Source organism: Mya arenaria, chromosome 3 (genome assembly GCF_026914265.1).
Source record: "Mya arenaria isolate MELC-2E11 chromosome 3, ASM2691426v1".
Taxonomy (NCBI): domain Eukaryota; kingdom Metazoa; phylum Mollusca; class Bivalvia; order Myida; family Myidae; genus Mya; species Mya arenaria.
In genome coordinates this window covers 77,847,277-78,364,625 of record NC_069124.1, presented here as the reverse complement: position 1 = coordinate 78,364,625, position 517,349 = coordinate 77,847,277, and the positions used below count along the sequence as shown (strand labels likewise).

The 517,349-nt window shown below is 37.0% G+C and overlaps 21 protein-coding genes, 1 long non-coding RNA gene and 1 other non-coding gene across 31 annotated transcripts; 11 read left to right on the top strand and 12 right to left on the bottom strand.

The window, feature by feature from the left end:
* Positions 1-28,644: 28,644 nt before the first annotated feature.
* Positions 28,645-38,243, bottom strand: LOC128227591 (mucin-5AC-like). The gene is made up of 3 exons (XM_052938277.1): positions 37,983-38,243; positions 32,817-33,393; positions 28,645-30,250 (listed from the first exon to the last, which is right to left on the bottom strand). Coding segments are annotated over exons 1-3 (1,383 nt in total). The 5' UTR covers positions 37,985-38,243; the 3' UTR covers positions 28,645-29,446.
* A 57,805-nt stretch (positions 38,244-96,048) lies between these two features.
* Positions 96,049-97,301, bottom strand: LOC128227594 (uncharacterized). Its single transcript, XR_008259839.1, has 3 exons — positions 97,196-97,301; positions 96,422-96,525; positions 96,049-96,171 (listed from the first exon to the last, which is right to left on the bottom strand). It is a non-coding gene; the product is annotated as an uncharacterized LOC128227594 (long non-coding RNA).
* Positions 97,302-153,927: 56,626 nt separating this feature from the next.
* LOC128227587 (N-alpha-acetyltransferase 15, NatA auxiliary subunit-like) lies at positions 153,928-178,084 on the bottom strand. The gene is made up of 22 exons (XM_052938272.1): positions 177,923-178,084; positions 176,508-176,592; positions 174,245-174,349; positions 173,888-173,976; positions 173,569-173,637; positions 172,360-172,494; positions 167,711-167,858; positions 167,079-167,198; positions 166,776-166,871; positions 166,171-166,277; positions 165,476-165,548; positions 164,711-164,883; positions 164,409-164,561; positions 163,909-164,037; positions 163,522-163,671; positions 163,232-163,295; positions 161,904-162,091; positions 157,435-157,543; positions 157,135-157,233; positions 156,704-156,856; positions 156,451-156,554; positions 153,928-156,157 (listed from the first exon to the last, which is right to left on the bottom strand). The coding sequence occupies exons 1-22, from the start codon at positions 177,977-177,979 to the stop codon at positions 155,987-155,989; spliced, it is 2,577 nt and encodes an 858-aa protein (XP_052794232.1). The 5' UTR covers positions 177,980-178,084; the 3' UTR covers positions 153,928-155,986.
* Positions 178,085-180,876: 2,792 nt separating this feature from the next.
* LOC128227592 (putative Ras-related protein Rab-33) lies at positions 180,877-190,013 on the top strand. The gene is made up of 2 exons (XM_052938278.1): positions 180,877-181,258; positions 185,268-190,013. Exons 1-2 carry the CDS (start codon positions 181,019-181,021, stop codon positions 185,766-185,768), a joined length of 741 nt encoding a protein of 246 aa, XP_052794238.1. The 5' UTR covers positions 180,877-181,018; the 3' UTR covers positions 185,769-190,013.
* A 2,651-nt stretch (positions 190,014-192,664) lies between these two features.
* On the bottom strand, positions 192,665-211,118 carry LOC128227101 (uncharacterized). The gene is made up of 15 exons (XM_052937308.1): positions 210,809-211,118; positions 208,602-208,730; positions 205,791-205,970; positions 205,250-205,435; positions 203,042-204,888; positions 202,670-202,846; positions 202,260-202,368; positions 197,077-200,389; positions 196,634-196,872; positions 196,441-196,505; positions 196,026-196,218; positions 195,648-195,690; positions 195,193-195,329; positions 194,792-194,920; positions 192,665-194,585 (listed from the first exon to the last, which is right to left on the bottom strand). The coding sequence occupies exons 1-15, from the start codon at positions 210,965-210,967 to the stop codon at positions 193,518-193,520; spliced, it is 7,974 nt and encodes a 2,657-aa protein (XP_052793268.1). The 5' UTR covers positions 210,968-211,118; the 3' UTR covers positions 192,665-193,517.
* A 93-nt stretch (positions 211,119-211,211) lies between these two features.
* Positions 211,212-228,055, top strand: LOC128228196 (ras-related protein Rab-30-like). The gene is made up of 5 exons (XM_052939359.1): positions 211,212-211,368; positions 219,496-219,597; positions 221,075-221,158; positions 221,943-222,126; positions 225,154-228,055. Exons 2-5 carry the CDS (start codon positions 219,511-219,513, stop codon positions 225,408-225,410), a joined length of 612 nt encoding a protein of 203 aa, XP_052795319.1. The 5' UTR covers positions 211,212-211,368; positions 219,496-219,510; the 3' UTR covers positions 225,411-228,055.
* A 5,107-nt stretch (positions 228,056-233,162) lies between these two features.
* Positions 233,163-238,534, top strand: LOC128226290 (deleted in malignant brain tumors 1 protein-like). Its single transcript, XM_052936170.1, has 9 exons — positions 233,163-233,343; positions 233,447-233,617; positions 233,849-233,990; positions 235,132-235,259; positions 235,811-235,963; positions 236,324-236,423; positions 236,823-236,937; positions 237,702-237,894; positions 238,254-238,534. Exons 1-9 carry the CDS (start codon positions 233,163-233,165, stop codon positions 238,532-238,534), a joined length of 1,464 nt encoding a protein of 487 aa, XP_052792130.1.
* A 565-nt stretch (positions 238,535-239,099) lies between these two features.
* LOC128226289 (uncharacterized) lies at positions 239,100-253,504 on the bottom strand. The gene is made up of 16 exons (XM_052936169.1): positions 253,389-253,504; positions 252,473-252,606; positions 250,279-250,578; positions 249,823-249,961; positions 248,995-249,653; positions 248,793-248,889; positions 248,282-248,552; positions 247,392-247,561; positions 245,796-245,831; positions 245,498-245,611; positions 242,780-242,887; positions 240,476-241,440; positions 240,251-240,365; positions 240,096-240,146; positions 239,478-239,658; positions 239,100-239,304 (listed from the first exon to the last, which is right to left on the bottom strand). Exons 1-16 carry the CDS (start codon positions 253,426-253,428, stop codon positions 239,100-239,102), a joined length of 3,585 nt encoding a protein of 1,194 aa, XP_052792129.1. The 5' UTR covers positions 253,429-253,504.
* A 7,089-nt stretch (positions 253,505-260,593) lies between these two features.
* Positions 260,594-266,824, bottom strand: LOC128226783 (uncharacterized). Of its 3 annotated transcripts, XM_052936841.1 has the most exons (3): positions 266,516-266,554; positions 266,017-266,222; positions 260,594-262,720 (listed from the first exon to the last, which is right to left on the bottom strand). In XM_052936841.1, the coding sequence occupies exon 3, from the start codon at positions 262,585-262,587 to the stop codon at positions 260,989-260,991; it is 1,599 nt and encodes a 532-aa protein (XP_052792801.1). In that variant the 5' UTR covers positions 262,588-262,720; positions 266,017-266,222; positions 266,516-266,554; the 3' UTR covers positions 260,594-260,988. The 3 variants fall into 3 exon arrangements, with proteins under 3 accessions (XP_052792801.1, XP_052792800.1, XP_052792799.1); XM_052936840.1 differs by lacking the exons at positions 266,017-266,222; positions 266,516-266,554 and adding an exon at positions 266,625-266,824; XM_052936839.1 differs by lacking the exon at positions 266,516-266,554 and having other exon boundaries at positions 266,017-266,431.
* A 500-nt stretch (positions 266,825-267,324) lies between these two features.
* Positions 267,325-268,867, top strand: LOC128226288 (salivary glue protein Sgs-3-like). Its single transcript, XM_052936168.1, has 2 exons — positions 267,325-267,817; positions 268,230-268,867. The coding sequence occupies exons 1-2, from the start codon at positions 267,325-267,327 to the stop codon at positions 268,865-268,867; spliced, it is 1,131 nt and encodes a 376-aa protein (XP_052792128.1).
* Positions 268,868-269,168: 301 nt separating this feature from the next.
* Positions 269,169-270,574, top strand: LOC128226287 (uncharacterized). Its single transcript, XM_052936166.1, has 2 exons — positions 269,169-269,399; positions 269,993-270,574. The coding sequence occupies exons 1-2, from the start codon at positions 269,169-269,171 to the stop codon at positions 270,572-270,574; spliced, it is 813 nt and encodes a 270-aa protein (XP_052792126.1).
* A 61-nt stretch (positions 270,575-270,635) lies between these two features.
* On the bottom strand, positions 270,636-291,475 carry LOC128228078 (cholinesterase 1-like). 2 transcript variants are annotated; one of them, XM_052939167.1, is made up of 4 exons: positions 291,422-291,475; positions 273,456-273,703; positions 271,991-273,198; positions 270,636-271,726 (listed from the first exon to the last, which is right to left on the bottom strand). In XM_052939167.1, the coding sequence occupies exons 1-4, from the start codon at positions 291,432-291,434 to the stop codon at positions 271,465-271,467; spliced, it is 1,731 nt and encodes a 576-aa protein (XP_052795127.1). In that variant the 5' UTR covers positions 291,435-291,475; the 3' UTR covers positions 270,636-271,464. The 2 variants fall into 2 exon arrangements, with proteins under 2 accessions (XP_052795127.1, XP_052795126.1); XM_052939166.1 differs by lacking the exon at positions 291,422-291,475 and having other exon boundaries at positions 273,456-273,855.
* Positions 283,223-345,213, top strand: LOC128228077 (A disintegrin and metalloproteinase with thrombospondin motifs 7-like). 2 transcript variants are annotated; one of them, XM_052939164.1, is made up of 27 exons: positions 283,223-283,311; positions 284,682-285,102; positions 289,655-290,031; positions 323,212-323,386; positions 324,886-325,100; positions 327,498-327,581; positions 327,840-327,964; positions 329,102-329,251; positions 334,348-334,494; positions 334,809-334,956; positions 335,771-335,863; positions 336,119-336,264; positions 336,552-336,615; positions 337,095-337,197; positions 337,382-337,509; positions 337,838-337,958; positions 338,703-338,801; positions 339,227-339,369; positions 339,595-339,730; positions 339,943-340,069; positions 340,230-340,449; positions 340,610-340,756; positions 340,912-342,531; positions 343,107-343,277; positions 343,817-343,963; positions 344,156-344,306; positions 344,438-345,213. In XM_052939164.1, exons 2-27 carry the CDS (start codon positions 284,997-284,999, stop codon positions 344,608-344,610), a joined length of 5,316 nt encoding a protein of 1,771 aa, XP_052795124.1. In that variant the 5' UTR covers positions 283,223-283,311; positions 284,682-284,996; the 3' UTR covers positions 344,611-345,213. The 2 variants fall into 2 exon arrangements, with proteins under 2 accessions (XP_052795124.1, XP_052795123.1); XM_052939163.1 differs by lacking the exon at positions 283,223-283,311 and having other exon boundaries at positions 284,587-285,102.
* A 1,406-nt stretch (positions 345,214-346,619) lies between these two features.
* Positions 346,620-366,913, bottom strand: LOC128227850 (bromodomain-containing protein 4-like). The gene is made up of 17 exons (XM_052938746.1): positions 366,653-366,913; positions 360,939-361,134; positions 359,902-360,050; positions 359,633-359,742; positions 358,936-359,105; positions 358,489-358,738; positions 356,068-357,520; positions 354,869-354,899; positions 354,324-354,370; positions 352,698-352,821; positions 352,422-352,525; positions 352,213-352,278; positions 351,384-351,499; positions 350,984-351,161; positions 350,502-350,754; positions 349,902-350,031; positions 346,620-347,695 (listed from the first exon to the last, which is right to left on the bottom strand). Exons 1-17 carry the CDS (start codon positions 366,750-366,752, stop codon positions 347,669-347,671), a joined length of 3,504 nt encoding a protein of 1,167 aa, XP_052794706.1. The 5' UTR covers positions 366,753-366,913; the 3' UTR covers positions 346,620-347,668.
* A 3,627-nt stretch (positions 366,914-370,540) lies between these two features.
* Positions 370,541-370,617, top strand: Trnah-gug (transfer RNA histidin (anticodon GUG)). Its single transcript has one exon. It is a non-coding gene; the product is annotated as a tRNA-His (tRNA).
* Positions 370,618-372,562: 1,945 nt separating this feature from the next.
* LOC128229280 (N-alpha-acetyltransferase 35, NatC auxiliary subunit-like) lies at positions 372,563-397,528 on the top strand. Its single transcript, XM_052941106.1, has 20 exons — positions 372,563-372,692; positions 373,711-373,827; positions 374,221-374,335; positions 376,046-376,120; positions 376,700-376,867; positions 377,169-377,279; positions 380,008-380,055; positions 386,576-386,659; positions 387,152-387,269; positions 387,535-387,713; positions 389,198-389,257; positions 389,426-389,532; positions 389,847-390,012; positions 390,990-391,168; positions 392,281-392,366; positions 392,581-392,702; positions 395,705-395,845; positions 396,184-396,306; positions 396,938-397,018; positions 397,317-397,528. Exons 1-20 carry the CDS (start codon positions 372,673-372,675, stop codon positions 397,371-397,373), a joined length of 2,157 nt encoding a protein of 718 aa, XP_052797066.1. The 5' UTR covers positions 372,563-372,672; the 3' UTR covers positions 397,374-397,528.
* Positions 397,529-402,842: 5,314 nt separating this feature from the next.
* Positions 402,843-405,334, top strand: LOC128228748 (uncharacterized). Its single transcript, XM_052940241.1, has 2 exons — positions 402,843-403,314; positions 403,502-405,334. Exons 1-2 carry the CDS (start codon positions 403,246-403,248, stop codon positions 404,996-404,998), a joined length of 1,566 nt encoding a protein of 521 aa, XP_052796201.1. The 5' UTR covers positions 402,843-403,245; the 3' UTR covers positions 404,999-405,334.
* A 1,103-nt stretch (positions 405,335-406,437) lies between these two features.
* Positions 406,438-415,870, bottom strand: LOC128226286 (chitin synthase chs-2-like). Its single transcript, XM_052936165.1, has 13 exons — positions 415,700-415,870; positions 414,758-414,892; positions 413,736-414,443; positions 413,158-413,672; positions 412,799-413,029; positions 412,599-412,678; positions 412,325-412,427; positions 410,875-411,028; positions 410,476-410,682; positions 409,604-409,739; positions 409,207-409,407; positions 407,866-408,377; positions 406,438-406,869 (listed from the first exon to the last, which is right to left on the bottom strand). Exons 1-13 carry the CDS (start codon positions 415,868-415,870, stop codon positions 406,438-406,440), a joined length of 3,585 nt encoding a protein of 1,194 aa, XP_052792125.1.
* A 5,208-nt stretch (positions 415,871-421,078) lies between these two features.
* LOC128227697 (myogenesis-regulating glycosidase-like) lies at positions 421,079-436,406 on the bottom strand. The gene is made up of 3 exons (XM_052938465.1): positions 436,303-436,406; positions 425,984-426,176; positions 421,079-425,547 (listed from the first exon to the last, which is right to left on the bottom strand). The coding sequence occupies exons 1-3, from the start codon at positions 436,335-436,337 to the stop codon at positions 423,529-423,531; spliced, it is 2,247 nt and encodes a 748-aa protein (XP_052794425.1). The 5' UTR covers positions 436,338-436,406; the 3' UTR covers positions 421,079-423,528.
* LOC128227698 (pleckstrin homology domain-containing family B member 2-like) lies at positions 432,291-450,484 on the top strand. Of its 3 annotated transcripts, XM_052938467.1 has the most exons (7): positions 436,492-436,530; positions 437,761-437,839; positions 438,756-438,804; positions 439,028-439,173; positions 440,687-440,796; positions 443,404-443,549; positions 449,268-450,484. In XM_052938467.1, the coding sequence occupies exons 3-7, from the start codon at positions 438,762-438,764 to the stop codon at positions 449,411-449,413; spliced, it is 591 nt and encodes a 196-aa protein (XP_052794427.1). In that variant the 5' UTR covers positions 436,492-436,530; positions 437,761-437,839; positions 438,756-438,761; the 3' UTR covers positions 449,414-450,484. The 3 variants fall into 3 exon arrangements, with proteins under 3 accessions (XP_052794428.1, XP_052794426.1, XP_052794427.1); XM_052938468.1 differs by lacking the exons at positions 436,492-436,530; positions 437,761-437,839 and adding an exon at positions 432,291-432,351; XM_052938466.1 differs by lacking the exon at positions 437,761-437,839 and having other exon boundaries at positions 436,430-436,530.
* A 26,432-nt stretch (positions 450,485-476,916) lies between these two features.
* Positions 476,917-479,777, top strand: LOC128229346 (shiftless antiviral inhibitor of ribosomal frameshifting protein homolog). The gene is made up of 7 exons (XM_052941214.1): positions 476,917-477,112; positions 477,206-477,317; positions 477,574-477,611; positions 477,730-477,861; positions 478,027-478,136; positions 478,241-478,449; positions 478,636-479,777. The coding sequence occupies exons 1-7, from the start codon at positions 477,086-477,088 to the stop codon at positions 478,815-478,817; spliced, it is 810 nt and encodes a 269-aa protein (XP_052797174.1). The 5' UTR covers positions 476,917-477,085; the 3' UTR covers positions 478,818-479,777.
* An 8,941-nt stretch (positions 479,778-488,718) lies between these two features.
* LOC128228849 (shiftless antiviral inhibitor of ribosomal frameshifting protein homolog) lies at positions 488,719-491,526 on the bottom strand. The gene is made up of 7 exons (XM_052940377.1): positions 491,035-491,526; positions 490,822-490,933; positions 490,642-490,679; positions 490,399-490,530; positions 490,189-490,292; positions 489,143-489,423; positions 488,719-488,960 (listed from the first exon to the last, which is right to left on the bottom strand). Exons 1-7 carry the CDS (start codon positions 491,059-491,061, stop codon positions 488,779-488,781), a joined length of 876 nt encoding a protein of 291 aa, XP_052796337.1. The 5' UTR covers positions 491,062-491,526; the 3' UTR covers positions 488,719-488,778.
* A 15,363-nt stretch (positions 491,527-506,889) lies between these two features.
* Positions 506,890-512,497, bottom strand: LOC128228266 (shiftless antiviral inhibitor of ribosomal frameshifting protein homolog). Of its 3 annotated transcripts, none has more exons than XM_052939463.1 (8): positions 512,318-512,497; positions 511,876-511,957; positions 511,526-511,637; positions 511,345-511,385; positions 509,628-509,768; positions 509,297-509,397; positions 508,888-509,096; positions 506,890-508,717 (listed from the first exon to the last, which is right to left on the bottom strand). In XM_052939463.1, exons 2-8 carry the CDS (start codon positions 511,933-511,935, stop codon positions 508,521-508,523), a joined length of 861 nt encoding a protein of 286 aa, XP_052795423.1. In that variant the 5' UTR covers positions 511,936-511,957; positions 512,318-512,497; the 3' UTR covers positions 506,890-508,520. The 3 variants fall into 3 exon arrangements, with proteins under 3 accessions (XP_052795423.1, XP_052795421.1, XP_052795422.1); XM_052939461.1 differs by having other exon boundaries at positions 511,876-512,085; positions 512,318-512,491; XM_052939462.1 differs by having other exon boundaries at positions 511,876-512,022; positions 512,318-512,491.
* Between the last annotated feature and the right edge of the window lie 4,852 nt (positions 512,498-517,349).

The window sequence follows — 517,349 nt, the reverse complement described above, 5'->3', positions numbered from 1 at the left end:
AGCCAGCAGTACAACCATTCCGAGTACAACCATTCTGAGTACAACCATTCCGAGTACAGCCAGCGGTACAACCATTCCGAGTACAGCCAGCGGTACAACCATTCCGAGTACAGCCAGCGGTACAACCATTCCGAGTACAGCCAGCGGTACAACCATCCCGAGTACAGCCAACGGTACAACCATCCCGAGTACAGCCAAAGGTACAACCATTTCGAGTACAGCCAGCAGTACAACCACTATGAGAACAACCAGCAGTACAACTACTCCGAGTACAGCCAGCGGTACAACCATTCCGAGTACAGCCAGCGGTACAACTTCTCCGAGTACAGCCAGCGGTACAACCTTTCCGAGAACAGCCAGCAGTACAACTTCTCCGAGTATGGCCAGGGGTACAACCATTCCGAGTATTCCGAGTAAAGGCAGCGGTACAACCATTCCGACTACAGCTGGAAACAGTAGTACAGAGGTGCTAATGGCAGACACAACAGGGTCTTGGTGCACCATTGGCCCATGGAAATTAAGAACTCGACATAACTCAAAAGGTATTGAATATGAAACGTTATTTGTCTTCATGAAGAAATGTCCAGTGTGTTAAATACAATCAAATTGTACCTTTAAACTAATCAAACATTGTAGTGGTTTCCTCGCGTGACAGGCCATGCCCTTGTACTTACATATTAAACTAGTCTTTCCTTAGTTTCATCATAACAGTGACAAAATATTTAGTTTGAATATTGTTTTAAGTTTACACCGAGGCCTTTTATAGACATTATGGTTTTTAAGAAACATATTAATAAACTTGCTATAGACAGGTAATCATAGTAAAAATTCGTTTAATTATCTCCCTTTAATATATCATATCATAATAGCAGCGTCAATATGTTGTCATTCCAAAATGTAATCCATGCAAAAATAAAATAATGATTAATCAATATAAAGTAAACATAGAAATAATCTCGAAGTTAATTTCAGAATTATCCCCGATAATAACATGAATCATGCAATTTATTACTTATATTTACACCAATAGTTCATTATTTCATTCAAGAATTGTTAACAAATACGTCATTTTATTTAAGAAAACCTTTCAGTAATCCTTTCTTACCCATTCTGTAAAAGTTATTGTTTTATCGAGTTTTTGGCTTGTTGTCGCCGATGATCTCCATGTTCTTCGACGAATTCATCCAAGAACAACATTGGACGCTATCTTTAATGCATTGCACGTGGAAAATTGAAAAATGAATTTGTGTTTCGCTTTCTTGTATTTTCAGTTACCATTTGTGAGTTGATTCTCATCACTGCGTGTATTCTGGCAGCTCTACTTCTTCTGTGTCTAGTGTTTGCAATCCGCCATTATAAAAAGAAGAAACAAAGACAGATAAAGATCTCGCCACCATATCAACAAGCCGTTAAACAAAAACCAATGGAAGCATTGATGTTTTAGTATTTTGTTGTTTGTTTGCTGTTGTTGTAATTGTTGTTGTTATGGTTGTTGCTGTTATGTGGAAATTCATTTTATTATGTTTTTTTTCTAATAATATCTTTACTTTATTTCATCTTTTTCTTAGTTCGCGTTCTCGAATTTGCTTTGGGTTTCTCGTCTGTACATTTCAAGGGCAGTAATGTCAGGTGCGACCAGGTTTCCTGGTTCATAGTTTTGGCTGAAAAACGTCCTCGATTCGGTGAGTATTAACACAGTTTTCTATATGTTTCAACGATATTTCTTTAGCAACGACCATGTGTACCGAATGATGACGCTTGTTTTAGATGAAAATTATGTCTGTATTAAAATACCACGTGAAAACAGTATACGTTCTTACTAGGCTTACCGACTCACTCAATGCACTATATTCTTCAAAACTACGATTTAAAACCATTATTTTTCTTGAAAACCTCATTCGATACATTGTTTTAGTTAATGACAGTATTGCTACTGTTTTCTGAGTGCAGGTCGCCAGTTTTGGTGATAAATCGGTAAATTTAAGGAAATGCTTACTGGTTCATTCTGTACGTTTTTAGAACCTAGGTTCATCCCAAATCCGGTAAATCTATGGTACATTAAAATAACTATTAAAAGGCGTCGAATGTTTTCCTTATCTATATATGTGTACTATAACACGTCTATTTTATTTGCATATATGTGTATATAAAGAAATACAGGGGAAGTAGTCCTTTAACATCAATACAGAGTACCAAATGCTTGCATGCATATCGTACACATTTGCGCTTCTGTAAACGAATTCAGGTGTTTAATTGTCTGCAAGTAATGCTGCTATCTATGGTGAACTGAAAATATATATTATAGAAAAATAAAGTACTGGTTAAAATTGCTGTGTTCAGAGAATTGCATAATGAACACATTATATGTATGTTCCTTAAATGATTTACTAAATAACAAAAATGACTGGTTGTCAAATGTGAAAAACTTGTTGTATGTATTTATGATTTTGGTGATGTGTGGGAACAGCCTTATTCAGTTGTTAACGATATATTTTTACTAAGCTTTAAACAAAGATTATATTTTTATTGTTATATGCAGAACTGAAGATATGATATAACGAAAAATCCAAATGTGTATAAGGAAATTAAGGTTAGCTTTGAATATGAAATTTATCTTAATAGTAATATTCCCCTCTATTTGTTAAAATTATTTTCACGAATGAGAATATCATGTCACAGTCTAAGAATTGAAACTGGGCGATATGGAAGAAATCGCATTGACAGAAATCTTAGATACTGCGAGCTATGTGATACTGTGGACAAAGAAGATGAGTATCACTTCTTGTGCATTTGTAATAGATATAAAGTTATACGCAAGCGATATTTACCTAAATATTATATTGAAAGACCTAACATGATTATTTTTTTAGAGTTGATAAACACAGGAAATGAGACACTAATTCTGAAATTAGTGACTTTCATGCATTGTGCGCGTAAAATACGTTTGTCATTTGTTAACTCAGTGATGTGTTGTTGTTGTTTCGTTGATATTGTTTTTGTATTATGTATGTTTCATAAAGTAAGATGTAAAACTATGTTATACGCTAATAAATTGAATATTTGTAATAATGGATACAAGTATAATATTTGCTTCGATAATATGTTTTGATGCATGTTCTCGTTAGTAGTAGTATACATTTGATCTTTGTAATGTATTCTAAGTGTAATACTAAATGGTATATTGACTATTGTTTATATGTATGATCATATTGATGTATGATGAACTTTATGTTTAAATACAAATAATCTATTCTGTTCTGTTTTCTGTTCAATTAAGTATTAGCATAGGCAAAAAAAAGAACAAAAGCGGCGAAAATACTGTTTACAATGTTCAAGTTATAAACAAATATTTCAACAGTAAAACGAGAACAGTGAGTTTGATTAATTTTAGTTACAACTAATGTGCCTTTCATAGCATTTAGAAATATTCTTAACTGAATACCGCGTAAAAGTTTACAAATAAGACATATTCAAAGTATGCATATATAAATTGTTATGATTCATTAATGATACAAATTTTGTTTATATCATACAAATATGGATACAAACAGCAATCGTCCTCAAAACTCTTAGAAATCAAGAAAAACAAATATATAACTGTTGTCAGTTTGGACACAAACTACAAACATTTCATACATAATTCTTCATCATGGATGCCCTTTTCGTCTTAACAGTGGACGCGACTCTTCGCAGGAGACTCAAGTGCTGTAAATTAAATTGTTTTACCATGAGTGAAGGTTCATAATTTATGTAATCATGTTAATTTATTTTAGTGAAATATTTTACAGCTTTTAATCAGTGAAAAGTAAAAGACACTATCCATATTAATTTAAAAAATATTGTCTTTTTAAGCTTTAATTTTAATAAGTTTATACACTATATCTAGTTTATGTGTAACACTTACTCAGACGAGTACCTGGTTCCCTGTCATCTTCAAGCGTCTTGTTAAGTTAAGGTTTGTTCTCTTTTCGTTCATTTTTTATTTCCTGAAAGTATAAATTATAAATCAGTACACGTTCGTATTGTATTAACTAATTAACAATGTTAATTGTGGTGTAAAAAATGAAATGACTGGTAATTAGGATAGTTATAACGTGGCATAGATTAACCATATTTGGGATGAACCTGGGTTCTGAAAATGAACAGAATGAACCAGTAAGCATTTCCTTATTTTATTTATCTCGAAATCTGGCTATCTGCACCCGGGAAACAATAACAATACTATAATTAACAGACACAAGGTATCGGATAAGGTTTGCACAAAAGAAAATGGTTCTTAATCGAAGTTTTTAAGAAAAAATTGCATTGAGTGAGTCGGTAAGCCTAGTAAGAACGTGTATTGTTTTCACGAGATATTTTCATACATACATAATTTTCATATAAAACAAGCGTCATCGTAAACAAGCAATTGCTCTTCATTCGGTGCACAAGGTATTTAATAAAATATATCGTTGAAACATATAGAAAACAGTGCTAATACTCACCGAATGTTTTTCAACAATGAACCAGGAAACCTGGACGCACCTGACATTACTGCCCTTGATTTCATCCGCGTATACATGGTAAGTTTATGTATCTTTCATGGCCGAAAGTGTAAGATAGGTTTATCCAAACTCGAGCGTAGGGTGTTTTGCGAAAACGAGGTTTGCCATGTTTCCACAGAACACTTTGCTCGAGGGTTGGGATGAATGAGCGGCCATGGTAGATTCTTTTTCTCCCACCTCAGTTAAACAAAATTTAATAAGAAATGAATTTTAATTTATTTTTACATATACGGATACTCTTTTCTCCCGCCTCAGATAAGTGGATCCAATTTGGCCATACTGAAATCCTTATCTTGCCCACTGGCAAATATTAAAGGTACCCGAATGTAACTAGTTATTTTTATTGTCACCACGCAATAACCTCCCTACGTCTGTAGCACATGGGAGTAGGATTATTTGTTATTTGTCTCAGGAGGCAACATGGACACATTGTCTTGTGGCAATATTTAAAATCCAAATAAATCATTTCTCGCTTCAAATGGTACCACCACAGTTTTCACGCTGCATTGAAGAAGTAATGCTGCACTCTCCTCAGACCTATTTCGCGCAAGATGTTCTGCGGAAACTCGGAATACCTCGGTAAACCCCCTACGCTCGGGTTGGGATGAACCTTTCTGACACGAGCGGCAATGGAATATAGTTATGATCTTGCCCAAGGGGAAAGATGAAAATGTACCCGTATGGTGAATCAGCGGGATGACTAGTGTCCGAATGGTTTGAAGGTTCGAGATGTAATAGAGATTGTTTTTGGTTTAATTGTTGTTTGGTTATTCCTGAATCAGTGCATCTTTCTGAAAGGAATATCATAACCTTGCACAGTATTGCAATGTTTGACTGAACACTGTTATTTTTTAATACAGAAATGTTTTCATCCCTAAATTGTAACGAAACGCCATGTTCTGTATAATTAGAATTTTTATTGGGCGTTAATATATATGACTGACAGGATTTCAGATCTAGAGAACATTCGTTTAGACTTTTTAGACTATAATGATCGACCTTAAAGGTAGTAGGCCAGTTTGCTTGTGGCTTGCAACTTAACGCGCTTATACAAATATGAAAATATCAACTTTAATAAAAAATTATTATAAAATTTAGAGTTAACAAATTAATAATACATAATGAAACGTAAAATAACTATTCATACTACAGTAAGAATTCTTCTTTATCTTTATGGCAAGCAATTTATCAGAAGTATCCCTCTATTCCTATACAGTCAGCTAATTGGTCAGCACTTTAGCACGACCCGAAATGACGTTTCTGTCTCAACGAAATGAAGGAAAACGAAGCAAGACTCTAAAAGACCAAAAACAATGAAGTCCGAAAACAATGTATAAACTATTTTTAGCTTCTTACTCGTTGTATTTACCCTTGAAAGATAATCTGTCTTACACTTCTGGAAAAATCGGTCGAGGTAAAATAAAATTCGTTAACTTTTAAACAATCAGAGATCCAAAGAGCTCGTTTCCGATACTCCTTTATTTTATTTGACTAATTTTACAACTACCAATGGGATTTCTAGTTTGGCGCCTCGTAGAAATGATGTGTTCTTCTTTAGGCCTTCAGAATATGATGCCGCCCTCGTGCGAGGGGGACAGCAACCCTGCATTCTCGCTCAGGACAGAGGGGCCGAAACCTACCTCCTGCGGAACTTCCGGCTGGGTAACAAAATTGCTGCACGGCACACCGCAAATAATCTTGAAGTCGCCTACAACAGTTCTCGTATTTAGCAAAAGCGTTTGCGGTAAAGTTGCTTTGTCTCCAAACAATATCAGTATGTTTATTTACGAGTAAAGAGGCGTTCTGTATGTTACGCCGGTTGGGAACTTCATGGGGATGAGTACCCTCCAACCCACCTGACAATATTTCAATTGATTTCAATTTCGGTTTGATGGAGGGGCTTATTTTAAAAAGTCGTAACACTAAGTCATCCCCCTCTAACGTCATTTCCTGGATCCGCCCCTGCTTTATACTCGGCTACCAGTATTGTATCACCCTTACCATTTAATAAATAATACTTTTAAATAAACATGTAACTGTAATATTTTTTCTTCTTAAATATAATAATAGATAAATAAGTAAATAAAAATAGCACGTTAATGAACATTTCAAAAATAAAATAATACATATCTCAATGCACGATATATGTGTATATTTTCATGTTTATTACGATGTTATTGTGCTTACCGTTATTACCTTAATTAACATATTGACTTGAGGAATGCAGTCACTTTAATTGGAACCTATAATAAACATATTCAAAAAAAGCCTTTTGCAAAAATAAACGCCCCGATGGTAGAGGGTTTGCTTCGGGGTGCGTAAAGTCGTGGGGTCAAACACTGGCCGCGACAAACCAAAAGACGTTAACTTATGGTGCCATCAGCTCCCTTGCCTAGCGCTCGGCATTCATATTCTAGAAAAAGGTGTACTCAGTACTGGTTAAACCCAGGAAATTTGTATAACGTGTATCGGTGCTTTAGTTTAGTTTAGCTATCTAGTATTTCACTCTGTTTCTTCATGACTTCTTGATTTGACTGGGTATTGCTGCTAGTGCTATCTCATGTCAATTCAAAACAATTCAAGTCCTGGCGTGATCTTCCATATTTTACTTAAGTTAATCTTAGCTAAAATGTTCTTAGTTTAGACCAATATTGAATAACAGTCAAGCCATAGTGCGGCCAATAATCGCGGGCAGACATTGATAAACTCAAATAAACAAACTAAAGCATATCGCAATATATCAGTTCATGATGGTGCGGGTCTAGCGTATCGCAATATATCAGTTCATGACGGTGCGGGTCTAGCGTATCGCAATATATCAGTTCATGACGGTGCGGGTCTAGCGTATCGCAATATATCAGTTCATGACGGTGCGGGTCTAGCGTATTACAATATATCATATCATGATTGTGCGGGTCTAGCGTATCGCAATATATCAGTTCATGATCGTTCGGGTCTAGCGTATCGCAATATATCAGTTCATGACGGTGCGGGTCTAGCGTATCGCAATATATCATTTCATGACGGTGCGGGTCTAGCGTATCGCAATATATCAGTTCATGACGGTGCGGGTCTAGCGTATCGCAATATATCATTTCATGACGGTGCGGGTCTAGCGTATCGCAATATATCAGTTCATGACGGTGCGGGTCTAGCGTATCGCAATATATCAGTTCATGACGGTGCGGGTCTAGCGTATCGCAATATATCAGTTCATGATCGTGCGGGTCTAGCGTATCGCAATATATCAGTTCATGACGGTGCGGGTCTAGCGTATCGCAATATATCAGTTCATGACGGTGCGGGTCTAGCGTATTGCAATATATCATTTCATGACGGTGCGGTTCTAGCGTTTTGCAATATATTATTTCATGATGGTGCTGGTCTAGTCGACTTTCATTTTTGAATCTCCAATGTCCGATGTCGTATTTAGCTAACTTCACTCATAGAATATCGCTTTAGACGCTACTAGAGGGCGTTGTCAGCGTAGCACCGACCTTTCCATTCAGCGCACCGTGGCGAGTGTTTTTATACCATGGATGCAGTCTGTGCTTCAAGAATGCATGAATTGTGTATAATAGACTTACTATATCATATTCTTAATATATACACGATGTGCACTGATTACATAATATTTTTTTATACTGTACACGTTATGTATACACACTGCGCATTATCGATAAATCCTCAACTTACAAGAACGATTGGAGCGCTTAGCTTCTCTTACTCTAAGTTCAACCATAACCATACGTTTTTGCTATATAGAAACAACAGAGCAAATAACTTGTCAAAAGTTTATTTTGTTTTATTTACATTTAAAGTTTGGATTTAATGGCGAGGCTCCATGTTATTTACACAAGCACGAATTCACAAGCATGAAACGGGTTGATTATTCTCGATAACAACAGCTATTTTATAGTTAATAGCTGGTATTTATTACAGAACACTTAATATATTATACGCGTGTATACGCTGAGTACGGATAGCAGATACAAAAACGCCTACTTAATAATATTATACACGTATAGCTTACACGTTCAAAACAGATTACAGATACACGTTTTATAGTATACACCAAATGTCATATACATGGTCCGTGAGGATTACAAAGACAAGTACTATATTACACACGTAAAGTTTTCTAGGTCGACACGGATTACAGATACATGACATATAGTACACACGTTATGTTTACCCGGTTCACACGGATTAAAGGTTCACTTGTATATCATTCACGTAATGGTACGCGGTCAACAAGGATTAAGGAGAGCGATCCAATTTGTTGGCTGGTGTGTTTCTTTTCCATATTCAGTTGTTTGTCATTTGGCTTGGTTAATTGTTTAACAAAAGCTTGACCAGTGGATTTGATCGTGCATTGGTGTTTACCAAGTACCAGATGGAGTATAAAAATGATGTCATTTTACTCACAAACCCGTCATGTCAAAGTTATTGATTATTTTTAATGAAGTATTACTAGGTTTTTAAAGCTAACTATCGATTAACCCCGTATAATGTTTTGATCCATCGTAAGAAAGCTCTATTTTGTTTTAAATATTGTCCTATAACGTAAAAAATATCAACTATCGTCCTAGTTACCAGAGAGCATATCTTTAACTATGCCTTTGTATCCTAAATAATGATATACATAAGTCAAGGTTGCTAAAAAAGTTAAAAAAAACCACAACACATTGTAAATACATAGACAATGGTGTTGAACTCATTTATCTAAAGCATATGCATGTGTATACTTATCGCCGTTAAAATATACACAATAAGTTTGCTACAACGCCATCTAGATTTAATTGAAAATTGTTTAAATAAACAGCTTTAGCAGAAATTCATTATGAATGTACTTGAAGACCAGTGCTTATTGTTTTATCAAAATTTTGATTAAAATTGATTAAAGGATCAATATCTAAATATCAGTATCAGCGTAAACCATGACAGAGGACATTCAATATAGCCACGTTTCTTAAAAGAACGTCGAAAATGAGCATTATAATGACAGTTGTAATGTACGTACTATATTTGTACTCTTTTACAATGCAGACTGTTTTGACAAAACCAGTATGTGTATATCCAGACACGGGGTTGACTTTGTTACCATGCGGTTATCAATGGGGAGATTGGAATTGTTCGAAGTGTGAAAACGGCGGTAAGACAGAACGAAAGAAAATAATTTGTTGCGAAGATGATCAGCCAATGGATCAGTGTCTGCAAACCTGCCACCTGCCTGTGAATGAAGAAAGAGAGGAAGACGACTGTGCAATGCACTGCTCCGCGACCCCCGACCGTGCAAATAGACAAGCACCTTTGAGTCCAACAACCGCGCAGAAAACCTTAAAGACACAAATACCGTCGGAATCACCTTGTCTTGTCGACCAAACTCAAGAACAGATCTCTAACTGTGACTTCAGCAGCTGGTTAGCCTGGGATTGTTCAAAATGCAAACATAACTGGCCCGAAAACACAGAAAAAACCGACCGACGCAGATTGATCTGCTGCTATGGTATTGCTACGCAGACCCAATCATGCCTCGGACATTGTGAGAAACCACCCGGGAGTGACAGAGATGAAGGACTGTGCGTTGAAATGTGTCCTTTGCTGTCAAGTTCATTGCCAGTCACAGTCACACCAAATGGGCAGTCTACAGCAAGTGTAAAACTAACAAGAGCAAACAGACAAACGTCTGCGTTAAAACACACGAGTACACAGTCTAAAACAAGTACATCTGGCACTACGGTTCTGTTTAAAACAACGTCTGTTGGTTATTCAGTGTCAACGAGTAAAAGGGACACAACAGCTCTGCCATATGGTGGACTAGAGGCTTCGTCGGGCAGCGATAGGGAAAGTCTTGGGGAGAGCGGCATGGATGAGAGTACGTCAGGTTGTGGAACCAAGCAGGATAGACAATGTGTCATTGGAATTTGGAAACTAAACAGCGATCCCGAAAAATTATGTAAGTACAAGAAGCAGATAAATCACTTTCCGTTTAGTCTCAAATGTTACATTTCGTAACCTCCGGTTATTAGGTAATATATGTATGTACGTAATTGTGTTTGTTAATCGGCCGGTAGAAATGCCTCCGGTCGACGCATTTTAAACTATCTAACGTGTACTGTTTGAACCTGCCTTATGTTTCTGTTTTTCAGGGAACTCGTGCACAGTTATCCTTCTATCCGTGGTTCTTGTACTTTTTTTAGCTGTCTTCGCCCTTGCGACGGCAATTATACGGCTGAAAATGAAAGTCATTAGTATGCTTCGCGAAAATGCTGATGGGCTGAAGAATGACAGAAAGTTTCCTATCGGGGAAAACAACGTATCTCCATTGACGAGCATGGCTACAGGGGCGGGGAACAGACGTTTTGCTGACTTGGCCAAATGCCATGCAAACTCGCCCTTAGCTGTACCGAAAGGCACGGCTAAATTAATTGACGTCAAAGAAGCTTAAAGCGCAGCTTGCATTATTTGAAAATAGACTAATTGAACAATTTTGCAACTCATTTCAGCCTTAACACAATTTCCTGTTATGACACTGATAACAAATAAATTTAGATTTTGAAATACGTCATAGTAGCACATAAGGGGAATAATTATCCTTAGACAATAATCTACATGTCCACCAAAGTAAATCGACAACCAACCTCCAACAATAACCACGTTTATTCGTTGAGTTGGTACGCTGTCTACTGGACAGATCCTAAGACATTTAGAACATATTAGGTTATATCTGAATGTCTTAATCATTAACAATTTACCACATATGTTCATACAATTACTTAGTAAGATTAATTAAAACAAGTAAGTAGGCGAAAGGAAAGTTTCTTATGGGGCATTGGTATTTCTAAGCCATGTGTCTATCTAGTCGACGACCACTACGACCACGTCTTACAAACTACGCTTCTTTGGGATTAGCAACTCGCCCTAACTACGCCCGTTTACCGTCGAAACGAGGTGTGTCAATGCAAAACATCGATTGCGTGTTGTACGTTGCTACCGTCGCAGACCTGATAGTGTACTTCCCTCAGATTACAGAATTGTGGACGTTTTGAGGTTCTTCGCACTATCAACTGTCTGTGTCCATAAATGATAAAACATCTCCGAAATTATGTCGGTAATTTTGACCGTCATATGATATATATAATGAACAATTTCTAAAAATAATTAAATCATTAAACAACACACATTCAAGTAATTTTTTTTTATAGAAGCTACCAAGTTTAAACTACTTATTTAAGTTACTCAAGCATATACATTGTTCTCGTGACATAATACGTGAAGCAAAAATCTAAAATAATATATATATTGTGTCATATATACAGGCAAAGTGAAAAATTTTCAGGACAAATTCAGCATCATCAAATTCGTATATCATAGGACACACGTTCAAGAGATCACATTTTTATTAAATATGTATGGAAAAATGTGTACATACGACTAATTTATTACAGACATGGTTTTAACATCAATGTACATTTTGTGGTATGCTACAGTGTATCATATTTAAACAAAAGATACGCATTTTAAATAAATGGCTCATGTGTAGCAAGCAATGGTCTGTCAATAAAGTAGGTTATGTACAACAAAGTTGGCGTTTGTATACATTGTGACACAATTTTGTGATGAGTAAAATAACCAGATGACTGACATGAATAGTCGTTATCATTAACAACTCAAACAAACAAATATATTAATATATAAAAACAATCACATTGCAGTGAAAGTCCTAAATGTACTTTTATAAACAGTAGAACACAAGCGTGGATATATATATATATATTCAAGTCAACATCAGCAATGTAAAATGTAAGTGTATTTCGTGTTGTTGTTGTACTAATCAATAGTATCATATTATAATTGATTTAGTTGCATGGTACGCATGTAAGCCACTTATATTTACCACTCCATGTGTCGTGTCTGTCACCACATATTATTGCCGGATAATTGTATTATATGTCTGATTTTGTCGTTTTTATGTGTCTGATATATTTACCAACCATACACACTTCCGTGTTGGCTGTTCGTGAAGAAAGGGGCCGAAATTTTAATCAAGAGCGCCACCAGTCGCAAAATACTCCCGTTCTGTGGCATTTGTTTGAGATAACGGGTTGTACGTGAAGCCGTGCTCATGTTAGACTGGTACAGGAGATACTAGTTAGTTGAGATAACGGGTTGTACGTGAAGCCGTGCTCATGTTAGAAGGGTACAGGAGATACTAGTTAGTTGAGATAACGGGTTGTACGTGGAGCCGTGCTCATGTTAGAAGGGTACAGGAGATACTAGTTAGTTGAGATAACGGGTTGTACGTGGAGCCGTGCTCATGTTAGAAGGGTACAGGAGATACTAGTTAGTTGAGATAACGGGTTGTACGTGGAGCCGTGCTCATGTTAGAAGGGTATATGAGATACTAGTTAGTTGAGATAACGGGTTGTACGTGGAGCCGTGCTCATGTTAGAAGGGTATAGGAGATACTAGTTAGTTGAGATAACGGGTTGTACGTGGAGCCGTGCTCATGTTAGAAGGGTATAGGAGATACTAGTTAGTTGAGATAACGGGTTGTACGTGGAGCCGTGCTCATGTTAGAAAGGTATAGGAGATACTAGTTAGTTGAGATAACGGGTTGTACGTGGAGCCGTGCTCATGTTAGAAGGGTATATGAGATACTAGTTAGTTGAGATAACGGGTTGTTCGTGGAGCCGTGCTCATGTTAGAAGGGTATAGGAGATACTAGTTAGTTGAGATAACGGGTTGTACGTGGAGCCGTGCTCATGTTAGAAGGGTATATGAGATACTAGTTAGTTGAGATAACGGGTTGTACGTGGAGCCGTGCTCATGTTAGAACGGTATAGGAGATACTAGTTAGTTGAGATAACGGGTTGTACGTGGAGCCGTGCTCATGTTAGAAGGGTATATGAGATACTAGTTAGTTGAGATAACGGGTTGTACGTGGAGCCGTGCTCATGTTAGAAGGGTATATGAGATACTAGTTAGTTGAGATAACGGGTTGTTCGTGGAGCCGTGCTCATGTTAGAAGGGTATATGAGATACTAGTTAGTTGAGATAACGGGTTGTTCGTGGAGCCGTGCTCATGTTAGAAGGGTATAGGAGAAACTAGTTAGTTGAGATAACGGGTTGTACGTGAAGCCGTGCTCATGTTAGAAGGGTATAGGAGATACTAGTTAGTTGAGATAACGGGTTGAACGTGAAGACGTGCTCATGTTAGAAGGGTATAGGAGATACTAGTTAGTTGAGATAACGGGTTGTACGTGGAGCCGTGCTCATGTTAGAAGGGTATATGAGATACTAGTTAGTTGAGATAACGGGTTGTACATGGAGCCGTGCTCATGTTAGAACGGTATAGGAGATACTAGTTAGTTGAGATAACGGGTTGTACGTGGAGCCGTGCTCATGTTAGAAGGGTATATGAGATACTAGTTAGTTGAGATAACGGGTTGTACGTGAAGCCGTGCTCATGTTAGAAGGGTATAGGAGATATTAGTTAGTTGAGATAACGGGTTGTACGTGGAGCCGTGCTCATGTTAGAGGGCTATAGGAGATACTAGTTAGTTGAGATAACGGGTTGTACGTGAAGCCGTGCTCATGTTAGAAGGGTATAGGAGATACTAGTTAGTTGAGATAACGGGTTGTTCGTGGAGCCGTGCTCATGTTAGAAGGGTATATGAGATACTAGTTAGTTGAGATAACGGGTTGTTCGTGGAGCCGTGCTCATGTTAAAAGGGTATAGGAGATACTAGTTAGTTGAGATAACGGGTTGTACGTGGAGCCGTGCTCATGTTAGAATGGTACAGGAGATACTAGTTAGTTGAGATAACGGGTTGTAATGGGAAGACGTGCTCATGTTAGATGGGTATAGGAGATACTAGTTAGTTGAGATAACGGGTTGTACGTGGAGCCGTGCTCATGTTAGAAGGGTATAGGAGATACTAGTTAGTTGAGATAACGGGTTGTTCGTGGAGCCGTGCTCATGTTAGAAGGGTATAGGAGAAACTAGTTAGTTGAGATAACGGGTTGTACAAGAGATACTAGTTAGTTGAGATAACGGGTTGTACGTGGAGCCGTGCTCATGTAAGAAGGGTATAGGAGATACTAGTTAGTTGAGATAACGGGTTGTACGTGAAGCCGTGCTCATGTTAGAAGGGTATAGGAGATAATAGTTAGTTGAGATAACGGGTTGTACGTGAAGCCGTGCTCATGTTAGAAGGGTATAGGAGATACTAGTTAGTTGAGATAACGGGTTGTACGTGGAGCCGTTCTCATGTAAGAAGGGTAAAGGATATACTAGTTAGTTGAGATAACGGGTTGTACGTGGAGCCGTGCTCATGTTAGAAAGGTATAGGAGATACTAGTTAGTTGAGATAACGGGTTGTACGTGGAGCCGTGCTCATGTTAGAAGGGTATAGGAGATACTAGTTAGTTGAGATAACGGGTTGTACGTGGAGCCGTGCTCATGTTAGAAGGGTATAGGAGATACTAGTTAGTTGAGATAACGGGTTGTACGTGGAGCCGTGCTCATGTAAGAAGGGTATAGGAGATACTAGTTAGTTGAGATAACGGGTTGTACGTGGAGCCGTTCTCATGTAAGAAGGGTATAGGAGATACTAGTTAGTTGAGATAACGGGTTGTACGTGGAGCCGTGCTCATGTTAGAAGGGTATAGGAGATACTAGTTAGTTGAGATAACGGGTTGTACGTGAAGACGTGCTCATGTTAGAAGGGTATAGGAGATACTAGTTAGTTGAGATAACGGGTTGTACGTGAAGCCGTGCTCATGTTAGAAGAGTATAGGAGATACTAGTTAGTTGAGATAACGGGTTGTACGTGGAGCCGTGCTCATGTAAGAAGGGTATAGGAGATACTAGTTAGTTGAGATAACGGGTTATTCGTGAAGCCGTGCTCATGTAAGAAGGGTATAGGAGATACTACTTAGTTGAGATAACGGGTTGTACGTGAAGCCGTGCTCATGTAAGATGGGTATAGGAGATACTAGTTAGTTGAGATAACGGCTTGTACGTGAAGCCGTGCTCATGTTAGAACGGTATAGGAGATACTAGTTAGTTGAGATAACGGGTTGTACGTGAAGCCGTGCTCATGTTAGAAAGGTATAGGAGATACTAGTTAGTTGAGATAACGGGTTGTACGTGAAGCCGTGCTCATGTTAGAAGGGTATAGGAGATATTAGTTAGTTGAGATAACGGGTTGTACGTGAAGCCGTGCTCATGTTAGACTGGTATAGGAGATACTAGTTAGTTGAGATAACGGGTTGTACGTGAAGCCGTGCTCATGTTAGAAGGGTATAGGAGATACTAGTTAGTTGAGATAACGCGTTGTACGTGAAGCCGTGCTCATGTTAGAAGGGTATAGGAGATACTAGTTAGTTGAGATAACGGGTTGTACGTGGAGCCGTGCTCATGTTAGAACGGTATAGGAGATACTAGTTAGTTGAGATAACGGGTTGTTCGTGGAGCCGTGCTCATGTAAGAATGGTATAGGAGATACTAGTTAGTTGAGATAACGGGTTGTACGTGAAGCCGTGCTCATGTTAGACTGGTATAGGAGATAGTAGTTAGTTGAGATAACGGGTTGTACGTGAAGCCGTGCTCATGTAAGAAGGGTATAGGAGATACTAGTTAGTTGAGATAACGCGTTGTACGTGGAGCCGTGCTCATGTAAGAAGGGTATAGGAGATACTAGTTAGTTGAGATAACGGGTTGTACGTGAAGCCGTGCTCATGTAAGAAGGGTATAGGAGATACTAGTTAGTTGAGATAACGGGTTGTACGTGAAGCCGTGCTGATGTAAGAAGGGTATAGGAGATACTAGTTAGTTGAGATAACGGGTTGTACGTGGAGCCGTGCTCATGTTAGAAGGGTATAGGAGATACTCGCTAGTTGAGATAACGGGTTGTACGTGGAGCCGTGCTCATGTAAGAAGGGTATAGGAGATACTAGTTAGTTGAGATAACGGGTTGTACGTGAAGACGTGCTCATGTAAGAAGGGTATAGAAGATACTAGTTAGTTGAGATAACGGGTTGTACGTGGAGCCGTGCTCATGTTAGAAGGGTATAGGAGATACTAGTTAGTTGAGATAACGGGTTGTACGTGAAGCCGTGCTCATGTTAGAACGGTATAGGAGATACTAGTTAGTTGAGATAACGGGTTGTACGTGAAGCCGTGCTCATGTAAGAATGGTATAGGAGATACTAGTTAGTTGAGATAACGGGTTGTACGTGAAGCCGTGCTCATGTAAGAAGGGTATAGGAGATACTAGTTAGTTGAGATAACGGGTTGTACGTGAAGCCGTGCTCATGTAAGAAGGGTATAGGAGATACTAGTTAGTTGAGATAACGGGTTTTACGTGAAGCCGTGCTCATGTTTGAACGGTATAGGAGATACTAGTTAGTTGAGATAACGGGTTGTACGTGAAGCCGTGCTCATGTTAGAAGGGTATAGGAGATACTAGTTAGTTGAGATAACGGGTTGTACGTGAAGCCGTGCTCATGTTTGAAGGGTATAGGAGATACTAGTTAGTTGAGATAACGGGTTGTACGTGAAGCCGTGCTCATGTTTGAAGGGTATAGGAGATATTAGTTAGTTGAGATAACTGGTTGTACGTGAAGCCGTGCTCATGTAAGAAGGGTATAGGAGATACTAGTTAGTTGAGATAACGGGTTGTACGTGAAGCCGTGCTCATGTAAGAAGGGTATAGGAGATACTAGTTAGTTGAGATAACGGGTTGTACGTGGAGCCGTGCTCATGTTAGAAGGGTATAGGAGATACTAGTTAGTTGAGATAACGGGTTGTACGTGAAGCCGTGCTCATGTTAGAACGGTATAGGAGATACTAGTTAGTTGAGATAACGGGTTGTACGTGAAGCCGTGCTCATGTTAGAAGGGTATAGGAGATATTAGTTAGTTGAGATAACGGGTTGTACGTGAAGCCGTGCTCATGTAAGAAGGGTATAGGAATACTAGTTAGTTGAGATAACGGGTTGTACGTGAAGCCGTGCTCATGTTAGAAGGGTATAGGAGATACTAGTTAGTTGAGATAACGGGTTGTACGTGGAGCCGTGCTCATGTTAGAAGGGTATAGGAGATACTAGTTAGTTGAGATAACGGGTTGTACGTGGAGCCGTGCTCATGTTAGAAGGGTATAGGAGATACTAGTTAGTTGAGATAACGGGTTGTACGTGAAGCCGTGCTCATGTTAGAAGGGTATAGGAGATACTAGTTAGTTGAGATAACGGGTTTTACGTGAAGCCGTGCTCATGTTTGAACGGTATAGGAGATACTAGTTAGTTGAGATAACGGGTTGTACGTGAAGCCGTGCTCATGTTAGAAGGGTATAGGAGATACTAGTTAGTTGAGATAACGGGTTGTACGTGAAGCCGTGCTCATGTTTGAAGGGTATAGGAGATACTAGTTAGTGGAGATAACGGGTTGTACGTGAAGCCGTGCTCATGTTTGAAGGGTATAGGAGATATTAGTTAGTTGAGATAACTGGTTGTACGTGAAGCCGTGCTCATGTAAGAAGGGTATAGGAGATACTAGTTAGTTGAGATAACGGGTTGTACGTGAAGCCGTGCTCATGTAAGAAGGGTATAGGAGATACTAGTTAGTTGAGATAACGGGTTGTACGTGAAGCCGTGCTCATGTTAGAAGGGTATAGGAGATACTAGTTAGTTGAGATAACGGGTTGTACGTGAAGCCGTGCTCATGTTAGAAGGGTATAGGAGATACTAGTTAGTTGAGATAACGGGTTGTACGTGAAGCCGTGCTCATGTTAGAAGGGTATAGGAGATATTAGTTAGTTGAGATAACGGGTTGTACGTGAAGCCGTGCTCATGTAAGAAGGGTATAGGAATACTAGTTAGTTGAGATAACGGGTTGTACGTGAAGCCGTGCTCATGTTAGAAGGGTATAGGAGATACTAGTTAGTTGAGATAACGGGTTGTACGTGGAGCCGTGCTCATGTTAGAAGGGTATAGGAGATACTAGTTAGTTGAGATAACGGGTTGTACGTGGAGCCGTGCTCATGTTAGAAGGGTATAGGAGATACTAGTTAGTTGAGATAACGGGTTGTACGTGAAGCCGTGCTCATGTTAGAAGGGTATAGGAGATACTAGTTAGTTGAGATAACGGGTTGTTCGTGGAGCCGTGCTCATGTAAGAAGGGTATAGCAGATACTAGTTAGTTGAGATAACGGGTTGTACGTGAAGCCGTGCTTATGTAAGAAGGGTATAGCAGATACTAGTTAGTTGAGATAACGGGTTGTACGTGAAGCCGTGCTCATGTTAGAAGGGTATAGGAGATACTAGTTAGTTGAAATAACGGGTTATTCGTGAAGCCGTGCTCATGTTAGAAGGGTATAGGAGATACTAGTTAGTTGAGATAACGGGTTATTCGTGAAGCCGTGCTCATGTAAGAAGGGTATAGCAGATACTAGTTAGTTGAGATAACGGGTTGTACGTGAAGCCGTGCTCATGTAAGAAGGGTATAGCAGATACTAGTTAGTTGAGATAACGGGTTGTACGTGAAGCCGTGCTCATGTTAGAACGGTATAGGAGATACTAGTTAGTTGAGATAACGGGTTGTACGTGGAGCCGTGCTCATGTTAGAAGGGTATAGGAGATACTAGTTAGTTGAGATAACTGGTTGTACGTGAAGCTGTGCTCATGTTAGAAGAGTATAGGAGATATTATTTAGTTGAGATAACGGGTTGTACGTGAAGCCGTGCTCATGTTAGAAGGGTATAGGAGGTACTAGTTAGTTGAGATAACGGGTTGTACGTGAAGCCGTGCTCATGTAAGAAGGGTATAGGAGATACTAGTTAGTTGAGATAACGGGTTGTTCGTGGAGCCGTGCTCATGTTAGAAGGGTATAGGAGATACTAGTTAGTTGAGATAACGGGTTGTACGTGAAGCCGTGCTCATGTTAGAAGGGTATAGGAGATACTAGTTAGTTGAGATAACGGGTTGTACGTGAAGCCGTGCTCATGTTAGAAGGGTATAGGAGATACTAGTTAGTTGAGATAACGGGTTGTACGTGAAGCCGTGCTCATGTTAGAAAGGTATAGGAGATACTAGTTAGTTGAGATAACGGGTTGTACGTGAAGCCGTGCTCATGTTAGAAGGGTATAGGAGATACTAGTTAGTTGAGATAACTGGTTGTACGTGAAGCCGTGCTCATGTTAGAAGGGTATAGGAGATACTAGTTAGTTGAGATAACGGGTTGTACGTGAAGCCGTGCTCATGTTAGAACGGTATAGGAGATACTAGTTAGTTGAGATAACGGGTTGTACGTGAAGCCGTGCTCATGTTAGAAAGGTATAGGAGATACTAGTTAGTTGAGATAACGGGTTGTACGTGAAGCCGTGCTCATGTTAGAACGGTATAGGAGATACTAGTTAGTTGAGATAACGGGTTGTTCGTGGAGCCGTGCTCATGTTAGAAGGGTATAGGAGATACTAGTTAGTTGAGATAACGGGTTGTTCGTGAAGCCGTGCTCATGTTAGAAGGGTATAGGAGATACTAGTTAGTTGAGATAACTGGTTGTACGTGAAGCCGTGCTCATGTTAGAACGGTATAGGAGATACTAGTTAGTTGAGATAACGGGTTGTTCGTGGAGCCGTGCTCATGTTAGAAGGGTATAGGAGATACTAGTTAGTTGAGATAACGGGTTGTTCGTGAAGCCGTGCTCATGTTAGAAGGGTATAGGAGATACTAGTTAGTTGAGATAACTGGTTGTTCGTGGAGCTGTGCTCATGTTAGAAAGGTATAGGAGATACTAGTTAGTTGAGATAACGCGTTGTACGTGGAGCCGTGCTCATGTTAGAAGGGTATAGGAGATACTAGTTAGTTGAGATAACGGGTTGTACGTGAAGACGTGCTCATGTTAGAAGGGTATAGGAGATACTAGTTAGTTGAGATAACGGGTTGTACGTGGAGCCGTGCTCATGTTAGAAGGGTATAGGAGATACTAGTTAGTTGAGATCTTAAAAGCAGCTACAGCACTTAAATTTGGACTTGTACAGATTTTGCATTTCAGTCGTTTGTGTGGGTAAAAATATTTGCAAACACAATTCAGTCTAATTGGATGATTTTACCTTGACATTTTGAACTACTTTCTTATTTTACTTAAGTTACATAATTTAATTTTGAAAATGTGTACAGTATTGCAAACCATATGATCGGATTTGTAAACACTTTCCAATATTGTCCCTGGATGATCTTGATTGTGACCTTTTGATATACTTTCATATTTTTGAACTACAGCTATGTAAATTTTACCATTAATATAGTAGACTATAGCCTTACAATCGAATTTTAAAAGCAAGTACGGTGACTGCCAAATAGAAGCATTTTGAAAAAAAACTTCTCTAACAAATTGTTACAATACAAGGGAGACTATAGGGACATTCCCAGGACACTAACATTTAACACAGACCATGTTGTAAGGCACAAAGCTAGCGCCTAACAGACACTGAACGAGAAACACACAACTGATACCACAGACAGACCACACATTTATTCATTTGTGTTTGTACTAACTATTGTAGGGGTCATCGCCTTGGAACGGCCACCCAGTTAACTTCGCGTTTAATTTAGTCTATGAGTACTCAAAGTCACAGTTGTCCAAACATTTCAAGACACTTTAAACGTAAAGCCAAATTGGAGCAATTATCTACTTGAAGGCCATGAAGAAAGAAGTTATTCAAACCAAATAAACTAGAAAGCTAACGTTCTTCATGTTCTCATCAATTGAATATAGACGAATGAATCAAGTCGGAGAGGCAATGGCAACTCCACAAATATACGATATACGAATCATAAAAGGCAGCTATACGACATAACTCGCCTTAGTAAATTAAACGTTTTTGCTCAAACAATCTCATAATGACTCAATCTTTGTTCAAACCAAGATATATAACTTTTACTCATGGTAGCGATCTAGAGCTATCAATGTTTCTTGTTACCGCTTCTCGACTAATGGTTATTGTCGTTGTGATTGTTGTTGTTGTGGTGGTGGTGGTGATGATGGTGGTAAAATTTGATATTTCGATAGACACTATCTAAAGTATACTGATGATGTATCCTCATTTTACCCATCTTTTACCAGGATTTTCCTTCTGCTTGGAGTCATTATTCCAGTGTTTTCTTCAACTGCGCCGTCCCCGTCTGCAGGGGTAGCTCCAACTTCAGCTGGAGAACACGTGGCGCAGTGTTTTCATGATGGTCGCTGGTTTGCGGCTGGTTCCATTATCACAGCGGGGCGCTCGTTCGATTGGTGTTACGGCTCGTACTGTGACCGTATGGGGGTCGTGCAGCATTGGGACAACTACGAGTGTCCTTTCCTCGACGGAAAGGGCCAAAAGACGCCATTTAGAAAACCTCCTATACCGCTTACGACCCCGCTTCCTATCATTGCTAATTCTAAGCCTACTATGGAACCCATTATCAATAGGATCGGTTGTTTCTACAAAGGGCAGTATTTTAACCCCGGTGTTGACATATTTAACAGGAAGCGAGGACCATACTGTTTCGGTGCATATTGTGACTGGAACTCTACCGTCAGAACCTGGCAAGACATGTGTCAAAACACAGTGGCCACGCCACCTTCACCAAAAATGGATATCACGTAGAAATGATCGAGAGACTGTGTGTATGAATTTTGTTGTAATTATGCTACATTTGGATTCGAGAAGCACTAAGGAACTCATTTAAAAGAGACTTTCATTTTTACTTAAATCGAAATGTCCGGTTAAAATTGCATATTGATTGACTGATAGTACGATATCAAAACTGTTTATACAATAAAGTGCATTACATGTACATGTATTTATTTCTTGAACACTATAATACGAAGGTCGTTGGGAAAGTTGTGTCACTGGTAAAGCACATCTATATCCAATTTATGCATTTTACTCCCCAAATTATTATATTGCCCCTGTACAAAAAATCATCATCGTCAGAGTCATCTGCCCTTGGTTCCAACTCGTGCGAATTATTCAGGTTTATCCGGACTGATGTGGATGAACACTTGACCACTATGTAAGCTTACAACGTTATAATGTTAGCGCATAATGGCAAGAGCCCTCGTATTATCTGATACTAATCATCGGAAAATTAATAAGGCAATATATAGGATGTCATTTGGGCCAGAAAGGTTTCAATCGGTTACGTTTTTGGATTAATATAATGAAATGTTCACGCCTACTAAACGCCAGCTCCACCACTTATTGGTGGTGCAAAGAAAATGAGCTGTCGACATTTCCGTGGTGCAGTTGTGTCTTTTATTTATTTGTACACACGTGAGATTGACTTATATTTTATCTTGTACAATATGTTTAAATGTTTCATGGTACTTGTTTATGTCTTGGCTTGTTGCCGTATCATCATTTTGTTGGTAAATCTTGGTTCAAGTGTTAGGGTGACATTTCGACAACAGCTAGGTTAGTTCCGCAGTTGGTTCAATGACGGTAAACCAAACATGCTATCAAATAAGATATTTTAATGCATTTACATGTATATGTGTAAGTAGTTAGTGTTGTATTGTGACGCTGTAACCTTTTGTCTCCATACCAGGTCGTCGTGATTGTGATGTTGGCTTGTCTCTGTATATACAAAATGGATATTCCTCTGGCTGAAATTACTGTTGTACTGGTGAAATAAATTTGCATAGTTTTATTTATCCACAAAATGAACCTTGCGGCTTAAGCATGTTAAGGGTACCTTTAACAATTTTTGGACATCACAGAATTCGCCAAAAGACTCTGATGAAGGCTATTTATATGGAATAACTTTGATTAAGCTTTCCTCATTTCTATCACGAACTAAACTACTATAGCGTAAGCCGAGAATTACACCAAGCAAATTACTTTTGACATGCGTGTATGACCGGCATTGTGACAGGTTTGGTCGCATTCACATGATGTAAAGTAGTCAACACTCATTAACATCGCTAATGGCAAATACATTGTCAGTTATGGGAAATAAAAATACTCAACTGCCTAAATTACTTTGCAGTACGTGTAAATCAACCATAAACGAAGCTATGCTATTGTTTAATGTCGATAAATGATCTTTAAAGGTAAGATTTCAAAGACATATTAAAGGTCATGTAGGTTGCCATTCCTTGAATACGTTTAAAACATTATAGAGAGTGTTCATACATATGTAAGTCATTATATTGTATGAATTCTATCACAGGTCATGTTGGCCTATTTCAAATATGTAATGTGACTTAAAATGATTTTCTTGAATAAACTTTCTTCTTCTTTCTTCTTCTATGTGTTTTGTATATTCCTAATTATCAATATATTAAAATAATTTTTATTGTTTACTGTCTCTGCACCTTGTGATTTTATGTAGTTCTTAATACATAATTTCTTATTTTTGATGTCTTTGATACAGGTATCTTTGGGCTTTGTGCAAATAAACTCGTCACCGCCAATTAGTTAATTAATTTACAGCACCTGGGGATAGCTACATACTGTTGTTAGAACATATGCCCTACTATTTTGCTTCTGTACTGTTTTTTGAACTTTTTGTACATGCATATACTTGTTTACATGGGCGTACTTTGGCTAACAATTATGTGTAGCTCGATTTATATGTGGGCATGCTTTCTATATTTTGTCTATGCTTGATTCTGTCAATAAGGAGCTACGTCCCTGGTTGATGGTAAAACAAATTTAAATATTTATATAATTTAATCAACTTGCCCTACATCAAGAGTGCCGGGTTTGCTTTTGGCATCGGATGTGCCTGCAGTTTCATTTCAATACCGCTATATCCAAATCTCTTTAAAAATGGACACTTTCTGCCAAACTTAAGTCAAGGTTTCCAGGAGTTCAGTAACATAAATATAAAGATTGGTATTTTTTTTATTTTTTATTTTTAATAAAATGAACCACAGCAATAGAAACATTAATAACTGACGCCTGTTGATTTATACCAAACATTACCATACACTAACAAATAAGCCACAGTCACTAATAAACAACTGTGACTAATAGTCTGATGTCAGTCAAATTCCACTTAACCAGATGACTTATGATATGAATATATTTGGTTAATAAAAAAGGCACACCGCCACATGATTGAATTATCCAATAGTTTTCTAAAAATCCTCGGCAAACGATCATGTTCCATTTAAGGTTGTCGACTTGTCACTTAAAAGTTAAAACCATATGGTTTCCATACCTCCACAGCAAGCATAAGGAGCAGGTCACTGGTTGAAATCTTAATGTTACCTTTCTATTTTCTACACATATATTTTGTAACAAAGCATTTATTTTGCATAAAAAGTAGTATGTCATGTATTGTGAAAGGGTCTTTACAGATGTTGGAAGTGTTAAATAACACTGTTTTTATTTATTTTATCTACATTGTTTTATTGATGCAATGACAAATGATAAACTGAGTTAAAACATGAGAGTACAGTTTTTAACTTGCACTTATATACGACAAGAACCTGGAAGCCCTGTGAGAACTTTAAAATTGCAATAGACCTAATTCCAAACACGTAATCAGTGATGGGGCCATTAATCTTGTCTCGGGACAACCTGTCAGAAGGACAGTGATAGATCATTACCGCTAATCTGTCAGAAGGGACAGTGATGGATTCAGGCTCATCATTACCGCTAATCTGTCAGCAGGGACAGTGATGGATTCAGGCTCATCATTACCGCTAACCTGTCAGCAGGGACAGTGATGGATTCAGGCTCATCATTACCGCTAACCTGTCAGCAGGGACAGTGATGGATTCAGGCTCATCATTACCGCTTATTACGCCACACGTTTTAATGAAGATTAAGTGTCTTAAAATGGTTTACGCTTTCAACGAGCGTTTGTGTGTCAATGGACCACGATGCTGTATATATTTCAGAAGCACGAAAAGGTAACCTCAAACATAAGGTTTTCTTGCCCTCCAAGTATAAGTATTATACTTATAATTTACATTTTGTCGATCTACAGAAAACTTGGAAATAGAGCGAGTGTACTTCGTCAGCCTCGGTCAACGTAAAAATAATGAACATTCAATTAGAAATATCTTCGAGTGTCACTGGCCCACACAAAAATGCAAACGCCAGGTATACTCGTAGATGCTACCTTTTACTACCAACAAGTAAACATTCGTGGTAAAACAGACTACGAAACTATTTTTAGTGCATTCGTCAGAATCGAAATACGTAAATTTAATGAACAGAAAACCACACAAAACCGCAAACACCCAAGACGAATTAATTATACTTGTCAACATTTGTAGGTCAGCTTTTTATTGGAAACACCTGTGTGAAGTGTCATTCATGTGATTATGTCCATACAAATATTGTATGACAACATTTAAATAATTATATATTCCATGTCAAATAAACCACTAACAACCGACTATTTATAACAAAGCATTTGCATACACATTTAGATGCGATGCCTTTATTTGTTCATTTTGCGGATCACGCTTGATCGTTTAAAAATCTTAAGTGAATGTAGGATTAGGACAATAAGTCCAAGAATGAACACAACTCGTATACTTTTCAGCCCCCACTAAGCACTGATAAAGGAGGACTTAACCAGTATCTCTCATAAAGTTACCTATATGATATCGAACAATCAAGGCGTACAACTCATGAAAAGTACGTTCAGTTATAGGCCTTTAATACCTGCTTATGGTATTGATTTAAAACTTGATCAATGTTGTCAGGGGTGTCCCCAACTATGTTATACACATCTAAAGACTTCAGTCCCATTAGCTCTTTTCTCCCCTAATAAGCTTTCCTCTAAACTACTATAACCTCATTTGTTTTTATCTTTGTTTTCCTTCTTATATTAATGGTTTCATGTCACTAATGTTTGATATTTGATGGTAGAGCAAGTAAAAACACAATATTGTCATTTGCATTATTGTTTCGTATTCTGAGATGGTTAATAACTTAATATTAATAATAGGAAATGTATGTACATGTGTGATTAAACTCTACATAATCATCGGTAGCCAATTGTATCAAACTGTGTTCTTTTGGTTTTGTCAAAATATGAATTTAAATTTTAAAGGGATCAAACTGCATTGTTTAAAAAGTGTCTGTTTTTGGCAAGTAATGCTTTTGCATTTCACTATTTCTGGCAAACTAAAACTATTAAATGCTTTTTTTTGTCTGGATGATCAAAATATGCCATTTTCAGGTATTCACAATTTTCGCCTTTTTTAATTGAGTCGTTTGAGTTTCTACGATTAGTCAAATGTATAAAATTGATGAAAATCTCACTGCGAGAACTTTAAATGTACACAAAAATGTGAAGAACTGCACCATTTGATGCTTAAAATGCCGTTTGATACCAGGTGCCGTTGTAAATCTTCCAACAATGGCATTTTTGGCCAAAAGGCGTTAAAATTACAAACGCACAGACGCTTTGATGATAAACAGATAATCTGAAACATCAAATTGTGTTCTTGCGACCATTCTGCATCTTGCTAAACGTTTGTGCACCTGCAAACTTTCATCATCTTGCTAAACGTTTGCGAACCTGCGATCATTCCTCTTCTTGCTAAACGTTTGTGCACCTGCAAACTTTCATCATCTTGCTAAACGTTTGTGCACCTGCGACCATTCCTCATCTTGCTAAACGTTTGTGAACCTGCGATCATTCCTCATCTTGCTAAACGTTTGTGAACCTGCGACCATTCCTCATCTTGCTTAACGTTTGTGCACCTGCAAATTTCATCATCTTGCTAAACGTTTGTGAACCTGCGACCATTTATCATCTTGCTAAACGTTTGTGAACCTGCAAACTTTCATCATCTTGCTAAACGTTTGTGCACCTGCAAACTTTCATCATCTTGCTTACCGTTTGTGCACATGCGAACCTTCATCATATTGCTTACCGTTTGAATACCTGCAAACTTTCATCATCTTGCTTACCGTTTGTGCACCTGCAAACTTTCATTAACTTGCTTACCGTTTGTGCACCTGCAAACTTTCATTATCTTGCTTAACGTTTGTGCACCTGCAAATTTTCATTATCTTGCTTACGTTTGTGCACCTGCAAACTTTCATTATCTTGCTTACCGTTTGTGCACCTGCAAACTTTCATTATCTTGCTTACGTTGTGCCTGCAAACTTTCATTATCTTGCTTAACGTTTGCACCTGCAAACTTTCATCTTCTTGCTTAACGTTCGAGTACCTGCAAACTTTCATCATCTTGCTTAACGTTTATGCACCTGCAAACTTTCATAGTCCTGCTAAACGTTTGTGTTTGAGCACCTGCAAACTGTCATAATCTTGCTAAACGTTTGTGTTTGAGCACCTGCAAACTTTCATAATCTTGCTAAACGTTTGTGTTTGAGCACCTGCAAACTTTCATCATCTTGCTAAACGTTTGTGTTTGTGCACCTGCAAACTTTCATAATCTTGCTAAACGTTTGTGTTTGTGCACCTGCAAACTTTCATCATCTTGCTAAACGTTTGTGTTTGTGCACCTGCAAACTTTCATCATCTTGCTAAACGTTTGTGTTTGTGCACCTGCAAACTTTCATCATCTTGCTAAACGTTTGTGTTTGTGCACCTGCAAACTTTCATCATCTTGCTAAACGTTTGTGATTGTGCACCTGCAAACTTTCATCATCTTGCTAAACGTTTGTGATTGTGCACCTGCAAACTTTCATCATCTTGCTAAACGTTTGTGATTGTGCACCTACAAACTTTCATCATCTTGCTTAACGTTTGTGTTTGTGCACCTGCAAACTTTCATCATCTTGCTTAACGTTCGAGCACCTGCAACCATTTGTCGTCTTGCTTAACGTTTGAGTACCTGGAACTATTCCTAATCTTGTAAAACTTTCGAGCACCTGCAACCAATCCTCATCCTGTCAAACATTCTAGCATCTGCATTCTTTCAACAAAAAAGTTTCATTTCAATGTCAAAGAAAGTGATAAGAAATTTGCAAAATTCATGCCTTAATTATGTGACACAGACCGTCATGCATGACGACAACTATGGTAAAGGACTGAATGAACACACAGACTCAAACCTTAACGCATTTGTATGAATAATAACAATACTGTTTACATACTATCATATTTATTTTATAGCAAAGAGACGAACACAAGGATAAAAATGCACCAAGAAATCAACAAAAACGCTGTTTATGTAAGAATATATTAAAACTCATAACATGACGTTCGCTTCTTTTCTTAAATCGAATACTGGGTATCTGATTTTAGCACGATTGTACACTTAATATTTGGAGTTCGTTGCACTTTGTCTTTATTGTTATTTTAACGGATAGAAAATGTTTTACTTCATTCTTTATAACCACAGTTATCGGAAAACGTAGCGATAGCTGTATAAAGGCTTATACTCATTGACAGGATTTAGAACGGTTTGCTAAAGATTTTAAACATCATGGTAAAACCTCAGTTCCCTTTCCCAATTCCAAACGAAATAAGAAAATGCGCAAATATTTGAACAGAAAGTTCCATTTTACACAAGTCACGATTGAATCAAACAAAAAAATGTAATTATAATATATATTACCGTATGAAGAACAGTAGGAGTATATACGATTATTATTGCATGTCCCCAAAAAGTACATCTATAATTATTTGCGTTCGCTAAGAGATGACCATCTTGACATTTTATAAAAAACGACCGGACATCTGTGGTCTAAGTCCGACCCTAGGTTCATTAGTGTAACCCGGAAAAGTTCTAATAGCAGATCGGCACCATCGAAAATTACTCTTAGGATCAACCGTTCAAAGGGTTTTTGATGACTTGGCTCCAGTAAGAATAAATGAAAAATCCGTGCTGTATATTATAATGAGCTTCAGTCTTTGAAATTACCCACACAGACAAACATGATATCATTAAATTAAAAATGACAAAGTTTATTTCTTCAATAAGTCCAACTGCTGGAGTTGACGCCGAAGCTCTTGGAAATTTTGTGTTGGCGGCGCCTCAGTCTGAGCACACCGGTCACTCCAATATTTGACCTGAGAATTGAAATCACAATAAAATCCATAGCAGTGTCCATAGTCCCTATGGCTCTCTATGTCCGTTCCAGGTGCGTGCCACCGACCCTGGTGAACACAACCATCGGTACTAGGTCTTGCTCCTATTCCAGCGCCACTTGAACCACTTAACCCAGGTGATCCTTTTACGGCCTGCTGCATCATAGCCATCACCACCGGATCAACATTACCATGAGCTCCAATGGGGGCGTTCAAACTAGCCCCACTGGTCACGCTGGCCCCAGAACCAATTTGTTGCATCAGCAAAGCGGTCATTTGGTCAGGGACGCCTTGACTGTTGATATTCTGGGAGCTGCTGCTTGCAGTTGCGCTGCCAGTCCCAGTCGATTCAGCTAAGAACTGCCGGTATAATTGGTCCAAAAGTACGGGATCCATACCAGAGATCACTGAGGTGGTTGTGGCAGGGGTGGTGGGCTTGGTAGGAGGGTTGGTTATAAAGGTTGTAGCCGCCGTCTCCACGCCCATTAAGGGTTTGGGGGTCTTAGTGGCGCTGGTGCAGTTGTGGTCATCCCAGTGGACAATGTCGCTCTCGTGGTTGCAGTACGAGCCGAAGCACCAGCTGCCCGACTGACCACGCTCAATCTCTGTGAGCGGCATGTACATTTTACCCTGGAACATACATCCGCGTCGCTTGTTCTTTGGCTTCGAATGTTTGAGTAACTGAAAATATAGACAGCGCTGCATTTTAGGAACGAGGCTTCCTTTCAATTGGGATACAATCATATGTTTTTTAAGCTATTATCGTCGTTTGTAAATAAGAAACTGATAGTAATTATTATCTAACTGTGTTACGCGTATCATCATCACTCTGGTGAACGATAATGTTATTATTTATAATAACTATCCATTTGTCAAGGGAAAACATGCAATTGCCAAAATAATTGTATTCGTTGTTCAAAGTAGGTGAAGATGGTACAATTTATAGACATAGACTGATTTTTTCTTGAAGCAATTCCGAGTAAATTATAAGGTAATGGAAATAATTTATGCCATGTGTGTCATGTTAATTCCTTGCTTATTGCCCTGGTGTCACAGCAGGATGCCACATTTTCTTTGTATTGTTTATTTGCGAATTGCCAATTATGTGTTCAAAGCGGAAGTATCTACACAATACTTGACCGCATAAGATATGGGCCATCACAACAGGGGTCAATAATAAACACATTAAATATCCCGGATTAAGGGATGATAGGGATCATAAAAGCCGTAATCTAGGTCTTTAACTCATTTCAAAGGCATTAAAATATCGCCCAGCTAATAATCTAGCTAAGCATGTACCATTGGTAACACAATCGTGACACACAATTGCCACACAATATGTCCTATTTTTATTTTCAAGCTGCGCATTGCTTAATTCTACCGCCATTCAACGGTTTCCATCGTGACACATGGAGCCAGTTTTGATGTTATGAACTGATGGTTTGGCGAGTTATGGACTGTTTCATTCATTTCATGCATGCATGATAACTATTCACTGAAAGCTTTATTTTCTATTTTTTTTTCTCGAACAACGAGATTGCTGACGCTAATATATTCCGGAGGGTAATGGGATACAAGTGGTTTGCATAAACATTTATCTTTCAGGCACGTTGATACAATATGACTGTCATTTAGTACGAAAGTCATTGGATTACACGCTCAACATATGAGAGCCACATTTGGTGGTTGCGTTTTTAAAATGTACGCAGTTCAGAAGCATGCATTATGTCACATTTCTGATAGTTAGTCTGAGTAGCTCGTTGTAAACTAAAGACTTTACCATAGTTTTAATCGCTATAATTTTACAAAATTATTTTGTGCTGAGTATAATAGCGTTTCATAGTTTCCTTTATATAAACATATTAATAGCATTCCATTGCTAGATCTGGCATATCTTTTAAGATGAAGTGTTGCCTGTTCAACTTCTGTAATACGACCCCACGTGAATATTTGTTCCTCAAAGCAAAGCATTTACAGAATTGGTAGAGGGTCGCCTTTGCAATATTATGCGAACTGTTTTTGATATAGGCAATCAATTTCAGACAAAACATTATCTAACTTTCCAATGGAGCTATGTAAGGACAACTAAGAGTTTCCATTGAAGACATGAATGGGCAACTGACACGTCCCTAGTTGTCAAGTTTTTAACGAAAAAAATAGATGCGAATGGATTCCCTAGGTGATGAATAAAATATGCTTCCTTTCTATAAAACTTTTTGTAATTTTAACAAATTTGTTTTCTGTTTTGTTTGATTTTAGTATGAGTATAATATTGGTTCCAAGTTTTAGTGGTACTATTTTTATTTAATTTCTACACAGCTGACCTAGATTTGAAAGAGTATAGATGTAGAAGTCAGTTATAACAATTGTCCAATATAGTTTTGTATGGCAGTATAATCACTTAAATAAAAATGAATATATTCAATCTTAACATAACAAACCATATCAAAGTATGTGATGAAAATGTCTTTTTTGTCATGTTTTTGACGAGAAAGTCTTTAAACCACTATAAATATGTCCAAAACATATTAAGAAGTCTTTTATCAAAATGTTATGACTCAGGTTGGCAGGATAACTGTCTTTTTATGTCGCCATAAACCTATATCACACTGAAGTGGTTTTAATATCTTCATGAGGTATAGAAGAATGTATACGATTATTATTCTAAACATGGAACTATTAGCGTAGCAGACATGTTATGCAAACATACATACGTTCATTAGCATGTAAGATAAAATGCAACCAAATCTATCGTATTTTGAATTATCCGTAGTCGGATTTGACACAAGATTAAAGATGACCATCCGATGTTCATATGGCTGATGTGGGGAAGAACTTAATTGATGTAGTGATTGCTGAACAGCATTTGTATTTTCCACATATGTGCATGTTTGCGTTCGATTGCCTGACAGAAATGAATTCTCGTGTCTTTTACATCGTCGGTCTTAATTAACACGAAACCGTATTTTCTGCGAAAAATATACAGTCTATCTAAGAACATTATTTGTTAAAAGACAACTCAATCCTAAAATAGCAAACATTCGAAAAGGCAGTTGGTCATCTGTTTCATGAGAACAGTGCGAATATTAATCGAATACTTTATAGGCATCTGGTGTGGCATCAAATCTTTAACAAGAAAACTACGGTCAGTATTAATGGACGTTAAAATTATGAAGTTGTTTCAGACAAACATTAAACTCCAGGAATGAACGTCGAGCATTCATTAAAGTAACATTTCAATACATACTGCCGCGGCGATGTTCGTACTCTTTCCCTTTGAGGCTGCCATGAGGAGCTCGGCAAGGGTCATCTCCAAAAGTGGCTTCTTGGTAGTTGTTGTTACTGGTAGGGCGGTGGTGGTGGTTGTGGCGGTTGTAGTTGATGTTGTGGCTGGCGTTGTTGTTACAGCTTCAGTCGTAGTGACCAGTGGTGTCTGTGCCGTGACTGTTTCCTGCTTTCGCTTCCCAGCTAACAGAACCGACACAATCGTTTTTGTTAAATTTGTCACGTTAGCATTCGGATGTTTTGCTATGTCGGCAGTCTGCATCAGAAGAGCTTGTAAACGATCACTGAAGTCTTGTGGTTTGGGTGCCTTTGTCTCATACACCACGGGTGCTGCGGATGACACGGGTGTCAAGGGTTCCTTTGTTGTAACTACTGGACTGGGTGTTAAATTGGGCAAGGCCGGGGCGAGGAAGTCATACTGGCCCCATGGCATGAACTGGTTGCCGTTGCCCATTCCCCAGACATTCATGGTAGGCATGGTAGTGAACGCCCGGCACATCGATACAAACTGCACACAGACCAGCAGCGAGAACAACCGCCTACAACACAGAGATATTTATATCAGAAAATCTAGTTTTTTTATTGTCAAAAAGATAACTGTTTCTTGGGATACTAGAGTAGTCTGTAAGGAGAATGCTACCTCATCCACTGGCTTAACTTAAAATTAGCAGAAGTATTAAGGGGCAGTTGAAAAGAAACTAGGCACATTTGATGAGTTTGATCAGAGAATTGGGAATTTTAAGAAAGAACTGTGTAGCATGTGGGGAGTGATTGACAGATAGGAGCCTGGCCAAGGTGGAAGATAAGGTGTACGGGATGGTGGCCATGAAGGTTGCCAAGGAATCGATGAATTGATCCAGTCAGAGCGTGTCAATCGCTGCCCGAGCGAGCCGACCCCGGACAGGAAGCGGTCTATTGAGGTCATTTAAACATTATTATATGGTACGAAAATAGCAAAAGGAACTGATTGACACAAGTTTAAATGGGTTATCCGAAGCCCCGAAAGCACGTGCTAAAATGAAGAAAGCGCAGAGTCAAGGGGTGAAAACCCGGATCGCGTATGATACGCTCCACAAAGATGGAGTGGCCTTGAGGGAATAGGTTAATGTTTCCGTCTTTTCTGGAATGTTGAGGGACTTACTGCTTCTAAGCTGCGTAATGCAGATTTTCTCAATATTATTTCATACCATGTCATTCGTTCTGTTAAAATTCTGGACTAGTTATAAAAGCAATGTTAAATGGTTAGGTTTCTCATAATTTATATAGAAAAGTTGAGCATGGGAATGCTCGTGGAAATAGCAATGGTATTTTAATATTTTATTAAAAAACAAACATTTTAAAGATTGTAAAATAATATATATTCGCAATTGCCGAAAGACAGTTCATTTAAGGAATGGAAATTGAGGTGAAAGTATTTAACAATCAGTGTGGACCGGGCGCCTTTCTTCGTTCTAATATTTTAACCGCGACACTGTTTAAATCCACGCTCAGACCCTGAGAGCGGCTCAGTTTTCGCCAACATCAAATACAGACCAGTCAAAACTAGCATAACCATCCTTTACAGTTAATTATAAGTTAAAATGGATATGTTACATTTAAGTTTTGGGTGACTTATTGAATGTGCTAACTGTAATAAAGGTGATAATCAACTCTAAAAACGCACATAGAAGCACTTGAAGCCATGGGCTTTGTACGGCTAAATTATTTCACTGCGACGATATATGTGGGACCATGTTTGACGTTAGATATGACGAAAATAAGGGGGAGGAGGGCGAAACATACCCAAGGAGCCCCAAAACAGAGCAAATGGCAAGGGAGGATATGGCTAAATTTAGTCTAAAATGGTGCATTTTTGGTGTTTTCTATGCATATTGACAAGAAAAGTCAACTTGAACAATAAAACACGTTATACTTATGCCCATGTATTTGTACGGATGTTATAATAGCTATTGTATCAAAGACATTCACATGTACTAAAAAGAAATTCACATAAAAATGTTTAATGTAAACAACCTATTTATACCAGAAAGGCATGTTACGATGTGAAGCGCGGTCAGCTAATTAAATTATATTAAAACAATCGTTAACAGAAAAGGTTTTCACGACAAATACTAATAATAGAATAATTCGTGACATCCATAAATTTGCCGCCATGGTAACGCAAACTGTTAAATGTAGATCGACAGTGTATACAGTGAGCGTTTTTGTCTTGTAATTCATGAAGCATGCATGTGCATAAATTCGCAATTTCCGTCCAAATTTGAATTTGAATTTTAAGAAATGTTGTTCCGATATATCAAGGGACAACTCGGTCTTGTTAAAAAAATGATGTATGGTATTGTTTATGACACCGCCTTAAAGCAAAGCAATATAATCCCTAATATAGTAATATAAGTTGAATGCAATATCAGTTGTTTTAGTGGCGGACTCGTGGTGTAGTGAGTACAGTAGTGTGACAGCAACACGTACCAAAATATGGTTATCATTCATATTCCATGCTTCATTTTAATTCTTCAGTAATTATGTAAGACTTGAGATTGCCCCTTGTCACACCATCTTCATTTAATGTTTATATTTCACTTGATTTATGTCAGGATAGAGACATCTATTTATTTAGTTATGCTGTTGGTTTGTGTCAAGGGGAAGTCAAGTCCCTCTTATTGTTTTTTATTCATGTAAGACATTGAGTTGTATTTGCAAAATGATGCTTACTTAGGTTTACACATGGATAGTATTGTCTTTATATTGTTATTTTTTGCTGATAAAATGGCCATTGTAGGCTAATCGCATGAAGAATTTCAAATCCATTGAATATTTTATTAAATTATTATATTTAAGGGCATAGAAGTAAATACTGATAATCATGATAAAACCCCCAAACTTATGTGTCGGTTATTTGATGTATTTATTGGCTTTATCTTGAACCTTTATGCAGCAGAAGTATGGGGATACAACACATCCAAAGAGTTAGAACGTATCCACTTAAAAGTTCTTAAAAAATATTGAGAGTGAATACTAATACCTACAATGCAAGTGTACATGGGGGGAAAGGCAGTTACCCTCTATATGGTTCAAGGTTGTTTCGTCTGATATGATATTATCAAAACAATATATCAGCAAGCTATGTATGATTGAAATAAGTGATCGTAACTGTAATGTAAAATACACTTTAGTTTAGGCAAGATTGGTATGGCACGTCAGAGAAAAGCACAATGTTTATAGAAATTTCAAGAACTTATTTAGATGTCTTGCTATTTCTTACTTTTGTAGATTACGAATGTCTGTACATCCACTTCGTGTTTAAACTTGTAGATACGCCAGATATAACATAGCTCGCAACCAAGGATATTGTCTGTTGTGTAACTTCATTGATATGGAAGAAGGGTTTCACTTTATTTGTCTTTGACCTTATTTAAACGACATTGCAAAAATATAACATTAACAACTTTTATTTCGTTCTATGTTCGATGTGCATAAAATTACAATTATTACAATCCAAAAATAAAATTGTTTTGATAAATCTATGTTTATTTGGGAAGGAGTCTCTTAAGGAAAGGTTGAAACTTGTATTAGTATCAGGGCGTAATTTAATGGAACAAGTTCACTTTTGATATATATTCTTAAACATATAATATGCCGAACTGTTCTACAATGTTGTTGTTTTGTCTTGTTTTGATATTTGCTTGTATATATTTGTTTGTTTCTATGAACATACACTGTGACATATGTCCTACTATATGTTGTATGTGTTGTTGACGATGTACTTTATACAACTTGGAAATGAACTGTCTGTCTGCCTGTTTTTAGCACAAACAAAGAGCAATTAAAGTAACATTGCATAATCATTTCGTGAGTATTGCCCATCTATTAGGAAAATAGAGATTAAAATGTTCTATGTTTTACACCTCTTACTATGCAACACCTGTTACTCTTATAGTTATTTATGTTTTTTGGAGTAATTAGATATGGCATACTCTATAATAGCTAATTCTTTTATCATTTTTAATGGGCCCTGCTCGGCTTTGGCAAGTTCATTTGTGTATTAACAGTTATAAAACAATAAGTAACAGGTTGAATTAGGTATCTTGAACATATTTAAATCCCACCAGATTTACACCTCACGGCTTTGTTCTTACGTAAGTGCAATTCACCTCAATCAAAATACAAACCCAAAAACATTATGATATTGCTAAATTCCGCCGAAATTCTTATTTGTATGTAATATGTTTTATGAAACGCTATGGGCTATATGTCCCCAGAAATTAACACGTAGTGGTTGTTATGATGGTTTCCATATTCGTGGAATAGGTTTTCCTTTTTAAACCATACAGAAAATTGAAGTTTTATGCAAATTAATTCAAATTAAAGTTCTACTCGACTAACAATACATATTACACGTGTTCACTTGACATCTAGATGTTAAAAAGTTTTTTGACATAACGAAATCATGGTTCTCTTTCTGCTTGATAAAAATGTATTCAAAACGCCCAGCTCAGTATATTACGCTTATTAAAATATATTTCTCAATAATCAAACTATCAGCGAATTTGCTTAGTTCCAAAAAATACAATAATAAATATAGGTGCAAAAAGAACGCATGTACTGCCTTAAGTCGGTGATCATATTCAATTATGTGTTGATTTAAAAACAAAACAATGAAAAATTTATAAACGTATCAATAAGTATGTACATCGAATTCAACCGCAAAACTATACACATTCTTTATCTATTAAATATTACCCACAAAAATGATAGTATTCGAATTGAAAAGTGTTTTTTTTTTCAAAAATATTCTTAAAATGATCTCCTTCATATCGGAAACAGTAGTCTGTGAGTTTTAGATGGTAATTTTGAAATAGCTATAATAATGAGCCAAAGCAGTTTCGTAAGTTATTTTTGTCGCCGGATTCGATTTAAGACTCCTCATATATTTAAAGAATAACCTGTACCAAAAATAACATTTATCACTGGCTGTCAGTTAAACTATTAAACTATTTAAATGAAGTGATCAAAATAAATTAGTTCATGCTCCAATAGCTTTATTGCTGTATGCATGTCGCACATAGTGGCCTAATCAAAATATATCATGCAGTTAATATAGAGGTTATTTAACGTTTCCAATACATACATGATGAGTATTCCGTCAAACTCGACGCGCACAGGAAAACTGACAGTCTATACTTGTCTTCGCCAAAATATATTAAGAACACGACGGTGTGAATGGCAAAAACGTTTCAACGTGAACTGTACCATAACTCTTCTTTGTACCATCAACGTTAACCTATTTTGTCTTTTACAGCTTAATCAACGCTCTTATTTCTATTTTAGCCATATCGCCTGTAAAATTATAATGTTATGATATACAATGTTTATCTTCATGTAAACATGATCTTAATGGTGTTGTGAAGTGTTTATGAAAGCGTACATGCTTTCAAAATAGGTTGTGCTTTTTTCAGATATACATGTATTTGTCCTACAGATTCTGTACTTAGACGAGATTACTAATCTCTTTAACCAATATCAATGGAACATGATAACAAACTTATCCGTTGTTTTCGTAGATTATGTTCTCAGTTTGACTTATGCGTAACCGTACGTAATTATGTTTGAGGTGCGTAGAGTACGCTCGAAGAATTCGAATATCGAAATTCAATATTGAACACAAAGTCAGCTCAGAGATTGATATTCGTGTGACTTAGTGGTAGAGTGTATTTAATGATGGATGCAAATATCGAGTTAGCTGCGAAAATCGAGCTCTGAGTTTGAAATTCAAAAATGTACAGACCTTCAGGGGCTGGTGGGTATGCTTTGCTGACGGGGCTTAGTATAACTTTCGAATAAAACGTTTGAGCTAATAAGCTTATTGGAAGGCTGGTCGGCGATGTCATTTTCTAAAAATCAATTTTCGATATGTATGGACCTGTCAATGTATACCATGTTAAACTATTTTCATAACTGAAATTTGCTATCAGTGAAAGTTATTGTAACGTGAATACTATTTTTTGTTTGTTTCTTTCTTAGTGGGTTGGTAGGTTTTGAAATCATGGTGCTAATCATCGAATCAATGTGATATTGCCTAGGCCACATTTCTTTCGTTCAAACTTACGGATCAAATAACCTTCTAGACGTGTTTTTTGTAAAACGTTTATTTATGTATTTATTAATGCTATAACAAATGTTATCGAAAATCGGCCACCAATAATAACGCTTAATTATTGAGATTTGTATATATGTGTGACCTTTCATAGAACATTTCATAGAGAAAATAAAATAAATAAAAAATACACCAAAACAAAAACATTGTGAAAAATGTACTTCGAAACATGTAAAAATTGCCCAAGAAATTTATCGAGCACAAACTTTTTAAAAAAGTATGTGTAAAATGTAAATGTGGGCTAACATTATCTACTGTATTTGAAATAATTTCGAACTCTTATGGTTTTTTTTTTTAAACACTAACGTTAAATGATAGGTATGACCACTACGAGATCAGTACATTGGTTATATTTCCCAGGTTATAATGCCACGCACCGGGTTTCAATGTCACCGTAACGCTACGGTTACAACGACCAAGAATATCTAGGTCAAATATAATAAATATTTCCGAATATATTTATTTTTCTGCATGATGTAGGATAATTCAGATAAAAGATACTAAGTAATTGCTCCTGTTTCGCTTCTTTCTAAACTCGTCCACTTCGGGAGTATTTTAACAGAATGCCGATAGGATCGAGTTCAGTCATATTATTGTAATGGATGTAATGCGTGGGAATCTAGTCATGTTAATATTCGTACTGAGTTTAATTATACACCAGTCGCTAAGTTTGAGAAAAACAAAATTTTGAATAGCATACACTACACTTATATTCCCTAAATGCTTTTCAGTAGCTTGTTATTATTATCGAATCTTTGAAATGTGGATAATCAGAGTGTAAATCGGGCGTGAACTAGAAATGAGTTCCTTATAAATCAATACGAATCGCAACCCAATATTCAAATATTTTTCCTCCCTTCTTCAGATGGCTTGGTTTTTATTTCATTAAATGTTTAAATTTCACGAAAATTAGATTCAACAAGTGATTTAACCATAATTTTGGTTACAGCTTAATGTAACCAGCGTTATCGCGGCGCACAGTTCCTTTTACCATACAAGTTTATACTACCGTAACCAGTCTATCACTATAGAATCTATCCGATGACGTCAGCGTTTACCTGGTTACTTCCCCTTTTCTTCTAAAACTTTCGAGAAGGTAGCCCGTACATTTTTTCTCAAATTTGTTTTTAATTTTATAACGGCTTTATCGCCTCTGTGTTTTAAAATAATTGTCTCATCACTTGTTTAAACACAGTCTATCACTATAGAATCTATCCGATGACGTCAGCGTTTACCTGGTTACTTCCCCTTTTCTTCTAACACTTTTGTGAAGGTAGCCCGTACATTTTTTCTCAAATTTGTTTTTAATTTTATAACGGCTTTATCGCCTCTGTGTTTTAAAATTATTGTCCCATCACTTGTTTAAACACCTTATATTTCATTATTTAGAGCTGATTGAGCGCAATTTAGGTTTGTATTCGGGGATATCAACAGATTTAGATAGGTCCCTATTTTCGCATCGTGCCTCACCATGGCCATCATAGTCAATATTTAAATGATTGCTTGGGTCTGTTATTTTTTTTGTCACATACCAGTTTCTCCTCAACTGGGTTTAAGATCAATTATTTCTCGTTTCTTTTCATACATCGTGTGCATTTGCGGAAACGGGCCTATCCTGGAAGCCATGAGGCCAGCGGCACGCGCCCGTACCCAGCGGCAGCCCAATCTGTGGCAGCATTGAGGAAGTCGCGGGGCCGAGCAAAACCCGTGCTAGCGGCGCCTGTCACCAATTTCCCGGTCTACGGCACTACAAGCCATCCAAGCACAGTACCGGAAGAGGAGCCGCCACTACTCGCGGCACCCGGTCAAGTACATGTAGTATCAGCACCGGCAGCGGAGCAACCCCTACTCGCGGCACCCGACCAAGCAGAGTCGCCAATAGGGTTAGGGTTTAATGGTCAGCAACCGAGTTCAGTGCCACAAACCGGTAATTTTGACATGTTTTTTAGTCCTGTGCCTATGTTATCCGCATCACTTGGTATATCGGTAAATGTAATTACGAAGTCCAAAATTATTGCTAGTCAGTTTGTTGACCTTGGTCAGCTTTTACTCCTGAACTGAATGATTCGCCTACCAATCACATTGTATTGACCCCTTCTGGCGAATTTGCAATTAAGCCTACCTCTAAGCGCAAAATTAACTCTATCGAAGTTTGGACTGATGCATTCTTGATTTACTCTAGTGTTTACTTGGCGGGCCATCCCGAAAAACTCAGGATCTTCTAAAATATGCCAGTTTAATAAGAACAGCATTTAAAAGAAGTAAATATGGTTGGTTGAAATACGACGAGCAGTTTTGGTATCGTCAAGCCATGAATCCCGCCCGTTTTGGGGCGAAAGTAGACCAAGAATTGTGGCTTCTTTTCATCTCGTCATCTCCCAATTTCGATAATGGTGCCCCCAACCAACTAGTGAGGCAATGTTATGACTTTAACACAGCAACTTGCTTCCGACCTAGATGCAGATTTGCCCATGTGTGTCTAAAATGCTTCAATTCGCATCCCTATAGGCTCTGTCCGTCCGTCACCCGTCCTTCCGGTAGTACAACATCCGCGTCAGGTTGCCGCCCTGTGGGACCTGAGAAGTTCCCCAATGGTCCTTCCAGAGCTTAAAAACTCTTGGATCGGTATCCAAATAAGTCTGTTGCTAAAATGCTTTTAGATGGGTTTACAGAAGGATTTATGCTGAATTATACCGGACCAAGGTTAGAAATGGAATGTAAAAACTTATTGACGGCTAAAACTCATAATAAACAAAGAAATTTCATTATCCCGTATGGCCGGTCCTTTCAAGGAACCGCCTTTAGCTAGTTTTCTGACTTCCCCAATAGACGTTGTTGCCACGTCTAGTGGAGGATTCCGTTTAATAACACACTTGTCTTACCCCGAGGGTAAAAAGGTGAACGATGGGATTGGCCATAGTCTTTGTTCGGTTAAATATATTTCGTTTGACACCGTAGCGGACATGATATTAAATCTTGGGGAAGGGGCATTGATGGCAAAGCGTGACTTAAAATCAGCATTTAGATAAATGATAATTCATCCAGCCGACTTCCACTTGCTTTGTATGAAACTCGGGGACAACTATTACTACGACAAATGTTTATGTTTCGGCTGCAGCTACGCCCCTTCTTTATTCGAAATTTTTCAACATTTTTACATTGGGCGGTATCCGATGCTTTGGCTTAAACACAATTGATCACTATTTGGATGACTTATTTTAGCTGGACCTGCCAATTCTAACCATTGCACGGAACTCTTGGGTAATTTTCATTTGATTTGTAATACGCTCGGCGTCCTATTGCCGAAGAAAAATCTGTAGGGCCAACAACTTGTTTAGTATTTCTTGGCCTATTAATAGATTCCTCCACTATGACAATATGTATTCCCCGGGAAAAGGTGGATGATTTAATAATAACAATAAACTCGATGCTTAGAAAGAAAAAAGTTCGGGAATTACAGTCCTTGGCAGGGAAATTAAATTTTGCCTCTCAGGCAGTGCGTGGTGCGCGTGCCTTTATCCGCCGGTTTTACGACGCAATGTCCAATGTTAAAGAAAACGCTTTTATATCCGTCTAACAGTCGCATTAAAGGAAGATCTATTGCTATGGCTCAAATTCCTCTCAAATTTAATGGTAAGGTCAGAATCCCAGAATCAATTTGGCATTCGAGTGAATCTTTGCAATGGTGGACTGATAGCGCAGGGGCAGTAGGCTTAGGCGCAGCCTGCTACATGCGAGGTCGATGGCTTTCTTTCAATGGCCCGCGTCATGGAAAAACACACATTTGTTAAAAGATTTGGCTTTCCTAGAGCTAGTCCCGGTCTTATTGGCTGTTTATTTATGGAGTGAACACATTGCGAATAAAAAACTTGTCATGTGGTCAGACAATCTTGGACTGGTGCATATTCTTAATAAGCAAACGGCTAAATCGAAACCAGTAATGCACCTCCTCAGGCCTCTTATATTGTGTATACTATCAAACAACATCACGTTCAAAGCTCGCCACATATCACCAAACTTAATGTAATATGTGATTCTATTTCTCGTAAGCGCTGGGACAAGTTCCGGCAAGCGGCGCCAGAGGCGAACCAATGCCCAGATCCAATCCCCCAGGCGTTCTTGTCAGTGATTTACTCGACGAAGCTGATAGATTGTTAAATGTCTCCAGTTCCATAAATACAAGATTGTCATACACGCAAGGCATTAGTGCATTCTCACAGTTCCGGTGTGCGCATCAGCTTATGGAAGACTGGCCCCCTCCCGTAGACCACATAGTTCTGTTCATTTCTTTTTTATCATTACAGAGCCGTTCCCACAACACGGCCCGCTTATACACAGCTTCCATTAGTTACCAATGCAAACTCTTAGGCGTATTCGATCCAACGTCCAGTTTTATTGTTTTAAAGTTACTAAACGGTATGAAAAGGCAGTGCATCCGCAAGGACCCTCGCTTACCTATCACGCCTCAGATTCTATGTTCCGTGTTAGGTGTACTTCCAGTTATTTGTAGAAATGCTTATGAACAAACACTTTTCTCCACTGGCTATATCGTCGCCTTTTCTGGTTTTTACGGTCGGGGAACTTACCGTCACAAAGGGAAATTCACCAGACAAAATAATTTAGGCGGCCGACGTCTCTGTTTGTAAGGATGTTGCTCAAATAAGGCTACGCTTTTCAAAAAAGACCAGTATGGGGCGTCACAGTGGATCAAACTACAGGCTTCTAGTGGTCCAATTTGCCCCGTGACAGCAATTACCAAATATCTAAGTATTCGTCCAAAATTCGAGGGCCCCCTATTGTGTCATTTCAATGGCTCCCCAGTCACCAGGTACCAATTCTCGGCAGTGCTTAAAAATCTCTCTTGCACTTAGCCTCAATTACGCCTGCTTTAGCTCCATAGTTTCGAATTGGGGCTGCAACTTCCGCAGCCCTAAAAGGGGTTCCTTTGGATGAAATTAAGCTCGCCGGTAGGTGGCGCTCTGACTCTGTCCGCACCTACATACGCCCGAATATGGTTTCCGTTCCTAGAATACTATAAACATGCTCGTTGGCCGCTGTGCACCAGGGTCACTCATGAATGCAATTATGTTTTCAATTTATTTCAGTTTGGATGTTTGGTTCATCAATAATCAAACAGGCGTTCTTGGCTAGCCGCAAGAGTCCCGGGGTTCAAATTTGGGGTTTCAAAACCTAGAAATATGGTGGCAAGGCTACAGTGGTCTTGGGGTAACAAAGTGCCGGAGCAAACTCAGGACTTTGTTAAGATAAGGTATCCCCCAAATTTTATATTGATTCACTGTGGAGCAAATGATATCGGTGAAACAAAATCCGTTCAAATATGTAATTTGATCCGGGCTATAGTTAAATTCATCCATCTGAACATGCCCGGCACTATTATTATTATTTGGTCTCAGCTATTGCCTAGAATGTCATGGCGCCATAGTTCAAATTTATGCCATGGACCAGGCAAGAAAATGAATAAATAGCTTTGCAGCAAGTCTTGTTTTGAACATGGGGGGCAGGTACATCAAGTATAGTGACATAAAGCTAGGCGCTTCTCGTCTGTTTTCTGATGGGGTACATCTTTCCGAATTAGGTAACAGTCTTTTCCTGAATGACATCTCGGCTGGCCTCGAGTGTTTTACTACCAGTGGCCAAACAGTTTACCCCCAATAACAAGGCTAGCCCAGTTCAGGGCCGTGTGGTGTGGCCCCAGGAGGTATACATACTTAATATGGTGATATTTTTGGAGTAGAGCTCAGGTCGCTACATTCTGGAATAAATCAAATGGTGTTCGCAGCTGGGCGAACTGTTCTTCATTAATTCATGGCGTGCACGGGACTTTTTGTAAATCGCCCTCCAAAAAAAAAAAAAAAAAAAAAAAAATAATAATAATAAATAAGGAGTTAATTATTGGCTATCAATTCTTGTCGTTTCGTATTATTTTATTTTTTGGCGGTGAATCTTTGCTTCGCGCAGATTCAATTGGCGCGGTGGCGATTTAATTTAGTCAATACGTAAAATATTTAATACGCCTAGGCAGTTTAGTACCGCTGTTACCAGGGTCTATCTGCTGATGGTGTTTTAAGTGTACAATACGGTGCGTCTTTATGGTGACGCTTGGAAGGGTCTATAATGGTGACCCTTGGACTTGATAGGGACGACAGGTTTTCAACCACCGCGTCTCCCGCTTTTAACATTAGCCGTGTAAGTTTAATGCCATCTTTCAAAATTAAATTAAATAAATCTGTGGACATAACGGTTTCTTTTTGTTTACTTTTAAGTTTGGTACCCCAAAAGCAGTCCCGCGCACACATGCTGCTAAGTGTACGCGGGTCCAGTCTTTTCATACTGGCGTACGTCGATAATTCTGGTTACAGCTTAATGTAACCAGCGTTATCGCGGCGCACAGTTCCTCTTACCATACAAGCCTATACTACCGTAACCAGTCTATCACTCTAGAATCTATCCGATGACGTCAGCGTTTACCTGGCTACTTCCCCCTTTCTTCTACAACTTTCGAGAAGGTAGCCCGTACATTTTTTCTCAAATAGCATAATATTTTATCTTGAATAATTCATTTGATAGGACGACAGGTACCGCATGCTCTGTAAGACGAATGGAGGAGCCCATCTATGGATGCAACTATGTGTGTACAATGAGTGCACAATAATGTTCACAACATTTTGAATTGGACTGTTTCACGATGGTCACAAGAACAAACTGGTGCCTAGGACTGGCTTACAACACATTCTTACTTGACAGTGCCATCCCGACATTATTCATGAGTGTTTTAAGACTTTTAAAATAGTGCAACAGAAGGTCCAGAGGTAAAAAGACCTGTTATACGGAGAGGAGAAGTGCATGGGGTAATTATGATACGTTTTGTTAAGTCAAAGCATGAAAGCTAGATTGTAATATAACAAAATGTAGTCTGGGACCAATACAATTTGAGATGCAGTGTAAACAATAAAATACTCGTATTCCACCTTTATTTTGACGTTTGAACAATTTTGTCTTAAGTTAATTCTTGGGGTATTTCGATGTATATTATTAATGTATGTGTACAAGACTAAACACTTCATTTTGGATTGTTAGGTTGAATGGGAGGTCTCAAACTAGTTTAAACCCCCCTTACCAGTAAAAATTACATTTTGCTGACCGTTCAAAGGCGGAACACAAACTGCCTTTGAAAAACAACCCTATTTTTATACATTCTATTTCTTGTGAATTGTTTGTGATTGTGTGTGTTGTTCTGTGTTTCTAGCTTTGATACTGGGCCATACATAGTGGGTTTTGTTTAAGATTTCGACTACTGGATTGTTTCTGTAGTTTTTCATATAAGTATTGGAAATGTATGCTGCTGCTTAGTCCATGACAATTTAAGGGTTTTCGTAGATTTTAACTTTGTGTATTTTTATATATGAAGTGTTTTCTCCACATCAAACTTTAATAAGGACATTTATAAGAATGCCATATGTGTCCCTATCCGAAAATAATCATCTTAAGTAGTCTACAATAGTTTCAATACAATATTACTGAATGATAAACATTCAACATAAAGTGACATACTTACACTGTCAGTAAGAAACAAAAATTAATATTGGTATACAATTAAATTAAAACAAGGATACTAGGTATAAAACTAAGAAAAAATTGAATACTAAAAATAACACGCATACTCGCGCTAAATTAAGAAGAGGAAGTAAAAGAGGTATTATCATCGCGGTCATGTAGAGTTGAACCGCGTAGCACTCATTTCTAGATTTACGTAAAATAAAAAAAAATATTACAAAATGAATTACTTACATATATAAAACATCCTATTATTAAGAATAGTGCTTCAGGTTTTGGTAAAGTATAATATTTGAAAGTATAAAAGACAGAGTATCTATATTAGATATGTTTGGAAATAATGGATCGATGATATTCACCTTTTTATAATTTCATTATTGCAGTATCGTAAATACTATAATACAGAACCGAACAGAACATAAATTTATTTCAGTTCAAACATTCAACATAATGACATACAATAAAACAGATCAAAATGACCCTTGATCATTGCCAAGAAATAATACTTGTTCTTAAATGCATGGCGATCGGCGAGTCAATACATTTGTACATGAAACGAAAGATTTAGTATTTAAGTACAGCATGCGGTATATTTTTATGAATACATTAATTTGCGTATGTATTCGTTCTATATTAATTATTATCATGAAGCACCATAGTTCAGACCCATACAACAAAATTGGCATGATAAGTTTATCAAACAGTTCAATTTCATGATCAGAAGTAACACTGATAAAAATATTTAAATATTAACGTATATATTGCCTTTAACAACAAGTGAATTTCTGACTGAACTAAAAATGATTAATTCAATCATTTTAGGGAAGATTTTCATTTCGTCCCGTTTCAACTCGTATTCGAGATACTCCACATTTAAACTTTCTTGCCGTTGCATTATTTTCTGGGCTTATGACCATCTAGGATATCTCAAATTTTCTGTTCTTTTTTTAACGTAGATTGATTCGGTCGTATGCACCAAAACACCAAATAAGTAAGAGCCTGGGATTCAATCAATAAAAAACTGAAAACTTCTTCTTATCATAATAAACATGATTCATGTGTTCTACCTATTTTGCTGTTTGCTAAGAGTGCTATTCGTTTTACATAACCTAGACCAAAATACAACGGCAGAGGGTCACAGCGTCACTAGATTTGTAATTCCGAACCCAAAGAAACAAACGCTTGTAGTTGTTGAACGGCGTTAAACGACTCCATGCCCCAGATAGACGCACCGTAACTAATGATAGGCCAAACAATAAAGTCAAATAACTTGCTGAATGTTTCATATGGCATACTAACGACAAGTTTACATTAAGCAATAGGAAGTCCTAAGGCAAGGCTAGTTATCTGAGCAACTGAGCTCTGGCAGTCATACTATAATCAATATCTTCGTTAGTAATAATGCCACGAGAAGTCTACTAATTCACGATACATAAGGGGTTCCTGTTACATATAAAATATGTCTTACGTTATACGGCATATAGATCTTAATTCATGGTTGGTGGCGAGAGAGAGGAGATTTATCCAGGGAGCGAGAAAGTCTCGGCACGATGCAAATTGAATATAGGTTGTCGTCGCAAGAGAAAAAAAATGTTCAAAAAAAATTGCTATTGAGCAAAATCAAGCATTTTATGAATTGTCTTTAAAATGACTTTTTAAAACCTTAATTTTTAAAAACAACAATTGTATTACCTTTGTGTCAACTGTTCCATTCGGTGTCTGTTCACCATGGTAACATGAGGAATGTGGATCATACTCTGACTGGTGTACTGGACGCCCAGTTTACTCTCTTCAAACTAAGACATCATAGTTACACCAAACAAAAATGAACCAGTAGATTTTCTGTTTCTACCGTAGAACAGTCCGCATAGTACCGCTTGATACTATACTTTGAATGATCCGACCTTTAAGCATCCAAAAGTACCGAGTACACCTGACGTGCAAACGTTAATGCTTACGATAGCCCGCGATAGCTAACGTTCGCGATTTGGTTCCATGCATGCAGTATACGCGCTACAATATTACAGGGTTACAAAGCAAAACAGTTTGCTTACATGAGCGACTGTTTGTCGTCATTGCATGGTAGGCTTCTCATAAATATCCATGTAGTATTCACCCGGTTACAGAGGATTTAAAAGATCCCATTGGAATGAAAGCGCCAATGACCATCTTACAAAACCAGTGCAGCAAAGTAACAAACAAAACCCCATTCCATTATAAGCTTCAATCCTAGTGAGATTGACCAGTACCTGCAGTGGTCCACCTTTTATATGTTCAAAAACGCACAGACCTAGCCCGGTGCTAATAATGTTAATGTGATGACATCTTGGCATACACCAAAACTTCTCAGTTTGAGCGCCAGGCTGTTCGAAAAAAGGTGTGTTGAAGTCATTTTCATGTATAGCAGTATCCCCCAAGTCGATGGTGATCGCAGGTGTCCACCAACTAGTTAATTCACAACCCGTACACTGTTCACACCTGACTTGTACAAACCTAAAGAAAAACAGTAATTTTCTGCAGTCCGTTATTAAACAACAAGAGCAGTGTCGCTGTTTGGTGTTGACCAAAGGTTTTGAAGAATGTATTTGGCGTAGCATAAGATGCAACGTGAATTTACAAACTTTGTCCTTATTCCTGAAAAAAGGCATTTTATTAAAGTCAAAATCATGTGAGAACACCTGCAAAAATGATATAACGTTACAATTTTACAACATTTAAAGGGACTCGCTCATGTTTTGGAACCTATCATTTTTTTCTAGGTAATGCATCTGAAAACAGTTATACTTTTAAATTTGTTAACTCTTTGATACCGGAAAGTGTAAAATTAACGTGTAAATATATCTGGTTTTTGTGGTCTGCGAACGCCGGTACAGCCAAGGAAAAAATATAAAATAACGAAACCTCACGACCACAATGACTCTAAAACAATCATACGGATAACTTAACCTTTCGCTGAATCGCGCTACTAATGCAATTCAAAGTCGTGGACTTCAAAAACAAAATTTAAGCATATATCAACATTTGGGTTCCAGCCGTGAGTATCTTAGTTTTAACACTCTTTATGAGTTGCCACACGTTATTTCGTCATACAAAAAAGTGCATTTTATAGAAACATAAGCGAGTCCCTATAAATACTTAAACTTACTAATTACCTGAATCTGCACGATCATATTAAGAATGAATATGTAATGGTTGTTAAAGGCATTATTTTTAAAACAAATCTGTTAAAATACACAATTGTTCGTGTATATTTTGCTTGTTTACACGGCAAAACGTTCATATAATGTTTGTAAGTTAGTAATATAATGAAAATATATATTTATAGTTTCTGACAAATGTTATTAGACATCTAGCCTTCGTAATAAATTTTTAATTTGATATGAATACAATTTGTTTTGGCGATAAAGGACATTGTATTGAGAGTGAAAAGGAAATAGTTCTATTGGAGTCTTTATTTAGTTTATTTAGAATCTGCTCGCTTTCACCTCTCGATGTTCCCTTAGATTAATTTTGTAGTTTTTAAAACACAATCCTAAATTGAATCGAGGCCTATAACATTTCACATTTTTACACAATCCTGTTAGCACGAATGTACGGGAAGTTAGAGACCAATAGGCCTCGGCGCTTAACGACGTGAAATTGGTGGTCTACGTGAAATTGGTGGCCTAGCGGCCTGGCGAGATGAGGATAGCGGCCTGGTGAGATAAAGATAGCGGCCTGGCGAGATAAAGATAGCGGCCTGGTGGTCTTAGGGCCTATCGACGTGAATTTCACGGCCTAGCGGCCTGTCGAGATAAAGATAGCGGCCTAGTGGCCTTGGGGCCTAACGACGTGAAATTGGCGGCCTAGCGGCCTGGCGAGATAAAGATAGCTGTCTAATGGCCTTGGGGCCTAACGACGTGAAATTGGCGGCCTAGCGGCATGGCGAGATGAAGATAGCGGCCTTGTGGCCTTGGGGCCTAACGACGTGAAATTGGCGGCCTAGCGGCCTGGCGAGATAAAGATAGCGGCCTTGGGGCCTAACGACGTGAAATTGGCGGCCTAGCGGCCTGGCGAGATAAAGATAGCGGCCTGGTGGTCTTGGGGCCTAACGACGTGAATTTGGCGACCTAGCGGCCTGGCGAGATAAAGATAGCGGCCTGGTGGTCTTGGGGCCTAACTACATGAATTTGGTGACATAGCGGCCTGGCGAGATAATGATAGCGGTCTAGTGGTCTTGGGGACTAACGACGTGAACTTGGCGGCCTAGCGGCATGGCGAGATGAAGATAGCGGCCTAATGGGACCTAACAACGTAAATTTGGCAGACTGGCGTTGAAGTTGGCGACCTTGCGACGTGAAGAAAGCAACCTAGTTTTTATTGTATATACTGTAGCCGTAATAGTTACGTTTTTATTGAATAAATTGCAAAATAAATTATTTTTATATTACAGAAAGTGCATTCATGATATTATTAAATATCTCATTAAAATATCCCATTGAAAGGAAAGCGCCAATGACCATCTTACAAAACCAGTGCAGTGAGAATGGCCAGTATCTGCGGTGGTCCACAATTCATATGTTAAAGAAACGCAAAGACCTAGCCTTTATAGCCTAGTGCTAATGTCGATAATGTGATGACATCTTGGCACACGCCAAAACTTCACAGTTAGAGCTTCAGGCGGTTTGAACAGGATGTATTGAAAGTCATCCTAAAAGTCGATGGAGATCACAGGTGACCACTGACTAGTTAATTAACAACTCGGGCACTGTTCACACAGTTATTTTTTTTTCAGAAACTCCGTTACGAAACAACAAGAAAGTAAGTAGAGTCGACTTCTGTTGGTGTAAAAACTTACTAAAAGTTGTTTGTTTTTTGCATCTTGTGTAACAAAACATGCAAACTGAATGAACTAGCTCGGTCCTGATTCCTGAAAGCTCTTCGTAGGAAGTTGTGTAGTTAAGTTTAAAATATATGATAAAACTTTATTATGGTATTGCATAACATATATTTAAATTTGGAATACTTAAATTACCATAGAAATATAAATGTGCATGCTCATAAAAACAATGAATACATGCTTCTTGTGATACGCGTTATTGTGAAAGCAAATCTGAAAAAAAACACAATTTGTTCGTATATATCTAACGCTTGATAACATGTCAAACGTCAATTTAAGTAAGTATTTCCATTAAAAGCAACGTTCCCTTTACTAACGGCCTGTCTGCTCTAATATAAACATATGTATTAATAGTTTCTGACATATGTAACGACACTGTCTTTTTTCACTCACTAATATAAATTAATATACTCACGTAATTGTATAGTAAGGTATTAATAGTATTTATGCTAGTGTGTTCAGAACGATGCTACGTAAATTCAACCCTGTGGTCTTACGACGTGAATTTGGCTGATTAGCGGCCTGGCGGGTGACATGAGCGGTCTACTTTCTGTATACTGACCCAGCAACAGATACGTTTCATTGTATAAAAAGCAAAAATCAGTTTTGACGTCTTTTAAACAAAGTGCTGTGATCGTTAAACCTTTAAAAGTGCGTTTCTGTGTATATTTTAATATGTAAGTTCGGGTTTTCCCCATCAGATCTAGGTAGTAGTCATAATAGTTTCCTTATTTTTAGCTGAATTCAAATCTAAATAGTTGGTAAAGATCTGTCCAACGGTCCAACGGCGTGTTAGCGTCCGAACGTCGTGAAGAATGCGGCCTTAGGGCTGAGCTGCCTGGCGGGTTGAACTTTTCGGTCGTTTAGTTAGAGACCTGGCGACCTAGCGGTCCAAAGTTTGCGGCCTAGAGGCTTGGCGGCGTGAAGTTTATGGTCAAGTGGCTTGAACATTGCGGATGTTTATTGTGAAGCATTGCAGCCTAGTAGTGTAAAGTTTGTGTGTTTAATTTAATAATATTTCATTGCATGCAAACGAGTATTATAATGGAACTATTAACAGTTACCCAAACATGTTTTGCAATACATAAAACATTCATTCGAAGCAAAATATCTCCTTCCGACATAGCATTTATGACGCAAATTATCACGTGGTATACACACACTGTAAGCAGTAAACAAATCAATGCAGAAACAGCAGAAACAGGAATAATTGAAACTTAACTTATAGTATAAGATCTGAAGAAATGCAGTTTAATTGACTTATACGGACTTGAGATCCAATGTGTTAAGAAAACGTATTTCGCCATTAATTATAGTACACAAATCAGACCAATATTGAATACATGTATATGTATAAATGCACTAATCTGATCCAAATGCTAAATTGACAAACTTCTGTATTCAACAGAGTTTCTTCTCTTCTAAAAGACAAAATTACATTTCTTGACGCAGAAATGAATAGAACAATGACATATTCTGTTCGTTTGTGACATGGTCAATATTGAAGAAATCTAAACCATATCCATCCAAATTTGAAATATTCATCTTACACTTCCCTTCATATAGTATTGCTCATGTTAGGTAAACTAACATTTTACAAATAAGCAGTTTCTACACACTTGCAAAATGTACACGTTAACGTTAACAAGTAAATACATTCGCTTGACTTATCTTAACGCATATCGATAGCAACTATCTAATTGATTGCTATTTGCATTTCGAAAACTGTTCATGGAAACAGTTGATTGCATTTCAGTTTTGTAACATGTTGAAATTAAACCACCATGGAATTACTTGCATGACTATGTTCTGAACCGTACATTTATATTGTTTTTCATCAAATAATGCAAAGCAAAGATACAATGTCTATATACCTGACTCGGAGGAGCATATACACTATACGAAATATAATTACTGCCACTGACTATTATGTTTTCTTAATTATAACCAAATCCGTCCAGGGATCTACATCATAATTTGTTAGAGTAACAATTTTACATAAGAAAATACGATCACATTTCAGTTTGAGATTAGGCATCTTAATTCCACCATTTTCAAAATTTAACTGAGAATTGGTCCTTGGACAGTCTTACAGTTAATTCTCTATAGTATTTATAGCGTAAAAAATAAACAAAGAGTCGAAAACATAATACTTTTAATGTACTTCTAGCGTACATTGGATTTGCAATATATAAATTATATACTGCATATTTAGTGTTTTAATATTTTCTACTTGAACTAGGCTTCCTTTCAATCCTGTATCTCTGTGTGTTTAGTGACGAATGTCTTAAACATTCACAACATTAAGGAAAATCAAATTGTGATTAATATTTTTCCCCGAAATCTTTAACATTTTGTAGAATAATAATGCATTGCCTTTTCCCCATTTTCTCTTTTTTCTCTGCCACGTTATTCGATTGTTCTGCTATTTCGCTTATGTAAGTATACATATTGCTGACGTTTTGATACTAACTTTAAAATGTTTAGTTTTACATATATACAGAATTGTTACAATGACAGGAAATTGTTCCGAAAAAGATACGGAGGATGATTATCCAGCAAGCTAGAAAGCGTATCTTGACAACAAATGTTCGATTAAGGAAATCAAGCATTTTATTAATTGTCTCATTGTCTTATATGTCAACATGAAGTGTGCTGTGTTTTAGAACAAAATTATATCTTCAAGGTTCAAGGTAAAAAGGACTTTTTACAACCTTAAAAAGAAATGAAAACTATATCCAAAAGTATCAAATGAACATGCGCTACATTCAGTTAAAGCTAACATTCGCTCGCGATAGCTAATGTTCGTGATGTGGTTCCCTGTCTGCAGTGAATGTGCTACGATAAAACCGGGATAAAAACAGTTTTATCACGTGAGCGCATGGTTGGCTTTTTACGAATATCCACGTAGTATTTACCCGGTTACAGCGGATTTTAAAGATGTCATTGGAATGAAAGGCCAATGACCATCTTACAAAACCAGTGCAGCAAAGTAAGAAATAATATCCCTGTTCCATGGAAAACGAAATGTATGGTATATCAACTTGAGTCGTAATGAAAATGGCCAGCATTTCCAGTGGTCCACCTTTTATATGTTTGAGAAACTCACAGACCTAGCCCGGTGCTAATGATGCTAATGTGATGACATCTTGGCATACGCCAAAACTTCACAGTTTGTGCTCCCAGCTGTTCGAAGAGGATATTTTAAGTCGTTCTAAAGTTTATCCTCCAAAATCGATGGGGATGGCAGGTAATAACTGACTAGTTAATTAACAACATGGGCACTGTTCACACCGGCCTCGTACACACCTAAAGAAAAACATTTCTGTTTGTGCAGAATTGCCCGTTATCACAATAAATGATAAAACTAGTCTCTTCCCTTTCTTGTTTACTAAAGAGTTTAGAGGGAAATTATTGTTGCATATGATGCAACTTCAATTAACGAACGCATTCTTGGTTCCTGAAATATGCTTTTTGCCGCCTTATTGAAAGTGCCATTATAATTAGCCCTTTATCATGTCAATTTGAATTTAAATACTTAAAAAAAAATGCATTGTGATTTCATTGGAAACAGCTAAATTCAGGTTTTCTTCATCGAGTCAAGGTACTTGCCATGCTATTTAAACGGGTTCTCTTCGCAGAATTATTAGTTTTTTTTATATTTTCTTTCAAAGTTGGAAGCGTGAAGTGAGCTTCATGGCGGCCTAGCGGCGTGAAGTTGGAAGCGTGAAGTGAGCTTCATGGCGGCCTAAGCGCTTAACATGTGTTACATGGCGGCCTAGCGGCGTAAAGCGCTTAACATGAGCTACATGGCGGCCTAGCGGCTTGAGGTGATCTACATGGCGGCGTTCCGGTGTGAAGTTTTTGACGTAAGAACACGGCGGCCTGGCGGCGTAAAATGAGCTACATGGCGGCCTAGCGGTGTAAAGTGAGCTATATATGACTGCTTTGCAGCGTGAAGTACGTGCTATATAGGCTCTATAAACTTCTGCAGGAGAGACCTAGGTTCGCATTACAGAAGCGTCTTAAGATTTTTTTATCTCAACTTAGTGTAAAATTTGGATTTGTTATTTTTTTTTAAAATACTTAATACTTAAAAATGGTATTTCCATTTCAAAAACTTTCCATATTTTAACTACAGAATATATATTAAGCATAACACTTTCTATCTGAAATTTGACAAAAAATAGGTACAACTTAAGATGCTTCTGTAATACGGTCCCTGGACTTTCGTAGTGTCATGTCATTGAGTTCTGCTGTTTGCTTCTTATGAAGTTGTTTCTCCTGCGCATGTATCCACAAAATTAGATTCGAATGTAGATTCCTGGTTATCATTATTCATAATTTAATATATTGGTTTAATTCAGTATTAAATAAATTTCCATCCCTAATAATGTGCGCAATAGTATATAAATGTATTTCCTGTAACAAGGCAATACATCAGCCTTTTTAGCATTTAGCCACTGACTTACGCGAATCTCTAAGACATAATATTATATCACAATACGGTATAAAAATAAATTATTTGTAGTTGCTAGAGTGTCATTGTGTTTTAATACATCTTTAACATGTATAACATTTTTGTCATTACAATTTCTTTCGCTATAAGCAGCACATAAATATGTTTGTTTTGGGGGTAATGAATTTCTTTATATAAACTCATATGTTATAGAAGTTGCTAAATCTGCCTAGAGCGCTAGGGGCAATTTTCATGAAATAGTAACGTGTTAGACGCATGACTTCCCGTGTGTATATGTTGAGAAGTTACATTGAGCACTGCAGAGAAGCAGATGAAAAGCAGTATAAGGGAATACGCATACAAACTTGAGCTTGGAGATCTTGTGTTGGCTCGAAACGTTCTTCCACTTTGGAAACACAAAGCTCGCAGATCGTTTGGAAAAATAACCTAACATCGTCCCGTAGCAGCCACACAGTGGCTTACCAGATTACAATGTCCGGATTTTTTTTCCTCGTACTCAAGAAGATTCGCAGATAACGCAGGAATCTAATGCTACCCCTGCGAATATCCCGCCGTTCAGAGGAAATAGTGTTATTTCTAAAAAAAGGCCAGCTTACGAGGGCAGATACATACTTGATGCAGCTATAGTAAATCGTCGTTCGCAGAGACAACCGAGGAGATTCGGCAATGATCATGGTTAAAGATGCAAGATTTATATTTAATTGACTGATAAAATGATTGAGACTTAAGCATTCTGTTGTAGATGATTTAGAGTTACTGTAATGTATGGAATTGTGGTCAGTGTTGATTGTTATATTGTTGTAATACTATCCTATTTTGTGAGATTAAATTGTTAATCGATGACAATATATCTGCTGCATTTCCAAGCTTAAGATTTTGCTTATTTCTAAATTCTGTGTTATAAGTACTGAATAAAGGCTAGCCCGTTTTTTCAGGGTTTACGACCATTGAATTACAGAGGGAAAAATCGGTTCTGACAAAAATCGGTCTTATTAGCGGGTGGTCGCATAAAGGGTTTTATCTGTATGTATGCATTCCTCCTGAATAAAGAGGTATAAGCCATGACAAATTCGAACAAGAATTGGAGATGTGAATAATAAACCACATGTGAGTAAAAAGGACATTTATTCAATATCAAAACGTTTTGTTAAATACGTGTTTGACTTTCTCTTTCTGTCACGCTCTAAAGATGTTGTTTAGGATGGCACATTTATACATTTACCAAAATTATGTTCGAACGAAAAAGCAGCCCAGAACGAACTCGTATTGTTGAAGGAAAACACGTAGATTGAATGAGAAAAGGGCTTTTATTTAAAATGCCGTGAAAGTGTTATCAAAATATTCTTTCTGCACCAATTCATTCATGATTCGACTCTGATTCCATTCAGCAATCGCTGCTCTCTTCCTTCGGAAATAAAATTTGTACCATTCTTGCTGAAAATCTTCTCTGGTTTCCCCTTCTACTCATGAAACGTTGCATGGCATACACAAACGACGCAATTCCTAAGCCATGTGCGATTTCAATATGCACTGCTCGTGTCGTCAAGCAGATATAAAACCGCCACGTATAGCTTCTGTCGGCTACGACCGAGCTTGACATACAGAGGTTCGAAGTTGTCTACACTAACGTACGTAGTCAGAGATGTGTCCGGAGCAAGCCTCTCAACTGGCAACGATGCCATCTGTTACCTTTGTGTTTTCTGAAAGCACCGTCATATCAAGTGTATCTATAATGTGTCTAACTTCATAGTAGTAATGCATTTAACAAATAAACTTTTAATATCCAAGTTTTACATCAAGAATTTGTTTTGAAGCATGAACGTGTTCAAGTCTGAATGGTGTTTTTTCATGAAATTTGAAATGTTAACACAATGTTTATTTAATTTATTGATCATGTTCAGTTTATCATTTATTACTTGCATCATCTACGACCAATTGTGCTGGTAAGTTTATTATTTAACATTTATTGAAATGGTTTATATCTTTCAAATTTCACCACATATATTTTGAATACATCGTTTATCAACAGCTGTGTTATAGTTATGAAGATTAAAATTCATCAAGTCAGCTCAACATTCAAAGTAAGCATTTCCGAAGAAAACGAATTGCGATATTTATTTGTTTATTCAGCTCGACAATTCATGTTTTAATGTCGGATGCTATTTGTCGTGCCTGCTCGACATACACACGAATTGATTTCTTTAGAGAACGAATGTCGTTTGTCGTATCAACACAACATTCATTTTTTAAATGTCAAATGCCGTTTGTGCAGTTATTCTATTTAAAAGTATATTGGTGGATGTCTGGTGCGGACATTTGTACGAAGGGGCGACTTTAGGTTTTGAAAGTAGCAGTGGCGCTCCTGGGTGACGCACTTTAGGGCATGAATGGACTTGACTCTTTATGCATATGTATGCATGGTCATCCGTGGGATGGTTGCTTGGAGCAATATCACAAAAATACTCAAATAACAACTCAATCTCAGTCTCAACTCATTTTACCATATAAAGGCATAGTATGATTCAAAATCGTGTATGTTTTTACTTTTTTGAAAACGTATTTTCTCATACAATGCGTTGATTTTAAACTATTTGTTGTCAATTGTTCAAAATAAACTTATTTTAGAGCAGAAAATAGAAACGAGTTGTACCAACTTTGACGCCATTCATTTTTTGATGAGGTAACACTTATGCAAGTTAATTAGAAAATAGGTCCATAAATCATGGAAGTAATTGACCAAACATGTAAAATGACGGACAGAATGATCTTGATGCTTTCGAAAAAACAATACAATTAAAGTCATTGACCGCCTTTTTGAAAGAAAATCTTCAAGATCGCTTCAGATTTATATTTTGTGCATAAAACAGCAAATATATCATTGTTTTAGAAGAGCAGGCATGTTTGCATGCTTTGAATTAGCTAAATGTTTGATCGACTTTTTTGAAAAAAAATGTTGAAAATCGCTTCAAATTGATATTTTGTGCATAAAAACAGTAAATATATCATTGTTTGAGAAGAAAAGGCATGTATTCATGGTTTGAAATATGATGCCATATAAGGCCGTTAGGCCGCTAACTTCACGCCGCTAGGCCGCTGAATCGCTTGATCGACTTTTTTTGTAAACTGTTGAAAATCTCCTCAGATTGATAATTTTTGCATAAAAAAACAGCAAAACAGCATGTGTTCGTGCTTTGAAATAGGATGCGGTATTAGGCCGCAAGGCCACTAGGCCGCTGGGCCGCTCTGCCGCTCTGCCGCTCTGCCGCTAACTTCACGCCGCTAGGCCGCTTGGCCACTATGCCGCTTATTTCACGCCGCTAGGCCGCTAATTTCACGCCGCTAGGCCGCTTATTTCACGCCGCTAGGCCGCTAACTTCACGCCGCTAGGCCGCTTACTTCACGCCGCTAGGCTACTAACTTCACGCCGCTAGGCCGCTAATTTCACGCCGCTAGGCCGCTTACTTCACGGCGCTAGGCCGCTAACTTCACGCCGCGTGGCCGCTTACTTCACGCCCTTAGGCCGCTAACTTCACGCCGCTAGGCCGCTAATTTCACGCCGCTAGGCCGCTTACTTCACGCCGCTAGGTCGCTTACTTCACGCCGCTAGGCCGCTTACTTCACGCCGCTAGGCCGCTAACTTCACGCCGCGTGGCTGCTTACTTCACGCCGCCAGGCCGCTAACTTCACGCCGCTAGGCCTCTACCTTTACGCCGCTAGGCCGCTTACTTCACGCCGCTAGGCCGCTTACTTCACGTACATTCGTTTCAGCCTTTCATTTATTAACACATTTAGCTTAAATATGCTTATTGAAATGAAACAGACATATATTAGTTTTAAAATTCGCGAACAATAACAATTGTAAATATTGAAATGAGATATTAGTCTGTTATGTCTTCTATGCTAAATGATAATAGTTTCAGGAGTGGTTAGATTGATAAAATAATTTAAACATAGTCTTTCATGCCAAGTTATATTATAAGAGTCCTCATTGTACATGAACAGTTGCAGACTTTCTCTATTGACTGCAAAAATTTTATTTCGACATATATTGCACATATTTCAATTATAATTTTAGACAAATGGTCCTACTCCGATTAATGGATTATTGTTCGGATTAATAAAAAGGGGGATAAGCATAATCCCTCTAACTCCCGAGGCATAAGACGTGTGTATAAGATGGCTTAATTCTTCTCCCTACATTACGTAATCGAATAAATAAGTGATGGGAAAGCGAAAATTAACTCGTTGCTCAATATGTATTTTGTTAGGATAGTTTTTAATTTGTCGGCCCAGTTTAGACTTTATGGGTTAACATGTAGTTCCCGGTATTGCTCTGAGAACAGTTATATTTTTTTCTCATTGTATAACTTAAGAAAATACTTAATAATACGAACATGTCGATCAATATATAATGGAAATCTGCCTAGCTCTCCATAAAGTGACAATGTAGTTGTAAGGGCGAAACAAGGTGCAACCCTTTCCTCATTCATGTGTTTTCTTTTTTTATCAATTATTTTAGAGATAAAATAGATTTTGAGAACCTCACTATAAAGCTGATACGCTGTCCTTATATGTTACCTTGCTATTGCATTGGCATATTTACTACAAATCCACAACGCCTGCAATCTCAGCTCAATTGTATAAACAATTGTTACTGCTACTGCTACTGCTACTGCTACTACTACTACTACTACGTGATCAGTATGTTCAAATATAGTTGGATATTTTTTAAATTCACCCAGTAAATTAGAATAATACGTTCAGTTTAAAAAAGAATTTCAATTTGAAAATATCCAATCTTGTGACAGTCTGATATTCCTTTTGGAATGTCGAATGTCCCATGTCATGCCAGCACGACATTACTTTTTTTAGTGTCCCATGCCCAATGCCGTGCCAGCAATACGTTCGTCTTTTAATGTCCAATGTCCAATGTCGTTCCAGCAAGACACTCAATTTTGAATGTCCAATGTTGTGCTAGAACGGCATTCCCTTTTGCATGACCAATATCGTGCCAACAAGACATTCATATTTTAAGGTCCAATGTCGAGCCAGCAAGACATTCAACGTTGAATTTCCAATGTCGTATGTCATACCTGCACGACTTCTATTTTAGAAAGTCCAATGACCTTCCAGCTTGACATTCAATTTTGAATGTCAAATGTCCAATGACCTGCTAGCACGACATTCCATTTTGGATGTCCAATGGCCAATGACCTGCTAATGTCCAATGTCCAATGACCTGCCAGCACGACATTCAATTTTGAATGTCCAATGTCCAATGATCTGCTAGCACGACATTCCATATTGGATGTCCAATGGACAATGACCTGCTAGCACGACATTCAACTTTGAATGTCCAATGCCCAATGACCTGCTCGCACGACTTCCCATTTTGAATGTCCAATGGCCTGCTAATGTCCAATGTCCAATGACCTTCCAGCACGACCTTCAATTTTGAACTTCCAATGTTCAATGACCTGCCAGCACGATATTCAATTTTGAACGTCCAATGTCCAATGACCTGCCAGCACGACCTTCAATTTTGAATCTCCAATGTCCAATGACCTGCCAGCACGACATTCAATTTTGAACGTACAATGTCCAATGATCTGCCAGCACGACTTTTCATTTTGAATGTCCAATGTCAAATGACCTGCTAGCACGACATTCCATTTTAAACGTCCAATGACCTGCAAGCACGGTTTTTTATTTCCAATGTTTCATTTTTGAATGTCTTATGTCGTGCTAGCACGACATTCAACTTTGAATGTCCAATGTCCAAATGTCGTGCCAGCATGACATTTAGTTTTGAATGGCCAATATCCAATGTCGTATGTTATCTTACTCCACTCAGCTTATTATTGTTAGTACTTACAAACAACCTTTCACTATTACTTGATGTTATGTTTTGCTTGATTTATTTGATATTTATTGATATATATATATTTATATTTATTGATATATAAATGTATTTTGTGTAGCTACAACTGATATTAATCGGTTGTATTTTTGTGTGTGGCCATTTGCATAATGATGTTTTTGTTTCGCCAATGGCATGTATTGCCAACAAACTGGAACTCGGAATTAAAACATTTTGTATAGATATGTGCCGTAGTCTTTAACCATATAATTACATGTAGATATGTTCTTATATCCTCGAAAAATATCTAAATTTACTGTTAAGGCATATTTGAGAAGTATTCTATAGTCTTAGTGTCAAATTTGTTGATATTGAAAGGAATTTTACAAACTTTTCTTTAATTCTATAGCCTATAATTCGACGTCATATGTATAAACGAATAAAAAAATTCCCAGCTTTGGTGACCGATAGCCCCATCGGGTCGCTGTAATTTGTTTGAATTGCAAATGTCACAATAATAACAACAAACTAACATGTACTTCTCTAATGTAGTAACGCAACTAAAGTTATAGACTTATGATGTAATTCAACGCAGGTGGCTTTTATTTAAATTTTTTCTCAAAGAACAAATCATTAAATGTTGTAGTAATACTTTTGTGTTTGTTATTGGAACAAATCATTAAATGGTGTAATAATACTATTGTTTGTTATTGGACAATCAATGCCCAAATCTATTGTTATGTTAGATAGTGTCCTAAAAGAAAATGTATTATCTCTTGGTTTGATAACTCTCATGTATGTAATATTATACCATTAACTTATCAAACCTTATTCAAATTGCTTTTATTTGTTACACTCAAAGGGGCTTTCTAACAGTCGGACTATACTGGAAAGGTTATTAAAATTAAAGCAATCATTATTCCGCTAATTTTCTTCGGGACAGGCATATTTCTTATAGTATTTACTTTGAAATATTTTGTTGGAATATTAGTTATTTAGGAGAGAGAGAGATATATATATACAAATGACATACCCGAAATTATATATATATATATATATATATATATATATATATATATATATATATATATATATATATATATATATATATATATATATATATAATTTCGGGTATGTCATTTGTTGTATTTAACAAAGTTCGGTATTCTGCATTTTCATCTTTCTGGTCATGCTAATGAAACACATATGTATGGATGCGTATATCGTATATACTGGCCTTGTGATCTTAAAGCTGCACTCCCACAGTAAATCGTTATGACAACCTTTTTATATTTTGGTCTTTTAATGAGCCAATTTGTGCGTGTACATATTGTACATATTTGCGATGCTCCATTAGAATTTTTAATATTGAGTTTTTTATTTGTATGTAAAATGCATATCTCCTATAAGGAGAAAATAAAGATATTGAATTGAATTGAATTGTCTGAAACTCAGTGATATAAGACTTCTTACAAAATAATCAGATCGCTGTTGTTTTCATATTAACATATTCATATTTAAAATTGATGTTTTATGGCTAAAAGCGTTTCTAACGTTTTTAAAAATGCAACATTCGGCCGTTTAACAAACATTTACCTTATTGAGATTTGTCTATTGTGAATTTTCTGATATGAGTGAGTTGAAGGCATTGATGCACAAAGCAGCCGAATTATGAACTGAAGACAAATAATTTAAAAATGTCAAAACTGACAAACTATGAAAGAGTAGCTTTAAAGTCTTGTCGACTTTTTTTATGTCCTCTTTACGAGTAATACAGCGACAAGAGCATGTCGAACTGTTCAATTATTACATGGATAAATTATGTTGCCGTAAGGTTTGTCGACAATACAAGTAAAATACACAATACAGTCGAACCCCGTTTGCTCGATACGCTTGGCTCGTATTCCTCGTTGGCTCGAACAAGTTAAGGACCGATTTTTTTTAAACTGAGGGTAAACAGTCCCGCTTGGCTCAAATTTTCCGAGACTCGAGGTACTTCTCGCCTGTCCATGTGAGTTCGTACCAACGGGGGTCGACTGTACATGTAATGGACAAATCAACATAACTTTAGCAGCATGTGTTATATCTCGTCAAGTCGACATAAATCTAGCCGACAAGAATACTTGACCATAGTATTATTGTATACGATAAATGCTTGTATATACGAATGCTAAATACATGTTGAAAATATTGCGAAAACACGTTAATTTCGTTGAAATACAGTCGAACTCCGATAGCTCAAACTCCCAGGGACCGGTGAATATATCTCGAGCCTCGAAAATTGAGAGCCAAGCGGGAATGTTTACCCTCAGTTTAAAGAAATCGGTCCTTTACATCTAGTTCGAGCCAACGAGGAATTAGAACCAAGCGAGTTCGAGCAAACGGGGGGTCGACTGTATTCCAAATTTGATTGTGTATTGTTTCTGTTGAATTATGCTATTTTGTTCAGTTTTTGCCTGATTGTTACCGAACGGATAACTAAATATATTACAAAACAATCGAGTCCGTTTTATGAGAGGCGTGAGGCATATAGTAGTTTCAGATCCCCGGGCGTGAATCGAAGCCACGGCCTATGTTATTGTCGTATTAATACCCAGTGTGTGTATACAATGTGATAAATTGCGTAAATGCTACGTCGGAAGGCAACAACATAAATGAAAGATATCTTTACTCATGCTTCACCAGTTTAAACGAAACAAAGGACAGTCTATGCCGCTTAAAAAAACCGCCTTTGTTTTATTTCTAGAATTTGATTAAGTGATTAATTTCCTCAAACACTTCGACAAAACTTTTTCCAAAATAATGTTTTGACAGTGCTCCATCAGGCGGCGGTTTTGTGAAAAGGTTTGTCGAAGTGTTTTCAGAAACTTGACTTTCATTCAAACTCAGTTAAAAGACCAAAGGCGGGGCTCCGTAAGCGGCGTTGACTTCGCAAGGTTTCATTCAGAATGGTGAAGCATGAGCAAAGTTATCTTTGTTCAAAGTCCAAATTTCAAAACAAAATATTGCCTTCCGACGTAGCATCTATGACGAAATTTATTCACGTGGTATACACACACTGATACCATCTGTATGAAAATTTAAATTTTGATTTAACAGGTGTCAAAGTATTGGGCGCATACTCACATACATCCTGGGAGATCGTAACGCTTCAGATCGGAATTTCCAGGCGTAACCTCACTTTTGGCGTAAACCTCGTTTCTGTAAGTATATCATAACAACATTTATCATGTGTAAATTTTCTGCCCGGGGTTCCCCTAGCATGACGTAATATACTCATAACAACCAAAAACAGCTCGTAATATGTAATAACTTGCTCGTATTTACCCGTGGCAATTCGGAACTAATCGTAGATTTTTTTGCCGTAAATACATCGCAATAACCCGTAATAAATCGTAAATGGCTCGTTATTTCTCATAACCACTCTTAAATCGCTAAAAGTGGCCAAATCGCAAGGATCCATGTACTGTTATGAAGTTGTGCCATACGTAATGATTCGTAGAAAATTTCGTGCATCTGAAAGCATGAAAGGATGAAAACGCGACAATACGACAACGAAAATGCGATAATACGACAGTACGGTGATGTTAATGCGATATACTTTCGTGTTAATATCATCGTACTGTCGCGTTTTCACCATCGCAATATCGTGATATCGCGTTTTCGTTATCGTAGTATCCTACTTTCACCTTATCATCATCGAACTGTAGCATCCTTACCATCGAACTGTCGCGTTATCATCATCGTACTGTCACGTTACATCATCGCACTATCGCGATATTATCATCGTACTGTCACGTTATCATAATCGTACTGTCACGTTGTCATAATCGTACTGTCGCATCTTTATCATCGAACTATCGCGTTATCATCATCGCACTGTCACGTTATCACCATCGTACCATTGCGTGGTTATCATCGTACTGTCACGTTATCATAATCGTACTGTCACGTTGTCATAATCGTACTGTCACATCTTTATCATCCAACTGTCGCGTTATCATCATCGCACTATCGCTTTATTATCATTATACTGTCACGTTATCATAATCGTACTGTCACGTTATCATAATCGTACTGTCGCGTCTTCATCATCGTACGGTCGCATTATCATCATCGTACTGACGCGTTATCATCATCGTACTGTCACGTTATCATCATCGTACTGTTGCGTGTTCATCATCGTACTGTCGCGTTATCATCATCGTACAGTCGTAGTGTTTTCATCCTCGTACTGTCGCGTTATCATAATCGTATTGCCGTGTGATCATCAGTTTACTGTTACGTTATCATCATCTTACTGTCACGTTATCACCATCGTACTGTCGTGTCTTCATCATCGTACTGTCACGTTATCATCATCGTACTGTCGTGTCTTCATCATCGTACTGTCACGTTATCATCATCGTACTGTCCGTTATCATAATCTTACGGTCACGTTATCATCATCGTACTGTCGCGTTATCATCATCGTACTGTCGCGTTCTTCTCATCGTACTGTCGCGTCTTCATCACCATACTGTCACTTTATCACCATCGTACTGTCGCGTTCTTCTCATCGTACTGTCGCGTCTTCATCACCATACTGTCACTTTATCACCATCGTACTGTCGCGTTATCATCATCGTACTGTCGCGATATCATCATCGTACTGTGACGTTATCATCATCGTACTGTCGCGTCTTCATCATCGTTATGTCACGTTATCATCATCTTACTGTCGCGTTATCATCATCGTACTGTCGCGTTATCATCATAATATTGTCGCAATATAATCATCGTAAAGTCAAGTTATCATCACCGTACTGTCACGCTATCATCATCGTACTGTCACGTTATCATCATCGTACTGTCGCGTTTTCAACATCGTATGGTCGCATTATCATTATTTTACTGTCACGTTATCATCATCTTACTGTCATCGTATTGTCCCGTTATCAACATCGTATTGTCGCGTTATCATCATCGTACTGTCACGTTATCATCGTCGTACTGTCGCGTCTTCATCATCGTACTGTCATGTTATCATCATCGTACTGTCGCGTTTTTATCATCGTACTGTCACGTTATCATCATCGTACTGTCGCGTTTTCATCATCGTACTGTCGCGTTTTCATTATCGTACTGTCACGCTATCATCATCGTACTGTCACGTTATCATCATCGTACTGTCACGTTACATCATCGCATTATCGCGTTATTATCATCGTACTGTCGCGTTATCATAATCGTACTGTCACGTTGTCATAATCGTACTGTCGCATCTTTATCATCGAACTCTCGCGTTATCATCATCGCACTGTCACGTTATCATCATCGTACTATCGCGTGATTATCATCGTACTGTCACGTTATCATAATCGTACTGTCACGTTATCATAATCGTACTGTCGCATCTTTATCATCGAAATGTCGCGTTATCATCATCGTACTGTCGCGTTATCATAATCGTACTGTCACGTTATCATCATCGTACTGTCACGCTATCATCATCGTACTGTCATGTTATCATCATCGTACTGTCGCGACTTCATCATCGTACGGTCGCATTATCATCATCGTACTGTCGCGTTATCATCATCGAACTGTTGCGTCTTCATCATCGTAATGTCGCGTTATCATTTTTAAAGAGGTACTTTGGAGTTGAAACTTATACATTGATAATGAGATTCATATACATGTAGTTCTACACAATAATTCACTTTTCAGTCAAGTACAGATATAACTAACGAGTTCATCAATTGTTTAAATTTGTTTACATTTGGGGGCTTTATATACTTTTTTTTAAAAAATCAAAGAATAACTTTCTGTATGGCTGTTTCAGGTACCAGTATGCCGTCTGTTGCTTCTTCTAACACCGCGGTAAGTTATGCACCGATCAATTGTAACGACGCCCCACCCACTCCAACTAGGTCCGGGGGTATACCGGGGATAGCCAGGAAAAAGGGCCGTGTTTTTACCTTCCAGGTAAACCCGCAGTGCTAGGTGAACGCGGTGGGTTTTGCATTCGTGCCAAATATAGCGGAAAATTGGCCTTACCTAGGCCTAAAAAATAAATTATGTGGTTAGGGTAACATGGCTCCCAAGAATAGTTAGGGTAGGTAGGGATTTTTTTTTAGGTTTTAAGTTTGGTACAGGTTTGTTTGCTTTGTTTTTGTCCCTTTTCAAAAGTATTTCAGTTATTAGCTGGGGCTAAACATTCGGTAACTATGATTTTCCTGGATAAAACAAGTGCTGCCGCCTGTGATGGGGATCAAACCCTTAAATTGATAGACCGGCGCCCTCCCAACTGAGCTAGCCGAGTTTCGTTGTCATTCGTTACAGACCTTCCGAAAGCAAAATATATTGATAATTGAATGTGACAATACTGACCTGCTTCAACATCTCAAAAACATTTCTCTGCCAGAAGTAAAGTTAGGAATATTTCATTGACTTCACAAATGGCAACAGACCCAGGTTTCAATCCCAGTTTAAATTAAAGTCACATTTTGTCAGGCACCAGCCTGTGTCAGAACTCTCAATATTTTATATTTCCTTTCTATACTAGTAGTATGTTTGCCCTGCTGCTCTTTTATTTAAACTATTTTTTATGATTGCATCATTGGATAAAAACATGACAAGTGAAAAGGGTCATGCCTTGTCCTGCAGTGGGTGGTGGGGTATACATTTTAAAATTAGACCGGCATTCAATCTTATGTTTGGGAATACGTATACTATTATCCAGAGACATTTTGTTCCATTGTATATACACCTTACACTGAATGCCAGGAATGTCGTACAGCTGTTCTTCATACAAACGGGTCCATGGCCCCTTGTCGGATGTTGACATGTCAATCTCGGATATAGACCCCGGCTCGCAACAAAAACATTATATCTTCATTTTCATTTCGAAACTCATCTTGGGTGTTATGAGCTTAAACTCCCGATGTTCTGGAGTGCTATGGCGACCACACGCCGTATATAGGCACAACTTATTTTTATTTGCTGTAGCGATTCGCACAACTCATTTTTTTTTGCGACGCGTCGAGCATAACGCCCGTACAGTACCCTACAGTTCCGTACCGGGCACAATGGCGATTTTATTTTCGCAAGTCGCACCAAAAAAACAGAAGGGTCGGCGAACCACACAATTGAGTTTTTTAGGCCCTAGGGTCCCTGGAGTGCGGGGACATTTGGCGGGGATTTCACCAACAGCTGGACCGAAAGTCCCCACTATTCCCCATAATTCATAAAGTTGGGGGGGGGGGGCTGTGGTTAGAATTGACTGGTACTTTACTATTGTTTTGGGCAAATGTGTACACACAGGACCCTTATTTACAGGTTTGAGATGGAAAAAACCCTGAACATTAAAGAATATTTTTATTTTTCATGTACAAAGAAGACTGTACTGTTATCATACATGATGCTTTGTTTTAATTTGTCCGAACGATATTTAAAAGAGACTTAATGTTTTTAATATACTAATTTAGTATTCAAATGTGCTAACCAAATAATGTTATTCATGAAAACCATCAATATCAGTGCTAGTATATCTAACTTGTATTTCTTTGAATCTATGTGTTGACTACTTAAGTTTCAATGTGTTTTTTTAATTATAAAATGCGCTTGCAAATATTTTTATAAAATAAAATAAAATCCAAAAACATGCCAAATATAAAAAAAAATATATAACCTTTTCTTATCTTTTAGTTGTTCATTAACCATGAAGTTTAATAAGTTAATTTAACACACTATTGTACTGTTTTTCACTTCAAGTTAAATTAATGAAGATTTGTTGTTTTTAGAATATATTTAATTATATTGTCTTCATACAATGTCAGTGCTCATTTTATGTTTGATATCAACATTGCAGACATGGCTTTTCTGAGGGGTTTTGGCGCAACCAATACATTTTTCTGTCATTATTCAAAGACTCGCTTAAAGCCAACAAAACCAACTTATTCCTTAAAAAAACCGCTTTTAAAAGAAAAGTATGGGGGGGGGGGGGGGGGGGGGGTTATTCCTAAAAACTCAACTTATGCTCACTTTTTGCTAACTTACAATTATGTGGGTAAATGTGAGTGTTAAAGCTCGCTTTAAAGGAAAAGTGTGGTTTATAGTGTGTTTTAGAACTAGGTTCTAAACGTAAAGTGTTTTTTTTTGGTCTAAAACCTCACGTTTTTCTCGCCTTTAGCCCGGAAAAAACCATCGGTAAATGGACAATTAACTCGCTTCTTTATTATAACTGGGATTTTGTGCCTCAAAACTCACCTTTCCCTCACTTTTAGACCACAAAGACCATCTTACAGGTAAGCAGATTTTCTTAAAACCCATATTAAATGCGCAAGAAACTCAGTAAGTGTGTTAAAAGTGTGGGTTTTTTTTATCTAGAAGTGGGTAAAACGTGGGCGATTGTTATCTTAAAGTAGGTCAAATTTGCGTTTTTTCATCAAGCCCAGGAAAATGCTCTTGGTAATCTTAAAGACCCACTTAAACCTGGTACCAATACCACCGAGTTCAACTCGGGGTTAACACCATTTAAAACGGAGTTTTGCTCGCTAATACGGGAAGCGTTTGTACTTTATATAGTTTATAATATGGTTCATGGTTTATATGTTTATATCATTTAGAGTTTATATCGACCGTGGCGTAGTTACATATAGACCCCGGCCTTCAACTTTTTTTTTAAATGACAAAATTAAAATAACCCCGAAATGCAATAAAAACTCAAACACTTAAAACAACACAAGTTTGTATTATATTAACCAAAGCAAGTTTGGTGTTTATTTAAACAACATGCATGGTGTATTGTAATCATTATAAGTATAATTAGGTGTGTGTAATGTGCATTTAAAAGTCCCTAGACTCACATAGAATCATCCATCGGGCCTACAAGTTTTTAATACCCTAGCTACGCCCCTGATGGATGATATGGTTTATAGTTGATATAGTTGATATGGTTTATAGTTTATATAGTTTATATGGTTTATATTTTATATGGCTATATAAAATAATAATAATAATATAATATAATGTCTACCTCTATCCACATGTATAATGTGTTGAGCGTAATAAAAAAAGAAAGAAAGTTTATAGTTGATATGTATACGGTTTATAGTGTGTATGGTTAATAGTTTGTATGGTTTATAATTTGAATGGTTTATAGGTTTTATAGGCGTTTTGGTTCATACTAAACCATGACGGGCAATCATTGCACCCATTACATTTTGTTGTGTTGAAAATGCTCCAACGCGTCTTCCGTGAGGAACTACATTTTCCATGTTTTTAAGTTAATCGTATAAACCTCTAAAAATGAAAAATAAGAAACCATACCCACTGTTTACATCCATATTCCACTCAATGGCACTTTAACGGAGCATTTTCAACACATAACAAAATGTTATGGCTCCAATGATTGCCCGTCATGTAAACTAGGTCATGTAAACTAGTTTCAGATTTGGTTAAAAGGGTCTCGGTGGGTTTCCAAACTGCCGAAACTCTTGAAACAAAGAATGAAACTAGTTTGGTATTAACAGAAACGCTCATTGTTTCTGGTCATATAGCTGATATGGTTTGTATATATGTCCATGAGTTCAGCCTTTTGAACTTCTCATGATAGTCTGTTAACACGCATTCATGCAATATTTCATCAAAGTTCAATTTAATAACGTAGTTTTCAAAGTAAACAATAGTTTTCATTTCAGATAAAAGAAAATGTCCAAAATACGGCAACGTGAAGCAACCGCAGTGTGGAGTTTGGGAGAATAGCACTGTTAACTCGTATCTATGCAATATTTTATTGAAGATCCATTAAATAACATTGTTTACAATATTTAAAATTTAATGGGGGTTTTATATTTATTTTAGACGAAAGAGCAATGAGTGACGCACGGGTGGCAAAGGGACACTTTAGCTGTATGGAGTTTTACGCAATTTTCTTTTTGCTTATAATTGTACACTGCGTATATTTACATTCAGATGTGCACACAGGATGTCGGATCATTACCGGCGGTTGTCCTCAACGGCGTGAATATCGAACGTCTTTCCTTGGCAAATAACGTTACTCAAAATGACGTAAAATCTGACGCTAAACTTACGACGTCATCGGCGAAAAGCGCAGTGTCAGGACGTCGAGGTACAAGTTACGGTTTGCTACAGAGTCACACGGGAACATCGAAAATAAGTCCCCAGGCACAACCAAACAATGACATGGAACAGAATCCGAACATCAGGTATGAAAACACGTATAAAACTGAACCGGACTCGGGCAAGAAATTGTGTTTGAGGAGGGTTAAACAGTTGGCCAATGAGGTTTTAGAAAGAGAACTGGAGGGAGAAAGTTATTGCCCGAACACCGCAGGAAGATTGGCTTGCAACGCGGCAAACGTGATCAAAAACGAGGTGAAACATTTAAACATGCCTAGGTACAAGATTATTTGCCAAGTTATCATAACTGAAGTTAAGAATCAGGACATGAAGGCGGTCAGCAAGTTCTTGTGGGACCAAAATACGGACAACCATGTGTGTGCAACATTCGCGAATGCTCACTTATCGGCGGTCGCTGTCATCTATGCCGTATATTTTGAGTAAAATACAAACTTCAGTGGAAACTTCTCATGTCGAAGTTGTCCGATCCTCGAAAAATATTTCGACATAACGATCCTTTCGATATATCCGAATTTGTAACAATTGACACATACCAATCCGCCATATAATTTATTATATTCGTTTACTGTTTTATTTCATTTCCTATTGATATGCAACGGGTATATGCGTGCTGATGAAATGTTTCGCAGTAGTTTGATCTGCTTGTACACTTAACTAATATTTAGAATCACGTATAGTGTTGTTTTATGCTGAACTCTCACTGATTGACCATTTTGACAAAGATTGGTGACAAAATATCAGATCGCTGTCTTTAATATTTATGTTCGAAAATTGAACTTGTGGCTCAAAGCGCAAATAACGCTTGAAGAAAAATGTCAAAACGATCCATCTGTAAGAATGCAGCGTTAACATTCTATTTATGTTGCTTTTGGGGATTCAACTTATACAATTGGTCACATTTTCTAACGTTCTTATCGTTTATACGTTTTGCAAGTCTTACCTGAATAAAGTTGCCCAGATGAGTTTTAGAATAAACCCAAACAAGAAAAACGAGTATGTTAATTGACACTCTCATTAAAATCATACCGTGACGTTTACTTCATTTCGTTATCGTTATAGTTTAGCGAAAATTTCGAACATCATCACACCAATTAGCAATTGAAACTGGAAGATATACAAACACCACCAAAAATGAAATATTTTGTAAATCCTGCAACATGAATTTAATCGAATCACCGGGATTACAACTATCTTCCTTTGTGCCCAAAATACAGAGGAATAAATCGTTTATATAATTTTTTGTCACTGGTCAACAATAAACCAATTTAACATTCTTATGAGCTCAAAATCAAAGAAAAATATATATAATATTTAAAAATTCCTATTTTTTGCCAATGAAATTAGAATATCATAAAAACTTCTTTCAAATGATTAAACCTTGAAACCACCTATATATAATAACATCGTTAACATTGTATGCTCTTGAAAATGTCTTGATACTGCTTTATTCTACCCATTTGATTGTATCATTTTGTTTATGCTATAAACGTTGTTTTGTTTTATGCATAAACTATGATACTAAACTGAAACTCAACGTTATGCAAATAGCGTAACGTCGTGAAGCGTGTATTGGGGATCTGATTTTAATGAGGCCTAAAAAGGTTTGGTTAGGGTTACATCCTTTTCAAGAATAGGTAGGGTAGGAAGGCTTTTTAATTATTTATTTTTATACGGCTTTATATATGATTGTCATTTTCATCATTGGAGAATGGTGTTTAAGTAAACTTCTGTAGAAAGCATTCAAGGTTTTAAACTACATATTGAAAAGCAATATTAAGTTTTTCATTTCTTTCAAACTGACTATAACACGGTAGGGTTGGCGCCTATTTCGTAGATAGGGTCGGGTAGCCCGAACCAAATGCATTTTTTAGGCCTGAGATTGGTAAGTTGATTTCTTTTAAATATTACTCCTTTGACCTATTGAACGTAAAATATCAGCGGCAATTATATATTAAACATATTAGAAATGGACAAGCACCGTCATTAACAGCCATAATCTCTTAATCTCCACAAAATGAATACGATCAATCGATTGATTAGTATGAGTTTTATAAGTTAGAAAACCGAAGGAATAACTAACAAAGGTTTGTACAATTTTCTATATTTTGAATTTTTGCATGAGAAAACGTAAACGACGCCAACTATATCTACGTTTACGCGACGTCAGCTTGGAATAGGTTTCAATGTTGTACTATGGAGGATCACTTGATCAAAATGGACCAGCCAACATTATTAAGTCATGTGATATGCAAGTTTCGTAGTGATTTTTAGCGCGCTAAATATAGAGAAGATTGCCAAATTTGTAAAAGGCGTATTTATTAAGAAGAAGTTTGTTGTATTCTTAAAACCAACATATTTACATATTTCTCGCTAACAACATATATTACCATGTTTATTTAATTTGTATTATCTGCCATTATTGTCAATTAATAATGTATATTAATTGACCTTGATATAATTATTACCATTTATGTTGCAAGGTGACTTATAGGTCCACTGGGCCAGGTGTAAAATATTTTGTCTATATTGCATGATATTATGTATATTGTCCATTACACATGTCACTATAATAAACCATTTTCTTATCTTTCTTATAAATAGAGTATATTTTTCAGTTTTATGGCTTGTTTGTTATTACGATAAATGCATTTTTTTTATCAAACATTTAAAAAATGTCAAAATGGTTCAGAGAAGTCATTTGGATATACATACAATTCGATAAGTTCACTTTATTTAAAGATGCACTCTTACTCCCAAAAAAGATTTACCACAATAAATAATATTGTTTTAATATTCCAAAAAGGATGAATAAATGTCAAAAACACGGGTGCTTATGAGGGATACCGAGTTTAATTTGAAAGAAATGTGCATAAAATACAGTATTTCAACCTTATGAGACTATAGTGGACCACAGTAAATCTTTTAGCATTCACCAAAACTTTAATATTTTTGCACTTTCTGCCATTAAATACACCGTTACAATCTTGTTAGCAGTAATAAATGTTTTCCATAATTGCATTATTTAGTAAGTACTTCAAGGTTTATCAGTCAATAATTATGTTTGTTATACATGTGTATGTATTGATTTAGTATAAGAGTGTCACTTTAAAGATACTGGGACAGGTACTTTAAACATAAAGAATATTTGCGGTTAAATTTAGATAAATAGATGAATGTAACAATTACTTCTTTGCCAAAGCAGTTAAAACATCTTGAAATTCTTATATGACTTTGGAAATATATCATTATTTTCTAACTAATTGAAAATATTTCGAACTTACTTAAGATGCTTCTGTAATACGGGCATTGTTGTACTTCTAACATTCCTCTAAATCTAGTACACTTTGTTTAATCAGACTTTTGTATTCTAGCTAATTGTCGGGAATAGAATCACGTGAACTTTATTCTAAATATCATTTATGCTCATTTTAGATAATAAATACCATTTAACATATTACTTTCATTTTCTTTTCTCATATATGCCCATGGGCTAGTATTCATAAAACGTCTTAAGTCATTCCCGAACTGAAATCATTTTCTTAGGTTAAGTATTTCACCGGTCATATGATATAATAACTAAATAATATCTGAAATACTTTTTTTCATTAACATGATGTAATTTTATGTTAAAAAAAGTAGTTTTTTTCTTAATTTGACCATGAACATTTTAGGAAATCGACTTCAGTTAATAAACGACTTAAGATGTTTTATGAATACCTGCACAGTTTTTATTACTATACCTCTTACAAACTGGATGAGTATAGAATCTGCCCCAAACTTCGTACAAAGGTTGGTCATAACCAGCAGATGGACCCTATTGCTTTAGAGGTCAGTGGGTGAAAGGTCAAGGACGTTGTGACCGTAGGCTGAAAATACGCAGTTTCCTATCAATAATTTAAAACGCCTAGGCCTAGACATCTCGAACTTGATAGAGGCCCCTTAATTATGACCAGTACTCTAACTATTGTGACGTCAGTAGGTCATGGTCGTGGTGACCTTGAGCTTGAAATCCGAACTCGTTCAATAACTGAAAAATGCTTGTATCCAGATACCTCAGACTTGTTAATTTTCATATACCGGCGTGTGTTCGCTCACTTCTAAAACCAAAATTTATTTTAATACTTAAAGCGTTTTTTTCTGCATATTCAGTGGCAAAGAGTAAACATATGTAATACAAATGTTTTCTTAGTTTTCTAAGCATAACCAGGAAAAAAAAGTTTAATGCCAAAACATGAGCGAGTTCCTTTAAGACAGCTTTTAAATTTACGAAATAAAAGTTTATCTATTAGAATAGGAATGGTTTGAAATGCCAAAAAGCTTGTAACTATCCAATCAAACAATGTGTCCTGTTTTGCCAGTTAAGGTGTTTGCGAAGCGCAAAGACTATTTGGAAAATTGGTGAGATAAATTTGTATAATTCGAAACGTGACTAGTGCATTTGGAGGCCTTGTATGGCAATACATCTGTGTTATGTTATTCATGTATTGTTATATTTCACTTGTTGTCCCCCCAATCCCGAAGGTGGGAATACTACAATCGCACCGTCTGTCAGTCCGTGTGGCCAGTTCAACTTCTAGTGACCGGGCTGTAAATTTCTCTTGTATGGACAGATTTTATAATATCTAGCCACATGTGTTCGGCATATAAAGACGATGTGTCGCGTACAAGACCGGTGTTTCTATCTTGTACGGTCAAGGTAACACTTAGTGTTTGAATAGTATGGCATGCTGCATATATAAGGACATATAGTATAGGTGGTCGTGTCCGAGCTGTTACTTTCTCATGCATGGACAGTTTTTGTGTCGCCTGACTAGGCGACATATAGGGGTCAATTTTGTCGGCGGTGTCGGCGTTGGCGGTCGCGTCCCGTTTTCACTTGTCCGTGGCATATCTCCTAAACTATTAGTGGTATCAACTTGAAATTGCATATGTAGAAAGATCTCATTGAGGGCAAGTGCAGTACACAACTGTTACTCTTGCTTCCATATTTTCAGAAATATTGCCCTTTGTTAATTATTAATTATCGTGCTTAAAGTTTTGTCCGGGGCATATCTTGTAGAATATAAGAGTTGTCAACTTGAAACTTCATAAGTAGAAAGACCTCATGGAGGGCAAGTGCAGCGCACAATAACAGTAACTCTTGCTTTTTTAGTTTTAGAGTAATTGCACTTTGTTAATTTTCATGCTTAATGTTTTGTCCGGGGCATATCATGAAGAATATAAGAGGTATCAACTTGAAACAAAGCTAGATAGATCTAATTGTGGGCAAGTGCAGTGCACAAGAGACGTAACTCTTGCATCTATATGTCATTGCCCTTGGTTAATTTTAAACCTTAAATTTTGTCAGGGGCATATATCGTAAACTATCAGAGGTATCGACCTGAAACTTAATAGGTAGATATATCTCATTGAAGGCAAATGCAGTGCACGATAACCGTAACTCTTGCTTCCATATTTTAGAATTATTGCCCTTTGCTAATTTTCGTTGTTATTTTTTGTCCGGCTTAACGTTGTTACTTTCAGTTCAAATGCCACCTTCACTTGAAAGTTACATGGCAACATCAGTGTCTATAAATGAATGCAATGCCAATCTAACAGCTACAATGTCGACAGTAAATAATTCGTCAGGCGACACATCCGACTCGCGGAGTTCTAGTTAAAATAACTTGCCACAAGTGGTTGACATACCAAGACGACATGTAGAGTATACCTATATCCCTACCTCTAAGGTCAAGGTCACACGTAGTGTTTGAATACTATGGAATGCTGCAAATGAGACATAGAGTATAGGTGGTCATGTCCGGGCTGTAACTTTCTTTTGTATGGACAGATTTTAAAGTAACTTGCCACATTTGTTTGACATACCAAGATGACGTGTCGCGTGCATTACTCGTGCCACTACCTCTAAGGTCAAGGTCACATTTTGTGTTCGAATGCTATAGAATGCTGCATATAGGCACATAGAGTATAGGTGGTCCTGTCTGAGCTGTAGCTTTCTCTTGTATGGACATATTTTAAAATAACGTTCATCATGTGTACCACATATCAAAATGACGTGTCGCATGCAAGACCCGTGTCCCAATCTCAAGGTCACACTTTGTGTTCGAATACTATGGAATACTGCATAAAGAAACATGGAATATACGTGGTCGTGTCTGAGCTGTAGCTTTCTCTTGTATAGAAATATTTTAAAATAACTTTCAATATGATCCACATACCAAAATAACGTGTCGTATGCAAGACCCGAGTCCCAACCTCTAAAATATAGGTTACACTTAGTGATTATTGAATGTTGCACATAAGGACATTTAAAATAACTTGCCACATGTTTTCGACATATCGAGACGACGTGTCACATGCAAGGCAGGCCTCTAAGGTCAATGTCACTAATGTCAAGTGTTTGTTTACTATGGAATGCTGCATATAAGGACATAAGAGTGTAGGTTGTCAGATATGGGTGGTATTTTTATGTTTAGGGGCAATTTAAAATAACTTGCCGTATGTATTTGTCACGTAAAGGCAACTTTGCATTTGCAAGACCCACGCTGTATCGTTGTCAAGCATATAGGAGTTTCAATCCTATGGCACAGACATAAGCAGACCATGTGGTCTTGCAAATGCACCAGCCATGCTGGTTAGACATAATGCCATATGATAAAGCAAATGCACCAGCCATTTTGGTTTTTAGACAAAATTACATAACTGTGGTCTTGCAAATGCACCAGCTAAATTGGTAAGACAGAATGCCATATGGTATAGCAAATGCACCATCCATTTTGGTTAGACAAAATGCCATAACTGTGGTCTTGCAAATGCACCAGCTATATTGGTTAGACAGAATGTCATATGGTATAGCAAATGCACCAGCCATGTTGGTTAGACAGAATGCCATTTGGTGTAGCAAATGCACCAGCCATTTTGATTAGACAGAATGCCATATTGTATAGCAAATGCACCAGCCATGTTGGTTAGATAGAATGTCATATGGTATAGCAAATGCATTAGCCATTTTTGTTAGACACAATGCCATGTAGTATAGAAAATGCACCAGCTAAGCTGGTTACACATAATGCAATTGGGTCTTGCAAATGCACTAGCCATTTTGGTTAGTCATAATGCCATATGGTATAGCAAAAAATGGCATATTCATAAACCTTTCGTAAAAATGCAAACGGAATTTCAATAAATATGTGATATCATATTATTTCGTATTTTTTGGCCGATGATGTATGTAAGATTATACCTTCAATCCTTTTGAAGTAATCAATTGCGGGGTTTATTTTGGCAACTATCAATCAATCAATCAATCAATCAATCAATCAATCAATCAATCAATCAATCGATCGATAAATATATCCACAAATCAATCAATACTCTTTATTTTCACCAGATGTTGATGATTATGAGACACAGATTGAGTAGAACAAGAATATAAAACAAAGTACAACATATAATGTAAAATATAATCAGAGCATATCATAGTCAACGCTATAGTCAACTATTTCCTACTAAATATTCAAATGTGTCACTTGCATTATGTATCGAAGGGTGAGATCATGTAAAATAGTCATGTTAGCAATAGATTGAATCAATCAAAATGTAGAACCGAACAGAACAGAAGTTTATTTCGACTTATGCAAAAAGGCATCTCGTCAAACAAATAAATACAGGTAAATAAATATTCATGCATGTGATCATCGTGACCAGGTAGCCAATACCAATTGTAAACAATTCAAGTATAGCTAAGAAATATAGAGTGTTTATGCACAGCAATAATGTTAATAATAATGTAAATAATAATAACTATTATTATTTGCCTGTACCAAGAACTTACATGAGTTTACAGAGGTTGTTGTCACTACTATTAAAACTCCCTTGGTCGTTGCTCGCCAAGGGAGATTACTGGGTAGGAGTATAAATGAAATAGGAATTTGTAAAAAGTACCGTGTAACCATCGTCTTTTCGCGGAATATTTGGTATTTAAAATCAATATTATATGTTAGACATGTTTATTTAGATTGAATATTCCACAGTAGAAAAGTGCCACTTTTCCAAGCTGATTGTAACGAAAACTAACAATGATTTCTCAATAAAAATGATTTTAAGTAAGACATGGTTATCAATTATGAATGTTTGTACATATACAGTAAAACCCCGTTGGCTCGACCTCGTTTGGCTGGAATTACTCGTTGGCTACAACTGGATGTTAATGACTCATTTTTTTAAAGTAAATGTAAGAATTCCCGTTTGGCTCGAACTTTTCGAGGCTCGAGGTATTTTCGCTGGTCCCTGGAGTAAAACAAGTCGGCAACAATTCATGCTATAACAAGTCAAGTTGACATAAAAGAAGTCGGCAAAAATTCATGCTATAACTCATCAAGTCAATATAAAACAAGTCGGCAACAGTTCATGCTATAACTCGTCAAGTCGACATAAAACAAGTCGGCAACAATTTATGCTATAACTCGTCAAGTCGACAGCAAGTCATGCTATACTTTGTCAAGTCGACTACAAGTCATGCTATAACTCGTGAGCATGAGTTGTAGCATGACTTGTCGTAGAATTGACGAGTTATAGCATGAAGAGTTGCCGACTTTCTTAAGTCGACTTGACGATTTATAGCATGAGTTGTTGTCAAGTTGAGGAGTCATAACTCTAGTCGGCTTAATAGTCGGCATAACTACATAATCACATCATCCGTATATATGACATGCGCTTCCATGATATTCTTCCATATACTCAATACTCAGAAAACAACAGCATGTAACATGTCTACTCTTCTTCTTTGTTTATACATTTAACAATATTTGTCTTTCTAATTCTAGGCCCAGGGTTATGGCTGATACTGTGAAAGTAAGTATAATGTGTTCGGTGTATGTAACAAATTTCACCACAATCATCATCATGATTTTCGTTGTCGTCGTCTTCGTCGTCGTCGGATACACTTATATTTTGATCATGTAGTTTTGTAAAAGAAAAAAAGTACAGAAACCCGTTTAAGTGTATTAAACATAACGAAATAAAACACATCAATGTTTTTTTCAGCTTAAAAAAAAGATGTTTCATGCTTCAGAACACTGCAATTTACGTTACTTAAAATCTAGCATTATTTTATGGTGAGAAACAAGCATAAAACGGATTCAGCATCGATTTGCGGAGAAATATTAATTAAACATAAAACTGCATACAGTACTGCTTAAAAAGACGTTACGTTAAGTATGGTTTTACATGTATTACGTCACATCGAAAGAAAAGTATGTGTCTTGTTAATACATAGTTCACAAATAATGCTTATCGTGGGCATTTGTCGTCATTTTGCAATTTTATCTGTACAATTATCCTTGACCGTGGCACAAAAGCAAACTACAAACATTATTAAGAAAACCAATAAGATAGTCTGATGAATATGCATGTAGAATACGTTACTTTGTAAAAAATACGTTACAAACATTTTTAAAGTAAACAGGACTAGATTTATTGACTTAGCACTTTTCTCATCACAACTATATTCTGTTACACAAGTTTTAATTGAAAAAGAATGATTGCCTCTAAAATTTCAAGATATATGATAAAACAAAATCTGCATATTAAATACGTTACTTCAAATTTCAATCACGTGACTTGACCTTTTGACTTGATAACACAACACAACTAAATGGTTTAATTTAACGGACTAAAAATGTCAATTACATTATACAACGCATATGATATTGCATATGTTAATTGTAGATTACGTAACGACTGTAAACAATAATTTCATTCACCAAGCATTATTACTATATTATACTTATCATAGTTCAAATAATGTTAAAAACACAGACAAGAAATGACTGCAGACACAGAGAACCCTTGAAAAAATGTTGTTCTCATACATTACATTAAAACAATTTGACATTTTTTAATGTGTCATAAACGCGGCAAATGTATAAATGTTATATTTAACCATTTATGCCTAATTTACGTGAAAAATATGTCTACACCTGTATAAGATTTTGCATTTATATTAAAGAAATTAGTTTTTTCTCTCATTTATCGATTTATGTATTTTTTGTAAACTACATTTTAATGAAATATCACACTTGATTTGAATTAAATATCAGTCTTTTATATGCCATTTTACAATTTCTGTTGATCAGAGACATATTTTTAAATAATTGGGTTTTAATATTTTCCTGTTTGCAATTCTATTAGATCTAACCCAATTTTAGATATTTTTGTAGCATTCTAAACTTCTGTCAAAGTAAAGAAATTATGGTAACGTAGGTTATATTACTGGTTTCAAACTAGAAATAAACCCAAAATATATAGCGTTTATTACACTGTACCTAGAGTGATTAATTTGTAATTTGTAATTTGTAAAAAGGTATTATTTCTTTATCAGCATGAATCGTTATTGTGCACAATATAATTGTAAGTAACGTAAAATACACACGCGTTCTCTGCACAATCAGAAGGAAGTAAATTTATGAAGTCGTCTAATACGTTTTTAAAATATGACATACTTCTTTTATCAACATGTAATTGTGTAAAAAAAAAGGTTTTTTAGTGTTACACTTAATAAGTAACGTAATATACACCTATTTGAGCAGTTTGGAATACTAAAACCCTCCTCAGAACTTAAGAACAATGATTTAGCAACTTTTCACATCATCAATGTTCATTATGCATGGAGTCAATAGAAGCGAGAAAACTATAAAAAAATACTACTTAGGCTAACGTTGTTGTAATGTCCGTAACTCACGTACGACCCTCTCTCATTGCATAAACATACCTTATGTTGTGGCTTGTTGGAGAATCATATCGTTTAAAATTGGGAGGGAGGGGGAAGCAGGGTCAATTGGCAGCTAAAAGTCTAAGAGACTCAATTTTGAGCACCACCGATCGCCATTGTATATTAAACTTCATTGAGATATTTGTATATTTCACAGGCAGCTATGAAGAAGGAAGGATCAGACCTCAATAAAGGCGACAAGGACGGTGTGTTCGCTGAATGGCAGAAACAGAAGCAGTCGATCGTGCAGCCGCCGGCGGGTGCGCAGCTCTCCAGTCGCCGGAAGTCCAATCTCAAGGACCTAGCCACACATCTCAACATGACGCGGAACACCGGGACGGGCTTTCGGCGCCTTACACTTTCCATGAGAGCAAAGTCAGAAATTTCGGCTGATAATTTCGGTCAGTCCAAAGTTAAGAAAGAGAATACCTACAAAATGTCGCCCGATGAGAACATTAAAATATCTTGTCCAAAGGTAAAGAATGCCGTGGAAAAACTTTTGCAGGACGAATTAGGAGATTTCGGATATGAACTGGATTTCGCGAGCAAACTAGCCTGCGATTTGTCGGACAAAATTAAGGACGCAGTAAAGGAGTTAGGTTTTCACCGCCACAAGATCGCCGTGAACGTTATGGTGGGCCAGGCGGCGGACCAGGGTATGGAGGTGGCAAGTCGCTGTATTTGGGATGACAAGAACGATAACTCTATTTGTGCCACATTCACCCACGATGACCTTTTTGTTGTCGCTCTTATATTTGGGGCTTACTTTGAATGAGTGTTGGCCATACTTCGAGTGATAGTAACAATAATAATTCTTGCCAAATATTTATAATTCACTCATTAAGACCGTGAATAAAACAATTATTTCCTAGTAAAAATATCCGATACCATACACAATACATATACACTTGTATACATAAACCACCACCCATATCTCCTCGGCGTCCGAAATCCATAACACATGAAGCTATTAAATGAGATGCATTTCGATTAAGAACCAGCGGCCGTATTCACAAAGCATCTTAAGTCATTTCCTAACTGAAGTCAATTTCGTAAAATGTTCATAGTCAAATTAAAAGTAAGATGGAAATATTTTTGACATTAAAGTATGATTTTTTTCAATAAGGTCAATGAAAATGATTTATTTTTATAATTATTTTTTATTTCATATGACTAAAGAGATACTTATATTAGGAAAGGGACTTAAGTTAGGAAATAAGTTAAGAAGTTTTATGAATACCGCCTTAGAAAAAAATGACTAGCAGCATCACACTGCTTCAAATGATGCAATATTGGGGATGTTGATTCTTTATTGTGATATAGATATTTTTTTTATTTTTGAAATAAATGCTGCTGTGTAGGACCTTATTATTCCCAGATCATATTATTCACAGTTTAAGACTGTAACACACATGTATATGATTTATCAAAATGGTGGTAAACAAGAGAATCATATTCTTCACATATTTTGTCGATGAAATGTTATAATAACTAGAACTCCGCGAGTCGGATGTGTCGACTGCCGAATTATTAAAGCGACATTATAGCTGTTAGATTGGCATTTTATTCATTTATAGACAATGATGTTGCCATTTAACTTCCAAGTCTAATTGCATTTGAACTGAATGTAACAACGTCAAACCAGGAGCAAGTAATTGGTTATATAAGCAAAAATGAGCACAATTAAAATACTGAAATCAATGACATTGAGAAATAATTTAAGGTAATGGATTAATATGTTTCCGGGTGTGAAATGAGCATCTGTCTCGCTTCTGTATAAACTGCTATCCAGACCGGTTTATGATGGTTGAAGTAAGACTCCAATTCAACAACAGAGTTGTAACTGTCAAAGTTCAAATCAATGGTTGTGTTATTGTTCGTAGTCACACCTTTTACGATTTGTGTGAACTGATATTTCTTCATTATTGAACACTTTAAGCATGAAAATTAACAAAGGGCAATTACTCTAAAACTAAGAAAGCAAGAGTAACTGTTATTGTGCACTGCACCTGGCCTCTATGAGATCTATCTACATATGAACTTTCAAGTTGATAACTCTTATAGTCTACAAGATATGCCCCGGACAAAACTTTAAGCATGAAAATTAACAAAGGGCAATAACTCTAAAAACATGGAAGCAAAAGTAACAATCAACGTGATCCATCTACATATGAAATTTCAAGTTGATACCACTAATAGTTTAAGAGATATGCCCCGGACAAGTGAAATCGGGACGCAGACGCCACCGCAAACGCCGCCGCCGACAAAATTAACCCCTTGATATATGTCGCAAAGTCAGGCGACACAAAAATGGAGTAATAAAAAATAAGAAATAATAAGAATATATAATAATAATAATAATAATAATAATAATAATAATAATAATAATAATAATAATAAAAACAACAATGATAATAAGTGGTGGTGGTAGTAGAAGAATGAGGAGTATCAGCAGCAGTAGGTGATGGTGGTGATGGTAGCGGCATTAGTCATCTTATATTATAAGTCTGTGTGGCATTTAGGGGCCATATGAAGGTCATTAACAACCTCCCTAAAATGTTTGAATAACCCAGACCCAAGCATTCACTAGTAATCATCATACATACACTTACTGTATACGGTGGCTGTGACATTGACCTTTGACCTAGTGAACTAAAACCATGCCAAGTTTGAGTATCATAAGCCCAAGGGTTCTTTAGTTATCAATCGGACAAGCTTTGGTTTATCGACTGACCGACCGAAGGGAATACCTACCGAACGACTGACATGTACAATATAAAACTATACTTCTTTGAAAGAGGCATAATTAATGTAATGCGTTATTCGGCTTAACGAAAGTCTAAGATTTGTTAGCTGTGAAGAATAGGATCCTATTTTTCCCAGGTGGGTACGAAAGCACGAAAGTGTTATTTCACCATTGGAGAGCACGTAAGTGACATTTTACCACTGGTGAGCAAGGAAGAGGTACTTCACCATTGGAAAGCAGGAAAGAGGTACTTCACCATTGGAGAGCACGAAAGTGTTTTTTTCACCATCGGAGGGCACGAAAGTGGTATTTCACCATTGGAGGGCACGAAAGTGGTATTTCACCATCGGAGGGCACGAAAGTGGTATTTCACCATCGGAGGGCACGAAAGTGGTATTTCATTGGAGGGCACGTAAGTGGTATTTCACCATTGGAGGGCACGTAAGTGGTATTTCACCATTGGAGGGCACGTAAGTGGTATTTCACCATTGGAGAGCACGAAAGTGGTATTTCACCATTTGAGGGCACGAAAGTGGTATTTCTCCATCGGAGGGCACGTAAGTGGTATTTCACCATCGGAGGGCACGAAAGTGGTATTTCACCATTAGAGGGCACGAAAGTGGTATTTCACCGTGGTATTTCACCATCGGAGAGCACGAAAGTGGTATTTCACTATCGGAGAGCACGAAAGCCTCATCATATCCACGTGTACACTACTGAATTGTCGGATCTATGTATGAAATAAGTAACTGAAGCATACAACATACTCTGAGTTATTGTCCATACTCCGTGCAAGGTATCGAATTAGTTAGATACCCTGCTTACTGATATTCAGTACGTAACGGGGAAAAGACTCCAGACTAGGTATTGAATTCTTATCAAGATCGAAGTAAATACCTTTTACAGAAAAATATTAAAGGATTTCATGGAAATATGCGCAAATCGCAAGGTGAGTGTAAACTCTGGTCTGGGCACAAACCTCCGAATACGACATGAATTGCTATTTACTTTATTCGATAATCTTGTCCAACATCGCTGTGGCCGTCCATGTTGTGGTAATTAACAAATACTGTCTTTGTCAATGTAAAGGAAAAACTAAAACTTACAAACATGTTGACTTAATGAACGTTATCGCTCTCAAGTGGCAAATGTTTTGTTGGTTTATGTAATCGAGTTCATCAAGGTCTGCCCGAGCCTATAGGTTGAGAATTGCTAGACCCCACCGCGACGCCATCGTCACTTAAATTGTGTTCAAATGCCATAATTGACATGTGACAGACGTGACTGCAAGTCTCAGTCTGAAGAAACAGAGTGATATAACAGAAATACGGATGCGATACCCTTACTCTATGCAGACCGCTTGGTTCTTTAACGTGTTCGGTGTATAGCAACGATTCAAGGGATACAACTTCTTTTCTGGGTTTAACCATTATTGAGTACACCATTTCCCAATACTACCCTTTAAATTCCGAGCACTGAGCTATTGGTACGATTTTACTAACTTGTTTCGGTTTTACGCGACCGGGATTCGTACCCCGAACGTCTGCACCCGCTGCGAACGCTCTACCAATGAGCTATCGGGCGGTCCGAGTGGCAAACTACGCCTTCAACCTTCTTATATACCACAGCACGAAACCCTCGTGCATTCCCGCCAATACCATTCCACCAAACGTCACGCCAATTCACCAGACGACACATCGCCATTTTTGAAACGCAAATAATTTTATTTATTTCAACTATTTTGATTTTTAATGTGCAAATTATCTCGATAATACGTATGTTCAGTATTTATGAAGAGAAATTTTAGATCAGAAAATACATCTCTGAATGTTATTTTTTCTGAGTGAATTATATGTATGGACACATATTTCAATAGTGTTCCGAGTGTTTGAAAAGATGTAAAACATGTTCGAGTCCGCGTCCTTGCCCACATATTCAACGATGTGTCCGGATTAGACTCGAAATTCTTGTTGCAATTAATACAGGTGGCATACAGTTTATTTCTCTCATCGAATGAATAACGCAACGCAATACCATTGTTTTGTTATTGGACAATGTCTGTAAATATTGCTGTGTTAGTTAGTGCTCTATATGAAAACAAATTATCCGTTAATAACTTAATATCATAATCCTCTTATTCGTATAATTTTTGCCACAGAATTATCAAGCGTTACATTCTGCCTGTGCACTATGCTCCAAAACCTAAAATGACTAATAATCTCATCGGAGCACTCGCCGAAGTTCGAGTAAGCTTACGGTGGGGGGGGAGTGAGCTTATTTACCCTTGCCATCGGGGAGTGAGCTTATTTACCCTTGCCATCGGGTAATACCCATTCGGCGAGCACAATAAGCTTTCACACACATGGATACGTTATATAGTCCACCCCGGTTAGCTCATCGGCAGAGCGTTTGACTGTGAATCGGACAACCCGGATTCGATTCCAGGGCGGACCAGGTCACTTCTATTGTGATTGGTTATTAAATCCTTTCTACGACCATTCGCACTGTACCACAACCCCTGGCATGTACAGAAGTTGTCAGTTCCTTGCAGAGGTGAAGGCACCTAGTACTGGTAAACCGCCAGTTAGTCTGCCCAGGAAAGTTGTGCGGTGTTTGAACTGTCACTCTGGGACCCTTCAATGTGTTCACCCCGGGAACCGGAGTATGGACTACTAACACCACCACGGATACGTAGTATGCCTTTATTTTCTGACTGAAAAAGTTTTATTGCTTTTAAAACAGAGGGTAGTTGACGATAAAATCTAGGAATATACATGTACGTATTTCTAATCTCAGCCCATACATCTGGCATTAAAAAATAAAATGGTACTCGTTTTCAAGTAAATTACACATAATACACAGTCTTATAAAATATTAAAATTGTAGGGTCATTAATCCGACTATCAAGGTATTGAATAAAACTTTCTCTGACACGTTGTCTTAAAACATACCTTTATATAGATCATTTTATATAGGGCTATCACTGACATCTTCAAAGGGTTATATATACCGAATTACAATTACGGATCAAATGCTTATTCCATAGAATCATGGCTGCCTAATTAGACGATTTAAGTGGAATTGACACAACATTTTTTATTCTTTACGGTTAAAAAATCTTTACGTTATTCATTTCTCCTAAATCATTGCATTTTAAGGGCCTTCTGCAGTTCAAATGTCGGTGGAAAAGGCCAAACAAATTAAACGATTCAAATACACAATATAGTACTAACTATTTTGAAATAAAGCATATTCATTATGTATATTAAAGACAATTCCGGAAAGATGCAAATTCTTTTTGATAATAAATCTGATAAGATCTTCCTTCGTAAAATGTACTCAACTCCGAATTACAGTCACACATGTCGCATGTTCATGTATGTATTATGCTTGCTAAGTATGAACCCTCAAAACTTTATACAAAATGTTTTTATTTAAATATTTTATGTTTTGGTTCCTCAAACGACTTTTGAACTGTGGAAGGCCCTTAAGTTATAGAAGTATTGTTTATCCTTTTGTACCACAATGGGCGAAATAATAAGTCTTTAGGCACGATGAGGGAAAGCCATTATTCTAGGTGAGGAAGTTGTTGGAAATTAGAATTAGGTACATAAAAAGTACAACCCTGTGAACGTACTCGAATATAGAAGCGTATATCGTATTTACTGATGGCGATATCTTGGATCATTGTCGACTCGTTTAACGTCGTTTTGACGAGTTACAGCATGACTTGTTGCCGATTTTATCATCTATGGATTGGATATGCAGACTATTTTTTGTCGAAAAATAAGGCTAAACAAGAAAGGTCGACCTAATTTTTGTCCAGTCGACGCTCTTGTTTTTGTAACAAAAACTATTGTCAGTGACAAAACTCGTTGCGATGATTATGAAAATAGTTAAATCACAATCAACATCATAGTTCGAACATCGCCATTCCTCTTATGGTTCAGGTAGTTATTACCATTCGAAACTAGCACTACCTTCCAACAATCATCATCATCATCATCATCATCATCATCATCATCATCATCATCATCATCATCATCATCATCATCATCATCATCATCACCAACACCACCACCAACACCACCAACAACAACATCATCATCATCACCACCACTATCATCATCATCAACATCATCACCACCACCATCATCATCATCAACATCATCACCACCACCATCATCATCACCATAATCATTTTAAAACTCGTCAAGTCGACATAAATCAAGTCGCGACTATAAAATAATTGCATCATCAGTATATACATGTACAAACTCTTCCATATGAAAATGACGCATTTGCTAGTAGTCTTTACATAAAACATACCGTACATGTTGTCGTCATCAAAGTCTAGCCAGGCAAAACATCTGGTACTCGACAGGAGACCTTCATATCCGTCAAAAATTAATTATATCCACCTAATACCCATAGTTATCCATTTATTTGAGTAATTAAAATTTAATTAAAATAATATGAGGCCAAAAGATCAGCTTGGGGACCAGACTTTTCACTTAACCTTTAGCAATTGTGAGCATTGTTTGTTCAACTATAGTGAGATATTTATATAATTCCTGGCTACTTCTGAAGAATGAAAGATCAGACCTCAGTATTAGGCGACGAGGACGGCGTATTCGCTGAATGGCAGAAACCGAGGCAGTCGATCGGCAGACGCCGCAAAAAGTCCAACCTCCAGGACCTAGCCGCACATCTCAACATGGCCCGGGACGGGCTTCCGGTGCCTTACACTCTCTGCAAAGTCAGAAATTTCGGCTGATATGTTCGGCCAGTCCAGGGTGAAGAAAAATAATATCTACAAAATCACGCCCGAAGAGAAGATTTATCTTTCTTGTCCAAAAGTTAAGAATAATGTGGGAAACACTTATGCAATATGAATAAGACGATTTCGGATATGAAGAGGAATTTGCGAGCAATTTGTCGGACAATTTAACAGTAAAGGAATTAGGTTTTAACCGCCATAAGATCGCCGTTAACGTTATGATGGGCCAGGCGGCGGACCAGAGAATGGAGGTGAAAAGTCGCTGTGTTTTGGACGACAAGAACGATAACTCTATTTGTGTCACATTCTCCCACGATGACCTTTTTGTTGTCGCACTTATAATTGGGACTTACTATTGTATTTATGGGGAGTCAATCTCGCTTATATGATGAATTTAGTATCAAAAATAAAAATGCATATTATTTAGGTACAGACATAAACATATTAGCGATATTTGTTTGTGTTTTTTACTGGGGAACTTGTGGATACGTAGCAATTAATTAAAAAAAACACATGTACATAAAGGCTTATACTAATATTTCATTATCTGTAACTAAATCCTTTTTTTTTTCGAAAATACATGTCTGTATGTTAGTTGTGCTCAATAAATTATCCTAAATTGTCCTTGCAAGTATTCATTAAAGGGAACTCTTAATTCAAAATTAATACATACACATGTATAACAAACATAAACTTCCAAGTGATAAACCTTAAACGTAGTAAATAATACATTTATTGAAAATATTAACTACTGATAACAAGATAGTACCCGTGTTTTCGACAGTTGTTCATCCGTTTTGGTATATTAAAACATTTGTATTAATTGTGGCAAATCTTATTTGGGAGTAAGAATGCATCTTTAATGTTTAGTGTCCGAGCTTTGTTGCAGTTAATACAGTTGCCATACATAATAGTTTCTTTCAATGAAGTACGCAACAAATCTATAGTAATACCATTCGTTTTTTATTGGACAATGTCTGTAAATATTGTTGCGTCAATTAGAGCCTTTCAAGAAATAGAATTATCCGTTGATATGATAATCCTCTTATTCGATATAAAGTGCCACGGACTTATCAAACCTTATCAAATATTATGTAAAATATTTTGTTTTTATTGGAAATATTAAAAGAGGTTATCTAATAGTGACTTAAAACCTGCAGTTGTATTCAATTCTAGTATGAAAGCTTATTTACGAAATAGAGTCTCATTCTTTCGCTCAATTTCTTTGGGGATAGACATATTTCGTATAGTTTTACCTACGAATATCTTCTTGGAATATCATTATTTTTGGGTATGTCATTTTGCTGTATTTATCCAAGTTCTGATAGTGATAGTGTGATTGTATGTTTTGTATGTTGCTTAATATGTAAGTTAGTATATGTGTTTTTGTGATACTTGTGTGAAGGCCATGCAGGAAATAAGTAGTATGTCAGTAATGATTGTACACTTGGTATGTACCCTTCGTTAAATAAAGTTGTTGTTGTTATTATTATTATTATTATTATTATTATTATTATTATTATTATTATTATTATTATTATTATAAATACGAGTATCACATTCGGAATTCCTTGGCCATTTTTATCGAAAACAACCTCAGATTATGCCGGTTCATCAGTAGAAGTAGTTCGTAAATTTTGAATTATATCATTATTAAATGTAGTGTTTTAGCTCCTATTTATTGATCTAAGTTTAAATTGATTGCAAGTGAACTGTATTATTGCAAACATAATTAGGATTCCAAGAGTATATTCATTAAGTTTAGCCGCTAAATTAAATTACTACGCGATCTGCTTGCAGCGGACTTAAACATACCGATTTCTGAGTATGTAAACCGTCAATAAACATCCGAGGTTGTTTTCGATAAAAATGGCCGAGGAGTTCCGAATTTCACAAGCTAATGGCGACATGTTTTTACATGCTACCCGTGCACAATTAAAGTGTAACTGTTTTGTATGGCTGTTTCAGGTACCATTATGACGTCTATTGCTTCTTCTAACACCGCGGTAAGTTTCTTTTGTCAATGGTGCATGATTACGAATAGTCCGAGCACGAGGGTCATGATTTTGAATAGTCCGTGCTCTGGGGCCATGATAACTCATAGTCCGAGCTCGATGGCCGTGATTACGAATAGTTCGAGCTCTAGGGCCATGATACTCATAGTCCGAGCTCGAGGGCGGTGATTACGAATAGTTCGAGCTCGAGGGCGGTGATTACGAATAGTTCGAGCTCTAGGGCCATGATAACTCATAGTCCGAGCTCGATGGCGGTGATTACGAATAGTTCGAGCTCGAGGGCGGTGATTACGAATAGTTCGAGCTCTAGGGCCATGATTACGAATAGTTCGAGCTGTAGGGGCCATGATAACTCATAGTCCGAGCTCGAGGGCGGTGATCACAAATAGTTCGAGCTCTAGGGGCCATGATAACTCATAGTCCGAGCTCGATGGCCGTGATTACAAATAGTTCGAGCTCTAGGGCCATGATAACTCATAGTCCGAGCTCGAGGGCCGTGATTACAAATAGTTCGAGCTCTAGGGCCATGATAACTCATAGTCCGAGCTCGAGGGCCGTGATTACGAATAGTTCGAGCTCTAGGGCCATGATTACGAATAGTCCGAGCTCGAGGGCCGTGATTACAAATATTTCGAGCTCGAGGGCTATGATTAATAATAGTCTGAACTCGAGGGCCATGATTACGAATAGTTCGAGCTCAAGGGGCCATGATTACGAATAGTTCGAGCTCAAGGGGCCATGATTACGAATTGTCCAATTCGAGGGCCATGATTACGAACAGTCCGAGCTCGAGGGCCATGATTACGAATAGTTCGAGCTCAAGGGGCCATGCATACGAACAGTCTTAAGTCTGAGTTCAGACTCATTTGGCAAAGTCTTAATTCATTGTATATATTTTCCGATTTGAGTTTTGATTATGAAATTGGTTACATTTCATAACTTCTAGAAATGGTACAATAATTCACATATTTTTTTTCTGAAAAGGATGGAATAAAAATGATTCTTTGCAATTTCAAAAAGTTTTTTTTTCTAAGTTTGAGTCAAGACTTGGACTTGGGACTGTTCGCAAACATAACCGAGTTTGAGACTCAGACTTGGACAAGCAAAATTTAATATTACAGAATATCCTTATTTTTGTTTATTCTGAAAAAAAATGTGTAAAAATCTTTGCAATGTGTTTTTTATAACAGTTTCAACTATTTTCACCATCAATGGTGTAAAATAATATGTGTAAAAACCTTGCAATGTGTTCTTCATGACATTTTCAACTAGTTTTACCACCAATGCTCAAAGGAATTTTGCATTGAAATTAAGATTCTCAATTTTACGTATCGAATCTCAAACTCCGACTTAAGACGTTAGTTAATACGGGTTTAGGCAGAATGCAAAAAAATGCAAATCTTATTTGTACATGTATGTGGTTCCTTTGTATTTAGCAGATACTTTTAAATATATTTAAACTATGTTAGCACTCGAAAGATAAATCATTAATTACAAGAGTTTTGTAAAAAGAGCGTTGTTATCATTTTTAGTTTTTTTCTAGCATTTCTAAAAACAACACAAATTTGAGGCTGAATTACATTTATTCTTGAGAGCGGTCGTAAACTTGGACCCTTTATTTATCTTCGTTAGCTTAAAGTGACTCGCTCATGGTTTATAAAATGCATTTTTTTAATTACCAAATTAAACTGTGGCAAATCATAAGAAAAGTTAAAACAAAAATACAAAAAGCTCGAACCCTTCAGCAAATGCTAATATTTGCTCAAATATCGTCTTTGAAGACCAATATTTTTATTATCGTTTATAACGCGATTGAAAATTGATTACGGATGTGGTGTTGCATGATTGGTTGATTGACATTATCACGTGACGTTGTCAATGTATCCTTAATAAGTCAACATAACCACCCCTTTTGTTAAAGTCCCTGTGGCGATATGGATTAGCCGGCTGTACTCCACTTATTTCTTGACTTTACCGGTATAGGTTCGAATCACACTAAAACCAAAATACTTTTTTATGCTGTAACTGTATTTTTTTGCAATTTCGATATCATAGAATAAAATAATAATAAAATAAGTGTTTTCAGATGCATTACCAGGAAAATAATAAATAGCTTAACCATGAGCTAATCACTTTAAAGGGGCAGTCTGGCACTTAATCAAGTTAATGGTATTCGTTAACGCTGTATGTATAACACGGCGATATATATTGAACGAAAAGTACACCTTTACAACATACACGTAATTACTAATTATGCAATATTATATGTTCCATTAAATAACGTTAAAAATTAAGCTTTAATTCAAATGAAAGAACATGTCCACATGCCGTGCTTGGTGGGAGCGATAACATAACGGCTAAGGAATTTAACCGCTTAATTGGCGTTTAGAAGTATAACACTATTAATAAAAACGCGATTTCTTTTTGAATAACGCTTTTCTATGTATCTGTTTTTCAGACAGACACACATGATGTCGGGTCAATGCCGGCGAGTTGCCCCAGCGTCTTGAAGAACCAACGTCTGTCTTATGAGAAAAGTGTCACTGAATATAATGGAAAGTGTGACACTAAAGTAAATGAAGTGGCTTCATCTTCAAACGGCGCACTGTTACGACGTCGCAGCACGTTCCAAGGCATGGCGCAGAGCCTTACGGGAGTGTTGAAACTACGTCGTATGACACGAATAAGCAATGCTTTTGAGCAGAAGCCGATAATCAAGTATGAAAACACGTTTAAAACTGGGCCGGACTCGGACAAGAAATTTAGCCAAACGAGGGTTCAACAGTTGGCCAATGAGGTTTTAGAAAGAGAACTGGAGGGAGAAAGTTATTGCCCGAACACCGCAGGACGATTGGCTTGCAACGTTGCAAACGTGATAAAAAACGAGGTGAAGCAGTTAAACATGCCTAGGTACAAGATTATTTGCCAAGTTATCATAACTGATACTAAGGATCAGGCCATGGAGGCGGCCAGCAAGTTCTTGTGGGACCAAAATACGGACAACCATGTATGTGCGACCTTCGCGAATGCTCACCTATCAGCGTACGCCATTGTCTACGCCGTATATTTTGAGTAAAAAACATAGTTCTGTGGATTCTAGTTGTGTCGTAAATGTCTGGGACTCGCTAAATACGTAACTTCGAGATATCGAAAGTTTAATATATCCGAAATTGAACCATTGGCACAGCTCATTCCGCCATTTTGAACCGGCTTACAATATATATAAATTGATTCATATCGAACCAGTCCTTTAATGTTTTTCATTCTAATAGCCGTTTGCGTACTGAATGCCATAGAATAGTATGTATAAGCGGACACTTTTACTGCGTCGCTATAAAAGCCAGCTCTATAGTGAGACAGTATACGTGCTGCTATATACATCGTATGAACCCGGTTACAAATAGATATAAATTAAAGAACATGCAATTAACTTGCCTTGTTTGGAGAATTATTTTTATTGGATGTTTTCATTGTTATCAGTCCTGTTACTACTTTGATTATTCAAATTCGCTAACGGAAATCCAATCAAAATACAGCGTATGAATACATTACGTCAGTGAACCCCTGTATTCGTTTTGAAAAATCAGCAATCGTTTGCATCGCTATGAACTAGGCCACAAGTGCCCTAGTCCAAAAATGACATCCATTTGTTCATATAATTAGCAAGGTGTAATTCAAAAGTTAATTATGACCAACAAAACATAAAAAAAAGGTTTTCTTTCTGAGTTGTCTGTGAAAATGTGATGTGACAAATACCTACGTCAATTCATAACAGAAAACAATCGCATGCACTTTCATATTAATCATAAACACTATCAGACAATATGAATAACGGTGAGGAATTGTACCTCCTTCCTCGCCACATCTTGCTTCCTTGTAATTCTTTACCACTTGCTCAATCATTGACTGATCTAAATTAGATTGAAATATGGCTTGCTCTGAATCAGGATAAATAATTGTACATATATGTTATTATAAATATTTGTAAATGATTTTTTATACAATTGATTTATAATTAATCATAATTATCAAAAAACACCAGTTTACAAAACCAATGAAATGTCATCTAATGAAAATAGCTACCACACTAAAGTATTTCATAAATTACGAGGAAAGCGTTACGGTTTTACATCTATTCAACTATCTTCAAAATACACAAACCTTTATCATCAACTACTGCTTTCCATGTCGGCAGGTCTACCTCGAAACTGGCCTCCGTTCCATCATCAAATCGAAGCGTGATAGGCCTCCCATACCTATTTAAACTGAAAATAGTATTTTGTTGTTATCCTGTTTGATATCATAGCATTGAAATGAGAGAGTGTACTGTATGAGTTATTGAGTCAGTAATTGACATATGCATTGGGTAATTACACTGGGTTGATACCCCATTCCAGTGAATTACTGAAAAATAACCAATTCATGGGACAACATACAACTTTAATGTTTAACTAACATGAGAGTAAGAGATACACACATGCTTGGCATCATTTCTAGTTATGTTTTTGCATCAAAGACAGGTCAAGAGGCGGGACCTGTAAATGAGGTGTATCAATCAAACGGAGTGATTGATAGCTTAAAGACCTCGTCCCCATTCATGAACGTCATTAATGTAAGCAACGTACTGTACAGTACAATATGACATCATCGAACTTACATGAGTGAAAACACACACACACGATAAATCACATTGTCGTCTTATAAAACACTTATAAAACAAAGTCATATTAAACTATGAAAAAATGTTTTATTCAAAATATACATAAATATTGTTAATAGATAAATTATACATCATCATGATCCTGGTATGTATTATGATCAGGTACATTTTATAATTGCTAAAGCAATCAAAAAAAAATATCTAAAAAAAAAAATTCAGAATGAAAAAACATACAAAATGATAAATTAGGAATACATCGGTAATTCATCGATTACCCGATAGCTATAATTGTGTGTAAATAATCCAAGTAATCCAGTAAATTTCTGAACAACACACTTTCCAATCGACTGAACACTGAAAAAAATGGCGTCGAAACAAAAATGGTTATGTTGCGGCCCTTATCGAGCTTAATGTAAAACTTTTTCAATGACATCACTCGTGACGTCACACACGTACCTTTTATGGAGATTATTTCGAACTAAATGTTTTTTTGTTTTTTTTTGCATTTTCGTGACATTTAACAGCTTTTTTAACATAAAAGTTACTCATGGTGCAGCGCACTCGGGCTGTAAACCATTTTGCATGCCTTTGCAGATGGTAACGACCTTATTATGTGTATAGGTGTATTAACCGTATATTTAATGGAACATATATACGAGTTTGTCTAGTTTTTGAGATTTGACTTTTGAAGTATTTAAGTGATATTGTGGCCGGACTTGTGATTGCTTTTGGGCAATTTGGGGTCATTTAGATTACAGCCAGTCAGGTTAGGTCCTTATGATAAAGAAGAATCGAAATATTTATACAGTCTACTTCATTACGTTTTGTGAATATTGATAATCCCCTTGTAGTAACATTTACAGAGTGTGTGCGTGAATTAGATACACAAATCAGCAAATCAGCAAATACGCTAACTACACTTAGAATAAAAGCTCATTTACCGCATAAAAGGTTTGGAACATTTTTATAAGCATTATAATATAAATGATAACAGTTCTGTGAATAGATCTTCATCAAGAAACTACAACCCAAACGGAAAACACAATTAGCATTCGGTTTGTATTAAAGTTAACAAAACATTATATCATTATTACAGCAAAAGTCGCAATCACTTACACGACATTCATGTCTTATGACAACTAATAAGGCAATTAACCATGCAAATTGATTCTTTATTAGCATCAGGAACCTTACAGGCAGAACATAAACTTGTAATAAATGTTGAGTGAAAACAAACATTTTATTAATCATCTCATATGTAACAACATTACGTGGGCACTTCTGTGACTTGAAAGAAATGAGAAATATATTTACCTGTGTGTCGACTGTTCCTTTCGGTGAGAGACCACCATGGCTACATGTTGAATACGGACAAGTTTACTCTCTTCCAGCTAAGACATCATAGTAACACTGAACAGAAACGAACCAGTAGAACTTCTGTTCTACAGTATAATAGTCGGCTTAGTACCGCTTGATTTTTTTAATCGTCCGACCATTTTAACATTCAAAGAAATCGAGGCTTAATCAAAATAGCCATGTTGTTTTTACTCCGTTACACAGGATTTTAAAGATCCCATTGGTAAGAAAGCGCCAATGACCATCTTACAAAACCAGTGCAGCAAAGAAACGCACAAAATCCCCGTTCCATGAAGAAAATAATTTGTTATTAAGAAGCTTCAATCCTATTGAGATTGGCCAGTATCCACAGTTTATATGTTCGAGAAATGCTCAGAACTAGCCCAGGACTAATGTTGCTAATGAAATGACATAATGGTATACACCAAAACTTCAGTTTGAGCTCCAGGCAGTTCGAGAAGGGTGCGTTCAAGTCATTCCTAAAAAAATAGCTCCTCTGCTTTATTCTCCCCAAAAATCAATGGCGATCACAGGTGAACAGTGTCAAGATAAAAGCAACCCGGACAATGTCACACTGGCGCATACAAACCTACGGAAAAGCAGTTCTGTTTTACAGAAATGACAGTAAGCAGAGTCGTTTCCCGTTTGTTGTTTACAGTTGTTTTTTCAAGTGTGCATAAGGTGCAACGTGAATTAAAAGGAGTTCGCTTTTCTGGTGTCTGATCAGGCTCTTTGGTGAATTCTTGATTCTTGTCAGAATTGAAATATAGCCTGTATAAACGCGAAATTACTGACAATTACCGGTTTTTGGATTTCAAATTACAATAAAGCAAAACGGATAAATTTTCAGCACCAACTAGCTGATATAAAACATACTTTTTCCAACATTATCTCTTCTCTGTTCAACAATATTGATCAGACGTGGATTTCTCCTTCATATGCTGTATGAAAATGAAAATTTTATGCTCAATTTTATGACTTAAGACTTTTAAAAAAATATATATATATTTTTTTATAATAACCTGTATCTCAACTGTTCCATTCGATGAGATATCACCATGATTGTTACACGTGGAATGTGGATCATACTCTGACTGGTGTACTGGACGCCAAGTTTACTCTTTTCCAACAAAGACATCAAAGCTACACCAAACAAAAATGAACCAGTAGACGATCTGTTTCTTCAGTAGCAAAGTCGGCATAGTATCGCATGATACTAATATTTTTTTTAAAAATCAGACCTTTTTAACATCCAAACGAACCAAGGCTTAATCCAATTATCCATGTAGTATTTACCCGGTTACAGAGGATTTAAAAGATCTCATTGGAAAGAAAATGCCAATGACCATCTTACAAAACCAGTGCAGCAAAGTAAGAAACAAAAATCCCCGTTTAATGAAGAAAGAAATGTATGGTTAAGAAACTTCAATCCCGGTGAGAATGGCCAGCATCTCCAGTGGTCCACCTTTTATATGTTTGAGAAACTCACAGACCTAGCCCGATGCTAATGTCACTAATGTGATGACATCTTGGCATACGCCAAAAGTTCACAGTTTGAGCTCCAGGCCGTTGGAAAAGGTGTGTTGAAAGTCATTTTAAAGAACCAGTATATCTCCCAAAAGTCGATGGTGATCACAGGTGACCAACGAGTAGTTAATTAACAACCCGTACTCTGTTCGCACCTCGTACAAACCAAAAAACAGTTATTTTCTGCAGACACGTCCGTTATGAAACAAAAAGAGCAGAGTCGCTTCCTATTTGGTGTTTACCATAGGTTTTGAGGAATGCATTTTGTGTTGCAAGATGCAACATATGAATGAACTAACTATGTCCTTATTCCTGAAAGCGCTTTGTATGAAGTTATGTATTCAAGTTTAAAATATACGAGAAAACCTGCAAAAATGACATTGCATAACCATAATACGAAATTTGTATACTTAAATTACTTTAAATATGTATGTGCATGCTCAAAAACCAACGATTATGTTCTTATTGTGAAACACTTTATTGTTAGTATAAATCTCTTAGAATACATAATTGTTCGTATAGCGTATGCTTGTTAACATAGCAAACGTCAATAAAAAGCAAGTAATTTCTCTCAAAAGCGACACTCCTTTTATTAAAGGTCTGTTCTAATATAAAAATATAAATCTATAGTTTCTGACACATGTCATAATACATTCAGTCATCGTTATATTACTTTGGGTATAAAATGAATGTTTGTTTTGACAACTCCGTCGAGTTAAAGCGAACCGGTTCAGATTGTTACTTCATTTAGTGTCACTTAGAATCTGTTCGCTTCCAACATTGTTTTTCACATATACGAGAATTACGTGGACTTCTTACATATTTTCTATATTTTTCGTCCAAATCATTTTAAAATTCATGCATATCTTATTTGAAGTATTCTGCATAGACGGTATGAAATTTAGATCTGTAAAATTTATGAGTATTGAAAAATTACGGGTTCTTAGATAACAGGAACGGACGGTCGGCGCACCGTCTAAAATGAACGTTCACAAACGTTTTATGTATCTCTTACAACATGCTTTTCTTCCATGTTTTTCTATGAAATTCCGCCAAATTACGTCATATTAAACGCTGACTTCATACGAATATACTTTTCAAATTTCTGACGTCATTTCCATTTAAAAGTCGTAATATTCTGACTTGATTACAAGCACAGTCTGGGATACAACATGGCGTCATTGAACTTTGAATAAGCGCGAGACGATGAAGATTTGCGTTGAATTGGGGAAAACACGGACACAGATTATGATAAAGATGGCCGAGGTGGAAATGAAGCAAAATGTGCCGTTCATTAGTATTTTGGCATTAACGTTTAAGAGAACAATGATATTTCATAGAAGACGATAAGGAAAAGGGACAGAAAAAGACAAGAGGCACGACGTTTTCGACGTTGGTGAAGAACGTCATCAGAGGGGATCACCGTTTGACAGCACGTCGTAGCAAGCATAGTCGGGGCAGGGTACGGAAGTCCAAAGGGTTTTAAGAGAAGATTAAGGCGTGCGAAAAGTTTGTGCGAGATGGGTCCCTCAATTGCTATAAAAGGACGAGAGAGAAAAACGTAATGTTCGTGAAGTTGGCAGCCCAGCAGCCCAGCAGCGTGAAGTCAGCAGCCCAGCAGACTGGCAGCCTAGCAGCGTGAAGTCAGCAGCCCAGCAGACTGACAGCCTAGCAGCGTGAAGTCAGCAGCCCAGCAGCCCAGCAGCGTGAAGTCAGCAGCCCAGCATACTGGCAGCCCAGCAGCGTGAAGTCAGCAGCCCAGCAGACTGACAGCCCAGCAGCGTGAAGTCAGCAGCCCAGCAGACTGAGAGCCTAGCAGCGTGAAGTCAGCAGCCCAGCAGCATAGCAGCGCGAGTTAGCAGTCTGGAAGCCTGACGGCGTGAAGTCAACAGCTGAGCAGCTGAGCAGATTAGCAGCTATGCTAAGACGAACTCGTGTGAAGTTTCCAGTCGGTTTTCAGTTTTCAAAGACAAAAAAAAACATAAAAATGAAAAAAATCTTCACAATAGTTGGTTTGCAAAACAAACCTTAAAATGAAGCAAAAATACTAAATTGAATAAGTTAAAAACATTAACACTATTCCCTTTTTGTGAACTAAAGAAATCGACTTTTCGATTTCACGCTTCTGACAGCCCCGGGCAGCCCCATGTGTTTTATTGTATTTTTACGCGGGCTGTATACATGGCTTCTAGCATATGAAACGTTCGAATGATAACAAGTTTAATGACTTAACAACACGGAAAATTCATGTTTTCAAAGCCGAAAAAAAAATGAAAAAATCATTCACAATAATTCGTTTGCAAAATACGCTTTAAATGACGCAAACTACTTAAATGAATACTTTTTCAACATTTACACTATTCTTTGAGTGTGAACTAAAAACATCATTTTACTCCACTTTTCTTATTTAGTTTTCTGGCAGCCCCCAGCAGCCCCGGGCAGCCCCAGGCAGCCCTAGGCAGTTTATGGTATTTTTACCTGGGCTGCATACATGGCTTCTAGTATATGAAACGTTCGAATGATAACAAGTTTAATGACTTAACAACACGGAAAATTCAAAATTCATGTTTTCAAAGCCGAAAAAAAATGAAAAAAAATCATTCACAATAGTTCGTTTGCAAAATACTCTATAAATGACGCAAAATACTAAAATGAATACATTTTCAACATTCACACTATTCTTTTTGTGTGAACTAAAAACATCACTTAACTCCATTTTTCTATTTTAGTTTTTTGGCAGCCCCGAGCAGACCCGGGCAGCCCCGGGCAGCCCCGGGCGTTTTATGGTATTTTACTCGGGCTAGATACATGGCTTCTAGTATATGAAACGTTCGAAGTTTCCCGTCGTTTTTGTAAAAAAAAGCGTGTCTTCAAATTCAAAAACCTTCATTTTGCCATTTAAGCTGTAGATTCCCCTTACCACACCGCGCATCAAAGCCTTGTATGCTGAATATTGTCTTTTCTTACAACACGGAAAATCCAGAAAATCAGGTTTTCAAAGCCGAAAAATTGAAGAAAAAAACATTCATAAACGTTCGTTTGCAAAACACCCCTTTAATTGACGCAAAAATACTCAAATGAATCATTTAAAAACAATTACACTACTCTTTTTGTGTGAACTAAAAACATCACTTTACTCCACTTTTCGACTTTAGTTTTCTGGCAGCCCCCAGCAGCCCCCAGCAACCCCGGGCAGCCTGAAGCGTATAACGATATTTTTACACTGGCTAGATACAAGGCTCTAACTATGTGTAACGTTCGGATAATTCAAAGTTTATTGACTTTAAAGCAAAGATAAGATGTAAAATGTTACAGAACACTAATTATTTAACGTAATCTTGATAAAATTTCACTCGATTTTTATCGCTCTCCTAAGACGAAATCGTGCGAAGTTTCCCGTCGTTTTTGTAAGAAAAAAGCGCGTCTTCAAATTCAAAACACTTCATTTTGCCATTTAAGCTGTAATTTAGTTTACCCTTACCACACTACGCATCAGAGCGTTATATACTGAATATTGTCTTTTCCAACAACAAGGAAAATTAAGAAATTCATGTTTTCAAAGCCGAAAAAATGAAAAAAAAAATCACAAAAGATCGTTTGCAAAGCACTCTTTAAGTTACGCAAACATACTCAAATGAATACTTTTTCAACATTTACACTATTTTTTGTGTGAATTAAAAACATCACTTTACTCCACTTTTCGACTTTAGTTTTCTGGCAGCCCCCAGCAGCCCCGGGCAGCCTGAAGCGTATAACGATATTTTTACACGGGCTGGATACAAGGCTTTAACGATGTGTAACGTTCGGATGATTTCAAGTTTAATGACTTTAAAGCAAAGATAAGGTGTAAAATGTTAAAGAACACTAATTATTTAACGTAATCTTGCTACAATTTCACTCGATTTTTATCGCTCTGCTAAGACGAAATCGTGCGAAGTTTCCCGTCGTTTTGGTTAAAAAAAGCGCATATTCAAATTCAAAACACTTCATTTTACCATTTAAGCTGTAATTTAGTTTCCCCTAACTAAACTACGCATCAGAGCGTTATATGCTGAATTGAGAATTTCATGTTTTTAAAGCCGAATAAAAAAATCAAAAAAAAATCATTCACTACAGTTCGTTTGCAAAGCACTCTTTAAATGACGCAAACATACTCAAATGAATACTTTTTCAACATTTACACTATTTTTTTGTGTGAACTAAAATCATCACTTTACTCCACTTTTCGACTTTAGTTTTCTAGCAGCCTGGGACAGCCCAGGGCAGCCTCAAGCGTATAACGATATTTTTACACGGGCTGGATACAAGGCTTTAACTATGTGTAACGTTCGGATGATTCCAAGTTTAATGACTTTAAAGCAAAGATAAGACGTAAAATGTTAAAGAACACTAATTATTTAACGTAATCTTGCAACAATTTCACTCGATTTTTATCGCTCTGCTAAGACGAAATCGTGCGAAGTTTCCCGTCGTTTTGGTTAAAAAAAAGCGCGTCTTCAAATTCAAAACACTTCATTTTGCCATTTAAGCTGTAATTTAGTTTCCCCTTACCACACTACGCATCAGAGCGTTATATGCTGAATATTGTCTTTTCTAACAACACGGAAAATTCAGAATTTCATGTTTTTAAAGCCGAAAAAAAAAATCATTCACAACAGTTCGTTTGCAAAGCACTCTTTAAATGAGGCAAACATACTCAAATGAATACTATTTCAACATTTACACTTTTTTTTGTGTGAACTAAAATCATCACTTTACTCCACTTTTCGACTTTAGTTTTCTAGCAGCCTGGGACAGCCCAGGGCAGCCTCAAGCGTATAACGGTATTTTTACACGGGCTGGATACAAGGCTTTAACTATGTGTAACGTTCGGATGATTCCAAGTTTAATGACTTTAAAGCAAAGATAAGATGTAAAATGTTAAAGAACACTAATTATTTAACGTAATCTTGCTACAATTTCACTCGATTTTTATCGCTCTGCTAAGACGAAATCGTGCGAAGTTTCCCGTCGTTTTGGTTAAAAAAAAGCGCGTCTTCAAATTCAAAACACTTCATTTTGCCATTTAAGCTGTAATTTAGTTTCCCCTTACCACACTACGCATCAGAGCGTTATATGCTGAATATTGTCTTTTCTAACAACACGGAAAATTCAGAATTTCATGTTTTTAAAGCCGACAAAAAAAAAAATCATTCACAACAGTTCGTTTGCAAAGCACTCTTTAAATGACGCAAACATACTCAAATGAATACTTTTTCAACATTTACACTATTTTTTGTGTGAACTAAAAGCATCACTTTACTCCACTTTTCGACTTTAGTTTTCTAGCAGCCTGGGACAGCCCAGGGCAGCCTCAAGCGTATAACGATATTTTTACACGGGCTGGATACAAGGCTTTAAATATGTGTAACGTTCGGATGATTCCAAGTTTAATGACTTTAAAGCAAAGATAAGATGTAAAATGTTAAAGAACACTAATTATTTAACGTAATCTTGCTACAATTTCACTCGATTTTTATCGCTCTGCTAAGACGAAATCGTGCGAAGTTTCCCGTCGTTTTGGTTAAAAAAAAGCGCGTCTTCAAATTCAAAACACTTCATTTTGCCATTTAAGCTGTAATTTAGTTTCCCCTTACCACACTACGCATCAGAGCGTTATATGCTGAATATTGTCTTTTCTAACAACACGGAAAATTCAGAATTTCATGTTTTTAAAGCCGAAAAAAAATCAAAAAAAAAATCATTCACAACAGTTCGTTTGCAAAGCACTCTTTAAATGACGCAAACATACTCAAATGAATACTTTTTCAACATTAACACTATTTTTTTGTTTGAACTAAAAACATCACTTTACTCCACATTTCGACTTTAGTTTTCTAGCAGCCTGGGACAGCCCAGGGCAGCCTCAAGCTTATAACGATATTTTTACACGGGCTGGATACAAGGCTTTAACTATGTGTAACGTTCGGATGATTCCAAGTTTAATGACTTTAAAGCAAAGATAAGATGTAAAATGTTACAGAACACTAATTATTTAACGTAATCTTGCTACAATTTCACTCGATTTTTATCGCTCTGCTAAGACGAAATCGTGCGAAGTTTCCCGTCGTTTTGGTAAAAAAAGCGCGTCTTCAAATTCAAAACACTTCATTTTGCCATTTAAGCTGTAATTTAGTTTCCCCTTACCACATTATGCATCAGAGCGTTATATGCTGAATATTGTCTTTTCTAACAGCACGGAAAATTCAGAAATTCATGTTTTCAAAGCCGAAAATAATCATACTAGTAGTTGGAGTCATATTTGAAGCTGTAAAAGTGGCAACAACAACAGTATCAACAGCAGCGTCAGTTGTTTTAGGGGATGCAAAGTCATCACAATATCGGTGGTGATGATGATTGCGGTGGTGGTGGCGTCGCTGGTGATTTTGCGATGTTGATGACAGTGGCAATAGCAGAAACAGTAGTGGTAGTATGGACAGCAAAAACTGAAGCATTACCAGCTGTATTACTAAGATTTGAAGCGCACATACCAAATGACCAAACATGCTCACCTAATATATCTATTTAAACTTCAATAGAACATAGTCGGTTCTGTTCGGGGTTATATACTTTTTTTACAGACACGATCGTGGGAAGTCATTTAGTATTTTTAGAGGTTGTGGGGAGGGGGGGGGCAATATAATACACAAAACTAGTCATTCAAGGATGATGATTTTATGTCGGCCAAAATATGTTATTACACAGATCAAGGTATGAAGAAAATGCAAGATGCATCTGTTATACGAAAATGAATTCACAGTGCCCTAGAATGTGTTCATGATGATGTAAACACAATTGAAGTAGATTTGACATTCGAAGTTCAATTTCACCAATATGATATATTTTCAAGTTTCGATTGTATTTTACATGGTGTTTACGTATACAGTACAACTCCGTTGGCTCTAACTCGTTTGGCCCGAATTCCTCGTTGGCCCGAAAATGTTTCATTATACTGAAAGTAACCATTCCCGCTTGGCTCGAATTTTCCGAGTCTCGAGGTATTTTTGCCGGTCCGTATGAGTTCGAGGCAATCGGGTTCGACAGTACTAACGAGTTTTATAAAAAAAATACAGTGATCAACGGCAAACCTTTAAAAATGAATAATTAAGAGATTTCGTATCTGTTATAAAATGCGAAGTCAATCAAGCTTCCTTTGTAAAATTAATATATATACGCTAAGTAAAACCCCTAAATACATTAGATTGATAAATACAACTAGATTTATATAAGGCATTACAGGTTACATTTACATTACAAATAAAACGGTTTTCATAAGCGTACCATTTTGATTAACAGCTGCCACCTGTTTAAAACAGTTGAATGTTACTCATTAAAGCTGCACTCTCACAGAAATGGTATAACTGTGAGAGTGCAGCTGTTATTAAAGACCAACAAGATAGTTTATGTATAAGTTTATATTAATTTTAACTTGTCAATAATTACGTATAACACTTAATACTTCTTAATATCTTTCTTGGCTAAATTAAATACATTCTTCCAAATCTTGAACAAAACCGCAGCAAACCTCGGCAAAATAACATGAGAATTTGACCTTTGATTCTCGGTCAATTAGTGGTTAATGTGTAGCTAAAGTTGACTCTCACGTAGAAATGAAAACTGGAAAAAATGGCTGGTATTTCATGGCATGATAAAGAAGTGCAGCTTTTAAGCTTTTTTTAAAATTCTGAAATGTGTGAACGGGAATATGGGAACAGTTTCAGTATCGGTAAACTCACAAAACTAAACTGCAACAATCTATGTTTTACACATAAAAGCTTCAATCATCCTGAATATAACCCATACATAATATTTATAACAAGCCACACATGTATTACAAAACAATATGTTCTGATGTCATAGAAGAAACTTAATTTGTCCAAATTATCGCTTCAAATCAAATCTTAATCGGCAGGAATAGAATAAAATAAAACCTATCTAAAATTCTCAATATCAAATTGCGTAAATATTTTTATCTTCTGCGATTGGTTTCTACCGTACATGAAGCAGATGCCAGTCAAACCAGCTGACCGATAATCGATTGCATAATCATCACCAAGATAAGGCGGGGCTTATCAGTTGCCCGGCGCTTTCCTCCATGATCTCTAACAATCTCTAACAATAATGAACTGACATGACGCAGACTGCCTGTCAGACTAGCCGCTTCAAATAAGACTGACCAATCAGCGTCCAATATGGGCGGGGCTTATAAGTAACCCGTTGTTATCAATCGATGTTACTCTAGAGTTCCGACAAAAGGAAAATAGGATGCAAAAATTTTTGACTTTTAAGGAAACGCAAAATGAATGAATCCTCCAAATATATCGATCGTTTAATGTAAATTTTTGATTTAAATAATATTCGTAAAAGTAGGAAATATCATTGTGAGTACATGGAATCTATAAGTGTATACTAGTGACGTTATTTTGCGATGTATTTATATTTTAAAATGTGTATCATTCTTGTGTATAAAATAAAGCATTTTGTTTGTTAAGATATACATTGAAGGTATTTTTTTAAAAGATTTAACAAAAAAGAATAAATAAATTATGACCTAAGATTACAATAAATATAAACATTTTTAAATGTCACAAAGCACCTGATATCCAGAAAAGTGTTTCTTACCGACTTCGTTTTTTGCGCAGTATCAAATAATCTAACACCTATACCTGTTTCTTATTCAATACGTATTGTATTAAAACGTTTAACATGACGTTATACGTAATATTATTATTGTTAATAAGAGCTTAGTTTTGAACAAACCACTGATCAATACTATTTACCAGCAATTGTTTATTTCTGTTTAATTCATAATTCAACATGTTTTTTTTCTGTTAAACTCCGAATAATAAAAATTATCAAATCATTATAGCACTGATTATAAATGAACTATAGTTAAATAGGTTATATAAGCTCATTTAGGGTGGTTATAACTCACATACAAACACACGCACATAACGCAGGTACAATAAAAGCACGCACGAAAGAATGCGTAAAAACTCACCCCACAAACCATCCTACATTCAAGAACGCGTGCGAACGCAGGCAAGTATGCGGACACGCTCGCGCGCGCGCGCGCGCGCACACACGCGCATACACGCACACACGCACACACGCACGCACGCACCCACCCACGCACGCACGCACGCACGCAACCCCCCCCCCCACACACACAATCGCACACACGCACCCACGCACCCACGCACACACGCACACACACACACACACACACACACACACACGATACGATAAAATATATGTTCCAAATGGTAAAAATGATGATCCTGAAGTTAAATGGTACAAAAAAAGTTTATAAACGAAAATAGTATGTACAGTCTTTGAAGCCCGCAAATATATATATTGTGCGTGTAAGTAGCATTGTTTTAACTGTTATTAAAGCTTACTGAGCTTATTGAACCCGTACATGAGCTAAACGTGACGTCAATGCTTTTTTATAGTGCGCATATTCTATTCTTTAAGGTATACTATTTAAGTCATGGACTATCATCAGTTCAATTTGTGCTTTAATGAAACCCTGATAACGGATTCGAACGCGCAACATGAACATATTGAAGTGCAGGCAGTATCAATTAGTTGGCTACTAATTTTGTGCTATGAACTGTTTTCGGCTATGTAATTACCTCTCTAATGAATTATACCGGACACACGCACGTACGCACGCACGCACGCACGCACGCACACACGCGCGCGCGCGCGCGCGCACGCACACACACACACGCACGCACACACACACACACACACACACGCACGCACACGCACACACTTGAGGTTGAAATTTCATAGCGGTAAACGAAGAATTGATAAAAAAATGTCTGTAATTGTAGCTGGAACGCAAAAATATGACAGACGTCTCATCATTTTATGTCAGTGGTATATTTTGAACATTGTTAGTTTCAAAACTGTTCTGAATATTGAAAAAGTAATATTAGTCCTCAACTGGGCATATGCTCTTCTATTTGTATACCAATTTTCAGATATTAACTCGAACATTCGTTCATAGTCGCGTTCCATCTTAAAGGTATGTTTTGCAAACGAACTATTGTGAAGAATTATTTTTCGTGATGAAAGAGAAAACTAAATCCATCATATAACGCTTTGATGCGTGATATGGAAAGGTGAAACTAAACTACCGCTTAGATGGCAAAATTAAATGTTTCGAATGTTTAGAAGCTTGATTGATTTCGCATTTTATAACAGATACGAAAACTCTTAATTATTCATTTTTAAAGGTTTGCCGTTGATCACTGTATTTTTTTTATAAAACTCGTTAGTACTGTCGAACCCGATTGCCTCGAACTCATACGGACCGGCAAAAATACCTCGAGACTCGGAAAATTCGAGCCAAGCGGGAATGGTTGCTTTCAGTATAATGAAACATTTTCGGGCCAACGAGGAATTCGGGCCAAACGAGTTAGAGCCAACGGAGTTGTACTGTATACGTAAACACCATGTAAAATACAATCGAAACTTGAAAATATATCATATTGGTGAAATTGAACTTCGAATGTCAAATCTACTTCAATTGTGTTTACATCATCATGAACACATTCTAGGGCACTGTGAATTCATTTTCGTATAACAGATGCATCTTGCATTTTCTTCATACCTTGATCTGTGTAATAACATATTTTGGCCGACATAAAATCATCATCCTTGAGTGACTAGTTTTGTGTATTATATTGCCCCCCCCCCCCCCCCTCCCCACAACCTCTAAAAATACTAAATGACTTCCCACGATCGTGTCTGTAAAAAAAGTATATAACCCCGAACAGAACCGACTATGTTCTATTGAAGTTTAAATAGATATATTAGGTGAGCATGTTTGGTCATTTGGTATGTGCGCTTCAAATCTTAGTAATACAGCTGGTAATGCTTCAGTTTTTGCTGTCCATACTACCACTACTGTTTCTGCTATTGCCACTGTCATCAACATCGCAAAATCACCAGCGACGCCACCACCACCGCAATTATCATCACCACCGATATTGTGATGACTTTGCATCCCCTAAAACAACTGACGCTGCTGTTGATACTGTTGTTGTTGCCACTTTTACAGCTTCAGTTATGACTCCAACTACTAGTATGATTATTTTCGGCTTTGAAAACATGAATTTCTGAATTTTCCGTGCTGTTAGAAAAGACAATATTCAGAAAATAACGCTCTGATGCGTAATGTGGTAAGGGGAAACTAAATTACAGCTTAAATGGCATAATGAAGTGTTTTGAATTTGAAGACGCGCTTTTTTTACCAAAACGACGGGAAACTTCGCACGATTTCGTCTTAGCAGAGCGATAAAAATCGAGTGAAATTGTAGCAAGATTACGTTAAATAATTAGTGTTCTGTAACATTTTACATCTTATCTTTGCTTTAAAATCATTAAACTTGGAATCATCCGAACGTTACACATAGTTAAAGCCTTGTATCCAGCCCGTGTAAAAATATCGTTATACGCTTGAGGCTGCCCTGGGCTGTCCCAGGCTGCTAGAAAACTAAAGTCGAAATGTGGAGTAAAGTGATGTTTTTAGTTCAAACAAAAAATAGTGTAAATGTTGAAAAAGTATTCATTTGAGTATGTTTGCGCCATTTAAAGAGTGCTTTGCAAACGAACTGTTGTGAATGATTTTTTTTTGATTTTTTTTTTCGGCTTTAAAAACATGAAATTCTCAATTCAGCATATAACGCTCTGATGCGTAGTGTGGTAAGGGGAAACTAAATTACAGCTTAAATGGTAAAATGAAGTGTTTTGAATTTGAATATGCGCTTTTTTTTAACCAAAACGACGGGAAACTTCGCACGATTTCGTCTTAGCAGAGCGATAAAAATCGAGTGAAATTGTAGCAAGATTACGTTAAATAATTAGTGTTCTTTAACATTTTACATCTTATCTTTGCTTTAAAGTCATTAAACTTGGAATCATCCGAACGTTACACATAGTTAAAGCCTTGTATCCAGCCCGTGTAAAAATATCGTTATACGCTTGAGGCTGCCCTGGGCTGTCCCAGGCTGCTAGAAAACTAAAGTCGAAAAGTGGAGTAAAGTAATGCTTTTAGTTCACACAAAAAAATAGTGTAAATGTTGAAAAAGTATCCATTTGAGTATGTTTGCGTCATTTAAAGAGTGCTTTGCAAACGAACTGTTGTGAATGATTTTTTTTTTCGGCTTTAAAAACATGAAATTCTGAATTTTCCGTGTTGTTAGAAAAGACAATATTCAGCATATAACGCTCTGATGCGTAGTGTGGTAAGGGTAAACTAAATTACAGCTTAAATGGCAAAATGAAGTGTTTTGAATTTGAAGACGCGCTTTTTTTACCAAAACGACGGGAAACTTCGCACGATTTCGTCTTAGCAGAGCGATAAAAATCGAGTGAAATTTTATCAAGATTACGTTAAATAATTAGTGTTCTTTAACATTTTACATCTTATCTTTGCTTTAAAGTCATTAAACTTGGAATCATCCGAACGTTACACATCGTTAAAGCCTTGTATCCAGCCCGTGTAAAAATTTCGTTATACGCTTCAGGCTGCCCGGGGCTGCTGGGGGCTGCCAGAAAACTAAAGTCGAAAAGTGGAGTAAAGTGATGTTTTTAATTCACACAAAAAAATAGTGTAAATGTTGAAAAAGTATTCATTTGAGTATGTTTGCGTCATTTAAAGAGTGCTTTGCAAACGAACTGTTGTGAATGATTTTTTTTTTCGGCTTTAAAAACATGAAATTCTGAATTTTCCGTGTTGTTAGAAAAGACAATATTCAGCATATAACGCTCTGATGCGTAGTGTGGTAAGGGGAAACTAAATTACAGCTTAAATGGCAAAATGAAGTGTTTTGAATTTGAAGACGCGCTTTTTTTTACCAAAACGACGGGAAACTTCGCACGATTTCGTCTTAGCAGAGCGATAAAAATCGAGTGAAATTGTAGCAAGATTACGTTAAATAATTAGTGTTCTTTAACATTTTACATCTTATCTTTGCTTTAAAGTCATTAAACTTGGAATCATCCGAACGTTACACATAGTTAAAGCCTTGTATCCAGCCCGTGTAAAAATATCGTTATACGCTTGAGGCTGCCCTGGGCTGTTCCAGGCTGCTAGAAAACTAAAGTCGAAAAGTGGAGTAAAGTGATGCTTTTAGTTCACACAAAAAAATAGTGTAAATGTTGAAAAAGTATTCATTTGAGTATGTTTGCGTCATTTAAAGAGTGCTTTGCAAACGAACTGTTGTGAATGATTTTTTTTTCGGCTTTAAAAACATGAAATTCTGAATTTTCCGTGTTGTTAGAAAAGACAATATTCAGCATATAACGCTCTGATGCGTAGTGTGGTAAGGGGAAACTAAATTACAGCTTAAATGGCAAAATGAAGTGTTTTGAATTTGAAGACGCGCTTTTTTTTAACCAAAACGACGGGAAACTTCGCACGATTTCGTCTTAGCAGAGCGATAAAAATCGAGTGAAATTGTAGCAAGATTACGTTAAATAATTAGTGTTCTTTAACATTTTACGTCTTATCTTTGCTTTAAAGTCATTAAACTTGGAATCATCCGAACGTTACACATAGTTAAAGCCTTGTATCCAGCCCGTGTAAAAATATCGTTATACGCTTGAGGCTGCCCTGGGCTGTCCCAGGCTGCTAGAAAACTAAAGTCGAAAAGTGGAGTAAAGTGATGGTTTTAATTCACACAAAAAATAGTGTAAATGTTGAAAAAGTATTCATTTGAGTATGTTTGCGTCATTTAAAGAGTGCTTTGCAAACGAACTGTTGTGAATGATTTTTTTTTCGGCTTTAAAAACATGAAATTCTGAATTTTCCGTGTTGTTAGAAAAGACAATATTCAGCATATAACGCTCTGATGCGTAGTGTGGTAAGGGGAAACTAAATTACAGCTTAAATGGCAAAATGAAGTGTTTTGAATTTGAAGACGCGCTTTTTTAACCAAAACGACGGGAAACTTCGCACGATTTCGTCTTAGCAGAGCGATAAAAATCGAGTGAAATTTTATCAAGATTACGTTAAATAATTAGTGTTCTTTAACATTTTACGTCTTATCTTTGCTTTAAAGTCATTAAACTTGGAATCATCCGAACGTTACACATAGTTAAAGCCTTGTATCCAGCCCGTGTAAAAATATCGTTATACGCTTGAGGCTGCCCTGGGCTGTCCCAGGCTGCTAGAAAACTAAAGTCAAAAAGTGGAGTAAAGTGATGCTTTTAGTTCACACAAAAAAATAGTGTAAATGTTGAAAAAGTATTCATTTGAGTATGTTTGCGTCATTTAAAGAGTGCTTTGCAAACGAACTGTTGTGAATGATTTTTTTTTTCGGCTTTAAAAACATGAAATTCTGAATTTTCCGTGTTGTTAGAAAAGACAATATTCAGCATATAACGCTCTGATGCGTAGTGTGGTAAGGGGAAACTAAATTACAGCTTAAATGGCAAAATGAAGTGTTTTGAATTTGAAGACGCGCTTTTTTTTAACCAAAACGACGGGAAACTTCGCACGATTTCGTCTTAGCAGAGTGATAAAAATCGAGTGAAATTGTAGCAAGATTACGTTAAATAATTAGTGTTCTTTAACATTTTACATCTTATCTTTGCTTTAAAGTCATTAAACTTGGAATCATCCGAACGTTACACATAGTTAAAGCCTTGTATCCATCCCGTGTAAAAATATCGTTATACGCTTGAGGCTGCCCTGGGCTGTTCCAGGCTGCTAGAAAACTAAAGTCGAAAAGTGGAGTAAAGTGATGCTTTTAGTTCACACAAAAAAATAGTGTAAATGTTGAAAAAGTATTCATTTGAGTATGTTTGCGTCATTTAAAGAGTGCTTTGCAAACGAACTGTTGTGAATGATTTTTTTTTTCGGCTTTAAAAACATGAAATTCTGAATTTTCCGTGTTGTTAGAAAAGACAATATTCAGCATATAACGCTCTGATGCGTAGTGTGGTAAGGGGAAACTAAATTACAGCTTAAATGGCAAAATGAAGTGTTTTGAATTTGAAGACGCGCTTTTTTTTAACCAAAACGACGGGAAACTTCGCACGATTTCGTCTTAGCAGAGCGATAAAAATCGAGTGAAATTGTAGCAAGATTACGTTAAATAATTAGTGTTCTTTAACATTTTACATCTTATCTTTGCTTTAAAGTCATTAAACTTGGAATCATCCGAACGTTACACATAGTTAAAGCCTTGTATCCAGCCCGTGTAAAAATATCGTTATACGCTTGAGGCTGCCCTGGGCTGTCCCAGGCTGCTAGAAAACTAAAGTCGAAAAGTGGAGTAAAGTGATGGTTTTAATTCACACAAAAAATAGTGTAAATGTTGAAAAAGTATTCATTTGAGTATGTTTGCGTCATTTAAAGAGTGCTTTGCAAACGAACTGTTGTGAATGATTTTTTTTTTCGGCTTTAAAAACATGAAATTCTGAATTTTCCGTGTTGTTAGAAAAGACAATATTCAGCATATAACGCTCTGATGCGTAGTGTGGTAAGGGGAAACTAAATTACAGCTTAAATGGCAAAATGAAGTGTTTTGAATTTGAAGACGCGCTTTTTTTTAACCAAAACGACGGGAAACTTCGCACGATTTCGTCTTAGCAGAGCGATAAAAATCGAGTGAAATTGTAGCAAGATTACGTTAAATAATTAGTGTTCTTTAACATTTTACGTCTTATCTTTGCTTTAAAGTCATTAAACTTGGAATCATCCGAACGTTACACATAGTTAAAGCCTTGTATCCAGCCCGTGTAAAAATATCGTTATACGCTTGAGGCTGCCCTGGGCTGTCCCAGGCTGCTAGAAAACTAAAGTCGAAAAGTGGAGTAAAGTGATGCTTTTAGTTCACACAAAAAAATAGTGTAAATGTTGAAAAAGTATTCATTTGAGTATGTTTGCGTCATTTAAAGAGTGCTTTGCAAACGAACTGTTGTGAATGATTTTTTTTTTCGGCTTTAAAAACATGAAATTCTGAATTTTCCGTGTTGTTAGAAAAGACAATATTCAGCATATAACGCTCTGATGCGTAGTGTGGTAAGGGGAAACTAAATTACAGCTTAAATGGCAAAATGAAGTGTTTTGAATTTGAAGACGCGCTTTTTTTTAACCAAAACGACGGGAAACTTCGCACGATTTCGTCTTAGCAGAGCGATAAAAATCGAGTAAAATTGTAGCAAGATTACGTTAAATAATTAGTGTTCTGTATCATTTTACATCTTATCTTTGCATTAAAGACATTAAACTTAGAATCATCCGAACGTTACACATAGTTAAAGCCTTGTATCCAGCCCGTGTAAAAATATCGTTATACGCTTGAGGCTGCCCTGGGCTGTTCCAGGCTGCTAGAAAACTAAAGTCGAAAAGTGGAGTAAAGTGATGCTTTTAGTTCACACAAAAAAATAGTGTAAATGTTGAAAAAGTATTCATTTGAGTATGTTTGCGTCATTTAAAGAGTGCTTTGCAAACGAACTGTTGTGAATGATTTTTTTTTCGTTTTTTTCGGCTTTGAAAACATGAAATTCTGAATTTTCCGTGTTGTTAAGACATTCAACTTGTAATTATTCGAACGTTTCATATACTAGAAACCATGTATCCTGCACGAGTGAAAATACCATAAAACGCCCGGGGCTGCCTGGGGCTGCTTGTGGCTGCTGGGGCTGCCAGAATGAAAACGGAAAAGAGGAGTAAAGTGATGTTTTTAGTTCACACTCAAAGAATAGTGTAAATGTGGAAAAAGTATTCATTTTAGTATTTTGTGTCATTTAAAGAGTATTTTGCAAGCGAATTATTGTGAATGATTTTTTTTTCATTTTTCATATACTAGAAGCCATGTATCCAGCCCGAGTCAAAATATTATAAAACGCCTGGGGCTGCCCGGGGCTGTCAGACGCTTGAAATCAAAAAGTAGAGTAAAGTGATCTCTTTAGTTCACAAAAAAGGAATAGTGTTCATTTTTTTAAATGATTCATTTTAGTATTTTTGCTTCAGTTCAAGGTGTGTTTTGTAAACCAGTGAATGATTATTTTCATTTTTTTATGTATTTCTTTTTGGCTTTGAAAACTGAAAACCGACGGGATTCTTCACATGAGTTCGTCCGTCTTAGCATAGCTGCTAATCTGCCCAGCTGCTCAGCTTTTGACTTCACGCCGTCAGGCTTCTAGACTGCTAACTCACGCTGCTATGCTGCTATGCTGCTAGTCTGCTAGACTGCTGACTTCACGCTGCTAGGATGTCGGTGTGCTTGGCTGCTGACTAAACGCTGCTAGGCTGCCAGTCTGCTGGGCTGCTGACTTCACGCTGCTGGGCTGCCAGTCTGCTGGGCTGCTGACTTCACGCTGCTGGGCTGCCAGTCTGCTGGGCTGCTGACTTCATGCTGCTGGGCTGCTGGGCTGCTGACTTCACGCTGCTAGGCTGCCAGTCTGCTGGGCTGCTGACTTCACGCTGCTAGGCTGCCAGTCTGCTGGGCTGCTGACTTCACGCTGCTGGGCTGCCAGTCTGCTGGGCTGCTGACTTCATGCTGCTGGGCTGCTGGGCTGCTGACTTCACGCTGCTAGGCTGTCAGTCTGCTGGGCTGCTGAGTTCACGCTGCTAGGCTGCCAGTCTGCTGGGCTGCTGACTTCACGCTGCTGGGCTGCTGGGCTGCCAGTCTGCCAACTTCACGAACATAAAAACGTATGCGTTATTCAAAGACTGCAAAGATTTGCACAGGAAGGTGAACAATTAATAAACCGGGTTACTTTTGAAAAGGCGTTATTTTTTTAAATAATTAATTAATTATTATATTTTTTATATTAATACTATTTATTTATTTTTCTATTTATTTATGTTTATCATAATATATGAAGTTGACTATGCGTCAGTGTTGGTTGGTAAACTAAAAAAATATGACGCTTTATGAGCGCAGCGTCATTGACGTCACTGGACTGCGCCGGTCGGGTTCAACCATATGTCGTAATATGATTGTAATTTAGCGAAAATTCTATATTTTGCTCTGAAAATTGCAGGAATTATATAAGATATGTTATATGTATTGAATGTGAAGTTTCTACGTTCTATGTGAAATGATATTTGAATTATTAAAAAAGTCCACGTTATTCTGGATCAACCCTCGTATAATAGAAAGATGACGTCAAAATCATTCAGATGTTAACGACGTCGCCTGTTAATATTAAAACTGAGTATGTTGTTTAAAATTTCGTATTCATAACAGTTTGTCTTCAGATTTTCAATAATAAGACATGAGAAATTGCTCTATTTATGAAGAGATTATTACTTTTGAATTAATACTTTTGTATTCCTAAATGTAGCTTAAATACAATAATACAGTACTGTCTGAAATATATTTTATACTGTTCAGCACATGTTACGTAAATGCAGCGGCCTGGCAGCCAAGTGGATGACGTGAATTTGGCGGGCTAGCGGCCTGGCGAGTGAAATTAGCGGCCCGGGGCAGTGAAGTTGGCGGTCTATTCTTAATTTTATAAAGTGACACAACAACAGATACGTTTTTATTGAATAAAGTGCAAAAATGCTATTTGACGTCTACGAAAGTACCATCAGAATTATACTTTTTTAAATACTGCAGAAAGTGTCTTTCTGTTTTTATTGAATGCAAAGATGAATTTTGGGTTTTCGCATCAAATCAATGTACTTGCCATGATATTTCACTAAAGTTTAGCTGAATTTAAATTTTAATAGTTTGTTAAGATCCGTTAGCGGTCGGACGGCATAAAGTTTGCCGCGCCTGCGTTAAACTTGCGACGTAGGGTAGCGACGAGGCTTTAGCGGCTTTTCGTTCGGAGAAGTTGTGGCCCAGAGACCTCGTTCGTGTCCATATATTGTAACAATAACTAACATTCTCGTTGAATAAGATGCAAGTTGAAGTGCGTGACGTAGACTACATGGAGACTTAGCGGCGTGAAGTGTGTGACATGAGCTACATGGAGACTAAGCATCGTGAAATGTGTGACGTGAGCTACATGGAGATTAGGCGGCGGGAAGTGTGTGACGTGAGCTACATGGAGACTTAGCGGCATGAAGTGTGTGACGTTAGCTACATGGAGACTTAGCTGATAGAAGTGTGCGATGTGAGCCACATGGAGACTTAACCGCGTGAAGCGTGTGACGTGAGCTTCATGGAGACTTAGCGGCGGGAAGTGTGTGACGTGAGCAACATGAAGTCTGTGCCGTGAGCGACATGGAGACTTAGCAACGTGAAATATTTGACGTGAGCGACATGGAGACTTAGCGGCGGGAAGTGCGTGGCGTGGGCGACATGGAGACTTATCGGCGGGAAGTGCGTGGCGTGGGCGACATGGAGACTTATCGGCGTGAATTGTGTGACGTGAGCTTCATGGAGACTTAGCGGCATAAAGTGCGTGAAGTGAGCTAGATGGAAACTTAGCGACGTACGTGAATCCTGTTCCATGACGGTCTTACGGCGTAAAACGAGCAACGTGGCTGAAAAAGGCGACTTGAAATAAGGTACTTGGAGGCCTAGCGGCCCATTTTTTCCAGTTTTCATGGAACGGCGATATGGTTTCCAGTTTCCAGTCAGTGCAAACATTTATCAATCAAAGTGCTGAAAGCACTGATGGACTAGGGCTTCATTTAGAGGAATGTTGATAACCATGTTCTAAGCATTAAAGAAATCGGCTCACATCACAAGGGGTCACTGTTAGCAATGGGCTAGCTTAAACTTTAGACTAAAACTGCTTGCAATCTGCAAAGGAAATTTTAAAAGTGTGGGTAGAGGGAGGGGGGGGGGCTAAAGTGTTTAATCAGATAAAGTCATAGTTCTTTTGAAAATCTCAATGTCGTTAAATCAGACCTAAACAAATTAATTTACGTGGTTGGCGTATGTTAACCAAAGTACACATACTTGTTTAATTTGATTAAATCATTTTATATCAAAGGTTTGTTATTTGCAGTTTCAGAGAAGATTTTCAATGATGTAATTATATCCTATATAGAAAACCTGTCACCTCTTTTTCAGGGGAACTTTAAACCACAGGGGCATACTTTGGATAATATTTGTAAAAGACATCAATAAATGCAACAGTAGGCCATTCTTGTATTGTCCTCTGTCTCTATCCTGATAGCTCCCTATCTCAATAGTTGCAAATGGTTGTAGGTTCATGATTCTCCTGGTCATTGGTCATACAGAAAGATGTTGAATGTAGAATCAAGAAGCTTTCATTTCAGGCACTCCGAATTGAACAGAACTGTAACATTTGGAGTGCCTAGAATTTGTAAGATTCCTAGGCAACATGTATTAGGTGTTGCAGTACATTTACTTTACTACAAATACTTTTACCCGTCCTTGTAAATCTAAAAAAGCTTTCATTTCGCAAAAGTAGTTCATATATTAAACTATAATAAGGTTGCTAAATCAGAGTTTGAATAATTCTGATATCTAGATGTGCCTTTAATTGCAGCAATTTAATGTCCAACTCATGATGTCAATTGAGCTGGTTAAGCAATACTGCATTTCCTTGGTGTGGGGATTGCATTATATACTTGAATAAACAAACAGTTTTTGCGTTGGAAAGTACAATGTATTGACAATGTTACATGCAATTTTCTTGACCTGACTCCATCCAAGCCTTAAATCTTAGATCAACATGTACTTGGGGCTATGTGTTTTATCAATGAGAACTATAAATTATGTTCAATTTAGTGCCACTTATGATATATCATTCCGAATACAAAAACACTAGCATTTTCTTTAAAGCCAGTAGCATTAATATCCTATGTTATGATAAAACCATTGCCAATGTGGTAATTTGAAAACACTAGAAATTTTATCTAGTCAGGGTTTGACATAGTCTTTCTAGGCAGCTGGACTTGTTTTGAAGTTACTTTGAAAATCTTCAAAAGCTAAACTGATCAAGACTGGAGCAAAATCCTCACAATACCAAAAGGGATTTTAAAGACTTACGAGATCATTCTCATATCACCAATACCATTAGTTTTTATCTACAAACTTAAGTCAACATGAAAATGTTTTACATTAATATTGCAATGAATAAAACATATTGCAATAACATAGCAATCAAGCCTAAACATGAGATTTCAACATTTTCCAGATAAACAATAAATAAGTTTACTGAATAATTTTCTCGATACTTACAAAAAATACTTGGAAAATGGTCTCTTTTTGAATATTTCACATATTTCATGGCTTTCATCATTCAAACTAACATTTCGCTTGTTATTTCAATATTCAATGATTTGGTAAACATTCATAAATGATGGTTAAAATTAAGATTCATACTAATCATGCCTATCAAAAACACCTGACTGACCAATTAGAATCCAATTTCGGCAGGGCTTATTGGTGGTTCAGTGAAATCAACCATGACCTCCCTCAATCTGCACTGATCAACAGTAAATGCATTGTTTCCATTGTTCTTATTTTCATAAAGTTAGAAAACAACTGCAGTGAATAAAATTTATTCCTTATCACTGAGAGAAAGTTTAGAATGAACGAAGCCGACGGTTACATTTAGTGGGATATCAAATCCTACAAATGTATTCATCATTTTATGTAACCGTATTTAGTATAAATGTTAAAGTTTTGAAAGTCTAAAAAGTTTCAATTTTTGTATATTTTGTGCTTCATTTAATTTTATTGAAATTTGTGTTTCTTAGTGTTCAATCTCGAGCATACTTGTTCACATTTAAGTGCAAGAAAAGTCTCTAAATTATGATCTGAATAAATTTTTATATTAATGTTAGGTCACATAAAAGATAAACAATGTATTGTGCTTTTTAAAAATAACAGTTTTTCATCTGTTTAAAATTATTTCAAATGCTGTGCATTGAAATTGATTATGAGTTTAAACTATGACAGGAATAATTCAAGGGAATGTGTTTTTTTTGTGATTTCTAGCATTTAAATTGTCTGAATCGCATGAATATTTATAAATTACGTAAGGTACCGGGTATTCTCAAATTGGTCAAACTTCTTGAACTTTGTACTGTCTTCTTTTTGTCTGTCTCAAATTTAATACAGCATTGGCGTCACCTGTTGTTTATTAAAGGGACTGTACACCAGAATGGCACTAAAAAAGTTGGACATTTTTTTAATAAACTATTTTACTCTTTGATATCGTTATTGTAAATAAAATACCAAAATGTGAAAAAATTGCAGTGCAGTGTCGAATCCACTATGCTATGAAGACTGGGTGGAATTTCCAGATATATACCTAACTCGCTCAAATCACGTCATAACATCAACGGCAGATGACGCATAAGGAATGAATTATACTCGGTAGACATACAATGTACTAAGTAATCTTTTTTTAATGGAAAAACACGAAATAACTGCTATTAATAAATCATTTGTAAACTATGTGCATCATCAGTTAGTAAGTTTCAATGCATTAATTCGGTACACATCGATACCAAGTTAATGTCAGGTTTCTATAAAAAAGAAAGTTTTTTTCTTTTTCATTATTAACTGAGTACAGCCCATTTACCTTATAATGTCTGTGACTTATCAAATATTTAATAGTAATGGTCTGCAACAAAGATTTGTTTGAATTATCAAGGTTTCAAACTGCATTGTGTATGCGATTGGAAAGCTAATCTTGAAAGCTCCCTTAGTATAATTTTTAAAAAATAACATAGACCCTGCAAGGTACTCATATTTGGATGATTCATAAAGATTTGCACAGTTATTTATGTATAATTGCATTTATTGATACAGGTTACCTTATTCAAATCTATGATTTAGATTGCAAAGTATAACTTATATAAATAAATGTATATTCTTAACTTCTAATAAGTAATTAGTTAATTTGTCAACTGCGCACCAAAACACTGAATCTGTATGTATACGCAAGCTTATGCATCAGTCAATTAATTGTAACCATGCACCCCCCCCCCCCGGTCCAGGGAATAGCGGGGACTTTTACTTTCGGTCCAGCCAACCCAAGCTAAAATCCCCGCCCTGCAGGGATGATCTGCTGGGAAAGTCCCCACCAAATCCCCCCCAGCACCCAAGGGACATTAGGTTAAGCCACATCCGCACTGTATTTTCCACGAAGACCCGATACTGCGGGGCCACCTGAAAGGTAAAAACACGGCCCATTTCCCCGGTATACCCCCGGATGTGGGGGCCCTGGTTACAATTGACTGGTGCATGCTGATCCATAGTAATCCAATCTCATGCCAAGACGATTTCTGGTCTGACATCTCCAGGTAAGTTATTCTTAAGCATAAAAAAGCCTGGACAGCATTTGAGAAAGACTGAGTTTAAATCTACATTACTTCACTATGCCACAACATTGTGTGATTACTGATTTTCATTCTTGGCGAGGAAACAAAAAGTGAGCTCAAAGCGTCTTCAAAAAAACTTTTTGCACCAGTCAAATGTAACCACGCCCGCCCCCCCCCCCCCCTTCAGGTCTGGGGAATACTTTGACTTTCAGTCCAACCAATCCCCTATAAAATCCCTGCCCTACCCTGCGGGAACGAACTGGTGGTAAAATCCCTGCCAAATGACCTCGCACCCCAAGGATCTTAGGTAAGGGTAATTCCCCGCTATACTTAGCGGGAATACAAAACCACCGCAATCATCAGGCACTGCGAGGACACCGCTGAAAGGTGAAAACACTGCCCTTTTCCCTAGTATACCCCGAGGGGGTGGTAACAATTGACTGGTGCATAATAAAAGTAGAAATCAAAAGTGAGCAGGCAAATGGCGATGGTTTATCACACAATGTCATTGAACAAAATGTACTTACACTGAGAGTGGCTCCAAGACTTTTCTATGCACATAGGTAAACACTCATCATAAGCCAGATGCTATGCACATATTCATACATTTGGCTTCAATTAAAATGAAACTTTATAAATAAGTATGCGCATATTTGATATTTCTTTACCTCCATTTTGCAAAATTGAAATCACATGATTTTATCAAACAAACTTGTATTGCTTGAAATTCTACGTGTCAAATTAAACATGCTATCCACGGTAAGATGACAATAAATCCGTTTGATGGTGGTAATCATTCAATAGCGACTTTATTGGTAAATTTCTTCAATATAACACGTATAAAATTCACATCATCAGCATCCGGAAGTAATGATAACATGTACATGTGCGAATCATTCGACCGCTCTGATCAGAGTGAATGAGTCAATACAGTAGACTGGTACCCGAATTTACTTTTCCTCAAGAACACAAGTTATAACGTTATACAGGTACGCGGCATATGTTTTTTTTTATTTTACATTAATAGTATTTAAACAATCAATACCAAAAATCATGCTGTATTTAAAAAGTGCTGAGTGACATGCAATGATTAGTTAAAAAATAAACAATAAACAAATATCTCGGTTGTTTACTACTTAGACCGCAAGCTTGATTCGTTTTACGTACCCACAAGACATTTCGAATGCGCGACGGGCACCGTGGTTAGCTGATACTGGTCTCTTTTCGGATCAAAAAGGAAGCGGCTACCAGTCTATCAATCAAGAGCTGTGACCGGAAAATGTCGATGCGTACTTTTCCAATATGTTCATATTCTTATTGCATTTAATCTGACCGTATGCAAGAACATTCATGTAGTTAACCCGATTAACTCACTCGCTACGTACCCATTTCTTATGCTTCATTAAAAGAACATACAATTAGCTTGTCTTGTTAGGAGAACTATTTTTATTGGATGTTTTCATTGTAATCAGTTCTTGTACTACTTTGATTATTCAAATTTGCTAACGGCAATCCAATCAAAATACAGCGTATGAATACACTACGTCAGTGAACCCCCAGATTCGGCTTGAAAATGCAGACATCGCGATTACGGCTATGAACTTTAGGCCACAAGTGCCCTTGTCCAAAAAACAGTGCAAAATTATTTTGCTTTATTCAGTTTAACCAAAGAACGTGTCATTATGCTTTTTGACAATATGAACTTTAAACGGGGATATATGCATGTGCATTTTTATATATTTATATGTCATTGCATGCAAACGAATATTATAATAAAACTAAACATGTGTAATTAAAACACGTGCATTCATGATAACAGAAAGAAGCAAAATGATTCACATATAACAGCGCTCTGCCTTATGGCCGGAAACCGTAACAGCAAGTCGCAACCGCCTGAAAACAGTTAAAAACAAAACACAGTAGAAACAGTAAGTGTTCGAACTCAACTATTTATATAAGAACTAAGAACTAACTAAATGCATTAGAATTGGGTTATATGTGATTTGAACTCTAATATGTTGAAAAAAAAACGTATTTTGCCATAAATTGAAGTACACAAAACAAACCGATATAGATTCAATTATCCCACCTCAGATAAGTAGATCCATTAATTTAACCATGCTAGAAATTCTTAACTTGCCCACGGGCAAAGACAAAATGCCCGAATGGAACTTCTTTTAATGGTCACCACATTGTAATTACCTCCCTTGTTGAAGACTGTCGTCTGTAGCGCATCATGGAAACCTTGTCTTGTGGCAATATTTAGAACGCTAGTTAATTATTTCTCGTTTCAAATGTCACCAGAAAAAAGTTTTCACGCACCTTTCAAGAAATAATGTTTCACTCTTCTTAGAACTATTTAAAGACCGATCAGACCATTTACATACTCTGAATCACTGCCCGAATATCCATGACAACCACGAATTATCGCATATCCGTACGCAATTATTTTCACTAAGCACAAAAGAGTTCCAGCAAAACAATACATTTTTACTTAATTTTGTTTAACTGAGGTGGGAGAAAAAGCATCTACCATTGCCGCTCGTGTAAGATAGGTTCATCCCGACCCTCGCAAAACACCCTGCGCGAGGGTCGGGATGAACCTATCTTACACTCTCGGCCATGGAAGATACTTATAGTCTATGTCCAAGCGCTTTAAATGAAGCAATATTCTAAACTTACACGATCCGATCTGTGAATGCACTTCCGTGATTAAGGACGAAATTAATATTTTTCTATTTATCTTTTTGAATTAAACCGAATAACATTTCTTAACTCTGATATTGATACAACAATTACATTATTTCCGTTATTTTATGACATCATCAATATCTGGTTAATCGAAACCATTTCCATCTCAACCTGGTGCACATATTTGTGGGCCAATTACAATTGAGGATTTACCACATTTACTGTAGCGTCATGCCATGTACAGCGGATATGAACGTCAATACAAACAATTTTTTTTCGTAGAGAATATTTTGTCGGTCTACATGATTTGATACTATAAGTTACGGCGTTAGTAGGTGACCCGATGTGGGATATACGGGACAAAGGAAACCATATCGGATGATAACCCCGTTACGTATATATCACGTCGACAACCTGTTTACATGTTTTTTTTAAATAATGTTTCATATTGATCGGAATCGGAAAATAGACGTCATTTTGGTACGATAATTTTGGTGACCCAATATAAAACATATGGCTACACCGCGAGGCGGCCAGTCCTGGACCAATGGCGTTACGTCATTTATTTTGGAAGCGTGATATGAAAAAGGAATGTGATAGGCATATAATAGTCGTCTACTTTCCATAGTTCGTTTTTCAATCTACACATGCGCGACGTAATTTTGATTGACAGCTAAAGGTGCCGTTGTCAAAAGGCAGTCGAAGCTTACATCATAAACCCGAATTTAAACTAGATGTCTTATCAGCTATCGAATCGTATGGATTATTCAGTACACATTTAAAATATGTATGTGACAATACTAGTATTCAAATAAAAAATAAGCATTTGCGTTAGATCTCCTGTTTCTTTCATTATGTTCTTTCTAATATAAAACCAACAAGCACAATTGAGTTCCAAAATGTGCGCTTTTGTTGATATTCATATAAAATATGCGAACAGAGATCAGAAAAAAAACATAACATCATTATGAAAGATAAAATTACCGACGTTAATCATTATACTAGTAACTTTACTTTGCAAACGTACCAAGGTAATTCAAATATCTACAGTCTGTTGATTTAAACGTTTTCAACATGGGAAACATAATTAAGTTCTCAGGCCATTTGGAGGGGTAACTCCACATCATCCTGTCACAACAACCAGTTTACAATGTTCGGAAAGATACAAAGAGTATTATTTCTAAAAGAAGGTCAGCTTACGAGGGCAGATACATACTTTGATGATGAGACTCTAGTGAATCGTCGTTCGCAGAGACAACCGATTCGTATCATCAATTTTTTTTCCCGAGCTGTACCCACCCATTAGAGGTACCGTAAGGTCCGGCGACAGGGCACCCAACGTAGGATGCTCGTGACTGTTGCCTGGCAATACTTGACCTCAAACAAGAGAAAGATACCGGAAACAAACACAACAAAAAAATCGTTTCTTTACGACGTAAAAGACATTACAACAGTATTGCGACCGTGAGCACCAAATGTTGGAACTCTCTTCATTGTTTTTGAATAGAGGCAGCGTAACTTATATGTTACCCCCATATATGTTGGATATTGATTGAATGAGAAACATATTTTTTGAATGTGGCGAACGACATTAAAATCAGATCGGCATTAAACGTTGAATGTCGTTTGTTATGTCAGCTCCACATTCAAATTTAGGCAGATGAATTTCGAGATATTCATTTTTTAAATGTCAAATGTCGTTTGTGCAATTATGCGATTTAAAAGTATATTTTGGGGTGACAGTGGTAGAATTTGTATATATGGGTGGATCCAAGATTAAAAATTTGAGGGGACGCACTTGGGTGACGCACTTTACGGCTTGAAAAAAAAAGCAGAATGTGTTTTATGCACATTTTAGTCCTCATGGGATAGCTGCTTTGCAAAGACCAAGGGGATTATCACAGAAATACCCTAGTTAAATCCCAAGCTCAATCTCTTATATTTACCATATAAAATTAAGTATAGTAAGGTTCATGAACTACGGTTTTTACTACTTTTGAAAACGTATTTTCTCATATTATATGTAATGTATAAACTAATTCTAGGGCCCAAAAACGTATTTGAGTAATTGCTAAAAAGCAAGGAGTTGTTCTAACTTTTATGTTTTGCTGTAGAATATTTATTTTGGAATAATATTTGGAAAACTATAATATGTAACAATCAACATATTCCATGAGAGAATGCACTTTTAAAAAGTGTAAAACATATTTTTCTACCTTTGATGTGATAAAATGAGATGAGATGAGATTGGGATTTGATTTACTATAGTAAGTATTTTGAGGATATTTGGATTGCTTTTGGGTCATTTGGATCCAAGCTATATATTCAGGTTAGGGCCTTATAAAAAAACATTGAAATCTTTATGCAGTCTGCTTCATTGGTTGGTGATTATTGACAATCCTCTTGTAGTAACATTTATATGCGTGCGTGTGTTCGTGTGTGCGTGCGTGGGGGTGTATGCGTGCGTGCGTGCGTGCGTGTGTGTGTGTGCTACCATGCATGCAAGCGTTCAATTGAATATTAACAAGCAAACAATTGAATAATACTCATAGGTCCACAAATAAGTGTTGACACGAACAACACTTCAAGTTAAAGCTCATTAACTACATAAAAAGTTTGGAACATTTCTATAAGTATTATACGTAGGATAAAATTGAAAAAGTTCTGTAAATATAATTAACATAAACCCCAATTAACACTCGGTTAGAATGTGTACTTTTAATATTTAAAAACGTGAAAGAAAACAAAACAACTACATCTTCATTGCAGCAACAGTCGTAAATGGCGTTTATGTCTTAAGGCCATGACCATGCCAATTAATTCTATATACATGTAATAGCATCAGTGGTGAGGAAAAACAAGCATTAATCGTTTTATATGTGACAACATAACGTGGGTACTGTGATTCTCCAGGACATAATTGTTTATGCTTGTTTATGTCTTTTTTAAAGACTTAAAGATGTAAAACATAATCACCTGTGTGTCAACTGTTCCATTCGGTGACTTTCACCATGGTTACATGTGGAATGTGGATCATACTCTGACTGGTGTACTGGACGCCCAGTTTACTCTCATCAAACTAAGACATCATAGTTACACCAAACAGAAATGAACCGCTTGATAGTTTGAATCGTCCGACCTTAACATTCAAACGAACCGTGACTAAATCCAAATATTCATGTAGTGTTTACCCGGTTACAGAGGATTTAAAGATGCCATTGGAATGAAAGCGCCAATGACCATCTTACAAAACCAGTGCAGCAAAGTAACAAGCAATATCGCTGCTCCATGAACACGAAATGTATGGTTCCAATGAGAATGGTCAGAATCTACAGTGATCCGCATTTTATATGTTCGAGATACACACATACTTAGCCTAGTGATAATGTTGCTAATGTGATGGCATCTTCGCATACACCAAAACTTCACAGTTTGAGCTCCAGGCCGTTGAAGGAGGATGAGTTCAAGTCATTCCCAAATAGAGTTCGTCTGCTTCATTTTCCCCCAAATCGATGGCGATCGCAGGTGAACAGTGTCGAGATAATTAACAACCCGGACAATGTTACACTGGCCGCATACAAACCTACGGAAAAGCAGTTTTGTTTTACAGAAATGACACTAAGTAGAGTCGTTGCCCGTTTGTTGTTTACAGTTTTTTCAAGTGTGCATAAGATGCAACGTGAATTGAAAGAAGTTCGCATTTATATTCCTTTTCAGGCCCTTTGGTAATTTCTTGATAATAAGTCAAAAATATAATATAGTCGGAAAAACGCAAAGTTGCCGACAGTTACCGTTGGATTACAAATTACAATAAAGCCAAACTGATTTTTTTTCTGCAATAACTAGCTTATACTGACATGGTTTAATGCTTCCGACATCATCTCTTCTTTCTTCGACAAAATACAATGTTGATCTAAACAAATAAAATGGCAGCAATCCCTTCGATCTATAGACATCAACGGATAGAAAAGATACGCTTAGCTATCACAAGAGTGTTATTTGAATAGAAAACAACTCCTAGTATCACTTATATCAGGGTAGTATTAGATAATGACGTAGACAAGTCCATGCCATGCCGTACTAAACTAAACAACATTTATGTTGTTGTTGTTTTTTATTTAAAATGATAACTGATAACAGTCGCTCTGACTCCGTCCGTATTCAAAGCCAATTAAGCTTCTCCAAGTACTCTCAGTTGTATTATTAGATTCAATATTAACCTAATGGAAGAATTGCTTTTGCAGTCAAATTTGTTCATATTTATGTTTACCGTAGTGATCGCTTATAGTTCTACTTAAAATACCCCGTAATAAGGGCGCAGCATGAGGCCCGTGTTTTACTTTAATTCACACATACTTAATGTTTAGTGGATATTTTAGGACCAAATGGTTTAATGTATGTATTTGTTCTGTGTCATAATTCGTTTCCGGGCCAATGAAGTGACTAGTAAGATAATTTAGAAAACTTTTCACAAATGGATTTTTGTTGATTAAAGTTAATGGAGATTTGACCATTCCCATTTGCTGCATTATGACCACATTGATATCCAGCTTTAAAGTTAATAAGGTTCGGCCCATGTTTGTGTAAAAATTGTGCATCATTACATTTATCATTTCGCGAAGGGCTTGAATGTGTGAATAGTTTTCAAACCTAAAGATTGTCCTCCTTAACCTAGGTTTAACACATTTGCGTGTTGTATGGAAAATAGACACTAATCATATTATGATATTAGCCTTTAGTTCTGAATTTCATATTTCAGCAAATACAAAATTGCTTTTATTTAAACTTTTAAAGAGAATATAATTTTAACGCAGACGAAACTTTGTTAAGTGAAGACCGGTGTGAAAGACCAGTGAATGTACGACATCGGTTGTGAACAACAAGTCTCCCCTCGGCGTGTCTCCTTGGTTACAACAACAGCGTCTATCACATCTTCAACAGTTGAAAATGATAATTGAAAATATTAGCCAGGTGCACACTCCAGAAAATGTTGCGCTCGTCTTCTTATCCAGATATATATATAATTATAGTGTTGGTCAACTAACAGGACATTGAACACGCGTGATATTACAACAAGAAGTGTGTCCTGCCGGAGACTCTTCGATCCTTTAATAGTTTAAACAAATCGCTATCATATAGATAATCCACTAGACTATGCATAAAAAATGCTCTTATTTATACCATAAAACGATCCTACGCGCATCTTTAGAAAAAATCCGTTTTGTGTGTTGGTGGAGAGGGGGGGTGCATGCCCCGATTCCCAAAGACTTCACATTCTATATTTATATTTTGGCCGCACCACTTTAAAAATGATAGGCCTGCATATTCTAGTGATCAATGTTTTATTTACTAACAGCTACAGCTTTTAACTAATTGCGAACGAAACATTTTACGAAAATTATGTTGTAGTAAAACATGAAAATAAATCCATACATTGGTACCAAGAATTAACAAAGTCAAACAGAGGGGGAGAAAAAAACGTAACTTCTCTTCGACAACTTGATTATTATCCCTGGTCCAACGATCGTCAATTCTAGATAAATTTATTGTCTACTGCAGACGAAAACAAACTTCTGAATTGAAATCAGTTCTATTTTGCTACGCTAAGGTTGCTTGGGCCTATTTCATTTTTTTTTAATTATTTCTTTATTTGTGAATGCCTCCCGCTGGGAAAGGAACGGAACTCCCAATGCTACAATTAATGTTAGCCCCCAGGTCCGGGGGTATACCGGGTAAAGCCGGGGAAATGGGCCGTGTTTCACCTTTCAGGTGGCCCCGCAGTGCCGGATGAATGCGGTGGTTTTATCTTCGCGCAAAATATAGCGGGAAATGGGCCTTACCTAGGCTCCCTGGGGTGCAATGGCATTAGGCGGGGATTTGACCATCAGTTTGTCCCCCCTGGACGTGGATTTTACCCGTGGTTGGCTTGACCGAAAGTCAAAGTCCCCGCTATTCCCCGGACCTTGGGGGGGGGGGGGCGTGGTTACAATCGACTGGTGCATAAATTACAAACACAATGGAAAATACATATGCCTTTTTTGTTTAGGCATGCGTGGATTTTAGAACAAAGCTGTGGTTACTTTTCTTTACGATTATTTCTTTGCACTTATGAAGAAACCGATGATTTTTACCGAAATAGAAAGTAAAAAAACGACAAGCACTTGAACAATTGTAATATAATTAAAATATTGAGCCAGACTATAAGTATCTTCCATGGCCGAAAGTGTGAGATTATAACTATCTTCCATGGCCGAGAGTGTAAGATAGGTTCATTCCGACCCGAGCGTAGGGTGTTTTACTGAAACGAGGTTTACCGAGTTTCCGCAAAACACCCTACGCGAGGGTCGGGATGAACCTATCTTACACGAGCGGCTATGGTAGATGCTTTTTCTCCCACCTCAGTTAAACAAAATTTAGTAAAAATGTATTTTTTTGCTGGAACTCTTTTGTGCTTAGTGAAAAAAATTGCGCACGGATATGCGATAATTCGTGGTTGTCATGGATATTCGCGCAGTGATTCAGAGTATGTAAATGGTCTGATCGGTCTTTAAATAGTTCTAAGAAGAGTGAAGCATTATTTCTTGAAAGGTGCGTAAAAACTGTTTTCTGGAGACATTTGAAGCGAGAAATAGTTAACTAGCGTTCTAAATATTGCCACAAGACAAGGTTTCCATGATGCGCTACAGACGACAGTTTTCAACAAGGGAGGTAATCTTTTTCAATTTTATCCTACGTATAATACTTATAGAAATGTTCCAAACTTTTTATGTAGTTAATGAGCTTTAAGTATTATACGTAGGATAAAATTGAAAAAGTTCTGTAAATATAATTAACATAAACCCCAATTAACACTCGGTTAGAATGTGTACTTTTAATATTTAAAAACGTGAAAGAAAATAAAACAACTATATCTTCATTGCAGCAACAGTCGTAAATGGCGTTTATGTCTTAAGGCCATGACCATGCCAATTAATTCTATATACATGTAATAGCATCAGTGTTGAGGAAAAACAAGCATTAATCGTTTTATATGTGACAACATAACGTGGGTACTGTGATTCTCCAGGACATAATTGTTTATGCTTGTTTATGTCTTTTTAAAGACTTAAAGATGTAAAACATAATCACCTGTGTGTCAACTGTTCCATTCGGTGACTGTTCACCATGGTTACATGTGGAATGTGGATCATACTCTGACTGGTGTACTGGACGCCCAGTTTACTCTCATCAAACTAAGACATCATAGTTACACCAAACAGAAATGAACCGCTTGATAGTTTGAATCGTCCGACCTTAACATTCAAACGAACCGTGACTAAATCCAATTATTCATGTAGTGTTTACCCGGTTACAGAGGATTTAAAGATGCCATTGGAATGAAAGCGCCAATGACCATCTTACAAAACCAGTGCAGCAAAGTAACAATCAATATCGCTGCTCCATGAACACGAAATGTATGGTTCCAATGAGAATGGTCAGAATCTACAGTGATCCGCATTTTATATGTTCGAGATACACACATACTTAGCCTAGTGATAATGTTGCTAATGTGATGGCACCTTCGCATACACCAAAACTTCACAGTTTGAGCTCCAGGCCGTTGAAGGAGGATGAGTTCAAGTCATTCCCAAATAGAGTTCCTCTGCTTCATTTTCCCCCAAATCGATGGCGATCGCAGGTGAACAGTGTCGAGATAATTAACAACCCGGACAATGTTACACTGGCCGCATACAAACCTACGGAAAAGCAGTTTTGTTTTACAGAAATGACACTAAGTAGAGTCGTTGCCCGTTTGTTGTTTACATTTTTTTCAAGTGTGCATAAGATGCAACGTGAATTGAAAGAAGTTCGCTTTTATATTCCTTTTCAGGCTCTTTGGTAATTTCTTGATAATAAGTCAAAAATATAATATAGTCGGAAAAACGCGAAGTTGCCGACAGTTACCGTTGGATTACAAATTACAATAAAGCCAAACTGAGTTTTTTTCTGCAATAACTAGCTTATACCATACTGACTTGGTTTAATGCTTCCTACATCATCTCTTCTTTCTTCGACAAAAAACAATGTTGATCTAAACAAATAAAATGGCAGCAATCTCTTCGATCTATAGACATCAACGGATAGAAAAGATACGCTTAGCTATCACAAGAGTGCTACTTGAATAGAAAACAACTACTAGTATCACTTATATCAGGGTAGTATTAGATAATGACGTAGACAAGTCCATGCCATGCCGTACTAAACTAAACAACATTTATGTTGTTGTTGTTTTTTATTTAAAATAATAACTGATAACAGTCGCTCTGACTCCGTCCGTATTCAAAGCCAATTAAGCTTCTCCAAGTACTCTCAGTTGTATTATTAGATTCAATATTAACCTAATGGAAGAATTGCTTTTGCAGTCAAATTTGTTCATATTTATGTTTACCGTAGTGATCGCTTATAGTTCTACTTAAAATACCCCGTAATAAGGGCGCAGCATGAGGCCCGTGTTTTACTTTAATTCACACATACTTAATGTTTAGTGGATATTTTAGGACCAATTGGTTTAATGTATGTATTTGTTCTGTGTCATAATTCGTTTCCGGGCCAATGAAGTGACTAGTAAGATAATTTAGAAAACTTTTCACAAATGGATTTTTGTTGATTAAAGTTAATGGAGATTTGACCATTCCCATTTGCTGCATTATGACCACATTGATATCCAGCTTTAAAGTTAATAAGGTTCGGCCCATGTTTGTGTAAAAATTGTGCATCATTCCATTTATCATTTCGCGAAGGGCTTGAATGTGTGAATAGTTTTCAAACCTAAAGATTGTCCTCCTTAACCTAGGTTTAACACATTTGCGTGTTGTATGGAAAATAGACACTAATCATATTATGATATTAGCCTTTAGTTCTGAATTTCATATTTCAGCAAATACAAAATTGCTTTTATTTAAACTTTTAAAGAGAATATAATTTTAACGCAGACGAAACTTTGTTAAGTGAAGACCGGTGTGAAAGACCAGTGAATGTACGACATCGGTTGTGAACAACAAGTCTCCCCTCGGCGTGTCTCCTTGGTTACAACAACAGCGTCTAACACATCTTCAACAGTTGAAAAGCGCCTTCAATACGCCAAAAATGATAATTGAAAATATTAGCCAGGTGCACACTCCAGAAAATGTCGGCTCGTCTTCTTATCCAGATATATATATAATTATAGTGTTGGTCAACTAACAGGACATTGAACACGCGTGATATTACAACAAGAAGTGTGTCCTGCCGGAGACTCTTCGATCCTTTAATAGTTTAAACAAATCGCTATCATATAGATATTCCACTAGACTATGCATAAAAATGCTCTTATTTATACCATAAAACGATCCTACGCGCATCTTTAGAAAAAAATCCGTTTTGTGTGTCGGTGGAGAGGGGGGTGCATGCCCCGATTCCCAAAGACGTCACATTCTATATTTATATTTTGGCCGCACCACTCTAAAAATGATAGGCCTGCATATTCTAGTGATCAATGTTTTATTTACTAACAGCTACAGCTTTTAACTAATTGCACACGAAACATTTTACGAAAATAATGTTGTAGTAAAACATGAAAATAAATCCATACATTGGTACCAAGAATTAACAAAGTCAAACAGAGGGGAGAAAAAAACGTAACTTCTCTTCGACAACTTGATTATTATCCCTGGTCCAACGACCGTCAATTTTAGATAAATTTATTGTCTACTGCAGACGAAAACTAACTTCTGAATTGAAATCAGTTCTATTTTGCTACGCTAAGGTTGCTTGGGCCTATTTCATTTTTTTTAAAATTATTTCTTTATTTGTGAATGCCTCCCGCTGGGAAAGGAACGGAACTCCCAATGCTACAATTAATGATAGCTAAAGTTTGCAAATCTGTATTTGGCTAATGCACCAGTCAATTGTGACCACGGCCCCAGGTCCGGGGGTATACCGGGGATAGCCGGGGAAATGGGCCGTGTTTCACCTTTCAGGTGGCCCCGCAGTGCCGGATGAATGCGGTGGTTTTATCTTCGCGCAAAATATAGCGGGGAATGGGCCTTACCTAGGCTCCCTGGGGTGCAATGGCATTTGGCGGGGATTTGACCATCAGTTTGCCCCCCCCCCCCCCTGGACGTGGATTTTACCCGGGGTTGGCTTGACCGAAAGTCAAAGTCCCCGCTATTCCCCGGACCTTGGGGGGCGTGGTTACAATTGACTGGTGCATAAATTACAAACACAATGGAAAATACATATGCCTTTTTTGTTTAGGCATGCGTGGATTTTAGAACAAAGCTGTGGTTACTTTTCTTTACGATTATTCCTTTGCACTTATGAAGAAACCGATGATTTTTACCGAAATAGAAAGTAAAAAAAACGACAAGCACTTGAACAATTGTAATATAATTAAAATATTGAGCCAGACTATAGGTATCTTCCATGGCCGAAAGTGTGAGATTATAAGTATCTTCCATGGCCGAGAGTGTAAGATAGGTTCATTCCGACCCGAGCGTAGGGTGTTTTACTGAAACGAGGTTTACCGAGTTTCCGCAAAACACCCTACGCGAGGGTCGGGATGAACCTATCTTACACGAGCGGCTATGGTAGATGCCTTTTCTCCCACCTCAGTTAAACAAAATTTAGTAAAAATGTATTTTTTTGCTGGAACTCTTTTGTGCTTAGTGAAAAAAATTGCGCATGGATATGCGATAATTCGTGGTTGTCATGGATATTCGCGCAGTGACTCAGAGTATGTAAATGGTCTGATCGGTCTTTAAATAGTTCTAAGAAGAGTGAAGCATTATTTCTTGAAAGGTGCGTAAAAACTGTTTTCTGGAGACATTTGAAGCGAGAAATAATTAACTAGCGTTCTAAATATTGCCACAAGACAAGGTTTCCATGATGCGCTACAGACGACAGTTTTAAACAAGGGAGGTAATTACAATGTGGTGAGCATTAAAAGAAGTTCCATACGGGCATTTTATCTTCGCCCGTGGGCAAGATAAGAATTTCTAGCATGGTTAAATTAATGGATCTACTTATCTGAGGTGGGAGAAATATTTATCCCAACCTGAGCGTAGGGTGTTTTGCGGAAACGAGGTTTATCGAGATAACACTTTTTGTTTTTATATTCGTGATTACAAAGCAATACACTCACCATAGCCGAAAGTAGGGTTTTAATGAACAGAACAGAACAGAACATAATTGTATTCGACCTATGCTAACAAGGTACATAGTCATTGAATATAAATACATTTATATAACATGAATTCAACATGTCACATAATACAGATTCGATACATGCACTGGATATATGTAAATATGAATAATTGTCCATACGTGAACAAATAATATACAAATGCTAAAACATGAGGATGAGCTGATATAAACTGATCACTATATATACGTAATGGAAGTTCTATGTTTAAGATCTTCTTTTATATATTTGGATAATTTAAATACAGTATTTTTGTTGTCCGACTTAAGCAGTTCTATTAACTTGTACATGCTTGGTCTGACATAAAAATATGTTTTAATGTATTTCCTTCTGATCTCATTATAACAAGGACATATTAATATGAAATAAAATTTATCCTCTAGATCATTTGAACTACAAATTCAAGTACAATTACGTTCAATTCTAGGAATGTTGTTATTTGCACATCTACCGTTGTGGATCCTTAATGAATGAGCAGACACTCTTAATTATCTAGTAACATAAAATCGTAAGTCATGCGGTAAAATTTTCAAGTATTGTTCAAAGTCTAATGTACTTTAAGTATTATTAAACAGGTTTAGAACACTACTTCTAGCTTTGTCATTACCCCATGATTGCTTAAATGTATCAATTTATGTTTCTCTGAATAGACTGAAAATCTTATTAACATCATATAACTGTGGATTATCGAACACATATGCAAAGCCATGTTTGCTTAGAATATCTTTAACATCAGTAACCCAATTATGTTTACCACTTTGACAGTCTTTAACAACCATATTTGAACTTTGAGCCAATACTTAAAAATTCTAATAAATCGTAATACATACAGGGGATAACGGCCTTGTTCCCCGTATATAGCACTATTGGAAGTATTGATGCGTACATTTAAGATTCTTTCACAAAACATTAAATGATTGCGCTCGATTTCTTTCCATTTTCCGAATCCCCAAACCTCAGACCCATAACCTAGTATTGAGCCAACGAAGGCATCAAATAATTGACAACTAACTTTTGGCTTGATATTATACTTATTGCAATTAGCCAATAATACATTTACATGCTTTTCCAACTATATATCCATGATTCCTGGCAAATGTGCCCGTGTAATTGAAAACAGTTCCCAAATAATTGAAGTCGCTAACAACTTCATTCCAATTTGTTTTTAATAGAAACTTTTCATTTCTTAACAGACCACCTCTTTTACGAAATACCATGGCTTTTGTGTTACTTGTATTTACCTCTAGACTCCATTTATTACAGTAAATTTCTAATAATGACAGTGACCTATCGATATCTTCATCTATGTGTTGCATAGTATAATCATATCGTCTCCAAACAATAGAAGTATAACTATAAGGTCATTAATAGTGAGGCCAGATGTCATACCTGTTTGTAAAAATAGTTCTTAGTCATCTAAAAACAAGGAAAACAAAACCGGAGACATGACTTTATCCTGCCTCAAGCCTATGGCATATTCGAAAAAGTCAGAATAATTATTTAACACCTTAACAGCCGATTTTACTTTTTCATACATATCATTAACAATTCGTTAAACTAGAATTATACTCATAGGTCCACAAATAAGTGTTGACACGAACATATAGAATTAATTGGCATGGTCATGGCCTTAAGACATAAACGCCATTTACGACTGTTGCTGCAATGAAGATATAGTTGTTTTGTTTTCTTTCACGTTTTTAAATATTAAAAGTACACACTCTAACCGAGTGTTAATTGGGGTTTATGTTAATTATATTTACAGAACTTTTTCAATTTTATCCTACGTATAATACTTATAGAAATGTTCCAAACTTTTTATGTAGTTAATGAGCTTTAAGTATTATACGTAGGATAAAATTGAAAAAGCTCTGTAAATATAATTAACATAAACCCCAATTAACACTCGATTGGAATGTGTACTTTTAATATTTAAAAACGTGAAAGAAAACAAAACAACTATATCTTCAACGCAGCAACAGTCGTAAATGACGTTTATGTCTTAAGGCCATGGCCATGCCAATTAATTCTATATACATGTAATAGCATCAGTGGTGAGGAAAAACAAGCATTAATCGTTTTATATGTGACAACATAACGTGGGTACTGTGATTCTCCAGGACATAATTGTTTATGCTTGTTTATGTCTTTTTAAAGACTTAAAGATGTAAAACATAATCACCTGTGTGTCAACTGTTCCATTCGGTGACTGTTCACCATGGTTACATGTGGAATGTGGATCATACTCTGACTGGTGTACTGGACGCCCAGTTTACTCTTATCAAACTAAGACATCATAGTTACACCAAACAGAAATGAACCGCTTGATAGTTTGAATCGTCCGACCTTAACATTCAAACGAACCGTGACTAAATCCAAATATTCATGTAGTGTTTACCCGGTTACAGAGGATTTAAAGATGCCATTGGAATGAAAGCGCCAATGACCATCTTACAAAACCAGTGCAGCAAAGTAACAAACAATATCGCTGCTCCATGAACACGAAATGTATGGTTCCAATGAGAATGGTCAGAATCTACAGTGATCCGCATTTTATATGTTCGAGATACACACATACTTAGCCTAGTGATAATGTTGCTAATGTGATGGCATCTTCGCATACACCAAAACTTCACAGTTTGAGCTCCAGGCCGTTGAAGGAGGATGAGTTCAAGTCATTCCCAAATAGAGTTCCTCTGCTTCATTTTCCCCCAAATCGATGGCGATCGCAGGTGAACAGTGTCGAGATAATTAACAACCCGGACAATGTTACACTGGCCGCATACAAACCTACGGAAAAGCAGTTTTGTTTTACAGAAATGACACTAAGTAGAGTCGTTGCCCGTTTGTTGTTTACAGTTTTTTCAAGTGTGCATAAGATGCAACGTGAATTGAAAGAAGTTCGCTTTTATATTCCTTTTCAGGCTCTTTGGTAATTTCTTGATAATAAGTCAAAAATATAATATAGTCGGAAAAACGCGAAGTTGCCGACAGTTACCGTTGGATTACAAACTACAATAAAGCCAAACTGATTTTTTTCTGCAATAACTAGCTTATACTGACTTGGTTTAATGCTTCCGACATCATCTCTTCTTTCTTCGACAAAATACAATGTTGATCTAAACAAATAAAATGGCAGCAATCCCTTCGATCTATAGACATCAACGGATAGAAAAGATACGCTTAGCTATCACAAGAGTGTTATTTGAATAGAAAACAACTACTAGTATCACTTATATCAGGGTAGTATTAGATAATGACGTAGACAAGTCCATGCCATGCCGTACTAAACTAAACAACATTTATGCTGTTGTTGTTTTTTATTTAAAATGATAACTGATAACAGTCGCTCTGACTCCGTTCGTATTCAAAGCCAATTAAGCTTCTCCAAGTACTCTCAGTTGTATTATTAGATTCAATATTAACCTAATGGAAGAATTGCTTTTGCAGTCAAATTTGTTCATATTTATGTTTACCGTAATGATCGCTTATAGTTCTACTTAAAATACCCCGTAATAAGGGCGCAGCATGAGGCCCGTGTTTTACTTTAATTCACACATACTTAATGTTTAGTGGATATTTTAGGACCAAATGGTTTAATGTATGTATTTGTTCTGTGTCATAATTCGTTTCCGGGCCAATGAAGTGACTGGTAAGATAATTTAGAAAACTTTTCACAAATGGATTTTTGTTGATTAAAGTTAATGGAGATTTGACCATTCCCATTTGCTGCATTATGACCACATTGATATCCAGCTTTAAAGTTAATAAGGTTCGGCCCATTTTGTGTAAAAATTGTGCATCATTCCATTTATCATTTCGCGAAGGGCTTGAATGTGTGAATAGTTTTCAAACCTAAAGATTGTCCTCCTTAACCTAGGTTTAACACATTTGCGTGTTGTATGGAAAATAGACACTAATCATATTATGATATTAGCCTTTAGTTCTGAATTTCATATTTCAGCAAATACAAAATTGCTTTTATTTAAATTTTTAAAGAGAATTTAATTTTAACGCAGACGAAACTTTGTTAAGTGAAGACCGGTGTGAAAGACCAGTGAATGTACGACATCGGTTGTGAACAACAAGTCTCCCCTCGGCGTGTCTCCTTGGTTACAACAACAGCGTCTAATACATCTTCAACAGTTGAAACGCGCCTTCAATACGCCAAAAATGATAATTGAAAATATTAGCCAGGTGCACACTCCAGAAAATGTTGCGCTCGTCTTCTTATCCAGATATATATATATAATTATAGTGTTGGTCAACTAACAGGACATTGAACACGCGTGATATTACAACAAGAAGTGTGTCCTGCCGGAGACTCTTCGATCCTTTAATAGTTTAAACAAATCGCTATCATATAGATAATCCACTAGACTATGCATAAAAAATGCTCTTATTTATACCATAAAACGATCCTACGCGCATCTTTAGAAAAAAAATCCGTTTTGTGTGTTGGTGGAGAGGGGGGTGCATGCCCCGATTCTCAAAGACGTCACATTCTATATTTATATTTTGGCCGCACCACTCTAAAAATGATAGGCCTGCATATTCAAGTGATCAATGTTTTATTTACTAACAGCTACAGCTTTTAACTAATTGCACACGAAACATTTTACGAAAATTATGTTGTAGTAAAACATGAAAATAAATCCATACATTGGTACCAAGAATTAACAAAGTCAAACAGAGGGGAGAAAAAAACGTAACTTCTCTTCGACAACTTGATTATTATTTCTGGTCCAACGATCGTCAATTTTAGATAAATTTATTGTCTACTGCAGACGAAAACTAACTTCTGAATTGAAATCAGTTCTATTTTGCTACGCTAAGGTTGCTTGGGCCTATTTCATTTTTTTTTTTAAATTATTTCTTTATTTGTGAATGCCTCCCGCTGGGAAAGGAACGGAACTCCCAATGCTACAATTAATGATAGCTAAAGTTTGCAAATCTGTATTTGGCTAATGCACCAGTCAATTGTGACCACGGCCCCAGGTCCGGGGGTATACCGGGGATAGCCGGGGAAATGGGCCGTGTTTCACCTTTCAGGTGGCCCCGCAGTGCCGGATGAATGCGGTGGTTTTATCTTCGCGCAAAATATAGCCGGGAATGGGCCTTACCTAGGCTCCCTGGGGTGCAATGGCATTTGGCGGGGATTTGACCATCAGTTTGCCCCCCCCCCCCCCTGGACGTGGATTTTACCCGGGGTTGGCTTGACCGAAAGTCAAAGTCCCCGCTATTCCCCGGACCTTGGGGGCGTGGTTACAATTGACTGGTGCATAAATTACAAACACAATGGAAAATACATATGCCTTTTTTGTTTAGGCATGCGTGGATTTTAGAACAAAGCTGTGGTTACTTTTCTTTACGATTATTCCTTTGCACTTATGAAGAAACCGATGATTTTTACCGAAATAGAAAGTAAAAAAAAACGACAAGCACTTGAACAATTGTAATATAATTAAAATATTGAGCCAGACTATAGGTATCTTCCATGGCCGAAAGTGTGAGATTATAAGTATCTTCCATGGCCGAGAGTGTAAGATAGGTTCATTTCGACCCGAGCGTAGGGTGTTTTACTGAAACGAGGTTTACCGAGTTTCCGCAAAACACCCTACGCGAGGGTCGGGATGAACCTATCTTACACGAGCGGCTATGGTAGATGCCTTTTCTCCCACCTCAGTTAAACAAAATTTAGTAAAAATGTATTTTTTTGCTGGAACTCTTTTGTGCTTAGTGAAAAAAATTGCGCATGGATATGCGATAATTCGTGGTTGTCATGGATATTCGCGCAGTGACTCAGAGTATGTAAATGGTCTGATCGGTCTTTAAATAGTTCTAAGAAGAGTGAAGCATTATTTCTTGAAAGGTGCGTAAAAACTGTTTTCTGGAGACATTTGAAGCGAGAAATAATTAACTAGCGTTCTAAATATTGCCACAAGACAAGGTTTCCATGATGCGCTACAGACGACAGTTTTAAACAAGGGAGGTAATTACAATGTGGTGAGCATTAAAAGAAGTTCCATACGGGCATTTTATCTTCGCCCGTGGGCAAGATAAGAAATTCTAGCATGGTTAAATTAATGGATCTACTTATCTGAGGTGGGAGAAATATTTATCCCAACCTGAGCGTAGGGTGTTTTGCGGAAACGAGGTTTATCGAGATAACACTTTTTGTTTTTATATTCGTGATTACAAAGCAATACACTCACCATAGCCGAAAGTAGGGTTTTAATGAACAGAACAGAACAGAACATAATTGTATTCGACCTATACTAACAAGGTACATAGTCATTGAATATAAATACATTTATATAACATGAATTCAACATGTCACATAATACAGATTCGATACATGCACTGGATATATGTAAATATGAATAATTGTCCATACGTGAACAAATAATATACAAATGCTAAAACATGAGGATGAGCTGATATAAACTAATCACTATATATACGTAATGGAAGTTCTATGTTTAAGATCTTCTTTTATATATTTGGATAATTTAAATACAGTATTTTTGTTGTGCGACTTAAGCAGTTCTATTAACTTGTACATGCTTGGTCTGACATAAAAATATGTTTTAATGAATATTTCCTTCTGATCTCATTATAACAAGGACATATTAATATGAAATAAAATTCATCTTCTAGATCATTTGAACTACAAATTCAAGTACAATTACGTTCAATTCTAGGAATGTTGTTATTTGCACATCTACCGTTGTGGATCCTTAATGAATGAGCAGACACTCTTAATTATCTAGTAACATAAAATCGTAAGTCATGCGGTAAAATTTTCAAGTATTGTTCAAAGTCTAATGTACTTTAAGTATTATTAAACAGGTTTAGAACACTACTTCTAGCTTTGTCATTACCCCATGATTGCTTAAATGTATCAATTTATGTTTCTCTGAATAGACTGAAAATCTTATTAACATCATATAACTGTGGATTATCGAACACATATGCAAAGCCATGTTTGCTTAGAATATCTTTAACATCAGTAACCCAATTATGTTTACCACTTTGACAGTCTTTAACAACCATATTTGAACTTTGAGCCAATACTTTAAAATTCTAATAAATCGTAATACATACAGGGGATAACGGCCTAGTTCCCCGTATATAGCACTATTGGAAGTATTGATGCGTACATTTAAGATTCTTTCACAAAACATTAAATGAATGCGCTCGATTTCTTTCCATTTTCCTAATCCCCAAACCTCAGACCCATAACCTAGTATTGAGCCAACGAAGGCATCAAATAATTGACAACTAACTTTTGGCTTGATATTATACTTATTGCAATTAGCCAATAATACATTTACATGCTTTTCCAACTATATATCCATGATCCCTGGCAAATGTGCCCGTGTAATTGAAAACAGTTCCCAAATAATTGAAGTCGCTAACAACTTCATTCCAATTTGTTTTTAATAGAAACTTTTCATTTCTTAACAGACCACCTCTTTTACGAAATACCATGGCTTTTGTGTTACTTGTATTTACCTCTAGACTCCATTTATTACAGTAAATTTCTAATAATGACAGTGACCTATCGATATCTTCATCTATGTGTTGCATAGTATAATCATATCGTCTCCAAACAATAGAAGTATAACTATAAGGTCATTAATAGTGAGGCCAGATGTCATACCTGTTTGTAAAAATAGTTCTTAGTCATCTAAAAACAAGGAAAACAAAACCGGAGACATGACTTTATCCTGCCTCAAGCCTATGGCATATTCGAAAAAGTCAGAATAATTATTTAACACCTTAACAGCCGATTTTACTTTTTCATACATACCATTAACAATTCGTTAAACTAGAATAATACTCATAGGTCCACAAATAAGTGTTGACACGAACATATAGAATTAATTGGCATGGTCATGGCCTTAAGACATAAACGCCATTTACGACTGTTGCTGCAATGAAGATATAGTTGTTTTGTTTTCTTTCACGTTTTTAAATATTATAAGTACACATTCTAACCGAGTGTTAATTGGGGTTTATGTTAATTATATTTACAGAACTTTTTCAATTTTATCCTACGTATAATACTTATAGAAATGTTCCAAACTTGTTATGTAGTTAATGAGCTTTAAGTATTATACGTAGGATACAGCTTTTAACTAATTGTACACGAAACATTTTACGAAAATAATGTTGTAGTAAAACATGAAAATAAATCCATACATTGGTACCAAGAATTAAAAAAGTCAAACAGAGGGGAGAAAAAAACGTTTCTCTTCGACAACTTGATTATTATTTCTGGTCCAACGATCGTCAATTTTGAATTTATTGTCTAATGCAGACGAAAACTAACTTCTGAATTGAAATCAGTTCTATTTTGCTACGCTAAGGTTGCTTGGGCCTATTTCATTTTTTTTTTTAATTATTTCTTCATTTGTGAATGCCTCCCGCTGGGAAAGGAACGGAACTCCCAATGCTACAATTAATGATAGCTAAAGTTTGCAAATCTGTATTTGGCTAATGCACCAGTCAATTGTGACCACGGCCCCCCAGGTCCGGGGGTATACCGGGGATAGCCGGGGAAATGGGCCGTGTTTCACCTTTCAGGTGGCCCCGCAGTGCCGGATGAATGCGGTGGTTTTATCTTCGCGCAAAATATAGCGGGGAATGGGCCTTACCTAGGCTCCCTGGGGTGCAATGGCATTTTGCTGGGATTTGACCACAAACGTGTACAAACATAATAACATAACATACAAATACATTAATTGTAAAAATAATATACATACTACATACTTAGAACTAGACGCACCAAACGTGAGTAGTTACAAAACGTTCTTGCATTTACATGCAGTTATTTACTTTTCAGTATTCATCAATTATTCACACAGTTCCGAATACGCTATGCTTTCATTATCAATGGCAATCACTGTTCATCATATTTCACTCAGTGTCACACTTCACAGAACGCATGTTCTTGTTTAGGAACAAGATGGCATCAACAATGTCACTGTTAAGTCTGTTGCGCAACTTGTTCAGAACAAGCCCGGCGGACGAAAATACGCGCTCCGATGGCACAGATGTAGCGGGAACCGCGAGGACGCTACAGGCCACTTGCGCGACCTTCGGAAAACGGTTCTCGTTGCGCCGCCACCACTCGAGGGCTGGTGTTGCATCATCCATCTTCTCGGCAAGGTACAGCTGAAGATCGTCCTCCACCGATGACTCCGGGGATGTGACCGTGAACTCAAGCCGTGGTCGCTTAGCAGGTATGGCATAGTCACCGTCATCGCGCGAGCTGACCTTGAGCGGGACATCGTCAAGGCGGCCCTCCAGCATGGTGTGTGTCCTTCGTCGTAGCTGCCTGGGCAGGAAGCTTAACTTCTTATATCGAGGGTCCAGAAGTGAGGCGAGCATCGGGAGGGACTCGGCAGTTTCATCTCGGCTTGGCTGGAACCTCTCCGTCATCTCATCCCGGAGAGTGGTCTTCATCGAGGCGACCAGCGCTGTGTCATTGTTGCAGGGCTGCAACACTGTCCCAACCAAACTATACACGATGGGAAACATCTCCCCGATGGATACGTCCTTGTCCTTACTCATGAAGGTGGTCACGTGGGTGAACGGCCCAAGGACTGTGGATATGTCGGCAACGATGACCCACTCGCCGTCTCTCAGAAGGAGATCGCGGTCGGCCTTCTTCGTGACGTCATCGTCAAGCATGATGTCAGTGACCAACCGGCGTAGCTTGTCGAGGCGGCTACACATCAGCTGCGTGGAATTCCACCTCGTGGGGACGTCCTGGATGAGGGCCAGTGTCGGTTGCTTCTCGCCCTCAGCGGTGACTGTCGTTGAGTGCTTGAAATGCCCTACCAGCTTTCGACACTTGCTCAGGACCTTGGAGACAGAAGGAAGTTCGAGGACTGGCTTGATGCAGAGCTGGAGGGTGTGGGCGAAGCAGGAGTGGTCTCCCCACTCTGGACAGAGTGTGCCGGCCTTCTGTATGTTGCGGGCGTTGTCATGGACGCAGCATTCCACCTTGCCCGTGAGACCGAACTCCCTTACGCATTCTTGTAGGCGGGACGCAATGTTCTCGGCTGTGTGACGCTCTGGCATTGCTCTGGTCATCAAGACGGGAGCAAGACAAATCGGCCCCTTACCAAATCGGCCTACTACCAAATCGGCCCCTAAGACGTTTCGGCCCTGCCATTTCGTCCCCTTAATTAAAATGACTCGAGACGTTTCGGCCCCTTAGTGATTTTCAACAGAGACATTTCGGCCCCTTAATTTTATTTTATTTTTTATCTTGAGTATAAAGAAAAACATTGTAGGTCATCTTATAAATGTAAATGAGATCTGTAAATAAGTTGTAAATAACATCTTTAAATTTACAAATAGACAAATATGCATGAAAAACATTGATATGACTGATATAAAAAAAAATATAATTAAAATCTAAATAACTACTGATTTTTAATATAAAATGTTAGAAAATCTAAGAAAGTTTATTTGTTATAACTGTTAATTATTAATTGATAATTAAAGACTGCAAAGAAAAGTGTCTTTGAACCATGCGTTCTTTACAAGGCAAACGGTAAGTGTTGCGGGTGTGAAAAAGACATTCAAAGACGTGTGAATGAATAGTTGTCTTTAATTTTTTAATGTTATTTACAGTTGATTAAAGAAGATTTGAGTAATATAAACACCGTAAGTATATATATTAAATCGTTTCTAAAAGTTGGCACCATTTGTTTAGTGGGTACCATTTGTTTTAAACGTGTTGCTGTGCTACTGTTAAATTTTCGTGTATTGGACATTATTAACGCGTTGTTGTTCTACTTTTATTTTATTGTGTAATGGAATTTTGTAAAAAATTGTAATGTCTGATATTTGTATTGAGTGAGATAAGGTTGTGAGACCGTTGGCAGCATCGAGTCTGCGATACAGGTAGGTGCAAGTAATATGTTTTATAGACACAAAAAAACGTATATAAATGTATAACACTATCCAGGTATGGCTATGTTTATCGCTAAGTACTCCCATAACTTATGTAATTTAGATTAAAATGCACGTACCGCCAAAGGTATATCAAAGCTGTTGTCATTGACACTGGACTGGCTTTCGTGGTTTTTATTTTGCAATCATTCCTGATTACACGCGTGTCTGACTTGTGATTCCCTAGTATAAATTCTTTGCTTTGTTTCTTTGTTATGTTTATTGTATCAAAAACGGTAGTGTTTAAACATAATTCTGTAGATCCTTAGGACATACGCGATGTACATATTCTTGTTTCTTTTGTGTTGTATGTACCTTGCGGTATGTTTTAAATCATTACCTTTTCATAAAACCTTAATATCGATAACATTCTCACAATATTTTTTATCAAACTTATGATAGAATAGAACTTGTGTTATTAAGCAAGGTTTTTAAAAATGCCTTTACGTTTCAACCATTAATTTGTTATGTATGTGGTATACTATTGCTCCAGAATAATTATAAATTATTATTTAGTGTTTTATCTATACATAATTAGGAAATAATGTTGTTGATAGATATGACTTGCAAACAAGTGACAACTTGATAGTTCTACAGATATTCTATAACAAATATGCATTTTAAAAAGAGTAAAACAATATATCCGTAATAAAATAATAATATTCTGTTTGAGGTGCGAAGAGATAATTGGTATTATTCTGTAAGTGTGAGAATTAGCGGTTGGGAAAGTCGGAACAAACCTTGTACACATATTTATAAGCTTGTAAACACAAAGTGTCATAATTCCAACGCCTGATACCCCTGGAATGTGACAATTCGCCATAAGACCGTCTGTCTAAAAACACCTTTTAAGCCAGTATGGTTTTGCATACGTATTCAATATAAGATTAATAATATTATTTTTTTCATCCTTACCTGATTTAAAATATAAATTCATAAAATGTATAACTTATGTCTTACCATGTGTTTGTTTATTTATTATTAAATTGTAGTTAATAAGAAGATGTACTGTATATTAGTTCTTATGAAAAAAATCTGTTTTCTTCTTTTCATAAATCATTATCCATCAATTCAGATGTTTCGCAGTTCGTCACTGCGGAATCGTTCCTTGATAAAACTTTAAATGAAGTATCCGCTCTAGACGCCAGGATCATGGATGAGTGGGACTCATACGATTCGCATGATGTCACCTGCGAGGAGTTCCTGAAAAATGTTGGTGCCATCTACGGCGGGCGATAGGTGTTTGGTCAAGACTGATGTTAGACAATGGACATGTCATTATACATAATATTAGCAACATAGTTATGTATAATATTTAAAGATTATTTAAAAAAAAAAAAAAATTTCTTCAACTCTATTTCGTTTTATAAACATATCTCGTGAATAAATCTTTACATGTTTTCAAGTGTACAGATATTTTCTTTAAATCTATTTTTATCTATACCTTTGTATGTATGTATATAGCTTTGTCTATTAATATAAAAAAATGAAATTACATGTTTTTTACCTATATTTAGAAATAAAAAAATAAAATATAAATAAGGGCCGAAACGTCTCGGTAATCAGGGGCCGAAACGTCTACGGGATGGGGACGATTTGGTAAGGGGCCGAAAAGGTAACCGTTTGAGCTAGGGGCCGATTTGGTAAGGGGCCGATTTGTCTGGTAGCCATCAAGACGTCCGAATGGAGGATCCATTCGGCGTCAAGGTAGTGGGCTGTCACGGTGATAAAACTCTCGGTAGAGTTGGACGTCCACGTGTCTGTCGTGAGGGAGACAGACGTCGCCTTCTCGAGCCGGGAGATGAGGTTGGAGCGTTCGTCTGCGTACCTCTTCTCAACCCTCGCACGAACTGTCGACCGGGTAGGTACCTGAAATATATCATAGTTATAAAAGTTATGACAATATCAAAATGATTGCACGTGCAGTACATGTATACAATACATTTGTATAACACTTACTGTATAAGACGGTGCCGCCAAGGCCATCATATCACGGAACCCCTGGCCGTCGACGACGCTGAGTGGAAGGCAGTCACGTACGACCCAGTCCGTAACCCTCTCCGTCGTGGCAGCCTGCATCCTCGGAGGGGTGGAAACGGTGACGTCAAGTGTCGTCTGCTTCAGGGTGGTCTTAGACGGAGTTGATGGCGGACTGCACACAGGATGCTTCTTCATGTGATTCCTTAGATTTGAAGTCCCACCACCATACACAAGTTTCACACTACACAAGTTACACACAACACTTTTACCATCATCAGTTTTAGTGAAATACTTCCTAACACTAGAAGTCACTTTCGGAGGCATAGTTCCAGTTTTGACAAGATTGCTCAATTGATAAACTTTGAAACGATGTTAACTAATTGGGAATAAAATAGAAATGAAACGATTTTTTTCTAATAATTTTATTCAGACATCAATGCTTGATTTATGCATATTCATTAAGATAATTGATTGGATAATCTACTGATTGCATGACGTTACTTTGTGATTGGACAGTTAAATCGTATGGATTAATGCACATATCATAACCGTCATCATTGATGTCAACTACTGCCAATTAGTGCCATAACGTCACTTCAGACACCATAAACAACACTTGTTTTCATAAACAGGACCATGGACCCTTCAAAAGATGCAATCTCGCGCCTTGTGCAAACAACCAATTAATAGCAGACGGTTTATGACACCCATCACGCTTCGCCAATCAGTCTGTGCAGCACCTAAAACAGTCTAAACGCTAAGATGTTTAAGACCTGCACTAATTAATCGACCATTTTAAAACCGCATAATTTATACAATAAATATTAAGAAAATTATACGAATATCCGAATACCAATTTTAGTATCCGAATACCAATCTAATATCCGGATATTCGGATATCCGCTTCCATCCCTAATTTTTAACGCCTTCCTGTAAATGCAATCAAAAGCCTTTTTAAAATCTACCCAAACACAATACAGACGTTTATTTTCGTTTAGAACATTTTGTATAATACTTAAAAAAAAAAAAAAAAATGAGCATCAATTGTTGATCTACCTGTTCTATAACCATATTAGGCATCTGATACATTTGCTTCATCACAGAAATGTATTATTCTTTTGTCTTAAGTATCGTCGTAAACAGTTTTGACATACAACTTACTAGGGTAATCCTCTATAATTATTTACATCGTTTTAGCCACTGTTTAAAATAGCATTAAACACAAAGCACAAATGTAAACCCAAAATATCTATAAATTCTATGAAATTTTCATTTAACAAGGCATCTGGCCCACACGACTTGTTACGTTTTAACAGCAGCATTTATTTCAGCAACTGTTATATCTCCGTCTAGTAACGGTTCGAAACTCTCACTTGTATTGGTAAAATTATTATTTCTAACAAAATCTTCGGCTTCACCATTTTCAGTTAGTCAATTCTGAAAACTATTTAAAATCTTGCATCTTTTAATGTCAGGTACGAGATTTGCTGGTGCTAGCGCATTCCTGTTTTAAATGGAGGTATATCGGAACTTCAAACGAACACATAAAGAATTACAGAGTTTATCCACTGGTTATTACCAACCTGCCCAACAAGTCCTTTGACCTAGCATTCTTCGGTTATAAGAAGTCAGATTTTCAGTTTGAAATCACCTCGACCTTGACGGGTTCATCTGCTTGTCATTACAAACCCGCATACCAAGTTTGAGGTCCATGGGCTTAAGCGTTCTTCAACTATTGAACGTTAACAGTGGGGACAGTCGCCGACACCGACATTATCGGGCATATACAATATTTTATTAATTAAAGGGCAGTCATTACTGATCCTGTCTAGGCAGAACTCCATTAAAAATCCATGAAATATTTACCAAGTCTTTACTGGACCAAGCGTATTGAAGTTTAGAGACATTTTAAGTGTCAATAACCCAGATATTCAAAAAAGTACTGCATTTTTTTGTAAAACTACTAGTTAATCACTTGAAACGAAATTGACCAAGAAAATGTATGAGTGCTGTTTGTGGTTGTGCCATATTCTTCTCTCTCATGTTCACTTTTTTTTATTTTTAATCCTTTTCTTTGATTAAAAAGTTTCAGTCATATTTGTCTGTTTTTTTTCTTTGCGTGGCATCCAATTATTTTCTTTCCTAAATTTAATAAGTTGGCAAATATCATTTTCTTCGTTTGAATTTTAGAATAAGAAGAACATTATTTTCCTAGATTTGATGTAACGTCCAGTAGGTGGCGTGATATTAGTTCTACACGAGTGGTTTTAGGCGCTTAATAGTCATTCAGCATCGGAACGTTAGACTGAACGGATCGAGTTTTAATTTTTATAAATTATGTAATCGTAGTAATTTGGATATGGTAAAATGTTTGGATCAGCATTTAGTGATATCTAAAATTATCGTCTTTTGTGTTAGTATGTGTAAACTAGAGTAAACATGATCACAGAATGAGATATCTGGAAGAAGATTTTGTTGATTAACTCAAATATTTATTTGATATGATGTTAAAATGCTATATATGATTCATAGTTGTGTATATCCACATGTATCAGTCAACGTCCCAGTGCTATACGGTATTCATCAACGTCCCAGTGCTATACGGTATTCATCAACGTCCGAGCGCTATACGGTATTCATCAACGTCCGAGTGCTCTACGGTATTCATCAACATCCAAGTGCTCTACGGTATTCATCAACGTCCCAGTGCTATACGGTATTCATCAACGTCCGAGCGCTATACGGTATTCATCGACGTCCGAGCGCTATACGGTATTCATCAACGTCCGAGTGCTATACGGTATTCATCAACGTCCGAGTGCTCTACGGTATTCATCAACGTCCGAGTGCTATACGGTATTCATCAACGTCCGAGTGCTATACGGTATTCATCAACGTCCGAGTGCTCTACGGTATTCATCAACATCAGAGTGCTGTACGGTATTCATCAACGTCCGAGTGCTATACGGTATTCATCAACGTCCCAGTGCTATACGGTATTCATCAACGTCCGAGTGCTCTACGGTATTCATCAACGTCCGAGTGCTCTACGGTATTCATCAAGGTCCGAGTTCTCTACGGTATTCATCAACGTCCGAGTGCTCTACGGTATTCATCAACGTCCGAGTGCTCTACGGTATTCATCAACGTCCGAGTGCTCTACGGTATTCATCAACGTCCGAGTGCTATACGGTATTCATCAACGTCCGAGTGCTCTACGGTATTCATCAACGTCCGAGTGCTATACGGTATTCATCAACGTCCGAGTGCTCTACGGTATTCATCATCGTCCGAGTGCTATACGGTATTCATCAACGTCCCAGTGCTATACGGTATTCATCAACGTCCCAGTGCTCTACGGTATTCATCAACGTCCCAGTGCTATACGGTATACATCAACGTCCCAGTGCTATACGGTATTCATCAACGTCCCAGTGCTATTCATCAACGTCCCAGTGCTATACGGTATTCATCAACATCCCAGTGCTCTACGGTATTCATCAACGTCCCAGTGCTATACGGTATTCATCAACGTCCCAGTGCTATACGGTATTCATCAACGTCCGAGTGCTATATGGTATTCAAATCAATATATGTATTATTGCATTGAAATTCTACTTTTTCTAGTTACGTTTAATCACATCTTTAACGACATTGACGCATGAGAAGGGCTGAAACTAATGCTGTCACAACTTGTAACTTAACCCATTTGTTCTTTTTGTTTGATTTGGTTGTATGTGTATTAAATTGTATGCAATTTATTTTTAAATCTGAAAATAAATTACGCAATAAATTCTTGTTGTTTATCATCTTTTCAAAAAGGGTTGAAAAGTCTTTATTTATAAGGGGCAGAAATGTTCATGTTTTAGGAGGGGTTGAAAAGTTGTAGCCTTTTAAGAGGTTAAAAAGTCGTGGGGTTGAAGAGTCAGCCAGCCAACATAACCCCTTCCAGTTTTAGTAGGGGATACAAGTAAAACATAACAGATGTTTTGCGTTTTATTTGTTTTATGTATCAAAACAATAAATAGGTTTTCTGTAAAAGCATTACATTTATCTACAAAATAAGAGCATTCACAAAAATCTTTGTAAGAAAAACAAGGACTTATTTTCAAAGGGAGGTCAAGTTGAATTTTAGTAAATCTAATTTACAATGTAATCAACAGCTGAAAAACAAATTTAAGGAGCAATTACTGGTGAAATGTCAAGTTCATGTTGTGTAAACAATTGGGAAGTTGTAGCTTAAAGCGTAAAGTTAACAAGACCTGCGTATATAACGCCAATTGCCAGTCTGTTGTGTTATTTTTGTTATGAAAAAGGGGACTTAACTGGACAATAATTGAAGTCATTGTCATTGTCAGTGCATTCAAGGTCTCGGTTTTGATGAGTTATGGCCGAGGTTAGTGATTTTTAAGGACACGAAGGCTATCACAATACCTCGATTTTTTCCATACAAAATACTATTATAAAATACTATTTTGAAAATAGACGAGCAAATTAACAAGAGACTATGAGAAAACAAACCAATGCTTTATTTGTAATCATTAATTTTAAAACCGAAAACATGCAAAATCAGGTTAGTTTATTTATAAATATTGTTCATATGCTTTTTTTACTATGACAAGTTTTGGATATTCCAAATACAAGAGAAAAAAACATTAATGAAAGCCAAAAAAATATGTAGAAGCATCTACATCGGCTCTCTAAAATGGAATAGAATGAAGCAAAAGATGGGACCTATTGATTATTGGAATATAATAATTCAACTGCAGTTTCAAACGATTAATTAATCATTATTTAGGAGTAAATGAAAGTTTAAGATGCAAGCTACTAATGGAACCCATCATATGGTGATTATGTAGGGAAATGGTGTACAAACATGAACATGATCAGCTGCTGACACTGAACACAATGCATAGCTTCAAGGGTAGGTAGATTTGTATAAAAATCTTTGCTTCAACAGCTCATTCAACTAACCATCATACTTAAAATAGAAAACAATCAAAAACACATTCTAACCATAACATTCATGCAAAAACTCCTTCAAAATTCTCTCAGCATTTACTTTATGAACATTATGTTCAACAGCAAAATCTACAAAACTCTTGATATTAATTTTGATTCAGTCAACTACAGTTATCAATGATTTATGAGCCCTAATATAGGTATTAAAGTATCAAACACCTTTTATATCACATCTTTCTTTTAACCAAACTTTCAGAGTTCAACCTTCCCACAAGCAATGATACCAACATCAGCATCTATACTGCACCCAAATACTATAACTAAATTATTTTTAAGATTTTTATTACCGGTATTTATTAGGGAGGTCTTTCTTATGTTCCTTTCATTCGCTCATTCCACATATTTAAGAAATGCGATGGGAAAATGCTATCATTTGAACTGCAAGGAAAATACTCACTAAGTAATAGTTTGAATACAAGACCAAGAGTATTTTTTAAGACTTCAGTTTAAAATGTAGTGTAGGTGCCCACATGAAACTTGACAGATACATTAAATCATGCACCAGTAAGAGCCAGCTTAAACAATACAAAAAGCCAGCTGACCAGATATGCCACCACAATCCTGCATACATGTTTGTCGTTTACAGTAACACAGTAATTGTATAAATAATTCTTTAAAAGCAAGTAGTTTGTAATTTCTTGTCACATGTTTTTCTATTACTAAAAGGGTGCACCTAATTGTACTGTGTTCTAGTTGGTCTACATTACTTCTCTTGAGCACATTTACTAGTTACTAGAAGCATTTGTACACAACTACATGCAAAATCTTTTTGAAACATGATTATCACTAAAAAAACTCAAATTAATTCAGCTCTAAGTGTTACTTCCTGATTTCCTCAAGGTATTGCATGTACATTGCTGTAATCAGACATTTTGTGTTGCCAAGAATTAGTCACTGGATATCACATTGTCACAAACTGAGAGTCACAGAATGAAAATCCAATGAGCAAGTATTATCCATGTCCAGACCGTGCAATGTTCTTATTGTAGATGGGCGGGGCAGTACAGGGATGGTGAGGTGTTATGATGAAAGGTTGCCGTTGGTGACCACCTGGTTGGGGGCCGCTGGGGTGAGCTGGAAGGAGGGTACATGGGGGAAGAGTTCATGGCACTGCTCCTGGTACGCCCGAGCCTCCGCCTCGCACTTGCCAAAATCCCCGCGACACATGTACTCCAGCACTTCCCGACAATTCTAAAATCAGAAAAACTTCTGTACCATACATTTATAAAACATTGCTCTTAATATTACCTAGAGAGCATCAAATGCAATGTTTTTCCTGTCTAGCACGTCACATATAATACCAATAATATATACTATAAGCAGCAGAACTGCACTGACACTTAAAATATATTTTTTTAATTAATCAACATTGGTCAGTGCTTGCTGCTTTTACTCTTCAATCGCTAACAGATTCATGAGTTGTATTTCACTACTGCTAAAATCAACTGAACCATATTACATGTATGTCTGTATGCAGACAATACCTTTGGTGTGACTCCAGTGAGGTTCTTACTAACTGCTGATGCTAACTGCAGTGCCTTTGCTTGAGTAGCTGGATCTTTGTTCACCTCGTACATCATGCGCCCAGCTGTAACACACATACATAGTTACATGAACACAGCTCAGATGCGTTAAATAAACATTAGCAAAACTACTGGCAAGACCAAACAGAAGGTATCCTTAATTCATGTAAACTGTATACAGTTTCTCTTAAAGTAGCAGAATGGTATCAATTACCAGCAGCCCTGTGTAATACTGAGTTCTGGTTCCTGGTGAGAAACTGTTCGTTGAGCTGGGCCACGTCCTGGGTGTGGCATAGTTTCCCACATTCCTGGTCCAGCACTGTGATCACAGACTCCGATAGACTACCGCTCGCCTTCCGATCTGATACTGAAATAAGGAAACCAAACCTTTGAACGGTATGTTTTTAATGTCGAGATTGCAGTAGCATTTATGACTTAATTTATCATGTGGTATGCACACACTGGTTAGGGTGCCTCGTTGTAATGCAGAAAAGATGTGGCTCCACATTTGATAGTGTTTTATAATACAAACTCCTACCAGTCCCATCAATACTTCTTACTTTCAAATTCTATCTGACTTGCTTATTTAACATTTCCAATCATATTCATTGATTAGATAAAACTCTATGCTCTATGTTTACATACCTAGTTTAAGAAACCTGAGTAGAAACACATGTAGTTGAGGATTTTCTCTATCCACTTCACATCCCCGTTTTAATGATTGCAACATCAACAACAGCTTATCTGAAATAAAACACCAATACTGTGAGAAAAATCACAAGCTTATGTTTTGAGGGGCTTCAAGATTTCTTCATTATATCATGTGAAAAAGATTTCTTTGTCATTTTTTTAAGTTAAAATTTTATTTGACCCCATTTACATTATTACACAACACCTGAGAAAATATTAAATCATTTATATATCACATAAAATAGAGACACTCACCTTTTCTAGAATAAATTTCATAAGCACATATATGGGTTTCTATTCGGTCTGAAGCTAGTTGTTGTAAAGGTTTTAGGAATTTTATGGCTTCATCTAATGGGTTTTCTGGCTGTAAAACAAAATATAAAACAATATAATGCAACAGTTAAATGTTCCTGCAAAGATCAAAATAGAGTACAAGAGCACTGTAAGTCATGAGTTCAGTCAAATGGAAGCATATCTCAACAATTAAAATTGACGCAAAGTGATGAGATGGAAGAAACTATATAGTCCACATATCCATCTAGAGGTATGATACATCTACCTAACAAGCAATTAGTGAGTCCTAATTTAAATGCTCTGAATATTTTTAGTCCAATTTAAATAAAAAAACAAAAAAGAAGATGCCAGCTCAAATTTCATGCAACATCAGTATAGGTTAATCTTCATGTTTACACAAGGTTTATGATGGGTGAGTACTCCCCCTTGCATAAAATCTGAAGGATCCATTTGCTATCATCATTTGTTGTCATAAATAATTACTGGGTATAGGATGTCACATGTCTACAATTATTTTTGATAATTTATCTGTCTAGATAATAAGTAACTTTCCATTCGGAATATAAATACAGTAAAATCATATAAATACTGTAAAGTCATAAATATTCGTGGATAATTTTTTTTGATTTTGTGGGTTGGCTTAAATCCACGAATACAAGATCCCAACGAAAATTTTGACCTTTGATTCTGAAATCTGGTATCTTCTAATATTGTCTAACACCTTATTGTTTTTTCAGTTTGCAAAATACACTTAATTGACATTTAATGGCTTCATTATTTCATATCCTCAATGTGGGTGAATCCTTATGTATGACCCTTAAATTACTGATCAAGCAATAATTGACATGGCTATCTGCGCTAACTTGCATATTGTCTTGTATTGTAGTCAGTGTCATAAACTGAGTGATGTAGATGGAACATCACACCAGGTCGGTTATTTTGCAGACTGTTTAGGATTGCTGTTTCAATTATTTGTTTTCTCTCTCAAAAATATGCAATCCATCAATGAAATTGTCTTTTTTTTCCGGAAAACCATGAATTTCAAGCCCACAAATATAAATGATATCACAGTATCAGGTTTTGTCTCCCTTTATCTTCACAGAAAATACATTGGTCATTATGACATACAAAATTTACAAAAAAAAAGGTAGCAATAATTTGGCATTTATAATTTAATTTTTACAGAAAACAATTAATTTCCTCCAATAACACAACTACAATGAGCCTTCAAAAAGCCTTTTAAAACTAGACAGTAAAGACAACAAGAAACGTCGCAATGCGACGAAACCAGGTTTTTATGATTGACAGAAGAACTTCAGCCTGAGTCTGTTTTTCTATTTTTAGTAACAGTGACCTTGACCCAAGGGACCCCAAATGAAATTGATTGAAAGGTATCCATAAACTCTTCCTTTACACCAAGTTGGGTCCGGATATGTCAACCTTAACTTAAGTTGTACTATTTCAACCATTTTTAGTAACAGTGACCTTGACCTTGAATCTAGGGACCCCAAACGCAATCCCATGAAAGGTCTCCATAAACTCTTCCTTTATACATGGTTTGGTCAAGATATGTGGACCCTGACTAAAGTTATTCAGTTTCAACTGTTTTTCTATTTTTAGTAACAGTGACCTTGACCTTGACCCTAGGGACCCCAAATGCAATCCCATGAAAGTATCCAAAAACTCTTCCTATAGACCAAGTTTGGTCAAGACATGTCAACACTAACTAAAGATATTCAGTTTCAACTGTTTTTCTATTTTAAGTAACAGTGACCTTGGCCCTAGGGACCCCAAACGCAATCACATGAAAGGTAACCATTAACTCTTTCTATAGACAAAGTTTGATCAAGATATGTCAACCCTTGCTAAAGTTATTCAGTTTCAACTGTTTTTTTTCTATTTTTAGTAACAGTGACCTTGACCTTGAACCTAGGGACCCCAAATGCAATCCCATGAAAGGTGTCCATAAACTCTTCCTTTAGACCAAGTTTAGTCGAGATATATCATCCCTAACTAAAGTTATTCAGTTTCAACCTTTTTTCTATTTTTAGTAGCAGTGACCTTGACCTTGACTCTAGGGACCCCAAACACAATCCCATGAAAGGTCTCCATAAACTCTTCCTATAGACCAAGTTTGGTCAAGATATGTCTACCCTAACTAAAGTTATTCCGTTTCAACCGTTTTTTCTATTTTTAGTAACAGTGACCTTGACCCTAGGGACCCCAAACGCAATCCCATGAAAGGTAACCATAAACTCTTTCTATAGACCAAGTTTGGTCAAGATGTGTCTACCCTTACTAAAGTTATTCAGTTTCAACTGTTTTTCTATTTTAAGTAACACTTACAGTGACCATAACCTTGAACCTAGGGACCCCAAACGCAATCCCATGAAAGGTGTCCATAAACTCTTCCTTTAGACCAAGTTTAGTCAAGATATGTCATCCCTAACTAAAGTTATTCAGTTTCAACCATTTTTCTATTTTTAGTAACAGTGACCTTGACCTTGACCCTAGGGACCCCAAATGCAATCCCAAGAAAGGTCTCCATAAACTCTTCCTATAGACCAAGTTTAGTCAAGATATGTCATCCCTAACTAAAGTTATTCAGTTTCAACCGTTTTTCTATTTTTAGTAACAGTGACCTTGACCCTAAGGACCCCAAACGCAATCCCATGAAAGGTACCCATAAATTCTTTCTATAGACCAAGTTTGGTCAAGATATGTCAACCCTTACATAAGTTATTCAGTTTCATAGGTGAGTTTGACGCCGCCCGGCCGCCCGCTGGAACAACGACGTTCGTCATTCTAATAACCAGGTTTCACTATGTGAAAACCAGGTTAAAAACATGCCAGCTCCAATCTCATTCAACATCAGAATAGTTTAATCTTCATATTTGTACACAAGGTTTGTAATGGGTGAGTACTCCCCCTTGGACAAAATCTGAAGGATCCATTTGCTATCATCATTTGTTTGTAAAAGCAAGCTTACCAGCGCTGCCCAATAAAAACTTAACGTAAAAAGTACCGAAAGATAAGAACAGGAAATTAAGAAATATTTATATCAATGGAGCAACATGAGCAACATGTTTTTCTGACCAATATTTACTAAGTCTAGGCCCATAACAATTGTCACCAACAGTAAAAATCTTACGGAAATTGCAAGTGCACAACTGCCTATGCTGACTTAACATTTCTATAAAGATTCATGAGTGTAGAAGCAATATTGAAAGTACATGCAACATCATTTTTGAAGGAAGTGACAGACACAACTCCTATGCTACATAGGAGTTGTGTCTGTCACTTCCTTCAAAAATGGCTACCCTCAGATTATAAGTATCTTCCATGGCCGAGTGTGTAAGATAGGTCCATTCCGACTTGTGCGTAGGGTGTTTTGCCGCAAAAAACCCTGCGCGAGGGTCTGGATGAACCTATCTTACATGAGCGGCTATGGTAGATGCTTTTCTCCCACTTCAGTTAAACAAAATTAAGTAAAAATGTATCTCTTTAGTGCTTAGTGAAAATAAATGCGTATGGATTTGTGATAATTCGTGGTTGTCATGGATATGGGGGCAGTGATCTGGGTTATGTTAACAGTCAAATCAGTCTTTAAATAGTTCTGAGGAGAGTGAGGCATTATTTCTTGAAAGGTGTGTGAAAACTGTTTTATAGTGACATTTGAAGCGAGAAATAATTAATAAGCATTCTAAATATTGCTACAAGAGAAGGTTTCCATGGTGCTACAGACGACAGTCTTCAACAAGGGAGGTAATTACAATGTGGCGACCATTAAAAAGGAGTTCCATACGGGCATTTTATCTTCGCCCGTGGGCAAGATAAGAATTTCTAGCATGGTCAAATTATTGGATCTACTTATCTGAGGTGGGAGAAAGAAGTATCTTGGAGTATAATACTAGCCCCCAGATATAAATATTTGGGGATATTTTACGTCTAAATTTCATACGTTTTAAAACTAGACAGTAAAGACAACAAAACATAACAGCTAAAATTTCATGCAACATCAGAATAGTTTAATCTTCATATTTGTACACAAGGTTTATAATGGGTGAGTACTCCCCCTTGGACAGAATCTGAAGGATCCATTTGCTATCATCATTTGTTTTGCAATAAATTATCAAACATTGACTCAAGTAGTTGTTCTTCAACTCAAAGAATGTGTATTTCTGAATGGCTCTATGATCTTTAGGGCCATGTTTCATTTTATCTGTCTAATGACACATTATAAACTTGAAATGATTATAGGGCATTTGGATCACAATTCCCAAATTATTACCCATTTTACTTTATTTTAAACAGGCATGTATTATTTTAAATTATATATTTAAAAAAATACCCCTTGTGATCCTATCCTGGCGCATTTATCCTGCACTGACAAATACCCCCAAACAATTAACCCCTGTATCTCAACCTACCCTAGCTAGTTTATCTGGTATGAGCTCCTCTTCCTTAGGCCCATCCTGGTCGGTCTCAGCCTGTTTCTTGCTGGTATGCTCTTTCTTCTCCTGCTCCTGTTTCGCCTTCTCTTTTTCCTTCTCCAACTTCTTCTGCTGCTTACGTTGCTTGTTTCTCAACTTCTTCAGCTCACTCGGAGTCATTTGTTCTGGGGGTGGAGATCAATACATTGTATAAGACTACATGTGACAAGGGCTTTCAATGTAAAGTGCATAATGGCTCAATGGCATATTATTCACTCTCTTTCAGAGCATTGCATAGATTGAGTGACCAAGGTATTGGAAACAAGAGGCCCTAAACAGACATTGAAATTAGACTATCGGATGAACAAGCCCGAATTCTTATACTTTTGCATGGCATCAAATTTTTGAACAAGCCCTGCTATATAAAATTCAGGTTATGAGCAAGCCCGAAATATATTTTACCAGTGCAGGGATTGTGGGCTTGTGTCAATTTCGACCACTGCCTAAATGGCATATGCTCTAATGGCATGGCTTGTTTCATGTTTTATATCGAGAGTATTGTTGTATCGCTAAGTAATAGGCAACAAACTGATAGATCAATTTCAAACCACTCATTTTAGTTGATGGGCCCCTCCATTTAAGTCTTGCAACATCTTACGTGCAATGTGAATATGGAGGCTCTCATAATCCAGTCATGCATGGGCAGATCTGGCTGTCTCACAACTGTCCAAGTTCGGTGAAAATTAGATAAGAAATTCTGTTCACAAGCTTAATTATAGAAATTATGTCAATTTCAGGAGGCCATAACCCAGTCATTCAAAGCATGATTAAGTCAATATCTAACTACTGTATAATTATGTTTAGGAAAACATAGGGTAATAAATGGATTACTCATAAAACCCCCAATCAATCACGTTTAACAAAGGCAAGGGAGAGTAAAACATAAAAGAAAACACACTTTCCGAGTGCATGTTGTCTCTCTTAGACTGTAATTTTAACTTGGCTACAATAGCAATTTCCATCCAGTCATGTGCAGTTCTGGTTGATTTACAAAAGGAACCAAGCTCTAACAGATATCTAACTACTGTATAAGTTTGATTAAGATACAATCAAAACAAAAGAATAATATGTTAAAAAGCAATTGTTTTCAGATGCAGGCATACACGGACAACGAACACTGTGCCATCACCTCTGGCCAGTAGAACTGAAGACAACACTACCAACAAATAGATATCTAGTTTTCCATTTAATAATAAAATTTAGTTCCACTTGCACTTGTATTTTGTTCAAGACAAAGAATTATATTCCAACAGTAAGACTCTCACCTGCATCTACCATATTGTCTTTATCACTGTCTGACATTGGATAGTCATGTAAATGCAAGTATATCTGAAAATATACATTAGGATATAAAAACAACTAAAATAACATTTCTTGAACTATATCCTGCATATAGAAGTATTCAAATTATAATATGTTTCAAATTTTGGAACGCGTATCCTGAGGGGGATATTTCAACTCAAAAGGGAGGTTAGGTGAATGGGAAATAAATTTAGCCCAAATAAGTCCGGAAAGAGTGCCCTGTTAACAGAAAGAGTAAACTAAGTGTACATACCTCTATTGCAATTTTAGCTGCCTTGAAATAGAATTTGTGTCTTCTGAGAACATCTTCCAATCTCAGCAGCCCTACATACGCCCGTAAAGTCATCTTTCGCATGCAGTATGTATGGAAGTCAAACTGATCCTCAATGATTTCTGTGAAATGCTGAAATGTAATTTTATGTTCACATTAGGGACACGAAAAATTGAATACTTATGCATGTGAAAACTATTTCAAATTGGAAGAAATGTTTCACAGCATTAACAGTTCAATTGAAATCACATATGTCAAGATTGATATTCTTAGCTTGTAGCGTTAAATGTATGTATTTAGATATGTAATACTGTGGAACAAATAACTTTGATATTAATATAATATGTGTTTACAAAATTAGATTCTTACCCTATCAATTTCATGGCATTTCTTAAGTGCCTCTCCCCACTTGCCGAGGCACTGGTAGGCGGCGGCACACTCCGTCTGGAACCACATACACTGCATCTCGTTCAGGTTGTCAACCGCTGATACACCTTCCTGGAAATAAATTGATGTAATAACATGACAAATGAAACCAAGAGTGCCACAGAGTCAACACCAATGCTCGTCTGTTTTCATTTACAAGTGTGTATTGTACATGACAACCTGTGTACAAAGTTTCGTTTAAATATCTTGAACTGTTATTGAGTCATGACCAAGACTAAAGTATTTGCCACTGACAACAGCAATGCTATGACAATACCGCAACCCTTTTTCTTCGAAGAACGGATGAGCAAATAATATAATGCCTTTCTGATATTAGAAAATGGTCAAATAGTATCTTGATTTATGACTGATTACAGAACAAACAGCTTTAAACAAGTTTATACATGCAGTTTGCATTAAGTTGGCATTTTTGAAAGCCTTACTCTAGTGAACTTTGAGCACATGTCTGCAGCCTCCTGTAAAAGGTTTGCCCGGAGCATGTACTTGGCACATTTTGAGTTGATATAGCGGTCAGCAGTGTCCAGGGATTGAGCCTCATCCATAAGCCGATATGCTTCCTCATTATCACCTGCATGCTGAAATATATGCAACACACTTTTACATATTGACAATTCCAGCCACTGCATATGCATTTAAATACCACCTAATCAATTGTTTACAAATTTTATGATAACAGGAATTATTATTTATTTTTTAGTGATCATGTCTCTCTTCGACCTCCTACCTTGTACAGTTTGGCCTTGAGCACGTAGAGCTCTATAAGGAGGGGTGTGTGTTGGATGGCAAGGTCAATGTAATGGAAGGCCAGTCGGGAGTTACCCAGCCAGTCATAGTGTTGGGACAGAAAGTAGTACACCCACAGCAAGGCCGTTGGAGGTTCCAATTCGCAATCCTCATCTGCAAAGAGGAAGCTCAAATTGTCTTCAGTCACCAAAATCATACTTTGGATGAATAAGCCCAAATTCTTGGGCCTAAAAAACAAGGTTTGTTCCAGATGACCTTGCGGACAGCAACCAGAATTTGCATAATAAAGGGGCAAAAATGATATAATATGCAAGATAGAGTTATTTTACTTGATTAATTAAGAAGGTTGAATGGTTGGGAGCCTGTGTATAAAGTTTCAATGCAACACATGTCGTATTCGCTGAGGTATTGACTTAAAAAGTGATTACATGCAAATCCTTAACCATAATTTCTAAGTCAAATAATAAAGGCCCATAATTTGAATTATATTCAAAAAAAGTGTTATCTAACTTCATTTATTTAGAAGATTAGTTGGGAATAAATATCCAAAGTTTCAATGCAATAAATGATGTATTTACTGAGATAAATACTTAAAGGTGCTTACATGCAAAAGCTTAACTAAGGTATGACGCCAACGCCAGGGTGAGTAGTATAGCTCTCCTTAGTCTTCGCTTAGTCAAGCTAAAAATACTCAAGGAAATAAAGCTCAATTTGTAAATGCAAATTGATAGCTGCCACTACTTACCGGATTTGCTAAATAGTTCATGTTCTTTTAAGCTCTCTACATATCCTAGACACAGTTCCTCTATAACAGCAACCTGCAAGCATAAGACAATCAATGTTTATCTACTTATAGCATTGTAGAAAAAAATTGACAGAAAGAACATTGTTTGGGTGAAAATGTGATATATAAGCCTAACAGTCCATTCAAAAAGTAATTTCAACACTGTAATTTTTGATGTTCTGTAATACAGTCTGCAAAGCAGAATATGAATTGTTTTTGCAGGACCAAACAATTTTGTATTTAAGTCATTTTACAATAACACTTAGTATACATATATATATTAATTTAAGTACATAGTTACATGTATTCATAGCAATATTCAATTTGCGAGAGTATTAACCTAACCTCTCCATTTTTTCCCGGCTACAGCTGAGGTCCGCCAGACTTTTATACAGACCGATCTCATTAACAGATTGACAATTGACATGACGCTAAATCCGATGCAGACCATCCTTGATTATATCCTTCTTAACAAAAGCATACATATGCTTGTACAGGGTTATCATTTACTACTAAATATCTACATTTGTTTATCAATTACGAATATTTATATTATTAAAGGTGGTTTGGCATCATGTGAACTAAAATTATCTGGAGGTTAATAAAAACTTGTCTAATTTCTGACTATGACCAATGCAAGCCTGCTATTAACTTACCCTTTCTGGGTCTTTGTAAAGAGTCTTGATGTTGATGAACAAAGGAGGAACTCCTTTATGAAGTCCGTTTCTCAGGAACTTATCGATCAACTGTCGAAACAAATCCCCTAAAATACATATCAACCGTATTGCATTAAAATCCATTTGCTGTATAACATGACTTTTTTGCAACGAACATTTTTTTTTTTTTTTATTTTATAAAAGATCCAAGCTGCCCTTATTTCTACTAGTGGTAAACAAATCTTATTCTGAGAAATATTCTGAGTTTCATGAAGATTGAATAAACGCTGATGAACAAGTGAAAAAAAAAGATGAACAAGTGAAAAAAAAAGATGAACAAGTGAAAAAAAAAGAAGAAACAAAGTCTAAATAAATTTGTCTTAAAATTTGACCTAGTGACCTAGTTTTAGCCTAGATATGACATATATTCACACTGGTCTTAATATTCTGACCAAGTTTTATGAAGATTGGAAAACTGTTGTTTTTATGATACTGGGATACTTTATTGTCTATGGAACTAATGAATTTAATTTGAGTTACAACACTTGTATATGAACTGTTTCAATCAGTTTCACCATGTCAGTTAAAGCTACATGCACATTTACCTGTGACAAATGAGAGTGGGATTCGTTTTGGCGTTGATGCCCGCGGAAATCTGCTCTGTGCATCTGTGTAGATCTTGTACCGCACCCCTTCATTTTCTGAAATACATCAGTCACATCAGAATTTATAATGAAGGCCATTTATGAAGCCTTTTGCAAATAAAACAGTGACTCTTTTTTACTAACCTTCGATTATTCATAATATTTTATGTACCTCTTAATACATTTGTACAACAAAAGGTTAACCATCATAATTATTAATAAGGATATTTACATAAAACAAAACTTAAGAACATTGGTACACACCTGGTTTAAGGGAGTTTTCCAGGCCACGGTAGAAGGCCCAGTTCTCCGGATTTCTGTTGACGAGTTCTGTGTATACAGTCACAGATTCCTCCGTCCGACCCAACTCAAAAAGGATCTCGCCTGGATGAACATACACAAACCAGTACAATCACTAGAAATACAATATTACATTTATATAATTGGGTCTATAGCAGACGTTTTCGCATCAATTTCATATATGTCAAGTTAGTATACTTATATATGATCTCAACATCAGTATAGATTAATCTTCATGTTTACACAAGGTTTATGATGGGTGAGTACTCCCCCTTGCATAAAGTCTGAAGGATCCATTTGCTATCATCATTTGTAGTCATAAATTATCATAAGATCTCACATGTCTACAATTCCTTTGGATTATAGGCATGTCTAGAAAAGTAAAGAACTTTCCATTCAGAACAGAAATATCAGGTTTTGTCTTTCTTCAACTTCAAAGAAAGTACTTTTACATTGGTCATTATGACATACAAACTCTTTTAACTAATAAAAGGCAGAAATAATTTAGTATTTCTACTTTAATTTTAACAGAAAACAATTCATTTCTTTAAGAACGCAATTACAACTTCAGAACTCTTTCATCAGCACATTCCTACCTCTGGTCTCCAACAGCGCCTGTTTGTCGACTATCTGTGTCTCATACTTGGCAAGGTGAGCCAACGCATCCTCACGCTTTCCAGACTCTCGTATGACCAGATTCTGGTAGAGCAGCAACTCGCTGTGCTCATAGTCAAACTGCTTTGGCTGAAGAGAGAACACACATGGTTCACGCAATAACTCAACAATTACTAGTGCCTGAGTTATGTGCCTTGCTGCACATGTATGTTAATGTCTCTGGCAACATTTGTATCATACTTAATTTTAAAGTCACAGTTTTCAATTTATGGCCAAGGTTTTATGTTTTTGCACACCACAACACATGACATCAAGGCTTTTACAATACCCCATTGTTTTCATCATTAGACATTTCATTTTCTGGACAGTATGCAGAAGGTTAAAGCAGTCAATGCCGTCGGACATGTCAGGTAATTTTCGGTGATGACCGGCTGAAATTTCTGTTTTTGTCGGACACAATGTCCGACGAAAATATTTCCAGTGAAAAAAAATGCAGTGAAAAGAAATCAAAATCGGACATTTATTGTCAGGAAATTTTAAACGTCCTGATGAAAAAAGACTCTTTTATTTCAGTGAGATTTGCATTTTACCTATTTTTTTCACTCTGACACAACGTTTACGTTTGCGATAAAGCTAGCTCTGTTTAAATTCCGCTCACATTCGGTTTTGACTAGCTCAGCATGAAAGCGAGAGCGTCGCTGTATTTCGTTGGTTCACCGACATTTTCTTAGCCAATCGTTATTTTTATTACATATACGTTCCGCTCTGTTTGTCCTAGTCAAAAACACCGAGGTCACGTCAAGCGAAGTAAAAGGTTGTATTTTTCGAACTTTTATTAGTCATTTTATAGTGTGTTTGTGTTGATTTTTATTAATAAGCAAGTATTTTTTTGTCATTAGCTTGTGTTATTTACTGAATTAAAAGGATCTTAATAGAAACAATCATGTTTTAGACGCAAGTGACAATTTCTCCAGACAAACTTTTTGACAGTTCTGTAAGAATTATATTTTAGTATTTTCTCAAACTACGATTACAATTAATCATTCCAGATGATTTTTTTAAAATATTCTAAAGATGCTCAGCCAGGGCGTAAATTGCAAATTTTATCTGCAGAGCAAAAGAAAAGACCCCCCTGTAGACAGAAAGTTTGTTTCATCATGGAAAGAAGGCAGGCCATGACAGATCTGTTGGAGGATTTATTTGTACACAAGGTTTATAATGGGCGAGTACTCCCCCTTGGACAAAATCTGAAGGATCCATTTGCTATCATCATTTGTTTGTAAAAGCTGGCTTTACAGCCCTGTTCTATAAAAAAAGGTCAAAAGTAATATCATTTTTGATAAAATAGTAGGAAAAGTTTAAGTTTCTTTCACAACAAGAATATGAAAGTAAGGAATGTTTTCATCAATGGCGCAACATGAGCCACATTTTTTTTCAGACCAATATATACTTAGTCTAGGGCCATAACAATTGTCACCAACAGTAAAAATTTAATAGAAATTGCAAGTGCACAACTGCCTATGCTGACTTAACATTTCTATATTTTTTGATGAGTATAGGTGCAACACTTTGTAAGGTACATGCAACAACATTATTCAAGGATGTGACAGACACAACTCCTATGTAGCCCTCAGATACAGGGCTCTCGCGAGGGGGCGACTTGGGCGAAGTGGTCGCCTAAAATTCCCAGACTTCGCTCATTTGTATCATCAAAGCAACATTGACTTTGCCGAAAAAATTAGCACATTGTAAATCTGTCAATCAGCGAGTATTTGGCCACTGTCCCATTAGTCAAAACACCGCAATTAGCCATTCATAAAATTAGGTAATCTCCTAATCCGATAATTGTGCCGTGTCATCCAATTACCAAAACATCGCCAGTAGGCGGAGCTATTGATGGTCAACCAATCAGAATGTACATTGAGAAGTCCCTGATCAAATGATATAAGTTCGTTTTAATCAGATTGAAAAAGGCGACATAATTATGAAAAATATTGTCAAGCATTAACGAAGTTAAAAAGTAATTGATATATGTATTGAACAAACAATGCAAGACATTTTAAACATTGTTGCTTTTGAAGCAGACGGTCATAGCCATCTCGGGCCATCGGCAAGGTGGCGCTAAGAAAATCAATAACATGACGTATCGACGAATATTTGATTGGTTTTAGTGACATGTTAAAATGAAATGATAAAAAATGATTTGTAAATACAAAAATATCTTCTTTTTATTTATATTAGTGTTTACTTACTGTATTTTTCTCCTGTTTATGACTTTAAAAAATCGGCGAGATCGCCAATTTGTCAGAACAATTTTCCGAGTTAATTTCTCAACCTCCCATTATGTATTGGTGAAATTTTCATCAAGAACAGTGATTTAAATGTCATTTGATTCTTAAATGTCAGCATATTGAATATTATTTAGCCAGCGACAAATATATAACAGCATAGCTGAATGTGACATTCGTACCCATCCCGAACGTACCAAAATAAGATTCGTCCCCCTACTATATTGACAGTTCATTTTTAAGGTCATTTTGATTGTTTCAAATCCTTAGCTGTCTTGGATTTTGATTCATTTTAGATGCTATTTGGAGATAAACTATGTGACATTGACAAATACACTTTTGCTGAGCCAAAAATTATACATTATTTGTGAACATTTTAGATAGTTATAGCAATTAATTTGAATGTGAATATAAACTTAGTGTGTGTTATGGCATAGTTTTTGTAGCAAGTGTTACGAAAAGTATCACTTCCCCCTAAAGTCTCCCCACTTCTCCCTAAATTGACTGAAGGGAGTAGTCACTTCTCCCAAAAATTTCAGCCTAGTGAGAGCCCTGAGATAGAATCTTTGAGTATAATACTAGCCCCCAGATATATCCCATCTGGGGATATAATACGTCTATCTAACAAGGAACTAACGAGCCTTAAATTCATACGTATGACTGATCCGTTTTAAAACTAGACAGTTAAGACAACAAAACATACCAGCTAAAATCTCATGCAACATCAGAATAGTTTAATCTTCATATTTGTACACAAGGTTTATAATGGGTGAGTACTCCCCCTTGGACAAAATCTGAAGGATCCATTTGCTATCATCATTTGTTTGTAAAAGCAGGCTTTACAGCCCTACTCCATAAACATGTACCTTAAAAATATCTTTTTGACAAAATAGCAGAAAAGACATTTTTTCCAACAATGGAAAAAAAGAGAAGAATATTTCCTTATAATTTTGAATTTTAACATTCAATGTTAAATGTCTGAGACCTACAATAGCAAAACTTTGATGAAACTAAGCTTAGTACGACAGTTAAGTTGTTGAAATATTAATGGCAATCAAGAAAAGTTGACAGCTCGGATTGTTTAAATTGACTGAAAAAATAACATTGTGACCTTACTAGATCATCAGTGAAACAAGTTACAAGAAATTGATCACTAACCTATAAATCAGCTATTTTGATTAAATGTGGGATAAAGTAGGGCCTAAAATTGTAAGAACAAGAGCTGTCACAGTATGTGACGAATGCCCCCGAATGTGACATTGACCTACGAACAAGGTCAGTACATGAAAAGTTGATCTTGCCTTTACGTGTCAAATACATATGGCAAGTTATTTTAAATTGCCTCTGAACATAAAAAAATACCACCCATACTTGACAACCTACACTGTTATGTCCTTATATTCAGAATTCCCTTGTGAATAAACACTTAGTGTACCTTTCACCTTAGAGGTAGGGACATGGGTCTTGCACACGACACGCCGTCTTCGTATGTGGAACACATGTAGCAAGTTATTTTAAAATCTGTCCATACAAGAGAAAGTTACAGCCCAGACACGACAACCTATACTCTATGTCCTTGTATGCAGCACTCCATTGTGAATAAACACTAAGTGTGACCTTGACCTTTGAGGTAGGGACACGGGTCTTGCACGCGGCACGTCGTCTTGGTATGTGGAACACGTGTGGCAAGTTAATTTAAAATCTGTCCATACAAGGGAAATATACAGCCCGGACACGACAACCTATACTCTATGTCCTTATATGCAGCACTCCATTGTGAATAAACACTATGTGTGACCTTGACCTTTGAGGCAGGGACACGGGTCTTGCACGCGACACGTCGTCTTGGTATGTGGTACACATGTGGCAAGTTTTTTTAAAATCTGTCCATACAAGAGAAAGTTACAGCCCGGACACGACAACCTATACTCTATGTCCTTATATGCAGCACTCCATTGTGAATAAATACTAAGTGTGACCTTGACCTTTGAGGTAGGGACACGAGTCTTGCAAGCCACACGTCATCTTGATATGTGGAACACATGTGGCAAGTTATTTTAAAATCTGTCCATACAAGGGAAAGTTACAGAGCCGGACGGACGGTGCGATTTTAATATGCCCACCTTCGGGGCATAAAAATGCAGGTAAGCTGGAAAGCAGTCGTCAAAGTCAGACTATTAATTTATACACTAGCATCAACTTTTTTCTACAAACCCCGCCTTGTAAAATCCAGCATTTGAGAAAGCCTGGAAAGCATATAACTGTTACCAGTGCAGTCCTACAACATAAACATAAAAATAAATTCTCAAACTTAAACGTAAGGAGTTGCTTTTTATACTAACAGTTTGAGTATTTCTGAAAGCCTCTATGATCTTCAGTGCCATGTCATACTCTTTTAGCAGGTGGAAGGACATGGCATAACCAATCCAGGAAGCTCTCTGGCCGGGACGCAGCACCAACAGCTGATATCGCGTCTCCTGCAAACAAGTGTACTATTGATACAATACTATTACATGGAAAACAAATCAAGGTCTTTGTTGAAACTGTCATCAGTAATGGATATAGCTTCTATAAATTAATTTCTTATTCTTGAATATCAATTATGGTATACATAAACGTTACTAATACGGAATCATCAACAAACACTACTTAATTACCAAACATGTGCACTAAAAGTGTGTTACTGTGAAATCATTAATGTTCGTGGGCATGAAATTTCGTGGTTTGCCGAAAAAAAACAATTTCGTGGGTACTTGAATTCGTGGATTTTCATTTTTGAAAAAAAAAATCGAAGATGCGATCGTCCTAGATCGTCTGCATAATATCCACGCGCTGGCCCGTGATTTCCATCTTCTACGTCACTCGGTTTATCACACTCGCTAATGTGGTACGACATGCCAATTAGTGCATATACCCATGTCACTTATCGATTTAATTGGGAATAAAGGTAATAAAAGAAGATGTACCCTGATCATAAATACAGATAGGGGAAGCCTTTGAATGCCAATTAAGAATTTTGCAAACTGTGAAAACACCGAAAAGGTGCGTATATTGTCACGTTCGGTGCTTAGTAACCTTCAATGTACTAGTAATCGATTAATTATTTCATTAAATAAAAAAATCGAGTACAGACACTCATCACGAACATCTTGTAAACTTTGAGATTTTCATTAAAGGCACACGTTTAAACACGTGCTTATAACTGTCATTTGCTGCATAAAACACATTTAATTGATTTGGTTCATTATTTGTTAAAGGCAGTTATAATATATTAACAGAATAATGATCGTAAGTTATACAGTGAGACAGGTTTTAACACTATATACTGCGACCTCTGTAAGTAATATACTAGAGTATGTACGAAACAAGGCAATTGAAAAAGTGAATAAAGGGTTTATATTTCGTGGGATCTTGAATTCGTGGATCACCCAACCCACGAAAACCACGAACATTAATGCCCCACGAACATTAATGATTTCACAGTACTTGATTTCTATTAAAAATAATACACATGAGCAATGTCTTCCTATCCTACAAGCTTGATAACATACCTTATAGCCTTCTAGGTCCCGCATTTGTATTTGCAGCAACGACAAATCCCTCAGAATCTGGAGATTGTCCTAAAAACAGTAAACCTTGGATGTAGCTCTCAAATTACAGGTCATTAGAAATATCTTAATAAAATAAAAGGTCAAGTCAGAATCTTATCTTTTGCATCAGTGACAAATTTCTTCATATTTGTACAAGGTTTACAGTGGGTGAGTACTCCCCCTTGGCCAAACTCTGAAGGATCCATTTGCTATCATCATTTGCATAAAAAGATACCAAATTAAATTGATATTGTTATACGTTTAACCAACAAAGCTCTACCTTATCCCATTTAAGGGCATTTCTGTAACACTTGATGGCCTCATCATACTTCCGATCTGATCTTTGAAGAAGACCATACACATGCCAACCTTTAAATATGTTAAGGATTCTATGACCTGTAAATGTAATATTGGGAACGCCCTAAGTTTAGTTTAAGGTGGTAGAATACTGCCAAAATAAAATGCAGATTGAAACTTATTCTTAATCAATTCTAGGAAGTACATAGCTGAAACTCCAGTTAAATGAATGTTTATATTAAAAAAAGAAAGTTTTCTTCAGAAAGCATTGTTTCATATAGATTCATGAATTTCAAACGGAAAGTATAGTGTCATTTTAGAGTTTCATTTTAAAGGATACAGACATGGCTCTTTAAATCATTACGCAGGCCTCTGCGCACATATTCATAGGCTTCCTCCTTTCGTCCAAGGCAGTTCAGTGTAAGCCCCTTCATTGACAGAGTTTCTGGAAGAAAACAAAGATTAAAGTAATTAGTATCTTCCATCTTTTAAAACAAATTGCAAGGACAAAACAAATATTAGTCTGGCATTTTTCAGCTCTTGTTAGATTGGTTCAGAAGATGCTTGTTGTAGGATTATGCAGACATATCATATCCCAGCGGGGGAAAAAATCCCCTGGGAATCTGTTCCATTCCTCAGAATCCTAGCAGGGGACAAATATCTCCCTGATTTACAAAAAAAACCCACACAAAATAACAAAATGTTTTTTAATTTACGAAAATTTTAAAAAGGGGTTGAAATTTAACAGCATTTTTACATACATGTACATAGCCATCTTTTGGAAAACTACGAAGTGAAACCAGTCTGTGAGTGAAATTGAATGTAAACAAACACCTCCATGCTGTAATATTTATTTCATTCTCCATTAGTCTGAAAGTCATCATTTCTGATAGTAAGTGACTTTGGAGGAAAGTAAGCCAATTAAATTGTCTTTAATATATATTTTTCATGTGACATATTTTGTTCTGAATGTGAATTACAGTTAACAGTATTTGCACCGTGTTTCAAACCTAAATAAAATACTTCTTGATGTACAAAAAGGTAAAATTTGTGTGCACAATAGCAATATGTTCATTGATCAAAATCCACTAGTCTAATGTCAAAATCCCCTGGAATTCGGAACAAAAATGTCCAAAATCCCCTAAAATGGTCCCCAGAAATTTGGCAAGTATGACATAATGAGAATGTAATTAGAGCTATTGAAAATGTAGCAAATAGAGAGCTGTGACAGCAATGTGACAAATGCCCCCAATTTGGCCTTGTCAGAGCAACAGTCAATTGACCTTTAAATGTAACCTTGACCTTAATGGTGGGAGCATGAACTCTATGCACAACACACCAACTCATGCTTCTGTACATTTATGTAAAATTTTGCCAAAATTTGAATAAATTTAGCTACAGCTGAGACACAATAGTAATGGAAGGACAGTGCAACTACTATTAGTTATTTATGCCACCTTTAAACCAATAAATTTAGAATGGTACTAATTAAAACCTGGTTTTATGTTTTCTAGCTCAGGCTTATTCCTCAGCCAACAGGATTCACACTTACCATTTAGAACATCAACAAAAATTCAATTAAGCAGATTAAAACCACATTTTTCAATTTAGACATTAATTGGTTTTAGTAAGTGGGTCATTTAGAAACAGGCTGTACCAAGCCTGCCAAGATGACCCAGACACGTAAACAATTTATTTTTATTGTTAAAAGGGACTAGACACCAGATGATACTATTGCAAGAAAGAAAGAAAATTGTCCAAAACTTGAAAATTGATATTGTTGTGCACAACGCATTGAATTTTTCTTACTGATGTTTCACATCTCTTAAGTCACGTGTATATTTCGCAGTCTTTACATATTTTTTTTCCAATTCGAAATTTACTGGGTTTGTCTACCATTAAATCCCAGTAAATTTAATAATAGCGTCGGTATATGCATTTGTACTAACCATGTGACATTCACATGCTAAATATACACACAATAAACTGGGAAACTGTTATTCACTATATTCAAACAGCTCAACTCATATGAGACAAAGATAAAATATTACTTTAATAATGTAAAATGAGCTATTATCAGCCTCATACTAGCTTGTATTGACAATTCTAAGCTTGTTTTGAGGAAATATTGTATTTGCCAATTTTAGGACCATTGTTGTCCTTTTTATGGTTGAACCGACATTTATTGCTTAAATTTATATACACAAAATCTGTAATTATTTATCTATTTAAAAAACATTCCTAATGGTACTTATGCACCAGTCAATTGTAACCACGGCCTCCCAGGTCTGGGGAATAGCGGGGACTTTGACTTTCGGTCCAGCCAACCCCGGCTAAAATCAGCCAACCCCGGCTAAAATCCCCACCCTGCGAGGACGAACAGATGGTAAAATCGGTCTTTGCGCCAAAAATAGCGGGGAATGGTCCTTACCTAGGGTCCCTGGGGTGAGAGAGCATTTGGTGGGGATTTTACTTGCAGTTCTTCCCAGTAGAGCGGGGATTTTACCCGGGCTTGGCTGGACCGAAATTCAAAGTCCCCACTATTCCCCAGACCTGGGGGCGCCATGTTACAAATGACTGGTGCATTAAACAGTAGTTATTACCTCCATGCTCAGCAAACTTCGGATTAGTCAATATCTGCTTGGAAAATTTCAGCCCATTTCTGTACTGCTTTTGTTCATAGCATTTCTGAAAAGCCAAAAAAAGGTTTTAACATTTAACAGACCAGATGTATTAAACCAAGCTTTAGTAACATATTGTACATAATATTATGCTGTTCAATGCACAGGCATCTGGATCATTGTTTGTCACTTAAATGTTGTTTAAAACCATTTTGGGTACATACAATGAGATAAACAACACATCTGAAGATATTTAGTGTCTTTTAAGTGACAAACAATGATCCAGATGCCTGTGGTTCAATGTACATTCTAGTATTTACTTCGTAAAAGTTTCATCTTTATATATCGTTTCATTTTGCCCAATAAACACAAAATAGATCAGAGATGTTAGTTCTGGCTTCCATAACTTTAATGTTGATATTAATTTTTTTGATGTTTACAACACATTAAAGTTATGGCGTAACCCCCATAGTAAAGTCAACCAGAATCAATTGAGTGTGATGATGCAATGCAATCACATGACCATGATGACGTCGATGGATTCTATTTATAGCATCGGATTCACATTGTTCATTTAGTTGAATCCAATTGCAGTAAGGCTGTAAATACCTTTTGATAAGTAAAAACAATTTATTTATTCCAAATTTGTTATGTTATTTATTAATTATTCGAAATAGAAAGAATAACAGCAAAATAAACACTAGGTCACATGGGTATTTTCTGAAAATCTTGGTGTCACGTGATTAAATTTGAACACAACTATGACCTAGATAAGGAATCCTTGTAATAGGATTTATTAAAATGCTAAATCAACTATCTTTAAAGCGTTTTTTGGTTTTTAAAATGAGTTTGTGAACTACATTTTACTTCATTAACCTAAGGATACAGCTATTTTGTCTGTACAATGCATACAAGTGAAATAACAGCGTGACATAAAAATGTCACGAATTCTGGTAGGGTTTGGATACGGCGTTCTCTTCAGCGAACACATCCAAAAAGGTAATATATAACGTGTTCGCTGAAGTTCTTTAGCTACAGAGATGTTTGAAACGGAGTACACTCAAATTGAAATTGTTCGCATAAAATCCAAATGTTTCAATTTTGATTGGTTCTGTATGACAATCTGTGAATTGTGGCATTAAACTTCTTGAAATGGTGACCTACAAATTAGTGGATGGGGAAATGTCAGAATACACAATATTATCGGACATATAATTTATATTGATCACTGAGCCTTTTCTATGTTATTAAGGGTTGTAGAAATAGACTGAACACGTTGACATAAATAACACCAAGCAACTATTAATTAATACTGTCCAAACCGAAAGCAAGGTATTTCGACTTAGTGACAAGAGTTTGCAACAAATCAATTGTGATTACTGTCACACATGTCTTACCAATATTCGTTTGAAAAGGGCATTTTCTTTCGGGGGCAAAGGATTGTTTGTCGGCATAGTTATTTTTGTTCCTGGTGACGCCTGTCACCTCTACGAGGCTATTTTCTGCAAAAACCTCGTGTAATTTCCAAGATGGAGATGATGTATTAGAAATCGCGCTGAGATATCGCAAACTCTCGAACCAGTATTTTTTAGAATTATAGTCTATCAATTGATTTATATATCATAACAAGGCAAACAACATGTTTTAATGAACCAATAGAAATAAATTATAATAAATTTTGAGGGTAAGGTTGCCCAAAATTTAGTTTCAATTTTATAAAACTCCACGCAGCGGTTATTTCCCTTTGCCTTATGGTAACAGATCATTTTTTTCTAAAATATTTTATCAAACAGCAGGAAAGTTATGCACAAGAATACGAATATGTTTAATACCCCGATTGATGTATATAAAAAAAAATATTTATCTATTTTATTTATTCATTTATTTATTTATTTTATTTTTATTATTATTATTATTTTTTTTTTTTTTTTTTTTGGGGGGGGGGGGTCATTTATAGAAGCTGACTAGGCCTTTAAGCCTTCTATAAGTGACACCACCCAAAGTCTGTATACAGTATACAACCTCTGTGTATTGATCTCAATCTACTTGCCTTGATCCCTCTTATCAGATCTCCGATCTGAGTATTCTGATGTGCAGTTTGGGGGGTTTTATTATAGAAATGGACCCTAAATGGCCATGAGCACAGCAGGGGATTAGCATGCCAAACATTCCTTAAACTATGTCTTTAACTTGTTCCCCGTGTTTATGAACGACTACTCCATCGCAAAGACTCAGCACAAAACAACAACAGGTCGTCAACACGAGAGACCTGTGCATTGTTTAATGGCTAATAGCCAATAATGGCTGTATTCAAAGAGAAAGTATCCATACTGGGTACTGATCTCATCAATTAACCTTAATTGCAATATGTGACTCAAACAACCAGAGCAACACACAGGATTTTGTTGTTGTTGGGATTAGGGTGCCATTTAAAGAAGAATATAGGCCTTTATAAGTATGGAAGGACCAAGATAACGATTTAACATGGAAGGAACGCTGGTATAGAACTCTCCACCCTGCAAAATGCTCTGTCCTAAAGATCCACAAAAAAAGCGACGGCTAATAGAATTTAAGCAAAAACTCAAAGGTCATTTATAAATGTGTCTGCTAATATCATGCGACAGAGAAACTTAATAATTGTAGAAGACCCGATACAAAGCCTAACATAGGAACCGAAAACACACATGATAACAAAGAAGGCACACCGAACATCTGCACTTGCGGGTCATCATTAGCAATGCATATTATGCGTATTTACGACGTCCACAACTAACAGGGGGTCCAACTTATTATTATTTTTTTAGAAAACTTAAGTGAGGGACATGCTCGATGCGGAACAATTTGGCGAAATGTTTGAGTATTTTGGTGTGTTTGGAGGATATTTTGACCTGGTAAGTAAGTTTATATGACTTTTATCGCAATATAAATACGCCCTACCGATGGCCAGACGTGTAAGCTTCTCTCGTTTTTTTTAACCTAAGTTTCTAGAGGCTTAACAAAACAGGTATTGAAGGTTTAAATAAGCTGAACGATAACTGCATAAACGTTCCACGGCAAGTATAAAAGGTGGTTTAACATAAAGAAATTGGCTCATGTTAAGTGCACGAGCCGTTGTGAAGAAATAGAGGCAAAACTCAATAAAATTTAGTCAAAATAGATCCATGATGGTATAGTTTGACCAAAAGAACTGTTTCAAGTCCCGCAATTTTCACTTTGTAAACAAATAATCGTTCAACTTATACCTTCAATAACTTTCTCGTTTTATGAGGAATTGGAAAGTCTTAGGCTTTTTAGGGGTTAAAATGACAAAGGGGTTGAATGGGCTAGCTTTGATTTCCAAAATGACAATTAAAAGGGGTTGGAAAGTCATGGGGTTGGAAAGTCCTGCTACCAAACAAATAGATCCTTGCAGTATCTCTTCAATCCTACGGGATCTGGGTCGGGGTTCAATTCAATTAATAACTGAGAATCAAGAATCTCATTAAATTGTTTAAAATACACGTGCCCTTTGTGGATATCCAGCTCAACCATAGTTTTTCACTCCAAATTATGGTCGACTATAAAAGCACTACACCAACAGCAGTTTCATCGATCTATACTTCATTTTTTCCAGTTACTACTAGAAAAGCTTAATTGTTCCCAGCTTTTTAAACTTTTTTCATAACAAAAAGTCATACAAATGAAAAGATTCCGATGGGCCAGAACATACAATGTGTAGGTGTATATGCTAATTTGAAAACTTTCCCTATTGAGAAAAAAAGAGATTCCACTTTGAACAGCGTTTCCAGAATGGGAAACTTTGTCCATTGATTACCCGATTAGGAAACAAAACGCCCACTTTTAACAAAATTGACATGTGGATAAGGATATTTCGTTTATCAACAATATTAAACCATAGTTGTGTACGCGAAACAATATCTAAAATCCAACGTTCATTTTTTGTTTTGTTTTTATTATTATTAAAAGATGTTTTCTAGATGTTTCCCAATCTGTAAGGGGAGCGAGAAAAATCGGCCCACAACCAAATCGGCCCCTAAGATGTTTCGGCCCTGCTATTTCGTCCCCTTAATTAAATTGACTCAAGACGTTTCGGCCCCTTACTGTACGGATAATGTCATATTTCTATGCAAAACCCTCAAAGTGATAGAATATTAAAGGAAATCATGATAATTGCTGATAATTGCAAAAAATTATAATATTCAGAGTTTTAGTTCAAGTAATGATTATGTAAAAAAATCTATAAAAATCTGTAATTTTTTTTAAAAAGAGCCAAATCCGAATTCCAAACAGAACAAGGTTTATATATAAGTGTGTAAAATAACCTGTATCAGCTACTCGGCATGGTGTTTTGGTTTCGCTCTGTCAAAACAAACATGGCCGCTTCCAGCCGACGTCAATAAATATTATTCTACAAGTAAATTAAGAACCCATCATCAGTGGTTAATAAAAAATCCCCTGAACTATTTTATCAAGGTTTTATTTTTGACGGAACAATGACATCTCAAACAGCAGACAATACAGATGGTTTGAATAATGAAAAAAGTTCGGTAAAAGTTCTTGAAAAACAGACGCAAAAGAGGATTTTTAAAATAATTGTTATAGGAGACTCCAATGTTGGAAAGACATGTCTCACATTTAGGTTTTGTTGTGGAAAGTTTCCCGACAAGACTGAGGCAACCATAGGGGTTGATTTCCGAGAGAGGCTTGTCGATGTGGACTCTGAACAACTCAAGGTATAGAATTAGAAGTCGGTGGTGTATTTTGACTTAAAAAACTTTTAAGTTTTAGGCCACATCAGGTTGAAGTTTTAGGGAAAGTTTGGATTTTTACCTTCTATAACCTCCATTGACTTAATACTTTACAGTTTGTTAACTGCCATCAGATAATTAGGTTACACAACTCCATAATTATCATCCATGGCCTAGTGTTTAAGCATCCGCCTACAGAGCGGGAGGTCGTGGGTTCGATCCCTGGCCGTGTCATACCAAAAGACGTTAAAAATTGGTACAAGTTGCTCCCTTGCCTGGCGCTCGGCATTTAAAGGGTAGTGCTCGGAAAAGTGGTGTACTCAGTACTGGTTTAACCTAGGAAAGTTGTACCCCGTGTATCGGTGCTTTACACCAAGCACGTAAAAGAACCAAGGGGTCTCTTCGAAAAAGAGCTAGGGTATCGCACCCGGACTTCCTTGTATCCCACCACTGTCTCTTAAGCGTGCTGTCCCTTCAGCAAAAACAAAGGACCCCGTTGGAAATAAGTGCTTGCACTTTCACGGGTTATCCTTGACCGCAAGGTCTAAAGAAATACATACATACCTACATGCATACATCCGAAATACAAATTAATGCCCCTTAATTAATGACCTTTTTTATATTGTTTCTGACAGGCACATTTTTAATATTTTCCATTAGAATGGTGTACCTCTTTGTTATGGGTGGCCAAAGGGATATGTACTTTAAGTATGGTTTACAGAGACCTTTCATGGGATTGCGTTTGGGGCCCCTAGGGTCAAGGTCACTGTTACTAAAAATAGATAATGATTGGTACTGAAAACCTTTAGTTAGGGTTGACATATTGCGACCAAACTTGGTATGTAGGAAAAGTTTATGGAGGACTTCCTTGGGATTGCATTTGGGGCCCCTGGGGTCAAAGTCAAGGTCACTGTTGCTTTAAATAGAACCCCCCCAGATGAAACTGAATCTCACAATGAAGGCTGAAGTTCTTCTGTCAGTCATTTAAAATTTGGCCTTGTTGCATTGCAGACTTTCAATTTTTATTTTTACTTTTTTATTGCTTTTGACAGGCAAATATTACATCATTATTGTATTTATTTTAAAGACAAAGCAGCGTATAGCTGAGGGCGCTTTCCTACGACAGCTCTTGTAGTAAATGTAATGTGTAACTAAGCCTCTAAATATATAAGTAAATAATCTCATTGTCTCACTAATACATAACCATAATTCAATAAGCAATATTCATAGTCTATGTATTTAATTATAAATGTGACGTATGGGATATAAATAATGAACAATTTTATGAGTAAAAAAGGTTTTAATAGTTATATAATTGATATATTTCTATCCATTTTAAATACAGGGTAACTATTGTTATATTGGCAGTCTATTCTCTAGTTCTAGGAGACCATTTTATTAAATGTGACGCTATGAATTATAATTATTTCTTAATTGTAACACATTTTATGCATGTTAGTTAGTGCTATATGATGTTCCATAATTTTATTCCATTGATGTTGTATAATATAAATGTGCTAGTATTAACATATAACATTACTCTTATTCTAATTCTAAAGCATTGTAATAATAATAAATATACATGCATTATGAAAAAGTGAACAGTATAAACCTATAAACCTAGTATAAGAAGATGTTTTGTTCATGTCCTGAATAAACCTCCAGAACTTCACAGCAGGACACTCAGATCTGAGTTCTGATAGACAGCAAAGGCCAGTAATGATTAAGATTAACACACAGATGTTGTGTACTATTTGTATCTATACACAGATTTAGGGAGGGAGATGTCACTTAAAGGGCTTGTTTAAACATAGAGTTTATATAGTAGGACTTGTTTAAAAAATGATGCCAAGCACTAGTGTAAGTATTCTAGTTGTTCATCCAAAAGCCTTATTTTTAGCTTGACTATTCGAAGAATAGGTGGGCTATACTAATGGCCCCGGCGTCAGCGTCAGCGCCCGGTTAAAGTTTTAGGGCAAGTTGGGATTTTCACTTATAAGTCCAATACCCTTCATTCAATTGACTTAATACTTCACACAGTTGTTCAGGGCCATCACATGATGAGGTTAGATAACTCCATAGTATTCTTTACACAGATTATGGCCCCTGATTGACTACAGAACTTAGGTTAAAGTTTTAGGGCAGGTTGAGATATTTATTAATAACTTCTATACCCTTTGTTCAATTGACTTAATACTTCACACAGTTGTTAAGGACCATCACACAATGAGGTTACATAACTCCATATTATCCTTAATAAAAGTTATGGCCACTGATTGACTTAGGTTGAAGTTTTAGGGCAGGTTAAAGTTTTAGGGCAAGTTGGGATTTTCACTTAAAACTCCAATAACATTCATTCAATTGACTTAATACTTCACACAGTTGTTCAGATCACATGAAGTTAGATAACTCCATATTATATTTATACAAATTATGGCCCCTGATTGACCATGGAACTTAGGTTAAAGTTTAAGGGCAGGTTGGGATATTTATTAATAACTTTTATAACCTTCATTCAATTGACTTAATACTTCACACAATTGTTCAGGACCGCCACCCAATGAGGTTACATAACTCCATATCCTTAATAAATACAAGTTATGGCCCCTGATTGACTTAAAGTTTTAGGCAAGTTAAAGTTAAGGGCAAGTTAGGATTTTACTAAAAAAAACTTCTATATTCATTCAGTGCACTTATTAAAATTCAAAATTATTTACGACCATCATACAACAAGAAACATAACTCCATTTCAACCCGAAATACAAATTATGGCCCTTGATTTTTTTGATTTTTATTTCTTTTGAAAGGCATATTTGTTTATTCTTAACCACATTTTCATAATGGGAAATCAAGTTATTTGAATGACTTGCATCATTGTTCGGGCTTCAGCATCAAAGTCACCTTATGTATCGAATAATTTTAGTTAGGTTTGACATAAAGAGACTAAACTTGGTGATATTACATCGTTATTGTATTCACTTCTAAGTCAAAGCGGCGTAGTCGAGCGCGCTGTCTTACGACTGCTCTTGTTTTGATGACTGAATTATATGAGACTTATAATTTTCTCCTCAAAGCTGCCTCAATTTCTATTCGGTCCAAATGATTAGACAAAAAATCATGAGGAATTAATGGTGATATTTTATATTTAACTCATTAATTTTATCACACCTCTGGCCACTGTTAGTAAACACCTAAAATCTTATGCTGTTTGTCAACTAACCAAACAGTATTATTAAAACTTACCAAACCACAACCTTATAACCTTTCCTTAAAGTTCAACTTAACCCTGTACCATCAAATAGTGTATTTTTCTTATGTAAGCCTGTTTAACAATCTCCCTAGGCCTAACTAAAAATTATGAGACTAAGCTTCTTTTAACATTTTTTTAGGTTACATGACATAATTATGTGACTTAAGTCCTGAGAATATAGGAGTCTTGCTGAAATGAACGTACATTGAAATAAGTTACCCTATATAAATCAACAATAAAGGAAAACTGTGAAAAGTAAAGCTCCAACCATAAAAAGTACCCAGGGCAGGGAAGTTCCATCACATTGGCATGATCATAAATACAAATATATATACAGTATGTATATTAGTTATATTAAAAGAAAGAGAAGAAGCTTAGCTTATCCTACTAAGGTAAAGTAGGGATAGAAACAGGAATCGTTGGATTTCTATACAACTGCAATCAGTTGTATACTTATCTGGGGGATTTGGACCTGTCCCAAATCAATTCTGTAAAAAAGTATTGTTATATATATTTCTGTTGTTATCTAGACTCTTCTTTCTAATGTCGCAAAAAGGTAAGCTTAAATGAAAAATGTGCACAAAGAGTGAATGAAGTACTTTTCATACATGTCTTTCACAGTGTGCACACTTTTTACAGAGATCTTACAAATATATTGAACAAGTTTGCTTGTTGTTTATTTCTTAATATTTTAAGACTATTATCTTCCAGTAAACATCATACATATAAGTTTGTTTGTTTCAGCTTCAGTTGTGGGACACGGCGGGCCAGGAACGTTTTAGGAAGAGCATGGTCCAACACTACTACCGCAATGTACATGCTGTTGTCTTTGTGTATGATGTCACAAAAATCTCTTCATTCGAAAGCATGCCGGGATGGATTGAGGAGTGTGATCGACACAATCTCAACAAAGAGATTCCAAGAATATTTGTTGGTAACAAATGTGATATGACTGAAAAAGTTGCAGTTAACACCAATTTGGCACAGAAATTTGCTGATTCCCACAACATGCCATTGTTTGAAACATCTGCAAAAGATGACAACAAAGCAAATCATGTTGAAGCAATCTTTATGACATTAGCCCACAAATTGAAGAATTCAAAACCTATGATGCCAGCATACATGTACACTGGGTACTCGAGGAGTAATGATGTTGTGAATATTCATGATTCTCCAGAGCGGCGCGGCCTACAGAGAGCTGGCTCAGCCTCAGGGGATGATGAAAAAGAAGGTTGTGGATGCTGATTGCACATACATGGCTACAGTATTGAACGTCAATAAATTCTCTGTAATTTATCTGAAAAATGCTTTTGATTTTGAGTGCTTTGCTAAAAAACATATGGTAGACTCAAATTATACCGTTTAGTTGTGCTGAGAGCAGTAAATGTGCAATTATGTTTAGTTTAATACTAGAGCAACATAGGTTTCTTTTTTTATTTTATTCACATGTATTGCTTGTAATTATGGGGCTTAATGTAACATGTCATTGGTTTATGTGTAGTCACTGTTTTGTTTGACAAAAAATGGGGAAAAAATAATGTACAGTTTTAAAGATGATATATTTATTACTTGTATTGACTATTAAAACACTGACAGCTGATTTAATACTACAAAGTCCATGGTGTGTGTGTGTTTAAAGGCAGTCAACCTCATTTAAAAAAAATCTCAAAAAAGTTACTATGAATTTGTATCATAAAAAAATAAAATAATAAAAGACAAAATCAGGCCATTTCTACCCATAACATTCAAAGAATGGAGGCAAAGATCTAAATGATATAATTATAATAATAAGTATGTTTTGTATCAGTGCATTCTGTGTATGCGGGAATTCTGAACAGGGTTAAACTTTTTATAATGTTTATAGTTTTTGTCAAGTTGTAGGTATTTTGTGTTTTAAATGGTTTATAGATGCATTTGAGCTTGGCTGCCTTTAAAACAAAGTTTATAATTTAATACATGAATTATGTGTAGAAGTGATTATAATTGAACCAAAAGTAATTAAAAACTTATTCACTAATTAATTCTGGAGTAAAGTGTAAGTGATCCGATTTTTACAGCTAATTGGATTAATACCTACATACATTTATATATATATATATATATATATATATATATATATATATATATATATATATATATATATATATATTCATTTTTGCAAGGCAAATTCCATGTATGTATGCAAGTAAGCAGATGATATAATCATTGATATTGCATTTTTAAGGGCTTAAGGTAAAACATACACAAGATAAAATCATACGCTCGCCCTATATAGTTCTATCGCATGTATTTTTATATCAGTGGTCGAAATTAACACAAGCCCGCAAGCCCTGCACTGCTAAAATGTCTTCCGGGCTTGCTCAAATTCTGAATTTTATATAGCAGTGCTTGTTCAAAATTTGATGCCAAGCAATAGTATATGAATTGGGGCTTGTTCATCCAAAAGTCTAATTTCAATGATTGTTATATAGGTATAATTTTCTTAATAATTGACTCAAACCGCAGAAAAATTGTTGGTACGGTAAAATGTTGAAAAATATGTTTTATGACAAATGTGACTAAAATTACAATTTCTGTAGAACTAAAAAAGTAATACTTGGTATGTCAAAATATTATAAATGGAAGTTAACAAATAAGCTATTTCTGTGAGCTAGTTACAGTTGACATTCAGTTTGATCCAAGCAAAAAAAAAAATTTCCTTTGAAGCATTTCATTTAGTTTACACTATATGAATGTAGAGAATTATATCATTTAATTCTGAGTGACCAATGCAGCAGTAAGCACTACCTGGTATCATTGGGAGCAGGTGCTAGATATTCTGCAAATGGTTAGATATTCTGCAAATGGTCGCTACTGCATCATGTTCATACAACGTTGTTGCCCAGTGATTGACGCAGGCAGAGGGAGTCACACCCAATACTAACATAACAGTTCATTGTTCATTGTAAAGAAGTGCTAACAATTTGAATTTATATTCTGTTATTATTTATTTATTTTTAAGTTGATATTATACTACAGGAAATAAAGTGTATTAAATATATATCCTTATCCTTATGTGCGTTTTTTGGAAATCAATCCCAAATGATGTGTTAGAACTTTGGGTGTGTGAACATAGTAATATGAATAGTTTTTTACCATTTTTTGGTATTGTAACCATTTGTTTGCAATATTATACTTCTAAATGTTAGATTCAGTCGGTTACATATCACTAAAAACCAGATCCTTTGATATAGTTTTCAAACCATGAATTGTTTAAATTAATGTTGTGAGCATGGGACCATGTGATACTGCTATAGATTGTAGTAGTATTGCTTATATTGCCGTAATTATTTCCTTTCCTTTGTTCATATTAAGAAATGAATTACAGGCAGAAAGTATGAGGGATTGTGCAATTCTACCTTGTGATGGCTTGGTCTATAAAAATAGGATGCATTTAGTTCTTGCTATTCATCTCATTGTGTAATGTATAACAATTAAATGTTTTTTTGTAATCTGGAAGTTCATCTTATTCTAAATAAATGTACATTGAAGGTTTAGAACATTTGTATGGGGCAGGAGTTATATACTGTTTAATTAATTCATAATTAAAAAGTATTTCTTATGCCATAATTAGTTTCTTATGCCATAATTAGTTATTTAAAGTAGGCATTTAATTTGCACAGGATTTACACGAGGTTAGATACGGAGTATATTGTTGGAGTGTTTGTTTTTGTTTTCAACTCGGGCCGTTTCATTTTTCACCAGATATTGAACCTGATGTAGAGTAAAATACCAATTTAATATAACCTTTATTTTAAATAAAACCAGACAAAAAACAAGTGACAACTAATGTAGGCAGTCGGTCTCATTTTGCACAAGGTAAAAAAAATGTCTTGAACATGACGCTTTTCTTTGCAATCATGTGTGAATAACTGCAAAACCTATTCCTTGTTTTTGTTTATCTATTGTAAGCGGACTCACTTCGGCAGTTATTAATTTCCAACCATTTTTAGTTCAACTATTCGAAGAATAAGGAGAGCTATACTACTCACCCTGGCGTTGGCGTCACACCTTGGTTAAGGTTTTGCATGTAAGCACCTTTAAGTCATTATCTCAGTAAATACATCAGTTATTGCATTGAAACTTTGGATATGTATTCCCAACTATCATACATACTAAATTAATGAAGTTAGATAACAAATATTTGAATATAATGCAAATAATAGGCCTTTATTATTCGACTTAGAAATTCTGGTTAAGGTTTTGCGTGTAACCACACATAGGTTAATATCTCAGCAACTACTTGAGGTATTGCATTGATACTTTATACAATGGTACTCAACCATCCAACCTACTAAATTAACCAAGTTAGATAACTCTAGTTTGCATTTATGCAAATAATTGCCCTTCATTATTTGACTTAGAAATTCTGGTTAAGGTTTTGCGTGTAACCACACATAGGTTAATATCTCAGCAACTACTTGAGGTATTGCATTGAGACTTTATACAATGGTAGTCAACCATCCAACCTACTTAATTAACCAAGTTAGATAACTCTACTTTGCATTTAATGCAAAATAATTGCCCTTTATTATTCGACTTAGAAATTCTGGTTAAGGTTTTGAATGTAACCACATTTAAGTCAATATCTCAGCAAATATATCATGTATTGCATTGAAACATTAGATATGTATTCCCAGAGAACACTTTTTTGAATATAATGCAAATTATGGGCCTTTATTATTTGACTTAGACATTCTGGTTAAGGTTTTGCATGTAAGCACACATAGGTTAATATCTCAGAAATTACTTGATGGATTGCATTGAGACTTTATACAATGGTACTCAACCATCCAATCTACTTAAATAACCAAGTAAGATAACTCTAGTTTGCATTTAATGCAAAATAATTGCCCTTTATTATTCGACTTAGAAATTCTGGTTAAGGTTTTGAATGTAACCACATTTAAGTCAATATCTCAGCAAATACATCATGTATTGCATTGAAACTTTACAAACAGGCTCCCATCTATTTAACCTTCTTATTTAATCAAGTAAGATAACTCTATCTTTTATAATATATAATTTTTGCCCCTTTATTATGCGACTTAGAAATTCTGGTTAAGGTCTTGCATGTTAGCACACATAGGATAATATCTCAGCAACTATTTGATGTATTGCATTGAGACTTTATACAATGGTATTCAACCACCCAACTTAATTGAATAACCAAGTTAGATAACTGTATTTTGCAAATAATGGCCCTTTATTATTAGACTAAGAAATTCTCGTTAAAATTTTGCATGGAACCACATTTATGTTAATATCTCAGCACACCATGTATTGCATTGAAATCTAATCTAACAGTGATCCATGCATGTTTCGCCAAAACGTTTCAATCCTTACATTGAAAAGCGGAATAGTCAAGCGTGCTGTCTCTGTGACAGCTCTTGTTATAACATGAATTTGATTGTTACATGTGGTCATTGAATAAAAACCATATATATTATACTTTTGGATTGTCTTGAAAACAAAATGCAATTTAATGATAATTGGCATGAAATATTTGATGAATCCAAAAAAAGTTTGATCACTGGAGTCACTCCAGAGTTTTGGCCTTTAGTTGTAATATTTTACCAAATTCAACTTGTCATCTGTCGAACTCAAACATTCCCTCCGTCATTGTTACTACACTTGGTCATAAGGTTTGTGTGAATACTATCTGGCACCAATTTGGTAACCAGCCAGATGTCTTAATTTTCTCTGGTTCTATGGCCCTTAGAATGAAAATAGAGTATTGCTGAATGTGCTGGATGCTCCCCAAAGTTGAAACACCAATTTTCTAGGAAAAAGCAGAAATTGTAATACAATGTGTTGGTAGAAGGTAAATGGTTTTGAATTCAAAACAATGATATAAAAAGCAGCAATTGATGTGCACAACAGTCAGTAGAAGAGGAACACTGCATTAATATGGATCTTCAAACATTTTATTATGTCATTGCCATCTATCTATGTACCAAGTTTTATTTGAATCCCTTGAGAACATTCCAAGATATGACCCGAACAAGCACCCAATATGGAATAATATCAGGTTATGGGGAGATAACTAAATAAATATGCAGGGAAAGATTATTGTTTTTGGGTACCACACTTCCTTTTATTGCCATCAATCTACATTTCAATCCCTTTAGTACTTTCCAAGATACTGCCAGGACAAGCAGCAATCATTGATAAATATCAGGTAAAGGGGAGCTTCCTAAAAAAATATACAGGTCATGATAATGATTCTTGTGCACTGCACTTCCTGTCATTGCTTTTATCTACATACCTAGTTTCATTACACTGATTATGAAAACATTGTTCTACGGAGATGATTTCATAAATATGCATGATATGATTGTGGTTCTTATGCACTGCACTTCCTCTTGTTAACATCTATCTATGTACAAAGTTTTATTTTAATCCCATTAGTTGTTTTGAAGTTATTCTCTTAACAAAGGTGTGAAAGACTGACTGACAAAGCATTGATTATATGCTCTCCCTCACAGAAGAAAAAAAAATCACAAAAACTGACTGGTCAGCTTTATCATGACATTTTCATCCAATATTTACTTAAATTGGTCTCAATCATGTTTATGAGCATGTCTCACAAAGAGTGTCTCACCAGCCAGATCAATAGGCATTCCTGAGTTATGGCCCTCAAATTGTAAAACTTTAACTAAATTGTCACTCTCTAGTTTGACCACACAGTGTCCAATCTTTACAAAATGTTTGATATTATTTTCTTTAACTATTTATATAGTGATGGCACCTTTAAGTGGGCTTATATTGCACTGACTTGCAATGCTCTTGTTTTCTTAATACAATATGACCCATAGTGAAACATAGCCTAAATATCTGACAAAATGTCATGAGACCGGTAAGAAAATGTTGCTGCTGAGGGTTAACAAGCACAATGTTAATGATAGTAAGCAGGTGATTTCAGCAGCACATGGTTATAATGTTGCTTGACAGGTCTATCATTGGAAAGGATGAATCCTCCAAAATGGCATACAAATTCTGAAGGAAAGCACAAATTGAAAAATATTACTCATTTTGTATCATTTAAAAAGAACTACTTCTTAAACTGTAAGTCATACATAAAGCAAAGAAGTTGGTGCCAACTTGGTAGTGTGTGCCTAGCAAAATAGTTGAAGACCACACTGTGAACAAGAAACTGTTCTGACTCATGTGTTATGCACCATCTCCCATTTGCAATATGCTTTCATATTCAGATCTTCCTCTTTTGGTTTTGTCTAAGGTTAATCATTTATGACATTTTCTATACCAGCAGACGCATGTTAGACCCAGATTAGCTTGTTACCTGTAACCCTGTCATGATAGGGCACTTATGTTCCAAATAAAAATTGAGTTTACTTCTTATTATTTACCTTGGGTACTTTTTACAAGCAACATTAAATGATACAAACACTTGCTGTTCAGGTTATAAGGTTTTATTCACCATTTTGACTGGTGTACAAAATACTTGCTCTACCCTGCAGCACTTATATTTCATATCATTAAGTGTAGGCATTAAACAAATTCTCAAGTTTCAACTGATTAATAATATATCAAGTATCCTTCAGCTAAGTCTTATTTCATGATTGAGTGTTTTAGTATTATAGTTCATTGGTGTGTGAAAACATTTGGTAAGTGCATGGTTTGTGAATTCTGAAGGATTTCATAATTATCTGTGCATTTACGAAATGAATTCAATGCATACATTTACACTCATTAATAGCAGAAATTCTCAGCAATAATCCAACTAGTAGCTGATAAAAAACGCTTCAATGACAATTGAAAGTACCTGGCATACTTTTGACTGAACAGCTTCGGTTCAATGACGTCACTTTTTTCATTGACACAATCTTATAGTCATTTTTTTAAGATCAGAGGTATTCCCAAGGTACCATGTTCATCAGAGTATACGCAACAGAAAGAATATACGTTCAGCGCAAAAGGAGTGTAAACATAATGTGTCAAATATTTTTGATAGCATTTTCTTGCACTTCAAACATATAATCTGCTTTTTAGTTTATTAATCGGCTAAATCAATGATCAGGTTATTTTTTATAGTAATAAGTCTACCGGCCTGATACCAAAACCAAAATGAACAGATTCAATATATTTTACCATTTTATTCATAATTTTTCATGAGAGATTATGTTAAAAGAACAACATAATTATTACAATGTAACTGAAGGTTGGCCTGCAGATCATGATTAATGTTGCTGTCTCCAGTTAAATCACCATCACTGCAACAGTTTGTTCTCCAACACAACACGGCACTTTACATTACACACAATGACATATTCATACAGTCAGTCAAAAATGGGATTTATTAAACACATTTTATGGTCTTTCAAAACAATTATATATATAGTATCCACACCATATTAAGAACAACTTATTAACAATTAATATAACTTAACAAATTCAGATTTCAACATTTGGTACAGATTTAAAATAATAAAAGGTACTGTTTACATATAAAAAAGGACACAGCTATATACAAATCATATCATTCTATAAGCACATACTCCCATTAGCCCATACTGTGATGTACCCAACTTCAATATAGCACTTTGTAAAAATAAGGCTTTAGTACAGTTTTAGCGTCCTTGAAACCCTGATAGAAATACAAAACCATGAATACGTTCTCTTTAACCATTAAAACACATTATCAGCTAGCTACTCAACAGCATGAAAACTAATAATACCATAACAAAAACACAATGCATCCTATGTTTCCTATAAAAATACAAAATGTTGAGGTTTCACCTCCAGTAATTAATATATCTGATAAAAGTCTTGAGCAGAATGGAAATTTTAAAACCCCAAAAATGCATAACACTGTCAAAAATAACACATTCTAATCAAAATATCAAATGATTTAAATATGCATTTGCACGATAATGAACATCAACAGTGATGCTTCAATGATCAATAACTGCTCTGAATCTATTACATAGAAACTTATGGACTAGGCAGTTCATCTCTAGTTGGGGTGCTGGCATTTGATTCAATTTCCAGCACATCCGGAGTGATTTCTACTGGACCCTTTTTCACAGCCAAGTTTGCCTTGCTTAGTAGGGAGTATGAGCGAGGAGATAGGCCAGACTTTAGCCTCAATTGTTCCGCTGTTTCCGTGGTGCCCCCACTGGTGATTACAGAGAGAGCATCAGTCATACCGACTGATGGCTCCACTTCAGTGGTTTTGTCTATTGTTGATTGCACATTTATTTCAGTTTCTGTATCTGTAGGTGTAGTCACCTCTGTTTTGATGGCAACAGGGGTAACTGAGAGTGATTGCACGTCAGGTTCTGTGATAGGCTCTCGAGGTGAAACAGGCTCTTTCTTAATGGTGACAGTGTTGACTGTGAGAGGCTTCACACTGTCATCAGTCAATTCAGCGTTTGACTCAGCAGTTGTCTCTGGTGTAACACTTTCCTGAGATTGATTCAACTCTGCAGCTGATGAGATTTGATCCTGTGAAAACTGATCGTGACTCTCACTTGCATTCTTATTATCAGAAGTGTCCATGCTCTCAGAAACTTCAGTTTTCACCTCAATTTGTTCTGACAAGTTTGTGTTCGTAGGCATTGTTGCATCTTCAGCAGTGTCCATTGGTTCTGTTTTGGTGTAGACATTCACATCTGGTTTGGTATCAAGATCAGCTGACTGGCTAGCTGAATTATTGTCAGTGGGGTCCTCCTGAGAAGAGGATAGTTGTTTTGGTAACAGCCCTGCAAAACTTGTAGGACCCGAGGTTGGAGTATCATTGTTGTCAGCAGCATTGCCACTGTCTCCAGACTCATGTTTCACATGAACTTGTTTCACATCATAAGTGCTGGCAGCTGTAAGTGAGGTAGATGTGCCATCAACATTATCGGTGCTTGCATCAGACTGAGGTTGGATTTGCCTCTCATCTTCAAATGACTTGTGATGTTCGTCTATGGAGGCCTCCTCATAGTGAAGGGACTTCCGCATCGCAAACTTAGGCTCCTCCTTCAGTACAGAGGGACTTGGTGTTCCTTCTGATGCCTACAAAATAATACAAACATTAATATATACACGCACAAACACACAGATCCATGCAGAACAAAATATGCAATTTTCCAAATCAAAACAAGTGCTCTTTCTGTTTAGTGTTATTGAATATTGCAAAGTACCAAATTTTTGAGGGACTTTGCTTCACTTCTTTCCTTAAAACTAATTTTATTGTCTCATACAATTGTGCCTGATCTTACATCTGTATGGTCCTCGAAGCAGATGGGGTGGTACGACTTGCCATTGACGCGGATAGCCTCGCGCAGTCGCCATTCCTCCATCTCCTCATCCCAGAACAGCTCAAAAGGCTCCTGGCAGATTGTGCACATCTGGAAACAGAGTTTGAATACAAAATGTCCTAATATGACAATAATACAAACACTGTCAATAAATAATATCATAAGTTATTATGAAACTGATTTTTTACACAAACTTTAAAACAAAATTGACAAACTCATTATCATAATTGATACTTGAATGCATGTCAGCTACTGAATTAAGAAATTTTAAATTCAATTATTATTAACACTTTATTAATAATAAGTATATATTATAATGCTTTTAACACTACAGTTTTAAACAATACGCCAGCACTACTCACATCGAGAGTGTCTACACCGGAAGCCTTGGGACACTTGATGACACTAGCACCATCTGGGAGACTGGGCAGGGACAGACTGGACTTGGCTGGAGTGCCTTCCCCAGGCGGCTTCTGCTGCTCAAAGAAGCTACTTTTTCCTGCAGAAAACCACACCGCATAGATTTAAAGCGGGTATTAGTATGTTGATGAAATACAAGTATGACCAAAGTATTTTACAGCCCTCTATCCGAACAATAAACTTATAATACCGCCACGTTAAAATTATGCCTCAAAACACACTTTATTAGCAATATAAATAATGCTTTCTAAGGCTACACTGCAATTATGTATAGAATAAGTGATATCTTACACTATAACGAGATTCTATTCTATTGATTATGTTCAATTACTCTTTAGCGCCACTTTTGAATGTTTATAGAGCAGTATTCCATTGAAACTATTGATCAATCAGTTACCTATATCCTCATCCTCTACAACTTCCTCAAACTGTACCCAGTCCTGAAATATACAACACCACTATTCTGCTTTACTGTTGCAATAACAATAATACACATGTGATTTCACAAGAGAAAGATGGGATGCCAACATTTGTCTGATTGTCTCAGTCAATGAATAAGGATAACTGGACAGAAATTATTTCATGTACATTCATCATTATTTCCATGGGTACAAAATCTCATGTTAGTAACTATTATTAAGTTTTGCCTATGGTCAACATTTATAAGGTTTTTTAATGTGAAAATTGTTCAAAAACGAAACTATATAATATTGACACAATGTACATGTATATAAATGCGAGCAATAAAGACAAAATGAGAGCCACATATGCATACCTCAACAATGTAATACCACTTCCTGCACTGTGTGACCTTCATGTCGTCCTTCTCCTTGCGGTTCTGCCTGAAGTGCCAGTCCAGATGTTTGCGGTAAACTTTTTCTCTAACATCATCCTCAGTGTTGAAGCGCTGACCACATGAGGTACACTGCATGCCAGCATACAGCTGCTCCAGAGCTCCCATGTGCAGACTGTATAAAGGTACATTGCATGAGTCAACTTATATATTATTTGTCTACATATTTTCAAAACAAAGCACATTTAAAAAAGCCTGTTTAATAATGCTGTATATGCTTTAATAACAATAAAACACAGAACTAAAGAGAGTCAGTTTAGAACTGTATGTCTTTCTTGAAAATGACAAGAAATGTTTGTCAAGTGAAAACAGGGTTTACATCCAGAGTAAAAGGTACCTCTTCATGTTGACAATGTTCAGCGCTGTTAAGTCAGGAATGTCAGAAAACTTCTCAGGCTCCTTCTGCAATACAACAAACATTTAATGACTGTCAAAAGTGATATCAGTACAAACTTATGTAAAGAAATTAGCTATTAAATTTGAGGATTTTTAGCAAAAAATGTTTTTTAAATTATTTGGTATATTCTCACCTGCATTGGTCTTGGCATATTTGACTTCACATCCCTCTGTACGGGCTCAGTCTTCACGTTGTCTGCCTCTTTCTTGATGAGGCCTGTCTTGACCAGGTTGTCCAGAAGACTGTTTATGTCCAAGGGACCGGTTGGCCCTGCAGGGGCTGGGGGTGCAAATCCAGGAGGGCCTGTAGATGGAGGAACCCCAAACAGCGTGGAAAACACCCCCGACATGGAGGTTGGCTGGCTTACCGGACCTGTATCATCAATGTCAATTAGTACATTCTTCTATTCCATATTTCACTTTGGCTACCATATTATTTAAGGGTTGCTGCATACTGTTACTCTTTATTCAAAACATACATATGTATAAGCAAAAGAAGTGACTCTATGGGAAAACTGTTAGGTACTTTTAAACAATCATCATATTTGACAACATATTAAGTGGCAATACTAGTTACCCAATGTAGGTCCAAGTCCTGGAATGATTGCAGAGTTTTGAATTGGTGCCATACTGACTGGAGGCATGCCAACAGGCCCACTGACAGGCATGGAACTGCCCATGTTCACTCCTCCTACTGGTGGTGGGCCCATGGCTCTTTGCTGGGGAGGCAGAGGTCCATCCATCAACAGGTTTGGACCTGGTCCTGGCAGCATCATGGGGCCTAGGGGAAGTCCTGGTGGCATATTAGGTCTGTGTGCAATCATGGGTCCTGGCGGGCCTATGGGAGGGAGAATCTTTACATCAGGTGGAGGGCCCGGCAATCGAACCATCAATATGTTGTTCCCCAATGCAACTTCCTTCGGAGGCTCATTGAACTTCAACTCAAACCACTTTCCATCTATGATTATCTCATGACATGGACCACCCAAAGCAACATAATGATACCTGTTTCCAACCCGCAGCTTTGCTGCGTGATCAGTATGAATTTTATACTGTTTTCCATTGATGTATACATCTCTTGGACAACCATCAAACCTTATTCCGTGTAACACACCATCAATATTCACACAGGGTTGTTGCATGTTCAACTGAAGCTCGCGCGATTTTCCATCTATCAGTATAGTCCTTGGTGGTGGATCAAATCTCAGTTCTACCCTTTTTTCATCAAAGAAAACATACCTAGGCTCACCTCCGTACTTTCCGATTTCATTCTTATCAATAAGGATCATCATGTCTCTTCCATCTATTTGAATTTTGTGAGGTTTTCCAGCAAATTCAACACTTTTTGGAGGAGAATCAACTCTTACCTCAAACAGTTGCCCATCTATCCATAAGTTAACTGGTCTACCAAGATAGAATATCTTTTCTTTTCGACCTCTGATCTCTATATCCTTTACTCTTTCGCCAAATTTGTACACAAGATGGCCATCAATAACTATACCTCTCCTTGCTGGATCAGCAAATACCTCAATGTTCATTGAATCCCAAAGTACCTTTCTTGGAGGTGCTCCAAGTTTGATTTCAAAATTTCTTCTTCCAATAACAACCTCTTCACTTACTTGTGGTCCCATATCTGCAAAACATCTAAACCTTGGATCTCCAAATTTATCAATAAAGGAGTCGAGCTCATTGACATTAACAGGCTTTATGTCAGGTATAGAAGCAGGCATAAAGTCTTCATTTCTAGACCCTTGCATTTTTGATCCAGGGCCCCTAGGCCCTCCTCTTTGCCCCATCATTTTGGGTTCATTGAAGTGACTTCGCCCTCTGGCTCTTCCACGTTGAAATCTCTCTTCATGTCTAAACCTATGACCTTTGCCAAACCCATCATCACGTGGACCTCCTTCATTGAATCTGTCTTCATGTCTAAATCTATCTCCGTGAGGTCTGTCTTCTGACCTCCAATCATCTGGTCCGTTTCTTGAGTCAAATTCCCTTCTTCTTTCCCTATCCTTCATAGGTGAAGAGATTTTATTCCAGGGTGGAAGTCCGGTTCTAGGGTCTGTTTCATCATATCTCCCTGGACTACGTGGATGTCCAGGCTCTGGCATGTCAAACTCACGTGGACTTCCCATCCTCCTATCATCTTTGTCATCCCTCCAGCTATCAGGTGGTCCTGGCACACCCGGCCCTCCAACACCTGATGATAGCTTTTCTGTTCTTCCTGCCCCTCTTTGATCTCTGAAATTACCACGGCCTCTACCCCTTACTCGCCTTTCTTCAAATCTCCCTGGCGGTCCCCTATCCTTGTCAAAGTCAGATCCTACTCTCCTATCTGGAGACCCATCTCTCCAAAAACCAGGTGGTCCCTCTCTTCTGAAATCTGAATGCCCATCTTGCCTGTAATCATGAGGCCTGTCTCTTCTCATATCTGGACCTTCCCTTTTAAAACCAGGATCATCTCTCAGGTTTGGAGGGCCATCCCTTCTAAAATCAGGCTCATCTCTAAATGCTGAACCATCCCTTCTAAATCCTGAGTCATCCCTTCTAAACCCTGGGTCATCTCTAAGTGGGGGACCATCCCTTCTAAACCCTGGGTCATCTCTAAGTTGGGGCCCATCCCTTCTAAAACCTGGTTCATCTCTAAATGGGGGACAATCCCTCCTAAAACCTGGGTCATCCCTAAATGGGGGACCATCTCTTTTTAGTCCAGGATCCTCTTTTATGTCCGGAGGTCCATCTATTCTAAATCCTGGTTCATCTCTCCTGTCCAGAGGCCCATCCCTTCTAAATCCAGTGTCATCTCTAAATGGAAGACCTTCCCTTTTAAAACCAGGATCATCTCTCATGTCCGGAGGACCATCCCTTCTCAAACCTTGGTCATCTCTAAATGAGGGACCATCCCTTCTAAATCCTGTGTCATCTATCCTGTCTAGAGGCCCATCCCTTCTAAAGCCTGGGTCATCTTTGAATGGGGGACCATCTCTTCTAAAATCAGGGTCATCTCTAAATTGAGGCCCATCTCTATTAAAACCTGGGTCATCTCTGAATGGGGGGACATCCCTTCTAAATCCTGGATCATCTCTACTGTCAGTTGGCCCCTCTCTTCTGAAACTATGATCATCATTAAATGGGGGTCCATCCTTTCTAAAATCGGAGTCATTTCTTAAGTCAGGAGGCCCATCTCTTCTGAAGTCTTGAGGTCCTCCTCTCCTTATATCAGGTGGTCCATTATTTCTAAAATCAGATCCATCACTCCTAAACTCTGACTGTTCTATTCTTAAGTCGTGAGGTCCATCTTTTCTAAAATCATCATGGCCTTCCTTTCTCAGATCAGCAGGTCCATCCTTTCTGAAGTCTGAGGTACCATCTCTACTTGAACTTTCATTTGAGTGTTCATCAATAGCTGTTCTGCTTCTTCTCTCTGGTGGCCCATCAAACCTATCTCTATCATTGGGACTATGCAAGATCGGCATTTTGCTTACATCAAAAGAATCGCTGTTTTGGGAATTCAGATCAGCACCAGGAAACCTTACTGTGCCAAACTCATGCACTGGGGATTCTGGGTATAAATTTCTAAGCTCTTTCCTTGAGTCATCTTCTGAAATTTTGCTTTCCTGAGACTTTTTCGGAATTTTGAAGCGTTCTGGCGGGCGGTCTGTGTCTAGTTCCTGTTTGGTAACTTGGGCTGCAACATGTTCCTGTGCTGTTGTGGTAGGTGACTGAAGATCACTGTCTGAGGGGGGCTGAAGGGTGGTAACCCCATCTGTGGATAGACGTCGGTCCTGCTCCTGCTGCAGCTGCCGTATCTGCACTAGCTTGCCCAACTGGCTCAGAAGTTCTTGGTGCTGCTCTGGTGTAATCTTGCCTGCCTGTAATCTCTGGTGTGCCTGTACATAGAAACAAATGATTTCATTGCAATAATGACCAAAATGAAGATAGTGAAATATCATTTGATTTGACAACCAGTGAAATACTATTGTGTATGTAAACAAGAGAAGTAGCAGACGACACAGCCATTCGCACAAATCAAAAGATCATTCAGCGCTGATCGGCGGTTTAAAATTAATACATCACAATGCAATAAAAACCAGGTTTAATTTGCACAATAAAATTACAGTAAGTTGGACAAATGATTGATAGGCATACACATGGCCAGGTTTAACTCTATTTGGTTCCCTTTATTAAGACTAGATCTTTGTCAGCGACAAGCATACATTGTCCAGCCTGCTGCTCAATAGAAATGCTAATGAACTTTTATTGGAGTTTTTCAGTGCCCAATGCCAATCTAATAGCGTAGATTTTGAAAACAAGAGGCCCAAAAGGGCCTATGCTCTACTGGCATGGCTTTTGTGGTCATCTCAATCCAGAGCATTTATGTATGGGTAAAAATAAAAGGGCAACAGACATATAGTTTATGTTTTGTGTTTGGGTTACCTGAAAAGGTAGCACGTTCAACATCTAAGCCCAGAAAGTATTGTCAGCAGATTAGTTGCATGAACTACTTTAATATGTTCCAAGTAAAAGTCATCTGACAAAAAAAAAATGCTTTCAAAACTGTACTCATAGTAAAAATTTCTGTAGTTTTAAAAGTTAAAAAAAGTTGGTCAAAAGGTCAAAGTCAAGGGCATCCTAGGACAACATTGATCAATTTGAACAAACATTCACAATCAATTGTGCTGAGATGGATGCACGAACACACAAAAAGATTTTCAAACCTTTCCAGATTTACGTTTACCAAACCTGTGAACCCTGGGTGTGGCCAGTCATGACACCAGGTTCATAACTTATAAACATTCACAAACAATTTTGTTAAGATGAATGCACAAACTACAGAACTTAAAGCTTAAAAATGGCCTTTGGGCTTTCAACAAGAACAAGGCAGAGTAATTCACAAAATCAACTGCAGAAGCAAAAAGCATATTGTCTCTCAAGATCCTAGACTTGCAAATTGTCTCCCTTAACTCTAGACTTGAATTTACATGTACATGTAAACTTGGCTAAAAATAGAATTCGCTCATGCAGACCTGGCTAAAAATAGAAAGCATTTCTTTAAAACTTTCATAGACCATAATCTAGGCATGCATGGGCGGATCTGGCTGGTTTTCCAAAGGAACCGAGCTCTTATGGATATCTAGATACTGGACAAGTTTCATTGAGATACAATCAAAACTGAAGACTGTATCGTGTTCACAAGCAATTGTTTACACAATAGCATTTTTTTATACTATCAAGGGCCATAATCTAGGCATGCATGGGCGGATCTGGCTGGTTTTCGAAAGGAACCCAGCTCTAATGGATATCTAGATACTGTACAAGTTTCATCGAGATACAATCAAAACTGAAGACTGTATCGTGTTCACAAGCAATTGTTTACAGACGCACGAACGCACGGATGCACATAATACGTACACATTACCATCGCATAAGCTCTTCTGGCCTTTGGCCAGTAGAGCGAAAAACGGTTACCTAATGAATTGTTTATAATGTCAGATCTGGGCAGTACTGGATGCCAAGAATATCTGCCATTTATCACTCATGCTTTCCTTAGTTTATCAAGAGACAAAAAGCATAATAATTATATTTAAGGAAAAAAATCCTGAGATTTTAACAATGAACAGAAAAAGACAAGCGCAGCTTTATGATAGCCTTGCTGACGTTGACTTGAACATGACGATTATTTTAGTTATGGCTTGGATGATTTTTGATTTACTCAATTTCCATTAGGATTTAAATACTAAAATACTTCAGCCAGCTTACTTGTAATAGTATTTCTGTGTGTTGGTCTGAGGAGATCTCCATGGTTGGAGAAGTCTGTTCTGGCTCGGGCTGTCCCACACGGAAGTCAATGTCCTGGGGCTCGTCCAACCTGTACAAGACACAAAAGAGCAAAACATAAGATTTCTTACAACCATCTTACTGACCAGACGCAAAAACACTGAAGACCTAACTATTTAAACCTTGTCAAAAACAACAGTTTTCCATTACTTACAATTTAAATGAGTGTTTTTAAATAAGTCAACAACAATAAATTATCAAAAAGTTGCCTTCAAAAATGAAAATCACAGGCCTTGATTTCATAATCATGAGCAAACAATCAACAACTTTACATCTTGTACATACTTAAGCATACTGGTCAACAATATCTAATTAGCAACTGCCAAGCTTACCTGGGTTTTAGTTCGGCCACTGATTCATGCCTGTGTTTCTTGCGTTCAATGTCGTCCCTGAACATGTCACATCTGTCAGCCTTGTACGTGTCCCAGGCCTTTCCCCGAGGGGACTCTAGGGGTAGCCCCTTCGGCCCTACACTCCGGAAGTCCTCATCCTCACCACCAAACAAGTCACTAAAATGGTTCCAACAGTTTTTAAGAAATGTTTCTATTGAAAATTTTAAATATCGTAAGTGGCAAGAACACAATTTTTTTTACAGAAATAAACAAACAAGTATTTCTAATTAAAGTGATAAGCTAAAAAAATCTTACATAAAACAAGTTTGAAACTTGAGCCTAAAATATAAGACACAAACAGAACAAAGGTACCTTATATCATCTTCTATTTTAATCTCCTTTTTTATCATTCTACTGGAAACTTCATTGTCAACCTCCATGTTTTCCTCGGGAAAATTCTCCTCAGGCATCATGTCTGAATCCTCTGGGAAGTTTTGTTCAGGAATGTTGGTCTCATCGAAATCCTCAGATTCACTTGACACAGGTTCCAACTTGGGCTTCTTCAGAGTGACTAGATCTTCCTGATCTCTGCTACGAGCTCTCTTTTCAGCTTCTTTACCAGCTGACTTTCTTGTTTGCCTTCTAACAACATCGACAGACTCAGAGACCTTACCCAGCTTCTTATTTGAAACATTATCAATACTTTTACTAACTTTGACCCCTGATTTTTCAGACACACTAGAATTTGAGTTTGTTTTCTTCACACCTGGCCCTGGATCAGACCTTCGGGACTTTGCTATTGACTTAGAATCTGAGCCAGACTTTTTTGATTCACCTGACCTCCGTGTTGTGTCCTTTTTCACTGCCAATTCTTTGCTTAAATTCTTCTCAATTGTCTCCCTGCTACTTTTGTGCTCTAAACTGTCCCCCCTTCTATCACCAGCCCCGTCTCTCTGATTAGTACGACCACGAGAGTACTGTTTTGGAGAGCGCTGAAGTGGAGATCTTTCCCGTTCTTTGATATTGCTTCCTGGAAACCTCTCCTCTGGTTTCCCTTTACTTGTTCTCTTCTCGGCTCTTTGATTTTCTTCCACTCGCTTTTGCCTTTCTGCTTCAAAGGCATCTTTAAGTTTGGTATCTGCTGTGCTGTCTTTTTCTGTTGATCTTTTCTCAATAGTTGTAGGGTGTTTCGTTATTTCAGGTTTGATTTCCTTCACATGCTTGATTTCTTTTTCTTTTGATCTTCTTCCTGGGTCAGACCTATGCTGAATATGTTTTGTGCTAGAATTATTTTTATCCAACAGTTTAGAATGGATATCTTTATCTGGTGTATGTTTTAAGTCACTCTGTGACCTGTGTCGAGGATCAACTGGCTTGTTCCTAGCACTTGACCTAAACCCTTGTGAAGAATCATGCCCATCTGGTGAAAATGTCTGAGGGTTACCTCCATGTTTAGATCTAACTTCACTTACTCCCCATCCCTGATCACTTTGTTTAACCCTGACATCATTCATATTAACTCGAGGGTCACTTATACTGTGTCTTGGATCACCAACACTTCTGCGAGGATCACTTTGGTGTCCATGTCTAGAATCATTCATCTTTTGTCTAGGATCACGACTTTCCATACTAGCCAGTTGCCTGGCGTTAACATCCTGAGAACTTGAACGACTAGAATCAGAATCATTTTCATCACTAAATCTTGGTGAAAACACTTCCCCTTTAAAGGATTGCCCAGGCTGTGCAGGAGCAGCAAATGCCTGCCAATGACCTTGACCCTGTGAAGGTGGAATGAAGTGCCCATGTCCTTGACTTTGAAATGCCATGGGTCCAGGAAACTGATTTGGCATGTTATCTGGAAAAGACCCATGTCCATGAACTTCTGGACCTGGTGTAAACTGCTGGCCAGGTCCACTTGGAGCATTTTGATAGGAGCTGATTTGTGACATAGAATATGGCTGCATAGATGATGGGGGAATCTCTTGCGCATTACTTGCAAAACTGGTCTGGGATGGCACATCTGGCTCGGATCGTTTTATCCTTGGGTCCCTAAGTCTGGGATCTGTTGGACGCTGTCCCAGTTTCTGAGGAGGCTTTAGACTAGGATCCTCTTTAGGCCGCTGTCTTGGATCTTGAGGTGGCGCCACCGTCTCTGGCAAGGGAGCAGCATCTGCCAGACTCGGCATTGGCAAGCTGGTAATAGTTGTCGACTTATGGTGCTAAAATAGTTGTAAAATAATACATGCCTGTTAAACAGTGCATACACATGTGGAGTTGATATTTATGAAGTAGAACAATTTATTTATGCAAGAGAAGCAGGCTTATTCTACAAGGCAGTAACTATCACAAATGCTCTGAAGAATCATTCTGCAGTGCATCCAAAGTCCTATGCTTATTTTTTTCCCCCGAAGATTTTCCTAAATACTGGTATGTGCATCATGCACTACTATGCACAGCTCTGTGTTTCTTTATGGAGTCAAATTGAAATACTGTTACTTTCCAGGAAAAATAAGTGAAATAGCAAGATACTACACAGCATTTTAATATACGTCAGTTAATATAAAAAGCAATCTCACAAACCTGTTTTTTCATCTTCATTTTCTCCTCCGCCTCTGCCAATTCCAGCTGCAGCCTGGCCTCCTGCAGCTTGAGAAGCTCGTGTTGTTTGGCAATCAGCTTTTGCCGGATAGCAACTTCCTCCATCTCTGCATCGTCCTCCGGAGATGACTGCATGTCTGGGGAAGATCGCTCACCTTCACTGTTTTGCTGTAATAAACATTTTAACAATTGTAGCCCTTTTAATTGCTAGATGGATTTTTTATGTGTTAGGGAAAGAGGAAACCATTTTTTTCCTATCATAAGTCATGTTTATTTTGCAACCTGAAATGATATGCAGGTCCCAACAGTAACTGAAACCTTGTACCATTTCCAAAATTTCTACCCATATTTACTACCCGAGGATGAACCAATTTCTTGCACATGGTGTTTATCTGCTAGAGACTCAAAATGTTATCTTCCTTAATAACACTACTATATACTGGTTGGAAATATTTGTTTATACAGACAACTGAACATTTTTTTACAATTCTTTAAATTATTCAATAATGCTACATGTACTTACTCCTTGCAAGAACTTTGGGTTGACATGAATGATGGCATTTTCAGCTTTTGCAGTGATAGGCCAGGCTGGGTCAAGTGTGCTGTTGATTTTCACATCAATCATGTACAATTTCTGGTTTGGAAGAATCGAGCTCCAGGTCTGCCTTAGTTTGTACATGGATGCTCTTGTTCTCTCGTCAACCTATTGGACAGGCATGGGACTTTTCATTTTTGTTCAAAGAATTTATAAAATAACAAAACCAGTTACACTCAATGACTGTGCATTTTACATTAAATCCTATTCTAGCAATGAAAAGGAATTTGCTGTCGGAACAAATTCATTTCATACAAACTTTCTTTAAACAAGTTTTTTGCACTGACCTTATTTTGAAAGAGGATTGGGTTGATTTTAAGTTGATTCCAACAGGAACGTTTATGAGATAATTGGGACATCCATAATCTGCAATAATTTACCTTGGACAACGGATATTATATATCTTTAAATGTGACACTAGAGATTTCTCCAAGCTTCGGAATATGCATGTTTTACGAATTGTCAATGTTGAAATCCATGCCAAGTTTGTTTCAGATGTAACGGGAATCATATGCCATTGGCGCCCCATAATAATGTGCCTGTAACCCTTATTTAGGATAAAACTTGTTTAAATATAACTAGATCATGTTGCAATAATTTTTACCAAGACAATCATCCAATTAACCAGGTAATGATTTTTTCAGGACAACAGACATTTAAGTAAGATGATGGGACTCTACAGATATATGTTACTTCAAACATTTGTCCCAAGTTTCATAAATTATCTTTAACGGTTTACAAGATTTGGCTACAACTATTTTTTTCCATGCCGCAGCAAATGACGACACCATTGGGATGACAATATCTTTATTGTATTCTTCGAAAACAAGCTTAATTGTGGGTCGATTTATTTTTGCCCTACAAATCACACTGCTTTGGTTTACTTTACGCTTATAAATCAGCATACAAACAGCGGTTCTGACCAACGCTTGGTAAAAACGAGGGGAAATAAATTCATCCCTTTACTTATCAAGTCGGCAGTTTCTCTTTTACCTTTTTTTATTGTTTCTTTGAATATACAAGTGTTATGTCTCCTGCACAATGAGACGTCAGTGCACAGTCAATAATAGATGTTTTGATTGCCATGGCTAGATGCAAGCCTTACATTAACCTCTGTGATACTGACATTCCACCTAAAAACAGGTATTCCTTGATGTAGTAAATGATAGTTTTTACAGTAAGACATAATCTGCACTATGTTCATTTTTGCAGTGGCCAGTGATGTTTGACCTTGAATATTATATAACATAACCTTGGCCATAATCCTTGTGTTCTCAATTGGTGGAAAAAATCGCTTTGAAATGATAGGATTTAGTCTGGACTAAATGAGTACACCTTTACCATGGCAAACCTTATTACATGAGGTACTTTGACCTTCATCCAAAAAAACTATCATACAAAACATATTGCCTCATTGTAGCTATTATCTATGCCATATTTTTCCAGCATTGCATACAATCGGCGATCATAAGTGCCTTAGGGGTGATAGGGTCAACATTGAATTAAGTGATCCCATTGTCTGCAATCTGAAGCACCACATTTCTATTATAAAGCTTAAAAAACATAAGACACTAGCAAACTATCAACCCTAGATTTCCTTTTTAACACGTGTCTTATAAATCTGGACAAATTTAAACAATTGTTCCAGTGACCGACTTTTTAAATGTATATAAGGCAGAGTCCATTAATTGTGCTCTAACAGAAAAGAAATTGAATAATTTTGACCTTCAACAAAAGATAAGTGCATATGTTTGTTTTCTCCTAATTCATACATTAATGTTTGATAACAGTATATTTATTTTGGTTTTAATCCTTATCACTTGTTTTCATTTACAATATACCGGTATGAACGCTGCTGTCCGATCAAAGCTCATATTAACAACAAAATAACATTGATCATTGGCGATTGGAAACCTTCCGCAAAGCCCACAATCATTCCATCTTTTTGATTATTAAAATAAAGCTAAGCATTGCCTATTAACATCTTAATGGCACAGCCAGCAGAAATTTTACACAACAAAATGCACATTTTTCATTCACAAACAAAACAATGGCATTGACATCTAGGGTCAAACAGCTTGCAAAAATTTAACCATACAAAATACACGATTTTCATCACACTCAAATCTGCTGCTGAATTAAGGCTCTGGTGTAACCATCAGATATCTACATACAGTAGTCCATAAAGAAGTTCTAAGCGCTTTTATGGCTTAAAAGTGTCCACCACATAATGAGTGAAGCATTATATAACTCCATCTTTGTCACAATTTATTATCCAGCTGAAGTATCTTCCATCTTGATGAGATTCCTCTGAAGACCATGTGCATTTTCCAATGCCAACTGTCGGAACATCTGGGAGCATTTTTCATTCTTCTATAAATGTTGCATAACACACATGCAAGCTTGTAGGTCACATTTATTTACAGAACATCATATATGTAAAATGCACAGTTCATTGAATGCAATTGTAAAAAATAATCAACACTTTTCGTTATATATTGAGTAAAATCACTGGTACGGTAATAATGCACACAAAAACAAGTGACAATGTATTTTGATACTCCAAATGCATTGTACCAAAAGCTATAAAAGTGATATAAGGCAATGATATTTTTTATAAATATTAAGTCAGTTGAAATAAATGTTAATAAATATTTTAGCTAATAAATAAGTTGTAATTAAATCAAATTATGAGTATCATTTTAAGTATAGTAATCAAATGATTCAATTCAAGCTGACCTGTTCAAAGACTGAACAAAATGTTGAAACAATATTCTTGGCAAAGAGGGACTTGTAACTTGTGGTACCCAAGTTCTTCATGACAGAATCAATCAGGTAGAGGGCAGGCAGCTTTCTCTCTGGTTTGCTCTGTGAATACAGAAAACAGTTAGGTACATGCAAACTTGACAATATTCCCCACTGAAGTGAAGGAGGGCTGAGCCAGGACCAGCTGATATGACCCTTGCAGCCCTGGGGTGGATGGTACGCCTCTGAACTTGTCCACATCATCCAGCTCCCAAGCTACAACACCAGTGCATCACATCAGTACACTACAGGACACTGAAAACAGTCTATTCATGGTTTAACACAAACATCACATTAACTCAATGCTGATAATCCTAAAATATTTACTCAGTTGTAATAGTTGTTAAAGATAGTTTTGAGATTCTAAGAACAAGCTTAATCCTTTACAAGAAATTACAATGGCAAGACCTTTACAAATTCTGATCAGAAATGTGACTGCTTTGATATCAAGAAAACATTACTCTGAAATTTTGAATTGGATTAACATGAAACAATAACTTACCTGTAAACAGCCTTACCTTTCATTGAACATTGACATATCTAGCTAATGGCAACTCTCTCAGCCAACAATGTGCAGTACTTTCAGAGCAAATCAAGATAATCATACCTCAGTTCCTACGGAGCACTTCAACTATCTGTCCTTGAAAGGATTTCTTATTTTCCGTTGCATCACTTGACAGTTGTGATTTGAATACAGGTTGGCAACCAGATTCATAGACGTTAACAGCAACCTAGATTTTTTCTTAATGACGTTCTTTAAAGCACTGTATGTATTGATGTGCAGTACCAATGCAACACAATAGCCTTCTGTGGCAGAATGTTGATAATATTAACATTAAATTTGATATCATTTATGAGAACATGTAATATTATACCATAACACAGTTACATGTATGTTTTCTTCATGTGTATATCAATTGGACTTACTCCACCTTTCTATAAAATACAATTGTTTTGTTTGATTCCAATACATAACTTTGTTCCAGTCTGTACCTTGAAGTGCAAATATCTTATGTCCGTGCAGTTTAATTAAAGTATATATATTCATAACAAGCAGGATATTGATATTCTTAACAGCTTTTTTCCTTAACTGCTGCATTCTCAATATTTCATAACACTTGATAAAAACTTCACGCAAAGTAGAAATGATTGGCTGTTTCAGATCATCAAATGCCTGTTGTAAACAGTAACCATACGCTTAAGAAGTTCAACCATCTTCACATTTGCTTTGTACCGTCCATATTATTTCATGCCCAGAATTTATATCCTTCACAAAGATTATACCGGATGTATTTATACTCTTCCACCTCAAAGGTATTTTAATGTGCCAAAATGTCTGCTTACCAATAAGTGTGACAATTACTTGATCTCATTTGTGCCATTAGTTATAAAATAATGAGCTGTTATCAATGTCAGCCATTTCAATGATTAATATCTTTGATTCAGTATCGCTTGAAAACGTTACTTCGTTTAATTCTCTGTTACAATATCAATGCTTTTCATCAACACTGTCAAAACAGACCAAAGTCTGATCTCAGTCAGGTTGCTTTGCAATTTTTCAAGCAATGCTATCGCAAACGTAACCAATAGACAAACCAATTATTTTCAAATCTTTAACGAATGAGACCATTCACACAGTAGCAACTGCAATGTTAAAGAAATCCATTGCTGACATTTCTAACTTAACAACATTATTCAAAGGAGTCCTTTAATATTGAAAGTATTTATACACATCAATTTATAATTAACTATGACAATTAATTCAATATGCATGAATTTCAATAAAAATACATTTGCTACGTCAGGAATGATCACATTAAACGTTACTCGCAATTCTTCATCATCCGAATACAGCAATGAAATCCAAACCATAGTGTAGTAATAGAAAAGATACAGAATGAATGAGAAAATCTATCAGGATATGTTTTTATTTACAATATACAAACAACAATGATAAATATTACTTAAATAATAAATAATAGCAAGCTAAAGTAGCTCCCCATATGGTGCCTCATAATCACATGACACAACTTCCTGTGTACGTGACCGATTCTATAAAACCATTGTGATTATAAAAATTAAATTAATATATATCGAAATCTTTAACAAACACGTGTTTCAATACATTAACTGAAATAAACCTTAGTGATGTGCTCTTCAATAACAGAAACAATCTCAGGGGCGTGATGCTCATGATCCTCGGCTAACATCGTCAGCATGTTGATCACAGGTTTGCTGTTGACGTGAAGATCCTTCAAGGAGTTTTTGTAGGCGTCAACGTCTTCTTGTGACAGCGCCATTTTGCACTTACGATAGTCTTTCAACAAGCGGCTAAGTAGGAAAGTCCAATTTTAACTCATTCTTGGGTTTTATTCAGGAGAATCCTGTTCCGTTTTCCGTTGTGTTGCCTTGGCTGAAATGTCCAATGCGGCGATGACGTCATAAGAATTGTAAGAGGGATATTGATTGGCTCATGTTCTATGCTTACCTACACTATTGTGACCAATGAGATTTGAGGTAACAAGATTGTGCGTCTGGGGCGAATCTATGTCATCAAAGCGTTTTGTTTTTGACAAACGTCCGGGCAATTCAAGAAAATGAAGCAAAAACAGAAATTGCAAATTCTTCCGCTTTAATCACGCATTTAAACGCTTTTAATCGTAAAGGTGTGACTACGCCGTAACTGACCCAACAGCAGAAGGTAAAACATATATGTTTAATATCCAGTTTAAAAGTCGTAGATACATTTTTTACACACAATCCTCAATGAATTTTTGAATAACAAAACGAATTCTTATCTGGCATTACTCATCACAGTGAGTGGCTTGATCTTTGGAAATTTAATGTTATTATTGACCAAATATGTATTGAATTCCTATTTCTTTATAAAATGCAATAAAAAAACTATTTTTTGAAGAATAAACATTACTTATGCCTAAATAGAGAAATACAGTACCTAGCTAAAGAACTTCAGCGAACACGTTATATATTACCTTTTTGGACGTCTTAGCTGAAGAGAACGCCGTATCCAAACCCTACCAGAATTCGTGACATTTTTATGTCATGCTGTTATTTCACTTGTATGCATTGTACAGACAAAATAACTATATCCTCAGGTAAATGAAGTAAAATGTAGTTCACAAACACATTTTCAAAACCAAAAAACGCTTTATAGATGGATAATTTATCATTTTAATAAATCCGATTATAAGCATTCCTTAACTAGGTCATAGTTGTGTTCAAATTTAATCATGTGACACCAACTTTGTCAGAAAATACCCATGTAGTGTTTATTTTGCTGTTATTTTTTCTATTTTGAATAATTAGTAAATAACTAATAACAAATTTGGAATTAATCAATTGTTTTTACTTATCAAAAGGTATTTTCAGCCTTACTGCAATTGGATTCAACTAAATGAACAATGTGAATCCGATACTATAAGGCCTAAAAAAAAAAATAGTTTGGTTAGGGTTACATCCTTAAAAAAAATAGGTAGGGTAGGTAGGCTTTTTTTTTTTTTTTTTTTATATTAGGTTTTATATAAGAATATAATTTTCATCATTGGAGAATGGTGTTAAAGCTATCTTCTGTACAAGCATTTAAGGTTTAAACTTAATATTAAAAAGCAATTAAAAAAAAACGATTTTTTTTTTTTTTTTTTTTTTTTTTTTAGTTTTTCATTTTTTTCAAACTGACTATAAAAACGGTAGGGTCGGCGCCTATTCCGTAGGTAGGGTCGGGTAACCCGAACCAAATGTATTTTTTTTTAGGCCTAAATAGAATCCATCGATGTCATCATGGTCATGTGATTGCATTGCATCATCACACTCAATTGATTCTGGTTGACTTTACTATAGGGGTTACGCCATAACTTTAATGTGTTGTAAACATCAAAAAAATAAATATCAACATTAAAGTTATGGAAGCCAGAACTATACAGTACCATACATGTCATTAATCATGGCAGTCATGGATGACCTTTAGTCCAAATTATTGTACAGTGACGGATTTTTTTAAGTTTTTTGATATGACATATCCTTCAAGTACAAATTTTTTTGTACCAAAAGTGGGTAGTTGTTCCGATCGGAATTCCGGGTTAAAGCATATTGCGTCCATAAAATATCATAAAAACAAGAAATATTACTAGATAATGTTATTTTATATTAGTTCCGTACACAAAAAATAAATATCCAACGAATAATTATGAGTTTGATGGGGTTTTCTTCATTTCATTCTGTCAAAACATAACGCAAGGCTGCAGTTCACAGTTTTACAACAATCGGAGCACTTCGGTCATGGCCGAGTTGTTATGGTTGTATTTAGGAGGTTCTGCTTGGCATAATTGTTGTTTGTGTCAGTCAAGTTTTGTTTATTTGGAAAGGTAGATCATGTGTTAATGCTAATTAACATTATTAGATAATGCTGGTTTTGTGCAAAATAGCTTTGTACTTACATGGTAAAATATGAATATAAACCTTTATTATCCATTTCAAACATAATACTTCACTAAATACAATTTCAATATTTTTCAAACCCACCCAGTTTTTGCACAAACCCGTTTAGACGTTAGGGATTGGAAGAATCCCGTATAACTCGTCTATTATTTTAGACTAGGATGAGGTTATGACATGAAGCAATTCTATTTACATTCGGAACTACTCTGACTTTTTTATTGAAAACAACCTCGGATGTATTTGGACGGTTTACATACTCAAAAAGTGGTACGTTTAAGTCCGCTGCAAGTAGATCGCCAGGGGTTTTTCACCAAAAGTTGTGAAGAGGCCTAGCCTTTTCATTTTGGGAAATTTAAACGCGTGAAATTCTGCAAATTGGAAAATTTAAATGCGTAAACATCTTAAAATGGGAAATTCAACATATGAGGATTGAAGACACCTTTTAATCACAGGTCAAGGTATCCATATGAAACTTTGAACTCGTGTAACAAAAAAACATGGTCATATCTTACATGTGAGTCTACTTCTATCTGATTTTTTTCAATAATGACCTTTTTAATATGAAATGTGTACAAACACTCCACAGGGTCAAGCTTGAAAGGTCTAAAATGTATGGACTTCCAATTGATACACATGTAGATCTTATTGGGGGAAAAATCATGTCTTAGACCTCGCTTTTTTAACATGATGAAATGACAAGAAAGGAGAGAGATTAGTTTTAATCTTCATAGAGTTGATTTTAAATAGAGGGAAAGAATTGATAACAATATATGGACTAATTGGTCCTCGAATAATGTTTAAATTATACAGCATTCTTCTTGTGTAAACTTAAAAGATAAAAAGAATAATTTGCTTAAACAGAATAATTTTTTGAAGTAAGATCTTCCTTTTTGGGAAAAGTATCTGGGAATTGTGAAAAAATATCTGGAAATTGGGAAAATATGCCATTTTTCCCAATTGTGAAGTAGCCTAATTTCGGCCCCTAGCAAAGAAGATGAAAAAGCCCTGATCACGTAGTAATTTTATTTAGCAGTTAAACTTTATGACTTAACTCTTGGGAATCTTAATTACCGGTATGTTTGCAATGATTCACTTCACTGACAATCAATTTAAACTTAGATCATCTCTAAAACACTACATTGAATTATTGATAAAATTCAAAAATTAATGAACTACTTCAACTGATGTACCAGCATACATCCGAGGTTGTTTTCGATGAAAATGGCCAAGGAGCTCTGAATGATCTATTTACTTTCAAATTATGTTGTTGAGCACTGAAAAAAATCATGTTGCAATCAATTTTTCCTAACATGTATCATTGATTACAAAGATAAAGGTTTTTATTAAAATGTTTTTCCCACCTTCGACCGCAGATAATTATGGGAGACTTTAGAATATGTAACCTCAATTGTGATTGGATGATGCGTCTTGACATGTATCATGATACCTGACACTTCTTCTGGCTGTCAATCAACCATTACAAGAGCATCAAAGTTATTTGTCAATGTTAATGAGAGTTTTGATAAAGCTTATCACGGTAGGGATTAATGTCTGTGCTATTAACCCATCTTCGTAAAATAGGCTCACCCAGGGGAGGCATGTCAAGCCCCACAAGCTGTAAAGGCCTGGTAGAAACCCTGCTTGTAGTTGCAACTGGTCAGCAGCTCCAGACAAGTTCTATTCTTTGGGAAAGCTAGTCATAGCTATTGACTCTACACAGATTGTGGTTGATGGTAGTGATTTGGTACACTTAAGGATTTAAGCAACTTTTTACATTATAAATCATGATTAAGATAAGGTCTGAAGTAACTGTTCTGTTGGTCATTTAAGCTGATTAGTCATTTTGGTAACACTTGTATGTTTACAGTAATTGAATGGTTTATTCAACACAAATTTAAACTTGTGTTGGTTCTAAATGTCTCTTTACTAACTAGCGTACATGCACAAACAAATAAATGACCCTTTTTGTGGCGCCTGAAAAGACGACATATAGGGGTTACTTTTGTCGGCGGCGGCGGCGTCCGCGTCCCATTTTCGCTTGTCCGGGGTATATCTCCTAAACTATTAGTGGTATCAACTTGAAATTTCATATGTAGATAGATCTAATTGAGGGCAAGTGCAGTGCACAAGAACTGTTACTCTTGCTTCCATATTTTTAGAGTTATTGCCCTTTGTTATTTTTCATGCTTAAAGTTTTGTCCGGTGCATATCTTGTAGAATATAAGAGTTATCAACTTGAAACTTCATATGTAGATCTTCTCTGAAACTATCAGTCCAAATTCAATGAAACTTTACAGGAAGCTTCCTTGGGTGACCCTTTACAAAAATACAACAAGGGGTCATGATTGATCAACAACAACAGCAACAACAACAAAATGGCTGTCTTCCTGTTTTGCTTAAAAAAACCACATCTCCTCTGAAACTACCACTCCAAATTCAATGAAACTTTACAGGAAGCTTCCTTGGGTGACCCTCTACAAAAATACAACAAGGGGTCACGATTAATCAACAACAACAACAAAACGGCCAACTTCCTGTTTTGCTTTAAAAAAAACATCTCATTGCATGACCCTTTACAAATATAAAACAAGGCATCGTCATCAGTAAAGATATGTTTATAAATGAATAAAGTGCCAATCTAACAGCTATAATTTCGACAGTAAATAATTCGTCAAGCGACACATCCGACTCGCGGAGTTCTAGTTTAAAACCAATTCATGACTAAATGGATTTTAATCAGTCATTTTCGTCTGAAATTTTAATTGGTTAAAATCATTGGGGAGGGGAACATTTGTGTAAACATTAAATGTATATAATATATATTATAAGCTTGTTCTTTGACTTTTTTGGGTAGAGGTTTATGATTTTGTTTGATGAATCTTATAACTTATGTAGGTTTAAGCTTCAAAATCAAAATGAAATTGTTACCATAATTTGATGATAAATAACAAGTTATAAGTCCATGAACACAAATGATAAAAGATACCATTGACCTTTAAGTAACAACCTCTAGAATAGTCTTTTTTTCTGTTTCATTTTTTTACACCACCTTTTTGTACTTTATATCTTTAGAAGGTATGCTTGGATCAAATGGTGAAGAAGTTTGGTTTATCTTTAATTTTTTGCCAAGTGCTCAATGTGAGCTATAAGGATTGAAATTTGTCCAGCGTCCTTTCCTCCTTACGTCCGTCCGTTAACAATTGCTTGAAAGATATCCATTCTGAATCCATCAGACCAATTCAATAAAACTTTAGAAAGCTTTCTAGGGTGGCTTTACAAAAATCAACATAACAACCTTGACCTACAACAACATCAAAATGGCCGACTTCAGGTCTCTCTTAAAAAACATCTCCTCTGAAACAACTATGATTTTATGAACTTCGTAGAAAAACGTTGTTTTACCCAATATTAAATTTAATAATCAGACTTTTCCATTGAACTAGGCCATGTTACAGAATCTAATCTCTTGCTTGCACAGTCACGTACTATCAATATTAGACATGAATTTGATAATTGTAAATAAAGCACACCATGGTGTTTACCATTAAGGCAGAGAGATGTGTATGGCAGATAAAATGCATTGCATATTCAATACATATGCATTGAAAAAATGTTGTTGCGTACTTAAAAGATAAATAATTTAGCATACATTTAGACATTATTCAGTTGATAAGACTGTAACAATTTTATTTCTTTTTGTGAACACACTTTACTGTAATTAGTAGAAAATGGATGGGGAAAATGATAGTACATTATGCGGAAACAACCTGGAATTATTTCTTTTAATGACATTGATGATTGTGAATCCAACAATTAAGCATAAATGATAATGGGCTCATCTTATCAACGAGCGTACAGCAAAATGTCGTGTGACCAGAGATTTAAATTAAATACAAAGCAAGTGTAAGATAAGAATTTAAAATGGAATTTTAAATCCAAATAGGTTTATGTAATATTTCCAGTGGAACCTTTTGATTCAAAATATATCTCATTACAACCAAGAATAAAGGATTTGAAAAATCCATCATATAATATGGTTGTTTATAAGATGGGGCCAATATTAGTTTTTAAAACTTCTTTTGTACCTTTCCACCAAGAGAGATTACTTCGTAGGAGATTGATAAACACAGGAAATTGTAATGGAACTGTGTAACCTAATCATGAAATAATTGGTTTTAAAAGCAGTATTTTCAAAAATCAATATACAGGGCTGTTAGACTTGGATATTAATTACTAGATTCCACATTATGATTTTGTAAACACTGTCCATCGCATTTATCATGCAACATGAAAATTAATCCACAGCATTTTTCTGCATTTTATGAACTTGTCCGTAATACAAGCTATATCTTTGACAATATCAAATATTGTCGCCCCGACAAATTTTTATAAGCAGTGTTTTTGTTTACAAATCTCAAGTGAGCGATTCAGGGCCATCATAGCCCTCTTGTTATCTCGTCTATTCGAAGAATAAGGATTAAAGTTTTAGGGCTAGTTGGTATTTTCACTCATAACTCCAATACCCTTCATTCCATTCTTTGTTCAGGACCATTCAGGATAATATGCAGTTATATTACCTCATTTAGTGTGATGATAAATAAGGTCTCCTGATTGACTAAGGAACTTCGGTTAAATGATTAGGGCACACTGTGTCGAGTTAAAATTTTAGGGAAAGTTGGGATTTTCACTCATAACTACTATACACTTCATTCAATTGAATAAATACTTCACAAAGTTGGTTACGACCATTACACAATTAGGTTACATAAAACCATACAATCTTAAATACTAAATATGGCATTTGATTGACTCAAAAGGTTTTGTTAAAGTGACACTCTTATTCAAAATCAATGCATACACATGTATAACTAAGATCAATTTTGACTGATAAACCTTTAAGTACCCACTAGATAATGTATTTATGGAAAATATTAATTACTGATAACAAGATTGTGACCCTGTATTAGCAGAAAGTGCAAAAATATTAAATGATTGGTGAATGCTAAAGGATTGACTGTGGTTTACTATATTCTCATAAGGTAGAAATATCATGTTTTATGCTCATTTCTTTCAAATTAAACTTGGTATCCTTCATTAGAACCATTGTTTTCGACAGTTATTCATCTTTTTTTGAATATTTTAACAAAATTAGTAATTGTGGTAAATCTTGTTTGGGAGTAAGTGTCACTGTGTGCATCTGTTTTTGGGCATCTTTGGGTTATAATTCATATTCATATCAAATACTAAACAATACATTCTTTACACAGTAACCATCACACAATTAGGTTACATAACTCCATGTTAACCCTGTATAAAATTACGGCTTACATTGACTTTTTTACTTTTTCTTTTACTTTTTTATTGCTTTTGACAGGCACATTTTTAACCAGGTTTCACAAAGTGAAAATTGAATATTATAATGATGTACGTTGCTGTTCAGGTGGCTGGTGGGAGGGCGGCGTCAAACTCTCACATATGGTATCAAATAATTTTAATAAGGTTTGACATATAATGACCAAACTTGGTATGTAGAAAGAGCTTTTTTAAGACCCTTTATGGGCTTGCGTTTGAGGGTATACATGTAGATTATTAAAAATAGAAAACCGTTGGTACTAAATAGCTTAAGTAAGGGTTGACATATTGCGAACAAACTTGGCATATAGGAAGAGTTTAGAGATAGAGAGAGAGAGACCTTTGAGAGAGGATTGTTTTTTGGAAAATGACATAGTCACAGTTACTAAAAATAGAAAAATGATATGTTTTTATGTTAGATTAATAAGCTAAAATTCAGTGTTGTTCTTCAGGTACTTTTTAGGCCTTATTTGCAATGTCAAAATGACTTTAAAGGACATTTTCAGTTCTATTTTTTATGGAAAAAAGTGACATGTATTGCATTGTGCTAATAAATGGTTAAAACGATATGCAGATATACTTAGACTTCCTGGTTTACAAATACTTTTTACTTTATTAATTCGAAAGGAGGGAAATCAAGTACTTTACATTATCCATGGTTATTTTGTTTATCTATAATTAGTTAACAAGATTGGTACAAGATCCTGATTTTTCTTAAGAGGAACACTAAGGAAGAATATTCTAGGTTTTCTAATACAATCTTATTGATACACACTAGCAGTGTTTCAAGATTTTGAATAGACCATGATTTTCTTTTCTATTGTTTTTTGTGAACATTTAAGTATAAGTTTTTTAGAAGAGCTTGCAGCAGTAGTTGTAGATATGAGTGGCACTCTGATAACAAACACATCATCATGAAGTCTGAAATGTTAACACAAGTGTTAATTTTTAAAGAAGCGGAAATGATCCAAACCATAAAAATAAACTACCATAGTGTAATGTTATCTCTTGTGGTTTTCAGTCTTTGAGGCAAAGCATGGAAGACTACAAATACCTATTTAAAGTAGTGTTGATTGGAGAAGCAGGAGTCGGCAAAACCTGCCTCGTGCGCAGGTTCACACAGGTTAGTAGTGCTTTTGAAGTAGAATAGTCAAGTTATTGTCATTATTATTGTCATAATCTTATTATCTTCTGCATCTTCTCTTTTTTTTAGCTCACCTTAGCCATAGGCTGAGGGTGAGCTATTAGGATCAATGAATGTCGGTCGTCCTTGCACACTTATTTTGTTAACACTCTAGTGGTCACATTTTTGCCTCAATTGTCACGAAACTTGGTTAGGATGTTTGTCCCAGTAATTATCAGATGAGTTTGAATAAGGGTCATCTCAAATTCTGGGATGAAAAACTAGTTTATATGACCCAAAAATAGAAAATCTTGTTAAAACTCTAGAGGCTACGTTTTCAGTCCAAACATGCTGGAAATTTGTCAGAAAGGTTGTTTCATTGATTTCTAGCTCAAGTTTGAATATGGGTCATCTGAGGTCAAAAACTAGGTCAGAGAGCCCAAATATGGTAAAACCTTGTTAACACTCTAGAGGTAACATTCTCAGCCCAAACATCCTGGAAATATGTCAGAAACGTTGTTTTGATACTTTTTTAAGTTAAGTTTGAATATGAGTCATCTGGGGTCAAAAACAAGGTCACAAAGCCCAAATATGAAAAAAACCTTGTTAACACTCTAGGGCCTAAAAAAAATAATTGTTTGGTTAGGGTTACATCCTTAAAAAAAATAGGTAGGGTAGGTAGGCTTTTTTTTTTTTTTTTTTTTTTTTTTTTATTAGGTTTTATATAAGAAAATAATTTTCATCATTGGAGAATGGTGTTAAAGCTATCTTCTGTATAAGCATTTAAGGTTTAAACTTAATATTAAAAAGCAATTTTTAAAAAAAACGAGATTTTTTTTTTTTTTTTTTTTTTTTTTTAATTTTTCAATTTTTTTTTCAAACTGACTATAAAAACGGTAGGGTCGGCGCCTATTCCGTAGGTAGGGTCGGGTAACCCGAACCAAATGTATTTTTTTTTTAGGCCTAGAGGAAACATTTTCAGTCCAAATATTCTGGAAATTTGTCAGAAAGGTCGTTATGATAATTTTTAAGTCAAGTTCGAATATGGGTCATCTGGGGTAAAAAACCAGGTCACAGAGCCCAAATATGGAAAAAACTTGTGAACTCTCTAGAGGTTACATTTACAGCCTAAATATTCTGGAAATTTGTTACAGAGGTTGTTTGGATGATTTCTATGTCAGATTTGATTATGGGTCATTTGGGGTCTTTCTATAAAGTTTTCTTCAAATCCTGACCCTTGTGTCAAATTTATCCCTGCCCAACAGTTTAGACCACTTTACAGGTGAGCAATCTAGGGCCATCATGGCCCTATTGTATCTATTCTGACAATAAGCCGTTGAGTTAATGTTTCTCTACATCGTACAAAGATAATGATTCATGATTTATTTGAATAATGTTTAATAGGGTTTCTTTCAACTTGTATTTTTTAAATCAATGTCAACTTCACTTTGTCTTATAAACGTGTTGAACATTTCAGGGCTTATTTCCCCCTGGTCAGGCAGCCACTATTGGGGTTGATTTTATGATTAAAACAGTGGAGATTGATGGTGAAAAAATAAAGGTTGGTGAAATGTGTATTTATCAAGGGTGAACTTTTAGAAATGTTTGATGTCCATCGACCATCCATCATCCATAATTGGTTTGTTAACACTCTAGAAGCCATTATTTTGGTCTTAAATGAATGAAACTTGGTCAGAATGTTCGTCGCTATGAAAGCTAGGACAAACAGAATTGAGACGATGTGTAGAGCACATGTTATAACCAATTCAAGGTCTAGGTCACTTTGAGATGACTATATTTCATGGCCTCTCCATATCTCTTGAATTAACTTGAAGTATTTTAAACTAACTCGCCAGAAATGTTCACCATATTAATATGATGTGCAGAATGCATTTTACAACCAGTTTGTTTCAAGGTCAATCAATGTCTGACTAAGAGGTCAAAGGTCATATGACTGTAATATGACTATATTTTGTGTCCTCTCCATTTCTCTTGAATCGCTTGAAGGATTTTGAAATAACTGCCCACAAATGATCACCATATTGAGACGATATGCAGAGCGCTTGTTAAAACCAGCTATATTCAAGGTCAAGATCACATTAATTATTTTTTGTGTCTGTCCAGCTGTTTCTGTTTTAAGCGTTCTATGCTTTTTCATTCATATTTATTTCCATTTTTCAATATTAAATGACATGGAACTGAATGAGACAACGATAGGGTGATACATCTGTTTTGATTACAAAAACAACCGTCTGGTTTCAATATTGTTTATGATTTTTGGCCCTTTGTAATATATGTTGTTGTTTTTTATCATTGCAATGAAATAAATGGAATATTACAAATAGCTGCAGATCTGGGACACTGCTGGTCAGGAGAAGTTCCGCTCCATCACCCAGAGTTACTACCGTGCCGCCCATGGGCTCATCCTTGTATACGATGTCTGCTCACAGAACACCTTTGATGCCCTCCCGCAGTGGATGACCGATGTTGAGGCATTCGCCAACCAGAAAGTTCTCTCATATCTAGTTGGTAGGTGTATAGAAATGTTAAAATGATTTAATATGTGACATATGGAATCAAATCCTTGGTATTGAAATATTGACAGAGGCCTTTAACGCAGTATGTTCTTTTTAAACCCCCATCAGGTAGTGGGTTGGGCTATATAGGAATCACCTTGTTTAGTCTGTCCATCCATCAATCCGTCTTGGGACTTTGGGACTAGTCTAGGTTTTTGAGATATTCATAATTGACCTTAAACTTCATGCACACATTGATTATTTTGAGAAGTGCTGTGTATAAGTAAAATTAGTATGTGTATTGTTATTGCCCTTTGATTATGTTGATGATTATATTTTCACTTCTCTTCATAACTCAATATGTTTTTGAGTTTTGTCTACAAATTTCATACACATATTGACTGTGATGAGGAGATGTGCTGGCCTGTGCATAAGAAACATTATTTGTGTATGTTATTGCCCTTTAATTATTTTGTTTTACTACTGTCAATTACTTTATATGTTTTGAGGTCTAAATCTAAAAAGAAAATTTGATGCCTTATTTCACAGCTGTTATAGTCATTATTTCTATATAGTAAAACTTCGGACCATCAACAAAATTGATGCCTTCTCATCAACTTAGAGCATTTCAGGAGCATACATCACTCCCAGTGATACTTCTTATTTCAAGAAGGTGGAGTAATGGGGGTATTAATAATAACCAGTGAAAGTTCTAGTTCAATTTGAATACAGTTGAACACCGTTTATCCGAAATCGTAGGGATCCAAAAAAATATTTCGGTTACACATTACGAATGATCTTTCGTATACGAAAATACTTGTTGATTTATTGTTTAGACAAATAATTTGTTATTATACGTCATTATTAAAACAACATAAAACATTTAAAACAAAATGACAGCACATGTATGTATTCGGAACATAGTCAAGAATTGTTCGGTAGAGGGTCGCTTGAGCAATGCGGCAATCGAATCTGATGAGGTCAACATTTTCAACTGATATTCAGGTTGTGCAACCAGCAATTATATACACACTACATTGTCCAAATTAAATGCTCATTTTCTGATATCGATGTTTGTACGTGTGCTCAATGTCACAAGCGCTAATTGTTCTCCATTGTCACCTCAAGCCAATGCCCAAGTGCATTCGAAGTATGATGTGAAAAACTATGACATGATCGAGTTCAAAATAAGAATTGAAAAATAGGTGTGAAATACCAAATCGGGACTGTAGTTTTTACTTCAAAATAGCAATTGTTTCGGACTAGCGATTTCAGATTAAAGATTTAAATTTAGTTGAACAAAGAAAGAGTAAAATCGGTAATCCAGCATCATGGTCACAATTCCACTTTCTCTTGACACAGGAAACAATAATCCAGAGCCATGGTCACAATTCCACCTCGTGACACAGGAAACAATAATCCAGCACCATGGTCACAATTCCACCTTCTCGTGACACAGGAAACAATAATCCAGCACCATGGTCACAATTCCACCTTCTTGTGACACAGGAAACAATAATCCAGCACCATGGTCACAATTCAACCATCTCGTGACACAGGAAACAAAAATCCAGCACCATGGTTACAATTGTACTTTCTCTTGATACAGGAAACAATAATCCAGCACCATGATCACAATTCCACCTTCTCTTGACACAGGAAACAATAATCCAGCACCATGGTCACAATTCCACCTTCTCGTTACACAGGAAACAATAATCCAGCACCATGGTTACAATTGTACTTTCTCTTGATACAGGAAACAATAATCCAGTATCATGGTCACAATTCCACTTTCTCTTGACACAGGAAACAATAATCCAGCACCATGGTCACAATTCCACCTTCTCGTTACACAGGAAACAATAATCCAGCATCATGGTCACAATTCCACTTTCTCTTGACACAGGAAACAATAATCCAGCATCATGGTCACAATTCCACTTTCTCCTGACACAGGAAACAATAATCCACCACCATGGTCACAATTCCACCTTCTTGTGACACAGGAAACAATAATCCAGCACCATGGTCACAATTCCACCTTCTGGTGACACAGGAAACAATAATCCAGCACCATGGTCACAATTCCACCTTCTCGTGACACGGGAAACAATTATCCAGCACCATGGTCACAATTCCAAATTCTCATGACATAGGAAACAATAATCCAGCACCATGGTAACAATTCCAAATTCTCATGACACAGGAAACAATAATCCAGCACCATGGTCACAATTCCACCTTCTCGTGACACAGGAAACAATAATCCAGCACCATGGTCACAATTCCACCTTCTTGTGACACAGGAAACAATAATCCAGCACCATGGTCACAATTCCACCTTCTCGTGACACAGGAAACAATAATCCACCACCATGGTTACAATTCCAAATTCTCATGACACAGGAAACAATAATCCAGCACCATGGTCACAATTCCACCTTCTTGTGACACAGGAAACAATAATCCAGCACCATGGTCACAATTCCACCTTCTTGTGACACAGGAAACAATAATCCAGCACCATGGTCACAATTCCACCTTCTCGTGACACAGGACACAATAATCCAGCACCATGGTCACAATTCCAAATTCTCATCCAGCACCATGATCACAATTCCAAATTCTCATGACATAGGAAACAATAATCCAGCACCATGGTCACAATTCCAAATTCTCATGACACAGGAAACAATAATCCAGCACCATGGTCACAATTCCACTTTCTCGTGACACAGGAAACAATAATCCAGCACCATGGTCACAATTCCACCTTCTCATGACACAGGAAACAATAATCCAGCACCATGGTCACAATTCCAAATTTTCATGACACAGGAAACAATAATCCAGCACCATGGTCACAATTCCAAATTCTCATGACACAGGAAACAATAATCCAGCACCATGGTCACAATTCTACCTTCTCATAATTTGGGAAACAATTACCCAGCATCATGGTCACAATTCCACCTTTTTTGACTCAGGAAATAATTATCCAGCATCATGGTCATAATTCCACTTTCTATTGATGCAGGAAACAAGACTGACCGCATGGATGCTCGAGAGGTTCCCACCCACATAGGACGGCAGTTTGCTGACCGCTATGAGATGAACTTCCTGGAAACATCGGCCAAGGAGGCGGACAACGTTGACAAACTGTTTACGGACATAGCAGTACGGTTGACCGATGAGATGCGTGACCGCAGCAGACTGGCTCCAGATTCGAACACAACGAACATTTCCACCAATACAAAGTCCATCAGCTCTTGTTCACAATGCTTTAAGCCATGAGTTGCACCTTCCAACAGTAGACCTTGCATAATGTGATTGCATAATTGTTGTTGTTGTTGTTGTTGTTTTTTATGCCATGTGGCATTGATACAAGTACCATCTTTTACTAAATGTCTTTATTTAATGTCTTTCAAGTATAAGCGATATTCTTTAGTTCAGTTTAGCTCAGAAGTTTGGATACTTGTATTTAACAACTGATAGCTAATTCAGTTTGTGAAATGTGTTTTTAATGATGAGGCAAACATGGTAGACCAAATATTGTTGCTATGAAGAAGCAATATAAAAGAAAAGAATATAAAAATGATGTTCTAGAAATGAAAAAAACAACCTTGTTAGAACCAAAAAGTAAATAATCATTATCAGATCATCATTGGTTGTGTAATAAATGTTTGGTGGTACAGTTGAATATGTTTCAATGAATCTTTGTAGATTTTTTATCTGAATCTAGTCATATTTCAAAAATATCTAGTCATTTAGGAAGCATGGTTAAGACCTTTGTTTTGTTGTATATTTTAACTTGTATGATGTTAACATTGTTTTGTTAAATGATACATGTGGGTAAGCTGAATGCTTTTTAAAAAAAAATATGTGTTTAATATTTTACATCATTGGAAGTGGTAAGGTTACAATGTTATGTAGTGAGATAGTAGAATACATGCATTAAAAGTAAACTGGTATACTTCAGAATGTCATGGGTATATACATGGAAATATGGTTTCAACTATTAAAATATCATGTTGTGACTTTTCTTTAGTATATTTAAGTACTTGTCTGCTAAAACTGTTAATTGGACCAGTTTCATACATTTGTAATTTTGGTAATGTTTCCTTAATTTTTGGTTGATTAAGATATTAAAGTCTTATAGAATTATGTACATGTATGTTTGCAAATTATAATATCCCACGACCTTCATATGTGAAATGCAGGCATGGATCTGAACAATTCTGAAGAAAGTTTTAATTTACAGTCAAACATTTTCCCTTGCATATTTATGCAGGCAGGTGCCCTATTATCAACAATTGTACAGTAAATATGACATGGTCAATATATTATTCAGTTCAATACTATGTTCATGTAACACATTTGAATGGAAGTTTCACCCGTAAACTCAATTTTATTCTTAACTAGACAAATTATGAGTCTGTTTCAAATTGATAACAACTTGAAAGGACTATTTTCGAAAAAGCGATCATTTGATACCAACATTTATATTAAAGGCCAACTGGTTACTGGCCTGTTTTATTATTTTTGTATTTTAGCTTAAGAATTGATTAAATTCAGACTTTGTTTGACGGAAACTTGACTATCACATGTACCGGTAATACCCACAGACTGTGTCAGATACATTGACAGTTCGTGCTCTCAGTGATTGTTATACATACGGTATTGATTGTATTTAGTTTTGGGCAGTGGTTTCATGTGTAAACTGTGTTTCTTTGTATTTCTATGTTGTGTTTTCCTTTTATTCTCAACCTGTTACGAAATATTTTATGTTTTCTTTTAGAAAATATTTTGTGTTCTATTGTGCAATAGTTTTACCAGATTTTTTTTATAGTGCCAATATAATAGTCTTTACAAGCATTGCTATGTATGCTTCAGACATATGCAATAACTGCAACTCTAGGGGTATTTTATATTTCAGTTGTTTTGTTTACATTTGCTCTTTTTTTAACTGCTATAAGACAATTAATAACCCATGTCATTGTTTTTGCCAAATCTACAAATGTGTTCATGGCCAGGCTTGTCTCATTGTGTAATTTATTTACTGTCAATTTTTGTTTTATCACCTTAAATACAGCACATTTTTCTCAGTATTAGATATGTATGAAGTTTACATGTATGCCAATATTTTATATACTGCAAATGAATCTCATCTGTTATATTTATTGCTGTAATTAATGTGAGTAAATCATGGTGTTGTTGTTTTTGTAAACATTTTTAACATACATAGTTTGGGGCCTTTTCATCAAGAACCATAGAAGCAGTTTTGGACCTGGGAGAGATTTTCAGCAGTGAAGTTCTACTGTTTGAAGTGTGTCCTAGGTAAACAATTGCTCCTATCATAAGTGATGAAACGACTTCTAGATTTTCAGCAAGGCATACTACTGTTGAAGGGAGTTTTTTGCCATTGTAATCAGTACAGTGACCAAGGGATATTTGTCATTTTAGCAGAGTATGAAATACATGTATACTTATCTGGCATTGTCTTCCATATTGTAATACTAGAGGTGAATTAAGTGTCCAGGATAGTTGCTATATACAGCATAATAGAATTAGATATGTTGAGCAGTTCCATGCCATTTAACCCTTTTGTGAAGTGGACGAGCTTATACCTACAATTATTGTTATTTTTTGTTTTATTTTGATTTTCTTGTTCGCCTTTTCCTTGCCAAAATCTCCTGTATGATTAGAATGCAGGTAGAATGCATGTGGATTTTTTCTGTTTTTTTTCTTCTTCTTTTTTTCAAAAGGAAACCATTAGTTTTTATAATAAAACTTGGTTAAAAATGACTTGTTTGATGTAAAGAACTTTTGCAAGCGTGTTTTTGAAATTGTATTAGTTTATAAGGTAAATATTTAAACCTGCCATTTCACTGGACACATTTTGTTTTGTCATATTTGTGCCAAATAAAATTCAGACTTGTTATGAAGACTCCTTATGATGTAAACAAGTCAGATATAAAGATGTTCACAAGATAAAATATTATGTAGACTCTTCTATAGCTTTTCTTTGATTAAATATACCGGCACAAACACAGTTTGTTTGGAGTCTACTAGAGTCATTATTAAGTTTGGTCTGGTATAGCTCAAATCACTTCTTCTGTTTTCAAATTATGGTTATGACACTTTGTACACATGATCACTAAGATCTTTTATGAGTGCTTAACATAATTTTACATTAAATATAGGCAAGATTTTACTTTAGAGCTAAATGGGAATTGGTCGAGCAACTACTTCCAAAGTTTAAGAGTGAATGTTTTGAAACTCCATGCTTGTTTGCCTTAGACTTACAAGCTCTTGAACTTAAATTTTGCATTTGTGGCTTCATTGGATTTTGTGGAGCAAAATACCTCAACAATTTAAACAGTATTGTTATAAAAACTTGGTTTAGATTATCAACATGAAGTAAACTGGTGCCTGACGTAATTTCCAGCACTGTATTGCATATCCATCTTAGATTTGCATGCTCTGCAACTTATATGTATGCCCACTTTCGAAACAAGTGCATATATAGCTTATGTGGTGTGGTCAGTGGCCTATAGACCATATATTTTCCAAACAATAAGTGGTTGGTTGCCTTTGACCAGTAGATGGTGCTTCTTTGTCAAGGTAAAGGGCAACAGTTATAAAAACTGTCCGCTCAATAACATGAGAAGAGTTTGGCCTAGGTTCAAGAAATTCCATTAGTAGGTTGCCCTTGACCGGTCCATGGCTCATATTCGTTTTTGGGGTCAGTAGATCAAAGTTCAAGGTCACAGCTAATTTATGTTGAAACGTTTTCTACACGAGATTTGTTTTATCTAGGGCCATGAAGCTCCGATAGATGACGTCTACTGTTTTAGGGGTTAGTAGGTCAGAGATCATGATCAAATAACTCGAGATTGGATTGACCTATGACCATGAAATTATATTAGTAGATGCCACTGACTATTACTTGACCCTCTTTTGTTTGGGGGCTGGGGTCAGTAAGACAAAAGTCAAGGTCGCAGTCAACGTTTTTTAAAAAAAACATTTTCCGCACAATTACTCGATACTGATTTCATTGACGTTATACCATATCACTACAGTAGCGCGTAGCCCTTTAGCAGTACACGAACCAGTTATCACGGTAAACATTATTCTGAAACCGTTGGTCGCTTAAATTACTTGGAAGGCCACGAAACTTTTTTAAGGTAAGTTTCCTTGAACAGTAGAATACCCATATTGTTTCTTTATCTTTTAAGATCAATAGGTGAAATGTCAGGGCTTTAAGGAAATTCTGTCCGACACAAGAACAGTTTGATAAGGGACCTTGAAACATTAATATACATATCACTTCACGTGTTTTTGACCCATTGTTGTGATTTTAGGATCACGAACTTAAAAGGTCGAAATGTTCGTCTTCCCTATCCATACAACTTTGTGCAACCATCAGAAATCAATTTAATTTTTCTTAAAAGGCTTTACTAAATCTTTCCATATCATAAGCAAAGCAGTGTCCAATGTCGATGAGCTTCTCTTGTAAACGTTATACCTTTTTTGTGATTTGTGGAACAAATTTTCCCCACAGTTTTAAGAGAAAATTGTTCGGAAACTTCATACATGTTTTGCCACGAAGTGAACTAGTGCCTTATATAGTTTGCATGAAATTTATGCCTATTTTATCAGGAGTGACATGCCTTTGACCTATTTTACTTACAGCTATATGGACTTTTTGGAGAGGAAATGTCTTACGAAGATTAAGAGAGAATGTTCTGATAGTTAGTACACGTGATCACAATAAAAAGTATACAAGTGCCTTACTTATTTTGTATTATTTGATCTTTATAATTATATTCTCTGCCTGGTACTACAATAATAAGTGTCGTGGCGGCGTTTTAAGTAGTCATCACGCATGTACTCGCTCTAGTTTTGTTTGTGAAAGGTAGAAGTACAAGTTAAAAAGTTGTTCTGTGCCCGTCGAACAGGACGGGACGTGTGATATCGATCCGTCCTTCTGTCGTTTGGTTTCCAATCAATAATTCAAAGACTAAGCCATTTGTCATGAACGTTTACAAGAAGGTTGATGGCCATATTGATTTTATTGGTCAATAGATCAAAGGTCTCAGTGACCTTTAGTAGCTAAATGAAATGGTCTCTAATTTGATTAATTCATCAAATACAACTCTTTTTTCACAATCATTGGCTTTGGACATTACAAGTAGAGGACCCTTATTGGTTTGAAGGCAACACATCAAAAGTCAACGTCAAAATGGCCTTGTCGTTTCAATGTTCCCCAAAGTTCGCAAATTGGTTGTTCATGACGATTGCAAACATGTCCACTATTTTTAGGCCAAAAGTCCTTGGTGTCTCCTAAAAAGTGTGCTCCAAGAAAAAAAAATCTTGGCCCGTCCCTCCCACCAGTCTAATACTGGGTATTTTTTCACAGAAACTAATTCAAAAGTCACGAAACTTTATATCATTACAGAAGAGTGCGCTTCGCCAGTTTATTTCGGTCAGATGATTAAATAACAGGGCTTTTGCCCTGTGGAATTCCAATATATCTATGATTATTTTATACAACCATGTTTCGGGTTATTATTAAGAGTACTAAGTTTTAAGATTATTAAGATAAAAAAAACACATCCATATTGGCAAATAATATATTATAATATATGCTAATTTATAAGTAAAATCAAAACAAAAAACAACAACAACGGTGAGCTAAGCGTGTGAGTCGAGCTTTAAATGCGGCATATGTAGTAAAAACGTTTTCGTTTTTGTTATTAATTAATAGTTTAAAAATGTGCCGTGCCATGATCGAATTATTGTAGAAGAATCTCAAGTGTGTTTGTTTACTGTTGTTCCATCAAGGCAAAACAGTCAAGTAAGTCCTGACTACCGAACAAACACGGTGCTGCCTCAGTAAATTTAGTCTTTGTTCGGTCATTTTGCAGAGCATTACGATTTAATAATCCTCAATCAATACAATGACCAGTGACCATTGTGAAGTTGATCACTAGTTTCATGTTTATTTATTCGCTGGCCAATCTAGTATTACGACCTTAATTACTTCACCTTTCAGTCAAATGAGACCATAATATACTTATTGGTTATACATGGATTTACTTCTTGTACTTGGTGCCATATTTGTGAGTACAGATCTGTAAATTTCTTCTCGTCTTAATTGAAACACTCCGTTGTTACAGTACAAATATGCTTATAACGATCACCAGTTAGCATCTTTAAGGCAAAATATCTGAATTTATTATTGTTTAACAACTTTAATCCGTTTGAACCTCGGTTGATATATTTCTGTGCACCGTGCTTGGTACTTCAGGCGTTCTGAGATGTATATTTGGCTGTGTATGGCGTGCCTTGCCGCCTCCGCTTTACAAGGTATGTTTAATACTAGTCTATACTTTTTCATCTTCATTTACCTTATATAAACACATGAGCTAAGCTTATACTAGAAACTACATGATTTTCCCGCAAGTGCTTGAAATGTGTATACGTAACCATAAACGTTGACTTCCGGCAGCGAGCGGAGAGTGCAGCGCGACGGACAAGACGGCGGCCGCCACGGTGTACGTGAACACTTCCGCCGTTGACACCTTCACCACCCCCGGATACAGGGTTGCATACTTTTCGTAAGTGCATTTATGTTGTTAAAACTGTCCGTTAGATATGCCATGCGTATAAGAAGTTTGGAATATAATGACGAAAACGCGCGGAACGTAGCTTTTTCGGCTACATGTAACCAATAGCAACTATTTCATTTTCTCTATTTGTTTTTTGGTAAATATTATTCGTAAGCCATCGTCGACACTGCTGTTGTTGCTGCTGCTGCTGTGAGTACCGTACAGCTTCTTTTTCAATCAATAACAATCTGTAACGTGATGTGAACTGTTTCAGGAGCATGGAGTGTACTTGGCTGTTTGACGCGGGACGGACGGACGGCACGCTAGTGTTTGAGGTGCAGGAACTGCTCATGGAAAACTCCCGGAACTGTGCCTATGACTCCATCGCCTTCTATCAAGGTAAGTGCGTTTATGTAGCCTTCCATGCAAAAACTGTTGAAAAAAACAGTCATTCGTAACAAATAAGATTTTAAAGAAAACTTATTTTTTGTTTTGTTTTATTCGCTTGAAGAAAGCTATATTCATAAACATTTCGATCGATCCTTGTAATTGTTTATGCTGCGTCCCTCCGTAGAGCCAAGCCTAAAGATTAATCTTGATATAAATTTCCATTTTTTATCACCTTAAACCTACGTAAATTATGTTTGTGACATCCATCGCCAGGATCGACGTCAGGTTCACAGGTGCAGAAGTTGTGCGGGCGGGTGGTGGCGGGGTCCACCAACTCCCTGATCACTATTGATGGCCAATACGCCTTCCTCAAGATGAAGACAGACCGCAGCCGCCAGTACGCAGGCGCCAAGATCAAATATTTCTATGGCATTGAACGAAGTAGGTGGTGCTTTCAAGCGCAGTAGGTAGTCAAACCGAAACAAAATACTAGTAGATTGGTGTTATACGCATCATCTGCAATGATGTTCATCATTATTAATATTAATAAATAGTTGCAATAAGTGAACCTCATTCCTTCTGCCAACTCGTCTGGTCCAGATTACACTTACTATATACGGCACTATTAACATTGCGCTGTTTACTCCCCCCACTAACGAATCATGGAAGGCGTCTACTGCGGCCCTGACGGCGAGCCTAAACAAGACTTCATCACCTCGCTGCGTCAGGCACGCCCCGATCACACTTGTTTTTATGATTTACCAATATTATTTTGTCTTTTTCTCCTCTAGCAAATGGATCTTGCCAGGGGTCAACCGCTAGCCTAACGGCCACCCTGGAGTCTGACTTCATCACCTCACCCGGCTTTCCTGTCCTCCTAGACAGGTCAGTTACATCTTTCGGCCACTCTGACTAATGCTGTAGCCAATTGATTCTACTTGTGGTGGGCAACGGGCATGTCCGATTAATTTTGTATTTGTATTTGCATTTGTAATTGATTGTCAAGTCTCTTACCAGTCGGTGCTTCCGTTAACAAACCGTAATGTACCATATACACGCATTTGCAAATACTGATCTAAACATCGCCTCGTATGTCCTTAGCGGGGTGTCGTGCACCTGGACGATCACATGTGACGTGGGGGCGATACTGAGGCTAGGGGTCGCCTATTCCGACATGGAATATGACGCAGACTGTACTCAGCAAAACCTCATCATTTACGACGGTATGAGCAGTTTCCCGTTTGTGTTCAATTTCCGATGCATTTTGAACTGAAATCGCAATCACTTATATATGACGATTCACGTTTGTATGCGTCTGATCTGCAGGAAGTTCCACATCCGATTCCGCTCTTCTGGAGAGTTGGTGTGACTCGAGCGACGTGTACCCTAGCCAGACGTCCGTCTTCTACACTTCCGGTAACGTCGCGCACGTCACCCTGTCCTCGTCAACAGCCTCTGGGAGAGGTTTCCGGCTCACATATGTGCAAAACTCCACCGGTGTGTATAACTTAATGTTAACACATATGTTTATGAAAGATTCATTGCGTCATCGTCGGATACCCTAGTGTGACCTTTTCCGTTCCACGCCATTCGAATAGTGTATCGGAATGGCCCGACCGTCCGTGGATAATTCTTACGATAATGCTGTGTTTAGTGTTACTTGAAAAAACTGTGTATACAGTCGATGAAATTGTACTTTGGGAAAATAAAATTACTCGTCAATTCCAGCCATCACAACAACGACATCCGCACCGACGACGACGACGACGACGGAGCCCGTTCAGACCTGCTCCGCCGATCCAACGTTATTGACCGCAAACGACACGTGGAAGTACTTCCGGACACTCGAATACCCGAACTACTATCCGAAGTACGATTTATATCAGTGATACTTGTAGGGTTGGGTGATGCGGAGAGGCAGGGGTCATTTACAGTTTGTCTTATAACTTTGTCTGAATGGCTCGACTACAAAATTCAGATCAATCAGTATGTGTATACCAAGGAAATGTATTTAACGGAATATGCATTGCAATTACCCTGTCGAGAATCGAAGCCGATATCCAAGGCACCTTTATCATGCTGCTGCTGCTGCTGCTGCTGCTGCTGCTGCTGCTGAACCGTCTATTTACTGAGTTTCAAGATTCTGTATTATCTTTATATATTATTTCTGTTGCCTTCATAGCATGGCAGACACCTCGACCGTGTGGTTGTCGTCCGCGGCGGCGTCACAAGTTTATGTCCTTTCTCTTTCTTGAGCATTTATCATTCAATCTTTACATGATTACAATGTTTATAAAATATAAATGCATACTATCTCGACTGAGTTCGATCAACAGGTATACCACTCTTGTGTGATATATGGCCACTGAAGCGTCAACGTTCGACAGAATTCACGTTGTCCGCTCTCTAGCTATAACTTGAGCATTCCTAACCAAACGTGGTCACAATCTTCATGCGCATACTACCCCAACCTTGAGATCACATTCTTAAATATGGGGTTAAAGCCCTTGAATTCTCAAAAAAGTACCAAAATCACTTTTATTGCTTATGGGCATACCTTTTCGTCGGAGTTCGATCAACAGCCATATCACATTATTCAATCTGGAAAAATGGCACTTAAATTGTCAGAAATTTGCAAAAATCACTTTGCCACCTCTTTATCTTGACCATTTGTTATCGGGCCAATCTTTACTACAATTGGTTGCTATCTTTAAGAGGATAACATCTCGAACAATTCCATCAACAGCCAAGTAACACTATTCATCTTCAATAAAACATTGGAACTTATTGCTCTAGTTACAAGACTCGTTCTCATAATAAATAATTGTTTAATCTTTTTCCGTTCAAAAAAGTAGGCGTTCCAAGCCAGCGACATGTGCATTTCGCGGACTTCTTGTTAATGGATAATTTACGTAATTAATACTGACTTATATGCATTCAATTAAAATGCATTCTACGGAATATTATATAATAGCAAGCAGCGTTCAAACATGTCGGTGTATATATTTCAGCGGAGTGGTGTGCAAGTGGCTTGTGGAGGCGGAAGTTGGGTTCGCAATCAATCTGACGTTTGTCGACTCTTTTCTGCAACCCTCCTACGAATCATGCCTTAACGGAGACTACGTTAACATCTATGATGGTACATATATGCTCAACTGGGGATACCTTAGTCGTAAACATTACGTACGGTTCTTACTTGTGCTTTGAAACACCCGTAAAGTTTCAGGCAGAATCTATGCATGAGGTTTTTATTGAAACGCAGTTACGCCCAAAATGGTGTTAAGCATAGAAGGTTACGGTCTTAAGCCTTACAGTCTTTATTGATACGTGGCCCAGTAGTCTATAACTAACCTTATATCTTCTCATTTGCTTCAGTATTGTTGTTCAGTATTTACTTTACTGTGGGTTCTAAAACGGATGGTTCAATTGTCTAGAAAGCAATGATAAGTTTTTGTTTGTTTTAAAACATGGTCTTCATGTTGCTGAAAGCTATATATATATATATATATAAGTTTGAGATTGGCATAGCACATGTACCATGCGATATGCCTTTGCGGTTTGCATTTGTGAAAAGTGAAAGGTCAACACACTCTGCTATTTTAATAGCATGCTTATAAAAACAAGAAACAACAGAATTCAATTCTACTCAGTTAACCGTAATGTTTGTGTTATCCGGCTATTGTGTTACAGGTGACAGTCCCTCCGACCCGCTGTTGTTGACGTTCTGCGGAAACGAGGTGCCGGAGGTCCGCAGCACTGGACGCTTCCTTTACGTAACGTTCACGTCAGACTCCACCGTAAACTACCGCGGGTTCAACGCCAAATACATGACCGAACTATCCGGTAGCACGCTTTATCTCAACTAAAACGCATCACTGAAACGTTTTCTGTACCTTGTTTGCACACTGTTACCCAACCTTGAGTAGTTTAAACTTACTTATTTTTCTACGCTTGTTAAGGAAGTTACTAATATATCAAATTAGGCTAAATAACTCTCGTTGGCGCGATGTTGTGCGAGAGGGTTGTCCTGCGTTGTTGGGTAAGTCGGAGTGCCCGGAGAAAACCCACTTGCTCATCTTGGTGACCAACAACCAAACTGACTAATGAAAGGACACGCATTATCTTTGATAAAATACATCTCCGAACATTTGACCAGGATATAATTCATGAAACAATACAGGGTGACATTTTCTTCCTTCACAGAAATACCTCTCTGCGTCACGACTGATATCTACGCTAACCTGACGGCCACCACGGAGTACCAAAACTTCACGTCGCCTGGATACCCGGACCAGTACAACAAGTAAGGAGTAAACGACATTTTAAACAGAAGCTTTCTTCGTATAACAGTGTAACTAAGAACAGGGGTTCTAACAGTGACAGCTGATAATTGTTAATTGTTTTCTGGGTCATTTATATTTATTTCAAGGTGTTTCCCACAGTTTGTGATGCAAATGTCCGTGCAAAAAAGGATCTGTACAACGGAACACTAGTTCAAAGCTCTCAATCCGGATTTCAGGATTGACCCTGAACCTAAACTCCCAGGAATGTGGACAAAGTGCCAATCTTTTGAGCCATCAGTATTCAACAGAGCAAATAATACTGTAACAAGATGCTATCTCTATATTTTTAAAGGAAGTTCAAATGTTGTGCCTTCTCAACGCTCGTTCAAGAACTCCTTGTTTTCGGTGTTTCATTGCAGCTCCATGACCATATACTGGCTGATCGAGAACTTGAACCAGACACAGGAAGTGGCGGTCGAGGTGTTGGATGCCGATATCGAAATCAGCCTCAACTGTATCTACGACAGGCTGATCGTATATAACGGTAAATGGTCGCATGTTTAAAACTAAATATTATATGCCTGAACATTTAAAAGGTTATGATTAGTTCTCTTTCGGTTTCACAAAGCGTACTATAGGTTTATCCTTTGTCCGTTCGGAATGTTTTAATTTTTAGATCAAAGCAAATCTCAAGAATCATTCAAGCTAGGTTTATGAACTGGGTACATTTAGTTTGTTACATGATTGTACATGTAGAAATACAAAAGAGCACGTCGTTTTATGTTTTGTCAAACACACAATTTTATTTAAAACAAATGTCGGACAAATTTTCATATTTATAAAAAATATCGTTGACACGGCAAGGGAAATACATGTAATGAAATACCTCACGAAGTAAAAAAGTAAAGCCTTCGAGTTTCAGTTCTTTGGACACTTGTAGTCGCAATGGTAATGATAATAATCAAAATACCATACAAGTTAAGATTATACTATATGTGCCACCCATTATGTCACATGCGACAATGAAGAAGTTTAAAATAGTAATAACTAAAGCAACACTTGCAATAGGAACAAAATAAATAAGAAATGAAACGCAAGTTTTTGCAAAGATTATTTTCACTTGCTTGGCATTAACACCAGCAGGGGACTATTTCATTGTAGCAATACTCGGTGACTTTTTGTCATCCATTCTATTATTCCGTGTCTTACTTAGAATCAACGGAACGTACCGTATATGATTATGTTAACATTACTCATAATTTTTCTAACTTTATAATTATGTTTAAACACATTACCAGTGGCTCATAAAACGTGTTAAGATCTTGTCGAATGTGCCAGGTCCATGTCAGACGTACCCGGTGTTGGGTCGCACGTGCGGCACGGACACGCAAACAGTGTACAGTTCCGGCGCCTTCACCCTGGTCGCCTTCAAGACGGACGCCACCACCAGCGGCGCCGGGTTCAATGTCAGATACTACCTTACGGACGTCGGTACGAAAGACATGATCGTGATTTTCCAGTGCTTCATTTCTTTGTCCATGTGCTGTACATGCAATAGTTTATACCTGCCGTATTCACCAAACGTCTCTCATTGTAAAAGAATCAATTACTCAATATCGCCGAAAGCTTGTTGCAATCAAACTGCCTTTTTTGAACAACAACAGTATGATGCTTTGCCGGACAAACCCATAATGTATGATGTGCAAAATATTTGCAAGTCTGCATATTTAACAATGATTTTTTGCCTGATCTGTGAAAAGAACTTTAACTCACATCTGTTCAGGAATGGGAAATGAATTTAAAACAGTGGACTTGTAAATAATTAATTTTAACTCAATGACATGTTTCAGACGAGGACGATGACCTGAGCACCCTGATAATCACGGGTATCGTGGTCGGTGCGGTGGTCGGCGGGCTAGTGGTGGTTGGCCTTGCAGGTTTCGCCGGATATAAGTGGTACCGCCACCGCACGCAGCACCGCCGCCGCCCGGGGTCCACCTCAACCAGCCGCTCGTCATCCATGTCATCGCTTGCCAGCCTCCAGCGCCGCCCCCGCTACAACATCACTTCTGGTAGAACCCCCACCGTCAGCGAGCTTCTGAAGATTCCCAAACATGTCCTTTACAAGTAGAAGCCATTGTTTATCACAGTATCATGATTTAACTGTTTAGTGACTTATTCATTTCATTACGTGGCAGCGATGTTTTCGACATTAAAAATGTATTCAGTTCAGCTCGAACCATGATAAAAAATACTAATTTGCAGCATTCTATGATTGTGAGGTTGGTAACTGATTGTGATACATTTTATCAATATTCCTGTTCATGATTTAGTATTGTATTATTTATTTTGATGTTTTGTTTTTGTTCATTAATCATATTAGACTAGTGTTTTTGTATGAAATAAACATTAACTCAAACTTAACTTAATCGTATGTAATAAATACACAAACTTTATTTCGGCACGGATTTACTGGTAAAACGTTATAACAATGTATTTATTCACACAAAATCAACACTCAGTTAAAACCATTTGGTCGTTTCTTGTAACTTTGTTTAAAACACAAAATACAGTTTATGTGACAGAAGTAAAAAAAAAACAACACCCTTTGATTCAAAACTTATGTCCCAAAATAGGATGAACGCACGAACAAAACATCGACGGACGAATTCGGTTTCCTGGTGACCACAGCTCTATTAGTTACGGTTACCTTCCTCTACGCCAGGCCGGAAGTACCTGTAGAGGCGAATTGCGTCGATTGCGCCGATGAGGACGAACGGCAGGGCTATGAAAATAACCGCTACCGTGCCAATGGACGAAGACGACGTCCGGTCATCCTCCGCACTAACGTGTTCCGCTGTCGTAGATGAAAGCTCATTCACGTCCATCTTCAGCGCTTCTCTGGGAAAAGATTCATGCTCGTTACTAGTGACATTAACATTAATCACGAATAAGAAATATCTACCGATGCATTAAAATGGAATACACTTGTAAATGCCAAACGTGTAAAATTATATGAACTTGGAAATGAAAAAAAAGCCAAGCATTTCAACCTCAAGACAAATAACACGTACATGTAATACTGCACTGCCTGTCTATTATGTTCCTCTTGCCCCTGCTCACCGAGTGCCTGGTACTCCGCCAGCGAGCCCGCCCACTCGCAGCTGCACGCGCATTCCTTCCAGCAACCAGTAGTTCGGTTAACCGGGGCAATGGAACACTCGGGATCCGGAGGCGGCATTAAAGTCGAATAACCTGAAACAGTCTTAGATTAAGGAGCAACCGCACGGAAACAACACTACCAAATTACAAGTTGTAGTTGACGATCAATGTACAGTGCCGTAGCTACACTGAGGCACACCGAGGCTGCCTCGGTGTTTTTATGGGGCATATAACAATTTCTATAGCTCTAAAAATAACTCTTTTCGACTTTCTTCATTTGCCTCAATGTACACAAATCATTTACAAAAGATACTCCAGAATGAGGAAATCGCTTCTTGCAAACAAAATTCCGGGGAGGCATGCCCCCGGACCCCCATAGACCGTTCTGCCTCGGGTTTTTTTAAGTCTGGCTACGGCACTGATGTACATTTATGTTGTTCTTAAATATTCTTTAAAATACAATACTTTAAAAAGGATAGAAATCTCATAATCAATAATAAATTTCAAATTTAAACCAATGATCACCACACCTGTTACTATTGTCGCGCAGTCCTCGCCATACGCCCCGTCAAGGTCTGTATCTGAAAACAAAACAACCTGTTCTGTTAACAGTCACTCCAGGTAAGATACACAAAGGCAGTCGGAATAATTTCTTTCCAAATATTCTGATAGCAGCGGTTGTTACCATTATTGAGAGCGCCGTATGTCGAAGTGCATGTTGGTTCTTCGTCCGGAAGGCCGTCACAGTCGCCATCCACCCCGTCTCCGGCCGTCCCCGCTCCCAACACGCAAAGGCCCGCCTATAATTATGGGTATAAACAATTTTTGGAGACAAAAAACACGACGACACTTGAAATAGACACCATCATTATGGCCGTGTTATATTCAGAAATAAAACAATGTGTCTTACCTGAAAGCTGTCCACAAACTGGCGGGTGGTCGATGTCAAATCAAAGATCGCGGAGTAGTCCGTACTGGACGCAAGGCCATATTCCTTAAGAGACGAGGTCACGGTGTAATCATACACATGTTTACTCGTGTTACCAGGATCAGTGATGTTGGAAGTCACACCCTCGGGATTAACGTAATGTACTGTTGGGGAGGAGTTGGGCATGTAGACAAGCGGTGTACCAGCAAAGCTCGTCACAGGCGGAACGAAACTGATATGGCCCTCGTGTAAACCAGATTCATTGTAATGGAGCAAAGCAACGAGGATCGGAAACGACGAATTCACGGTGTAAGAGACGCCGGAATCTATGTCAAATTCAATGTAATCTCCACGTTCATCGAGAACGTAGGCACCATTGAAGTCCCCACTGACGCGAACCAGAGTGTTGTCATTGTTCGTCACCACCTTGAGCTTGGCTGACAGGCCTGGGTAGCGGAAAGCTGGAGTTCGGTGTTCGACTCCCCAGGACCGGACGGGTGGGAGCTGGTACGCGGTTTCTCCGATAGACGCGGACGAATCTGTTCCGCATATCACCACAACAGGCGCCCCCGTGTTTGACTTGATCAAAGAACCTGTTTGGCTCTCATTGAATACATGCCGCAAAACTACACCATGTGACGACAATGGCGGGTTCGATTTCGTGTATATTGAAATTCTAATATGTGGCAGTGAAGAAACAATACTGCAATATAGGTCGTCATTCGCAGTGCCAAATGAAAGGGTTACATATTCACTGCCGAGTGCATCAACGGGAAGAAGAGGACTGACCGAGTAAGATGACACCCTCTGGTAGACTACAACATCGTCGCTGGCGAAAATAAACGTGTTTTGACCTGTTGACCCGTATTGGGAAACAAACATTCCCGGTGTGCTCGTCTCTTTGCGCGACCATCTATCCATCAATCGCTGGTGCCTCGTAATCATGCCTGGAAATAAAAACCAACGCATAAATATTTAGCCTTTTTTATAATTTCCAAATAAATGACAGACTGTTGATAAACATGTTTAAAGAAAAGCTTGGTGATAATAGTCGTAAAAACAACAATAAGTTTACCTCGACATAACAGTGTGTGTATACCACGTGATAAATTGGGTCATAAATGCTACGTCGGAAGGTAATATTTTGATTTGAAAAAAAGACTTTAAACAAAGATAACTTCACTATTTCTTTACCATTTTAAATAAAACAAAGCGCAGTCTACGCCGCTTAAGGAGCCCTGCCTTCGGCCTAATACCAGAGTTTGATTGCGAGTTTAATTTCTTTAAACACTTCAACAAACCTTTTCACAGTACGACCGTCTGACGGAGCACTGTCAAAACATGATTTTGGAAACAGGTTAATTTGTCGAAGAGTTTGATGAAACTAATGACTTTATCAAACTTCGGTAATAAATCAAATGCAGGGCTCTTTAAGCGGCATAGACTGCCCTTTGTTTCATTTAAAATGGCGGTGTAAAAGAAAAGTTATCTTTGATTTAAGTGTTCATTTTAAGCTTCCGACGTAGCATATATGACGTAATTTATCACGTGGTATACACACACTGATAAAGATAACAGGGTGTAGAGGACCGTATATCTACAAAACACTGAGGGATAACAATAAGGCGTAAATAAGCCGTATATCTACAAGGCAAGGTAAAGATAACAAGGTGTAAAGTAACCATATATCTACAAGACATGTGAACTATTATAAGGCTTTAAGTAACCATATATCTTCAAGAACCTTGAAAGATAACAAGGTGTAAAGTAACCGTATAAAATTGATTATCTACAAGACATGTGAAAGATAAAAAGGCGTAAAATTACCATATACATGTATCTACAAGACATTTGAAAGATAACAGTGCGTAAAGTAACCGTATATATAAATATATAAGGCATATGAAAGATAACAAGGCGTAAATGTTCGAGCCCCATCTTTTCCTGCAACCTGACGACGCCCCCTTACAGCTGTGGCGTAACATGTACATGTATATCTACAGCACAGGTGGAAGATAGGCCGTGAAGGAGAAGTATTTCCCCATTCCCCACCTGGATTTCCGGTCATTTGACCAAAGGAAGAAACTTTTATTCTCCACTCCGGACCGTTGAAAATATTGTTAATCTAGGTTGAAGCAAAAAGACAACGGAGCGGAGATTAATCGTCTATCTACAAGGCAACTGAGACATGACAGGTCGAGGAGATACAGTAAATATACTAGGAAGCTGGAAGATTTAAGATGAAAAGCTTACCATCAAAACATCTTGAACCTCTCTAATACTTACCAACATACGGATCAAATGTGTTGTCGATTTCAACAAGGCTCAATTCAAATTGTTTCCCCACATCATCTGACACTGCCACAAACATCCTTCCTGAGCTGTCTGGAACACCTGTATATTTACATTATATCGCTATCATATCGGAAACCGTTTTGTATACTGAAAATAGCATAATTATTAAAGTTATTAATAAGGCGAGTTCATATTGTAATGCCCGAGGTCAAGCACGAAGGGCGAAGGCCAATACCGCTGAGTGAGTGTCAACTCGGTCAATAAGAAATCTGAATTTCTGAATATCGTATCATCTTGAACATGTTATTCATGCAATTTAATATGAATACATGTTTTCTCAGAAAAACAAAAAACATCAACAACCAAAAACAAAGATTAAAATAAACATTTCATAGACCGACTACTACAACTTTATTTTAGAACATTGCACAATTAATACTTAAATCTCGAAAAGCAAAAAACATCTTTGGAACAAAGTTTTATTTAAGATATATGCATGTGTACTTACACATAACACTTTGTCATGTATAACTACCTTTAACTTGTAAGTTTCAGTTTTATATTAAACACAGTCACACTCTACAGTTATGTACACATACATGTTCATGTAGTTATGATTAGCTTCATTTGACCTAGCCACTCATCAATTCTTTAAAAGAAAAAGATAATGCAGTTTATAATATAAGTAGGTTTTTATGACATTTAAAAGACTGAGAATTATTAGTAACCAAGAATCCAAGAAATGGCTTTTAATAACCAGCTTCATGAATGGTTGTTGTTCCGGATAGTCAGAGCTATTTGCTCCAGTTTAGGGAAAGAAGCAGTGAAATATTACCTGAGACCTATCAGGTTTCTTTATGTGTTTATTTCTTCTTTCTCGACATCAAGCAAATAGTTTCTAGTATTAAAATTGCAATTAATTCATTAAACGCCTTAATTGAAATGTTAAAAGAAACATATACATTAAGTATAATACTCATTCTGCTTGTGACTTACAATACATAATTTATCTGTCGTTAACAAATATCAGTATTCAAAAACTATTCATATTTAACATCTAAAATGAAGTATTTGAACTGTGTTTTTGTCATTACAATTTTAACACGTAACTGAAAAAGTTACGCAAAACACCATTGGGAGTTTTCCTGAGAAAAAGGAACCCATTTCCTTGTCCGGAGTAAATGTAAATGGAAACTGTGCCCCCAAGTGGCTGTTGCACTACACATTACTGCACACGGATTTATTCTATAGCTTCATTCATTTACATTCATATTGTTTTCAGTGCACTGCACTGTAGGAGCGGAGATATCTTTTCCGTATTGCATAAACCATCTATAATGTCGGAATATTCGGTTAGTAGCTCCATTGATGGAGCGCTATAATTATGTATCGACATTTGCAGTATTCTTTCAACCAGCCTATGCTGCTAGTTCAGTTGGTGGTCGCCACTAGAACGCATTCTATGGCACGTGGGAATTCTGGGGAGGGATTGGCAAAAATCAGATAACCCGGTGTCATTTCATGGATTGCATTTTTTAATTCCTTGAACGTCGAATATTTCAAAAACCTAAAGCTTCACATCATCATCCAATTTCTGTTTTGAAAATTTAGCTGTATCCAACAATGGTATCGAAAAGTCAAAAACCAACGTTATATTCCAACGACTTACTTTCAAATCCTGTCAAAAACGTTATATGGTGGGCATTTTTCGAAAATTTGAAGTCGAAAAATTCTAACCGACAATGAATAATTTATTATAAACAAGAGCAGATATCAAAATATATGAGTATCGTTATTCTTTTCAATAACAGTATGGGTCTTATTTACGAGACATAATCTTAAATGTTTTAGTATCTATTTTTTTTTTTCGCTTAAAGTTCAAAAACAACAACAAAAACAATATGTTTCCACGTCGAAATAAAACAAGTAACAACAACAACAAATATTACAGAAGTTAACAAACATGTTTTCAACAAATTTGTCGATGGTATCTATGACTGTGTTCCATAGCAACGATCGAATGAAATGTTCTCTACTGCAATAAATACCGTAACATCGAGAAAGAAGTAGTTTTTTAAAATAACTTCTGCTTCTATAACTCTTGTGTCTGGTCAACTTTGACTAATGCAAATAGTTAAACCAATCCATAAGATTTTATAATTTTGCTTTGAAGCTAGAAAATAATCAATTTATGACAATTAAAAGCAGCATATTTAATGTTTGCACACACTTCGTTCAAACTCTGTACTTTAAATATAACGACGGTTATAGCAATGGCAATTCATCATCAAGTGTGTCTAAAGAAAAAAATCTTAAGTGCATTTCCTGAACATTATGTCTCTGTATATGAAATGTTCGATACCAAATGATCTAAAGCATACATGTACATACAGTTTTCAATATGCATTTAAAACCGTCTTAGTATTTCGAAAACATAATTTACATAACTAGTATTGTACCAATACACATACAGTGACTATACATTGTGCTTTATTATCGGAGAGTTATCGTCCATCAACAGAATTTATCTGCCGACATTCCGACCCAAACCGATATATCCGGCCATGCTGACTATTTTTTAAGGCTGTAAAACTATTTCGGTCAAACCTCACAGTTTCTGTTCTACTCATAAACTAGTTATATATGATTCCAATACTGTGGTTTGAATACCGTAATATGAGATACGTGGTCCATCCATGTATTACTTACATACGCCGCAGAATCGTGGGCAGTTCTGGGCGACCCAGTCCGTGTACTGTGTGTTAGTGCACAAGTCCTCCTGGTAGTGCTTGCAGTTCGACACACTGTCCTGGCAACGCCAGTCTGGGAAATATGTTACATCATCATCATCATCATCATCATCATCATCCTCTAAATTTTCGTTATGATCATATTGGAAGTATGCTAATAAAGGTAAAAATAGGAAGTCAAATTGTATTTAACCACGACATCGACATGCATCAATATTTAGATCAATATAAGTTAATGGTAAAATAAATATCCTCACCGGAAACAAACTTTCCGCAGTCATATCGGTACAGATCTAAAACAAATCATTGAAAACAAACATCGTTATATATATATATATATATATATATATACTCGGCCTTAAAGGTCCTATTGGATGATATATAACTAAAACATGCGTGCAAACATTTTTTTTGGTATGATATCATATGAAAGAAGATTTTAAGCCAGTTATACTGCTCCCGAATTCGAAATGAATTAACGTTTTGTTCTAAGCCTCTTATACCCATGAAAAAGTCAAATCTTTATCAATATTCAAACAAACTCAAATATCAACCTTATAATGCAAATAAGTGATAACCTTCTTGTCGTGTACATTCGATAACATAGTCAGTGTTAAAAGTGAAAGAAATTTGCAATATAAAGCGACACAAGTGAAAAACATTTTAATGTGTGTATTTTAGACTGTCAACTATTTCCTAACATTAGATGGTCCATCTACGACCTACGAGTTACGCGCCAAATCCATTCATTAATTGCCATGTCGTTATACTCTATATGATTCCCTACCCCGTGTGAGATGTGGTATGAGAGCGAGTTGATTTTGGTTCGCATGAAGGTGGTCTTTGTATACATTTCGGAAAAATATAAGAAATGGTGTTCCATCCAGTCCATGGTTCAATCCCCGACTTGATATCAACTTACGTCCTCACGGTGACAGGACAGCAGTGGCGCATTATACTCACCAAACCAGACCAGTGCCTCTGTGAGGATCATGGTTCAAATCTCCGACTTGTTATCAACTTACGCCCTCAAAGTGTCAGAACATGACGCATTATACTCACCATACCAGACCTGTGCCTCTGTGAGGATCATGATTCTAATCCCCGACTTGTTATCAACTTACGTCCTCACAGTGCCAGAACATGACGCATTATACTCACCATACCAGACCTGTGCCTCTGTGAGGATCATGGTTCAAATCTCCGACTTGTTATCAACTAACGCCCTCAAAGTTTCAGAACATGACGCATTATACTCACCATACCAGACCTGTGCCTCTGTGAGGATCATGGTTCAAATCTCCGACTTGACATCAACTTACGTCCTCACAGTGCCAGAACATGACACATTATACTCACCATACGAGACCTGTGTCTCTGTGAAGATCATGGTTCAAATCCTGACTTGTTATCAACTTACGCCCTCACAGTGCCAGAACATGACGCATTATACTCACCATACCAGACCTGTGTCTCTGTGAGGATCATGGTTCAAATCTCCGACTTGACATCAACTTACGTCCTCACGGTACCAGCACATGGAGCATTATACTCACCATACCAGACCTGTGCCTCCGTGAGGTTCATGGTTCTAATCCCCGACTTGACATCAACTTACGTCCTCACAGTGCCAGCACATGGAGCATTATACTCACCATACCAGACCTGTGTCTCTGTGAGGTCCATGATTCTAATCCCCGACTTGACATCAACTTACGTCCTCACAGTGCCAGCACATGGAGCATTATACTCACCATACCAGACCTGTGCCTCTGTGAGGTTCATGGTTCTAATCCCCGACTTGACATCAACTTACGTCCTCACAGTGCCAGCACATGGAGCATTATACTCACCATACCAGACCTGTGCCTCTGTGAGTGTGTGTGTAACGATCATCTGTGTGAAGTTAATTGTGACAGGGTTCATCTTGACGGTGGCCCCAACACAGTCGGCGCCCGGCCAGTGGCCCACGTTCATACACAGAGCGCTCCCGGACCGCAGCACCCAGTAAAACATCACGTCTCTGTAACACGGGCAACACCAGCACGTGGTATTTCAGTCAGTCAGTGACTTTTATGTGAAATATATAATTATTTGCGGACATGCCACATATTATACGATTTGTATTATAGAACGTTTACCAATTGTGGTGGCTGATATCTGCCACCTCCAACTTGTCGGAGCACGAACGACACAAATTGCATTTGTCGTATTGGCGTCCTATAGTGATCGTTCTGGCGCGACAGCCCTCGATCGACCGTTCTGGTTGTCAGTGCCCTAATATAGGCTATATTGATCGATCTGGCGTATTGGCGCCCTATATTGAGCGTTCTGGTTGTCAGCGCCCTATATTGATCGACCTGGCGTATTAGCGATCTATATTGAGCATTCTGGCTGTCGGCACCTTATTTTAATCGAATTGGCGTTTTGGCGCCATATATTGAAAACAATGAGGGAGCCAATACACATTTCTCTTACATACCAGAACGCCAAATAAAATATGCATTTGTTTGACGTGTTGGTGCGGAGTCAATTAGACGAATACAACATTTGTCATCCTGGCGTCAATGCATGGTGGCCGCCATTAAGCCCGAACAATATAGCAAAAACCAGCCAACATAATTTATGATTTGTTGTTGTTTTATACTGCATGCATTTGGAAACCTATATGTTAGTAAGAAGCATGAATTAATATGTGCAATGCTGTTTGAACATTTTAACACGAATGTCAGCGTTCACAAACCTTGAGCAGTTAAAGGACCCGATGTTTCCAGGCTTCCCAGAATCCATCGGTTTACAGCCGCCACTATCACAGTGGACGAGCGTCATGTGACCAGAATTAAGCTGCAGGTTAATTGCCTCGTCCGTCACATTCTCGTCTCGGAGCTTCACGTTCACCTCGCTGCACGTACGCACTCGCAGTAACAACAACCGAAAGCCGTTGACATTCACTAAAGAAGCTCCAAGTGTGCCATTCGTAACCTCCTTATCACTCATAGGTACAACTGTGTTTTCTGGAAAGAATACTTTGAACTAAGTATCGGTAAGATTTTCAGATTCCGATTTTATTATCATCGTCATCCACGATTAATTTCTCCGGATGGTGTTCATCCGACGATGCGATATTATCTATCTTTGCTTCTTCATATTTACAATATTAACAATGGTCTACATAAAACATTAACGCCTTGTAAACGCAAGCGTCTATCTATGTATGTAATGTTTATAGCAAACAGGAAGGTGTGTCTTCAAACCTGTACATAAGTCCTCATCAATCCGACCGTTGCAGTTGTTGTCCACCCCGTCCCCCGGAAACATGTACGCCAGGTATGACGCACAGAGCTCGCTGGCCTAGAATAAACAACCTTTAGTGTAAACCAGTTACAAAGGAGAATACGAAAAGGGGTATATCTGGTATCAAATAAATGCCAATGGAAACCGACATCTTTCACAAACCTGTATTAGCAACGGCGACATGCTGGTCATAGTGTTATTGCAACGGATAATGCCACCGAAGTTCAGGTTTGAAAGTTCCGATATAATTTGCGGGTTCACTTGTGTTGAACGCCAGACGTCGAAATCGGTGAATTTCAGACTCTCAGTTGTCACAATATCTAAAGAGGACAAAGATATGGAAGCGCTCTTCGGGGCGATATACTGCACACTCACATTGTGTGTGCCCGCTTGCGGACACTTGAGAACCGCTGTTGACTGGAACTGGTCCAAAGCTGGCACTATTGACATCGCAACAGAATCAAAAATGGAAGTATATATGTTCGAGTCCGTAAATCCGACGTACAAAACGACCTGAACGCTCTTGTCAGCTTTGATGTGCGAGACTTCACCTTTAAACAACATTCTCCTAATTGTCATACCCTTCCTTGGTATGAGCACACTCAGGAAGCCGCTCATTTCAATTGTGGTTCTCTGGTGAGCGGCCGTGATGTGCACGATGTTGGTGTGGGAGTCATCGGAAGCGGGCACAAGGAACTCTTGGCTCCAGCCGTTCAAGGGAACAAGTTGCTCCATAAAGTGGACGGACCGGTCGCCGGCTCCCGGGAACGACCTCGTGCCGGACACAACAGACACAGGTTTGTCGGTGAAGATGTGTGTACCTGTAATTCAAGCAATGAACTTAATGGAACAAAGTTGAAACTAACTTAATGTTTTGAGAAAAGAGCTGAACTATAAATCCAAGTGTAAAAGGATAAACTGAAACCCGGGCATCTGTAGTACGTATGCAATATATAAGTATTGAAACGGAATCTAATAAAAGTACTTGACCAGTGAGATCCTGTGGGGTCTCAATCTGGAGAACTTCCGGGTATGTGAGGGTGAGGCTGGTGTGCGTGTGACTAAGCCATTTGAGTGGTCCCACACAGAGCACCACTTCCGTCGTCTCCGCCGGAAGCGAAACGTACACCTGCGGATCATGACAAGTATTACTTTTCATATCTATGGCATGCGCAAATCAAACAAGGACCATGTTGATAAATAATAATAATAATAGTGAGCAGTCTCCCAAAATTATTCTGCATAAATACATACTTTATAAGCATGAAGTACGCAGGTACTGAGTAATGTATAGCAAAAACAACCAATTTACCAAACCGGTGAATAATAAATACCGGTTACAGAAGCTTAAACCAAAAGAGTTTCTCTCGATTTTAACCCTTCAAATATTGATTATACATGTATTGAGAGACCCCAGTGACCTAATATATGAAATCTTAATCTGACCTCTGTTAATCCTGGCTTGGTGGTCGCCACCGCTACCTGACAGATGCCGCCCGCGTCACAGAACGTACTAATGAGATATTCCGTGCCTATGTCGTTGGATGCGAGCGGTCTGAAGCCTTCGTTGTCACTGGAAGTGGCGGTCACAAAAAGGAAGTCGATGCCTTTTGTTGCCGACACGTGCAGGCTGCCGTTTCCTACAGCAGAGCCTTGGGTGATGGCACTTTGGGGAATGGTATAGGAGCGCACTGTTGTTGTCAAGTACTCCACCGAGAGTGTCTGGTTTATCATAGAGGAATTTCCCTGGTCAAGAAAAAAATAGTTGGTTTTATCGTTTATTTCATGCATATATATGGGTAAAAGAGTTTGGTTGAATGACTTAACTGTAAGTCCAGGTTCATACGTAGCATGTGCAAATCCAAATCTCTCCTCAGGGTATGTCGTCAAACAAAAGTGGCAATAGAAATTAAGAAAGCACCAGAAATGCGAAGAATAAACAGAAAATTTGATGTTTTCAGTGCACGGTCGTATTTTACTTCATTCATAGAAATTGAAAATTAATATGTTTTCTATCGCCACTCGTGAAATAATATACGATCTTACACTGAATTCAAGAAGTAACCTCAATTTCGTACCCTTTTGGACCAGTAAAGCTGCGCTGATTTCAAATGAGCAAGAAAAACTTGTTCAAACAAATGTTTAGTACAATCAAAGAAAGGTTTCCGTTCTAACCACGGAAAACATTCTTTGTTTACTTTCAACACCTGCATTGAAAATAATATAACATAGATTTTGACAAACTTGTGAACTCCGTCCATCTATATACGTACCGGATGTATACCACTAACGTTAGACGTCGATTGATCAACATACGTCTGTAGCGTTTCATGAAGACGAATGTCAGAAGTGACGGTTAAATGTGGAAGAACGTCTGTAGAGTTTAATGTGGACATTATCTGTTGTGTTTAATGTGGATGTACGTCTGTAGCGTTTATTGCAAACGTACGTCTGTAGCGTTAAATGCAAACGTACAAATGTAGTGTGTAATGCAGATGTACGTCTGTAGCGTTTTATGCAGAAATACGCCTGTAGTGTTAAATGCAGATGAACGTCTGTAGCGTTTAACGCAGACGTACGTATGTAGCGTTTAATGTGGATGTACGTCTGTATCGTTTAATGTAGATGTACATCTGAAGCGTCTAAGGCAGATGTACGCCTTTAGAGTTTAATGCAGATGTACGTCTGAAGCGTCTTATGCAGATGTACGTCTGTAGAGTTTATTGCAGATGTACGTCTGAAGATTCTAATGCAAATGTACGTCTGTAGCGTTTAATGTGTATATACGTCTGAAGCGTTTAATGAAGACGTATGTCTGAATCGTCTAATGCAGATGTACGTCTGAAGCGTCTTATGCAGATGTACGTCTTTAGCGATTAATGTGGATATAAGTCTGTAGCGTTTAATGCAGATGTACGTCTGAAGTGTTTAAGGCAGACGTACAGGCAGACGTGTGTATCGTTTAATTCAGATGTACGCCTATAGCGTTTGATATGGAGCTACATCTGTAGCGGGAATGCTGACGCACATATGTAGTATAGACGTAAGTATTCAGCGTTTGTTGTGGGTGTACGTCTGTAGACGTAACATGTGTTTATAAAAAAAAATGAAAAAAGGAAATTTAACACAACTTTGTGTGACGGTTTTTGAGTTAGCCTGACATGATGACGTTACGTCATAGCGTTTAATGGGACGTACGTCGTAACGTTTAATGTGGACGTACGTCTGTGGTGTTTAATGTGGACGTACGTCGTAGCGTTTAATCTGGACGTCCGTCTGTGGTGTTTAATGTATACGTACGTCTATGGTGTTTATTGTGGACATATGTCTGTACCATTTAACATAGACGTTCTCCGATCGTTGATTGTTGATGTAGTGGTTTGTGTTAAATTTTCAGGGATATACTTTAAACAAAGTGCTACGGTCATTTTACATTTTAGTTTAAAGTATTGTGAAGGTTTTAACTTTACAAAAAACTCTTAGATTTGTTTGATCGATAAAAGACGGATTATCAGATCAAATACATATGATAAATTGCTTTCAGTATCTTTTTTAACTCTGGATTCTAAAGCTTGCAACTGCTGCTGATCATGAAAGTAGATTTTGAACTATACTTAAAAATAGTTTTTAATGGACCCACCTGTGTATAGATGATAGTGACGGAAGTGTTATCTTTTGTAGCGGTAATGGACAGGTCCATTATGACGTCACTTCCTATCCCGGGAATTGGAATAACGTATTCCGATGGTGCCATATTTATGTCGTCGACGTATACTGCAGTGAACATATTTAGAATTGTATTATCGTACTTTCTTCGAGGAAATGCACTTAAATAATTACGTATTGTGTTATGTTTCGCATCGCTGTTTCGACTGAGCTAGTGGAATTTGACACAAAAAAAACCTTACATTGACGTTATACTTTTTTTATGTCAATTTCCTGTGGAGGGAGCAGTCTGTTATCTGTTCATAATATTTTTATTTTGTCAAATTAAGATTAATATCATGATCGTTTTCTTGAAATTACTTAAATCCACTTTCTTTATCATTTCCATTTCTGTAAAATTACACAAGCATACACCTACTGAAATGTTAAAAGGTCATCTTTTTGAGTGAAAAATGTAGAGGATTAGACATTAGTGTGCACGATAAAAGGTAGATTTCAAGTTCTTAAAATATCATTCGAGTGAACTACATAAGTTAACAGTCCTAATTTTACAATTTGCTTCATTGCGCAACTTCCATTTGATGGACATAGTGAATACCGTATTTCTTTTTCATAGTATTGTGAGTGTGCATGTTGACCAGGAATTACATTTTAGAATATTTAGAAATGACTCTGCATCTAAAAGCAATACACTTAACCAAACTGCACAGCTTTAAAACTTGCGCTGGATAACGCAAACCTAAGAAAGACGAAACACATGCTTTGGTGAAGCAAAAGAATCCGGCCTATAGCGAAAGAAAAGCTTCAAACAAATTTAAATTTTAACCAACACTAAAATACAAATAAATCATTCGAAGAATATATCGAATACATCGGTTGTCTTAACTTACCATAAAAAAGCAATACACTCCATAGTATAAGCAAATTCATTTTTCACAACCATTTACTTAGATATTAATATGTTTATGTGGAATTATTTTCCAACTCCTCAATGTAACTGTCGCTTATGTTTGCTTGTCAACAATACAGAGCACGGTTGCTTGGTGAAAGATTTTCCACGAAATCTAAGTCAAATAAAGCCAATGGTATCTAGAATTCGCTGGAACGATTTATCTTGTTGACATTTGATGTTCAATCATTGTATTTAAATAGAAGTCACTTTATTTGTCAATGTTGCTCTCTCGTTTGTAAACATAATTGTCCATTTCTGCCAATAATCCGGAAGCTTAAGTTGCAGACTTTAAAGGCCCATGTAATCCCAGCAGGTTGTTGTAATGACAGGTTAGGTATTTCTGAGCATTTTAAAATAGTTATGTGTAATCCTGACGGTGTCGTGTTCTTATGCTTATTGCGGCCGTTTGACAGCCAGTTTGTTAGTACTGAATAGTAATATGTTACGAGGATAACAAACTCCTGTGCAGTATATAGTTTTGACATTCAATACATGTCGTTCCCACTCACTGTGGTTCCCAGTCTAGTTCGCAGTTGCCATTGCTAGCCCTTACGTATTTAGGAGCAATACCATCGTCGGCAACCACGGTTCTTTCGTTACACTTCATATATAAAGCATATCGCAGTAGTGTCTTTTTTGGAGGGGGTGGGGGTGGGAGGGGGGGGGGGTTATCCGGCGATGAAGCAATACATACAACTTGAAGGTAAACTATTTCAGAACATTTTGAAACCATATAAAGGTAATCTTGATGGCAGAAATAAAAGTATGAATGTTAATAGGAAAATAATAAAGAAAAATAGATGGTTGGTACCGAGATGGAGGAAGTTTATCCCGCGAGCGAGATGTCAGAAACGTGCGCCATCGTGAGAATTCAGAAACGTGCGTCATCGTCGGACGTTAGAAACGTGCGCCATCATTAGACGTCAGAAACGTGCGTGATCGTGAGACGTCAAAAACGTAAAACGTACATAACGGAGACAGCAGTTTTCGTTTTCGTTTACGACTTGGTTATTGAGTTGTAATGGATTATACCTTATTTTTTAAGTAAACATAAAGGCACTAAATAAGCATAGTTGAAGTGGATTACGGTGCAAATAAGCGATGCATCGCCTATGAATGTAACTGAGAATGACGTATTTCGTAAATGGTGTCTCAATTGCCGACTATATCCTGTCTACATATGCCATAAATAAAGCCGTACGAATTATCTCCCTTGAACACTCATGTTGTCGCAAAAATTAATCGCCACATAAACACTCAGAAAATGAAAAAAAGTATGCCTTACAAAGACAGCAGGGGCAAACAATGCATTGTTTTAGGAAGCATCAACAGTCAGCCAGATGTTTGTCGATGGAAAAAGCCAATTTGTGACACTCACATGCATTGCCACTTTTTAATTCCATTGTTTACCGGATGTCCCTTCAAGTGGTTGAGAGTAAGGTTTGTTCCCACTTTGCCAACCATTAATTGCCTCCAATTAAAGTAACTACCAATTTTGTCCTCGCACCTCCAACTTACCTGTATTTTCACCATTAGACTGGCACCCAAATTTATTTGTAGTTGAAATTAACTTATAATCCTTCCTTATCAGATATATAATGCCATGTATTCAAGTATAGAGGACTAACAGAAAGTCTTTCATAAAAAAAAAACATTTTAACTTCACTTAACTGCTTTATTTCCATTGTTGGTAAGAAGTTGTTGCATTTCACTACTTCTGGTAACTTATCATTATCAAATGCATTTATCTTGTCCAGATGATTTAAATGCCACTATATGGTTTTCGCAAATTTTGCCTAGTTTTTTTTTTAAATTAGTCGTCTGCATTTATTGGAACATACCAACAAATTAAACCTTATGCAAAAATGTGAAGAACTGCCCTTTGATGACGAAAATGTCATTTGAGTCCAGGTTTAGTTGAACAACCTCGAAAATTACCTTATAAGTACGGATGCACAGCCGCTTGGAAGACAGTGAAACTGACCAACCTGAAACAAACGTATTGAGCTAGTTTTGAGTGTATTTATGTATGTAGGACTAATCGAAAGTGTTTTGCATAAAAAAATGCAGAAACAATTTTGGGACAAAATTGATTTTTACAAAAAGAGTCACTTTTGTAATTTTGAGCTCTAACTTTAATTCATCAATATCAATGTATGAAATTCAAAAAGACCTTAGTAAAGTAAGAGGATCATCTCATAGATTAGACGTTGACGCAGGAAGATGGCATAAAGATGAACCAATAATATTTCAGGATAGAAAGTGTATATTATGCAATGTATTAGAAGATGAATTTCATTTTATTACAAAATGTCCTCTTTATAATGACTTAAGAAACACACATATTGATAACTATTATTGGAAATGACCAAATGTACCAAAATTTGTTGAAATAATGCAGTCAAATGATATTAAATAAATAGAAATTTAGTCATGTGTACTTATTACAGTATGCTTTCAATTTTAGAAATGTGTTCTATTACTAGTATGAATATATTAACATATGTACACCCACAAAAGAAACTTTTTAACACAATGTCCTCTAGCTATCGCATACTTTAATAGTATGGGTAGATTTATTTATCTAAAATATTTTGATTTTGTAATCTGTCCATTAATTTTCCCTGATGTATTTATTGTGAGTTTTGTTTTGTTTTCTGGTCCACTTGTGAATGTATAAACTTTGATATATGTATACTCATGGACATAATGTCTAAATGTAAGCTCAATACCCTGTCTAAACTGTCTATCAAAAATGTACTGCATTTCACTATTTCTGACAAATTATCACTTTTGAATGCATTAACTTGTCAAGTTGATCAATATATGCCATTTCCTGTTTTTTTACATCTTTTGCCCTTTTTGTGTATAAGAGTCGTTTGCCTTCCTACCTACAAGCATCTAAAATGTCCAAATTTGGTAAGAATATGACTACTAGAACTTGAAATGTGTGCAAAAATGTGTAGAAATTTACCGTTTGATGCTGAAAATGCCATTTGAGTCCAGGCTCAGGTGAAAACCTTCGAAAATGTAATCTTTGGGCCAAAATCATAGTTGCACTCGCGTTCGGATGACAGACAGAATTTGAAAAGTCTGAAACAGACTCTCAGTTTGGGCTAGTTTGGGGAGTATGTTTACGTAGACTAATCACATGTTTGTTTGTTTTTCCATAAAAATGCAGTGCAGGTTTACTGATAGGGACCAAACTGTATTATTTAGTAAGTTTCATTTTTTGGCAAGAAATGTATTGCAATTTATTATCTCTGGCAAATTATTATTATTAAAGTCATTTATCGTGTCCGGTACACTCAAATATGTCTTAATCTGGTTTCAAAACTTTCACCTATCATTTCTAAAAACCGAAGTCTTCCGCTATATGTACGAGCACACACAATTGGTGAAAATTCGACTGCGACTGCGAAAACTTGAAATGTGTGCACAGATGTATAGAACTGCACCGTTTAATGCTAAAAATGCCAATTGAGTCAATGTTTAGCTAACAGGAAGAATGGCATATTTGGCCAAAACGCATTAAAATTACAGATGCGATTGGGCCTCAGTCAGTGGAACTGGAAAATCTGATACGGACTGATCTGATTGAGATAGTTCGGGTTGTATTTATCATTATGCGCTTATGTATGAACGACTAATCGAAAGAGTTTTAATAAAATGCGGTGACGGTCCGAAAATCAGAGCACTTGATGTACTGCGAGACTGGAAAATGGTATAGTGGGTGTCGAGACTGATGACAAAGAACATTGAAGGGTTCAGGGAATGTTTATATAATGAACATATGGTTTCCATATAACTTCTTTTGATGTGGTTAACATTCGCATCTGCCAAGAGATGGATTTTGGAAGTTTGGCGAAGGAAGGTGTGCGGAATGTGATTAAGACAGCAGTCTTTGTTTACGACTTGTTGATTGAGTTGTAATGTCTAAAAGTCGTTATTATAAAAAGAAAGACACCTGATATCAATAATAAAATGCATTAAGGTGTAAATTGATGATACATCGCCTATGCATGATGTTGAAATCGGTGTGTATCGTAATCGTTGTCGTCAGTGCCGACTCCTTGCTGTATACATTATTCGCGACTGTTTTCTTATCAAAGAACAGAAAGTACTCAGATACTAAAGGAAAAGAGTATTGTCGAGACTGATTCTGATGACGCAAAGCATTGAAGATGTGATTGCGGTATGTCTATGATTGCAATTTAAATGTCGGCTTTGCAGATGGAGAAGTGAATTACGATAGATATGTTGCAACTTCTTCCATATTGTATCATTGCTTTCATATCATGCATCATTCACAGCTTACTTCTTGCAACACACATTGACTTAAAAACGATCTAAAAGTGTGTTAGTGCATATCACTAATATTTTGCAGAATTCACATACTAGTATAAAGTAATATTACAATACAATATCAGACCCATTTCCATTAAAACCACACTCCTTGCTTATAACAAACATCAACAGTTCTAAAACATAAGTCATGTTAAGTATTTAAGTCATTTAAAACGATATAATACACACTCACACACATTTTCCATTCAAACAAGATGTCTAGAACATGGCAAACATGAACAGTTCTAACACATAGGTCAAGTCAAGTATTCAAAATATTTCAATTGATTTTAACCTCATTTCGCAATAACCTATTTAATGCTTTACGTTAACATAATCAGACCCGACACCCACTTTATCATTCATCCAGTCTCTCTGCACTTTCAGTGCTTTTATATTTAACGTCATGAAATTCAACGTCATGAAACCACATTTGAAGTACTTGCACAGGTGCTGAGTTCTTCTATAAGAAAATAGTTTATGGAAACATAACTTGTATACGGGTTTGTATAGAAAACATTAAATAATGAAGGAATTCAAATATATAATTGAAAAGAAAAAAATGTTTGTAATATTATTGTAATAGACATAGCACATAATCAGATCTAAATTATTCATACGAAATACATAAGCTCTTCTGCCGGGGATATCAACAAGTTTATCCCGTAGGTCTGTACCCGGGTATTATTTTTTCGTCGGCAGCAGCATTCGAATTCGGAACGCCTTGGTCTGTAGTCAGCAATATTATCGACTGCGTCATGTAGGATAAGTAGCCAAAATAGGTTTTATGCATTTAATACCATTAAATTTCATAATTATGGCTGAATTAACCAACTTTGAATGTGTTTTTGTGTTTGTGTCTGTTTTGGTGACTGCAACATATTTTGAACAAAGCTATTGCACTGCCGACAGTTTTTGTTATCAGCTGGTTTGGTAATACGAAGAGTTCAATAGGACTGTAAATATAGATCAACCGGTTAATTTTTTTTTTCTGAACAGAAGTAAACACAAAAACCAAAGTTAAAAAAAAACATAATTGCGATGAGAAGGTTTCAATTTAAATCCAGAATAGGTAAAAAGTAGTTTGAAATCGAGTGTAGCGAAAGTGCCTATAGAGTTATATAGGGGGAAATGGTTAAACACTTCTCATGAATTAGTCTTTCAACCGATCAACCGATCTTCGTACATATATGTAAGAATTATTCTTTTCCTTAAAGATGATGCTTTTGTTTTCATTTTATGAGTTTTATATTTCGGTCTTTTTAAGTTTTGTTGGTTACCCAAAGTTATTGGGTTTTCTTGAATTAAGAAGTAGCTAAAATTTGTTTCGCTATTTAAAGTTATTTATAGACATCCGATTGCTTAGCTTCCAGCGGATAGCGATGCAGAACATGTTTCTCTTTCAAATACATTTTTCGGAAAATTGATTAAAAATATATTTCCGTCCTTTTTGAACATTTAAAGTTAAGTAGAAAATCGATGTCCAGGAACAGTAAAATCCTGCGTATTCACCTGTAGGGTATTGGTTTTATTTCCCCTCCTGCTGCATGATCCCGTGGTGGTGGTGGGGGGGAGTAAATCAATCGGCGAGTAATATGGCATGTGAAACAAAGTTTGTCTTAAAGTAATAAAATTGGTTCGTAATTATTTTTTTCCCTTTTGTACGATCTGATATGAAAAATACGTATGCTTGACTCCATCTTTTCCTTATTAATATGATGATACTCGATGTGAGACAGTAAAAATGTATTTTTTCACCAAATGTTTATTTTAATTGAAAGTTTTCATTAAAATTTTAAAGTTTCAAATTTTATCTGAGAGTAAGAATTTTTTTTGCTATTAATCCCAGGTTTTAATGACAATATTGGTAATAAATGTGGAGATCATATCCTTCGCTACGAAATATTATGGATAGAGTCTTGAAAAGACAAATGCCCATATTGTATATCTGCATCGAGTCCACATGTTCTTTAGCATTGCTTACATATTAAAATTCTAATTCTGTATACACTTTAATATTTTGCATTCAACCAAACAACCTTGGTTTAACACTCTTGCGATATGAAACTATACTAATTAATATTTTAATAAATAATTAATTTGATATGGCAAGTATGGTAAACCAAGCGAGTATTTTGTCAGCATCTGTATTAGCTGTTTGAATAATTTGGTAACGACTGCAAAGGGTGACCATAACGACTACTAAAAAATGAAACACAAGATGTACTTATTCACAACTTACTGGTTAGTGGATGTTGTGCCTTCCACAACCTACCGGTAACATTGTTACACAATACCATGTGATATGCATTGACAATAAAACACAACTTTATACTGCCTTATGTATGGTTTTATATGTGCACAGCAAGCTACCTCAGTTCATTGATGTCACTGCAATACTAGGGAAATTAAAGGCTAATTTTAAACTAAAGGAAAATATCAGATAATGAAGGAAGTGACACAGAAGGATGCATTTCTGAAGCTGAAAGCTATTAAATATCGTGAAAGTATTGGAAATTAACACACACGCACGCTTTGTGACAACTGAACAGTTTAGCAGAATAATACCTAAAACCAGAAACAACACATTTCAGCTTACGACAAAGACACCAAAATTGGTGAGGGATTTGTCCGGGCGATTTGGTCCTATACCTGCATTTTACACGCCCTAATATGCTGTCAGACGTGTCATTATTTTATTCAAATCAAGTCACGTGTATTTTCACTTACAACGCGACGCATAATCAACGCACTAGAGTATTTGTAATACTTTGCATTGAACAAGAGAATACGAGCACATGTATAACATTTTATTTAATACACCCCCTCTCCTCCAACAATCGCTTCCATAATGCTTTCTTTAAATGTACATGTTAAGTTTCAAATTAACATATACGACAAAACGGAAAATATATCATTAATTTAAACGCATATTGTTCTAACATGTTACAGGGTCACTCCTCGGAGTTTCAACCGAACCGTCAATAGCTGGCCACTCTAACGGGAAACGTCGTTTTAAACGTCGAAGGAAGAATTGTAAGTAATCTTGTGTAGTACGAGTTTATAAGTTTTTGAAAACACAGACCGTATCATGTACATTCTGGAGGGCTCTAAAAGCTGTGTGGAAATATTGAAAGACAAATGAGAGGGGTAACGAAAAGTACATATGTCTTACTGGTATGTTCTAGATATCACACCCGTATAGATTTGAATACTTGAGATGGGGACAGCTTGGAGAGTTCGCACCTCCTCGATTCCCTCCAGACTTGCCGGAGACTGTCTGGGGAAAACCCGTGAGAGGTTATTACAAGATTTCTGTATACACATGGCGTGAAGTCCACTACTTCATTTTTAAATCCACTAAGAAGCAATGGTTGCACGCCAATCGTTTTGGCACAGATGGCTATGTACACGTCTTCTAGATGAAAGAATGGGATGTTGTTAGAGACGTTGACAATTTTACTGATGAGATCTGTGGACATTATATAGCCGGTACCGCTACACATGGCAGGAAAGTACGGGTGGTTGTACTGTCGAAACGACACAAACCACTTAGATCCGGGGTCTCTATGTGGGGAGCTCGGGCCCCAACAGTGCCCGCCCAGAAAATCTCGTTTCGGGGCGCCCTGAATAAAAATAGGCAATAGTTCCGTGTTAACAAACATGTCATCGTCTGTTTTCATCACGTACTTGGTGTTTCCACAATTCTGTGCTGCCCACCGCAGTGCTGTCATGGTTTTGTATGTCAAATTTGCATAGGTGTCGTAAAAGTCTATCTGAAGTATGTCATTATGTGTCCTCGCCTCCTCCTGTAAAAGTCTGTTTACGCCCATATCACCAGTATTTCCGAATACGAAGACACAGCGGATGTTTGTGGTGGGGGTGTTGCATGCGGCCCCCCATGTTTCCCTGATTGCCGACCGCGCCTCAAGATTAGTGGCAGTCGATGTAACCAACAACAACACATCCGCATTTTCTGCACACATGTCAGTTGGAACCAGCATCTGGGTCAAGTTTAATTTGAAACAATTTTCACACGAATCAACTCTTCTTTCTACTTCTTGAAAACTTGTTAAATCCGAGAGACTATCAATACCATGTTTCTTCAGAATAGCTACCGCAACTTTCTCCGGTACACCGTTCTGAATTAAATCATCTCTAATACGTGTAAAACTGTTCATATAGTTTGTTTTTAACTTCTTTCTGTGTCCAAATCTATGTTTATTAAACCCTATGCGGGGGTGTGCAGGTTTGCTTTTGTGCTTAGTTAGTATCTCCGCGTTTATCGCTATTGTATTTGTCATTCGATCACCACTAACCTCCTTTTCTGTCTCCATGTTATGTTTCGAAAAAGTAGCACTGACTGTTTTGTTTATACTGTCAGATTTAAGGGATGCTAAATTAGTTTTAGGGACAGAATATGTATTTGAGATAAGCTCCTTGGTGCGCGTACTGGAGTCATTGAGTGTTATATGGTCATGTGTCACATTTGTTTTGGCATGAGGTATCGAGTCTCTGATTTGGTGCAAGTTGGTATTCACATCAAGCTCGTTATTTGGTGTTTGACTACGTGTGGAGATATCGCCAGGATTTACCCATTGTTTCTTGTCCAAGAGTTCAAACTCGACCGTCATGTCTCGTAAATGTACATTTGAAATTCTAGAATCTCGAAATGGTGCAAATGATATTTTCTCCACTAGATTCCATCTGTAGATGAATGTGAAGAACGATAATCCCATGACGGACGCAACTAAGAAAAAGAATACTTTGGATTTCTTTAGGACTGTCATTTTATCCTGAATTCAGCTGGATCCTCCCGACAACGTTGTCAAGGGGACCGTGGGTAGGGAGCTTATTCTTGCCGTTACCACGGGGATGTTTCGCGGTTAGCATGCACCAGCGTTGTCATCTGACCTCCATCTTCTGTAATCATACAAGAATAGTAGCGATTATTAAGATATATAAATAGGTATATACATACTTTAGATAGATAGATAGATAGATTTATTTCAGCATAAAATGTACATAGCATGGAATTAAACACATGATAAATAATATCAGGAATAAAATATATCCATGTTAACTACATTATATATCTAAGGATAACACAAAAAAGGGATTGATAATCCCTTATTTCCATTGTGGTCCTTATATAACAAACTAGTTGACATAGGAAGACATGCTATTAAGACATTATAATTAAAAAAAAATAAAAAATATCACAGTAGAAGACTGATTATGTATTAATTGTATTGCATATTTAAATATAAATAATAATATGTTAGGTAAAATAAGAAGTATCACAGTGTATCACAATTGAAGTGCTGTTCAAGTACTAGATTAACAGAATGTATTCAACAATGGACAATAAAACAAGACATGAATATCCATGAATAATAGGTATGCTAAATTAAAAATGTAAGATTACCTTGGACATGAATCTATCTATTACAATATAAAATACATGAATATATGAACAGCCCTAGTCCAACAAATATGTTTTAAGGGAAGATTTAAAAGACTTCAAAGACTTGCTGAACCTTATTTTCTTAGGAAGATCATTCCATAGTGAGCATCCTCGGTAAGCAAAGGATTTCTTACCAAAACTATTGACCTTTGGATATGAAAAACGCCTACTATCCATAAAATCAGTGCCCTGAGATGTAGCGGACATTCTGAATCTAGTTTTATAATTGTGTGCCACACTAACGGGGTTAAAATGTTCACTTAGATATGAAGGGGCCAATTTGGAATGAATCTTAAAAACATGACAAAGAGTTATAAAATCAAACCTTTTGTCCACAGGTAACCAGTTAAGACAATTAAACTGAGATTTTCCAATGTGGGACCTAGATTCTAAATTTAAAACAAATCTCATTAGTTTGTTTTGTGTGACCTGAAGCTTATTACGCAAGTCTTGGTTCACAGAATAAAACCAGATGGTAGAGGCAAAGTCTAGATGGCACTGAATAAGGGACATGACCAGTAACCTTTTTGTGTGTTGGGTAAGGTACTCACGCTTCCTAAATAAGAATTTTAACCTTGTGTTTGCCTTTTTCATGACAGACCTAGCCATGTCCTCAAAAGACAAGCAATTATCAATGGTTGCGCCTAAATATTTTACTGAAGTTTTACATTCAATTGGCAAACCTTTGCAAGTCACGTTTAGATTGCCTTTAGATTTAAGCCTCTGTTTTGACCCGAATAAAATAGTTTCTGTTTTACCCAAATGCAGAGATAGCTTATTACAGATAAGCCACTCACTAACAAGTTCTAATTCTTCAGAAAGGCTAGACTCTAAATCTTCTGTACTTTTGCCTGACACTAAAATTGCGGAATCATCGGCGTATAGGAGCAGCTTATTTCTGACAACAGCTGGCATATCATTCACGTAAATTAAAAATTAAAGTGGACCTAATATTGATCCTTGTGGGACACCACATGTGACCTTTGATTGAGAGGATAAAGTACCAGAGACTGAAACAAGTTGGTGACGGTCGGACAGGTATGAGGAAAACCATCGTGTTGTTGACTCGTTCAGACCAATGGCTTTAAGTTTCATTAGAAGAATATCATGGTTGACCGTATCAAACGCTTTCTGTAAGTCTAAGAGCACCATGCCAACAAGATTTCCTTTATCCATATTAAAACGTAGGTAATCGGTCAAATGAATGAGGCATGTCTCAGTAGAATACTTGCGTCTAAAACTTTATGAAGTCATTCTTTAATTCCGCACAGTCAACGAATTCAATTCGTTTATTTAAGACGGATGTCGATATAATTGTTGACCAACGTGGGAAAATTTGTGTACTGTTATCATGATAACACGCAGAAAAATGATAACAATTCTCTTCACTTATTCGTGAGATTTGGTGTCTAGATACGGAGGAATTCGGAACGCATTTGTGTGTTGAACTTAGCAAAGATTGGAGATTTCTTTGTTATCGTACTGGGTATTGTTCATTGAATAAATCGCCCATCATTGTTTGAACAATATAAGGTGAAGTGAATACATATTATACAAGTCAATTCAATTTTTGCTATATCATAATGCTTTGCAGATCGACGTTTCCGAGACCGAAATCAAACTGTTTGAAATAGACAACGTATTACTACACGTGTAGTGCTTGTATTATGTCACATGCAGAGTTAACACCACAAGTGTGACCTTCTTGGCAAACTTCTTCCTATTTTCTTCTGTTTTATTCACAGCTGGTGAAGAAACAGCTGAAAAAGAAACACAACCTACCACGCAAGTTTTGGTCATGCATAAAATGGACTCGCTTATCTTTTTTGACCAAAATGACCTTATGTTTTTTTTCCAGTAATGTATATGTAAATATGATATCGAAATTGCAGAACAAAATACAATTAAATTAGAAAAAAGTATTTTGTTTTTATTTAGAATGTGATCCAAAGTCAATAAAAAAAGAAAACAGCCTCTAGGCCACCAGGACAAAGTGATGGATGTTTTGAGCCGTTATGAACGCTATTGGGAATTGTGGTCTTCAAGGCGATATTTAAGCACATACAAATGTATCATCTCATGCTAAAGGGTTCCAGCTATTGGTATCTTAGTTTTAACAATCCTAATGATTTGCCGTACTTAATTTCGTAATACAAAAATAGTGCATTTTACAAAAAAAACATGAGCGAGTCTCTTTAAACAAACTTGTGGTCACAGAATTCATTGAGTGTTCAATCATTTTCCATATGTAGATTGTGTGACAACTTGAATTTTGCTCGAGTGTTCTATAAGCGATTCGACTTTCGTGTTAGTAGGAACCAGGAAAAATTCAATGAAACACTTAAGTCTGCTGTTTACACAGAACATATGTTTGGGCGCGCGCTCTTAAGAGCATGAAAACAGACTGCTCTTATAAGTATTATATTTTAGGGGGGGGGGGGGGGCAAAACCCCGAAAAGCGAACATTAAATTAAGTCGATTTCTTATATAAAGCTTGAAATAAAAAGTAACTGATCGATTGATTGACATGACGTTAAAGAATATTAAAATGTTTTCAATAAACAAAGCTATGCTTTGGGCCCAAGTGTCGCTATGCACAACCCGGGTTTGGAGCGCTATTCTCGATCCTTGCTTTACCTTTTATTTCAAATCAGGTGTGCTTATAAGTATAACTTTGTTTCTGTTTAAGCTCTTTAAATATAACTTATGTAAAAGAAGGTGCGTATTTATAACGTTTTGAAATTCTACATACGTCTGAGGTAATTTGAACGGCGATCCACGTTCTTCTTCCTTTTATCTCCACTCACGTTTTGTCACATTTTATGAATGAAAATAGTAATTTATTGTTAAATACTAGCTCTCCATCAGGGCGCATAGATCAAATGAGACTTGAGATAACGCTGGCACATATCTCACAACCCACTGATAAGATTGCTTTATAAATCAAGCTGGTTTTATCTGCCAATATGACATGAAATTATTTCACAAATATTATTTTTGAAAGGTCAAGTTCCCAAAAGCAAACCGTCGTTTAAAAGCTGTTCAAAGCTATATTTCAATTTGAAAGCATACTCAATGTCTAACATGTTCGATCATGATATTACAATCATAATAGCGAAAAAAAAAAATCAAACGATCTGTGAATCCTATCATACTAAATACAAAGTAGTTGTTTTGATGGAAATCTTGAATAAATGAATTTGCACATACGACTGTTCCAACACTAATATTAACATTCAAATATTACAGACATTTGCATCATGATGTACCACTTAAATAATACACCAGTGGCCGAACTATACATCCGTGTAAACTAATCTTGTTTTAAAGTTTACAACGCAAAACACTTCCACTACTCACATCATTAATCCTCTCCATTGATCATCCAATATTTGGAGAAATGCTCTGGTATCTGTGCCTTGCAAGCCAGAGTAAAGGAATATTGACAATAGCGTCGCCATGGTAACGGGAGCCGTCCCAGAATAATTACAAAAAGGAGGATATTTATGGTGCGTCCAACATAATTTCTCCAATAGAAGTCAGCTCGTATTAGCAGCGCTCTCATGCAAGGCTTCCTGTTATGTGCTGGAGCTTTTCAAAGTGAAGTGTAAGCAGGCACATATTTAATGGTTGCTGTATAACAACGCAGTTTAAACTACAGGGGCGAACCTAATACCTTAAAGATGCATTCTGAATCATACAATTGATTTACCACAATGAATACAATTGTTACATATAACAAAAAGGACGAATACATGTCGAAAACAATGGTTCTTATGAAGAATACCGAGTTGAGTTTGAAAGAAAGGTGCAGAAACCTTATGAGACGATAGTAGATCACGGTTATTATCAATTTTTAGCACTCACCTATCATTTCATATTTTGCGTTTTCAGCTATTAAATACACAGTAAAAATCTTGTTATCAGTAAGTAATATTTTCCATAAATGCATTATTTAGTAAGAAGTTACTCAAAATGTATCTTTGTTATGCATGTGTATGTATTGATTTTGAATATTAAAAGTTGTCACTTTAAATTTTAACAAGATGTTAAGAACATAATGATCAAGAGCACACGAGAAACTTACACAACACCACAGACTCTACTACACAACGCCACAGACTCCTCTACACAACGCCGCAAACTCCACTACACAACCCCACAGATACGCTACACAACGCCACCGACTACACTACACAACGCCACAGACTCCACTACACAACGCCACTACACAACGCCACAGATACACTACACAAAGCCACCGACTCCACTACACAACGCCACAGATACACTACACAACGCCATAGACTACACTACACAGGCAGCTGACTACACTACACAACGCCACATATACACTACACAACGCCACAGACTCCACTACACAACGCCACATCTCTTCACTACACAACGCCACAGACTACACTATACAACGACACAGACAACGCCACAGACTACACTACACAACGACACAGACTCCACTACACAACGCTGCAAACTCCACTACACAACGCCACAGACTACACTACACAACGCCACAGACTACACTACACAACGTCACTGACAAATACAACGCCATAGACTCCACTACACAACGTCTAAGGTACACTACACAACGCCACAGACTACACTACACAACACCACAGACTCCAATAAACGTCTAAGATACACTACACAACGCCACTGACTACACTACACAACGCCACAGACTACACTACACAACGCCACATACACCACTACACAACTCCATAGACTCCACTACACAAGGCCACATACTCCACTACACAACGTCACAGACTCTACTACACAACGTTTAAGATACACTACACAACGCCACAGACTACACTACACAACGCCACATACTACCCTACACAACGCCACATACTACACGACACAACGACACAGACTCCACTAAAAAATGTCACAGATACACTACACAACGCCAAAGACTACACTACGCAACGACAGAGACTCCACTACACAACGCCACAGACTCCATTACACAACGCCACAGATACACTACACAACGCCACAGACTAAACTACACAACGACACAGACTCCACTACACAACTCCACAGACTCCACTACACAACGCCATAGACTACACTACACAACGCCAAATACTACACAACACAACGCCACAGACTCCACTACACAACGCCAAAGACTACACTATACAACGACACATACTCCACTACACAACGCCAAAGACTTCACTACACAACGCCACAGACTCCACTACACAACGCCACAGACTCCACTACACAACGCCACAGACTCCTCTACACAACGCCACAGACTCCACTACACAACGCCACAGACTCCACTACACAACGCCACAGACTCCACTGCACAACGCCAAAGACTACACTATACAACGACACATACTCCACTACACAACGCCAAAGACTTCACTACACAACGCCACAGACTCCACTACACAACGCCACAGACTCCACTACACAACGCCACAGACTCCTCTACACAACGCCACAGACTCCACTACACAACGCCACAGACTCCACTACACAACGCCACAGACTCCACTTCACAAATCCAAAGATACACTACACAACGCCACCGACTACAATACACAACGACATAGACTACACTACACAACGCAACAGATACACTACACCACGCCATAGACTACACTACACAGGCAGCTGACTACACTACACAACGCCACATATACACTACACAACGCCACAGACTCCACTACACAACGCCACAGATTCCACTACACAACGCCACAGACTCCACTACACAACGCCACAGACTCCATTACACAACGCCACAGATACACTACACAACGCCACAGACTAAACTACACAACGACACAGACTCCACTACACAACTCCACAGACTCCATTACACAACGCCATAGACTACACTACACAACGCCAATGACTACACAACACAACGCCACAGACTCCACTACACAACGCCAAAGACTACACTATACAACGACACATACTCCACTACACAACGCCAAAGACTTCACTACACAACGCCACAGACTCCACTACACAACGCCACAGACTCCACTACACAACGCCACAGACTCCTCTACACAACGCCACAGACTCCACTACACAACGCCACAGACTCCACTACACAACGCCACAGACTCCACTGCACAAACCCAAAGATACACTACACAACGCCACCGACTACAATACACAACGACATAGACTACACTACACAACGCAACAGATACACTACACCACGCCATAGACTACACTACACAGGCAGCTGACTACACTACACAACGCCACATATACACTACACAACGCCACAGACTCCACTACACAACGCCACAGATTCCACTATACAACGCCACAGACTCCACTACACAACGCCACAGACTCCACTACACAACGCTACAGACTCCACTACACAACCCCACAGATACACTTAACAACGCCACAGACTACACTACACAACGACACAGACTACACTACATAACGCAACAGATACACTACACAACGCCACAGACTACAATACACAACGCCACAGACTACACTACACAACGTCACTGACAAATACAACGCCATTGACTCCACTACACAACGTCTAAGATACACTACACAACGCCACAGACTACACTACACAACGCCACAGACTCCAATAAACGTCTAAGATACACTACACAACGCCACTGACTACATTACTCAACGCCACAGACTACACTACACAACGCCACATACACCACTACACAACTCCATAGACTCCACTACACAACGCCACAGACTACACTACACAACGTCACAGACTCCACTACACAACGTCTAAGATACATTACACAACGCCACAGACTACACTACACAACGCCACAGACAAATACAACGCCACAGACTCCATTACACAACGTCTAAGATACACTACACAACGACACAGACTACACAACCCAACGCCACAGACTCCACTACACAACGTCTTAGATACACTACACCACGCCATAGACTACACTACACAGGCAGCTGACTACACTACACAACGCCACATATACACTACACAACGCCACAGACTCCACTACACAACGCCACAGACTCCACTACACAACGCCACAGACTCCACTACACAACGCCACAGACTCCACTACACAACGCTACAGACTCCACTACACAACGCCAGACTACACAACGCCACAGGTTCCCCTTCACAACGCCACGGGACTCCACTTCACAACGCCACACTACACAACGCCACAGACTCCACTACACGACTTCACACTACACAACGCAACAGACTCCACTACACAACGCCAAAGACCACACCGTCACATTTACATGGGATAAAAATGAGATAGACAATCATATATTTCGTTTAGTTTAGATATATGTATATACAATTTATTTTTGAGACAATTATGTATTTGGTTTATTATGATTATTATAAATATGTTTACACCATGTGTATCGATAATGTGTCCATCTTACAAACTCACTTGTCGTACGATATCTTTTTTAAACTCATGTTTCGGAATAGTTATACTTTTGTTTTTGAAATTAATAATTTTATTTGCCAGTAAAGACAAAGTTTATTTGATTTTGCAAGTAAAACTTTCAATTTAATTTCATGAAATTGTGACACTGAAAGTCTTGATCGTAGGACATATTGTTGAACGCCAGCTGATAAGATATTCTCGTTATATAACAGTGTCATACGCGGGCCTTCTCATATGGTTACAACACCAGTCAGTGTAATCAGCAAGTGTTCAGGATTTTGAGAAAGCGTATCATTTTGACATATTTAAGCTGCATGCTGCACTCTCACAGATTTACCATTTTTACAACTTTTTTTTTATTTTTTTTTTGTCTTGGAAAGAACATATTTTTGTGCGAATATCTGCAAACTAATGATATAATAAGATTGCTAACAAAAAATCATATCGTAGATTTCCACATTTCCGTTCGAACATTAATGTTTTACGGCTTGAAGCGTTACTAACGGTTTAAGAAAATTGCATAAAACTTCAATTTTTAAACTTAAAGATAAAAATTTGCGATCTATTTTTTTTTGTCAGCAGTCTTAAATAACTGGTTTCCATAGATATTCGCAAATATTGGCTCGTTCCAAGACAGAAAAAGTTGTCAAAACGCTCAATCTGTGAGAGTGCAGCTTTAAAGAGTCGAGATCTATGTATATAAGCCGACATTCTAAATAGTTGTTGTTTCAAGAAAGGATATGACATGCATTCTAGGGATGGCATTCCTTTGATGTACAGAAATCTGACTTCGATGTGCTGAAATGAGAATTCAGAGAGTCAAAGGCTGTTGCACATGAGTTGTACATGTTTAACATTTGAGGTACAACGTGTCTCCAGAAGTATGCTTGTTTGGTACGGTAGGAATGTTTCAAATTTTTCTTCGTCATACTGCGGGAAATTTCGAGGTAAAACTTAGTGCTGTCCTCATATGGTTTCCACGAAACAGGGATCCTTTCTGGACTGTTAGGATCTCTGAAAATAAAAAAGGGCAATTTTGATGCTATCAATACTAGCCATATGTTCAGACAATTGGACTGTGACATCAAGTTCGTGTTTAAGCAGACAATAAGGCCAGTTGTTCAAAAACTAGTGCTCACAAGTATAATGCCACACATGTTCAATATTGAACTTCAAAATACAAAACAAAACATGAATTTAAAAAACGATAAATAAATTACCACTAAGAATAAAATTATCCTTTATAACCTAGAAGTATATAGTAGAGGTCATATTTACCCAGTTTGGGCGAAGTTCGTCCACATGGTCATGATGTATTGAGATAGGCGCACCTTCCAATCCTTGTCGGCATGGTATTGGTGGCGTTCGCCCACGCCCGTCGGATTGCTGAACCCGAACAGCAGGGGAAGTTCGTCTCCATGACCGGCCCCGCGGAACCAGTCCACCTGGAAGAACGGCCGGTCCTCTAGCTCGTCCGCCAGCACGTACATGTACGATTTCCGGCCTTGTGGGCATGCATGTAGCTCTAAAGTGCGATACAATGGGTCAAGCATAATTGAGTCGGAATGTAATGCCAGGAAAGTGTTTCTGTACCCGCTACTGCGTTCTGTGACAAAGGCATCTGTATATTCATGTGCTACCAATTCGTTTATCAAATCACTGTTTCGATATTTTTTGTAAAATCTCTGAAACAATGCTATCGGAATATGGACGTTTTTAAACTCCTTGCGATTTGGTGTGAAATTTTCAACATCAGCGACCCCGAATAGTTGTCCAAGAGCCAAACTTCCTTCATCTGCTGTCATCCCTACCATAACGTCCAGACTTGAAAACCTAGATGAATTTTTAGTATATTTGCAGGCCCCTGTTTGTACACTAGACTCTATCGCGTCAATTTCCCAGTCAATGAATTTATTATCAACTGATGGAATAAACGGATTCGGAAACGTGAAGAATTCCCCATCTACATCACGAACGATCGATATCAGTTGTTCCGCATCAACGCTCCGTAAACATTCAGCAAGTTTACTGGTAATCTCTGAGGTACAGTTTAGGTATGACCCTAATCGTTTTGCTTTGTGTAGTGGTTCACGCTCAACAGCCCAGAAGGCCAGAGCAGTTCCACTCTGCAGGATGGCCCTGTGAACGAGTCTTTCATTTCCAGGAAACATTCCCTGGAACATGACGGCGGCTCCCCCGGCTGACTCCCCGAACAGCGTCACGCGAGAGGCGTCTCCATTGAAGGCGGCCGCGTTGTCGTGTATCCACTTTATAGCAAGATGTTGGTCCCACAGGCCATAATTCCCACGCGAACTGTCATCAACTGTGCTGAGAAAACCAAACACTGTCAACCGGAAGTTCACAGTTACCACGACAACCTGACCAAAGGCGGCCAGGTGATCGCCAATATACATATTAGAGCTTCCGGCAACGAATCCTCCACCGTGGAACCAAATCATAATCGGCAACCGCTCTTTCACGCCTACCTAAATATAATAGCGTTTATAAATATATATTTTATATATATACATATACAAACCAGCTGTAGTAAATAGAGAATGGTGAATTCGTATGAAGAACAATATTTTAATTTATGTTATTTATGACTAGATACTTTTTAGCTTCATGCTTAAGATGATAAAACGTTAAACAAATATTGCTCGTAAGCCTTAGTTGTACTTCGTACATTCAGTACAGCATCACTAGCCATGCGCGTGACTCCTGCGTACATGATATGACGTACCCGTGGTGTGTATATGTTGAGGAAGAGGCAGTCCTCCGAGTATCTGATCCCTGTCGGTGGCTGGATACCGAGATCCACCTGCAGACACGCGGGGCCGTGACGTGTCGCCTCGAAAGTTCCCTCAAACAGGCTCTTCGGTACCGGCTTCCTGAAGCGCAGTTCCCCCACTGGTGGCTCCGCATACGGTATTCCTTTGAAACTCCGCATAGTTCGTGATATTCCAAAGAATTTGCTGTCATATTCCAGTCCTGCAATAGTACCTAAGGATGTTTCCACCAGAACCTGTCTTGCACCAGAGTGTATCCCATTGGCATACTTTAACAAGACAGTTAAAACCACTGCGCATTCAAAAAACATTGCGAAAATGTTATTTTTACATGTAATATATGTGGAATGAAACTAGAACAGTTGCCTTTATCTGGCGAATAGTTTATCAACGTGCAAAATTATCAAAAGCCGACAAGTTATACTTAAGCCGTTATGACCATGAATAGAGCTAAGAAAAGGATGTGATTTCATAACACTTTAAGTAATCCGACTCACAAAATAGCCTGATAACACATAACTCCATTAACCAATATAATTGTGGTATTTCAACATATATTTGATTACTAAACTAATATGTAGAACTATATAATGATAATAAGTGCACTATTCACCACGTAATTACAGTTTGTGTTTTACTCTTTATCTCAACTGATTATTTTCGGTAAAATTACATCTTCGATTTTTGCATACAAAACCTTTCAAATTATGCCAAAATAATGTTATGTTGGTCGAATTACTTAAACAATTAACATATTTTGTTAACTTTCAACTGATATTGTATAAACGTTCAACTTCTCTAATTTCGTCTTTTAGCTTGAAACTTTTTTTTCAAATCAGACAACTCAGATTATTGTTTAATTCTGCACCATTAGCTAATTTATCGGTTTCTGCTACACTTGTAGGCCCGATGGTTCTAGGTGAGTTCGGGGATACCCACCCAAAAGATTTCTTTAAATTAGAAGCAAAATAGTGCAATTTTGGAGCATTCCAAGAGAAAAACAAAAGGCACAATTACATCCATTTTATATGTTCATTACACAAACTTCAATGTATATGCAATGAATACAATAAAATCAAGCAAAACACCCGGCACATAGTTTAATTACCCACCAGACTTGCTTTTGTAATAAAAACATTATATTTAAGTTTTGAGTTGTTATTATTTTATTACATTTTGGGGTTATTTAAATTTTGTCATTTTTCAAGAAAGTTGTAGGTCCAGGCCTACAAGGCCTATATGTAGCTACGCCTCACTAGTCTACTACTCTATCTGTTTCATGGCATCTATATGTAGCTACGCCTCACGAGTCTACTACTCTATCTGTTTCATGGCATCTTCACATTCTGTGTCTTTTCTTACTTTCTTCCGTCTTAGTTTCTTCCATTTGGACTTTACACTTGTGATGTGCATGGCTGCAGCTATATAAATGGTTACTGGCACATCAATGGATGAGTAAACGCCGCATGCTACAAAGGTGTGTCCAACCTGTATCTGTGATGTGCATGGCTGCAGCTATATCAATGGTTACTTGTATATTTTTGCATGGGTTAGCCCCACCTGCTACAATGGTCTGCTCAACCTGCACCTATGTTGTGCATGGCTGCAGCTATACCAATGGTTACTTTTACATCCTGCGATGGGCCCGCATGCTTCAATGGTGGGCTCAACCATATGTTGTCTTTACAACTTCCTTGCCTGAAACTATTTTTTAACGGATGATGGATGATGCTATGCCAGTACATCATTGATTTCACCAAACATCACACTTGTCAATATCCTCAAAAAACAGTTGATCAAAACCTTTTTTTTCTGTCCTATGAGTAATACTCATAATCTTCATGGGCCTCATTCATAACGGTTCTGAATGGAAATGTTTAGTAGGCGTTATAAGATGCTTTGTCATTTTTCATGGGTTCAGGACAGCTTTGTATAATTTTGACACCAGGTGATCTCTACAATATATTTATGGCAGGATTTAGGAGAAACAGAATGCATTCTTTCTGATAAATGAAAATGTTTTACACTGACATTCACATACGTTATATGCTATATATTTTCAGTGTATGATTTTCAGAATGCTCATTGTCATCAAAATTGGATGAAGAAGCCTGAACATCTCCCTTTCTTGCCTCTTCTAAAGGACTATAACTACTTTAAACAATTTATCATGTAGCTTTAAGATTCGAGCTAGAGCTTGTGTCGCATCCACTATGAGTTTGTACTTATCCTTGTGGAGTTTCTAATACTGGAATCTTAGCTTCTTACTTGCTTAGATATATTCTCCTACTGACTTGAATATTTATCAATGCCGTCTGTAATACCAACTGTATGAGTGTTCACATCTTCCACAGTTATTTTTGTTGAGGGGTGCAAAAGTCCAATTAACTGGCAGACGTTGAATTTCTTTTGATGATTTCAGTGTATTCACTTGATAAAATATACAAGTATTTTAAATGACCGTGTGCAATTATCTATTATCCAATCTGATCATTTTTATGCAGGAATTGCATAAACAACTGTTGGTATTGCAAAATTTGTCCATGTCCACATTTTCCTGAAGAGGATGTTGCAAGGAAACTGCATATTCTACATGCTAATATAAGAACACAGCTTCAGCCAGTGAGGACAGGGAGAACGGGGTATGACTTTGGTAAATCTAAAGATTTAACAAAAAATGACACCAAAATAAATGAAAAAATATTAACTTGTTTTGTAGCCACCACCCTATCTTTGACAAATATGTATAAGCAGAAGACTTGAATTTTGATTGAGACATCGATGGTATATCTTAATCAGTAAATGGGGTTTTGCAAAACCACTGTTGAGAGGGAAAGTCTAGCAGGAAATTAAATAGTATTTACATATCATTAAATTTAAGCAATAAACTTACCTCATGCATTTTATTTGCGGTATTTTCTATCAAGCCCTGTGGTCTTATCAGTTTCTTCAAGGACCATAATTTTTCAGCAATTGCCTCGTTCAACAGTCTCTTCCCCAAAATCCTTATCGAAGATTGATGGCGGCCTGTCTTTCTCATTTATTAAAGGTTGATCTTCCCCTAATCTATGTTTTCGTAGCCGTACTGAATCCATGCTTATTCCCAACTGCAAGTACACTTAATGCAACATTCTTCTCAGAACTGTTTTTACGTTTGCGGCAGAAAAAATCGCATCCTGAAATAAACTTTTGTCTAAAATAAGTATCTTCTTTTGAACTATATCATACCAAATAGCTCACTCTCAGATTGATGTTGTTTCTTTTCAAGCAATTGCCGTGTTGACAAGTTCATGCCCATGTTACGGAGATAACTTTCTTGGGATTCCAAAATTGCATGTTTTTCAACTTCGCCCCATCTTTCACCTAACCAACCTTTCTTCCTTCCATGAATCTGCTCATAAACGTGTTCACAATTCCATTTCCAAGTACAGAACATGAGCAAGGGATACAAAAACCTAACTCTTAAATAGCAACAAAGTCAACACCCTATCTAGATGGATTCTATGAACGAATACGAATTTCCAACGCTTTTCTGGAAGGAGTTCTACCCTTTTCGTATTGCAAGGCAAGAAAGGTAACAGGTCTGGTACGTCATTGATATCTGTTGTTATTTATACCTGTCTCCATGACCGTTCTACGGTGGTAGTCCCTACAAGACTTAGCATTGATGCCATACGTTGCCGCAGTTGTGGTCGGCCTGTGTTGTTTGTGCGTCGTGTGTCTCTTGTTTAGTGGCCTAAGCATCGTGCCTTTAAACAGAGTCTGTAATATTTGTTGGGCTTCTAGACTTGCCTCGGAAGTATCAATTGTACTGTTAAATTGTTTTGCAGCTATAACCAGTGAAACTATACAGAATTACAGGTGTAACTATACAGGATTACCAGTGTAACTATACAGGATTACCGGTGTAAGTATACAGAATTACCAGTGTAACTATACAGGATTACCGGTGTAACCATACAGGATAACCAGTGTAACTATACAGGATTACCAGTGTAACTATACAGGATTACCGGTGTAACCATACAGGATAACCAGTGTAACTATACAGGATTATCGGTGTAACCATACAGGATAACCAGTGAAACTATTCAAAATTACCAGTGTAACTATAAAGGATTACCTGTGTAACTATACAGAATTACCAGTGTAACTATACAGGATTATCGGTGTAACCATACAGGATAACCAGTGTAACTATACAGGATTACCGGTGTAACTATACAGGATTACCAGTGTAACTGTACAGGATTACCGGTGTAACTATAAAGGATAACCAGTATACCTATACAGGATTACACGTGTATCTGTACAGCATTACCGGTGTAACTACACTGAATTACCCGTGTAATTACACAGGATTACCAGTGTAACTTTACATGATTACCTGTGTAACTATACATGATTACCCTTGATATTGTACAGGATTACCTGTGTAACTATACAGAATTACCAGTGTAACTATACAGGATCCAGTGTAACTATACAGGATAACCAGTGTAACTATACAGTATTACCAGTGTAACTGTACAGGATTACCGGTGTGACTACATAGTTTTACCAGTGTAACTATACAGGATTTCCAGTGTAACTTTCCATGATAACCTGGGTAACTATACAGTATTACCACTGTTAATATACAGGATTTCCAGTGTAACTATACATGATTACCCATGTAACTATACATGATTACCAAAGTATCTATACAGGATAACCAGTGTTACTATACAGTGTTACCTGTGTAACTATACAGTATTACCGGTGTAACTGTACAGGGTTACCTGTGTAACTATACAGTATTGCCGGTGTAACTGTACAGGGTTACCTGTGTAACTATACAGTATTGCCGGTGTAACTGTACAGGGTTACCAGTGCACCTATACAGGATTGCCGGTGTTACTGTACAGGGTTACCAGTGCACCTATACAGGATTGCCGGTGTAACTGTACAGGGTTACCAGTGCACCTATACAGGATTACCGGTGTAACTGTACAGGGTTACCAGTGCACCTATACAGGATTGCCTGTGTAACTGTACAGGGTTACCAGTGCACCTATACAGGATTGCCGGTGTAACTGTTCAGGGTTACCAGTGCACCTATACAGGATTGCCGGTGTAACTGTACAGGGTTACCAGTGCACCTATACAGGATTACCGGTGTTACTGTACAGGGTTACCAGTGCACCTATACAGGATTGCCGGTGTAACTGTACAGGGTTACCAGTGCACCTATACAGGATTGCCGGTGTAACTGTACAGGGTTACCAGTGCACCTATACAGGATTGCCGGTGTAACTGTACAGGGTTACCAGTGCACCTATACAGGATTACCGGTGTACCTGTACAGGGTCACCAGTGCAACTATACAGGATTACCGGTGTACCTGTACAGGATCACCAGTGCAACTATACAGGATTACCGGTGTACCTGTACAGGATTACCAGTGTAACTATACAGAATTACCGGTGTACTTGTACAGGATTACAAGTGTAACTATACAGGATTACCGGTGTACCTATACAGGATTACCAGTGTAACTCTACAGGATTACCGGTGAACCTGTACAGGATTACCAGTGTAACTCTACAGGATTACCGGTGTACCTGTACAGGATCACCAGTGTACCTATGCAGGAGTGCCGGTGTACCTGTACAGGGTCACCAGTGTACCTATGCAGGAGTGCCGGTGTAACTGTACATGGTGACCACCAGTGTACCTATGCAGGATTGCCGGTGTAACTGTACATGGTGACCAGTGTACCTATGCAGGATTGCCGGTGTAACTGTACATGGTGACCAGTGTACCTATGCAGGATTGCCGGTGTAACTGTACATGGTGACCAGTGTACCTATGCAGGATTGCCGGTGTAACTGTACATGGTGATCAGTGTACCTATGCAGGATTGCCGGTGTAACTGTACATGGTTACCAGTGTACCTATGCAGGATTGCCGGTGTAACTGTACATGGTTACCAGTGTACCTATGCAGGATTGCCGGTGTAACTGTACATGGTTACCAGTGTTACTATACAGGATTGCCGGTGTAACTGTTCAGGATTACCAGTGTAACTATACAGGATTGCCGGTGTAACTGTTCAGGATTACCAGTGTAACTATACAGGATTGCCGGTGTAACTATACAGGATCGCCAGTGTAACCATACATGGTTACCGGTGTAACTATACAGGATTGCGATTACCTGTGTAACCATACAGGGTTACCGGTGTAACTACACAGGGTTTCCAGTGTTACTATACAGGGTTTCCAGTGTAACTACACAGGATTACCAGTGTAACTATACAGGGTTTCCGGTGTAACTGCACATGATTACCTGAATAACTATACAGGGTTACCGGTGTAACTACACAGGATTACCAGTGTAACTATACAGGGTTACCGGTGTAACTACACAGGATTACCTGTGTAGCTATACAGGGTTACCGGTGTAACTGCACAGGATTACCTGTGTAACTATACAGGGTTACCGGTGTAACTACACAGGATTACCAGTGTAACTATACAGGGTTACCGGTGTAACTCTGCAGTCCACCTTTTTAAATAAATCATTTCTTTTGTCTTGGCATAGTTTACACTTAATTTGTATCTATTACAATACTCTTCAAATAACACTCAACCTTACTTTTGTTCATTTTTAGATGCAGCCATATTAACCATATAATCAGCATATAACAACATGAACAGTTTTAACGTACTTATATCAATACCGTTGAAACAATTCAGCATATAGTATTCTACTATATCATTTAAATGCATAGAAAATAAAAAAAAGAGTTAAACCTTCTCCTTGTCTCACACCTCAGCTGTAAGATCTTCATTACTTTTTGTACAATTAATTTTAATTATTCATTTAACAGTTGCATACATAGATTTTATAAACATAATACGGTGGTACAGAGGTGTCATCTGCATCTCAGTACTCTGTGCAAATGACGTAAACTAATTTGAATTATATGACTTTTACCCAAAACGGTTACAATATTACCATAAGAAAGGCCTTCCTGAAAGTAATCTGATATAAGACTATCCGTGTCTTTCTTTCATTCTTAATTTCAAAAAATTATACCATTTGATAAATCACGCCTTCGTTAAATCCACAAAAATACAGATACAATTTCGTATTATACTCCAATAAATAATTAATCAGTGAATAAAGTACAAAACAAATTGTAAACAGCATCCATATTCTGCCTAAAACCTGTCGGAGCCTCAATATACAAGGTACTTTTCGGCCCAAACATTAAATATGTTATATGTATCACTTTAGTTAACAATTTACCAAAAGTGCTTACTAATGTTTTGCCCTATAATTATTAGAATTATCTTTATCCACTTTCTTGTGTATCGGAACTATGAAGCCTTCTGACCATGCCTCTGGAAAATGCTCACCATGAAAGAGCTTAATTAACAAAATGCATACAACATTCGAAAAGCTATCACTAATTATACCATACTTAAAAAACACTCATTTAACAGAAAATCAGGCCCAGCTGCTTTACCATTATGTAATTGCTTGCATGCCATAACAACTTCAGCATTAGTAAATGATTCATGCCATTCCACAAACACAGAATGCAATTCTCCAAGAGCATAGCTATTATCATGGAAATGTATAATATCTTCATCAGGTTGATAAACAGTTGAGTCTGTGTCATTAAAAGCCTTAAAAATATTCAAGAAAATCTTTATTTGTCAAATTTAGTATGTCACATTTTACAAAAGAATCTTTTAACAATTTCAAAACATTCTGGCATTAGATCATCTAGCATTTTCTAGCTTTTGTGTTTGCAGTCTATCATAAATATATTTCTTATTTCTAACGGTATTTTATACAAACTTCTACATTGTACTAAATTTGATCTATATATTTACATGGCATGAGTTACTTCTGTATACATTTAAATTCTTGTAATAACATTGTTTAAGTAGTTACACTCATCATCATAACATTCAGCATCACCATTTTTTAATATTATAAGCAATATTATCCACACATATGTCTATGAATATACGCGTTATAAGGCTGCTGACAGAAAAGCTGAGAGCGGTTTTCATATCTATGTTCGAAAATTGATGTTTTATGGCTAAAAACATTTCTAACGCATATGACTGAATAAATTTGAAGGCATTGATGCCTAAATCAGCTGATTTAGAGACATTTTTTTTTAAAATGTCAATCTGTGAAAGTACAGCTTTAAAGAGTAGGTAAATATTTATAACACTGTTTAAATATTGCTATTGTTTCTTCAAAAGAAGTTAATATAAACTATTATATGAGTTCGGATATACATGTACTCTGTATATTAACTAAACACGTATGGTGAAAATTTCATGTGGTCATCAAAGTTTAAACACTTGTAAATGAGATACAATAATTCCTGACCATGAATCCATCATTGTTATGAATTTAGGTCGTGATAATATTTAAGACCATGAAGAGGAACTTTGTGATGACATAGCATAAATATTATTAGCAAGGAAAGTAATGTAATGGCAAAAGGAAATAATTCAAAATATTTTTATGTCACGCCTGAATGCCGCTTTATCAAGGATATAATTATATTATAAATGTATGTATTTTATGTATATTTGTAAGTATGATATAGAATCACATTCGCATGAATGGTAACTATTCATAGTAAAGAGCTTCTTGATATCTGCGTTACCTCCCTTGTGGAACGTATAAACAGATAACCTATTGAATTATTAGGTCGTCCTCAAAATATATGCATTCAATGAAAGAATGAATACTATTATGATAAACATTTTAGATTTGTGTCCGAATGTACCGCTGATGTCCACGCGGATGACCGGAATAACACGACAAATGTAATTAGGCACGGGATTGTATTCGGATGCACATCTTTTGTACATCATTTTTTAAAGATAACTTTCGTCGAAAAAATAATTTTTCATATGCACAAACAGAATACTCGCATTAACTGAGTACCACAGCATGTGAAATTAACTGCTGGAAAATAGCACTATACAAATAAAGAAAGATCAATGTATTGTAATAATATTGTTCATGCTTTAACTCCCATGAAAAGCACTTAAGAATACCACATTTTAGTGTTAAAGCTGCACTCTCACAGATTAACCATTTTTACAACTTTTTTTATTTTTTGTCTTTGAAAAGGCATTTTTGGGTAAATATCTGCAAACCAATGATATAAGATTGCTGACAAAAACTCAGATCGTAGATTTCATATTTCCGTTCGAAAATTAATGTTTTACGGCTTGAAGCGTTACTAACGGTTTAAGAAAAATCCATAACACATCAATTTTTGAATTTAAATATAAAAATCTGCGATCTCATTTTTTTGTCTGGAGTTTTATATAACTGGTTTCCATGGATTTTCGTAAAAAATGGTTCGTTCTAAGACAAAAAAAACAACAACAAAAAAAAAAAAACGTTTAATCTGTGAGAGTGCAGCTTTAAAGGCCATGGTGGTGAAATGTGACAACGTTCACGCGTCTTTTCCCCTTTAATCTCAACAATATTTGTATTTTTGCCGATAGACTATTATGCCTTATTAGCCAAGTAGACAAGATTGCGAATTCATAAAATATGGGTTGATAGGTATAATATCCATACAGATCTAGGTTAGACGCGGCAAGTTAAATAGCCTTAAACATTAGAGTTATTATTTACTTTCATTCTACCTTTCTGTCATAGCAAGAGCCATACCGAGTAAATGTGCAATAAATATATGAATGGAGGTTTAATTCACGAACAAGTGCAAACGGAGTTTACGGCGCTTGATGTATACGATAAAGTGATAAAGTTAATGTAAGTATATCCAATCTTCTGTACGTGCTCAGGGAAAGTAAAATCAATCTAATTTGAAATAAATTGTGAGTCTTCAAATGTATGATCGCATGTGTAAAACAATTTGTTATGTTAACGTTTAAAACTAAAACAAAACACATTATTGGGCTGATTGGAAAGTGAAGTGTCAATCAATAAAAATATTCCAATGATTAAATGACTGCAATTCATTGTTTTGGTTTAAATCACAATGTCAGAAAACACAGTTTACGCCAAAATAAGTGTTTGAGTGTCCTAAGTATATTAGGCGTCCGACTCTTAGTAATTGGTAATTAGTGTAAATGAGTTAATCTAGCCGCCTATCTTAATAGGGAAACATTATCTGTTGCACCGAGTACAACAACTGAAGCCCTCGCTGCTGCACACTTAAGGAGCTTCAAAGGAAATGCCTCTCAATGCAATAATGAATTTGAACGCCAACCCACCGCAATTATGCACATCATAACTATAATATTGGGACTTTACTGGGACGCATTTGCAAAACGTAATTAAGCTATTGCATGCACAGAAGTTAATGCCCGCCTTTGATAAGAGTTTTCAGAGCAATTTGGACTTTAATTAGTGGGGTTACCTTGGACCATGTCTCTTGACATCCAAAGTCAAAGGTGCAAGTGAATCATGGATGCGACTAAATGTCATTTGCTCTCTTCCAGCACATACACTTAAGTGTCCAGCATTTCAACGCACCTACGTATCGTACGATTGATTTTTCAAATGACTGTTTCAGAGTTATTATAACATCTATTTCGAAACTACGAGAATAATTGGTCAGTTAAGGCAAAGTTTAACTAATTTTTTGCAATTTTTGTCGCACGGCCGTTGATGAGATGGACCAATTAATACCATTAAAGCCGACACTCCTTTTTTAGTGTAAATATGAAACACTACGATCTGATCTTTTGTCAGCAAGCAATTTTATATCATCGGATTCCACACAAGTTAACCCCAAAAATGGTTTATTCCGAAACAAAAACAAAAATATAAATTGTCAAAACGGCCATTCTGTGAGAGTGCAGCTTTAAGATGTATATTCGATTGGCATTTTTTATTCATATTTATACAAATAAGAAATATACAGAATTCATTTAAAAAAAGTTTTTTTAGTTTCGTTTTGGTGACTATAAGCGATAACGACCAATGAAATCAGAGAAAGATATTTCATTGATGGTTTTTCTATATCGATGATTTATCCATAGCGAAAATAAACAGCGCAACAGCCGTTGTAGGGAAATTGAACAGTTTGCATAAATGCTTGAACTTAAACATCGACGCATATTCCCTAACAAAATCGTCTATCTATGAATGATTATAATATTTGTATGTATTTTCAGGACTGTTGAGGGAATATTGCCGCCTATTAACGGAGTGACAGTATGTACCAGCTCTGAACCAGGTCGTTTCGAAATGATGTGATAAATAAATGGAACTGTGAAATATGCTTCAGCACAACTGGCGACAGCTATTGGCGGAGGTACTGATCTGAAATATATTTAACAGAGGAATACTATGTTACGTTTCCCAGTGGCTTGTTCGCGCATGTAATAATAGTGGTAACATTGGAACTATGAAGCGTCAAGCGGATTATAATTAAAAATCTTAAATCCACATTTCAAGACGGATGCAAAAGGAAACTTGATAACGAAGCCATGGAAAGTACGGCATTGTGGCTAGGAAATCACAGATGTGATCATATACTGAAATGTTTCTGCATTCTACTGCTGTGTTCTTTTGGAAAAGCGTTTCACTCACAAGGTAAGTCAACCAATCTTAAACTAGTCGTCTTAGTTCAAAATAATTGCATTTATTTTTTTTAAATTTGATATCCGATGTTTTTAGTTTGTACATATCTAGTTATTCTGGTGGCTTAATGTTCTAGCTGAAATTACACGGTTGTTAGTGTACGAGTGTATTTAAGGACTTTAAAAGGGATATAAAATCACAAAGCATTTTCGACAAACTAATATTTTGTCTGCAGTGTGACAGTAAAAGGTGTTTCAAGGTGTTTAAGATAATTAATTTTCTTAAGCTTACTCGTGCAGTTCGCCAAACATGTCACAAGAGTATGAAAATCGCAGCCAAATTTGCTTTTTATACAGACCCATAAAGCCTTGTTCAGTTGTTCACTGCGAAAATCTTATCTTGTCAGTTGTTTATGAACAGACCAATTAAAATAAAAGTGTAAGTTCAAATTATAAAATAAATTGATTCGATGACGATGAGACATTCCTGTGCTTTAAACTTTAAAAAAATAACGACTAAGTACACTCTTGTGTGCAACATAGATTCATTTGTTTGTCATTATCTTCCTACCAATGTATACGTTCAGCTATTTCTAATTCATTGATGAATTGGCTGTTGAAATGTAAATGCATTTGATAAGCTGATTAATTGAATTGTGTGGAACGCTCGCGTGGTATTGCAACAATCAAACTGTTCAGTGATTTCTGTCATTATTCTAATTACATTTAATGTATTATTCAAACTCGATCCAATCTTAACAATATGTATTGCACTAGTGGTATAATATATTGAAGTCAGAATAAAGTTTAAACCAGAGATATGTATTAACAAACTGTCTATGGTAAAACATGATACATGCGTCTGTGGTATTTTGCATGCCAAAGGGGTTGTTGTTATATGCACATGAACATTAAATTATCCAAATTAAATATTATATTGACATGCTCTCTGATATGTGTTCCATAATGTCATGTTTTTCTATAGTTTTGGGTGGTCTAAAATATAATGATTGATAAGTTCGAGTCCTATTGGAGGCAGTTGTTTTCTGCAATAAATATCATGTTGTTTTTCTTTAAATTATTTTTCATGATTAACTCAAATCTTTTTTCCATTGTATATCGAGTTATCAATAAATATGACTGTAAACATCATGTTAAAGCTGATATTTGCTGAGTAGATATGAATTTGACCTTTGCACAAGTGTGTGTTTATTTACTGCCGCTTCTTGAAGCAGAAGGTTACGTAGATTCTTCATTATAAATCATTTACTTTTTGTTTTCTTTTGGCGTTGTTCAGTGTGATAAATTATATGGTTTGTAAACCATTATGTAACACTATCATCATTAATGTTGTGACTAATAACATAACCATCTCATAGATCATGTGTTTGATTATATTAGCCAAGTTTCAAATTTGATAAAAAAAAACAATAATAAACATACACGGCGTCTTAAAGTCAAAATTCCCTGACAAAGATAAGCTATATTTATTGCCAATATGAGACCAGTTTATTAAATAAAATCTATGTTGACATTTAAGACTTTCATATCGTTTACATAAAGGTCGTTCCAAAAAGTTGACTCTTATCATACCTAAAACGCAATAAAGTCTATAACGAGAAATTGCCGTTTGTAACTTCCATTTTGTTTTATGTAAGAAAGAGAATATATAAGTCATGGATGGGTTTTTACTTGTAGAATATGGCGTGAAATTGACTTTTAATTAACTTATATATTATATAGTATAGAAATTGTATACGCTATTATAGAGAAGAGGCCACTGGAAAGCATGTATGACTGTCTGTGTGGTCGTAATATCATCGTCATCGAATACTATATAAAAAGACGTGAAACAGACATGTATGAATTTTAAAGTCATCTTGTCGTTTTTTGTAAGTCATATGATATTATTCCAAGTTATATGATATGTGACAGTCATGTAATTAAAACATATCTCGCGTTAAAAACCCTGTCATTCAAAGGCACATATTAGTTTCAAAATCACCCGCCGGAAATGCTTTATGTTATCTTTACAATTTTTCCATGGCGTTTTGCTCAAATTTTGTCGTATACAACGTATCAGTAGAATATACTGTATATGCACAATATATGTTTAAGTCGCCTGGGGATCAATGAAAATGAGTTGCGTACTTCTGATGATCAAAGTGTTTACTTATTCAGTTGGGTGAATGATTTAGGACGTTTAAAGTAAAATTGTAACAAAAAACTTTATGTGCTCAGTTATTTAATCTTTCTCACCATGAACTATTTAAATTAATCACGAGTGATTTAAAACACACATAATGTGAATTCCTCTCACCCGGTGTTTGTCAATTACACTCCGGGGCCTCCTAATCTGGCTGACTAACACGGCGCACATCCATGTCGGCCCGCGGGCTAGACGACCCATTGTTCCCGCCTATTGTCTCCGCTAGAGAGATTGATTCATCTAATACCCGGGTAAGATGACCCCGGGCCCCCTGCCTCTATCACACGGGCTTAACAATATCCCCGCAGAGGGAAAATATTTAATCTATCTCTAGAAGCATCTCGGCTTATCAAATTGTCAACATACGATAATGACATTTAATCCCTAATTTGCGGACATTTCCTACATTATTTGGCTATACCGAGGTATAAAATACATTAACTAACAAATGATCTACAATCTCGACATATATCATGTTGCGAACGAACAATATGGAAGTCAGAATCAATTTACGCAAAGCCCGGATATTTGTTTGCAAACGGTGCTATTTTAATACACCAGAACACAAACACTTTTTAACACTATTTGCCATGCTCGGGATAACACAGGCAGTAACTCGGTAGGTGCTCGTCGTCCGTTCATACACAAATGGTTTGAAAACACTTAACCATCTTCTCTTTTGAATCAGTACAAAAAGAAACTATAGGGACAATCCAAGCAACGACACATACTTTAATAGAATCGTTTAGTAGTACAGTGGTTAGAGAAACCTCGATGCATTGAGTATAAAATACCTGACAAATATAGTTCTGGTCCTATCTCACCCATAAGGTCGAGTTAGGGTCCTATCTGACCCACAAGGTTGCGTTGTGGTCCTATCTGACCCATAATGTCGAGTTAGGGTCCTATCTGACCCATAAGGTTGCGTTGTGGTCCTATCTGGCCCATGAGGTCGAGTTAGGGTCCTATCTGGCCCATACGGTTGCGTTATGGTCCTTTCTGGTACATTAGGTCGAGTTATGGTCCTATCTGGCCCATAAGGTTGCGTTGTGGTCCTATCGGGCCCATAAGGTCGAGTTATGATCCTATTTGGCCCATTAGGTTGCGTTGTGATTCTATGTGGCCCATTAGGTTGCGTTGTGGTCCTATGTGGCCCATTAGGTTGCGTTGTGGTTCTATGTGGCCCATTAGGTTGCGTTGTGGTTCTATGTGGCCCATTAGGTTGCGTTGTGGTTCTATGTGGCCCATTAGGTTGCGTTGTGGTTCTATGTGGCCCATTAGGTTGCGTTGTGGTCCTATCGGGCCCATTAGGTTGCGTTGTGGTTCTATGTGGCCCATTAGGTTGCGTTGTGATTCTATGTGGCCCATTAGGTTGCGTTGTGGTCCTATCTGGCCCATTAGGTTGCGTTGTGGTTATATGTGGCCCATTAGGTTGCGTTGTGGTCCTATCTGGCCCATTAGGTTGCGTTGTGGTTCTATGTGGCCCATTAGGTTGCGTTGTGGTCCTATCGGGCCCATAAGGTCGAGTTATGATCCTATTTGGCCCATTAGGTTGCGTTGTGGTTCTATGTGACCCATTAGGTTGCGTTGTGGTTCTATGTGGCCCATTAGGTTGCGTTGTGGTTCTATGTGGCCCATTAGGTTGCGTTGTGGTTCTATGTGGCCCATTAGGTTGCGTTGTGGTTCTATGTGGCCCATTAGGTTGCGTTGTGGTCCTATCTGGCCCATAAGGTTGCGTTGTGGTCCCATCTGGTCCTTGATTCACCAAAATGTGTAATAAACATATAAAAAATATAATTGTTTACGCTATTTAGCATTTTTATAAATGTTGGTACGATTTAAGTTCTTTATATAATTAAGTTTAGATTTAAAGGTATATGTACAGTAAGACAAGAAACTAGGTCACTTGGTCAAATTCCTTCAGAAAAATTAAAGCACGCAATGATTTTCATCAGATCACCTTAAAGATTGCTTAGAACAAATGTTTTAATTCAAAGAAGAGTGTGTTGTATCAGAGAAAACCTTGTTTTCACTCGAAAAGTCCGATTTATTGGACAGTGTTGATGAAACATGGCAAGAACAATCGCCTTCATCTCTGATGGATATACAAAAGGGCCATGTAGAGTAAATATCTAAGTTATACGGTCAACTATTAATCATTTATTTTCTATGCAGTCACATATTTTAACCAGACATAATAAATTTTGGTCGGAATGGTAAACAACTCCCGGGTTAGCTAGAATGAGTCATTTTGGCAAGATGACCCGCTCATTAGGCCAAATTAAAGCAAATATTTAATTGATTACGGTTGAGCGATACAATGCCTTTATGGTATATTATTATTTCCTTTTTTCAGATGAATTTCTGGCCAGTCTCAAACATTATGACGTCATCATTCCATCTCTTGTCACCAGTGAAGGCAGTCACGTGTCTTACGCCTTACACCCGAGTCATTCATTGCGCAGGCGCAGTGTTAACGACGACGTGCAATCTACAGAAAATACTCTTCATTACAGTGTGCATATAGACAATAAACCTCACGTTTTGCAATTACAACAGAATGAGAAGTTGATATCACCTGGTTTAGTGATAGAAAGACGTAAAAATCGATTCAAAAACGTGACGGATTCGTCCTTTTCTCGCCTTTCTGAGACTCAGACAAACTGCCATTTTATTGGAAGTGTTTTGAACCAGTCTTATTCTAGAGTTGCTGTAGGAGCATGCAATGGACTGGTAAGTACCTCATCAAACCACTTTCCCCTCTTTATTACATTGAACCTTTTGTTTACACAATCCTACTTACTACTATACGAGTATCCCTTTGTATGGCATAACATCGACGTTAAGAGTATTATAAATGTCGTTTTGGTACAAGGTAGGAGACAAAATGGCAAGTTTTTGAAAGGCGTAGTTTGTTTAAAGTAGGTAAACTTTGTGCGAGGGCGTACCCGTAGGTGTTTTCCAGGACGCCCGGGCGTACAGATCGACTTTGGTTTTACGAAAACTCGAAAACAGGCATAGAGATCGAAGGCTGAGAGGGTTTATATACATGCAACATTTTACTGGTTGAAGTTTATTGTTTCCAATGAATGCTGGTGTTCAAAATGCTTAAAAATGATTTTTTTTCATTATTGTCTTCTGGATCCTTCTGCCGCTCACATCCCGTCAACATATACCCGTATACAAAATCTGCCCCATGTGGACGGCTCCCTGGTTTGTACTTCTGTCAATTACCATCTAAATATAATTTTTGGATGTTGATATGGCAATTTTGCTTGCATGATCCTTTACAGACCACATACAATTCATTGTTTTTGTTGTTTGTTTGTTTGTTTGTTTTGTTTTTCCGGATGTACAATTTGAAATGCTTCAGGTAGAGATTCACCAGGTAGACACATATCACTGTGTTGATCCTTGTTCACCCAGGCCTTTGTAGTTCTCACACCCAACGGTGGTTTGTTTCAAGAAGTGATTTATTTCTTTGACAGCCTGTGTACACAAACCATAACATGTTCTTGAAGGATACACAGCAATACGAGCGTTACAACAATGCTAAGTGTTGTTTATTCATTTTAAGAAAAATGCAACATCTGTTATGCACCAGTCAATTGTAACCACGCCCCCAGCCCGCGGAAAAGCGGGGACTTTGACTTTCGGTCCAGACAAGCCCGGGTAAAATCACCGTCCTGCGCGGACGAACTGCTGGTAAAATCCCCGCCAAATGCCCCCGCACACCAGGATCCCTAGGTAAGGCCCATTTTCCCCTATTTTTGGCACGTAGGCAAAACCACCGCATTCACCCGGTACTGCGGGGCAACCTGGAAGGTAAAAACACGGCCCATTTCCCCGGCTATCCCCGGTGTACCCCCAGACCTTGGGGAGTGATTTCAATTGACTGGTGCATTATGATAACAACCCAAACGAACAATTTAATACAAAACGAAATCTAAACAAGAGTTATTCGCATTGCTATTGGAAAAACTTATGAATACTCACTACGATACATGACTACCCTGATCACCTACCTGAATGAACAAATACTTGATTAACTGTTATATAACTTCTCCGTTGTTTATTTAGTTTTTGTTTACATCTGTAAAAATAGATCCTTATTCATGTTTACCTGTTGAACTCATTATTATTATGTAAACTGTTCTGTTTTCTTAATCGGTGTTCCCCCATCCACTCGCATGCATCCAAACCTGTGTCGTCACGGCCCACAGTTAGTAAGCACCGATTCCAGGCCCAGGTTTTACGTAGTTCTATCAAACTCCATTTAGTGAAAACAGTTACGACTATGAGTAGTATTCTGTTGTTGTGTTTTTGCACACAGTCATATGACATATGTTTAACGCAACGCTCTGGTATGGAATTGTTCAACGCGATCCTCTTGTATGGTATTGTTTCTACAGTAATATATAATAATAATACTGAAAGGCAGTAATATTACCAATGTAAACCGAACGTTCCTTGAATAATGATGTCTTACAAAGCTTTATAATTATCTTTTATTTAATAGTATAGCATCAATACCTACATGTGATACCTAATGTAAGTAATTACATGTATTATGAAAAAAAGAGAACCTTCATTTCGATATATAATGGATATACGCAATATAACATCTGCTAGAATCCGGGTGCGTGCCTCCTTTGTTCAGAGGAACTGTTATTCCATTTAGTAGAGAGTAGCTATTGATAGCTTCTGTATTGTTCTTTTCACTCAGTAGTTATTGCATTGCTGTTAATTAATGTTTGTTATTTGTTATGTTTGGCCCTTGTTCGTACATCAACCCTCTACCCGAATGGCGCTGATGACCAGTAGGAGGCTTCACGCTGGCTTCGTTCGTTTGTTATATTCGCTAAAAGGAGCTTTAATAAATATAAAATAAAATCGAGAGGTTTATATAATTTAGGTATTGGATGGAATTTATACATAGAACTATAAGGATAATACGCACACTGCTTGAACCTAAATAGTTTCTTTATTATATTCAACAATTTGCGTCTATCATTCATAATCTTAAACTGTATATTAGCTCATTTGCCAGATGTCAGTCATACTTCAAGCATGTCTATGAGGTTGTCAATCATGTGCTGAAGTTTAATTTGATACAAAAATACAGAAAATATTCCGTATACTTTTAAGTGCAACCTCTCAATTTTCAAATAATTGCAGCAAATAATTTGAAATCTATAATATTGCAATTATAGATTATCCAAATGTATCTCGTTTTAAACTGGTTTTAAAAAAGGTTCATAAGTTAAGTACATACTTTTGGTGATATCACGAATCAAATATAATTAAATTATTTGAAAAAAGATATTGCTATGATAAGTTGTAACATGAAATTAATTTCATGCAATTATTAACAAAAAATAAAAAAATAGATTTCAAAAACAAAAATGTCGTGCTACGGAGGCTGGGATATAATCGAACCCCCTTTACCACGGTGACAGATGTTTGCATAGATTTTATAAAACATATTGTTTATATATAGTTTATTTCATTGTACATTAGACAATATGTCAATGAGTATCAAATTATAATAGGTACATTATAATACAGATAAGTCATTAGTCGCAAGACAGGATATATAAACAGCGAAATGAGAAATGTTTTCTATTCATAATACATATGAAAATGTCTTCGTAATTCGAACGCTTCATACACAAACATTGCAATTTTTTTATGAACAACTTACAACAGTTTTTTTGAGAGGTCATTAACTCCATAAACTTTAACAGATTCGGTCTTTTAAAGTAATATGGTTTGTAATATATATTTCGTAGTTCGGCGTACAATTGACATTCAGGATAAAGGTGACATTCGTCTTTAAGAGTGTTACAAAATAGACATTTTCTTTCATTTTAAGGCGTTGCAGTTGGCTTATGCCATCTACCAGTTTCGATGCTCAACACATAACTTGACAGGGGCCTAGACAATGCATACCTATAATTCGTAATGTTTACATTACACAAACATATAAACACCCTTTGGAATTTTGTAAAAAGATCAAGTTGATTATATTTAAATAAAAAAAATCATATCTGTAGGTCTCTAAAACATAATTTTAACAATGTTCTCCATTTTGTGGACATGTTTCGCTAGAAGTCTGCAGGTTGAAATAAGTATTCGTGCGGCGTATGCAGCCTGTAAGTTATTTTGTTTTTCGTAAATATAAACAAACAAACGGGTCAAAATAATGTATGTGCCTTTAATACGTGTTTTAATGTCCCGAAATCAGAATGTTTTAAGAGATTGACCATTAGGGCGATCTGCAACGTCTCTACAAAAATACAACGTATATTAATAATATAGCCATAACATTTTATCGTTTATTTCATAAGAGATAAGCTATGAGCCTTTTTTGTTATTAATTAGAAGCCAAGATCTCAGTATGGGAGAAACGAACATCAGCATCGCGTGATATAAACTGTTACTTAATAGCTCGTTTATCGATGTCTGACCACAATGTTGCCAAAAAATGTCTTCCTGTCTCATAAAGAATTGGTAATAGCGGAAGTGTATTAGTCTCAGAAATGAGCGGTATGTTGTTTTCGTATGCCATTTCTGAATATTTTTCACCTAACATACCGTGATTCCATCGATTATTGATTATACAAATTGGTCGCCATGTAACATACTAATCGAGCCATTTTTGATAATGGGTAAGTCAATTTTTAGTAGAAAGCCCCGATTCTATACAAAATAGTCGACAAAAAAGATTGGAGATTCACTTCATTATTTTTCATTAATAGCTTAAATAGTCTGCTCTCTTTCAAAAATTATATTATTATTTTCACCACATAAGAGCTGAACAAAATCACCTGCGCATTAGCAACAAAACTGTACTTTAATGGGGAAATTCATATTCATTACAGATATTGTTATAAAATAAAACAAAAACATACAGTAATGAAGATTTATATTCGCCATTTGTACATGACAAAGTCGCTATCAAATGAAAAGGATGTTTACACCAAAAGCCCATCGATGTATTCCTGTAATTCGAAGTCACTGTTTCAACGCAAAACGGCTAGTTGTGTCGTTGCAACGGTCCGAATATCAAAATGTGTGACGCTTTTGAAGGTTGGAATACTATAAGAGATATTTTAAAATAAAATCAACAAGAAGTAATCAATTCATATTTTACACTGTAGTTCTTTCTTTCCTATTTCATACTGTACTAGAATGTTTGATTCAGTAAATCTCATAACACTCTGAAAATGGCATGACCTATAGCAATTCTGGCTGTATTACACTGACATAATAGTCATTATGGCACCGTAATGGATGCTTTGGATCCACACCAGAATTTAAACTCACCATTTACGTCAATTCAAGCTAAATTTGGGCGCTGCCGGTGTCTCCTGTACACTGAATTATTCCTGTCAGATTCAGGTTGAAGGGATTACGAGAATTATTCCTGTCAGATTCAGGTTGAAGGGATTACGAAATTTATTCCTGTCAGATTCAGGTTGAAGGGATTCCTGTCAGATTCAGGTTGAAGGGATTACGAGAATTATTTCCGTCAGATTCAGGTTGAAGGGATTACGAGAATTATTCCCGTCAGATTCAGGTTGAAGGGATTACGAGAATTATCCTTGTCAGATTCAGGTTGAAGGGATTACGAGAATTATTCCCGTCAGATTCAGGTTGAAGGGATTACGAGAATTATTCCCGTCAGATTCAGGTTGAAGGGATTACGAGAATTATTCCCGTCAGATTCAGGTTGAAGGGATTACGAGAATTATTCCCGTCAGATTCAGGTTGAAGGGATTACGAGAATTATTCCCGTCAGATTCAGGTTGAAGGGATTACGAGATTTATTCCCGTCAGATTCAGGTTGAAGGGATTACGAGATTTATTCCTGTCAGATTCAGGTTGAAGGGATTACGAGAATTATTCCTGTCAGATTCAGGTTGAAGGGATTACGAGAATTATTCCTGTCAGATTCAGGTTGAAGGGATTACGAGAATTATTCCTGTCAGATTCAGGTTGAAGGGATTACGAGAATTATTCCTGTCAGATTCAGGTTGAAGGGATTATGAGAAAGGTACAATGGGCAAAACGAACTGCCTGTACTTTTTTAAATGTCAAAAACCTTTTCTTAAAAGTGACGCATCGCCATTGCATACATCAGTTTGTTCTGTATATGAGACGATCCGTGTTCGACACGAACATTGCCTGTCATAATTACGTGATTCTGTCTGTAACCAGACAGTATTGTAGATCGGATATACACTTATTTCTAGTCTTGGTATCATATCCTGTCTAGTCTTAATTCTGAATAATGCAATGTTAAAAACCTTTGTGTTACTATCAGATTATAGAGCATCAAATATAAAATGCTATCTGTACAAAAACGGTTGGTATATAATTGTTTGTTTGATGTTGTCGCAAATCGCAGTAATATGGTGATAGGCGGGCAACTTTTATATCATTGTTCTTGATGGTCGACCACTTTACAAAACATCATGAATCTTACAAACGCAAAATAACCAAAACTCTTTGTTTACATAATGTTGGTATTAAAACAACCTAGGGTCGTGTTTTTTATGAAGAAAACGTCTTTCTGATTAGAAATCTGGCATATTTAAAAAAAACTATTCATTTTACTGAATGTTCTCTAAAATTTGAATGCTGACATGAATTATGGTTTATAACTGTTGAATACGTGTTTATTGTTCCTTGTCCATCTTATGAGCTTGCCCTCATACAACAACGCTAAAATGAATACAAGCAGCAGGCAGTTGAACGATTGATGAACATCTGAGAGTGAAGGTAGGACCTTGTCTTGTTGACATCATCCAAAAACAAAAACAATGTTTATCTTCTCATGAGGAGATTCGACAGGGTATCCATCTTTCAGCTATCTTTTTTATCCAAAATAAAATTTTAAATAGAGATTACATTAAGAGCTAGTGTTGGTTTTTGTAAGATCGGTTTATCGAGCCCTGAATCACCTTGGCATCGGTGTCTAGCAGGGCTGCCGCTCTGGAAATGGTGAATGAACATTGTTGGTGCCAGTGGCTGGGAAATGCAGATATATTCACGTAAAATTAATCGCGTCTTTACTTATTTATATGTTCTACGCATTATCTTTTTTTTTAAAAATCAATTAAATTCATACAATCAACTTTTGTACATATGATATTCGTCAGTAGGTATTACTATCCATTCATTATGCAATCAACTTTTGTACATATGGTATTCGTCAGTTGGTATTACTTATACAATCAACTTTTGTACATATGGTATTCGTCAGTAGGTATTACTTATACAATCAACTTTTGTACATATGGTATTCGTCAGTAGGTATTACTTATACAATCAACTTTTGTACATATGGTATTCGTCAGTTGGTATTACTTATACAATCAACTTTTGTACATATGGTATTCGTCAGTTGGTATTACTTATACAATCAACTTTTGTACATATGGTATTCGTCAGTAGGTATTACTATCCATTCATTATGCAATCAACTTTTGTACATATGGTATTCGTCAGTTGGTATTACTTATACAATCAACTTTTGTACATATGGTATTCGTCAGTTGGTATTACTTATACAATCAACTTTTGTACATATGGTATTCGTCAGTTGGTATTACTTATACAATCAACTTTTGTACATATGGTATTCGTCAGTAGGTATTACTATGGTATTCGTCAGTAGGTATTACTATGGTATTCGTCAGTAGGTATGACTATGGTATTCGTCAGTAGGTATTACTATGGTATTCGTCAGTAGGTATGACTATGGTATTCGTCAGTAGGTATTACTATGGTATTCGTCAGTAGGTATGACTATGGTATTCGTCAGTAGGTATTACTATCCATTCATTACACTGTCGGATTACTCGTTTTCTGTATCAAATGTAAGAAGGTTAACCATAATTGCTCAATTGTACCTGTCTACTATTGACTTCGAAAGAGTCCCATCACTCAAATCCGCGAACACACAAAACCGTATTGACAGCAGCTCAGAGATTGCCTGACAGAGAACGTTTACCACCTGGCTGGGAGTAAAATATATCCAAAAGCTGTGAGGGGACATTCAATAAACATTCCTTATAATTTATTGCTCGTCGTGTGGAAATCTTTTGTCATATGACAGTCCGTATTTCAATGTATTGGTCTGTAGCATTTCGATAATATCAATGTGCTTTCAAACAGGTGCCGACTGTAAAGTAAATGGTCAATTAGTTATATATTGAAATGTTATTATTAGCAAATGTATACAAAGCAACCAATACGTTTAATTAATGTGCTAACGCTCATGTTCTGTTCAAGTCATTTATCAGCGGTCTGCGAAAACCTTCTTAATATCTAGCTGTCTAATGCTGTTCCATGAAAGTGGTTAATTCCCGCTGAAAATAACGACGTATATATCCAAATCAATCACCTTCTATACACGTCAATTATGAAACAGTGAAACAGCTTCTCATCGAACACTGCGATATCTGGAAATGATATATTAGGAGGGTGGGGTTTTGATGCCTTAAAATGAATATTGAGAGCAATGTTCATGTTTGTATGTTTCCGTTATATGAAAATTAAATTCAATGGTGCATATTTATGATAGACATGAAATGAATGTAGCAAAATCTCACTATCAAGAGTGTTTTCCTTTTTGGAATAATCTTTGAATCAACCAATCATGATCAAATTTACATGATAAATAAATACTTTGTTACAGAAGTTCTTTGTTTTCTAAGAACAATGAACCTAGAATCAGCGGTAGATATCACATCACGCTTGAAGGGGTGCCTCATTGCGGTCAACCCCCCGAGCAACAAGTGCATTGAGAAACCACAGACTTCCTGGCAGGGGTCACTGACTGATAACCAAGGCACACAAAACCAGCAACAACTAACGTTTCTTGCCGCCGTTTTGAACGAACAACAAATATATTTCTTACAACATAATGAACAATATATATCTTTGAAAGACTATGAAAAATTGATCAAATGATTTCATGTACGAACAAAATATTTTATCTTAAACATGTTTGCATGAGAGCTTTTATACAATTGATTAATTTATTTACAAATTTATTTTAGTTTTATATTAAAACCATTTGTCAAGATATTGTCTCTATGTATATGGCTCGTTTCTCGATGCCTTGGTGATGGTTTTAAATTGCTATAAGCTCACACCTTGCTGACTTCATTTGAAAATCGCACAATCGGCACTCCTCGGCCATTTTTCATTGAAAACAACCTCAAATGTTTTATGGACGGTTTTCAGATTTCTTTGCATTAAACTACGCTGCAAGAAGATCGTAATTCCAATTTTGCAGTTAAACATAAGGACTTTACTCCATATTACTCTAAGGAATATTTCTTATTGAAGCAATAATACACTCCAATGGGATTCAATTTGAACTTGGTAATACGAAAAAAATACACATTAAAACACTTCAATGAGAGACTCACCAATATAGTTTATAAAAATATAACGTTACTAAAGGAATAAAGTATTAAACGAGCATCATATCTACAGATTAAGAAATTGATCGAATAAGACTTGAGTTTAAAAAGGAGAAATCATATTTTCTTTATGATGTGTATAATCAGTTGACTACAAAATATCTAGTACTTTGCATTAATCATAATTAATGTACATCTATCGTGTATCAGTATTTTTCCCCATGCGGTGGAATAGAGGTGACCTACGTGTTATATTTTATCTCGTTAAAACGACTTATATTTCTCGTTAAACGTTTTTGTAACTGGTTTAAACGACTTGTGTATCGCATTTAAACGAGTTTAACGAGTTACGTATGTCGCTTTTACGAGTTACTAAGCCGTTTAAACGAGATACATAAGTCGATTTAAGGAGATAAAAACAAGAACACGTATGTCACCACTATCCAACCGTAGGAAGATGCTTCGATGACGTCATTGACATGGCGTACTCACGCAGTTGATTAGCGATCAGTGTGTTCTTGCTGCGCTTTAACCCCCCCCCCCCAACTTGACTATAAAAATAATAATCAAATAACTGTCCCAAGGATTTTATTCGTATCTCATTGAAGCTTTTCCTTTGATATATTGCTTACTTTAAATAAATATAGGCACTCTATTTGATGAACTTTATTCACCAAACATGTTGCATATTCAATTATTTTGTTTGCTTTTGATAAGCTTAACATAATTTATCCATTCAGTTCATCATTTAATTGCACATGGATTATTTCGAAGTGTACCTGCAAGACTGTAGTAATAAAATAACTTAAAGAAAGACTTGCTTCATTCTTGTAGTCAACTCCTCGATTAGAGCATGCGTCATAACCTTAAACTTCGATTCAATCGTTGAATGGGGATGGATTTTAAGATTTATCATATATTCTTTTATTAATCTGCTGATGCTGACGTAGTCGGTATTGACATTTAAATATCATTTGCAAGAACTAAACTATCTTAAATTCATGTAAAGTTCTGCATCTTTTAATAAAGTTTACATTGATCTGTGAATCATTTAGACGTGTTTTGTCATCGAACAGTGTAACGTGTATTCAAAGATAGTTATCGAACAGAGTAAAAAAATCTTTGTTGTCCTCGAACAGTGTCGCGTTAAGAAACATATATACAACGAAGGGTGCAACAAGTAGATATTAGGATTTATCGAACAGTGTGAAACATACTTCTTGGGGGCCCCTGACAGTGTTACATGTAGATCTTGGTAGTCTCCGAACAGTGTAATGTGTAGATCTTGGTTGTCCCTGTACAGTATGACGTGTAGATCTTGGTAGTCTCCGAACAGTGTAACGTGTAGATCCTGGTTGTCTCCATACAGTGTAACGTGTAGATCTTGGTAGTCCCCGTACAGTAAAATGTGTAGATCTTGGTAGTCTCCGAACAGTGTAACGTGTAGATCTTGGTAATCTCCAAACAGCGTACCGTGTAAATCTTGGTAGTCTCCGAACAGTGTAATGTGTAGATCTTGGTAGTCTCCGAACAGTGTAACGTGAAGATCTTGGTAGTTTCCGAACAGAGTAACGTGTAGATCTTGGTCGTCTCTGAACAGTGTGACGTGTAGATCTTGGTAGTCTCCAAACAGTGTAACGTGTAGATCTTGGTTGTCCCCTTATAGTGTAACGTGTAGATCTCGGTAGTCTCCGAACAGTGTAACATGTAGATCTTGGTGGCCCCCGTACAGTGTAACGTGTAGATCTTGGTTGTCACCGTACAGTGTAAAGTGTAGATCTTGGTCGTCCCCGTACAGTGTAACGTGTAGATCTTGGTAGTCTCCGAACAGTGTGACGTGTAGATCTTGGTTGTTTCCGTACAGTGTAACGTGTAGATCTCGGTAGTCTCGGAACAGTGTAATGTGTAGATCTTAGTTGTCCCCGTACAGTATACCGTGTAGATCTTGGTTGTCCCCGTACAGTGTAACGTGTGGATCTAGAGAGTCTCCGAACAGTGTACCGTGTAGATCTTGGTTGTCCCCGTACAGTGTACCGTGTTGATCTTGGTAATGGCCGTACAGTGTACCGTGTAGATCTTGGTTATCTCCAAAAAGTGTAACGTGTAGTTCTTGTTAGTCTCCGAACAGTGTAACGTCTAGATCTTGGTAGTCTCCAAAAAGTGTAACGTGTAGTTCTTGTTAGTCTTCGAACAGTGTAACGTGTAGATCTTAGATGTCCCCGTACAGTGTGACGTGTAGATCATCAACCGGGTTGTCCCTGTACAGTGTAACGTGTAGATCTTGGTAGTCTCCGAACAGTGTAACGTGTAGATCTTGGTAGTCTCCGAACAGTGTAACGTGTAGATCTTGGTAGTCTCCGAACAGTGTAACCTGTAGATCTTGGTAGTCTCCGAACAGTGTACCGTGTAGATCTTGGTTGACTCCAAAAAGTGTAACGTGTAGTTCTTGTTAGTCTCCGAACAGTGTAACGTGTATGTCTTGGTAGTCTCCAAAAAGTGTAACGTGTAGTTCTTGTTAGTCTCCGAACAGTGTAACGTGTAGATCTTAGATATCCCCGTACAGTGTGACGTGTAGATCATCAACCGGGTTGTCCCTGTACAGTGTAACGTGTAGATCTTGGTAGTCTCCGAACAGTGTAACGTGTAGACCTTTGTTGTCCCCGTACAGTGAAACGTGTAGATCTTGGTAGTCTCCGAACAGTGTAACCTGTAGATCTTGGTAGTCTCCAAACAGTGTACCGTGTAGATCTTGGTTGACTCCAAATAGTGTACCGTGTAGATCTTGGTTGACTCCAAACAGTGTAACGTGTATGTCTTGGTAGTTTCCGAACAATATAACGTGTAGATCTTTGTAGTCTCCGAACAGTGTAACGTGTAGATCTTGGTAGTCTCCGAACAGTGTAACGTGTAGATCTTGGTAGTCTCCGAACAGTGTAACGTGTAGATCTTGGTAGTCTCCGAACAGTGTAACGTGTAGATCTTGGTAGTCTCCGAACAGTGTAACGTGTAGATCTTTGTAGTCCCCGAACAGTGTAACGTGTAGATTTTGGTAGTCTCCGAACAGTGTAATGTGTAGATCTTGGTAGTCTCCGAACAGTGTATCGTGTAGATCTTGGTAGTCTCCGAACAGTGTAACCTGTAGATCTTGGTAGTCTCCGAACATTGTAACCTGTAGATCTTGGTCGTCTCCGAACAGTGTAACCTGTAGATCTTGGTAGTCTCTAAACAGTGTAGCGTTATTATAGAAGAGAGATTATATGCAAACAAATGCAATCAGTTTCATCAAACATAAACTGAGTAATGTTGTGTTTGGAACTTTTTTAATACCTTTCCTTTAAGCATCTGTAATCTTTTTATCAGTTTAGTAATTACGAGAAACATACTTTCTAATACTGGTGCAGCGATTATCTGTTTTAGGAATAAAGGACATCGTACACGTAAAGAAATTTATACCGGTAGTTCTTTTATTGCTATGAAACCTGTGACTCCCTTCTCACCGAAGGCGAAAAGAGTTCACCTAATGCTGGAAACTACATGGTCGTATTTAATTTGTCTGTGTAGTTTTGAAGAATATTATGTGACATATTGCCTCAAATTAAGTTTGTATCTACTATGCAATGAATTAATTAATGACTATTTGATAAACCTATTTGCTAGTCGATCTACATTCAGTGATAGTTTTGAGATTGCCTTTAAAATGTATTGAACTTTTACGTTTTAACGCCAGGGGTGGTATTCAATATGCAACTAAGTCTATCTTATATTCATATAGCATTGACTTCATTTACTCTATTGGTCAGTTATTCATGACAAGTTATTCGATTGGCTACATCGTTTTTATAACCAATTAAGACCAATATTGAATACCAACCCTGATCAAATGGTATGGGCTTTAACAGTGATCGTTTAAATAGCAGAATGAGTTACTAACAATCGTGCTGGTGTTAAGGTATTGTGGTTACGCGTTGCCCGTCGTCAACAATTGCTTTAGACTGTCGACAAAATTGTCCATCTTTCAACATTTGTCTTAATCGTCTTAATTGTGGCTGTTCTCTCAGATGTCATACAAACACATTACATGGATGATTCAGAGATCTGATTCTCATCGAAATATTAATTATGAAGCTTTTTCTAGTCGACCATAGTTGTACAAATGTACATTTGGTCAAACTTTTACTTTGTTCAATTGTATACAAAGACAGACACAATTGATAAAACTAGTATGTGTATGAGCAATCTAAGGCACTGTTAACATGACATCACACACTGCATTCTAGCTATATTTCTTTAATGTTATCTATAGGCATTGTGGCATCGAATCGGCCCTCTGACTTGGACCCTTGCCGCAATATTTTCTCAACACTTACGTCAAATGAATCTTTTATGGGCGGTGGTTAATCCTGTATACTGCATTATCCCTTTGCTGTTTTCAGAATCAGATTCAGGTAGGCATACGCTCGATAATGTTTCAAATATTTAACCTAAAACCAGCGTATCGGTGTTCTTATTCTTACATAAACTTCTATATTCTCCATTTTGTAAATGGCAAGTGTCTTTCTTGAAAATTTATACAGCAAATCATTGCAATTACAGTATCAGTTTGTTCCGTATTTAGCGACAGGAAAATTACAGCTATAATTACGTGATTGGTTAAGTAATACATGCTATAACCAGATCATAAGTAGACAGATAGCTAGATTGCTTTTCAGCGAAAGTATAATACCTTGATTTTGTTAGTTCATTGACTATTGTACAAATCGACTGATCTTTTAAGTTTCTATAATGTTCGATCATTCATAGACATTCTTCTGCCTGGTAAGATGACGTAGCACGTTAGTATTATGATGAGTATTTAAGTGTAAATGATGACGCATTTATTTGCAACTGTTTTGACTTCACGTCTTGGTCTTAAAAACAGCACGAATAATGAACTTAAGCGTCAATGAGCTAATTATCAACAAACCAGTTTGTATCTGGAATTGCGGTGATGCAGGTAGAACATAAACTATCAATGGCGCGATTGTCCGACAAAAACTTACGACCGTTAAAATTTAATCTGTGTAACCATTCCACCACTTTACAGCGAATCCTGATTCTCAAAAAACCTTTAAACCAGAGTTTTTTTGTTTACCTAATGTCGGTTATCTACCACAGGTCGTGATCTTTACAAAGAAAACACCTTTCTCACACAAGAGACCTGGCATGCCTCAAACATCTATTGGTATTGTTTAATGTTCTCTAATAGTGGAATATACGCTGTAGGCCTCTCGTTGTCTGTTGGGACTCATCGTTTTTCGTTATACAAATTTTAACAGAGTCTTGATGGTAGTTTTGACTGCTGGGCTTGCTCATGTAGTTTTCATTATACATGTTTTATGTATTTCTCACAAATCGATCAAAAGTTATCACGATTGTGATCGAGCGCTTATTTAGAAACCTTATGTTTTGTCGCAGCCATTTTCTGTTCATTCTTACTCCCGTTCCTTGTTTAATTGAGAACTAACACCCGCCTTGGCTATAAAGACATATTTGGTAAATGTCGGATAATCTACGATTATTCGTTTTAGCTTGTTCATGAATTCCACTTGAGTACTTTAAGACAACAGTTGGTGTCTTACATATCGTTTGTCTAAATTCTCAAGCGATACATATTTTGACTACAAAATTATCAAGCTTAATTTACAAAAACAGCGGAACAGTGTAAGATAGATGGGCATCTGAGAAAAGTAGGAGCATGGTCTTGTTGACATCATCCACAGATAAAAACAACGTTTATCTTTTCCGGAAAAAAAATCGACAGGATATCGGTTCCTTTAAACAAAGCTTAGATTTTGAATAGATAACAAGTCAAAAGCCCGTGTTATTTAGATCCATCCATGTCTTACAGTACTGCATTAATATATTTGCGCATATGGATGATGTGAGGACTTTTCAGCGATAACTACTCGACAATTACACTGTCTGATTGCTCATTTAAGAATGAATACCATAATTGCTCAATTGTACCTGTCTACAATTGACCCCGGCAGTCGTGTGGTATTTCAAAGAGTCCCATCACCCAAACCCGTGAACACACAAAACCGTATTGACAACAGCTCAGAGATTGCCTGACAGAGAACGTTTACCACCTGGCTGGGAGTAAAATATATCCAAAAGCTGTGAGAGGACATTCAATAAACATTCTTTATAATGTGTTCCGGTTCGTATTGTCATTACACAATCCATAATTCAATCACTTGTCCATAAAGAATTTCGACAATATCAATTTGCTTTCAAACAAATGGCAACTTTATTGGATAGTCGCATGTCAAGGTGCGTAAAAGACACTTGTATCACTATGTACACAGACAATAATGACCGTATAAGACACTTGTATCACTATGTACACAGACAATATTGGCCGAATGACTGGGTTACAGAGTTAGCATTTTTTTTGCTTTAATATACAAGGTAGAAATAGATCATGGTCATTTGGTAATACCATTGGGCAAAAATTGCAAAACCGTCCAAATATTTGTTGATTTCAAGGAGCAGTGCAACTTCTAGAACTTAAACGTATTATAATGTAAAACTTGGTAGCCATTGGACAGTGCAACGTGTATAATTAGGTTGTGCAATGTGTAGAACTTAGTCGTCATTGGACAGTGCAACGTATAGAGCGTTTATTTAACAATGCAATGTTTAGAACTTTGTATTCATTGAACAGTGTAACGTATATTTACAAGGTTGTCATCGAATGGTACAGAGTTTGGAACGTATCGTTACATTCATAACAAATTATTATTTGCGCTGCTTCTATAATCACTCCAACAATTTATGAACGACAAAATGCGTATTTTATAGTATAAGTTGGTTTAGAAATGTCAATACCTTACTTAAAAACAAAGAAGAATGTACGATAATAGTTTTTTTACAGTGTTGAAATATTGCCAGAAATAACATCGTCGCATGCAATATAGTCCATTAAGCTGTTATACATGTTGCTTGAATGTCGCTTCCCATTACGCCAGCATCAACCGTTCATTAAATAAGTATTTGATAAGCCAATTTTATAACTCATTTACATTCAATAGGTGTTTACAGTTGCCTATAAAAAGGTGTTTATTAACCCTTCACGGTAAGATTTTCACACCTTACAACAACATTCCGCCTCGTGCTACTGATCAGTTGATGTTTGAATACATGAAGATATTTAGGAGAAACAAAATACATGTATAAGTTTAACTTTATGTTCTCCATTTATTTATCCAGTTATTTCTTTATACTATTTTCCCCTCTTTTTTCTTGTCGCCTTTGAAGCATGGTAGACATATAGGGATCACGTACTTTGTCCGGCGTCGTCGTTAAAGTCATCGTCCACGTCGTCAGTGTCGTTCGTGTTGTCGTCGGCGTCACGCTTTCTTATCAATAATTGTTAGAGTCTTCAAACTTTGTTTGTCAGTCACCCTGTTCTTTTTGTTATTTGTCAGTCGATCGCCCTGTTCTTTTTGGAGTCAGAAGGTCAAAGATTGTTTTCTTAACTAGAAAAATGATATCCGATCAATAACTGGTGAATTACTTGTAGTAGAGTCTTCGACCTGTGTATGCACATTAACCATGACCACTAGATGACTTCTTACCTTTTTTGGTACACTAGGTCAAAGTTAAAGGCCTATGTAAGCTTTAAATGAAATAAAGATTCCACTTAATCTATCTAAGATGCTTTATTTTACGGATCTTATATTGTATGGGTATTTGTAGATATATTCATCATGAACACTAGATAACCACAATTTAGGTAAATAGGTTGAAGGTCAAGGTCGTGATGACCCATTTTAAATCAAAGTTCGTATTTAATTAATGGATTCGAGGAATTCTAGTTATAAAAAGGAATTGCATTCCCTTTGTATGTGTTTTGCAAAACACGGAATGCTGAGTACCACTGTTCATTTAGGATGTTTAATCTGAAGAATAATAGCAAAACATATTTTATTTATGTTTAATGACTAGTTTCTCTCGTAATATACCTCTCAAGAATAAAAATATACAGCAAAAATTAACAAAATCATCTAGCGGACACGGGAAAGATTGATGAACATCCGTCAGAAGTTAGCGCGTGTCCTATTGACATCGTTTACAAACAAAAACGGCGATCTTCTGGAAAGATTCCACAAGATAACCATCACCGCAGTTTTTTTCCAGAAAAGATATGGGTTTAAAATGAAGATTACGTCAAGAGCCGGTGTTGGTTTTGTAAGATCGGTGTATCGAATCTTGCATTCCCTTGGCATTGGTGTATACCAGTGCTGCAGTTCGGGAAATGTGAATAAAACTTGTCCGTTACATTCGCTGGGAAATGTAAAACTGATAGACGTAAAAAATGCGTCTTTTTCTGTTTTATGGGAATAATTAAATATCGCCGCATTTTGCCAAAGATAATTTACATAATCAGCACAAACAAAATAGTATTCGTCAGCGAGTCCAAGCAGTCAAATCCGCGAGTCCCATCAGTAAAACCCGCGAGTCAAATCAGTCAAACCCGCGAGTCACATCAGTCAAACCCGCGAGTCACATCAGTAAAACCCGCGAGTCACATCAGTCAAACCCGCGAGTCACATCAGTCAAACCCGCGAGTCAAATAAGTCAAACCCGCGAGTCACATTAGTCAAACCAGCGAGTCACATCAGTCAAACCCGCGAGTCACATCAGTCAAACTCACGGCATCAGTCAAAACCGCTAGTCAAATCAGTCAAACCCGCGAGTCACATCAGTCAAACCCGCGAGTCACATCAGTCAAAACCGCGAGTAACACCAGTCAAACCCGCGAGTCACATCAGTAAAACCCGCGAGTCACATCAGTCAAACCCGCGAGTCACATCAGTCAAACCCGCGAGTCATATGAGTCAAACCCGCGAGTCACATCAGTCAACCCCGCGAGTCACATCAGTCAAACTCACGGCATCAGTCAAACCCGCGAGTCACATCAGTCAAACCCGCGAGTCACATTAGTCAAACCCGCGAGTCACATCAGTCAAACCCGCAAGTCACATCAGTCAAACCCGCGAGTCACATCAGTCAAACCCGCGAGTCACATCAGTCAAACCCGCGAGTCACATCAGTCAAACCCGCGAGTCACATTAGTCAAACCCGCGAGTCACATTAGTCAAACCCGCGAGTCACATCAGTCAAACCCGCGAGTCACATTAGTCAAACCCGCGAGTCACATTAGTCAAACCCGCGAGTCACATCAGTCAAACCCGCGAGTCACATCAGTCAAACCCGCAAGTCACATCAGTCAAACCCGCGAGTCACATCAGTCAAACCCGCGAGTCACATTAGTCAAACCCGCGAGTCACATCAGTCAAATCCGCAAGTCACATTAGTCAAACCCGCGAGTCACATTAGTCAAACCCGCGAGTCACATCAGTCAAATCCGCAAGTCACATTAGTCAAACCCGCGAGTCACATTAGTCAAACCCGCGAGTCACATCAGTCAAACCCGCGAGTCACATCAGTCAAACCCGCGAGTCACATTAGTCAAACCCGCGAGTCACATTAGTCAAACCCGCGAGTCACATCAGTCAAACCCGCGAGTCACATTAGTCAAACCCGCGAGTCACATCAGTCAAACCCGCGAGTCACATTAGTCAAACCCGCGAGTCACATTAGTCAAACCCGCGAGTCACATCAGTCAAACCCGCGAGTCACATTAGTCAAACCCGCAAGTCACATTAGTCAAACCCGCGAGTCACATTAGTCAAACCCGCGAGTCACATTAGTCAAACCCGCAAGTCACATTAGTCAAACCCGCGAGTCACATCAGTCAAACCCGCGAGTCACATTAGTCAAACCCGCGAGTCACATCAGTCAAACCCGCGAGTCACATTAGTCAAACCCGCGAGTCACATCAGTCAAACCCGCGAGTCACATCAGTCAAACCCGCGAGTCACATCAGTCAAACCCGCGAGTCACATTAGTCAAACCCGCGAGTCACATCAGTCAAACCCGCGAGTCACATTAGTCAAACCCGCAAGTCACATCAGTCAAACCCGCGAGTCACATCAGTCAAACCCGCGAGTCACATCAGTCAAACCCGCGAGTCACATCAGTCAAACCCGCGAGTCACATCAGTCAAACCCGCGAGTCACATCAGTCAAACCCGCGAGTCACATCAGTCAAACCCGCGAGTCACATCAGTCAAACCCGCGAGTCACATCAGTCAAACCCGCGAGTCACATTAGAAAAACCCGCGAGTCACATCAGTCAAACCCGCAAGTCACATTAGTCAAACCCGCGAGTCACATCAGTCAAACCCGCGAGTCACATCAGTCAAACCCGCGAGTCACATCAGTCAAACCCGCGAGTCACATCCGTCAAACCCGCGAGTCACATCAGTAAAACCCGCGAGTCACATCAGTCAAACCCGCGAGTCACATCAGTCAAAACCGCGAGTCCCATCAGTAAAACCCGCGAGTCACATCCGTCAAACCCGCGAGTCACATCAGTCAAACCCGCGAGTCACATTAGTCAAACCCGCAAGTCACATCAGTCAAACCCGCGAGTCACATCAGTCAAACCCGCGAGTCACATCAGTCAAACCCGCGAGTCACATTAGTAAAACCCGCGAATCACACCAGTCAAACCCGCGAGGCACATCAGTCAAACCCGCGAGTCACATCAAACCCGCGAGTCACATCAGTCAAACCCGCAAGTCACATCAGTCAAACCCGCGAGTCACATCAGTCAAACCAACAAGTCACACCAGGCAAACCCGCGAGTCTCATCAGTCAAACCTGCGAGTCCCATCAAACCCGTGAGTCCCATCAACCAAACCCGCGAGTCACATCAGTCAAACCCGCGAGTCACATCAGTCAAACCCGCGAGTCACATCAGTCAAACCCGTGAGTACAATCAGTCAAACCCGCGAGTCACATCAGTCAAACCTGCGAGTCACATCAAACCCGTTAGTCCCATCAGTCAAACCCGCGAATTTATCAGTCAAACCCGCGAGTCACATCAAACCCGTGAGTCCCATCAGTCAAACCCGCGAGTACAATCAGTCAAACCCGCGAGTCCAATCAGTCAAACTCGCGAGTCACATCAAACCCGTGAGTCACATCAGTCAAACCCGCGAGTCACATTTAACCCGTGAGTCCCATCAGTCAAACCCGCGAGTCACATCAGACCCGTGAGTCCCATCAGTCAAACCCGCGAGTCACATCAAACCCGTGAGTCCCATCAGTCAAACCCGCGAGTCACATCAAACCCATGAGTCCCATCAGTCAAACCCGCGAGTCCAATCAGTCAAACCCGCAAGTCCAATCTGATAAACCCGCGAGTCACATCAGTCAAACCCGAGAGTCACATCAAACCCGTGAGTCCCATCAGTCAATCCCGTGAGTACAATCAGTCAAACCCGCGAGTCACATCAGTCAAACCTGCGCGTCATATCTAACCCGTGAGTCCCATCAGTCAAACCCGTGAGTACCATCTGACAAACCCGCGAGTCCATCAGTCAAACCTGCGAGTCCCATCAGTCAAACCCGCGAGTCACATCAAACCCGTGAGTCCCATCAGTCAAACCCGTGAGTACAATCAGTCAAACCCGAGAGTCCCATCAGTCAAACCCGCGAGTCCAATCAGTCAAACCCGCGAGTCCAATCTGACAAACCCGCGAGTCCCATCAGTCAAACCCGAGAGTCACATCAAACCCGTGAGTCCCATCAGTCAATCCCGTGAGTACAATCAGTCAAACCCGCGAGTCACATCAGTCAAACCCGCGCGTCATATCTAACCCGTGAGTCACATCAGTCAAACCCGTGAGTACCATCTGACAAACCCGCGAGTCCCATCAGTCAAACCCGCGAGTCCCATCAGTCAAACCCGCGAGTCACATCAAACCCGTGAGTCCCATCAGTCAAACCCGTGAGTACAATCAGTCAAACCCGAGAGTCCCATCAGTCAAACCCGCGAGTCCAATCAGTCAAACCCGCGAGTCCAATCTAACAAACCCGCGAGTCCCATCAGTCAAACCCGCGAGTCCCATTAGTCAAACTCGCGAGTCCAATCAGTCAAACCCGCGAGTCACGTCAGTCAAATCCGCGAGTCCAATCAGTCAACCCGCGAGACCAATCTAACAAACCCGCGAGTCCAATCAGTCAACCCGCGAGTCCAATCTGACAAACCCGCGAGTCCCATCAGTCAAACCCGCGAGTCCCATCAGTATTGGGAGAAATAAGGTCTACCCTCTGGTCTGAAGGAAAACGTTTACCACCTGACTGGGAGTACTAAGGTCTACCTTCCGGACTGAAGGAAAATGTTAACCACCTTATGGAAGTAATAAGGTTTACCGGGGGTATCCCATGTTGAGAAAAAGTTATGGACCAACACTATTATACTTTTCTTATAATATATTCTCTATCGAGATGAAATGTTTATTGTCATTACACAATTACATTACCATGTGGAATTTGCGTGTTTTTAATTATTTATACAAATATTCCGTTTTACGTTTTATTTTGAATGATCATTTTAAGTGCAAAAGCTTACGCCCATAAAACCATTTAATAAAGTCGGCACAATCCCAAACAGATCTTGACACCAACAGATGTTTTCACTAGCTGCCATTTACGTCAGCGATCAGTTCACTTTTCAAATCAGCGAAAGATGGTATGTGTACAACATCGAATCAAGTAACGGGAATCACTTCATAGCCACCGAATAGTGCAACGTGTAGCACCTGGAAGTCACCAGACTGTGTCACGTGTAGCACCTGGTAGTCACCGAACGGTGTCACGTGTAGCACCTGGAAGTCACTAAACGGTGTCGCATGTAGCACCTGGAAGTCACTAAACGGTGTCGCATGTAGCACCTGGAAGTCACTAAACGGTGTCGCATGTAGCACCTGGAAGTCACCGAACGGTGTCGCATGTAGCACCTGGAAGTCACTGAACGGTGTCACGTGTAGCACCTGGAAGTCCCCGAAGGTGTCACGTGTAGCACCTGGAAATCACCGAACAGGGTCACGTGTTGCACCTGGAATACATCGAACAGTGCACCGTGTATCACTTGAAGGTCGTAGAACAGTGTAGTAGAAAGTTTAGCAAATAGTAGTTCCCAAACAATGTAGTACTTTATAGTTAACTGTTACGTGTTGCACTTGGTTCTAATTGAGCATTGTAACGTGTAGCACTGGGTTTTCCCCGAACAGTTTCACATGTAACTGTTGGTAGTCATCAAAGAGTGTAACGTGTAGCACTGGGTATTTATCGGACATTGTTAAATGTTGCACTCGGAAGTATTGGAGCAGCGAAACGCGTTGCATTTTCAAGTCGCCAAACAGTTAACGTGTTGCACTTGGTAGTCATCGAACAGAAACGTGTTGCACTTGGTAGTCATCGACAAAGTAGCGTGTTCCTTTTGAAAATAATCAAACAGAGTAACGTGTTCCGCTTGGTAATCATCGAACAGAGTAAAGTGTTGCACTAGGAAATAATCAAACAGAGTAACGTGTTCCACTTGGTAATCATCGAACAGAGTAAAGTGTTGCACTAGGAAATAATCAAACAGAGTAACGTGTTGCACTAGGAAATAATCAAACAGAGTAACGTGTTCCACTTAGAAGTCATTGAAAAGAGTAACGTGTTCCACTTGGTAATCATCGAACAGAGTAAAGTGTTGCACTAGGAAATAATCAAACAGAGTAACGTGTTGCACTAGGAAATAATCAAACAGAGTAACGTGTTCCACTTGGTAGTCATTGAAAAGAGTAACGTGTTCCTCTTGGTAGTCATCGAACAGAGTAACGTGTTGCACTAGGGAATAATCAAACAGAGTAACGTGTTCCACTTGGTAGTCATTGAAATAAGTAACGTGTTCCACTTGGCAATCATCGAACAGAGTAGCGTGTTGCACTAGGAAATAATCAAACAGAGTAACGTGTTACACTTGGTAATCATCGAACAGAGTAACGTGTTCCACTTGGTAATCATCGAACAGAGTAGCGTGTTACACTTGGTAATCATCGAACAGAGTAAAGTGTTGCACTAGGAAATAATCAAACAGAGTAACGTGTTACACTTGGTAATCATCAAACAGAGTAACGTGTTGCACTTGGTAATCATCAAACAGAGTAACGTGTTACACTGGGAAATAATCAAACAGAGTAACGTGTTCCACTTGGTAATCATCGAATAGAGTAGCGTGTTACACTTGGTAATCATCGAACAGAGTAACGTGTTACACTTGATAATCATCGAACAGAGTAGCGTGTTCCACTTGGTAGTCATCGAACAGAGTAACGTGTTCCACTTGGTAATCATCGAACAGAGTAGCGTGTTCCACTTGGTAGTCATTGAAAAGAGTAACGTGTTCCACTTGGTAGTCATCGAACAGAGAAACGTGTTGCACTAGGAAATAATCAAACAGAGTAACGTGTTCCACTTGGTAGTCATTGAAAAGAGTAACGTGTTCCACTTGGTAATCATCGAACAGAGTAGCGTGTTGCACTAGGAAATAATCAAACAGAGTAACGTGTTCCACTTGGTAGTCATTGAAAAGAGTAACGTGTTCCACTTGGTAATCATCGAACAGAGTAGCGTGTTGCACTAGGAAATAATCAAAGAGAGTAACGTGTTCCACTTGGTAATCATCGAACAGAGTAGCGTGTTGCACTTGGTAGTCATCGAACAGAGTAAAGTGTTGCACTAAGAAATAATCAAACAGAGTAACTTGTTGCACTTGGTAGTCATCGAACAGAGTAACGTGTTGCACTTGGTAGTCATCAAACAGAATAACGTGTTGCACTTGGTAGTCATCGAACAGAGTAACGTGTTGCACTAGGAACTAATAAAACAGAGTAACGTGTTGCACTTGGTAGTCATTGAACAGAGTAACGTGTTGCACTTGGTAGTCATCGAACAGAGTAACGTGTTGCACTTGGTAGTCATCGAACAGAGTAACGTGTTCCACTGGGAAATAATCAAACAGAGTAACGTTTTGCACTGGGAACGAATTGAACAGAGTAACGTGTTGCACTGGGAAAGAATCGAACAGAGTAACGTGTTGCACTGGGAAAGAATCGAACAGAATGACGTGTTGCACTGGGAAAGAATCGACCAGAGTAACGTGTTGCACTTGGAAAGAATCGACCAGAGTAACGTGTTGCACTGGGAAAGAATCGACCAGAGTAACGTGTTGCACCGGGAAAGAATCGAACAGAGAAACGTTATGCACTGGGAAAGAATCGAACAGAAAAACGTTATGCACATGATATTCATCGAATAGTGTAACATGTAGCACTCAGAAGTCATCGGACATTGTAATGTGTTGCACTTTGTAGACATCGAACCGTCGAAATAGTTGCATTTTCTTTTTACGAATTGACTCGCTTGCTTGAAACAAAAACAAATATTTAAAAGGAAAGCAATTGTGTCAAAATCAACAACAAATGATATAAATGTGTAGCTAATTTACAAGTGTTGTTCGCTCGATGCATAAAAAATAATGCGTGGTAAACATTTGCTGCAGAAAAATAAAACGGTGACGAAGAAATATTACTCGGCAAGCACCTACATTTAAATGCCAGATTTGCATGTCATATGTATTTTCATAAATCAATCTGTGATAAGGATAAGTAAAAATGTAATCTATTTCATCAAGACAAATTGAGTGATGCAGAATTTTGAAATTATCGTTTTGAATGCTCTGAAATCACTAAATCAGTTTATTCATTGCCAGAATTGCGTATGTCACTCGCCTATCGTTAGGTAAGGGAAAGCTTCTGAGAACTTTAACTCTAGTTTGCTTCTTACTTAAGAAAGGCGGGTTACGGAGCGCACCATTTGATAAACAAACGGACATTAACCAGTACTGGTGTATTATGGAATCCCTGCCGTTCAACATGCACAAAGCTTTAAGAACCCATAGATACAAGAGATAGTAACTACATGGTTACATGCAGCTCTTATTCTAAATGTCGCTTTAGAATACGTCATCAGCAGTTATATGAATAAATTTATGATGAGCCAATTTAATAAATTATTCTGTTCAATAGTTTTTTTGAATACCTTTCAAATGTGTCTTACTTTCATTTTATTACTCGTTGAGCAACGTTTGCAACTTTAATTTGCAATACTGTTCCTCCTAATATTAATGGTGAGCTAAAGCTTAATGCAAAATGCTACTGTGATAACTAAACATGTTTAGTTTATCAATAGCAATATAGTAAATAAACAAACTTCACATGATTGGTAGAGAAAAGGAACATACGTCACTTTCTGATATTTATTATCCAATATTATACACTAACATGTCAATTATCATTGAACGATTGCTTAATTGAACAGCACATGTACACTGGTCATTTATTGTCTACGTGTAAGTCGTGTCAATTCTGTTGCTTTTATACATTTTCTTGCAAAGAGGAGCAGCTGCCTGGTAGCACGACATAATGTAAACAATTGTAGATCTTCTTGAAAAGAGAAGCAGCTGTCTGGAAGCACGACATTATGTTAACAATTGTAGAGCTTTTTGAACCGAGGAGCAGCTGTCTGGTAGCACGACATAATGTAAACAATTGTAGAGCTTTTTGAACCGAGGACCAGCTTTCTGGTAGCGCGACACAATTTAATCAGGTGTAGAGCGTTTTGAACCGAGGAGCAGCTGTCTGGTAGCGCCCCACAATTTAAACAATTGTAGAGCTTTTTGAACCGAGGAGCAGCTGTCTGGTAGCACGACATAATGTAAACAATTGTAGAGCTTTTTGAACCGAGGACCAGCTTTCTGGTAGCGCGACACAATTTAAACAGTTGTAGAGCGTTTTGAACCGAGGAGCAGCTGTCTGGTAGCGCCCCACAATTTTAACAATTGTAGAGCTTTTTGAACCGAGGAGCAGCTGTCTGGCAGCACGACATAATGTATACAATTGTAGAACTTTTTGAACCGAGGAGCAGCTGTCTGGTAGCACGACATAATTTAAACAACTGTAAAGCTTTTTGAACCGAGGAGCAGCTGTCTGGTAGCGCGACACAATTTAAACAGTTGTAGAGCGTTTTGATACCAGGAGCAGCTGTCAGGTAGCACGACATAATTTTAACAACTGTAGATTTTCCTGAGAAGAGGAGCAGCTGTATGGTAGCAAGACATAATGTTAACAACCGTAAAGCTTTCTGAACCGAGGAGCAGCTGTCTGGTAGTACGGCATTAAAACAATTTAAAAAGTTGTAGAGCCACCAGCTGTCAGGTAGCATGACACAATGTAACAACCGTCAAGCTTTTTGAACTGAGGAGCAGCAGTCTTGTTGCACGGCATAATGTTAAGCCTGTCTTGCGTTGTCACGGTTTTTGGTTCCGATTGCTAACGATGAGACTTGACAGGTCGTGATCCATACATTCGTTAGCTAATCTTTCTATTTCTTGCTTAGTGTGTATGATCCGGGTTAATGAAGAAGCCCCATGACAGTTTTCAACTGTTTTGAACTGTCGTGGTGTTGTTGTTTTTTCAAACCGTAGCGCAATCTTAGTGCATTCGTACCTCAAATGGGCTCATTGGTACAGTCATCATATAGGAAATCGACCACCGTACGATTCATCGGGATTGCCTACGATGGTAACGACTACTAGTATAATGGCGATCCAGTACGGTTGTTGGCGATAGTACTACGAATGCGTCAACAACCATTCTCGGGGCAATATATCGAGCACGTGCTAATTGTGTTGATACGACAAAATCATCCTTCCAGTACCTGGGCAACGGCAATATCGTTTCCCGCAATTTCTCGTTGCAGTTCTGCAAGGTTGTAGGCTTAGTTTAGTCTTTGAACAGTTGCCAGGAAGATATTAATCAGATGTTAATTTCTAAAATGCGTAATTAAACTGACGTCGCCTGAATCTCTTAAATATCGGTACATATGTATCTAATCGTCTTGAAACGTACGTTGACTGGGAGGGTACTCGTAGTTCATCGCCATCGGTCATACTAAAAAACTTACTTGAAACGTCAGTGATCATAATTTATCACCTGTAATCGTATATAATCGAAGCAGGGAATTAACGGAATACCGTGGCATACCGTACATGACCGTGGTTAATATTCATAGGAAGGTAGAGTATCGTGGCATACCGTACATGACCGTGGTTAATATTCATAGGAAAGTAGAGTATCGTGGCATACCGTACATGACCGTGGTAAATATGCATAGGAAGGTAGAGTATCGTGGCATACCGTACATGACCGTGGTTAATATTCATAGGAAGGTAGAGTATCGTGGCATACCGTACATGACCGTGGTTAATATGCATAGGAAGGTAGAGTATCGTGGCATACCGTACATGACCGTGGTTAATATGCATAGGAAGGTAGAGTATCGTGGCATACCGTACATGACCGTGGTTAATATGCATAGGAAGGTAGAGTATCGTGGCATACCGTACAAGACCGTGGTTAATATTCATAGGAAGGTAGAGTATCGTGGCATACCGTACAATACCGTGGTTAATATTCATAGGAAGGTAGAGTATCGTGGCATACCGTACAAGACCGTGGTTAATATTCATAGGAAGGTAGAGTATCGTGGCATACCGTACAAGACCGCGGTTAATATTCATAGGAAGGTAGAGTATCGTGGCATACCGTACAATACCGCGGTTAATATTCATAGGAAGGTAGAGTATCGTGGTACACGGGTATAGAATCAACGTCGTTGGTGTTTGAACTGCTCTGGTAGGGCAATCGCCACTATTTGTATGAAGGTAATATTTGAATAACCAACGACTTATAAAGATTTACACGGCTTCGATCTATCGGGATGGTTTGTATCCTAACTTTGATAGTGAGAGCAGGCTTGTAGTGGCAGCGCTGTGGTGTTTGTGCTTCATTATATTTTTATCGCGGTTGGCACAATTGGGGAGCTTTTAAACTGTACCAGATAAAGATACATGATATATGCATTTGAATATGATTAATGGCAAGCAATACTTAGTATGATAACCAAACAACATGGAACATAAAGATAAGTAAAGGATTTTTTTCTTAAGAACAAAATTCCTAGTGGTAGACATGATTTATCTTCATTAATTAACTATATCATTCTAGTATGAGAGTTTTACAGCCTATATCAAAGATTATATATCAATACTGGCAATATCATAAAAGGAAAAACAAACCAAGTCGTAAAACACATAGCTTATACAGAAATAAGATTTTTGTATGTGTTCAAAAACTTTTTGTTTGGTTCGGAGTTATGCCAAGTTTAAAAACTTCTTGATTGTTGTACAGAAATTAAGATTTTTTCATTTGTTTAAAACCTTTTTGATTGGTTCGGAGTTATGCCAAGTTTAAGAACTTTTTTGATTGGTTCGGAGTTATGCCAATAACAGTTCATTGCGATCTTACAAACATATCCACGCCAATAAGTTATTTATGAACTCTGGGTTCGTTCTTTCAATATTTTGGGGCATCTACGAAAGTTTTGGACATATACGAGTACTTGTCGTCTGTAGAATAATGACAATATCCCGAGTATTTAGCTAAAATGGAAAATATGAATGATGACTTGAAAAAATATAAATTTATATTACATTAAGAAAGCATTTTACGTAGAAAGCGTAAACTCATTTGATCAACTTTTGCTGCAGAAATATGTCCTGTTCATTATGCTACATATGTTTATAGTTCTTTCGTAAGATATCGTTAGGAGCTTGTTGTTCTAGTGGTGTATGTGTTGTGGTTATCAGGCAACGATCCCTGTCAGGAAGTCTGTGGTTCCTCACTGCACGTGTTACCCGGGCGATTGACCGCAGTGAGTCATCCTTTCCAGGCGTGATGTCATATACCGCTGACTCTTGTGTGTTTGTTGTTGTTTTTGAAAACAAACATAAGCTGTGCTATAGTGTTTATTTAACATATGAATTTGATGATATTTGACTGATAAGAAATGTTTTCTAGAAAGGTCGACATTATTAAGTTTTGTTCCATGTGCTACTTGACTGTCTTTTCATTCATTTCTTTTCATACCCACGTTGCTACAAAGAAAGCATACAAAGGCAGAACTGAGTCAAGAAAGTACACGTGATACGGCTGTCCGCAATGCCAGAGACGCCATTAACAGCGGCTCAGTACACATCCATTAAAACACTATTTGCATATATTTGACGAATTGTTATTTTGAGGGTATTTTTGGCATTGTTTACATAATGATGTTAAAAACCATTTAGTACTAGTCAATATTTACTCCAAACACGATACTTTTTGATTCGTTTGCCTCTCCATTACATACAGCACTGAGTCCGGTCATCATTTCCTGTGAAATATGAATACGTTTACCAAGATTAATACGAAAATAAACATACGAAGCAAAGTACGCATAATTATTAACATTTTTAGTTTATATGGACTAATTAAACATGCATGCTTTGACTGTAAGTGCATGTGGTTATACTAAATCAGTAGACGTTTAAATGTGCGCACATAGTGAAACAATAGGCTGTCATATGCACATTCAAGAAATGAAAGCCTGTAAACACCTGTGTCTGGCTTTCATTAAACCATTTACCATCTGGTGATTGACAGTTGTCTTATAGTCGTCCGAATATCAGGAATTATATGGAGCGGGACCACTGTGACCTTATATGGGCTACAATCACAGACAATATTGAGTGTCTATCTAATTAAAGACAAGTCCGTTATGCCTGTCACCGGCGCGTTCCAATGCGCAATTTGATAGCCCTGCCTATTTAGACCTTGTTCGTTGTACGCTTTTCAAAGCAGCACATTATCCTTATTCCGTGCCCGTCCTTTCTGACATGATACAAAGTTGTAATTAATTAATAACGGCGTTACTAGATCAAAGGTCTCGCGATCAACAAAGGGTGTGTACCTATTGTCTGACTGACAGTCTTGGTTTAGGCCTGATGGTATCATGTAATATATGATGGATGGGCGTTGCCCATGGCTGTCCGTGTGCTTGATTTACCGGGCTGTATAGATCGTATGAGCGCACAGTCATTGTGAACTAGATATGTTATGAATGAGTATAGGATTATGAACAAATGATAACTTGAGATCATAGTTGTAGATAGTATCTAAACAAATCTTACCACCGCGATCCACTCGCTTACCACTCCGATCAGTGGATTGCCAACCCGATGCAGTTGTTTGCCACCTCGATCCAGTGGCCTATTACCCCGATCCAGTGGCTTATCACCCCGATCCACTGGCTTACCACCCAGATCCAGTGGTTCTAAACAAATCTTACCAATTCGATCCAGTGGCTGACCGCCCCGATCCGGTGACGGCTGACCCACCCGATCCAATGGCCTACCACCCTGATCCAGTGGTACCATTCGAGTCACCCCACCTCGATCCAGCGGATGACTAGCCGATCCCATAGCTGACCATCTCGATACAGTCGCTGACGCCCCCGCCCCCCACGGATCCAGTGGTTTGCAAATCCAGTGAATCTTTACAAATCTTACCACCCCGATCCAGTGGCTAACTGCCTCGATCAAGTAGCTTACCACCCCGATCCAGTGGCTTACCACCCAGATCCAATGGCTTACCACCCCGATCCAGTAGTTATAATAAGAATCTTACCATCTCGATCCAGTGGCCTACCACCTCGACCAGGTGGCTGACCATCCCAATCCAATGGCTTAGTAACTCAATCCAGTGGCTTAACCTCCCGATCCAGTGTCTGACCATCCCGATCCAACGGCTTACCACCTCGATCCAAAAGCTTACCAACTCGATCCAGTGATTATAAATGAACCTTACCACCCCGATCCAGTTATTCTTAACGAACCTTTCGACCCCAATCCAAAGGCTGACCACCCGATCCAGTAGCTGACCACACGATTCAATGACTTACCATCAAGATCCAGTGGCTGACCAACCCGATTCAGTGATCATAAACAAACCTTTTACCCCAATCCAAAGGCTGACCACCCGATCCAGTGGCTGACCATTCGATCCAGTGACTGGCCACCCGATTCAATGACTTACCATCCAGATCCAGTGGCTGACCAACCCGATTCAGTGATTCTAAACAAACCTTTTACCCCAATCCGAAGGCTGACCACCCGATCCAGTGGCTGACCTTTCGATCCAGTGACTGGCCAACCGATTCAATGACTTACCATCCAAATCCAGTGGCTGACCAACCCGATTCAGTGGTTTATCACCTCGATCCAATGACAATTCAGTGGTTCGAAACGAGTCTAAACACCCCGACCAAATGGTCCTAAACGAGTCTTACCACCCCGATCCAGTGGCTTACCACAACGATCCAGTGGCTTACCACCACGATCCAGTGGCTTACCACCACGATCCAGTGGCTTACCACCCTGATCCAGTGGCTTACCACCACGATCCAGTGGCTTAGCACAACGATCCAGTGGCTTACCACCACGATCCAGTCGCTCACCACCCCGATCCAGTGGCTTACCACCCCGATCAAGTGGCTTACCACAATGATCCAGTGGTTCTAAACGAGTCTTACCACCACGATCCAGTGACTTACCACCACGATCCAGTGTCTTACCACCACGATCCAGTGGCTTACCACCACGATCCAGTGTCTTACCACCGCGATCCAGTGGCTTACCACCACGATCCAGTGGTTCTGAACGAGTCTTACCACCACGATCCAATGGCCTGTGTCTTAGTATGAAATAATTTGCAATTGATTTGATATATGACGGAGTCGAGAAGGGCAGAGGTCATTTACGGCAAGAAGTAAGAGATATTACCAAGCCTTTAAAGTTTCCGTCTTTCTTCATCGATAGTTTGACTCGCGTAAAGCGCTTAAACTTGAGCAAATATAAAGTTGCTCAAGTTCAAGGTCAGGTTGCTGTAAACCTCAAAAGGGTTGGTTATTTAGTTAATTATACTTGAATATACGTTACCTTTGTTACGCATAGCACAAAATGGAATGCATTCAGGTCAAGGTCATTTGTAACAAATCAGGTAATACACCTGGTGACATAATACATACAACGTTTTGTTTATGGGATGGTTGAGCTCTTTACAAGAAGTTTATGTATTATGGCATTATGACTAAACCTAGGATCTAGAATCTGTTATCAGATTTCTCATAATGCTGGGATGTTATTAATCGTTCTTTTAATATTTACGACAAATTGGCAATTCGAGTGGAGAGATTCCCTGTTAACTGGTGTAGCGATCGTTTCATCTTTCTATCATACAGGGCGTGATGAGTCCTCGTGTTGTTCGTGGAAATCGCAGATTCCTCACTGTGCAATTACCCGACAGTTTGATCTTTTAGCGCAAATGAAATAAAATACCACTTTTGCACTTTCATGTCAGATGTAATCATACAAAATTGAGAAAAACACTCATTACGAAACCCCATCATTTTGCTGATGTACCAAATATTACTTGAAATCTAGCTACTTTCACAAGTGCACGTCGTAATGTTTGAAAATGATGTTCAAACTGATTAAGGGCCTTCCACAGTGCAAAAATTAGTTTCAAGGACCAAAACATAAATGTTAAAAAAGAAATAAATTTATATTCAGTTTTGAGGTTCAATATTTAGCAAGCATAATACATGCATCCGTTGCAACATGTGTAGGCGTAATAAGGAGTTGAGCAACTTTCAGTATAGAATAAGATTTTATCAGATTTTAATCGAAACGCATTTTACGAAAATGTCTTTATACAAAATAACTATGTTTTTGTGTCAATATATTCAGGACTACTCGATTACTGGCAATGTATTGCGGTTTTGTAGTGATTGCAACTGTTTTGAGAAAGATGTTTGCATTTTTGTAACCAGGAAATGAATTTAATCCACTATTGTGCATTCTTTTCTTGAATATTTTTCTTATTTGGAAAGATATCATCAAGAACCCGCAAGACATTGTTGAGTGAGTTGTCTGGAGCATTTTGAATCAAAAATATATTTATATTCATGACAGACTTCGCGGAAAAATGCAAATGCCTTTGAACCCAAATCGTATAAAATATTCATTCGTAAAATTTGCTAAACTCCTTATTACCCCAAATTATGTTGCTAAGGATTTCAAGTTATTCTTCTCCTGAAAAAGGGTCTTCCTCAAATCTAAGTAAAACATTAACTTTTTAAACATTTTAATTTTTGGCCTTCCCCACCCACTTTTGCATTGTGGAAGGCAAAACTTAATGGACTTGTTTGTTGTTGTTGTTGTTGTTGTCTGTAAACTATGTAAGTCTGTTTGCTATAGTCTGGTTTAACATCTTTGTTATGTTTGAAACTCTCGCAGTGCTTAGAATGTAATTTGTGTGGTCAGTACATTTAATTGTATGATAATATACTGAAAGTTTTCTATTCTCGGTTTGTTAAACATGCTGGATGATATAATATGTATTCATCAATGTGTATTTAATGCCTATAATGTTGTTTATAATTGTATATAAGTTTGGCTCTTCAATTTTGGAGGAATAAAAGAATCTATCTATCTACCTTAACTGGCATGCGATGTTGTGCATTTGCAGCACGGCTTCATTCACACGGATAAGGAGCAGTATTTCATAGAACCATTGAAGAGGGATGCTGTGACGTCAGAGGGTCACCACCGTCACGTTATCTACAAACGCTCCTCGCTACCGGAGGGCCTCGACATTGACAGGGCGGAACATGGGCGTAAGGACAGGTCATGTGGGGTGCGAGGTACGTCCATGAAATAGTTAGTTATACAGATACTGTTACTAAGACACAAGAAATATGTACTTGTAACCCTTGAACATTAAATATTCTCCGCTAGGTTTCGTATTCGACTACATTCAATTTTGTCATTCGGTGAGTCATCAATGCTCCAATAACCGCAAGGTAATTATTTCTTTCATAGTATCATTTTCTTCTGAAATGATGTGTTTTGAAATCAATTTACAACCTAAATTAGACTCTAATCATTCAATTATGCGTCCTTAACATAGATGACATTTGATATTTACTGGGGCAATTGAAACGTGAGATATATAATGGCGATTTTTATATTTTCTGCCCTAGAAGGTTTTTGAGCAACGCTAACCTTATAAATAAGAACACTGAATAATGGTTTATTTGCTTTCCTTATTCGAATATTTGACCTCATTTGTATTGTATACGGATGTATTCAGATGGTGCTTGTTCAAAACATTATTTGATATTTCATAACGATGACAAAATGTCCCTCCGACCGTAATTTTTCTTTTGAAAAAGTTATTTTCGGGGGCAGAACGATTACTGGTATTTACATATCCCTTCACCATGGTTGAAGTTAATTTCACAGATAAATGGTTTCGGTACAGTATGTTCAAGTTTTCTTTGCCAAAAATTGTTACCAGTAATTAGCAATTTCAGTGTGAGAAATTATTGAAAATTAGAAAGTATCTGATTTTTAGTTGCAGTATAATTTCGTATCATTGCCAAAATGATAAGATCGTTTCTTATGAAGATAACATCTAACTTGTTAAACTCAGTGTAAATGGTGCCAACAACCATCGTCAGTGATATTTTGTGAATGAAAACTTGGTGAAATGATATTAATGGTTCATGCTTGCGTAAATTAACCATCCAAACACAGATTGAGGTATATCAAAATGAAAATTGATCAGTATGTGTTCTGAAAATGATATACGTAACCCATTGAATTGCCCGTCTTTGATGTTATTCTAATGGCCCCCATGTAAAAGATTCGAAATAGAAACTATGATAAATGGATTGCTCGTATTTGCATGTGGAAAGTGACAAATGATTTAAAGCCTTCTGAATGGGTTACATTATGCTCAAATTACATCTAGTAACGTCTTCTTTTACTATAAAGGTGCACTTACTTTACATATTAGGTCATTCTTGATTTACTGTATTACTAACATTTTGTATATCTTACATGTCCTAGAGGTCGATGTCAGTTGGACGGAATACAACTCGGTTCATTACAGTCACGTTACTTTGCTCCATTGTCTGCGTTCAGCAAACTCAATCTTTTGTAAAACATATTCATTAATGCTTTGAAGGAATATAAAAAACAGCTTGAAAAAACACACATCATCCGCCATTTGCGGTGTTGTGTTTTTTTAAAGGGCCAAACTCCTGTACGAATATGTACTTGAAAGAAGGGCTACTCTCAAAGATAATCCTAACAATATACCTTATATTCTTAATCCATAATTGTTCTATTCTCCCAGAGACTGCCCGAGCCAACGAGCAACGGGAGCGATGGGAGAGCCACCAGCGGAGGCGTCGAGAGGGCCGGGCGGGGGCGGGGGCGGATCACAGTCGGAAGAAGCGGTCATTTTCCACGGAGCGGTACGTGGAGACGCTGATTGTGGTGGACCCGAGTATGATCGCGTACCACAAGAACGAGCACCTCGAGACTTACGTCCTCACCATCATGAATATGGTAACTTTTGTGGTTTGGGGCCCAACAACAATTTACTGTATAGTGATGCTAGCAGCTCTGCATTGTGGCGTCATGTTACCATCTTTGTAATGTGTTGTGATGCTAGAAAATTTGTACTGTGTTGTGATGCGCAACTCTGCACTGCGTTGTGATGCTAGCCACTCTGTATTGTGTTGTGATGCGCAACTCTGCACTGCGTTGTGATGCTAGCCACGCTGTACTGTGCTGTGATGCTAGCAACTCTGTTTCATGATGTAATGCTAGCAACGCTGTACTGTGCTGTGATGCTAACAACTCTGTACTGTGCTGTGATGCTAGCAACGCTGTACTGTGCTGTGATGCTAACAACTCTGTACTGTGTTGTGGTGCTAGCAACTCTGTACTGTGCTGTGATGCTAGCAACGCTGTACTGTGTTGTGGTGCTAGCAACGTTGTACTGTGCTGTGATGCTAGCAACTCTGTACTGTGTTGTGATGCTAGCAACTCTGTATTGTGCTGTGATGCTAGCAACTCTGTACTGTGCTCTGATTGCTAGCAACTATGTACTGTGCTGTGATGCTAGTAACGCTGTACTGTGCTGTGATGCTAGCAACTCTGTATTGTGTTGTGATGCTAGCAACGCTGTACTGTGTTGTAATGCTAACAACTCTGTACTGTGTTGTGGTGCTAGCAACTCTGTACTGTGCTGTGATGCTAACAACGCTGTACTGTGTTGTGGTGCTAGCAACGTTGTACTGTGCTGTGATGCTAGCAACGCTGCGCTGTGCTGTGATGCTAGCAACTCTGTATTGTGCTGTGATGCTAGCAACTCTGTACTGTGCTGTGATGCTAGCAACTCTGTATTGTGTTGTAATGCTAGCAACTATGTACTGTGCTGTGATTGCTAGCAACTATGTACTGTGCTGTGATGCTAGCAGCTATGTACTGTGCTGTGATGCTAGCAACTCTGTACTGTGCTGTGATGCTAGCAACTCTGTATTGTGTTGTGATGCTAACAACTCTGTATTGTTTTGTGATGCTAGCAACTCTGTATTGTGTTGTGATGCTAGCAACGCTGTACTGTGCTGTGATGCTAGCAACTCTGTATTGTGTTGTGATGCTAGCAACTCTGTACTGTGTTGTAATGCTAGCAACGCTGAACTGTGTTGTGATGCTAGCAACTCTGTACTGTGCTGTGATGCTAACAACTCTGTATTGTTTTGTGATGCTAGCAACTCTGTACTGTGCTGTGATGCTAGCAACTCTGTACTGTTTTGTGATGCTAGCAACTCTGTACTGTGCTGTGATGCTAGCAACTCTGTACTGTGCTGTGATGCTAGCAACTCTGTACTGTGCTGTGATGATGCTAGCAACTCTGTTCTGTGGTGTGATGCTAGCAACTCTGTACTGTTTTGTGATGCTAGCAACTCTGTACTGTGCTGTGATGCTAACAACTCTGTATTGTTTTGTGATGCTAGCAACTCTGTACTGTGCTGTGATGCTAGCAACTCTGTTCTGTGGTGTGATGCTAGCAACTCTGTACTGTTTTGTGATGCTAGCAACTCTGTACTGTGCTGTGATGCTAACAACTCTGTATTGTTTTGTGATGCTAGCAACTCTGTACTGTGTTGTGATGCTAGCAACTCTGTATTGTGTTGTGATGCTAGCAACTCTGTACTGTGGTGTGGTACTAGCAACTCTACAGTGTGTTGTGATGCTAGCAACTATGTGTTGTGGTGTGGTGCTAGCAACTCTGTACTGTTTTGTGATGCTAGCAACTCTGTACTGTGCTGTGATGCTAACAACTCTGTATTGTTTTGTGATGCTAGCAACTCTGTACTGTGCTGTGATGCTAGCAACTCTGTATTGTGTTGTGATGCTAGCAACTCTGTACTGTGGTGTGGTACTAGCAACTCTACAGTGTGTTGTGATGCTAGCAACTATGTGTTGTGGTGTGGTGCTAGCAACTCTGTACTGTGTTGTGATGCTAGCAACTCTGTATTGTGGTGTGATGCTAGCAACTCTGAACTGTGTTGTGATGTTAGCAACTCTCTATTGTGGTGTGGTGCTAGCAACTCTACAGTGTGTTGTTGTGCTAGCAACTTTGCGGTGTGTTGTGATGCTAGCAACTCTGTATTGTTTGGTGGTGCGTAAAACACTTAAATGTTTTTCATCGTTTATGTGTGGCAGTGCTAGCGTTGCTAATGTTTCGTGCTATGGAGCTACAAACACTTTATTGTGTTGTGGTGCTAGCAACTCTTTTCAAAGAAAACTCGGTTGTTTATCAAAAATGAGTTTGGATTCAAGGTTATACCTGAGGGACTGGCTGTGTGTGCATTTACCTTAAACTTTGAAAACAAATTTAACGTTATGTATATTTAATTAATTGATTCACTGCAAATAATATATTTATTGAAGGTGTCTGTGATGTTCCACGACGCGAGCATCGGCAATTCTATCAATATTGTGCTCGTGCGGATACTGCTCATGGAGGAAGAACAGGTCGGTGAACAACAAAACTTCATTTCACTATCCGCATTTGAGTACTTTCATACTTATTAAATGAGTATACATCAGAGAACCGCATTTTGTGTATTTTCATGGTAAACTTCGAATTTATACCAGAACTTATATTTTGGTATCTTTATACATGTTTGTAGATCTAAAACATATTCTACATTTTTGGTACATGAGATATGGTAAACACCAATTTGACCTAGCATTGTGTCAAACTGTGATGATCATGCTAGTATTCTGTAGGACGAGCTGCTGATCACTCACCACGCGGACAGGACGCTCACCAGCTTCTGTAAGTTCCAGCAGCGTATCAACTTCAAGGACGACGACCACCCCAGCCATCATGACGTAGCAGTTCTCCTTACCAGGTACGGGTGTGACGTCATAATGTCACGTGATTTCATTATTACGTGGGTCAATTAGCGGCGTCAAAGTTAATAAGTGACTGTTTGGAAACATGTGACATATCCATGAATGACACAGGATAACACTTGTAGTGAAAAAATGGAAATTTTAGTCTGCTTGATGTGCATTATATTAAAATATTGGTATCAAAACATATTTCTCTTAGATCTACAATATTTTACGTTTCTCACCTCATAAATCTGAGGGGAGCTTTCAGAAATACCCAAAATTTATTATTCTATTTTAACTGTTTTTATGGTACTTGAACTAAGTGATATCAATGATCTTTTTGAATCTCTAGTTGATATTGATATACGATAGAAGAACATGTCATGACATTTCAACTTACCTCACCTAGGATTAGTTCAAACAAATTTATTTCGTTTTGCCGAAAATGAAAGATGTTGCTCTTGATAAACACGGAATACAAGATGAAATAATACAATACTAAAGTGGTATAAGATTCAATAAGCATACCGTACCATTGCTTTTGCACAGATGTTGCATTATGCATACTTTAAGTCAATCTCAGCATCTGTTCAGCTGGAGGCGATAATACAGTAAGATCTTACAGTAGTACTGGTATAATGATATTGTTTTTAATGCAAAAAGTTGTAAAAAACTATGCAAAAAAACGGTAATTGTTAAAACAGATGTCACCTTTTCGGCTTATCAAAGCTTGGGTTAAGAGCATTCGTTTTATTTTATGTTCCGGGGCTGTGTTATTATCAATTGAAAAAACAACAACATTCATTTAAACAAAAGTAGGTCCAAAACCTTAATAACATACGTTAACAAAGAAGTCATTTTGTTTTAAATTGTGCCCCTTTCTTATTATTACATTCAAGATTGCATTAAAACAAAATATTGTATTTTTTATCATCTCTCAAATAATGTATTGGTGCTGCACACATTATTTTGATTAATAAGGTAAAAGAAATATAAAAACCAATACTAGTCGTCAGATCTTCTGCTACGCTTTCATAAGTTCAAACTGCCTTAAAGGTTGTCATATTTCAAAATTGCTAAAACCCCATTAAATTACGGTCATCATTCATCAAAATAATATTAATTATTAACTACCCAAATGTAATTTCCAGGAAAAACATCTGTTCGCGTCTCAACGAGCCGTGCGGAACGCTAGGCCTGGCGCAGGTATCCGGGATGTGTCAGCCGCACAGGAGTTGCAGCGTGAGCGAGGATACGGGGCTCGCACTGGCCTACACAGTCACACACGAGATGGGACACAAGTTAGTATGATACTTTGTGTAAAATATGTAAAAACCCGGTCACAAGGTTTAACCGCAACATCCGCAGGTCAAACTTACCATGTCATCCACGACATCTGGCAATACTAGATATCATGCGTACCACAAAAAAGGTACAACGACATTCTGAAAAAATAAGTAAAATATTTTCTAAGGTCAGATGTACAATATAATGCAAAACTAGGTCACATGTGTACCACATAGATATGTGCATTATCAACCACGAAATGGGGCAAAACTAGGTCCCATGTGAACCACATAGATATGTGCATTATCAACCACGAAATGGGGCAAAACTAGGTCACATGTGTACCACATAGATATGTGCATTATCAACCACGAAATGGGGCAAAACTAGGTCACATGTGTACCACATAGATATGTGCATTATCAACCACGAAATGGGGCAAAACTAGGTCCCATGTGAACCACATAGATATGTACATTATCAACTATGAAATGGGGCAAAACTAGGTCCCATGTGTACCACATAGATATGTGCATTATCAACCACGAAATGGGGCAAAACTAGGTCCCATGTGTACCCCCCACAGATATGTACATTATCAACCACGAAATGGGGCAAAACTAGGTCCCATGTGTACCCCATAGATATGTACATTATTAACCACGAAATGGGGCAAAACTAGGTCCCATGTGTACCCCATAGATATGTACATTATTAACCACGAAATGGGGCAAAACTAGGTCCCATGTGTACCACATATATATGTGCATTATCAACCACGAACTTGGGGCAAAACTAGGTCACATGTGTACCACATATATATTTGCATTATCAACTACGAACATGGGGCAAAATTAGGTTACTTGTGGACCACATAGATATGTGCGTTATCAACCACAAACATGGGGCAAAACTAGGTCACATGTGTACCACATAGATATGTTCATTATCAACCATGAACTTGGGGCAAAACTAGGTCACATGTGTACCACATAGATATGTGTATTATCAACCACGAACTTGGGGCAAAACTAGGTCCCATGTGTACCACATATATATGTGCATTATCAACCACGAACTTGGGGCAAAACTAGGTCACATGTGTACCACATAGATATGTGCGTTATCAACCACAAACATGGGGCAAAACTAGGTCCCATGTGTACCACATAGATATGTGCATTATCAACCACGAACATGGGGCAAAACTAGGTCACATGTGTACCACATAGATATGTGCGTTATCAACCACAAACATGGGGCAAAACTAGGTCACATGTGTACCACATAGATATGTGCATTATCAACCACGAAATGGAGCAAAACTAGGTCACATGTGTACTACATAGATATGTGCATTATCAACCACGAAATGGGCAAAACTATGTCACATGTGTACCACATAGATATGTACATTATCAACCACGAAATGGGGCAAAACTAGGTCCCATGTGAACCACATAGATATGTACATTATCAAACACGAAATCGGGCATAGATATGTACATTATCAACCACGAAATGGGGCAAAACTAGGTCCCATGTGTACCACATAGATATGTACATTATCAACCACGAAATGGGGCAAAACTAGGTCCCATATGTACCACATAGATATGTACATTATCAACCACGAAATGGGGCAAAACTAGGTCCCATGTGTACCACATAGATATGTACATTATTAACCACGAAATGGGGCAAAACTAGGTCCCATGTGTACCCCATAGATATGTACATTATTAACCACGAAATGGGGCAAAACTAGGTCACTTGTGTACCCCGTAGATATGTACATTATCAACCATGAAATGGGGCAAAACTAGGTCACATGTGTACCACATAGATATGTACATTATCAACCACGAAATGGGGCAAAACTAGGTCACATGTGTACCACATAGATATGTGCATTATCAACCACGAAATGGGGCAAAACTAGGTCACATGTGTACCACATAGATATGTTCATTATTAACCACGAAATGGGGCAAAACTAGGTCACTTGTGTACCCCGTAGATATGTACATTATCAACCATGAAATGGGGCAAAACTAGGTCCCATGTGTACCCCATAGATAAGTACGGTCACTTGTGTACCACATAGATAAGTACATTATCAACCACGACATGCGGCAAAACTAGGTCACTTGTGTACCACATAGATAAGGACATTATCAACAACGAACATGGTACAAAACTAGGTCCCATGTGTACCACATAGATATGTTCATTATCAACCACGATATGGGGCAAAACAAGGTCACTTGTGTACCACATAGATATGTGCATTATCAACCACGAACATGGGGCAAAACTATGTCACTTGTGTACCACATATATATGTGCATTATCAACCACGAACATGGGGCAAAACTATGTCACATGTGTACCACATATATATGTATATTATCAACCATGAAATGAGGGAAAACTTTGACCCATGCGTACCACATATATATGTATATTATCAACCATGAAATGAGGGAAAACTTTGACCCATGTGTACCACATATATATGTACATTATCAACCACGAAATGGGAAAAACTTGGTCCCATGTGTACCACAAAGATATGTACATTATCAACCACGAAATGGGAAAAACTTGGTCCCATGTGTACCACATATATATGTACATTATCAACCACGAAATGGGAAAAACTTGGTCCCATATGTACCACATAGATATGTATATTATCAACCATGAAATGAGGGAAAACTTTGACCCATGCGTACCACAAAGATATGCACATTATCAACCACGAAATGGGAAAAACTTGGTCCCATGTGTACAACGTACATTATAGATAATACCGCCATTCACGAAATATGGTTTAAAGTGTACCATATATAAATATATTTAAACACTGTCACGCACGATATACGGTATACGGAACTAATCTAGATCATAATTATGTGTATCACATACAGATAACCCATTTATCTACAAAATATGCAAAAATAGGCTTACCATTCATTGCAAGTTTCAACTGTCGCCAACACAAATGAACACACAAATGCCTAATTCATTCATTAAATTGCGTTAGTATTCAAAGTTAAGATTATCAAGAATTACGGGTAACTTGAGCAATATTCTGTCATAACTTTGTTACAGAAACCTTTCTTTTGTTCTTTCTTCGTCATCTTCACCTCTTAAGCTTTATTTCAGTACGTTTGTGTCTTTGCCAAAAACTATTTAAATCGGGCATTTTTTTTCTTTTCTTTTTCGTCTTTCGCAATAAAGCAATGAACATATTTTTTATGTATATCTTAACTCAGGGTGTGAGTGACTTCTCTGACAATTGTTTTCGTTAAAATATTAGTTCGCACATTGGCACTATATTTTGCTGCCAATTGTATCTATTGAGACCAAAATGCCCATATTTTGAAGACATCCGTCTCTTTAAGATAACGACTTGCACTGAATGACAATAAGCTTACTCGAAGGTTGCATTGTTTATTTTTTTTATCTTTTTATAGAGCTGCTATATGGCTGTAAATTGATGGAGAACAAAATCTTTTCCACAAAGCAATGCATTTGTCAGATTTTGGAGAGTTGTACTGACAAGATGTGAGGTCTTTCATCTTGTTGACACATGATGGATTGTATTGGACGACTGCAAACATTAAATTTACTGGTGCACTTGCTGGGTCTTACGTGATTTTTTCGTGTAACTGATATAGTTTTGACACTGCCTCTACCAAAATACCTGTAGTCACTTAAATTATATCAGACACGAAAATATGGAAGGTTTTCTATCACACTTTTTATGTACATCTATATTACGTATCATTTCACATGCTGATCATATATCAAAAGTGAAATGTCATTTTGATGCAAAAGAAAGACCTTGTCTGTCTTCCATGGCTCACACTGGATATCAAATCGATCGAATTACAAGAGCTGTACTTCCTCATATAATAAACTATTAAATTCACATCAGAATATTGTTCTTTGATTACCGCTTCTGGTTGAAGAATATCGCTTATGAGTTTTACAGTTTTCCAGCATATCTGGAGTATTGTTATCGCTGCAAATCAATACGGTTCTTTCTTGGGGTTAATTGTTTCAAGATTACTGTTTAGCTTATTCCAGTCCTATCCCAAGCCAGCAACCCGTCTATATGTTGGCTTGCTTTTAAATGCAAATATTCGCCGTGATAATATGACGTGATTGTGTTTGTTTAGCTCTTGAATGTCCGAAAATCAACGATAGCATTACTGAAGGTCAAAATCGTTGCTAGGAAATAGTTTAAACCCCAAAGATAAATTATTATAATAAATATGGGCGAAGAGATGTACTTGCCCTACTTCTTTGCATGCAATCGACGATCTTTATGCGGCTACAGAGACGCAACAATTAGTATATTTTTTAATTGAATATTAAGTAATTTAACTAAAAGTAGTAACCATCGTTCATCGTCAACGACTTCTTTGAACATGTTTATTTTGGACAATATTATTTTCGATGAAATATAATTGTAGTCTTAACCTCCAGAGCCTTTATGTTTATACGATTTGTTATGTAGAAATGTTTTCGAATTTCGCTGAGTCTGTGGTTATCAAAATACAAAACTTTTTTGGCTGTACAACAGTTTTTTTATAGTACATTTATCATAAAAATGATTTTTAAAGTTGTAATGTAAATGTACAACCTGTACCAACGTGTTATGGTTTCACGTAACAGTTTTGAAAATATGCAGTATGAGCTTTATTATAGCTAATTTTACCATCACCATAAACTAACAATTTTTGCCATTAAAATGCAATAAATCTGTCTACATATATTTTATTATTGTGTTACAACATTAAATTAAGATAACCTTATCTCTTTTTGTATTTACATTCAGCTTAAAGAACAAACCGTTGTTTGTATATAAATTCATAAAGCTGCATGTTTTACAGAAAAATACATATTTAAACCAGTAATTTTTGTAAGGAAAAGAAGTCGACTGTTCACCTTTAAATAAAACTAAGAGTATGATAAATTTATGGTAAACATTTTTTGCGTGTCAACATTTTTTTTGCAAATCCTCTCAAAATTCCTCTTATATACAAACTACAGATTTACAAACCTTTCAGAATCTAAATTGCTTTTACTGTTTCAGTTTTGGGATGCCCCACGACGGCCCTCACAACGGGTGCATAGACCCGCCGGGCCTCCAGCTGTTCATCATGTCGCCCAGCCTTGTGGCGGACAGTCGGGCGAAGACCTGGTCCAATTGCAGCAGGGAGGCCATCACCAAGTTCATAGAGTAAGTCTGTAAGCGGGGCATTCAGGTTATGTCATATATATGTTTCGTGAAAGCAAACTTATCAGATAGATGCTCGTATTTTTGTACTCCAGATTTGTTATTGGATTCCTGTTACAGGCACACTCTCGGATATTTCAATGTGCACACTTACAGTTCGTTTTTTTGCAATTTCTGCAGCAGAACATCTGTTAAATATTACATTACCAGAGTGAATTGTGACATTTACTACTGAAATATCAAGGTCTGCTATTTCTAAATGAACATTTCCGTCATAATGCAAAACAAAATCAGAATATGAATACTCATCTGTACAGTCGTGACTGGGGGTACTGCCTGGACGACGAGCCGGCGGGCCCTCGCTACCAACTTCCGGTGCTCCCGCCAGGAACCATGTACGACGCCGAACACCAGTGTCGTCTGCAGTATGGTACGGACAACGCCACTGTTTGCTCCAACGAACAGGTATATGAAACTTCTCCACCCTGCTCGGTAAATTTTAAAAACGCAATATTCATATTGCATTATACTGTATGTGGGTGTTTTGTTAATGCATTCATTACCGTAAAAGAACTTGATTTTATAATTATTATTTTGTTAAGTTAACTTCTAGTGAGCAAAATACAAAAAAAAAACCACATCAATTAACCTTAGCATTATGATGGTTTCTTATGACGTGAATGTGTTATTAATATTGTAAGTGAATCACAATTTCAATAAAGGAAATTAGAAAAGAAATCGTGCAAGAAAAACATGTTGAAAATGCCCGAAAAGCGGTCTGAAAACTTTAAGGAAAAAAATCGATGGAATGCTCTAAAGCATCATAAGTATTGCAGAAATAAATGTAAATACTATTTATAATATGCTTACTTAAAGGCAAGAAAAACAGAATACGTTTTTGAGAAATTTCAAAGTTTGGAAAGATGGCTCAATTTATGTTGAAAATTTACAGACTTAACAATAAGTCAGATATTAGTCAGAGATCTTATTATAAACAATGACTTGATATAAGTTTCTTCTTCGATCGTGCATTCCAATATACATATTTGCAATTTTAAATGTACCGAGCATAATTTCTTTTTGAGAACTAAAGTTAGTTTTTCTGTCTTTATTATGCCCACATTGAATGAACAAAAGCTTAAAATTTGTATTTAGGACTATGTTTAAAATGACGACGAATTTATGAAAAACCTGTTAAAGTTGGAAATATATGTTTTAATTCTAAAAAATATTGAAGTTATAAAGATGGAGAATAATAACTCTTTTCTTATTTCTCAAGGACGTGTGTTCAAACCTCTGGTGCCGCGTAGACTCGCGCTGCTCCACCCACCTGGAGGCGGCCGCCGAGGGAACCATCTGTGGGACCAACATGGTAATATGCCGGTAACCAGTGTGTCGCTTCGAACTTTAAACACAAGTTACATATTTATTTTTGGCTGTGCACATTTATAGCGGCACTTTTATACTGTGTGGAAATATTATAGAAATTATAGAGATTTTTAAGTGTTTAAGTTACGTTGTTTTTGTTACAAAATTAAATAACCAGTGGCAGTGGCTGTTTCTATCAGACGTTTTCTTTGTTATCGAATGCGTATGATGTGCATTATTTAGTCGACTTTTATTTTAGTGGTGTTACGAAGGCAAATGTGTGACGATCGGTGAGCGACCAGAAGCGATAAACGGGGAGTGGGGTCAGTGGACGTCATGGACGCAATGCACGCGCACGTGTGGCGCCGGCGTCTCGCACTCCTCTCGCCACTGTGATAACCCCGCGTAAGTGGATAACGGCTAACTATTTGGCTGTTTCATTGTTGTTAATTTCTATATTACCCACGATGATTTACCTCGTGGTCGTTATGCATCATGTGCGTGTTACATTATACACACATTACATTTGGGTGTTTTCGCATTCTTCATTTAATTAATTAATCAGAAATGATGCTTTACGAGTGTTCATGAATGCTTTTGCCAAACCTTGGAAGCTGTATTGTTACCAATTAATACATTGTTAATGTGCATTCTTGTTTTCAGTAATTAATACTATCATGATGTAATTTCAGTCCCTCTCATGGTGGAAAGTACTGCCTTGGAGAACGGAGGCGCTTCCGAATCTGCAACACCGAGGTACCCGTGCTCGCATTCGCACATGCACTGTTCTAAAAAAATGCATTGGCATGTTATAATGCTAATAACAGGCCGCGATCAAAGAACTCAGTCGATTTGAAACATTTGTTTCCATTTAAGATGTTTGCTATATCATAATTATTTTATTCCCGAGAGCGCACCGCAGAACTTTCGGCTAATTAATATAGCTCTGCATTGCGTTAATTAAACGTTTATGTCTTTAAAGCTCCACCATTTTATCGTTCGAATTATATGCTAAAATTTTATATTTGTTAAGTGCACATGTATATTTCATATTTCTGGTTTCATTTGAATGAAAAACAAAACAATTAGGTCTCTTTTTAACGGAAGGTTGATCATACAATTGACATTATATACTCGAAGTTTGCATTGCACTACAATCCGTTTAAAGCAACCTAAACAACTTGGTTCTGTCCGTCACCTCAGCCTTTTATAATACCGCATTGTTGTCCATGTAGGAGTGCCCGGATGAGAATAGTTTCCAGGAGGCCCAGTGCGAGGAGTTTAACGTGGTCCCGTACAAGGGCGCATTCTACCACTGGGAACATGTCAACACACCAGGTATGTCTGTCACGTGCGTGTCTTCCGTTGATGTTATAAGCTTAAAGATCATTGAAATCATTTTGTATTTGCATCTAAATTCATCTCTAATATCAAGGTAGGTCAACGTTACGTCGCAACCCTATTTCACTCTGCACACAGTCATTTCCCTTTTAAAATGTCCGTTTTATGCGTGATTTCCCAGAGACGCCGTGCCAGCTACACTGTAAACCGCGGGAGCAGTTTTTCTCCGTGTTGCTCAGAGATATCGTGGAGGACGGCACACCGTGCACCCCCGGGACCCGCAACATGTGCATCTCTGGAAGATGTAGGGTACGCGAATCCTGAAGATATAACCTAATGTTCAAGCATTTATTTTTCTGGTTTGCCATTTGTTTATGAATAGCATTCGTGTTGAAGAATTATTTTTTTGGCTTTCGAGATGCGTCCATGTCAATTATTTATGTAAATCATTTCTGAAATTCTCCAACCATTAACCCAATCGTAACAACTCGGCCATCTCCGGCAAGCTTCGTGATAGTTTGATTCTGTTTGATACTGTTTGATACTGACCGAGATGTTCCGATTGCCATTAACTTACATGGTGACATACCGGTGCTCATTTAAGATATTTGAAGATGTTTCTCTTCCCTCCGTACAGCACATAGGTTGCGACTACGCGATCGACTCGACGGCACGTGAAGATCGGTGCGGAATCTGTCACGGAGACGGTACCACGTGCACCACCGTCAAGTCACGCTTCACGGACTCACAGGGGCTCGGTATGTGCACACATTTACAACAACCGACTTTATTACTAGCTGAAGAAAATCTTTGTCATTCTCGAAATTGCTATACGCTGAGAAGTTTTACGATAGCATGTGTGTGTTTTTTGCAGTTTTAACACAGTCTCAATCTATAAGTGAAAATGGGCACTCTTTTATTGCGAATTAATACAAATATAATTATGAAATGCAGATGAAAAGGGGATTTGTTGAACTAATGATTCAGTTTATTCTGGTGATTCATCGAAGTGAGACATTTGATACAATACTAGTCTTATTCTTAATTAAAGATGGACTCTTACTCCCAAATAAGATTTACCACAATTAATAATATTGTTTTAATATTCCAAAAAGGATGAATAAATGTCGAAAACAATGGTTCTTGTGAAGGATACCGAGTTTAATTTGATAGAATAAAGCATGAAAGACGTTATTTCTACCTTATAAGACTATAGTAGACCACAGTAAATCTTTTAGCATTCACCAATCATTTAATATTTTTGCGCTTTCTGCTATTTAATACACGGTTACAATATTGTTATCAGTGATTAATATTTTCCATAAATGCATTATTTAGTAAGTAGTTAAAAGGTTTACCAGTCAAAACTGATGTTTGTTATACATGTGTATGGATTGATTTTGAATAAGAGTGTCAATTTAATATTAGTCATTCACTATGTATGCTAAACTAAGAGAAAGAAATGTTGTTCTCTTATAGCACTGCCTATATGTTTTTGGTAGGTTACGTGGAGGCTGGTGTGATTCCAAAAGGCGCCCGGAACATCCGGGTTGAGGAGGTCGCCGAGGCCAGCAACTTTCTCGCTCTCCAAAATGACAAAGGTCAGCGAACTGATATGACGCTAAAATCGGTTTACGAGCGCCGTCGATAATTACCAACTTTGTTTAACAAAACAATACAGCATTTATAAATATATTATTAGATCCGATTGCACGTGCCTTTGTCTTGAGTTACAATGTAACTATAGTAAATTTTTCCATTGATTAAACAGTAATGCATCTATATGACAGAGTGGTCAAGTATCACGTATATTGCCATCAGATTCATTACTATGTCAAAGAAATGCTTGCGGAACTACGTTTACTTTTCAACTCATTATCAGTCAACAATGAAAGTTGTGCGTCCATAATGTTTGGTTCGTCATGATTTTTGTCTTTCATCAAACTGATTTTGACCGATATGTACAGGCTGCCGTGCATGGTGACACAACTTATTGTAAACTATAGTTTGTAGTGCTGTTTTATAGGCGAGTACTTACTGAATGGTCACTGGTTCATTCAGTGGAGCGGCGAGTACAAGGCTGCGGGCACCACTATCCAGTACAAGCGTGTCGGCAACCACGAACTTGTTAAGGCTCCCGGGCCGCTCAGGGAACCGCTACATGTCATGGTATTTTTCTGCCAATTCATTTTATCAAAAAGTCATTAAAATTAAAGCGTGTATAGTGCATGTGTTTATAGCCTGCCATACCAGTGGAAATCGATTAAACTGCGCATCAATGAACCAATGCACTTTTAACGAAAAGGCCGTGGATTCCCTTTAATTTTATATCGCTTCTTTCCTCATCGTTCTAAAACATATATGTACCTAATGTATCGCTGCACGACGCTACAGTTGCTGATGCAGTCGTCAAACCCCGGGATATCGTTCGAGTACACAGTGCCCAAGTTGAACATCTCCGAGTACCGCGAGCCCGAGTTCTACTGGCACTACCAGCCCTGGACACACTGCACGGCCTCGTGCGGAGGAGGTAGGAATGGATATTATTACCCTTTTTGACCCACATTTGGAGATTGTTCCATCACCGTTGGTACACATTTCAATTTTGCGCTACTTGTATATAAGCTTAATTGGCGTCGTCGTAGCGAATATATCCACAAGTTGATCGTTTCGGATCAATGGATTAATTGAAAGACTTTATACGTATTTACAGAAAGCATAAGGCCTGTGTTCGTGTTTCAGGTAGTCAGCGATCCGAGATCGTGTGCATGGAGCTGGAGGCGGGACTTGTTGAGGACAAGTACTGTGACGCGAACAACAAACCAGACGACAAACAACGCGTCTGCAATGAGCACCAGTGTCCTGCTAGGTAATTTAGGAAGGCCCTTTTTGTAAAAAAATGTTTTGCTTCAAAATTCAGTTATGTATTGAAGGAACAGCACGTTCATATGTACCAAAATGATAAGGTGAAGTCAAGACTGCATAAATTCTCTTATTTAGATCTACTTTACATGTTTGCATTATACTAGATGGTGGACGGGTCCGTGGCAGCACTGCTCGATGACATGTGGTGAGAGTGGCGTACACCAGCGTACCGTGATTTGCGTGCGCAGCCTGGGACCGGAAGAGCAGATCGCTTTGGACGACGAAGCCTGCGACACCTCCGAAAAGCCGCCGGAGGTGGAACACTGCCACCGGAAGGACCCGTGTCCTGGCAACAGCACGTGGGTCACCGGCGAGTGGTCGGATGTAAGACTCAACTTTTAAACAATTTTGCTAGCCTTTAAAATAACAGATCCAGCAATCTTACAAAATACATCTATATCGATATAGAATAGTATTAAAACTTTAAACTGGAATCATATGATGTAAATTTAGCATTAATGGCTTCTTTTTATAAATATTATAGTGTGATGCAAATCCGTGTGGCCTGAAGTACCGGTCCGTGTGGTGTAAGGAAGCCGACATCGGTTGTCAAGCCAACACCATTCCGCCTTCTGAGGCACCCTGCACGGGAGTTGGGTGTGGGGAGTGGGCTGCTGAAGACTGGAGCCAGGTGACTATACTTAAATATGTTTTCAGAATCATGTTTAAGTTTTATCTTACTTATTTATAGAATATAAAATAAAATGTCGATACACAAAATATCGCTTACCCGTCGCAGTGTCAATGCCAGCAAGTATATAACTTTATTTACGTTTCCATTTTAAGTGCACGGTGAGTTGTGGGGAGGGTCGACAGACGCGCCGGGTGTGGTGTGAAGGAGGTGACCACTGTGACTTACCTCTGGAGCCCATACCCAATCAGCCGTGCAACCTGGGACCATGCCCCACCACCGCCATTCCCACTACCACCACCACAACCACATCAACGACTATACAAACAACAGCAAGAACAACTGTACAATCCGCAGCAACAACCGTTCCATCTTCTTCGCTAACCACAACTATCGCAAAGACAATCAGCAAACATCCTTCATCAGTTAAAATTGAATCTCCTGAAGACGAAAATGTTGCTGATGTTACTGAACACAAGACAAGTAAACATATAGAACGTACAGTTGCTAATACAGTTGAAACACCTGCAACAGACGTACCATCTGATTCAATTGAAAAGTCGCATGAAGCGACAAACGATTCCTCTATGACAGATATTAATGGCACCGTCGCAACAGGAAGCGTCAATGCTGATGAAGATTTCATAGAAATAGAGGATATTCACAATAAAGAAAAGCAGACCGATGATTCATTACATTTAATTCTTCATGACTCCAAAGAAAATGACGATACTACAGGAAACGTTGTACCAACATCTGCAAGCAAGTTTTCAACAGATGAAAGACCTGAAACAACTATTGAAATAGACACAACTACAATAATGCGACACCCACATAGACACCATAAAGGTGAGGGAGATATTGACGAACCGATAGAACATGATATTACAACGGAAGTCTTAATAAAGGAAGATGAGGGTGTGGTTAAAAGTAATAAAGAAGTTGATGATGATGCTGATGGTGACGTTGTACGTTCGGAACAAGTAGTTAATACCACAGCACAAGACAGAAAAAATATAAGTGAGAAATTACGGAATACTGAAATGCCAGACAATAGTGTACAAGAACATGACAAGAAAGATGAAAATACAGACATAGCACAGAAAAATCTCCAACTGCTGTTACCAAAAGCAGATGGCGAACCACATTTACCGGTTATTGAAGATTTCGGATCGTTGCCGGATCTAGGAATCCTACATCAGTTGCCTGATAACAAACACTCACTTCTTAAAGGTCTTCCATCACTAGAAGACTTACCACAATTAGCAGAAGAAGACCTTTCTGTAACAGACACTCAAATATTATCACATCTTCCCGGTCAAGACAAATCGAAAGGGCACGAACATTCCGAAAACTACATAGTGAATAAGCATACAGCGCCGCGGAATAAGATAGGCAATGCTATTCATGCTGACAGCAGTGGTGCTAAAAATTACAAACCAATTTTACCTCAGCACGAACATGAGATTACTGAAAAACCATCAAAAGATATTACAGAAACCGATCTACCTCTTGATGTAATACCCGAAACAAGTGATCTCTTACACTCAATGCCAGCAGAGGAAAATATTAAACTAGGTGATATAGCTGCACCAGACATGGGAGGCTCCCTGAAGCTAGACTCCTTGGACTCCATCAAGGAGGAGCTGGGTGATAACCTGAAGATGCCGGAAGGAGCAGTGTTCGGGTTGCCACCGGGTTCGGTAGGGACCATGCCAGTGGTGGACGAACATACGAGGCGGCAGTACGAGTGGCGGCCAGCTGACTGGACCGAGGTGAGTGTTATGGAACGCCTATCAATGTCAGGTAACACTATCAAATGATAGCAAGTACGAGATGACAATATAAGACCGATTATGCGTTAAGCATTCAGGAAAAGTGTTTTTGCTTAAAGATGCACTCTTACTCCCAGATAAAATTTACCAGAATTAGTAATATCGTTTGAATATTCCAATAAGGATGAATCAAAGTGAAAACAATGGTTCTTATGAAGGAAACCGAGTTTAATTTGAAAGAAATGAGCATAAAGCACCGTATTTCAACCTTATGAGACTACAATAGACCACAGTAAATCTTTTAGCATTCACCAATCATTTAATATTTTTGCGTTTTCTGCTATTAAATACAGGGTTACATCCTTGTAATCAGTATATTTTGTCTATAAATGCATTATTTAGTAAGTAGTTAAAGGTTTATCAGTCAAAATTGAGGTTTGTTATACATGTGTATGATAAGAGTGTCATCTTAAACGCCATGTTGTATTGAATTCATTTGGAATGGCAGTTTGTAAATACCTCTGCAGATTGTAATGTTGATTCGTCAAATCGTTATTTCCGGCGTACCATTGCAGTGTTCGCGGCCATGTGGTGGCGGAGTGCGGACGCGGGTGGTTCAATGTATCAGACGGACAGACGACGCGGAGGGCGACACCATCTACTGTGATATCAACACTCGCCCGTCAGCCATTGAGGACTGTAACAAAGACACCTGCTTAGAATGGAATATGTCGCCATGGGGACAGGTAAAGATATATCGGTTGTGTTTCTCGTTATTTTTAATATCCAGATAAGGTGCTAATTAAGGCTCGCTGATTAATAGCTTAGTTTGCCCCAGATAACGCATTATGGACAAAAGGTTAATGGAAGGGTTTTGATCTGCATACAAGCTGACGAGCACTATGGCCCAATTGTTTTTTCTCTATTAATAATATTGTGTATTGCAAGGGAAAACATTTTGTGATCAAATGCTCATTCAGTTTCATTGAAATGACCCGGGCACAATATACTCTCAAAGCAGCATTTAAATGACAAATGCATGATAGTGAGGGGCATCAGTGTCCTACGGCTCAGATTCGTATTTAAATGCCTTCCTTTTCCAAATATTTTGTTTGCAGTCGTTTCTATATTTTCCTTTCCTTTCTTCTCTATAGATATCGGGACCGTGATTCATTTTGTATTCACACTTATCGAAGATATATGATCAAATGATCGATTTGTCTTGTAGGCGATCAATTTTGTTCAGAAATTAACATGATACCTTCAATTAATGATTGTTATTCAGTGTTCATCTGAGTGCGGGTCTAGCTGGAGGCGGCGGTTAGTGGAGTGCCCGGGCGAGGGCGCTTGCGACTCTAAGTCACGGCCCAACACCGAGGAGCCCTGTGACAAACCAAAGTGCGTCATCTGGGTATCAGGACAATGGAGCAAGGTCAGTGCAGCAGTCTCTTCGAGTTCTTAAAATACTTCTGCAACTCAATTTGATTCATTGATGGGGTTTCTTCATCATAGCACCGTGCTTATACGAAATACTAAATCCGGCTTTTTTCTCTCGCTAATTGTTGATTAATTTACCTTTTTGTGCAATAAAATACTTTTTACTATTTTTGAATGCTCTATGCAGTGTACCCAGGAGTGTGGGGGCGGAGAGCAGTACCGGCTCGTTCAGTGCGTCAACGTGACGTCACAGCGTCCCTCGCACGGGTGTAATCGCCAGGAGCGCCCAGACGAAACACAGGCTTGTAATACAGACGATTGTGCAAACAAAAACGCAGGTATTTTTTTTTCCATACAGTGACAGACGTTATAAAAACCTTACCTAATAATCAGTTTATGCTGTTCAGTACTTAGATGCACAATTTATGATGACTTAGATGCACAATTTATAATGCTGTAACATTTTCAGCGATGTCAATCCAATGCCAACATAACGAGATGTCTTCCATCGCCTGCCGGGCCCTGATGAATATGGGTCAATGCCACAAGCGCTTTGTCGCTCTCAAGTGCTGTAAAACGTGCAGTCAAGCAGAACACAGACGCGCGAACAAACTGCGGCCACACGACAAGGCGCTCAGATGATAGCACTCTCTCTGTTTGTCGCCATGTGTTTATTGTAGAATTCAACGACATGGTTTAGGGGAGGCGTCCATCCGCTACCGTTTGTCTATCAAACAACTGCAAGATACATCTATAAAAGGACGCCCCGAGTTATGATAGAATTAAAGCACCATTTAAATGGTGCTCAGTATTAGAAAAGCTCGACAAGATTGAGGTTGCATGCGCCCCAGACCCGGTGGCCATTATCGACTGGGTGTCATTCGACAGTTAGAAGAAAATAGGAAAAGAAATATTCTCTTGTATATAGGCTTTTATGCTGAAATGGAAATGAATTCTGCGTTCGGGAGTAGCTTTGTGTTCTTATTTTCACGCACGACTTGTTTTTTTCTCGATGTGTGCCAGGTTATTGTGGCATGAATATTTGTATGATAAAGCTTTGATTTCATGATGTTATCATTAAATTTTGTAAGATAAACAAACAGATGTTACCGGTATTAATATTTGAGATATTGTCCTTTGCATTTGTATTTGCTGACTCCATTTACATATTTGTTTATATTTGTTAATGTCCATTATTTACAACCATTTTCCGTAATTTAATACTTTTAAATAGTAAAAAATATATTCAAGACGTGGCTTTCTTTTTCTTTTATTCCAGTCCAATCAAGCTGTAGACTGTTTTCAAATTGAGCAGCTCAAGATTCAGAAACAGAGCGGATATGACAGTGAAACAGACAGGCAATTTCAGTTACTTAAATGAAACAGCCTATTCTCTTGGTAGTCATATTTGCACGGTTGTCAGCAAAATCCGACTTGGATAATTTAAATATCAGACACAATCATTATATGAAGCATTTTGCATCATGTTTTATACAGTTATCAATATCCAAACGAACAACAAAGTCACCAGCCTGATCTAGATTCCTGATTATCCATCACATTACATGAATAGAAGTGATTACTGCTTTTAATGGCTTATCCGTCTTCCTGCTACGCAAATTGAACAGTGGAGTTGATTGTGAGTTGTTTCGACTTCAATATATATTTTATCCGTTGCCTTAGTATTTGACGCAAATTTCATAAAATTCATTCAAACGAGATAGGCATTGTTCACAAAGCCTTTTACCTTAATGGGACGCCATCAATGGAAATGGGAGTTCTACACATCGTCTGCCGACATGTGAACATTTGACTGCTGTTTCATGAAAGCCTTTAAGGGGTCTAACATATACAGAGGGGACTGGAGTATACAAAACTATATTGCTAGAACCTTTGACCTTGACCGTAGGTTTTGCATGTCGTGTATGGTTAACATTGTACCTAAGTTTCATCAAAATCCTACAACGGGTTCACGAGATTTTGAGCCTACATGAAATCTATGGCTCGAACCTTTGACATCAAACTGTGACCTTGAGCCTGCGCACATTGAGTGCGTGTGGTGAGAATGTGGTTGAATATACCCAATTTTCATGATATGTTTTCAAAGGTTTTAGGAAATATGGAGCGAAGGTGATATCTTGTGGTTCGAACCTGATCTTGAAATGTAATGACATTGGACCACCGCGCATGTCATGTGGTTTCTGCACTTTTTGGGTTTAGGAAATACGGAGCAGGCACGAAATATATGGCTCAATATTAATTTGACCTTGAACTGTGAGCCTGGAGTGTGGGTTCTTCATGTCGTCTCGATGTGGTGATAAATTGAATATGTTCAAGGGGTGTAACACCATACGGAGCGGACAGAAGGTGTGATAGATGGACAAACGACACCACTAAAACAGTATGTCTCACCCTACATAGCATTGGGGAGACATAATTTGCTTGCATGTTTTGAGCCAGTATTTCCAAACAAGAGCTATCACGGTCGTAATAAATACTCCAAGACGCCACCTGACTCTGGAATGGTTAAATGTCATGTTGTGGAATTAAGTAGTGAATTGACATATGCATGGCATGCTTTGCTGACCAACATTCCTATAAAGCTTCATGAAGGTGGGTGCGATACTTTTTGTGATACATTCGACACAACATTTTCAGAAAGTTTTATTCTAATTCAAGGGCCATAATTTTCATTAGACATAGCAAAACTGTTAAGAGAAATAAAAGGTGCATATTTTTCCATATTTACCAACATTCCAATGAAATTTCATAACTGTAGGTGCAATTCTTTTGGAGTTACATGCATGATGCACCACCAGATTTTAGACCATATTTTATTAAGTGCCATTATAATTGATAACCAGAGTGAAATGCGACAGATATAGCCGGTGCACACGAGTCCATGATGACCAACATACCTATGAAGTTTCATGAGTGTATGTGCAATACTTTTGGGGCTACATGCAAAAGATGTTTTCATATCATTGATTATTCAGTCAAGGACCATAAACGCTTGTCCCCCCTTCCCTAGTTTATATGTGACAGAAATGACATTTATATGTGACAGAAATGACATGAGCACAACAGTCAATATTGATAATAAATGTGTATATCAAGTAGAATGAGTGTGGATGGAATTCTTTAAGAACTCCATATAACACAATAATATCTGGTATTATAATTACCATACAGCCTTGGTCAAGGTTTGTTGATTTCTATAGCAGTAGCCTGTGCTAGCACTTTATAGAGTGTTTGGCAATCAAGTAAATACCCACAGAATATTTACAGAACTTATGCACAAGCCAGGACCCAATAAACAAACCATATTATATAAATGAACATAAATGTAAACTCATGTTCTTATGTTTTAAACACTCAGTTTATTTGAAAGCAAAAATAATTTACAATGCAGTGTCACATAATTTAGCCATTCTCTGCACACATACTTTACATAGCACAGTTCATAAATTGAGGGCAATTTATTAAATGGTTGACAAGCAGAAAGGATTTGGTGAAGTTCATATTAAACATTGCATAATACAAAGAACATCGAAGTGTAGAAATTAATTAAAATATACGGAGTGTCTTCATAAATGAAGAATCAACAACACTTTAGCCACTGGCTGACATGGATGATCACATGTATAACTGTAAACACAGCAAATATTATAATTTTAAACATATCCTTTGACTTGGTAGTTCAATAATAGGCTCGTCTTGGATTGTTCTGAAAAAAAAGGAAACAATTGCCATGAATATGAGGGAAAGAAAAGTCGAAATATCTAACGATATATTTAATTCAACTTACAATTTCAAGATTTCAATTCAAAAATAATTTACAAATGTGAAAACAGTGTAACTATCAGAAGAACTTAATGATTGGTAGCATGAGCATTAAACGACAAAAGGTGACCACACCATTCCCACCCACTAGTACCCAGTTCTTGCCCATGCCATTGCAACCGACTAGTACCCAAAACTTCCCCATACCATTCCCACATTCTAGTACCAAGTAATCGGTCCTACCATTGCAACCCACTAGTACCTAGTACTCACCCACACCATTGCCACCAACTAGTACCCTGTACTCACCCATACCATTCTCACCCACTAGTACCAAGTACTCGCCCATACCATTCCCACCCCACAAGTACCCAGTACTCACCCATACCATTCTCACCCCACAAGTACCCAGTACTCACCCATACCATTCCCACCCCACTAGTACCCAGTACTCACCAATACCATTCCCACCCCACAAGTACCCAGTACTCACCCATACCATTCTCACCCAACAAGTACCCAGTACTCACCCATACCATTCCCACCCCACAAGTACCCAGTACTCACCCATACCATTCTCACCCCACAAGTACCCAGTACTCACCCATACCATTCCCACCCCACAAGTACCCTGTACTCACCCATACCATTGCAACCCACTAGTACCTAGTACTCACCCACACCATTGCCACCAACTAGTACCCGGTACTCACCCATACCATTCCCACCCATTAGTACCCGGTACTCACCCATACCATTCCCACCCACTAGTACCAAGTACTCGCCCACACCATTGCCACCTACTAAAACCATTACTCACAAATACCATTCCCACCCACTAGTACCAAGTATTCGCCCCTAACATTGCAACCCACTAGTACCCAGTACTCACCCATACCATTCTCACCCACTAGTACCCAGTACTCACCCATACCATTCCCACCCCACAAGTACCCAGTATTCACCCATACCATTCCCACCCACTAGTACCCAGTACTCACCCATACCATTCCCACCCCACAAGTACCCAGTATTCACCCATACCATTCTCACCCACTAGTACCCAGTACTCACCCATACCATTCCCACCCACTAGTACCCAGTACTCACCCATACCATTCTCACCCACTAGTACCCAGTACTCACCCATACCATTCCCACCCCACAAGTACCCAGTATTCACCCATACCATTCCCACCCACTAGTACCCAGTACTCACCCATACCATTCCCAACCACAAGTACCCAGTATTCACCCATACCATTCTCACCCACTAGTACCCAGTACTCACCCATACCATTCCCACCCCACAAGTACCCAGTACTCACCCATACCATTCTCACCCACTAGTACCCAGTACTCACCCATACCATTCTCACCCACTAGTACCCAGTACTCACCCATACCATTCCCACCCCACAAGTACCCAGTATTCACCCATACCATTCCCACCCACTAGTACCCAGTACTCACACATACCATTCCCACCCACTAGTACCCAGTATTCACCCATACCATTCCCACCCACTAGTACCCAGTACTCACCCATACCATTCCCACCCCACAAGTACCCAGTATTCACCCATACCATTCCCATCCACTAGTACCCAGTACTCACCCATACCATTCCCACCCCACAAGTACCCAGTATTCAACCATACCATTCTCACCCACTAGTACCCAGTACTCACCCATACCATTCCCACCCACTAGTACCCAGTACTCACCCATACCATTCCCACCCCACAAGTACCCAGTATTCACCCATACCATTCCCACCCACTAGTACCCAGTACTCACCCATACCATTCCCACCCACTAGTACCCAGTACTCACCCATACCATTCCCACCCACTAGTACCCAGTACTCACCCATACCATTCCCACCCACTAGTACCCAGTACTCACCCCACCTACTAGTACCCAGTACTCACCCATACCATTCCCACCCATTAGTACCCAGTACTCACACATACCATTCCCACCCACTAGTACCCAGTACTCACCCATACCATTCCAAACAACTAGTACCCAGTACTCACCCCTACCATTGCCACCTACTAGTACCTACTACTCACCCATACCATTTCCACCCATTAGTACCCAGTACTCACCCCTACCATTGCCACTCACTAGTACCCAGTACTCACCAGAGGGTTAGGCCTAAACCTGTAGGCGAGCATCATCCTCTTCCTATAGGCGTCAAACTCATCATCATCCTTGGTGAGCCCATCTGGTCGCTCTAGCCCAACTCCCCGCCCATCCACAGATACATTGCCCCTGGATGGAGGGAGATACATTGTTGCATATCATTGTTGCATATGTATACATTTTTTTGAAAGTATAACAAGTTTGAAAAGCATTATTGTGGCAACAAATGCAGTCATTGAAATTAGACATTTCATCATTTGGATAAACTTGTCAACAGTTATTACACTAGCGCATCACTTGGCAGCATATTTTTTGACAAGCCCTTCTATATAAAATCCAAAATTTGAGCTAGCCTGGATTGCTTTTAACTTGTGTAGCGCTTGTAGAACCAGGGTTTTAGGTAATGCATTTTTTGTTTTTCATCTACTCTTTTTTCAAAAGAGGACATAGTAATACAAAAAGAACTGTAAATAAAAAATCTTGGTTCCTCAGTATGTAAACATACAATACTTCATGGCATTCTTAGCTGAACATGTGAGATTAAAATTATTCACAGAAGAAGGGTTTAACATTTTAGTATTTAACAGCAATGCCCTTACTTGTTGACGGGTTGAGTAATGCCCTGAGCCTCAGACCCGAGGCCCTCCCCCTCGTTCCAGCCAAGCTTCTGCAGCATCTGGAAGCCGATGTTGTCGCATGTGATTTTAAATTCCTTGTAATCGCTGTAGTCAGGTGTGCGGCCCTCCTTCAGAGCAGCAAATGTCTCCATGAAGCGCTCCAACTCCTCGGGTGGCATGAAGTCCCCGATGTGGTGCTTTCCCCGACCTGAATCTGTCAATGCCTCTGCCCAATCTGAAAAAAGGGTAAAATCGTATAAATCGTCTTACAATCAAGGTTTGAAGGAAAGATGCAGCCATCTTAGATGAATGTAAACTCTATCAACCAATTTTTGATACAAAATTCAGTACTATTAAAAAAAAATATCATTATACTATATAGCCGTAGAGCACACTATTTCTTAAAATCAGTTTTAAATATTTCCCAGTCAAAACATTTATGGCAAAAACTTCCTATCCCTTACCCCTGGTAGCCATCATCTCCTGCATACGGTTCTTGTGCTCCCATGTGCCGTGTTCGTCTGTTTCCTCGTCACTATCATACTCGTATTTCGGTTTCACCTTGATCCCCGGCACCTCCGACATTAACGCAGCCTCATGGGCCTTCTTACGGGCCACGATCAGCTCGTACATCATGTTCAACTAGAGAGGTATGCATCCTTGTTAAACGTTATATAACATACTTAACATATTTATATATAAAGCACAATTTTGCAACTTCAAATGTTAAAAAAACACTCAATCTTTCATTGACATTGATAACTGAAATAGTAATCTGAAATTTTTAATCACTTAAAATGTAGACAGTTGTTCTAACAAAGGATAACACACTTGTACCAATTAAACACAAAGTTTATCTCTTGCCTCCTTTTGCTCTTTAATCTGCTGTAGTTGGTCGGTATCCATCGTGTCACTGCCAACCATGCGCTGGGAAAACTCCTGCAGGGTCACCATGTGGGTCAGGTTGGATGCGGGCTCCACTAAAACATAACAAAAATACTGAGGTTGAATAATGCTGCTATTTTTACACTAGGCAAATGGTTGCATGACTTGCTCAAAGTTTTTATTTTATATACCCTGGCTAGTAACAGAGTCTTGGTTTTATGCTTTCAATGACAGTGGAAAAATTCGTAAGTAAATGGATTTACAATATTTTAAAAATAATGAAAACAAAAACTACATGTCAGGACTTTTTCTGCAGTACCCACGGGTCTGCAGTACCCACGGGTCAGACTATCGGACCCAATCCCAAAGGAAAATATAAGATATTTTTCCCAATCTTGAAACAAAAATCCCAATCAAAAGTAAGATTTTTATTTGATTTTTTTTAAGAATGACTTTTTACCTGTACTGGTTCATTCAACATCTTAATAAAAATTATGTGATGTAAAGTTTAGTGGGTAATTAAATTCAGAAATTGTTGATTTTCATCAAATTCAGAGATCAGTATAAAAAATTATCTGTCATGATATATTCCAAATCAGCCTTTACAGGTCTTTTGAAAGGGAAAAGAAACTAATATTTATTAATTTCCTCATTCGCAGGAGACGGAAAAGCTTGTTCTTTTAACTGTAAAATTTCCCAATTTCCGCATGTTTCGAGACGCAAGTTTCCCCAAAATTGTCTAGGGTCTTGTTTCCAAAATGGGCAGAAAAAGTCCTGCATGTATGTAAGTTGTACACACAATTCTCACCTTTTTCCTCTTCTGGGCCCCATCTGCTCTTTCTTTTTCTCTTCTTGGCAGCAGAGGAGCCTGCAGCTAAAATAGGTATTGAATTTCAACACAAAGCAAACAACTTGAAATGAAACAATTACTATATTAGTACTGAATAGCAATTCTACAATAGTTTTACTTTAATAAATCATTATAAGACATTTAAAGGAATGTCACTTAGTGCTTACCACCATTTTCTTGCTTAATGGCACCATGAGGGACTCCACCTCTAAACTCGTTTAATTTTGCCATGAAATACCGAAATTCTGGACTGTCCTCATGTGACATAAACCTGCAAACAAATCACACACTTCAATGGTGACTCTAGTCTATGCATCCAATAAAAGATATAAATAAAATAAAAAGATGAAAGCAGCACTGCTAGAAACGCAGTATTAGATTGATATCACTCTGAATGAACAGAAGAAGGCTAAACAATAAATGACACCTCTAAGTCTACTCACCACAGGTTTGAGTCCACATTGGCGTCTTCCCGGAGTTTGTTAACTGCCTCGTCCCCGCCAGCGGCAGCGTACCGGGCCATGCTGTCAATCATCCCCTGGGCGGCTGGGTTCTCTGGGAGAGAAACTAGAGAGGCCCCCTTGAGTACTCAGCCCACTAAATCACCCCAGCATTACTACCCAACGCATGTGTGCCCTCGTCTGTCTCTTACCCTATAAACATGGTCACACCGGCCTTGCACACTTATGAGGAAGTTCAACATGCAAGATTTGTCCGCAGACTCACAATGACCTCTTGCATGTTTAAACCAATGGCTTTCTGTTGGACATTGCAACTCTTCAGGTATCCGATACGCAAATAAGTGAGTTATGGACGCCTGGTGACCCCATCAGTTTTACAAAAATACAAACTACAATAAGTTCATCTATTCTTCAGTTTATGTCAATCATATAACATATAAGTAATCAGCTGGCCATACCCTTTCACAGGATACCACAATTATAAAGGGTCACCAGGCATCAAAGATTGACATTATTGTGAATGAAACAATATTTGAGACTTAGTTCATATATGTGTCGAATACCTTAAAGAGAGCATTTGAAGCAAGAGACAGACTTGGCATAGTCAGTATCGACTCATAAGAGCTGTCACAGTAAGCAAAATTTGCCCCAAAAAGTGCCATCCGGTTCAATGTTATATGCATTAACTAATATGTTTACATTCAGGTCTGTGTCCTGCACACAACACATCACCTATACACACCGAACACATATGCCAACCTATGTTAAAAAAACCCAAAACATGACAAAAAAAAACAGCCTGGACACGACCAAGTATACTCTTATACTCTAATATTGACCTTCAACTTTGAAGAACGGTCGTGTACCAAACACATTTGCTTTTTTTTTTTTTTAAATCCCTCTGTGCATGACATAAGTTACATCCCAGACATGACCAACTATAAAATGTATACTAGAAAGATATCTTTCCACATATTTTGCATAATTCTATAAAGATTAAACTCAGAGTGATCTTGAACTTGGAGGTAGCATTGTGGGTCTTGCAAGAGACACATAGCCATAATGCGACGAACACAGGCCCAAATTTATCTTTAAATCCCTTCATGCATCACCAAGTTATAGTCTGACCACAACCAACTATTCTGTATAAATATAAATAAAGCATTCAATAATGAGAAACCCTTAAGTGTGACCTTGACCTTTGAGGTAGACTAGAGTCTTGCGTGTGACACATCATCTTTATGTTCCTTACACATCTACAATCTAATTCTAAAATCCCTCCCTGCATGACAAAGTTATAGTCAGGACAGAACCATCTTTTCTGTATAATTATGTATGCAGCATTCAATAAAGAGCAACCTTAAAGTTTGACCTTTCAGGTAAGGACGTGGGTTTTGCACACCATTCAGTCTTTCACATTTGCCCACTAATTCTAAAATCCCTGCATGCATGACAAAGCAACAGCCCAGGCACAGAGAACCGGACTGACTTTTAATATGCCACTTTCAGGGGCATAAAAATGCCATTTTTCATTATAACACGATGACAATAATAATTTATGATTATCGTATCAGGGACAAAGCGTTATGTAAATGTGTGAATTATTACCTGCATTGACTGCACATCTGAATTCTTTAGGCTGTTCCATTTTGAAGCTGAAATAAAAGTATGAAAATTATATAGTATACAGTAAAAGTCACATGTATATATACTAATGGCCAAAAGTCTTGTCCGGTCTACAAAAACTACAATATCCAAAAGTCTTGTCCGGTCTACAAAAACTACAATATCCAAAAGTCTTGTCCGGTCTATAAAAACTACAATATCTGTTTCAATATCTGTTTTGTTTAATATGCACACTCATAAATTTGGTATCGATTGAAAGAGGACATTAATATGCATTCAATGAAAAAAGAATTTTGGAATTTGAGCCAGTATTGCCGGTACAGTAATGTGTTGAAAATTGGCATTTTGCAAGGCACAAATAAAACCCATACCATACATGACTTTTGGCCATGAGTATCGTATAGTCAATTTATTTCTTATGTAGTATCTGCAAAATTTACTCGTCTATCAGTATATCTTATTTCTCAATAAAAACATTGAAAAGGTGTAAATAAAATTGAGAAAACGCTATAAAATCAATTCTATACCTTTTCTTTTCTCCTAGGCCCATTTCCTTGGCTGAAATATAAAGCAAAATTATGGTCAGACTGTTAAAATGAAATTTCTGCCTTTATAATTTTAATATTAATATTACACAGTATACACACACACATTCTAAATATGTGAGTTTCACATGTACTAAGTAATATACTGCAGCACCAAGGTTGTCTAAATTTCTCCTTTAAATTTGATAAAATTTAGAGGCATATTTATGTAATAAGAAATTGCCGATTGATTCTCATAATTCTTCATATGAATTCAAATTTTAAGGGCAAAAGTGAGTGGGGAATGCCAAAATGTCGACATTTTAACTTTATTTTTGTGTCAAAATGCCTAATCCACAATGTCTTGTGGGTTCTTGATGAAATCATTTCAAATGAGAAAGATATTCAATCAAATAATGAAAAATAGTGGATTAAATTCATTTCCTGGTTACAAAAATGCAAATGTCTGTCTTAAAATAGCTGCAATCAACACAATTCCTCAAGACATTGTTGATTGGGTAGTACGATAATTATCACACAAAAACATATTTATATTGTAAAAGACATTTCCAGAAAAATGTTAATGCTTTTTGACTGGTAATCTGATATAATCTTCCATCGTAAAATCTGCTTTACTTCTTATTACATCTACACATGTTGCAACGGATACCGGGGTATATGAATTTTGCTTGGTAAATATTGAACCGCAATACTAAAAAAACATTGATTTAAAAAAACTAGTTTCGGTCCTTCAAGCGACTTTTGCACTGTTGAAAGCCATTTATCTCAATTGTGGATATTGAAATAACTTGTTGTTGTGTACATTCAAATTTTAACAAATTATAAAGATTATTTGATTTCCTTATAATAAAAATTCTCAATACTATTATCAAATATTGCAAACCATGACATACAACCCCAAAAATATTGAGTGTGGAGATCAGGTTCAACTCAAATCAGCCAGATTTTGCAACAAATAAATGGAAATAAAAACATGATCACAAAAAAACTAGGTTCTACAGTATGTGAAACACACAATAATATAAACTGGTAGGAAAAAATGTGCATTGATAATGTTATAAATATATATTTTGCATAAACATAATCAATCATAGTAAGTTGAATACATTGTAGATTTTTACTTGAACACACAGATGACAACAATATTATGTATAAATACATTATTGGAGTATCATTTGTACCTGGTGAATCTCCCTCTGTGGGCATAGCAGGATCATAATCATCCTCAGTCTTGATCTCTTTCTTTACCACAGGCCTGAACTCGTTTCCTCTGGCAGGGGTGCCATACTCATGGGGCTCCAGCTGGATTTCTGACTTCTTCACAAGCACTGGCCCATACTTTCCCATCACCGTCGTGTACTCCTCCTGGTGGTCTACAGGCTCCTGCTTCAGGAATCCTGGGGGAGGGGCATTAAACTGAGGGCCCCGTGGGCCAGGGGGAGGCTGGGCCATGTTTGGGGGAGGCTGTAACATGTTAGCCATTGGCTGAGCATGTGTCTGTGGTGGCTGAATAACATTGGGTGGTGGTGGCTGACCCATGTTAGGAGGTGGCTGGGTCATTATTGGGCGGGTGTTTAGCATTTGGGGAGAATAACTAAGGATTGGAGCTTGACTCTGGGTCATTGGCGCCTGACTGGCATATAAAGGTGGGGCCTGGCTGGTATAGGGAGGAGCCTGGCTTGCAAACGGTAAAGGGTGGCCAAGAGGGGCCTGACTCACAAATGGAGGGGGAGGAGTCAAACTGACAGGAGCCTGACTCATAAAAGGTGGAGCCTGACTGCTTGTTGGAAACTGTTGGTTTTGTGGGGGAAGGGGTTGAGGAGGAGGCTGGGAGATGTCAATAAGCCGTGGAGGTCCCTGTGGAAGCCCTGCTTGTATTGTGATCGTCTCTGGAGGGGGAACATTGAACTGTTGCTGTATAACCACTGGTTGGTTTGGTGCCATCTGAGGTTGAGAAGGAGGACCAGGAGATATTGAAGGAGGTGCCATACTCATTGGAACAGCCACTGATGCTGTAGACTGCAGATGGACCACCCCAGGTGGAGCCATACTCATGGGCTGTGGTGGGCCTGGGGTAAACACAACTGAGGATGCTGGCATTGACTGGGAAAACTGGGGTGGAGGCGCAATTGACATAGGTGCCAGGGACATTATGCTGCCAGGAGGCTGGTTTATAAGTTGTACATGTGATGCTGGAGGGGGTGTAGGAACCAGTCCAATATGGGGCTGGGGAGACTGTGCCATTCGAGGGGGGCCTTGCTGAATCTGCACATTTTGCATTGTCTGTATTGGTGGACCAGTCATCACTAGCTGTTGCTGCACACTGGGAGGCGGGGTGGAAAATGGCCCCCCAGGTGGATGTTGGCCCAGAGGAATCTGAGTCTGCTGCATAGCAGGGGGTTGGGCTTGTGCCACTAAGATTTGCTGGGAGGCTGGGGGCAGTAGTTGATGAATAGACTGCTGTATGACCTGGACAGATCCAGGAGGTGGTGGCTGTCCCGGGGCTAGCTGTTGGACTTGGATGACCTCCCCTGGAACCCCAGGCTGGCCTGGTGGACCCTGGGGCTGCAGGATCATATGCTGAATTGGCTGAGGTCCTGGAATTTGCATAAGCTGAGGCTGTCCCAGTCCTGGCTAAATGCAGGGAAAAACATTCTGTGATAATCTTACTCTTTGTACACTCTTTAATAAACTTCCACTCTTTAATATATTTAACTTCCACAAGTTTTTTTTAAAAAAACTTTAATTTGGTAGCAAAAAACCTATTACTCTTTCTTAATAAATATGTTATACAGAATAAAACAAAACAAATTTAAGCGAACAAAAACAAAACAGCAGAAAACTAGAGCTGTCACAGGAGTGACGAATACCCCCAAATGCCGCCTGGACACAGGAATGGCAAACCATTCCTTTGAAAACAGGCCATAACTCCAAGGTTACTGCACACTGCATCTTCTTTTATCATGCATGTATTGCTTTATTTAAATCTGTTGAGTAATTTAGAAGTTACACTGCTGACAAGAAAAACTAGCCTTTCATGAGTTATCGTCTGGAAACCGTTTTTCTACTTTTAGTAACAGTGACCTTGACCTTGGCCCCACCAGCCCCAATATCGAACTTGACCTGTATCTTCTGATGTTACACCTGTGCACCAAAAATTGTTCAAATCTGTCAAGCCTTTCATGAGTTATCGTCCGGAAACCGTTTTTCTATTTTTAGTAACAGTGACCTTGACCTTGGCCCCACCAGCCCCAATATAGAACTTGACCTGTATCTTCTGATGTTACACCTGTGTACCAAAAATTGTTCAAATCTGTCAAGCCTTTCATGAGTAATCGTCCGGAAACCGTTTTTCTATTTTTAGTAACAGTGACCTTGACCTTGGCCCCACCAGCCCCAATATCGAACTTGACCTGTATCTTCTGATGTAACACCTGTGTACCAAACATTTTTCAAATCTGTCTAGCCTTTCATGAGTTATTGTCCGGAAACCATGAAAACCGACAGACCGACCGACCGACAAGCTCACTCCTATATACCCCCTCAAACTTCGTTTGTGGGGGTATAAACATGGTCTTAATTGATTGGGAAGGGCTACCTACCTGTTCTGGAGGGCCTAACTGAGCCCCTGCCAAGGTCTGTGCTGCCTTTAGCATGCCGATGGCCTCGGTGACAGTCTGTTGTAAGATGGCACTTTCAAGAGTAGCCTGTACCTGCAGGGCGAGTGTGGAGGGGTCGTCCTCCGGTAGTAGCAGGGACTTTTTGGGGGAAGGGGAGCGACTCCGGTTCCAGCCCCGTCGCTCACCCCGATCCCTGTCTGACCTCATAAACCCGCGATCTTCAGCATCATCCCTGTGAAGGAATAAAATGATTTTAATGGGCTATTTCAATTGTTTGTTAAAATTAAATGTACAAACATAAATGTGACAGGAGTACAAGCCTGTGTAAATCATTAGCTGAAACAAAAACAATATATCAATAGAAAAGCATTATATAGAAGTTTCTATGATGAAATGGGACACTTTTAACATGTCTATTCTATCAAAAACCTGTAGGCATCTTTGCGTTCTGCCCTGCCTGTCTGAGCCTCCCATCTCTCACGAAACTGTTTCTGCATGGGTGACTCGCGTACTGGAGATTTCTTCCGCTCCTCTTTCAACCTCGACTCATGGTGGTACCGATCTCGCTCTCTCTGACGATCATCAGCTTTTGGTTTGTCCTTGAAAGTAAAAAAATTGGAATTTTAACACTTGTGTTTCTCAGGTTCAAAAAAGTTAAGCAAATGTATCAATTGATCAAAATTAGCACATCCCTGCATGCCCTGCACTGGTAAAATGCTGCTGTTTTTTTCTGACTTTTAAGCAAATGATGGCGGGCCCTTTAATAGGGGAAAAATAGCAGTTTGGGCAAATGGGGGAATAATACTTTCATGATTCATATAATGTCCAACTTGTTTTCAAACCTTTTATTCAACAAACCTGTGGTAATATTAAGGTATGGCCCTATATTGCTACAATTGTTAAATGTTATCATCAGATAATAGGCTACTTTTTAAGTAGGGGAATGAGGCTGAATTTCCCCCTAAAAAACTGTTCAAACTCTTGCTCAAAAATTGATTTTATATAACAGTTCTTTTAAATCATTTTCCTGCAAAGCAATAGTGCAAGAATGCAGGCTTGTAAATCAATAGTATATTTTCGGTGATTGTAAATGACTGTTATCAATGTAAATGCTAGTGCTTGCCACCTGTGTTTTTGTCCTGTTTTCTGCCGGGTTCCAGGTTTTGGGGTTACTAGAGCCCTGGAACCAACGCTTGCTGGAGTCACTTGAGGAGTCATCTTTCTTCTTGTCTGTGGCTGAAATGATTGTTAAATCTTATACATACACTCCATAATTATATGAATAATTTCTAACCTAAATGTCACATCGGTAAAAATTTAATAAAAATGTAGCAATACAAATTCAAAACAGGTATTCCACAAGGAAATGAGCCAAGCCCAGTATGTTATTGTTACCTGCTGGTGTAACTGCTTTTCCTTGCTGCATTTGCTTAAATCTCTCCAAGAAGTTACCATCGTTGACTAGAAGGTTCGGTTTTGCTGGTTCTGTATTTGATGCTGATGAACTACTTTTTTTAAAGCGATCTGGCATTTTAATGGATGACCTGATGACAAATGGGTGAAAGAAACAAGATTTGTTATTGTTATATGGGCAGATATTAACAACATCTTACGATATTGCTTTGCTAAAAAATGGATTTTCACAATGTAAGCATTGAAATTGTACAACAGTTGGTTTCTGAAATTGTTGCAAGGTCTATAAAAAGTTTGACAGCACCAGTATATGGAGAAACAATTAGGAGAACACTTACAGTGATTATTTGACTGCAATCCTAGAATGTTTCACTTACTTAAATGCTCATATCAAAAAATCGTATGACGGTTGTTCCCATCAGAAATATTTACTCAGAACATGTTAAAGTAAGTTACTCTGATGGAAAAAACCGTCGTACGATTTTTTGATATTAGAAAACCATGAAAAAAGTAAGCATTTAATAAGAATTATCAAGCATAGACTAAAGTCTTGTAACTCAAGATTAATTATTTTTTATGTAAATCAGTGATTCAGCTCGGATTTTTTACTTTCAGGGCATATATCTTGAACATGGGTAAAATGATATTTTAGATTTTATCACCTAAGGAAAAGTTATAGACATATCAAAAATTAAAGTATGAAATGAAATGAAGTATATAGGCCATATAAACTTGTTTTAATTGTTTATTTATTAAAGCAACATCAAGAACCTTAAAATTAACACTGTACAAATAAAGGTTCCCAACCCAACAGGTTCAGGAATTGTCAACCCCCATCTTGTCCACAAAATGGAAAAATCAAATAGAATAATGTGATAGCATACCAATAACAATTAAAGGTTTTCATTAAAAATACAACCTTTGTCTGTTTGTGTAGCTGTTTATAAAAAGTCACATTATGATTATAACATGTATGCAATACAAAAAATACAGTCATGTTAATGTAGTATGTCTCGTACTGTTTTACTGGTCTTGGGGGAGGAGCAACTACCTCCTTCTCTTTCTGCCTCAGGTCAGCAGCTAGTTTGGCTTCAATCTGCCGCTTCTTCTCTTCAATAATTCTCTCCTGATCGTTCATCTGTGACATCTTGTCCCGGTATGTTGTGATGGAATAGCCAACACCACCAGAGTAACCCTGGGAACTGGTACTGCGACCTGAGAAAAGTTAGAGTTAATATTTGACAGGAACTACCCATCCATTCTGTTGCTATCTTTGCTTTACTTTAACAAGTATGCAGAGCAGGACGCCATCGCAGAGCAAAACGACATTGTTTCATGAACATAAAACCACGGATAATGCGTGTCAGCTGTTATGAAAAAACTCACATTGATCCGTGTTTGACTGTTTCAAACTCCTTCCCCCTAAGTCATAAAATTTAACAAGAATTGTACTTTGTTTAGATTTTAAATGGGCAAACATTCCACACAAGTTTAACGTGGGACGTCAAACAAACACCAACAGATCCCTTCTGAGAAAAGCATGCTCTACCCGCTGGTCTTTATATACAGTAAATCATATCTTGCTAAAAAAATAAAAGAGAGTCGCCCCGTGTGTTTGAACATATGATAAAGTTAATCCATGAAGATTAACATAGGAAGACAAAGCAAACAGTATGGTGTTGTTGTTTTATTGGATAGCGAAGGCCCACAGACAATCTCTACACATCAACACTGACATGACCCAATACGATCACCGCAAGACTGATCTATTTTTTGAAAACACTGACATGGGTCATTATTAGTCAGTTAAGCTGATATTAAACCAATTGAGAACGCAACCTGATTGTTTTAATATTCGAAATCACGCAGAAAAATTCGCAATAAAGGGTACATGCATTATATGATACAGTACGATGGTCATATGTGTGTATTAAATTAAACATGAATTTTCATGTTGCAAAACTAATTCACGACAAAAAAACTTGGACCGTGTAAAAGTGCAAATTCATAACCTAATGTTAAAAGCATAAAGAGTAATCATAAATGATTTTAACTACATTTTTTTGCAAGTTTTAAAATGAGGTCGCGAAAAATGTGCCCTCTCGTCAGTGAGAAATGGCTTATTTATTACTTTGTTTAACGTTTACAATGCAAAATAACTTACACAACACGCTTCATTTACTGTTGAATATTATCTACTGGATGAGTACCATCTTATTGTTATGAAAAGATTAACAATTATACTTTTTTCGAAAGTCGTGTAAAGCGTAAATGTATCCGCCATTGAAATCACCTTGCAATATCCGGATGCATACAGTCTCCTTTATGGGTGTTTTCAAAAAAAATGCAGCCAAAGTGTGACATAGGGGGTCAAATTTCAAACATGTTTTATACATGTTAACTATAACATTTTGCGATCACCAGACTTCAAATTTTATGAAATTTGAATTGGTTAATGGACAAAACACAGGACTATGGTATAAAATTCACATTTTAATCAATATTTCATTACATTTTTTCAATTAATATGGCAGATTTTGAATTGATAATAAACATAATCAGTCTTAAGAATCATTGGTTATTGTTCTGTATCCAATGATGGACATATAGATACACTTTTGTGCTGTATCATTGATGTAATAACTTGAGAAAAAAAAAATCTCAAGAATTTTTCTCAAATTTGAATCCTAAATATTCATATAATACATCAAAATGTTTTTGTTGTTGAAAAATTAAGTATCTTACAGTGACAAAAATGTATTTACTTACTATTTAGGGTATTCTTAAGACATATTTCAAAATTCATATAAGTATGTTAAGTATTTAGTATGTTATGCATGTTTTAAAAATGTATATATTTCCTAGAAATTGTTACACTTGTGACAACAATAGTGCTTAAAGTAATTTCTTTAAATAAAGAAGTCTTTCATAAATTATCATTATACCAAGCATATGTATGTAATGATTACTGATTAAAATGCATTATAACACATAACTATTCAACTTTAAACTAACAAAAATTACAAAAGCATATGTCTAACATTAAAGCGTTCAACATATGACAGTCCTTTTTACATGTAGATACCGGTAAGGAGGAAATGACTGTCATATGTTGAACGCTTTAATGTTAGACATATGCTTTTGTAATTTTTGTGCTAGCCCATGCATGAGATTCTTTTGGTAAAGTTTTTCTTGCACGTTCTGTTTGTTTTCTGGTTGTCTGCCCTTTCACAGCTGATTTTGACCTTTAAATAGTATAGTACCTTAACTGATGACATACTTGCATTTTCAGCAGCTTTTGTTTTAAGAGCAGCAGCCTTTCTGTGCTCTTTCTGCCTTAATCTGGCTTTGGCTTTTATTTCTTCATCATATTTAGAGGGTTTTTTTCTCAGCTTTTTAACCTTCTGTCTATAAAATTCATTCTCGGCCTTCTTCTTTTGTTTCAACTATTCAAACTTTTTCTGAAGTTTGGGATCTGATTTTAGTTTCTCCCTGTACCTTTTTACCTGTTCTTTTGAGCTTGAAGAGGGCTTGCTTTCACTATCCCTATCCTTATTCTTAAAGTTTTTCCCTTTAAAAGGGAGTTTGACCACCAGTCGCATGTTTAATTGTTATTCTTTACTGTTTACCTGTGTAAATCAAAAGTATTATTCATAAAAGTCAAAAGATGAATATTATGTCACAAGTGTAACGTTTCATGGCATGTTGCAAAACTTAAATAATTATATTCTATAATCATATTTATTTCATATTTTCTTTATTTCTGAGCATGTAAATTATCAATCATTAAATTTAGTTTTAAAAAAACTTGACTAAATAGTTTTAAAAAGAAACATTTCTACAAAAACAAATTGTCATGTATTTTAAATGGTACTCACTCAAAACTTGGCTATGCTATACTTAAAATATATTTTAATGTTCCTGCATATTAACACAACGAAGAGTAATGGAGTTATGGATGTCTAAAAATATGCCACATGCTCAAAATGCGTTACACTTGTGACATCAGTTATGATCAGGTAGTGAAGTCATTCACTTCCCCACTTGATCATTTTTTCTATACATGTTGTTTCTGGACTTCCTGGAAGTGAAAAAAAGAAAAAAATGCATTGTTACACATGAATGGGAAAAATGATGATGTTTAAAACACATAATGTTACACTTGTAACATTCCTATGTTAGGCCTTTTTTTTAATTATATGTTTTACGAACGGCCAGAGTTGTGAAGTGTCGGAGGAGGAGGAAATAAAAATAAAAATAAAATTACATTTCTGGAATTTTATTTTTTGGTCGGGAAAAACACACACAGAAAAGCAAAAGCTATGATGTATTCTCTATGACTTTCTATTTTAATGTCAAGTCAATATGTAAGTGTGCACATTTGTTTTTGCTTTATCTGACAAGTTCACTTCATATTTTCATTAATCACTCTTTATACTTTGTAAATGCAGGTTATAATAGACAAGTGACATAATAATAATCAATTATTTTCGGTAAATCTATTTGCCATTTTGAGTTTAAGGAATCGGCTATCACTTCACTGTGTTGTCTTGGCTGCAAATTGTCTGATGCCAATTCACCAACCATGTCATTGTTACAGTTAGCAAAAGAGCTTTTTTGTTTCCTTCTATACAGGGAATATTTATCCGCCAGGAACTAGCGATCCAGGAACTTGTAAATCAACTGATTATAGCTGTCTGATAAAACAAAAGCTGTCTTTCCAACAGTGATTCAAATAATACTAGTTGTCCATCACACATTCTGTCCAACAAGCAGTCCAAACAACACTGGTGGTCCAACCAACACTTCGGGTCCATCCATTTATAGTAACTGTAGTTCAACCAACACGTATGGTCCATCCAATATAGCGATCCAGTAAGCAATAGATGCCCAACCAACAATAGAGTTTCAACAGGCACTAGCTTACATCATGTTGCTACCAATCTAGCAGCCCAACCGATTGTAGTGATGTTCTACATTGAAAGTGATGGTCTCAGTAGATAACATCAGCATATTTGAATCATATCTGTAAAGAAAAGAATGGAACATTAAAAGTATATTTTTTATAAAAAAAATAAGTTACTTTCAGACTTATTTATGTAAAATTTTTAATACATAGTATTATAAAACACAGAGCAGTATAAATAACATAATTTATATTGATGATGATTTATATATGTTCATTCATAAGACTATTTAATAGTTATACTGTACCTGGTAATATACATACAGATTCCTCATTATAGATTACCATAATTACATGTCAGATAGTAAAACAGCTTAATGTATTATTTGTGTTAATTTTCAAAACAAAGGTTTTAGAATAGATGATATTTTTTGTTATTAATAATACTCCCAATAAGAATAGTAACCGCAGTCTTTTCTGAACCATCTCATCTACCCCACCCACCAGAACTAAACTGTCCAGGTAAACAGTCAAGCGATTTATAGCTCATGACATTCAAATTATATCACAATAATGTAATATAAACTCATTTAAATGACAAATCTAATAAAAAATAAATAAATCATAACAAACCTGGAACGATAATTAGTCCATATTTATCGCTGTTATAACCCGGAAGTCACTCTGCCGCAAAGGATTATCCTGGTGAGCTAAAACCCGGTACCAGGTATCGATATCGAGAAAAGCCGTTATCACAGTTTGTGATACCGGATTATGTTGATACTGTGTTATTTAAAGTATGCATTGGTTGTCAAAAAGCAATTAATAACGGACCGTGGATACTTGAATTTATCATCTGATATTAACCCTGATATTAACATAATTCGGTATCAGAAAGTGATACCGGATACCGGGGGATACCAGGTACCGGATACCAGGTTTTTAGCACCAGCCTGCAAATCCGATGAATGTTTTTCATTGGCTTAAACTTCTTCAGAGATGTTTACACCAATGTTTTTACAACTATTGCGATGTTCTCTGCTTTTAATGATTTGCCGCGATAAAGTTTCATCAGCGGAAATAAAACAAAAACGAAATCACAATTTTATTTTTATTTCAAAAATGAGTTTTTTTGAGCGGCGGTCTTCGTAAAACATAGAATCAAATAAAAAAGGCCTTATGTTAGTTAGTCTAGACTAGATACAAACTCTCTTTGTTTTGAGTTTAATATGCTAGTTGTTTTAAAAAGCCAACAGATTGTTATTCATCATAAAAATAGTCTCTTTATAAAGTGCCTTATAACTTTTCAAGGCAGATCCAGTACTTTGAGAACTCTGAAATTCTGAATGATTGAAAATTCAACAGGTGTGAATTAAAACATGCTAGTTATGAATTTAACTAGTAAGAATTATAAGTGAAAGTATAAAACTGTTTGAAGTGGTTATAGCAAATTTTCAGTTACATTGAGTCATTTTTCAATACAAAAAAGTTTTGAACTTTAATTAACAATTACACAAAGGGTAATTTAAAAATGTCACACAAAAAGCGTTAACACTTGTGACATTTTTGACGATATTTCACTGTAACTTTTTACAGATAATGCTACATCTCTAAAATTTGGCACAATTATAGGCAAACAAGCCCTCCACATTATAGCACACACTATCTGCATATATTTGCTATATATCTCATTAAAACATTGATTAAAGGAAAGGCTGCATTTTTTTTTAAAACACCCTTAAATACACTGTGTATACACCAGTGTCTTGTTTATATAGCGGATTAGGGTCAATTATAAATGACTTATTGATATGAATATAACCGTACCTTTGTTTGTGTTTTTGGTTGGTGGTTCATCTTGAAACCCAAGTCCTGCTGCACGCTGCCCTGTGAACTTGTTGAAACCTAGACCCCTCTTTTGAGACATAGTCACACTTGTTTAATGACGCAATTCAATATGTTATGACATTACAGGTAAAAATCGTCCTCACATAATACGCTCGTTATCCTGTCACAATCTTCAGTATGAGACGTGCATGAAAATAAAGAAAGTAAGAATAATGACCGAGGTCGCCATTAATTGACTGGTTTCCGTTGCGTAATGCGTGCGGCTACACACCACCATTTCAGTAGCGGTGCCGGGTGATACAGGAATCCATTTCACGTGAAATCCACTCGAAACGTGAAATCCACTCAGAACTCATTTATTTTAATTAATAATTATTTTTTTATTGTATACATATTGGAAAGTGCCTCATGAAGAATTTATATTTCAAAATTTTATTCAAATTGGTCAACAAATAAAGAAGTTAGAGCATGTTTTCGTTTTTGTATACTTATTAGAAAATGCCTCATAATGGGTATGGAGTCGGGTCAAAAAGGCCCAGTACCAGAAAGGCCTACTTTTAAATCAAAGGAAACACCTGTATTGTGTTTGAGGGTGTTGTACTTCGATAGGTTTTAGCGATGTTTGTCTTTAATGAGGTGATAATTTTCGTTTCACATTATCAGTTATCATACTGTACAAAATTGTCTATAAAGCTGACTGCCGGAGCAGGTAGCAGTTATTTAACCTTTTAATACTGAAGTGTTTAAAGAAAATATAGAAGATAATAAGGGCGAAGGGAAGAACGGATAGAGAGGATAGAAAGGAGGTATTTATGCATTTAAGTAGTTATTCAGTAGATGCCATTTGTTTTCATGGAAGTTTATTTTGTTGTTCAATAAAGTTGTTTCGCGCTCTATTTTTTTTCTAAGTCTTACATAGTTCAAAAAGGATGTAAAGGTTGGTATAGTGTTTCTGCTTTACATGCTAAATATGAAAAAAGTTTATTATTGTTTTATGTTGTAATTGTTCAAAGATGCCAAAGCTTATGGTTTTTAAGTTTAAATTGATCGAGGTTGGATTATGATCAAATATTCTTTTTAAATGGGACCACAGATTTTGTGTAATTCTACATTCCCAGAATATATGTTCCTGTCTTTTGATGTATTCCCCGCAAAAATCACATAAACTTGAATTTAAGATTCCACACTTGTATAAGAATTTGTTCGTAGGTATAATTCTGCTTATAAATTTGTATTGAAAACTTTTATGGGTAACATCATTTGTGCATCTGTAGTAAGATGTGCGCACATGTAGATTGATTTCCATAAAGTGTAAATTGGTAAAAAAAACATGAAGAAGTTAGAGCAATTTTTCGTTTGTGTATACTTATTAGAAAATGCCTCATAATGGGTTAATATTTCAAATTTTATTGAAATTGGTAAAAAAACATGAAGAAGTTAGAGCAATTTTTCGAAAATAGATCGGAAATTGAGGTGAAATCCAGATTTCGAGAAGTGAAATCCACTCTTAACCTAGATTTAATGAATATTTTTTTCTTTTTTTGTATACTTATTAGAAAATGCCTCATAAAGGGTTAATATTTCAAATTATATTGAAATTGGTCAAAAAATGAAGAAATAAGAGAAATTTTTCGAAAATAGATCGGAAATCGAGGTAAAATCCAGTTTTCGAGAAGTGAAATCCACTCAAAACTCATTAATTTTAATGAATATTTTTTTTTCTTTTTTGTATACTTATTAGAAAATGCCTCATAAAGGGTTAATATTTCAAATTTTATTGAAATTTGTCAAAAAATGACGAAGTAAGAGCAATTTTTCGAAAATCGAGGTGAAAAACAAATTTTGACAAGTGAAATCCACTTTTTGAGTCGTGAAATCCACTCATAACTCATTTAATTTTTACAAATATTTTTTTTTTGTTAAACATATAATTGAAAAGGTTTCATAATTGATTTATATTTCAAATTTTATCATAACACATTTATTTTGTAACAAATATTTTGAAATCCACACATAACACATTTATTTTGTAACAAATATTTTTTTTAATTGAACATATACATGCAAAAGGCTTCATAATAGGTTTATATTTAAAAAAATATTGAAATTAGTCAAAAAATAAGAAAGTTGAAAAAATATTTTGAAAAAAGATCGGAAATCGAAGTGAAATCTACTTTTTGAGAGGTGAAATCCAATTTTGGAGAAGGAAATCTTCTTAGTTTAATAAAATAAATACAATCAAGTATGTATTGGATATTAATAAAGTAGAATCGTTTGTACGTTAACGTAATCAGCTATTACTATCGCGGCTTATTATTAGTCAGAACCTTGTAGACATGCATATCGAGTAAAATTGAAAATATAAATTTATTCAACTTTTGCTGATATTTATATATAATAAGAAATAAGGACATGTTTTAGTTCTAATTTGTTGAAATTATATTTACAGCCTAATAGAAGCCCAAGAATAAAAAAGTATTTCTAATTTCTTATTTTTTTATCAATTTTAATAAAATTTGAAATACAAACCGATAATGATGCATATTTAATTAAATGTTTAATTGAAAAAAAAAATGTTACAAAATAAATGATTTATGCGTGGAATTCACTTCTCAAAAAGTGGATTTCACTCCGATTTCCGATCAATTTTCAAAATATTTCTGTATTAAACTTTCTTATTTTTGATTAATTTGAATAAAATTTCAAATATAATCCAATTATGAAGCCTATTTCATTATATGTTCAAAAAATATTTATTTGTTAAAAATAAATGAGTTATGAGAGAATTTCACTTCTCAACATCCGATCTCTTTTTTAAAATATTCTACAACTTTCTTATTTTTTTTACCAATGTTAATAAAATTCAAAATATAAACCGATTATCAAGCTTTTTCAAATATTTGTTCAACAAAAAGAAATATTTGTTAAAAAAAAATAAGTTATGAATGGAGTAGCGCTAAGCAACCCACGAACTAGTTTCAAAGTACTGCTCATAAGTGCCACTTACGGATTTGATACGCAAAATGTTAACAAACCGCTCTTCCGCCCTCCGATCATTTTATTATTATGAAAAACTAACTAATTCTTTAATTCTAGGAATTTGGATTTTAACGCGTCGTGGAAACAGACATGTAGATTTCAGGAGAGCTATTTAACGGTATTCAGGTTAGACCAGTTGCTCTATGTTTAGTTTAATGCAGTCGTCGAAGCAACTCGCCCATCTCCAAACTCAGAAGATCAATAATACAATGAAATATACAGGGACAATCCTTTAAAGTAAAAAGTTGCAGTACGTGATCCGATGAATGTATCAAAAGAATCGCGCGCTTTCGAAATTTATGTTTTGCTTGAGGGGGTTCTCGACGGAGGAATAGGTATCTTTCGACGATTAATCACTGAAAACCATGATATTGGAATAAATATAGTGAGATTTTGGCTTAAAACATGTATGTATGTTTCAAGTCGAATTCAGTGCTAATGGCGACTTGGTAGAAAGTAATTTTTGTTTTCAAGACACAGCCATTTGGCGCTTCTTCACTTAAAGCAACTGTGCACCAGATGATCAGTTTGCAAGAAAAAAACAAAATTGTCGAAAACTGTCATAAACTTGGTATTATTGTGTACAATGCATTGAAACTTACTAACTGAAGTACCACATAGTTTACAATTTATTTAAGTTTAGCAGTTATTTCGTATTTTTCCATTAAAAAAAAGATTACTGGGTATGTCTACCTAGTAGAATTCATTCCAAATGCGTGATTGGCTAGTCGGTGTTATCACGTGATATTACCGAGTTAGGTGTATAGCTTAATTATGTCACCTGATTAGAGTAAGCCGTCGTAGCTCAGTGGATACGACGCTGGATCCGCCCGGTTAGCTCAATCGGTAGAGTGTTGGACTGTGAATCGGACAACCCGGGTTCGATTCCCGGGCAGACCGGGTCACTTCTGTTGTGATTGGTTATGAAATCCTTTCTTCGACCATTCGCACTGTACCACTGCATCTGGCATGTACAGAAGTTGTTAGTTCCTTGCAAAGGTGAAGGCACCTAGTACTGGTTAACCGCCTGATAGTCTGCCCAGGATAGGTGTGCGGTGGTTGAACTGTCACTCTGGGACCCTTCAATGTGCTCACGCCGGGACCCGGAGTATAAACTACTAACACCACCACTACGACGCTGTACTGCAATTTTGGCGACACAGGTTCGAGCCCGGTCTCCGACCTATTTTTTTTTTACATTTTGGTACATTTTTTTTTCAATTTTGATATCAACGCGTAACACATACTATTAAATAATTGTCCTGAGATTCGTAACAGAAAAAAACTTTTTTTGGTGCCAATCTGGTGTACAGTCCTTTAAGATATAAGCCGATCAAAAGGTTTAATTATCTATGCATTTTAACATCTTTTAAATTAACACTATTTAATTGGTTCAAAATCTGCGTCAAGGAACACCTTTTGACCGCTTAATGAGACTTCATATTTTCAATTCAAGTGAAGTTGAAGATTGAGACAAAATAATTCAGACCCCAATATCAAAAAAATACTCAAGTAAATTTTTAATCTTAACTCAATTAACCTCATGATAGCATAGTATGATTCAAAATCTTGCATGTTTTTATACTTTTTCAAAATGTATTTTATCATAGAATGTGTTGATAAAAATAGTTTTTCAATTTGCAAAATATGTTTCCCTTGGAATCTTTACCAAAGGCCTTTATCAACATATTCTTTGATGAAATGCGCTTTTAAAAGGTGTAAAACATGTATGATTTTTCATAACTTTTTGATGCTATGTGGTAAAATGAGTTGAGATAGAGATTGGGATTTGACGTATTTTCGAGATATTGGGGCCAGGTATTATTTAATGATTGTGACATAAAATGTCTTCCAGAGATAACGACGTGGTTGGCGTATACGGCATGGTTTCAGATACGAATCCGACAGAACATTCGATGGTCGCTCTTCAAGGTGATAGATGGTAGGGGTTTGCGTCGAAACTTATAGCCTAGCTGGATGAATGTTTATTAAATAAAGCACACAATTACAATAATTGAACCATTTATGTCATTAATGTGTTCAAAGATAAATAAATATTACTGAATCTACATGTATCTAACAATGTTATTTTTAATAAAAGCGAATCCATATTCAACATATATAAAATTGAACATATAACTTGGAATTAAAGGCCTAGTTTAAGGAATGTTTGGCATGACAATCCCCTGTTGTGCACCTTCTGCTAATTGCACTGATGTCACAGAAGGGCCAATTTCCTGTTTATTTGTTTATTGGCTCAGGGCCTTTTAGGATCCATTTCTATAATAAAACCTCCAAAACTGCACAGCAGGATATTCAGACCAGTGATCTGATAAGACAGTTGGGCAACTAGATTAAGATCAATACACATAGGTTGTGCACAATACACGTATTAGATTAAGATCAATACACAGAGGTTGTGCACAATACACGTTTTTTTTTGTGCGTTTTTTTTTTTTTGGGGGGGGGGGGAGGGGGTCACTTATAGAAGGATTAAACTAGGTCTTTAAACTTCATCAGCTAGGTTATTTCATTTTCTTAAGAATGTAAAATATTGGAGAACTTGGAGAAAACTTTGTCTAAATAACATATGTAATATAATATGATTTCGAAAGTCGATTCTTCACAAATTCATAAAGATAGTGTCAGAGGTCATCTGAAAGAAATGTTTGATGACAAGAGTGTATTGTTTCCCGAGAAAGTAGCTTTTGTCAGTGATACGTAACCGGATATAACCAGTCCATAAATATGGATTTGATTTAGGTTTTTTAATCGATTAAAGTTTGAGACTTATTTTGCAAATAACTGTTAATAATGTATTTCAAAAATCATTTTATATCCTATTTTCCCATTTTAAGTACAATATTTACACAATTTTTAATCCTAAATCGATTGTTGAGAAAAATGGCATGTCAGTGAACTCCAATAGCTAATTTGGTTAATCAACACGACCAGATAAAATGTTAGAAGAATACGAAAGGTACAAAAAAATTGTTATTATTATTTCTCAAGTTGCTTTCGAGATGTGGAGAAAATTTGATATGACTTTTGTAAAAAAATGTAACGGAACAAATGACTGTCATCTCAATAACATTGCATTTAAATGATATTTTATCAACATTTTACATATCTTTATTTCAGTTGCTTGTCTCATCATATTTCCCTACAGTATAACTGCTATATTGATATAATTTAACATTTAAGACATATCGATGGCCTCACTTCAAGATGCTGATGCTGCATTTTTTCTGTTTCGAAATTATTACATCACTAAAAAACAAAGGCGAGTCAAGCCGTCTCTAACAGCATTCTGAGTAAATAGTCCAATGAGAAAATGGTGTTGTATTATGTGATCAAAATGTCAGCAATGAGAAAATGGTGTTGTATTATGTGATCAAAATGTTGAGTAATGATTGAACATCTTACAGAAAAGCAAAAATGCCAAACCTTCAGACATTGTTACAACAAAAATTGTAATCCGGCATTTTTAAAAAAAAATGTGTGATCAAATTACCAAGATTGAATACTAAAAACGTTGCTGCTAAAAACATGGGATATTGTAGCTTCAACATTTGGAAATGGGGCCATCAATATACAATGAGTTGAATGCTGTAGTTGAAATATTCTTTTGCCTCAGTTTACATGCCAGTAGTCAACTTTAACCAGTTTAAGGAATGGTTGCTATTTGAATGAGAATATTGGCCCCTGAAGCAATAAATGTAAAGAAGGCATCGTAGCCATGAAATCACAAAAATTTTGCATCACAAATATTTTTTTATCTTTGGCCCAAACTCATAAAATACATAAGTTTTTTGCATGAAACTACATGTTCAAAAGCTTCAAGAGACGATGCACATGTTTAATAAGGCCCACAATAATTGTAAATAATCAACAACAATAGAATAACATTGGCATTTGCTCGTTGGACACTGTTGTTTATTCTTCACTGCAAAAAATCCATTATATATTCGTTGTATTATTCTTGTTACTGTATTCAGTATGGAAGATGGAGAAAAGAAAGTGGAAGGTCCAGTGTACAATTGGAGATGTGTTACGGAAGAGTTCATGACAGCGTGTTCAAAGCTGGACCTTGGGGAATTGCTGCATGATTCCTCGTATGTTAAACCTAAGATCTCTGCTGCGTTGATTAAATACATTTTTAAAAGAATAAGACCTTATCTCTGTGTACAAATGCTCTGTTGATGTTTGTCTTAATGTCAACCCTGAAAAGGTTTTTTAAATAATGAAGGAGTTCTGAGTGTACAAAAACGTTTTACTACTTTATTTTACCATACCTAAGGACATTTATATATTAATTATGTTTGTAACAGTAAATAAAATAAAACAAAGAGGTTCCATTGTGTCCTTCAAACATATACATGTAAACTTCCATTTCAAATGATCATATATGATCAGTCAGTAATACCATAGTTGATTTGTTACTGTCACTTTTAGTATAATTATTACACTTAAAAGAAAAATGTAGCTCTTGTTTTCCCTGTTCCTAGGTTTGGTCTGTTTGAGGCAATGTCGGCTATCGAGATGATGGATGTGAAGATGGATGCTGGGATGATGTGTAACCAGATAAAACGCAAGGTCCTTACCCTCCCACAGGCAATAGAGGTAGGATTAAGAGGACACTTCGAAACCAAAATCTAAAACATTTAAGTTTTATGTTCTTTGATATTCAATGAAGTAAATGCCATGGTGCATGTATATATATATATATATACACATGTACATGTGAAGTACTGCCACTTTTGCTTGAATACTAAATAGTTAGTTAAACTTGTAAAAGCAGATGGGCTTTAGTGTCCACATGTGGTGATGTTGTTCTCTCTTACGCTGTAAAAAGTTATTGTAAAATCTAATGTAGTATGCCCGACTGTTGTTTATGATATATGTCAGCCTGTTGTACATGGTGTATATCAGCCTGTTGTACATGGTGTATATCACGCTGTTGTACATGGTTTGTATCAGACTGTTGTACATGGTGTATATCAGCCTGTTGTACATGATGTATATCACACTGTTGTACATGGTTTGTATCAGACTGTTGAACATGGTGTATGTCAGACTGTTGTACATGGTGTATGTCAGACTGTTGAACATGGTGTATGTCAGACTGTTGTACATGGTGTATGTCAGACTGTTGAACATGGTGTATGTCAGACTGTTGAACATGGTGTATGTCAGACTGTTGAACATGGTGTATGTCAGACTGTTGTACATGGTGTATATCAGACTGTTGAACATGGTGTATGTCAGACTGTTGTACATGGTGTATATCAGCCTGTTGTACATGGTTTATATCACGCTGTTGTACATGGTGTATGACAGACTATTATACATGGTGTATGTCAGACTGTTGTACATGATATATGCCAGACTGTTGAACATGGTGTATGTCAGACTATTGTACATGGTGTATGACAGACTATTATACATGGTGTATGTCAGACTATTGTACATGGTGTATGTCAGACTATAGTACATGGTGTATGTCAGACTATTGTACATGGTGTATGTTAGACTGTTGTACATGGTGTATGTCAGACTGTTGAACATGGTGTATGTCAGACTATTGTACATGTTATATGTCAGATTGTTGAACATGGTGTATGACAGACTATTATACATGGTGTATGTCAGACTATTGTACATGCTGTATATCAGACTATTGTACATGGTGTATGTCAGACTATTATACATGGTGTATGTCAGACTGTTGTACATGATATATGCCAGACTGTTGTACATGATATATGTCAGACTGTTGAACATGGTGTATGTCAGACTATTGTACATGGTGTATGTTAGACTATTGTACATGGTGTATGTTAGACTATTATACATGGTGTATGTCAGACTATTGTACATGGTGTATGTTAGACTGTTGTACATGGTGTATGTCAGACTGTTGAACATGGTGTATGTCAGACTATTGTACATGTTATATGTCAGATTGTTGAACATGGTGTATGACAGACTATTATACATGGTGTATGTCAGACTATTGTACATGCTGTATGTCAGACTATTGTACATGGTGTATGTCAGACTATTATACATGGTGTATGTCAGACTGTTGTACATGATATATGTCAGACTGTTGTACATGATATATGTCAGACTGTTGAACATGGTGTATGTCAGACTATTGTACATGGTGTATGTTAGACTATTGTACATGGTGTATGTTAGACTATTATACATGGTGTATGTCAGACTATTGTACATGGTGTATGTTAGACTATTGTACATGGTGTATGTTAGACTGTTGTACATGGTTCAGTCAGATTTCTGTAAAAGGTTTGTGCATTCCGCTTCCAGACTCAAACATTGAAAACTCAAGATCTTACCTACGCTGAGCTGACTGGAATAATGGATGCCTCTCTCGCATGTATGGTAAGCAATTAGGTTGTTCAATAAGCATTTAAAGATGCAATCTTACTCCCACATAAGATTTACCACAATTTATACTAGTTTTATTATTCCAAAAAGGATGAATAAATGTCAAAAACAATGGTTCTAATGAAGGATACGGTTTTTAATTTGAAAGAAATGTTCATAAAACATAGTATTTCTGCCGTTTGAGATTAAAGTAGATCACAGTTAATCTTTTAGCATTCACCAATCATTTAATATTTTTGCGTTTTCAACTATAAGATACACGGTTACAATCTTGTTATCAGTAATTAATATTTTCCATTAATGCATTATTAAGTAAGTAGTTAAAGGGTTATCAGTCAAAATATGTGTTTGTTATACATGTGTATGCATTGATATTGAATAAGAGTGTCACTTTAATGTTTTTGTTTCCTTTAATTGGTAAACATATTTTTAATTGTCATTGTCACTAGTTTTGATAACAGTTGATCCTTCCTGTTATGCAACAGGTCATACATTAGTATCCAATAGTAATTTCAACTATAGAAAAAAGAACATTTATGGCTTTGAAAATTGTAAAATTATTTACTTTGCCAGGTAACATGGCTTGAAGGTCACTCGCTAGCCCAGACTGTGTTCACAAACCTGTATCTGCATGACCCCAGCCTAATAGAGGACAGAACAATGCGGGCATTCTCTGTCTGCATGCTGAAGATTGTTGACCTCATACGAGACCGCATCAACAGATCAGGCGTTTATGAAGAGGTAATTGATGCTTTTTCTAGTATATCAAACCAAATTGCTGCAGATGTGAATGTGATTGATGCCAGTGATAAAAAAAAGCATAATCGAATATAGTAGGGCTTGTTATGCTATTAGAAGTTCTGATTGCTACTCATTAAAAACTGCACTGTTCTTTATTTCCAAAACCATTAATGATTTATTGGCTCTCCTACAATATTTGCAAATGATATACCTGTTATGCTTCGACATTTGTGTTTTCATCAAATCTTTAAAATCTGTAACTGTAAGTTGTGTCAATATTGACTCCCTCATATTTTTCCAGGAGGACTTCCAGCCCCTGACATACGGGTTCAAGATGGCAGGGGATGTGACCGATGTGAAGGCTGTGACTGCTATGAAGGAAGTTGAAGATGAGCTCAGTAGGGCCGCCAGGGTACTGATAAGCATTCAATTTGGTGGCAGGGGGAGGGAGGGTTATGACGTTTATGCGCCGACTGTCAAAAGCATAGAATCAATCTGACTAATGTGCATTATATCCCTTTCATGCAATGTAGAATTTCTGGATATGATTCTTTACAAACCCCTTTTTTCTGTGTATTTTAGTCCTCAAAATATTACAATCCTATTACCTTAAAAATAGAAGGATGTACTATGTTTTGACAAACTTTTAGACAGAGAAGTACTCGTTATCACCCAAATCTGTTCAATCGGCCAGTATCTGAAACAATGCTTTTTTTGTCAAGAAAGTTTGCCATATTTAGCTCGACTATTCGAAGAATAAGGAGAGCTATCCTAGTCACCTGAGCGTTGGCGTCGGTGTCGGCGCCGGCGTAATCACTTATGTTAAGTTTAAGTACCACCTCAAATATTTTCAAAGTCCATTGACATATGGCTTTGAAACCGACACTTGTTGACCATCATGCCCCCAACCTGTACAAAGGAGGAGGTAACTCTAATAAGCATTTTGACAAAATTATACCTCTTTTTCTACTTAGAATTTATGTTAAAGTTTGTGTACCACTTCAAATATTTTCAAAGTCCATTGACATATGGCTTTGAGACTTTGCACACTTGTTCACCATCATGCCCCCAACCTATACACAGGAGGAGGTAACTCTATCAAGCGTTTTTACAAAATTATGCCCCTTTTTCTACTTAGAATTTACGTTAAAGTTTGCGTACCACCTCAAATATTTTCAAAGTCCATTGACATATGGCTTTGAAACTTTGCACGCTTGTTCACCATCATGCCCCCAACCTTTACACAGGAGGAGGTAATTCTATCAAGCATTTTGACAAAATTATGCCTCTTTTTCTACTTAGAATTTATGTTAAAGTTTGGGTTATGTTAAAGTTTGGGTACCACCTCAAATATTTTCAAAGTCCATTGACATACAGCTTTGAAACTTTGCACACTTGTTCACCATCATGCCCCCAACCTATACACAGGAGGAGGTAACTATATCAAGCATTTTGACAAAATTATGCCCCTTTTTCTACTTAGAATTTACGTTAAAGTTTGCGTACCACCTCAAATATTTTCAAAGTCCATTGACATATGGCTTTGAAACTTTGCACGCTTGTTCATCATCATGCCCCCAACCTGTACACAGGAGGAGGTCACTGTTATGAGCATTTTGACAGAATTATGCCCCTTTTTCGACTTAGAATTAACATTAAAGTTTGGGTACCACCTCAAATATTTTCCAATTCAATTTATGTAAATATCTCAGCACATCATGTATTGCATTGAAATCTAATCTAACTGATCCATGCATGTTTCGCCAAAACTTTTCAATCCATCCACCGAAAAGCGGCGGAATAGTCGAGCGCGCTGTCTCTGTGACAGCTCTTGTTTGAGTGTTTAGTAGAAAGAATTGCCCCAATGCAACTGCGTTATCTCATGTGACAAAGCAATTCAAAAATGCTTCACTTGATTCACATCACTGTCATGCATAGACATCCACTTTCCAACAATTACAAACAAGGTCGAAGAAAAATCTTTCTCAGAACTGTTTCATGATAAAGGCAGTGGCAGGATTGCCAGTGTTGGTGGTTCACCAACAAAACATCTACATCTGTAGTTTTAATCAGATAGCTAAAGAATTGGATATGTAACTAAATTAATTTGGAAACTCAAGAATGATATATTTCCCCATGAAGGCACAAGTTAACTTTATAGACTAGTTTTCCTTCACCAAGATTTTCCTTCTATGCTATATATGGAGGCATATTTGAATTAACTTGGCACAAATGAATTCCAATATCTTGGCACAAATGAACTCCATGACAAGACCCTGTGTCGCATAAATACACAGCTCTATACTTCAAAGGTCAAATTCACACTAATGAAAATGATTTTTACTTTTGATGTTTGGATTGTAACATTGCCATGCATGAAGGGGTTTTAATATAACTGAGCGCAAATGTTCTCCATGCCAAGACAATGTTACTTGTACAAGGCTAAAGTCTGTATGCAAAGGTCAAGGTCACACTTAAAAGTCATTTGTCAAAATGCCTTGTATTTGGGCTTTTCCAGGCTTTAACTTTGTCATGCATTTAGGGTTTTAAAATAAAATGGCTCAAATGTTTACCATTACTAGTTAATATGTCCAGTCTAAGACCCGTGTCCAGCTGCTCCTGTTAGTAGGTCAAGGTTGCACTTACTCTATGGGTCATTTGTCAAAAAATCTTCTTGTCTTGTCCAGGCTGTAACTTGGCCATGCATTATTTTTTGTTCAAAGTAATTGGGAACCATAACTAGACTCCTGCAGGAGCCATTATCTGTAGGTCAAAGATGATGGTCACACTTTCGGATGATTGGTCATAACTCATCCTACTTTGGCTTGTGATTTTAGAATAACTTGGCACAAAAGGTCACACTTAAGCTTTAGTCAAATGGGTGCTCTTGTTTGAACTATTTATAAACCTTCTAGAGTTTCCCTTCTCCAACTGTATTCTTATCCATCACATATTTAATTTGCCCTTAAACATATAATGATATTAAAAAATGTTTTTTGTTGCATTGCAGCATTTCTAGTAAACAAATTAAAAAAATATATATATATATTTTTAGAACTCTGTTAATGATTGAGATGGTTAAAGTGTTATAGAACATTTTTATTTCAACTGTTTAATAGCCGATGTTCTCTACTTTTCAGCACCTGAAAGGCTTGATTCAGGAAGGCTCATCTGAGGAAACCAGTGAGGTAATTCAACTCGATGTAGAATCTTTAATACCATTACCAGAGTCTTTGTATCACCATTATATTGCACCAAACAGGTCTGGGATGGTTTTATAATTCATTATAAAAGGTTTCAGATATTTTCATTCATCAGATATACAGAGGATAAAAAAAATCAGTGCAAGCTTGTTGTATATTTCACCAAGTGAGCACCAAGTGCCTTTTGGTGTTCACAAGGTTAAATATATTGCTATTTTAGGCCAGAGTTTTTATGCCCCTGAAGGTGGGCATATTAAATCGCACCGTCTGTCCGTCCGTCTGTCCTTCCGTCTGTGTGTCCGGCTCAATAACTCGTGTCCGGGCTGTAACTTTCCCTTGTATGGACAGATTTTAAAATAACTTGCCACATGTGTTCCACATACCAAGAAGACGTGTCGCGTGCAAGACTCGTGCCCCTACCTCAAAGGTCAAGGTCACACTTAGTCTTTATTCACAATGGAGTGCTGCATATAGGACATAAAGTATAGGTTGTCGTGTCCGGGCTGTAACTTTCTCTTGTATGGACAGATTTTAAAATAACTTGCCACATGTGTTACACATACCAAGACGACGTGTCGCGTGCAAGACTCGTGCCCCTACCTCAAAGGTCAAGGTCACACTTAGTGTTTATTCACAATGGAGTGCTGCATATAAGGACATAGAGTATAGGTTGTCGTGTCTGGGCTGTAACTTTCCCATGTATGACCAGATTTTAAAATAACTTGCCACATGTGTTCCACATACCAAGGCAACGTGTCGCGTGAACGACCCGTGTCCCTACCTCTAAGGTTAAGGTCACACTTAGTGTTTATTCACAATGGAGTGCTGCATATAAGGACATAGAGTATAGGTTGTCGTGTCCGGGCAGTAACTTTCCCTTGTATGGACAGATTTTAAAATAACTTGCCACATGTGTTCCACATACCAAGATGACGTGTCGCGTGCAAGACCCGTGTCCCTACCTCTTAGGTCAAGGTCATACTTAGGTGTTTATTCACAACGGAGTGCTGCATATAAGGACATAGAGTATAAGTTGTCGTGTCCGGGCTGTAACTTTCCCTTGTATGGACAGATTTTAAAATAACTTGCCACATGTGTTCCACATACCAAGACGACGTGTCGCATGACAGACCCGTGTTCCTTCCTCAAAGGTCAAGGTCATACTTAGGTGTTTATTCACAATAGGTGGTATTTTTTATGTTTAGAGGCAATTTAAAATAACTTGCCATATGTATTTGACATGTAAAGGCAAGATCAACTTTTCATGTACTGACCTTGTTCATAGGTCAATGTCACAATCGGGGGCTTTCGTCACATACTATGACAGCTCTTGTTTTATTTTTCGTTTTACGGGAATTTTTTCAAAAATAATCACCAGGAGGAGGGAATAAAAATAAGAAAAAGATGTAGAAAAATGAGCGTCGAGAAAAAAGAATAAAAATAAGATGCATTTTCGATATTTTTTTCTTTCTTTTTTGATTTTTTATATACAATGCATGTTTTGAAGTTGTGCACACTTGTTTTGTACTCCATACTGCCTGTTGTATTATAGTGTTGCGCCACAGCTGTAAGAGGGTATCATTTTAAAAATTACAACTTCTTCAAATATATTTGTAGTGTCCATACTTTCAGAAAGTCCAAAATTTCTCAAGTTAAATACTATCTAAGTTATGTATTTCTTCACAAGAATAAATGCCAAAATGTTCCAAGTTCGTAGAAAATAAAATGACCGCCGCAGCATAAATGTTATTTATTTTAAATCTTTGTAAAATTATCAAACATTTCGCCAAAAATCCAAAGTTATTAAAATAATTATAGAAAACTAAAAATGCGGCTGGTCTCAATGAAAACCTAAACAAGAATGCCATCTCCCAGCAATATCCATGGATTTGGCCATAAACTGGCTGAAAATTGGCCGGGTTGTTTTCTAGCTGGTGTCTAAACAGAGCAGCCCATATTTGGCCAAGAAACGGCCAGAAAACACCCAACTTTCGACCTGACATTTGGCTGGTGGCCGAGAAATGGCCAACCCCGCTGCAGCAGAAACAGCGGGAGCCATATTGGATATATATGGGGAAAAAAATGTTTAGTGAAAAAAATCCAGACTTCCTAACGCAGATTTAACATAATAATTCTCACTCAGGACCTAAGTATTTGCAAAAAACTGGTAATCGATTAAATGATGCAACAATAGTCTGTATTATAAAGGCAAAACAAGTTGTCATTTTCACATGATGATAATTAAATCAATTCTGTATATTTATGTGCATGATTTTAATATGTGCTTCTACACTTTTGTAGGGTTTTTGATAGTCACTGAAACTTGCACTGGCAAAACCAAAGACATCTGGCTCATTGTTTGTGTCTAAAATGTTGATTAATATCATTTTGGGTATATATAATTAAAAAAAAAAAACACATCTGAGGAAATTTAATGTCTGATATACAAGAAACAAACAAGGTATGTAACTCAAACTTACCAGATTTCACGGTCGAGTCCAGTTTTTTAAAATTTCTTAATCAACATACAAACAATCCATTTTAAAATAGGTGACATGAAAAGAGGAGTCAATGCCCTTTAAAATGGTATGCAATATGTTAGTATAACTTTATTGTCTTTTAGACAAACAAGCTTAGCCAAATCCAATGTCACATTCTCGTCTTTTTCTGTAGTCAGAAACTGTACAGCAAATTCCAATTTTCAGTGTGTCCCCGAGTAAACAGGTCTACACACAGAAATATTTAAGTGATTTAATGCTTTGCTGTAAAGAAAAAATATTCCGTTCCTATGTCACAAAAAAAAAAAACGCCACGCTTTTATTAACAACAGTAGGCCTATTAGTTCTGGCTTCCATAACTTTAATGTTGATATTTATTTTTTTGATGTTTACAACACATTAAAGTTATGGTGTAACCCCCATAGTAAAGTCAACCAGAATCAATTGAGTGTGATGATGCAATGCAATCACATGACCATGATGACGTCGATGGATTCTATTTATAGCATCGGATTCACATTGTTCATTTAGTTGAATCCAATTGCAGTAAGGCTGTAAATACCTTTTGATAAGTAAAAACAATTTATTTATTCCAAATTTGTTATTAGTTATTTATTAATTATTCAAAATAGAAAAAAATAACAGCAAAATAAACACTAGGTCACATGGGTAGTTTCTGAAAATCTTGGTGTCACGTGATTAAATTTGAACACAACTATGACCTAGATAAGGAATGCTTGTAATAGGATTTATTAAAATGCTAAATCAACTATCTTTAAAGCGTTTTTTGGTTTTGAAAATGAGTTTGTGAACTACATTTTACTTCATTAACCTAAGGATACAGCTATTTTGTCTGTACAATGCATACAAGTGAAATAACAGCGTGACATAAAAATGTCACGAATTCTGGTAGGGTTTGGATACGGCTTTCTCTTCAGCGAACACATCCAAAAAGGTAATATATAACGTGTTTGCTGAAGTTCTTTAGCTATAGGCCTATCAGTCTTCAAACTAAATCCACTTTAAAATTTCGTAAAAGGCAGCCATATTCCTTACAAGCACTTAGATGATGATATTGAGCAAGTTTCAAATTTTATTTTCATCATGGCATATAATTTGCATGTGATATCACAAAACAATGAAACATATTTCAGTTAACTTTATAAGCAATAATCGCTGGCTTCCGCCATCTTGGAAACTGTGCGCGATAATTTTTTGTTGTTGTGAACTTAGCGTTAGGTTAAATAACACTAAATTTTATTTACTATCGGAGATCGAAGAAACGGGCGGCGGAAAAAATAAAAATAAAGTTAGGAATTTGAATCTTTATCTTTTTGGGGTTTTAAAATATTTTGCTCCCGTAAAATGAAAAATAAAAAACTCTGGCCTAACACTGAAAAAAACAATTTTTGTTTTTTAATATATGCCCTAAATTGGAATTGAAAGACATTTAATAACATTTTATTAGAAAAATGTGCCAATTGGTATGCGCAGGTAATGTCATTTCAGAAATGATGTCATTGATATTGTGTCCAAGCCCTGTGCACGCTGATGTTTGATTATCCCGCGCCTTGAAAAGGCGAGGGGATATAGTAATGGTAGGCGCGATTCCGTGTGTGTGTGTGTGTGCGTCCGTCCGGCCCACATTCATTTCTTTGCATCTCCTCTTACATTTCTCATGCGATTTCTCCCAAACTTTCACAGATTGATGATCATGAAGTGAAGCAGCGCATATTGTCGGGCTTTCCCGATTTGACCATTTTTGAAAGAGTTATTGCCCTTTGCTTATTTTACATTTAAAATTGGTTTCTTCGCAACTGCTCTTATGTTTTTCATGCGATTTCTACCAAACTTTCACTGATTTGACCATTTTTGAAAGAGTTATTGCCCTTTGCTTATTTTACATATAAAATTGGTTTCTTCGCAACTGCTCTTACGTTTTTCATGCGATTTCTACCAAACTTTCACAGATTGATTATCATAAAGTGAAGCAGCTCATTTTGTCGGGCTTTCCTGATTTGACCATTTTTGAAAGAGTTATTGCCCTTTGCTTATTTTACATTTAAAATTGGTTTCTTCGCAACTGCTCTTACGTTTTTCATGCGATTTCTACCAAACTTTCACAGATTGATTATCATAAAGTGAAGCAGCGCAATTTGTAGGGCTTTCCCGATTTGACTATTTTTGAAAGAGTTATTGCCCTTTGCTTATTTTACATTTAAAATTGGTTTCTTCGTAACTGCTCTTACGTTTTTCATGCTATTTCTACCAAACTTTCACAGATTGATGATCATATAGTGAAGCAGCGCATATTGTCGGGCTTTCCTGATTTGACCATTTTTGAAAGAGTTATTGCCCTTTGCTTATTTTACATATAAAATTGGTTTCTTCGCAACTTTTCTTACGTTTTTCATGCGATTTCAACCAAACTTTCACAGATTGATTATCATAAAGTGAAGCAGCTCATATTGTCGGGCTTTCCTGATTTGACCATTTTTGAAAGAGTTATTGCCCTTTGCTTATTTTACATATAAAATTGGTTTCTTCGCAACTTCTCTTACGTTTTTCATGCGATTTCTACCAAACTTTCACAGATTGATTATCATAAAGTGAAGCAGCTCATATTGTCGGGCTTTCCTGATTTGACCATTTTTGAAAGAGTTATTGCCCTTTGCTAATTGTACATTTAAAATTGGTTTCTTCGCAACTGCTCTTACGTTTTTCATGCGATTTCTACCAAACTTTCACAGATTGATTATCATAAAGTGAAGCAGCGCAATTTGTAGGGCTTTCCCGATTTGACTATTTTTGAAAGAGTTATTGCCCTTTGCTTATTTTACATTTAAAATTGGTTTCTTCGTAACTGCTCTTACGTTTTTCATGCTATTTCTACCAAACTTTCACAGATTAATGAACATAAAGTGAAGATGCGCATATTGTCGGGCTTTCCTGATTTGACCATTTTTGAAAGAGTTATTGCCCTTTGCTTATTTTACATATAAAATTGGTTTCTTCGCAACTGCTCTTACGTTTTTCATGCGATTTCTACCAAACTTTCACAGATTGATGATCATAAAGTGAAGCAGCTCATATTGTCAGGCTTTCCTGATTTGACCATTTTTGAAAGAGTTATTGCCCTTTGCTTATTTTACATTTAAAATTGGTTTCTTCGCAACTGCTCTTACGTTTTTCATACGATTTCTACCAAACTTTCACAGATTGATTATCATAAAGTGAAGCAGTGCAATTTGTAGGGCTTTCCCGATTTGACTATTTTTGAAAGAGTTATTGCCCTTTGCTTATTTTACATTTAAAATTGGTTTCTTCGTAACTGCTCTTACGTTTTTCATGCTATTTCTACCAAACTTTCACAGATTGATGAACATAAAGTGAAGATGCGCATATTGTCGGGCTTTCCTGATTTGGCCATTTTTGAAAGAGTTATTGCCCTTTGCTTATTTTACATTTAAAATTGGTTTCTTCGCAACTGCTCTTATGTTTTTCATGCGATTTCTACCAAACTTTTACAGATTGATGATCATAAAGTGAAGCAGCGCATATTGTCGGGCTTTCCTGATTTGACCATTTTTGAAAGAGTTATTGCCCTTTGCTTATTTTACATTTAAAATTGGTTTCTTCGCAACTTCACTTACGTTGATGACTATGAAGTGATGCAGCGCATATTGTCAGGCTTTTGCAATTTGACCTTATTTGAAAGAGTTATCGCCCTTTTTTAATTTTATGCATTTCTTATGTTCCTGAGAAACTACCCTTACCATTGATTGGCTTTCGTTACAAAAAATGCCCTATGAGGCGGGGGATATAGCTGTCTGTGACCGCTCTTGTTTCAATGAGAGAATGGGCTAAAATTTCAAAACAGTGAAAAATATCAAACTGATATTTTAACTGTTTGAAACAGTAAAATATCATTTTTATTTTACTAATAAATTGTTATCACTATTCAGTATTTTTTGTAAAGAATAATAAATGCCTATGTTTCCCTGCAGTACCATTTGTGTGTGGCGGTGTGTTCTCGGGTGAAATTCTTCAAGTTCCTGCTCTCCATGCTGCTGGCTTTCAGCAAAGACAAGGTGACATAGCTTTACGGTCTTACACAATGTAGCATCATCAGTTCCTTACTGTTTTCTACCTACATTAATTGTTTAAATTTTCAATAGCCACATTAATGAAAATTTGCGATTTAATCATCAAAAGATGAAATACATGGAGGCAAAACTACAGTTTGGCTAACAATAGGCAATTGTTCAGAACCTTGTTTCAGTGAACAACATTGTTGTTTATTTCCAAAGGTGAAATATGATGTTTTCATATTTTTTTAATTAAACAAGTACAGCTGAAGCAGTTTTCTCAAATCTTATTAGAAAGTCTGCAGGTTACAAGTGTATCCATTAAACTTCCAGATTTTAAAGTGATAACAGCGATGAAGTTAACAACATTCTTAACTTTAACAAAGTTCTGAACAATCAGCCCAATAATAATCTAGTCCCAAGCAAGGCAGCTCATCAGACCAGATGTATCTCTACAAGGAAAAGCATGAATCTTATAATCTTTGAATATTTCAGTGTGAAGGTGTGCCGCAGGCTAAGAAGCTGATTAATCAGATGTTAGAGCTGATTAAAACAATAAAAGAAACTGTTTCACTGGGCATCCATCCTGAGGATAGAGAAGTCACAAAGAATGGTACACCTACATTTAGTTTTGTATTTATTTTTGTATGAAAATGGATATATAATTTTGCAACCATGTCACATTATGACATGCTACATTGAATAAACATGCAGGATAATATAATATTTCATGAAGTTTATGTACTTTTGATTTATTTTCATGTCATTACAATATGTGTACACACTATAATCAGTTTAATGATGACCATCTCAGGCATCTGCATAATTACACATGTAATTCTTGTAATGAACAGTTAGAAATATAACTGTGTTTCCAGACTACCCGACCATCATGGGTTTTGACCCACTGATCAACCAGCGTCTGTTACCCCCAACATTTCCCCGCTACACTGTGATCCATGACCGAGGTGAGGCCCTCGACTACATACACACACTCTTGGAGCGGCTACTCTCGTCCACAGCCATGTTGGATGCCACAAACATACAGGAAGTGTTTGTGAGTACCCTGTGTCATGAACTGGCATTTATGCGCACACATTTTTTTCATTTTGTGAGGGATTTTACAGATTCTATATTAGGATCCTGCAGGTGCCTTATTGTAATCACCAGTATGTCCGTCCCCTTGTCTGTTTGCCTGTCCTTACACATGGTTTATGTCTTTATCTTAACAACTAATAAACATTTAAGATAGCATCTTCAAACATTATAAATTTGCTCAAAGTTACAATGCACACTTATATGACAAGTTAAATAAACTTCAATGTTGTCAGATTTACGGCCCTTTTTAAATCAATTTACTTTTTCATCAGAACAGTTTTGAAAGGAATTGAATGGGGTCTGAAGCATTAATATAGTTTATATAGGAAATGTGAACTTGTGTGTGATACAAGAGCTTTATAACTTTGATCAATACTTTGAACATATGTTAATATTCAAATTGGTCAATCTTCATATATCGTTCGTTTACAGAAGAACATTTCAAGTATAAGCTAGTTTTTGCGATGTAAAAGAAGAGTGTTGCCCTTTTGACACAAGGAATCATTGGTTTAATCCGTAATGACCTTGTGACATGACGAATCATTGGTTTGATCCGTAATGACCTTGTGACATGACGAATTATTGATTTAATCTGTAATGACCTTGTGACATGACGAATCATCTGTAATGACCTTGTGACATGAGGAATCATTGGTTTGATCCGTAATGACCTTGTGACATGACGAATCATTGGTTTGATCCGTGATGTCCTTGTGACGTGAGGAATGATTGGTTTATTCCGTAATGACGTGAGGAATGATTGGTTTATTCCGTAATGACCTTGTGACATGAGGAATGATTGGTTTGATCCGTAATGACCTTGTGACATGACGAATCATTGGTTTGATCCGTAATGACCTTGTGAGATGACGAATCATTCGTTTGATCCGTAATGACCTTGTGACATGGGGAATCACTGGTTTGATCCGTAATGACCTTGTGAGATGACGAATCATTGGTTTGATCCGTAATGACCTTGTGACATGGGGAATCACTGGTTTGATCCGTAATGACCTTGTGACATGGGGAATCACTGGTTTGATCCGTAATGACCTTGTGACATGGGGAATCACTGGTTTGATCCGTAATGACCTTGTGACATGGGGAATCACTGGTTTGATCCGTAATGACCTTGTGACATGGGGAATCACTGGTTTGATCCGTAATGACCTTGTGACATGGGGAATCACTGGTTTGATCGGTAATGACCTTGTGACATGAGGAATCACTGGTTTGATCGGTAATGACCTTGTGACATGAGGAATCACTGGTTTGATCCGTAATGACCTTGTGACATGAGTAATCATTGGTTTAATCTTTGCTTCCCTTGTGGCGTGAGGAGTTCTGTGCTGGTTCAAAACAGACATTAAGTGCTTGACAATTGCAATGTTAAAAATTTCATTCATAGTGTTTATTGAAATGCATTACTTTTGAATGTTTCAGGATGTGTTCAGAGAATTTAGTAAGCTATCACCATGTGTTCTTAGCAGGTCTATTCTGCAGGTATGTACACATTGAAGAAATACAGTTTACAATGTTAATGTCTTCATGTCAAATATGTCGTTATTATGTTACACATATTTATTCTGAAACTACACTAAAGCCATCCTAATATTGTTAGAATGTTATTTTTGAGCAGACTCCTGTCATGTCTTTAATACCATTTTGCAGCTTACATTCTTGCCCCCAAGTCGGCGAGTGTTTGGTGTCCATCCCCTCACAGACTTCCTCAAGGACTCCCTCAGAGCCTTTGTTATGCCTCCTGCTCTCTCTCCAAAGTAAGTGCTTGCTCTATTCAGAAAAGTATATTACCAGTAGTTTATACTAATTTCTTTAAGCTCTATTGCACTGAATGCTGACATGCTTGAGTCGGTATTTCTTGGTAGAAACTAGTACTGGTGTCCATGTTGAGAGGCCATGGGAAGCTTCTTCTGGTGGATCTTGAACTATCATCCACCAACATCTCGTGTGAGAAGTGGACGCTTTACCACAAGACCACTTTCACCATCTAGTATAATAATGTTTTAGTATTCTGTTTAATTTGTTGTATGCAATTCTGTTTTGTAACCTGTTTTGTCCTTACTCTGACCAGGACCGCATTGTACAACAATGCAGAGGTGAAGCAGTATGTTGACGCGCTGGTGACAAGGGCAGTGCGGCCTGTGTGTACTGTTCTCCAGGTGCTGGGACACAATCGAGCTCGCCAGCGAGACAAATGGGCACACCTTCTCGATGAGATGGTCAGTCTACAGGATGAGGTATGTTGTTAGAGTGCAATGATGCAAAATGCAGAATTAAAGCACCTTAATGAAATATTGTTTAATAATTTATATCTCTGATTTCTGTTTTTTAAGTGGACACCTTTAAGTTTCTTGTATTTACCGGTAAATGTAATTTTATGTGTAGTCATATCTAAAATATCTTTATATTTCATAATTTGCAATGATTTATTTACTAATGTGAAATCATTTATATTCGTTGGCATGAATTTTCGTGGTTTTCCAAAAATTGACATTTTCGTTGGGACTTTAATATGTGGTTTTTCATTTTTGATTTTTTTTTCCCAAATTGCGATCGTCCTTAATCCTCTGCCAATATACCCATGTCAACTAATTTGAAAATTATTGTCATAAATGAAAATGCATCATGATCAAAGATAAAGATAGACGAAGCCATTAAATGCCAATTAAGAATTTTGCTAACTGTGAAAACACCGAAAAGGTGCGTATATTTGAGTAAACAATCAATGTTATCGATAAAATGTTTCATTAAAGAAAAAAATCGAGTACTTGACACTCAACACGCACATCTTTTAATCCTGGAGATTTTCATGAACAGCACACGTTACAGAACGTTTTTCACTCATTTGGTTCATAAAAACATAATTAATCAGTTCGATTTATTATTTGTGAAAGGCAGATATAATATATTAACAAAACAATAATAGTAAGATATACAGCAGGTTCGGTATTTACGCTGTATACCGCTGTATACTGCAACCTCTGTTAAGAATATACTCTTGTATGTAATGTGTACATAACAAGGCAATTGAAAAAGTGAATAAAGGGTCTATATTTCGTGGGATCTTGAATTTGTGTATCACCAAACCCACGAAATCCACGAACATTAATTTCCCACGAACATTAATAATTTCACAGTAAGTCACTTTTAAACTTCAACTTAAACTGAACATGTATCTCAAACCTGCAAACATTTCCACTATGTCTTGATGCAGGCAGATAAGGTAGATGGTTACCTGCATCAGATACAGATGAAGATGGACCCCAACCGTCAATATGGCTCCAGTTTCGGCACCTGGGTCCTCTACTACACACTTCAAGTCATGCTTGCCTACACACTCTCCGGCTTTGAGCTTGAACTTTACGCCCCGTACGAGTACCACTATGTGTACTGGTGAGCTATTATTACCAACACCATAAATATCATTATGATTAAAATTTTATTTATATATATCCTTTTTGAAGTCAATAAAATTAGGCTGTTAGATCAACTAGCTGGAAATCTCGCATTATAAATTTGCACAAACCTGACTTTGTAAGTTCAAATTTGAACAATTCGGGCAAGTATGTCACATACGCAGGAATGGTGTGCTCGAACAATTTTGCACTTCAGTTTTTGTCACATTATTTGTTACCAGTGATCTTGCAAAACTTTCAAGTGTTCTTAAAGTAGGGATGCAAACAAATATTTGAATTTTCGATCAAACGTTTGGTATTCGAATGTCAAAATCGGTATTCGAATATTCGATGTTTGTTTGAATACATGTTAAAAATTTGTTTGTCTTGTTTTTACAACAATTGTCCCATAATACCATAGGTGTGAATGAGATGACAGTACACTACACACGCGTCATTTGTCATATAGGGACATATTGTAGGGTACTATAAAAAGTCCCCGTAATTTTACAATAACTGGCTGTAAGTCAAGTGACACAAAAATCCAGTTATTTTCGGTAAATTTAAATGCCTCTTCCAAATAGGAATAAACTAGTTCCTAAGTTGGTTTGGTTTTTCCATAGTTTTTTTAGTAGAGGTTAATCCCAGAATGAGGCTGCTCGTCCTATGGAAAGACCCTCCATTGGCTTATAAAGTTATTTGACCAGAACTCCATCTAAGTTTACGTTGTTTACAAATATGAAGGCTGCGGAATATAAATTAAAAGTTTTTGTTTTTTTCTTTGGTTATAATGTATTACTTCTTGTCTTTCTGAAAAGAGGAATTCTAAAGGCTCATATGGTGAAATTCAGGGTCTGGTGCGCGTAGTGGTTACGACAAAGTAGAACTAAAATGCCCTGGCTATTACTTTAGCGAACATTATAATAGTTTACTATAACTTTTAAAAGATATAGTTTGATAATCGAATATTTGAATATTCGTTAGAAAGAATTACCGAATATTGGAATATCAATTTTGCCATTTGTTAGCATCCCTACTCAAAAGACATTGCATTCTGGTTTTGTTTGCTTTTCATAACGAAATATATTTCATAAATTTCGAATATTGCAGGTATTTATATGAGTTGCTGTATTCCTGGCTGTATTCAACCATTCAGAGGGCAGAAACATTTGTTATAGACCACGAGGCTTTCATCGGTAAAAATATACAGTTTTACTTTGAAACAAAGTGACTGAGTATTAACATTGGTAAAGAATTATTTTGTCATGTGTTTTAATTTGATTTTTGAAATACATGTGCTGAAAGTTATACAATATTTATTAGTTTGATAGTAAACATTTAAGATTCACTTTTCAATAGACCTTTGAACAATGCCTTTGAAATAATAGTTATTTCTCGTGTTCCATGTAGAGTCGGTGAGCGTGAAGGGTCGTGGAAGTAAAAAAGGGAAGAAGAAGAAGCGATCAAAGGCTGTCCAGCGGGAACTGATCATCTGTCAGGCACAGCAAAACATGTTTGGGGGATACTATAAGGTAGGAGGGTATTTTACCAGCTGCAGTGTTATCACAGGATCTACTTTGCTTAGATTCGAGTGACAGTGTTAATCAGAATGAGGGCTTCTATTCCTATTGTGTCCTTCTGCACCAACATCTGGCCCCTATTTCTCGAAACTTTCTAAGTTCTTTATCACAGGATTAAGATAAGCTCACTATTTTTGTTTTTTCTATTATTTGTTTAATATTTACTGGTACTTTGTTGAATAATTATGGGTTTTACTAACATAAGGTGTAGGGGCTTTTTTTGTACAGTTTTCTATTTGAAAATCTGATAAAAACTCCTGCTTATGAGCTTATTTAAAAGTAAAAAAAGCTGATAAGCATGAGGCAGCTAGATTTTAATCACGCCCAGCTCTCTTTTTTTTTCTCCGCCGCCCCTTAAATTTTATTGACTCAAATAAAAAAAAATGTTCAGCTAGGATCTGTATTCCATATTGGTCATGTACTGTCCGGGAATGGCATTTATCTATAAATATGATGTACGATATTCATATGTAAAACTATTTCAATGGTGAAACGGTCATAAAAGAAAAAGAAAAAACAATTAAATGTCATCCCCCGACCCCATTTAAAAAAAAATGGATGAAAATCTAGTAATTCATTTATATTGGCCTTAAGACATCTTTCCTTGCCTCACAAAATTTTGTGCTGCTCTAATCTCCAATAGTATGTTTACTAGAGAGATGAAACTTAACAAGAATGTTAAGGAGCATGTAAAGTTGCGGCCTGGGGTTTCATGTTTGGTTGCACCCAGTTATTGCAGACCTTTTGTGCACCTACATTTTTGTTTGTTGCTTTGCTTAATTAGTGCAGAGTTATGGCCCTTGACTTTGCGAAGAGATGCTACATAAAACATACAATCTGTTTTGAGCATATCTCCAAAAGTATGAGAGCTTAAGTTCTGAAACTTTACAGGAATGCTAACAAGCATGTGAAGTTGTGCGTCTGGAGTATAATGTATGGCTGCCTCCAGTCGGAGTAGAATTTTTGCCCTTGAATTATTCAAAATGGCATATTAAGCATGTGATCTTGTCACCCCTAGCTCAATAAGTATCTCAATCTTAGCAATAGTCATAAAACTTATGAGGAATGATAACCAGGGATTTTGTTTTTGGTGGTGCCAAGCAGAGCTATGGTGCTTGAAATAATTAAAATAAATAGGCATATAGAACATGGAACTTATTATTGCACTTACCTCAAAACATAGTGAGCATGTGACGTTTTGCATCTTGGTTCAAGGCCAAGGTCCCAAAACTTAATAAACAGCATGTGAAGTTTTGCATCTTGGTTCGAGGCCAAGGTCACATAACTTAATAAACAGCATGTGAAGTTTTGCATCTGGGTTCAAGGCCAAGGTCACATAACTTAATAAACAGCAAGTGAAGTTTTACATCTGGGTTCAAGGTCAAGGTCACATAACTTAATAAACAGCATGTGAAGTTTTGCATCTAGGTTCAAGGCCAAGGTCACATTAACTTAATAAACAGCATGTGAAGTTTTGCATCTAGGTTCAAGGCCAAGGTCACATAACTTAATAAACAGCATGTGAAGTTTTGCATCTGGGTTCAAGGCCAAGGTCACATAACTTAATAAACAGCATGTGAAGTTTTGCATCTAGGTTCAAGGTCAAGGTCACATAACTTAATAAGCAGCATGTGAAGTTTTGCATCTAGGTTCAAGGTCAAGGGCACTTAATTTAATGAAGAATAGGTGGGCTAAACTACTCGCCCCAGCGTCGGCGTCGGCATCAGCATCCGGTTAAAGCTTTAGGGCAAGTTGGGATTTTCACTTATAAGTCCAATACCCTTCATTCAATTGACTTAATACTCCACACAGTTGTTCAGGGCCATCACATGATGAGGTTAGATAACTCCATATTATTCTTTACACAGAATATGGCCCCTGATTGACTATGGAACTTACATTAAAGTTTTAGGGCAGGTTGGGATATTTATTAATAACTTCTATACCCTTTGTTCAATTGACTTAATACTTCACACAGTTGTTAAGGACCATCACACAATGAGGGTACATAACTCCATATTATCCTTTATACAAGTTAGGGCCTCTGATTGACTTAGGTTAAAGTTTTAGGGTATTTAATTGGCTTCATACTTCACACAGTTGTTCAAAGTCACCACATAATGAGGTTAGATAACTCCATATTATCTTTTATACAAATTATGGCCCTTGATTGACTATGGAACTTGGATTAAAGTTTTAGGGCAGGTTGGGATATTTATTAATGACTTCTATACCCATCATTCAATAGACTTAATACTTCACACAATTGTTCAGGACCATCACCCAATGAGGTTACATATCTCCATATCCTTAATACAAGTTATGGCCCCTGATTGACTTAGGTTAAAGTTTTAGGCAAGTAAAAATTAAGGGCAAGTTGGGATTTTATTTAAAAAAACTTCTATACCGTTCATTCAATGCACTTAATAAAATTCAAAATTATTTACAACCATCTTACAACAAGAAACATAACTCCATTTTAACTCTAAATACAAATTATGGCCCTTGATTTTTTTTGATTTTTTTAAAAATTTCTTTTGAAAGGCATATTTGTATATTGTTAACCACATTTTCATAATGGGAAATCAAGTTATTTGAATGACTTGCGTCATTGTTTGGGCGGGCAGCATCAAAGTCACCTTATGTATCAAATTTTTTTAGTTAGGTTTGACATAAAGAAACCAAACTTGGTAATATTACATCGTTATTGCATTCACTTCAAAGTCAAAGCGGCGTAGTCCAGCCCGCTGTCTTACGACGGCTCTTGTTATATCTGTTGTTTGAATTTAACTAAGGTCATACAATATGATATGTAGGTTAAATTCTAGGTGGAAAGTTTGGTATTGCCTTTTATGCCCCCATTCTTTTGTTGGATGGAATTATAACCCTTACTTTTGTGACAAAGGTGCACACATTTCTTGTTTTTAACACTTGATACCTTATATGGTTAACAGGCTGTGGTGGGCTTGAAGCTGTGTAAGAAGTTGAAACAGCCAAGTTTTGAGTATGACCGGGAGGAGGTGCGCTACTCTCACAGACTTGCTCCCTTTGCCTGTGTCTCCACGCCACCAATGGTCCCATACTCACAGTATAAGGTATATTCATATATAATACAAAACTACAAATGTTATATGCTTTTTCACACTTGAGTGAGCAAAATGTGTAAGTTTCAGGAACATTAAAGCATGAATTTAAGTTTGTTCAAAGTCCTAAAATTACAATATTGATATGTTTGTTATTTTCCATTGTTTAACTAAAATAATATATAGGCAGAAGATAATTGCTCAAATTTATTTAAAGTATGCATCTATTGACCGATATGTTACTATAATATCCTTGTAGTCCAATCTCATTATAAATATTATTTGACGTATATAATAAAACAAAAACTATTGCAGTTCTGATGTTTATAACATTAAAACTATATTTACAGGAGATGACAAGCCTGTTCCGGTATGCCTCCATGCCTACAGCATCAGATCTTTTCAGTGCATCATGTAAATACTTCCATCAAGCCAAAACACTCTATGAAAGTCTACAAAATCCTTCAGAAGAGGTACTGGTACTTCCCATGTTGATTTGTGTTATGTTAAGGGCTATTCCATTTAAACATATAACCCCCCCAGGTGGGGGGGAGGCACTTTTAAATTATGCCCCCCCCCCCCCCCCCCCCTACAGAAGCAAATTTACCCTTGTGGGGTCCAAATAACGAAAAAAGACACCCACCTACATGTATATACTATTTAAATAATAAATAATGAAGGTTATATGTTTCACTGGAATAGCCCTAACGTATTTAAATAAAATGATGATAAATTCATATATTACCTTGTGACTGGTGAAATTGCCAGGCTGTTTTGTGAATTTTTGATTGGATTTAAATATTATGCCTGCAAGCAGTGATTCAATTATGTTGTACTTAAAGCATTTAAATTGGTAAAACATTATCCTTCAGGGATATATTTAGTGTTTATAACTCATTTAAATGCTCCTTATCTTTTCTTCTGTGTTTTTTTTTGATTTATTCATTGACATGCAAACACTGCATGAGTACATACATGTCAACTGATTTTCTTAACCAGAAGCATGATGGTTATCTGCAAGTTTGTATTTCTGTATGCACGTTCCATGACTTGTACAATATGGTGTGTCAGGTATGCCTCAATGATTGAACCTTTCTGTTGCAGACACAGACTGTGATACGAGTAGCGAAAACCAATTTTGTGACACTCAAGTTATTGAGTGGGGGCCATAAACAGGACTCAGAGGTATAGATTACGGGACTCAATTTTGAATGATATGAAATTTAGCAAATAAATGTAATGGAAGCTTCTAGTAATGGTCTAAATATAGAACACACGCACGGAACAAAACATATTTCATTACATGTAAATCTTGTTAGTTTTTGTGTAATATTTACGTATAAATATATCAACATTATAACTATACTTTGACTCATTTTCGTTGATTCAGTCACAATTTCATCAACAAAATATAATGTGAAGCAAAACCAATATCCATTCAAAGTATTGGAAACCGCATGTTTTCAACTGTTGATATTTTCAGGACCCTCCAGAATTCGATTTCAGTCTTCACAAACTGTACCCAGTGATCAAAGTATAACCTGGCGGGTCACTAAGCACCATCCATGTATGTGTATGTGATTGACTCTGCATAATGTATGTGATCAACTGTGTGATCTTAAGACACTCTCATATGATGTGTGTTTGTTAATGATATTGTGTTGTTGCTTAATGAAATAAACCTAGAGTAACATATTTCTTCAGTGTTAATTCTACATGTATCAGGAATGAGAGGATGAGAGTGCTGTAGGTTAAAGTGCCCGCCTCTTATCCAAGAGGTTGTGGGTTTAATCCCGGTGAAGCTCTCTCAGCCTTTCAAAAAAGACCCCAGTACAGGTTAAACAATCGGATTCAAGATTTATATTACATGTAGTTTCACAGTCGAGCTCAATTAGTTTAAACAAACCCTTTATCCACGTTGTCGTTGTTTTCTGGACATGTAGAACTATTGTAGAACTATTGTGGTATTTACGAGATGTTGTGGATTTAAAGTTTCACAACCTCCATGTTTAAAGCAAGATACGAAAACAATCTGAATAAAGTTTTCTCTGCGAAGTTAATGAAACTTGGTACAGCACGATTTGACAATACATATCGAGTACAATGCGGAATCTACGTCAATGACGTGTTTCAGATTTATGACCCGTGATAACAGTGGCCTTTGATAGGAGTTGAAGACTGGCACTGAAATCATAAATATCGCAAGTGCATCATCGGGCTATTGTATATACATCTAGCCTGAAGTAGGTATTTAAAAACATATATTGTGTTCAGCATATTACAATTGTTTAAAATCACTCTCATACATCGAGGTAGAAAAATAAGGCCCAGAATTAACGTATACGTGTACAAAAGGTAGATCAGCATTCTGTAAACGTCAACCTGCGTAGATGAAATGTCAAGATCACATGAATCTTTTTTGCGAAAACCTGGGGCCTTTTTCACGAAAAAACAAGATGGGGGGGAAAAAGGGAGTAAGACACTTATACTAACGCACAAGCGGATTCTCGGGAGTGGGGGCGCCCCCTCCTTAAATCGTCGCAAGTTTACTTTTTATTTCAATACAGGAGAGAAAGATAAAATAAAATACGCTCTAAATACACCAGTTCGGACTAGAAATTGTTAATCTTGATGGAGTACCCCCCAAACACCCCTGCCAACACTTTAAACGGAATAAATTTCGGTTTTGATTGAGGGGTGCGGGTCTTACGCCTCTAACGTCAAATGCTGGCCCCCATTTCTCGAAACTTCTTAAGCTTAACAGGCCTAAGTACGTAATTTCAATTAGCGAAAATACATACTCAAATTGATTTTTATAAATGAAATAATGATAATTACTATCTGAAATATAAAAACGTTTAAAGAAGTTTATTTGACGCAATTTACTGAAAACCGAAAATAATGAGCTTAGCTTAATTCTGTTATAAGGGGCTTAAGAAGTTTCGAGAAATCGGGGCCAGGCCCGCCCCTATAACGATCTAGTCAGCGTGGCGAAAATTCTTTGCTTTGTTTCTTATGCGATTTAGGTTTTTAATTGAAACCAGGGGCCGTATTTAATAACCAGCTTAGATTTAACTTAAATTTAGGAGTACAATCTGAATGTTTTGATTTGATTGTAAAATTGGCCAAGGGACTGAAAGACAACACTGAGGCATGTGTAAATATAAGCTATATATCGAACACTGGCCCAGGCCATGGTCAATGATCGTGCGACTATGCACACATTTAGTTGTGGTTTACTTGAAACGATATGCAAATGGGAAACAAGTCCCACCATGCTTCAGTATATTAAATGCCCATTCACACAATTATAATGGGGGGGGGGGGGGGGCGGGCAAAGATGGCATCCACAATCTTGTTAAAAGTTTAAATTTAAGGTATAACATATTGAGTTATAAAAAAACAAAGTTCATAGCCGACGGTCATAAAGTACACCCCTGACTGATGTCGGTGAACGCTGATCCTGGCACTCAAGTCCCCGAGGAACGGGGATTTAAAGTTATCTTGTGTAAACAACCTCTGGCGTTCCTCAAAGTCGGGATTGCAAATGGTATTTCTACCGGCACTCACCAAATAATGACATAATTTTACACTTATTAATCATCAAAGTTGTCTATCGAAAGAATTGTTGTTATGAAATCCTAAATGAATTGCTTGACAACTTCATCAGTTTCCAGCGGATACAAGATACAAAATAAGTTGCGGGATTTCTTGGCTTCGTGATCTGTATGCAAACATTATATATTCAAATTCTATTAATATGGACAAATATAAGAAACAAATATGACGAACAGATTTAAGCTGAAGCTTATGGTGGCACTAAGGAATGCGGAAACAATATTATAAAGTCCAGCAAAAAATCAAAGCGACGAAGCCTATGATATTTATTTCCAACTATTATTATACCCCCGCTCATAAGAAGAAGTGTGGGCTGTATAGGAATCACGCAAGTCGTCACGTCCTTCCGTCCTCCCCGTTTTTGTCCGGTCTATAAATTTCTCATTTATGGTCGGATTTTAAAATTGTTTGGCAGAAGTGACCACCATAGCATTAGGATGTGTCACGCCCATGGCCCTACCTTCAAGGTCACAGCAACCTTCTTAACTTAGTATGATTTGCTATATAGATATGTGTATGAGAAACTACAGAAACAAGTACAGTAGTCGAAAGTTTAAACATGAACCCCATTTAATAAGCCTTACTTTTGAAAGTTTGTGCCGCATAATGCACCAGTCAATTGTAACCACGGACCCCCCAGGTTCGGGGGTTTACCGGGGATAGCCGGGGAAATGGTCCGTGTTTTTACCTTCCAGGTGGCCCCGCAGTGCGTGGTGAATGCTGTGAGTTTGTGTTCGCAAAAATATAGCGGGGAATGGGGCTAACCTAGGGTCCCTGGGGTGCGGGGGGCATTTGGCGGGAATTTTACCATCTGTTCGTACCCGCAGGGCGGAGAGATTTGACCGGGATTGGCTGGCCCAAAAGTCAAAGTCCCCGCTAGGGGGGGCGTGGTTACAATTGACTGATGCATAACAGTGCCAACATTTTTTCCTCATGTCTCTACATTATTGACAAACATGTGACATGTTTACCTTCATTGGGTCACGTTCATTTTGATCTATTGTTCTATCCAAGCAATATTTCCTACTCTTGGGTGTGCGGGGGTATTCATTACATTCTGTGATAGCTCTAGTTTGAATTGACATTGTGAATGTTTGCTTAAATACCAAGTGTGATACAATGGTGGCTTAGATGAAAGTACGCATGATCAGAACATGACGTTGGCCGACCTGGCGCACCCGTGGTGTCCGTGAGGTCGTGTTCATACCACAGCGTTTAGATTATTGTCGGAGATGTGAGGGTATGTCCAGGATTACCCCGCCAAACAGCGGATTAGCTGCATTTTTCCCGGTGCAAATAAATGTCAGATGGAATGATGTTTAACAGTCCTTTCTGATAGAAGATCGAATTTCCTGTCATATCGCTGATACGGTCCCAAGCGAGTCAAAATTAATTAGTGTCGCAGCGGCTTCGTCGTCCCTGCGCTAAGTCATTATTGGTGAGAATTTATTTGATGCCTTACATATTTGCAATCTTTTTCTCACAGATTATATCCGCTGGTTTAGACTTTGATTTTATCCAAAATCGAAACGATTTTTAGGTACAAAGTACTTCGCTTATTGTGATGTGAATATTCCTGATCATTTAAGAGATTATGTTCTTATTTAGGCTTGTTTGAAAATATTGAATACTTTCTTTTGAAGACAAAAATAAATACGAGTACAGAATTGTCGCATGCAATTAAACGTCTGCTTCAAAAATAGGATATTGATAGGATCGTATAATAGCTCATTTTTAACAACACAACAACAGCTAAGTTTTGCCATGCCAAACTAATTCTTTGTTCTCAGTGTCTTCAAAATTCTCTTTGCCATTCATTAAAAACAAATGTTCAACATTTAATATTTTTCTTTGTATACCCTTTGTTATCATCATTTGTTATAAGCTGCCTTCTTATAGCCGCTGATTTTGATTTTGAAAACTAAATGCTTTCAGTCTGAATGACCGCAAAATTGCGATGAATACAGAGTCAATCTGTATAGTTGAATGCATGTCTTCACCTCATGTTACACCGGCCAGCTCTCTGCCGGGTACTATCACCATTTTGGCACCCTTCTAGCAATTTTAGTACATCTTAATGCACATGTACGTACGTACTTGAAAAATATTGATAGTCATGGAATTTCCATGTTGTTTTCAAGGAGTTGGTCTCTGTCCTCTTATCGTAAGTGCTATACAAACCTACGTCTACTGAACAGTGAGCACGTTTTCCCTGATTATCCATAACTTGTGAAACGATAAGCAAAGTAATAAACCCCAAAAGGCAATCAAACATTTTTGCTATGATTTACAGAGCAATAGGGAACTTCAATGTTGGCCGATAAACGCAGACAAAGAACATGTAAGTGGTTAGATAGCTACTTACCATGTATTTGTCCAAAGCCTTTTAAGAGAACTTAAGACATGTTGTTCAAATACGCGCGAGTTATCAATACAATGTATTGGAAAAATAGTTTTTTATAGAACGAAAATGTTGTCTTAATTTAATTGTGATCATTAGAGAAAAAATAAACTTCTTAATGAAAGACTTTTATTTATTTTTTAGCGTGTCAGAAAAAAATATGATTTGAAAAGAACATCGTGATATGTAATTATATTCAACAATAATGGGTCTGTTATCTCTTCACCACAAAATGCCATTTGAAAGGGCGACGTTGTCGAATTTTCAGCCCGTACAAATAGTCATTAAATTATTTATATTTTGGCCAAATTGCCTATTATCAGATGCCCGACACATAGAAACATGAGGTGATTGGTGTTTTGCATTTACATTACATCATGAATTTTGACGGATTGTTTTGGAAATATAACTGAACTGAGTATAGACTGTGCTTATTATTTTGTTTTCCTTTTTTGTCTTTGGCCCTTTAATATTAAATACCCACCGTGTTACATTTTAATGCGTTTCGGGCTACTTTTGAGGACAAAACCGATTTTCTCTCCACCTATATGTAAACAATAATAGAGATTTACATTACGAAATTTTGGTGTTTTTACTATTCTGATAATTTTGCGTTGCTGGTACAGATGGTTTGCAAATGTTAAAATGTACACAGAAGCTAAGAAATTACATGTACATATGTACTCTCAGTTTTGTTAACAGTTGTTATGTGTATTAAATCATTTCAGTTTACTTTATGAGGTTTACTAAATCATTCAAGAGATCCAATGGTAGCATTACAGTAGAAAAGAATAAATAAGCTTTTCCTATATGACTTTCATTTGTTGGTTTAGTTGTTCATACTGTTTTCATACGACGAATCGAGTGAGGCGCCTATTGGTTTAACTCATGCCAGCTTTTTCCAATATCAGATTTATCAGGATCAATTGCTAGTATAACTTCTTGCTGATCAGCTGTGCACTTTGTCTAAATATTATTTTATTTGCGGCTCTGATAAAGGAAAACCTTTGCAAAAGTTTGTGCTTACAAATATACTTGAAGTACTTCAACAGTAACTGGACACATGAATGGTGGTTTCTGACCTTAAGGACTATTCTGTTTTGCCAAGGACTCATTATCTAGCTGATATTGTATGTGTTAATATGTATAACAAACAATACTTATGAACAAGACAAAATGATTTACAACAACAAAACGGTTCAGAACTAAGTTTAATCGTTCTTGAGTCAACTTCAATATTATATTGAAGTAAGTCTGAAGTCGGTGTGATTGTTTCCGCCATGCTCCTTTTGTGCTCATTAAGGACAAACACTTTTTATAACACTCTGGTATAATTACCAAGTTTGAAAGGGAAGAAACACAAGAAATATAAAAACGATTGTTTAGAGTCACAATGCTTCGGATGCGGAATTCACAGGGTGACGATGGCATGTTTAGATGGATTAGGACCGAAATGAAGAAGGTTAGTTTCTGTAACTGTCTCTTTTTAATGAAAAAATCCCACCCCAAAACAACCTTATCGCTAAAGTATTAAATAATCTGTTTGTTGAAAGGTTTTCTAGCATAATCAAATAACTCAGTTTTTTTGTTGTTGTTTGTTTTGCTGCAGTCCGTTTTGGTTTGCTTATAAAACCTGTGATGTTTTACAGGAACTGGTAATGTCACAGTCTTCCTATGCCAAGATCGCGGGCTTGCAGAGCGAGGTCGGGCGTGTGGTGATTACGCGCGTCGCCGGAAGTGAGCTTGAATACAAGCGCACGCTCAACATGTATCGGAAGGACGCCGCGTGCACCGTGAACAATATCCGGCGGGAACAAATCAAGATGCGGATGAAACTAGCACGGTATGTGCGCAAAATAAAGCAGACGAGACTGGATCATGCGAGGATGATAAAGGAGCAGCAGAGACACGACCGCGAGAGGGAGCTGCTCGAAGAACTCCACCTCAGACTAAAATTTGAAGCGGCGGCAAAAACACCTGAACCGAGAGAGGATGTGGAAATAACTGTAAATAATGTTAATGAACCGGATCCTTCTGAAGATGATCCTGAGTCTGATCATGACGACTCACACTTGGAGTTTAAAGGTGGGCCTGTTTTCCTTCAAACCGGTATTGACCGCGAACAAGTTGAGGAAATTTGGCATTCTAAGGAAAAGCAAGAAGAGGCAACCCAGAAAGATTCAAGGCTACAGCAGAACTCTAAGTCTCGGAAACAAAGTATAGCTTTCGCACCGATGTTGCCAATGATAGATGAAGTAGAAAAGGAAGCAGACGAAACATGTGAAGAATCTGAAAAGCAGACAATAACTGAAGTTCCTGACAGGTTTGACCTTAGAGTCTGGGACGATACCATGTCTGTTTCTTCTTATGGAGGCAGGATAAAGCGTAAAAACGATGTTTCATTTTCAGACATTATCAAATTAAAATATAGCGGAACCAAAAATCTATTTGACCTTGTTCACAAACTTGCCAAGAAGCACGGCATTCCCGACGTGGATGATAAGGTACCTGATCCTCGGGACAATGTGGTCCATCGCGGCTCCACCAACGATTCCCTGAGGCTACAGGCGGCGGTGCTCTACCCCATGAAGTATGGGTACAATCCAACTTCCGACACCGAGGCGGTAGATAGGCGACTGTCAGTCAGCAAGTCGCCCGCGATGGCAAATGTGAACGAAATAGACAAAGCGAGTGAAAATAGTATTGACAATGTTGATTCACATCAGAGAGCTGAGCGTTTGCGTAGAGTTTCGTTAGATAGTAAAAGGTCCATGTTTCTGTCTGGCAAACACTCCTTGTCCGTTGAACAGGAACACTCAGAATCGCTCTCCCAGTCAGAGTCATCGCGGTCCGGTAGTCCCCGGAAGCTTCGGTCTCGCGACATGAGCATGCCGGAACTGGTGGACCGAGTGTCCCGCATCAAGGTTGAGCAGGCTGACCGCCTGTCCGGAAGTCAGCGCATCGAGAACGAGCTGATATCTAGCTACAACTTTCTGACGCCCTCCTACAAGCCTTCCTCCTCCCGCTCTTCGCGCTCACTTCCGGTCGTCTCAAGGGAGACGGAGCGAAATGGCGACAGGAACGTCACGTGGACGCAGGCGCTCGGACTGCTGCGAGGCGTACACAGTTTGGATGATACCGGATAGCCAGATACTTGCCTAGTCGTTATACGTATAATGCATATTTTAAGCATAATTTATTTGGTGCTCAAAAACAGTGGCGTTATAATTCACTCTTTTAAAAAGTACTATCTGTGGTATAAGTTCTGTGTATACATTAGCTCGTATCAGAATAACGTCAATTTGCACTTGTAAGCAATGATGCCATTTGCATAGCGTGTTCGCCATAATATGTGATATGGTAACGTAAAGTTATATGCAGAATAGGGAGATTTGTGACCCTTGTTTTAAACAAAAATATAATATTATTTAAAATATAAAATCAAATCACTTTTATCGCCAGCGGCTGCTGCATCTGTACTAATCAGCTTTTGTAAATGTGCAATAGTTTTTGTTTTATTGATATATTTTTTTTCTCAAACCATCTAATTCAGAATTGGTAATATCATGAACTATTGTCACATCGATTTGTAAAACCCGGTAAAAATAAATGATCAAAATATTTTATCTGTGTTTTGTGAAGCTAGCTCAACAAACATCATTTGACATATAATATCGGGCTGGCTCGACAAACGACATTCAAACAGTGAAGGTCGAGCTTGTAAATATCGCGATAATAGACATTTGACAGTCAAAAAATAAATGTCAGGCTGGCACGACAAACGAGTTGTCGTTGTTGACATTAGTCTGCCAACGGGATCTGTACCATTCCTGTTTTCGACATTCGCATTAAAAATGAATGTCGAGGTGACTCTACAAACGACAATACGACAATCTACATAAATTTCTTTCGAAATCGTAGTTTGAATGTCGAGCTCCCACGGATACGATATTTGACAAAAAGAATATCGATCGGCCTAACGAACGACATTAATTTTCTTCAGAAATGGTTAAGCTTGATTGGCACGATATTCTAGATGGTAAACTTTACTCTTTCTAAACTAAACAAAACGTTGTATGATATTAATTTATTTGCTATATGTAAAAGGAGTATATTTTGCAGGTTTTTGGATTATTTTGCTATTTTCTGACTTAGGTATGCGTCGATTTTTAACTAATGTCTGTTCTAAACGAAGAGTGACCCATATAAAACAACTGCATAAACAACATGTTGTTTTCACATTTTATACAGACGGTACTAAATTAAATTGACGAATGAATTACTACTAATCACAGGGATTCAGCGAATAACGACTGCGTACTTCCATTTATTTCAAAAATCTGTAAACTCTGACATTTATTTGACAAAATGATTTCAGAAAGTTAAGCAACCAAAAACCAAATTTGCGAATATGTTGATCAACACAGTCTAATGATAATTGAACAGAAGGAGCATGAGGAAATCGTTGACATAGTCTGCCAACGTGATCCGTATTTTGCCACATGGCTATCGATCGCTGATCTCCTCCATGATACATAGGGGTAAGAAATATGTTAAATACAAAACCACATTACGACGATACTTTTTAGACGACGTTTGCGGGGTCGTGTTCAAAGATATCATATAGTGCCACGGCCCTATCTTCATCCATAGCCGGGTCAGACCGATAGTGCTGTGCCTCATTCCGGAAACGCTTCTCGAACGCCTTGCGCAGTGCAGCGCCGCTAGGGTTTCCCCGGTTATTAAATATGGCCTGTTTGCGATTATGCGGGTCGTTGTAGAACCCTATCGGCATATTAGCTTGGTAAGACGGTGGATTTATAGACCACGTGTCCGCAGTTGCCAGCGATGTCGTGTCAAGAGTTTCTCCTTCGTCGGAATACCCGTAATCCGGCAGCGGGTCGTCGTAATCAGGCATCGGTTCGTTCTCAATGTTGCATAGTTTCTGAAGCTCCATGGCCTTTGAAATTATTTCTCGAACTTTGTCTTTTTCCGTGAATGTTTTCCCACAAGAGAGCTCCGTGATGGACAACATGTGCATCACCGTTCCCCACCTGTGGAACAACATACCAAGGAACTGTACGCTCAAGATGGAAGCGAAAAATGCCAAGAAAATTAGCCCCAAAGGTTCAATCGCCAACGGTTCGTCCTTGTCGAGGCGTGGGATTTTGATGAATATCGAGTTTTTCAAGTCCTCTTGTAAGATCTGAAGCTGCATGGCCAGTGCAATCCACAAAGCGCTACTCATGAAAAAACCAAACACAACATTGTTTCGCAGATTTTTCAGGTCGTATTGAACTTTTTCCTGATGGCTTTTGTCTTCGGTTATGGGATGAAGGTACTTTGCAATTATCTGTTTCCAAAAGACATTTTCTTTCTCGGATAAACGCTTTATCGGCCCATCTCCGCAGGTCTTTGTGTTGAGCCAGGCGGGCTTGTTTACATCCTCTTTCTGAAGCCAGATTGGCACGTGATCTTCCTCCTTCTTGGGCTGTGGTTCCGGTTCCTGCTTTTTTTCTACCGTAACAATCTCCGGCGCTGGGCACGAGTCCACGCCAATGTCCGCCATGTCCATAGTTGACGAAAGGCGAGAGAGTCCGCGCGTCGAGCGTCTCTCGTCCCGTATCTCCCGCAGTAGCTCCTCCAGGAGCCGGTCAGACTCGGATTTTTTCTGCTGTGCCGTGACGTCACCCCTCGCTTGCCTTATGACATCGCCCAGCTCCTTGAAGAAGCCATTGAGACCCATCCATCCAAGGAGTCCTTTATTTTTTTCCTCTTTCTTTCGGCGGTGTTCTTCCGCTTCAAGTTTTTCCTGCTCGATTTCTTCCTTGGTTTTACGCTTGGGGATCTCGCGGGTTCCCCATGACACGACGTTCATATTACACAGGTAATAAATGGTCAGCAGCAGATAGCCCGTCGGCAGGCAGATAAAGTACAAAGCGCCTGGGATAACACAGAAGAATTCCTCTGGGTGCATGATGGCAGACACAAAGAAGATGAACACCAGCATTACCAAGAACACGACGTTCGGACTAGTCACACCACCTTCAATAGCCTGGCCAACAGTACCAACCAACACAATGGTCATGATAATAGCGTAAAAAGCGCTCATGATGGATGCTATCGTCATCTGGGTGTCCGTGGACGCAAATATACAGATCACTATGAATCCTATAGCGGGAGCAAGGGCCATCAGATAAGAACCCAGTACGCTTGTCTTGAACACGACAGTGAAGGCACCTGCCAACATGAGGAGAATGGTGGCGGGTCCAAGTATGGTGGAGATCATCATACAGAACTGGTACAGTATGTACAGCGTGCTCACGTTGTCGTTAATGCTTATGGTGGACTTCCAGCTGCCCAGCAGATCTATGATGTTCGCCAGGGTGGAAGGACCCCATCGACGTCGCTGGTTGAAAAACTCAGAAAATGTTTCCGGGGCGTGGGTAAGAGCGTCTGCGGCCGCGATATAGTCGATACGATAGCCCTGCTGCAGCAGAAGTGTGCTCAGCCATCGATCCTCGCCTTGAAATAGAAAACCATACGCCTTTTGAACGAATCCTAAGAAACAATACTTAACATTTATAGTATTAATTTAACTTAAAAACAAGTTATTCTAAATTTGAGTTGGACTTGTATTTATAAACAACAGACATAATGTTTGTTTCCCATTAACATTGGCTGTGACCTTGACGTTTGGCTAGAAACACCAAAACGTTTGGGTCATCTTCTGGTCAAGTATTACTTGATTTAATTCTCACGAATTAATTTTACTGTTCCTTGTATATTGTAAAAACCGATCTCAAATCATTGTGGCGACAGTTTTCATAACATTGCTTACCATGATCTTTGACTAAAACTGAACTCATAAAGTAAAAGACCACTAAAGTGCTATGGTCCTATGCCAAATCTGTTTCAAGTTATTGCGTTGTCGAAGGTTTTCAATCAACATTGCCTGTGCTCTTTGACCTACTGACCAAAACAGTAAAGGTCATATATCATAGAACCTGCGTGTGAAGTTACATGACCTTTCGCCGATAAGTTTTTGAGTAAGTGCGGACACATTTATGAAAAAAACCCACATTGGATGTGATATTGACCTTTGACCTATGACACCAAAAAGCAATAGGGGTATTAACTGGTCAAAAACAACATGCCAGTGATCTTATGTGAAACCGTTCGCAAGTCAATGTGTTGGCAATGTTTCCTGTTTGATGTTCTAGCTTAAACCGTTGCTGAGCCTTTGTGCAAACCGATAAACACATTCGTTAAAAGGGGGCATACTGAAAGGCCGCAAACTAACTGAATGATTAACATGTTTTATAGGAAGAAAAGGTAAATATGATTCACCCACCCTGATCGTACTGAACGTAGTGACCTGCCTCCGTGGCGCGAGTGGCATACGTTCGTGCCACGTTGTCGTCCATCATGGCGGAACCACGGAAGAGGGAGAAGCAGCCAGGCGCGCACATGACGCAGCCAAACACATGTTCCGATGCCTTCTGCAGCCAATGGCCGATAGCGTATTCGAACTGCTGGTACCAGCACAGGGGACCTGGAAAAACAAGTACGATATTTTGGTCTTAAGTCTATTCCCGTATTTGTGAAAAGTCTCCGTTCGTTTGTGTCATCGTATTAACGGTAAAGTATGAGACGTATCCGAATTGATCTCAATACGCTAAAAACGATAGACTGCATTAACGGTAGAAACTAAGTAGATTGACGTAATTTGGTAGATTTCCGGAAGATACCTGATCCGATGGGATGAATGCGACCACAGGCGGCCCCAACCTTCTTGTTGGTCTTCAGGCTGTCGATGAGGAGGCGGACAGCATCCGGATGGAAGTCCACGTCGCCGTCCAGAGTCAAAATGTACGTGTTCTCGGCCTGCGGGGATAACGTTTATATGCTCCGTCATACTCAAAAAAAGTCTCATCTAGTTTTCTACGTACCACATTTGTTCCGTTTAAATGTTCAAATAATCAATTAAAACGATTGTGTGAAGTAAACAAGCATGCCACATTCAACCCTTGACATTCAAAAGATGAATGTCGCGCTGGAACGACATTCGAAATTCAAAAATGAAAGTCGTATTAGCACGGCATTGGACATCGGAAACCCGGACATTGGATATTTGACATTCAATAAGAATAAAAATGAATATTGTGTTACACGACATTAGACATTCAAAAATAAAAAATTTCGTGCTAGAAAGACATTGAACAACATTTATGTTTTGAATTTCCAATGGCCAATATAGTGCCAGCATGACTTTCATTTTTAGAAAGTCCAATCTCGTGCCTGAACGACATTCATTTTTGAATGATCATGTTCAATAGTAGTCCGAAGGACTATGGTGTTTTCAATGCTCACTGTCGTGCCAACACGACAATCCTCCTTTGAATGTCGCATGCTAAGCTAACTTCACTCAGCTAATTAAAACAAAAAATAATATAGTTTTCTTGCTGTAACCATGATACTGAAATATCCCTCACTGTGAACCGACCGAGTAAGGTCTTCCAGAACATCTATTTACTAAGTTTCTAATGTAAGATCATAAAGACGATGATGAGGTAGAACCCAAACAGTTTACTTTTAACAATACATGCATTTAACCGCGTACCTGCGTGTGCACGTCGTCCGTGACGTAATTGAAGATGACGCTGCGCGTGAAGTGTGCGGCCTTCCTGCGCCTGCGCAGTTGGCTCTCTGTGAGCTTGACGCGCTGGAACTCCCCGTCAGAGCGGTAACCGTCGATCATGTCCTTGGTTAGCAGGTTTTCGGGCTGAGCCAGGATCCGGTACCCCAACAGGTAGTACATGTACATCACCTATGGGCAGGGAAACGAAGGGAGCTTGTCAGTTTGACTGAGTAAGTTAACGAATATGCTAGAACTGAAGTGTGATTAAATGCCTTTATTGTGATGACAATTCAAAACATGTATGTACCAAAATTAGTCACATTTCTAAAATTCTAGGTACTGTAAATGTTTAATTTAAAGAAAAAAACAACTTTGCTTTACTTGTGACCAGCGTTTCTTGTGCCGTATCTTATGCTTGTCCTTAAGATGGGCGATCAGTTTTGTTCCTCCCGGAAGTTTCCAGGTGAGGCGGCCGCCGTATGGGGTTGGAGTACGTGTTGGAGGTCCTAGCGTCATCTGCCGCTCGTGCACCGAACTGATAGAAATAGTTGATGTTAGTTGCATGTTTCAATATTTACTGATAAACAATTGTATTACAAACTTTTATTTATGATTTGGTACATGATTTCCACATTTTAAACACTTTATTGTTGGGTACCGTGTATAGAGGAGGTATATACTTGCGAATATAGGCTATCTATGATTGCAAACACATGTGGCCTGTAATTGCGAGTATATGTGGCCTATGATTGTGAGTATAGTGGCTTATGTTTGAAGTATATGTGGCCTATGATTCCGGGTAAAGGTGGCCTATGATTGTGGCTATAGTGGCTTATGTTTCAAGTATATGTGGCCTATGATTCCGGATAAAGGTGGCCTATGATTGTGAGTATAGTGGCTTATGTTTCAAGTATATGTGGCCTATGATTGCGAGTATAGGTTACCTATGCTTGAGAGTATAGTTGCCTATGATTGCGAGTACATGTGGCCAATGACTGCGGGAACAGGTGGCCTATAATTGCAAGTATATGTGGCCTATGATTGCAAGTATATGTGGCCTTGATTGCAAGTATATGTGGCTGTAGATTGCAAGTATATCTGACCGTAGATTGCAAGTATATGTGGTCGTATATTTCATGTATGTTGCATTTGATTGCGCGAATAGGTGACTATGATTGCAAGTATATGTGGCCTATGATTGCGAGTAAAGTTGTCCTATGATTGCGAGTATATGTGGCTTATAATTGCAAGTATGCATGGCTTATGGTTGCGAGTATTTGTGTCCTATTATTACGAATATGTGTTGCTTTTGATTGCGAGTATAGGTGACCGATGATTGCGAGTATATGTGGCTAATGATTGCAAGTATACATGGCTTATGATTACGAGTATATTTGGCCTACGAATGCGAGTTTAGGCGACATTATGATCGCAAGTATACATGGCTTATGGTTGCGAGTATAATTGGCCTACGAATGCGAGTATAGGCGACACTATGATTGCAAGTATACATGGCTTATGGTTGCGAGTATAATTGGCCTACGAATGCGAGTATAGGCGACATTATGATTGCAAGTATATGAGGCATATAAGTGACCAATGATTGCGATAATCGATGACATCGTGAGTATATGGGGCCTATAGTTGCGAGCGTGTACTACATGTAGCTGTGTTTTCAAAGTAATGGACCTGCATAAGTAAAAACCACAAGTGGAATAGCATTTAAGGGACGGGGAAAGGACCAAAGGGGGGAAACACTGACAGACGACAGACTTGGTTGTCTCATTTAGGAGTGTCAAAATCCATGAACGGATTAAAAGCATCTCTGTACCTGAGTGAGTCGTCAATACACTCCATGAGGTCACCCACGAACATGTTCGGTACCAGATTGTCATCATCAGACAGCTCCATCGCGTCGTCAAAAAACAGATGCGCTGGAAAACAATCGACCAACGTTTGGCATGCTTGTGAAATTTGGTCAAAATCTTTTAAAAAATACTAAGAATGTATAATTGCTTAATTCAAATTGATTGTACATATCAAATAAAAATACTTCTGAACAAACTATGACAAATATGGCACAAAGAGCGTATGTGGATCAATACCTTCGAATTCGTAATAGTCAGGATCCCTAATTTTGTAGAACTTTTGGGCCAGGTACCGTCCGCTGTGGTCGATATCCATTCTGGAAATACATTGTAGATGCATACAATCTTATCCGTACCAATAGTTAAGAGAGAAAACATTGTACCCGAAAAGATAATGCTGTTTTCTGATCCTACATTTTAAACTACAATGAACATACCTGAACAAAGACTTTAGTAGGTTGGTCATCTCGGCACGCGTCTCGTGCCACATGGTCGCACATGCGTAGATCTGGGGTACGACGTCGTCAGCCTTGTACTGGAGGGCATCCGGGTCATAGCTTTCGTCGTCAACGTCGGGTAGTAGGCTCGTGTCCTGGTCATTCCGCCGACGACGGAGCATCAACGACTGGTCGGGCAGGATGCCACAACGAACCGGGGTGACGAATAATCTGAAGGCACCGACGTAGAGGTGACATCAAGCAAAACATAATTGTGTGTCTTTTGATGGAAACATAAAAATCAAAGGCCTCGAAATGCTAGGTTTCAAATATAATATAGCATATACTTATATAACTACCTGTCAATCCTTTCCATACGACCGTTACTGGGGAACCAAATGTGCGAGACAATGTACACTTCTGAAAGCCAGACGACGCCGAGCCAGGCGAGGTGGAGGATCCACGTGTTACTGCCAGTCTCCACACCCACCCAGATAAACACACCCGTCGGCAAGAACTGATAGACGCACTGTAGCACGATGAACGCCACGGATACCGGAAGTATGAGCATGAGCGGCAGGGAGAAACCCATCAGTTGCATGCACAATTTACACGCCGTGCTGCCGAAGTAGGTGGTCAACGAGCTGGATATGATCTGTATGTACACTATCCCGTACAGCTCAAAATGTCTTATGGTCTGTTTGGAGAGTTTAAAAATGTCTTTTAGGGATCGGGTTATGTTTAGTGACTTCTTCGTATCATTTTCAATGTTAACTGTCGGTTCGGTGAGTTTGACGAGTGGATTTATGGTGGCAGATCCTCCGCCTGCGTTGCCTGCACCATAGTCTCCGTACACCGGGTATTCTAATATGCTCTCTCCTTCTGCCTGTCGTTTAAACATGGATCTTTGGGGAAGGGCAATAGGGTTTTCTTCCACAAACGTGTCTGTCTCAATGGTGTTTATCGACATGTTTGACGCTACGGGTATAAGAGTAGTATTCAAAAGTGTTGCATTGCTAGTGCCAGTTTTGTTACTGGATATGGTGTATTGTGTATAGTGAAGGTTAAAGTTGAATCCGGGTTGCAGGAGAATTGCGAACGCCACCACCCAGAGAGCCTTCCAGACGCTTACAAAGATGTACAGGCGACCCCGTGTGTGGTGCAAGTGCTTTTTCCACGAGCGAAACGCAAGCACGCGCCCGCATATCTCCATGTCGTCATCAACGAAATTCTCCCAGTACGCCAATGAGATGAGAATCAGTGCCAGTGGCAGTTCATACACGATATAATTACCGAAGTATCCTTCCCTCAGCATCGGGCGTGGAACCATGACCTCGATATTATCCCGTAGAACCTTATTCCGTATTGCCAGCTTCTCGTCTGGAGTCATTGGAATTTGATACATTAGACACAGAACGATGCTGCCGATCTGTATGAGGAAAGCGCCGCAGTTGAGCATGAACATGGAGCACTTCCGGGAAAGGCTGATGTTGGGGTCGCGACCTTCGAAGACGGTCTTGAGGAATGCCGGGATAGTGTAGATTGAGGCCAGTAGGATAAGAGCGCGCAGCATGTCCAGGAGGGGAAGCACACGGAAAACGAGCAGACACATACCCAGCGTGTGCAGCAGCTCCACCAGCAGCGCCTGGATTTGAGGAACAGGGTGAGACATGTGAGTACCAAAGTAGTACAGACTTTATTCAGTATGGGTCTTAATTCAGCACCATACATGAATGATGGCTGAATATCACCTCTTAGATTTCAAGTTTCATTCAAAATAAATTACTTTAACAAGAATTAAATTAATAATATGCTTTTGTCAATGAGGACACGTAGTAGTTTGTGTACCACAGTGGTACTTGTCAGATGATACATATGTGTATACGTGTTTAATTAAAATGGAATAGATACAATTGAAAAATGAAACTATTTCAAGATCACAGACGAGTGAAAACCTACCGACGTGAGTAGGGGCAGTGATGGCCAGGCGGTGCTGCCAAACAGCGACTTGGCGCTGTATACGAGGAACCAGATGCCGTAAGGGAAACACATGCTGATCACAAGCTGGGTCTTCGCCGGCCAGTTGTGCTCAGGCTGTGGGTCCTGTACATGTAAGGATGGTCGAACATAAATAGAAATTGGCTATTTTCATTGAATTGGCTATTTTCATTGTGCAACATATTTGATAAATACCTCTACAGTTTTATTTTGAGCTAAGTATGATTTGAGCAAAAATATATGTGCTTGCTATATATATAATAAGTTTATTCACTGCAGTACATTCTGAGTCAAAACTGTTTTCCAATTTTCTGAAATAATTATCGTGACCCAATTAACCCATAATACAATCCAAAGGTTAGTCTATACACTTCGTGTGTTAACAAAATATTATTACAAGCTAATACTATTGAGCAGAAACTGAGTTTCTGTATCATAAGCAACAACGACACTGACCCCACCAGCAGCGTATATCAACACAACCTACGCCACTACATCAGCTCGCTAAATAAAGTGTTTAGCCACTAGACGTCATTCCTAAGTTAAACCATGAAGTTGGCCTTGACCCTTCTGACCTAAAAGCTTCCCATGCTGCGTATTGACATATAAAGCTGCCAACACTCCAAGTTCATTTCTATCCATTAATTAATATTAAGATTATTGTGCGGAAACCACGGCCAGCATGGCCGTTCGCCCGTCCGTCCGATTACCTTATCTTCGAAAACCCTGATTAAAAGTGCATATTGAGTGTTTGACTGTAAACATATAGGGCCTGTTATCATAATTTCTTTTGGATTTTTTAAATTTTACGAAGCAACTTTGTGTTGTCTTACACCATTTAACGTTCAACATCTTACAACTGTCCTTGACATTTGCTTATTAAATTTGAAACCTTTGCAACACGAGCAGCCTGGTTACCTTGGTGATTCCGGAGGTCATGAGGAGGACACAGAGTTTGCTGACGGCAGCGGAGCACACGAGTGCGATGATGAAGAACATGTAGCAGATGACCTTGAAGAACCGGAACACGGCCTGGAACGTGGCGCTGCTCGACACCTGCTCACGCGGCATCATCTGGAACCGGTCCCACCAGCGCCTGCGACAGGAAGGGTGAGGAAATATGTGACAGTTGTCGATGTTGACACATTCAAATCGAAATATTATATCGAAATGGTCAATGCTGTTATGTTATATAATTATTTTATATAACTGTAGCGCGTGTTAAATTTTAAATATGAAATAATTGTCAAGGTTTTTGTGTTGTTGTTTTTTTTGAAGATAAAAGTGAAATTCTTACGGATCCAAAACTTTCCTTTCATTTGCAGCCTGCATCTGTAATTAGAATTAAACCTGAATATACACAAGGGCACTGCGTGCGGATACAAACGCTCGTCCGTCTTTCTCAGTTGACTAAGAGGCAGAATTCATGAATGATTTTACCAAAAGTAATGTACCTTGTTACTAATATGCGTACTCGTTATTGGTAACATTATTTATATTGTGTGCTTAGCTTCATATATTGTATTTTTCTCAAACATTCTCCTGCACCGAGGGCGTTTTTCACCCCATACAGTGATCCAGGAACCATGGGCGCATTTGACATTACTGCCCTTTAGTATGTGAAACACACAATAGGTTGTATGCGAGTATCGTTAGCGTGTATTAGTTAAAAATGTGTACAACAATCCATTTACGACGATGCAGGCTCTAAAGCACCATGACAATTTCGAAAAAAAAATAGACGAGAAAAAAGCTTACAACAAGAAGCCGTTTATCTTACAGCAATCCATGATATGTTATATCCAAATGATATTTGTGTGGTGTACCTGTTTCTCGACCATTTTGGCTAAAGACTGTTTCTCGAATTTCTCCTGGGAGTCGTTCGTAGCGTGCGAAGGTGGTACAGGCGGAGGAGTGACAGGGGCCGGCGTGCGGACAGAGACCGAGGGAGGCGGAATATCCGGTGTGGGTGCCTGGGGAGGTCCGTAGTGATTCATCCATTGCGATATCCGGTAACTGGAGTCAGGCGCCTTCTCATTTTCATGTCCGAACACGATATGTTTCTCATCTGTTCCAGAGTGTTTTGTGGAATGCTTGAAGCTGTTACCACTACGAATGGAAGCGCGGCTGCTGTGACGGTTGGGGTAGGAATCGATCATGCTGCCTATACCGGAACTGCTTGGGCGCGAACTCGACCTACGAGAACCTCTGTCGGCAGAGAGAGTTCGGAAAGAAGAGGAATGTTTCATTGAACTTGAACTGGCATCAGAAATCTCGTGGTTGGGCAACGACACTGAATGAGAACGCGACCTTCTTATCGGGTATGGATCAACGGCGGTGATACTCTGATTGTCGTCAGTAGAGCACGTGGCACCGGAGATGGACGTCGTCTGCAGGCTGCTCTGTACACGAGAAGACATAGCTTCAGAAGGCGCGGGTGATTCGGACTTAGTGTGAATCCCGATTGTCAGCGGCGATGAACTCGTTTGAGACGCATTGTCATTTCTTTTGAATCTGAAAAGAATGTCAAAATTGTCAGCTAATGTAAACAAGAATACAAACACGGTCAGGAATATGAATGGCTCGCGGTACTATGTAGAAAATATTTTATTGTATAGCACTGTACAGAGCATGCATACTTCAAACATTTCTCATACCTTATTGTGGCGCCGGCTGTTTGAGTGAAATCGTCATGGGTGTAAGTTGACGACCGGGCCGTATATGAAGAATCGGACGACGACTTCCGGCGTAAACTTTCCGTTTTCAACTTGGTGGAGGGTTGATTTTTTGCTGGGGATTTCTGCTCATTAATTGCCCGCGTTAACTCTTCTAAAAATGGCTCATCGCTTGGTCTTAAACATATCTGAAATACATATCATTATCATCGAATAATTCTGCCAAAAATGTATATAATTATTAATTAAATTAATTAATTTAATGTGTGGCCTTCCCCACCAGCTTTTACACTGTGAAAGGTATTAAAATATCATTATGGTGACAAAATATTATTTGTGTAATTGATCAAATGCAATTTTAGGATCTGGTAATAAAGCCTCTATAATCATTCATCATGGGATTTGTGACTTTATTTAAACTGTACAGATGTATGTCTTACACAGTCCTCCCTGGCCGTGAACCGCTCGACGCCGGCGTCGGTAAGGATCTGTCGAACGTTCTCGATCGTCGGCACAATTCGGTCCTGCCTCAGGAAGGAGATGTCTCGAAACCTAGTGGATCACATGTGATGTTTAAGAATATAACACATTTTGTTCGTTTCATTATATTTGTATTTTGAACTCAGTAAGGTATTCACCTGTGTTGGAAAATCGACCAAATTTTATAATCGATAATCGAATCTAAATAGAAAACCATAATCGATCTTCGAATCGAAAATGATCTCAAGTGTATTTCCATTTGACCATACTAAATACATGTATTGGAATGAAAATAACAGTTTTGTTTATTTGTCTGATGTATTTCAAACAAAGCCATTTTTTTGAGTAAGGGGAGAAAAGATTCAATAAATACAATATTTATAATACATTCATACAACCAATTTTGAGAAATTTTACATGAATTTGCTTTATAAATTTAAAGTATATAACTTCAGTTCGGTGAAATCTATTATGGAATATCATGTTCAACTATCGCCGATAGGTGCCCTGTAAGCCCGTGTAACGCCCATTCCGCCGAAGGTTCCCGCGTTAGCAATATAAAATATGTGTTAGGTGCGAACTGTATGCGTTACACATATAGCTCATCACAATGTGAAATATATGCGGAGAAAATATAGCTAATATATAACTAAGTGTTGAGTTCGAAATATCCGAGTTCTACTGTTATGCCTTCATAAAGGAACTATAACTCTGTCTTCCATTGTTAAAATTGCTTTCATTGGTTAGGTACAACTTCCTAAGGACAATAAAACCGAGCTCAAGAACCTTGCCTTTGTAGCGCACAGCTTCTTAATTGTTTCCCTTAAAAAGACATAACGCAAATGGTTTCCGTTTCAAATTTTAGTTTTGTACTGCTGATACTTTCTTCGCCCACATCAAACTTTCGTTCAAATGTAAAATAATTTAAACGCCAAATAAGCTATATGCGGAATGAGCTTTAGTGGCCATCGATGATTATTCAATCACCGCATCAAAACTAGCATTCATAGAGCAATTGTCTTTATACGGCTTCATTTTTGAGTGTTACTGTTGAATAATGTTAACGATTTTATTGTCTTATAAGTTTGTTTCGAGTAAACATTTTAGAAACATACTTGAAAGCAAATATTAATTTAATGAATGAAACTATAATTAGCGATGCTAAAGGAATTGTACCTATTAACAAACTATATTAGAATAAATACAGATTTTGATGCAATATTAAATTGGGAACTATACAATTTGGAACTAAGAAGTGAATGCAAGACTGAAATACACGTTTACCTGCATATGAACTCATCGAAAGGCAGGCTGACGGTGCAGACGTCACCCGGCTTCCGAACCGGGTTATCACTTTCCTGCATTGTGGCCCGAGTTCAAGTCTAGCCTGACAGTCCGAAAAGTAGCGCCATAACTTCCAACATTGATTATCTTATTATAAAAAATCCGTTGGGGTTTCGTCTAAGAGACACGGTGCAAATTGAAAACAAAACAACTCAGTATTGTTAACGAAGGAGCGTGCTAGAAGCTACCGCTGAAAAACGTTAGTTTTGTGTTTCGCATATAAATCGAAGTCGACGGTGATTCCGTAACACAGCAGAATATTAATACAGTGAACGAAAATGTACCGTGTACAGTGAACAACGTGATGAGAATAAAATGCCCCGGAGGTACCATATTGACGAGTTCAGAGCAAGAGATATGACTGCTTCATTTAAGACCGCCTTTAAGGCCATGGTAAAACGGTCTATAAACGCATTCACCCTTAGGGTTCTCGTACTAAACAACGGCCATGAAATAATGCAGAGACTACTAATTCAACCTGTATGCAAAGCCATTTGTACATGGTTTCGGTAGTCCCATCATCTTATATATTATATACTTACTTTTAGTGGTACCAGTGTTTATTAATGGTCTTTTCCTTCAGTGTAAGGGTCGTGAATATGCTGGCTGAGGTGTGAACATTCACTAATGTGAATACGGCAATTACCTTCAATACAGGATTCAACATGCGGGGATAGCCTCGCAGATCCAGCGGCACGGGGAAATATTTGTCCTATCACACTTGCAAATCCTAACTACTCAAAGTAATTTATTCAATTCTGGTGAAAAAATTTAGGTCAAAATAGTAATGAAGCATTTTCACATTTTAGAAGCGGTCTGGTCACATTGTCAGCACATGGTATATTTTGTGTACCAGAAACAGCGAGATGTACGTACTTGTACTTCAGTCCGAAGCCGCATGTACTTACAACCACACGTTTAGATGTGCATGGCCGATGAACGGAGCGCCCGGGGCCGTGATGTGAGCGGCGATAGCGGCCCCACTCTGAGGCGGTATGTCCGAGTCGCGATCACTGACCAGATAATGGGAGTATCATTGTTTACAACAATGTTGACTTCAAACACACACCCAATTAGCTGTCATAATCGCAATTTAAGTGGGTGCAACTTACAGTTGTCATAACAAATAAGTTGAACCGCTGCACGTACGCTTCAAAAAATGCTACCATATCTGATCAACTGCTGTACATATATTACCATAAAAGCCAACCAATTCTGCTTTTGGTTGATAAGGACCGCCAGAGCATTGTGATTTACCTCGCATTTCTTTCTTGTGATAAGAACTATAAATAAAATGTACAAATATATCATAATAAATGTATAACTTCACTCACAGAATATAATTCCAGTAAATTGTATATGGGACGGAATGGTTTTACAATGCTACAAGAGAGCCGCGCGCCGAACGCCGAAACGTGTCTGTTGTTGTATGTTGTCTGTCGAATAAGCGTACAATTCAATATACTATTAAAGCCCGAGTTATGGACCTTGCTATAAATGTGCGTAAAAGTACGTTTGAATATCAGGAATGGTTTTGAGTGATAAGTTTTTGAACTTCAACGACAACGCCGACGACATCACATTAGACTTTCCTTTTCCGTAATAAACAACAGACGAGTTAAAATGGTGTCGCTAAATGAACCTATATTTGAAATCAATAATTGATTTTTTAAAACTTTGTAACTTCCCTCATCATTAATACATATTAGAGAAAATAAATTGAACAATCAAAATCTTGTTCACAAATAAGCATGGTAAAGAAAGTATTTCATAAAAAAAATCGTCTAATTTTATTTTATTGCTGAAAATCACAAGCCAAGATAAGTAAAAAAAACAAGTGGTGAGAATAACATCACTGGATACAGCAAAACTTACGAAAACGTGTGTTATAAATCGAATGTCAAATACAAAAGGGTTGTCGTTGCTTACACATCTATGTACATTACAGATCGTCATGATAGCAAAAAAATCAGATGTTTTCATAATTCATATTAAAATACAATGAAAATATTAAATAGGATAATGCAAGTATTTAATTGACACGTAAAACACAAAAACAAAACATACTAATTACAAAAGAATCAAACTGTACAATATCATTATATTGAAATATAAAAAAAACACACATAAAAAACGGTAAAAAACGGTTCAACTATGCCAGTTCGTGTATGCAATGTATACAATTAAACAAGTATAATATGCCATGAAAACAATGCTTGTTTGTTAATCTGAAGGTATCCGACCCACAAATGTGTGAATATTGGATGTGCAGTGACTCCATATTATTTGGGTATCATTGGAAAAGGGCTTTATGGGCAGAAAATAAAAGGTGAAAATTAGACAAAAAAAGAACAAAAATATAAACTACAATAACTGAATGTTTAATGAAATTTTAGTCATTGATTTTACATATAAGAAATCAGCAAGCATGCTCCTCCAAATGCTACCAAATTTACATGGGGTCAATGTTTGCCTGGTCAAAATCAAATGTCGCATTGTTTCCTTCCTTCACCAAACACAATACCTAAGTGCCATTCTTAATCTCAGCTGAGGTTTCATCTTGAAAAAAAAAGGAAAAGATTTCAACTATCATCAAATTTCATCAAATCTTTATCTAAAAACCTTACAATAATATTCTAATGACCTTGAAATTTGTCCATTAACAATTAACATAATGGTAAATGGAATAACCGGAGAACTAGCTTCCTTGTGGGCCGGATTGAGGGGATTCCTCAATCGATATAAAAGAGATCAAACCCAAATACTCTACAAAAAACAAACAATTTATACAATAACATGTGAGAAAAAAATCTGTAAATTGTTACCTTTAATAGATAATAAGATATGCAAATATATGTAAAACAAACACATGAACTATCACTGTGCCAGGATAAACAATAACAAAGATTTAACATGATAACCTGAAATAACAAACAGTCATTTATACCTCGTCTCTTAACATTTCATTAAAAAAAACACAGAATCTTTTCAAAGAAACATTATATTACATTAATCAGATCAAGAAATTGCAGTCCTTTCTTTTCTTTTTCAGACTATATCACAAAAATAAATAAAAAATCAGGAAAATAGTAGTCCTCATTCCAAATGAAAAATAATGAAACAGTAACCTTGAAATATTGAATGAACTTAAATGTTTCATGCAATGTTGTAAAATGCAGTTATTAATAGAAAACAAGTTAATCTTATACTGGTTACATTTCATATTGAAAATAAATTTTTACTTGGCATACAAAGTCTTCATAATGTTGCAAATCACAGAGAAGTGTTGCCAGTAGCTAGTACAACTCCCTAGAGAAGTTTGTGATAGCAGAAAGGCATTGAATGAACAGGCACATTCATTCTCTACAAACAGCTAGTGAACATCAATAAATGGCATAAACATGTTAAAGTTTACAAATTTGACGAATGCTAAAATACTGGACCATTTCAGAAACATGCTTTAACTTCACAATCAACTTCAATAGTACACAACTAGACAGCTTCGAACTTTCAATACAACAAAAATTACAAGTCGGATATAAATACAAATGTACATGTTTTATTTCCATATGTTGGATGTTTTCTTTTAATATCCTTCACTTTTCACAAAACTTTTCCTTGATCCGAAGTCCTGTGCTTTAATGAAACTGTGATTACATTATATACAGTGCAGTACAAGATACATGGAAATTGATGAAAAACACTGGTGTTGCGTTCTCCAGGGCAATAAAATTGCTGCATTAAACAATGTCACTGTATCTATGCAGGATTGAAATGAAGTTTGACCTTGACCTCATTCAGTGAGTTTGATCATCTCAATATGGTGAAAATTGTGCCAAGTTATTTCAAATTTCCTACACAGTTAGTGTTGGTTAAATCTGACAGACCAATCTTAATGTTTAATTTCAGTGTGATCTTGACCAGCTGTTCCTTGCATGAGCTGTCACCTTGACGTTGTAAACCTAGTGCCAATTTAATTGCAAATCCCCAAAACAGTGTGATGCCAGAAAAGAAATTCCTTCTTGTCTAACTTTCTATGATGACATTTGACATACTAGTAGCTATTTTAACACAATTTTCATTAACACACAGTGTTTAAGAATACTGTTTAAGAATACACATCTTTGTAAAGCTTAAGTTTAAAGCATTAGAAATTAAGAGATGGAACTGTTATGATGAACATAATACTTAACAATAAAGTGAACACAAAAGGTAAAATGTGGAGACAGGTGTTTACTGGTGTTTGGTCGTTTCATTCAAGTCAGGCTCTGACTGCAGAGTGAATACAGCTATATTAGACAGGGGAACTTCAAAGTTGTGCAGCCACTGCTGTCCAGTGTAAAGATGGCCGGTCTGGTTGTAGCGCCACGTTCCACTGGGAAGGTAAATATCCCGAGCCCTCTCCCCATGACACAGCACCGGGGCAACCAATGTTTTGTTCCCTAATAGGAATTCACTGTCTATCTTGAATGAAACAAGATCAGATGGATTCACCCACCAAAGAGGCCTTAAAAGTGGCATGCCACTTTCAATGTCATCAAATTTATCTAAGATAATTGGAAGAATCTCGTTTTCTCTATAGTCACTTAGATATTTCAACATTTTTGCAGTTATTTCATGAAAATTAAACACAGAATTTGTGACTTTCAGCCCAGGAAAGAAAACGGCTATCTGGAGCCAGCGCAGGTAGAGTTCATGGTCTACCTGATCTTCGGACGGTGCCACAGTTACTATGTATGGGTAACCATGGAGACCAGCTGTCAACGCTGCTGGAATGATGTAATCCAAACACTTCTTTCCATCAATGTTTGACACTAGTGTTGGAATTTCTGCAAAAACACTCGTATTTTGCATATGATAAGCAGTCTCAACTAGGAAAGTCTTATTGAGTCTGAGCAAAAAGTCAATAAAATGTTCATTAATTGCATTAACATTAGAGGTATTTCTATATAAAGCTACAGGGAATGCCTTATTGTTTATTATTGTTCTGAAGTCAAACCCCTGTGGGTAAAGTGTTTGCTCCTGTGTTCCAGACTGTTGAAGAATTCCGAGAGCCTCCTGAAGGAAGGTCTGGGTTGCTGGGTTCGTGGAATCCCACAATGCACAGCTCTCTCCCTGGTACAAGATGGTCTTCAGAGCTCCTGTGTGAATGTCTCTCACAAACAGTCTCTTACTTGCACCTTCCTTAAAGTTCTCTGACAAGTAAGAGCAGGCAAGATTGACTGGTAGGAGGAGTCTGGAAGTGGAATACTTTCCCTGGAAGTAGTGGGATAGCATGTTTCTTGTCATGGTGTTGAACTTGAAATCACCAGCACTGTCCTCCCACTCACCGTTGTACTGGACCATGCGTATTGGCAGCCCTATCGTGTTTAACTTGTGCAGGAAATCACCAAATGTGTCCGATAATTGTATGTTATTGCTGTATTTGTTCTCGTACTGCCAGACTATGTTTTCAAAGTCATATGATTCACTGTTAATTATTGGTGCTGGTGGAAAAAAATAGTTTCTTACTGCCATAAATGTTTCTTTAATATTTGGCCCCACACAAACTGAGTAATTGAATGTCCCCTGACGCCAGCCTGGCATAAAACTTTGGTCAACAGATATGCACAGTTTTTTATTGTTCCCTGAATTAAAGCTGACTGTAATAGGTACTTGTGGATCATTTGCCAAGACTGCTGTCCCACTGGAACTCAGCCAGAAATTTTCCAATATATGGCCCAGTTTCTCATCACTGTACGGCATGTAAGACAAGCTATTTAAAGACAATTTTTCTGGTACAAGTGGCCAAAATTGACCTTCAAGATTGGGTAACCCATACCAATAAGAATATTCAATGTCAAAACAATCTTCCGGAAAAGTGTCTTGAACATTTTCCCACATCAGATCAGCACAGTGTATAGAACTGTAGTTTTGTAAAGTGTAAGGATTAAACTTAAATATTGCACCATCCTCAAAGATATAACACAAGTCATTGCCGGTCTGCTCGTCAATGCAATTCTTCAGTTTATCAGATTCACCAAGATTGGTCCTTATCACACCTGAGAGAATAATATCATCTTTCTCATTGTAAATGTTCAATACCCGTTTCTTTTCTATAAAGTCAAAATACTGATTGCCAATGTGTTTCTTGGCGCGCCCCTCATGGAAAGACCAGATGACAACGACACCAACAACGATGATGACGAAGAGACAGGTGACAAAGACTTTAAGGGCTTCCTTCTTGCATGTGGCCTTTGGGGCTTCCTCCTCCTGAAAAAGTGCCAGTGGTTAAGAAATAGGTATAGTTCTTGCAACTTGAACTCTAGTTTTTTTCTTCTGAAACTAAACACAACAAGCACAAAGCATAAGTTTTATATAATTTTGATCACCAGGATTGGATGTAGTAACTCTTTTGTACCATTTTATCCAGTTTACCATGAGTGTGTGTATTTTTAAAATATTGTTGTAATTTATGTGCATGCTATGCACAATAAGATTGGATATAACTTTGGCTACAGATCAAAAATGAGAATAATTAGATCAAGAATACTGGTAACAAGAAAACATTCTTCTTGGCTCTCAAATGTGGTACAAACCCAGACACAACAATTTCTTCAGACTTAAAGTTCTAATAAACTTAATAATTTAATGTTTTGTTTTAGTCTTACATGTATTGACACAAAATAATTATTTCATTTATACTTACGGCCAAGCTCTGTAAGTATGTGTCTTTGCTGGTCTTCTGTGATGGAGATCGATTGATCAATGAGGATCCCAGGCTGGACCGGTCCAGGCTATTTTTAGCCTCCAATGACGATTTGTCCACCACATTTCCATAGTGACGACTCTGGCTTTGACCTTGGTCTGCCTGGGTAAGAAGCTTGTCATTTTCTTTCTCTCTGAAAATACAGAAAAAAAATAAAATAAAATTATTAATAGTGAATATATTTCAAAGTACTAGTTCTTATCTATAACTGTTTAACATTTTCATGGCCATTTTTATGATTGTACAATGTTTCTTATAATTAAGAGTGCTATACAGTATATTATTGAGGAACCATTACTCTCTCATATGTGATTGAGCAGAAACCATTTCAATGTGTCTTGGACTTACAGTCTTGCTCAGGACAAAATTTAATGGTTATAAAATATGTCCAGGGGATTTGAAAAATGTCCAGGGGATTTGAAAATGAATCACTCAACATTCTTTGCATGATACTTAAACTGTTCCAAAGCTATTGCATGAAACTATACCTGTTCAGTACACATATTTTCAATTTACACAGTATTTTAAGAATAATGTTGCACTGTGTTATAAAATGAACACTTTTACCAATGGTATACATTTTTTTATTCTATGTATGTACACTATCCTCTTTTTCATTATCTTATACGATTTATGTCTGACACTTCAGGTTTTTCAGCAATGTTATTTTGTAGAGTTCATGATATTCCTTTTTCTATTTTTCAAAATTAATATATTTTATTATATTAAATGATAAACATTTAGCTTTTATTATTTTGTGAACCATTTCATATATGCTAAGCCATTAACACTAGAAAATAACTCTCTGTGTATTTATTTTCTTGATGTTTTTTTTTAAGAGAAAAACTCATAACCTTCCTATTTCTGGCAAAGTTATATCTATAAAAAATATGTAATATTAAATAATGAAAATAAAATTTAAAGAAAATTAAAGTACATGGAAAAAATGGAAAACACTGTTGGCTGTGTCACGGAGACTACAGCATTATGGACACTAACATGGTCACAGACACTACAGCATCACAGACACTACAAGGTCATGGATACTACAGTGGTAGCATATCTTACATAGAAAAGTTCATTTCGACTATTGTCTATTAAACGACCTTAAAGCTGCACTCTCACAGATATACTATTTTTACAACTTTCTTATTTTTTGTCTTGGAAAAAGCAAATGTTTGTGTAAATATCTGCAAACCAATGATATAAGATTGCTGACAAAAAATCAGATTGTAGATTTTCATATTTCCATTCGAAAAGTAATATTTTATCGATTAAACCGTTACTATTAAACAGTTTATGAAAAATGCATATAACATCATTTTTTTATCTTAAATATAACAAGAGCCGTCGTAAGACAGCGCGCTCGACTACGCCGCTTTGTCTTAGAATACAATAACGATGTAATAATACCAAGTTTGGTCTCATGTCAAACCTAACTAAAATTATTCGATACATAAGGTGACTTTGATGCTGCCCTCCCACCAGCCCGCCCAAACAATGACGCAAGTCATTCAAATAACTTGATTTACCATTATGAAAATGTGGTTAAGAATATACAAATATGCCTTTCAAAGGAAATTGAAAAAAAAAGCAACTTCAAAGGCCATAATTTGTATTTAGGCTTAAAACAATATGCCTTTCAAAGGAAATTAAAAAAAATATATATAAAAAATTCAATGGCCATAATTTGAATTTAGGCTTAAAACGGAGTTATGTTTCTTGTTGTTAGATGGTCGTAAATATTTTGAATTTTATTAAGTGCATTTAATGAATGGTATAGAAGTTTTTTTTGAAGAACTAGCCCTTAACTTTTACTTGCCTAAAACTTTAACCTAAGTCAATCAGGGGCCATAACTTGTACTAAGGATATGGAGTTATGTAACCTCATTGGGTGATGGTCCTGAACAATTGTGTGAAGTATTAAGTCAATTGAATGAAGGGTATAGAAGTTATTAAACAATATCTGCCCTAATATACCTGCCCTAAAACTTTAACCTAGTTCCATAGTCAATCAGGGGCCATTATTTGTATAAAAGATAATATGGAGTTATCTAACCTCATTATGTGATGGCTCTGAACATCTGTGTGAAGTATTAAGTCAATTGAATGAATGGTATTGGAGTTTTAAGTGAAAATCCCAACTTGCCCTAAAACTTTAACCTGCCCTTAAACTTTAACCAAAGTCAATCAGGGGCCCTAACTTGTATTTAGGATATTATGGAGTTATGTAACCTCATTGTGTGATGGTCCTGAACAACTGTGTGAAGTATTAAGTCCATTGAACAAAGGATATAGAAGTTATTAATAAATATTCCAACTTGCCCTAAAACTTTAATCTGAGTTCCATAGTCAATCAGGGGCCATAATCTGTGTAAAGAATGATATGGAGTTATCTAACCTCATCATGTGATGGCCCTGAACAACTGCATGAAGTATTAAGTCAATTGAATGTAGGGTATTGGACTTATAAGTGAAAATCCCAACTTGCCCTAAAACTTTAACCGGACGCCGACGCTGACGCTGGGGCGAGTAGTATAGCCCACCTATTCTTCGAATAGTCGAGCTAAAAATCTGTGATCTAATTTTTTGTCAGCAGTCTTATATAACTGGTTTCCATGGATTTTCGCAAAAATTGGCTCGTTCTAAGACAAAAAATAAAAAAAAGTTGTCATTTAATCTGTGAGAGTGCAGCTTTAAAGGTCATTTATAGATATGTATTTTAGTATGAAAATATTCTCATTTTTTTCAATGGCAACAGCATTGAGTTAAAATTATTTCTTCTTGGGATACCGTTCAGCCCTTGTGAAAAATTATATTGTAAATAGCAATATACCCCGGTACCGCTAGACTAATTGTTATAACAACTAATAATTATTAAAACCAATTCTAACAAAAATGTATTAAAATTTGTCAGGTTTATCATGGAAAACAATATGCAGCCCAAAATAAATAGCAATATCACTTCTGCAATTATTCTATACATGTAAATATTGATGATTTGTTTATACTTAAACAACAAACAGGAAAAAGATTAAAAGGCATTTCTTACTGAACAATAAGTACAACTCCATCCATCATGAATATTACTGCTGTTAGAACTGTTTAGCAATTGCCTCACTTTTGCATTCAATTAACAGACTAGGAGATAAAATTTCTTGAAATCAATAGATTTCATCTCTCTGGAATATTCATTTTTTCAAAAACAGCAAGAGATAATCAATCACAAAAGGAAACATTGAATCCAATATTCTATCACATTTATTCGTAACCTAATAATTATTTTAACAATTTACAAGTAATCTTCATTTATTTCAAGTTATAACAAACTAAAGTCACTTTAATTTCACTGATCAACATCTCAGTCAGGATTAATTATTCAAGATATAAGATGATGTTGTAAGAAACTGCTGAAAGATTTCCCTCCATCATGATCAATTGATTGTTTGCAGATATTGAGAGGTAATTGGATCACACTGGCATCAAAGGTGTTTGATTGGGAAAAAACTGGAGTCTTGTGGCAACTAAGAAATCTTCAATCACTCAAGGGATATATTGACCTCCCATCTAAGCAAAAACTGCCTACCTCAATTAATTTGCTTGAATTACCCTCATCTTATGTTTGCTTTTATCAAGCAGATAAATATTCACACCAAATCAGGAGATGAAACTGAGATCAACAAATATCAGAGAGTTCAACCATAAAATATGAGAAGCTGGTAAAGGAAATACTACATCAAGAAAATCCATAAATTGACAAAATAAACAAAGCTATGCGTATTATTACTTTCAACCGGAAACATTGCTGGAAATGAATGGAATTTTTTAACAATTTTGAATGCAATTGTTTATAACGAATGAATAATTCGAATAAATAATGAAAGTGTTATTAATGTATTAAACATTTCAATCTTTTTTGTTTTCAGATTGGGATCAACATGAGATGTTCAGTGCAAAGCAATTGATTAATTTAAAATGATTGAATATATAACAAGACAAAACTACTCTGTCACGGGAGTGAAGGATACACCCTGATAATGCCTGAATAGAGAAATTGTAAACTATTTCTTTGAAAAAGGGCAATAACTCAAACATTGAAGGGCTGCAACCAAATCGAACTTGACCTGAATTTAATTTAGTGTTTAATTCATTTACCAAATATTAATATTATTTAAATCTGTAAAGTTACCTGTCATTAGTTATCTTACTTGAAAAGGGGCAATAACTCCATAAAAAATGGAAAGTAATCAAAGTTAAACATGATTTTTATTTAATTCATGGTGTTTAACATGTGTATTTACCGGTAGTCAACCAATTTTGATTATGTTATTCTGTTGAAACTTAATTGCATATATAAATGTAAGTAAGTTTACTAAGCAATGAATGAACATTAAAGCAAATTCTTAGGCTGTGTTTTGATTTTATACGAAATGTTATTTTCCGATGGTAAGTTAAAGGTATTTACTATTTAGCTAAATAAAAACAATACATATTATTGTCCAATTGTTAGAGAGAACAGCCACATAGAGGTAATCGATTCCAAGATTAAACAATCAAAAATTGGCGACCTCAATCATAAACGACTAATTTTTAAAAATACATGACCATAATGTTATCTCTATCATAAGAGCCATCTACACACAAGGTCTATAAAACAATATGTTCAATCTGGCGCATAATAATGCTAGAGATTTGAATTTTTAATACAACCAGCACTTCTCATGTTTTTTATTTACCAAATTGACATTCATATAAACAAGTAAACAAGAAACGCCGCAATGCGACGAAACCAGGTTTTTAATGATTGACAGAATAACTTCAGCCTGTATCTGTTTTTCTATTTTTAGTAACAGTGACCTTGACCCTAGGGACCCCAAACGTAATCCCATGAAAGGTATCTATAAACTCTTCATGTACACCAAGTTTAGTCAAGATATGTCATCCCGAACTAAAGTTATTTAGTTTCAACCGTTCTTCTATTTTAAGTAACATTGACCTTGACCTTGAACCTAGGGACCCCAATCGCGATCCCATGAAAGGTACCCATAAACTCTTTCTATAGACCAAGTTTGGTCAAGATATGTCAACCCTTACTAAAGTTATTCAGTTTCAACTGTTTATCTATTTTTAGTAACAGTGACCTTGACCTTGAACCTAGGGACCCCAACACAATCCCATGAATGGTCTCCATAAACTCTTCCTATATACCAAGTTTAGTCAAGATATGTCATCCCTAACCAAAGTTATTCAGTTTCAACCGTTTTTCTATTTTTAGTAACAGTGACCTAAAACCTTGACCCTAGGGACCCCAAACGCAATCCCATGAAAGGTACCCATAACCTCTTTCTATAGACCAAGTTTGGTCAAGATATGTCAGCCCTTACTTAAGTTATTCAGTTTCATAGGTGAGTTTGACACCGCCCGGCCGCCGCCCGCCCGAACAACAACGTTTGCCATTCTAATAACCAGGTTTCACTATGTGAAAACCTGGTTAAAAACCTTGTCATAACACTCTTAATAAAATCAAATGTTTTGTTTTTGGGTAGTTTCATTTTGCTGTCATTACATAGGATTTCTTTTGATATAATCACAGCATCCTTTTTCAATATGATTGATGCCCATGATTGTAAAATGTCTTAAAGAAAACATTAAGTTGACTATGCTGCATATTTTTTGGAACCAAATTCCTTTTAATAACCAAGTCTTCCCCAACTTACTTCGTTATTTGCTTCATGCAAAGCAAACATTTAAATAACAGTGATATCCCTAGTAAAGACAGATTCAATTTCTTTCTGTTTTCAAGACACGCTTCAATTTCCAAGATCTTATCAGTGAAATATACTTTCTCGTATTCAACTGCACCTTTTGTTACTGTTATGGTTAGTGCAGAGGTTTAAGTAATTTGCCAATCAAATTTTCTATAAAACAATATGTAATGATATTTAAGGGGGCCTAATGACAAAGTTCCCAGAAACTTCCCCAAAATTCATTCAGACTAATTGCGAGGTCTTTGAAAGACTCTTGCAATCCTACAATAATGAAACTGGCGAGATCCAAAAATATGGTTTGTTTTAATTTTGTGTCATATAATTCTATACCTTTAACAACTTTGTTTTTATCTTTGTTTTTATCTTTGTTTTTATCTTTGATTTTATCTTCGTTTTCATCTTTTAACAATCTGGCTGATTACCTAACTGCTCAATTTTTAGGTCCATACATAATTAAGTTATGTATGTTTGTTAACTGATAATTTGTACAACATTGCAGTGGTCTATGCAACATTGTTGTTGATTTTTATGTTAATTAAGGTTGGTATTTTTCATTTGTTAAATTTAAGGTATGCTGTCAAATTTTGACTTTAAAATGGCTATATCAAAAATGTGTAAAATAAGTAAGTATATAATTTAATTACATTATTAAAGACTAAAAAAGAATACTCAACTGGATTAATTCATATTAATTTTGTAAGTCATATTGAAAGAAAATGCAATAGTTCCAGTATTCATAAAACTTCTTAAGTCATTTCTTAACTGAAGTCATTTTCCTAATTTTAGTATTTTAACTCTTAAAGGGGCGGCTTTATTTTTCGCAGTTTTTTCTTATTTTTCTATAAAAACGATTACTAGGTATGTCTACCTAGTAGAATTCATTTCTTATGCGTGATTGGCTAGTCGATGTTATCACATGATATTACCAAGTTAGGTTTATAGCTTAAATATTTCAAACGTATAGGGTAAGCCTTTGTAGCACAGTGGTTACAACACTGGACTTTTTTGCCAAAAGAACACTGCCAATTTTAATAACCTTTAAGGCGTTTGCACTTAAACGCAGACTTATTCCTAACAAATCTGAAGTTTGTAAACTACCAGGGGCCTTATTCATAAAGCATCTTAAGTCATTCCCTAAATTAAGTTGATTTCTTAAAAATTCATACTCCAATTAAAAGAAATGTAAGAAAGTATGGGTTTTTAGCTCTACTGGCCAAAGGCCAGCTTATGCGATGGTAATGTGTATGTAGTATGTGCGTTCGTGTGTCCATGCGTCTGTTAACAATTGCTTGTGAACACGATACAGTCTTCAGTTTTGATTGTATCTCGATGAAACTTGTACAGTATTTAGATATCCATTAGAGCTTGGTTCCTTTCAAAAACCAGCCAGATCCGCCCATGCATGCCTAGATTATGGGCCATGAAAGTATAAAAAATCAGTGCGTATGTAAACAATTGCTTGTAAACACAATACAGTCTTCAGTTTTTATTGTATCTCGATGAATCTTGTACAGTATTTAGATATCCATTAGAGCTTGGTTCCTATTGAAAACCAGCCAGATCCACCCATGCATGCCTAGATTATGGGTCTTGAAAGTATAAAAAATGCTATTTTTAGCTAAGTCTATTTTTAGCCAAGTCTACATGAGCGAAGTCTGTTTTTAGCCAAGTTTACATGTAAGGTCACAATTGTTTGTGAATGTTTGTTCAAATTATGCCCCTGGGGTCATTACTGGCCATGCCCCCGGGTTCACAGGTTTGGTATACTTAAATTGGGAAATGTTAAAAACCTTTTTATTTGAAGCAAAGACAAATTCATTTCTATTATTACCAATAATTACACTCATTTAAATTTCAAGCTATGTGACCAAATCACTTGAAGACAATGATATAAATTTATGAATGATATGAGTGGTTTCAAGCCAGCAATAGCTAGAACTTGTGTAAAATGAAATCCTATTTATTTCAAGTGTTAATAATAAACAAATTCAAAATCTTTATTTTTATCTTCAGGGATTTTGAATCATATCACAACATTATAATTGTCAGTAATGATAAAGTATATTCATTACGGTAATGCAGGGCTTCCATTTAGAATTTGAAACTGGAAGTATAAACTTCCTGTCCATCAATTTTGGAAGTTTTTCACTGAAATGTGGAAGTTTAAGCCTGCCGAACACAATATCTTTTTCCACTATTTTAGATCTAGATTTGAGGTGTATTAAAAATCAAATAATTTGCAAATTTAACTTACCAAATTCACTACTTATATTATAATAATTCATTTGTTGATATTTGAAACTTCCAAGCTTACAACATTGGAAGTTTTCTTCAAAATTATGGAAGTTTTTGTACTTCTAAGCAATCAATTTTGGAAGTTTCAACCCATTTCTAGGAAGTAATATACTTCCAAACTTCCTTTAACGGAAGCCCTGATTACCAGTAGCGTTCAGGTGTACTTTGCACTTCTCAGACCTGTATATATTCCTGCAACACTACTCAAGTCTGCCATAGTCATAAATTTGTCATAAGATTCATTGACAGCCATTTAGGTTGACTAATTAACCAGTACAGTACACTCCACGCGGAACTACCACTTTCCCTTTCCCTCGGCGGATTTTGGTCATCGCGGACACGACATCCAATTGATCAAAATCCTCTTTCCTCGGTGTTTTTACTCGTTCACCCACCGAGGCTGATCAGTGGACCGTATAATTACAATCGCCGCGTTACTCGGAGGTAAAAACACCGCGAAACTTGGAGGAAAACCGATAAGAATCTCCCACTGTATCTAATTTTGTTTAATTTATTTGATATGTTTTGCTACACACGTAATTATTTATAAAAATAATTTATTTCGCGTACCTAATTTTCGGACACCCAAAGGACATCAATGGTAACTTTCACACCTACCAAGTTTCACAGACGAAGATTATTGATTTTTATCTTTTATCCTGGCTAGATTACCTAACCGTATACACCACTGTGACAAGTTAATTAGTAAATACCCATCCTAAACGATGTATTGCATGTAGAAAGAGGAAGTGTTAAATATTTATTGGAGGATTAAATAAACAACAAGGGCAAGCAAGGGATTAAGAAAAACAAAGACATGACATTTTTGTAAAACGATCTGCCAATAAACTTTAAAACTTGTACCACACTTATAGACTGTAAGAAGCAATTATGTACAGTTATACTTATTGAATCATCAATAAAAGTCAACACATTCAATGATATAGGTAACTAATTAATGTGATGAATTAAAGTTGGAAATGCGATACCTAAGTTACATTCGAAAACACCTCTCAGACACATTAATCCTGCATAACAATAAACATGCTCTCCATGAGATCCTCGTGGGTAAAACTGTGAGTTATGTGACGTCACACAGTGTGACTGTTTGATCTGAAGCCGATAGAATGTGTTATTCATTTCAATGCATGTATAAAATGGTGTTTAATGGGATTTTAATTAACTTGATGAAGGATTTACACTTATACGCGTAATAAATAAGTTTAGAACCATTGATAACTACAGATAAATTAATAAGTGGTAAAATGAAATAATGACCGAAAAATATTCACACTTACAAAGTTCTCAACACCTTCATTACTCCAATCTAATTAAGTTCTCAACACCTTAATATAATAAGAGAAAGATGACAATAATAAACACAAACGCATGCTGTATGGTATATCTTTTAATTACATAATGTGAAAAACAACAGTTGTTAGAAGATGCTGATGAAAATTGATATGGAAATTTTTGATAATTGTTTTTAAAAAGAAACTTACTGTACTTTGAAAAATTAATTATCTAATTATTTAATACTGTTTTAACAGAAGCAATGTAGTAGCTATGCAAAAAAAAGCGGAGTTCCGCGATAAGGTCAATAAATCGATACGATCACCGGCGCTACCGGCAATAAAACCCTCCATAGAAAACGATTAACTTGGTGCAACTCAGCGAAATTTAGCGAGGAAAAAGGTTGCGTACTCTGCGGAAATCCGCGATAAATTAAAAACGCCTCCCGAGTCACCGAGGAAAGTGGTAGTTCGGCGTGGAGTGTACTGTATATTTGAGCACAACCTTAATCTCGAGGAATCACAAGGTTTTTTTCTATTGTTTTAGTCCAAATTTATGTTAATAACTTATGTTCATATACATTTTTTGCTGATAATCAAATATCAGTAAATAGTATGCAATTTAAGATGCTGACACCTCTGGTCTTTATCCCCAAGTTGTTGGAATGATAAAGTAAATGTTACATTCCTTAAACCAAAATTTAAAATGTGTCCTTTTGTATAGACTTAATAACAGCTTATTCTGGTGTAGTTTTGGCAGTGATATTTACATAATTAATTCAAGAAAGTAAAAACGCAACAGTCTACAAAATATGTCACCAAACAGTTTTCATTAACGAAACTTGCTTAAACATCAATTAATTAAATAAATCTACAAATTCGTCTTTCAATACAATAAATGTACCCTTTTAAATCATTTTTTTGAGATCCTTCTTCCATTGTGAAAAACTTCTTTCTGGCATTGTCTTATTTTAAGGCGCTCATTGAATAGTGAAGAAGAAATCCGAGTCCATCCAACTGAATAATTTTGCAGTTTGCTTTTTCTACAGAAGATAAATATTTCAAAACATAAACACACGGAAGCGAATCAATATTTTTTGCTTTAAAAACAACGCATTTCACGTTTCTTGATGTAAGTTAAATTTCCCCCCAAAGTTTAGAATATAACGTGTATTTTTGTAACGTTGTACATTATAAACCAGTGGAAATGAAAGTGATCTAGGTTTTACAAATAATAAAGTAATCCTGGGAGGAAAAGTGCGCACGGTGTGGGGCTAGTCTAAAATAATAGTATCTGAAAGGGAACGGGGATTCCGGTAGTTTTCATGTCAGTATATAACGACTATAATGAGTATAAGTCTGTATTTAAGGAATATGGAATAAACTGGCCGTTAAAAATTATAAACATATAACCATACACTAAAAGTGACAAGGATTTCGGTAGTTTGTCTGATTGCCGATTTCGAACATATAACCAAACTACCGGAATCCCCTGTGAGATACTAATAATTATCATATCCTAACACTGAAAATTGACAAGGATTGCGGTAGTTTACCGATGATAATGATATGACCAAACTACCGGAATCCACTGTGAATTACTAAAATAACTGAATTTCAGTACTGTTTCAAGTGTTTTAAAGCTTGAATATAGAATAAAGTAAGAGTTTAATCCGAAAGTGGACAAGGATTCCGGTAGTTTGCCGATGATAATGATATGACCTAACTACCGGAATCCCCTGTGAATTACTAAAATAACTAAATTTCAGTACTGTTTTAGTGCTTGCATATAGAATAAAGTAGAGTTTTTATTGTATATCATTATACTGAAAGTGACATGGATTCCGGTAGTTTGCTGGTCGGATTGCCGATTATAATGATTTGACCAAGCTACCAGAATCCCCTATGACACTAAAATAACTAACTTATAATACCTCGAATACTACCGGAATCCCCTGTTTAAATGTGTATTGTGTGAATTACGAAAACAACTAAATTTCAATACTGTTTCAAGTATTTTAATGCTTGAATATAGAATAAAGTAAGAGTTTTAATCTGAAAGTGACAAGGATTCCGGTAGTTTACCGCTGATTATGTTATGACCAAACTACCGGAATCCCCTGTGAATTACTAAAATAACTAAATTTCAATACTATTTCAAGTATTTTAATGCTTGAATATAGAATGAAGTAAGAGTTTTAATCTGAAAGTGACAAGGATTCCGGTAGTTTACCGCTGATTATGTTATTACCAAACTACCGGAATCCCCTGTGAATTACTAAAATAACTAAATTTCAATACTAATATAAGTATGTTTGCAAATGCAAACAGTTAGTTGTGTTGAAGTACCTTTCTTTTGCAGAACTTCCTGGTGCATGAGAACAAGAGGGGGTATTGGAATATTTAAAGAAAACAACAGGGTTTACCGGTGCACATGACATGTATGCCATACAAGATTGTCAAAAATAGCTTTATTAGAAATAAGTTTATTTTCCAGAAAAGTATAGATGCATGTAAATATATTATGAATTTATTTTCCCCATTCAACATGAATAACAGCATAAAGGATCAAGAAACAGATTCTGACTGACATCCATCTATGTATTATCGGTACTCTAGCTTATGCACCAGTCAATTGTAACCACTGCCCCCCCCCCCCCCGGTCCGGGGGTATACCGGGGATAGCCGGGGAAATGGGCCCTGTTTTTACGTTTCAGTTGGCCCTGCAGTGCTGGGTGAATGCGGTGGTTTTGTCTTCGCTTTAAATATAGCGGGGAATGGGCCTTACCTAGGGTCTCTGGGGTGTGGGGGCATTTGGCGAGATTTTACCATCTCTTCGTCCCCACAGGGCAGGGATTTTAGCCAGGGTTGGCTGGACCAAAAGTCAAAGTCCCCGCTATTCCCTGAAAATTCCCTAAAATGTACTTTTTTTGTTATGAATGACATGGTTGCTTTGGATAAGAATCCATGTATTTACAATTCTATGTCATGTTTATTCTGCAGTGTGTAATGTGTGTATATATATGTACGGGTACTTGCTGGTAGTTGATGTATGGTTACACAGGTACAAAATTTCAGCCTGCTCTACTCTGGACTATATTAGTATTGTGTTTCATTGTCCCAAATTATTTAAGGTACATCTACTGATGTAAATTTAGATGTGGCAGCCTCAGACACCTTACAAATTTATTGTACTATCCAACATCGTATGTCTGTATTCACTTTTGGAATATTTAAAAGTCAGTCTGTTTTGGTAAAAGAATGTGCATTTGTACAGAGTTCCCCAGTTAATATCATTTATATAGGACCAGTGTCTCAGAACCCAAACCAAATCATATCTCATGATATCTGTTTCAGTAAAAGATGGAGAAGCAGATTGTGAAAGCAGGATGGCTGCAGAGGAGAAGTAATGTGGCATTTTAATAATATTTAAATGTAGAACTTGTTTTCTGTAATTTCAAAACCCATAATAAAATGAAATTTATCATTCAATGGAACTTTAAAAGAGTTATTTGATTAATGATCGGCTGGCCAACTTGTATTCCTATTTTTCTTCACTACCAATATGAAAACAAATAATGTGAAATTCATAGTCCAACCATCTAATAACATGAATACCTGGTTTACAGGCAGTGTGGTGCACCGATGGAAGCGTTGTTGGTTTGTGCTGTACCGGGATGGAAATCTGACCAGGTTTGAGTCTCCAGACAGTCGCCACCCAGAAAAGTCTCTCATCCTTCGTGCTGTATGTGTTGGTCTGAGGACTGGTGCTGAGGTACAAAGCTTTTTTTAGATCCACTGTAATGAAACATTATATGTTTGAATTGGAGACAATCATTTTAACTCTTAGAAAGGTTTTGCATGTAACAACATTTAAGAGAATCTCAGTAAATACATCATGTATTACATTGAAACTTTATACAAGGGCTACCAACTATCCAACCTACTTAATTAATCAAGTAAGATAACTCTATCATGCATATAATGCAAATGATTGCACTTAATTATTCGACATAAAAATTGTAGCGAAGGTTTTGCATGTAAGCACACATAGGTTAATATCTCAGCAAATACTCAATGTATTGCATAGAAACGTTATACAATGGTACTGAACCATCCAACCTACTTGAATAACCAAGTAAGATAACTTAACATTAGGCCTAAAAAAAAAAATTGTTTGGTTAGGGTTATATCCTTTTCAAAAATAGGTAGGGTAGGTAGGCTTTTTATTTTTTTTTATTTATTTTTTTTATTAGGCTTTATATAAGAATGTCATTTTCATCATTGGAGAATGGTGTTAAAGTTGTCTTCTGTATAAGCATTTAAGGTTTTAAACTACATATTGAAAAGCAAAAAAAAAAAAGAATTTTTTTTTTTTTTTAGTTTTTCATTTTTTTTTTCAAACTGACTATAAAAACGTTAGGGTCGGCGCCTATTCCGTAGGTAGGGTCGGGTAACCCGAACCAAATGTTTTTTTTTTTAGGCCTTATGAATATTTAAAAAAATGGCCGTTTATAATTTGACTTAGAAATTCTGGTGAAGGTTTTGCATGTAACCATGTTTAAGTCAATATCTAAGCAAATATATCGTGCATTGCATTGAAACTTTATACAAGGGCATCCTTTCATCCAACCTTCTGAATGGATCAAGTTAGATAACTCTTTCTCCCACCTCAGATAAGTAGATCCAAAAAAATAACCATGCTAGAAATTCTTATCTTGCCCACGGGCAAAGATAAAACGCCTGTATGGAACTCCTTTTTAATGGTCATCACATTGTAATTACCTCTCTTGTTGAGGACTGTCGTAGCATCATAGAAACCTTGTCTTGTTGCAATATTTAGAATGCTTATTGATTATTTCTCGCTTCAAAAGTCACCATAAAAAAGTTTTCATGCACCTTTCAAACCTCATTTCCGCAAAACACCCTGCGCTCTTACACTTTTGGCCATGGAAGATACATACAATCTTGCATATCATATAAATTTGCCCTTTAATTATTTGATTTAGATATTTTGGTCAAGGTTTTGCATGTAAGCACATATAAGTCAATAACTCTGCAACCACAATTTGCCTTGCATTGAAACTGAATACAATCAAGTATGATAACTTTATCTTGTATTTTATGGAAATTTCCCATTATTATTTTTATTTAGAAATTCGGGCTAAGTTTTGCATGTTATATCATTTTACAGTGATCAATGCTTGTTTCACCAAAACTTTGCTTTCCTTAAGCTTAAATGTGGCAGAAAAGTTTTGTTTTTTTATAAAATTGCTATTTACAATCAGTGCCAGTTTGAGGCGCCAGATGGAGCAGGTAGTGGACAGCTGCTGCACCTCCAGATGCGGGACCATAATGATGACCTCAAACTGTGTGCAGAGAACATGGATGATATGAAGTGAGTCTATCGTTCAGATTCTGATGATTTCTAATATATACATCATAAAAGCAATAGAGTGCTTACAAGTTTCGTTGTTTGGACACTGGTGTGTTTCTTTTTAAACGTAGTGAAATTTGGCACTTGATACAAATTTCACAAAATTGTAGAACATTGCCATAATGTTGTTGCGTTTTAGTTTTTAGCTCGACTATTCGAAGAATAAGGAGAGCTATACTACTCACCCTGGCGTTGGCGTCACACCTTGGTTCAGGTTTTGAATGTAAGCACCTTTAAGTCATTATCTCAGTAAATACATCAGTTATTGCATTGAAACTTTGGATATGTATTTACAACTATCTTACATACTAAATTAATGAAGTTAGATAACAATTTTTTGAATATAATGCAAATAATAGGCCTTTATTATTCGACTTAGAAATTCTGGTTAAGGTTTTGCGTGTAAGCACACATAGGTTAATATCTCAGCAACTACTTGAGGTATTGCATTTATACTTGATATCTTAGCAACTACTTGAGGTATTGCATTGATACTTGATACAATGGTACTCAACCATCTAACCTACTAAATAAACCAAGTTAGATAACTCTAGTGTGCATTTAATGATAATAATTGCCCTTTATTATTTGACTTAGAAGCTCTGGTTAAGGTTTTGCGTGTAAGCACACATAGGTTAATATCTCAGCAACTACTTGAGGTATTGCATTGAGACTTTATACAATGGTATTCAACCATCCAACCTACTTAATTAACCAAGTTAGATAACTCTAGTTTGCATTTAATGCAAAATAATTGCCCTTTATTATTCGACTTAGAAATTCTGGTTAAGGTTTTGCATGTAACCACATTTAAGTCAATATCTCAGCAAATATATCATGTATTGCATTGAAACATTAGATATGTATTCCCAGATAACACTTTCTTGAATACTGTGATATCATTAATGTTCGTGGGCATGAAATTTCGTGGTTTGCCGAAAAAAAACAATTTCGTGGGTACTTGAATTCGTGGATTTTCATTTTTGAAAAAAAAAAAAATCGAAGATGCGATCGTCCTAGATCGTCTGCATAATATCCACGCGCTGGCCCGTGATTTCCGTCTTCTACGTCACTGGGTTTATGACACTCGCTAATGTGGTACGACGTGCCAATTAGTGCATATACCCATGTCACTTATCGATTTAATTGGGAATAAAGGTAATAAAAGAAGATGTACCCTGATCATAAATACAGATAGGGGAAGCCATTGAATGCCAATTAAGAATTTTGCAAACTGTGAAAACACCGAAAAGGTGCGTATATTGTCACGTTCGGTGCTTAGTAACCTTCAATATACTAGTAATCGATTAATTATTTTATTAAATAAAAAAATCGAGTATGAACACTCATCACGCACATCTTGTAAACTTTGAGATTTTCATTAACAGCACACGTTTAAACACGTGCTTATAACTGTCATTTGCTGCATAAAACACATTTAATTGATTTGGTTGATTATTTGTTAATGGCAGTTATAATATATTAACAGAATAATGATCGTAAGTTATACAGTGAGACAGGTTTTAACACTGTATACTGCGACCTCTGTAAAGAATATACTAGAGTATGTACGTAACAAGGCAATTGAAAAAGTGAATAAAGGGTTTATATTTCGTGGGATCTTGAATTCGCGGTTCACCCAACCCACGAAAACCACGAACATTAATGCCCCACGAACATTAATGATTTCACAGTATAATGCAAATTATGGGCCTTTATTATTTGACTTAGACATTCTGGTTAAGGTCTTGCATGTAAGCACACATAGGTTAATATCTCAGCAATTACTTGATGGATTGCATTGAGACTTTATACAATGGTACTCAGCCACCCAATCTACTTAAATAAACAAGTAAGATAACTCCAGTAATGCATTAAATTAAAATTATGGCCCCTGTTTTATTCGACATAGAAATTCTGGTTAAGGTTTTGCGTGTAACCACATTTAAGTCAATACCTCAGCAAATACATCATGTATTGCAATGAAACTTTACACACAGGTTCCCATCTATTTAACCTCCTTATTTAATCAAGTAAGATAACTCTATCTTTTATAATATATAATTTTTGCCCATTTATTATGCAACTTAGAAATTCTGGTTAAGGAATGTTAACACCCATAGGATAATATCTCAGCAACTATTTGATGTATTGCATTGAGACTTTATACAATGGTATTCAACCACCCAACTTAATTGAATAACCAAGTTAGATAACTGTATTTTGCAAATAATGGCCCTTTATTATTAGACTTAGAAATTCTCTTAATTTTTTTTTGCATGGAACCACATTTATGTTAATATCTCAGCACACCATGTATTGCATTTAAATCTAATCTAACAGTGATCCTACATGTTTCGCCTAAACGTTTCAATTGAAAAGCGGCGGAATAGTCGAGCGCGCTGTCTATGTGACAGCTCTTGTTGTCTATCTTCTTTTTTAAAGGAATGTTTGTTTAGAAGTGTATCCTGTTGGTGTGCATCCACTATGCCAAATTATCCTGATTGCTGTTATGAGTATGTATGTACACTACATGGTCTGTATACCACTTAAGTCTTTCACATTCAGAGCGTGGCAGCTGACAATAGAGGAGGCACGGTCAACCGCTGGTGCCCAGGTCCCTGCAGGCTCCCAAGTTTTTTACCCCCAGGTTGTCTCACATGTGTACGGGGGATACCCTGGACAAATCATCACCCAACAAGGACAGACATCAGGTATTGGAAGGGGGTCATATCTGAACACACTGGCAGTGAAGCGAACAATACAAAGACTAACTGAAGACTTTTCACATGCCTTGGATAGATTGACTCAAGCCTAAAAAACATAAAAATGTTTCTTGTAGTAATGTTGTGTCTTTTATTGTTATCCTCTGCCTTGAAAAGGCGAGGGGATATGGTAATGGTAGGCGTGCGTGCGTGCGTGCGTGTGCTTGCGTGTGCTTGCGTGTGCTTGCGTGTGTGCGTGCGTGCTTGCGTGTGTGCGTCCGTCCGTCCCACATTCATTTCTTTGCATCTCCTCTTACATTTCTCATGCAATTTCTACCAAACTTTCACAGATTGATGATCATAAAGTGAAGCATATTGTCGGGCTTTTGTGATTTGACCATTTTTGAAAGAGTTATAGCCCTTTGTTTATTTTACATTTAAAATTGGTTTCTTCGCAACTCCTCTTACGTTTTTCATGCAAATTCTACCAAACTTTCACAGATTGATGATCATAAAGTGAAGCAGCGCATATTGTCTGGCTTTTGCGATTTGACCATTTATGAAAGAGTTATTGCCCTTTGCTTATTTTACATTTAAAATTGGTTTCTTCGCAACTCCTCTTACGTTTTTCATGCGATTTCTACCAAAATTTCACAGATTAATGACTATATAGTGACGCAGGGCATACTGTCTGGCTATTGCAATTTGACCATTTATGAAAGAGTTTTTGCCCTTTGCTTATTTTACATTTAAAATTGGTTTCTTCGCAACTTCTGTTACGTTTTTAATGCGATTTCTACCAAACTTTCACAGATTGATGACTATATAGTGACGCAGGGCATATTGTCGGGCTTTCGCGAATCGGCCATTTTTGAAAGAGTTATTGCCCTTTTTTTACATTTAAAATTGGTTTCTTCCCAACTCCTCTTACGTTTTTTCATGTGATTTCTACCAAACTTTCACAGATTGATGACTATATAGTGACGCAGCACATATTGTCAGGCTTTCGCGATTCGGCCATTTTTGAAAGAGTTATTGCTCTTTTTTTTCTACATCTAAAATTGGTTTCTTCCCAACTCCTCTTACGTTTTTCATGCAATTTCTACCAAACTTTCACAGATTGATGACTATATAGTGATGCAGTGCATATTGTTGGGCTTTCGCAATTCGACCATTTTTGAAAGAGTTATAGCCCTTTGTTTATTTTACATTTAAAATTGGTTTCTTCGCAACTCCTCTTACGTTTTTCATGCGAATTCTACCAAACTTTCACAGATTGATGATCATAAAGTGAAGCAGCGCATATTGTCAGGCTCTTCTGATTTGACCATTTTTGAAAGAGTTATTGCCCTTTGCTTATTTTACATTTAAAATTGGTTTCTTCGCAACTCCTCTTTCGTTTTTCATGCGATTTCTACCAAACTTTTACAGATTGATGATCATAAAGTGAAGCAGCGCATACTGTCTGGCTATTGCGATTTGACCATTTATGAAAGAGTTTTTGCCCTTTGCTTATTTTACATTTAAAATTGGTTTCTTCGCAACTCCTGTTACGTTTTTCATGCGATTTCTACCAAAATTTCACAGATTGATGACTATATAGTGACGCAGGGCATATTGTTGGGCTTTCGCGATTCGGCCATTTTTGAAAGAGTTATTGCCCTTTTTTTACATTTAAAATTGGTTTCTTCGCAACTCCTCTTACGTTTTTCATGTGATTTCTACCAAAATTTCACAGATTGATGACTATATAGTGACGCAGGGCATATTGTCGGGCTTTCGCGATTCGGCCATTTTTGAAAGAGTTATTGGCCTTTTTACATTTAAAATTGGTTTCTTCACAACTCCTCTTACGTTTTTCATGTGATTTCTACCAAACTTTCACAGATTGATGACTATATAGTGACGCAGTGCATATTGTTGGGCTTTCGCAATTCGACCATTTTTGAAAGAGTTATAGCCCTTTGTTTATTTTACATTTAAAATTGGTTTCTTCGCAACTCCTCTTACGTTTTTCATGCGAATTCTACCAAACTTTCACAGATTGATGATCATAAAGTGAAGCAGCGCATATTGTCAGGCTCTTCTGATTTTACCATTTTTGAAAGAGTTATTGCCCTTTGCTTATTTTACATTTAATATTGGTTTCTTCGCAACTCCTCTTACGTTTTTCATGCGATTTCTACCAAACTTTTACAGATTGATTATCATAAAGTGAAGCAGCGCATATTGTCTGGCTTTTGCGATTTGACCATTTATGAAAGAGTTATTGCCCTTTGCTTATTTTACATTTAAAATTGGTTTCTTCGCAACTCCTCTTACGTTTTTAATGCGATTTCTACCAAAATATCACAGATTAATGACTATATTGTGACGCAGGGCATATTGTCGGGCTTTCGCGATTCGGCCATTTTTGAAAGAGTTATTGCCCTTTTTACATTTAAAATTGGTTTCTTCCCAACTCCTCTTACGTTTTTCATGTGATTTCTACCAAACTTTCACAGATTGATGACTATATAGTGACGCAGCACATATTGTCGGGCTTTCGCGATTCTGCCATTATTGAAAGAGTTATTGCTCTTTTTTTTCTACATCTAAAATTGGTTTCTTCCCAACTCCTCTTACGTTTTTCATGCAATTTCTACCAAACTTTCATAGATTGATGACTATATAGTGACGCAGTGCATATTGTTGGGCTTTCGCGATTCGACCCTTTTTGAAAGAGTTATTGCCCTTTCTTTATTTTACATTTAAAATTGGTTTCTTCGCAACTCCTCTTACGTTTATGACTATATAGTGACACAGTGCATATTGTCAGGCTTTTGCAATTTGACCTTTTTATGCCCCCGAAGGTGGGCATATTAAAATCGCACCGTCCGTCCGTATGTCCGTCCGTCCGTCCGTCCGGCTCTATAACTTTCCCTTGTATGGACAGATTTTAAAATAACTTGCCACATGTGTTCCACATACCAAGACGACGTGTGGCGTGTAAGACCCGTGTCCCTACCTCAAAGGTCAATGTCACACTTAGTGTTTATTCACAATGGAGTGCTGCATATAAGGACATAGAGTATAGGTTGTCGTGTCCGGGCTGTAACTTTCTCTTGTATGGACAGATTTTAAAATAACTTGCCACATGTGTTCCACATACCAAGACGACATGTCGCGTGCAAGACCCGTGTCCCTACCTCAAAGGTCAAGGTCACACTTAGTGTTTATTTACAATGGAGTGCTGCATATAAGGACATAGAGTATAGGTTGTCGTGTCCGGGCTGTAACTTTCCCTTGTATGGACAGATTTTAAAATAACTTGCCACATTTGTTCCACATACCAAGACGACGTGTCGCGTGCAAGACCCGTGTCCCTACCTCAAAGGTCAAGGTCACACTTAGTGTTTATTCACAATGGAGTGCTGCATATAAGGACATAGAGTATAGATTGTCGTGTCCGGGCTGTAACTTTCCCTTGTATGGACAGATTTTAAAATAACTTGCCACATGTGTTCCACATACCAAGACGACGTGTCGCGTGCAAGACCCGTGTCCCTGCCTCAAAGGTCAAGGTCACACTTAGTGTTTATTCACAATGGAGTGCTGCATAAAAGGATATAGAGTATAGGTTGTCGTGTCCGGGCTGTAACTTTCTCTTGTATGGACAGATTTTAAAATAACTTGCCACATGTGTTCCACATACCAAGACGACGTGTCGCGTGCAAGACCCGTGTCCCTACCTCAAAGGTCAAGGTCACACTTAGTGTTTATTTACAATGGATTGCTGCATATAAGGACATAGAGTATAGGTTGTCATGTCCGGGCTGTAACTTTCCCTTGTATGGACAGATTTTAAAATAACTTGCCACATGTGTTCCACATACCAAGGCAACGTGTCGCGTGCAAGACCCGTGTCCCTACCTCAAAGGTCAAGGTCACACTTAGTGTTTATTCACAATGGAGTACTGCATATAAGGACATAGAGTATAGGTTGTCGTGTCCGGGCTGTAACTTTCTCTTGTATGGACAGATTTTAAAATAACTTGCCACATTTGTTCCACATACCAAGACGACGTGTCGCGTGCAAGACCCGTGTCCCTACCTCAAAGGTCAAGGTCACACTTAGTGTTTATTCACAATGGAGTGCTGCATATAAGGACATAGAGTATAGATTGTCGTGTCCGGGCTGTAACTTTCCCTTGTATGGACAGATTTTAAAATAACTTGCCACATGTGTTCCACATACCAAGACGACGTGTCGCGTGCAAGACCCGTGTCCCTACCTCAAAGGTCAAGGTCGCACTTAGTGTTTATTCACAATGGAGTGCTGCATATAATGATATAGAGTATAGGTTGTCGTGTCCGGGCTGTAACTTTCTCTTGTATGGACAGATTTTAAAATAACTTGCCACATGTGTTCCACATACCAAGACGACGTGTCGCGTGCAAGACCCGTGTCCCTACCTCAAAGGTCAAGGTCACACTTAGTGTTTATTTACAATGGATTGCTGCATATAAGGACATAGAGTATAGGTTGTCATGTCCGGGCTGTAACTTTCCCTTGTATGGACAGATTTTAAAATAACTTGCCACATGTGTTCCACATACCAAGACAACGTGTCGCGTGCAAGACCCGTGTCCCTACCTCAAAGGTCAAGGTCACACTTAGTGTTTATTCACAATGGAGTGCTGCATATAAGGACATAGAGTATAGATTGTCGTGTCCGGGCTGTAACTTTCTCTTGTATGGACAGATTTTAAAATAACTTGCCACATGTGTTCCACATACCAAGACAACGTGTTGCGTGCAAGACCCGTGTCCCTGCCTCAAAGGTCAGGGTCACACATAGTGTTTATTCACAATGGAGTGCTGCATATAAGGACATAGAGTATAGGTTGTCGTGTCCGGGCTGTAACTTTCCCTTGTATGGACAGATTTTAAAATAACTTGCCACATTTGTTCCACATACCAAGACGACGTGTCGCGTGCAAGACCCGTGTCCCTACCTCAAAGGTCAAGGTCACACTTAGTGTTTATTCACAATGGAGTGCTGCACATAAGGACATAGAGTTTAGGTTGTCGTGTCAGGGCTGTTACTTTCCCTTGTATGGACAGATTTTAAAATCACTTGCTACATGTGTTCCACATACGAAGACAACGTGGCGTGTGCAAGACCCATGTCCCTACCTCTAAGGTGAAAGATACACTAAGTGTTTATTCAGAAGGGAATTCTGAATATAAGGACATAACAGTGTAGGTTGTCAAGTATGAGTGGTATTTTTTATGTTCAGAGGCAATTTAAAATAACTTGCCATATGTATTTGACACTTAAAGGCAAGATCAACTTTTCATGTACTGACCTTGTTCGTAGGTCAATGTCACATTCGGGGGCATTCGTCACATACTGTGACAGCTCTTGTTTGAAAGAGTTATTGCCCTTTCTTAATTTTACGCATTTCTTATGTTCCTGAGAAACTACCCTTACCATTGATTGGCTTTAGTTACAAAAATTGTCCCCATGAGGCGGGGGATATAGCTGTCTGTGACCGCTCTTGTTTTCACACTAAAAACTATCACCATTTGTGCTGAGTCTTTGTCCATTTGCACAGCTCTTATTAAATCTTCCTTTAAAATCCTCCTTATTTGGTCTGAAGTAAACTAAATGTTGAATAGTTGATTACAGTAAAATAAAGTACAGTATGAACTAAATAAAACTGTTGACTGGATATTTACAGTGACAGCGATTCCAAATGCTGCTGGAGGCAACACAGTGGTTATGGCCAACCAGCCAGGGTACGTGATTTGTGAGGAACCTAGGTACCATTATGGGCGCGGGCATTATGGGCGTGGAAACATGTGGGGGCCCGTCTTCTGGTGGTAGGCCCATGGCGTGAGTGCAGACATTATCACTGACTGTCATTAGCACTGTCTGCTGACAAAATAGTGCTTATTCATTGCAATATTCATATTTATATTCATGTATAATTACAACAAAATGATACAACCACATGTGCATGTATTCGAGTTTATGATTAATTTATGAAGAGATGATTTTGATGATAAGAGATCACCTTGGGTACAGATTGAAAAAAAGGAAAATATCTGCATGATTCATTTTTGTTATTTTCTGATCATGGTATATACTTTCCTCTGTTGAATAAAGATATGTATGTGAGTGTGTTTTGATTCTTTATGATATTTTACAGCATTTACCAAGGTTGAAGTCTTAAAATGTTAATTGTTTCTGATTCTTAAATATTGACAATGTTAACATGTTCATCAATAATGGCTTCAATGGAAATGATGTGATGGTTGTTTTCTTATCGTATTGTGTTATTGTGATTATATATCATATATCATTTTGATTTATTTCGGTCTGGTTATAAAAACTTGAGATGTACAAATACATGTAGCCTAATTTGACAGGGAATGAAGCAATGTAACTATTGAATTTATGTTGGTTGTCTTGAGGCTGAGACGCCCTACTTGGGATACAGTATTCAGTGTTTAAGGAGTACTCTGGACTCGGGAGGGTGGTTCAAAAATTGTTATTAGCAGTATGGAGCCTCATTAAGTATTAATACTATTTGCTACGCACGTTTTGGGTAGAAATCAATGGGGTATTGGTGATTATCTGAAATACTGGTATTTGAGGAGCAATGTTTATCAACTTATTCCTCAGAATGGCATTCGAAAAATGTTATTTGTATTACACTCATAAAAATTTTCCTGATAACATTTTTCCTAAAATGTAACTATTTTAATGTTGGGAATATTTTTGCAATTAAAACTAATTCATATTTAGCATTACTGTTATATACTTGTGATTCTTTTACAAAATGATGAATGTTTTATTCTTAATGTGATATTGAATGTTCAGTTTGTGTTTTAGATGTTATTGACTTTCAATTTGTTACCCAAAATTACCAAATAAAGTAATATTATTGTAAGATATTGACTTTTTATCATCAAAACCCCAAACAATGTCTTGCAGATATGCCAGTGGTATTTTGGAAGTACCATAGACTTTCATCCCTGAGACTTAAGATTATTGGGTAATTCTGTTAAGTAGAGTAGCTTAACTCTATTGAGTTGCGGGTAAAATGTTCGAATGTCATGGCCATCATTATTTCTTTGGAATTATCCAATGCACAAGTGCTTAACTTAGCATGGCACTTGAGACATCAATTGGTACATTTCAGATTTTAATGAGAAAGGTGCCCATGAGGTCATTTTTCAACAGGACATGACCCCTATTTTTGAGATCGGTAAGTCAAAAGTTAAGGTCAATAACTGATTAACACAGTGACCTTGGAACCTCATTCATGGTAGGCAGTTTGATCGCTATTGATTCTGAGGTCAGTAGGCGAAAGGTTAGCCTTGAGCCTTCAGTGTTTGTTTGTAATACAGTGACCATAATTGGACCAAGATACCAGGATTTCAATACGGAAAACATGATCAAGTAATTTACCTTCATCTACACCTAAAAACTACTTGATTCTAGTTATTTTGTTTCTTCATTCTCTTCATCATAAAAAGTTTGTTCAATACCATTTTTTTTTCTTTTCTATGGTGTCATTAAAAACTAGAAATCTGGCAAAAATATCTCTAACAATATGTAAAATGTTCACATACATCCACGTTAAATCATGCGCAACCATTTCATTTAAAATTACATCATCCATCTCGCAATGACATATATTCGTGTTCATACTTATTTAGTGGCAATATTTGGTAAAATACGGCACATATTGTTTCATGTTGAATATACATCGTCCCATTGGTGCAAAAAGGTTCAAAACAATATTTTTACCAAAATCGACTTTTCGCTATTTTTAGTAAGAAATTACTATTTTCTATCTTGTCTAAAAAATCTCAACTGGATATTGAATATTGACTGTGATATAAGCTCATGCAGTTTAGTACCAAGTGAAATTGGTGCTTTTGATTGGTGGAAAAAGGCACCATATGACTAGTGTTACGCAAGAAGGAGCTATAAGGCACATGGTACCTTTCTGTATTAAATTATTTTTACACATGAGATATATTCCTTACACAAAAAGGAGCCATATGACTTGTTGTACCTTCTTGCATAAGCTGTTTTTAATAAAATAACTTTAAAACGTGTGCAATAAGTGACCAAGTGGCATATAGTTCATTTTTGCATAAATGATTTCGACTAGAATGGTATTTTTTTACAATATAACGGATGTTAACATGGTACCTTTATGTACTGTATTTCTTCCACTGAATCAGACAATGTGACTGTATTAGGAAAAAATAAACAAAGATTATAAAAGCAGAAGAAAACAGTTTCAAGCCGTAACAAGCCCTCATGAACAGTGGAGGCGAAGCATAAAGAAAAATAAGATAAATTCGGGTTGTGAATATTCTTCATCAGCTGGTAAAGGAAATATGTCCAAGCTCACACGTGCATCAAATGCCGGTTTCAATGTAGTGGAAATATTTCAAAAGAACAATGAAAACAAATACTTTGACTTGCATTACTTTTGGAACAGTTTCGCCAAACAGGAAGGGTAAAAACAAACCATCTATCTCACACAAGTTTCACCTTCCATGCCGAGACAAAAGGGGAAGCGAAAATTGTTATTTTTTTTTCTGAAAACATTAGACATCATGAGAAAGACAGCTGATTCTTAAACATAAAATACACACAAAACAGCATGTTGCATATGGTGGGAGTGATAGGAAGAGAAAAAGATAGAGCAGTTAACAAACTTAACACAGAATCAGTTGACTTTCTTAAGCAGCACATTTTTGTGAGGACTACTGTCTGTCTGCTCAAAAGGAACGATGTTTCGGTTTACAAACTAAAAAGGAACGTTGTTCCTTGTGTGAATTATATAAAAAAGCAAGCAGCTGGTAATGTTGATGAATAGTTGAATGAACATAGTTGAAAAAAAGAATGCACGAGAAGAAAAGAAAAAGGACAAAGAGAGAGCAAAAACTGACAGTTGTGTTTATGTCGCAATGTTTGACTTGCAAGCAGCACTAACAATTCCATACTTACTGGTCAGTGATACTAATGTAGAAAACTATTTGCTACAATTAGACCATTTATTCGCAGAGAGATAACCAGGTATTTTGTCACCTTTCGGATGCGACCAAGAGCAAGCCACGTTCTTCTTAAATGGCTGCATGCATCAAGATAACACCTTGTCAGTTTGTTTAAAACAAAGTGACTTGCAAGAGAGTGTGGTATCTCTGTTACTTTAAGCAGGCTAAACAGAAATAAGTTAGTAATATCATCCATTCTGTACACACTTTCACAAGTACCAAAACTCAAAACCCTTAGTCACAAGTACTTAATGTCAGGACATTCACGAATGGAATGTGATTCTGTGTTCTGTTGGATTCAAGTAAGTTCTTTGGATACTATTCATTTGACATGAACTCATTCCTACAGATAACAGTACAAACCACAACAAGACAGAAGGGAAAAGCATAGAACTGGCCTAAATTTGCAGCTGACTAAGACATGCTATATGACAGCAAGCTGCCAATCTATGTTCAAAAGATTCGTTGGCTTCATAATGAGATCATATCAGAAAAGTTCCATAGAGATTCATTTATCATGCCGGAATATGCTAGTTGCTTATAGTAGAATTATTACACTCATAAGCTTGATGTATAATGTCTCTGGAGAACACAGCGACCACAGTATTCACGACTGGCAATCATTGGAGCCATACAAATTTGTTATGTGTTGAAACTGCTCCTACGCGTCATCCGTTATAGTGCCAATGAGTGGAATATGGATGTAAACAGTGATTATGGTTTCTTATTTTTCATTTTTAGAGGTTTATACGAGTAAATTTAACATTGGAGAATGTAGTTCCACATAGAATTGGCTATGAGTTGTTCTAAATGTAAAAGTCCTGAATAAAATTTAAAATCTGATCGTCTAAAATTTGCATTACCTGCTAGAGGTTAGTGTTGACAACGTAAAAATCTGGATTTTCGTGAGAACTGTTATCGTACCTAAGGCACCTGTGTGTGGCTTTTTATTGACAAAAGGTTGCCTCCTTACAAATTGTGAAAAAACTGTAGCAATTCTATAACATGAAAGTTAGCAATTTACTGAATTAATATAATTTTCGATCTTTTTAAAGTATGACGAACTACCACACTGCTTCGCGAACTTCATTCATTTGGTGTCTAATAAATTAATACGAGATTGCAAAGGATCGTCGCAATTCTAATTCTGTATTTCCAGGTATCATAAGGCAAAAATCTAGCGATTGTGTTTATATATTTTCAGATGGGTATCTTTAAAGAGAAAAGGAGGCGAGGGCTATTCCTGTCGAGAAAAAATTCACTCCGTAGCTCAAAATTTTGCAAGAAAAAGTGTTTTACAAAGTCAATCACCTTAATTAACAAGCACTCCCTTGCCATTTCAGAAAAAAAGATTCCTTCCTTGCAGCAGTGGAAAAAGAGCACGGTTTCTTTCGCCTATAATACATGCTGAAATATCTACCCACAAAAGTGTCGTTCACACACGTGCTCTTGTTTTCCAGTTCTTCAAGCGAAGCTAAATCGTTCTCAAACATTAAAGACTTTCGACACTTTGCATTGGATGATATTTCACTTTTGTTGGTAGGTATTTCAGCATGTATTAAAGGCGCAAGAAACCGTGCTCGTTTAAAAACATTTCTTTCGAAGCATCGCGTTTCTTACGGCAAGTAAGTACAGCTAGCTAGAACACCCGTCATCGAGTTTCAGAGTAGCCTTGAATAGTGACAGGAAGCATCCTCTACTGATAACTGAGTCATGGCGCCCCCAAGATGCTCCACGCATCGACAGAATGGACAGGTGTTGCAGTTGGAACACAAGCTAATAATAATAATAATAATAATAATAATAATAATAATAATAATAATAATAATAAGCAAACATATACGTACGTGTGGGACAAGGTCTTGTTGAATGATATTCTTGATTGTCTTAGCAAAACACTACTATGGTCATAATTTAAAATATAAAAAAAAACCGTTCAATATGTTCTCATATGTTCTCATGTAACATGCTACATATGCCATTGTTGATTATACAGACACATTTATGCTAACAATAGTTGAGGACGTCATGCTGATTTTCTTCCAATAAAACAAAGTATACTAAGGCTTATCCTAGCCACTACGTAACAGCCGCAGGTTTTATGTAAAAAATATGTAAAATTGTATGAATATCGTTAGTGAAAAGAAGCCATGATAGACTGGCCTTTGATTCAAACGTCGATATTACATTAAGATTAATATAAATGGTCAATATCAATTCAATCTTGAGTGTCAGGAAAATTACAAAGAACGCCATTTAGACAGTGCTGGGAGGTTGGCCATAGTTCGATAACGACAACTGTTGAGTTGGGTATGGTCCGAATACTATGCATATCCGTGTACGAATGGAGGTCAACTATGTAATAGATAAATATTTACTCCTCTGTTGTGTTTCCTTGGACTAGATATGCTTTCATTTGTTCAGTTTTTAGAAACGGTAGATTGAAAGGGAAGTGTTGACAAAAAGTTCTGCACAAAAAAAGTTATATTCATTAATAAAAAACTATAAACAAGACTCTCAGAGTGTGTCACCGCTCAAAGATCCTGTTACAGGTAGATTAAAATCTGATAACACTGAAAAAGCAAACATTATGAATAACCAATTTCAATCGGTCTTTTCAAAAACATCCAATCTTTCCCTCAAACAAGCTTGTTTGCAGAAATTGAGACACATTGTTCCACAAAATTATTGCATTTAACCCAAGATGAGTGATATTACCATTCACAGATATGGCATACTGAAACTCCTTGCAAACATGAAACCAGACAAAGCTGCTGGATCAGATCATATAAGCCCTCTTGTCCCTAAAGAGTTATGAAATGAGATTGCTGATGTTATAACAGTCCTCTTTCAAAAGTCACTAACCACTAACTCTATCCCTATAAAGCGTGATTCCAGCAACCCTGTAAACTATCGACCTATCTCACTTATATGTATTTCATGCAAATCATTAGAACACATTATTGCCTCAAATCTCTCTGCAAATCTGACTGATTACGATACTCTCTATGACCTTCAACATAGTTTTCGAAAAAACGCTCATGCGAAACTCAACTTATTGAGCTAACCGACGATCTTGTAAGAATGACTTCCTCAGGCAATCAAACATACTTAATTCTCCTGGACTTCAGCAAAGCTTTCGACAAGGTAAACCATCTTAAACTTCTCATCAAACTACAGGATTATGGTGTTTGTCCAAAGGTTTTCAAATGGTCTGAGGCCTTTTTTCTTCATAGAAGTCAGACAGTAATTTTGGATGGTGATCATTCTGAAGAAGTACCCGTAACATCTGGTGTACCTCAGGGCTCTGTACTGGGTCTCTGATTTTATATTAATAACCTCCCTTCTTGTATCAAATCACAAGTTCGACCTTTTGCCCGAAGATACTGCCGTCTATCTTACCATCGATTCTCCCTTCACGACTTGTAATGTTTTACAACATATACCATCTTCATGTTGCTATTACTCTCCCATCTTATATTCAAACACCAATGAGAAAAATCAGACTAATGCACACTATGCTTCAGACTATCACAAATTTTGATTATATACTCGGTTGCACTATGGTAAAATTACTACGCGATCTACTTGCAGCGGACTTAAACGTACCACTTTTTGAGCATGTAAACCGTCCAAATACATGCGACGTTGTTTTCGATTAAAATGGCCGTGGAGTTCCGAATGTAAAATTGAAATGTTAAAAAGAACGAGGAAAGAAATAGAGATTTGATTAGATTGCCACAAACGCAAATGCTAGGAGGTCAATACTGGTCTTGTAATTTAGGTCTTCCGAATCCCTATGTTACGCGACCGTCGGCGCATCTCTGACGTCATTGCGTCACCGTTTCCATTCGCCTTTAAGGCTCTCTTAAGGCAAAGATGCCATAAAAATGCCTAAAATAGGGTAGTTAATGTCGAAGATATCACAGAATCCCTGCACATGACGAGGCTGGGACCAGGTTTGCCATTTAGGGAACGTTATTTGGTCACCGTTTTCTAGCGCGTCAAAGAATCCCCAAATTCGCGACTTTTCGTACTTTTAACGCGCTCCCATAAACCTGGTAAGGGGGAAGCTTATCTCGAAATTATCTCCGGAACCAAAAATGGTATGAGGTCGGTACTGGTCTTGAAATTTAGGTCTATCGATTGTCTACGTTAAGCGACCGTCGACGCATCTCTTACGTCATTGCGTCATCGTTTTCATTCGCCTACAAGGCTATCTTATACGCTTAAATGCCGCAAAAATGCCTAAACACGGGGTAGTTAATGTCGAAGATATCTCAGCATCCCTGCACGTGACGAGGCTGGGACCAGTTTTGCGATTTAGGGGACGCTATACCCTACAAGAAGCACCCAGCAAGGTGCCTGTGACGTTATTTGGTCATCGGTTTCTAGCGTGTCAAAGAATCCCCCAATTGGCGATTTTTCGTACTTTTAAAGAGCTCCCATATTGCGTGTAAGGGGGAGATAATCTCGAAAATATCTCCGGAACCAAAAAATTGTAGAAGTCAGGTCTTTAAATTTTAGGTCTCACGATTGTCTACGTTACGCGACCTTTCGGCGCTTCTCTGACATCATCTCATCACTGTTTCCATTCGCCAACAAGGCTCTCTTATACGCTCTAATGCCGCAAAAAATGCCTCCACATGGGGTAGTTAACGTCGAAGATATCTCAGCATCCCTGCACGTGACGAGGCTGGGACCAGTTTTGCGATTTAGGGGACGATATTCCCTTTAAGATGCACACGTTGGGGTGCCTAGGACGTTATTTGGTCACCGGTTTCTAGCGCGTCAAAGTATCCCCATATTCTCGACTTATCGTACTTTTTACACGCTCCCATATAGCTTGTAAGGGTCGAGCTAGTATCGAAGATATCTCCGGAACCAAAAAACGGTAGGAGGTCGGTAATGGTCTTGAAATTCAGGTCTCGATTGTCTACGTTACGCGACCGTCGGCGCATCTTTGACGGCATTGCGTCGTCGTTTTCATTCGCCTACAAGGCTCTCTTATACGCTAAAATGCCTAAACTTGGGGTAGTTGTCGAAGATATCTCAGCATCCCTGCACGTGACGAGGCTGGGACCAGTTTTGCCATTTAGGGGACGCCTAACCCTACAAGATGCACTCATCGGGGTGCCTGGGACGTTATTTGGTCACCGGTTTCTAGCGCGTCAAAATATCCCCAAGTTCGCGACTTTTCGTACTTTTAACGCGCTCCCATATAGCTTTTAGGGTGAGCTAATCTCAAAGATATCTCCGGAACCAAAAATGGTAGGAGGTCGGTACTGGTCTTAAAATTTAGGTCTCTCGATTGTCTGCGTTACGCTACCGTGGGCTCATCTCTGACGTCATCGCGTCACCGTTTTCACTCGCCTCTAAGCCTCTCGTATACGCTAAAATGCCTTAAATGGGTAGTTAATGTCGAAGATATCTCAGCATCCCTGCACGTGCCGAGGCTAAGACCTTTTGCCATTTAGGGGACCCTATACCTTACAAGATGCACTCATCGGAGTGCCTAGGACGTTATTAGGTCACCGGTTTCTAGCGCGTCAATGTATCCCCTAATTCGCGACTTTTCGTACTTTTAACGCGCTCCCATATAGCTTGTAAGGGGAAGCTAATCTCGAAAATATCTCCGGAACCAAAAAATGGTAGGAGGTCGGTACTGGTCTTGAAATTTAGGTCTCTCGATTGTCTGCGTTACGCTACCGTGGGCTCATCTCTGACGTCATCGCGTCACCGTTTTCACTCGCCTCTAAGGCTCTCTTATACGCTAAAATGCTTTAAATGGGTAGTTAATGTCGAAGATATCACAGCATCCCTGCACGTGCCGAGGCTAAGACCTTTTGCCATTTAGGGGACCCTATACCTTACAAGATGCACCTATCGGGGTGCCTAGGACGTTATTAGGTCACCGGTTTCTAGCGCGTCAATGTATCCCCTAATTTGCGACTTTTCGTACTTTTAACGCGCTCCCATATAGCTTGTAAGGGGAAACTAATCTCGAAAATATCTCCGTAACCAAAAAATGGTAGGAGGTCGGTACTGGTCTTGAAATTTAGGACTCTTGATTGTCTACGTTACGCGACCGTCGGCGCATCTTTAACCTAATTGCGTCACCGTTTCCATTCGCTTACAAGGCTCTCTTATACGCTAAAATGCCGTTAAAATGCCTAAAGATGGGATAGTTAACGTCGAAGATATCTCAGCATCCCTGCACATGACGAAGCTGGGACTAGTTTTGCCATTTAAGGGACGCTATACCCTACAAGATGCACTCATCTTGGGGGTGCTTAGGGCGTTATTTGGTCAACGGTTTATAGCGCGTCAAAATATCCCCAAGTTCGCGACTTTTCGTACTTTTAACGCGCTCCCATATAGCTTTTAGGGTGAGCTAATCTCGAAGATATCTCCGGAACCAAAAATGGTAGGAGGTCGGTACTGGTCTTGAAATTTAGGTCTCTCGATTGTCTGCGTTACGCTACCGTGGGCTCATCTCTGACGTCATCACGTCACCGTTTTAATTCGCCTACAAGGCTCTCTTATACGCTAAAATGCCGCAAAAGTGGGGTAGTTTATGTCGAAGATATCTCAGCATTCTTGCACATGGCGAGGCTGAGCCAGTTTTGCCATTTAGGGGACCCTATACCCTACAAGATGCTCTCGTCGGGGTGCGTAGGACATTATTTGGGCATCGGTTTCTAACGCGTCAAAGTATACTCAAAATTGCGAATTTTCGTACTTCGCGCTTCGACATAGCTTGTAAAGGGAAGCTAATCTCGAAGATATCTCTGGAACAAAATATGCTAGGCAATCGGTACTGGTCTTCAAATTTAGGTCTCTCGATTGTCTACGTTACGCAACCATCGGCGCATCTCTGACGGCATTGTGTCACTGTTTCCATTCGCGTATTAGGCTCCACTACACGCTAAACTGCCACCAAACTGCCTTAGAATGGGGTAGTCAATGTCGAAGATATCTCAGCATCCCTGCACGTTCCGAGGTTCGGATTTTTTGTTGTCATTCTCTACGTTACGCAACCGTCGGCAAATCTCTGACGTCATTGCGTCACCGTTTCTATCTGCGTATAAGGCTCCACTACACGCTAAAATGCCGCCAAAAATGCTTTAAAATGAGGTTGTTAATGTCGAAGATATCTCAGCATCCCTGCACGTGCCGTTGTCCGGACCAGTTTTGCCATTCTCTACGTTACGCAACCGTCGGGGTATCTCTGACGTCATTGCGTCACCGTTTCCATTCGCGTATAAGGATCCACTACGCGCTCAAATGCCGCCAAAATGCATTAAAATGGGGTCGTTAATGTCGAAGACATCTCAGCATCCCTGCACGTGTGGAGGCTCGGACCAGTTTTTCAATTTAGGTGACCCTATACCCAACAAGATCCCCTATTGGGGTGCCTAGGGCGTTATTTGGTCACCGGTTTCTAACGCGTCAAAGGATCCGTAAGTTAGCGGCTTTTCGTTCTTTTGAACGCGCTCCGACATAGCTTGTAAAGGGAAGCTGATCTCAAAGATGTCTCCGGAACCAAAAATGCTATTAAGTCGGTACTGGTCGCGATTTTGGGGATACTTTGACGCGTTAGAAACCGGTGACCAAATAACGTCCCAGGTACCCCGACGAGTGCATCTGGTATGAAATAGGGTCCCCTAAATGACAAAACTGGTCCGTACCTCGGCACGTGCAGGGATGCTGTTATACAATCGACATTAATTTCCCCATTTTAAGGCATATTTGGCGGCATTTCAGCGTGTAGTGGAGCCTTATATGCGAATATAAACAGTGACGTGATGACGTCAGAGATGCTCCGACGGTCGCGTTACGTAGAGAATCGAGACACCTGAATTTAAAGACCACTACCGACCTCCAAGCATTTTTGAAAAGTTGCATATTTAAGGATACTTTGACGCGTTAGAAAATTGTGACCAAATAACGTCCTAGGCACCCCAAGGAGTTCATCTTGTAGGGTATAGGGTCCCCTAAATGGCAAGACTGGTCCCAGCCTCGGCATTTGCAGGGATGCTGAGATATCTATGACCTTATCCACCCCGTTTTAAGGCATTTTTGGCGGCATTTTAGCGTATAATGGAGCCTTAAACGCGAATGGAAATGGTGACGTAATGACGTCAGGGATGCGACGATGGTTGCGTAACGTTGGGAATCGAGAGACCTAAATTACAAGACCAGTACCGACCTTCTAGAATTTTTGGGTCCGGAGATATCTTCGAGATTAGCTTCCCTTTACAAGCTATGTCAGAGCGCGTTGAACGAAATGTAGCGAATTTGGGGATAGTTTAACGCGTTAGGAGCCGGTGATCAAATAGCGTTCCAGATTCCCTGATGAGTGCAGCTGGTAGGGTATAGGGTCCCCTAAATGGCAAAACTGGTCCTAGCCTCGGCACGTGCAGGGATGTTGAGATATCTTTGACATTAACTACTCTTTTTCAGTCATTTTTGGCTGTATTTTAGCGTATAGGAGAGCCTTGTACGCGATTAGAAACGGAGATATCTTCGAAATTAGCTTCCCTTTACAAGCTATGTCGTTGAACATTGAAAAGTACGAAAAGCCGCGAATTTGGGGATACTTCGATGCGTCAGAAACTGGTGACCAAAATATGACATTGTATATGTTGTTGAGAGGTATTAAAACGTTCAGTAATATGCCAAATTAAACATTTTAGTGCAGCTCATTATGGTTGAGCAATTGGTCAAGCAGATTTTTGTATGTATATTTTTTTGGTATGTATCTGTCAAATATTAGTATCAACATTATATATTGCACTTCATAAATAGAGTATAGATACAGTACAATGTAAATGACATAAAAATTATCGGCGGAGGTTGGCGTGGTAGGAATATACATTATCAAAGCCAAACACGGTTTGAATGACACGGTAATCCTTATTAAACATGCATTGTATTTGCGTTATATTTTAATACAAGCATTGTTTCAATCTTCTAAGCGATCTTTTTCTTCGAATGATCACCAAATCATTGTTTGTATTGACGTTTGTATTTGATTGAAACATAGGATATAAGAGAGAACTACGAAAGAAAAAGTAAGACACATACCAATGCACAGCAAGCAACTGTTTTCATAAAATTGGTATGAACGTACTCTTTGAAACAATGTAATAACGATAGAAACATATATAAAGCTTGCACGTCTGTTGTTATATTAAGCGGATTGTAATATCTTTAATTATTAATGTACGTATAAAACTGTCAAAAACGGTCTAATGCATGTTTGTAATCTTTATAAAATAACAATTAATACAATTTTTATACAGATGTAGGTCCAGGTTGCCCTCTGGTTAAAATCTACGTCCATCCAAAGTCTCCGCCGCGCAAAGTGATCAAAGCAAGCCCGGAGCACCTTGACACGGATCTCCCCGTGAGGCCGTTCCTCGATCAGTCGGACCTCACTTCTCCCTGGGGCGACTCACCATACAACCCGCCGACATTTGAATGAACGAGCTTCAAGTATTTTATTGAATTTGGTTGATTTTGAATAAATTTACAAAAATAAAATAACTTTTTTCTGAGTTTTACCTTAAGCATCACGTCACGATAAAAATCCAATACATGTTCATGTTGCATTGGTGTGATTGGGCATTTATGTGATGGGGACATTTATGTGATGGGAAATCTATTTGATGGAGCATTTATGTAGGTCAAGATAACCTATTGGTACATATCTGCGTTCACCCTCGGTCATTTCCGCGCATAGTTATCAAAGCCAGCTCGGTACTCGCGGGCAAGGACCCACCTGTGCAGCCGTTCCTGGACCAGTCAGCCCTTGCCTTTCCCTGGGAAGACCCATTATACAATCCCCCGACATTTGAGTGACCACGGAATAGGGATTTTGATGGTGATCGCTCAGTGCTTGCACCGAATTTTGAATTTGAGTCAAAATTAATACGACATGGCCAGCAGACATATTTGTCTTGAACATATTATAGTGTCCAAATATTCAGTTTTAAATTGCTCGTCGAAATTATGATTGCAAATGTATATGTATATACATATATATAGAACACGGACATAAAGCAATATTGGTACCTTCTATGGAATAGTTTAACACAATGGTATTCCAGTTTAAAATTAAGATGTATTCTGTAAGCCAGTCAAAACATTAAGCGGTTTTCCATATTCGGGTGGAATGGGGATAGCAAGCGTAGCGTACATTGAGATGCCTTGAGTCTAAGTTCATCTGTATTTTATTTATTATTGCCAAATCGTTATAAGCCGCTGGTCTTTGATTGTCTCATAATTATGTGTTAATTGAATGATAAAACTTGCAATTATTTTACTCCTTGCGCATACATCATAACTGGTTTACTAATTTACCAACGTAAAATTTCATTGCTGAGAAAAGTGGCGCACCGCAAAAATTGAAGCGTTCAAAATAACGCAGTACGAATGTTTCATGGAACGAAATGTCCAGGTTTCACGTACGAATACAGTTCATTTACTATAAGCCATCGCTCAATGGTTTAACTTAGATTCGAAAATCTCTGAACAGTTAACAGTATAGCACGATTTTGCACTGCAAAACGTGTTTTCACTAAATATAAGAGTTCACTAAATGATTGGCGGCGGTTCCTTTTGGCAGTGTTGTCCACCCAGATATGTTTTTTTCGGTAACAGAACAACAGTTATGACATTTTAAATAAATGCCCGTTTTTCATTCAACTTGTGTTTATTTTCCGTTAGTCCATTACAGTTCGACTATGCCTGTACATATGTTACTTTGAAATTGGAAAATTATTTAATTTTTAATATTTTCCTCTTTTAATATCATTTCCTGCAAAAAAAATAAAATATTCATTCATTTATAATAACAGTCCATATTTTTACACTCGTCACACTCGTAAAAGTGTCAATCTCCTTATTTTCGGCAGTGTCCGTCTCTGCATCCGAGAAAAGCTCCACCACGAACTTGACTATGCTGCTATCAACTGCGATGAATTTGGTCCAGTACCGCTGTTCTGCCGTCAGAACATGATGAACACAATGCTCCCTAGATGGATTATAACCCTTTTTTATCAACTCCTTTACCTTTGAAATCCTATATTTCGCCAAAAGAAAAATTGCCATTTTGAAGCAAAAGGTGTTGCGTAATGCATCCAGTTTGGTGAATAGCCTTCTTATGAAATCCTTTAATTTTTCATTTCCAGACAGAGGGATCTACTTGATTAGTACTCAGAATCTATTTGTGTTACTTATTTGTTCCAATCACAAAGGAACCACGAGAGCGTGCGAGAGCGCCGCTGTGCGAGAGAAATTGTTGTACAATGGCCACTTTGCACCCGAAATAACACCTGTTTTAAGGTCGCCGCCCCGTTATAATACGTCCATATAACCAATAAAGTACTAAGGTAATGAAAGTCGCAAAGGAATAACCTTGAATTCCTGGAATCACTGTACAAAGAATCAAAAATTTAATAAGTTTGGCGAGGCAATCACCCACGCCGAAAAATATCTGAGAATGGCCAAGAAACAATGTCATTGGCTTAGGCGTGTCACGTGATAAAATCTAGTCAAATGATTGGTTAAAGATAATAAACAATGCTAAGAAAATACCCTAACGGTTAAAAAGGTGACACACAACTAATAGGTTATTGTTCAAGTTTATAAATGATTTTATGTTTTTCCATAAAATTTCATTTGTGTTACTTATTTGTTGAATCAGTAATTACGCACTTGAAAATGAAAGAGAATACTTAGACCAATCTCAAATATATCGAAAAATTCGTTTCTCAATCTCAAGATCAACTCATTACCCCCCCCCCCCCCCCACCCTCCACCCGCCCTATTACATCATGTTTTGATTCAATATGACTACTGTTTTACTATTTTTAAAGCGCATTATTTTGTACATAATATCGATTGCTCAATACTCTTAAACATAATTATTCTAGTGCAAAACTAATCTACGAGAGAATGTGCTTTTCAAAGTAAAATTCATATCAAATTTAGAATAATGCTATGTGGTTATGTACTAAAATGAGTTGAGATTTAAATTGATTTTTTGTGAACTATTACAGTTTACGAATATAGAAACTAGTGTCATGTCATTCTAATAAACATCAATAACGACATTTTAGTCATAATTCGAAAAAGTATTTTAACCATAGACAATTGGTTTTAAATGGGAAAAATATAAGTTAAACTGCATCGGGCCAGTTTCAACCCCAATTATTCGTCTTATATGTATCTTGTTTATCCTTTCTTTTTTGACGTTTGTCTTTGTCGAACGATAATATCAAAGTACGGCCTGTGCCTCTGGATTTGTCCCAGTGGTTTCCATTTCAATTCTGTTCAACTAAATTTCGTGAAATCGTTAAACGATATAATTAAACTTTGCCTTTCTGCGGATGGAATTAATTACAATGGAACCAACTCCATATAAAGGAACCAGACATATTTTACACCGAACTTACAGGGAAAACGTAACCATAGAGAGATTGTTTATTACAAACATTATAGATTTCTACATCATTGAAAATGCTGTTGCAATCATGTGTATCCAAGTTCTCAAAAGGTCCGGTGTATTTGAAGTGCCACTCTTATCTAAAATCTATACATACACATGTATAATAAACATCAATTTTGAGTGATTCACCTTTAACTACTAACTAAATTATGCATTCATGGAAAATATAATTTACTGATGAAAAATTGTCGCCGTGTATTTGATAGCTAAAATATTAAATGATTGGTGCTAAAAGATTTACTGTGAAGTATTACATAATACATTGTCACATAAGGCAGAAATACTGTGTGTTTTTGCACCTTAGTTTCAAATTAAACTCGGTTTCCTTCAAAATAACCATTGTTTTCGAGATTAATTCATCCTGTTTAGTATATTAAAAGAATTGTATTAATTGTGGTTGATCTTATTTAGGAGTAAGATTGCCTCTTTAAAGTTAGTCATGTTCACGCAGAACAGGAAGTTATTTATATTGGTCAAGTACACAGCGGACGTATATTCTAATGCTCCTGAAAAAGATGGATTTACAAGTGTTTTCGTGTGTTGTTTCCCGCTAATTTTGGACTTATGAATGCAATAGTTGATTATCTTGAAGGACTGAGCTTTTTTAAGACTTTTAATTCAAAATTTTGACTTTAAATTTGGATTTTTCACCTAAATTTGAAAGAATATCTTCTGTTTTCGTGATATAAGTTTGAACAGCACGCCATTATTTCGTGAACACTTGTCAAATGTTATTTGTGTCATTGTTTGCTTGATTGGATTACGGTACAGTACAGGTGTGCAACAATCTCTATACGATCGGTCCATGTAATTGCTGATCATTATATCCATATCAGAACTATATTAGGCTGTTACGCTCAGTTATTGTAAATGGGTATTATTTACGGACCATGACTAAGAAGAAAAGTGGTGTTAAGCGAACAAAGGAAGAGGCATCTCCAAATTCGGCAAGTGATCAGCCCGACAAATTGCACATAATGGACGCTACTACGGCCCCCGGGTCATCTACGCAAAATGACCCGAAGACGTCTACACCGCCGCCCCCTCCCATCCCCCAGGGTTCCACATCGCCCATGGCGGGTGCGTATATACCCCCGCATCTACAGTTCCTTGCACAACAGCAAACGCCTCTCCATGGATACCAGTACTTTAGCCCCCCGCCCGGTACTCCTCAAAATAACATGATGAACTACTCCCCAGTCGGTACGCAGCTTACCCAAACCACGCCTGCGAAGGACAACGAGCAATACAATGCAATAATGTCAAAACTATGCTCCATTGAAAACTGTCAGAAGAACATACAATCAAAACTGAACAAAATTGAAACTGATGTCAAGGCTGTTTCAGGCAAAGTTACTTTAGTAGAAGTCAAGGTTGCCTCGCTAGAAATAAAAATTTCTGAAGCTGACAAAAAGTTAGCCGAGTTTGAGCAGAGCCGTGCGTTTGATAGCGAAACATGCGATGAAATCAAACGTAACCACACAGAATTATTAAACAGTATTAAAACCCTGAATAATGAAAACTCGAGCCTATCAGAGAATATATTAGATCTTCAGTCACGATCAATGCGCGATAATTTGCTTTTTTTCAATTTTGAAGAAGAAAAAACGTTCGAGGATCGCAAATCTGAAAATTGTTTGAACAAAATTATCCAGTTTTGTGAAGATGACCTAAAAATCGAGGACTCTAAAAGCAAAATAAAAATTGATCGCGCTCATCGCATTGGTCATTTCGAACATGGGAAAAAGCGACCTATAGTTGTCAAGTTTAACTATTTCGGTGATAAAATTGACATTAAAAACAAGGCACGGGAATATCTTCGGGACAGTGTGTACCGTGTCAGTGACCAATATCCCAAGGTCATTCAGGACCGCCGCAGAAAGCTTGTGCCATATCTAGTACAGGCCCGCCAAGCAGGTAAACAGGCATCGCTTTCGAATGACGTCCTGTACATCGACAGGGTACGGTATACCCACGACCACCCACCACCAGGGCCTACACCGGCGCTCCCCCCGCGCGGTCCCCGGTACCAGCGCCGCGGAGACACCGGCAGCCAGGATGGTCAAGGACAGCCACGCCCCAGCTAGGAAAATGAACAGAAGCAGCTTCACTTTTTATCTTGGAATGTTCAGGGTTTAATTTCAAAATTAAATGATGCAGATTTTCTAAACTTTATATACTCTTATGATGTGTTAATATTTTCAGAAACTTGGTCTTCTAAAACTACCAATCTCAACTTAGAGAATTTTGAAAGCTTTTCATGTCCTCGTCCAAAATGCAATCGAAAGGCTAAACGTAATAGTGGTGGGGTTATTATTTATTACAAGAAATCATATTCGAAGGGAATAGAACTTGTTAAACTAAATAACAAAGGTATTATATGGTTTAAACTCAAAAAGACTTTTTTTGGGACGGATAATGATATATTTGTCTGTGCATGCTATATACCACCAACTGATTCAAATGTTTATACGAACGAAAACTCTCTTTTATTTGAATTTGATTTCTATGAACAACTTGCTGTCGATATAAGATGTTATAGTCAGTTGGGTGATATAATGTTAACAGGTGATCTTAATTCAAGGGTAGGTCAACGATCAGATATAATTGAGAATATTAATCTTAATCGATATGTTGATATGCCGGAGTACGATGTTCCGCTTGACGTACTACCGCCACGCTCGTCTTTCGATGACCAGGCTAATTCTTTTGGTAACAAATTATTATCACTTTGTAAAGAAAATAGTATATTTATCGTTAATGGTAGATTAGAGCCAGGTCATTTTACATGTCATAACCTTATTAGAAACACATTTGCTTCTAGTGTTGTTGACTATGTGATAGTAAATTACAATTTATTTACTTGCTTAGATAGTTTTAAAGTTCTAGACGCTACAGAGTTTTCCGACCATTGCCCGATTGATTTTTCTTTGAATTGTAATACTCTTTATAATGATACAAACTTGAATTCTACTTATGATAAGATTATTTGGGATACCTGCGATGCCAATGTATTACAACATGCGTTAGATGGTAAAAAACAATTATTTGATGAAATTACCAATAATTTATTACATGACAATGTGGACTTTGATGTATGTATAAATAAACTGTGTGATCTTATTTATGATATATCTTTTCAGATGAATGGAAAGTCTTTTAATGTAAACCCTCTACCTAAATGCAACACTAGAAAATCATTGTGGTTTGATGTAACTTGCAAAGATCATAAAAATATATTTTATCGTTGCAAAAGGGTACTTAAAGATTCACCTACGAATGAAAATCGTTTAGCTTTTTTAAATGCTAGAGCTAGCTTTTGTGGTGTTAAACGCAAAGCAAAGCGTGTTTTTTATACTAAGGAACGTAAAACATTATGTACTCTTAGTAAGTCTAGCCCCAGAAAGTTCTGGAAATATATAAACAAATATAAGGCTAAACCTATTTCTAGTAGTCACGATGTCAATATTGATGATTTTATCAAACATTTTAAGGATATATCAAATACTCCACACTTCAGCTCATTCGACAACGACGATTTTTTAACCAGAGAGGAACCAATAAATGTTGATGATTTAGACTGCCCTTTTACGATCACAGAAATTTTAAAAACTATTTCAAATTTAAAAAGACATAAAAGTCCTGATATGCAAAATAATGTTGCTGATTTTTTCGTTGATTCTAAGGATTTTATTTCTCCCTATCTTGTTAAGATTTTTAATTTTATCTTTGACAAAGGAATTTATCCTGAGGCTTGGTGTAAAGGCGTCATAGTTCCTATCTTTAAGAAAGGTGATCGATCTTGTGCTGCTAACTATAGAGGTATAACTTTAATAAATATTATTGCTAAAATATTTTCAATTACCTTACGGAATAGAATAAACAAGTGGTGTGAACGTGAACATATATTAAACTCATCTCAATTTGGGTTTAGAGATAGCCGTAGCACAACTGATTGTATTTTTATATTACATACTATTATTCAGAATGTTATTAATAATAAATCCAAGTTGTATTGTGCCTTTATAGACTACGAAAAAGCGTTTGATACTGTCATACATGAAGCGCTTTGGATTAAACTTTTGAAATCTGGTATGAGTTGCAAAATGCTTAAAATGATTCAAGCCATTTATCTCAATGTTAAGTCTTGTATTAAAGATTCTGCTTGTATGTCATATTCTGAAATGTTTAATGTTACTCTTGGTGTTAAGCAGGGCGAACCCTTGTCTCCATTATTGTTTATATTATTTATAAATGACATTAATGATTGTATAGATTTTACCAACCTTACGGAAAAAGACTTACGCTTGCTATCCATATTTATGCTACTATTTGCTGATGATATTGCGTTATTCACTACCAGTGCAGATAGTTTACAATTACAACTGGACACTATATATCAATATTCATGCAAATGGGGCTTAAAGATAAATGTAAATAAAACTAAAGTTTGTGTTTTTGAGAAAAGAAAAAGCAATTGTACATTCAATTGGTCTATCAATGGTGATATTATTGAAATTGTCAGTGAATTCTGTTACCTAGGTATTAAGTTTCATTACACTGGTAATTTATCACGGGTAATAAATACTTTAAATGAGCAAGCTTTGAAAGCATATAACCATTTATTATCGATATTTAGTCGTGTCAATATAGATGTTAAAACAAAACTCTCATTGTTTGATGCGCTTGTTGTGCCAATTATTCTATATGGCTCTGAGGTATGGGGGATTTACAACACAAATGACGTCGACAAGTTGCACTCAAAATTTTGTAAATTGCTGTTAGGAGTACGCCCCCAGACTTCAAATGCAGCTGTGTTTGGTGAGTTGGGTAGATTCCCATTGTCTATCATATGCAAACAAAGAGCTTTAAGCTACTGGGCTAAGGTTATGAATAACCCAGATTCACTTATGTTTAACGTTTTTACTGAACAATGTAATTTATATAATGGTTTAAATAGAAATATCGCTAATAACTCAAATATAAACCTATGGTGTTTATCAGTCAAACGGGTGTTAGATAATCTCGGTCATGGTAATATTTTCTTTGAATTTAATGCTGATATCAATTATATACCAAATTTGGTGCAAAGACTGAGAGATCAATACGTACAACAATGGAGTGATATATTGTCTAATCAACCCAAAATGGAATACTATAAAACATTTAAATGCGAATTTAAATACGAAAAATACTTAGATTGTGTTTATAATACTAAATCTAGACAAAAGTTGTCACAATTTCGATTATCTTCACATAATTTGGAAATTGAAAGGGGTAGATTTAATAATGTTATTAGGGCAGAACGTAAATGTAAATTATGTGCACAGAATACTGTTGAGTCAGAATTTCACTTTCTACTATGTTGTTCCGCTTATAGTGATATACGAAGAAAACATGGAATAAAATCACACTGGCCTAGCTTACTTAAATTTAAGAATTTATTATCCTGTCAAAATGTTAAGGTTATTAACAATGTTGCTAGATTTATTTCCGATGCAATGAAATTTCGAGAGGAAAAACTCCAACTTTTGGCTGCTTCTTAATTTTACTTAAATAATAATAATAGTAATGTCAAAAATATTGATTATAATTATAGTTAGTATGAAAATGACAGAAATGACAATAATTAATCATGATATAGTTTGTATAACTCGTTAATTACTTAGTATATTGATTATTTCAACTGTCAATATATATATATATTTTCATATGCATTTTATATTATATTTGTAATATTTATGCATGTACGTTTGTGTCTTGGCCATATCGATATTTATGCAATGTGTAAATGGCCAAAGGCAAGATGCCGATTTGCCAATAAAAACTTGTAAAAACTTGTATTCATTACAAGGTTTCAATCAACACAGTAACAGGTAGTTAGTTGCCATTAATCACAAAAATAGTGGCTTCAAAGTTATCCATATTGCAGATATATCTATAAATAATAGAAAGATGCACGCACAAGCTCAGTAGTCAAAATATATAATATAAATCTTGTCCAATTGTTTAATCCTGAATACATTGAGGAGTTTGCTGATTATGTCACTATGTTACTGATTTTGTAGATGAGATTTCTGTTCGGACTTGTAATGGCAAAAATAAAACGCATCTTCAATTGTGTGATCCCCGACATTCAACCGTGAGACGTCTCAAATGTCATATCTCATTGCCTTAGTGTCGTTCTTGTGTTGCCCTAGAATTGAATGTCGCCAATATAATTAAATTATTGCTAACACATATGAAGCTTATAAGTTTTACTTGGTATTAAAAGCATTAATAGTTACAGTACATTGTAAGTGACATAATACATTATCGGCGGAGGTTTGCGTGGTAGGAATATGCGTAATCAAAACCAAACACGGTTTGAATGACACGGTAATCCTTGCAAAACATGCATTGTACGTGCGGTATATTTTAATACAATATTTGTTTTAATCAAATACACGCGTCAATACAAACAGGGAGTTGGTGATCATTCGTAGCAAAGGGTCTCTTGGAAGAAAAATCATTAAAGCATAAATTTCGTTAATTTGTTATTACCAAATCAATTATCTCTTTTCAAGTTTCCAAGTTTATTTCGTATAACTCATGTCACAAAACATGACAAAAAGAGTATTGAAATATATATATATATATACAACTATGTAAAGAACGAGAATAGTCTCAACATTTTAAGACATAATCTATAAGAATAAATAAATTCAATCAGTGTCATCCAATATTAACATTATACCTTTATAATGGAGGAGGCATTTAAAGGGAAACAAAATGCATCAATGTATGTATCATTATGAGAATCGAACAATTATCTCTTTAATAAGCTTACAGAGTTTTTCAAAATGTATACCTGAATCAGGTCTTATTTGCATTACTTGTTTAAATTTAATAATATTTGGATGTCTAATATATTTATTATCAAGACAACTTTTTCTCTTACCAACAAATTCTTGACATTCCAACAAATAATGATATTCATCTCCTATGCTATTATCGTTCCAAAATAAACATTTTCTGTCGTTGTATTCTACATTATTCCAGCTTCCAATTTCCACAGGTAATTTGTTATTTCTAGTTTTAAATTTTATCATATATCGCAAGAGTTTGTAAGGTGTCTGTACAAGATAATTTTCAAATTCAAACTTTTCTTTATACAATCTATAATTTATACATTTTCTAGAAGTATTTATAGTAGAAAATCATTCATTAATAAAGAGATCGGACAATTTTTTTATAAACAGTTTTCTTTAACCATGATCTGTTTAAAAAGTCATGACTCTGCCAAATGTTAATATGCCCGCATTTAATCAATATTCCCTTAATATTACGAATCCACTGGAAATGGGACTGTCGTGGATTTTCGGAAAACATAAATCTACTAAGGACAATATTATATAAAGATACAGTAAGTTTAGGTAACGGCGGGGTTATTAATTTTGACCAAAAGTCAATCAAACGTGTATTAATGTCAATATTTAGATGTTTAACACCAGTTTCGCCATATACAATACAGTTTGGTGTACTGCTCTTGACACCGAACACATATTTCAAATACTTTAGTTGCACTTTCTCGAGAATGTTAATATTACCATAACCCCAACATTCACATCCATATAACAAAATAGGTTTGACAACTTTGTGAAATAAATCAATTTGCAATCTAATAGAAAGACAATGATATCTAGCTTTCTTCAACAAAACAAACATAGCTTTAGTGGCTTGCTTTGCGATATATTCTTTTGCTTTGAAAAACGAACCACTTCTACTAAATAACACACCTAAATATTTATATTCGTTTACTATTTCAAATTTATCATCGCATAGAAGGAATTCGTGTTCAACACGTCTTCCCTTCGAAAAAATAAGCACTTTTGTTTTAATGGTGTTAACAGTAAGTTGCCATCTTTTACAATAATTTTCATATATGTTTAGAGCATTTTGCAGATCTGTATATGATTCTGCCAATATGACTGTGTCATCTGCATAGAGCAATACAAATAACTTTAAAAAATCTATCAAACGAACATCATCATCATGTTTATACACAATTGTACCCTTAACAATATTACTATTTGCAAAGAAGCTATGTAAATCGTTCACAAACATAGAAAATAACAACGGAGAAAGGCTCTCGCCCTGCCTTACACCTATAGTACAAGGGAAATAGTTTGACTTTACACCATTAACACGTACACAACTTTTAGCATTTTCATACATATTTTTTATAATTTGTATAAATTTCCCTGCTATACACATTATTTTCTAATTTAAGCCACAAGTAGCTTCTATTTATGGTATCAAATGCTCCTTTAAGATCTATGAATGCACAAAATAACTTTTTCTTTGAATTATGAAGAAGGTCTATTAACATATTTATGACAAACATATTGTCCACTGTTGAATATCCTTGTCTAAAACCTGATTGATATTCACTTAACAAATCATGATTCTTGACAAATTTTTGAAATCTGTTATTCAGTATAAGGTGAACAATTTACCAAAACAACTAAGTAAAGTGATTGGTCTATAATTTACAGGATCAGATGTATCACCTTTATTTTTATAAATTGGATGTATAATACCAACGGTCCAGTTTTGTGGTACGAGACCTTTATCAAACATAATGTTAAAAAGTTTAATATAAACTTCTTTGAAACAACAATAAGAATATTTGATATGTTCATTTAAAATATTATCTTCACCACACGCTTTATTGTTCTTTAATTGTTTAATCGCTTTTTCAATTTCATCATATGTAATTGGTATATTTGACTCATTTCCGTCAATATCAATATTTTCCATATTATCGTCGTTCAGGTCAATATTATCAGAATTAGCGTTGGAGTTAATATTTTTGAAATGATTATACATATCTTCTAGAGATGCATTGACATTACTAGACTGTTTAGATTTTAAAACTTTCCAAAATTCTTTTGTCTTAGCCTTACTCATTTGCTTCAGTCTAATAGCCTTTTCTCGTCTATAAATGTTAAAATTGCTATTCAAAACTTTCTTATAATGTTTACCTTGTACATTCAAATTTTCTTTATTTGCATCATTTTTCTTCAATTTAAACATAAACCTAGCTGTATGAAAGTTTCGTCTTGCAGTTTTACATTCAGCATTAAACCAACAACGTGATTTATTGTTTGTCTTTTTATCAGAGTTATTTAATCGTGATTCACATCCGTTTGTTATTATTGCAGAATCTAGAAAAACTTGACCAATACTCGAAACAACATGGTTCAATGCATCTATACTTGTATCGTTTTCATTTTCAAGACTAGTTAACTCTCTAAGTATATCCTCAATCTTATTTGAATTGATATTATTAATAAAATCATCTTTTTTGCTAGCATTCCACAGTTTTGCAGCAACTTTATCATCACAGGAATGTTTAAAACTAGATTTACACTGAAATTTTAACAACATATGTACATCTGAAAAAATGTTAGAAAATTCATCTATGCTTAATTGGATAACATTAGCAAAAATATTAGGCGTACAAATAAAATAATCAACCGTGCTTACACCTTTGCAAGTTGTTTTGCCTTCGAAATCACCAATCGTACGGCCATTCAAAATGTACATATTGTTTAGTTGTAAAAAGTCAACTAGCTTCCGACCATAATCATTAGTTATTAAATCCGTATTAAATTTCTGTTTGCGTACATTAACTGAAAAATATTTTTCATTTGTCTGTAAATCTTCATAAAGTTCATCTAAATGCATTTCATGAAATATATCGTAGTCACTGTATATATGCTCATTCATGTCTTTTGTTCTCGAATTAAAGTCGCCAAATATGCACATTTTATCAAACTTATCTGCAAAATGGTCAATATCATTTTGTAATATCAAAAACGGGTCGGCACTAGCATAATCCGAGTTTTCGGGGGGCAAATATACAACACCATACAATATATCACCTCTGCCTGTAATTTGGTCAGACAAAACAAACCATAACACAAGGTCACTATCTGAATCAATTATAGAAATACTGTGAAATCATTTATATTCGTCGGCATGAAATTTCGTTGTTTTCCAAAATTTTACATTTTCGTGGGTACTTGAATTCATGGTTTTCATTTTTGAGAAAAAAATCCTGCGATCGTCCTGAATCGTCTGCATAATCTCAACGCGCTGGGCACATGATTTCACTCACCAACGTTATACAGTTTATGACACTCGCAATAGTGGTACAACATGCCAATTAGTGCAGATACCCATGTCAATTATCGATTTAATTGGAAATTAAGGTCATAAAAGAAGATGCACCCTGATCACAGATATAGATAGGCGAAGCCATTGAATACCAATTAAGAATTTTTCAAATTGTGAAAACACCGAGAAGGTGCGTATATTTGAGTAAACAATCAATGTAATCGATGAAATATTTCTTTAAATAAATAAATATAGTACCAACATTCAATACGCACATCTTGTAAACCTGGAGATGTTGATATATAGCACATGAATTGATTTAGTTTGTTATTTGTTTAAGGCAAATACAATATATTAACAAAACAATGATAGTTAGATAAACTGTCAGTTAGGTATTTACACTGTATACTGCGACCTCTCTAAATAATATACTATGTACGTATATAACATAGTATGTACATAACAAGGCAATCGAAAAAGAGAATAAAAGGACTATATTTCGTGGGATCTTGAATTCGTGGATCACCCCACCCACGAAAAGCACGAACATTAATGTCCCACGAACGTTAATGATTTTACAGTATAAGGTACTAAATCATTCTTAATCCCTAAGCATATCCCACCTGATTTTTTTTTAGCAATAGTTTTCCTATGTTTAAAAAACAATGTAAATTTTTCGAGATCTACTGCGTCTAAAGAATTAGATTTCGTTTCTTGAAACCCAATTATGTCAAAATCATCAATATATGTGCAAAATTCTGGAATAATTTGTTTCGAAATAAGACCACAAACATTATGAGATAAAAATCCGTTCTTGGCCTAAGTCTTCACTTTCTGACCTAAATGTATTGTCATTAACACTCTCCTCCGGCCTGTCCTAAACACCTACACCGGCAGTTTGCACATTTTCCTCGGGGTTCGCCATGCTTGATCAGGCCCGACGGGGGTAGAAGTGTCGTTTCGGGGTCGTTTCAGAATAATCTCGTCAAGCGGGGTTGGTGGTGAGCGCTGCGCTGGTCTGTTACGTACCACTGTTTGTTCGGGGTCCAGGTTAGTCAGCACGTTGAATCTGTTCGGAGTAGAAAAGTCTAATCGCACTGGATGGCTATCTAATGTTTGTTTATTACCAGTGCGTGGCCGTTCGTGAACAAAAGACCTAGCCGGCGGCTGATATTGTTGAGGTCTCGAATACTTCGGTTTGGGGAAAATGAGAGTTGATGTAACAGGGTCGTACACTTTGTTGCCAACATACAATTTATCCCGTACCAGCTTGCATTTATCAGATACCAGCGGGTCGGCTTTATATCTACGCATTACGCCGTACAGTTCACGTCTACGTTCTTCCATTTTTTGGGGGAAACTGTTCATTTATGTAGAAGCCTGACTTTTTCATATTCAAACGTACGCCGGCCTCGCGTACAGATTCCCTATCACTAAACCTCTCGAACTTTGCTGTGATCGGCCTTGGTTTTCAACATTGAGTGGTTACACGGATGAAATGCCTGTCGCATTATCACATGCCAATGATAACGGCATTGATTATACCGCAATGTAAATATTAAAACTGTAGAAGTCTGGAATGTACAACTGGTTTAAAAGAAGCATTTGATGAATGCATAGAACAATAGTTTTCACGTTCCTATTACTAAATATTTTATTTTGATCCTGGTTAAAATCGATTCTTTTCATCGTGTTTGTATGCGAGTTATTCAGAGTATACGTCTTCCAAATCGAATTGAAGCCGCATTAACTCTTATATGGATACAATGAAACATTGAGCATAAAGAAATTGAAATGGCGGACACTGAACGTGTGGATAAGGTATGTAAAAATATTTTAGGTGCATTTTATAGTGTCCGGATATGCGTGTTTTGTTGAATTTACCAAACCTACGAGTTTGTTTCCACCACACAGTTTCTTCGGTTGCGAGAGGCGTTGAAGGGCAAGGTCAAGGACAACCAGGTCATGAATCTTCTGTGTCACTGCAACTGGGGCGATGATGAAGCGCTGAGAGTCTTCACGGAAGGTTAGAATAGAATGACATTCTTTGCACTTTTCCGTTTTATGCATCATTGTTTATTTAAAGATATCCAGCTTAAGTCGTCCATGTCACAATTGTTAATTATTCACATATGCTATTGTTTAGACATTGGTATCGTGGCACTTCCGGTTTTTGTATGTGCATCTCTGACCTTGTGTGTTTGTGTGTGTGCGTGCGTACGTGCGTGCGTGCGTGCGTCTGTGTGTGTCAGTCTGTCTAACTGCCTGTCTGTGTGTTTCAGAGCGTGATGAAGCAGTCACTTTCATGGGAGAACCTGACGTAAGTGACAGTTGTGTGGAAAATCACTTTACTTCCATTTTCTCAATACAGTAATCACAATTTTATATGATACCTTTTATCCTGTCCGGCATGAATGTTTTTTTTTTATGATTTCCAGGACAAGCCTATCAATATTGCTGACCTTGGGCGAGATCATTCCACTGAGATTGATTTCGAGGTGTATGTTCGTCAGTTCAGCTGCAAGGGCTGCGATCACATGTGGTGGCGCCGAGTACGCGCCAAAAAGACGGTCAGACATCACTACTTAATTCACATGGCTATTTTCATGTCGCTTTGAATTTGCAACATGTTCCATCGGTAGGTAGATTTTTGTCTTTGGTAGGTATACCTTTGTTCTTCGTTGTGACAATTGTCTTTGAAATTAATATTCGACGTTTATTTTTTAATTTTCTAGGTGTCGAAGTGTTTCAAATGCAAACAGCGCTTCGATGCTTTGCCACGAGACAAGGAGTACGGATGGGCAAGGTTCATTTGTACGGATTCGGGTTGCGAACGGAAATACAAGTAAGAAATAGTAGTATTGCCTCCATTGCGAAGTGTTTGTGTTTCTCTGATAGTACTATTAATTCAATAAACAAACTGGAAATGTCGTACTCTTTACATTCCAGTGCTTTCGGTGCGATGGACATCAGCTCATTAGGTGCCGATTTACAAGGGAAAAGTAAAAGCATCTGCCGTGGCAAAAATCATCACTGTGGTAATCTTTTAGAGCCGACGATGATCATTCGTCCAATGCGAGGCAGTAACAAGACGAAACGACGAAATAACACCAAGGAGACACATCAGTGCACAGCATACAACTGTTTTAATAGAATTGGTATGAATATGACGTATTCTTAATTACTGGTATTAAGATAGCTTCATAAAAACAAGAACCCAGTCAGTGTTCAAGGTTATCTCAAGCGGACTGTTCTATGTTTAATGATTAATGAACGTAGAACAAATGAATGTATATGTTAAAGTTGTAAAAGACAACGGTCTATAAAGTTTAATTATTATATAGCTGTAGGTCCAGGTAACCCATTGGTACAAATCTGCGTCCACCCTTGGTCACTTCCGCGCATAGTGATCAAAGCCAGCTCGGTGCACGCGGGCAAGGACCCACCTGTGTGGCCGTTCCTCGACCAGTCAGCCCTCGCCCCTCCCTGGGGAGACCCACCCTACAATCCCCCGACATTTGAGTGACCACGGCATGCGGATTTTTGTGGTGATCGCTCAGTGCTTGAGTCAAAATTAATACGACATGGAGCAGCAGACATATTTGTCTTATTTTATTTATAATATTGTCCAAATATTCAGTTTTAAATTGCGTGTCGAAATTATGATTGCATGGGTAAATGTTTACAGATATATATATAGTGTACGAAAATAAAGCAATATTGGGACCTTCTATGGTATAGTTAAATAAAATGTTATTCCAGTTCAAAAAATTCTGTAAGCCAGTCAAAAAATTAAGCAGTTTTCCGGATTCGGGGGGAGGGTTAGGAGTGATACATGCGTAGCATACATTTGAACTTGGAAAACAATGCCTAAGTTTATCTGTTCTTTATTTATTCTAGATTTAGGTAAATTATGAAAAGGAAAAATTGACAACACCTGAGACCAGTAATTATCACATAAGAGAACATTATAAGTGAAACCCTAGATTACAGGTTTTATGATCAACATAATAATTGACTAACTTAACATGGTCAGTAATTTTGGTAAGGCGCAAAACAACATTTATACATAAACAAACAATTCTTACATACAATTCATGAAAATGCAATTTTCTTGCAAACTCTTCATAAGCCGCTGGTCTTTGATCGCCTCATAATTATGTGTCAATTTATTGATACGGCTAGTAATTATTTTACACCTTACACATACATCATAACTTGTTTACCCATTTCCCAAGTGCTTGCAAAATTTCATTACTGAGGAAAGTGGAGCACCGCCAAAATTAAGCGTTCTAAATATCGCAGACAGTCAGTACGAACATTTCATGGAACGAAATGTCCAGGTTTCACGTACGAATACACTTCATTTACTATAGGCTGTCTTTCGATGGTTAAACTTAGACTCGAAAATATTTGAACAGTTAACAGTATAGCACGAATTTGGATGGCAAAATGTGTTTTTACTTAACATAAGAGTTCAATAAAATGCTGGGCGGCGGTTCTTTTTGGCAGTGTTGTCCACGCAGTTTCGGTTACAGAACAACAGTAATGACATTTTAAATAAATGTCCGTTTTTCATTCAACCTGTGTTTGTTTTCCTTTATTCCATAACAGTTCGACTATGCCTGTACATATGCAACTTTTACATTGGATAATTATTCTAATATTCATTATATTTCCATTTTAATATAATTTCCTGCAAAAAAATATTAATTCATTTATAAAAAAATCATTTTTTTTACACTTGTCACACTCGTGAAAGTGTCAGTCTCCGTATGTTCGGCAATGTCCGCGTCTGCATGCGATAATTGCTCCATCACGAACTTGATGATGATGTCAATGAATGTGGGCCAGTACCGCTGTTCTGCCGATGGACTATAACCCTTATTTTATCAGCTCCTTCACCATACACATGTTGAAATTTTATAGTTTGCCAAAAAGAAAATTTGCAATTTTGAAGCAAAAAGTGTTGTGTAATGTATCCGGTGTGGTGAATCGCTTGCTTATGAAATCCTTTAACCTTTCATTTTCAGACAAAGTGATGAACTTGATTATTACTCAGAATCTATTTGTGTTTAATCAGTAATTAAGAACTTAAAAATGGTAGAGATTACTAGGACCAAGTTCCAGTATTTCGAAAAATTCGTTCCTCAATCTCAAGCTCAATTCCCAACGCCCCCACCCCCACCCCCCTTACAGCATGTTATGATTCAAAATTAGTAATGCTTTACTCTTTTTTTAAAGCGCACTATTTTGTATATGATATTAACAGCATATAATCTAACAACACACAACTTTAATATATGAACACAGGCCCCTAGGTTGACCAGCATAGGCAATCTTTTCCCTTTGATACATAAACACAGGCCCCCATGTCAACAATCATCACGTAACTTTGTCCTTTAATAAATATAGGCCCCCATTCATTTAATTTATAAATATCGGTTCCCATGTGTATCAACTTCTCATAACTTTGTCCTTAAATTTATATAGATACAAGGTACTATTTCTACGAAGAACACATAATCCAGTCTTTTCTATATTTAAACATAGCCTCAAACGTCTGCCAACATCACGTTACACGGTCCTTTAATATATAAACACACGCCCCTATGTATACCAACAATACATTACTTTGATATATAAACACAGGCCACCATGGCTACCAACTACAGATAATTTAAATACATGTATATAAACACAAGCCCCCCCCCTGCTGGACCAACATCATGAAGCTCTGCACTTTAAGATACATAAAAACAGGCCCCAATGTCTACAAACAACCCATAACTGAAATATATACTCAATGGCAAATGTCTACAAACAACCCATAACTGAAACATATACTCAAGGGCATATGTCTACAAACAACCCATAACTGAAATATATACTCAAGGGCAAATGTCTACAAACAACCCACAACTGAAACATATACTCAAGGGCAAATGTCTACAAACAACCCATAACTGAAATATATATACTCAAGGGCAAATGTCTACAAACAACCCATAACTGAAACATATACTCAAGGGCAAATGTCTACAAACAACCCATAACTGAAATAAATACTCAAGGGCAAATGTCTACAAACAACCCATAACTGAAATATATACTCAAGGGCAAATGTCTACAAACAACCCATAACTGAAATATATACTCAAGGGCAAATGTCTACAAACAACCCATAACTGAAATATATACTCAAGGGCAAATGTCTACAAACAACCCATAACTGAAATATATACTCAAGGGCAAATGTAAGTACACATTAGCCTTATACTTATTTAAATTTACTCTATTGTGATATAATGAGTATCAAACCATAACAAACAATACATTAACATGTTTAACAAAAACACATGCAAACAACAAAAAACGGACACGTCCTGTTTTGGAGGCGTGGTTACCAGGCAAATGACGTGGAGGTCAAACTGAAAATACCGCAAAGCTTATGGTCAGTTATTCAGCTGCTCAAATGTAAGTTAGCTCAGTATCTAGTGTGGCCACCTTGTGTATTTTTCTTTGATACGTTAAAGAACGTATTGCTTACCTCGTTTCTTATTTGCTACGTTATCTCCGCAGTAGGAAAATATTTATTGGACATATTCGTCGTACAGTTCGCAACATGACGCATTCGATACTATGAAAATATCATTTGATGATGTGTTTTTTTTAAATTTTATTATGCAATTAAAATGAATCTATAAACCTATCTTTGGGAAGACAATAAACACTAAATCTTTAAACAGTGAGTTACACATAGCATAGTTTAGGTTGTACTTGGTCCTTCTTTGGATTGCATAGTATTTGACATTTATATGAAGTCTTCCATTTGGCTAAACATTCAGCGCAATATTTTTATGTGAATGACGCCAAATAAAAATGCATTCAGATTTTACACATATAATGACATAATTTTGACGTTTGGACCCGTGCCAATTAAAGACAGAAATAAATTGATTGACTATCGCCTTGTGCTAAATGAAGCCAAGCAAACAAGTCAAGGTGTGAACTTCTTAACTGAGTCCGCAAAAATAACATCGAGCCAACCAAACAAAACAAAGAGTGAAATTCATACTAGGGACCGCGAAAATGACATCGAGCGTGGAGAAATACCGACCCTAAAGATATCGAGCCATTCGATCGAATTCCATATGAACATATCGTAAAAAATCGGTCCTTTTATTCCGGTTCGAGCCAACGAGGATATCGAGCCATGCGATATTGAACCAATGCGTTTCGACTGTAAATAAACACAGGCTCCAGCTGTATCTTACATATCTACATATACCATTATTTAGGACCCAGTAGTCCCATTCACATGTATCTGAACCCAGTTGCCCACTTCATCTGTACATAGACCAGCATTTAGAATACAGTTACCCCTTTAACATCAACAAAGAACAGCATTTAGGCCCAATTTACCTATGCACCTTTACATTGACCAGCATTTAAAATCCAGTCGTTCCTTTCGCATAAGCATAGAACATCAAAAGGACACTGATTTCCTCTTCATCTCTACATTGACCAGCATTTAGGACCCAGATATCCGGATCTAGCTGCATTGACCAGCACAAAGATCCCAGCTGTCCCCTACAACACTACTTTGACAAGCATTAAGGACCCAAGTGTAGCTTGGTTTAAATTGTGTCGTTCCTTCATCTCTTTATAGAACTGTCAAATGACACTCAATCTGAACAAATAACATATGTCCTTTACAAAGAAATATAGATGGACATTTCTCATCTTTATCTTGTAGAACTGCAGAATAACCCGCCCCTCTATCTCTACATAAGACTACAAACTGACACTTATTATCTCCTACCTCTCTTAATAGAACTACAGAATGACAAAAGTTGTGTCTTTCCTTTCTATAAGGACTTGCAGATCAACATGTTACCCCTCCATCTCGACATCGACAACTTGTGCACTCAATATTTACATTGAACTTCAGATTGATACTACGAGTCCCCTCCATATTTTCTTAGAAATGCGGACGGAAGTAATCCACTTCTTTACATAGAAAACACACTAACACAATATGTGCACTCCATCTTTAAATAGAACCTCAGAGTATTACTTATTGGCCCCACAATCTGAACATAGAACTGCAGAATGACACGTCTTGTCCCCTCTATCTCTACAAAGAACTCGCGACTGACATATGTTGCCCTGTTCATCTCTACATCAAATACAGACTGACGCAGTGTCCATTCCATCCCCTTATAGATCTGCACACTGACTCTTCCAGTTCGTTGATTCCATCTTCATATAAAATTGCAGAGTAACACTACTTCTGCCACTAATATCTACATAAACATGCAAACTGACATATAAATCTGCAGAATAACGCAGGTTGTCCTCTTCATCTATGCAAAAAAAATGCAGGCTGACACTTCTTGTCCCTTCCAATATTAACATATAACCGCAGATTGACACAGGTTTTGACACTTCATTGCTCTATAAGAACTGCAGAATGACAAAGGCTGTCCACTTCATCTCTACATAAAATCGAAGAATGACATGATATTCACCCTATCTCTACCAAGAACTACAGAGTTACAAAGGTTGACCACTTCATCTATTAATAGAACTGCATAAAGACAGGTCTTCCACTTCATCTCTACATAGAACTGCAAGATGACAGGTTTTCCATTTCGTCTCTAAAAAGAACTCCTGAATGACAGGTCGTTCACTTCATCTTTACACAAACTCTGGAATGCCACAGGTTGTCAACTACATCATATAACCTCATAACAACAGGTTTTCATTTTTATCTTAACATAATACTGCGGTATGACACGATATTTTCATCCCTACACAGAACTGCATATGACAAAACTTGTCAACTTTATCCTTATATAGAATTGCAGAATGAGACAACATATTCATAACATCTCTACCAAGAACTGTAGAATGACACAAGATGTCCATTTCATCTCTACACATAATTGCTGATGCTACACCTTGTAAACATATTATTTTGCAAAACAACAGAACTTGTCAACTACATGTCTTCACAGAAATGCAGAGTGACACAAGTTATCCACTTCACCTCTACATAGAACCGCATGACAGATTGTTGACTACAGCTGTATGCATAATTGCAGTATGACACACATTTTTACCTTTATCTTTACAAAGAATTGCACTATGATGCAGATTGTCCACTTCATCTTTAGGAAGAACTGCAGAATGACACATGTTGTACACACTATCTCTACATTGCAGAATGATCCAGGTTGTCTACATCATCTCCAAAAATATCGCAGTATGGGACAGCTTGTCCAACTCATCTCTACATAGATCATGCAGAATTTCTCAGTTTGCCCACTGCATAATGATGACTCAGTATGTCCATTAAATCTCTACACAGAAATAAAAGATGACACAACTCTTCCCCTTAACCTCTACACAGTTATGCAGAATGTCCACTTTATCTGAAAATGTAACTGCAAGGCATGTTGTTCACTTCATCTATATTCAGTATAACTTCAGCATGACACAACTTGTCCATTCCATCTCTACACTATACTGCGAATGACACAACTTGTCAACTTCATCTTTACAACGAATTGCAGAATGATGCAATTTGTCAACTTCATGTCTACATGTCTTCACAGAACTGCAGAATGACAAAAGTTGTCAACTTCATCTCCACAAAGAACTGCATGTCAGATTGTTCACTTCATCTATACAAAAATGTATGTATAACTGCAGTATGACACAACGTGTCCACTTCATCTCTACACAGAACTGCAGAATGACACAAGTTGTCCATTTCATCTCTACAAAGGACTGCAGAATGACAAAACTTGTCTATAACATCTCTACACTGAACTCCAGGAAGCCACAAGTTATCGATTTCATCTATTCACAGAACTGTGGACGACACAACTTGTCAACTTTATCACTTCACAGAATTACAGAATGACAAATCTTGCCAGCTACATGTCTACATATAACTGCAGGATGGTCCATTTCATCTATAAATAGAACTTCAGAATGACACAATCTGTCCAATTCATATTTACAGAGTACTGCAGAATGACACAAAATGTCCACTTCCTCTCTACACAAAACTGCAGAAAATCCCAAACAATCGCTTCTTTTCTCATAAGGTGCGAACCATCGCTTCTTTGCTCATAGGTGCGATACAAAAATCAAAAATGAAAATAGATATCGGCGATACTAGTTACCATTTCCTACCTGCTTTTAAATGTGAGTCTATGGCCAAATATACGCTTCTTTACTCGTAAGGTGCGTGAAGGTGAACTCAGTAGCTTGCATAGATCAAATGCGAAAGTCTTTAAGTTTTCAAGCCTGAAGGGTGGGTAAGGTACATGATCCGAGCTAAGGACTTCCATTGCGGGCCGCTGCAGCGGCCCGCTTTATTTAATACGTGGGAGTACATTGCGGGCCGCTGCAGCGGCCCGCTTTATTTAATACGTGGTGAGTAAAAGGTTTATGGAGACTTAAGAACTTGGTTGAAAATATGCGTCTCTTTTTCCTAAAAAAATCAAGTACTTTTGAGCTGAAAATGTAGACACAGTCATTTTTTCCCTTGAATACATGAGTTGTCGTTCTTACCATAATGATTGTCTCGTCATTATATAAACGGTGTTACTTTTGACATAAATAATGTAGACACAGTCTATTTTTTACAGATTTGTCTTTCGTACGTTTGTTTTCGGAACGTTTCTGGGCACGTACTAAAGTGCTAACGAGTTAGCTGACGATATAGAAATAGAGTAGAGCTGCTGACCAATTGCTGACCATATAGACAAAGAAGAAAAAAAAAGTTTTGAAATTAAAGATTTTTTAAGACTTATTTTGTTTAATTTATTTTATATACTCCTTAAAGTGTACGTAAAGACGGATATTTGTGTATTTTTATTGAAAATGGCAGTTTATTACAATGATTTGAGTATATTTTTTTTGCTGGTTTGGTGAAAAGATGAGAAGATATCACGGATTAAATTACTTTTTAGGTGTTTCATTTACAATTGTTTGAACAAATTATTTTAATTGTAAATGTAGCTTTAAATGTTAGCCTCACTCCTTGTGGAAAACTATCTGCACTACATCAAAGAACGATCAAAAGAATGTTGTTTGCCAATCCATTATTGATCATTTTAAATAAAATAGATTTCTCTTTAACCTGTTGTATTTTCGAACTTGTTTTGTGGAAAACAAGGCAAACTGTTGCTAATGAAATGTTCATATGATGTAAAAAAAATAAAGCATGAATCATTAATGGCGAAATAATTATACTCTTTTCATAGTTATTTATTATTTGTTCATTAACTTGTATAGTCTATTAAGCCTCAAAGGCGTGTTGTCACATTTCGCACAAAGCCCCTCGGGGTGTTGAGTGTTGTATGGTAAGTAATATAAACTGTAGTTGTGCATAGACTAATGTTTTACCAAAATAGGTCTCTTTAAATTCCTTCATAACCTTGACTCGACATCAGCCATCACCAACTTCAAAATATTTACATGGTAGATCTGTTTGTGGGCCCGCTGTGATTCTTGTTCTGTGGTGTTCCCGGCTTGGAGGTAACCTTAAGGGTGCTGGCAGAGTAATGGTGTGTTACACCTTTGGAGATACCTATCTGCGAACATAGTTATCATTTCCTGCTCCTTTGTCAAGTGGGTAATCTGACCTAAGCCAGTCACAAGTCTGATTGAAAAAACAGAGAGTGACCACATTACATGACAAAAAATATTGAAAACTAATCTCATATTTATTTAACTTCGTTTTTTGACATTTTATCTCATGTAATATTTATCTTCTGTTTGTGTTTCATGAATCAAATATCTTATGCAAAGGTATGTTGTTATGTTTCCATTGTTCATGCGTATTTGTACTTTGTTATCTGTCGCTCTCTTTTAAATAAATCTGAAACTGAAATTATAAGTATTAGTTGTAAATGTATATGAGAATTGATCATCTGTTATTGAACGATCGAGTGAAACAAAATTTAAACATCATGAAAGCGTTCGTCTTTTCAAGTGCTTCAAACGGGACTGATCACTTCACGTTCACGACGAAAGCAAGTTTTTATTTCATCTCATGTTATTAAAAAAATAAACTTGAACAAAACCACAAATCTCCACAAACAAACAGCATATAAAATATATCAAAACATATGCTTGATAAGAAACATTAGACATTTATACCGCATGTTACAGAAGTATGTCAAACGTCAATTTAAAAAATAAAGTATTCTGGTGATTGGTACGATGCTTAAGTCAGCGCGCAGCAAAAAAAGGCGGAAATGTAAAATTAAAAGACAAGGTATATTTTAATGAAGGAAGCTTTCAAGTTTTCTTTGGTTGCAATATCTCAAAGACAATTTCCATTTGAGTAAACTGAACATTTTTATGAGGTTAAATTATCCTTTGTTCGGCGGTTATGCTCCTTCCATGACTTAATTATCCGAATGAAAAGACTAACCGGGCGTGGATGAAAATATTTCATCAAAGTATTTCGTTTTTAATATTTCAATTTGTTTTCAATAAAATGTTGTTCAATATGTTTTAATGTTCAATATTTTTTTAAAGTTTCAATACGAAATTTTACAACTATTTTCAAATATACTCGTGTATCTGTCGCATTATTTTAACTTTAAAATATTTAATTATTTACTACGCCATTTACTTTAACTTTTGGTTTATAGTTTCTGCAGTATTGTTGTTTTTAAGGGTCATTGCTTTTGAACTTTAATTTGATTGGCTGTTCATTTTAGGGGTATAAATAAAGAAAAAGTTCGCGGTTTTTCATAAGAACATTTTTCTTGTTGATTTGTCATTGATTGATTTATTTATCGTCGATTTATTTGCAACAAATACATTATTAACTATCACTTTGTGTTTGTGTTGTTTATTTAGTGTTTGATAGGAGAGTTTTAAGACCAGAGTTTTTGTCAACTGGTTACAATTATTAGATTCATAAGCAGATTATTAATTAACCTCATCGCCGTAAGACTAAATCCACTTACAATCGATCTCGAGTAAGATGTATTAAAAGCAAAAGTACAAGCTTTGTTATGTAGTAATTCGAATTGACAAGTTATTCAATTCATTACTATCCTGCTATTAATATAATGTGAGTTTTTGATGCCTGATGACCAATACTATTTTGATATCAAGGGTTTGGCGTGTAAAAAAAGAATATGTAAAACATGATAATATTATACCGATTTTGTTTTTATGAATACGCATTTTTTGTCATGAAAGAGAATAAAAGAATCCCCAAATCGTTTCTATAGGAGTGTAGGGGTCACAATGCTTTACCATGGCCTATTAATGCTGGTTTAAAGAGTTCAGAAGCATGCGCGCACCTGCCCATCACATCAATGCCCCGTCACATAAATGCTAGATCACACTAATGCAACATGTACATTTGTAATAGAAAAACTGAGAAAAACTTAGATTTATTCGCAATCTCCAACCAAATTCAATAAAAATACATGAAGCCCCTGTCACTCAAATGTCGGCGGGTTGTAGGGTGAGTCTCCCCAGGGAGAGGCGAGGACCGACTGGTCTAGGAACGGCCTCACGGGGATTTCCGTGTCAAAGTGCTCCGGGCTTGCTTCGATTACTCTGCGCGGCAAAGACTTTGGGTGTACGCAGATTTCAACCAGAGGGCAACCTGGACCTACACCTGTATCATAATTGTATCAATTAGTATACTATAGAGATCAAATGCAAGCATTAGACCGTTTATGACAGTTGTATACGTTCATTAATTATCAACCATATTACAATACGCTTAAGATAACAACAAACGTGCAAGGTTTTTATAAAGCTATCGTCATAAAATTATTTCAAAGAGTACGCTCATACCAATTTTCTGAAAACAGTTGCTGGCTGTGCATTGATGTGTGTCTTTCTTTTTCTTCCATCGTCTCTTCTCATAGCCATACCCGCCGCGGCCTCTTCCCCAATCGTCTTGGTCACTTAAGTATTCCTCATCCTTGCCCGTCTTGTAATGGCCTCGCAATGGACGAATGACACTTGTCGGCTCACATAGGTTACCACATTGACGGTTTTCGCCATGACAAATGCTTTCACTTTTCCCGTATAGACCGGCACGTAATGAACTGATGTCCATAGCGCCGAAAGCACTGTAATATATGGAATACGAATATGCCATACGGTCCATGAGGACAAACACAATATTTACAAAAAATATCAATAGAACACACACATGCATGATTAGGAGGAGCCACAGTAATAGTTTACCGAATGCTCGTAAGAAAAAAAATAATGATAATAATTATGATATATAGTTGTGTAACATTGCAAATACATTAAGAAAATATAATACCATACGTCAGACTTTAATTTGTAACAAAATTAATGGAGATTTTATAATGGAATAAGATATAACTCTTGTTAGCTTCGGGTGATTATATGCTTTGAATTTTAAAAATTAAATGAAAAATAAACATTGTCGGCATCAGTTAGTAAATTGTAAGAAAATATCGATTAAAACATCACAACATGTATGGACAGACCTAGACACTGGTCCAAAAATATAATGCAATACAATGATTATGTAATAGTTAGATGACATGAATTAAAAACTTAGTGATTAAGAATGGGCAGAGAAAGCGAAGTGGACGAGCCCTTCTTAATCATTTTTAATTAAACTGGATTTCAGTTCAGGTTATCTAACTAGCTAAGAATACAACCTCATTGGCTTACTCATTGTCAACGCGAAATTTGACGCAGTGATTGTGTACCGGATGAGAGCCATTGGGCATTTGACCTTTAAACAACCGCGAAAGTTGAAATTCTTAATAATTAAGCCTAGTACTTAATAATTGCCTATCTGCAAATCCCATTGGCTGTAAATCTAGGTTGTTTTCTAAACGTCGATTACTTACTGGTATTCCCGTCCACATTTCGAACAATTGAACTTCGCCCATCCGTATTCCTTATCTCGTGATAGAGCATTGAAGCGTTTATTGCATTTAAAGCATGTCGATATCTGCAAAACAAAATAAACAAACCTGATATCGCTGTAAACATGCAAGGGAGAGGTGATCTTTGACAAAACATTCCATGCAAAAAAGAAGCAACCAATGATTTCTGACCGGTCTCTTGGCGCGTACTCGGCGCCACCACATGTGGTCGCAGTCCTTACAGCTGAACTGACGGACATCCACCTCGAAATCAATCTCAATGGAATAGTCTCGCCCAAGGTCAGCCAGATTGATAGCCTTGTCCTGGAAATCACCAAATATATTCAAGTTTGACAGGATAACTTTTAAAGGTATCATTTAAAATTGAAAAGGGGACTTATTTTACCTATTTTAGTATATAAAGTCGTCACTTACATCAGGCTCTCCCATGATAGCGATTGCTTTACCCCGCTCTGAAACAGACAAACAAGTCTACCACATTACTTAATTCCGAAATATATCATTTGGGCGTACATGGACTTGAAAAGCTTTCTAATACAATGAACAAGGATGAAGTAGGCAGAAAAGCGCGGGTAATGTAATGTTATTCCGAACCTTCCGTGAAGATCCTGAGCGCCTCCTCATCGTCCCAGTCACAGTGGCACAGAAGATTCATGACCTGGTTGTCCTTGACCTTGTCCTTCAACGCCTCTCGCAACCGGAGAAACTGTATGGTGGAAACAAACTCGTAGGTTTGGTAAATTCAACACAGCACGCACATACGGGGAACATAAAATGCACTTCAACAAAGATAATATTTTTACATACCTTATTCACACGATCAGTATCCGCCATTTCAGTTTCTTTGTTATCACGGATGTGTTCTCAGTGTTTAAACTCTACCGCAATGTTGAATTTTCATTGTATCCATATAATTGTGTATGCGGCTTCAACTCGATTTGGAAGAAGTATGCACTGAATATCTCAGATAAAAACACGATGAAACGAATCGATTTTGACCAGGAAGAAAATAAAATATTTAGTAATAGCAACGTGAAAACTCTATTCATTCGTTAAATGCTTCTTGAAACCAACTGTACATATCAGGATTCTACAATTTCAATATCAACCTCGTGATGTAATCAATGCCTTTATCTTTGCCATGTGATTATAGGACAGCCATTTCACCCACTGTTTAAAAGTGGTACTTTATTTTGTAATTACAATAAACACGAACTTTATGTTTTAACTTTAAACACGTTTTCTTCCAAGCGACCTTTTGCTACGAATGGTCACCAAATCCTTGTTTGTATCGACGCTTGTATTTGATTGAAACAATGATTGTATTAAAATATAACGCAAATACAATGCATGTTTAACAAGGATTACCGTGTCACTCAAAGCTGTTAGGCTTTGATAACGCATATTCCTACCACGCAAACCTCCGCCGATAATTAATTATGTCAATTACATTGTACCGTATTTATGAGTGTTTCTAATATCAAGTATATTGCCAGTCATCAATTTGTCCACACTTATAAGCTGTATATATGTTAGCAAAAAAAATAAATAATAAGCTAGTTGATTACATGTAAAACTTATAAATGTACTTGTCTGATTCGAGTATATTTAAAATTGTACTATTTTTTAGTTCTATATGGCGACGAGTTTCTTCTTGAGTAACTGCAAAGAACTCTTAGCCCGTTTGCTGTGTCACGCTTGCATCTCGGGGATGACACAATTGAAAATGCGTTTTAATTTTGCCATTATCAGGCTGTACAGATATCTCATCTACAAATCAATAAAATAATGACATTTTTTCAACAAACTCTACAAGGAAGTCGGGATTTAACAATTTGACAGGATTTTGACTACTAAGCTTGTGCCGGCATCTTTCTATTATTTATACATACATCTGTAATATGGACAACTTTAAAGCCACCACTTTTGTGATTAATGGCAGGTGAGCATAAGTTGCATAGCAAAACCGTGTACTGAATAATGCACCAGTCAATTGTAAAAGGTCCGAGGGTATACCGGGGTTAGCGTGTTTTTACCTTCCAGGTGGCCACGCAGTACCGAGTGAATGCGGTGGTTTTGTTTTCGCGCCGAAAATAGCGAGGTATGGGCCTTACCTAGGATATCCCCGGGGTGCGAAGGCATTTTGGCGGGTATTTTACCAGCAGCTTGTTCCCGCAGGACGGGGATTTTACATGGGATTGGCTGGATCGAAAGTCAAAGTCCCCGCTATTCCCCGGACCGGGAGGGGGGTACAATTGACTGGTGCATAACTTCCTGTTAGGTGTTACGAACAAAATGAGGATAGTATCTATTTAAAATTAAGTAGTTTTATGACGATTCATTATTCTTTCGGACAAGGGAAGAAAAATGAAAATTTCGCCACATTTTCTTCACAAAGCAACCCTATAATTAAAGCTGTCCGCCATATAGCTGTCGCCAACCCGGAAGTTTTAACCGTGGAGAAATGATAATAAATTTTACGACAATTAAATCAATTGCTAGTTAATGGAAATTACATGAATGCAAACTGAATTTGTCTTTAACCTGATGTAATTAACGATTATGCCAAATAAGGGATTTCCATTTTTCGAACTTTAATATGCATGTATTTTCCTTATATGTTTAGTATTCATGCGTTTGACCACAAGCAACGCATGCGGGAGCCAAAATGGCAGTCAACACGTTTTCCAGTCATAGAAGAGTTTCCATAGAAACACTGACCATCCGAGAGCTACATCGTTTGGAATCATCAAAGAGTTTGCCTCACTTGCGATACTAACAAACACGATGCTTTGCTTTAACATGATTTACGTTAAATAAACCAGACCTTTTGAGAACTAAGTATTTCATATTAGTATTAAATAAAAGTAATTGTAACAGCATTTTTAATTAGGAATGTATAATGTATACACTCTTAATAAACATTTTCACTATTGTTACTTTTTCCCTGTAAGTTAGGTATAATATATATCTGGGTTTTTTTATATTGAGTTGACTCCATTGTAATGAATTCCATCCGCAGAGAGAGAAACTTTAATTATAACGTTTGACGATTTCACAAAATTTAGTTGAACAGAATTGAAATGGAAACCACTGGGACAAACCCAGAGGCGCAGGCCGTATTTTGATGCTATCGTTACACAATGACAAACGTCAAAAAAGAAAGGATACACAAGACACATATATAGAAATGGGGGCATGCGCTGATATTAAAGGCGAAGTAATGCGTTTTTTGGTAAACATTGGGGCCTGTGTTTATATATGAAATGAGCGGATTGTTAGTATATAAAAATATGAGGTCATGTGTTAATATATTAAATTTTTGTGCATTAGAGCCTGTGATTATATATTAAAGTAACACACTTCGTGTTTATATATTGAAGTAATGTGTTGTTGGTAGACAAGGGGGTCTGTCTTTTATATAAAAAGGACAGAAGTGTGTGATGATATATTAAGGACAACGATACGCGTTGTTGGAAGACATGGCGGCCTGGTAAGTGTTTACATTTTTAAGCACAGAATTACGTGTTGTTAGTATTCATGGGGCTGTGTGCTTATAAACCAAAGGAAAGGGTTATGTATTGTTGGTACACATGGTGACTTGTGTTTATATATTAAAGGACACGCTTAGGTGTTGTTGGCAGACATAGTGGCCTGTGTTGATATATCAAAGGACATACTTACGTGTTGTTGGTTGACTTGGGGTCCTGTGTTTATATAAAAAATACCAAACAACGTGTTGTTGGTAGACAAGGCGGCTTGGTTAGTATTAACTATTAACATTTTAAAGCACATAATTACATGTTGTTGGTAGACATGGGGTCCTTAGCTATATATTAAAGGACAGAATTTTTGTAAACACTGGGGCCTGTGTTTATATATGAAAGGACAGGATTAGTTTTGTTGGCTGATATAGGGCCTATGTTCATATATTAAAGGAGAAAAGAACATGTTGTTGGTGGACATGGGGGGCCTGTATATACATTTTAACGGACACAATAACGTTTATAAGTTATGTATTAAAGGACAGGGGTGTGTGTTGTTAGCAGACACTGGCTGGAGGATGTGTTTATATAAAAATGGACAAACTTACGTGTTGTTGGTTAACATGTGGGCCTATTTATGTTCAAATATTAAAGTAATGAGTTGCTGGTAAACGTGGGGACTGTATTTATAAAAAAAAACAACACATGTTGCTGGCTGAGTCGGGGGCCTTTCTTTATGTATTAAAATTTATAGTTGTTGGTTTAGATGAGGGAAAGTGTTCCTATATCAAATGACAGAATTTGGTGTTGTTGGTCAACATGGGGTACTGTGTTCATAATTATAATAAAGGACAGATTTACGCGATATTGGTAGACATTGGGGCTTGTATATATATTGAAGTCACACGTTGTTGATAGACATTGGGGCTTGTATAAATATTGAAGTCACACGTTGTTGGAAGACATTGGGGCTTGTATATATATTGAAGTCACACGTTGTTGATAGACATTGGGGCTTGTATGAATATTGAAGTTACACGTTGTTGGAAGACATTGGGGCTTGTATAAATATTGAAGTCACACGTTGTTGATAGACATTGGGGCTTGTATAAATATTGAAGTTACACGTTGTTGATAGACATTGGGGCTTGTATAAATATTGAAGTTACACGTTGTTGATAGACATTGGGGCTTGTATATATATTGAAGTTACACGTTGTTGATAGACATTGGGGCTTGTATGAATATTGAAGTTACACGTTGTTGATAGACATTGGGGCTTGTATATATATTGAAGTTACACGTTGTTGATAGACATTGGGGCTTGTATATATATTGAAGTTACACGTTGTTGATAGACATTGGGGCTTGTATAAATATTGAAGTTACACGTTGTTGATAGACATTGGGGCTTGTATAAATATTGAAGTCACACGTTGTTGGAAGACATTGGGGCTTGTATATATATTGAAGTCACACGTTGTTGATAGACATTGGGGCTTGTATGAATATTGAAGTTACACGTTGTTGGAAGACATTGGGGCTTGTATAAATATTGAAGTCACATGTTGTTGATAGACATTGGGGCTTGTGTAAATATTGAAGTTACACGTTGTTGATAGACATTGGGGCTTGTATAAATATTGAAGTTACACGTTGTTGATAGACATTGGGGCTTGTATATATATTGAAGTTACACGTTGTTGATAGACATTGGGGCTTGTATGAATATTGAAGTTACACGTTGTTGATAGACATTGGGGCTTGTATATATATTGAAGTTACACGTTGTTGATAGACATTGGGGCTTGTATATATATTGAAGTTACACGTTGTTGATAGACATTGGGGCTTGTATAAATATTGAAGTCACACGTTGTTGATAGACATTAGGGCTTGTATATATATTGAAGTTACACGTTGTTGATAGACATTGGGGCTTGTATATATATTGAAGTTACACGTTGTTGATAGACATTGGGGCTTGTATATATATTGAAGTTACACGTTGTTGATAGACATTGGGGCTTGTATGAATATTGAAGTTACACGTTGTTGATAGACATTGGGGCTTGTATATATATTGAAGTTACACGTTGTTGATAGACATTGGGGCTTGTATATATATTGAAGTTACACGTTGTTGATAGACATTGGGGCTTGTATGAATATTGAAGCCACACGTTGTTGGAAGACATTGGGGCTTGTATGAATATTGAAGCCACACGTTGTTGGAAGACATTGGGGCTTGTATGAATATTGAAGCCACACGTTGTTGATAGACATTGGGACGTGTATGAATATTGAAGCCACACGTTGTTGGAAGACATTGGGGCTTGTATGAATATTGAAGTCACACGTTGTTGGAAGACATTGGGGCTTGTATGAATATTGAAGTCACACGTTGTTGGAAGACATTGGGGCCAGTGTTTGTATTTAAACTGACAAAATTACGCATTGTTTGAAGTGCGACATGAGTGCTTCGTGTCAGAGTAGAGAAAAACGTTACTGTTAGACATGGTGGCCTGTGTTTATATATGAATGGACATATTTATGCTATGCCTATGTTTACATGTACATATGAAAGGATAGGGTAACGTGATGTTGGCATACGTTTGGGCCTATGTTTACATATTAATGGGGAGGGTTATGTGCTGTTGGTTTACATTAGGGACTGAGTTTATATATTAAAGGACAGGGTTATGTATGTTGGTTATCAAGGGGGTCTGTGTCAAAAAATAAAGGAGAGTGATATGTGTTGTTGGTCGTCATGGGGGCCCTATTTATATATGTAAGGACAGAGAAACGTGTTTTGGTACACATTGAGGCATGTGTTTATATATTTAAGGACAGGGTTATGTATTGATAGTACACATGGGGGCCTATGTTTATATTTTAAAGTGCAGATTTTGGAATTCTTGTTCAACCTTGGATACTGTGTTTCTATATCAAAGTTATATGTTCTTGGCAAACATAGGGGCCTGTGTTGATTATGCTAACGATATAGTTATTTCATGTTGGTAGACAGTGTGGCCTATGTGTACATGTATATATTAAAGAACAAGGTAACTCGCTGTTGGCAGACGTTTCGGACATGGTTTTGTGTTGCTGATTCACTTTGGGGCCTGTGTTTCTATATTAAGAGAAAGGGTTATGTATTGCTGGTACATGTGAGGGCCCGTGTCGATATATTAAATAAACGCAATGTTGGTACACATGGAGGAATGTGTTTATACATGCATATTAAAGTTATGCATTGTATGTAGACATTGGGGCCTGTGTTTATATTAAAGGACATAATTAAATGTTTTTCCTTACACAGTGCCTGTGTCTTTTGTACATACATATAAGAGGTTGTTGGTAGGCATAGAAGCCTGTTTTATATATTAAAGGTGAGTGTTAAATGTTGTTGGTGCATATTGGGGCCTCTGTCAATATATTAAATTAACGCATTGTTGATAGATATGGCGGGATCTGTTATACATTTAAGTTTTGCTTTGTCGGGAGACTGTGTTTATATATAAGTAAACAGGGCAATGTGTTGTTGGTAGACATAGCGGTCTGTGTTTATGTATTTAAGGACAGATTAATGTGTTGTCGGTAGACATTCGGGCCTCTGTTTATATATTAAGGTACTTGTTGTTGTAAGACATGAGGGCCTGTTTGTATATTAAAGAACTGAGTTATGATTGTGTTATTCGTTTTACACAAGGCATTGTGTTTATATATCAAATGAATGCATTGTTGGTAAACATGGGGGCATGTGTTCACACATAAAAGTTACATGTTGTGAGAAGACATGTGTTGTTTATCCAAAATGGGGCCTGAGTTCGCATATTTAAATACAGGGTGATATGCTGTTAGTGTAAATGGGGGCATGTAGTTATATATATTAATGGACAGATATTTCAAAGTTATGCATTGTTGGTACACATGGGATATGTTTATTTATCATATACCCATCATAAATCCACATGCAATACATACAATGAAATACGGTAGTCCGTATTCCACTCCAGTGCAATACGGCCGTATTCCACTCTTGTGACGTCACGTCACAACGAGTATCGTTCCGCGATGTTCAAATAACGTCATAAACAAAATAATGCGTCGTAAAAATGACATTAATTATGAAACATGTTGCTTTTAAGTGAACTAACCAGTAATGTATATAATAAAAGGGTTATAAGTACTGCGTTTTGATCCGGAATGTCGTATTCAACTCTCGTGGATTTTTGCAGATTTTGATTTTGATTCGGCTCGCGCCTCGTGAAATCCGAATCTGCAAAAATCCACTCGAGTCGAATACAACCTCCCGTATCAAAACGCAGTACTTCTAACCCTATTATATTGAAGTAAAGTGTTGTTGGTAGATATGGGGGCCTTTTTTATTTTGAAAGGACAGAGTAACGTGTACTTTATTACGCATTAGGGCTTGTGTTTATATATTTTTGTTACTGATTGTTCGTAGAAAAAGGGGACAGCATTTATATATCAAAGGCCAGAGTTACGTGTTGTTGGTCGACATGGGGTACTGTGTTTATATATTAAAGTTATGCGTTTTTGATAGACAGTAGGGATTGTGCTTATATATTTGAGGGGAAAATATGCTTCGTTGGTAGACATCTGGGTCTGTTTTAACATTTTAAATGACAGAATCACATGTTGTTGGTAGACATAGGGGCCTTTGTTTATATATTGGATGTATTGGAAATAGTTATGAGTTGTTGGTAGACATTAGGGCTTTCGTGTACATATTAAAAGACAGCCTTACATGTTGTTGGTAGACAGGGTGCCTGTGTTTACAGATTAAAGTTGTGATGTTGGTGGATATTGGGTCGTCTGTTTATATATTAAGGCTTAATATTGTTGATAGACATGGGTGCTTGCGTTATTATTATTTTAAGGAAAGTGTTGTTGGCATATATTTGGGACTCTTATTTATATAAAAAAACAGAGTGCCGAGTTCTTCATTACACATTAGAGCTTGTCATTATATATTATTGGGTATATGTTTATATATTAAAGGACAGAGTTATGTGTTGTTGACAGACACTACCGCCTGAGTTTACATATTCAAGAACAGGGATAAGTGTTGTTTGTTAACAAAACATTCAATGTTCATATATTAAAGGAAAGAAGTACGTAATGTTGGTAGACATTGGGGTCTTTGTTTATATATAGAAGGACAGGGATACGCATTTGGCAAGCACTTCCAGTGTTTTTGAGTTGTTGGTTAACATTAGGGCCTATGTCTATATAATAATAATATTACATGCTGCTGGTAGACATGGGGACCTGTGATTATTTAATGCATTTTTCTTGCAGACATTGGGGCCTGAGTTTTTATAAATTGTTTGTTGTTCATAGACGTAGGGCCTGTATTTATATATTAAAGGACAGAGTTACGTGTTGTTTGTTAACTTGGGGTCATGTGTTTATATGTTAAAGTTTTCCATTGTTGGTAGACATGGAGGCTTGTGTTTATATATGTAAGGACAAACTTACGGGTTGTTGGAAGACATGGCAGCCTCAGGTGAGTTTACATTTCTAACATAAAAAAAAACATGGTGTTTGAAAACAAGGGGACGTTTATTGATATATAGAATGGCAGGGGTACGTGCTATTGGTACACATTGGGGTTTGTACATAAAAATGAGAAGGTAAAGTTTATATAATCGTATGTTCATCTATTAAAGGGCATATTTACATGTTGTTGTAGACAAATGACCGATGTTTATAAAAATATATTAAAGGATAGAGTTCTGTGTTATTGGCAGATAATGGGGCCTGTTTTTAATTAAGTTACAATTTTTTAGCAGACATGGGAGCGCCTGTGTATATATATTCAAGGAAACAGTTAAGTGCTTTGATCGACATTGGGGCCTTTGTTAATACCGTAAAGGATAGAGTTACATGTTATTCGAAGACATGGGGCCCTGTGTTATAAATTTAAGTTACCTGTTGTAAGTAGCCATAGAGGCCTTTGTTTGTATCAAATGACAGTGATGTGTGCTGTTGGTCAGAATGGGAGCCTGTGTTAATATATTACAGTCATACGTTGTTTGCAGACATGATGGCCTGTGTTAATTTATTTAAGTATATATATTTTATGCCAGAAAACGAGTCATAAGAAACTAAGGTAAAACAAAGTAGTTCAAATTCACTAAACAAATATACCATGTATATCAGCAAAAAGAGCCAAACATTTCAGTTAACAAAATGATCTTAACATATCTTGTGAATAAAAAGAAATGTGGCAAGCATTCACATCGGCTGTTCAAGGAAAACAGGCCGTAAGAATTCCAAGTGTCAACAAAACAACACGACATAACAGAGCCATTAACAAACTTAGGTTATTTGTCACTGGTAAAAAAACAAATGTAATACATAGATCATGACTGCCGCAAAAAGATCAAATTACAAACTAAACTTATTTGACACTGGTTTAAATCCATTTAATACATAGATCATTGCTGCCAAAAAAAATAACAAATAAAAAGTTAACAACATAAAAGTTCACTAATAACTTAACAAATCGATAATGACGGTCACAACACAAGCATAATACAAATAAGCATTTAAATAATAACGTTTAACATATATCATGGCTGCCACAAAAAAGCCAAAGACAAATTAAGGTAATAACAAAGTGACTCTAAATTTACTTAATACATGGATCATAGCTGCTGCAAAAGAGCAAAATACATGACACTGAATTAAAGTCACTTAATACACAGATCAAAGCGTCAGCGGTAACGCCTAATACAAACAAAGTTTATATTTACAACATTATAAAGTTGTCCAATAATAAATTAATACTTCATGGTTTCATACTAAGATCATGGCTGCAACAAAAGGACCCATATACAATCAAAGGTTACAACATTATAAAGTGGTCCAATATTAAATTAATACTTAGACAATGGCTGTCACAAAAAAGTCATATACAAATGAAGGTAACATGACACTGGTTAAAAGTCACTTAATACATATATAGATCAAAGCTGCTGCTGCTGCAAAAAAACAACAATATAAACAAAGGTGTCAACATAGCGGGTCATCAATAACTTAATACGTGGATTATGGCTACCACATAGAGAGCCATATACAATTTTAGGTAACAGCAGAGTGGTCTCTAATAACTTCATACATAGATCATGGCTGCCAAAATGAGCAGTAATACAATCTAAGGTAACAACAAAGAAGTTTTATAATAACTTTAAACATAGATTATGGCTCCTTCAAAAAGAGCCATATCAAAACTTAGTTAACAACAATATGGTTCAATAATAATTAAATACTTTCATCATGCTGCCAAAAGACGATTTAATACAAACTCAGCTAATGACATTCAGTTGAAAAAATGAATACATTGATAATGTCTGCTGCAAAAAGGGCCAAATACAAACGGTAAGGTAACAACATAGCTTTATACATATATTTTGGCTGCCACAAAAACAGCCATATATAAACTATGTTAACAACAACGTGACTCAAACTAACTGAATACATTGATCATGGCTGCTGCAAGAAGAGTCAAATACAACTTAGGTAAAACATACTAGCGGCTCAACAATAACTTAATACATAGATCATGGCTGCCACAAACGGAGCAATATACAATCTTAGGTAACAATACAGTTGTTCAATAATAACTTAATACTTTCATCATGGGTGCTGCAAAAAGGGCCGAATTCATCATGTGACTAAGGGTACAATCCAGCGGTTCACTAAAAACTACATACATAGATCATGGATGCCGAATAAAAAGGCCAAATACAAACTAAGCTTATGACATTGTAGGTCAGAATACCTGACATAGTCATCGCTGCCTCAAAAAAAGCCAAATACAAAGGCTGCCTCAAAAAAAGCTAAGTACAAACTAAGTTAACAACATAAAAGAACACTAATAACTTAACAAATTTATAATGACTTCCACAAAACAAGCTAAATACAAACAAAAATAACAACAAAGCACTTAGAAAATAACTTATTACATACATCATGGCTGCCACAAAAAAGCGAAAAAGAAACTAAGTTAACAACAAAGTGACTCAACAATTACTTAATACATGGATCATGGCTGCTGCAAAAGGAGCCAAATACAAACTGAGGTAAAACATAGCCGCTCAACAATTACTTAATACATGGATCATGGCTGCTGCAAAAAGAGCCAAGTACAAACTAAGGTAAAACATAGCCGCTCAACAATTAATACATAGATCATGGCTGCTGCAAGAAGAACAAAACACATGACACTGGTTTAAAGTCACTTAATACACAGACAAAAGCTGCAGCAGAAACAACTAATACAAATAAATGTTACAACATTATGAAAGTGATCCAATAATGAATTAATATATAATGGCTGCCACAAAAATAACCATGTATATACAAGAAAACATTACACTGGTTAAAAGTCACTTAATACAAATAAAGATCAAAGCAACTGCTGCAAAAAAGAATATAAACAAAGGTAACAACAAAGCACCCCAACGAATACTTAATACATAGATCATGGTTGCCACAAAAGGAGCCAAATACAAACTAAGGTAACAACATATCAGTTAATCAATAGCTTAATACATGATCATGGCTGCCACAATAAGAGCCATATAAATCTAAGATAACAACCGAGTGGTTCTATATTAACTTAATACATAGATCATGGCTGCCACAATAAGAGCCATATACGAATATAAAAGCTAAGTAAAAATGTGGTTCAATGAAAACTGAATTCATAGTTCATGGTTGCTGCAAAAGGAACAAAATATATACTGAGGTAGCAACATAGCAGCTCAATAATTTCTTAACACATAGATCATTGCTGCAACAAAAAGACAAACATACAAACTATGGCAACAACATAACAGTTAATTAATTACTAAACACATTGAGCATGGCTACAACAAATAAGTGCCAAATACAAACTCAGCTATAGATAATAGCTGCAACAAAAAGAGCAAAATACAAACTATGTCAACAACATAGCAGCTCAATAATAACTTAACACATAAATCATGGCTGCAGCAAAAAGAGCAAACTACAAACTAGTGTAACAACATACCCGTTCACTGATGACATAATACATTTATTATGGCAGCCTAGATGTGATTCAAGTGCAAGCTTAGGTAACATTATAGCAGAATAGCAGCTCAATAATAACTTAATACTACGTCATGGCTGCTGCAAAATGGGCTACAAATACAAGCTAAGGTAACAGCAAAGTGACTTCAATAACTACTTAATTATACATGGATCATGGCTACTTCACGTTGAACCAATCAAAAACTTAAGTAACAACATAGCGGTCCAATAATAACTTAAAGCATAGATCATGGCTGTCAAATACAAAATACAAAGTGAACAACATTAAAGTAAAATTATAATTTAATACATAGATCATGGCCGCCAAAAAAGGCAAATACAAACTAAGGTAACAAAATAATAGTTAGATGATAATTTAATTGATAGATAATGGGGCCTAAAGGATCCAAATACAAACCAAGGTTACAACATACCAAATCCTTAATTGCATAATACATACTCGTAGATGATGGCTACCACAAGAAGAGCCAAACACGAACTGACGTTACAACATAGCATATTTATCATAGTTACATAATACATAGATGAAGGCTACCAAAAACCCCAAACACAAACCAATGTTACAACAAAGCGATCATGATCATAGCTACCACAAAAGTCAATACATACTAACGTAACCTCATTGCGGTTCAATAAGAACTTAATACATTGATCTCGGGTGCCGCAAAAAGGGCCAAATACAAAACATAGTATTTCAGACTGGATAACTTTATGCTGTTCAATTTTTAGGTAATGAATGGGTAAATTAGGATAAAATTTCACCAACTTCCCATTCACTCCAAGTGCATCTCAGCTGAAAGCAAAAAGAGCTAAAGACAAACTAAGGTATGAAGAAAAAGGTTCAAAACACTTAAAAAAAACAAAAAAACAACAGACTAAAGTAACTACAGAATGGTTTATATAATCACTAAACACAGATCATTAGGCTGTCAGAAAAAGAGTTGTAAAAAGAGCCACACTCAAGCTTACGTTAAAACTAAATGGTTAAACAAACACTTTAACATAAACCATTCTAACATTCTAATTTTGTCATGAGCCCTTTAGGCCCACTTTAGTTTTTTACATTACTTAAATGAGTAACATTTATATTCTGTTTTATATCGTATTTTTATTTATTGTGTCAAAATGTGTCCTGTTTATGTGTAAAATTGCTAAAAGAGTTCTTATTAGAATAGAGAATAGCTCTTTTAATTCTTAAAGCTGCACTCTCAGAGAATTACCGTTTTGACAACTTTTTCTATTTTTTGTTTTGGAATGAGCCAATGTTTGCGTTAATATCTGCAAACTATTGATATAAGACTGCTGATAAAAGATCAGATCGCAGATTTTCATATTTCCGTTCGAAAATTAATGTTTTATGGCTAAAAGCGTTACTAGCGGTTTAAGAAAAATGCTTTTTTTACCTTAAATATAAAAATTATGACCTGATCTTCTGTCAGCAACCTTATATTACTGGTTTCCGTGCATTTTCGCATAAACTGGCTCGTTCCAAGACAAACAATGAAAGATTTGTCAAAACGTTCAACACGAGAGTGCAGCTTAAAGGCACCAATGCGTAAACTAACAGTTGTGGACATTATTTTAAGTCAGTATAAGCGTCTGATCGTATGATCAAACTATCACTACTTATCGTATCTGTCTTGAAATTGCCACCATAAAACATGAGTTCAGCTTGTCCGACTTGGCCGCGTACCCTGGAGCCGTTCATGGAGGATAGATATGCAGAGATGGGTGTCTGGACCAAAACATGGATCTCTCGATAACAAGATTGTCCTTTCAGTTTTCAGGTTTTCATTTGATACAAATTAGGCTGTGGTTCAAGGAGCCGAACAGATTTGCTACGGAGGAAAGCAGGTTGGATGCCTGTGACTTGGGCTATTTAAGATACCAGATACAAGCATTTTAATTTAAAGTCGGGTATAAAGGAAAAATAATCATGAAGGAAAATTTGGTAGGTTGTTGGTAGTTGGGGGTTGGAATTCCAGACTACCTACTGGTTCGTAGTTGGTTGTTCCAATATCCAACTACCTGATAGTTGCCAATTGTGGATTTGAATATAATTATATAGTTTTTATATTTAGGTACTCGATTTTTTCTGGATGCGAATATCCAAATACCAACAAGTTGGGATTCGGAATGTGTCTGTTTTTTGGGGGGTCGAGTGGTAAATATGTGCAACACCCCACACCAAATGGACTTTTATGCATGTATACACATGTGCCTTTCTCACAAACACTGTTTTATTTGAGTACTTTTTCTACATTCGCCAGTTAAATATTCGAACATTTCCAGTTGGTTATACGCAAATATCCAACTATACGCATCATTTGATAGTTCGGGATTCAGAGTTTGTCATGTCTTATGGTTGTAAGATTGAAAGGTATTCATACTGATAATCAACAGGCAGCCGTTTCTATGTGTAGGTACTCGTTGTCGACAAGGTCTGGTCTGGCACTAACCCTCACACTGAAGTCCCCAGAAATAAATGAAAGACAGTTCTCGTTTGTTCTTGTTGAATTTAAATATTTGATCCGCATTACTCAGCCAGCGTTGCTGGTGAAAATGCTCAGTTCTAATTAGTTGCCAGCAATGCCAGCAACTCTATATAAAGTACTGAATGTTTGCAATGGAATCAGTCTTGATTCCCTAATCAATGACAACTTATTCAATTTCGTCTTCTAAAAGTGTTCATTAAATTAATTTAATTTTCATTTACGACCAACAGCTCAAAACCCTATTATGCTGGTAATTCTACAGCAAGTGTGCCATTGATGACTCTAGATTATATAGAAACCTAGGCTACGACAGTTAATAGTTTTGACATTGAAATAATGCCCTTTTTATACCACTGTGGTTTATTATTCACGTCTCTCATCCTACTTATTCAAGAGCAATGTATAGAAAATGACAATTCGCTGTTTGGGGCTATACTACCACTGACCTCAATTAATTGTATTTGTTGCCAAGGTGTACAAACTTAAAACGTGCACCTATTTTATGTAGAAATAAAACGCCACGAATGGGGTGAGGCTAGAATGAATTGATTTTCAACAAACTTGGAATATGACCGACATTATACAAAATGTTTATATATTTAAACGTGTTATCAGTTTCTGATAAGCCATATATACAGAAAACTGGTTACACCCCATGGCGGCTTATTTTATTACAACGAATAACGACGACTTAAACGACATTTACTTTGGTAGACGGTTACCAAAATATTATTTCTGTGAAATTGTATTAAAATCGGTCAGTCCGATTTGGACACAAGTTGCTTTAATCGTTTCGCTTTAAACATGCTTACGAAGAAATCCAGACCCGTCTTAGTCTTTAATTGAAGGACCCAATATACAACTTAAGGTAATCTTATGATAATCCACCATTTACTTCATTCACTCTATTTGTCAGTTATAAACAACAAGCAATCCGATTAGCTACATCGTTTTTAGATCCAATAAAGACCACTATTGAATACCAGTCCAGACTCGTACTGGTCTTTATTTTTTAAAGAATGGCGACGTTGAAAGATCATCAAAGTGACATTTATGATTCTGAAAGCGTTTTACCTTTTAACGATTTCACTTCCGTGGCAAATAGAGGTATGCATAGTATGACATTATGTTTATATCTCTAGTCGAAGGTCATTCCATAGGCATTAAAGCTGCACTCCCACAGATTCACCGTTTTTACAACATTTTTATTTTTTGTCTTGGAAAGAGCAAGTTTTTGCGTAAATATCTGTAAACCAATGATATAAGGTTGCTGACAAAAAAACAGATCGTAGCTTTTCATATTTCCGTTCGAAAATTGTTTTATGGCTAACGGTTTAAGAAAAATGCATAAAACATCAATTTTTGAACTTAAATATAAAAATCTGCGATCTTTTTTGTCAGCAGTCTTATATAATTAGTTTCCATGGATCTTCGCAAAAATTGGTTAGTTCCAAGACAAAAAAAAATGTCAAAACGTTAAATCTGTGAGAGTGCAGATTTAATACCAAGTTTCATAAATACGCATCGAGTAGTAAGCTAAAAATAACTTAAAAGAAATATAAACGAAAGAGTGAATGATAAAATATTTATTTAAATAGAAAGTATCTGCCACCTCTAATTGAATGATATATGTACAATAAATACAGAACAGAACGGAACAGAACAGAAAAAAACAGCACAAAGTGTATTTAGTTTTAAACAGTTCCCAAAATAAAGTTAAAAACACAATGAAATAAGTCAAACCCTTGATCATCGAACAATTGTCTTATGCATGTAAGAATGGTGATCGGTCATAGAGTATGGCTTATATACGATATGAATGCTAGAAATGAAATGAAATAACAGTTATGAAGTTTAAGGCAAAATATTGGTTAGCTTTATTCTTATAAAATATCTTAAATCTTTATACAATGTATGTAAGTAACTGTGTCAATATACATGTGTGAATCAGTATCTTATTAATGTACAATATCAAATTATGTCTTATGCACCCCCCCCCCCCCCCCTCGCCATGTTGTTAGGAGTATTTGGACAATATAGGAAATATTTGGAAATATGCATGGACCGAAATGACAGCTGATTTGTCATTGACAGTGGATGCCTTTGAGACAGTTTTAAAATTATGGCCATTCAAAGTGGATAGTTGGTACAGTGTTTAATCATGTTCAGTTCAGATGATGAATGATATTTGCAGATAAACATGTATCCTCTTTGCAGCAGATAATAAGTAAATAAGACGTAAATTGTGATAAACCTTATGAGTTGTGACTTTGACCTTTACTATATGACCTAAAATGTATAGGGTTTATCTACAGATCAACCCCAACCTCAATGTCAAGTTTGAGTGCCTTGTGTGAACGCATTGCCGAGATATCATACGGACAAGCTTGTTGCGTTCAAGGTCACCATAGCCTTTGACTCGATGACCCCTAAAATCAATAGGGGTCAACCGCTGGTCAGGCCCAGCCTCCATGTAAAGTTTGATGACCATAGGTCCAGGCATTGTTGAGTTTGCGCTCAAGTTCACTGTGACCTTGACCTTTGACCCGATTACCCCTTAAATCGATAGGGGTCATCTACCGGTCAGGCCCTACCCCCAAGTCAAGGGTGCAGGCATTGTCGAGTTATAACTCGTACAACCTTGTATCGTTCAAGGTCACTGGGACCTTGACATTTGACCTGATGATCCCTAAAATTATTATAGGCCATCTAATGATCACGACCAGCCACCATGTCAAGTAATGATCATAGGTCCGGGCATTGTTGGGTTAACACTCGGACAAGGGTTGACACAATATTTCCCGTTAAAGGTCACTGTGACCTTTACCTTTGGCCCGATGACCCCTTTAATCAATAGGGGCCATGTTCTGGCCATGCCCAACCTTCATGTCAAGTTTTAGGTTCAGGAATTGTCGGGTTATCACTCGGACAAGTTTTGGTCTACCGACGGACCGACTGACCGACCGACATGTGCAAAGCAAAATACCCACTCTTCTTCGAAGGGGGCATAATAAGTACATTTAAATATGCATACTTAATATAAAATTGAAAAATTATTGTGTACACGCAAAAACAATGCCATGATGAAATATGTGTAAAGCATAAGGTTGACATGATAGATGAGGATTTCATTTAATAATTTTAACCAGCTACGCGTTTTGTCGTCGGTGTCCAACGGATTGATTGTGAGGCTAGGCTCGTGCTACGCGTTGTCGTCGTCGCTGAAGTCCGGGATGCTGGCGAGGCTGGGCTCGTACGGGGCGTGTGGCGGGGCGAGCTCGTCCTGCGTGAGGAAAGTCTTCACCGTGGAGCCCGTGCTCACGTGACCCGAGCTTGGTTCAATCACCTTATGCTCCAGCGAGTTCGGGTGCACGCAGACGGGAACTACAGGCTCCCCCGCTGTAACAGCAACAACTTACGTCATTACAGTTAGAATACATCGCTTACTCAAATAGGTTAAGCAGGCCACATGTTTTGGAAGTAGTTTATTTATTTTTCATGTCACCTTGGCCTTTGTCAGTTTGATTTTTCAAAAACAAAACATCTTTCTTTACGAAAAAAAGACTCACGTAAAGGATTGTATCGCTTATAGCAGTTGTATGCGGTACATTTGTGTGTGTATCGGTGACGTGCTCGGCCGTCCTCACGCTCTCGTCCCTTGAAAGGCGGCAGGATCTCGACCGGTTCACAGAGGTTTTGCATGCACGAGTAACACATGCACTTGCTCTTTCCCAGCATGTTGTGACCCAATGCGCTGACATCCATCGCACCAAACGCACTTGAGGCAATATCATGCCATGTTTTATTGACTTGATAATGTAAACCTGATAATTTGTTTAATCACTTCTTCAAAACTTTTTCTTAAAGACGCTCAACAAACGTTAACACATGTTTGTTCATAGATGACGATGTCAGATATATCTAGTAACTAAACCGGAATTGCAATTTTGGGAATACTAGAGTATCCAAGCTACTTACCGGAAAGCGTTGCCGCATGCACAAACAAATTTTGCCAACCCGAATTCCTTATTCCTGGCAAGTGGGTCGAACTTTTCCCTGCACAAATGACAACGCGCGACCTTAAATATAAGAGCAAGTTATTTAACATAAATCTTGTATACCATGTGCCGATATGTTACTGCACATGGCGCATGAAACATGAGAAGCATTAATGGATGAGATAATAATAGATCTGGTTTTAGCTATCAATTCTGCAAAATATGTTTACAACCCTTTCAATCGTAATGGTCTTTCTTAAGACGGTTCATAACATCAATAACATGGTTCCTTAATATATTTATGTACGTACAGGTTTTCTCGTTGGGACCTTTCGCCACCACATGTTGTCGCACTCCTGGCACGTGAACTGGCGGATCTCAGCGCCAACCTCGTTTCGGCGCGCGATGTCCCGTAGCACCGTGTTCCGCCGGACACGTGTCACTACCTGCCACTAGGGGGAGCAAGCGGATATAATCAGTAGAACATGAAACAGTGCGATTCTCAGTGATAACACTTGCCATTCGTGACAAAATCAATTAAGATATAGAGAATACTAGGTTAATTAGTGCCGTGGATGGAGGAAGTTTACCTGGCAAGGCGGAGGAATTTATCAGGTGAGCCGAAGGCGAAATCGATAAAATCCGCAGCCGAGCCAGATAAACTTTCTCCATCCACGGCACTAACCTAGTATTCTATTTATCCTGTTAAACACTATAAAAACCTTAAAATTAATAAGTATCTTAAAAAATAAGGGGGGTAACTGTTTTTTCCTGTTGACGTCATCACATTCAGTATCCATGTTTAAATCGCCCCCAAAATAGTTCTCAAAACTGTTCAACTTTTTTCAATACGTTTATATTCAAAGTCATTGCATTTTAATACGTCAATATCAAAACATAAAAATCTTTTAAACGTGCATAAGAATGGATCAGTCTCCAAAGATTATCTGATTATGTAACAAATATTCACAGAGTACAGTAGCCTACACAGGTCAAGATTTAAGATCACGAGTGTTTACAAACAATCGCCACATAAATGGATTTAATTCATGTTGATAGTGTTGGATTTTCAGAACTGCACCGGCAAAGTGATTATTCATTTCTGTTGTAAGTGAGATTTTGTCATTCACCACAGAAATGAAATAAACTATCCACGAGTATCGTTGAATGCTGTTTCACAGTTTCCAGCATTTGCCACATTTACTTGGTATTTGGACAGCATTTGGCCAGTCGAGCTATCTTATTCGAGCGAGTTGGTCCCTAGGGTGATCTCTTGGACTGAGATATCATAAAAAATGTGATTTGGTACTAAATGATACACATAATAAACAAATAATCCACTTTTGGTCGTTTATTTCTACATATTAAATATTTTAAAATAAACGACCAAAAGTGGATTATTTGAATGATAAAGATTGTATGAAATTTTAAAATATTTAATATATAAAATATACGACTAAAAGTAATTATTTGTTTATAATGTGTATCATAGAGTACTAAAACACAATTTTTATGATTCTCAGTCCAAGAGATCACCCTAGGGACCAATCGCTTGAAGCAGGTAGCTCGACTGGCCAAAAAAGCAGTCCAAATTCCTTGTAACTGTGGCATTTGCGGGTGGGGTAAGATTTTAACATCACAGTCATGTAGATTTTCAGGTCGATTGTTTTGCCAGTGTCATTATTTTGCATAATGATGGGACTTTATGGGCGAGTGATTGTTGAGGTCGGCTGTTGGTGGTCCATTGATAAGATACTGAAACAGTATGTGTGCTGTTCCTCTGACATTGCAGAATATAGAAAAGAAGTTCGTTTTCGCGGTCACATGACCACCTGACTGTAGATAAACATCACGTGGTCTACTATCCTAATAAACTAAAATTTACACGGCACCTTGTTATTGAATCGATATTATGCAAGTGACAGGATAAATTGTGTTGCTTGACAATTGAAAAAGCATTAAGAACTTCAAAGCATTTTTGTCAGGCACGTACTTTTACTGCATGTATAATATATTGACACAACTTACACTATTTTCATCCAAAATAGAATTGATATCATCTTGGGACGCTGAAAAAAAAGATTTTAAACTTCAAAAACTTTAGTTATCAGATGAAGTGCATACGGTTAACACGTGTAAGAACTATAAAAAAAAACCTTTAATCAAAGTCCAATTAAGGTAAACAACTCAAAAAATAGGAATGAGGTACCTTGAAGCACAAACCCAACGGCGGCCTCGGCGCTCCAGCCAGTGTGGCGCATGATGATGTTTCCCTCAGCGTCCGTGAAGCGGCCATGGAACAGCTCCCGGAACCGCCGTAGCTAAAAGAGGAATGAAGTTCATTGGTAAAAAATATGTTCAAAATAATGAATACTTAGTGAAAATAAATAAATGCAGCTGAAAAGACTGTCCAAGGACGGTTCTCTCATACTAGTTTAAGCTATATGTAACCAAGCGAAAGCCTCGAAGACTCCTTAATAGTATAATATTGAAAAAAAAATCAATATTATAAAAGGACAATATTACTGAACAGGTTCCTTAAGGCTGCAATTCGCTTACTGCTTTAATTCTCTCCCAGTCTGCGTCATGTGTAGGCGGACTTCCGTCAGCCATTGCCATTTTCTTTCGTTTTCGTTTGGCTCTGAGGATATATATAATTTACAGCCTGTCCAGTCTTGTTCATACAAGTTAAATGGTGGCGTGGCGCTGCGTGGGCAAAATAGAAATGGTACCAACAGTCAACACTATGGTTTGTATAAGACAGTAATCCTGGAAGATAATTTGGCTTACCATTAAACTTTAGTTACAACCGAATTTTTTAAACACACACACACTATTTACTTTAGTTTATCGGACAGGTATACATAAATGTGTATATGTACACTGGTGCTAGAAATTAAACAAGGAAGTTGAGTAACATTCAGTGATAATTAAATATTGTTAATATTGATAAGCAGAAATGACGATTTATAATATTAAAATAAAAACAATAAATACACACCTGAGATTTCTAGTCCCATCTGATACGTGTGCAAGCCAGGTCAATTCATTTTTAAAAAATTGATATTATTAGGCAATATGGAAGATGTCACAACTCGCGACTCTCGACGATGTCTGTGTCTGTTACTCCCCTTGAAATCGATATGTTTTCATGGCGTACCATGGCATGGCCTATGATATTGTGATAGCACTTTATATATTGTTTAAGACAAAAAATAGTTGAATCACGTGAATACGTCATCCTATCGCATTTTTTGCAATTGTTTATTTTACGAAAGTTATGCTTTCCAAAACAAATCAAATACATGATATATATAATTATAAATATATATAGCATAATTGTTTTAAACTTTAAATTCAGTGGCTTGATAATGAAAACAAAACACATCTTTATCATTTTTTTTAGACAATCTAATACATAATTATAATTTATACATAAGATATGATTACATTTCAAAACATCTAAAAAACAAGGGTAGTAATGTCAGATGCGTCCAGGTTTCCTGGTTCATTGTTTAATTGGGGTATAAAACGTCCTCGATTTGATGAGTATATACATTGTGTTCAATATGTTAAACGATATTTCTTAATGAGGACGTTTTATACCCCACACAATGAACCAGGAAACATGGACGAACTTAACATTACTGTCCTTGGGATCTGTTCACCTCCTACGACAACTACTTACAGTTTATGCAATTTTAACTGAGAACAATAACTATAACTGTTTAATAATTTAATTGAAAAAAAATCGGTTTTTAATTTAACATAATTAATATGAAGCCATGTTAAAGAGTGTTGTAAGTAAAGCACACTAACTTCTTACCAAGACGAACAAGTGAGTTCTCCGGGCTCTCCGGTTTCCCCTACAATTTAAGACCACAATCTCGCGGTTTTTTCGAAGTTAGCCGCTTCATTCCGAAAATCCGTTCCCGTTACTTTCTAACGTAATATAAGGGATGCTTCGGATAATCATGCAATTCAAACATTTAACAAGTTATGGAGCCACTGTGTGTCGGGTAATTTCGACACCTTGTACTTCTTTTGAAACTTGCGCGTCAACCCGCATATTAAACGATTAAATCTTTAAGAGTGCAGGGTAACCAATTTAAGGCAGTTACCTAATTCCCCTAACGTGATTGGGGGGGGGGGGTATGTTAAGACCTATGTTATCTTTGGATTGTTTTAATTGCTTACTAATGGTTTGCATTTTTATAATACATGTATATACAATTTTATTTTTAGGTCGTTACGTTCATTTTCCTTCTTAACCCTAAACTTTATCCAGAACTCTGACCGCCGACGGCAAGATCGCTTTTATTGCATACACGTGTATAGATTAACATTCCTTCTACACAATAAGCTGCATGTTACAAAGTTCACGGCCATTCCAAATACAATTACGACCAGTAATCATAAGACAGCGACAACGTTTAAGCAAAACAAAGCATCAAGTTTACAAACAACTTTCACATGTGGATGGGTAGTTTTGTAATTGTTCAGCGGATATTTCAACAAGGAGCGCTTCTACCGTGCAGGTCACGTGCCAGCGGCTTCGGCGTGTTCTGTACCTCATCCATTCCTCGTCGCAGTCTCCATCAGATTTAAAGGCAGGAGATATATTGCATTCGTTATAGTCGTCACCACTTCCAAATGTTTAGCCCAATATAACACTAAGGCTAGTTTGCATAGTTAAATAATTTTATGGGTTAATATTAATTATTTGATAAAAATTGCCAACATTGTTTTTATATGCCACTATATGCAACATGCTCCAGTCTTTGGTCCCAATTTACATTAACGGATACCTGTTGTCCGAATTGAGTTAAAAAAAGGAATGTAAAGTAAGACCCCCCCCCCCTCCCAGCACCAGGTTGATACCCAAGCCATGATCCAGCACATACCTTGTTAATGTAGTGTCTTCTGTGAGAGGATGTAACAAATGCATGTAATGATTCATTACGCAGGATTTCGGTAGAACCTGGACATGCCGAATATTGCTGAAAGAATCCGCTATGCACCATCAACGTCTAACGGTAGGAACGGTTTTTAAATGTATCTTAAATAAAATAACAAGGTACATGCATATAATACAACTCATGACTAAGATTAACATACAAAGAAATATTTTACCACTTCCATTTAATTGTTCCATCTTGAGCTGGGCATTAGTTTATGTTTTGTTCGTATAAAGCTATGTTTGGTCTGTAATTGTAAGTCTTACCAGTATCTAAAACACATATAACATGTTACAGACTATGTAAAGACAACAGATAGTATTCAGTGTTTAATTATGTGAATGATGAAATAGTGGTTGTTCGTGACTGGGTTAAATGCACGAAACACGTGGACTACAACAAAATGAACAATTACTTAATATTTTGAAGAAAATAAATGCCTAAAAATGTTTCCAGTTTTTAGATTGTATATTCCAAAATGGCTTTATTCAGGATTTGACTTAACTATTTTGCCAACATTCATGAATTCATTTTCTGTTTACATGCTTTTCAAATTCATTGACCTCCAATTGTTCACTTTTATTGTTTGCATACTGATTTACAGTTCGCAAAGTATTCAAATGTACCATGCACCTAAAATAATGTTCGACATGTTATCTGAATTATATTCAGGGCGAATTTAATAATGTTCTAAAAGAATGGTCAGACCTTGATGCAAACGATTAATAAAATATGTTCGGTTCTGTTCGGTATACAAAGGACCTTGTAATGCTTAAGTAAGATACATGTTCTGTTCTATTTTGTTCTGTTGACAGTTGTTAACATCTGATATTCGCAAACTGTTTATATTTACTATCCGCATGGTGTTTACATTGAGTGATCTCCACGTGTACCGTTAGTTCACAATTTGTCCACAATTTGAGTTCGCATGTAATCTAATCTATATATGGAAAGGGAATATTGCGCGAATGAAATTTTCAAATCACAAAGACGTACGTAATATTCACAATAACCGTTCACATATGCATTTTTTCTGCAAGGGCTAATCCAAGAAAACGTTTATGTAGACCGATGCGTGTGCGTGTTTTTTGGCTTCGATTCTACTAAAACAAACTAATATGCAATGTCAAAAAAAGACTAAAGATAAACGTAATTCGGCAACAAATGCAACGAACACATGTATTTTAAACTTATAGGCCAGACGGTACAAGAACAGGGTCTAGTATCAAGTAAATTAGTTGTTTTATAAATCATTAATATGCCATTTCATGACAATGTTAGAGGAAACAAAATACAAACAATAGTATCGCTTAAGTCTTATATCTGTATAATTGTATTATTAAATCTTTGTACGATCTATCATATATCGACTTTGTTAATGGAAACATAATTGGTGTAGCAATATTAAGAATATTCTCGACAAATTTGGTTTCACTTATGTATGGAATAATCCAGACATTGTTATTACAAAGCAGTTTATACCTGTTTAAGCAGACAATTATAGACAATTACATGCAAGTTATATGCAAGAATGGCGAAAGAGTCTAAAAATAATGGTGTGTTGACAGTGTATAAACATTTAAAACATAACCTTGAATATGAACAATATCTGGACATTGTTACAAACAAATCACTGCGTAGCTGTTTAACGAGGATGCGTGTATCTGGTCACAAATTACGTGTGGAAACTGGACGATATGGACCGCAACGTGTCAATAGAGAAGATAGACAATGCGTATTATGTGTTAATGCTTTAAGAGACATTGAAGATGAGTTTCATTTTATTTTAAAATGTGATTGTTACAAAGACATTAGGAAACGTTGTATAAGCAAGTATTACACTAGAAACCCCAGTATGTGGAAATTGATTGAGTTGTTTTCATCAACTAAAAGATCGGTGTTAAATCGATTGTGTACATATATAAGCAAAGCTAATGAAATAAGAAATTCGCTAATAAATACAGTATCCTTAAATTACACTTGTTTGTATTAATATGTTTTGTTTCTGTATTATTTGTATTTATTTACCATCCTTTTGTGTTATAATTATTTGTATGGATGAGAAACAATGTTTAAATCCAAATAAATCATCTTTCTGTTTTGTTCTGTTCTTATATCAAATGCATGCGTTCAAACAAGAGCTGGTATCAATCGTTCACTTAATAAGTGAAATAGATAGTTAGTTTGCCGTTACTCGACCGACTCGCAAAATAACCTGCGACCCAGTTATTTTGGCCTCTCCGGTGGTCATATTTCTTTTGCGTTTTTCATTACGGAATTGTGGGTTTAGAATGAAAAAAGAGTGTATAAAAACACCTTCATACCCTCACTAAATATGTAAAAACGCCAAAAACTATTTATTTGGTGTGGCCTTGCATTCGCCTTAACACCTCTTAAGGTGGAACGCGACTATGATTTTTTTTTCGAGTTACTGTCTGAAAATTGGTATACGAATAGAAGAGCATATGCCCAATTAGGGACTGTTTTTACTTTTTCAATATTCGGAACGGTTTTGAAACTATGACTCCTCAAAATATACCACTGACGTCAATTTTGAGACGTCTCTCATATTTTTGCGTTCCAGCTACAATAACCGATAGTTTCACCAATTCTTCGTTTACCGCTAAGAAATTTAAACCTCGAGTGCGTCTTGTAAAAACGTTCACGCTCATATATTTTTAGCTCCACTGGCCGAAGGCCATGGAGCTTATGTCGTCACAGATTGTCCGTCGTGAGTGCGTGCGTGCGTGCGTGCGTGCGTGCGTGCGTGCGTAAACTTTTACTTTAAACGACATCTGCTCTGAAACTGATAAGCGGATTTTGACAAAACTTCACAGGAATGTTCCTTTGGTGGTCCTTTACCAAAATTGCTCAAATGGTTCCGGTCCATTGCACAATATGGCCGCCACAGCTAAAAATAGCAAAATCTTTAAACGACATCTCCTCTGAAACGGTTCGGCAGATTTTGATGAAACTTGACAGTAATGTTCCTTGGGTGGTCCTTTATTAAAATTGCTCAAATGGTTCTGGTCCATTGCACAATATGGCCGCCACAGCTAAAAATAGCAAAATCTT

Coding starts and splice junctions, on each gene's coding strand:
- LOC128227850 (XM_052938746.1), bottom strand. CDS start 366,752: ATGTCTCAAAAGAGGGGTCTAGGTTTCAACAAGTTCACAGGGCAGCGT. Junction 357,521..358,488: donor AGTTAGGCCCTCCAGAACAG/GTAGGTAGCCCT, acceptor CCCTGCATTTAG/CCAGGACTGGGACAGCCTCA. Junction 352,526..352,697: donor AATGTGGACTCAAACCTGTG/GTGAGTAGACTT, acceptor ATTTGTTTGCAG/GTTTATGTCACATGAGGACA.
- LOC128228077 (XM_052939164.1), top strand. CDS start 284,997: ATGGAAAGTACGGCATTGTGGCTAGGAAATCACAGATGTGATCATATA. Junction 334,957..335,770: donor CTGTTTGCTCCAACGAACAG/GTATATGAAACT, acceptor TTATTTCTCAAG/GACGTGTGTTCAAACCTCTG. Junction 340,450..340,609: donor TCACCGGCGAGTGGTCGGAT/GTAAGACTCAAC, acceptor TAAATATTATAG/TGTGATGCAAATCCGTGTGG.
- LOC128226783 (XM_052936840.1), bottom strand. CDS start 262,587: ATGACAGTCCTAAAGAAATCCAAAGTATTCTTTTTCTTAGTTGCGTCC.
- LOC128226288 (XM_052936168.1), top strand. CDS start 267,325: ATGATCAAGAGCACACGAGAAACTTACACAACACCACAGACTCTACTA. Junction 267,818..268,229: donor CACAGACTACACTACACAAC/GTCACTGACAAA, acceptor ACGCAACGACAG/AGACTCCACTACACAACGCC.
- LOC128227101 (XM_052937308.1), bottom strand. CDS start 210,967: ATGGCGCTGTCACAAGAAGACGTTGACGCCTACAAAAACTCCTTGAAG. Junction 202,369..202,669: donor GTGGCCGAACTAAAACCCAG/GTAAGCTTGGCA, acceptor TGTCTTGTACAG/GTTGGACGAGCCCCAGGACA. Junction 196,506..196,633: donor ATATGCCAAGACCAATGCAG/GTGAGAATATAC, acceptor GTTGTATTGCAG/AAGGAGCCTGAGAAGTTTTC.
- LOC128228078 (XM_052939166.1), bottom strand. CDS start 273,812: ATGTTTTTTGAATGCGCAGTGGTTTTAACTGTCTTGTTAAAGTATGCC. Junction 273,199..273,455: donor TCAACATATACACACCACGG/GTACGTCATATC, acceptor TATTATATTTAG/GTAGGCGTGAAAGAGCGGTT. Junction 271,727..271,990: donor ACGAACTTCGCCCAAACTGG/GTAAATATGACC, acceptor TTTTATTTTCAG/AGATCCTAACAGTCCAGAAA.
- LOC128229346 (XM_052941214.1), top strand. CDS start 477,086: ATGGCGGACACTGAACGTGTGGATAAG. Junction 477,113..477,205: donor ACACTGAACGTGTGGATAAG/GTATGTAAAAAT, acceptor TCCACCACACAG/TTTCTTCGGTTGCGAGAGGC. Junction 478,137..478,240: donor GGTTGCGAACGGAAATACAA/GTAAGAAATAGT, acceptor TTTACATTCCAG/TGCTTTCGGTGCGATGGACA.
- LOC128227697 (XM_052938465.1), bottom strand. CDS start 436,337: ATGGAAGAAGGATCTCAAAAAAATGATTTAAAAGG. Junction 426,177..436,302: donor CAAAAAAATGATTTAAAAGG/GTACATTTATTG, acceptor CTGTATTTTCAG/AGAGAAAGAAAATGACAAGC. Junction 425,548..425,983: donor CATACTTACAGAGCTTGGCC/GTAAGTATAAAT, acceptor GCACTTTTTCAG/GAGGAGGAAGCCCCAAAGGC.
- LOC128229280 (XM_052941106.1), top strand. CDS start 372,673: ATGTTAGAAGAATACGAAAG. Junction 387,270..387,534: donor TAGAGAAGTCACAAAGAATG/GTACACCTACAT, acceptor CTGTGTTTCCAG/ACTACCCGACCATCATGGGT. Junction 392,703..395,704: donor TGTTTGGGGGATACTATAAG/GTAGGAGGGTAT, acceptor TATGGTTAACAG/GCTGTGGTGGGCTTGAAGCT.
- LOC128228196 (XM_052939359.1), top strand. CDS start 219,511: ATGGAAGACTACAAATACCTATTTAAAGTAGTGTTGATTGGAGAAGCA. Junction 221,159..221,942: donor TTGATGGTGAAAAAATAAAG/GTTGGTGAAATG, acceptor TATTACAAATAG/CTGCAGATCTGGGACACTGC. Junction 222,127..225,153: donor AGTTCTCTCATATCTAGTTG/GTAGGTGTATAG, acceptor CTATTGATGCAG/GAAACAAGACTGACCGCATG.
- LOC128226287 (XM_052936166.1), top strand. CDS start 269,169: ATGACTACACAACACAACGCCACAGACTCCACTACACAACGCCAAAGA. Junction 269,400..269,992: donor ACAACGCCACAGACTCCACT/GCACAAACCCAA, acceptor ACAACTCCATAG/ACTCCACTACACAACGCCAC.
- LOC128228748 (XM_052940241.1), top strand. CDS start 403,246: ATGCTTCGGATGCGGAATTCACAGGGTGACGATGGCATGTTTAGATGG. Junction 403,315..403,501: donor TTAGGACCGAAATGAAGAAG/GTTAGTTTCTGT, acceptor GATGTTTTACAG/GAACTGGTAATGTCACAGTC.
- LOC128228849 (XM_052940377.1), bottom strand. CDS start 491,061: ATGGCGGATACTGATCGTGTGAATAAG. Junction 490,934..491,034: donor ATACTGATCGTGTGAATAAG/GTATGTAAAAAT, acceptor TCCACCATACAG/TTTCTCCGGTTGCGAGAGGC. Junction 490,293..490,398: donor GAGTACGCGCCAAGAGACCG/GTCAGAAATCAT, acceptor TTTGTTTTGCAG/ATATCGACATGCTTTAAATG.
- LOC128227592 (XM_052938278.1), top strand. CDS start 181,019: ATGACATCTCAAACAGCAGACAATACAGATGGTTTGAATAATGAAAAA. Junction 181,259..185,267: donor TGGACTCTGAACAACTCAAG/GTATAGAATTAG, acceptor TGTTTGTTTCAG/CTTCAGTTGTGGGACACGGC.
- LOC128226289 (XM_052936169.1), bottom strand. CDS start 253,428: ATGAATTTGCTTATACTATGGAGTGTATTGCTTTTTTATG. Junction 248,553..248,792: donor TGATGAGGACTTATGTACAG/GTTTGAAGACAC, acceptor TATTCTTTCCAG/AAAACACAGTTGTACCTATG. Junction 240,147..240,250: donor ATACGGCGCTCTCAATAATG/GTAACAACCGCT, acceptor TTTTGTTTTCAG/ATACAGACCTTGACGGGGCG.
- LOC128228266 (XM_052939463.1), bottom strand. CDS start 511,935: ATGGCAATGGCTGACGGAAGTCCGCCTACACATGACGCAGACTGGGAG. Junction 509,769..511,344: donor CTATTTTGGATGAAAATAGT/GTAAGTTGTGTC, acceptor TGCTCCCCCTAG/TGGCAGGTAGTGACACGTGT. Junction 508,718..508,887: donor TAAGCGATACAATCCTTTAC/GTGAGTCTTTTT, acceptor TTGCTGTTACAG/CGGGGGAGCCTGTAGTTCCC.
- LOC128226290 (XM_052936170.1), top strand. CDS start 233,163: ATGTACCATATACACGCATTTGCAAATACTGATCTAAACATCGCCTCG. Junction 233,344..233,446: donor AAACCTCATCATTTACGACG/GTATGAGCAGTT, acceptor TCTGATCTGCAG/GAAGTTCCACATCCGATTCC. Junction 236,424..236,822: donor TACCCGGACCAGTACAACAA/GTAAGGAGTAAA, acceptor GTTTCATTGCAG/CTCCATGACCATATACTGGC.
- LOC128227698 (XM_052938468.1), top strand. CDS start 438,762: ATGGAGAAGCAGATTGTGAAAGCAGGATGGCTGCAGAGGAGAA. Junction 438,805..439,027: donor AGGATGGCTGCAGAGGAGAA/GTAATGTGGCAT, acceptor CCTGGTTTACAG/GCAGTGTGGTGCACCGATGG. Junction 440,797..443,403: donor GAGAACATGGATGATATGAA/GTGAGTCTATCG, acceptor TTTCACATTCAG/AGCGTGGCAGCTGACAATAG.
- LOC128226286 (XM_052936165.1), bottom strand. CDS start 415,870: ATGATGCCGCGTGAGCAGGTGTCGAGCAGCGCCACGTTCCAGGCCGTG. Junction 413,673..413,735: donor CCATTGAGACAGACACGTTT/GTGGAAGAAAAC, acceptor GCAGAAGGAGAG/AGCATATTAGAATACCCGGT. Junction 410,683..410,874: donor ACAAGAAACGCTGGTCACAA/GTAAAGCAAAGT, acceptor CCCTGCCCATAG/GTGATGTACATGTACTACCT.
- LOC128227587 (XM_052938272.1), bottom strand. CDS start 177,979: ATGCCGACAAACAATCCTTTGCCCCCGAAAGAAAATGCCCTTTTCAAA. Junction 166,872..167,078: donor GGAAAACTCCCTTAAACCAG/GTGTGTACCAAT, acceptor GATGTATTTCAG/AAAATGAAGGGGTGCGGTAC. Junction 164,038..164,408: donor TGTGCTCAAAGTTCACTAGA/GTAAGGCTTTCA, acceptor ATTTATTTCCAG/GAAGGTGTATCAGCGGTTGA.
- LOC128227591 (XM_052938277.1), bottom strand. Junction 30,251..32,816: donor GTACGAACATCGCCGCGGCA/GTATGTATTGAA, acceptor CTATATTTTCAG/TTACTCAAACATTCGAAGCC.